This window comes from Podarcis liolepis (assembly GCF_965112155.1).
Source record: "Podarcis liolepis genome assembly, chromosome: 8".
Lineage (NCBI taxonomy): Eukaryota > Metazoa > Chordata > Lepidosauria > Squamata > Lacertidae > Podarcis > Podarcis liolepis.
In genome coordinates, this window is record NC_139560.1 from 41,922,317 (window position 1) to 42,426,263 (window position 503,947).

The window sequence follows — 503,947 nt, forward strand, 5'->3', positions numbered from 1 at the left end:
TAACCAAATATAAAACACCACAAAACAATATTTGCAACAACCAATATATGCAGTGCTGCACAGTGATACTAGAGAAAATGAAACTGGTGTCACGACCTCTATCTGGGCAGCAACTCAGAGTCATGAGATGAAGAGAGCACAGCCAGAACAGAAGGAATAGCCAAGGAGACCATGTAAAAGTGAGGCCCTGACACAAGCCATGAAACCTAGCCAAGAGTATGTACACCAAGAGACTCCTGAGCAGGAACCCCCAGAAACCACAATCCCTGAGCCTGAGGTCCCCACCTGGTAATGGGTAGGCAAGGAGCTAGGAGGGAATTCATGAGAGGCAATGAGTGCTAGGTCCCAGGCCAGGAGACTGCTCTAAGCTCTCCGGGAAAGAAACAAGGCCTGAGAGGGGGTAGTCTGGGAAGCGTAAATGGCCTCATTTAGGTCTTTCCCCAGGAAAACCTGAATTGCTGTTCGCTCCAATTCACGGAAAGCAGTAGGAGAAGAGGAAGTGTGTATAAGCCCTCAGTTGGAAATGTTGCTCTCCTGGAGTTCTCCAGGGTCCTGTAACTCCAGCTTTACCTGCTTGCTTCCTAGACTGCTTTGTTTTAAGGCACTCTGGTATCTGCCCCCTGGGTTATTGCTTTTGGTCAGGACAGAACAACTGACCATAAGTGCCCCACACTTTTTGTTTGGGATCTGCCATAGTAGAAGAAGCTGGCTTGACTGTTGACGTCACAGGTTCTACAGAAGTACCTGGTCAATATTTCAGCATTGAAATATTGGTTGATATGGCCAAATGTGAAGTATTATCTTTCTAGGAATCATAGGCAATTAAGCATACTCCAAAGGTTTCAGAGGAGTAGTGTTAGTCTGTTGTGGTATTCTGGCCATAGTGTTCTGGACAACTGCAGTTTCCAAACTGCCTTAAAAGGCACTCCTATGTAAAGGGCACCCAACCTAGAAGTGACCAAACCATAGATAACTGTGGCTAGATTATTTCTGTACAGGAGAGGTTGCAAAAACAGTGTGTCAGTCTCAACCAACAGAAGGTCCTTTATGCTGCTGAAGCTACTTGAGCCTAAGGTGATAAAGACTAATCTAACAGTATTCCCATATTGCACATTTGATTTTTTAGATGAGTACAATGCCAGCATCTTCAGGTAGGGCCAGGGAGAGAGCCTTGGTTGACATCCTGGAGAATTACTTCCTTTTAGCTGGACAGACCAATGGTCTGACTCAGTATAAGGAAGTCTCATATGTTTTTAGTTTGGCAATAAGCTTTAGAACATTCTTGCCTGTTACCATTACCTCAGCTCTGCAAACTCCATTCCTGAAAATGTCGAGGCATGAGTGTCTGCCCAGAGTATCTCTGTTTGGTTTCTTGACCTCTCTGGTTGTTCCATGACCAGCTGTTCTTCCTTCCCTGTTCCCATCATCTCTGCACCTTTATGGGCCTTGTTTTCACTCAGGAAGGCCCAGTCTTTGACTTGGCATCCTAATGTTTCTTCTCCAGCTGTTTTTATGTTAACCAACAAGTAAATTTTCTTCAGAAATATCATCAGCTCATTTGCCTGCCTTGGTGCAGCCTGATCAACAGCAAGAACGAAGAGTCCTTCATGAGGGAAATATAATTAAATCCCAACCTTATATATCACCAGGATATTGCTGGAACATGAAATTGATTTCTCCGAAAGTCAAACCAGAGTTAGCATGTTGTTCTGACAGAAGAGCAACTGGAACATGTTTACTTCATGACTCCCTCAGATGGTGTTGGAATACTAGCTCTTACCACACAAGGAAATCCCCATCTTCTTTACTGTTCAACCTACATCTTCCCCATCCCACCCCCCGCCACACACACTTTTCTAAGGTGATAAACTCAAGGGCAAGAGAGAACAAGCAATAAGGTGATCTTGTCATGCAGCTCAAGATTTTTAAAGCACATTAACTGTAATTTTTAGTTAGTCATAATTTAGTGAACCATTAAAAGTGACCCAGTTCACTGAACTGAACTGAACTGAACAGATGGAATTCCACCCTCAGTCTGCTTGACTGGTTTTTTGAACAATGCAAACTCTTCTTTCAAAATCCCCTCCTAAGAGCTTCATGCAACATTTGGTGGATGCTCTGGTCTCTCTCTCTCTCTCTCTCCTCTTTGGCTCTGCAGTATTATGTAACAAAGAAGACGGCAGATATTATTCACATCCTAAGATGCTGCTTGCTTTTTCATTTCCTTCTCTTTCTTTCTTTTTTATTTTCTTAAAAAAAAAACTAGCTCATTTTCTCATGCTATGACTTTACAGTTATAAATTAAATAATTAATTAAACAGAAAATGGGCTGCCAGGTTCCAGCACTTTACAAACTACAGCTCTTTTACTATGTTAATGAGACTTCCTTATGCCCATGCATATAAATGTACTCCAAGAAAGATTTGTCATCCTCCTCACCCTCACACAAGACCCGCCCCCCTCCCCTCAGAATGGGCAAAAGGACTGAATTTCTAACCTAGGGCTGTGAGGCTGTCTTCTGAGTTCCTGTCCATCATTATGTCAGTTCCTCTTTCCAACAAATGATGTCGCAACTTCCAGATATTTCATTAGAGTGTGAGTGTGTGCCAGTGCGATAAACAAAGGGATAAATATTAATCTCCTACAAAAAGATGCATGCTGCTATTTTCAAGTCATCTAAAGTATACCAGGGTCTTTTGATAATGCACACTGTGTAAGTAGCAAACAAAAATATTGACTTCACTGGTTTGGCTCTTTTTCATACATTTTTCATACAGTTGATACAAGTTACAGTACAAGCAAAGTACATGGCAGTGACTGACAGAACAAAAGTGTTTTGCAGTCAAATTTAAAAATAAAAATAAAAATCTTAGAATATGTGGAGATCATGGGACATGAGTCTGGAAAGACTAGTTGTGGGACTTTTAAGACATCTACTTTTGTAGTTTTCTACTCTTTTTCCTGTAAAAGTTAACATTCCTGTCAGGTATCCAAAACTGCTATTGCTGTCTATATACATGTTTTATGTACTAATGGCAATGTGAATTGTTAATAATAAAAGTAAATGGTGTTTTCATTTCAGGGTCAAAAGCATCTCTGGTAGACTCAGAGTGTTCTTGTTCACCAGAATGCCAATTATGGCTTTCCAGTGTGTCTTCAGGGGAAGATGTGAACATACGGTGGCATGAAAAAGTAAGGCATTATTTGTGCATGTGTGTAACTACACTCTATGTCACACATTTAATTAATTAATTACAAAATAGTTCAGCCATTTCAAGAACATTTCCCCTCCCCAAGTTATATTAAAAACATAAATTCAATTTAGTGGAAATCTTTTTGAAATATACCAAAAATGTATACGTTTGTGATAGTGTATTATGAAGTATATTCCTTACTGTTTGCATGACAGCAACTGAGAGGAGAAGAAGGTGTGTGAGGGCCACATCATCTATGGGTTCTATTTCATGGGAGTTCTTGAGAAAACTTACTGCTTTCCATAGGTCTCAATGAATCAACAATTACTGTATTGTATATGCTGTTCCACTAGTAGTTAGGATTAGGTAGCAACAGCCATACTATGTACCATTGAAGGAAATGAAATATGGGAGAGAGTCTCTTCTCTGAAAAAGCAGAGTAGCCACTATCCCTTCAGTTCCCATCACTCTCAGCTGCAGAAGACAGACAGACATTTTTAGGTGTGTCTACACAACCAGCAAGCATAGTTCCAAGACTGAGGCAGGAGAAACAGACAAAGTGGCACCAAAACCACTACACACATCAAGTAGATGATAGTATCAAGAAATCTCTGGTGTTTGCACTAATCTTCTATGCAGAGCCCATAATGTGGCTAAGCACTGGAATATACTGAAAGGGTAACTTATAGAAAACCCTGTGGGGGCTGGTGGCTGATGCAAATAAAGATTCTTCTGATCTGATTCCACTGAACTCAGTGGCACTTATTTATTTTATTATGCACATTTAGGATTGTGCTGTTAAGCTATATTTTTAACTGTGCTTGGATAAGTCAAGTCTCATGCTTTACAATTAACAAGTAACCCCTGTCAAGAACCATGCTTTAGTTGTACTTTAACATACAGCAATTGATACACTATCAAAAAGGTCCAAGGAGCTTGATATTAGGATTGGAAACACAATATTCTGTCAAAATATTTGTGATGATTTGCAAATTGCCAGTCAATTTGCACCCTCATTCTAGTAAAAAGGAAAAAGGTCCACAGAAGGGGTTCCAAGTTATTGGTTTGTGGACTCCTGGGGGTCCACACAACCCACCCAGGGAGTCCATGGCACCATTCACAAAATAAAAACTACCATAGAGATATCAAAAGTTTCAAAAGTAGGAGGTCCATGGCTTGGCTTTTTGAAGACTATGGGGTCTGCAGTACTTGGCTAATTGGGAACCACTGGTCTTCAGCAAAGTGGGTCTACTGTTGAGTAGCAGGCTGCCAGATTCCTTTCTGAACATAGCAGTTAAATCCCTCTCTTATTTAATAAAATATTGGCTCAGTGGACCCAGAGAATTCCCTAAGAACTTCCTACAAATTATAAAGCACCATCCTACTTTACATATAGCATGCGATTTCCCTAGCATCTCACGATTCAAAACAGTAAAGATGTAACAAAAGAAGAGACACTCTTTCATCCCAGAAGGAAGCAGCTGTATTCCAGTCAGAAAGCTGTTCCACATGTTACATAACAGCATACCCAATTTGCTACCAAGAGTACACTCAGTGGGGAGTCACAGCCAATCATGGCTGTTTGATTGGTGTACCTGCATGATACATGTGTTTACTGCATTCACACTTTCTATTTTGTAGGACCTAGGACATTGTATGTATACACCTAAAAATATAAAGTGTGGGTGCAACTAGCACAGCTTTCAGCTTCACATCGCTTCACATGTCACGTTTAAAATGTCCACCTGAGACATACCCGTATTTTTCACTCTATAACACGCACCCGACCATAACACGCACGTAGTTTTTAGAGGAGGAAAATCCGTAGGCATGCCACCCATAGGCATTCCCTCCATAACACGCACAGACATTTCCCCTTACTTTTTAGGAGGAAAAAAGTGAGTGTTATGGTCCAAAAAATACGGTAGGTGAACAATTAAAATGTAATGTGCTGTTTGTCCCTAAGCAGATTTGGTGCAGTTGGCCTCCCATTCAAGTGAATCTTAAAACTCCCCAAAATATTGTCTCTGGAGTGACCCCAACACACCATACTTAGGGACTAGCAAAATCCTTAGCCCACTGGATCAGTTCGACTATCAGATTGTGCCCTGAGGGACGCGGGTGGCGCTGTGGGTAAAACCTCAGCGCCTAGGACTTGCCGATCACATGGTCGGCAGTTTGAATCCCCGTGGCGGGGTGCGCTCCCGTTGCTCGGTCCCAGCACCTTGCAACCTAGCAGTTCGAAAGCACCCTCGGGTGCAAGTAGATAAATAGGGACCGCTTACTAGCGGGAAGGTAAACGGCATTTCTGTGTGCGGCTCTGGCTCGCCAGAGCAGCTTCGTCACGCTGGCCATGTGACCCGGAAGTGTCTGCGGACAGCGCTGGCTCCCGGCCTCTAGAGTGAGATGAGCGCACAACCCTAGCGTCTGTCAAGACTGGCCCATACGGGCAGGGGTACCTTGATGCACAGACAACCCATTCTTTGTCTTTCCAATTCAGTTTGATTAGGATAAATTTAACAGAATAAAAATAGGCAAAAACCAAACAATAATATTAGGATTTGGAGAAGTCACATAAAACCAACCCAGTAAGGCTTTTAATAAGCACAACAGTTATATAGCACTAATTAATACTGGAAGAGACTACACCCTATTAATATTATTATTATTATTTTATTTAATAGGTATGCTTTAAAAGAGATGAATATAAATCTTTGCAATATAAAATTACCTTGTTTTACTAAGAGGAGTTTTAATCAGATGAATGGACTTGTATGTACTAGTTAACTTTGCTGGAGTTTAGTCGTTGTATTTAAAGCAGATTTTATCCTAGAGTGATATTAATTTGATAGGATCCCTGATCTGTAAACCATTGGTTATCTTGGTCTCTCCTGATAAGAAAAAAAAGTGCTGAGGATTTCCAGTTGGTGAGCACATTTGGGCAGAATCTTTCACACGTCACAAATTGCAGATGGGAGGCAGTGATCTCGAACATGCAGTCACATTGCGTGACCATCTGACACCTTCCATTTAGAAAAATAATACTTTCCTCACAGCATACGCTCCCTGCTGCAACCAGCACCAAAAATTATGCCTGGGAGAGCTGTTCTTCCTCCACTAAGGTCTTAAATATTTCTTAGACTGCTTTTAAAAGATTCATAGTGCAGCAGCACCTAGATCACATCTTCCCACCCTACTGAAAACCCTGAAATTCTCTGCAAGACACCATTAAGCACAAAAGGAGTGAAAAGGGGTGCGGGAGAAACCTGAAACTGTACACTTACACTACAGGGACAAACAGAGCAAATTTTATTTATTAATCAGTATTTTAGTTCTTACATGCAAAACTCAGATGAACAACTGGATAGTACCTTGCATTTTTAGGAAGGTCCACTTAAAGAATGCTTCCACATGTGAATTTTCACATGTGGCTATAACCAGTGGATAGGGAATAACATATAATCTTTTCTTTTGCTGCCACATGTGATTAATACACATGTACCTATTTTGCCCTTTGAAAATATAGTAAGTGGCCTTGCATTTCTATGTTGTGCACAGAAAGCAAAAAGGGGACATGTGATAGGACATATGTGGAGTTCATACCATTTCTTATATGGAAGTTAGATCCATGTATGTGCGAAGTAACACATGTGCTAAGACCTGTGGTTTTTTGAACAGTCCTGCATTAACTCACATCATCAATACATGTATGGCAAGTACTATGCATTAAGGGATTTCTACACTTCACAAAAAATGATTGAAGGGTGGTTTTTAAAAAGCAGGTAATATAAATCATAATGCATAATAAACAGAAGCATTAAAACAAAACAGAAACAATAAAATAATTCACATAAGGCACATAATTAACAACAAAATGACATTTGTGTACAGAGCTACAAAGTACTGTACCCATTATCTTTTCTCTTTAGTAGCTTGAAGAAGCTTAGTTAATTTAGTTTAGTTTAAAGTGATTTACAAAAAAATAATAAAAAATGCAAAATTACATAGTAAAATACCCATAAAACAATACAAAAGTGTTCTTGCAAAATCACCTAAAACAAGAATGTCTGCCTCCAACCAACACAAAATTAGCAAATTATTGTCTTTTGTTCATAAGATTGTTTATTCTCAAATTCATGGTATATTCAGGATAAAGGGCAGGGGGTGCACTTTGCCAAGAGCTGTCTTCAAAGCTGGGGTAGATGTTTTTGCAGCTGTCTGCAGAGCCAGTGTGCCCAACAGTCAAGCCAGCCAACCACCTAATTTCAGCAGAGTGTCTTCCTTAAAGTGTCACAAAGACATTTTCAGAACAGGCTGTGGGCTCTTGTGGAAATAGCAGGTGCAATATTCTGAGCCTGAATGTTTATGTTCTGGGGAAAGCATAACAGACAGTTTTTGTGATACATATAAAGGTGGGTACAAAGTGCACTACTTAGTCTCACTCACTAAGCTGCCTAAGATAAACTGTTGCTTTGCCGGCAAACCTTTGGGCTAATTCAAATGGCCAAAGGCCGGCGACAGATTATTTCCCCCCAGATATTTAAGCAGGTAAAAGCTGCTTGTTGTGTGTATTTCTATCCCACTTTTGTTGCTGGTGAATAGATTTTGCTAGTTTGTGCTGTGCTGGAAAACATGGAAAGCCTGTTAGAACCAGAGGAAATGCCCCTGGCCAGTCTCTCGCAACTACTATGGCAGCCTCTCCCAATCTGATGCCCTTCAGATGTTTTGCACTACAACTTCCATCAGCCCCAGCCACAGTCCAACAATATCTGGACAGCCGTTTGTGGGAGATTGTTCTATGCAGTAGTATCTTTCACATCAGCCAGCCCTTTCTTTCTGGAAAGAAGAGCCTAGAACATGACTCTATCATCAACTCCTAAGGACTAGAAGACTCAGGGGTAGGGAGGCCCCATACCCTGAAGACACATGTGGCCCTCCTGGCATTTCTTGTAAGCCCTTGGCAATTTCCCCAGGCCATGTTTCCTCTCCCTAGACTACCCCTTCCACCAGCCCTGGCCTGGTGGAGAATAAAGGAGAGAGGTGGGGTGTGCAGAAACCTCTGGTTTTGTATAGCTGGAGTGAACCCTACTGTACAAAAGTGAGGGCTCAGTCACACTTAACTTTCCTTTGCTCTTTCCAGGCATGTTCTGCCTGCATGTCTGAACACCCTTTTTTTTATTTGCCCTGGAGCTTTCCCCATGAAAACCTGCTCTTTTGCACTCAATCGGAGCAAATGTCAATCTGTGGGGAACCCAGATTTTCCACTAAAAAACTAAGGAGCTGGTTTTTGCAGGGAAAGCTCTGGGGTAGGAGGGAAGCACGCTCAGACCTAAAGCTTTGAAGCACAAGCCTGTGCCTGGAAACAGCAGGGCAAAAGGTAAGTGTGGATAAGCCCTAAGAGCCTTCATATTTTTGCTTCTGGCCACACCTGTCATCACTTGCAGCCACTTTGCAGTCATTGAGGAAATGTGGGCAGCATTGCAAGCTGACTTGGTCCAATATTCTGTCTCTCCCATGCACTTAATATACAGAGCAATTCCTCTACTGCAAAGTCCACAAACATATTAGCAATGTACATGCTGCAGTCTTTGTTTTCTACTTGCCTTCCAGTTTTAAAAAAAGGAATCTAATCTTGAAACCTTTACTCGCCCTTTAGTTTCATGTGCCTATTATCCCCGCCTACTTGTATCTAATTTTCTGGTTTTTCCTGGAGCGTTGTGAAAGTCATTATGACATGTAATCAGTGATTGAGTTGCTCTTCTTCAGGAAACCAAGTGTTGCTGAGCATTACAATCTACATTATTATTTTGTTATTATAACTGGGATAGATGTATCTGAAGTCTATATTCCCAAGAATTATGCTGTTGGTCATTTTTCAGCTTGGCTAAAATGTTATTACTGCAACAAAAGACCAACATTGCACGTGCATTTAACCCACAAAACCATGTTGTGTTCTGTCTGATTGCTGGGGTGGGGTGGCTATCACTATAGGCTTGCCTTGAAGCAATCCTGATCACAGTTTGGTTTTCGACAAAGAAACTCTCTTCACTCAGGATGAGTTGTGGATGTTTCCTCAATGGGATTTACGGTTAGGCATTAGCCAGACTCTCTCAAGTGTTTGGAATGGGAGAGCCATTAGACCTTGAGAAAACTCATCTTTCCTGCAGTCAAAGAGGGATTGTAGTTTGGGGACAAGGCAGATTAAGGAGAAAGAACTGAGTTTTGAGTCGCTAAGTGGAGCCGACTTGGGGTGTAGGTTTTTCGCTCTCTGAAGATCTCGTGCAGGACTGCTGAACTACTGCTTTGGAGAAGTGCTTTTGCTGATTCCTTCATTTTTGTGCTACTTGTAAACAATTCAAATATTATAAAAACACCTAACATCTTCGGTGATCTCCCCTTCCAAAGGACATCAGACTCAAGTAGTGCTGTACTAGAACGTCTTACTCCTCAGGAAAGTGGGGGACATGTGACAGTACCTTGTCCTTATGTATGCATGATGCTCTGCTCCACACCTTGCATACATAAATTTACATTCATAGAATTTAGTGTGTTAAATGTGCACATCAAGTCTACTCGACCTGCACACAATTATTTATTCTGTGTCTTACCATCTGAATAACTTTCTAAGCTGAAGAACCTTTTTAAATCAGGGTATGTCTCCACTGCAGAATTCCCTACTCATATTGTTGATTTCAGCTTGTATTTGTGAGAACAGAAACTTTTCCTTGTGAGAAAACCCTGTTCCGATAATTTCACTATTGCACAGTATGGTTGCTTAACTTGTTGGCAACTGGATTGCATTTGCAAGAAAAAATCCTAACCAGTGGAAGTTAGGCTCACCCAGCAATGAGCATCTCCAAACACAGGCAGAGAGATGGGCAAGTCTTGCACAAGGACATTACTCATTCCATGCACATACAACATGGCAAAGTTCCAGAAGTAATGAATAACTTCTAGGATTAATATATTATTATATCTATAGGCAGAGGCTTTGCTGCTATTATACAGTAAAGGTAAAGGTAAAGGTAAAGGTAAAGGGACCCCTTGACCATTAGGTCCATTCGTGACCGACTCTGGGGTTGTGACGCTCATCTCACTTTATTGGCCGAGGGAGCCGGTGTACAGCTTCCGGGTCATGTGGCCAGCGTGACTAAGCCGCTTCTGGCAAACCAGAGCAGTGCATGGAAACATCGTTTACCTTCCCGCTGGAGCAGTACCTATTTATCTACTTGCACTTTGATGTGCTTTTGAACTGCTAGGTTGGCAGGAGCAGGGACCAAGCAACAGGAGCTCAACCTGTTGCGGGGATTCAAACCGCCAACCTTCTGATCAGCAAGCCCTAGGCTCTGTAGTTTAACCCACAGTGGTGGGGTGCAATTTCATCCTTCTGCAGTCCTGGACAGTTTTGAATGCAGTAACTCAGTGGCTACTGCAATTTCTAAATGTGTTTTCTTGAAATGCCATGTGTAAAATGGGCATTGAGTTCAAAGCTATAGTGATGTTAGGTTAGTGAAGTTCAGATAGTCCTCTAGAACAGATTCCCATTTTACATATGCTGACCCACACTCATGGGACGCTTTCCAATGAAACCAATCACGCATGTAATGAATGTGTGGAGGTAGAAGCAAGAACCAAGAAGGTACCCACTCCTCCATGCCCTCCTGTGCCTGCTGGCTACACCCCTGCGGTTCCGCATTCAGCATTGGTGAGAAAGGTACCTTACGCACTGACAGCTGTACACACCTAGGACTTTGCCCAGTTAGAACTTCATATTGGATAGTGGAGACTTCCACTGAGAGCAAATATGAAAGACAACCCATACAGAACTTGAAGGGATGATATGAGAAATAAATTGGGTGATGTTGAAATAGAAGGGCATTTCCATTTGGAAGAAAATATGACCGATAATTCAAGAAGGAAATACATTGCCCATGGAAAGCTTTTAAGGTGTGACATTTGTTGTGTTTTGGTATATTCTGTTGGAAGCAGCCAAGAGTGGCTGGGGCAACCCAGTCAGATGGGCGGACTATAAAAAACACATTGTTGTTGTTGTTAATTTGCTTTTTAATGAGTCTGAGGATGAAAATGAGATGTAACAGAAGAGCCAATGTTATCTATTTGTGTAATGTGTTACTGCGACATTGATAGAAAGTCTTAAGAAGGGAAATTGAGTCCCCACCCCACTCTGTGTACTTGTACACCTCTGATGGTTTGAATCCAGCCAGTAGTTACTAATAGCAACACGTACTACCTCTATATTTAAGCGACAAGGAAGCAATTTTATTTAATTTCCTGCCATAAAACCTTTGCAAGTGTTATAAAACCAATATAGTATTTAAAGATGACACAACAATGGGATAGGGGCAGTAATAATGCTGTTGATTCACTGCTTACTCTCTGCAAAACGTAGCCATGTGAAGAATCTCTGGGGGCGGGAAGAATTTGGACTTAGGATGTGGTGAGCTGCCTTCATTACCACACAACCAGAGGAAAACATGCAGATACATTTGAGCAGTCTGCTGGGAGAACAAAGCAATTGGCAACACATGGTCTGGCTTTCCGTCAGGTTGTCTTGGCCATGGTGATGGCTGAAGAACAGATCTTTTGGGTGGGCAAAGCCAGTAGGCAGGAACAGGCAATAAATTAGAGCACTAAGATGACATACATGACATTGTTGTCTTCAGTGAGTCAAAGGAGGCATGTGTTATTTGTAAGCAGCTGCATGCAACATTATTCATCATCATTGTCTATTTGTATGCTGCCTTTCCACCATTAAACCATGCCCAAGGCTGTTTACAACATGAAAAATTTTACATAATTACAAAAATAGAACAAAGGTACAGTAGTCATAAGCAATAAACAAAATACAATAAGTATCCAATAAAATTAAACAATCCCCACATAAGTCATAGTAAGTTCTATCAATAAAGATACAGTACAAGAGATACTAATAACAGTGAAAATTAAGCATCTCCAAAATTAAATATTTTCTCCAACAAAGAAGAACAAAACCTGAACAGTATTCTACCCCAAGAGTCTCTAGGCATCCTGAACAGAATACACAGCAAAGGTGGTCTCTGGCCTCTTCTTTTGTAGCTGGAGTCAGTCAGTCAGGACCCTTCACTGCCAGGCCAGGTGGAAAGAGACTAACAAGGTAGAGAGCAGGTCTTGCAAGACTCATAGCAAAAATCAAAAGGTATGAGGGCATTGCAGGGGGTTTGACTAGATGACCCTCGGGATCCTTTCCAACTCTACAATTCTATGATTCTAGTATTACAATGTGGTCTCAATGTCAGTGAAGGGAGAGGAACAGGAGAAATGCTCAAAAAGTTTGCAGAAGCCCTTGGTGCCAAGAAGAAAGGGTAGCACATTAGTGATAGATCTCTGTCCTTATTTTGAATGCCTCACGATGCCCCAGGCATGGTCTGCCACTGCTGAAATTGCACAGGCTTGCTATACCATGTGACACACCATCAAACGTACTCCACATATTTAACCAGTTAATGGTTCACTAAGTAGTGTGACTTTCAAGGGCAGAACCAGGAATCCATGATTTGTTAAGTATCTCTCCACTGACACCTCCCTACATAAAAAGTGACAGGTGACAACTGGCTTTCTTGCTGGTTAGTTTACAGGTGTATGTTCATTGGTGGGTAGGCAGTGTCCAGATGTTCTCTTACTGACAGATATTTTCCATGTTTAGGAATGCACTTCATGTTTTTAAATGCCCTTGATACTGGGTGAAAAGCAAGTCCTAATTCCTGAAGCCTTGGGATCTGTAAATTGTTCTGTTTTGGTCACCAATTGTTCTTGTCATTGCCCTTTCAGAGAAGACCTTTGTATGTCATCATGTTGCAATGTAAGGTAAGGCAAAGCAGTTGCCCTAGATTCTGGTCTCTTGAGTGCTGTGGCTTAACTTTCATCTGCTAATGTGCTTTCACTCTCACTGTTTCTGCCCTTTTAACTTTTCCCTTCTTCAGTAAATATAGAGGGATGTGCTTGCAGAAAGCCTCTTAGAATAGCATTTTCTGCAGCAAAATGTATTCTTTTCTTACTTTTTCTTTTTGTGCATCATTATCTTCCCAGTCTGCAGTCTGTTAAGCATGTAGACAACATTATTTTCAAAGGTAGAAAAATACAAGTAAAAACAAACAAACAAAGTTGGTAGGGGCATCTTAAAGAATTATCTACTCACTGCAATGCAAGCTTTGCAAGCAAGGGTCTGCTTTATCAGGTGGACAATGAAGGTGCTTGTATGTGTGCATATACTGTATAAGGTGAAAACCAGTGCTGTGTTCCACTCATGGCATGGCTCTTGATCCAGCAAAGAGGTCTGAAGGGGAGGTGATCTGTGCTGATTCCCCCTGCAGCACCCATTAGTGGCCAATATGGTGGGGTGCCACTGCTCACCTGATCTCCAGTCGGTCATATTGCTACTGCTTACTGAAAATGCACCCAAGAGCCAATCCAATGTTCCTGCCAGTGCATTTCCACTGCACCAATCTCCTTGCTATCTCTTCCCTGCCCCTCTACCTCCTGGTAAGCTGCAGAGCAATGTGAACGACCAGAGGTTAGGTGAGCAGTGGTATCTCATCACACCATCTCCTACTAGCAGCATCCACACAACATTCTACACTGTTTTGTAGGGTCCCCCTGCACCCTGGAAGAGGTTTTTCTACCACAAGCCAGAAGGAAGAATCAGCACAGGGCACTGCTGAAATTTGAAAGCCCCAAAGACACCACTCCCAGGAGCATGGTCCTTCAACCACCAATAAAAAGCTAACTGATGTTCACTTAAGTGTTTACATGCCTTTCCCTACTATCTTAATATCGTGGGGTGGATACAGGAAGAGGTTGAAGTAAGGACACATCTGCAATGGTTGCCTATACAAGACAAACAGAAGAAGCAAAAAAGAATGTGTGCTAGGCTTGGAGAATGCAAACAAAGGATTACCAAAGTCAAGAGGACTACCAGAATTAAAATATAGGGCAGCATATATCACATTTCAATCACAGCTTTTATGAAAAACCGAATGTGGCAAAACAGTTTAGTCCATTGTTCTGAGTGCTGCACCTTTCGTACAAAAAAAATCAAAATGATTCAAGAACACTGGTAGTCTAATTTAGGTGGTCACAGCACAGTGAAACATTAAAAGGAATACAGTTCACTGGACTGAATCGGACTGAAAGAGTGGAATTCAACCCTCCATATGCTTGAGCAGTCTGCATCATGCCAAACTTTCTATTACCATTCCTCTCAAATGCCTGTGTCTCAGAGTTGAAGGGAAACTACAGACCCATTACTGAGCTCCCAACAGCATGATCATACAATGCAAGAAGCACTTTAATGAGTGGAAAAAAGAGAGTGAAATGTCTTTTTTGCAAAGTTCTTGCTAATGCTGTTTGGGATCATCGAGGCTTGTGCAGTAAATATTAATCTTGCTAGAAACCGATACCATTTGTGACCCTAGCAAAGAAGAAACTGTTAAAGAGCAAGTGTATAGTCTGCATTAATGATTATGAGAATAAGGAACTTTTAGGGACAACATTTCATTTGGGCCTGTAACTGGTTCATACTTGTACCCACTTCATTCTCTTTCTTTGACTTTTTGTAAGAGCAACAGCTTTTTGTGGACCGCACAAGCTGTGAACTCATTTGCAAAATGTTATATGCATCTAACAGCTAGTTATATAAAGCTAGGTTTTTTTAAATCCAGTGCTATTTTTCTAGAAAAAGGTGCCGGAACTCACCATGAACGCCTCCCTTGCTCTCTTATAATGGCAGTGGCACCCACCTGAGAGATGCCGGAACTGTGTTCCAGCTCAAAAAAAGCCCTGTTTATATCCATTAGAGGCTCTGATGCCATATCAACTTTAGCTACAACAGCAAAAACAGGGCACCCTTTACTTTTTATAACACCAGTCTTTCAGACAGAGGCTTACTAGTGATAAGGAAAACCACAGCCATAGAAAACAAAGTTGGTGTCTCAGGATGAACATTCTGATGGTGTCATTAAAAACACTTTATTCTTATGAATTGTCATCATGACTAGAAATGGAGAAAAGTTGGGAGAAGTTAAACAAGCAAATTCTGTTGGGGGGCAGGGAGCTGTTTTTCCATTGTTCCTAATGAGAAAACTAATGCTCAGTTTTTGCAACATATCCCTTCATGTAGCTTCTGAGGTCAAACATAGAATCATAGAATCATCATTTTTTGCTAAATTCCCTTATCCCTCCTCTGCTATCATTTTTAAAGCATCCACTGGAGGAATCAGGATTGAGACAATGGTTGTTTTAACCCTTTCTGCCTGTGTGATGGCCCCAACAAAAATCCATCCAAGTATTTCCCATGGAGGAAAGCTGCTTTTTACTCTTTTCAGAAGGTGTAGTACATCTGATAGTAATAGTCAGGCAGGTGGAAGGTGACAGAGGTCTATAACATATGCATACACTTTTAAGAGAATAGGGTGGTGTTCAACTATGTTTCAGAGTAGACCCATTGAAAGGAATGAATATGGCTAAGTTAAGTCCATTAATTTCAACGGGTCAGCTTTGTGTAGAGTTGTAGAGCTGGTCATCTAGCCCAACCCCCTGCAATGCAGGAATCTTTTTGCCCAACATGGGGTTGAAACCCATGACCCTGGAAGTAAGAGTTTCATGCTCTACTGACTATGCTTTCCCAGCAGATCAGGAGTTATTGTATTGAAACTCTGTCAAGAAAGGTCAAAGATGGGGTAGTAGTTCTGTAGAAATCAGATCAAAAGAAAAGGGTCTCTCTTTTATGCCAGGGATCCCATGACTCAGAAACAGAATGGCTAAGCTTACCAGCAGCATGCTTGTTGAACTGAGACAAATGGGATGAGCAGGTCAGTCTGACGAGCTAATCAGTACTCTTCTGATTATGCTTCTAGGACATATGCCACATACTGAAAAAAGTTCATGGATGAGTGCCAACACAGAGAGACCAAGGATGTCCTGTCCTTTCCAGACTATTGAACAGAATCTTTAAAAGTACAAGTCACTGCTCCAGTCTTATTTCTGTTTTCCCCTACGCACAGAGTTTTGGAGACAATCACCCAATGCATCTCAGTTCTGAGAAGCATATGAGAAAGAGCAGCTACTCATTGTTGATTTACCACTGGGCTTCAACCTTGTTTCATCCCCTAGTGATATAATGCTGGCTGCAAATGGGTAGCATATTTTTTTTATTCTTTGCTCTTATACTTTGTTCCTACTTCAGCCAGGTGCTCTTGTGGGAAACTCCATTTCAATTGGGGTTTAGGCCTGGTTTGGGCACAAAAATTGCTTTAGTTGCCCTGTATGATGACCTCTGCTGGGAAAGAGACAAACGAATTGTATCCCAATTAATTCTCCTCAAACTCTCAGTGGGTTTCAATACCATCAACCTTGGTATCCTTCTGGAACAGTTGTCTGAGTTCGAGATTAGTGGCACCACTTTGCAATGCTTCCAATCCTACTTGGATGGTTGTTTCCAGAGGATGATGCTTGGGGAGTGATCTTTGCCCCATGGAGAGTGTTTCTAGTTGCCAAGCCATGGTCTAGGCATTACATTGCAGCTGAGCCAGTCAGAAGCTTTACTCAGCTACCCAGCAAGTCCACATCCAATCTGGTATGGTACTTGGTGTAGTAAAAGGCTGTAGATGGAGGAGATGTGGCAGAAATCACCAGTCCTCCAACATGAATGGAGGAGCAAGTTGGGATCCAAACCAATACAGTGGGACCTTGGTCTACAAACTTAATTTGTTTCGGAAGTCCATTCTTAAACCAAAGCATTCTTAAACCAAGGAGTTGCTTTTCCATAGCAGCGGAGGACTCAATGGACTTTACAAATGGAACACACTCAACAGGAAGAGAAACATGTTCTGCTTCAAAGACAAAGTTCACAAACCAAAACACCTATTTCCAGGTTTGCAGCGTTCTTAAACCAAGTTGTTCATAAACAAAGCTGTTCTTAAATCAAGGTACTACTGTACATGAAGTGGTATGTTTCAGTTTATCCATCATCACTGGCTGTGCTAGTCCTCTATAGGAATCAAATGAACGATCTTGGAGATAATGGAGTTTAGGCACCAAGGGAAGACTTCAGCTCTGATCACATGCCTAGCTGAAGAGAGAAAGACTTCTTTGGAAACCAAACAGAGAAATATAATATCTATCACCCCCTTCCAGCATAATATCAGGAATATAAAAATTAATATTACTTATATCACTGCATAGGTATGACTGATTTTCACACAATATGTTTAGGACTCACCTGTTTGTGGCAAGTAACAATGATGGTGATTCCTTTAGGGCTGCCATATGTCCGGACATTATAGGGATTTCAAATTCGGAATGGATGTCCGGGAGGAATTTCCAAAAGGTGACGCTCAACCAGAAAGCTCAACAATCTAAGATTTCTTAGATTAGCATGAAAGAGCCTCCCAAAGAACCTCAAGACAAGGAAGCTTTTGTAAGCTGCAGATGAGCTGATTCTTTTTGTTTCTTTCAAAGAATCAATGTGCTGCAAATGACCTCTGTTGATAGGTGTTGGCTGCTGGGCTAGTAAAAATATTGATGGGAGGTAGATGTGGGTGTATTTTGCAAGGCTGTTTTACAAGCCATTTTCCTGCAGTACGTGTCCTTTTTATGGATCTTTAATTGTGATGTCACTAGCCATGATAAGACACAGAATTCTGTTTTCTAACGGTTACATATGAATATCAGAAGCTTATTAACCCTGCTGAGATGCAAACTTAAGGTTAACCCTCCAGTCATGCACAGCATTGATAAGGTCCAATGTCTGCATTTCAGTTAATAATTTTTTTGTGCAAATTTTCAGTAACTTTGATGGGACTTCCTTTTTGTTAAAAAGTTAATGGTTACAACTCTCCCTCCTGCACAAAAGCATCAGCCACTTGCACAATACTTTCAATGAATGAGTATATAATAATAATAATAATAATAATAATAATAATAATAATAATAATGCCTTATTTATACCCCACCCATCCGGCTGGGTTTCCCCTGTACCTTCACTAAGAAGAGGAATGAGATAGGAAAACATGATGGTAATATTGCTTCCACCACCACAAAAAGAATAATTTTTAGGTGTGGTTCTTACCTCCCCAACTTCATTGTAAAAATAACCAAAAAAAAATGAAAGCCATATTTCACCTTCAATGTTTTTTGGGGGAAACCCAGTATTTATTCAGTTTTTACCAGATACTGTTGTTACATTTAATATACAGGTAGTGACCATTTTGGGTGCATTCAGTATGTGCATGACTGCACACACATGCATCACGGCAAACCTGAAAGTGACCTGAAAACCTCACCAAAAGGGGTGGAACATGGTGGGGGCAGAAGAGAGTATTTGCAGGCTTTCTCAACAGTGTTTCGAATATATGTGATTTCACTTAAACGCACAGTGCCTTGGAACGTAACCCCACATAATTTGGGAGTTGCCTATACACCAGATCTTCTCCCTGGTCCAACCACAAAGATCTCTGTGTGGAAAACATGCTTCCATGGGCTCAACCACTGTGGATATGTACATGCATGTCCGGTTGATAATTCTCCAGCATCAGGATGCTTATCGAGTCTCCATTTACCTGGTTATATGTGGCGGTATTACTTTTTGTAACATTTTATGCAGATGGCATATTCATCTCTGGCTCACTAGTTGCTCTCTGAGGCCAGCTGCTTGAGCTGGTTCAAAGTTTTGACATTAGTAGTTGTAACTAGAGGTAACTGCTACATTTCCTCAAAAAGGAGTGTACCGTTAAACCAAGAATGGGACACCTCTGGCCCTAGAGATGTTGGACTCCATCCCCCATCAACCGCAGCCAGCATGGCCAACAGTGAGGAGTGGTGGGAGCTCTACCATGACATCTGGAGGACAATTTGTATCCTATCCCGGCTTTAAGCAATGGTTAGTGTTCAATTATTAGAACAGGGGTGTGGAACAAGTGTCGATCCAGATGTTGCTGCATTACATCTCCCATAGTTCCTGACTTTTGGCCAAACTGGCTAGGGCTGGTGGAGCCCAACAACATCTGGGGATCCACACATTTCCCGCCCCTACATTGCAGCTAAGGAACATGCACAAAGAAGAGCTGTATCAGAGAGCACATGCAGTGACAGTTACATTGGTAAATGCATTGGAAACATGGATACATGTGGGCACAGTGGTTTTATGAGTTTTCTCATCCTTAGTGCATCAGCAGAAACCAGGTCTTCAAAAAGGCATTGGGGGATTTAGTTTTGGGTCAAAGCAAAAGTGTGAGCAAAAGGGATTCTCCCAGCCAGAACATAGGAGAAACGCTTATTTCTGCTTTCTGCCGTACTCTTCTGTTTGGAGCTTGCTTTCGAGAGACAGTTGTTTCATGAGAACCAGGAAGAAGCTTGGAATTGGTGTCATGCTGGCTGTCATGAGGCAAAGAATTGCATGCATGCTGTTTATTATTACCTCTGCTCTAGGACTTATGAATCTTGGAAAACAAAGCAGTTATGCTTATAAATTATCTTCAGGCTCTGCTTCATTTACTTCTCTTCCACTAGGAAATTGACCTATAAAACAGAGCCATGCATCCTGACCTGAGAAAGATGGGACCTGGTGAGCATATTCAAACTCAGCCTCCCAAGCATGCTGGAGGATGTCCAATAATCTCACAGGCCTTTCCTGCTGAATTGGCAACCTCTCTCCTGTTGGTTATCTTCAGAGGACATCTAAGAGAGGGAAAGGAGGAGTGCTTCTTGGAAGTGACTAACTCTCTGTAATGTGAGTGGACTCCCTCTTTTCAGAACATGCATTGTAAATGAATGGCTGCAGAAAATGTGCTTGGAGCATCAAAACGTTTGATAATCATAACTCAGCAGCTTGCCTAAAGTCTAGCTCCTGCACCTGGCTCCTCCCTTTCTGCCCTTGGACTGTGAGAAGACTTGGGGCAAAGAGCATACTGCTAGGCAAGCCCACCTCCCTAACAATTGCTAGCACTCAGAGATGTCAATAAATGTGAGCAGGGAGAACTCTATTTACCTAATCATAAATTGGGCTTTGGGAGGAATATGCTATCCCAGAGTAACGCCAGGTGTCAGACAGGGTAGAAGTCAGTGCTTTTTTTCTAGAAAAATAGGTGCTTGGAGTTGTTACAGTAAGTGTCACACTTTTTAACAACAACAAAAAAGAGAGATGCCGGTACTGTGTGCCCTTGAGTACCCCCTGAAAAGAAAAAAAAGCACTGGTAGAAGTATATGGGATGGAGGGATAGATAGATAGAGACTTGATATGGTAGCACAAACTATAATAAGTGTCAGTTACAGATAGGTAGCCGTGTTGGTCTGCCATAGTCAAAACAAAAAAAATTCCTTCCAGTAGCACCTTAAAGACCAACTAAGTTAGTTCTTGGTATGAGCTTTCGTGTGCAAGCACACTTCAAGAAGTGTGCTTGCACACGAAAGCTCATACCAAGAACTAACTTAGTTGGTCTTTAAGGTGCTACTGGAAGGAATTTTTTTGTTATAATAAGTGTGTATTTTGTGCTGTGAATCCCACATTTTGTGCCATGCCCAATTTTAGCAGTTGGCACAGCAAACCAAGGTTACAAGTTAACACCCCCAAAGCCAACATTGCCTGATCTCCTCCAAACTGATGCCAAGGTTTTGGGCTCATATGGTGCCATTCTGTTCCATGAACCCCACATTTTGTGTTGCCCCCCCAATAAGTAGTTGATACTCAAACCCTCCCAAACCTCCCAAACATTGTTTGATTCACTCCAAAACAGAGCCAAATTTTTGGAGTACTGTAGTTTTGTACCATTTTGTGCCATGAGCCCTGCATTTTGTTCCACCATCCAAACTGAGTAATTGATATAGCAAACTGGGGTTAGAAATTAACACCCCAAAAAAACCAATCCCACAGCACAAAAGAAAAGTTTGGCATCTGTTTGGAGGTGATTCAAAATTTCGGGTGTTACACATTAATGAAGTAAGGCACATCAAATTGCCAGGGGAAAGCCCTCTGCACCAAAGGAACTTCATTTTCACTCTCTACTCTCATCTGTCTGTCTGTCTGTCTGTCTGTCTGTCTCTCTCTCTCTCTCCTTTGCTCTTTCTCCATCTCTTTTGTTAATTTCTGTCTCTCTACAGTGGTACCTCGGGTTAAGTACTTAATTCATTCTGGAGGTCAGTTCTTAACCTGAAACTGTTCTTAACCTGAAGCACCACTTTAGCTAATGGGGCCTCCTGCTGCTGTCGCACGACATCCTAACATCATTTCTGTTCTCATCCTGAAGCAAAGTTCTTAACCCGAGGTACTATTTCTGGGTTAGCGGAGTCTGTAACCTGAAGCATATGTAACCTGAAGCGTATGTAACCTGAGGTACCACTGTATTCGCAAACTTCCCCACTCACCTCATACAACATTCTTGCAGGTGAACAGTCCATTTAGGGGATCATACACAGAGAAACATTGCTATTATTTTGTCAAATTCCAGACTCTGAACAGGCCTCACTCCAAGGTGAAATCATACTGATAGACCCATTTGCAGGAATCAGCAGTAAACAATGGTCCCTCTCATATGAGCATTCATTCTCATTTGTTTGCACAGTTTGTGGGGAGTTAAATGGCACTGGCTATGTACTGAGCATTCTTTTCTCTCTTTTTTGTGGGAAGGTTAGATAACATTGCATCAGATAAGTGCATTTTCTTGTAGTAAAAAGTTCTAATTTGGGGGCAGGGACAGATTTGGTGTGCAAAAGTGCCAAATCAACTTCAGCTGCACAGCCTAAATTTGCCAGTAAGTGACTGAATCTCAACCAAAAATAGAGACAATCTGGAAGTGCTCTAAGTCAAATTCCACTGAAAATGTACAGGATTAATTTGACCTAATGTGATTAGGACTGGAATAGTAATAACCATTTGATCAACATGGCATTTCACTTTTTTTTTCTTTGCAAAAAAGAAAGATCCACACTGCTGGAAATTCTGAGCTGCATCCTTTCCAGTCTCTTTCTCATTGTCATGCTTTGTGTAACTAGCTTAGCTGATTTGACACCCACTGCACAAAAGGTTGTCCCTTCTGTTCTATCTATCTTGGATGGTATCAAGAAGAGAGTGAAAAAGCAGCACAGCTGGTAAGACAGTGATCCCAAAAATATACAAAGGCGTACCAGAGGGAATAGTCATCAACATAAAGTGAACAAGCACCCAGACTATTGATTACATGCTGCTCACAGAACACTGGGCATTTCTGCCAACTTCTTTCCACTCGTACACTGCGCTACAGACAGCATGTTGTACTTTGCATCATCAGTTTTGATGAATAATGCACTGATAAACACTGCAGCCAATATTCTGTTTGAGCTGAGAAGCCAGATGTCATCTGGACCTCCAATAGTTTTAACCCTGGGCCAGAGACAGACAGTGAAATAAACACTAGACTGCTCTGCAGAATGGGTAATTCCTAAATGCAAGATTATGTACAATATTATTGTGGACTAGAAAGCATATGGGAAATTAAGATCCATTGTAACTTGTTTCCCTGTAAATGAGTAAAGAGAGGCAGATAGGCTGCTGGAACATAAATCTACCTAAATAGATGGCTAAGTCTGATCCTCATTACTATCCCTCTCCCGTCGCATCCAATTTTGACAGGGTAAGAATGCATTTTAAATCTTTTAATTTTATGAGAATTAATATGTGGGATAAGAAAGGAGGCCTCGCTTAGGCCTAAATGATGGGATTCAACTCTGAAGAATGGAAGTGTGACACCTCAGTGTAAACCAGCATCCCTATCCCTTCAGATGTTTTCGACTACATCTGTCATCAGCCTCAGCAAGCATGGCCAGTAGTCAGGGATGATGGGAATTGTATTCCGAAACATCTGGACAGCATCAGGTTGGGGAAAACAGAGATAAAATACTGATGGACCATCTCCACTAGTCTTCTGCAATTCCCTCTGTACTTGATGTACCTCTCCTACTTGAATTTCAAAGCATAGGGAAATATCTCTGAATTTAGGGAGGAGAAAGTATGGAACAGCAGTAGTTGAAGGAGAATGCCACTTGGCTGAGGGGAAATTAAAAGAGGCACAAAGGGATCACAATCCACATTCAGAACATATGGGTCCTAGGCTGGAAAGTGGTAAATAATGGGGTGGGGGCCATCTGTAGCAGGATAAAAGCAACAACATAATCTTGGTACTCCTTGATAGTGCTTATCAGGAAAGAAGACCCCTGCCAGATAGAAAGGAAGCTTAAATTGGTTCAAGAAATTGAATTAAAGCTAATAAATAAATTGTTTAAATCAAAAGCAAACAAAAAGACTGCAGTACTCTCAGTCAAGGGATTCCATGACAAATTAGAATTCCAAACATTGTTCAAGGAAGGTTTCTTAAATTTAAAAGGCCCAGTGACCCTACTGAAGTCTACTTGGGTCTAATAAATCAAAGAAATTGCTCAGAAATGGTTAACCTGCATGAAAATATGACCCCCTTAATGCTGCAAAGAGCAGTGAGCTCCCTTATGGTTTGCTCAGCCAGTATGGTATGTGAAATTTAAAAGAGAACATATTAGCTTAAAATTATGACATTTCAAAAGTGAAATGTGTAGAAAAGCTATCTTCCTCTTGAAGGACAATTCCACTTTGCATTGTAATGATGGACCAAGTTAACTGATGATTCCACTCAGTACTAAAGAGGCCCAAACTTCACACACTAGTCCCTGATTGTATGATTGCATTCACTTTAGGGAATGATTCTGTCCTGGACCTGGCCATATCATAGAAACACTATAGTTCCTCTGACCCAGGTTTGCCACCAATGGAAGTAAAAGAAGTAGTAAGGTCCTGGGAATCACACACAAACTGTTTTCCAGATATGTCCAGTTTGCATACCACTTTTATCCCTTTGTCTGTACAAAGGTGTACTCCCTACTGAAATCAATGAGACAGCCTTAGCAATTGGAACCTAGGCTGCACAGCAAATTGTAGGATCCGTGCTCTTGTTTGCTTGCCACAAAAAGGGGGAAGAAGAAAGGCAACAGTGCAAAGTCAAAGAGAGAGGAAACAGCAAACTTTCACCAAGAGTAATGAATTGTCCCAACACCTTTCAAGTCATATAACCTTTTCTGGGGTAACATGTTTTAACAGTGTCCAAGGAAGTCTTATAAACTGTGCCGTGGTTACTTGTTTATTTCTTTGGCAAAATTTTGGAAGGAAGCAAATGTGACATCCCTCTTTACAGATGGGAAAGCGAGGCACAATGCAATTAGGTATGCCCCACATCATGGCTGTTTCATCCGTACAATCAGAGGAACAAGTTTGCTCCTTGTTATTATCAGAGGAGGGATGGGCTTCTGCAGGAACTGATGAATTAAGACTTGTGGCCTTTAAGCCCTAATTGCTCTCCTAAATTCAGAGAGAAAGAGAACAGACAAGTGGAATGGGAGCTGAAGCAAAACATCCAAGGTCATTCAGGTAATCTGTCACGAAGCAAGGAAGCTTAGCATGCAAAAGTCAGAATCAGACTTCTCCTCTGCTGCATTTGAGGGGAGCTCCTCCTCATTAAACCCTCCTTTCCCAATGTCCTATTGGTCCTGGCTGCCATGCTTTGCTTAGCTGAGCAGTATCTTCAAATGTGCTTCCACTGTGAAACTAACAGTGGGGAAACAAGCAGCAAGTAACTCAAGGTTCATAACATTGCTCCTGCATTTGATTAACTGAAAAACCAATAAAAGCAGAGCACGGGAGCAGAGCACCCTTTAAAATGGCGTAAAACAATTAGGGAGAAAATGGCATAGGCCAGGGAATGCCGAAGACAAAATGGTAGGTGAAAAAAACCCACCAACTTATATAAATAAGGAATAAGCTGTGAAGAGATACAGGAGCAGTGACTATAGTGGAATTTCAATTACCCTGACACTGATGGGTATAGCAGCAATAGAGTCATTAGAAACTGGATGCATGTTCCTAAATGTAATACAGGGCTATTTCTTCTGTTTGAAGAGCAATCAACAGGACCAGGGGCTATTCTGGACTTAGTCCAAGGAAATGAAAGTAGGTGAAATGAATAGCATGACGCTAATAAACCCTTAGGGCTATGTTATCATAATATCACCAGATTGGAAACACTTCTGAGAATATTTGTGTGAGAGTGGTTATCAAAGTACAACACTGCAAGTGGAATGAGTTGGGGGAAAGTTGATTGGAATCAACTGTTTGTGGACCATAATGGGGGGAGGGAATGTTTGCATTAGTTAAAAAATGGAGAGCCTGACACTTCTATTTTCTTTTGCTTTAATCAAAGCTGAAATGATCAGAAAGAGAAACCAGTGCCGTCCCAGAAAGACGTGATAAAGGTATCAAAACATTTTCCTTATTCAAAAGGACAAATGCCCTCGAGACACACAAACAGAGAGAGATTTGGCAGGCTTAAAAATGAATAAGGGAACATTATGAGAATACCAGCAGCGAACAATATGCACTGAATATTCCAATCAAAACTGATGCCAAGTTCTAAGGTATATGTGTGCAGTGTAAAAGGCAGGGAGAGACAGAGAGGAAGCAAATTGTGAAAAAGACATAAACAGTACAAAGAAAATGATTCTCTTCACAAATTAATGGGGCAACTATCAAGCCTTTAATCATACCAATAGTCCCAATGAATTCACTGGGCTAGAGCAATGAATACTCATCTCACCAAAAGGTTGAGGTACTTTAAGAAACAGAAAAGGAAAAAAAGGAGGGGAGGGTCACAGATTGATGCACAATGCCATGGAGGGGGGAATGTTTCCATGCTGCTCCAATGATTTTGGTTTAATGATCAGACTTCTTAAACTTTAAGTTGTTCAGGAAAAGGGAAAGAGAAAAGTTGCTTCTCCACATCAGACAAAGGGATGGCTGCCAAGGCAGGACATCTTGTGGTGGACAGAAAGGCTGTGATGTAGACAGTGGGACTTTGCTGCTGCTTCAGGAGGGAGTCATATGCCTTGGCTGATATTTGCTGCCAACTGCAACACACTCACTAACCAAAAGGCTGGGGGAGGGGTGAAGGAAAGCTAAGCATGCTTGACTAACCAGTAGATCATACTCTCCCCCCCCCCTCAGCAATGTGCTATCTAGCTGGAAGGCTTGCAATGCTCTGCTGAGTATTAGGAAGAAAATTCTGTCCTGTTGTATGTTTGTGTTTCCTCAGCTTCTTCACTGAGCAGCTTATGGCTTCAGCAGTGAAATCTGGGTCCAGACTTTCCCAATAGTTCACAAAATGTTTGACATTCCGCTAAAAACTATTAGTTACATGTGCTGGCCTCATAATTCAGAATCAACTTCTAAATATCCCCAGGAGCTAAATCAATAATTTGCTTAAGAAAGAATGGCTGATTCTGGCTTAACATAGTATACTTTTCTCTCAGGGCCCGATTCTCCGAAAGTTACATGGGCATTGAATTCTGATATAATGTTTCCATGTATATGGACTTGACGTTTATCCTGTGAACAGAAACCAATGTGGTATCAGAAGAGGTAAGACTTCATTTTCACATTTTGATTCAGATACGAAAAGGAGCACCAGACCTTACTGTGGTTTTTTTGTTGTTTTACGTAGTTTTTAAACATTGTTTCCAAAAATGTGTATAGCAAAACAATTCCCATAGACTTCCACACAAACTTCAAGAAACATTCCATGCATCTACAGTGTAAATGATATGGATTCCACTGCATTGACTGAGGCTGATTCATAATGATTAGGGATAGAGACCCATGCATTTCCAATGTGGCCTTCTGCTTTCACTTTTTCACTTTTTAAACTGCAATCCCCTCAGCTGACATGACCTATGGCCAGGTATGGTCAGAGGTGTATCCAATATCTAGAGGGCTATGTGTTTGCTACCCTGGGTTACTTACTAAAGTGTCAAACCACATTGGTGCAGGAGATGTGAACATGGAGTTAGGACTAGAAATAAATTCTGCTTCTTAACCTCTGGGGCTGACTTGGCCATTTTAGTCTATCATGCTAACCTCTATCTTTCTATATGGCCATCAATGTCGGTGGGATAGCAGCAAAGGGAATACTATGCATGAGAAATGGGTGCAGGCATGGAAGAAAGCTGCATCAGAATTTCACAGCCTTCTGGCAAGGTTCATGCTGTTTTGCAGAAGCAATCAAGCAAAGCAAGCTAACAAAAACTAGTCAGTTGCTGGGGGAGATCTGTGTGGTGATAACCGCAGCTTCAGGGTGGATATGACATTGTATTGCCAACCGCAGTGAGTGAGCTGAACATTTAGACTAGAAACTTTTTGTTTATTTATTGCATTTATTCATTGCTTTTCTACAAAAAAAGTCCTTCAGTGACTTACAAATATATGAAATACCAAAGAGCTTGTGAATCTTTTAAAATCAAATACATAAAAAAAACAAATATTTTTAAAGGTGTTCATCCAACAAAAGGTATTCATCCAAATAAAAAGGACAAATCCTACCCCACCCTACTCAAAGATGAACAGAACAAACAAACCATAATTCATACTGCACTGTGATCTAAGTTAAAACCTGGGCAAACAGGAATGTTTTAGGGTATGTTCATGTTACCACATAGTCTGCATCTAATGCACTCCCACTGATCATTTTTGAAGCTATAGTCACCTGAGTGTGTTAACCACAGTCCACATTGAGAAATACCACTGTTTGATGCATATTTTCTCAAAGGAGATTCAGTCCAACTAGAAAACTTAAACTGCATTCACTTTGTACTTAAGAATAGTCTCAAAAAACATTTGAGACAGCCATCATGCATGTGCAGATGAGTGTGCCTGCACAGGTGCCAACTTCATGAGTAGGAGTTTGATTGTTTGATTGTTTGTTTTTATTAACTTTTCAATTTTACATCTCAAAATAGACATCTTACATAATACCATACATTCAATGGCTTCCCTCCTTCCCTTTCCATGGTTCACTTAATTCATCTACCATTACTGCATATTGTACTATAACCATTTTATTCAGTTCTTCTAACTTACATCACTCAAGTGTTTATTATCCTGTTGAATTTACCTTAATGCTGCCAGCATTTTCAACTGTGCACAATTATTTTCCATATACTCAGTAAAAGTTTTCCACTCTTCTTTAAATACATGTTCTTCTTGCTCTCTTATTCTATATGTTAGACCAGCTAGTTCCGAATATTCTATCATCCTAAATTGCCAATCCTCCTTACCTGGGACCTCCCTTACTTTCCATTTTTGAGCTACCAAAACTCAGGACATCGTTGCTGCATACATAAATAAGTTTTTCTGGCACCTGGGAACTTCTGCCTGAACTATTCCTAACAAAAATGCCTCTGGTCTTTTTGGGAAAGTTGTTTTTTTTAAAAAAATTATCTCATGAGAAATTATTTCCCAATATTCTTTAAGCTTTTTACATATGAAAAAGTTCAATTTGTTTATTTACATTTTCAACACAAATCTGATTCTACTTTACACATCGTAGCCAGTCTACTCGGGGTTAAATACCATCTATGAATTATTTTCATGTAGCGTGTGTGTAGTATGCAGTAAATTTCAAATCATTCTTCCAAAGTTTCTCCCAAAGGTAAATCTATGTTATGTTTTATGTTCTTTGCCCAGTGTGTCATTGAAGTTTTAGCCAGCTCATCCTTTGTTTCCCATTCCAATAATAATTTATACATTTTAGACAGTAATTTATCCTTATTCTGTAAGGTCTGAAACCCCATTTTTCTTATTTAGTTTAAACATATGTAACTGGTGATACTGTAACCAATTCCTAACTTCCATTGGTTTCAGTCTGGGTTCACTCCCTAAAAGGTCCAGTAAGTCTCTATAGGTCGCCCACTGTCTATCCATATTAATTCTCTTAATTGTGATTGCTTCAGTAGAGGATAGCCATAGGAGTGTTTTTCTTTCCAACAAATGTTTGTATTTCTTCCAGACTCTATACAAATTTCTCCTAATAATGTGGTTCATATAACTCATAAATTTTATCTTTCCCATACCAAAGACATGCATCCCAACCAAATTTTATGTTGTGGCATTTCCCAATACAACCCATTCCTTTAGCCAGCACAGACAAGCTGCCTCATAGTACAATTGCAGGTCTGGCAGGACAAAGCCTCCTCTTTCTTTTGTATCTATCCAGATTTTATGTTTAATTCCAGGCTTTTCCCCCTGCCAGACAAATTTAGAGATATATTTTTTCCATTCTTTGAGGCAACTTAAATTATTAACCATTGGGATTGATTGGAATAAAAGCAACATCTTAGGAAGCACATTCATTTTAATGGCTGAAATTCTACCTAGTAGAGAAAGCTTCATCCTTCCCCATATTGCCAGCTTTTTAAAAATATCTTTCCACAGTTGAATATAATTAGCTTGAAATAAATTGAGATTTCTCACCGTCAGCCAAATCACCAAGTATTTAACTTTCTTACCTATTTTTAAGCCACTCACCATTTCTAAAGCCTTTTTCAACTGCTCATGTTTTTAACCAACATTTTGGTATTTTCTGTGTTTATTTTAAAACCTGCCACTTCTCCAAAGTTTTAATTTTTTTCTAGTTCCTTGGGGAGACTTACAATAGGTTGTTCCAAAGTTAACACCACATCATTCGCAAATGCTTTCATTTGACTTATTGCCATCTGCAGTTTCTACATTGATATGGGTGCATTTAAAGTTCTCAAGTTCTCAAGCTTTCTTTGGATGCTTTAGGTATGTTGCAGTCTTTAAATAAGATTCCTTTTTCTCAGGATCTTCCTTTTCACACTGATATAATGCTGTATAAAATTTTACCAATGCTTTCCTTATCTCTTTTGGGCTTGTCAAATGTTTCTCCTCATCAATAATATTATTTATTATCTTATTTTTCCTTTCTTTTTTCATGAGTAGAAGTTTGGTGGGAAAGGGTTCTGCAATGGCAGTGAGACCAAAAACGTCATGTGTGTTGAGTGACGACACCCCCACCCCTTCTCTGATGTGAACAACACTGTGAGAATGCAACTTGAAATGCAATGGAGAATGACCTTGCTCCGTTTTAAGCCTCTAATGTGAACATTGCCTGGCACCGAAAAACTAACAACATTAGTGCCATGCTTGTTTCGCTGGGTTGAAAATTCCAAAAACTGGGAACCACCACTGAAAAAGCTTGTTCCCTCATTGCCTCCCTCCACACCTTCCTTGAAAGAGGCACACAGGGAAGGGCCCGTTTGATTATTGAAGGGTCTTATGAAAAGGTCCTGAGGCCCACAATAGGTCAAACCCAGCACCTTGAATTTAGCCTGGAAATGATTTGGTAGCCATTTGGACCAGAATCAGTGTTATGTGGTACCAGTCAGCAATCAGGCCACTGAATTCTATACTAGGTACAGTTTCCAAACCACCTTGAAAGGCAGCCCTACATGTGCTGCGCTGTAGTAATCTAACCTAGAAGTGACTTGAGCATGAACGATAGAAGCTAGGTTATCCCCATCCAAATAGGGTTGCAGCTGGACCACTCCATGCCACAGAGACCACTTGTGCTTCCAGTGTCTGTAGTGGAGCCAGACCAGAACCCCATCCAGAATAGGTCCATGAAGCCATGCCACCATTTCCTGAAGGCTGGTTACAGGTTTTCATTCCTTCCAACTGCTAAGGCAAGTTGCTAATCCTTAGAGATGCTGCATAGACAATTTATCTGGCCTCTTGGAGCTTAGACACTCCTTAGCTGGCCTTACTGCAAAAAGGACTCGAAGAGTTAGCTTTCACTGTGTCCACAGAATCATGAAACCCTGTGGAAATTGCAGCCTTGTGATAACGATCCAAATTTCCATGAAGCTGAACTCAAAAACAGCTTTGAAAATGTGTGTTCTTGGTTGGAGGAGTTGGAGGGAGGAGGGAAGAAGCAAGATCACGCATACCTGTACAGTATTATGCACTTACTATGCACTGTGTGGGAGAAGAGAATTTAAAGGCACGAGCTCAAATGTAGCAGCAGTGCCTTGGCCACATTTGGGTTTCAAAACTGCAGAGGCAGAACATCTGCTCTCAGCTACACCCTTTGCTTGAGCTTGTGTGTGTGTTACTGGAAATCTCTAGAAAACTAGATTGTGCATTAGTATAAAAAAACAAACAAACCCTGGGCACCTACAATCCTCTTGTCCTTCCTTCAACGTTCTGTTTTATGATATTGTAACAACAGCTATAAAAGTAACTCAAATAAGGTATTTTTTGTTTTGTTTTGCTTCAAACTAAGAGCTGCAGCACAACCTGTATCAGATTGAAGGATTTGCTGCTGGCTTTATGACTTCAGAGTAAACTACGTATTTGTTCTAAGTAGCAAGCTCCGAGGAGAGGTTTAAAAGACTTTGCATTGTTCATAGAATCTCTCAAGCATACTGAGGGTGGAATTCCATCTGTTCAATCCAGTTCAGTTCAGTGAACTGGTTCAGTTTCAGTGGTTCATTGGGCTGTGACACTTTGCAGAAATTAGGCTAAATTAGAAAAAAAGGCTTTACATTATCTTTTAAGAGGCTGCATGGCAAGATAACTCAAAAGTGCCATTGCCTCAGTTCCCCCACCCACCTGCCTGTATGGTAAAGACAATTTAACATGTGCCATTAAGGACATGTTAGACATGCCCATTTGTCCGCTGCCTTAAACCTCGATCCTTAAACATGTTTTGTGGAGCAACGTCCCATTGAAATGAATAGGATACACTTCAATGTAATATGTTTAAAAGTGAGGTGTTAAGTTTGAGATTTCTCTCGCACACAAGCACACAGTGCAAGCAGCTCTCAACCTGCACACCCCTGACTCGCTTCTCCACACAGGATGAGAGATTTAGCAGCAAAACAACCCTTTTGGCAACTTGAATAGGAAGTACGCTGTCTAGCTGATTGACTAGAATTCCACTTTGTTTGACTGAATGCCTTTTTTAATCAAGCAAGTCAGAGTAATCCAAATTATTTGCCTAACACAGCACTTAAAAAAAAAGAACCAAAAGCCAAATGTGAGAAGTACATATTTTCTAATTAAAAACATTATATTGTAACAATTCAGTCCTAGACATATTTGCATGAATGTAGGTCCTGTTAACAATGAGGATTGTTATATGCATGGGAATTAGTAAAATACAATAATTTTAGCCCTTTATTGTTTAAACCAGAGTCCCACAAGAGTTTTACAGTTGGTGGTGTACACCTGTATTGGGGAGATTTAATAGATTATGCACACCTTTACTGTGAGAGCTGCTCCATGGTTCTCATCATTTTCTGGCTCACATGAGCAGGATTTAAAATGCAGAAATGAGAACTGTAACAGTAAAGCATCAGCAGCTATCACTGGGTCGTGTTTTATTTATGAAATCAACTATTTTGTCAACCTATTTTGGCCCATGGGCATACTGGGATTTCTGAATGAGTGCTTGGGCACCACCACATCTGTTCACTTCTCCCCCTCCTTCATTGGATGATGCTTCCTACTCCTTGAGACAGAAAGAGAAAAAGCATACCCACAGAGACCACTTTTCCAATGGGGCTGGGTGAAAGCCGTTTACAGTACAATTAATCTGAGATTTGGAAAGGGCATAGAATTTAAAGAGGAAGTGGGAAAGAGTGCCACTCCTCCAACTTCCTCCTTCAGCAAGAGAAAAGGCAACCACGCTTATCACCTCAAGACCAAGGGCACAATGGGGTAGGCTCATAAGCTTTGTGGACACCAGGGAAAGCTGTCAACTGCAGCACTTTGCCTACAGGTGCTGTTTAGCAACCCCTGAATTAGACAGTACAGCTTCAAGCAGGAAATGAACATCTGATTCCAAGTGGCCATTGCATGGAAGGAAGGAGAGCAGCAGCGTACATTCCTGTTCTGCGGGTCCAGGTTTTTCTTGGTTGGGGGTGGCGGACAAGCGGTTGACACCCAGCACAGTCCTTATCATCCCCTTTGGCTGAATTGCTTTTCCACTCTGAACTTTCAATATAAAGTTTCACCAAAGAGATACCTAGGGTTAGAGCAGCACCCTGCATTCACAGAACCTTATGGCCAGTGGTTCTTTTCAGCTGGTAAACAAAGTTCAAGCTGTGTGTGACACTAGAATTAATATCTCTGTGGGCAGGACTGGGCAAACTATTGTTTTATAGAAAGCTCTTCACAGTTTGATTGGAGGCCAGAAATAATTACAGCTGTAAGAACAGAGGAAGTCCTATGAGTATTTGTATTTGAACCAAATCCTTTGTTCCTTTTTAAGGAGAAACAAAAATTATATCCCTGCATTTTAGCATCTCTTGGTGCATCCTTCTCCATTCATCCAGGGTGATTTTTATGTCTTTTTATTTTTCTCAGCCTGCACTTGCTGCTAAATCCTTTCAGATGATAGTTGTTCTTGTGTTTCAAGGCAAGTGGCCACAGGACTTGTCCTTTGTTTCAGCTGTTTCTGCTTTTCTTCCTGCTGCTTCTTTCTTCCCTATTTTTCAGTAATTTGTCATCTCAACTTTTCCTCAACTTTTTCATACCTACTTGAAATGTTATGTGTCCCCCATTATTTTCCACCGAAGCCTCTTAATGCCTAAGTGAAAGTTTCAAATTAATTCCCAGTCTAGAACATTATGATTACAAATTAAATTTATTAGCAGAGATCTCTGTCTCTCCTTGGATTTTGTTGTCTTCAAACGCAGTAGAATGCTAACCATAGTCCTACTCCACTCTTCTCAAACATGGTGCCCTACAAATGCTGTTGGACAAAAGACATGGGATAGAACAGAATAACCCTTTGTATTTTGCACATCTCCAAAAAAAATTGGTACAGTTATTGGCTAAAAAAAAAAATAGACACACGTTTTAGAAATGCATATTTCAGGATAAAATACATTTAGAAAATGCACACATTAAGAAGTAATGTTTTAAAAATATTATCAGTTGATAAAAGATGAGATAGCTCAGTTGGTAGAACATGAAACTCTTAACCTTCAGGTCATGGGTTCAAACATCATGTTGGGCAAAAGATTCCTGCATTGCAGAGGATTGGACTAGATACCTTTCATGATACCTTCCAGTGCTACAATTCTATGATTCTATGAAGTGTATACTTAAATATGAATGTTCCACAAATTAATGTGGCAATAATTGTATACATGTGTGTAGGTGAAGAAGCTATTGTGAACTGGAAGTTTGTTCTTCCCCTGCCCACTTCTTTTTGCCATCATATGCTATAAATTTATAGTTACTAAGATGTTATTTATAGCTCCTAGTTACTGTGCCTTAAGTTTACCGTTGTGGTAGCAGAGCAGGTTTTAGAATTTAGGGTGGGTTAGCTAAACAGAAAAGACAACAACCAACCATTACCCATCAATACAGGTAGCTTTTGGACAAATGGCCTTGGATATTATGCTGCCTGAGGCAAATGACAGCATAGGACCTCTCCCATTCCCTGTAGAAAAGGCAAGCTGACTAACAGTTGTGTCTTACTTCAACACTGTATATTGGTGGGTCATTGTGCTCAGCTTCATCTGAGGGCAGCAGGCTAGTCTGAGGCAAGCTATGTGGCACACAGTGCTCTGGCCTCCAACACCACCCCACTGGTCCCCACCCTTCAGCCTTTTTTGTGGACACCTTGCTCTGCTTTAGTGGTAGGACTGTCCCTGTCTTCAGTGTTTCTCCAATCAATGATAAATCAAGTTTAGTGCTGGGAAGCTCATCGGAGTTGTCTCTTGCCCTAAATTTCTGCATATTGCTGCCACACTGGGGATTCTCGAAGCTGAAGCTGAATGAATAAAACCTCTTGACAGGAAGGTGGGTTTTCACTTTCCACTGGCTGCAATAACTGCAGACTCTCCTATTTTTCCCACAACTTCAAATCTTTTAACAAGTATCGTTGTAAAAACACAAATTGTTGTCAAGAGCTGTGAATAAATATCGAGGCAGAGCAAGACATCATCTCATGTTTTGGGTTATTCCAGAGATGGTGAGTTTTGATCCAAGATTACACACCAGTTTTAGGAATTGTTCCAAAAGTATATCCCCCAAGCCCTGATTAGTTTGGGATGTTGGGATAATGTCCTGTGGGACCAGAATTGATTATAATTGTTTGTAACAGCTGCCAATAACTGCAATTCTACATGACGGTTACAAAAGTAATCTCTCTCATGGGAAGATGGTTTACAAAATGAAAATAATTTACAGAAAGAGAAAGGATTATTGCCATAATAAAACTGATCACTAAATTATGACAGAGTTGCTACAAACTCCTTACGCAAATAATAACAGTATATGGGAAGGTATGCAAAAATAAACATTCCCTCCAGTCAAGGATTATAGGAACTCCATAAATTATAAGTCAAACAATTTGCTATATTTTTTTCTCAGTACAGTACACTATCCAGTGAAAGACATTATACAAAGTTGGATCATTGGTCTATCTTGCTCTGTATGATCTGCACTGACTGGCAGCTGCCCTCCAGAATTTCATGAAAAACTCTGGCATGAAAAACTTGCACTGTACTACTAACTACAGCAACGTCCCTTGGAGCCAAAGAATTTGGATTTAAGTGAATTTAGTACTGCTGTGCCATCAAGCTTTCTTTGCAAAGACCATTAGCAAACTGTGTGTGTGGAGCACAGCATATCTCTCTCTTTATCTAAGATACTCCTGGCATGTTTTGAAGTACAGCCTCAACATAGCTATCCCAATTGATGCCACACACCACCATCATCAGACCACATGACTCCTCTCATCCACACCAGGAGGTTTCTAAATAGGCACATTGGCCAGGAGCCAAAGTTCCATGAAACTTACTCCATGAGCCGAAATGCTTTAGACTTACTTTTGTCAAGTAGCAGCAGCCCACCACTTTTGAAATGCAGAGGTGTTTCAAAAGCAGTTTGTGATCTAGAACAGGGACCAGCAGCTCAAAGGACAAAATAAATAAACAAATCCCAATCTACCACAAGCCCTTTGCATGAGCCTAAGCAACTAATAAGATCCTGGACACAGACAACTGAATTCCATTGCACTTTTGGACAGAGTGACAGTCAGTGGTTGTGCATTCCACACATTCTGTGGATCTCTGTGTGAGAGGGGAGTATTGTATCTGGCACAAAATTTGATATCGTAACAACAAAAAAAGTATCACAGGTTTTCATTTTTCATGCCAAGTAACAGAACTTTGGAGAGGGGGTTAAAGAAGCATGCGTATCTGCATAAGATACATAAACTTTTAGAGTGGTACTCAACTAAGTCTTACTCAGAGTAATGTGAGTGAGATGACTGTCAATGCAGGGGTAGCTTGAAAAATATTTTACCTGCCCATTGATGTTGGAGCAGGGGCTTCTTTTAAGAGATCTGGGGGTGGTGTAAAATTCTGCCATTGATAGGGGTGTAGCTGTGAATTGAAGGAGCATCACTGCATACATTGTCAATGGGTTCCACCCCTGCACCACCCACATTCTGCCCACTTCACTGTGTTTCAGCCATTCCACCAGTGTCTACTTTGTGGTGGCAGCACATCTTGTATTGCACCAGGATAGTAGGACTTCCACTAAATCCTAAGGCCCCTCAGCGAGCAGATCTGAATATAGGATTGCACCCTACAAGACTGCTAATGACTCTAGTCAAATAGAGGCAGTCTCAAAAATCTTCACAGTAAGAAAGCCATCATTCACTCATATTCCATACAAAACTATAAGGGGAAAAGAAAGGTTTGTATTTTAAGGTTTGCATTGCTCTTTTTAGCTAAATGGCAGTGCGCCTGGAAAAAAGGCATGCTAACCAGATATCTTTGAGTGTGGCAAGATAATTCATTAAATTTATTTAGCATAAAAATGAATAAGGATCTGATTACAGTAATAAGCCTAAGAGATGATTAATAGCTAAAGTGTGCTGCTGCCATTTTATTTCCTATCTCCTGCTCTGACTCCTCTTTAACACTCAGGTAAGTGTCAAAAACGGACCTAGCTATTATGGATGACAAGGGGTAAATGCCTTCATGTTGTCCTCCAAAGGTTAAAGTTTACCAGCCTCAGTTGGAAGCCACAATCTCCAATAACCATTAATCCACTAAACTCCAGTAGGAGTGAACATATTTATTGCTGCAGTCACTAAAGGGTGAAATAAAGATTAGTTTTTAGTTAGGAACGCAAAGCTTTTTAGATCAATACAGACCCACTGCTGGAATCAATCTAAACTTTGGAGATTTTTAGGTAAAGATTTACAGGGCTCTCTTTTGCACAGTTAATATTCCAAAACTCGGGGGTGGGGGGAGTTGTCTGTGCTACATTACATAGTAATCAAATTGAGTAAACACTAGTCACTTCATAAACTGACCTCGGCTGTGCACATAGCAAATGAGTGTACAGTGATAAAAACACCCATAATGTGGATTGTAAATTTGCCAATAAACAGGTAAAGCCAAAATGCATACATAGGCTAACATGATAAAATGTTAGAAGTTACATTTGTCTATTTGAAAACATAAATAATCAATAGACATTAATAATGAAATTGTTGTTGCATTTCTTTATTACTGTGCATATTAAGCGTCTCAATTATTTCTACTTAGTTTGATAGATAAATGTATACACTCATTTTATGCAAGCCTTTGAAGAGGATATAGAATTGCTTTTCAAAACAGAAGCTACTCTTCAGATGAAAGAGCAAGTGGACTGGAAATACACAGCTTGTTATACCCCTCTGCTGTTCATGTTTGATGCATGTATACAATTTATTATGCAATTTCGTCAGATTTGACAAAGTAATTGCCTGGCAAGCCACACAAAAGGTCTGAAGGTGGAGTAGAAAACGACTTAATAGATCAGTGTCTATAAATGATATTAATAGGCATTATATATGTGTGGTAGACACCTAAATTGTTTTCTGCATTGTCACATGATTATATTATGACATTCCATGTATTAAATTCATTTTCATCAACACGGCCAAGACAAAAGTATTCTGGTATAGTGAGCTGTAACTTCTCAAAATCACGAGTCATTCCTATAACCTAATATTTAATACCTCTCACAGGATCATGTGTGTTTTAATGCACTTGAGAGAGAAAGAACAACAAATTTTAACTGGATAGTAGGCAGTACCTTTCACTCTCTTTATCGTATCCTTACATTACAGATAGCAACCTACACTTTACAACTTATATAAAGTGGGATATGGTAACTATTTCTTCTAAATCAGCATTTCCCAACTAGTGGGCCATGACCTGCAGTGGGTTGTGAAATCTTTGCAGGTAAGTCTTGGGCTTTAAAAGCAAACTCAAAATAATTATTGTTTGTAATCCTTAACTGGTACAATGAACGCCTTGCACATTTTTGTTTTTTGTTTGTTTTTGGTAAGTTATAGTGCTCTGTTGACCCTTGTAACTGAATGTCAGAAAGGCTTGAGTCTTGCATTTTAGCACTTGGGAACTAATCCCTGTTGGCTGGTGGCAGATAAGACATAAGGTCCAAAATTCAGGTGACCATAAATTTATGGGTCACCATAAATTTGGACTTGTTGGTAATGATGATGATGATGATAGTAGTAGTGGTGGTGGTGGTGGTAATAATAATAATAATATCTATATCACAGACCCTCTTGTTATTGCTGGACCCCAGGTCCCATCAGTCTGATTCAGCATGGGCAATGGTCAGGGATGATGCAGAGTTCAGTAACATTTTGCTACAGGTATCCCATCCTTATGCTAAATGGCAATGATTAAACTTAACATACCTCTTATATCACATCAACACAACCAATGGAAAGAGAAGCACTCTTATCTTTCTATCTATGGTCCCAGAGTATGTTCTGAAGTCATATTTTAATGTATGTGTTATTTATTTGTGGCTGTAAATCACTCTGAGTTATATTTGTAAGTAAAAAAGACTAGTAAGTAGTAGTGGTGGTGGTATTAACAATAATAGAGTGCAATAGCAACATTGCTGAAGCTAACTAAGCCTATGTCTAGTCAGTTCCTGGAAATCCTGTGTATGTCTCCTTAAAGTTTCATGATGGAAGAACATAAGATATAAGATTTAAATAAATTAAAATGAAATAAATGCATATTTTCATTGTGCATTTATTATGTAACAGCAGAAATCCAACATTTTTTATTATTTCAGATATATTTTGCACATTCATATACCTAAATTACAGCCATTTTAAAAAGAAAGGAAGGAAGGAAGGAAGGAAGGAAGGAAGGAAGGAAGGAAGGAAGGAAGGAAGGAAGGAATTTCACAGCAGATGGATCTTGTTTTCTACACCCTGTCCTTTTGTTATATTATCAGCATAAGGTTCATCAATGGGTCAAATTTACTGGTGGTGAATTAATCCACCTCCCACAAAGATTGCTTCTATCCCTTATATTCCATTACAAAATGCATACAAACCACCCATTTCTGCTTACATCTGCCCTGCATGGTTAATATATGTGGACTTTGTCCCAGTGTCAGTCCTCAGTTCTTTAACATGCTTAATTTAATGTTGAATTTTAGCAACAAGATGGTATTAGAGGCTGAAAGATGTGATGTGCTTAAGAAAACTACCAAATTAATAATACTGTGCCTTAATGCTGACTTTTCTTAATCATAGCAGTTAGCAATCCTGAAGATTGACATTCTTCATTACTCTTTTAGAAGGACGTAATCAAGATGAAGATATTAACCATGATCCCCTCACCTCCATTATAAGCCATGTAAACATCATGGTGGAAACATTTTTATTATACTTATTTTAGACCAAGGAACTTATTGCCACAGGGTATCACCAAGCCATGAAAGTTTAAAACAGGTCTGCAGAAATTGAGACCCGGCAATCCAACCACAGTCTAACAACCATGGTCTTTTAGACACTTGACATACCCTGTTTTTGCAGTACCACAAAAGCAGCAAAAACAGGCTTTTGGAGCCCCTGGTAAGCTACGATAGCTGATCCTTGTTCTGTGTTTCAATTGATGAATTAAAATTTGTTTTAAATTAATATACCCTCTCCATAAATGGCAGTGATACTTGTTGCCTTGACGGTGGTTGTGCAATGTGGCCCTGCCTTCACCACCTCACTGTAACAGGCCTTACCCTCAAGTGGGAATTTGGTGTGGTGTTTTGCAACATTTCGGTCTGACATCTTGATTCAAAATTGCATCTGATGGTGTCCAAATGTGGGTGAAAACTGTCTCTACCTCGAGAACAATCATGTCAGATTGGGGAACAATATCTCTAGAAGCATTTGAAAGCAAAGAGAACGGACAGACAGACAGATAGACAGACAGACAGACAAACCATTTTCCAAAATATATAGTGGATAAGTAAGTGGTTCCTCAGTTTGGAATGGCAAGTGGACATCAACTATTAGTACAAATTACAGTAGTGGTTTGTTTTGAAGTTGTCTTTGTAATGTGAAGTACAGCTATTGAAGCCACCAATTCATCACATCCAAGCTCACAGCTGCCATAGGACGGTAATTATTTTCAGTCTCTTCTGACCTAAGTCCGATTTCAACTGATGATTGGAACATGAAAGGTTCCATAAACCATTATCAACTGCCTAAGGCGTTCAGTTCCCCCACAGTTTCTTTATGTAATTTAGCTTTTTAAAGAATCCCATGAAAGTTGAGTGCTTCAGCATAAAAAAAGAAGATAACTTCCTCTCTGCTTGTGTGATTTCCTGCAATGGTAAGAACTAGGGGGAAAACCCTCCATAAAGCAAACATTTTATTTTCCTCGGCAATTTGGGGTGGGGAAAAAACTCCAAGAGGGGTCAAATCAAGATAGTGCAAAGGAATAAGCCATACATAAGTGGAGATATGTTTTGAATTTTTAAAAACACCCTACCCCCATGTAGAGCTAGTGGAATCTTGTGATATGTGTCATTAAGATTGGATAAATGAAGAAGGGATCAATTTTGAACTCCCTGAACCTGGTTTTTTTTAAAAAAAATTAATGACACAATGCAAGACAATTCCATCATGAACCTGCTGCATCATGTATGGCTTGGCCCTGAGTAAGTAGTATCTAGCTCAGCATGCTGTTGCCGTCTTTTATTCGAAACAAAGAAATTAATAGATTTCAGGTGTTCATAAATGGCGGAACTTGTGGAAGGAATATGTGTGCACGATTTCAAGATATTTCCAAACATTGCCACTGAGGTGGAGGACATTGTGCAGATGGCCAGGCAAGTGGGTGGTGATGGCTTTGTTGATCTCATCCAGAAAGAAGTGGAAGAGTTAATTGAGGGCCAACAGGTATTGACTTTTGAAGAGCTGGAGGGACTAGTCAGATCAAGCTCCTAATGTGAGGATAAGGATAGTGAGAATGAGCCAGCAAGCAGGAACCTGCATAATTTTTTTCCCAACTCTTCCAAGTCATAGAGACCAGTGACATCAGGGATGGAGCACAACTCATCACTACTCCTTCTCTGTCAAGGCACCAGCTTTTACTGCTCTCAACTCCCCATAAATAGGTGAAGCATCACTTCCATATTTTGTGTCTTTCTAATTAGGAGTCCAAAGGCGCTCTCTTCCAGACACTGTGCAAATATGCCCTATATCTCTAAAAGAAAAACAGCCCAGAAACCTATGAAGGTGCCTCACACTGAGCCAGACAACTGGTCCATCCAGTATCATCTATACTGACTGTGAACACAGTTTTCCAAGGCTTCAAACAGGAGCCTTTCCCAGCAATACCTGGATAAACATAGATATGGCATATGTAATCTTCTGAATGTAAAGTATACACTCCACTCTACTCTTGGTCAACAGCTCTCATAAATATGATACTGCCTGTAGTAAAACAGAAGATAATAATTCCTTTACTTTCTACTGAACCCATTTGATATCTGGTCATTTGCACTGGTGGTCAGGAAAAAGTTGGGATCTAGAAGTTGAAAGAAAAAAAATTGTCTAACTGATACAAACTATTTGATGGACAGTTGCTGAGAACCCTTCACTCAGCATGTATTTGTATTTCGGTATTATGTTTATATATAAATTTGCTATCACAAAATACATTTACACATTCCCCATGCTGAATGCTACTTGTTATACTTTGTCTTCCACCCAAAATGTAAAAGCAGCAGAGATTAAAACTGCTGATAGTGCTCAGTTGAATAGACCAAACACAGGAACAGATTTCTGCACCCTGGACAAGTTGTGCTAAAATTAATCTACTGCTATCTTTCTATTTGAAGACAAATTTGGGGTGTTCCAATAGAGGTGTCCTCTAATGTACAAGAACTAGAGAAGATTGTGTTCCAAATCCACTTTGCCCCTGAAGCCCTCTGTTCCACTTTATTGCTGTTATGGTTGGTCTCTCTGAGCCAGGATTTTCCAGGACACATGGGCTACAGTGGGAACAAAGAATTGGAGAAAACCAACCATTCTCCTGTTAGGAAGCTTTAGGCAAAGTTTGGGGTTACAGAAACTTGTGAACCAATTTTTCTGATTGGTACTCATATGTAAAATATACATCTTTATGCAACATGTTTGGCATGATATTAGATTTATGATGTTTCACTAGAAACATGCTATTATTTATTAAATGTGTACCTCACCATATAGCCCTGCCATAACTCCCAGATTGTTAAACATGTAAGATAGAGAGCTCATGAACCTGTAACTCTGTTTTGCACCAAGTATGTCATGGTGTTTTGTTTTGTTTTTGTTTTTTTAAAAGTGGAAGGGTGAAATTCATTGTTGACGTTCTACTTACGAAATTGCTATCTTTGGGGGGGGACTACTCTACAGCTGAAAGCAAACAGACAAGTAGTAAGCGTGGAGAACCTATATATGTGAGTGAGGGGCTCTATTGGTTCTGAAACCCTTCTTGATAGTACATTTCCGAGCACAATTCAAAGTGTTGGTGCTGACATTTAAAGCCCTAAACAGCCTCGGCCAGTATACCTGAAGGAGTGTCTCCACCCGCATCATCCAACCCAGACACTGAGGTCCAGTGCTGAGGACCTTCTAGCGGTTCCCTCACTGCGAGAAGCGAAATTACAGGGAACCAGGCAGAAGGCCTTCTCGGTAGTGGCGCCTGCCCTGTGGAACGCCCTTCCATCAGATGTCAAAGAAATAAACAACTATATGACATTTAGAAGACATCTGAAGGCAGCCCTGTTTAGGGAAGTTTTTAATGACTGATGTTTTAATATATTTTTAACCTTCTGTTGGAAGCCGCCCAGAGTGGCTGGGGAAACCCAGCCAGATGGGCAGGGTAGAAAGAATAAATTATTATTATATTATTATTTATATCAGGTCCATAAATAAAACTCCATGGGATTTTAATGAACCCACAGTGGTTGCTTCATATAATATTGCCCCCAAAAGGAACGATGGTGATCAAAGTGTGGAGGGTAAACTTTGCACTTCGGGCCACATCATGTTTACTTTTGCAGTGACACTGAACACGCATCATTTGTTGGCATATGGACATAAAGCCTAACTTTGGGGATCAATCTGGATAGCAAACAAAACAACTATTTTCCATTAATGAATAGGGAACTCTCATTTCTCAGCACCAAGAATGCAATGAAAAATTGCTACGTCTGACAGAACTTCCAGAGGGACCTCTTCACAACTTAAGGCAGTATAGGATTGTGTGACACATAATTTGTTATTTAATTATTTAATGTAATATGATGCAAAATGGCCTTCAGGGGTTATTTACAGCTATAAAAGAAAGTAATACAGTAAAGTTCAACAGCAATGGAATGACAGAAAAACTGCTATTCCCAAGGGCCTTAGTAACATTCCACAGCTGTTGCTATTGATGTGTATGTGTGTGTAAACGAGCATTCTGTGCTCCTGTTTTGGCACATCTTTAGCACACACCAAACATTCAGTAACACAAAACTGATCATTTTGCATGGGGTTATCTCCATCTTTCTGCTAGCTGCACTCTTCTATGTCTCTGGTGTATCAGTGTGGGGTCACTAGGTGGTTTGTGAGGACAGGGTGCACTGAATACTCCCCTGTCCAATGCAGACTATGCCCTTAGCCTGTCAATGCAATATGCCAAGACACGTAATGCTACATTAAGAAAATGTACTCTTGTATAAATTACATTGCAAAAAGTGTAAATTAATCTGAATCATTTGGCACCTTCATTTTCTTTATTATATCAGTTGCTGCACTGCAAAGTGGGTCTCCCCATTTCCTGTAAAATTTGATTTCCAGCTGGTTTCCTTCCATCAGCAGATGTTTTTGCATTCTTTTGTAAACTAAGAAGGAAGAAAATAAGGGCTAGTGTTCCAGATAAACCCCCTGGCATGCATTTTAATTACTAGAGCCTTATTAGTTGGGAATCTTAAGATTTTATCCCAGCTCCAACTTTCTGTGAAGTGCTTCTCTTCAAGTCTCCTTTAATGGGATTTTTATTCAAGGTCATATATTCCTTTTTGGGCATTTGGAGATTTGACAACAGAAGAAGAGAGCTATAAAAGTGAGGATGTAATATATCACAGGTTCAAGTGTGGACAATTTGTCCACTACTCCAGTGCCTGTTGGTGGGAGGAATACACCAAAATTTCTTCAAAGTCCTATGACTCAATTTAATAAAGCATCCACAAAACCTGCACCGAACCACCACCACCTCCTACCTCGCCCTGGGAAATGAGTGGTGCAAGTTCATAAGTATCTCTAGATCAGGCAAAAAGTTGAAAGGCTCTGCTTGCTAAAGAGTAGGTGGTTGTTTTCCTGCGGTTTGGGTTAGGCTTCTGCACTGCAAAGTCTCTAAACTGGAAGGCGAATCTGGCAATATGCTAATCTGACAATAAAAAGTGACTTCTGAACCTTTTCTCTGCTGAGGAGCTGACAGTGAAGTACAGAGACAGTTGTCTAACCAGACAAAATGACAGAGAAAATATGCTTCCAAACAAGAGCATAAATTGTAGGTGGTGCAGATGAATAAAAGAAAAAGCAACAGCTATAGTACTAATATTATGCACTAGCCTCACTTTACCTCTGCTTCTTCATCTCTCTCCTTCACATATGCATGAATGGAGGGTGTACCCTGTCAAACTAATAACAGAGGGTTGGGGGGGTGACAATATCTCTTGTACTGAGACCAGACATTTCCATCACATGGGGCAGCTAGGGAGGGGAGGGGAGGCAGAAAACAAATATAGTGCAGTATGAATCCAACACCATTCTGTGCAGACACAAAAGTTTGCATATTGCACTGGGCGCTTGAAGATCATAAATCTATGCATGAGAAAGATGTAGTGGAAATTTTGGGGGGGGGATTAGAGTTTATTTTTGTCATCTCTGTGAGACAGCTACTCATTCATCCAGATCACAGCTAAGAAAAAAAGCTGGTCACAGAAATTAGCAGTTTCAGCTCAGCAGCAAAGTCGCCAGCCTGTGAAGGCAGAGAGAAATTGACTAATTAGCAATGCGCACTAAAACTTGACGGTTCTTTATAGAGAGAGAGAGACGAGAGAGAGGAGAGAGAGAGAGAGAGAGAGAGAGGCAGAGGAGGGGGTCGCTTTCTCCCCTTCTTTCTTCCAAAGATGTTTGAAATCGCAGTCATTTACGCTCGACAATTTTTACAATAGCCTTGAGCCATAATTTTGCGAGTCTCTCCAGCATCCATCCCCCTGTATGGTCTCTCTCCACCGGCCATGCACGACCGTTTCTCTCCCCAACCGTGGATTTCCTATTACTCTCGTTACGACTCACTGAGCCCCAGGCCCAAGGATAATGATGTGTTGTTTCTTGGTAGCATAATTTGTCACACGTACATTTTTTCTTCTTCTTCTCTTGCAGAAAGCTCTGCGCGCGCTCTCTCTCTCTCTTTCTCTCTCTCCCCTTCTCCCTCTCGTACATTTTCTTGCTGTTGCTAATTCATGGTGATCAAATGATGTACGACAAAATAAATTGTAAAGAGTGACTGCTTGGAGTTGGGCACCAGAAGGTTTTTTTGTTTTGTTTTTTTGTTTTTGTTTTTGGAAGGAGCGATCAAACCTTTAAAAAGGAAGGACAATTGATTTTTTTTTAGGGGGGGAGCTTAAGTGAACCTTTACTTTGGCAGCTGGTTGTGGAGCAGGTAAGTTTCTGGCCTTCGGTCTATCCGTCTTGAGTATTTTCTCTCTCTCTCTCGTGGCTTGTTTATTGTCGTGAAAACGGGGCGTGTGTGTGTGTGTGCGTGTGGTTTCCGTGGGCTTAGAAGTATGTGGCGATCGGGGGGGGGCACTTGTGTTACACGCACGTCTTTGGAGAATAAACTCCGATTGCAAGAAATGGTCAAAGGAGGAAGAAAGAAGGGGAGGGCGGATGAGAGGTGTGTGTGAGGGGGGGGAGGAATGACCGGGTCCACTTAAAGGGAGAGGCTCTTGGAGATTTCTGAAACCCCGACTGTTGGGAGGCAAGGGAAGTGACCGGGGAAGGGGACCTCCCTGCCACCTGGCCACAGGCGAAGACTGCAAGCGCTGCCCACCAGAAGGGGAAGCTACAATGGAAGTAGCAGCCCTCGCCGGGATCCCGCAGAGAAGCCGTGGCGGCGGCGGCGGCGGCGGCGGCGCTGGCTGTTGCCGCGGAGGGCTCGGCTCTGCCGGAGGCGGGCGACGGCCAGCGCGGGTCTCTTTCCCCTCAGCGCCAGCAGGTGCAACTCCCAGGTTAAGGCTCGGTGTATTGATTCCCCTCAGCCGCCGCCGCCGCCACCGCCGCCCTCAGAGTCCAGGCGACTTTGGCTTGGGGAGCTCCGGCTCCTGGCGGCGCAGGGGCACTTTTCCCCGCCCGCTCGCCTCTTCCTTCTTCCCTCATGCCCCCCAATCTCTCTCTCTCTCCCCCCCTTCACATCCACCCACCTCCCCACTCGAACTTCCCAGAGTTGCCGGAGTTAAAGCGGCGCCGCCTTCCGCCCACAGGAAAAGCAACCCGCGCAGAATGAACGCCAGACCGCGGGGGGACTCGGCTCGGCCTGCCTCTCTCCCCGCTTTGCCCAGTGCAGTGCAGCACGCGCAGCGAGAGGCGGCCGGAGTTGGGTGCACACCGCTGCCCCCTCTCCTCTCCTCCTCTCCCACAGACGAGGACATTCCTTCCTCTCCCCCCCCCCTCGCGGTGCTGCTTCAAGGCGAAGCGTCTGGCGGTTCTGCAGACGCCGTCCCTCGCGAAGGCGGGAAAGGCGCAGTTTGGGGAAGGGGAGGGGCATCCGACAGGGGCATCTTCAGGCAGGCTGTCTGAAATAGCGGCCTGGCCGCCCTTGACTTTGGCAAGGGCTGCGTGGTTTTTCCACCCGCCCTCTCTTTCGTCTCGATAGTTTCTCTGAGAGTTTCCGCCGCTTGCCGTACAAGCCCAAACTCTACCCCACCTTCCTTTCCCGCCTCCTGCGAAGGGAGCAGCAGCGGCAGCAGCAGTGTGGCGCGCAAGTGGCGCGCGCGCCTCCTCCGCTCCTCCCGGGTTGAAAGAAAGTAGTTGCCCACGAGCCGTGTCCCACCCCCACCCCCACCCCCCGCCATTTCGGGAGGGAAGCAGCAGCAGCAGCGCTTGCTGGAGATGAAAGCCCCAGCCCCATGGCGGGGGGAGGGCAGCACACCGAGAGTTTTAAGCAGCCCCAAGCCCGCCGTGGCGGCGGCGGCGGGGGCGGCTGAGCAGGACGCGTCTCGGTGCTTGCGATAAGGATGGACACGCCAGGCCTGTGAAAGCTCCGCGTTTGTTCTTGTGTGGCCCCCTCCAGCCCCAGCCTCTCAACCACTCGTTTCCTCCCCCCACCCCACCCCGCCTTGCCCCCTCTTTGCCCAGGTCGGAGGAGGCTTTCCAGTCAGGTGCGCTGAGGTTGCCCGCCATGTCCAGGTCCGGGGACCGAACGTCTACCTTCGACCCGAGCCATAGCGACAACCTGCTCCACGGCCTCAACCTGCTGTGGAGGAAGCAGCTCTTCTGCGACGTGACCCTGACGGCGCAAGGCCAGCAGTTCCATTGCCACAAGGCCGTGCTGGCCTCGTGCTCGCAGTACTTCCGATCGCTCTTCTCCAGCACCGCCGGAGGAGGAGGAGGCGGAGGAGGCGGCGGCGGCGGGGGGAGCGGGCACCACCACCACCACCCGCTGGGCGTCGGACCAGGTGCTCAGGACGGCCTACCCTCCAAAGAGCAGCAGCAGCAGCAGCAGCAGCAGGAAGAGTCCGGCACGCCCTCCTCGTCCCCGGAGGACAAGCTGCTGGCCAGCCCGCGGGCCATCAACAACCTGGTGCTGCAGGGCTGCTCGTCGATCGGACTGCGCCTGGTGCTCGAGTACCTGTACACGGCCAACGTGACCCTGTCCCTGGACACGGTGGAGGAGGTGCTGTCGGTCAGCAAGATCCTGCACATCCCGCAGGTCACCAAGCTGTGCGTGCAGTTCCTCAACGACCAGATCTCGGTGCAGAACTACAAGCAGGTGTGCAAGATCGCCGCCTTGCACGGCCTCGAGGAAACCAAGAAGCTGGCCAACAAGTACCTGGTGGAGGACGTGCTGCTGCTCAACTTCGAGGAGATGCGCGCCCTGCTGGACTCGCTGCCTCCCCCCGTGGAGTCGGAGCTGGCGCTCTTCCAGATGTCCGTGCTGTGGCTGGAGCACGACCGAGAGACCCGCATGCAGTACGCGCCGGACCTCATGAAGCGCCTGCGCTTCGCGCTCATCCCGGCCCCGGAGCTCGTCGAGCGGGTCCAGTCGGTGGATTTCATGCGGACCGACCCCGTCTGCCAGAAGCTGCTTCTGGACGCCATGAACTACCACCTGATGCCCTTCAGGCAGCACTGCAGGCAGAGCCTGGCCAGCAGGTAAGTAAGAGAAGGCGAAGCGGGCGGGCGGGGGTCCAACTCAGATAAAGCCTCATACTTTGCATTGGGTTAGCTGCGTGTGTACATGAAACTTGAGGTTCAAAAGTTGACTTCAGCACTACAGAGCTGTGAGCAAAACAGGGACAGCGCCTGGCTGAGGCGGTGGCTTGAACACACCCTCCCATAGGCACTGGATGAAAATAGAGAGGAAATATATATTGGGGGGGGGACACTATAGCAACAGCCACAGGGATATCATGGCTCAAAAAGGAGCCATGGCTTAGATATTTAGGGCCCTTTAAAGATGCTGCAGCTGTTTTGGATAGTCACTTCCTACTGCATCAATAACACGTGCAGAAAGTTTGCAGACAACTGAAGCTGAACCCTTATGTGGAAGGAAGTTACATGGGGCCTTATTACTCAGTAGACCTATATAGGATTGTGCTGTAGATTTCTGCTTGTGCTCTTGTGGGTGAGCTTGTGATAAAGGATACAGGTCAGTCCCACTTGGATGAAAGTTTGGGCTGTAGGGAAAGTTCAAGCAAATAGCTTGCCCTGTTGGAGACCTGTCAAAATGTATGAGGAATTGCACCCACACTTTTCTGGAAGATGCTTTGTTGATACAGCCCATGGTGAGGTGTTTTGAAGAATGCAAAGTACTTTTAAAATTTATTTAAATTTGTTTGATTTAGGGGAGGGGAGGACAAAAGGAGAACACAGTTTTGAAAAAGGAAAGGAAAACTTCAGTAACAGGTTGTGATGTTCTCCTTAAGTGTTAAGCCGCCCAGTCACTGAACTACAGTCCTTGTTAGAGGTGCAGTGCACAGCAAGCAAGACTGGTGTCAAGGGAAAGTGGAATGTGCTGGATAATTTAAGAGATGTCTCTTAAAATACAATATGGGGAGAAAATTGGATGGGCAAACAGCCATGGCTTAGTAGCATCAGTTTTAAATCCCATTATGATCTCCTTGGGCCCTTTCTACAGGGATGGTATCTTGCCAGCTCCTCATCTTTCTACTGTGGAAGTTACCACAATTCTTTCTGATATAATGCTCTGTTCCCATGATACTACAATGCAATGTACAAGTTATATTTAACAGCAAAAAGTACAACTTAAAATGTGTTAATCATTAACATGCTTCACATTATTCCCAGTTTAATGTTTCACCTGTTTTATAAAACAATCCAAATACAGTGCAGATGTCTGGGTTTACATCTAGCTCTTAAAGTACTTTCTATGCTTACTTATAATACTGTCGTTGATAAAATGCAGGTGCGGTATTGCCCAGGAATAGTCATGATGTCATACTGTTTGTGTTTGTGACATCATATATATTTTCCTGTTAAATGAGTGAATGAACCATAATGTTGAAAACAAAGGGCAAAATCCATAATAAAAATCTTTTAAATTGCTACTATGGGAAATGAAAGAGATGGGAAGTGTTTAATATTATATTTTTGTGTGTAGCTATGCCTCTTTTTGTTGTATGTATTATTATTAACACAGTATTAAACTGAAAGTCTGCACATGTCACAAAACTTTTATTTTGTCTTTTTAATATATGGTTAACAGTGAATTGTTATTAAAGTGGCATGATGGAAAAGAGCGTTGTGAGATCCATACTGTTTTGCATATTATGGTGTTTTATTTCCCTGTTCAGAACTTAACAAAAACTCCATGTTTAACTTAAACATTTAACTTTAGCAGATGATAGCTGCAGAGCTTCTGGCTTTCTTTGTCTCTAGAGAGGCTTTGTAAAATATCTAGCTACACTATAGTGTATCTTAGTATCAAGTATTAGGAAAAAATGTAACAGGAGCACTAAGAAATATAAAAGCACATTTGAGGCCTTAACAGTAACAAGTCTGGCAACTGTCTCTAGGATAATATTTTGGCTTTCGAAATACAGACTACATTACCTACTTCAGCCTCAATTCTGCACACCACCTGGGACATGATGGGGTTTGTGTTGTGGTGGATTGCCGAGATACCAGGCTGTTTGGTTCAGTGCAGATACCTTCCAGCTTCACTGGTCCATATCATTTGAAGGATATGTAGTGGTGTTCTGACCACTGAATGTTTACAGGTGTCAGGGATGCTGATACTTCTGCAGCTGGAAGCTATCTTTTTCCTTTAAGCAAAAAATGCACAGAACAGACATAGTCTGACCTTATTCTGTAGTCATTAAGGCTGCAATCCTACACCTGCTTACCTGGGAGTAAACCCCACTGAACTAAATGGGACTTCCTACAGAGTAGATATGTATGGGCTTGCAGTGTTATGGAACTATGGGTTGAATCCATCTATGCTATATTCAAAGTAGACCCATTAAAATTAATGGGCCTAAGTTAGTCAAGCCCATTAATTTCAATGGGTCAACACTGAATAGGACTAACATTGGATACAACCCAGTATTTCTCACTTTTGTACTCAAATGTGGATACTGATTTAACTTGTTTGTTGCACATATAACATTGTATGGACATATTGAGAGTATTAAAACAAATTAACCTCTGTAGTCATATTAAAACTTTACTCTAGATATTATCATTGATCTCCATTAATGATCTACTCTAGTATCTTGATAGTTTGACTTTCTTTAATATTCCATAATTATTCTATGATGCTGTCTAGCATATACACAAAAAGATAAATAAATCAATGATGTTCATAAGCAAAGCAAATTTTATATGCACCCGATTAAGGTTTTTTAACTGTTCCATATGACTTAATTAAAACTGAAGAAATTAAATATAAAATTTTAAACTAAACAAATGATGATCCTTGAAAGCTTAACATTAAATAAAAGAGATTCTTTAAAAGGCATGGGAACATTATTTGGAATTATTTGGGGGAAAGTATATTTAAAACTTATTGAATAAAGTAGTCTGATAGATAGAAATGAATATAGAGAATGATTTCCAGACATTATTATTGGTTTCCAGGGAGCAATAATGACATAGGTAAATTAGAACTACATGAAATGTTTTATGAGATGTTGATGTTGATAAGGGATACTTATGAATATGGTTCTTTTTAAAAGAGACTAGTTTCTTTCTGAGAGGTAAATAGTTAAGTGGCATAGACATCTGCTTAGTACTCTATAATGAAGTAACATAGAATTAACACACCTGCTCTTAAAGACTGATTAACATCCTGCTGCAGACTCCCATTTACTTTAATGGGGGCTGTATCAGGCCTTTAGCATAATTTGATAACTGTCTTCCTGATTTGCTTAAAATTACACTTTTGTTCCTAATGCACTACTTAAAACTATTGCATGCAGATGCTTTGGGATTTGCCCTATTTGCAAACTTTAAACTCCCACTAAAGAGAAAGGGTAAAAAGCCAAAAGCCTGAATTATGATTCTCAAGTTGCTCTCTGGAAGTAGTAATTTTATGTATCTTTTGCATTGCAGCCCTAAAATAAGATAATATTGTTATCACTGCTGCAAAACAAGTGCACATATTTGAAACTATAATACCTTTCATGATGGTCTGTCTCAAAATGAAATCCTTCAATGGATGCAAGACCATAGCCAACATTTATTACATTTCAAATGCATTATATAGATCATACCAATATGCTAGTTCTAGAGAAGCAGTAGTAAAGTAAGATATACTTTTCACCCATAAAATGTAAATGTTTGTTCTAAAAACTATGGAAAATGTATTTTTCCATAAGAAAGAAATCATAAACTTTCAGAGTTTAGAGGAATTTAATCCTAAGAATTGTATAAAGAAGTACAGCTTTATACCCTGTAAAGTGCTGAATATAACATGCATGATTTGCCCCCTCCCCTCTCTGCTTTACACACAAGGGGAGGAGATTTAAAGTTTCCATTTGCAGTTTGTAACAAGCAGCAGTTTCCTGTTTTGTCTGAATATGAGAAACTGTGGTTCATTCAAACCACAATTTGTTAACAAACCAAGATAGCACACTATGCTTTGTTTCAATATCCTGATTTGTTAGCTAATTATGATTTCTATAAACAAGAGTCTCTTGTGTTCAGATGAAATAGGAAACCACAGTTTGTTACAAACTGTGAATCAAAGCTAAATCTTGTTACACACAAAGGAGTAAGGGATAAAGTAGAGTTATGAGGATCATGCATGTATTGACAGACCATGATTTTGTTACTTCTGAATTGGGCTTCTGCGTTAACTCTCAGTTGCTGAATGAAGAGGCAAATGCTAAGATGCATATATGGAGATTCTAATGTTTATATGGCTTGCTCGAGGTAATAATAAAGCATCAACTTCAGCTTTCCCCCTTATTTGACTAGCAACCAGTCATCAGTGTCCTAGTGGCAGAAACTCTTCCTTGCATTACAGCTTTTGGTTTTCTTGGTGACTGGTTTTAAAGATGATAATTTCCTTTGCATTTTCAATTACATTTTAGAGCTGTGAATTGAAAGAATTGGAATAAAAGTTTACTTTGTTTCCACACTTTCCCCATAAACTGATAAAAATGAAATAGCTCTCTCCAGGCAAGTGGCATCACCTTTGCCTCTCAGCAAATGGGAGAAGTTGGATGTTTGAAAGGGCTCTTTCAGTTTTTCTACTAATCTTGGTTCACTAGGAAGTCTTAGCAAGAAAGGACCATGATACCCCTTCCTCCCACCTGTTTTTGCAGCTCACTACCATTTGCCTGGGTGCATGAGCTCTTTTTTAATGTCTCACATATTGATAGTTACAGTGACTGTGCAATGGAAATCAGGTTGGATACTTCAAGACAATGGTTTACACGTTTACCCAGAACTCTGTAATTCTTTGCCTCTTTCATCACTAAGTAGAACTTAGTTGTCTGAAAGGGTCCATCACACAATGGACTTCACTAGAGTGCTTTTTTATATTTTTTAAAAAGCTAGATATTGATACTTGTCAAGTTAGACTTACTGCAAAGTCCGTTGCATGAAGGCATATAATTGTCAATGACCAATAAAGCAATTTTAATCATTTTTATCATTCTAAAGTTCAATCAAGTTTTGCCACTCTGTTTTCCAAGGGGCAGGCTTTGTTTATCTGTGTGTAGTTATGAGATATAAGTATGGTTGAAATCCTAGCTGCAGTCTGTGTATGCTCACTGCGCTTTATAGGCACCATAATCAAATATTAACTAAGGAAGGGGAGCGCCTGGCACTTGCTTGAGATGAGGGGCTTTGGAGACCCATTCTCCTGTTTGGTTTGGGTACAAGTGTGAGGGGAGAGGGAATTGGGTTTGAAGATGCATGTTCTTGCAAGCCAGTTGTATTTTCCCCACAACACATACAGAAAGGGTCCTCCTCTCTGTTTAAAGATTCCTGTTGGAAGGAAATTGGTCTTGGAGGCAATAGCTGCTCCCATGCTGGCAGTAAGCGGGCAACATGCATGTCCAGACCAGGGGCTCCACTAGAGTTGGGTTCATGGGGCTTGAGCTCCAAATCTTTTTCTAAGTGCCCCAAGTGTTTCTGTGTGGGTAATGATTTTGGGGGAAATGGAATTGTAAAGGGTCAATTTGGGTAGGATATTAATTTGGAAGAATAAATGTGTTTAGAGAGATCATTTGTGGGTAAATTGAAAGGGAATTTAACTGATTTTGATAAAGATATGTTGGGAAATTAATTGGGAGTAAAAGAATTGAAGGAGGACTCATTTTAGGTGCTCTGGGTAGGGTGCAAATTAATGGAAGAATTTACACAGGGCGATTTGGATAGGAAATAGGCTGACTTGCCTTCTCTGACATTTAAATTCTAAATTTGCATCTATACACATTAGCATATGGTGCTCTTATGCAAATTTGTGTCAAGGGGTCCATGCCCTCCAAACCTTTAAGTACCTAAATATCCCCTGGTACAGACCTCAGCCCTATTGGGTTTGGAGACTCTTGAGCTTGCTTTAAAAAGAAAAAGAAAAGGCAAGTTTCTCATAGTTCAGTTGGTAGATCATTCAAGTAGAATATGACTTTCTTAATTTTAGGGTCATTGGTTCGAGCCCCATGTTGGGCAAAATATTCTTGCATTTCAGGGGACTGGACTAGATCTCTACAATTCTATGATTTCATGATTCCTATATATATTTAGAGGTTCCTTTAACCTCTAAGGACCCACTTGAATGCTCCCACTTCCCCATTCTGCTGCCCTGCTCATCCCTATGCAGCATACTTATGCTTGTTGCCTTCCATCTCACAAGGCAAAACTTTGAAATGGAGCTGAATGGAGGCCTGCTGTTCAGGTGAAGAGGGGGAGTAAAACAAACAAGCCAAAAAGAACTCACTAAGCACATTCAGATCTTTCAGCTTACCTTAGCTTGCTGTTTAGTTTGCTGCCAGTATCCCTTATTATTGAACTATAACACTCTGTATCAAATGGATGGCCTTCTGCCAAACATATTAATTTGAAGGCTGCTTTTCTGTGTAGAGAAAGAACCATGTGAGACAACATCTGCCTTCTGAGGTCAAGTATTATAAATATGCAGTGGCGTAGCGTGGGGGGTGCCAGGGGTGCCGGCCGCACCGGGCGCAACATCTGGGGGGGGCGCACTCGCTGCCTCCGGAGTCGCCGAAGAGCCTCGGGCGCAGGCTGTAGCGGAGCCGCATGTCTCGCGGAACCGCCGAGCTGTGCGCGCGTCCGGGCTGAAGGCGCCCGGCAGGCAGCGGCTCTCAGCGCTCGCCGCGGAGGACGCGCCAGGCAGCCCCTCTTCACGGCCCCGCCTCCGCCGGTGCTGCTGCAGCTGCTGGGCAGTTGCATTTTCCTCGCCTCTCTGCCCCCCTCCTCCTCCGGGCAAGCGGCGTCGTTTGGGCGGCAGCGCCAGCGGCAACTCGCGGGTTAGGGGGGGCGCAAATTACTTGCCTTGCCCCGGGTTAGGGGGCGCAAATTACTTGCGTTGCCCCGGGTGCTGAGAACTCACGCTACGCCGCTGTAAATATGTCATAATAAGTCAAGTAGTAAGGTGATTATTGTGGGACTGAAAGTGGGAGATGAGACCGGCAAGCTATCACAAGCATTTTGACACAGTTCTTGTATATATGAAATACCTCACTATGATCATCCACTGAACACCTGGATTATCTGCTGCTCCTATTTTGTACTCTTTGTGTGAGCTGTGCAGTGTTTAGAGATGTGTCTCTACCTAGTAGACCAAAAAACATAGAGATAAATTTTATCTATGAATCATATATGTATCTTGTATTTTTTCCTGAGGAGCTCAGGGCTACAACCCATTTCCCAGATTTTGTCTTTCCTCTGTTCCATTACTGCTAGTCCCAATTCCTGACATTGGGTTTAATATATTCCGCTTTCTTGTTTTTGAGCAGACTCTTGTATTCCAATCTAAGTTTAATCAAATTTTCCATGGATTCCTCTGATGGATTCTTATGTGAATCCCTAATTGCCTTAACCAGAACTTTCTTAGCCGCTTTGCACTGACCATCAAACCAGCCAAGATGTGCTGATTGTGTTGATTATTAATTGTATAAGTTATCAAACAGGGCCTGAGTTCTGTGAAAATTTACTGGAAGACATCAACAATATTTGGAAATTTGCACATAAAAAGTTGGCGCAAGCTGGTAAGATGATTACTATATGTTGGCATCTGTCTGTCTCAAGAGACAATGGAATGTGCCTCCAGTGATTAAGTCAAACTGCTGTGTTAGCAGCACTCCTCTGGGTGCAAGCCTGGGCAGTATGTATAGCGGTCCTGGGCTGCCCAGACAACAACCCCTCCCTCGGCCTCACTGATGTGGTCCAAAGGAAAGCAGACCTATACGTTTGGCACCAGCTTGCCTGCAAGAGCTGCTGGAAGGAGGTGTACAAGGTGCCATCCAACTGTTTTGGACTTAATAAATTAAATATTGTCCTCTGGCCACCATATATCCACATCGCCTAGAATAGATAAACTTCAGATTCAAAATAACAGCCCCAACCCTGAAGCTTTCCCCCAAACAACCAGTGCCCTTTGGCAATAGTCACTAGAGGTCATCAGGAGAAACAGCAGTCACAGTGGCATAATAAATCCCTAACTTCAAAATAGCACCACAGTTTATGGTTGGCACAATCCATGCAGAGCAATCAAATATCAAAAGTAATCAAATATGCAAAAACATAGCGGAAACACCCCATAGAAATGCTGTCAGCTGTTCAATAAATAATAATAATCTCTGTCACTGGTTCTTAAAACTAGGAGTCATTTTAAAGAACAAAAAAGTATTTCTTGGCATTGGATTTGCAGCTAAGTTATTTGTTACCCTGGAACATTTTCAGGAAGATGGCTCCAAATATTTCTAGTAGCATATATCTCTTGCTGTGTCATTGGAAGGGAGATAACTGATTTAGCTCAAATAAACCCTGCCAAGATTAACAGAAGCTGACTGATCAGGGGGAGGCTGGAGGGGGAGGCTGGAGAAAGTAATGGCTGAGACAGCAGACTTTTTTTTTAAAAAAGAAGCCTCGGAGGGAAATGGATAACCAGCCATAACAAAGGAACAAACATTACTTTTAGAATTCCTATGAGACTTGGATAAACTTAAGATGGGATTTGGGGTGCAATATAAGCAGTGTTTCAATAGAGCAAATTAAGGAGATAAATCAGGACTGCATAATTTCTGATCACGTACCAGCTTGCTCCCTTCACAGATAGAGAGGAGAGAAGCGTTCATGTTCTTTAAAGCACAGCTCTCCATGATGTCAGACCTCAGACACTACGACCAAAGGCAGTGTTTTCTCCAGGACACTGTGATGTGAATTTTCTGTACAAACCTGAAGTAATGGTGAGACAGTACAATCAGCAAGAATCTGACTAATAGGGAAAGTGAAAACTTGTATATCCAGTTCACAAGTGGGGTTTTTAAAACAAAACAAAAAACCTATTAAATTTCCTAAAAGGAAAATGTACAGCAGACAACTTGCCAAGAAATTTTTGAATTGTTCATCACTGTAAATAGTGTTAGTATAATACATCCTACCTGTCCAACTCATATGTACGTACAAGAGCATAGCCTCAGGGCACGTAGTTCGGTCACCTTGCTAAAGCTAAAGCAGTTCCAGGTCTGGGTCTGGTCAGTTCCTGGATGGGAGGCTGTCTGGAAACCCCCATTTATGCCACTTGGAATTCCATGTTGGAAGAAAGGCAGGATAAATAAATATAGAAATAAAATGAATAGTAAATAACACACTGAGGGGCCAGAAAACTTCTGTGGGTTGGCATTTGTTACCAGCATCACCTAACCTCTGATTCCACTCCCTCCTGGAATTCAGAGTTTATCACTAACTGCCAGGAACCAGAGGAGACTGCCCCTACCACACTAACATATCAGTAATAATATGGTAGCAAAAATCCATAGTAAAAATCCTTCCTGTGGATTTTAGTCATAGAGCACTTTAGGAACCAATCCTAGCTAAATAGCTATAACAAATAAAAATAGTGTATTGCAATACAATGAATAAATACAGCCTGTTATATGTCTGTGAAGCTGGGCACACTCTTCCAAGTCTAGGTAAGTATATAGAGTTGGGGAGTGGGCCCATCTCTGCCATCACATCTCTGTCAGCCCCTCACACTGCTGCTGTCCATTCCCTGGGAGGGCACATCTGTTGTGAGGAGCCAGCTCTGTGTGTCTAGGCTCTCTCCATGACATGGTTCCCTGATTGCACAGGGTTCCACATCATGACAAGCAGAGTTCGAAACTCCCGTTGTTCTCGGCACACTTTGCGACAGGAAAATTCATTAGCGTGAGCAATTTCTGAACTCGGGGCGTGGTACTGCGCCTAAGATTTCAGAATAAAACTGCAGGATGGAAGGAAAGGAGGACATTTTTCTGCCTCCCCACTTTCAGCTGCTTTCTGAAGACTGGAGAAGAGACCCCGTTAGGAGTATTAAGGGTGTGGGCAGAGGAAGGACTAGACCATGTGAAAAATGAACATAATATTTTAGCTGCAGTTCATTCATTTTCAGCTTTGAATTCTTGTTATAAAAAAGTGTGCCTAGACATTCTGTTCTTGCACCCATAACCTAGGTTTAAGGTGCCATTTAGCTCTTAGCTCTGATGAACAAGGGATGGATAACTCTTTGGAAAGCTGCCTCTCCTCTACAGTTATGCCCTCAGTGTGTGTGCCTGTGCTAGAGCAGCCACAGCCTCACTCTAGCTTCATGTAATTGTAATGACATGAGTTTGAATGTCCAACCAGTGCTGGAGTTTTGTACACTCTTCTGTGCCTAGAGCTGCAATTTCCAAATAGAGGATTGCCAAAGCTTTCTGAGTAGGTCACCATGCTGCCTGGGGTAAACCCTGAATGAAGTGTGATACACTGAGCCTGTGGAGGCCAAGAAAATGAAACTGGCTCCAGTATTTGTGTGAGAGATTCATTTGAAAGGGTTCAAGAAATTAAATTCACCTACCTACTTGTGCAGTCCCACAGGAAAGAAAGAAAGAAAGAAAGAAAGAAAGAAAGAAAGAAAGAAAGAAAGAAAGAAAGAAAGAAAGAAAGAAGCATCTATTAATGTTTGTCTAAACAAAATATTTAATGATAAATCAAGATTACATGCTACAAATTTTCTGTTGGCCTGAGGCAAAAGCTGGTGACTCAGAAAGACAGTGAAGAAAAGACATGGTTGATGGTTCTTTTCCCCAAAAACATTTTTTTAAAGGTAATGGCAACCTCCAGGTCTGCAAGAACAAGTTTCCAGATCATATTTCTAAAAGAACCTTGCTAAGGAAATCATTTCTATGGATGATTTGATGGTGGCTGTGGGTGGGGTAGGACCGGGGTGTGCACTGTCAATGGACAAAGGGCTAAGCAAGGTTTTATTGTTTCTGTGTTCAGAATTGCAGCCTCCTGAGGCAGCTTTTGCTTTAAAACAAACACAAATGTTGGTGCATTGTTTGTATCAGTAATCTGAAGCAGGGATACAGCAACATGAAAGGAAAATACTTTAAAATGTTGCAAAAGCACTTGGGATACAGTTAAGTGACTTAACAAGGATAGCATAATCAAACCAATAGGTGAAATCAGTTGTGCTGGCCTGGCTATTTCATGTTCATAAAAGAAAATAAAGGTGAATGAAAAATGTAGTGTGGCTACCAAGGAAGTGGCTGCACACAGTGAAAGAAGAAATAATTTTAAGACACACAGAAACAAGTGAGGAAAGGACACTGTAGTTACATATACAAAAGAAAAATCAAGAAGAATTGGGAACAAGATACACATTATTCCTATTTGTTTCCTTTTCCATTTTTGTAAGATTTCCACTTCAGCATTTACCGTAATACTGCCTTTAATTTGTCTGCTGTTAGAATCCTCACATAAACCTCCAACTGGGGAAAAAAACTTGCAGAAAAACCCAAATAATAGGACTTCTTTTCTAAGCAGTACTCCAGCTCTGTACTTTGTGACCTGCACATCGGCTGTCTTCTTTCTCTTGCAGATTGCCCCTTCTCTCTGTTTTGCTTCATTAATCCAATCCCTTCTTTACAAGTTCTTCACATAACAGGTGAACATAGAAGCCAACCCCCCCCCCAAAAAAAAACAGTTGGGCAGGCATTAAAATTGAGGGGAACAAATATTTATGTTATGCTGATGAATTTTTTTCCATCTCCAGAATTTGGAAATATTTAATTCAAGAGCCCCCATGTCTCTGGAGCATTTCACATATTACACAGAGGCAAACCCAGTTTTGCTTATGAATAGGGAGCTGTAGATAATGATGGATCCCAGACACTTACCTATATTATGTTCATATTTGTAAACATGTTAGTGACATTCATATTTTATAACTTTAGGGGTACACTTGAAAAGTCTTAGGTATAGATTGACCTAAAATATAATAGCTTGATTCATATTTCACTAACCCAAACAGTGGTTTAGTGTAAAAGTGTGGGCTAATGGAGAGGATCTGAAGCCACTTTTTTTGCTTCTGTGTGGAGTTATGAGAAGGTTTGGCTTAGCATGTCATCTGAATCCAGGCTCGTGGTTAAGCTAGAGTTGCCATATCTCAAAAAGTAAAATTTCTGATACTTGCCGCAATGTTGTTGAGCTTTTCTCTTTTTTTTTAACAAACCCAAATGGCTGAGTTTTTGGAACTGTTTCTGCTGCTTTTTCTTTCCATCACGTTGACATACACCTGGGTTTTCCTTGACATTTTGCTGATTTGGCAAAATCCCCCCGATGCCATTTTTACACTTAAAAACCAGGACATGTTGGTTATTTTCCTGACGTATGGCAAGCCTAGGTTGAGCACTGTCCAGACTAAACACAAGCTCCAACCAAAGGTTTGTTATTGGCTGCAGCTTGTGGTTAGTCTGAAGAGAGCTTAATTATAAGCATGGTTTAGACATTTCTAGGAGTCCACATGTTCACACAGTCTTGCTAAACAATGTTTTGGCTTAGCCTGACTTATTAATAAGATATGAAGTGGGCCTGAATTTTGAAATCATTAGAGGTTTCAGCATGGACAGCTATATCACTCCTATGCCGTTTAGAACTGCTGAGGTATATATGGCTAGTTTGCACATAATACTAATCCATGGTTAATAGCTTATCAGGGTTAAGCAGCATGGTAGTTCATACTATCTGATTGCTTTGACTTCACCCCTACCCTGGTGTGAGTGGGAGCAGCAAGCCATGAAGCCTTGTCTTGTAATTATGTCCAAACTGGAATGTAGTTTGTTTCACCTTACATGGATGCATGTTGGCTAGTGACCATAGTTTGTTAGGAAGAAGCTATTGGTACAAAGGGAAAAAACTAGGTATAAAAGAATTATTGGATGCCAAGATCCACTTTGGGGACAAGTACTGAGAAAATCCCAGCAGATGTTTAAAATCACAAAATATGCAGCAAAGTATAGCATGGAAATATAGGCTGTTAGACCTTTAAAATATGCCCTTCCAAGTTCCTTCCAAAGTTTCCCTTTCAAATGTTGGATTCATGTGCTTTTCCGTACAGAATTCAGAAAAAATGTTTGTTTTCTTTTGCAGCTTGGGCTGTTTTACTATGTAATCAGCTTAAGTCTACTGAATTCAGCGGGTCTACTCTGAATGTGACTTAGTTGGATACCATCCTCAAGTTATAATTTCTTGAGGATGGTATCCAGCTAAGTCACATTCAGAGTAGACCCGCTGAATTCAGCACTTTTGGTGTCCAACTGTCTTCTATTTCTTTTTTGTTGTAGGGGAGGTATCAGCAATTTCCTTCTCTGTTATGATGCCCCACAAACTGCAGAAAGCCTTCCATAAATAGTTGATAGGATTTAACTGTGGATTGCTTTTAATAATGCTGCATTTTTACTGATTTCTGTTAGTCATTTTTCATTTTTTTAAATCTCAGGATATTGTTTTTTTTTGGGGGGTGAAACATGTACATAAGTAGGCTTCTGCACGCATCTTTAAAGGGATTCTATGCTGGATGTGCAATTCCTCAGTCCAGCAGTATCTGTGCATGTGTAGAATCCTCAAATAAGCTGAAAATCACACCAAATCAGTTTTCTGGCAGTGGAAACTGAGGTCTGTCTCAACAACCCACCTTCTCTTTTCTCCACTGAACAGGTGACTGGCACAACTTGCAGTTTGCTTGGTTGGTTTGTTTGTTTGTTTGTTGTTTTTGAAAGGGCTACACATACACAGCTCTGGTTTCTACGTGTTCACATTGTACAATTTGGGCCCAAGTATACATTACCTGTTACCACTACTTGGTAATTCATATCAGAGTGTCGCCAGCCATCCTGCATCTCAGACAAGACAACTTTTACTATTTTTTGTTTCTTCATAGTGCTATGAGGCTTGAAGATGGTTTTTTAGATGAATGTGAAATGCAAAAACTAATAAAAAATTGAAATAAGCTTCTTTATTGGCCAAACTTGCAATGGTTTTCAGAATTTTAAAGTACAAGTGAAGTTGATTGTGATAGAAATAGAACATGCTACACAAGGCGGTTGGAATAAACAATTTACTCTCTCATTAAGGATGACCATGCTTAGGTGACTTATGGCTTAACGTTGCTCAGTCTCTTGTTATGTGTTCAGCCATCCTTAACTCAAATTAAAACATGGTTTATTCTACTCCCCCTTTGGAGAGATTGGGTAGAATGAAGCGTTATTGAAATTTTCATCTCATCTATCAGGCATGAATCAGAAGGTAGTCCATGCTGACAGTGACTGTGGAACTGATTCTGATCTCGTGGGTCAAAGGGATCTCGAATTTAAATTTACTAACTTTGTTACTGCCTGCTAGCTATTCTGTGCCTGATTTCTTTTAAAGCAGGTAATACAGTAACTATCTTTTACTATAAGAGGCAGTCTTGGCATGATGGCTAAATATAAATAGGCAAATAAACTAACACCAAGCCCTATTTCTAGATTCATGTGCACATGCACTTAAGCAGCAAGCTCCTTCATATTCAATGCTACTCCTTTTGTAAATGAAATGTTTCCCTTGCTTGAATAATGTACAATCCAGAGGCCTACCTGTGGCACAAATGTCACAAATAGTGATTGTTTGATGTATAATGGTTTTTGCTACATACTGTCATGTTATATTAATAAAATTTTGAAAATGAGGGAGGGGGACAAAAACAAGTAGTGATCATTCCAAGCATTATCTGAGCACAGTTTAGAACAGATACGTGATACTGTTCAATGTGAAGCAAGCATTACAACCCTAAAAGTTCTGTAACTTTGGTAAAATTCTGAGCCAGAAAGTAAGTTAAGCTTTTCTCCCACTCTTTCTTCCCACACCTCCAAGTCTCCTCCCATTCCCTTTCCTTTGTTGTTGCTTTGGTGAGGCACCAAGAGCATGGGAAGTGAGCCCTTTTCCCCCTGCTCTCCTCACTGATGTCTGGCATGCAGCTATGCCTGTGTACTAGAGGCAAGAAGTGCTGCAAAATGTCATTTCCCATGTCAGTAGTGCTGGAAAACCACAATCCTGTGTGTCTGGCACTGAGCATTAAGTAACATGCAAGGTATTAGAGAAGGGAAGAAAGAGCTCCCACCTTTCCCCTGCCATCGCTGCTGTCACTAGAGCAACATAAACGGCAAGTGTGAGGGATGAAGCTGGTGTGTAAATGCAGAGCCGTCTTTCCCATAGGGCTTAGTGGTGTGTCGCGCCAGGGTGCCAGCCTCTCAGGGGTGCCCCAGCAAGTGGAGGAGCTGTGCGGCTTTGCCAGCAGCCTCCCCTTTCTCTGCATACCCGCCAGCTGCTCCCCGCCAGCCATAAGGCTGGCGGGCATGCAGTTTCCCTCCCAAGCCTCCTCAGTAGGAGAGCGGTCCTCACAGAGGCTTGGGAGTGAAGTTGCGCCCCTCCCAAGCCTCCGCGGGAGGAGAGCGCAGCTTCACTCCCAAGCCTCCTCAGGAGGAGAGCGATCCCCGCAGAGGCTAAGGATGGAAGCTGCGCCCCACCAACCATATGGCTGGCAGGCGCACAGCTTCCTTCCCAAGCCTCTGTGGGGATTGCTCTCTCACAGTGGCATGGGGGAGAGTTGCCCCCCCAATGGCTGGCAGTGCGCAGCTACAGCCACCCCAACACTATCCGTGGTAATTTGGGGGTGCTGGGCAGATATTTGCACCCTGGCGCCACATCTGCTAAAGACAGCCCTGGGTAAATGGATCACATCCTGTCATGCTCCAGCATCGTCATCAGGGTGCAGCCAAGTCCAAAACAAACTCAGAACTGGGTTGGAGAGAACTAAGCTATTTTCTGAGTTTGGGAGAAACTTGGGGTGTTTTTTAAGAGCCCAGTTCTGACCAAGAGGAGTTTGCCCACCGCTAGTCACAAGTAGCACAGGCAGCCTGAACAAGAACTGGAGGTCCTGTAGACTTAGCTTTGGCATAACATCTGGCCTGTGACTTCCACATTGTGTGGCCATCTGCTTCTGATTTACTAGGTTAGAGAGAAAACCCAAGCACAGGAGGTGAGCTGTATATGTTCTGTAATGTGCACATTAGAATAGCACTGAATTGTGGTGTTATAATAAAGAGTTGTATATGAAGGAGGGTGCAAGTAAGTGCATTTAGGATTGCAGCCTTAGTTTGTTGTAATTGCAATTGTAATATTTGTGGTCCAATCCTATACACCAAGTGTGTAGTACCTTTGGCCTTCCAGAAATTGTTGAACTACAATTCCCATCAGCCCCAGCAAGCATGGCCAATTTCAGCAAGATTTGGAGCGCCACAGGTTCCCTACATCTGCTGCACGCACACATCTGAAGTCCCATTGAACTAAGTGGTGCTTACCTCTGAGTAGACTTGAATAGGATTGCACCTTCAATATCTTAATTAAGATAATAAGGCTATACAGACAAAATTCCAAACTCACCTGAGATCATTTTCCACGAATGTTTCCATTAGAGCACTTTGCTAATATAATTAGTTGGTCAAACATATACAGGCTTTAGTAGTAGTAGTAGTAGTAGTAGTAGTAGTAGTAGTAGTTGTAAGAATGCAGTGTGTGGACATTAGTGACAAAGCTCCCTTTACTGAAGTACTTTTATATTAACAGAGTATCTCAGCATCAGAAGTGTTGCCCTCTTTTTTAATGTACCTAAAATGGTTCAGTAATAATTCAAACCGGTTAATGGAAACAAGTCCTGTTTTGCTTTCCAGAACCATTGATTAATGCAATAAAGATTGCAGGGTAACCAAGTAGGTCAGCAACCCTGCAGTGAGACGTTGCATCAGGCATATAACATACGTCCATAGCATGTGCATATAGTTAACATTTCACATCACAGTAGGATGAATTGCCTTACCATGGTTCCCTATTTAGAATTTTATCACTTTTCCAGGCTTCTGTAACTGATAGATGTTCAATTATATGTAAAGTGACTATTAAAGCATCAGTACTCATCTAGGGGTCTAGGTCTCCTCTCCCCTTTTCTCTTGAAATTGTGTTAAAGCTATTAGTGTTACAAAGAAACGTGCATTCATCAGGTATAGCGATGGAGGCCAGGGTGCATATTACAGCTTTTACTGCATATGAGACGTTGCAGTCCTGTTCTTAAGAACTGCCAGGCAGATTGGGAATCACGGTCACGGTTAATAGCAGCGAATTGCCAGCTCTTGATGGGTGGGTAGTCACTCTTTTCAGTGGCTGCCCCCTGGGGGAGAAGGTAGAAAAACAGAGGGAGGGAATTAGAGTGACTTTGCACACTTGAGCAGGTTCATGCCGCTGGATCAGTGGCAAGCATTGGCAGGGCTCCACTCTGGGGAGGCTCACAACAACATCACAGTCTCATTTTACCAATTGGTGTTGCTATAGCCAGTGGTGCTCAGAGGGAGAGCAGAGAAAGGAGGGGCTGTGGAGGGGGAGGAGGCAATGTAGGGCTAAATTAAACAAAACAAAAAAAAGGGTTTTGTAAGTAAGTAGAGTTCAGCCTGTACCTGTTAGCACACTGCTACTAATTGTGCCAGAAGTGTTGGAATCTAAGTTTCAGTGTGTGATTAAAGAATTGGTTCAGAATCTCTCTGCATAGCCTTAATTTTTTCAAGGTTCTTTGGGTGCAGAATGGCTTTATAATAATGATTTTGACTAATACGATTTTTGACATGCAACTTTAATGTTTAACCTTAGTACAACTCCAGAGCATTTCATGTGTATTCAGCTGTAAAGAGTGATGATTTAAAGGGATAATATGAGAAAAAGGTCATTCTAGAATAAACCTTTAACAAATTGCATAAAGGAAACTTATTATTCCACAAGTAGAGGGCTATGCAGCTTTTCTTATTATTTTTTCTGCTTGATTCAAAAAGTTGTTGAGACATGATAGGGAAAGGAAACAAAAAAAATAAAGTAAAATAGAAAACTACAAGCAGTGAACATTCCTATGATGGTTATGATTTTGTTGCTACTAAAAATATTCTCCAATAATGTGGTTATTCATCTTCTCTCTCTTTTGGGTGAAGAATTCGCTCCAACAAGAAAATGCTTTTGTTGGTTGGTGGACTGCCCCCTGGACCTGACCGGCTACCCAGCAATTTGGTTCAGTATTATGATGATGAAAAGAAGACATGGAAAATACTGACAAGTAAGCAGTTTACTTTACGTTGAATTACCTTGATGAATTTTAAAACATGGTTAATCAAATTAGACACTTTATTGATTTGCTTCCCTACAGAGATTTGTTTATATATTACACAGGTTTCACAATGGAAGAGTAAATTGAGATTGTAGGAGATAGTACCTGTACAACAGAACAAGCCTAAATTAAATCTGTCTTAAAATCATTTTAGTATGCTTATAGTGAAAACTGGCAAAGCTTTCTTAAATAAACCTGCCTCCTCCTCTAGGTACCTTTGCCTTTTATTACAGTGTATATTATATGCTGTGGACACAATCCAGCCAGTTAAGACCAAGCGCCACTAATTTAAGTAGGAGAGTTCAAAACATGCCTAGATCACTCACACGGAAACTGATGCGACTTGGAAATTCCTAGCTTTCTAATTGGATTGTGTCCTATTTATATTATACTTTAGAGCTCATGGCATATTGCATTGTACTGCATACCCTTTTACACCACTCATGTCATAGAGAATTGCCCCCTCCCTCCCGTTGTGGTCTTCCACAGCTCTCACTGACACAGCCAGGTATCAGTGGTACAGGTCAGCTTCAGTAAACTGTACTGGCAGGTTTTCTATCCAGATCTGTCACCTTCTTTCTCAACAGCAACTATGTTTTACAGCAAGCATTTTGTCTTAAGCTTTGGAACTTATTGTTATAGTGGTTACGATTTCCAATCTAACGTGGTCATGGAATCAAATAATAGTGTTTTTTCCTGGTGCAGTAGGCTGTGTATTTACTGGTCCCCTTGTGGGCAGACTAGCTGCACTGGTCAATAAAACTACATTTTTAACTGTCAGAATTGCCTAAAGCTGTTCAGATAAAATTATAAACGAGCAATTCTGATCCATAAATCAAAGCCATACTTTAAAAGCCGGACAACTTGTGAAACTTAGATTTTCTAACAGAAATGCTGTTTCCCAGGCAGCCTGATCCTAAGAGGCCACTTTACCTGCAGTGGAGCAAACACAAGCTTGGTGCCGGGGGGGGGGGGGGGGAGATGTACCATGAAGGGAACAGCACCAGTACAATAGCTCCAACTACTGCCAGTGCTCAAAGGTACTAATTGTGCCCATGACACCTTAGTGACCCATCTCATGTTCCTTAGTATCTTAGAAAATTATATCACTTTTCTCAGGACTCAAGTGTAGTTTCAAACTGCAACACTGGACACAGTTGTGTATGTGTATATACATGTATTACTACTGGCTTCCATTTTTTTGCCTCCCTTTGGGATGACCAGAGTCACAGATTTTTCATAGTACTGAAGAGGGCATGTTTGGCAGATGCAGGTTCTCATAGAGTGAAAATGTGCATTTAGCAAAATATATTGTTCTATACCACTTTTATCCTCATTTGTATGTGTTTATACTTTCCTTCCTTCCCTAGTTGTTTAAAAGAAGAGATTTATACAACAACCAAATAAGGTGTCATAGCTTTCAGGTTTACAGGAATTGCTGTGTTTCACTTACACAAGATGTACCACCAATTGAATTTCATCTGTAAAAAGAAAGTATATCAGAGTATACATAGTATGTTTACATTGGAAGATCTTTCTTTTAAAAAAAGAAAAACTAATTATATACAGTAAAATATTAGTCTGAAAAAAAGACTCAGTTTGCTTCTGAGATTGCGCTTCTGAGATTGATTGTACAGTAGAGTTGTTCTCAGGCAGGAGCAAATGAAAGAGAACTCACTGTGGAATATGTACATCAGGAATCTCACTTGCAATGCAGCACCAAATGAAATATTTATCAAATGCATACTTACTGCTTTTAAAGACTTGACTGTCACTTTTAATTCACTGGTCTCATACAATGTAGGGAAAGTATTTGGTGCTTCCAGACTGGAGTCTCCCAAAACCACTCAACTGTTGTTTCCCCTCTATATATGCTGTATGAAGAATTATAACTGACTTGGCAGGTGTGTTGGTGGCTAGCACTGAGTATGCACAATCAAAAGGAAAATAAAGCGCCAAACCAGAATATTGATCTAATATCTTTAGCAAAACTTACTGCTTTGGTCACCTCTGACACTAGTAGCCTCTGGTGTTGCAGGTTGCAGGACTCTGAATGGCAAATAAGAAAGACTAAACATAGCCTGGAAGTTGCTGTTAACAGCATTTTGGAAGTGGGGAGATAAGGTTGCCACAGAATCAATCAATGTTCTGTAAGCTTTCTGCAGCTCGGATATTGGAGGGAAGATGAGACGGCTCCACTTAGACACGGCCAGAGAAAACTTTGATAATCAGTTTTTAAAACCCTTTCTCCCCACCCCCAGATATGCACTAAAGGACTTCTTAAATCACACTGTAGTAACCCAGCTCAATAACATTAGGTAGAAGAAAAATATAAAAAGCAGCTGAAGAAAAACATATAATAAAATATTTAAACTAATTCACTTTCAATTAATGTACTTACTCTAAAAGACGATGTTTTCTCGTGAGACCAAAGGGAAGAACACACTCAGGTGATGTGATTTTCACCACATGAATAGGTTGCAAACATGCTTTCTGAGGCCATTGTTTTAGAACCCATTATAAAGTTACTTTTGTAACTGTATCCTAGGAAACGGTGCTAATGGATACTGAACATGCCACTACAGAGGCTACAGTTTGTGGAGCACCTCTGAAATCATTCTGTCTGTAGGGATGATTTGAGGTCTCCAGGATCCAGGCCTCCTGGAAGTTATCTATAGTGTCTCTATCAGATCATTATCAGTGTCATTGTGGCAAGCAAGTGAACACATAAATTCTGGGGCATCAAGAAGCAGCTCGTTGGGTGGAGCAGAGCCACTACACTACGTAGCTTCCTGGCAGGCGGATCACAGTTGCTTACTGGGACAGAGAGGGCAAAGCGGCACAGTGGTCTGCATAGTGCAAATGCACCATTGAAGTCAGATACCATGCCAACCTCACCACCACTGACTCCTTCCTTCCTGGTAAGCAACAGTAGCCCATTTGCCAGGAAGCGACTGTAGCGCCTTTGCCCCACCCAGCAAATTGCTTCCAGAGGGATACCTTTGCATCTGGGATCCCTTCTGTGGCACTTATGGGCACTGTAGTCTCCTAAACACCCCCAGTGGTGCCCACCATGCCTGCCCCACCACTCCTGATTTTTATTTATATTTCCACAGAATGTATCCAGCCTCAAGTGAGCCCAAAGGCATTCTTCCTAGGAAGGGAAAGAAAGAGTCTGGGGCTACTGGAAGCCCTTTTGTCTTTGAGGGATGTAGGTGTTTGGCCTGTGTGAACATTACCAGCTTTTCTTCAGTGCTATGGGTATTGGTGCCTGTGAGAGTTTCCTAGATTTCCATATCTTCTTTATGCTGCGTCATCTTGGCATCTGTAGAACTAGACAGTAGTGAGAGAGAGGCCATAAGCATAATTGGATGAATGCTTTGATGTTCTCATAGGACTAAGGAAAATGTTATGTTGGAACTATGGATCTTGGAGACATGATCAAACATAGAATCAGATGTGAGATTTTGGATGAGTGGGGAGGTGCATCCTTCCTATATCTTTTTCCCCATTTCTAAGAGGAAAAGCAATATCTGGCTGCATCAGTTGATTTATTTCATAGAATAGTTAAACAAATCATAAATGCTGGACTCCATAAGAAATGGCCTAGCCAGACCTATGAAGACAGCTGCAGGCTTAGTGTGGATGTCGTGCATGGCAAGGAAATGTTCTTGCTTTGCCTGGTTTGATTTTTGGATATATGCTACACAACATCCCTCAAGTATTTCTATTAATAGAAATAATTGCACTTTTCTTAGAACAGCAGTACTCCGTGTGGTGGTGGTCCACAGACTGATGCTGGTCCATGAGCCATAGGATGCAGTCCCCTGCAGCTCCACCACAGCCCAGGTTGGGTGGGACACTTCAGGAACTAAATATGGTACCATGACTTGGCACATTGGGGGGGATGCAGTTCCACCATATCAGCTAGCTTGAGAAGCACTGTCTTAGAAGTACAGGGCACATACAGAAACATATGAAGCCAGATGATTAGTCAGTTTAGCTCTGTACTGTCTTCTGTGACACACAGTGGTTCTCCAGGGTTTCAGACAGCAAACTTACGCCTACCTGTAGAGGCCAGTGACTGAACTTAGGACCTTCTGCAATCAAACCTACTGAGATATGGCCCCTCCCAATCTTAGTCATGGAACCAGAGGAGGAAGCATGGGGCTGCTTCCAGTTTTAAATGACATATTGGAAGGGGGGAAAGATTCAAAGGAATTGAGATTTTAGTGTGAAATACAACATCACATGCACATGCATGGTACTTTTAAATGATTGTATTTTTCATAGGATATCTGGAAACAAAGGAAAAGGAGACTGAAGGGTGCAAGCAAATATATCTTATTTTGAACAAGTGTTTTTATCTCATTTGTGTTCTGCAAGTTAAGTGAAAATGCTAAATGCAGAAAAAAGCTTCTTTGCTGACTCACACGTTGTTCTCAAACACAGGGCCTGCACAAAACATGCATTTAAAATAAACGAGTATTATCTGCGACATATAGCAAAATTGGGTGGTTCAGAGTAGCAGCAAAAGCTTTGCATTGTTGACTGTGACTTTATCACTATAAATACTCTCATTATACTTTAAATTGAGTTTGGAATCTGCTTAACACTGGAGTTTTTACACATCAGTCAAATGAAAAGCAGAGGCTGCTGTTTATATTGTAGTCGGATTATGTAATATTTACGACAATGTTTTTGTTCAGTCCTTTTTAAAAAAATATTTGGCTGAATTTTAATGAACAGTATTGCTTCACTTGTTAGAAATAAACCTGCAAGAGATAAAGAATATATAGATTTCTTATATTTCTGGTTGTGGAGTTCTTCCAAAAATTTCCTTAACACCAAGGCAATGATGTATTACTTTTACTTACATTATATGTTTTTAATCAGAGCGAGACTTCACCCTAGACAAAGCGATGCTTTCTGCATGGTCTCACTTGTTTTTGCTAAAATCTTTTGACATGATTAATTTTACTTTAATGCTTTTGTCTTGTTGTACTGGTTAAGAAGATGAGGATGAACCAGGGCTAAAACACATGCTGTTCTATCCTGATATCGCTGAGGTGTTTTTTTTAAAAAAAAATCTTAGTGGGCTTAAAAAAAAAATGAATCCAATCGGAATTAGATTTCTTGCTAGTATGCAATTTTGAAAAGAAGATGTCATTACTGGTTGTTAGTTTTATTACTGGTGTTTCTTTAATAATATCACCAGTATAATATCATTAGTGGCTACAAAGGAGATTGAATTTTACACCAAGACTCTAGCCACATTTGCCAAGGAATGAACTAAGCCAACATTCTCATTCATCAAGCTCCCAGTCACCCAGGTTTTTCCTCATACTGCCATCATCCCACAGGCAAAAGGATATTGCCACATCCTTGCTGGTGCAATGTCATGCTTCCCTAATGCAAGACTGGGGAGCAATCTAATTCTGTGCAGTGGGGGGAAATGGACTCTTGCTAGTTTTATCCCAAGCAGGGTAGATTCTTTGGCAGTGCATGTTGAGATTGCATGGAGACACCTGAATAGGGTTTAGAAGGTGTTGTTTTTCAAGTCAGTTAATCTTTTGTTAATTTAATGGGAGGAAGATGGTTGCCAAATGCTTGAAGCAGGGTTTTGAGCTCTAAGGCCAACTCTTAAGGCAAGTTTCTGCTCTATAACCAACCCTTAGCACTTGTTTTTATCCTCTCTTCCATTTTACTTCTTAACTCCTTTTAGTGCTTCTTTTTGTTGTCTTAATTTATTGTTTTATCTCCTCTTTTTATTGTTCTAACTCCCCTAAACTGTGAAGCTGCATGAAGCTGGGCTGGGCTGAGCACTTTGCTAGGCAGTGCCAAACGCAAGGTCAAGCCAAAGTTTACAAGATACTAGTTATAAATTAAGGAAGAGAAACATCTTGATTAATGATTTACAGGCAATTCCCCATTTACACGTGTTTGAGACACGTGCATCGCCATCAGTCTGGAAGTGGCACTTAAAGGGGCAAAATTGCGCCCCCCCAAAAGAGCGAACATGGCATGAAAACAGCATCTAACAATCCCACAAGCTTTTGCAAGTGCTATCCCAGGAGTGCTGCTGATTTTTAAAAAGGGTTTCTCAAGAGTTCCCAGAGGTTTATAGGGTTCAGTGGTGGTCCCAATATACATGATTTCACATAAATGTGTGGTGCCTTGGAATGTAACCCCTGCATGCATGAGGAGTTGCCTGTACATTTCTTGCCTATCCCCCAGAGGGATAGTTTGCATTATAGCATGTATGGAAACAGCATGTAAAATTATACATTTAAAATTACACATTATAAAATAGGCAAGGATCAACTAGATTATATAATCCCAACACCCCTCCCTCATTTCCTTTCAGTCATCTAGATGAGACAAGGGTTTAAAATATGCATTTATTTTTAAAAAAATAAATGCATAAATGCATTATACAGTGGTACCTCAGGTTACATACGCTTCAGGTTACATACGCTTCAGGTCACAGACTCTGCTAACCCAGAAATAGTACCACAGGTAAAGAACTTTGCTTCAGGATGAGAACAGAAATCGTGCTCTTGCGGCACAGCGGCAGCAGGAGGCACCATTAGCTAAAGTGGTGCTTCAGGTTAAGAATGGTTTCAGGTTAAGAACGTACCTCTGGAACAAATTAAGTACTTAACCCGAGGTACCACTGTAATGCTACCTCTTTAAAGAGAGTATTTAAATTGGGGTTGCTGGTTTGCCGCTCCTTGCTGCTTTTCTGCCATAAGGGTGCATTTTTCAGCTCCTGAATACTTTGCCATTTCTGTTCCTGAACATGAGACAGAGCCAATGAATCCTTTAGGCATTTGCTCAAAATTAGTGTTAAAAAGGCACAGCAAATTGCTTTGATTAGTCATAGAATAATAGGGACAAAGGAGGAAATTGGGGTGAATAATCTCTTGATATGTCCCCATTATACTGTTTGAAGATTGACAGTTTTCATTTATCATAGTTGTGCACAAACTATACACATTTTGACACCCAAATTTAATTTGATGAACAATTCTCAGTGGCCCCAATAAATTCTCTGCATCTCACTTTATTCACTCAGCAGTTGCAAGCACCAGGGCTTCTGATTCAGTGCTGTGTTAAGGTTGGTCTCAGCCCTGCATTGTAAAGCTTGAGCAAGCACTGGCACATTACTAAAGCAGCAGCCTCAACACTGTGTGCTAGACAGCTTTAATGAAGGCTTTGGATATCTGAAGAACTAATGACTCCCCTAGAACATGCAATTGTTGTACTTAGAAATGCAGTATTTACATCAGTCTGTCTTCGTGTAACTGTTGTTTTTAAAAGCTTATCCACCATGTCTGCCTCAAAAAGTATCAAAAACAGCTCACATCATAATAAAAATGCACAGGCAATGGCAAAACAAATAGGAACTTAGACAGCTGCTTGTTACCAGGGCCATTGGTTTCATTTAATATTTGTATGCCACTTTTCCAGCAACAAAGTTTAGCTCAAAGCAGTTCATAACAATAACAAACCATTAACAAATGAAAGCAACAAAATAATATCAAAAAAGACACAAAAGCATATCATGGCCAGCAATAATAATAATAAACCTGTTAGCACATTTCCAAATAGTATGGTTTCAAATTGGATGGGAGACCATGTGTTGAGATTCTTGCATTGCAGGGGGTTGGACTAGATGACCCTCAGGGTTCCTTCCACCTGTGCAGTTGTATGATTCTATGGCTCATTGTGCAGAAACACACAATTCAGTAAAAAATGATGAGGTCCAATACAAGCCCTTTCTAATTGAAAAATAACCTATGAAAAATGCCTATTAAGCACCAGCCCAGAGCCAGTTTGCATAATCCCTCCTGTGAAGCTTCTTTTGAAGTTTCAGGCACTGACCTAAATGGGCATAATGTCCATCTAGCTCAGTATTGTCTACACTGGCTAACAGCAGCTCTCCAGGGTTTCAGACGGTGGATATTCCCAGCCTTACCTAGACATGTCAGGGATCAAACCTATGAGCTTTTGGGTAGGAAATATGTACCCTACCGCTGAGCTATGGCCTCTCCCTGGAATAAAATATCGATAAAATAAATAAAAGTACAAAAAAGAGACAGAAGCATAGAGCCTGATTAGCCCCCATTCTCCCTCACTATCCTTCATTGTGGACGCCAAGTCTGCCTTGCGTTCCTTTTAACCTGGTCCAGCAAACCAGAAAGCCAAAAGACAAATATAGCTAAAATTAGATGAAGGGATCAAATTATAATAAAAGTGCAAATGTAAGATTGATTAGAAAATCAAGCCAATTTTCAAAAACTCATGGACTTACATTTCACATAAAAATGGCAGGGGGTGTTTCTGAAAGAAAAGAGGGCAGCAAGAGCGTGTGTGTTATGGTAGAGTTTAGTTATACAATGCCTGTGGCAAGCATGATGTATGGCTGCATTCCTATTAATGATGCATGGCTGCATATCTAAGAATGAGAGAGAAAAGTTCTAAGGAAGAATGGAAATCCAGATTGTCACAACGTCAGTGGCATTTGTGATTGAAATTTTATGTTTCCCATTTGAAATATCTTTCAATAACAATCAGAGCTTTCCCTAAATGTGTTTTGTTAGATGATAATATTATTGGATGCTGCTTTTATACCCTTGTTATTTAGCTGAACATGTTTTAATATCTTGGATTGGGGTTTCCTCATGTTCTGATTTTCTTGCACAAACAAAAATTCCCAAGATATATGCGCTGTGTTAATTTTCTGTGACCATTTCCTCTCATTGCTTTTTTCAGGAAAGGAAAAGGTAAACTGTCTTTCCTTGTTTGGAAAACTCTGTTCATTTGCAGTACTCACAACAAAGCAATTACTAGAGTAATGGAATGGCCTATGCTGCTAGGTCAAATTGCAGACTAGTGTGCTTATTTATGAGCAAATTCATTGGCAGGGACTGAATGGGGAAGTGGAACCAGGTGTCCTTCTTGGAGAGCATTGCAAGATGGTAGCAGAGACTTGGGAGTCACATGGTTGCTAGATAGGTAAGACATGATGTCAGCAGCACTGTTCTACTCCCAGTTATTCCCTGGATATATCAAAGAGCAGATGAAGATACTCCAAACACAAACTAATGCAGTTTTTGTTATGGGCTGTTTCACTTGTTCAATATCTTCTGTGTACCCTGTTATAGTGCACCTATTTAGCACTTACGTCATAATGCTCAGCCTTTGGTCATCTTGTAGCTTCATTTCTTTCTGATTTTCCCAGCTTCCTGTGTTCCTTAAGAGAATCTCTGCATGCCTTCTAGCACATGCAAATAAAAGTCACCTTTACACCTCAAAAACTCTAAAGTTCAAGATATTCTTTAAAAATTGCTCTTCATGAAATCAGAAAACTGCCCATTTTCTGTGGATAGATTCAACATTTTAGTATTCCAGGTGTGGAATACCAAGGCGGAATAGGGTGGTACAGAACAGAGTGATACAGAGATTTAACATGTCTTGATAATTACAGTTGTTTCTTCCTTATCTGAAATCTCTGTAGGGACTCCTCTACATAAAGGGAATCCTGACTGGCTGATTTCTCTTTATATGGAGAAGTCCTATACATGTTGACCCTACATGCATAAGGGCTGTTCTCACTGAAGCTGAGCATACACCACCAGAATCATGGCTTACTGGCATGATCTCACTCAACTCTCATGAGTTCGGTGAACATGTGTTGGGAATAATGTAGAATAAGGCTTCATACAGACCATACAAATGAAACACTTATCTGCTGCTGTCTAGTTTTACCTTAAAAGATTGTGGCCAGGATCATTGTGGAGAAAAGACCAAGAGTGAGTCAAAGCCAGTGAACAAATCTAGTACAGTATAATGTAAGAAAATGAGTCAGTGATTCAGTGCTGGGAAGGCAAGTTAAACTGCTGAAAGGATTGATGCAAGCAAGACAGGGTCAAAACTAGGTGATATCCTAGCTGCAAATGGACTGATAAAGCTAAGCGAGAAAAATCGGCATATAGAGGAGTATATCAGGAGTAGTAGTTAGTGGTAGTACAACAACTATATTGTGCTGTTTCCTGTTGAGGAATTTTGAGCACAATGTAAATACCATAGCAGCCACCTGGGGTTGCTATCTTTTTCTGGCAGGGCTCTTGAGCCTTTAATAGCTGCATGACAGGGAAAAATTGTACCAGAGAAACATTTCTGAGCATGGAAGTGCAATGAAGCGGAAATTGTCACCTGTTGAATTTCTGCTTGTCATACTGCTGTTAAAGGTAGGAATTCCTGCCATAAATAAACTTGGGAACCATATTCTTTTGAGAAGCAAACTGCACAGGATGCAGGATTGGAAATACATTATGTATGGGGTAGCATTTTTGTAAGTCATCACTATCTCACTTTTAAAAAAAACACCAGAGGGATAGCATGCCAATCTCTTGCAGTAAAAACAATCAATGTGTCTTGTGGCACCTTAAATTTATGTCATAAATGCATTGTAACATACATTTTTGAGGACCCAAACCCACGTTGTTAGATGCGTGAAGTGAATTCTTAGTAGGCAGGTATATAAAGGAGAAAATTGGAAGGTGGGAGTTGAACGGTAATGAAATGCAATCATTACAATCAGTGAGAATCAGAGTTTAAATCTATGTTAAATGGGCACAAAATTGGTGATAATTGCTAAAATTATTATATAACACTTCTAGAGGGATAGGGAATTATTTGCAAGAAACCGTCACAGATAGCGTGCACAGGATTATTTTATATTTGTGTTCAATATTTATTGGTATTTTCACATAGCTATTTATTTATTTATAGTTACCAGTATATATAAACTTCTTTGAGGTTTTTGCGATAAAAGATATATGAATCTTGTTAAGTAAGTAAATAAATTTACTTAATAAAACAGATGACCTTTTTATAGCAAGATGTTTCAGTTTCTGCCTTCTTCTACTGCTCTGGTGTGAATCAAAATCATGCTATAGACAAGGTGGCAGTTACAGAATTCTGAAGATGGAATTCTCAGAAGCTCTGATGTCAGATATTATCCTCCAGGTGTTAAGGTGTCAAGTCTACAGGTACATAAGTTTTCTCTTGTTTCCAATATCAGATGCATTTGGAGCAACAAAGAAAATTACCAAAGGACTGATGAACTTAAAGTACATTGCTGTACCGAGGACATCCTCCACATGTAATTGATTGCTGCCACACATCCATGTAATCTGGGGAAACTCTAATCCATGAAAGTGAGGAGTCAGTCAACAAAGTAATACATATTCAGTTTTTGGTAGATTTCCATTCAGCATCTGGTAATCAGAGAGTGCTCACTGGAAGGACAGATCTTGAAGCTGAGGCTCCAATACTTTGGCCACCTAATGAGAAGAGAAGACTCCCTGGAAAAGACCCTGATGTTGGGAAAGATTGAGGGCACAAGGAGAAGGGATGACAGAGGACGAGATGGTTGGACAGTGTTCTTGAAGCTACGAACGTGAGTTTGACCAAGCTGTGGGAGGCAGTGGAAGACAGGAGTGCCTGGCGTGCTCTGGTCCATGGGGTCATGAAGAGTTGGACACGACTAAACAACAACAATCAAAGACAGATACCCAGTGTTAGCAAATTCTGAATGTTGAATCTACCCAGGCTATTAGAGCTATACTTAAGCTACCATTCAGCAATCCTGTATCACATCCTGTTGAATCCAAATACTGTATCACCTGCTTTTATCTCATGAACAGTTGCTTTCAAAAGCACTATGGTGGCAGAAGCTCCTACAGTGTGGAAAACCTATATTGTTGTGCGGTAAACTTACCATGTTTTAACAATTTAAACACTTATTGGGTTGTAAATGGCTAACTGTCAGGAAGTATTGTCTCTAACTGCTGGCTAGAAGCAGAGAAAATATACATAGTTATACAAGGTCTGTTAGTCAATTGACATTTAAACTGTCACAGCTGCTTCCTATTGCTGGCTGCATTTCACCTTTTATGCTAACAGCAGTGGCATTCAGAACTGATTGGTTTATGATTGGTCAGTTAGTGGATATTGCATTCAAATCTCATTGTCCTTATTTATAGGCAAATAGGCTTTGTAATTCCATCAGAAACAAATTGATTGGCTTGAGGATCGTGACCAAAGAAAGTATAAGACTAGGTTTAACTCTGTTTGGACATGTTTTGGTAGGCTGAAGAGGATTGGCAAGGGACTAAAAAGTGGTCCTGAAGACAGAAGGAAGCATAGAGAGAGCAAGAAGCAGAGTATGGCAACTGATGAAGAATATATACCTACCTGGAAGCACAAATCATTTGACATGAGAACTAAGAAGGTCTACAACAGGGAGTGGGAGGCTCCAGCATCTGCCTTGGGGAGAGATGAGGCCAGAATGACAATGGAGGGAAGATTGGCTCCTCAAAGAGATTTTAAATAACTGCATAGGCTTTTGGGCATAAAGAAGTATTCAAGAGATGCTTGAAAGTCAAAAAGTGAGGAAAGCTTGATGAATCTCTGCTGGAAGAGTGTCCCACAGTAACACTAAATGCCTGACTTCTGGTTGAGGCCAGTTGAGCCTCTGTAGCATGGAGCACAACTATGAGAAAACAGTTTTCAAACTTTACAGGGGGAAAATGTGGCAAACCCATGGTGGAACTACAGAGACACAGCCACAAAACAGCCATGAAACAATAAACAGAAGCAATTATTTTACCAGGACTGAAGTATGGAGTAGGAAACTATATTTTGGACTGCCAGTGGAATCATGGACTGCTTCTCATTCAATTTGGATTTGGGGAACTGAGACAAGAAAACACAAGGCACATTTTGTGCCAAATCTGTCACAATCAGTGAGAGTTGTAGGAACTCAGCACTTGTCAGGATTGGCACCAAATGCATTTGTTTTCTGTACACGACATTTGATTTCTTTCCTTTGAACTGGATACACAAACAGAAGTTAACTGCTGGAGAGAAAACTAGCTATGCTAGTCATGTTACATTTCACTTCTTTGTTTGTGGTTGGCTGCAAATTCTGATTAATATAATAATTCAAAGCATCTTGAGGTGGGGCACAGAAGGGCAGGCAGCTATGAACACCATCTAGTGACTCCATCTAGACTTGTAAAGGATGAGTGTGTGACTGGTTTTTAAAAACAGACAGATACTGCAGTCATCATTTCTAACTTGACAGACTGAAGTTGCAATCTTATACCCACATACCTGGTAGTAAGTCCCATTGAACAGAGGAAACCTTACTTACAAGTATTTATTCCTTTATATTAATTTGTCACTTTTTCACAAAACTGTCTCAAGGAGACTTACAAAGTAAAAAAAAAAATTAAAAAATTATAGTAGATAGGTATTGGATTGGTTGATACAGTTTTTAAAGAACCCTGTACAGTATGTCTGTCTCCATTAGAACTTAACACCTATGTGTAACATTACTGTTGAATTGCTCCAAGTGATTTCTGTCTCTGTGACTGTATCTCTGGCAAAGCAGACCTCACAAGCATTTTAAAAATCAAAGCAGATTTTCAGTTCATCCAGTAACACAAAAGTATTCATTGTACACTTATCTTCATTTGGTGCTCTTCCATCTGAAGCACCTCTCTCCAACCCAGATATTTGTGACCAGAAATCTACTGTGTTTTGGGTAGTTAGTAATTCATTACAAATAATGAATGTGTTTGCATTCAAAGTGAACATCTCCTAGACAGCTGTTATGCTGAAATTTATTGGCAAGTGCTAATTTTTGAATAATTATGAGCAAATTTGAGGAAGGGGTTATAGAATTATTTTTAAACAGTGGAAGGCTTTTTTAGTGCCGGCACAGCCTCTCCTGGTGATACATTGCTGACTTAGAGCTGCCTCAAACTTTATGTGTGGTTTAGGTTTGCTGCGGTAACCATATATGATGTGAAGGAAAGATGGGCACCCATAAACATTTGAGAAACTGATGTCCTGGCTTGTGCCCACTGTTTGTTTAGAAATATATACCTGCCATTCAGGCCTATGGAACCTGTTGTGTTTTCAAGGTGTTTTCTGGGACCTGTGTGTTTTCTGGTTGGTGGAAACACATTAGTTAAGATCAATGAAACAATCTTACAAGACACTGCATCTGACGAAGAAAAAGAATTCAAATATTGTGCAAGCATAGTAAAGTGTGGGGAAAGATGTGGTGAAGGGCAGAACTGGAAGTGGATGGGTGTGCACAGTGAGAGAGAAGATATCACTCATTCTCTGTCAGGAAAGGGGGAAGTCTCTCTTTGCTTTTGCCTTGCCTGATTTTGGCAAGATAAATCCTTTCCCAAACTGGTTGATGCACAACCAAATACTTGTACAAGTTCAATCCAAACAATCTACATACTAGAATGCAGAAACACAGATACTGAAGGAAACGAACTCCCCCCGCCCCGCCCCCACTGAGAATAGGGTTCTGCTCCACAGATTAAGTGGATCAGATTTCTTTTGAAATTTTAAAGAAGTGATCTGTACTACAACTCTGCTTTCTCATCATCTTGGGACCTAACATCTGGGGGAGAAGGTAGGCCAGAAGAGAAGCTGTTGGTTTGTGCATGTCCTCTCCGATATGTCTATATAGGTGCAGTTTATTTCTAGGACCTTGGGTCTTGCACATGTTTTTCAGATGTCAATTTTTTCCTCTTATTTATTGGTGTTTTCTCCTTTCATTTAACTCCACTAGTTTGTTTAATAAAGCTGAGAGTTCTTGCAGAGAGCTTTATAAACACATGTTATTAGATTTTTAAACCTCTTTTGAAAGTGCCTCTATCCTACTTCCTCCTAGTAAAGTGACCTTTTTAAATGGAGGGAAGTGGGTTTAGATGACAGTCATGATAAATGCGGTCATGTTCACTCAATAAAATAAGGCCCAGTGCATTTGAGGATAAATCAGTGAAATGTACAACCCCACCTGTCTGTCTCCATCATTCATTTCCACTGTCACTTTCACAGTGGCTGATGGATCACAGTTGCTGTAAAATTAGACAGCCTTTAATCTCATTTCATCCTGATTAGCTTCTCTTTACCCTTTCCCTCTAACTCACTGACTGACACGCTAAAAACTCACACTGGGCTGTGTTTGAGCGTGGCGTACAAACTTCTTTTCCAATACCTTTTTTGGAGGGGAAGAGGGGTACTCACCTGAGATGAAATGAAATGTAAAGATGAGGGAATCTGAGACTCATATTAAAATAAATCAGCAAAGCAGAGGACAGTGTGCAATTAATAAGAGCAGCTGTCTGCATCAGTGGACTACACATTGGCCCATGCTTTGCATTATTTACACCCATGAATTCTTAGTGAATGTAATAAGTTGGTCTAAAAGGCATCCTGGGGCAGGAGGGATGAGGGGCAATGTAAAAAGTGTAGTTGCTGCCTTCAGAATGCAGAAATGTGTCATATCATACAGAAAGTTATTGTAGGTGTGCCCAAGGGCTCACACATGCCTAGTGGAACCTTTAAATTTTGGGGAACAGCGGCAGCTTCTGTCTGAAAAATACATACTCCCAACAGAGCCAGTAATGTAGTTCTCTGAATTGTAACATGCTCTTTTATAAGTTACATTTTGGAACAAGAGCATTGTTGTTTTTTTAACCTGAGTGACATTTTAGAACATTTATTTCTGCTTATTCCATTGCAACTTTCACTTGTGTCATTGGAGTGAACTTAATACCGGTAATTTTACAAGTTGGATATTCCACCATTTTTACACATGGCATCAAACAAACGGAGTACTGCTGGCCATATATTGTTGCCACTTAGCTCTGAAAGCCGTGTTTAAAGAAGTTTTGCTGCCTTAGTACATTACATGCTAAGAAGCATGCCCAACGGCAAGGAAATCACTTCTGCATGATTCAGCTGCATTCTGCATGGGGTGCGCATGCAACCTGCCTTAATCCAACCAGGAAGTGCTTATTTGAAGAGCAGTATAAATAAAATAACATAAGAACATTGGTAGGGGTGGTCACATGAATATTTCACATGGAACTGGCAACCTGTGGGGAAACAGACAATTATTCACGTGACCACCCTGCCCAACTTCTACGATTTGGCATCGCCGTACTATGAAGTGGTTCCCCCATGCTTCTGGGTATGCAATTGAAAGGTACTGCAATGTAACAGGAAAGGAGCCTCAGATCCACTCTTAGTATCTGGAGTAAATATGAAGGGTCTCCAGATCCATTTTGTGTGAGTATTCTGTCATAAGTTAAAAAAAGAGGCAGAACTTGCTTTTCATGATTTCATGTGATCTGAAGAAGGATTCCACAACATGTGAGGCAGAAAACAAGCACAGATCACCACCTGTGTATTGTGGCCTTGTTTCTAGTGGGCTGCTCACAAGTTGCTCAGGCCTCCTCTTAAGGGAGAGGGTTTTAGTAATGCATGGAATGATGGCATTACATTTAACTTGCAGAAGAAAGCTTACTTGTGGGCTCAAATCTCCGACTTGCCCCTGAGTTATAAATTAACATGCTGGCTGTTGTGAACTAATACGAATATAAATCTACACATGACATTAAGCCATTCTACCTATCAATACATTTTCCAAAGCTATAGTTCTTAAGCTTCATCTTCCAAAATATCTCATTGACTTACGTGGAACAACTGTGTAAGTAATTTGAAAATTAACAGTGTCTATGTCTGGCTGCTTAATGGCTGTATAAGATCTACCAGCAATAAGTAACATTAATTAATGCATTTTCACTAGCCTAGCTGCCTAACAATTGCTTTTGCTTAGGCAGCTGTACAACCACAGACTATGAAAATGATGTTTGACCTTTACTGGAAGCTAAATTTGCACCTTGCTTATTCACCATTGCATAGGCAAAATAAATAAAATAAAATAAAAATCAGTAAGAAGCTTAAACGAGACTACTTGATCTTTAAGAAAATGTGTCTTCAACAAGAAAGCTGCACATATTTCTTATTGTTATTTGCATATGCTATACGGCTTCGAGTGCATTGAGAAAAATAAAAGATAATAAAACAAATGAAATGAGAGATATATCACCCAAAATAATCCAAGTGTGAGATAGGCTGCCTCTTTTTTTGGCACTGGCAAAAGAGCACAAAGTAAAAGCTGGCCCTGAGTCATATTGATTTCCCACTGCACTGGTTTCCTAAGTGCTCTGTTGATCCGTTTCAAGCAATAAGTTCCCTGCCTGTACATGCACATCACCTCCCCATTTGTCCTCACCTAGATTTAAGGTGCCCATATGATGAGCTGAACAAGGACATTATTTTTCCTACTGGTGACACCGGGCCAGAACTACTGCATGTAGTATGATAGCTAAACCTGTGTAAGTATGCATTTCAACATACAATTTTTGATAGTGTTGCATTCCACAGAGCAATACATATTATGGCATTAAAATTGCATATTTTTGTTTTACAGCTCTAGCCTTGGGAAGGGGAGGGGGATGAAACAGGAAAAAAAGATTTCCTGCTTGCCTCTCCCCTCCCATCCCCTCAAAATAATCCCATCCTCTTAAAAAAAAGAGAGAAAGGATGTTGCAACTATGGTAAAACAGTTTTGATCTTTCAACAAAGGCCTCCCTGATTAGATGGATGGAAAATGTCTGATTGTGCTGCTAATGACATTGTACAGGAAATTAAGCGTATACATTTGGAGAAGGCATTAAATCAGCAGGACCTTAATTTAAAAACTTAAAACTGTATGGAAATGCAGCTTGCTCATTGCTGTGTAAGAGAAAGCTGCTGAATACTTTGACTCTTCTTATGGAAATGTTGCCAACAGAACTAAGCTTGTGGAGGGTGTTTTCTTTGTTTTTTTGCAGTGCTGCTTTTATTTAACCTTCTTGCTATTTACATGGTACTTGCAGGACACAGTTGACAATTGCAGGTTTAGCCATGTCTCTTTCATTTTTAAAAAAGTTGCAAAGTATATTATTGGCCCCTTCAACTACAGCATACCTGGGGTCTTGAAGACTACTCAGCCCACAGGTTGTGCAATAGCTGACGACACAACTGTGACAGGCTTGTGAAGTCGCATTCGGCGGCCCCTCAGGAACTGCAAGCCTGGAGGAGCTGTTATGACAGCTTCTGTGTATCATAAATCACACTAGCAGCTGTTAAAACAGACCCTGGGCTGTGTAGTCTTAAGATCCCACATATGCCTGTGTTTGCTGGGATTCAGCTACAAGTGTTGATGCTGAAGAGATCAGCACATCATAGCCCAGTTTGGGATAGTGCGCCTGGAGCACCAAAACATGACAGCAAGCAGATACAAGGGAAGGAAATTGGTGGTGATTTAATCTGGTTATTTTTTCCAGTTTCTCCAAAAGGGATATCATAAAGATGGGATACCAGCAACTTTTAGTTTACTTGACATATGTACTAGAACTGAAGCACACTAATATTATGTCTGCATTTATGGTTTGGAGCTTTCGTGAAGTAAATGTCTCAAAGCAGCCATTGTATGAAATGGAGCTTGATAAAGAATACCTGTTTTGTTCACAGTTATGCCGTATAATAGTGCCCACCATTGTGTTGTGGAAGTAGAAAATTTCTTGTTCGTATTGGGAGGAGAAGACCAGTGGAATCCTAATGGTATGTACATAATAACTAATGGAACTATAAGAATTTGTGAATATTACTGAAGTACAAAATATCCATTTGCAGATGTACCACAAGTTATTTGTCTTCGGTCATATGACTGCAGCCATAGATCTTATATGCCCACAGGTGAGATGCTGTTTAAAGGAGTTTGTGAATTGCAGTTTCATGTCTCTTTTTATGTATGCAAACATAATAATATTCTGTATCTGCAAAAAAAATCTAGTATGCGAATCTGCCCATTAGGCTGTGACCCTAAATTCACTTGCAGCAATAGAACCCCTGGATGAAGTGAACTGCCAAACAGCTCACAATGGCACATTCGGACATTATGCTAAACCATAGTTGAACATTATGAGAGTGAGCCACAAACCTGGACTTAACATATTCACACCTCCTCTGGCGGGTCCCCACAGAGTTCAGACAGTGGTTAATGCTAACAGTGGTTTGTTTTCAATAAGCCAGTTTCATAATCCATGATTTGAAGTTGGCTTGTTTCAAACAAACTATTGTTAGCATTAACAACAGTTCATTGGGTTCAAACAGTATGATAAGCTGTGGTTAAGCAAAAACAACTCCTCCTAGTGGTCATGCCAAAGTGTGAGCATGCAAGGTTGAATCTTGCTGCAGCTTGTTCTTGTTATGTTAAACTATGGTTTTAGTGTGATATCTGAACAAGATCAATAAAACTGATTAAAGCAGTTTTGTTTTGTTCTTGCAAAGTTCCATTAAAACTCTAAGGCCGCAGTTCTAGAGAGCTATGTCATGCAGAAGAGATACACAGCATCATGTACACAGTCAGGTATTTTTAAGGTCTTGCTGAAGCCATTTGTATACTACACTTAAGGCCAATTTTATGTTTAGAGACCATTTCAAGCTGAAAAGTGAAAATTTTGAAACACAGAAATGAAGGCCCTATGCTTCAAAAGCTAACTATGTTCTTTCTCACCCACCCAGCCAGCCAGCTAACACAGTAAGTGGGCTTGGGAACTGAGTGCTACCTAAAAACCCAAAAAGCTTGAGGACGCTGTCAACAGCATTCCGTGACATACCAAGCCCTTCACCTGTAGCAGAGGAACTCCACATACGGTGGGAGAATATTCCACAGGAGCAATGAATGCTTTCATGTGAGGAATGCTTTCATGTGAGGAACTCTGTGTACATGTTCTAGTTCCTCTCCATGGGCAGCCAACTTCTGATTTGAGGCTTTGGTGCCTTTGTCATTCAAGCTACCACATCGTCTTTATATGTGTAGACAGTGTTTTCCAGACTAAGGCATTTCATGGCAGCTATTAGGAGTTTTAACCAGCATTTCATGCTTTTATATTATTTTATTTAGAATTTTTTCTACCCTGCTCTTGAGCTGGAAAAAAAATCTTGGTTTACTGATTAATACAAACAAATCAGACCCTGCCCTCAGCCTTGCAATCTAAAAGGCATGACACAAAAGGAAAATAGATTAGGAGGGAGGAAGAAAAAGCACAATGAGGTAGCGGTTCTTAGTTACAAGCTCTTCTGAGGACCAGCTGGTAGGGAGACAGTTCAAAGAGAATAAGAGCCAAATGTGCTGGTCTCAGCTGTGCTGATGAAATGGTCCTGCATCCCTTCTCTTCCATCCTGTACCACAGCATGATGGAAGGAGGACCCTGGCTTCTCAACACTCTGTGTATTTCTTACTGCAGTAAAGCAATGTTTACAGTCAGTGCTTTTCTTCCAGTTCCAAGCCAGTCCCTTCCAGGTAAAATGTTATGTATGCAGTATCAAAAGACTGTTTGATTGTTCCACTACACATTTATTTCTAATCTTGTGCAAGGGATTCACATAGAGATTATCTAGTAGTATGTGTTCCTTATTTGATTACTTCATAAATTTTCTGCAGAGAGAAATTAAACAATTTAACAGACTTCTGAACAAAGCAAAAGAGAACAGTATGCCTTGCAAAATTTAAAATATTGTCAAGACATTGTTGAAGAGCTTGCACATGAGGACAGAGTTGCAGTTGTAGCAGTCTGTGTAACAGAGATAATTATGACTGGCAAACTATAAAACAGCTTGCAGGTACACATTTTCACTTCAAAATGCCAGAAGATCCAGCTGAAATTACATATACTGCATATATTTTATTGTGAAAGACCCATTTCAGCATCTGCACTAAACCAAATTATATCGAAGCATTACATCTGTTCCTTTCCTTGAAAACTGAGATAAACTAGTCCATTCCATGAGCCTGTATCCGGTAGGTTTTTGGGTTTTTTTTTACAAAAATTATTTAAATCAATGTTTTGGAAGAATAGCTTTTCTACTTTATTCCTGAAATGCTACTGCACAAAAGGTTGCAAATAATTACTTCTAGAACTGTAACCTATAGAACTAGTTTGAAGACTTCTGTTGCAACTCCCCAAGCCTTCCCCCCAAGCCTTCCCCCCCCCCCCAAATTAGATGGCACTCTTAGCAGAAACAGTGGCATGGATGGGGTATCTCCCCAGCTTTAGAATTCACACTTGAGTTCCCTCTGATTTTTCATGATGGCTAGAGTAGAGCTATGTGGAGCACTGACCTGCAAAGTAAAGCATTGTACAGGAACACCTAACTGCTGGGCTACTTTGCCCCACTTCTTTTCCTTCCATCTCATTTTAATAGTGGCAAGGTAGTTTAATAGCGGCAAGGTAGTTTGCCTAACAGGGAAGCATATTAGCGGGGTGGGAGTCTGCTTAGCCCTGCCTCCCCAAACAGAGGGCATCTGAGTGAGATCACTGGTCCATCTAGCACAGTCAAGCTCCCTATTATTCAAAGGAGCCCTGCTTGATTTCCCTATTAAATGTGGCGCTGCTTATTTACCATGTATTTCAAACGGCTATGTAGATCACCATTCAGTGCTAAGTTGAAAGGGAAGGAAGAATGTGAGGAACAGTTTCCAGCAAAGGATTAAGAGGAGGAAGGAAGATTTAGAGATCAGAGCAGGTGTGACTAAGGAAAGATAAAAGTAAGTAGGTAAGTGTTGAAAGAAGGGGCTGGGGAAGGCATAGATGGAAGGTGAAGAAGGAAAGAGGGAGAAGCATAATTGTGGGCGGTTGGAAGGGGGTTTTTGTACATGAAGGGAATTGAGGGGCATTGTTCCAGAAAAACACTGAATATAGATTACTGATGAACAGAATCTCTGGGATAACTTCCACTGTTAGAATTGTTGTGTAATTAGACATTCATATATGAGAGCTGCTTAACATTACTAAAATATTATCTTAAGTACTCAAAGACCAGAATGCATAATTTGCTCTCCTTACAGACCTTATGGTTTCCTTAGCATAGAATGATAAGATTTGGGACACATTATATGTGCAGTCTGAAATTGTCTGGTAACTAAGTTCTCCACTTGTTTGGACTCGTCGGCTTTGCATGTTCAGTCCCGTAAATAGCATCTACCTATGCTGGATGGAGAATACACTGTTTTCACCCTCACAGGTGTGGAATTTTCATTTCACTATGAACCATTTTCTTAGATCAAACCTTGAAGGCCTGTTGGGTAAGAATCTCTGTTAGAAATTTAAAAAACACCAAAGAGACAAAATTGTATTTTATTGATTAATGCAAATTCAGTGTATAAAGGAAAGAGGTTGTAATCATTTGGGGTTCCTTTACACTAAAATTATTTACCTGGTGCACTACCCACTACACATTTATTTCCTTCTGAGATACATGATTGGGTTGTCATGTAGCTGTGATTCAATTTTTTTAGTCACACATACAAGAAACAAGAGGGCTTTTTGAGATACTTGTGTGCTGAAGGCTCAGGTGTTAAACAGAAATTGCCATGCACTCCCTTGCTCCAGTCTTCTTGCTTTGATGTCAATCTATATGTAAAATATACTGCAATCTTAATATCTTGAAGGCATGCAGTGCCAGAGGTTAGTAGTCAGGATAATGTAGACTTCCACAATTAGCCTTTGCTTTGTTTTGCTTTATTTGTGACTTAGGGACAGTAGAAATACATTATTTTTAGATGGCACATATAAATCCTTCTAAAAGGCAGTATGTATTTTCCTCTTTGTCCTATAAGGGAAAATCTCAAGATTATAACATCAAATCCCTAATGTAAGGATGCCTGAGCACTTAGTAAAGATGTGTTCACCTTCCTATAAGCAATCAACATCACCCTCTTCCCACTGCAAACTGGGGAGACAAGAAAGAATGTCTGTCAGATATACCCATGGTTCTACAGATTGCTACAAAATATTCATGAAATGCCACGAGAAGCCCATCTCCCTCAGAACAATAATTTCCTATTGTCATAAGATTTATGACACTTAAAAAAAAATGCTAGTGGGTTTCTGTCTTAAAGAGAGACTTGTAGGGAACCTTATGAGACAGAGCTAAAATACTTTGTTTTTTACTACTTCCATAGATACCTATTAAGAACTGTAGTTAGAGGCTGTTGATTTTGTGTGTTTACGTGCTTTGCTCTAGAGAGAAGACCTCCATAAAGATTGACAAGTGAAAGGAATTTACTATTGCAGTGATTTGTAATGACAGAAAACAGAGAGTTAAATGTGAAACTAATTTCTTTACAGGAAAGCACAGTACAAACTTTGTTAGCCGGTATGATCCTAGATTTAACAGCTGGATACAACTTCCACCCATGCAAGAGAGGTAAATGCTTGCTATATATTTGGGGTTGGGGAAAGGGTGGCTGTTTTACCTAAAAGAGGAAGATGGTTGGGGTTTAACTTAGCGGTGAAAAAAGCGAATGGTGAAAGTGTTGAAATTGATTTGCACTAGCAAATAAAATATAATAGTGCTAGATTATTTTTCTGCTGACAAGAAGGTACTTTCAAGTAAAAGCTGAACTGCTACATCCTTTTCATAGAATTGTAGAAACAGTGTTTCTTTCAAATCTCTGAACTATTTCACAATTACTATTTTCTATTATATTTTTGCTTTGCTTTCATTGAATTTCAGCATGCATTGGCAGATCAACCATTCCTTGCCTTTTTGGTCACTTAGGCTGGTAATGGCAGCACCCGCTAGGTCCTGTACCTGCCCACTCCATATAATCAGGTGGTAGAAGAAGCTGGCAGAAGTGCACTGGGGAAGATGAGAGGTACCAAAGGTGGTACCTTTCTCCCTTTGTCCTGAACCTTCTCCACCCACCATAAGCATTCTTTGCTCCCCAGCCATTTTACTTATTAAAGTAATGTATTAATCTATCGTCTTGTTTAATACAATGTCAGGGTGATTGTGAAAAGTTCAGACCTCAGGTAAGCATGGAGGTGTTCAGTAATCACACTAAAAAGAAGCCAAATATAAAATAAGGAACAGTGAAGGACCAGAAATCAAGCACCTAAATGTATAAAATGTCTTGCAAAACTGCAAAGGAGAATGAGGAAGAGCACCAGCAGACAGCAATGGAAAGTGTATTCTAAAATTTGGGCCTGGAAGAGTAAAAGTTCCACTTCTAAACTGGGCCTTAAACCAGATTAAAGTGGGTATGTATAATCCACTTCTACACCATGTTGTTCAACCTCTTCCATAGAGAGAGACTTGATTAGGGACTCCCTAGATTTTAGGTTGGGGAACGGTTATAAATATGTAGTTATTATGCAAGCCATTATCCAACTCCTAATACAACACAGATGCACAGTATATAAAGCTTTTGGGGATACACTTTAGCTAGGACATCCATAAAAATTGAAGATGTTCAGCTCGTTATCCAGTTGAACAAATCTACTTGTCACAGCCTCACTGCCTCTAACTTAAGGCAGATTTAGTGTCTGTAGAGCTTGTACCATGAGGGGTTTTTTTTAAAAAAAAATGGACAGCTTTAGATTTTTCTTATAAGCCTGTCTGATATTTAAAATATCATTTGAAGTATTTAGAAGTCCAAATTCTGTTTCAAAATGGTGTTCTAATTATCAAAACCCTTCTTTGCCGGGCTCTTAAAGTGAGATAATTAACCTTCACCCTCTTAGCTGAGCCTACATAATTCACAGTGATCAATTATTTCAGTGTTGTACGAGCCTCTGAGGATAAGACAGTATTGCTGAAAATGTGATTAGACATTTTAAAATATGTGAATTGTTTACTGACTAGTCCCTTGTGACTTCTTTGGAGACTTCCAATTTATTAAGTCAAGTGCCTTTCAAGACAGTTTTTAGTCATTCATATTCTTTAATAAAGAGCTTTTATGCTCTCCTTTTTATGACAAAATGTGTGCAATAAGGATGTTTTTTTTCCTCTTCCTGTGAAGCAATAGTTTGTTTGTTTATAGTGCTCTATAACAAAGTTCTCAGGATGAGTGACAACAACAAAACTATTAAGAATTTGTTTAACAATATATTTATTATTTTATTTAAAATATTTATATGCTGCCTTAAGAAGTCAAAACTCCCTCAAGATTGCTTCTATAAAAACAGTAATTGTAAAGATAATGCAGTATAATCGCAAATAAAAAATGAATAAACCAGTAATAATAAGACAGGCAGACATCAAGTTTGAAACTAAAACAAATATAACCAAGAGCCACTGCAGCAGAAAGCATAGCAAATAAAAACTCCTTCAAGAAAAATTCAGTAACACTAAAACATGATAGGGAATAAAATTCTGTGACCCTGTCTGGAGAGCCCATCCAAATGAATCATTCTCTGGAGGGAGAGAACATGGATTCACTTCTTCCCCAATAAGTATTCAGCCAACCATCTGTTGGGCATTGCAGAGTCTGTACCTCTACACAGCACTGCACTGGGTGCTGAATGCTAATCAAAAAGGGCCTCTGCAATGAAGATTCAGTATTAGTTAGTTAAGAAAACTGGGACATGATCCATTTATGTCCTACTGATTTCATCAGGAGGGTTAAGTATGCATTTAACTTCCTCCAATTGAAATTAATGCAAATTAAATACTTTATTTTTTGCTGGATTGTTTCCATTTTTTAAAAAAATGGTTATAGTACTGCACTTCAAGTGCAATTGCACCCTCTTTGTGACGTAAGTTGTCCTTTGCGCTGAAGTCCTAGCTATTGACATAGTTAGTACAATGCTGATGAGGCTGAAAATCTGTGACTTAGATGTACCCCACTTTAGCACATGAGCAAGTTTCCATACAAAGCCAGCCCAGCAGTAACAGGTGGTCAGCTCCGCTCACCTGGGGGGCCATTTTGCTGAGAAGTTGATGGAGGGTGGTGACCTGCCTCCCCACCGTGAACTTTCAGAAAGTCCAATGGCCACAGCTATACCACCTCCAAAGAAATGGTTCAGAAAATGAAAGCAGGAAAAGAAGCATGGCGGAAGCGAAGAAACATCAGAGAAAATGGCTGTCTAAAGCAGCACGGAACAGTTTGAAAGGCTATATTTTCTTTTATGAGTTCTCTGGAGTCCCACACACGGGGATGCGCCTACACAGATAGGATTTTCCATGCCCTGGAAGATTTGTTTCTCTTCTGTATTCCAAGAGACCTTCAAGGAAGCTAACAATGTAATAAATTTAGTTTTCAGTTGTTAAAAACAGCACAATATAACATCCAGAATTTCAAAACATCAAGAAGCACATAGAAACATAGAGTAGCATGAAAGAGGCACAATATGGCCCTGGCCAAACGGTGGCTTGTAAATTGGAATGAATGGAACAATTTTTCCTGCAAAGTATTTGGCAAACTCATCCTGAAAGGCTCCGTTGTAATAGCTCTTTGACCACCTAGAAAAGCTATGTTGGGTGATTATGAGCAGATGCAGTGGTGACACAAAAGCCATCTTCGCCATTATCACTGTCTCACAGATTAAGTTACAAAATGGGTCCTGGCCTCTGTTTTATTCAATCCATTGTAAGTCTTCTGCTATGACTCCTACTGTTTTATCACCACCAGTTCCATGGACTGCCATAGAGCTAGCTTACCTCTACATAAGAACAGGCTGCTGGATTGCATGTTACATGGGGGGTTTTTTGTGGGTGGGTGTAAACAGTGAGGTCAGAAGGAAATGTAATGCAGATAATTACATATTTAACACTGACCTATCACAAAACTGTTGGTTTGATAAAATGGTAAACAGAGTCAGCTTCTTGGTCTTTAATAGGAAGCTGGCCCCTGTGTCCATACCTCTTGTATGGCCCACTGTTGCTGCTGAGTATCTGTCCTATTTAGGGGGTTGTCTGAGAGCAACTGGAGGTCTGCCACTGAAGGCTTATGTGTGGGAAGTGTCTGTCCTAGATGAACTGTAGATCATTGATGATAGGCTTGAGTGGCTTTGGCTTGGCTGTTGTGACATCAAGTGGTAGTTTGTCATTTTCTGTTCTAGATCTGTTGTGTAGAAGATTGGTACCTAAGAACAGTTTGGCTTTGTTGATCTGATTTTTCACTTTGGGTGTCTGATGTGAATTATTTTTGTTGTGAGGCTCTGTCCAGTCCTATGAATCTGAATGGATGTTGTTGTATCATAGAGCTCAACTGTAAACAATGAACTCTTTAGTGTGCTCTGGGTGGAAGCTGGAAGCATGTAAGTACGAGTAACAGTCAGTAGGTTTCCTATATAAGGATGTGCTTATATGTCCATTAATAGTTGCACATTCATGTCCAGAAAGTGAACCTCTTGCACAGTGTGTTCTAGACTCAGGTTGATGTTGAGGTAATGTCCTAGTGGAACTGCGCAAGTGATCCCTTACCATAAGTCCAGATAATAAAGCATGTCATTGAAATCTCAAATGGACTCTCATATTCCCTGGCTGACTTTGACAGCTATACCTGCAAAAACTACAGTGGCAAAGTCCTAAAGATGATATTTGAGGCAAAAGCATCCTCATGGACTCCTCCAGCTGTGATTTTCTCCAGATGTTTCTCCAGGAGCAGCTTCCTTATCCCCCTATTTAATCTGGTGGATCAGTATAGTTCCATTAGATTGAATGTGGGGTTTAGACTTGTTTCCCTGTGACAGGTGTGTGTTCAGCAACACATCCTGGCTTCTGTCCCTACAGCAGGAGATTGTCTAGAAGGTCATGATATAGGTTTTGGTTGTGTTCTCTCTCACGGTCAGAGAAGTGAACTAAGTGGGAAGGTGCTGTCTCTGCCCTCTCATCATGTAAAACTTGCTACTGCACTTAACTGGCAGGATCCTGTGCTCCTAATCTTCCAGAGATGGGGCAGCCAATGTGGTGCCCTTCAGATATTGCGGACAACTCCTACCACCCCTGTCCATTGGCTATGTTGGCTGGATCTGATGGAAGTTGCAGTCCACAACATCTGGAGGGTAGCTCTCTTTGGCTGTCTTTTTTCCAGAGCTTTCTAGAAAGTCTCACCAATAGTCTATGCAGGTGCATTCTCCTATATTCCAGCATACCCACTTTTCATTGCTCACACTAAAGCAAAGAAAGACTAATTTGTCAAATTACATAACATATATTTTTTGATTAAAATCACTTCAGCTGATTTTAGGGTCTCTCTAAAAGGGTTCTTGGCATTGGTATGATCAGTAATAACTCTGGTAGCTTTTCAATCTAAGACTGATAATCAAACTTCAAGATTCAGGGCATAAATTCATTGCCTTTGGGGATCAGGAAAGAATTCCTTTTACTTTTCCCATGTAACTGCATTGTAAAATTTAGCTAAGTTCATTGCAGACTTTTCACAAGCCACTGCAGGACCTGTAGCTGGACTAATATCCTGATCCACAAGAGTAATTTGATGTAATTTCTTTTACTAGAGATGGCAATATATTTCTCAGGACTAGATGTATATGAGGGGATGATTTCTTTTCTAAACTGAATTTTTAGTGCAATATTTTATCATGGAGGACTTTTTATAGCAATTAAATTTTACATTAATTAACTAGAGCTCTATGGCTCAAGTGTAATTTATTTAGTGGAAAAGAAGGATAAGGGAAACTTAAAATCTTTACTATTGGGAGTTTGCCCATAAAATACACATTTAATCTGAAGAATGAAGCAGGCTGACTGTTACATTTCTGCTCCTAACAGTGACACTATGTGGATGAAGTCAAGAATGCACATAGAGGATACATTTATGAGGAAACTTGTTTCTAAAGATAGCTGAGATGGAAAACAACCATTTATTCTCTTAGTCACACAGACATAACCTCCATCAGATGAAGTTTTAAATAATCTGACTCAATTTGGATAGTTAAAACATATCTTTTTAATATAAAAAATAAGCATATGTCTCACATACATATTTCTCACAGGATAATAAAGTGTTTTATTCATAACCTTTTAAATTCACTTGGTATTAAGTAAAGCTTTCATACTGAAGGAGCAAATAAATGATTGACGCTGATGTGTGCAAAGTAATGCATACACACATAACAAGAAGAGAACTTTGCATTTCTGAGAGAGAGCCTGAGTCACTGCGAATCCAAGAGCATTTTAACAGTACTCTTTATCTTTCAAGGAAGTGGGTCCCTGCATGTTCACATGCAAATCTTAAAGCTGCTATGCAGAAGTAACCAGTGGAACCTGCAATAAAATGTTGAGGTGTATCTTCCTTCCTAATAGGAGTGCTTCTGTTCAGGGTTCTAGCTAACTAGTGTCTCCAGTCAGGACATTCCACTCCTCCCCTATTCTGATATGTTCAATCCTCAAATCCTCATTGAGCTGGAGAGTGCTTTTTTGTATGAGGATTGCTTGTCTTAAGTTGTCTTTTTTAAAGACTTCTTGTGCTTCTGCAAACTTTCAGGGCTTTCCCACAGCATGCTGAGATTTCTCTTGTGTTTCTCAGTGGCCTCACGTTGGCCGTGATCCTGATAGTGCTCATCGCCTCAACATCCTGTTAAAAAGGAAAGATATACTACATTTGCTAGAAAACATATTTGGACTAAAAATGGACTTTGTTGCAAGGCTCAAAGGTGCTTTCATGGTTGTGTGGGAAATGAAGTGTCTCCTATGTTTTTAGAAATAGATCGTTCAGGAGTACTGTACTAAAAATGACTTGAAAGCACAGCATGGTAAGACAGTCTCCATAAATACTGGTTCCTTGCCCTGGAACTAAGGAGATGTTCAAAACTTTGTTGAGAGTTAGCCAGATAAACCTTTGTTGGATGGCAAGAATGTAATACAAGGAAAGTTGTTCTATTTGCAGTAGTGCAGAAAAAAGGGAAAAAATGATAATTGAAGAAAAAAATCTGATGATGTGGTTCTCTTAGTAAATTGGGAACAATGACCCATGAAGGACTATAAAGAAAGTGAATGTCAAGATAATTTATTATTGTTACATTATCTATCTTTCCCCTCCCCCCCCCTTTTTTTTACTTTATCTTACTGAGTTGCTGTTATCCTTCCATGGAACCAAATATCCTAAACATTAATGAGTTCTTGCTTAAATCTTCACTGCCAATAAAATTGCTTTTAAGTTAAACTTCTGCTTCACCAAGTGATTGTGTGGTAATTGACAACACTACATAAATTGTTCTTCTGAAAGACTACACACAGAATGCTCAGAGGGAATCGTTTCACAGTCCAGTCACAAACCCCAGTTCACCAATAGGCCACTGGACACACTGAGGTCAACATGAGCAGGAGCGCCCGAGTTCTCTTCAGCATCTTGTGTATGGAGCATTTGCAGTAAAAAGAATGAACCAGACATTTCATGTGAATGTCTTTGTGTGTGCATGCCCTGGAACCCCCTGTATAGGTGTGAACTGACTTGAACCAATGCAACAAGTATTCCAAGCAGTTGCTTGAGGCAGAACAATTCTAGACCTAATCATTTAGTACATCTAGTAAGGGGAGCAATATAGTGGGTGAACATTGGAATGCACTCCAGAATCCTGCAGATCCTCTAATCAGGCATACTAGGAGAAGTGTGCCTCATGAACCCTTGTGATATCACAGAGGATGCTGGTTCACAATAGCCTTCAATCAAGCACCACCTAGACCTTTTTAAGTGTCCACTTTCCAAAGCTGAACTGCCAGGACTAACAAATGTTGTTGCCCAAGCAACTTATATGTAAGATAAACTCCCAAAATACCTGCAAAACACCCTACATCCTTTCTCTGTCTCCTTTCTGCACACACCATCCTTGCTTGCATTTTTTTTGAAATCAATAAGCCCCAATTCTTAACTTTCCTTTGTAGAAAAGTTGCTCCAGCTCCTTGGTCATTTTGGTTGCCTTTTTGGTACATTTTCCAACTCCACACTATCTTTTTTTGTATTCCATATGTAGCTGCTCCATAAAATCATTATGATGTTGGCATTTTGATTTTTCCTAATGATTCCTTTTTTGGAAATAAGAAATTGCAATGGATAATCCAGAAATCATTACAAGTGAATAGTTTTGGAAATTTTGGGTGATACTTTGGGGTGGGGAGGTGGGGAGTGGTCCGAGTTGGGAGTGCACTGCAACCTTTTTGGGGAAAGTCACCCATATTCTCAGGGATAAATAAGTGGGGGGATTCATGTTAGAATAGCAGGTGATAAGTTCTGTAAGACAGAATGATGGAATTAATTCTAGTCGCTAGAAACTAACTGCTCTGTTTGTTTTTTCTCTAGGAGAGCCAGTTTTTATGCCTGTCGGCTTGACAAAAACTTGTATGTGATAGGTGGGAGAAATGAGACTGGCTACTTGTCAAGTGTGGAATGCTATAATTTAGAGACAAATGAATGGCGTTATGTATCTTCCCTACCACAGCCCTTGGCGGCACATGCAGGAGCTGTACATAATGGCAAAATCTATATTTCTGGCAAGTTGTTTTCTAAACTCCCCTTCATCGCAAAACAAAACCCAGTTATTCTTTTAAGGTGGGGTGCTTCCTTTAACTAATGAAGGTATATTTGATTTGTAGGAGGTGTCCACAATGGTGAATACGTTCCCTGGCTGTACTGCTATGACCCTGTAATGGATGTCTGGGCTAGAAAACAAGATATGAACACAAAGAGAGCAATCCATGCATTGGCTGTAATGAATGATCGACTGTATGCAATCGGAGGAAATCATTTGAAAGGTCACATTTTTAATAGCAAAACAATGTAATATTCTGTCTTTTGATAAACACTATTTTTGCTAGGTTAGTTAACTAAGTTTAAAACCCTGCCACACAATTTAGCATGATCCTTGAGCCAGCATCTTTGTGTGTGTGTGTGTGTGTGTATCTCACTACATTAAATAAATGAGTAATGAATGCTTTAGATAATACAAAAATGGGAACTTCCATTACTCAGAAGCATGGATGATTTGTCATCACCGTAAATTCACTGTAACAAACAGATTATTTCTGACCCAAATTGCCAACAGTATTTCCCTCTGTAAATCGTTTCCCAAGCTGGAGAAGAAGCTGTGCTAAGGCTCTGCAAAGAAACAAGTCCTTAATTTTAGGGGTAATATTTAACAACATTTAAAATCCCACACTCATCTCAAAAATTGTCTACGAAATTTATTTCTAAAAATCATTATTTGCATTCATCTTACTAGGGGCTACACCCCTGCTTGCTCCACTTGCCAACACCCCTGACCTCCCCCCATTAACCCTCTACAGCTTCCCTTTCCTACTCTATGTAACTACTAAGCTCACTATTCATCTTCCCAACCCATTTCTGAAGCCTCTGTCCTGTTCTGCAACCCTGCCTTGCACCTTTTTTCACCTTCACCCCTATGTCTATTCCTCCTCCTCCTCGCCCTTTCATGTAACCTTGCACAAACGACCACCAGGGTAATCTCCTGCACCTTCCTCCTCCCACACCTTATAACTGCTAAGCACCTTTTTCACCTTCACCCCCCTTTCTTCTCCCCCCTCTTCTTCTCATTTCTCCCTTCCACACAGATAATCCCCATTTCCATGCCTTAAAAGGGACCCCTGACCATTTGGTCCAGTCATGGATGACTCTGGGGTTGCGGCGCTCATCTCGCTTTATTGGCCGAGGGAGCCGGCTTACAGCTTCCGGGTCATGTGGCTAGCATGACTAAGCCGCTGCTGGCGAACCAGAGCAGCACACGGAAACACCATTTCCCTTCCCAATGGAGCAGTACCTATTTATCTACTTGCACTTCATGCTTTTGAACTGCTAGGTTGGCAGGAGCAGGGGCTGAGCAATCCTCTCTTAAATTCTGCATCTCCCTTTGTACACCATTATCACCTTTCATCCCCATTCCTACCAGCTCATTTCTCCTTTTTCAACTCTCCCTTGTATACAGGCCACACACACACACACACACACACACACACACACACACACACACATTTCTATCCCTCCTGCTCTCTCCTTTTCAGCAGCCCTCTTTGTGCTAACATGCTATGATGGTGTATGTTACTGTATCTTTAAGATGACAGAATCTTAAGAACATGACTGTCAAGTGAGCTTGTTCAGTTAGAGAAGGTTAAGTTCAATTGATGGATGTTGTACATATATGGGTGTTTGGGGTTTTTTTGTTAATAAATTATCTCTTCTAAATTGCTACTTTGAATCTGGAACAAAGAGAGGCAATACATGATGCCATAAGTGAAATACATTGTGTGAAGGTTGTTATAGGATATTTGATGGCTACACATCCTTTATCTCTCACACATGGAAGGAGAAGCTTGTGTACAATGAGAAGAGAGAAAAGAGAAAATATGCATGTTTTAAACAATGGAAGAAGTTTGAGTAAAGCAAGGGTGGAGAGACCCTGAGAAGAAAAAATTCAGTTTTAAACAATAGCAGAGGCTTGAGTTAAGCAGGGATGGAGAACACTGAGAGTTTTTTGTTTTAGTTTTTACAAACAGCTTTAACAAGGAGAAATGGAGATAGGTATAACACAGAAGCTATAGAGCCTTTCCCACCTCCCTTCTCACTGTACTTAAATCTTCTTTTAAGCTGCTACTTTCCCCTCTCAGTATCACCCTCTGATCTTCTCAAATTTCTGCCATTGTTTAAAATGGCCACTTTCCCCCTCTCATTATTTCTCCATTCTTGCTTTACTCATATGTCTACTATTGTCTAAAATACACACCTTTCTTCCCTTTCATTGTTTCTCCCTTATCTCTGTACTCTAATTTCTCCTTCTTCCATTCTTCAGCTGCCTTGTGTGAGAGAGATAAAGGGCAGGGGGTGCTCAAATATTCCATAGTACCTTCACATTTCAGTCCTGGTATTTCACTCCTGGTATCATGAAGTAGAAAAAACATTCTAATCTCATATATCAGTAACTCCCCGTGAATGTTCTTTGGCAACTAATGGCAGCCAATATGTTGTTTATTATTAAGGAAAAAAGCAAATGTTAGCTCAATGCTGAAGGTTGTGATGAAGATGACAAAAGGAAAGTATTTCACTTTCTTACTTTAAGAGGTTTTCTCCTGTTCTTTACAATTTAGTCTTTAATGATGAACTTACTAAGGTGGGCGAAGCTTTTTATGTCATTGATGAAGTACCATGTGCTCATTCTCTTAAAATAAGTGGTTTCACATTATTTGATAATTGTGTTGTACAGGTTTTTCGCATCTTGATGTCATGCTCGTGGAATGCTATGACCCAAAAGGTGATCAATGGAATATTTTGCAAACTCCTATTTTAGAGGGTCGCAGTGGTCCTGGCTGTGCAGTTCTTGATGACAGCATTTACCTTGTAGGAGGCTACAGCTGGAGTATGGTATGTATCCCTTGTCCGTACATGGATCTCTCAGTTATCATTTGAGAGCATGCTGCAACCATTCTGCGGGAATGATACATATCTAAATAAATTGCTGTCAGAATCTTTGATGTATGGAAAATATCTGGCTGATTTATAACCTGCTTTGCAAAATCAGTAGTCATTATTTCTTTTTAAGCTATTAACATCAATCAATCAATCAATCTCCTTTACTGGCTTAAAAAAGTGCATCGTATACATGGATCAGAACACAACACAGTTAATAAAATACAGTAGGAGATACTTTAGGATAAAACTGTCCAGATATCATGAGGTACAAAGATAGCTCTTAGGACCCATGGTGACATAATTTCATAGTGTCACTCAAAATTCTTGCCACATTCTCCACAATGCCATTACTACAATTGTTCAGCAGATAAGGCATCATGGAAGTGTCAGTGCGATAAATCCCCTCCTTCAATACTTATCATTTATTTTTTTTTTTTGCATAAAATGGGCAGTAAAATAAAACATGTGCGATGGATTCGACATATTTTGTACCACAAGGGCAGTATATTTCAGAGTATGGGATTTTTGAGAATCTACTTTGCAAAACTGCAGGTGGTAAGATGTTAAATCTTGTGAGGGAATATGGAGTGTCTTGGCCAAATGAGGGTAGTATTCCCAACCCCAATGGGGAACAGGTTTTGTTGGCTGCACTGCAAAGGGTTTGAAATTCAGTCTCTATAACGGTAATTCTTCACTTGATTGTCTGGAATGCTTCCAGTTGTGGGAGCACAAGTAGTGACTCAAGTGATAGGCCATAGGTTCCCATTTTGCTCTCAATGCAAGCTAGCCTTTTGGAGTGGCGGGCTTATGCCAGCATGTGGAAAGTGAAAGAAGCTGGATCGGACATGAAATGTAGCCAGAGTCAGAATTTTATAGTGGTGAGCCACGCTTTGGTTTCCAGCAGCCTTTGTCCAGTTTCCAGACACATGGCTGCAAAGCTATTTACGTGAGAATGAAATTCTGAATTGAGGGGTGATATTCTAACCATGCCAAGTTGTATGTGCAGAATATGCAAACAATCTATGCCACAGTTATTTATTGCCTTGGTGAATTTGTCCTTTATTCCAGATGTGAACTTTATAATCAAGCAGTTTTATTGCTTTGAGAGGAAAGAGACTAAGTATATCCCCAAAAGCATGGGGAGAAGAGATGATGTGGGGGAATCTGGCTATTCTTGGGTGCTATTATCCAGGCTGGTGACAGAGATTGGTTTTTACCAAGCCCCTGGCACTCTGTCATGATGCATTGCAACTCCTGAGAAGGAGGAGCAGCAGAAGCAGCAGCTATTGCCTCCTGCATTCTCTCTCTGAGTCTCTCACAAAGAGAAAGCAGGGTTGCTGACTAGATTATCTGTTATCACTTCCAGCATCCTGCCGAACCCCCCAATTGACTGTCAGGAGCTCAAGCTCCCACTACCTTGCACTTGGCTCACCCAAAGCCCTACTTTCGAGATGACTCTACTATAGTTTTTTTGAAGTTATGACTAAATCAAGGCAGTGTGTGTGCATATTAGTTGTAAAGGTTGCAGAGCAACCAAGGACCAGTTGTTTTCTAGTTGAAGCTGTTCAAATTTTGCTTGGATGTCATTTATCTGCTACCTCAGCAACACTATGTTGTGTTACAGGGAGCCTACAAATCTTCTACCATTTGCTACAGTCCTGAGAACGGAACCTGGACAGAGCTGGAAGGAGATGTAGCTGAGCCCCTGGCAGGTCCTGCTTGCTCCACTGTCATACTACCTGCGTGTGTGCCGTACAATAAATAACATACAGGAAGTACTGAAATGAACACTGTTAAATGATGGGTGACTTAACTATTTTAAGGGACAGAATTCCTGGTACTACATACAACAAGACCCTATCCCCAATACCTGCATTTATGATTTTAAAAAAGGACTAAGTATAGTTCCCACCTCAGACAGAGCTTGAAAGCACATGTTAACAGATGACCATTTCAGACTGATCCTCACGTTTCTCTGCTATAAACCCTCATATCAATTCTAAATTTAAAGAGAAGAATTCTAAAGATCCAAACACTGCCTGAACGAACAAAATTACTATTGTGCGTTGTATTTTACCTGCATGGGATCTGTGTTGAAGTCATGGTGATGTTGCTCACAATTAATTCAAAACTGAGGTGCCCAAATGCATTGAACTGCAGAATTGCTTCCCCATTTTAACCCTAATCTGTGGCTGCTGACATGTTCTGCAAGTAACGCAACTTAAGAAGGCAGATCATAACAGAGAATGCTTCTGTTCTGAACAGTTTGGCCCCTCATATAGTCTGCTCTGAAATCCCCATGCCTAAGTGTAGAAAAAAAGTGGAAGTTTTTCAGATGTATCACAATTGAGGTTTTAGGACTGGTGCCAATCTTTGATTTTATTTGCACTAGTGTAAATCCAGAGTAATCCATAAAAGGTAAAGGTACCCCTGCCCGTAGGGCCAGTCTTGACAGACTCTAGGGTTGTGCACTCATCTCACTCTAGAGGCCGGGAGCCAGCGCTGTCCGCAGACACTTCCGGGTCACATGGCCAGCGTGACAAAGCTGCTCTGGCGAGCCAGCACCAGCGCAGCACACGGAAACGCCGTTTACCTTCCCGCTATAAAGCAGTACCTATTTATCTACTTGCACTTAAGGGTGCTTTCGAACTGCTAGGTGGGCAGGAGCTGGGACCAAACGACGGGAGCTCACCCCACCGCGAGGATTCGAACCGCCGACCATGTGATCGGCAAGTCCTAGGCGCTGAGGTTTTACCCACAGCGCCACCCATGTCCCTAGAGTAATCCATAGAACCTCATTTTATTATTCTGTATATTATTTTGTATTGTTCTGATTTAAACATTCTGGCCTATACAAGTAATTCTTGTTTTTTTAAGATTTAAGTTATTCCTCAAATTAATTCATAAATTTCAGATACAAATTAACAAATATTTGAGTCATTTTGACTAATAGATTTGTTATTTCCCCCCTATTTAACACCAAAGAACAAATTCTTTCTTAAAACGTGGATTATGTGGTATCACATATCATTGGCAAGTAGCTGTAATTCCTTAATCTGATCTACACTGAAATATTTATAAACTAGCTTTGTACCTGTGGTGAAAAGAAATATGGGCATAGAACTAACAGGTATAAAGTTTAGTTAAGCTCAACTCAATTCTAATAGGCAGTGCAACTGAGGCAATTTTGAGCCCAGAATGGGAGGGGTGTTGAGGATAAACATGCATTTGTGACCTTACAAGGAGAAATGTAGGTGGGAGAGGTTTGGAGCAGAGAAGCAGTGGGCGCAGGAACAGTTAGTATGCCTCCCAATCTATAAATTACACTCTCTAGAAGCTGCTGATTCTTTTAAATTAAAAAGGGCCATCAGGGTTTAATGACACTAATGTTTAACATCAAGTTAGACCCTATATGTTTTCTTCTACTTTAATGCATTGGTACCCCGGAACTCAAACGGCTCCGTTCTCGAACATTTCGGCTCCTGAATGCCAACAAACCAGAAGTAAGTGCTCCGGTTTTCGAACATTCCTCGGAACACGAATGTCCAAAAACCTAGCTGTTGGCCAATCGGAAGCCGTGCCTCAGAACTCAAACGTTTTGGAAGTTGAATGGTCTTCCAGAACAGATTCCGTTTGAGTTCCAAGGTACCACTGTATTTGTCATATTTGTGTAGTGTGCTAGAAACAGCTATTTCACATTAGTGCTGTGCAAGGCTTTTGTAGAATGGGACACTTTGTCCTTACCTATCTCCATCCAAGTCCCATTGGGCGTCTTGCACAGGAATAAAGAGTACGGGCATAGGAATATGATTTGATTCCTACTACCAATGGATGGAAATAAATTTTCTTTTTTTGCCCTTCTTAGGACTCTTATGCCAGATCCTACAAGCTGCACCACCCCTTCAGCAGCCAGTTCACACACTAACCTATAGACTGTATGAAAAATAAAATTGTCTGTTCAGAAATACAAGACAATATAGAATCAAATCTAGTTTTACAAAAATAAACCTTTATGTTCAAATCTCAGACGTGTGAGGGAACAACAGAGAGGCACAGGGTACAAGTAGGCAGAAGTCATACATCATAGTTGACCAAAAGGAAAGGTAGGAAACTCAAACTATAAGACTTAGGCTACTAAGAAAGTAATAAAACTGATAACAATAAATACTGGATTTCTTAATACTACTGCTACTGTTGTTTTGCTAATGCTAATTCCATTGTTGTCACTTGCAGAAAACTAGCAGAGATTCAGTCTCTTCAAATGTTGCAAATGAATTGTTTAGGGAACTGTATCTGAAGGAAAAAAAGGAAACATAGTGAAGTCCCTGTTACAGAGTTCCTGAAGCTGGAGTGTTTGTCCCGGAAACTCAACCCATTTTTCTTACGTAGTGCAATCTCCGTTAGTTTTGTATTTATTTGTGTTGTTCCGATCAAAAAAATTTACTTGTAAAATAATACGTTGTGCAATCATAACTTGGGGGCGGGGAGGGTTTTTAGAAATCTATATGTATATATAAATATATGGAAAGGAAACCTGTTACCACTCCAAATGAGAGAACATTTTATGGCGTTTAAAAATACCAGGACTTGCCACTATGTTGTCCCATGCCACTGCTAAAATGCCACTTTAATGGGAAAGATGGGGGATTTCTTGTCCGTTTAAAAGTTCTTTTTTTAAAAAAAGACAAAGATAATTAAAGCATTTATGAGGAATATATGTAAATCTTTCTAATTTTTGGGAAGGCATGACCAAGGAAACCATACAAGTAACCAATAATGTAAATTTTGTACAGTACTAGAATGTGTAAATGAAGCTTGCTTGTAGGGCGAGGGGACTTTAAATAAAAACTTATGTACTAATGCATCTGTCTGACAAATCTCTGCTGCTGACGAATTTAAATAATCTAACATTTAATGTTTTGAGATCCTTTCATCACGTAGGTGTGTGAACATTTGAGTTAGGCGAGTAAATGACTGTGTAGGCCTATTCATGAATACATGGAAGACCAAATCTTTTGAGGGATTGAATGTCATTTTTTTAACACCTTCTTCTAAAAGGCCAACTCCTAAGTCTGTCCTTGCAACTGAGACCTCGTCTCAGAAAGAAAGAAGCGGCAGAATGTGCAAGTAGCTGTATGTTTATATTTTTAAAATAATTATCGTAAACTTAAGAGAGGCGGGTGGTGTGTGCAAGTGTGTTGGAAGAAATAGAAAAGGACATTTCATTTTCTTCTTGCTTTGTTGTAAGTTTTTAAAATTTATGGCACCCAAAGAAGGCTTACTAGTACTGGAGGTCAGAATGGTTAGTGGGAGGGGAAGATGCACTAATGAATTCTAGAGTGCTTGTAATGCCATAAAAGATTCAGTTAATCTGCAGCATAGATGTTGATCAGTGGAACTGAACTTGGCTCCCTGGACCTTGTCAGATTTATTCCGTGCATGTCAGTGTTCCACACCAATTACAGATTTTAGAAGAGGCTCTCATGCAAAACTCTGTGCCCTAATATATAAGCCAACTCAAATGTAACTAAAATTAAAATCTGACTGTGGCAAATCTCTATGATCCTGATATATGAAAATCCAAATAAATTATTTGTTCACAGAAATGAAAAATAACTTCAGCAGGAAATTTCAAAAAATTACTTATGCAGGATTAATCCAGTTCAATGAATGCATCTTGCGTTGATTAATAAAGCAGCCATGAATTGCAAAGTAAAACTACAGAAGCTGTGCAAGGACATTATCTTTTGTATCCCTTACTGAAGCAAAAGAAGAGCATATACCTCAAAGAGAGACGTGTCCACTCAGTGTATTATTTTAATTGTAAGGTACTGAATATAAACACATTTTTATTGCATTATTATCACATTGGCTTAGCCTCTGACCAGCTGTGGTTATATATTTTTTGCTATTTTACAAGTCAACATGGTGGCTTAACCATGGCTCGGCTGCGTTTATTTTCCCTTCTCCTCCTTGTTCAGAAGCAGTGCTATTCCTCTCTTCCATCTCCCCTCACATTTATACACTTTCTGTGTAGTTTTTGGATAAATGGTTTTGTGCATCCCATGATTCCAGATTGTTTTGCTTCCTAGTTCACTGCCCAAATAAATGCTGTAAGTGTAATGAAATAATTTGAAATGTGAGCAGTGGGAATAGATATTTTCCCTCTCCCACTAGATAAGGTAGTGTCATTAGATAAGTGGGAGAGGTATATTTGCTGCTCTTTTTCCATTAAGAAGGGAGATGGGTTGAAGGGAGGGGGTGAGTGGGTTGATCCCTGCCCCGTTTCACTGACAAATAGTGCTTGGAAGTCACTGAGGAAGTCACCTTGCCCTATATGATTGCAGAGACTGTATACCTTTGAAGCACATTCTTTCCCTCAAAGAATTCTGGGCATTGCAGTCTATTCCTCACAGACTTCCAATTCCCAGCAACCCTCAAGAAAGTACAGTGTCCAGAATTCTTTGAGGGAAAGAACGTGCTTCAAATGTGCTTTGAAGGTACTGTGTGTGGCTGGAATGTAGCCTTCTGTGCAAAGATGAGAGTCGCATCTATTGCTCAGATCACTTTTGCATCTGAGCACATCCGCCACTGGCAAGGGGCCCCCAGGTTTCCCCAAAGGGACTGAAGCTGAAAAAGGTCCCCCACCCGGGCCATAGGTCTAGCTACACTGTGAAATCACAGCAGCAGCAGAACTGCTGGCATGAATTCTAAAATAGCTGCTCAAGACTTGCAAGTGCTCCCAATATTTGAAGTGAACATTGTAGGTACAAGATGGAGACAGATTGCAAAACCCATTTCTAGCTCTTGGCCAGATATAATACTAATACCAACAGGATTAGAGTTTTGCTCTTGTATTATGCAGGAGAAGTGTATGCTATAATTGACAGGGGGTGAAGGGCATTTCCAAACAGCATTTAAAAGCCACACAGACTATTTTAACTCTCAGACTAAATTAGCTGTGACACTTGTCAGATGGTTAGCCCTGTGAAAATGTTTGGAGCTGATTTTTTAAAAAGCAGCTGGTACTGGGGTGGGCTCAAATCTCTTACACCAACCCCCTGCCCTGGCTGAAGTCATGGTCAAAATTTGCCTGCCTCTATTTGCAACGAAAGAAAAGCTGTCATTGGCACCAGCTGCAAATAGCAGGTGTGGAAGGGGCAAGCCTTAGAAAATATTTGTGCACAGTCTGCAGCTACCCTTTGTATATATGCAACTTTTGATAACACTAACTTTGTCAAAGAGAAGCAGCATCCCAACAAGCTGATATAGGTGAGGATCACTGGATTGGGGCTACTGAGCTTCTTCTGATCCAAAACAGGATTTGATGTTGATACTTCACTAGCAAAAGAATAATATATTTGCTCTCCCACAAAAATGATGACTGCTCAAATCTTCAACTGGCATAAGTTTCCCTTAATGTAATTTACCCCCCTACATATGTAATAGGTTGTCTGAAGTATTACAATTATGAACTAGATTAATGATTAAATTCATGCCATTCCATATTAATGTGACACTTCTGAACTACACAGTACGTGTGTTACAGCATTTGGCTTTTAGAATTCACAAACGTAATATCATTCACTGCCGGGATCAGATCGTAGAATTCCATATGCTCATGTGTCACTGCTTCATTTGAATACCAGTTTTTGCCTTTTGTTATGTGAGTTTTGTGTATACATCATTTTCTAATTCCCTGTAGTAATATTTCTGTGTAATATTTAATTACCAGAACATGCAGTTCTATACCAGGTGAAAGTACTCATATTTTTATACATAGTTTGGACACAATCTTTTTCACATATAAAATAATTTGCAAGGTTCCTGTTCTTTTTTATTTGTACACAGAACCTAAAGGTACATGACCCATCTTTTTCACACAAACAGAATAAAGGAAGAAAAGATTTGCATACAAAGAAGATGATCTTAAAGGAATATGCATTATTCTCATCTCCCATTGGTTGTGTACACTCCTAGTGGGGCTGGTGGTGAGAAAACACGGGCATTTCCAGATTCAGAAAGGAGCAGCTGCCTGCCTGGAAAATTCTGACTCAAACCCAAATTCTTGATTCTGGTTTCTGAATTACCAAACAACAGCAGCAACAACCATCTCCTGAAATACTCTTGAGAAGCACAGGAAACTAGATACCATACTGATTCTGCACCTGAATTGTCTATGCCTAAATCTCTTCTTGGCTAAAAAGTTTAAGATGTAATCTTAGAATCCATCAACGAGACTTCCTGCATCATGGTAGACCTAATTGAATTGTGTCTGCATATATTAATTAGATCATCTCACACCTCCAGATCCTGGAAATTGTAATTGAGTGCTTATCTTCACTTATCCTAGTAATGAGGTGTTTGCCATGATCTATGCCCACTCTAAAAAAAAATTGTAGCATGTTTGTCCATAAACCACCCAGCCCTTTGAATAGTGTATGACCAATACCCTTACCATTGTTCTCATCCCATCCCCCTCTGGTTGGTTCTTACTGATAGTCCAGATTGCTACTGCATTGTTTGGTGAAGGATTTCATCCTTATTGCTGTGATTCTCTCTGCCAACAGACAGAGGGGGGTGGGGTTGTGAAAGGAAAGAGTATGATGACTTCAAGGAGACAGTGAGTGACTCAGTGCAAAAAGGGTAAATTTCGTCTGCATATTCCTAACAGCGGGGACATTCTGCACATCTCCAGAGTGCACTAAGTGATGCAGTAAACCAATAAATTAGAAGAATGTAAATTCTTTAGTAGGAATTGCACACAGGGGAAAATGCTTCCTCATCCTCATATTTGTTTTCATGGAAATAATGTACACTCTTTCTAAAAATCAAACTGGTACAAAGCTGAGTAAGACATCAAAACCAGTTATAGATATTACGCTGAACTGCAAAATTTGCAGTAGTATCCTTATCTGTTATGATAAAATGTAAGAGTGATCACACAACATAATCAAACCTCAAGTAGAGGAGTTTCCTCCCCTTCAGTTCCATTACTCTCTGTTTGTCTTATTTATTTCTCATTAGATAGATTTAATTATATACTAAAGGCCCAAGTGGCCTCCAATATTAATTTATGGTTTGCTTTTTATAAGTTTTCCAGGATTGCAACTTGTATAAATAGAGTTCATTTCACTTATCTAACAATGCAATCCTATTTTCTACTGGTGTCTGTTTGAAATTGTTCCAGTGGGGTATATTTACAGTGGTGTAGCAATGCTATTGTACTGGAGCTAGCAGGTATCTGTAGAATCCCACACCAGGGAAACAATACCAGTGCAAGGGGGGAACTGATGAGTGTGGTTTGAGAGAGTCAGAAGTGGCCAACTTAGACTTCTATCCTTCCTTGGAGGCCATTCTGACTGCCTATACCGGGCATAGGCAAACTCAGCCCTCCAGATGTTTTGGGACTACAAATCCCATCATCCCTAGCTAACAGGACCAGTGGTCAGGGATTATGGGAATTGTAGTCCCAAAACATATGGAGGGCCGAGTTTGCCTATGCCTTTCACCTATGTCCTTCCACCGTTTGGCTTCCATTCTTAGACCAAGGTAAATTTCGCAAACCGGGACACTACTTCCTGTTTTGCGGAGTTCGTAAACCGAATAGTTCGTAAACAGGGCTGTTCTTAAACCAAGTGTTATGTACAGAGTTGAATAGGATCCAAGATGCAGCCATCTGATTGGTCCTAGAACAATGGGATCCAAAATGCAGCAGTCTGATTGGTCCTAGAACAATGGGATTCAGAATGCAGCAGTCTGATTGGTCCTAGAACAATGCAGCAGTATGATTGGTCCGCAGGAGCCACCCAATCCAGCTCCAGGTGGAAGTGAATCCACAACCTGATTGGCCTACAGGAGAATCCCGGAATTAGCCAATCACGTGCAGCCCTGTGTGTAAATAATATATATAAAGCAGATATTGTGGGGGAACTTCCATTCCTCCTCACCACTATGAGCTGAATAAAGAGCATGAAATCCACTCTCGACTCCGAGTATATTTCACCAAGGTACCACTGTACTTCATTCCCCAGCAGAGTGGGAGAGCTTTGCACAGCTTCATAGGGCCCCCTTCAAACTACCGTACTGACAAGAGAGGGAGTCCAGGTTTGCATCCCGAACATGGGACTCAGAAGTCAGGGGGATTTTTTCAACTCAGCTCTAATTGCAATTAAAGAACACTCTCTGGCGGGTATAATGCTAACCCCAAGTTACACAGGCTGCACAGGGATAGGTTGAGCAGATCCCCTTGCACTGGCAGAACAAACATTTAAGTTGGCGTAGTGCAGAGCTTTCCAAACCATGTGTCATGACACATTAGTGTGCTGACCTTGTGAATTTGCTCTCACTGTCCATACATCCTTGTCCATGTGGGCCTGTCTCAGGTGACCAACACAGCAATTTTAGTAATATAATTCTGCTATGTTATGTCTCTACATTCATTTACATTTGCCAGAAATATACTTGTATCTCTTAGGATTTCGACCCTTACTCCTTTAAAGTGATTGCAGGATATGAAAAATGAGCCCCTTTCACCCCAAAAAAATTAATTTCACCCATTACATTAAGAAGCAGGTCTGCACACTTTCTATCTTTCAAGGATTCTATGCCTGACTGCATTTATGTTCTCATTTAGCATCTCAAAATGGGCACTTTCTTTCAAGAAGGATTACTGCATGAATCACCTGCTTAGTTAATCTGACTTATTAGCATACTGTCACCCATTAACTGCATTATAACAACTATAGTTCTTACTATTCTCCACCACTACTCCAAAGCAGATTTCTCCTGGTTTGCAAGGGCATTTGTTGCTTTCTGCCTTTTGCAAACCCTGGTATTTACTAATCCATCACAGTATCTGCTAATAATTTTGGAAGGGAAGGGATGAAATCATTATGAATATCCTGCAGAGCTCCCTCACATAGGCCATAATCTTTCCTGGTGATTTATTGGAAAATATTTTAAAATCAAGTCCTTAATATGGCAAGAAGCCACTTTGAAATCCAAGCAGTTCTCAGGCATCCCTTCAGACTCCAAAATAAAGACACGGAGGAGTAGAATTACAGATTTCTTTTTCTTATGTATGGTAATTCATAACAGGCAGATTGGAGCTAACATCCCTAGTAGGAAAATTAACCATTCAGAACATGATCTTATTGCTCACAAATATTTTAGGTGTATATTGCTATTCACAAGGGCACACACTTTAGAATTCATTTAAGATTTGTGGGTTCTTGGAAGCATGATTCCATTAGGTAAGCATGCATTACAAGCTAGGAATATTCTTCTTCATAGAGGTGATTCTGGAAACGGTAGGTGCATAAAAGATTAGGAGAGATGGGCAAAGCCAATGCCTGCAGTTCTGTCTGAAATTTTTATGGCGAGGACCAACTTCAAGAACATTTCAGTTGGATAGACTACAATCAGCCACTAAATCAATATATTGGCCCTTTAGATAAGTCATTTGATTTTCCAAAAGAATGAGAGATATTTCCATTGTCACATTTTTGTACAGTACTTGCATTTTTAAAAGAATGCAGAAGAACATTGGAAGCAGCCAAGTGGCTACTTTTACATCCCACTGTGCATGCACAAGCCACAAAATGGAATACGCTGGAAAAATTGGAGAGGTTAAAAATATATGATCCCCTTCACACATAGCTTATATGAAGGGGCTCCACATAGTTAAATGGGTGGTGGGTCTGCAATAGGCAAACTTACACACATAGAACTCTATACATGTAGGCTTCCACAACTGCTGGAAATCTAATCACACAGGCTTCCAGCTACCACAGAAGTCTGTGCGAGTGTGTCGGCTTCTTCACTGCAGGCATCCATATGCAAGGCAAGGATGTTGTCCGTAGAACTGGGCAAATTTGCAGTTTGACCACTGCATGGAGCCCCCTTCAAATTATTAATGTATGAAGGAGGCTATTGACCCTTCCTTCTGTCCAATATTTCCTATCTTACATATGTGAAGGTGGTGCCTTCCTATTCAGTTTCATAGAATCACAGAATTGTAGAATGCAACTGTCAAATAACTTGCTACTAATCCTCCATTCTGAAGACAGATTCCAAGAAAAGAGGGTCAAATCAAAATGTTCAGTTTCCTTTGAATGCCACCCCTGCACAAGTCAGCATGCTTTTGAGTTATATTCTGTCCATATCTAAAGCAGTGGAGACTTTTTTTCTTTTTATTAATTTCCCCCCTGTCCCTACCTCCACTTTTCTGTAAAGCATACATATGCTAGAAACAGTAATAGTTTTGTAGGAACTATTTCTTTTTTCGATCTCTTTATCTACACACACACACACACACACACACACACACACATCTATACAAGAATGCAATGCCTAAAAACCTTTGCTCGCTATTGCAGCATATTTAGTCAACAGGTAGTTGACATCACTGATCAGAACAATAAAAAACTGGAAATAGCTTAAAGAGGTTTTTTCAGGCAGAAATTTAAGAGAAAAGGAAAGTGACTGGAGATTCAGGAGGGAAGGGTACAAAATCAAGTAGAGTATTTTTGAGGGGTGGGAAAGAAAGAGACTCAGTGGCGTAGCATGGGTTGTCAGCACCCGGGGCAAGGCAAGTAATTTGCGCCCCCTAACCCGTGGATTTGCGCCCCCTAACCCGTGGATTTGCCCTAACCCCAGATGTTGCGCCTGGTGCGGCCGGCCCCCCCTGCACCCCCCACGCTACGCCACTGAAGAGACTCACACAGTGCATAATATTTCATAAATTAGGAGATGTACGTTTAGAATGCTGTATCCCCTATGCCACTACAAAGAATACAGGATTCCCAAACTGACAACAGAACTCAGTTTAGAACTCAGTGAAAGGAGGACAACTAAAGCCAATAACCTTTTTAGGAATGAGAGTGGAAATTAAGCTACTTTAGTTTTCAATACATTAATTTAAAAAAACCAAAAACCTGAAGCTGTAGCCATTCAGTTGCCTACCATTAATTGTCAAACCCCAAATAAGGACACATAACTTTTATCAAGTGAACATGTTGCGTTATGTTTTATTGCCAGTAAAACAACTCACAGAATTAGACATTAACTTCAAAACCATTAGGGTGATTCATTTCAACTTTTCCAAGTCCTAGCCATCATCCACCTTATGAAAGGAACAATGAACTGAAAAATTAAAAAATTCTCTAGGAGTACCTATGATTTAATCAATTTCCACACTAATCGTGGCTTCCAATTCCAGCATTTCCCCTGTTACGTTATCTTTTAGATATGATCTAATAAGACAGATAATAACCAGGGGAGCTTGGGGAGCTTAGTTGGTTAGTGTGTGGTGTTGATAACACCAAGGCTACAGGTTTGATCCCCGTATGGGACAGCAGCTGCTTATTCCTGCATTATAGGTTGGACTGCAGGGATCTGCAGGGTCCCTTCCAACTCTCATGATTCTATGATCTAGGAAAGCGGGACTTCAGTGTTTTTCCACTGAGCAGTGGTAACATATAAGGCCACTTCAGTATTGGACCACATGCCTGGGAGTCTGGGCTGTGGCGCAAGGACTTGTGGATGGACTAGTCTACAACCACCATCACCCCCAACTAGTCGAGAACGGGTTGTCACATCCGCCGTCATGTCAATTCTCCCTCTGTGCTTATAGCAGCTGCGTGGTAGGCAGCCCGGAGGGAGGGAGGGAGGGAGAGAGAGAGAGGGAGGGAGGACAGCTTGACCAGTTGAATTTCTGCCTGAGACACCACTGTTCAAAGGCACAGGGAGCCCTGCTCTGGGGGCATATAGTTAAGCAGCAAAACAGAAGTCGGCCCGCTGTTGTTGGGGGGAAATCCAGCTCCAATCTCTCGCGTAAGCCGAGGCTTGGCGACGCTTCGGAGAGGAAGGCGGCGGAGGAAGGGCGGGCCCGCCTTTGGCCGCGTGTCTGGAGGTGGAAGGAGCGACGCCCGACGGGCAACTTTCGGTTCAGTCCTGCGCCGGGAGCAGCTGCAGCCGCTCTGCTCTCTGCTTCGTGGGCCATGGCTCAGCCGGAGAAAGTACTGCAGGCCAAGATAGTAATGGCCGGGGACTCCTACGTGGGGAAAAGCTCGATCCTGAGGCGATACACCGAGCCCTGCCCAACCAAGCCGTCTCCGCCCCCTTCCTATATCACCACCGTCGGTGAGTAATCGCTCTTCCGCCTGCAGCTGCCATTCACTTGCCCGCCTCCTCCGCTTTCCTTTCTTATCTGCTCCACGTACCCGTTCTGGCTGCTCCCCACCCGGTGCCTGTGGGTTCGAAAAGCAGTTTATTCCCTTTTATAATAAGGCGCGCGCGCACACGCAGTCGGCGCGTTGTAGTTTCATCTATAATGTAGCGTGCAGTCTTCCAACTCACACAGAGTTCTGTCAGAAACTTCCAAGTCTGCCTGAAGATCTCTGTGAAGCTTGAAAACACTGCGTGGTAAAACTTCGCAGCTATTAATTCAATTCTCAAACCTTTTATTGGCATCACATACAGACATCCATAGCAAATCAATACAGAATTACCGCCTTCCCAGTGACACAAAACATTTGTCAGATGAAAGAGGCAAAGCAGTCTAACATTACATCTCTAGGTCTTCAGGGCGATCAGACATTTGCAATGTGTTTCGACGACAAAAAACCAAATACAGTGGTACCTCGGGTTACATACGCTTCAGGTTACAGACTCCACTAACCCAGAAATAGTACCTCGAGTTAAGAACTTTGCTTCAGGATGAGAACAGAAATCGTGCTCCGGCGGCGGGAGGCCCCATTACATTAAGTGGTGCTTCAGGTTAAGAACAGTTTCAGGTTAAGAACGGACCTCTGGAATGAATTAAGTACTTAACCCGAGGTACCACTGTAAAGATATTTAGCCACTAACTTGCTGAGCTCCTGATTATTCCCCAATAATAGAAATTGTATGACCTCTAACTCTGGTTTCCATTTGGGGATGTAGAGTTGATCTAGGAACTGCTGGCGGAGATCAACATATAGTTTACATTTAAGAACCATATGTTTAAGAGCTTCCACCTGATGGTCTTCACATGGGCAAATTCTTTCTCCTTCCACCATTCTCGAGAACCTTCCCCATTGGAGGTTTGAAGGATTTGAATTAAACCTGGCCAGTGAAAATGCCCTTCTTTCCTGAGGATTAAGCAAAAATTCAAGATAATGGAAGTTAATTTCATGTGCCCAAGAAAGCTGAAAGTTAAGAGGGGAACATGTTTTCTCTGCTGCGGCTGTCAGTTCCTGGCGTTCAGTGTCCCACAACCTGGTTTTTATTATAGCCTTGGCAGGTGGTGGGGACAACGATCGCAAAAATCTGACTGACAGTCCAAGTTGCTTTACCTTTATGTTAAACTGTTGTAGCCCTGGTGAAAGAAAGGGATCTAGCAAAACTTCACTAAGGAGAGGATCTTCATCTGTTGTGAGGCAGATGTTTAACCAGCATGTAAGAAATCTTGCCCAGGCTACGGTCTCTACCTTGTGTTGACCTCCCTCTAGACACAAGGCTGCATAGGGTACACAACGTGGGACAGCAAAAATCTTAAAAAGGAAAGCTGCCTGCACTTGTTCTACTAGCTGGGTAAACCCTGGCAGCCAGACTGGAATTCCGTAGAGCAATTGAGCTATAATTTTGGCGTTGAAGACCTTGAGGGCAGAGGGGATATGCGAATTTCCTATTGTTATAAAGAAACGCATTATGGCCTGCGTAGACATCTTACTGGCATTCACCGCTATTGCACAGTGCAAGGACCATAGAAGCCTTTGATGGAATGTGATTCCCAGGTAGTTGAATAAGAATACCTGCTGGATGGGTTTTCCACCAAATACCCAGCTATAACATTTGCGTGAATTCCTAAAAAGCATTATTTCGCTTTTATTAAAGTTCATGCACAATTTCATTCTGGACAGATAGTCAATACAGGAATTTAACAAACATTTTAGGCCAATTCTTGTCCGTGAAAGCAAAATCACATCATCTGCGTATAGAAGGATAGGAATGCTTGATGCATTGAGTTGGGGCTGTGGGCATCCACCTGTTTTAGTAAAGAAGCAAGGTTGTTAAGAAAAAGGTTAAAAAGAGAGGGAGCGAGTACACAGCCCTGCTTTACTCCTCTGTTTATAATGACAGGCTCTGTCATTACATTCCCTGGTGTTGTTCTTATGCGACAGGTGTTCTTTATGTGAAGCTTTTTGATCAAGTAAAGTAATCTAGGTTCTAGGCCCATCGTCTCCAATTTGGACCATACCAGCCCCCTGTCGACAGTGTCAAAAGCAGCCTTCATATCAAGGAAGGCCACATAAAGACATTCTTTATGAAGCCGTGTGTACTTGGTGGCTAAATGAGATAACACCAAACAGTTGCGTAAAGTACTGTAGATTTCCCTGGCCTGAACCCCTGCCTGCTCTGGACCTATGATGTTATTCCCATCAAGCCAAGTAGTTACCGGTAGTTTATTTAACAGATGTTTAGCATACAATTTCCAGATGTTTGACAGTAGACTTATTGGCCGATAATTGGATGGCAGCTTTATGCTACCCTTTTTAAAGATTGGGATAATTATAGATTGCTGCCATGAGTTAGGTATGGTACCAGATCTATTTATCATAGTGAATAGTTCTGCTAGTATCGGAGCCCACCACTCTGGCTTGGCTTTGATCAGTTCAGATGGAATAGCATCAGGGCTATTAGCATTTACAGTGGCTTCTCAAGTTTGGGTCTGGCACCCACAGACCCTCCTCAACACCCACCTTTTCAGTGAAGCCCTTGACACAACCATGAGTGTAGCCAGGGGGGGGCAGCTGCCCCTCCCCCATCAAGAAAAACACATCACTAACTGAGGTTCTGCCACCCCCCAACAAAAGCCTGCCCCCCTAACAAAGATCCTGGCTATTCCCATGAGCACAACCCCCATACACATAGCTACTGTAAGCATGTGTAACAGGCTTCATTCAACACACTGGCAGTTACTTCCAAGTAAATGCATGCAGAATCATACTGTGAAGCAATCAAGTATTTCCCCTATTTAACTTTGCTTTCCTGTGTTTCCTGTTTCAGTTTTAATAGTCAGGGCCATTTAGAGAAGTGTAACTACTTTGCAGATTGCACCTGGAAACTAGACTCAGTGGAAGTGTGCCTGTGTGTGTTTTAAACATTGTGGGAAGTTAGAATGTAAGTAGTTTAGCATTACATTCCACTACTTTTGTGCACTAATAATCCACATTATGTATTGTATAGCAACAGAGGACACACTTCATGGATTAAAAGTGTACAATATAAATACACGAGGTATACACTGTCACACTGGAATCTGCTATATACATGTATTCCACATGAACATGTGGTTGCAAGCTCCCTGAATATTCAAGTGTATAAGGTAAAGGGACCCCTGACCATAAGGTCCAGTCACGGACGACTCTGGGGTTGCGGCACTCATCTCGCTTTATTGGCTGAGGGAGCCGGCATAGAGCTTCCGGGTCATGTGGCCAGCATGACTAAGCCGCTTCTGGCGAACCAGAGCAGCACATGGAAACGCCGTTTACCTTCCCACTGGAGCGGTACCTGTTTATCTACTTGCACTTTGTGCTTTCGAACTGCTAGGTTGGCAGGAGCAGGGACCAAGCAACGGGAGCTCACCCCATCGTGGGGATTCGAACCGCCGACCTTCTTAGCGGCAAGCCCTAGGCTCTGTGGTTTAACCCACAGCGCCACCCACATTCCATTCAGGTGTATAGTACATGTGAAATTGCTTTTGGATGAAAATGCCAACAAGCAAGCACAAAAAGTCCTCATGCAGTGATGCCCTATGGTCATGTCAAATGTTATTTATGTAAAGTACACGCCATCACTAATTCAAGTGTTGTGAAATAGTGATGTTGTGTACTTTACATAAATAACATTTGGCTACTGCATGCACTACTGCATGAGGACTTTTTGTGCTTGCTTATTGGCATGTTAGTCCAAAAGCAGAGTTGTGGAAAGGTGTACTTGCAAATAACGGTGTGTCGTGGTGCAGGGATATTTGCACCTACATTGTTTCTTCTGTGTATAGTTTGGCCACCCTGTGGATAGCCCGAGGTTATTATCATTCTCTACATGAATAGGTGGAAGGAGCCACTGATCATGGGTGCTCTGTAACCTGTGGGGATCAAGGGCACTGAATGAATTATTTTAAAATCCACAAAGAAAACTAGCTAACCTCAGGTTTTATTTCTCTAAGATATACTGAGGTTGCAATGCTTAGCCTTAATGTTCATCCCATAAGGAGTGCAGCTGGTTGGTAGAACATCTTCATTTGAAGCAGAAGGTCTCTGGTTCAATTCCTGGCATATCTAGGTAGAGCTAGGAAAGACTCCTGTCTGAAATCCTGGAGACCCTCTGCCAGTTAGCATAGGTAGACCAAGGGTAGTCAACAGGGTGCCCTTCAAATGCTGCTGGGCTGCCGCTCCCATCAGTCTTGAGTGTTAGTCAAGCTGGCTGGGGCTGATGGAAGACCAACAACATCTGGAAGATGCCATACCTGTAGAAAAAATACTAAGCTAAATGAACCAATGGTCTGACTCTGCATAAGAGTCTATGTTTTTCCTGGCTTCTTGCATGATTAGTGAACATCTGCAGAGGGAACCTTTGTGTTTTCAGTGGAAGCTCCTTACACATTGACAGTGCTGATCTCTTGTGCAGCCCCAGCTGTACTGTATTGCTTCTTACAACTATAGTGCCCAAAGAGGACTTAATTCTATAGACATCTGAGCAATTAATCCTTTCAACTCTCATGTCTAGCTTTGATGTCTGTGGACATTTCGTTGCCCAGGAGAATCAAGATCAGATTAAACCAAGGACTGAAATGCTTCCATTGTGTGTCTGTGATTAATTTGGGAAATTATTGTTGTGACTGGCACATACAAAAAAAAGTGTGTGTGTGTGCTCAGCTACTTGAATTATTTTTTAAAGGACTGGTTACAGTGGAAGATTCCCAGGGCTTATCATCTTTCCTTAGGCCTTTCTGTGAGGATGACCTCAGACAGCCAATCCCGTTGGGTTGGTGAAGAAATCTCTCTGAAAGGAGGGAAGCAATATTACTCATTGCATGTTGCACCCTGTTGTTCTACTTCTAATGGTAGAAACATTTATTTATGTTCCTTTTAGAAATGTTGTGGGCAACAACATGTAATACACAGTGTGCTGGGAAAACACGTTCCTCATGCCAATGTCCATTGCTGCCCTTGCTATTCATGTTTTGTTTTCTCTCAGCAGTCTGGGGCCTTCAAATCACAAGGAGTGTTTCCCTTCCTTCTGGTGTGATCTTCTTAATATACTGTTTATACATCTTATTTATTAATAATAATTCACTGCCATCAGTGTAATGGCATTTTGCAGATTTCCATAAGCAGAGTCCCTTCCCCCAAGGACCTTACTGTCTAAATTTTGATAGCAACAACTGAGAAAGGGAAAACAAAGAGTAACAATGTATGTATGTGAACAAATGCTTTTAAGCATGGTTACAACTGAGCATGGCTAAGTATTTACTGTTACAGCCATAATGGATATTTTAATAGACTCAGATAAGTGTAGTATTGTAGAGTTGGAAGAGATCCACAAGGGTCATCTAGTCCAACCCCCTGCAGGTTTTAGCTAAGGGCTACTTAGAATCCAACAGGTTTGGTAATACTTAAGATTATTGATTTAACTAAATTAAGTTCAACTGATTCTGTCCTGGGTTGTGGGCATGACTTTTTTAAAAAGTAAATGTGTTTTTCATATTGGGAATCACTCTCATTCCCCTCTTTTTTTTAAGTGGCATATGAATATGTAAATGCAACAGGTACCGGGTACTTACATTAAAATTATACCGAAAAATCCTCTTGTATTCTGAGTAGTACTTTGGGCATCCTGGAGTCCCACTGATTTCCATTTGATTTCTCAAACTGAATAAAAATGTCAGAATCTTTATGAGAGGTAGATGAGTTAAGGCTAGATTCCGTCAATCTAGTGTAAATATGCTAACGAAGCTCTGCTCTTTATAGTCAACCCCATCTGGAAGTTTACAGTTTAAAGCAGCTGCCATCAGACCATTGATTCTGAGAAGGAAAGTGTCCTCTTCCTCTGGGAGCAAGGGAAGAACGAATAGGCCCATCCTCTGTGAAAAAGGGTAATCAGAAAGAATTGGCAGTCAGTTCTGTGATGGGAGAAAGAACAGGACATGTATTGAAACCAGACTGTGCCACTGTAATGCTATTAAACAACTCTGTGTAACCACAGTGAAGAAACGCAGAAGCAAATGGTGTTCTAATTCATAATGGAGAATGAAATGGGTTTTTTGCTGCGTGGACTGAGATAGTCTTCTCATGCATGAATACGTGTTGGGTTCAGAATGGGAGGAACTACAACTCGGCTGAGTCAGAGAAAATGACTGGTTGTTTCGCACAGGCAACTTTGTGTCTGTGTTTTTCAGCCGGGTGGTTTTTCACCACTATCCAGATGATTGGATCATAGAATTGTAGAGTTGGAAGGGACCGCAAGGGTCATTTAGTCCAACACCCGGCAATGCTGGAATATTTTGCCCAATGTGGGGCTCAAACACACGACCCTGAGATTAAGAGCCTCATCCTCTATCAGCCGAGCTGTCATCTGAAGCATTTGTCTCAAGTACAGATCACAAATTCTACATGCCACTGGTTGACCCGTATTAGGAAGGTTTGCAGCAGTAGACAAAATGGCGGTTTGTATGCAAACTTTGCTGTTTAAACAATCCTTTCGCTATGAGCACAGTGCAATCTGGCATGTAGAATCATGATGTAAATTGACCAGCTGGGTTGATTTGTATATCTTCTTATTTGAATTCACATTCCGTTTGTGCCATTTTCCTAGGGGACCAGATTAGATATTAGGGGTTCCTTATAGATACCAAGAAGCAGTATCTAGTTCTCCCTCCATGTGCAGAGATCCTGATTTACCACACCATATCAACATTCTGTTAATTTTAGGATTATTAATAGGAGAGTAACAGAAACATCAATGTTGCAATTGAAGATACTGCAATTGAAGGTGGCAGGTTTTTTTTTTTAATCTCCTGATTTATGGGCCTTCCTGATATCTTTGCCCAATCAATGTTCCTCAGAAACTGTTGGTTTTGAGAAAGACCGTTTTAATGTAATGGGAAAATAATAAATTGGGGGAAAGAGAGGGAATATATGTTGAGTACTGTGAGACTTCAGCAGAAGATGAACAATCAATTAGAGAACAATTCTAGAAAAGGTTGCCAGATTGCATTACATTTCTCAAATTTATCCTTCCTGTAATACATGATTCATTCTTTAATGTACAGGTCTAAAAGGTCTTCAACCCAATTTTCAGTTTGAAGTGCAGAACATGATTTCTAGAACTATAAAACCACACTCCTGCAGCAAAGTGATGCTATGGGTGTCCTAAAAGGTGATTAAATGAGAATTCCATCTTTAGGAACAAAACTAAATTATATCTGGTCATGAGATATTTTCAAGAAGACTTGATATGTCATGGGCTAGCTAGACACGGAGGAATGGTGGGAGAGACCAGCTGGGGAACCCCCAAGGGAAGAAGGCTCAGAGCCCAGGGGTTGGTCGTGGGGTGACACAGAGTGGTCAGAGGGAGAAGAGGGAGCAGACTGGGAGGAGGATATGTCGGAAGCTGAAGAGGTAACAGGGTTCAGTGAGCAGGGAGACTCTACGGCACAGAAAAGTACAGAATTGGAGTCAAAAGCTAAAGCAAGAGAGAAGGGAGGCCAAGAGGCAGAGATGAGTCAAGCTGAAGAATCCAGGGAGTTTCTCCCTCCTGCTGCGACACATTACTTTGCATTTCTTTATATGAGCAAAATATAGTTTGGGCCACAGCAACTCTAGTCATCTCATGGGGGAAATCTGAAGTTTCAGAGAGCATTAATGTTTCTGTGGCTGAAATCCATGGATTTTGGTTCACATGTTACACTAGTCACACAAGTAAACAATATAAAAAGGGAAAGCAGCAAATGAAGCAGGATGATGAAAAGTACCTTTTAAATCAGGAGTGGAGAACCTGTGGCCCTCTGGGTGTTGGACTACAACTCCCATCAGCCAGCATGGCCAATGATTATGGATGATGGGAGTTGTAGTCCAACAACATCCTGAAGGCCAGAGGTTTCTTATCTTTGTTTTAAATCTACAGCAAAAAAAGGCAGAAGGTACTACTGAAGGAATTCTTGTAAAACCAAATATCTGTCATGTTTATCTATAGCAAATTTCACATTACCAAGATGAGTACCAATAACATAGTTTTGCTCCACATTAATACTAGTGAAATGCCAATTTGGATGGGTAAGTGGAGGAGCATCTGTAAATCACAGGACCACTGCAAGGGCAGTGCCACCCCCAAAGGGAGGCAGTGCCAGTCCTAAAGGTCCGTGATAGCTGAGCACCTGTTGATTCTTCTTTCTTTCTCTGCTTAGGCTGCTTTTACTTGTGAAGCACCATAGATGCCCTGCTGCTCTTGACATGCTGTGTTGGAAGCTGCTCTGCTGGATTCTTACAGAGAAAGAAAAATATATCCACCCATGCAGTCCAACCAGGGAATGGAGGCTCAGTCCCACCTAGGTCATTCTGAGTGGTGGAAACTATCACCTTCTGTCAGCATGGCTACTAGAATAACAAGCCAGGGGAAGGATAGACCTGGAACTGAGCAAGAGGTGGAAGTAATCCTACAGGAGCCTTCCCCAACCTGGTGCCCTCTAGATATTTCGGAATACAGCTCCCATCAGCCCCAGCCAGCACAGTTGTGGCAGGGGAAGGCTATCCTAGACCAGTGTTTCCCAACCGGTGTTCCGCGGCACACTACTGTGCCGTGAGACATTGGCTGGTGTGCCGTGGGAGGGAGGCGGGCGAGTCGGGCGGTGAGAGGCGGCGGCGGCGAGGATCCGCGGCGAGCCGGGGGCGGCTCCGCGGTGGTGGTGCTGAGCGGTGGGGCAGCGCGTGCAAAAGGGAGGAGCGCGAGACAGCGGAGGAGGAGGAGGCCGGCATGTCCGGGCAGCAGCAGCAACAACAGCAGCAGCAACTCCCGGCGACGGCTCCTCAAGCCCCGCCGCCGCCCCCTCCTCCGCCCGCCACCACCACAACAGCCGCCGCCGCCTCAGTTGCCGCCGTCCCTCAGTCCCTCGCTCTGCTGCCTCCTCCCACCCCCAAAGCTTGGAGGTTCCCCGGCAAGGGGGAGGGAAAAAACTTTCACTTTTGTGCGTCCCTCCCGGCGTGATGCTGCGCGCTGACGTCACGGGGCGGGGCTTTAATGGTGGTGTGCCGCGAGATTTTTTTTCAGTAAACAGGTGTGCCGTTGCCCAAAAAAGTTTGGGAAACACTGTCCTAGACTACTGGGTCGATTCCACCCCTCTGCTTTGCATGGCTCCATTCTTCTCATTTGCCCAGTCCTACCCTTTTTCCTGGTTTTGCTGGAGCGTGGCCAAGAGATTGTTTCTAAGAAACTGTATAATAAATATAATAAAATGAGTTCATTTGGATTTGAAATGAAGGGGCACAAACAAGCAGCATTTTCATTAAACAGGACTGGAACGGTTATAACCAAGAAAGCATTTCAATGTTATAGTAGATAAAAATCAGAATATTTCGTACTCTAAAGTAATCATATTGGCAATATCATCCAGAGCTAATTCTTTAAGGTTTTAGATACAGCAGCTTTGTGCATGCCTTGGACTGAGCAAGGCTTTTCAGCTAGGCTTGATGTTTAAAAGCCCTATTATGTGACTAGCTTTAAAATCCTCTTTTGCAAATTGTTTTCCAGCTAAGGCACAGCTAAGACTGGGTGTGCGCGGGTGAAAATCTGCAGATTGCTTGTGCATTGCCGTGTAGCCAATGTAAAAGCAATCTGCATCACGTACATCTGTTGTATGTCAGTTACATAGCAATGCACAACCAAACTGCAGAATCTACACTATAGACTGGAACACTTGCTGATGTGATTGCTGTGCTCACATCAGCATGGTGTCAGGATCAGTGTTAGTGCAGGGTCGTCCCATGTGATGCTATCTGTGATTTTAAAAGTATAATGCACTTGCTGACTTTTCACCCCCCTTTCTACCAGGAAGGGGAGAGTGACAGCGTTTTTTGAAAATGGTTGGAACCCAAGCTGTGATTCCTTTATTGAGGAAGCATTGTTGAGTCTATGGCTAGTGCATTTAATTCCCTATCTCCATATGGATAGAAGTAATGGCCACAACTTCTTATAGCCTTAGCTGGCTATTACATTTTGCTTGCTGGGAAATACTGGGTATAGCTATAGTGGCTGCCAGTTGCCACTGCCAGTTGCCGAATGCGATTGCTACCTCCCCCAGATGAACAGGCGAGAGTCAAAATATATCTATACTAGGAGAATTTCAAGACTAAAGAGGAATTCTGTGCACCTGGTTGGTAAACTCTGATCTCCTCTAGGCATAAATCTTACAGTATCTTGCAGACAAATGGGGCATGTTGCAATTGTGCAACCTTTGTGAATACAACCAATATTCATAACAAGAGCTCAGCTCCAACTCAAAAGGTGTATCTTTGGAAGAAGGCAGATCAGTTCTCTAAAGAGGACATATTTCCAGTTCTTTCCACTCCCAGTTCCTATTCCCATGTCCCCCTCCCACCCACCGTGTGTAGTTGGGAAGTCGTTGATCTGGGTGAAATAAGAATCCCCTCTCTTTTGCCCTGGTGCAAAGGACTACAGAGTGATGAAGATACAGAAGATACATTATGGTAAAATGTCATTTCTCAGTACTTACAATGCTTTCCCCCCCTCATAGTTTGGACATTGCAGGTCCTGCTCACAACCCCAGAATTATAGTTGCAAGTTGGTAGTTTGCTGGCGATATTGGGAGGGTTGCAACTGTGGATAGTAGCATTTAGTTGTTCAAGATTTGCTTTTCTTAAAAAATAAAAAAAAATGCATTCACAGTAAATTTTCATTGAAAGCACTTTATTCAGCACTTAAACTCTCAGGGATGGTTGCCCTTCTTCCTCTTCAATTATGCAGTTTTTGTGAATTATAAGCAGCTATAGTTTTCTAATTAAACTTATACGGATCATAAGGCAGACTCATCACATTGAGAATAGCAGACTATAAAGAATAACTGTTTTTGTTTAAACAATGGCACCTCATTGAACACCAGGGGAAAAGTTTATGGGGGGGAAAAGATTTGCATGTCCAAGTGAACATGGAGATGCCTAACCAAATAAGTTTTGAAATAGTTCCACGACATATTTCCTTGCAGTGGATTTCATTGTAGTGCTTTCAGATTTTGTGTACAAGTTACTCACAGAGATCTCAGAGTGCTTCGGAAGCAAAACTTAACTTTTAAAGTGGTGGGAACAGATCCTAAAGAAAACTCCTTATGACTTGACTGTCAAAGTAAAAGTAAGACTCTTTTCTTTTTTTTACCTCTTGCTAAAATATAAAAATGTTCAAATAAATATCGTTCATTTCACTTCATCATAGGATTCAAAGTAGCTTTACTTTAACTTGTTTTCTGCTTCATATGTCTTAATTAAGGACTAAAGGGAATATTCTTTCCATTTGCATGGCTGCAAAATGTTTAACTGGTTTTGTTTTTCTACATTGTCAGATGATTTCATCTTTTCTCTTTCTTTTTTGTATCCAAATGAGTCCTTTCTTAAGACTGACATGGGTTTGCTAAACAATCGGTACCTATCAGGGTAGCCAATAGCTCACCACTGAGAAATTGCAAAACTACACATTGTACAGTGGTACCTTGGGTTACAGATGCTTCAGGTTACGGACGCTTCAGGTTACAGACTGCTAACCCAGAAATAGTACCTCGGGTTAAGAACTTTGCTTCAGGATGAGAACATAAATCACGCGGTGGAGGTGCGGTGAGAGTGGGAGGCTCCTTTAGCTAAAGTGGTACCTCAGGTTACGAATAGTTTCAGGATAAGAATGGACCTCCAGAACGAATTAAGTCCTTAACCCGAGGTACCACTGTATTGCTATGTGCATGTTGCTTACTGATTTTAGAGTTAAAATCCCAAGGTCTTCTTCAGTGTCCATTAGCCCTCAGCTGCCTAGTCTTTGTGTAAAACACAAAGAGAAGGATGTGTGTCTCTCCAATTAGGGCTCCCAGATTCCAGGACTTCATGCATCACCAGAACTCTGTTTCTACTGAAAGCCTGGTTGGTGGATCTCAGCACATTGAGAGTGCCATCTGGGCTTCAGTACCAGGTGACTGAGTGCTCAGCTGATTTCAAGGGCAAATCAGTGCCCACTCGGATCAAGGAAACCCTTGCCTCAAGGCTTGCTCCTCAGTACGTCTCACTGAGGACATTGCCTTGGTTTCTGCTCTCTTTCCACAATTGTTCCATTGGATTTGATCCCTGCCTCAACTATATTCACTTGCCTTTGGCCCTCTCAGCTCCTGCTTAGCACCTTGACTCCTGGCTGCTTTGGAACAGTCACCTGATTCTGGCTCAAGTAGATTGACAGCCAGCTTACCCATCCACCTCGTTCATGGAGCCTGACAACCTGCAGCCAAGCCCATTCAGTGGTCTGTCACCTAAGATTTGTAAGCTCTCTGCAGACAGAGATGTTCTGACACCCTCCAGCACTTCATTTCTTTTGTGCTACCAGAACATATCAACCAGTGGGATCAAGCAAGAGACTTCTGCATTCTCTTCTTCAGCTTTTGACCTCTGTCTGTCTTATTTGAGGAAGTTCCAGTGTTACTCAAGAAAGTTGTTTTTTCCTCCCTTTCTTCAATCTGTAATACAGATTTGTTGTAGGCGCACTTATACCGAACAGATAGCACAACCTGAAAATTCTGACTTCCACAGAAACCTTTAGTGTGCTCAGTACCCACTTTAGCTGAGAACCAATTGCATCAACAGTGTGTTCATGATACAATGAATGATTATAAAATCCTGAAAAGATTTATTAGAATTGGGTTTGGATTTTTGTGTCCCATGCTTGTGATACTTTGAAGAAGCTAGGATGAAAATGCAGGCAAAAACAATATGATCAGATAGCATTTGTCTGGCTAGTAATCAAGCCTACTTTTGTTATCATAGTCATATAATACTATGGCTTAATTTTATCAGCAATGCGGTGGGCTTTGGCCCTGCATTTCTCATCCCCCTCCCCACAGCCATGTCCATTTGTGAAATTTGTTTGGAATTTTATATAAAGCTATGAATAACTCATGCATGCAATAATTATTGACTTCTGTTTTTCACTAACATTCATTGACCTTTTAGGTCAATAAATGTAAAGTTGATTTAAGAAGTCAATATGCCTTATTTTAATTTAGATTAAATTTTCATCTGATTCAGCACTCTCTAGTTCTCTTTTTATAAATAAAATGCTCATGTCAATTTATTATTAAAATTTATGTCAAATATAAAATGTTTTCATGTAGGACTGGAAATCCCCAGCTGAGTTATTATTTTTAAGCATTTCCAGCTCAGTGTTTTGAAAGTGACCTTCCTGTGCTCAACTACATATCATGCCCCTTTCCAGTGCCTTTCCAGTTATTGTACAGAAGGTATACAGACATAAAATTGTATTGCAAGCTCTATGTGAAAAGAGAAATTTCCCTCTCTTAAATGTTGTTTATAGATGTGGGCATATAAGTGAATTTGGCTAAAGTAATGATGCTTCTAGATTTTCATTTTACGAAATAAATCCAATAAATTAGGTTTTTTACACTTCTTTTACACTGAAGCTTTAGTGAGATTTCATCAACCCTTAGGCTTGAACTAAATAATACTTTAAAAAAAGAAAGAATACAGAACAATCTTTTAAATTCTGCAGCAGTTTGCTTCAAATGGTTGCAAAGTCTCTTCCATATAGGGAAAGGGAAGAGTTCTTTCTAAACTAATAAGGAAGCACAGCTATGGGGATTTCCCTTTTACTGAGTACTTTGGTGAGGTCCGAACTGATATATAGATGATGGATTTTTTTTTACACCCTTTGACACTTCTATTATTCCTTTGATTTGTTCTCCTTTCATATTTATAGATACAATAATAGTTCCCCCCTTGTTTCTTTTAGGCATTGATTTCGAGGTAAAAACCATTTCAGTAAATGATACAGCAATGAAACTACAGATATGGTGAGTTTTTGCTTATTTAGAAAAATGTACAGATCATTCATTCAGAAAAAAATCTCTAAGTGGTGTACATAATAAATAACTGATAAATTCAAAACTTTAGAATAATTAGTATATCAAAATTAGTAATCTGCTCTTGGTATTCTAAGATGTGTATTCATATTTTTTTCAGTACAAGTAGTTGTCTTCTTTGGGTTCAGTAACAAAAACAGAGTTTATATTTTATTACTTTCAAACCCATTCAATGGGAACAAAACTTGGGGGCCTTTCCGTTGTTTTACTATAACTCCCATCTTCCCTGTTCATTGGCTATGCTGGCTGAGGATGATGGGATTTGAACATATGAGACACAACAAGTTTACCATCCCTGCTATAGGAAGAAATGTGTGTGAATGGATCATGGCCATACAGCTGCTTGGATTCATGTTGTAAAGGTTTGCTAACTACTCTGCTCATAGAATCCAATATAATAAAAGACCAAACTATGTTTTTGCTGTTGTCAATCTACTAACACTCTGTGTGTGAGAGAGGGAGGGAGGTGCAAGCTGTGAAATTGGGCAGCTTTTGAATGCACACCCTTTGTGAATTCTGAGAGATTCCTGACATCCCAATTTTACAAATCCACCTAGCAGCAACTGGCAGACAGAGTAGTTTGTGCTAATGTGGTTATAAGCAAAGCAAGTGGTGTAAAAGGTTTGTCTTGCAATACTGCCTGTTTGCAACATTGTGTATAACTAAGAAAACCAGTTACATCTTGTTTCCTGTATGATTTTGCCAATGTAACTGAGTCACACATAGCTGGGCAAACCTCAACCAATCTGATCCTAGTACAGTGGTACCTCTGGTTAAGTACTTAATTCGTTCCAGAGGTCTGTTCTTAACCTGAAACTGTTCTTAACCTGAAGCACCATTTTAGCTAATGGGACCTCCTGCTGCCGCCACGCCGCTGGAGCATGATTTCTGTTCTCATTCTGAAGCAAAATTCTTAACCTGAAGCACTATTTCTGGGTTAGCGGAGTCTGTAACCTGAAGCATATGTAACCTGAAGCGTATGTAACCTGAGGTACCACTGTACAGTCGTACCTTGGAATTTGAACAGAATCCGTTCTGGAAGTCCGTTCAACTTCCATAACCAAATCATGGCTTCTGATTGGCTGCAGGAAGCTCCTGCAGCCAATCAGAAGCTGTGGAAGCTCTGTCGAATGTTCAGCTTCCAAAAGAACGTTCGCAAACCAGAACAGTCACTTCCGGGTTTTGGGGAGCCAAAACGTCCAGGTTGCAGGGCATTCAGGATCCAAGGTACAACTGTATACTTTTTCCAGAAATGTGTTTGGTGCTATAGAACTCATAACTCCACAGCCTGTTTGAGACCACTGTAAAATGTAGAAAACAGGAATAATAGAATTGTAGAGTTGGGAGGGATCCTGAGGGTCATCTAGTCCAACCCTCTGCAATGCAGGAATCTCAACTAAAGCATCCATGAGAGATGGCCACCCAACCTCTGCTTAAAAACCTTCAAGGAAGGAGAGTCCCTCACCCCTGGAGGGAGGCCGTTCCACTGTCAAACAGCTCTTAACTGTTCTTCCTGATGTTTAGTGGGAATCTCCTTTCTTGTAACTTGAATCCATTGGATCGAGTCCTACCTTCTGGAGCAGGAGAAAACAAGCTTGCTCCATCTTCCATGTGAGAGCCCTTTAGATATTTGAAGATCACCCTTATAATTGGCTCCATGCAGCATCCTAAGCTGATGATGATGGTAAAACACAACACTATCATCAGGTAGTGCAGCCATTTTGTGCCTAATCATATGTATATTTTGGGTGCATTGTTCACTCAGTCCAGCTGTTCCATTCCTTCACAAGTACAACACTGAGATTTAAAGCCAGGGTTATTTGCATCCATAGTATTTTGAATAAAATCTGATCTGGAGTGAATCTTTACTGCAGAAGTACTCAACTGGTATGCCAACTGGGTTTTTATTTGTATGCACAGCTTCTGTTTTTTTCTGTTTACAGAAAGCTGCAATTAATGATTTGGGACTTTTTGCTCACAATCTTACAATGTAAGCAGTACCAGATGATTCCTTACAATGTATTACAGGGACACTGCTGGTCAGGAGCGATTCCATACATTTACTACTAGTTTCTTCCGTGGAGCACATGGATTCGTTCTTGTCTATGATATCACAAGTACAGAAAGCTTTCAAGGAATTTCACACTGGATGAAAGATATAAATGAGGTACGTTTATAACATTCTGCCTTTGCTCTCAATATACAATGATCTTTGACAGGTTCATAGAAGCTATGCACCCAGAACAGAGTGCCTTTTTTATGCTGCTGCTATTTAGATGGGGAATCCACTGTATATCCCATGATCTATCACTGTTTCTCTCTTCCTGTTTTCTTGTGTAAAGTGTTGCATCATGGTAAAGAGAGGTAAGTATCCGCATGATTTGTCTGGACCACAGTCTTGCTCTCTCTTCTCTTGGTTCACAACTCCTGCATTCCACCTGTGCATTTACTCACTTAGACATCTTGCTCATTTCATCTGCCAGTGTGTTAAAATCCTGGACACGTCATCATGTTGTTACCCAACTTTTTCCCAATGTTGCCCCAAATTTCAGTTTTTGCTTTTGAACATGGGGTGGTAGAGGTGGTGACAAAGGGCATGCATATGTCCCACAAACACGTTAACATTGATTGGGATGGGTTTGAGCACATGGGTGAAGTCATGGGTGAACTACAGATTTAGTATTTGTTAAAAAATTGTATACAATCCTGAATCTGTCGTTCTGGAAGGAGAAAGCCCATGTTCACAGGCAATATGCAAAGATTAATTCCTGGAGAGCAAGGAACAAAAATACAGTGGTACCTCGGGTTGAGTACTTAATTCGTTCCGGAGGTCCGTACTTAACCTGAAACTGTTCTTAACCTGAAACACCACTTTAGCTAATGGGGCCTCCTGCTGCCGCCACGCCACTGGAGCATGATTTCTGTTCTCATCCTGAAGCAAAGTTCTTAACGTGAAGCACTATTTCTGGGTTAGCGGAGTATAACCTGAAGTGCATGTAACCTGAAGCATATGTAACCCGAGGTACCACTGTAAATTAATTATAAGAATATTGGCTTTGGCATATAGTAAAAGACCAGCAAATCAACAAAAATATATAGTAAGTCTTAAACAGTTAGACTTCCATTTCTATTCTGCAATATTCAGTATTCTCATGCCTCTCTATATCAAATTGTAGGATTATTATAATTATTAATTATTATTATTACATTTATTGGCTACTTTTTGCCATGGTAACTCAAAGCAATTTACAATATGTAAACAAACAAACATTTACATTCTTACCGGCATAAAACGGAAAACAAATAAAAATCTAAAAGACAATCCTGTGCTTAAAAGGCAAGATTAAAACATCCTACCCACTCAAGGGAATTCTAAGTCTGAAAGTCTTGCTGGAGACTATTAATTCTCACTGTCATCCTATGCCTTACACAGGGTACAACTTAACAGTGTTTTACCTTTATGGGGTAAAGTTTTATTTTCTTAACAGTAAATGGGAATAGAGGATGGACTATTCTATACCCATATGCTCCAGTATCTTGCTTCCAACAAGCTGCCATCACGCATCCTGTGGCAGTGAATTCAGCTAATGAGCCCCACCAGCAAAAGCCCATGCAAGGATTTCTTCTAGCACAATGGGGCTCCCTTGGCGTCTCCTCCCTCTGTGCCACCCCAGTTTGGCTGTGGGACTGGGGTCAGGAGAACTCACTGAACAGTATGGCATGGAAGGAGAGGGCAGATTGCTCCATCAGGCAAGCAGAAATGGTTGCACCAATGGACTGATCTGCTTAGTGCCATGTTGAATTCTTCCCAAAATATTTATGTGTAGTCTTATCTCATGCATGTAACGGATAGGATTATGCTGTTAGTTGTGTGATTTCTACATGTCCTGTTGTGTGCTGTTCCTGTGTTGTATTGGTGCTGATGTGCTGTGTGGATAGGGGTTTTTTGAGATTTTTTGTAAGATCTTAAACCACGACTTCATCACATAGGATATTTGGAGGGGTTCATTGCTGAGTAAAACAAGAAGTGTCCGGCCAAATCCTAAGCAACTCCTTCAGTTGCCTGTGAGTCAGTAATTTTTGTCCCACCTTACATATGATTCCACAGAGCCCTTAAGGCAGCTTCTAACTTATGAATAAATTTCTTTAAAAATATAATAGAAAAGGAGAAAAACATGTTTAGAACACAGACAAGCAAACTATCTTAAAAGATGATCATACTTTAGGTTGTAAGCTATTTCGGGTGGGGACCTATTCTGATGTACTTGATAAAGCGCCATACACACTGATGCTGCTACACGCCTAGATAACGATAACAACTATGAATTGTTCATAGGAAGAGCCAATTCTCAGGTTAAAGTGTGATATTAAAAAATCAGCCACTGCTTTGCTTTTGTTTGCTAAAAAAAGAGTCTTCATATCTCTTTTAAAACTTAAGAGAGATAGCAGGACAAGCTTTGCTGGTTCAGGAGTTCTATCATGGGGGTGTCATTAGTTCTATTGTGGGGGTGTTATTAGTGAGAACGCCCTGCCAATCAGGCAAGGAGGCATTGGGAACCAGCCCCCTTTTAATAATTTTGATGTACAGTCGTACCTTGGATCTCGAACGCCTTGGCTCCCAAACAAATCGGCTCCCGAACGATCAAAACCTGGAAGTGAGTGTTCCGGTTTTCAAACATTCTTTTGGAAGGCAAATGTCTGACGGGGCTTCTGCAGCTTCCGATTGGCTGCAGGAAGCCACGCTTTGGTTTTTGAACATTTTGGAAGGCGAATGGACTTCCGGAACGAATTCCGTTTAACTTTGAAGGTACGACTGTACTTCACAGAAGGGAACTCCCAGGTAGCCTGGACCTAATCTGTTAAGGACTTTAAAGGTTGCAATTTTTGCATAATGCATCAGGGTCAAGCTAAACATTACACTTAATGCTTAGCATGCAACTATAGCATGTGGGGCGGTAAGAGTTATTTCTGCCCTCCCCAGCAGTGACCCCTCCTGAAAATCTCCACCACCTTGCACATGGCTGCAAGGCTTGGTTTAAAAAGTTCCTGTTGGGAACTTTCCCCCTAAGTATCATAAAGCTGACTGAATGGGATTTGACCTTGTTTTGAATATGTTGGCCTTGTTTTGAATAGGTGATCAGCTTGCACTGCAAGTACTAATAGTGTGCAGAGAATTTCTGCATCTTTTAGTTTAGCTAAATGGCGGCCCTTCAACCATTGTTGCATTCCAATTATCCCTGACCAATAGTCATGTTGACTGGGTCTGATGTGAGTTGGAGTCCAAGAACAAGATGTTAGCCACCCATGGTAAAATAATAATAATAATAATAATAATAATAATAATAATAATAATAATAATAATAATAATACCTCATCCATCTGACTGGGTTGCCCCAGCCACCCTGGGCAGTCTGGAACCATCCTAATGCTTTATATATTTTATTTTGAATATCATTAATCCAATAGTTGTCGATGCCTCTGTGTCACAACCAACATCTTTGTAGATCTGTCAGAGTTAACCAGCAAGTGCGATATTAAAGAATAATGTAAATGTTTGTATGCCAATTATGCTAATAATGTGCAAGGCTTGCAGATTCTGTTGTGGGGAAACATTACTTTTCAAGACAGGTCAAGATATACTGGGACTTTAATATTTAAATCATTCTTACCTTTCAAATGAAGGACAGCTTAATACTCTGAGCTTATAATGCTGATCGCAGCAAGTTTCAAGACAATCAGCATGTTTATTACAGGAAAATTGCTTCAAAATACAAGTTTGCTTTACAAATTTCTCATATGAGGGTGCAAGATTGATATAGCCCTTTCTCTCTCACAGGTGCTCATATTTTTTAATTGAGCACCTGTGAGAGAGAAAGGACTATATCAATCTTGCACCCTCATATGAGAAATTTGTAAAGCAAACTTGTATTTTGCAAACTTGTAATCAGTTTTAGAACATCGTTCAGCATGCTCATGGTATAAAGTGGCTTTGAAGTCAAATATTAATTTATAAAGATGAAGGAGGCGGCCATTTTATGACACACAAAGGTATTCTCAGAAGTTTGTGGGGCAGAAACTGGGGAGAGGAGAAGGCCTTCCCCCCCAACCAGCCCTCCTTGTTCCCGAGGAGTCCTACCCGCACCCCTGCCTGGCAGCTGCAGCTTTCAGGGCAGAGGCAAGTCCTCTGTGTAAAGACTGTCTGGGTGAATTTGCTCACGCTTTTCAGTACCCCACAAATCTGAATACTGAGCTAAGTATTTAACATGCAGCCTTACGGCAAAGGCCACCCTAGTAGTGATGCTTTAAAGTGCTTTTTGTATTTAACATACATATTTTTAAAAATGCAAGTACCATCAGATGGGGGAGGGCTTATAATTAGCAGGAGTATAACAGACAGGGAGAATGAATTTAACTCAGGGGGGGGGGGAATTCCTCTTGATGCTGTTTGCATTGGCAACCTTTTGGGATTTCCTCTCAATGCAAATAGCACTTTCAGAAGCAGGATTTCTTGCACCCTTCCTGCTGTGCCTGATTCACCCTATGTCCAGCTAATGCTCTTTGCATTATTTTTATTTTATTTTTGCAACCTGCATGTTAACATCACAGCTTGTTGGGCCCTTAATACCAGCTTTTGGGCTGATCAGGTACAATATGTCATTTGCACTGAACCTCTATGCATAATCTATTACTTTTGTGTACTGGTGTTCATGTTATTAAACTGCTCCTCCTTGTGGCCAAAGATCATATAGAATCCAGATGATGAGCCGACTGTTGTTAATCTTCAGAGCTGTAAAATCAGTCTTGATTTTTCCCTTATTGAAGGATCTTCTTGTCCTTGGCTTAAGGGATGACCATAGGAAGCTAATGTAAGTAACTGGTCCTAGATTTCTTAAACTAACTGAAATATGCTCGGAGTCCTGCAGTGATTTCATGCTCTTTATTGCAGCTTGTAAAACAGTGATTGCATTTTCCCGCAAACCTCAGGCCTTTATATACATTATTTACACAATGAGTACCGTTTGATTGGCTGATTCTGCTTCCCTCCTGGAGCCTGATTGGTCTTCTCCTGCAAACCAATCAGTTGTTGCATTCTAGGATCCTACCTGCCTATTGTTCTTGGGTCCAAGCTTAGTACATAACACTAATGTTAATAATTTGAATTTTGCAAATCTCTATAAGAGAAGCTACTCACTATTTTAAGATTTCGGTTGAAGCAACATGTATAATTGCATTTTTCTGGGGGTGGGGAATGATTTGTTTATCGTTGCCCTTCTTTGCCTTTTTGTGATTTTAAAAAAATGAATTTGGAAGAACAACTCAGGCAATAAGATACAGTGGTACCTCGCAAGACGAATGCCTCGCAAGACGAAAAACGCGCAAGACGAAAGAGTTTTCCGTTTTTTGAGTCGTTCCGCAAGACGAATTTCCCTATGGGCTTGCTTTGCAAGACGAAACGTCTTGCGAGTTCTTGCGAGTTTGTTTCCTTTTTCTTAAAGCTGCTAAGCCGTTAATAGCCGCTTAGCCGCTAAGCCGCTAATAGCCGTGCTTCGCAAGATGAAAAAACCGCAAGACGAAGAGACTCGCAGAACAGATTAATTTCGTCTTGCGAGGCACCACTGTACATAACTTTCACAATGCAGGAAAAAGGAGGCACACTTTCATTTTGTTGAAGTACTACTTTTTTTCTATCTCTTCAAATGTGGAACGCTTAAATCAAATGTTATTAGGAAGCATGCTACTTCTCTCATTAAATAATAAAAAGGTAAACTACTCTATTTATTATATGCAGTTTTAGGAACTTAGAATATAATTTTATATAGAAGAATCAATGATCTTAATGAGTAAAGCTCTAGTATCTATTGAAACAACCATCATTTTCTTCTATTAATCCAGGTCAGATTGATTCATTATTTTCAGCTTGTGCTTTGCACCCTTGCAATGAGCTTACTTCATTTGAAAGACTACATTATCCTGAACATCAGCTGCAGTTATGAAATGAGATTAGTTGAGTGGATTAAGAAGATGAAACAGTAACCTTAATAATTTTGCCTGCTGCTGTACTGCTGAAATGAAGCAACATAGTTGTGAGTCAGCATAACTCTACTGACGTTTCATGAATAAAAACCATGTTCCTTCATGCCTTTTCAGATGTTTACATCAACACAGTGGGGTGGGACTTTGTTCTCCCCTTATAATTCATAAACACAAGGCTGATGTTTTGTGCAAAGTGACTTTTGTAGCTTCACTGAAGCCAAACAAGTCACTTCAACTTGACACACTCAATTCAGTGAAGTCTCCTATTTCCCTGTCAAGAATTAGAACAAGTTTTGATGTCCGTGTTAAGTATCTGGATATTTGTCCTCTTGCAACTGAAGAAGACCACTGGTTCCAATAAGCTATTTAATTGGTTGGCTCCAGAGGCAATTTGCACAGGCAGAAACATTGGCTTGCACAAGAGGTGTGTGTATGTCGTTTCCTCACTCTGTCAGCAGCCCACTGTGCCACATCTCACACTGTCAGGACTTACTTTTCGGAAGGCTCTGGCAACTGCAGTTCAGAGGACGGAGTGGGAAAGCCTTGTTCCTTGAACATAACATCATTCACGGTTCTCTGTATCCAGCCCATTAAGTATCACTAACTTTACAATACACATACATTTGTAAATGCCAGGATCTGTTTCAGAACATGTTTCTTCTAATTTAGATATTCATAGATGCCATCAATTGCCTTGAAGTAAGAGAGCTATCCATTATATGCCCACATTGTATGCTTCAGTCACAGGGATTATTTTACCCTCTGTTCTTGAGGAAATTATTGCTGCGGTTCATGTATGTCTTGACATAGGATCTGTGAGCTGTCAGAAAGCAGTAGAAGTAAATCTAACTCAAGGAGACACCTAATTGAAAGTCAAAAATAACAATAACATTGTGAATACTTTGCTAGAGATAGGATAGTTTTCACCAGTAGGAGCTAGGGACTTTCTTGAAGCAGAAGCGTAAAGATTTGTGTCCAGTCCTGTGCATGGGACTTACTTCACAGCATATGTACATAGGATTGTGGCCTTGCTTATTGCTGGATAGGAGTAGTGGCTTCTCTTCTAACATTGATTTCTATGTGCATTGCTTTGCCAAGGCCTTTAGGGGTACACCCTGGGCAAAAGCAAGTAAGCATGTGCTATGAGATACCACCCTCTTTCAAGGAAAATATTCTAAATTGGGCGGGCAGGTGATTCATAGTAGATCTTGTGATTTTGGAAGCACTATGGGAGCTTGTATGAGTCCTTGTTGAACCAAGAACCCAGCATGTAGTAAACTTGGTTGTGGAGGATCTATCTATCTACCTGTCAATCATCTATATCTATCTATCTATCTATCTATCTATCGATCTATCGATCTATCGATCTATCTCTATCTATCATCTATCTATCTTCCAGCTTGTGCCTCTCATATCATTGTATTGGCATTCACTAAGAAGTAAGTAGTTTCCTTAGCTTAAAGAAATATAGAAGGGGGCAGGAAGGCCTGAATAATATAGAACAGTGCCTTATGGCAGTCAGATTATTTGTTCATCTAGTCCAAAATATCTGCTCTGACTGGTGGTGTCTCTGGTACATGATCCTTCTAGCTGGAGGTGGCAGGGATTGAACCTAGGAACTTCTGAAAACAAAGCAAGTACTATACTATCACTGAGCTATAAGTTCTCTATAGGAATAAGTCAAATAAGGTAGCTGGGTTTGAGAATGCACCTCAACCCCCGGGAGAAGAATGAGTTGTATACATCAGCTATCCTTCTCAGAGTAGACTTATTAAAATTAATATATGTGACTAACTTAGGTTCATTACTTTCAGTGGGTCTACTCTGAGTTAACCTTAGTGGCATACAACCCCGTTTGTTTGGAGAGGCGTATCCTGCTGTTGAGTGTATGTGGTATATAAGAAGCTCTGCTAATGGGTTGCTTTTTTAGGGTGCTGATCTTGTCTGTCTTATGTATTGAACAGGGGTGTTTGTGTTGTTGCTGTTGTTGTTGTTGTTTAGTCGTTTAGTCGTTTCCGACTCTTCGTGACTGTTAAGTCGTGGGTTGACATAGCAGCCGGCACAGCGATTTCTTCAAGTAGCTCTTTATTATGGTAAGCTGGAATAGAACTGACTGCGAACAGCTCAGCCGGCCTGTATTTATAGGCAGCCGGCTGTCAACATTGTAACCACAACAGCCCAGAGTTCCCGCCTAAAATAACTGGCGCGGACCTGAGTGAAAACTATCTACAGACCTGAGTGAAAACTATATACAGTATCCCCCTGTTGGCCCAGGGTGAAACTACACTACATAACAGTGACCCCATGGACCAGAGCATGCCAGACACTCCTGTCTTCCACTGACTCCCGCAGCTTTGAGAACACTGTCCAACCATCTCGTCCTCTGTTATCCCCTTCTCCTTGTGCCCTCAATCTTTCCCAACATCAGGGTCTTTTCCAGGGAGTCTTCTCTTCTCATGAGGTGGTCAAAGTATTGGAGCCTCAGCTTCAGGATCTGTCCTTCCAGTGAGCACTCAGGGCTGATTTCCTTCAGAATGGATAAGTTTGATCTTCTTGCAGTCCATGGGACTCTCAAGAGTCTCCTCCAGCACCATAATTCAAAAGCATCAATTCTTCGGTGATCAGCCTTCTTTATGGTCCAGCTCTCACTTCCATACATCACTACTGGGAAAACCATAGCTTTAACTATACGGACCTTTGTTGGCAAGGTGATGTCTCTGCTTTTTAAGATGCTGTCTAGGTTGTTTTTATTCTGCTTAATTACTGTGGCTTTTGTTTTACCCACCTGTACTGAACAATGCATGTTGAAAATATTTTGATTTCCCAGAGTAGTATCTTTCGGTTCCATCAGTTCCATTTAGCTGGTAACTACATATTTGCAGCCTCCCCCCCCCCCCTGGTTTTTAAGCCTCATGCACACCTCATCCATTTTTAATTATTGTGGCTATGGATTGTAACTGATGAACAGAAGTTCATCAGTTGCCTTGGCACCTTTCTCTCTGGCTCCCCAAGAATATGAAAGATTGGTGTAAAGGTTGTGTCACTGGTGCAATGCCGTAATTCATGGGATTGATCTAGGCCTAGGACTTTAACCTTGCATAGTGATTAAGCTGCATCAGGATGAGGCTCCAGATACAGCATGTTCCATCCCTTCTTAGTTCATTAAAGCTGTAGATAATGATGCAACTTGCCTCAGACTCCGTTTTTTATATTTATTGAGGAAATGATTATTGGGGGGGGAGCTGGACAGCATGTTTTGGAGTCCACTTTATTGATACTCATTTCACTTCATTTGTTTATAGAAAACAGATGAAAACGTGGAGGTAATACTGCTGGGTAATAAGTGTGATAAGGAGACCGAACGTGTTATTCCAAAAAACAGAGGGAAAAAGGTAAGGCATTTATCACATTGTTTCACCTCTTCTTTTTTAAACAAAATATATAATATAAACCAGGGGTTGTCAACCTGGTCCTTACCACCAACTAGTGGGCGTTTCAGGATTCTAGGTGGGCGGTAGGGGATTCTGTGGCACAAGCTGAATCCTCCTTCCGTCACGCACTGGTGGGCAGTAAGGAAATTTTACCATCGAGAAAGATGCATTAGTGGGCGGTAGGTATAAAAAGGTTGACTACCCCTGATATAAACATATAAAATACAATATCTGTATGAAGGGCAGATTTTTCAAGTTGTATCTCAATATAAGAGTTCCCTTCTAAGAAGAATGCATTATTTGCATATTTTGCATCAGTCTCTTGCATCTGGAATATGCAAATACTACAATTTTTAATTGATCTATACAAGTAAATACTGGCCTCCTACAGAAGATGAGCAAACTGCATGCTTTTTTGGAACCATTTGTGGTTAGTCAACTAAAAGCTATCGTGATGAATATTCAACCAGGGGGCAGTGTTGGCGTATCGCATTTTCTGGCGTCTAAATAGTTCAATGCCTTTTTCAATTGTATGGTTAACAGAGTAACTTTGTGTTAATGGAACAATCCATTACCATTTCTCATTCCTTTCTAGATTTTGTTTGAATTGCTCTTCCGTTCCTTTGTCACAATATAGGAAATAATTCTGATTTTTTTCCATTTGGTGCAATTTTCCTAGGGAGCAGAACAGCCAATATTGCCTGCTTTCATCAAGTAGTATCATGTAGTATTTGCTTTGCTAATAAATTAGTAGCATTTTGTCATATATAACTGTAAACATTGAGAAAGCTCACTATTATCCTTAGAGCAGGGGTTTTCAACCAGTGTGCCATGGCAACACTGGCGTCTGTCCCTCTTTCCTTCCCTCCCTCCTCTGATGCTCTCTTGTGTCTCTGCCTCCCAAAGGCTTGCACAGCTCTTTGTTGCAGCAGCCCTGGCTACAAGCTCCCCAGACAAATGGCACCTCTGGGGCTGGCCAGGGGGTGCTGGTTGCCAGGAGCTGAGGCAGCCTTGGAGTAAGCAAGCAAGCGGGCGAGGGAGCCCAGCTAGCCAGTCCACCAGCCCTTGCTGTTGGAAATGGACAGACAAGTGGGGTGGCTGAACAGGCAGGCAGGTGCTGCGCTGGCCTTGCTGTGCCTGCTGTGTGCAAGGCCTGCCTGGGAGTTGAGTGTCTGGTGCTGAGGAGGAGCCATTCTGCCATGCAAGCCTGGCAGTGCCCGCTGCTGCCATTGCTGCCTCCCAAGGTGAGTAAGGTGCTGGCCTCATGTTCACCTTTGGCCAGTCTCCATCGGGCCACTAAGGCTGAGGGCATCCTCTTCCCAGGCCCCTGTGGGGCAGTGTGAGGAGGCACTTCTCTTTGGGGCAGCTTAGCCCTACAGCATCAGGTGTCTCCAGACCATTCAGAAGGCCTGACTGTAATCCTATGCACCATTTTAACCAAGATGTAAGGCAGTGGTTTTCAACCAATGTGCTGTGGCACCCTGGGATGCCTTGAATGATGGTCAGGGGTGCCGTGGGCAGCACTGGCCTCTGTCCCTCTTTCCTTCCCTCCCTCCTTTGATGCCCTCTTGTGTCTCTGCCTTCCAAAGGCTTGCACAGCTGTTTATTGCAGCAGCCCTAGCTACAAGCTCCCCAGGCAAATGGTGCCTCTGAGAGGCATCTCTCTTTGGGGTGGGGAAGCTCAGAGACCAGTGATGGCAGCAGCAGGTGCCTGGAAGACTCCCAAGGAGAGGGGAGAGGAGAGGAGGCTGAGGGAACACTCCACAAGGAAGGGTGTTTGAAAAAGAGTGAGAGGCTGCCAGCCCTGCAGGCAAGGGGTGACATAACTGGGCTCCTGAGCCCCACAGGGGTGCTGCAGAAAGAATGTAGTTGGTCAAGGGAGCCGTGAACTCAAAAAGGTTGAAAACCTCTTCCTTAGAGGACTCTAAAGATAGAATGTATGAAAAATCCTTCATTGGCCTTTGGGAGTGCACAAATGAACTTTAGTCTTGTCCTGAGCAGTGTGATTTAAGTCATTATTGAAATCACTAAGCAAATAGATAAATTTTAATTATTTGATTTGAATCAAATTTCCCATACTAATCGGTTGATCTAATTACAAAAAATATATAATTTCTCAGATCCTAAGATAACTTATCCTAAGATAAGTTAAGGAAGCTCACAGAGGGGGAAATCTTTCTATCTCCACCCACCTGTAGCTCCCTCCCTTTCCACCGTGCCTGCCCACATGGCACCTGCAAAAAGTATTGGTAAATATTCCCACTGTGTTCAGTGGAATGTGGACATGTTCAAAGTAGGAGAGGCTGAGCCAGTGCAAACAGGATCTGAGCAGGAATGCAAAGTCTCTCGTGTATTGTGGTTTTTGGAGGGAATATTTACTAAGACTAGGGCACCCAGTTGGAGATCCCTGCCTTTTGTGTATGACTTCCCTTTTTGAAACAGTGTTGAATGTGAACTAAACCAAGATTGAGACACATTTCTTTTGAAAAATCATCATATAAGCTCTAAGTACAGGTTCTAAGAGAGCCTTACACATTCCCTTAATTAAAATTATGAGATGTTCTGACATATGTTGTGTGGGTGGTAGAAATATTAAAGGCTAGACAAATGTGCTGTTTTTCAGTCAGAAACGCCTAGGCAACATTTTCCAGCTTTAAAACTCATGCCTTTATGTGGTTATCCATTTCAATTTATGCCCTGCCTGTTTTCTGTTTGTATTGTTGTTTGTTTGAATATAATAGTTACATCTTTATTAACCTTTATGTGGCACTTTATATGGGGAAGCTTTGAAATCCTGTTTGCCTTTACAGAAACCTTACCATTTTTATTACTATTTGTAACATTCCACCACCACCCTTTTTTCATATAGCTATTTTATTTATTTGGACCATTTTGTCCCTGCTCTTCAGCTCCAAATGCTTCTGACAGTAGCTGACAGTAAAAATAAAAAATAAAAATAAACTAGATACCGTATAGAACAACATTAAAAGGAGCAGAAAATTAAAATAGGAGTTTCATGCTTTCTTAGCTCTGGTTTTATTCTGTATTTTAAAAGGTATTAAGCCAAACATCAAAATAAATACAATTTATTTCCTTGGCACTGGAAGGGGATGGCACCAAGAGGGGAGCCTCTCTGGGGGAGAGTGTTCTAATGATGGAGTGCTACACCAAAAAGTGTTGGATATCCTCATCCTTCTCTCTTCTTCAAATACAGATGACCCTCAGAGAATAGCCTCAGAAAAGGATCTGGGCTTGTATTCAGTGAAGTCGACCCATTTATGCAAGGACTTCTACTTGCACAATGGAATCTCTCCTTCTGCTCTCCTCTTCCTGAGCTTGCCCCACCCCCCATCACCACCACAAAAGTCTGCTCTGGATGGATAAGGGAACCCCCAGAACAGGTTGGTGGAGCACGGCAGTATAAGTTGCATTGCACAAGTGGAAGTCCTTGCAGAAATGGGACCACTTTGTTGGGTACAACCCCGTGTGCTTTCAGGTGTTTACTGAGATAAACAAATAATGGTCTTCATATTAGTGCTTTGCTGTGTTATCAATTAGATTATTCAGTTTTAAAAAGTTTAATTGACTTAAAGGGTGCCCATGCTTATTCAGGCAGCAATTATTTGTTTAAAAGTTTCTTTCAACTACTACTGCTGCTACTGCTACTTATTACTATTATTAATTCATGTTATAGCCTGTCTTTCTTCCCAAAGGACCCCAGGGGGGCTTTCTTACCATATGACCACTGTTTCTAGGTTGGGAGCACCATTTTAACAGGCACTTCATGCCCGCTTTCCTTGGTTTAGGAAGGAATACCTCTAACTGAGCAATGGGGGACCTTCTTTCCACAAAGAACTGTGTTTCCTCAAGGGTAATGTTTGTTGTTGGGTGGGTCCAAAATCACATCCTGCAACCTTCATTCTCTGAAGATCACCACACACACATGCTCACTCACACACACACACATACACACCTCCCCCCCCAACAAACATGCTCCTTGACCACAGCCCATCAAGAGCCGCCAACTCAAGGCATCCTAGGTTCTAGCACAAAGAGGGGGATGGGCAAGGAAGCTGGTTTATTTGGAGCTACCACAAAGTGCCTTGAGCAGCTTAAAGCAGCACCTCCCCATCTTTTCCTCTCACCTTTCCCAGCAGAAGGGCAGGGGAGTAGCTGCTTCATTGCCTTTGGAGAACCAGCTCCACACAAAACAAGCTTCCCTCACTCTTCAGCTTCCATTTATTTGCCAGTTAACTGACAAAAAAACCACCCACTTGCATTTCTTATTATTTTTAATTAACCAGGTTGAAGACCTATGTGAGATTTTTCAGGGACACATCTTTATAAGCCTCTTTTTTACCCCAAGAACACACATTTTTCACCTCAGATTTTCATGCTAAACGTCCCAACATTTTGGTCGTTAGGATTCAAGCCTCTGTTTTGTATGGGATTCTAAAAATCTTCCTAATGTGATTCATTAAATTATTTATTTCCCCATGGCTTACTTCTATTGGCACGAATAATTCAATCCTTTTCATTTGTTCCTGTAATCAACTACAGAAACCAGTAATTACAGGTGCTCAAAATAGCTATAAATTGTATGCCTCCCTCCCTCCCCCACTAGCCTAGAAGAAAGACATTTTCTAGGGAGCTACACTCATTTCAGGAGAAATTATTAGATTTGCTATTCAAAAAGGCATGTATGCTCTTTTCTTTCTCAATTTATTTGACCTTTCTTTTCTCCTTTGTAAGATCTCCATGGGGATCAGAAGGCCAAACATGTTTGAAAAGCATGTCTGAGAAATGTCACTGCAAAAATGTTTTTAAAGCTTTGTAGAGTCCATACATTTGTAGTATTTTACGTTTGAAACAAGTATAACCTAAGATTAGAATGAAATTATTGTTGTATAGTAGAAATATGTTGTTGTTGTTGTCATGGTCATCGTCGTTGATTTATTAATTGCCTTCTAATTTACTGTCTCAAGGCAATTCACACATTAAAACAGTTGAAAACCTCAAAACAACAAATACATTTAAAACAAGACTGAGAGCATGTAGACACTCGTGGTTAAGATCCATTTATGTTGTGTTGGGGGAAATAAATAAATGGGGAGTGGGGGAACCCACTATTTCCCACACTCCATTTATTTATTTATTTTCTCCACCTGTACACCCAACAGATTTTCCGTACTAAGCTTTGTGAAGGCAGCATGGGGACTCTGACAGCATCCCAGAGCCCAGACTGTCTGCTGTCTGTGCAGTCTTTGAAAATGACAATGTGTGGGCCATATTGGTTTGAACCCAGCTAATTAAGGAGACTTACTGTTGGTTAAATCTTGCTGTTAAGGAGACTTACTGTAGGTTATTATTATCCAATAATAATGGGGGGACAGAGGGGCGAGAGAATAGATTATATCTATGGATATAAAAGCAAATCCCCATTTAGGTGGGCTTATGTTCCAAGGTACCATGCATATATTTGAGATACAACTGAAAACCCCCACCCCACCCCTTTTTGTGACGTTTTTTATTCACCTCTGGGTTTGGCGCAATGCGCATGTGCATAGTTCTGCACATATTGAACACGGTTAATGGGGGGGGTTCCTGTATATTCATTACCAACCCTAAATAGACTGTGAAATGAGGTCTGTTGATTTCATTCTGTGACAGAGTTTGTAACTGGGATTGTGCAAACCACTTTTCAAATTGAGTTTGCTATAAATTGCACTTTCTAGGCATTAGTAGTGTTTGAATTCAGACTCATGTTCCTTTTTGTTTGTTTGTTTTATTTTCCAGCTTGCTTGGGAATATGGAATACCCTTTTTTGAGACCAGTGCTAAGGACAATATTAACATTGAAGATGCTTTTTTAGTGCTAGCTAAAGAAATATTGAACAAGGTAAGCTCACTGCAACAACTTCTTTTTCTTAGACCAAATCTTGTAAATTAGATGGCCCAGAAATACAAATTCATTCCTGCTCTGTGAATATATTTAGCCTACATATTGTTGTCTTTACCTTAACAAACAATGATGTTTTGAAGAAAGAAAATACATGTGATAGAAAGGGAAAGTTTAAACATAAGGATCTACTGACTATGTACCTCCATCTACCTACTGACCTATAAGTTTGGGATCAGAAATCTCCAGACGTTGTTGGCTGGGCTCTGGCTCCTGTAGAGACAGACTGGGGCCTTCTTAAAGGGATAGACACAGAGGCCATTCTGCCTGAGGATCCTCACTTTAAGGTTTCTGATCATGTTGACTTAGTCTACAGTCTCATCCAGTCCCAAAACAATGACCACTTCAGACCCATCCAATCTCTCCAATAGTTTGCCTAAAATCTACTTTCCACCCTACCCACCATGATACACTAGTTCCTCTGTCCCTACAAATCTATGGTGTGACCACATTTGGAATACGATGTACAGTTCTGGTCTCCTCACCTCAAAGAGGGTAAAGGTAAAGGGACCCCTGACCATTAGGTCTAGTCGTGACCGACTGGGGTTGCAGCGCTCATCTCGCTTTACTGGCCAAGGGAGCCGGCGTACAGATTCCGGGTCATGTGGCCAGCATGACTAAGCCGCTTCTGGCGAACCAGAGCAGCGCACGGAAACGCCGTTTACCTTTCCGCCAGAGCGGTACCTATTTATCTACTTGCACTTTGACGTGCTTTCAAACTGCTAGGTTGGCAGGAGCAGGGACGGAGCAACAGGAGCTCACCCCGTCATGGGGATTCGAACCGCGACCTTCTGATCGGCAAGTCCTAGGCTCTGTGGTTTAACCCACAGCACCACCCGCGTACTCCACATTAAAAAATAAATTATCATATAAAACAGCAGCATATCTGCTACCCCCTGGGACTGATGAAGAGCTATTGGAGCTTTTGAGCTTAAATAGTCCAGAGGCAACTGTTGGGGAGGAAGACTGGCTTGCTGGAGAAAGAGCAGAGGTCTAGGGGATAACCATGTCTTTGCTCTTCTATAGCCTCTTCCCCTACTAACAGTGAAGGATAGGGGGCTTTGCCAAGAGGTTTCCCCTGCTATTCCAGTCATCTAGTGAGAAGATGTATAACAAGTGCACTGGAGGTAACCCTAAAGGGTTGTAAGAAGGGGCCGGCAAGAGGCCCACTGGATCTGTTGCTCCCCAAGCCCTATATCCTGGAAAAAGGGGCTACTAGAGTGTCACGAGGCTCAGAAACTTACATTAAGTGTAAAGGGACCTTGGCAAATGGACACCACCAAAGAGCAAGACTAGCCAGAAGTCATTCAGATGGACTTCCGAAACCTACTCTCCAAGCTGAAAACACAACTGAATTCCACTGTGGTCAGCATTCATCCCACATTTGTCATATAGCAGGAATGCAGAGCCTGTGGTCTTCATATGTAGTTGGACTGCAGCTCCCATCATCCCTGATCATTGGCCACGCAAGCTAGGGCTGATGGGAGCTGAAGTTTAAGGAAACAAGCCAGGATCAGAAACCATACTTTGAAGTTGACTTGTTTCCCCAAACTACAGTTTGTCTGAGCTCAGATGTAGCAATAAACCCATTAGTTAAAATTGGAAGTGAAAACTACTATTTTTTTTTGTCAGGAGGGGATGGAGAGCTGATGAGCCCAAGGTTTGTTCATGTAACACAAAACTATAAGTTAGCATTATGCCCAAAGGTGGCCATAGTGTCCACAAAAGCTGGCCGTTCTTTGTATCTCATGGAAAACACTGTTAATTTGAAAGTGTGGCTTCTGTTGTTAGGAAGAGCTGAACTACCTTGAATGGGTATGTTTTTATATGGGAAATTGAAAATAAATGAAAAACGGAGTAGCTGAACTATGCATTTCTATGACTTTCAGGAATACTGTCCACCCCCCTCCTAAGTATACATTTAAGAAATTTGTGTCATGCACATTCTCTTACTTAATATGTGTTTTGACAGCATCTAGAATCCTGAATTGGCTTCAGCATCTGGGAGATACTGAGCTGTCTGACTCATCTCACATGCTTTCGCATTGTCAGGAGACTGAGTCTTGTTGTTCTGACAGTGAAGTGCTATTCGTGAATTAAATTCCTTAACCTTAGCGTAATGCATTTTGCTATTGTTTCTATTTTTAAAAAAGAAAGACTACGGTGAGAGAAATCTAGGAATTCCAGATTGCAGTCAATTCCGAACAGACAGCACTACTTCATACAGTATATAATTTGTGTATGAATTCACTGACGCACAATGCAGTGATGGTCACTAGCTTAGAAGTCTTCAAAGGGGGATTAAGCAAAATCATGGATGATAAGTCTATCAGTGGCTGCTAGCCATAATTGCTATATGAAATCTTCATGTTCAGAGACAGCATGCCACTCAGCATTAGTTGCTGGGAAACAAATAGCAGGAGAACAAGATTGTCTTCAAGTTCTGCCCAAAGGCATCTGCCTAGTCATATAGGGAACAGCATGCTGATCCAACAGGCTTTTAGTCCTGAGGGTAGCACTGGACTGCAGCATGTGGACAACAGTCATCAGGCTATCCTGATCCACAGCCTTTCAGGGTTGCTGTGAAGATGTAATGATGTGCTTATCCACTGCTAGAGAAGTTAGCTGAGCTCTGGTCAACCACACGTATACCAGGAAGTCAGAATAGTCCAAGGCCCACTGGCCATGAACACGGATGGACTTGCACAGGCCTGCCTGAACTGGCAGACACCTGGGTTTTTTTTACAACCAGTAGAGCATGAGACTTTTAATCCCAGGGCTGTAAGTTCGAGCCCCACATTGGGCAAAAGATTCCTGCATTGCACTAGATGACCCTTGTGATCCCATCCAACTCTACGATTCTGTGATTCTATGAATGGTCACTCTACTATGGAATGCTGTTTTTAAAGTCATATTTATTAATGATTATTAATGTTATTCATAACTGTTTCAATTAATATACTCCTTAATATCACGAAAGCATTTGTAATGCTAACTTCATTCACACTGGATTAAATTCTATTATTCTTTTCCCTCAGAATTCCTGTGCATCCCTTGACTTAGATGTAGTGGACCTATATGAAAAAACACGAAAGAGAAGTTGCTGCAAGCTGTGATGAGCAGTTTTGTATTCTTTCTGATCACGTTATCTATTTTGTACATACCAACACTTGAACTTGAATATTTTGTTCTCCCTTCAATGATATACAAAATACCCAGTTGTTACTGGTATTAACAAAGTAACAGCACTGCCTGTCCACTAACATTTTATTTAACTGCCTGTTACAAATGTTCAAAATAAACAAAACTATGATTTGCACAGGAGGACTGTAAAGTATTATGCAAATACAAGCATAAGAAGTATATTTGTGAAAGTGTTGGTTGTTTATACAGGAAATTTATGAAGTAGAAAGGTGGACTCAGTGGGGTGAAACTCAGATGAAAAGATCTAGTTACAGGTAGGTAGCCATGTTGGTCTGCTGTAGTCGAAACAAAATTTTAAAAATCCTTCCAGTAGCACCTTAGAGACCAACTAAGTTAGTTATTGGTATGAGCTTTCATGTGCATGCACACTTCTCCAGATACACTGAAACAGAAGTCACCAGACCCTTATATATAGTGAGAGGGTGGGGAGAGGTATTACTCAGAAGGGTGGTGGGAATGGGTGATTGGCCAATAGGTGTGGTAAACCTGTTGACAACTGTTAACAACTGCAATTGGTCTTACAGGAAAAAGCAATGGGTGAGATGGCTAAAAATAGCTTTATCATGTATAATGAGACAAGAATCCAGTTGCCTCTATTCAGACCAGGTCTCTCCATGGTTTTAAGTTTGGTAATAAGTTGGAATTCAGCAACTTCTGATTCCAGTCTATTTCTGAAATTCTTTTGTAATAAAAAAGCTACTTTGAGATCTTGTATAGAATGTCCTGGGAGACTGAAGTGTTCTCCTACTGGTTTCTCTGTCTTGTGATTCCTGATATAGATTTATGTCCATTTATCCTTTGGCGTAGAGTTTGGCCACCTGATCGGCATTCTGTACTGTAAACAGACGCTCTCAGAGGAACTCTCTGTACTGGACAACTCTATTAGGAATCACCCAGCTTGGCAAGAGTTCCACAAGGAAAAACAAACCATTTACCACTCTCAACTGGAGTTACTGAAAAAACAGAAAAACAAAAAACTCTCTAACCTTTCCAACCTACAGGCTACTAATCAAAACAACAAGATCAACAATATTGTCAATCTCTCACAGCAAACACTCAGCCCAGCTGAGGAATCAGTCCTTTCACGTGGACTGTCATTCTGCCCTGCCAAATTCCCACACATGATCTAGTTCTGTGGGGACTTGGAAGCATTTTTCTGCCGTTTACGCCTGAAGGAGTACTTTCAACACACACAAGAACAAGAACAAGTGGAACAAACAACATATTCACAACACAACATCTCTCAACCTACTGGGGAACAACTACCACCCTCCCAACACATTAATGAACAGAACATTGACCACCAACTACCACCGAAAAAAATGTTACACGAAAAGGGATTCCACATGGACCCCTCCTGATGGACGCAATACCACACTAGATCTCTACATCAATTGCTTCCACCACAGAATCCAAATGGATGTGACCAGAAAACACCATTGCTTACAACAAAATCTAAACCATGCTGAAAGGAGAGCTATAGATAATCTAAGGAACAACCCAGACATTATAATTAAAGAGGCGGACAAGGGTGGAGCTGTCATCATCATGAACAAAACTGATTACATCTAGGAGGCTCACAGACAACTTTCCAATACTGCCTTTAACATAAAATTAGACTCAGACCCCACACAAGAATACAAAAAAGAACTGAACAAGATTGTTAAGGAGCTACCCCCACACATCCAAGAACAGATCCTCACAAACACACCAGCAGAACCTCGACCAGGAACTTTCTACCTTCTACCTAAAATACACAAACCAGGAAATCCAGGATGCCCATCATCTCAGGTATTGGCACTATTACTGTGGGTGTTTCCAGTTATATGGACTCTGTTCTGAAACCATATGCCCTCAGTGCTCCCAACTATGTATGTGACACCACAGATTTTCTGAGGAAAATACAATCTTTGAATAATCTTCCTAACAATACTATACTAGCCACTATGGATGTGGAATCTCTGTATACCAACATCCCACACATATAAGGAACACCATTTCAGATAAAATCACAGTGGACTTTGCTACCAAACTCTGCCATTTTGTCCTTACCCACAACAACTTCAAATTTGGTGATGACCTGTTCCTCCAGATCAGTGGCACAGCAATGGGCACTCGCATGGCCCCACAGTATGCCAACATCTTCATGGCAGATTTAGAACAATGTTTCCTAAACGCCTACCCACTCAAACCTCTCTTGTACCTGCGATACATTGATGATATTTTTATTATCTGGACACATGGTCAACAGACCCTGGACACCTTCCACCAGACATTCAATGACTTTCACCCCACCATCAACCTAACAATGAACCAATCTATGCAAGAAATACATTTTTGGACACTACTATAAAAATACAGGATGGGCGTATAGACACCACCTTATACCGTAAAGCAACTGACCGACAAACATATTTACTTGCTTCTAGCTACCATCCCAAACATACCAAACAATCCATTGTATATAGCCAGGCCCTACGTTACAGCCACATCTGTTCCAACTTTACAGACAGAGACTCTCACCTAAGATATCTACAGCAAACCTTTTTAGAACTAAAATATCTGCCTGATGAAGTTAAACAACAGATCAACAGAGACAGACTGATACCCAAAGAGAACATGCTGCAAGACAGATCCAAAAAAGAAAATAACAGAATACTACTAGTAATCACATACAGCTCTCAAGTTAAAACAGTCAAGAGATCTACAACCTCTCCTAGACAATGACAGTTCTCTTTCTCAAGATCTGGGAGGAATACCTTTCATTGGCTACAAACTGCCACCCAATCTTAAACAACTCTTCACCCACAATAATACAACAACCAGACTTAACATGGACACTGGTACCAGAGCTTGCAATAAACCCAGATGCCAACTTTGCTGCCACAGACACCTGGACAACACCATTACTGGCCCCAAAAAACATCAAATATACAATCTCAGGACTATTTAATTGCTCATCTTCTAACACTGTGTATGCCATCAAATGCCAACAGTGCCCTTCAGGCCAAACCCTATGCCAAAAGATAAATGGACATAAATCTGATATCAGGAATCACAAGACAGAGAAACCAGTAAGAGAACACTTCAATCTGACAGAAAATTCTATACAAGATCTCAAAGTAGCTGTCTTATTACAAAAGAATTTCAGAAATAGACTGGAATCAGAAGTTGCTGAATTCCAACTTATTACCAAACTTAAAACCATGGAGAGACCTGGTCTGAATAGAGACAACTGGATTCTTATTTCATTATACATCATAAAGCTATTTTTGGCCATCTCACCCTGTAAGACCAACTGCAGTCATTAACAGTCGTCAACAGGTTTACCACACCTAGGAGCCAATCACCCATTCCCACCACCCTTCTGAGTAATACCCCTCTCCAGCCTCTCACTATATATAAGGGTCTGGTGACTTCTGTTTCAGTGTATCTGAAGAAGTGTGCATGCACACAAAAGCTCATACCAATAACTAACTTAGTTGGTCTCTAAGGTGCTACTGGAAGGAATTTTTTTATTCAGCTGAAAAGAGTTCATGTAATAGGAGTCACTTGACAGTGCTACAAGAAGCAAATGCGTCTGCTGAGATGGTGTGTAGTCTAAAAACAATCCAAATGGAAAAGAGTACATGGACTATCTAACACATCATTCTGCTGGTTGTGTAGTTTAGCTCAATTTCATTTTAGTTATTTTTATGTTTTTTCTTAGATCAAACAATTTCTTCCCCAAATTTCCCAACTTCTGAATTACCCCTCTCTACCCTTCTCTAACCCCTGCCAACCTAGCAGTTCAAAAGCACATCAAAATGCAAGTAGATAAATAGGTACCGCTCCGGCGGGAAAGTAAACGGCGTTTCCGTGCGCTGCTCTGGTTCGCCAGAAGCGGCTTAGTCATGCAGGCCACATGACCCGGAAGCTGTATGCTGGCTCCCTTGCCCAATAAAGTGAGATGAGTGCCGCAACCCCAGAGTCGGCCACGACTGGACCTAATGGTCAGGGGTCCCTTTACCTTTACCTTTACCCTTCTCTAAGCTGCTCAGGAATCTCTGGGTCTTTTAAAGAGGCTATACTGAAACAAGAAAGAATAACTGGCTAATATTAAACACCCTCCCCTGTTCCTCAGCCAATGTGGTGTAGTGATTATTGAACTAGGGCAGGGGTAGGCAACCTGAGGCCCGGGGGTCAGATGCGACCCAATAGCCTTCTCAATCCGGCCCGCAGACAGTCCGGGAATCAGTGTGTTTTTACATGAGTAGAATGTGTCCTTTTATTTAAAATGCATCTCTGGGTTATTTGTGGGGCCTGCCTAGTGTTTTTATATGAGTAGAATGTGTGTTTTTATTTAAAATGCATCTCTGGGTTATTTCTGGGGCATAGGAATCCATTCATTTCCCCCTCCAAAAAAAAAATATACTCCAGCCCCCCACAAGGTCTGAGGGACGGTGGACTGGCCCATGGCTGGAAAAGGTTGCTGACCCCGGGACTAGGGCCTAGAAGACCGGGGTTCAAATCCCCACCCAGCCATGGAGCTCACTGGGTGACCTTGCACCAGTCACTGCCTCTTAGCCTAACTTTCTTCACAGGGTTGTTGAGGGGATTAAATGAGGAGGGGGATAACCATGTACACCACCTTGAACTCCTGGGAGGAAATGGTGGGACATAAATGCAATAAATAAATACTTTATCAAGGTAGTAAGAAGCTCCAGGCTCTGGTGTGAGTCATTGCTAAGCTCAAGCGATCCAGTAGCGCTTATGACGCAAATTGCTTTTTTTCAACTCCCATCTTGCTTGGGGCTAATCATACAACCACCCTGGATAAGGAAAGAAATTGTTATCATTGCCACACAAAAATGTTATTTTGCAACCAATAAGATACCTCTACTGATATGCAAATCAGAGATTGTAAAACCGTTACAGAAATTGAGGGACAAAGTCTCAGTTTACAGCTTGAGCTGCATCCAAGATTCCTAGCTGCCAATCGTATGCTTTCAAGAGACAAGACATCAGTTTTTAGTACTGGGGTCCAATTCCAGTGTAACCTTTTCCTTACAGAGGAAAAGCATTACTGATTTGATGCAAAACTGATACAAATTTTGCAGGAAACATCTGTGAGCCTGAGCAGGTAGAAATCTAAACTCCTACTAATGTCGCCTCCCCCACAAAAAAGTATAATATTTGCTTTCTGTGTATGGTTCCTATGAACATAGTACACTTTCCCAGCAGTGTGCCTAGTATAGTTGTCCAACGCTCATTATATTTCAGGATTATTCCAGGACATCATTATCCCATCAATGCCATCAGTTTCCTTTCTTTTGGAGCAATGCCAATAGAACTGGCTGAAGTTGTTTTGTCACTATAATTGAGGCGTATTTCTCTTTCTGTCATACACATATATCTTACAATAGGCAGTATAGCATCTGTTTCCATCTGAGAAAGACCGGTCCTAATGACAATCAGCCAATCCATGGGAGGGAGTACAAGAGATGAGACATAGAACAGAGAAAGAACAAAACATACAAAGGGAACAGAAAAAAGACACACACTATCCCTATGCGCAGGAAGTCTAAGGCTGGTACACCGCTGCTTCCTGCCAGCAACACAGCTCAGATAGATGGATGGAGCAGCTGAACTGCCCCAAATCAAAACTGCTAGGAAGGGGAAGGCATATTCCACCACTGAGAGCTCTGCTGCTACACCAATTACAGGCAGAATCAATGAGCAAGCAAACCTGTCTGTTGTCATCACTGCTGTGCTACACTCATCCTCTTCTCAATGCCATATAACATTGCAGGTGGGCAATTAAAGGAGAGGCAGTATGATGGATGGTGCTAACAGAAGGATTGGGGTGGAAGATGGCTGGTAGCCCTAGCTGAGATGCATGTGTGTGTTTCTGCACACGAACAATAGAGCACAACCGTGGCACAGGAGACCCTTTGCTTTTTTTGGTGCCCCCAGCAGCTACTTGTGCTGCCCTATGGTAAAGCCAAGCCTTTAGTGATAAAGAACTCCACTGAAGGTTACGAATAGCCCTATAGTTGTGCAGCATGATCCTACTTATATTTCCAAAGAGAGATTTTAAGGGTTACCACTGGGTAACACATCCAACCACTTCCATTTAGCTTCAACTGATTAAGTCAAAGGAGGCACAGAAAGAAGGAAGTACTGCGGTTGTAGTAATGGGTGACTTAAGTTGCCCTTCCATCGACAGGGTAAATGTGTATTCTGGTCATGACAAGAGGTTTCTTGATACCTTAAATGACTGTGCCCAAGAACAGCTGGTCATGGAACCAATGTCAGGGAAGGTGAGCAAGTGATCATGGTGCTATTTGGTTCATCTTATGTGTAAGTGGACAATTGTCAGCAGAGTCACATTGGACTTCTGAAGAACAACATTCTAAAAAAACGAGGAGAATGTGAAAAATAAAGTCAAGAGAGTCAAATCTCTCCAGAGGTCTGGGGGTTGTTCAAAACCACAAAAACAAAGGCTGAGGTAGCCTATACAGTGGTACCTCGGGTTACATATGCTTCAGGTTACAGACTCTGCTAACCCAGAAATAGTACCTCTGGTTAAGAACTTTGCTTCAGGATGGGAACAGAAATCGTGCTCCAGCGGGGTGGCAGCAGCAGGAGGCCCCATTAGCTAAAGTGGTGTTTTAGGTTAAGAACAGTTTCAGGTTAAGAACGGACCTCCGGAACGAATTAAGTACTTAACCAGAGGTACCACTGTACTAGGATCAGACTGGTTGAGGTTTCCCCAGCTATGTGTGACTCAGTTACATTGGCAAAATCATACAGGAAACAAGATGTAACTGGTTTTCTTAGTTATACACAATGTTGCAAACAGGCAGTATTGCAAGACAAACCTTTTACACCACTTGCTTTGCTTATAACCACATTAGCACAAACTACTCTGTCTGCCAGTTGCTGCTAGGTGGATTTGTAAAATTGGGATGTCAGGAATCTCTCAGAATTTACAAAGGGTGTGCATTCAAAAGCTGCCCAATTTCACAGCCTACACCTCCCTCCCTCTCTCACACACAGAGTGTTAGTAGATTGACAACAGGAAAAACCCGAGGTACCACTGTATAGTGTAGGATTTAGGTTTTCAAAAACAGGGACCTAAAGCATCTAGCAGGGTTTAATCAAATCCATAATCCAGTCTTCATTTTGGAACCAAGTCTAAATTTGGACAAGAATCTGGGGATTTAGCCCCCCCCCCCAAGCCATGAATCTCACTGTGTGATCTTTGGCCAGGCACTGTCTCTCAGCCTAACCTACCTCACAGGGTTCTTGTGCAGATAAAATGGGGGGATATTGGAGAACCACGTACACCACCTTGAAGGAAGAGGTGGTATATAAATGTAATAAATAAAACAAAATAAGATGCAGCCTCATTTTTTATAGTTTCTCTTTTTATAGTTTTTCCTTGTTGCCCTTGTCCTTGCTCCCCCCGTTTCGTGTAACATTTCGTCTAATGGAGAGTTTTGGAGAACTCAGAACGTTGCTTGCTGTCTTGTGACATTTTGGTTGATCCTAATAATAGTATTAATCAGTGGCGGCGGCAGCAGACAAAAAATGGGGGGGCACAAAAGGGGGGCACACTATTTCTAGATAGTGATTTGTGGGTGCCATATGTCAAGATCGCTAAAAGAAAAATAACAGTATATATACGTCAATCCAGCAAGGGAGTTGGGGGCGGGGGCGAGAGCTCCTTGCTGCCACCGCCCATGGTATTAATCCATTAATACCACGGACATATCGATCTGGCGGCAGCCCGCGACACCTTCGCCATGTTTACTCTGAATCCCATTCTTTCCAACGGGGTTTACTTCCTCCGAGTAAGCTGCTTGGAGCTTCTGTTTTTCCACGCGTTTCCTTGGTGCTTCCGCCGATCTCCTAACTCGGGCCGCCGCCGCAGCTTGCAGGGCGCCTAAGCGGCCGGACGGGGGAGCGAGAGCGACAGCGTTTGCGCCCGGCGCTGCTCTCTCTTCTCTCCACGCCCCCAGGAGGGAGCGCCTGGGCTGCCCTTTTCCCGGGGAGTGGAGAAGAGGAGGGGCGCCCACTGCGCAGGCGTCGCTCGCACCTTGTTGATTAGTCAGTCCGTGCTGGGATGGCGTTTACTGGGTCAGCTGGAGCTGCAAGCAGAGGAGCCAGCGGGAAGAGCCGCCGCCGTCTGTGCAACCCACGCCGCCGCCGCCGCTGCTGCTGGGGGGCCGGCGGAGGAGCAGCAGCAGCTGTCGAAGACGACTCGCCTCGCTTTTAAGCCAAGCCCATCATGGCCTGGGGAGGCGGCGGCGGCGGCGGCGAGAGTCGAGGCTGAGGAGGGCGAAGCCGCCACCAGACGACCCCCGCCGCCGCCCGGACCCCCAGAAGGGCGGGAACATGGATGCGGGCCCCTCGCCGGGCTCCAGTCTGAAGGATGTGAAGTGGAGCGCCGTGTCTGTCCCGCTGGACCTGCTGGTGAGCACCTACCGCCTGCCTCAGGTCGTCAGGCTGGAAGGCGGTGAGTAGAAAGAGCGCAAAGGGCCGCGCAGAAAAGCGGCTCGCTTGGTAACTTGGCCGGACTCCGGCGGCTTGGGAGCGGGAGAAGCGGCGCCGGTGGTGGCGGTGCTTGTGCAGCCGGGCACTGGCTCTCCTCCTTCCCCAGCCACTTCGGAAAGAGTCGCCAGACTCTGCCTCTTCTCCACTTGAACGCCGGCCAAACTCCAGGCGCGAGTCCTTCTGGGGAGAAGAGCCCATTGGGGAGAGGGGGCACGTGACTAAAATATGAATGGGGCACGAAGGAGGCGAATGCCAGGGCTTTGATCTTAAGGAGCTCAAAGCGGCGCGGGGGCGATGTCGGGGCCCCGGGAGCTGGTGCGGTCGGCGCGCCGAATGGGGAGGAGAGGAGGGGGGCAAGTGAGCTGCGCCGGAATGGCCCCTGGCTCGCCTCTTGCCCGCTGTTGCTCCCTGCGCGAATTGGGGCCCTTTTAATTTACCATATCTGAAAGTCGAGAGGCTTTCCCTTAGTCGCCCTGGCTGCGATCCCAAGAAATTCAGCTGGAAGTTAGGTCCCGTTGCAAATCACCTGGGTTGACTTGCGGCTGGGATATTAGAGCCCCTGAACACAATGCAAATTCAAGAGCTGCGTGCTTAAGAAACCCACTCAAGCAGATGGGCTCAGGTGTGTTATTATGTTGGCTTGTGGTCCAAAACGCAAAGTATAGGACTCTGCGTAATCTCAGAGCAAGAATTGTGCTCGCCCATAGATTTATTGAGATGGCTATTGGCTCTCAGCTTCTCCTCTTACTGAGGGCAACATTAACAGGAGTGGTACAGGGAAAGAAGAAATGGTTATAAATCCCCTCCCAAAGGGGCATAAACTAAGAATTGCTTCTATAGCTTGGTGCAGAAATCCAATTCCCTTCAAAGTATGGTTGATAGGCTCTTCTGTTGAAGGGCTATTCTGGCAAGCTGTGTTTAACTTTGAAAGGGTTAGTATGATGTGCTTATTTCCCCCCAGCTCCTTTATTATGGAGATGTGTTTGTCAAACAAACACATTATAGTAATTATAACCATTGCAATTACTTCTTCAGTCATCTGTGCTCTCTCAGCTAGCCAAAAGCTTTTTTTTGGTAGCTTCAGATTGAAACTTATGTTTGATTTTGTTTTCCCCATCCAGAATACCCATTTTCTTGTGTACCCATATCCTGTGCCAACCGTTGAATTAGATTTCTTTACAATTTAATCCTTTGAAAGATCTTTTTTAAAAGCCTTTTGCACAAATTGAACTTTCAAGTTATGGAAAAAAACATTTCATATTAGAATGGCAAGGTATGGAATTGCTAATCATTCTCTGTCTTGGAGAAGTGTGTTTGTATCTGCCTTGTTTACATATGCAGTGCAGGAGAGCAACAGCTATGATGCAATATTTATGCCTCTTTAAATATTGAATAGATAATGGTTCCAACCCTGCATCACCTATTTGCCCAGATCTATCAAGGTATTCCCAATTGATTAAGCTAGACATTCATTAAACCAAAGACAGCACATTTCATATGGGCACCCTGCCTGAATTTTTCTTCAGTATTCTCTAGTTGACTCTTCTGTTCGAGTGGTTGCATATTATCAGATGACGTCTGTGAATTAAAACGAATAGCCAAGTTATATAACGTGTTAATAAAGGAGGGCATAGAAGGGTTGTTGACTGGTGCATTTCTATTATTAGGGGCCTGTCTACTGGGTTTTCATCCGCTTTTCCTCTCTCAAATGTAGCAGTGCAAAAATAGTTGCTGGTGTTCCTCTCTTCCCCTTGCATTGGATGTAACTACTGTGTGATCGGCAAGCAGTTCGGAAGTGGATAACTGAGCTGGGAAGGTTTTCCACTGCAGCTTTTGAACTGTTATGCTGCTCTCCATAATTTTCTGCAATCTCCTTCTAATCATAATTCCTGGAATTCAACCCTTGATGTCATTATAACTTTAGGATTAAGGCCTTTTTTCCTCACTGTATTACAGCTCTTGTGCAAGTCTCTCTTCTGAATGCCCTTTGCAATCCACCTAGTCTCCTGGTATTCACACATCTCCGTTTTCTATGATCACTGTCCGTTTGTGTCCAAGACTTTCTTCGTGGCTCCAGGAACTGGAAGAGCAGTACATGGCAGAGTACATTGCTATTCTTTCTCTGCAAGTTGGAGGGTGACTCGTGTTGACTTCCCATGTAGTAAAGAACCCTGATTTTCTGGGAGTTTACATTGTTTGCGAGCCTCCATGATGAGGACATGAGGTTCCTTGGTTTGGGCAGTTGTCTTCTAACCCATGGACAGGGCTAAAGTAGCACACTCACCCCCACATGTTGCTTTTCCAAGTTCCTGATTGTCTGAAGAGGGGTTAAGTTTCCAATTGATTCCTAATTTTTAAAAATGTGCAAAACACTCTTTCATATTGTCCTTCTCACAATAGACTGCTGAAAACATCATTAAATAGTATTGGCCCATTTGGCTAATGGGAAAAGTGAGATACTAAGGGGTTGACTTGATAAAATTCAAGATCTGCTCATTAGCAGCTGTTGTTTCCAAGAATTTAGAATTTCTTCCCCTCTTTCACCCTGATAGAAATACATGGCCCGTATTTTCATTCTGAACGGTATCTATGTGAATCTTGATATATCAAGTGATGGCAACACTAGACACACTTCAGTGATCTTGAATATCTTTAAAAGTAGTTAAATAGTTACTTCTGATGGTAGACATAGAAAAAAATACTGCATTTGCATATTCAATAAAGCACAAGTGCTTCCGATGGCAAATAATCCAGCTCCTTTGTGTGAGTGTCCTAAGGGCTATCTGCCCATATACACTTAAGTAGAATACTTTTGGTTTAGCATGGAGTTTTGGAGAACTTGAAAGCTTCTTCACTACCTTGTGACATTTTTGTTGGATACAAATACTATCCAATTGCGGGTTTTAGACTTTGTGTGTATGTGTATATCAACCTGACCCTGATTGTTATACTTTGTCACTGAATAAATTAGGAAAGCCAACATCATCACCATCAAACTTTGCATTTACAATAATTTTCCTAAGTGTTCAGTGTTATTAGCATTACTTTGATGCATTACAGTTTGATGCATTACTTTAAGAATCCTTACATGCAAAGATATATTACAAAAACAAAATAAACAGTTTATTTTAAAAAATAGAATCCCATCAATATTCTTGTGCTAGTCATTACCCCACTTTTGTACAAAAGGAGTACCTGGTGGTCATCCCATGAGTTCATAGTTTTGGGAAGATTTGAACTGGGATTCTCTGAGCCCACAGTTCATTTTTCTAGCTACTGTGCTCTGCCAACAACAGTATATTCTAATCTGCCTTCCGTGCTGGCTGGGATTGATAGGCGATGTGGTCCAGAACCAGGTTGGCAAAGGCTGCTCTAGATCACTTGGACTGTTCTGTGGACTGTTACACATGTAGAATGTCCTTGGTTGGTCTGGTGCATATTGTTAACTTTGCATTGCTTCCAGAGCAGTATCTTTGTGAGGGGTTTTGCAGAAGACATTTCCTTTAGCATAAGCTTATTTTCACAACAAGGTTTTGCTTAAGGTTGTAGGAACGGCTTATGAGGAACGGCTAAGGGAACTGGGCATGTTTAGCCTGGAGAAGAGGAGGTTAAGGGGTGATATGATAGCCATGTTCAAATATATAAAAGGATGTCATATAGAGGAGGGAGAAAGGTTGTTTTCTGCTGCTCCAGAGAAGCGGACATGGAGCAATGGATCCAAATGGATCCAAACTACAAGAAAGAAGATTCCACCTAAACATTAGGAAGAACTTCCTGACAGTAAGAGCTGTTCGACAGTGGAATGTGCTGCCAAGGAGTGTGGTGGAGTCTCCTCCTTTGGAGGTCTTTAAGCAGAGGCTTGACAACCATATGTCAGGAGTGCTCTGATGGTGTTTCCTGCTTTGCAGGGGGTTGGACTCGATGGCCCTTGTGGTCTCTTCCAACTCTATGATTCTATGATTCTATGACAAGGCTTTACTGTCAGTATCTTTTTGTGCAGAGCTATTAATAAGACTGAATGAATACGAAAATAGCTCTTAATAGATGTGTGTGTGTGCTTTCCCTCTCTATGTTAATAATTAGCCTTGAATGTCTAAGGATATGGAGAGGGGGAGCAGACATGTGCCCAAATACATCCGGAGTTGGAAAGCCATGGCAAAGAAAACTACAGTATGCAGAACTTAAGTTGCATTTTACATTCTTGAGATAGAATTCATTTTACTTGTGCAGCATATGATTTCCACTGCAGTATCTTGGCTTTTTATTAACCATTGGTATTATTCTTTTTATGTGTGGACACTTCTGCTAGGAGCTCTCTGTATGTATTTTTGCCTGGGTGACTTTGGAACTTCAGAAAGTACGCAATTAAAATGCATGAGGGTATTGGGAAGCCGTGTAAGAGTCATTCCTGCAAGGGAATGTTGTGGAAACAATAATGAATGGTAAACAAGCAAATTGCAGCAAGTTCCTTTGAAAGAATAGCAAGCAGACAAAATAGGGGCTGAGGAAGGAAAACATATCTGTGGATCTATTAAAAAATGATGTAGAAAGCTGTGTCAAGCGAACACACACTTTTCATTGTGTAATGTACACTTCGCAGCAGTGACTACAGTAGAGAAAGAATTTTTCTCAGTTTTTGTAGATTCATGCATTTTTTCACTCTAAAAGCAGTTTTCATGCTTTTTTCCTATATGTACACAAAAGTGCTGTAAAGGAATCTTGCATTGTTTAGCATGGCCCTGAATTTCTTTGTAGAAAGGAGCTCTTTTATTACAGTACACTGTTCCTTAGTTTCCTTGATGACACTGTTTTGCCAGAAGAAAGTGATTCATTGGGAAAATAGATACACATGACATGCTGGTGTCTTGCATAAGAACTAGGGAGACATGCTGATGTTATTGGCTCCTTGAAAAGATATGATGGATGTGTAGAAAGCAGTGTAGTATTATACGAGTCCATTATTTTTCTGGCAAGGATGGTGCCAGATAGATTTTGAAAAGGAATATGTCCCACCATACTTAGCAGTTTGGATATAAGAACTTTGGTTTTTTGGTTGACCAACACAGTCTGGGGCCTGTGAGCATGTTCTTGCCACAGGGTAATTCCTATGGCACTTAAATGTGGAGTGAGGTTTCATTCTCACATTAAGGTATTTTGCACAGACACACTCATTTGAGGCAACCTACAAATGAAATATTGTGGCACTCGTTATGTGAAAACAAAATGTTGTAAAAAGCCTAACGCCCTTGCTTCTAAGAGCCGTGAGGCTGAATGTGGCCCGTTGTGCTCAAGTGAGTTCTTTCTCCTCTTTCCACTCATCATGGTTATAACTGCCTGACAAACTACTTCCTCCTGCTTCAATGCAATCCTTTGGAGATTTAATTGCTACTGTAGGTCATCTTCCAATGCAGTAAAGCTCATGTTAGATCTTTGCCTAGTGATGTGATGTCTAAAGCTGCTTTTATTTTAAACAGCTAATTCATTTTTATTGATTAATATGGAATGGTTTCCCCCTTTCCTCTATCATAGCCTTCTACTAAGCCTTGTACTTTCTCTGGTACTTGAGGCAGTTCTTCTACCTCCTTTTCAATGTCTTTGAACCCTGAGATAACCACCAATTTTGGTATGCTTGAAACTGCTGTAGTAAACTTCTTGAAGTCCTTTTCTTGTGCCAGTAAGATACTGCTTTTTTGTTAACCACCTTAGGATTGACGTATTTTAAAATGAAGAGCAGTATAGAAATGACTTAAAATAAGTGCTGTTCCTTCACAGCTACTGGCCTTGGTAGCTCCCACAGGTTCCAAGTACCATGTTTTTAAACAAATGGCTTTGGCTATGCATATATACATGCTATTGTTAAAATGAGAACCAGGGCGGGGGGGGGGCTGGTGTATCACGGCGGGAGGAGTGGAAGGTGGCGATTAGGCAAATCATTGGAGAGATTTGATAGGTCTGAACTGGGCAGGAGGCTGTGTAATGAGGCCATAATACTGACATGGAAGAAGGCACGTTTTTCTGTTTCGTTTTTTGAGGAGGTGGATTGAGGTCATTCCAAGCAACTTGTAATTGCCAAGTTGATGAAGAATAACTGTAGGCTGTGAAGTCCTATACTAGTTTCATTAAGAGAAAGCTAACTTCACTAAGAGAAAGCTAACTTCATGTGCCATGGGCAATATCTAGTACACCATTCACAATTATGTGTACAGAGTCCTGGATGTTGGGTACATGTTATGTGTGCTGTCCACTAACGGGTTGTAAGAAGAAACATACAGCTCAGTCTGTTGACAGTTTGGAATACGGTACTGTTGCTGCTGTTTCCCAAGATATCCATTTCTGAAAGCATTTTGACCTGGTATGGTCTGCTGTCTTTCCCTGGCATATGTTATTTCCTTGGGGGGGGGGATCTCATTTCTGTATACGCAAGTGAGCTGAGCCCCTGTTGCCTATACCCAGCTTGCAACAGTTGCTTTCAGCTTTGCAAAAGTATAAAACTTCATTGGGGTGTAAATATGAATTGTTGGTTTGGTTAGGTGATGGTGCTTGTTTTAGTGAATGAATTTTTCATTAGTTTTTAGCCTTATAACAAGCTGCCACGAGAACCCCTGTTATAGCACTGGCCAAAAATAAAAGAAATACGTTTAAGTACATATAAACATAACTGACAATAGCACCATTCTGGTATGAGTCACGCATATATATTTTAGTTCGGTTCTGACAGTTCCCTTTGAGCTCTTGTGAAGTTCATTTTCAGGAATGAAAAGAGCCTTGGAGGAAAGTGCTTTTCCCTTATTGGCAGTATAAGTGTGCATTGTTCAAGGCTGCTCTGAGAGAGAGAGAACTATGTTGCACTTGAGAAGTAGAAAGGCTATTACAAGAGGATGTTGTAAGGCAGGCAGCTATGACTTGTGACCTCTGGTTAAACTGATCTTTTTAATAACTGCAATGGGAGATGGCTGCTGTTTAGAGGAGAGACCAGTTATTATTGTGTTGTAAAGTCTTATTCGTCCACATACAAAAAGTTCAGGCCACATTCCAAAGGTGTTATTTAGCATGTTATAAGGGGACAATATGCCCAGGGCCAAACTACATGTGGCGTCAAAACCATGATTTGATGTCATGCATCTCTCTGAAACAGAACACTACTATAAATAGCCATTGATAAAGACCGTGGGGAGAACCTTTCAACCCTTTCCTCACAGGCCACGGTCCCATCACCCCCTTCCCAAAGCTCCCATTAGCTTGAGTGGCTTTTGAAGATTTCTCTCTGCAGTAGTTCCCACTGTTTCAGAGGCCTTCCTCTCTGATTTGTTCCTTAATTATTTTCTTGCTTTTTTTCTTGTCTTACAGTCTGTAAGCCCACAGTCAGGGCCCGTCTTTAGATGATGGTGATGATGATTCTACAGGATCTGGTTGAGTTGCTTGATTTATACGCTGAGCAATATTTTATACAGCTTAATATTGCTTAATTAATATTTTCTGTAAGTTGCCTTGAGTTACTTTTGTGAAAAGAGTGATTAATAAAAATAACAAATAATAATAAACATAGCTTTTGTAAATGGTTTTCTTTGTATTGTACAATTGAATAGAGAAGAGGAGGAGCCTCCACTTGTTCAATACCTTATGGCTCTCAGTGCCAGACTGTTCTCTGCAGTTTAGTCTGAGGTCTTATGCTACAATCCTATGCAAACATATCTGAGAGTGAGTCCCACTGAACCCAGTACTTGCAAAGTAGATGTGTATAGACGGTTAGGCTGAGAATAAATTTGCCTCAATGTGTTTTGACAGACAATGAGATATGGGTAAAGGATGTGACTATAGCTTTCAGTGTGACGGCATTGCTTTATGTTCGATCGTGTGCAATCCAATATGCTGTATTGTGTTAACTTCCTGCTTCGGTAATAGATAAATTCGTGGGAAGCAATACAATATGGCATCCTGCCATACGTAATACGAAGGTGGTATGATTGTGAATTCAGTCCTTCTCCCAAGTTAAAGCCTCTCTATTTTCTTTACTCTTCTTGAGGCATACTAAACATTTTCAAAATATATTAAGCAACTTCCCACAATGAATTGTTAATGGCCTAGTTTGCATGCAATGTCAAACCATAGTTAATGTTTAACTGTGGTCTAGCACCAGGGTGCAATGTGTTAGTGCAGGCTGCTGCAAGTCTCCCCTTTGCTTCTCCCCTACTCTTTGCTGGAAGCAACAAATTGAAAGGGCAGGTCAACACCAGAAATTTAAAGCACATCCAACATACATTTAAAGCATATGACACACACCCCTTGAGAACACCAGGAATCGAGTGTGTTTTAAACATTAAGTGTGCATCTGTGCATCTCCCCTAAACGTTTGTGTATCAGGGCAAGTGGTGGGCATGTGAGAACTGAGAACACACCCTAAAAACCAATTTATTTATTTAAATTGATCTTATATCCTGCTCTTCCTCCCCAAAGGATTCCCGCTCCCCCACTGAAACTGTTTAGAACTTCCATAAAAAATCTCATGCTAATATTTTACATCAATTTAATGCAGCGAGAAATCTGTGTTAATATTATCCTGCCTCTGCAACAGTCATATAGCAGCCTTTCTGTAATATGCCAAAGCAACACGTCAGGTTAATAGCATCCCCTAATGGAAATAATTGTCAATGAGCTCTAAACCATTTCCCAGCACATATACTCTAGTCAGGAAAGCCTAAATGAGTAAGTGGCGGAGCTGGACTGTAGTTGGCCAGTAGGGAAATCCTTATAGAGTAGGCAGGTCGAAAGGCTCAATTAAAATTCTCAGGAGGATGTGTCTGCAGATAGTACTAGAACTTTGGTCTGAATCCTTTGTTAGCCTGGGTGGGGTCTCAGTTTGATAAGGGGAACCAGGATATACCTGGCAATAATTGGATTTCTCCAACATTTCACCTTAATCTTAACCAGTAGGATTCAGGCTGATCATAAAAAGAGCCCTGTGGAATCAGACGAAAGGCCTCAGCTAGTCCAGAATTTTGCCTCCCATGGTGACTAAGCAGATGTCAAGAGAATTTCACAAGCAGGAAGACAAAAGGAACATAGGAATCTGCTTTGTACCAAGTCACGCCATTGGTCATCTAGCTTGGCTTTGTCTACGATACATGAACTGGCGTCAGTTGTCCAGGGGTTCAGACAAGAGACATTCCCAGCCCTGCCTGGAAGTGCCAGGGATTGAACCCAGGATTTTCTGTGCACATAGGAAATGCTCTGCCACTGACCAAAGCTCTTCCACCAAAGAGCTCTCTCCCACTGTTGTTTTCACTAGGTATAGCATCCTAGAGGTAATACGACAACCATCACGAGCAGTCACATTTAATAGCCTTTTCCTCCAGAATTTGTATAGTCCCCTTCTAATGCCTTCTAAGTTTGGTGCTGGGATGCGGGTGGTGCTGTGGGTAAAACCTCAGCGCCTAGGACCTGCCGATCGCATGGTCGGCGGTTCGAATCCCTGCGGCAGGGTGCGCTCCCGTTGTTCGGTCCCTGCGCCTCCCAACCTAGCAGCTCGAAAGCACGCCCGGGTGCAAGTAGATAAATAGGGACCACTTTATAGCGGGAAGGTAAACGGCGTTCCATGTGCTGCTCTGGTGCCGGTTCGCCGGAGCAGCTTCGTCACGCTGGCCACGTGACCCGGAAGTGTCTGCGGACAGCGCTGGCTCCCAGCCTCTAGAGTGAGATGAGCGCACAACCCTAGAGTCTGTCAAGACTGGCCCGTACGGGCAGGGGTACCTTTACCTTTACCTTTAAGTTGGGTGCTGAAAAGTAGTAGAAGAGCAGTTAAAAACTGACCTTGAGCGAAACCCAGCAGACTTTAGGTTAAGCAAATTTTTTATTGTGGTGTGCGTGGTCGAACCGCATATTTCATTTCTTACATTTCTATCTCACCTGTTCCCCCGGGAGTTCAAAACAGAGTACATGGTCCCTTCTCATGTTATCCTCACAACATCATGGTGAAGTAGAGCTGGTGACTGGACCAAGATCCCTTTTGAGCTTCATGACCAAGTTGGATTTGAACCAGAGTCTCCCCAGTTCTAATCCAACATTCCTATCCTTGCATCTTGCATCATGCCATCCTACACAGTATATCCTCTGTGTGGGAGCCATTGCTACCACCTGTTGAATAAAAGGGTGCTTGTGAACTCAGTTAACCCCCCCCCCCATTTGCAGAGGGCTGGTGGGCAGTTTGCTCATTGTCGGGTATAGGATCATATTGATGCTAAAGACTGTCCTAAAGTTGGTTTATCCCTGAGTACCTCCCATCTTGAATGAGGTATCCTAGAAGTGGTAAAGCTGCAGCCAAAATGAGTCAGGGACTGGAATGCCTTCAGTACAAAGAGAGACTAAAGCATTTGGAGCCAAGGGCATAGCCAGGATTTTTGTTGGGGGGGGGCACAGAACCTTAGTTAGCTATGTATTTTTATTTACTTTTGTTGATTTAAGGGGACAGCTCCCCCCCCCCCGGCTATACCCATCCTTGGAGCTTTTTACTTTTTAGCAGGTAAGAAAAAGCCAGGTAAGAGGGGTGGGGTAGATATTTCTAAAATCGTGCATGGTGTGGGAAGAAAAAAAAATCTCCATCTCCCATATTACTAGAATTCTACGTTACCTAATTAAACTGGTATAGCTTCACACAAGAAAAATTGCTTCTACATGCAGCAGATAACTTGTGGATTTTTAGCCACAAGGGGTAGTGACAGCTGCAGAGCTGGATGGCTTTCAAAGGAGGATTGGACAAATTCATAGAAGACATGCCTGTTAGATAATGTAGCTTACTGCAGGGGTCACCAACCTTTTTAGACCCATGGGCACATTTGGATTTTTGAGTGAGTGCCATGAGAGCCATCCACTCTAATCACTTCTCTTCCAGATCAGCATGTGTGTGTGTGCTGCGCACACACACACACCTTGCTTTTCCAAGGGATCTGGGTGAAAGTTGGATCCAGTAGAATTAATCTGACCCCTGGAAAGCACATAGAGCTAAAAGAGGAAGGGGGAAGAGTGCCACTATTATAGCTTCCTTCTTCAGTTTTATGTACTTTGCATTGCGAGGGGTTGAATTAGATGGCCCTTGGAGTCCGTTCCAACTCTACAAGGCTATGATCCTATGATATTTTGCAGTGGGGGCAAGAGTTTACCATCACTTTATGGCCAAGGGAGCCATGAATAGAGAGATTTCAGAGGCTCTGTGAGTGCCAGATGGAGTCCTCAAGGAGACCACTATGCTCACACGTGCCACATTGCCAACCTTTGGCTTAATAGAACCACATATTTAAAAGGTATGTGGTGTTGTTTTTTGCTGGACATAGTATAATTAAATAAGTTACTACAGATAAAAAAAATCTTTTTTCTTGTCAAAGCACTGTCTTCTAATTAAATGTGTTAAAATCTGTTGCTTTGCTCAGTGTGTGAAATTTCAGGAACAGGTATACTATGTGAAATAACTGTCAACCAAATGGTATTTAACCCGCCCCCCTTGATTTAACACATGTTCAGTTAGCAGCAATTGGCGTAAAGCTGATCAGTAGCAAAGAGGAAGTAAATCTAATCTGTCATTTAAAAAGATAGCAGCTTTTTCATACCCCTTAGTTGAAATATGGCATTACTAAATTGTGGAACAACTCAAAGAACTTGAACAGTACCTGAAAATTCGATGTAACTTTTATGCTGGTTTACATCTGTCTTTGAACCTTCTCTGAACTTCTGTTCAAGAGGTCAGTTCTTCCTAAAATGCAAAATAAGAACAGAAAATGCTGTCCAACTCCTGCCTCCCTCCTCCCTTCTGTTTTCCTGGCCTCTAGCCAAATCGAATTATCCCTCTGTCAGGCTCTCCAAATTAGTTCAGCATTCACATGGAGGGGAATTTTTCAAAACATTTGGTAATTAATTGTATTGGACCATTTACCCATTGCACAAACAGACTGCAAAAACTTGAAAAATAGGATATGTGTTGTGATTTAAAAAGCCAAACCAAGCCAAGTTCTGTATGACTTGCAGTTAGAGAACTTTGGCTGAAAAGACAGCAAATATATTCAGTGTTTCCTTCTAATGTAGGTCCACCTAAATGGGGAGTTTGGGTCTGCTGCTAGCCAACCTGCCTCTTCATAACTGGGAGGGGGGAAGCATTTCAGAAGGTAAAACAGCTGCATTAGAGAGAGAGAAATTACTTTCTACTGGGGAACATCATCCTCTGCTTCCAGAATCGAATTGTGAGAACTGTGTGTTCATCTTCAGGGCTGGTTCAAGGTTTCCATACTGCTGAGTGTCTCCCTCTCCACATCCTCTGCAGTGGGCACCAGGAAGCCTGAGCTCTAATATGTCATCCTTTCACCCTTTTGCTCTCAGAGCAAACTGATGAGTTGATGGGACTTCTCCACACAAAGTAGAGGGAAAGAGGATGTGGGAGCAACGAGAGAAGTTGTAGCATCGTAGGGAAAGACAAAGCAGAGTGGCAGCGGTCCAACCCATGCTACCTAGTGCTGCCAAGCTTCTGTGTGGGCACTCATTTGCAGAAGCCATGGGGAATTCACTGATTCCTATGAATTACTGTCACATGAAAACATCCAATTAATTGGAGAGAAAAGCATAAAGTCATTTGGTATTCAGTGCATTTTCACTGGAAGAAAGCTGACCAATGTTTCAGTATTAGGGCTCCTGCGCCTTGAGTGCAGGAGCTGTGAACCTTTAGCCCTCCAGATGTTTGACTACAACTCCCATCATCCCTGACCACTGGCCATGCTGGCTAGAGCTGATGGGAGATGGGGTTGGCATCTGAAGAGCTACAGGTTACTTTCTTCTCCAACCCATGGCAACCCATGGGTTGATTTCTCTTTTTTGTGACAGCCTGCACACTTTATCTAAAAAACCCTAGCTCTTCTTAGACAAAACGTTTTCCTTCCTCTGTTCCACCTTTCCTATTGTGTGCCATGACTTTATTTTACAAAAAAAGAATGCTCCATACATTGCAAAATGTATGGTTTGCCTTGGCACTTATTTAGATCTGAATCACTGCAAGTCTTGTTATTACCAGGGCCTTGTAGCATGACAGAGTTATTGTTATGCTTACCAGTAAGAAGAGCCTCTTAAAGGGCTAGCTGGCTTATGAGTCAGTATTCATGGTCCTAGTTCCCCTCTGAAAGAATCAGTTGGTTGGAAAAGCCTTATACAAGCTAATAGTCCTGCAAGGGGAGAATAGAACTTAAAAACATCCAGCAGCTCTTTAGCTAGCAATACTAAAGTCTTGTGAATATATTCATAAAGGCCACCCACCCACATTCATTTCTAGGTTCTCCAGCCTTTGGAACTGCATACTTTATTCTTAGCTGTAATTCCTGCATTACAGGGGATTGGACTAGATGACCAAACCAAAGTACAAAAAAACTTAGGAGATGTTTCTTTCATCTTTCTACTGACTAGGGGGAGAAAAGCTTTGAAGGAAGTTCCTTACTATTGAAGGAGGTATAACAATAGTAGCCATGCATTGTAAATAAAACAAAACATTTGTGAAGTTCTATTGATCAGAAAATTAACATTGTTTGGTTCTTGGATTAAAAAAAGAAGGCTGTTTTAATTTGCACATGTGCTTCAGCTGTTAGCAAAAGGCTTCAGTACCTTTTTGTGTCTAAAGCACAGTAGGTGTCAGGATTGTAAGCAAAAAATGAATGTTTATATTAAAAAGGCTCTTGTGACATCTAACAAACAGAGTATAAATGGTGATATACTACTGTGCTGCTACAATACAGGAATTATTTCAGCACTGTAGTAAATTTTGCCAGTGGAGTGTAAAGACATCTAGCTGGCTGGCTGCCATCTCAAATAAAAGTGGGGGGGGGGAATGGGTCACTTTTGTCTTGTTCAAGTCAGCAGAGTTATTTGCAGTATGCAACACAGACCCCCTTTAAATGTCATCTTAGTTGCCTTTGTAGAATTCAGTTACATTGCTCAATAGTACTAAAAAAGAACAAAGAATATACATTTGCTTTGGCCGAATGTATTGTGCTCCTCTGCTTCTCTCTGAATGTCAAATTGTGAAACAGGATCACCGCTAATATACTGTAAGAATGTAAAACTGTGTCTGTTCATAGTCCCCCTCAAATACTGTTGAGTGGCCCTCATACCAAGAAAGCTCATCTTGATACAGAACTTTCTCCTCAGGGTGGCTGAAAGGGACAAAGCGTTTGGCATTGACAGCTGCTTTTCCCCACAGTTAAATTTTATTCATTCCTCTTGCTGCTCTATTGAGGTTAAAGTCAATTCACCTAATGGACAGCCTTCAAAATTATTATAGAATGCCAGTGATCTCCTCATTTCTTAATTGACATGAAGTTCGCAGTCCCTGAGCTTGGAGGGACAATTCACAGTATGCATAACTTGCTGTGACACTGTGATATGTTTTTGGAACTTAGTACATAAGTACACAGTCTGTTAATTTTGAGGCTTCAGATATTGTTGACCAAAGATGGTCAAAGTGCACAATAACTGGCTCCTGCTTCTCTAGTGTTATCCTGTTGTCCCAAGTGTCCAGGACGAATAACAGTATCAAAGAATCGTAGGCAATCCCAGCAAAAGAAGTCCGGTTGAATGTTATAGTGACATAATCACACTCCTGAAACCACAAATATCGTTTCTAGGGTTTGAAAAAAGTTTTAAGCAAAAGGTGCTTACAAATTCAACCATGCACCAAAAAGCATGGAACTTTTAGGTTCAGACATCCATCTTCACTTCCATACCATGTAAACAATAAACTTATTGTGCTGCCTTAAAGCTAGACTCCAAGCTCTTACTGTGCGGCCTCATTTACGTGTGTTGAAGAGATGCATGAGTACATGACAAACATATGTACATTGAGGAGAAACACACAGTTATGCACATTTCATAGGGCAAATTATATTTGCATTACACTTATGATGGGGGAAATAGTAATCAGACAGCAGATCAAAGTTTATAAACAATTGCAAATAGCAAAAAATGGATTAATGTGCAGGCTGTTACAGAAATAAAAAGTTGATTATACAGGCAGTATTTAAGCTAGCTTGGCAACTCTTTGGTAATGGCTAAGGGGTAGTAAAATTATAATTCCAAATATGGAGAGGAAAAGGCAACAAAAATCAGACAGACATGCATAGAACTGAATTCGTTTAAGAGGAAAGAGGGGATACAAATGTTTGTTGCTGAAAGGCAGCTTAGGTAGCTGTGAGAGCTAGAGAAAATGGAGCATGGATGTTGTCTGTTCAAAGGCAGGAGGAATGGAAAGAAGTTCTTTATTATAGGCACTTATCACAGTCACCATTTTTGTGGGCATTTTTAAAATAAAAAAAATCAGCTTTTGCTAGGCTTATATCACATACAGCATCCTATTTCTGTGAGTGAATGAGTCACTTGTTTTCTTACTTTTGTAAGTAAAACAACTTTTTATGGGGGGGGGAATGCGCTTAATGTCACTCTATATTTGGCACCTTTCAAATAAATTAGCCTGGCTCACTGTAATTAGAAAACACTTTGCAGCCATGATCCGGAAATTTTAGGTGCTGAAAGTTTTTCCTTATATGTGCCAAGCTCACCTTCTCCCACACTGTGGGAGCTTGGTTTAGGTTTCACTGTGTTGGAGGCTAAGCTGGAAGTTCTTCTAGGCGTTGGGAATGGTTGGTTGGTGGTTGGAAATGCAGTGTGTTTTATCGGCATAGTGCAGTTTCCCTTGGAGGCTGGTGCATGGCCCGTTAGGGTCAAGGTAACACTTCCAAGGTCCATCTTGACCAACCAGCCCCCCTCACACCCACCTCTTATATCAGAGGTTTTCAACCTTGGAGTCCATGGCTCCCTTAATCAACGACATTCTTTCTGCGGCACACCTGTGGGGCTTAGGAGCCCAGTTATGTCACCCCTTGCCTGCAGAGCTGGCAGCCCCTCACCCTTTTCAAACATCCTCCCTTGTGGAGTGTTCCCTCAGCCTCCTCTCCCTTCTCCTTGGGAGTTCTCCAGGCAGCAGCTGCTGCTGTCCCTGGTCTCTGAGCTGTCCCACCCACCTGCCCCAAAGAGTGGTGTCTCCCAGAGGTTGGGGGGCCCCAGCCAGGTTAGCTTTCTGAAGCCCAGGGCAAGTGTACTCAGCTGCCCCCTCCCCTTTGCAGGGCCTGATGTGCTCATGCAGAGAGAGAGAGAGAGAGAGAGAGAGAGAGAGTCATAGAGCTGGAAGGGACTCTAAGGATCATCCATTCCAACCCCCTGAATGCAGGAATACAGAGAGAGAGAGAGATTGCCAGAGTGCTCTCATTAGCCTAATATTTATTCCTTTGAAGGAACCAGATTGCATTCTTCCTTGCTATAGCTTCCCTCAAAGATCATATGCCAAACTATGTGGGAGTACAATTAAATGAGCCGGAGTGGGATGTATTTCACATCTGCTGGTTTCATTCCTACGTAGGCATAGAAAATTTCATCATTATGAATGGAGAAATAGGTCTGTTATCACTTGCTTCCATTCTAGAGCAATGAGGCAGTGCCTTTGAGCTTTGTTTCTAGAAGTGTAAAGGCAACATCTTTCTCTATCAGTATTCCCGTATTCGTTGGCTTGGGAATTACAGTGCTTGTCTTTAGCTTGGTTGTTTATTTTAAAGATTCCCTGAAGTTCCTCCATAGTGAGTGTTCAAATACTGAATTGGCATTGTGTTCTTGGGTTGTCTTGCAGCTTATAATAGGATCATATCTACAGCTCCATTTTTATCCCATTGATTTGGGGGAAGAACATATTTTTGTCCTCCCCCCTTCTCAGATTGATGGAGTGTTTATGGATTTGTAGGGCAGAAACATAGACTGAGACTATTGGTTATAGGGTTCTTAAAAAATAGGTTTCTGCTCTGGTTGCCACCCTCTAATTAACAAATGCAGTGTGCATTTTGTACGTAGAGAGAATGGTTGCTGGCAAATGGTACAGCTAGATGCCATCTTAATGAATGTATTACTAATGAGCTTTTGTAATATTAGCTCATCAACACCCTCACTGTTCCTGTCCAGTTTTAATTATGTGTGGCAATCAAACTTTGAGAAATCATTATACAAGCACTACAAAGGCCACATCGTTTTTTGGCACAGGGCATTCTGGGATGGTTCTCCCCCCCCACACACACACTTTTTACATAGCATGCAATCCATATTTGTGTTATTGCTTAGCAATTCCTGAGCTTGTCTACGTTCTAAAAAGATTTCCAAAATTCCAAATAATGAACTTTCAGGAGAACACAGAGAAATATAGTAGTGTTTGCACTTTCACGTTTGAGTGCTAGCAAAATGCCAGTAGCTAGTTGAATCATTGCACAACAGCCTGTAGGCAAGAAGTGCTATTTCTCACTGACTATAAAAACATGTATTGAAGTGCATGAGCAATATGTCTGAGTTAAAAAAAGTAATTAAATGTCACATTGAATATATTTGTATGAAAGATTTGAGGATGTCTGAGATACCAGAGAGATGTAAATTGTTTTGGTAATGTATTCATACTTGATAATAGCAGATGAATGTAGAAATAGCCATTTTGAAAAAGGGAGTGCTTATCAGTGTGCTGCTCCACATTAAACAATTGATTATGCTCAGACTAGTGTGCTAAGAATTAAGATTCCTGAGGTTTATAGAAAGATTAAAACAGAAATGGGCATTACTAAAGTTTCTTTTACAAATAACAAGCTGTATTTTGCCTGCCTGTATTGTAAGATGTGAGGAGTATATGACTCGCATGTTATATTATTGATGCATTATTTATATTTATAAGCCATGTCCTGGCCCATAGGATTCCAGGGTGTACATAAGAAAATGATTAAAAAAACAATAATTTAAACAACACTTAAAATCATACTGTGTCAATGAAAACAGTTCACCAACAGCATCAAAAATAGCCAAACTCACTCACAGACATTGTCTAAAATGCCTTTCTGAACAGATGCATTTTGTGGTCTGAATAACTTCCTTTTTCTTTTAAAAGTTTTGAGGTTGCACAGGTTGTTAGGTGGTCTCCTGTCATGTTTTAACTAGGCCCAGTTCTGGTTTAGCTCCACATACAATAATGCGGAACACATTCAAACCATTTCCAGGGTTGGAGGTAAAATAAAGCAAATAAAGATGCATGGCAGAGAGGAACAAAACAAGTCAGTTAATGGTGATGCATATTGATTGTCCTGCTGTCTTAGCAAGTTTCATCAGGTTTGAACAATAGGGAAGACTACTGTCTTGGGGAAACTGCATTCATAGGAGCCATGGCAGCATACTTCTTCTACGGGCAGAAAAACACTTCACCAATCTGGTTGCAGAAAGAATATTGGGTATTAAGGAAAACCTCACTGGATGTGCTTCCCTAGCATCCAAAGAGAAGAAAGTGTGACTCTCCTTGGTATTCATATCCTGGATTTTTCCACTGCCTGTAGCAGAGAAAGTGTGCTTACGTGTAGGCAGATGGGTGTCTGCCCTGGACTGCACTTTACAAGTGTGCCACCCAAGAAGGGAGAGTAGGAAGGAGGTACAAGTCACGCAGAATCACCACAAGCGCAATATTCAGTGACCTGGTTCCCAGACAGGAGGGATTACAAAGCACCTAAATTACATTGTGCTATAGCACCAGTAGGTGTTTCACAACAAAAGGATTGGCTTGAATCAGAAAGCAGGAATTCGGGATGGGTTGGGAGAGGATGGGAAATGCAGTAAATTTCCTCCTGAAATCATAAAACATGTCTACAGAAAACCAGTGCCAAATTGAAGCATTAATAAATTTCTTTTGGTCTCAGTTCTACTAACACATCTTGATCCATTCTGCCCCATTCCAACAGAGAGGCATTAAAAGAATTAGAAAACATTGTGACAGGATAGCTTGTTTCTAATTATATGGGTTTGGCTCCAGCCTAAGTTACAATTTCAACTAACTTAGGCCTGTGCCAGCCTGCTTGGTTTCTTCCAAACTAAAGTTTAGGAATTTGCATGACTTTGCCATGATTTATCAAGATGATTCTGTTTTCTGTGTTAACATAGGTAATTTCAGCATATAATGTGCATTCAGGTGGATCCAGAATAATAGTAGCCTTGAAGTAAAAGACTAGTAGACAATTTCTGAAGAGACATGGCTCAGATGGATGGCATAGTAGCTCATAGGATCAGGTGTTTTAATGGCATCTCCTTACTAGTGGAGGGGCACAATTACTGCACCCCCAACTCCAGTGATGGGAACAGGAGCAGCCTTTGACATGGTCCTTTGTTGATGGCATTAATTTTTATGAAATGGTTGCTTTTTTTAGAAATGGAAAAGATCCCTGCACCGAAAAATATAACTGTGGGGGGAAATGTCATTATGGAACATGTTCCACCCTACATCACTGTTTACCTATCAAAAGCTGGCTTCAGAACACAGCATAGCAATCCAAGGATCATTATAATATTCCTGAAACCTATAAAAGAGGCACAGCTTGCACTTTTTTTTTGCTTTGGAGAGAGTAGGGAAAGATGAGGAATTTCAATGGAAATTGAAGATGGATGGATTTGCCCTGCTTGCCAGACACTGAAATGGCAATAACAATAGGCCAGAACTAAAAAGTAACAGTATCATTGTAATATATATGTTTGCATTAAGTTCAATAAATCTTGCTGTAACCCTGTGAGAATTTGGCACTGTAGACCCACAATGCAGATGCAGTCCAAAAGCTGAGGCAGCTATTTGCCTAAAACCACATACTAAATTCATTGCAGAGATTAGATTTGCACCTGGGATTTCACAGATCCACCAGTTGGCCACTATACTAATATACTATAATATATTAGGTCAAGCATTGTATGTGGTATCTGAAAGTATTCTACATGTTGATTATGGTATTGATTGTTTGCTCTCTTTTCTTTTTTTCTTTTTGCAGGAGAAGCTATAGAAGGTCTTAGGGAGAGTGATTACCTTTTGATTCATTCATGCCGACAGTGGACCACAATTACAGCTCACAGTCTGGAGGAGGGACATTACGTCATAGGGCCGAAGATAGAAATTCCTGTGCATTATGCTGGTAAGTGTGGCTTTGGCTCTGAACTGCAAAATAAAGGGTGACTGAGTTGCCCACCAATTACGCCAGCTTTTTGGCTGCTTGGCAAAGGAAAGCAAAATTGACAGCAAAGGTGACTATTACTTTAACAAAATAAGTGCGGAAAAGGAGCTGTATCTCATTCCTACAAGCTGATGATACGCACCAGTATAAACTGCTAAATCGTGATTTTAACTAGGAAAGCTTCATTAGCTGCTGGAGAAAAGTGGTACAAGTCTCATGCAAAACAGTCCTCCAAAGTTGTTTTGAAAAAAGATCAGGTGCCCAACTACATCATGCCTGAAAATGTACTGAGCCACATGATAGCCTACTTATGCCTGTTCCTGGCAGCAGTGCTACGTGCTTCTGAATAAGCATGTGGACTTGGAACGGATGCCAATCAGGATCATTTTTTAAAAAACTTACTTTCTCTTGTAAACAACTATTGTTTAGTCTAACCTATGACATCGCTGCAAGTTCATGCATGCCTTCCCTTTCTGCTGAGTTCTAAGAGTTCCCTGTTGTCTGGAATAAATAGTTGTGGCCAGTCTGTTGCTTTTCCTGGGGACTTTTTTCATTTCTCTTTCTCCTTCTGTTCAAGGCTCACCAGGCCCCTTTTTAGTGCAGGGTTTTTTAAAAAAATAAAGTGACAGCTATAATTTGAAATTTCCTTAGCTGCATTTAAGCTTCCTTTCTCTTATATCTTTTTAAAACTGGGTCAAGACTGCAATTCTAATCAAAACAGTGTCCTTTTGCTTCACTGTTCCAAAAGGTCCCTTGGCCTGCAACAATGAGTGTACTGGGGCAATCAAGTCTCTGCTTAAGAAGACAAGATAGGAATGAGCCTCAGAATCACCTAGGCAGCCCTTTTGATCCTCCCATTGTGCAAGCAAGTGAACAGAGCAGGAAGTCTTCCATTAATTATAGTTAACGATAGTTCAGACAAAATGGGAAACTATAATTAATTGAAGAGTTGCATTTAGGGAGGGGCTATAAGCACATTCATAGCACAACTTACCACACTGAGTTATGATCATATGAACTCTCCCACTCATTCTTAAATAGTAGCCTCCTGTTTTCAGCAATATGTGAACTATATCTTATTTTCCTCTCCTTATAAAGGAAAAATAATTATAGGGTAGGGGTTGAAGGGACGGGGACCTGGGGTAGCGTTCCCCAACCTACTGTCCTCCAGATGTTGTTGGACTATAACTCCAATCAGCGCCAGCCAACATGGTCAGTAGTCAAGAGTGATGGGAGTTGCAGTCTCCCATCTTTAAATAAAAAGTGTTACTTAGGAACACAACTGGCAACAATAAATCCTATTAGCATTTTACAGTACTGAAATTTGCCAAAGTTACTGGTACATCTATTGTGGGGCAATCAGAGGCCAGTTTCCTACTACGTACACTCAGTGGCTCTATGGATCAGTTGGCAGGCTTTTTCTTGAGAGACTATTAGACTTTAACTGCAATTTAAAGAGTACCTCTGAGGGCCTTTATAATTTGATCACCATCTGATAATGTTACTTGTGTTTGTCATAATGTGCTCTCTCTCTCACCCAAACAACTCATTTATGAATTTAGTGATTCTGCAAGGAAACTAAAAAACAATACAGAGGTGCAATTCAGATGAGTAATATAAAAAGCAACTTCATCTTCCACATCATAGGCACTTTCTCTTCCTATCTTCAGTTTCTGAATCTTAATCCCCTGCATTATATGATAAAATTACTACAGGGAACTCATTCAAAGCAGTTACTGGTGTGCTATATTTGTTATGTGGTTCCTGAATACATTCCACTTGTAACATTTCTTTCCTTTTGCTTCCCAAACCACATCTACACCATCAGCAGAAAATAGTTGTAAAACATTGATTGCCATGGCCTTTCCTGAAGTCCCCTGGTTATGATTGCTGTGTTTTCTTCTGCTACAGTTACCAAGATTCTTTGGAGAAGTTATTAGTGTAAATAGCTTTGCTTTGTGGTGCAGATACAAATCCATGAATGGAATCTAGAAATTGAGGCTCTACCCAGTTCAGTTTAGAATGATTAAAAACAGAAGACCAGCACTACATATAATAACTTCTATACCCATGTGGAAATAAGATCAAAAGTATTGTGTATAACGTGAAGTATATATGGGATATATGCAAAAGAGTAAATATTGCAGAAGTTCAAAGGCAAGAGTTTGCTCTTGTTTGACAGCACACAGTGTCTTTTCCCAGGGTTAGTGATGCCAAGTCTGTCATCATTAAAGAGTGAAATTCTGTGTCAGGGAGTTAACCATGTTACAAAATGATTAAAGGAGCACTTGCTACTCAATATGCTTTCTGAAAGAACTGAACTTTGTTTCCTGATCCAGCTCAAGGTTGAAAATGGAGTGGATTGACTTAAGCATTTTCCGGCTTGTGTGTGCCCATGTTAGGGATTTAAGAGTGTGGTTGACCTCTTGAAAGAGCAGTCATGCATTTTTTCTGCTTGCCTCAGAAAAGCAGAAATTATACCCATGTAGAGCTTCAACATGGATCTATGCAGTGCCTGTGGTTGATGGATCCTGCTCTAGGAAGAGGAGAGAGAATATGTGTCTTGTATGCAGGCATCTTGTGACAAACTTTAAAGGGATACAAGTTCTAAATCCAGAAGAGGGAACAAGGAGTTGATAATATTGTTGCCCAGTTTGTTTGTTTTTATTAAAGTAATGTATATACACAGACCACTTCCTGTGTAAAGATCTTGAAGTATAAAATTCCAGTGAAGATAAATGTTAACATATAAAACCAAATTTATTAAAATATACATAAAATCCAAATGAAATGGATGAGTCCACTAGTTGGGATAAGCCTGAGCAAACTTACTTTAACTGTCTTTGGTATAACATTTTATTTATTTTGTACAGTTTATATACTGCTTGACTGTAAAACAACAACCCTCAAAGTGGGTTATTGCTGCATTATTCAAAGTGAGGGCAAAGTGGCTACATGTGAAGTCCAGGTTCTTCCATTGTGGCATTCAAGTGCCTTAAAATCTGACTGCCGTGGTGGTGGGGACTACAGCAAGCTCCAGGTGATCTGCTTCTTTATCTTAAGAGCTGCTAGAGGGGAAGAGAAGGAAGTTCTTCCCCAGAACCATCTCCTAGATCTCTCTGTATGTTGGGTCTTAGAATGCATACGCTAAAAAAACCCAGCCCCTTAAATCTTTTAAAACCCTTAATGTTCAGACCTTACTATAACCCTCAAACATAATTTGAGAACAAGCTTGAAGACATCCCATGGTATCTGGGCTTTCTGCCAGATGGGGGCATGCTCTGTCACAAGGCATCTAGCTCTCTTCCTACTTCTTTGCAATGAAGAGTGCCACCACGGCATCACACTTCAGTGAGATCATTTGTTTAAAGTATTAGTTTTAGGTGAGGGGAACTATTCTGCCTTATTTACAAAGAAACACACTACGGTGTGTTGCAATTCCTTGTTTACAAAGAAACACACTACAGTGTGTTGCAATTCCTTCAGCCTACAGAGTAGCTGGAACTACTGTTAGGGCATTAACCTTGCCTACAGCTCTTCTTGAAACTCTTTAGGTTTTTTTTTCCAAATTGGTGGGGGAAACCTAGCTATTCTTTAATTTAAAAACAAAACAAAACACAACCCTAAAGAATAAAGCTTACTTCTTTGTGTTGTATGGAGAGTGATAGATGCACAGTGCCTCTGAGTGCAGTGGAAATAACATGATCAGCACATGTCTTAACATGCTGCTTTTCTGAATATTTTCAAAGTTTCCCCCTGTGCAGCTATACTTGGCTAAACTTGAATGCTACTTTGTACACAGATTTGATGAGTGAAGCAGTTGAGCTGCAATGAATCATTGTCAGCTGAGCTAGTTTCTAAAAGGATTGGACTACTACTTTGGGCACACTGTGCTATGGTGTCTAGATCAAGGGAAGTAATAGTACCACTCTATTCTGCCTTGGTCAGACCATACCTGGAGTACTCTCTAGTTCTAGGCACCACAATTTAAGGAGGATATTGAGAAGCTGGAACATGTGCAGAAGAAGGCAACCAAGATGATCAAGGGTCTGGAAACCAAGCCTTAGAGGAACTTTGGAGGGAGTTGGGTATGTTTAGCATGGATAAGAAGAGACAGAGATGAGATATGATAGCCATCTTTCTATTTATCTGTACACCGGTAATCATATCATTCATTCTGATTATTCGTATTTGCCCATGCAACAGAAGCCTGTTACACCAAAATGCAAGCAAGTTAATAAGCTGCCTTGGGTGCCCTATGGGATGACCTTTGCTGAGAGGGGATGGGGGGCAGTACAACCCTGCTGATTCTCTTGGATGTCTTGTGGCTTTTGACGTTATCAGCTGAATGAGCTGTCCAGGCTGGGTGTAGGAGGCACCACTTGGCAATGGCATCAATCCTAATTAGATATGCTTTGTCCGTTCTGAGGAAACTTGTGGAAAACATAATTAAAAATAAAAGTACCAAGCAATTAAGAACAAATCTTGCTGAAGAAGAACTGGCATAGCTTCTGCAAAAATGATAAGCATAGGGGTGATCTAGTGGGCATTGTGTAATCTGGACTTTCAAAAAGCTTTTGATAAAGTCACTTGCCAAAGACTGCTGAGTAAGCTTAGCAGTCATGGAATAAAGACAGATGTTCGTCCACACATGCATTGGTGGGGACTGTTTTATGGACAACATTTTAATGGGGGGGGGGGTTAGGCAGGTGTTTGGCATTCCTAAGCAATAGATTTCCAGGCAGGCTAGAACCTTGAAGCTTTTTCTGCTTAGAAAATGCTATAGGGCAGAATGTTAAGTAGGGGACAAGTCTTTCCACCTGGGGGGAAAATGCTGGCTATGGACACAGGAATTTGGTGGTTTATTTCAGCATCGCCATGCTTCCACTGCAGATTCGTATGCATGTATATTGCTTTGGGTCTGAAGCTTCCTAGTGAGAAAAGGAGGGTAATCACTGTGCCAAATGAATAATATTTGGGTCAGGGCAAAAACTTGGCAGGGAGCTAATTGTGTGAGCCAAGGTTGCTTCCTGCAAGGATCACTTAACAGCCAAGCATAAAAGAACAAGAAGGGAGTATCTGGGCATGTGTGGGAGGAAGAGGGAGGAAGAGTGAGACCCAACAGCTGGGCTCCAGCTGGCTAGGATTGTCTTAATCCTGGAAAAAGAAAACCAGCCAATCTTGCTTCTACATTTGTCTGTTTGCTTGCCATAGTGTTTTCAAGCCTTTAACACTGCTATTAAATATAATCCCCTATTATGTAATCTGTAGGTGTCTACCTCTCCATTATCTCTTCCTCCATAGTCATTTCCAACTTTGGGCATAAAATTATAGAACTAGAAATTACCCCCTTGAGGCTACTCTTCCCCTCCCCCCACCCTCCCTTGCCGTTTTCTGGGGGTGAACTAGGAATATGTGTGCTCTTACATAGTCCCTGCTTTCTTCTAAGTGTTTCCAGGGTGGTCACATTGGAAAATGGAGCAAATGCACCCACTTTTCTGCTCTTCTGTTTCTGGAAAAGTGCTGGAGACCTTCCTTCTATTTGTCCACTCTACTTCAGAGCCTAGTACATCTGTGTACCCCAGATGTGTCAGAATGCTCTGAACCAAAGACTGCTCCAATTCCTTTCCTTTCCTTTCCTTTTAATAAGTCTGCTCAGTTCCCTTGCCTGCTCCTCACATTTCTACCCTTGCGTGTTCTTTCATTCATAAACCCTGAAGTCTCTTCCTGGAATCATTTGTCTTTTCTACTCCTTGTTATCAGACACTCCTTCATAACATTTCCTCCTTTCTTGAACTATGATTCTGACAGCAACCTGAAGGAACAGCATAGTTTGGGCGAACTCCTGGATCTAGTTCTGTCATTAGAGGCACCCGTTTCCTTGGTGGCTAAGATCAGTATAGTTTGGCTCACACACACACAGGGAACTTCTAGGTTGGATATCTGCAATGTGGGGCTACCCTTAAGCTTGATCTGGAGGCTGCAGCTGGTGCAGAGTGCAGTGGCTACATTGCTAGCTCCTTAACTTGCTAGTCTCCTTCTGGGCCAAGTTCAAGATTCTGCTACTCAAACATAAAGTCATGTCATTCATAGATAGATAGATAGATAGATAGATAGATAGATAGATAGATAGATAGATATAGATATAGACCTGGTTACTCAAGAGGCTGCCTTATCCTTTACCTCTGTTCACTCTCTGAAGCATGGCCTCCCCTCCTCTCCTCTCCTCTCCCCTTACAACTTTGTCTTCACTGGGGTTGTTTCCCCTGTTTGTAAATTGTTGTAGCAACGCAACTCTCCTCCAGCCACCTTTCAAAATCATTGGTAAAGGAGACCAGATACAGCCCTTGGATCCCAGAAATATTAATTCCACTGGGGAAGGAACTGTTTGAATTGAATGGCTGTTTCAATCTGTAATGGATTTGGGACTCCTGATGCTTTTAAAAGGCAGGCATTGAAAACACCTATGGTGTCAGGTTACGTCATACTGTTCAATGTTTGCTCAGATGTGTATGTGTGCACGCCTTGGTCTAGAGAATGCTGGTAGGAAGTGTGGTTGGAATACCTCAGTCAGCAATCTTCCCCATGGAAACGAGAAGCGCTTCATGTCTGGGAGTCAGTGCCAGGCACGTCAGCCTGGCCTATTAAAGCAACTGACATCATAGATTTCTCGGACTGTGACTGAATTGTGGTACTAGGCAGCGGCTGTTGCTGAACTGAGGCTCACTGCTTAGCAGTTCATTGCGAACAAATACCTATTGTGTGCATTACACATAATGTACAATCACTGAAAAGTCATCTATAATGCTAAAGCATTTTCTCTATGCATTGTGGGGAGAGGGGGGGGGCTCCTTCACTGCAAGAAACCAGAAAAATCGAAGTAGTCTGAAAGCAGACCGGAACAGATGCACTGTTCGTTCTCAATTAACCTGGATTTATTTAAAGTGTCTGAGTACTAATAATCTTCTTGCTAGTATAGCAAAACACTACCTGCATCGCTCTCTATGTAGTGTGAGAGAGCCAGGGGAAAGTGCATGATCCATTGTCTCTAACAGTTGCAAATAACAGATGGCAGCATAATGTGATTCCGTATGAATCCTAAGCACTTTGGCCTTTTATAAATTAGGATTTATCAAAGAGCCTGCTCTTTCCAGACAAGTGTTGGTGACCCACTGACTATAAAAGTGCACCTTGCAACTTAATAGCTTTTCTTTCACACAATTGGCTTCCTGGCCAGACTGAAACCTTAGCAGGAAAAGGATTCTTTTAACATGAAAGCAATTTTGTGAATTTATTAGCAAAATTATTCATCTCTACTGAACTTCTCCTCCTCCTTCTTCTTTTCATTTGATTGATTGATTTTTAAATGCTAACTTGTATTACTTTCCTTCAGGGCAAGGACATCAGCCCCGTGACCTTCCAAAAGTTGTTGGACTACAACTTCCATCATCCCAAGCAATTGGTCATACTGACTGGGGCTGATAGGAGTTGTAGTCCTGCAAGACCTGAAGGATCACAGGTCCCCCATCCTTGCTATATAGAACAATATCTCTGGCTATGGAATTAAGGGCTAACATAATTAGTAGGGGGTTGGTTCATATTTGATGACCTTGATGTGTTGCTCACCTTTGATTTCTCAGCAGGGCTGCACTCATGCAGAGGTGCTGATGTACATGGGGACAAAACATGATGCCTACACTCACATTATCACCAGCAACTCTTTACCTCTGTGCTATCCAGGGCTTAGATCCAGAACCTGTCCTGGGAGACCAGGGTTCAAATCCCCCACCCTGTGAAGAAGATCATACGGGGACTTTGGGCCAGTCACTCTCCCTCAGCATAACCTACCTCACAGGGTTGTTGCAAAGATAAAATGGATCTAACCTTTGAGATGGATCATGCAGCTAATGGAGGAATGTGCACAATTCATTTCCTTTACTCCTCTTATTGGCAACTTGCCCCTACACCCCCAGCTTTGGGGCCTAAGTTTCAGCAAGTGTAGCTTACTCCTTCTAAAAAAAGTTAAACCACTAGTTCTACAACTGATCCATTGCTGTCTATCAAGTTTCTTTAAACTAGACATTGGATACATTTTTTGTTTGCCGTCTTTGTCTCCATCTGCTTGGAAAAGCCACATGTATTTTACATAAATGAACTACAGTGGTACCTCTGGTTACGTACTTAATTCGTTCCGGAGGTTCATTCTTAACCTGAAACTGTTCTTAACCTGAAGCACCACTTTAGCTAATGGGGCCTCCCACTGCTGCTGCGCCGCCGGAGCACGATTTCTGTTCTCATCCTGAAGCAAAGTTCTTAACCTGAGGTACTATTTCTGGGTTAATGGAGTCTGTAACCTGAAGCGCCTGTAACCCGAGGTACCACTGTATTGGAGATTTTTCTTTTAAGGTTCTCCTTTTGTAGTGTAATTTGGTTTTGTTGCTCTGATTCCCTTCAGTTTTACGCAAGTGCTATGACAAGTCAAAAGGGACAGCACAGTTTGTATCCTAAAGCGACACACAGAAAATTGCTTACTGGAGAATGTAGATTATTCCAAGTAAGAGTGAGCTAATATTGGGAAGGGATGATGATGATTTTAAATGCATCACTGACACCATGATAAATGTTTTCAGCTCGTACGGGTTAAGCAGCATTTGCTTAAAATAAACTCCTGAGCAGCTAGAGGAACTCTAGCATTCTTTTGCTTCTGAGCCTACCCTTGTGACTTGTAAAATAGAATGGCATGTTTCTCCACCAAACTGCTGCGACCGTCTAATTCTGTATAAGCTTCAGGGATATTGCATTCCTTCTTGCTCTTGGTTTCAGTATCAAAGAAACACCAAACAGAATAACTTGAATTATAAGAGTTCTATTTCTATTTGCAGTAAAAAATGAAATAAAATATGGATGCAAGGGGCAAAAGATAGTGTATGAAGGTCAGGGAAATCGGAGAGGTACCAGTGACTTGATGAGCAACACAAACAGAAATAGGAGTTTCGAAAATAGAAAAAAATTTTGTAGTTCTCATTTCATATTATATTTCATGGACCTGAAGTCAGGTGACTATATGACTGCTGGCAACCCCTGTCTTTCTGGCAATTGCCCCCCCCCTTTCAAAATATGAGCGCACATAATGTTGTTGTTCTTATTGGACACTGCTGGGGAAGTTCCAGCACCTGATAGCCACACCTGGTTAGGCCCTAAGGGTCTATTTCCCCTGTATTTCTACTATGGTACCCACCGTGTCATTTCTGTAATGTTTAACTGCGTTTGAAAAAGCCCATCAAATGCATGTAAAGGAGCAACCATTGTGATGTTCAGGTGTGCTTCTTAGGTGCCATTGGATTCCTTAATGTTTTTCAGACATTACCAAAAAGACACAATCGGACTCCAATGAAAATATTGAGGTATTGTCATGGACTGGTTGGATACAGAGGAATGGTAGAAGGAACCAGCCTGGGAAGAAGGCTCAGAGCCTGGGGATTGGTGGTGGGACAACAATGAGCGGTCAGAGGGAGAAGACTGAGGGGGAGGAGGTGTTGGAAGCTGAAGAGTTAACGTGAGGAGGGAGAGTCTGTGGCAGGGAGTAGTCTTGAATCAGCAATAGAAGTGAAACCAAGAAAGTGGGATGTGGGAGGCCAAGAGACAGAGATCATTAAAGTGGGTGAAGAAGCACAGGTGTCCCCCACTCCTGCTGCAACAAGATCTCCCTTCCCCCTGGTCTCCCCAGGACCAAAAGAGGCATGAAGTGGGAGGAGCAGAGACAGACCCACAGATGCAGTCTCAGATTGCTTGAGAAAAACCCACTTAGGTCTTCAGTCTCCACAGCTGCCTTGGAGGGACAAGGCCTACTGAAGAAGAATTTCTGTACTCATTCGGCCTGGCACTCCTGTGTGGATCCTGTTTCTTCTAATAAATAGTTAACTTCACTTACTCAGTGTGATTTGCTGCTGTCTCACTCCTGAAAGGAATCTACCCTTTTCAGCCGTGCAGTCCTCAAATGTAACCTTAAGGTTTAGAAAAGAGCAGAGGAAATTTTATATAAGTGTTCCAAATTGGATCAGTGACAAACTCTTGCAGAGGAATGTGCTCAGTGGTCTGTAATGAAAAAGAATTATAATTAAAATAATTGCCTTATTTCTCATGTATTAATTTTTTCTATGTTAAGCTGCATCCTCAGACTTTTTTGGTGCTGCTCCTGGTAATTAGCAAGGGGCATTCATGGAGGTAACACCCATATTCTAGTAATTGTTCTATTCCTATATATAGCAAAGTATCTCTTAGACTGCTGATCCTATGTTTAATTTTTTTAAAATGATATTTATTAAGGTTTCAAAGAAAAATATTACATAAATAAAAAGAAAAGAAAAAAAGACAGAAATAAGAATAAAAGAAAAATACAAAATACAAAAAAAGATAAAAAACACTTAAAGAAATACATCAATATTTCCACCTTACATTCATTTCCTTGTTTCCCTGACCTCCTCACACCTCCCTTTTTTGTATTCCAATTCAGTTAATTAATTCAGCAATTTCTTTCCCTCTTTGTTTTTATCTTAATCCTTTAACTTAATATATTATAACTTTGGATTCTCACCTGTTAATAATCCATTTTTACATACACCTTTATAACATTGCTGCTTAAACCACTTAACTTCATTCTGACATCATTCTAACATTCATTAATTTTGCAATATTTCTGTAAATAATCTTTAAATTTCTTCCAATCTTCTTCCACCGACTCTTCTCCCTGGTCTCGGATTCTGCCAGTCATTTCCGCCAATTCCATGTAGTCCATCACCTTCATCTGCCACTCTTCCAGAGTGGGTAGATCTTGTGTCTTCCAATACTTTGCAATAAGTATTCTTGCTGCTGTTGTGGCACACATAAAGAAAGTTCTGTCCTTCTTTGGCACCATTTGGCCGACCATGCCCAGGAGAAAGGCCTCTGGTTTCTTCAGAAAGGTATATTTAAATACCCTTTTCATTTCATTATAAATCATCTCCCAGAAAGCCTTAATCCTTGGGCACGTCCACCAAAGGTGAAAGAATGTACCTTCAGTCTCTTTACATTTCCAACATTTATTATCGGGCAAATGATAGATTTTTGCAAGCTTGACTGGTGTCATGTACCACCTGTATATCATTTTCATAATATTCTCTCTTAAGGCATTACATGCCGTAAACTTCATACCTGTGGTCCATAACTGTTCCCAGTCAGCCATCATTATGTTATGTCCAACATCTTGTGCCCATTTAATCATAGCAGATTTCACCGTTTCATCCTGTGTATTCCATTTCAACAGCAAGTTATACAACTTTGACAAAATCTGCTGATCCCATATTTAAATGGTTCGGATATTTATTTCTCTTTGACTGTGTGACCCCAGTGGAATACCATGTGCCTGTTGCAGAGAGCTTCATACAAATGTGCCTTCTCAGAGTGAAGGATACTTCCGAGAACTTGCAATAGTAGACAATACCTTAGGCTGCCCGAGTTATCTCTCTGATGCTTTATCTTGTCATATTTGTCTGAGTAACGGTGAATCCTTAATGGATCGTCTTAAGTGGCTAATGTCAGGAAGGTTAGTCTTCTAACTTTTAACAAGAGAAGCATAATGCAATTTCAAAATGAAAGCTTTACTCATACAACATATCAGTGCTCTTTGTTCAGTTAGTAATTTTAAACTATATACAATATGATATCCTTTCCTTTCAAAGCAAATTTGGGTTTAATCTTTATATTCATTTATCTTGCACTTCTCATCTTTTAAAAATTAAAATGCAAGTTCTCCCCCCCCCCCATCAGCTGACTATCAAAAGCAGTGAAGTGCTTGCTCATAAAAATTTGAATGGGAAAGTTTCCCAGAAAATGTTCTGTTGCTGTGAATTGGTGGATATAGGATTGGGCTTGCTTGCTTTTTAGTTTGGTTTACATAGTGAAGTATGAGGTGTGAATTTTATGTGCCATATGAATAAATGAATCATTACATGGTGGAACTAATTATTTGTTCTAAAGTTAAATTATTTGTCCTATGGTTAAGTTGGGATACTTTTTAAAAGGGTTCAGAATGCTCTTTTGTTTCTATACATTGCACAATCTGTGTTTAGTATGACTTATAAACATCCAGTGCCATGAAACCTTTTGTTCATGCTTTAGATTTGAGGGGGGGGGTAGTTTTGTGTTTGTTGTTTTGTTATTAACCAACCCAGAAATAGAGGCATTAAGGCACCATGAAAAGTTCTCCAGGGGTCTGGTTTTGGGGGATGAATGGAAAGGGGAAGCGATAGCTTGGAGCACTGCTGAGCCCAAATTTAAACTTGTTAAGAAGCCTAATTTTAAACATGTGATTAGCAGAGGCTGAAGAGATTTAGAAGTTGGCAAGCAATCAAAGTAGAAAAAGTACTAGAAGTTTCATTTTTTTAATTTTGATGTACAGATGAGGTAATACAGCCCCACAATTAAGTGTGGGGAGGGGAGAGCACCAGCTGTGGAATGCTAATGTAGGAAATGTAACTTGGAAAATGATCAAAAATACTGAAAACAAGTGACTATAGTATTGTGATGGTCAAAATGTATTCACTTAACATTTAGTATTAAGCATTCATAATATAGTGCCTAATCCTACATCTGTTTTTTCTCTGAAGTGAGGACTGGATGATCTTTGTGGTCCCTTCCAGCTCTACAGTTCTATGTGTCCAATAAAGCTTCCTCCCAAGTAACTGTACATAGGAATGTGCCATTCCCTTAAATAAGGGCAGAGCAGTAGATTTTCCTGGCTCAGAAAAGTGACTGTTTTGTGCATCAAAATCCAGCCCGAGTTAGTTGTACACAAGGTTGAATTCTGGGATGCTGTTTCATGGTGTTTTACCTTGACATCAAAAGATTGCTTTAGGGATTCATCTTATTTCTCTAAAATATTTGTGCTCAAAATGGCTCTCAAAAGCAAAAAATAAAAATTAAGGCAGCAACATTTAATCAATTTTCATTTCCCACTACAGTCAAACCTCGTTCTGCGTCCTCCTCTGGGAAGATCCGTGGCAAACCCGGAAGTACCGGAATGGGTTACTTCCGGGTTCGCCACTCGAGCATGCACAGAAGTGCTAAATCGTGCATGCGCAGACACAGCACTTCGATGAGCATCATTTTCAGGTTGCGGCGGGACCTCCAGAACGGATCCCCTCATAACCCGAGGTTCCACTGTAGTTGGAGAGCAGCAACAGGAAAAGGCTATGTTGCTCTCATGTCTTGCTTGTGGGGCTTCCCGCAAGCTGGACTAAATAAGGCCCTGAGTCTGATCCAGCAGAGATCCTCTTAAATTCTATGATGAAGAGACTAATATAATGCATTTATATATATATATAAATTTATATTGACAAACGGATGCCTTGATTGATCAGGAAGTTTGTGTTATAGATATAGACATATATAGATATATCATTGTTTTTCCCAGCATGCACACTTGTTTGATCAACCCAGGGCTCAAGACAATTGACCAAGGTTTTTTTTAAAAAAATGAGATGATAGCACTAATCTAAATATATGTATAAAGAGATTTCCTTTAAAAAACAAGACCTAGAACAGTAGCAAATCATGATCAAGAAGACACCCCTCCTCTTAGCTATACAAGGCCTTTCCAACCATGTGGTGCTTAGCAGTTTTGTCTAAAGTGTGTCTAAAAATCAGCAAGCGGAGGTGGGGCCATCACTGAGAGGGTCCTGCTCTGTACTGTTGATCTCTCCTATAGAAGGTTCCCAGATCAGCATTATTGAAGATGACCTCCCATGTGGACCTACACAGGAAGAGGTACACTTGCCAAATGCAGCTTAGTGGCTTTGTCATGGCAGGTAGAAGGCGACCAAAACAGGGAATATGTGGTGTTTAAGAGAGACTTAGGTTTACTCCCCTGTATCCCTTCCCTTCATTCCTTGACATGCTGCTGTCACAAGATTTCCTCTCCAATTACCTCAAGGGTAACTTGGTGAAAATTGGTTGCAGTAAGCTCCTTTTCTTGTAATATAGTTTCAAGTCTTTGTTCCCCAGAATTCTTCACCAGGCAATATTTTATCCACAGCAAGAAGTAGTAGGATGAATAAAAATGAGGCTAGATGTTGAAGCCATGAAGTCACCCTATAGGTTCCACTTAAGGATACCATGCTCACTGGAAAGACAGATCGTGAAGCTGAGGCTCCAATACTTTGGCCACCTCATGAGAAGAGAAGACTCCCTGGAAAAGACCCTGATGTTGGGAAAGATGGAGGGCACAAGGAGAAGGGGACGACAGAGGACGAGATGGTTGGATAGTGTTCTCGAAGCTACCAGCATGAGTCTGACTAAACTGCGGGAGGCAGTGGAAGACAGAAGTGCCTGGCGTGCTCTGGTCCATGGGGTCACGAAGAGTCGGACACGACTAAACGACTAAATAACAACAAGGATACCATTGCTCTGAAATTTTTTGCTGCAACAATTATGGAATTGAATGACATAACCCCACATTGTATTGAAATATTATTCAGATAAGATAGTGTTCTGCCTTTTCAGAATAAAAACTTTTCGCCTCTTACCTCATTCAGGTCTGGTTCTCATCCTTCCCCTCTTCTTTGAAATCCTTTAGTCATTGCTGGAAGCAGCTCAGCCAGTTCTCAGTACATTTTGCAAAATAGGGCTGAGTTCAGCCATAAATCACCAACATTTCTTTATTTCATTTAAAAAAAAAGTGTGTGCCCTGTTTGCTCTTCAATGTTTCTATTGCCAGGGTACCTTGCAGACTCCTTGGGGAGAAAGGGCAGGACATAAATCCAATAAATAAAATAATAAAAGAAGGGTGATGTTAAAAACTGCAGATAACCTTTACCGTTTCAGTTTATGAAAGCACACAAAGTCAAGTTAAAAACCAATGCAGATAAATTAAAAAGTTTGGGAGAGTAAGCAGGTTTTGACCTGGTGCCAAAAATATAGTAAATTAGGCGCCTGGTAAGAGGAATCATTTGTTACTACTGTTAACAAGGCCCCCTCTCCTCTTCCCACCTACCTAACCTCAGAAGGTGTTAGCAGACAGGGAAGAACCTCCAGAGATTTTTTTCAATATACAGACAGGCTCAGGTAGAAGAAAATGGAAGAATTTAATGCCAAGGAGGCTGATAGCCAACCACCATGGTACTTTTTGGGGGGCAGGGGGTTACATTTAGCTCTACAAGGTACTTTAGGAACTGAAGTTAAGGTTTGCTGTCTGAAAAGCTACATAGTTGAAACAGGTATGTTTGGTAGGTATGACAACCTTACAGTACAGTTATTCCAAGGTATTCCGTACAGGTGTAAGTGGGCTCATGTGCTTTCAAACTCTTAATGCAATCCAATAGTTACATCCTGCTTTTTAGTATGCCCAAAACTTCAGCCAAGCATCTACACCTGCCAAGTATCGCAGGCTTATTTCCCTATGCACAACTTATGTTCCACCACACAGAGGGTGGGCAAGTATTTGTGCTCCCCCTTCCCCCACTCCTTTGGAATGGCTTTAATTAAACATTTCCAGATTGATGATGATCCATATTCCCACCTCCTCCAGAGTTTTCTCGAAGCCATCACTTTAATCAGTTTTAATTATAAGGATGTTCCTCCTCATCTTCTCACCCTTAATTGTCTGCTGTTCTCTTGCTTTTTATTTTTAATTTGTGCAGTTTCACTTCAGCAAAATGGTGCAAACAGTAGTAAGTTGTAAGTATCCAAAGAATAGGACTTACTTAGGATAGCAGCCTTCTGCTGCTGCCTATTTGTGGTTGTAGAACAGGTGTGGAGAACCTGTGACCCATGGACCAAATTTGGTTCTCCAGGCTGTTTCAGCCATGCCACACTTGCCTGCCCTACACCTGATGTCATATTTTATTAAGTATGGAACCAACAAATCTGAAGTTCAGCTGAAAGGGGCTTTACAGACAATGTATGTTGGCAGTGGCTGAAAAGCCTCTTCTGCAGCACTTCCCATTGACAGATGTCAATTATCTGGCATCATTATCACATCAGATGATTCACTTGTCACAGTTGGCCCCATGGAAATGTGGAGTGTGGGGAGATTAAAAAATCTGTCTTGGAGGTGGGAAACAATTTCAGCTCATCATTACTCTCCACCTGCTGTGGGGAAGCTTTTTGGTCCAGCAAGCCAGATTCTTATCTCGCCCCACCCACCCTGGCCACTAACTGAAATGTACTGCTGTGCTCAGGAGCAGCATCAGAGGGAGGCCTCGAGTAATTGTATGTATTTGGGGCAGGCGTGGTCTCATGGCAGTCACTAGGCGAGGGAGCAGTGTTGGTCGTCAGGCCCACTGTGGGGCCAAGTTAGGAGGTGGAGTCACTGTAGCAGAGAGATGCTGCAGGGCAGAATCCTGCTAGCAACAGCCAACCCTCCTAGTGCTTACCTCTCCAGCTTTAGAAGAAAGGTCCTTACTACTTCCTAACCATAGGCTCCCTCAGTTTAGTTAATTGGGCAAAAGCCATCAGGAGGAGCAACAGGAAGCAAGTAATTAGACCAAAGGCACCAGGAGCAGGCTTGAATTAAAGAGATTATTTCCCTGAAATTGCACTTTGCCGGGCTGCACTGGTCATAAAAGACACAGTTCATCTGAGGACACTTTAGGGCAATCGCTTTTAAAATGTAATGATAAAAACAGTTGCGCTAAACATATTCCAAAGAAATTAATCAATATGGACTTCTCCCTTCTCCATAGAAAGAAATGTCTGACATGTGATTGCCAGGCTTCCTTCAGTGTTAAGCCAATAAAATAATATGCCATTAATTAGAGACAGTTTCAGTATGTTATTTAGCTTAATTTTTACTGTCTCTTCTGCTCTCTTTCCTGTAGTGATTTAGATCGATTGGTTGTGTTAGTGAGAATCGGTCTTTAAAATCCATTAAGTTCTGGTCTCTGTGAAAAAGATTCTTATCTGGCACCTTTCAAAGGAAATGTACTCAACAAAAAGTTTCCTTGTTCATGACTTCTGAAATAGATCTTTTTGGAGGAACAGTAAGTCCTGTGATTCCAGCTTAAGCCAAAACTTTGCAGGTTAAGGGTGAATCTACTATTTTTTATGTTTTGTGGGAAAAGCACCCCATTTGCAAAGCATCCGGGGGGGGGGGGCCTTACAGCACAGTCCAAACCCAAGATCTGCCAGGATGAGTAAGTTTGGAATAGGTGGATTTTGGGCTTTCCCACTTGAGCCAGGGCTTCATTGGTGTAATACTTCCTTCATCCCTGCTCAGCTTGGAAGAACCCTGGGCTATGCTAACTCTGCGGGTGAAATTGACATAAGTTTTTAAAAGGGGGTGTTCCAGAGATGTGGCAGGGGGAGGATGGGGAAAGGAGAGGCTTACAGCTATTCAGGTTGCTTTTAGCTCAGTCACGTGACCTGGCAAACTGGTGGAACTTGTGCAGACAAAAGGACTGGTGCAAGGCAAACTCTGTTTTAAAAGCTTGGCTTCCCTCAGGCATGCTCAGCCAGCAGAAGCCCCACTCCTAAAAGGAGTTTGGAATATGAGTAACTTATGCTGGCTTAATTTAAGATGATGTAAATTCTGATGGCTTCCTATCTGTAGGACTGCTCTGCCCCACATTGAAATTGGGTCATTCAGGTTTTTGTCATTTTTTTAATTACCAGACTTCCCCCAGAAGTGGGTTAGATCTGAATTAAGGGGAGGAAAAGAACTGAACTGGCCTTTTTGATGCCACCAATGCTGCATGAATATTGTGAAACAGTTCGTGATGAGAACCCATCCCACAATAAGCAGCTGTCTAGAAGCAAACTGTCTGTGTTTGCTTTCTGTATTAAGAAAGGCCTGCTTGGGCTGCAGGAAATATATACTACTTCACAACTGGAATTCCTTTTTAAACAAACTAACAAAGTCATCACCTGGTTTTCCAAGTTTCCAAAAGCTAGATTTTTAAAAATATATTGGTGGAATTAGTTTTCAAAATTATTGAAATAATATCTAGCCACCTGACTGTAATAAACTCAGTGTCTACAGTGGTACCTCGGGTTACATACGATTCAGGTTACATATGCTTCAGGTTACAGAGTCCGCTAACCCAGAAATAGTACCTCGGGTTAAGAACTTTGCTTCAGGATGAGAACAGAAATCGTGCTCTGGCGGCACGGTGGCAGCAGGAGGCCCCATTAGCTAAAGTGGTGCTTCAGGTTAAGAACAGTTTCAGCTTAAGAACCGACCTCCGGAACAAATTAAGTACTTAACCTGAGGTACCACTGTACTTGCTTCAGTTAATGAGAACCTGAGACAAAGGCAATATTGGAGCACTCACACACCACTGGTCAAACACCTAATATAGTAGAGCATGTTGCCGAGGAATGTTTGGCCTTTATGCGGGGGCAGAGGGAGGCAAATTTCAGAGATTAATGAAAGGTGAGATATGGCAAGCCTATTATTTACTATTCCCAGTCCATGCCTGAAATTCTGTGGTCTGATTAAACAATGAATTGCTACTGTTCAAGGAATTGAAGTCTTTCCTTTTGAGAAGTTAGCATTGCATGAGTTTTATTCTGAGAATTGTGCCACGTCTTCTGCCAGAGAGCACTGGAAAGGTAACATCTCCTGCCTGTGTATTCCTCCAGCTAGCATCTATCCACTGACACCATCCCTAGCTGACTGCGGCAGCAGTTGTGCTGCTGTCTAGCACCTGCCCATTCAAGAAAGAGATCAAAGTGCTGCAGATGCAATGCACTTGCATTCTGAGCATGCATAGGTTGTAGCCACGTCTGGGGAAATAGATCAGTGGGTAATGGGTGGAGCCAATCCATCTGCTGGCAGACAAATAGAGGAGACTGGCCACAGGGGGCCCCCTTTGTTTTCCAAATCTAATACTATGCTTCACCCAACATAGTACAGTATAGTACTACAAGGCACCAATGGGAAATGTGGGTGCTGGGTGTTACACTTTTCACTCTGCATCTTCAGCAATAATACTTGCTTAGCGGAAGAAGAGTTCACAATTTGAAAAGGGAAGTTTAGGGTGGGATGAATGAGCATAAGCTGTTTCATTGTTTTCATGAAGATTGTTTTGAGCGCTAGCTGTATACTTTTTATGGAAAAGTATTCGTGCTTTTCATCAAGTACTGCTGATGACGCTTTTGACGGGGCAGGGGGAAATTCACAACCCTAAGCTGCAACCCTAAGCTTGTGTAAAAGGCCAACTAAATCATGTGTTTTATTTATGAATATAAATACAGTATGCTTAGTTTATGTGTTTAGGATTGGAATGCAGTTCTGTCATACTGATCCCCATGAATATAACTGCCCAGTGATTGTACCAAAAACATCCCCATGGACACCACAGAGTGGAAGGCAAGTGAAAACTTTACAATTAGTTAGAGGTTTTCCCCCTGTGCATTTTAGAATAGCAGGATCAAGAAGGTACTTATCTCAATGCATCCCAGAAACCTTTTGTGCTCCCCCTACTATTTTCTAAAATCTATTTGTGTAGAGATCATAATACAAGCTGCAGTGAGCAAAATATAGGCTTTCCACAGAGTGCTATATTAGCCCCGAGTTCATATCTCATAACCTAAGACGGCTACTCTGTCTTGGTTAACTGTGTGTTCATTCAAGAAGAAACGCTTCGGGAATTGGCAGTGTACACGACCGTACTAAAAGCCTACAGCTTAAAGCTCACAGGTGACAAATCTCTGGGAAATGAAATTCTGGTTCTCTTGATAAGTTCACAGCACATGATTTCTAGCATGCTTGAATAATTCCTGACCGTGACACAGCTGCTTCGCGGCCCACCTGAATATGTCATTCTGAACTCCTTTGTCAAGTAATTTCCACTCTGTCTGGCACTGGATGAACAAATATCTCACGCTGCCACAATTCTATTTGGGTTGAGAAGAGTTGAAATTTATATAATATTCTTTTCTCCCTGATCTAGAGCACAGCAAGTGTCACCAAAGCTACTGCTCTGTGTGTACTTGGGAGCAAGTCTAGTTGAAATAGGTGACTGAATTTGAATCACGTGTGTATATAATCAGGACAGATTTCTTTGGAATCAGTGGGACTTGCTTCCACTTAAAATATTTCGGATTGGAGTATTTGCATCTTACGGGTCTTATTTTTAATTTGATGGGATAAATTTAAGGCAAAAATAATCAGACATACATTTTAAAATGCATTATTTAGAAGGCACCTAACATTTCTTAGTGCCGTGCAAAAGGTTTGTAACCTAAGGATAAAGACAAGGCACATTGGTGAGGAAGGGAGAAAGAAAGTAAAAGGGGAGAAGGGTATTAGCCAGGTGAACTGATGTGTTCTAAGGGGGCACCTAAAAAGGGCAGCCTAGTAATAAGGGACTGCAAGGGGAAAGGGGTGTAGGTAAGGAATAGAAAGGTTGTGTTTTATATAAGCATTTATTCATTTTTATTAGTTCCATATCTTGCCCTTCCTTCCAAGGGGATCCCCAAACAGCTAACAACAGAAAATAATACAAATGATAACGCATCAGTCAAAACATACTATAAATGACAACAGTTAATATCTTCCATCAATGCAATTGACACCTTCTTCAGTTATGCTCCCACGGGCCTGGTAAATATACTGTATTTTTCGCCCTATAGGACACACTTTTCCCCCTCCAAAAATGAAGGGGAAATCTGTGTGCGTCCTATGGGACGAATACAGGCTTTCGCTGAAGCTTGGAGAGCGAGAGGGGTCAGTGCGCACCAACCCCTCTCGCTCCCCAGGCTTCAGGAAGCTATCAGCAAGCCTGGGGAGCCCACGGGAGTTCCCGCAGGGCTCCCTAGGCTGCGGATAGCAGCCTGCCGCCCGGCGCATGGGGTGCCCTGAAGCAGAGCGCCCCGCGCGCCGGGCAGACATCCGCAGTGTGAGGAGCCCTACGGGAGTTCCCGCAGGGCTCCCCACGCTGCAGATAGCAGCCTGCCGCCGGGCGCACGGGGCGCCCTGAAGCAGAGCGCCCCGCGCGTTGGGCAGACATCCTCAGCGTGGGGAGCCCTGCGGGAGTCCCCGCAGGGCTCCCCACGCTGCGGATAGCAGCCTGCCACCCGGTGCGAGGGGCGCCCTGAAGCAGAGCGCCCATCGCGCCAGGCAGACATCGGCCAGCCCCACAAGCTCGGTGGACAGCAGGGAGGCGCAGCGCCGCCATCCCGCTGTTCCCCGACCTGGTTTTGGGGGGAAATAAAGGGGGGAAATTTTTCCTTTATTTCCCCCCAAAAAAACTAGGTGCGTCCTATGGGGCGGAGCGTCCTATGGGACGAAAAATACGGTAGGTACATTTTAACATGCTGCCTTAATATAGCCTAGGTGGGGGAATGCCTGATTTTCACCTTGGTGGGAGTTGTATAATCAGGGCACCACCACCAGGAATGCCCTGCCCCTTCCTGATCCTGCTGATGGAACCACCCAGGGCCTCTCTCTCTCAATTGTAAAGTCTGGGTCAAAAGTACAGGGGCAGGTGCTCCTTCAAATACTTTTTTTACTGCCTTTTATTCTCTGCTGAATTAGTTGTGTTGTGGTGCCATTTGAGTCCTTGGATTCTGACCAGGAGTGGGAAGCACCAGAGTATAAGGAGGAGAGGGGAGGGGGATGAGACTATGCAGCAGCATCCAGCAATCTCTCCCAGGGACAGGTGGGGAGGCACATTTCTGTTTTCTGCCTCTCCTTAAAAGTTTGATGGGAGAACTTGTTGGAACAACGTTACAGTTCCCATGCAGTCTTGGACCTCTTGCTGTAATCTTGGACTCTTGAGCCTTGGCCTTTGCCCTTAGATTGGATTGTTGTTGCTGTTCCTCTGCACTGTGAGAGCACCTGGACTCAATTCTACCCTTTCCTAGTTGCTGGGTTTGTACTGTTGGACTGATATACTTCCTTACTTAGAAGAAAACTCCTCAGTTGCCTGGTTTTGGATAGGAACCAGAGCAGGTTCTAGTTTACACTTCTCTTAATATGCCTTTTCTGTATTTCATTCCTGTCAGTTTCTTGACTTTTATACAGGATCTTGGAATCTTAAAGTTTTCATTTGAGTAAAAGAACCCAACATACATAATAACCTAGTTTCTTGTCTGCGTTTCTGGAATGAGAGCTTAAGCTGTGACCCTCTGTCTCTGAAATGAGGGCAATGAGCTCGGAATCAGGAATGTTGTGGAGCATGGTAATCTTGTAAGATGGAAAATGCTTGAGGAAAAATCTGTTTAATCAGAGTGCCAATGCATGAAACAAACTGAAGTTTTGCATGGTCTATAGATTATGTGGTACTAATTTCACATGTGGCTAAAAGCCAGAAAGGATGAATCAACCAAAGTAATTCTTGACATCTTAGCATTAATGGATTTTCACTTCATTAAAATGCATATGTGTGGAGAGAGAAAATAAGGCAGTAAATTTGAGAATGAGTACAAGTGCATTTTGTATTGACTACAGTTAAAAAGACACCACCCAGCATTTGAACCCTTGTGTTTCAGCTCTCCTTGAAATAAGTAATTGATTCTGTAGAGGAATGCCAGTTGCAGTTTAATTTCCCTAATCAGTACTACAGCACTGCCAAGTAGCTGCAATGCAGTTAGCAGAGAAGTAGGTTAACTACACCTCTGGTCTAGTATGGTAGGCAATTTGGTTCAAGAGTAGCTTAGCACATCATCTGTGTTTTTCCTCTCCACACAGGCACTCATGAGAGTACTTCTAGAGGAAAAGTCGCATCCGAACACATATGAGAAGCAGATCTTAGGTTTAACTGTTTTGAATATTTTGAATATTATAAATGCTTTGTGGAGCAACTGCAGGTATTTCTTGATGAGACTGATTATCTAGATCCACTACAACCTGGGTTCAGACCCAAATCCATAAAACTGACCTGGGCCAGTTAGTGGGAAATTCAAAATCAGATAATCTGTCTTTTGAAGTGTTGAATCCTTGTTTTGTGTTTTCGCCCCGTTGAGAGGATGATCAAAAAGAATGGTCAAGTAATCACTTCTAAATCAGCCACAAGATAACAACCCTGAATATTATCAACAAACAACCATGCTTTGGTAACCATAGCAAGCTTAATTATCCTTATTTGAACTTCAGGAATTTCAACTAATCTATAATCTAGCTTGAAATTCTAGTCACATTCTCTTTTGTTCATGGTAAACAATAGTCTCTCCTTTTTGCTTGTTAACTTGTAACATTGCTATAACAGAGTCATGTATCTCCTCATTGCTTTTGTAATAGATCATTTCAAGTTTTGGACTATTGTAATTTGACTATGTAGAATGAGTTAAGCATTGGAAGCTGTCTGCTGGGTTTGATTTATGCCTCTGGAAATATTGGAAACAGCTGACATTCAAGAAAAAAGCACATCTAGAATTTAAAGAAAGGTACTCAGTACTTCCTCATGGGATATTCATTTCCTCCCCTCTCAACGTTTAGAGGTCCTATGATATTCTCACTCTTATAAAATCAAGAGTTGTGGAATTTCTACCCTCAACACACCAGTGCTTAGTGTGAAATTATTTTAAACCATCGTAAGCCTTCTTCTCATTTGTGTAATCTTGCCTCAGAATCTTGAAGAATCAGATCCTTGTGGATTCACAAAATGAGCAGGTGGGTGGTCAAGCATACACAGACCTTTCTGTCCCAGGGGAGGGACAATGTATCCTTGTGCAGGCTGGTATGCCAGTGATCATGTGTCATGGCTGTAGGCAGGCGGGAGAAAATATAAGAATCTCTCTCTCTCCTCTACAGGCAGGATAGAAGTAGGTTCCTCTCCTTTCCCCACACGTAGTTGGTTAAGTGGTTTGTGGTCATTTATTCAGTTATTATCTCTAGCAGCCAAGTTGTTGAATGAATCTCTGATTATTTTCACCTGTTCATTTTTTATAACATTCCCAGCTTCATTAACAAAAGCTGCAGGGACACATGTTTTGATGGTTTAAAGACCAACTGGAGCGCAAAACCTCAAGACATTTATACAATAAAACAGGGTATTTTTTTGTTATTTGTTTTGTATTCTTCTGCTCTTGTATGAGCCATTCGGTATGTGACCTAATCCCTGCTTTGTTAATGAGATATACTTCAGAAAATGCGGGTTTCTCCTTTGCATTGAGTCTGTTGCCTTTGCAATGCAAACAAATCTACTTGTTTCAGATTCCAGTATTAATTTAGTCTTCAGTTTTGCTCTCTTTTTTCCCATCTATGCTCCAGATAGGCACCCTGCCTCTCCCCCTACATGTAAGTCCAAATAGTGCCTTATTTTTTAAAAAGGGAATTCTGTGTTTCATTTAAGGGTCATTCCAAAGCAATTGATCCAGCTTTTTTTGTAACTTAAATTTAAAATTTAAAGTAAGTTCAGCATGTGACATATAATACTAAAGCTCATGAAGTTCTGAAGAGACTGGTGTTTTTAGTTTTGACATCTATCAATTATGGGCTGAGTTTTTAAGGTTTCTGTGTAGTCCGACAAGGCCAAAATCGTCAGTTTTTTGAAATTTCAACCTCTTATAACTGAAAAATGGGATGAGATTTTTAAAAAACCCCTAAAAATGTTGTTGGATCACAACACCTATTATCCTTAAACAATGGCCATGCTGGGCCAGGGTTGATGTAATTGAACATCTGAAAGGCTCCATGATGGTACCCCCACCTTAGAAAGAAATTACCATATCTCAGCCATCAACCAATGTTACTAAAATGACAAGAGGTCCACTGTTCTTATAACTAAAAATATGACTTAGCTTTTTAAAAAACAATTCCCTTTTAAAAACCTGACCTAAATGGGCTTAAGAAGCATTTCATAGATGGAGCTTCCACTCACGGAAGGACTTCTTTCATGAGTGCAGCTCTCCTTCTGTAAGCAGAAGTGGGAAACCAGCAGTAGATGTTTGATTACTTAGACTTAGATTAAAACTATCATGTGTTACTGCAAGATCCTTGCAGTAGCAGAGAAACATGATAGGATTAGATAGCTTCATAATTATTTTCCCTTTCAAATTCTCATGAGAGTTTTCCAGGGCTTCTTGTCTAAAAAGGAATATATATATATATATATATATATGGAAGTTGTTAACTTCTTCTGCAGACAAATAAATGTCTTGTAAGCAGAATTTCAAGGAAGGCAAATTACCTGATGAGAGATACAGATGGAACTTTCTGACTTACCAGATAAAGCAGAAACTTCTGTCCATTCTGGGTGTATTTCCTAGAATCTTGACTAGTTCCAGAAGCTGAAACGAATATATCGGTAGCTTGTTTTGTGGATTTTAACTCCATGGTTCTTGGACAACTTTTGAGGCCAGTGGACAAAATGGTGTTTTTTCAGAATAGGAGCCAGCACTGCTGCACTGAGCATGCCAAATCACACAAAGGTTGAAATATTATGCTGCAGGATTTCTCTTCTTCCTTCATCTGCTTCAGGGATGGGGAATGTGTGAACCACAAGATGTTGTTGGACTACAATTCCTATCAGCTCCAACCAGCATAGCCAGTGGTCAGGGATGATGTGGGTTGTTGTCTAATAATGTCTTTGGGGCCACAGCTTCCACTCCCTGGACATATCTGAATCATCATTGGAGCGGTGGAGGGATGGGTAGTCAAGAACATCCAACTTTTACATGCAGAATGCCAGCGGAATTCATTAATTACCCCAATAATTTTCTTTATAGCTCCTCTTTCTCCATTTCTTCTACTGTTGCCATTTGCAATATATAAAAAGCATGTCTGATGTGCTGTTAAAGTAGTTCAAACATGCCTATTTGCACCATCCTATAAATGTTGTCATTACATTTTTTTTATTTATTTTTTGGTGGAAATACTTAATAGATCCAAAGAAGAAGCAGCTTGGTACTTTTTGTGAGCTGGCTGGTTTATATTCTGGAATAATACACTTTAACTCTGCACAGCGAGGTGAACAAGGTTTTGTCTGGCTTTGAGATTCTGTCTGAGGTGTTCGACCAATGGAACACAACAGTACTGGCTTCCAAAATCATGTTGTGGTTCTTTCTGAGTTAAAATTTCCATGATACATGAGCATCTAATCTAAGGAGTGAAGAAGTCAGGGCAAACAGAGATTCCCCCCTCCCCCAATACATGTTAAACTTCTTCAAGGTTTACAGGAAGCTCATGTTGTAAGTACAACATAAGTCTTAAACCAACAGCTATGCTTATCTTCTTTGAAAGTCCTTGTTCTGTGCCTGCAAGTCTGGTGGTGGTAGGTTGTTTTTCCCCCTGACAAGGAACAAATGAAATAGCTACATAGTGGGTCCCAGCTCCTTTGCATTCTACTTGTCTTGAGGGATATCACTTGTCACTCTTACCATATTATTTGTAAAAGAAAAATGGGAAGTCTCGAATTCTCTTTTGTTTCTCAGGTGGGAGGATATCTTGCTGAGCTCAGTTTTATTTTGCAGGTTGATGATACTAAGTTACCGGTCTGCATGCATTTGACAGCGGCTTCTGTCATAGCTCTTGGCTCTCCTGCGTCTTTCTCACCCTTTTCTTAAACATAATAAGTTTTTAAACTTACTGTGAGTCTGGGCACACTGCAGAGTGCATTGCTGGTAAAACCTGATCCACTCAACATCTTAATTTTGTAGGATAGCTACATATATAAAATAACATATGTGAAATTGTGCCATGGGACTTTGTCCTGAGTTGTTTAAGCGCCTAGTGATGCCCCTGCCTGTTGGTTTGTGGCAATTTTTTATCTCATCACTCCCGAAGCCCAGCAAGGTTCAGGAGCTGTAGAGTGTGCTAACCTATGTTTGAGTGTCACCCACCTAATAAGGGTGTCCTACCCATCCAAACTAACCAGCTGAATGCTTCTGGGATAGGGAGGAACTTACAGGTAGACCCTGACTGAGATTACTCCACCTCTGGTCTTGAAATATGGGGCAGTTTTGTGTGACCCTGGGTAGCATGAGAATTTAATTCTGTGTTCTATTTTAGGCCATTCTTCCTACACAGGAAATGACCTCTGGATTTGTCTGCTGATAGTGTCCTTCCCACACCAAATTCATGGAAGCTTAAGCAATAAAATTGTGGCCTTGGGGTGTAGGAGTTTGTGTGCATGTGTTCCCTGTGCCTTCTCTCCCTGCTTCAACTGCAAGTCAGTTTTAATTTTGTTGTGGCTTACTGTATTTAGTATTAAAATTCCTCTGAACTTTTTTGTCTCTTCTCCCCCCCCCCCACCGCCTCAACACATATCCATGTTTTTGCTGAAATGCCTGCCTGTGTACATTTTTGGTTCCTTCCTGCTCAGGTCTTTCCTCCCCCCCCCCCCCCCGCAAAAACCTAGAACTGGTTAATTTCCTTGTCTATACTGGAAAGTGTTTTTAATTGTACGTGGAAACACAACTTTCACAGAGAGAAAGCATTTCTGAATTAACCATTGGAAATGTGTTATCAACAACTTTCCCCAAAGTTCCACAGAGCCAGTTGTTGAACTATAATTTGCCTTTTTCAAGCTGTATACATCTTAGCATCTGAAATGAAATATGGGGACAAGTTGCCAAAGGTTAGCAATGTCGTATCTTTGAAAATGCTTCCTCCCTTCCTCCATCCATAGCTCCACAAATTTTGACTGGCCATCAAGATCCTGCTCCAAGGGCACATATAATCTTGTATCTGATGTCATACTGATCTCCCAAAGGCAAGAGCCTCTAAAATTCACAGCTGCCTTTAAGTTCTTGTTTGTGTTTTAATTGTTTTTGCATTTTCTGTTTTAAATTTTATATACACATATATGCAAACACACACACACACACACACACACACACACACACACACAATAATTAAATGATAGCACTCATATAGGTACTTTTCAAACTAGTCACAATTATAGAGGCTGCCCTGGGGTGAATTTTAACACTCAGAGCCGTACACCAAAGTCTAGCTCAGAGAAACGGTTATCATCCCATCCCTTCCCTTCCCATACGAAGAGATGAGGTTTCTGGGGTTCCAAATCTCTTAGGAGTACAATTTACATACAGCTATGCAGTGCTTTCTTCTTTAACTCGTTGGCCTTCAGCCTGCTCTTTATGTCTCTCTTCTATGATATACGGAAAGCATCATGTTTTGGAATAGTTGGATAAAGCGTTATACATGGAAAGAAGTAGGGTCAAATAAACTGTTAAAACAAAAACAAGATTAAAGGGAGAGTGAAATGCAGTTTCAGATGTCAAGTGCTATTTTGTGTTTCTGTACCTTGTTGGCTTTAGATGTTAATGCTCATTGTCAGGATGCCTGTTTTGCAAATCTCATTGGCAGGAGTCCAGTATAATGCATCATATTATTAAAAAGCGAATGCTCGTCTGTTTCTCAATTAGTTTGCAATCGTGGCCAAACCAGTCCCTCAAGCCAAAGGCTGTCCAGAATTCTTCATGCTTATTAGAGGAAGACTCTAGGTGCTTTCAGCCAAAAAAACTGGTTGGATAGCTCATATCTACAGTGAAATTTATCTGCTGGTTGACCTGCGTGGCCACTCTGCACTCTCCATGTTGCTCCTGGGCTTCCTCCAATCCTTGGACCTTCCTTAGAATATTTGGACTCCTTCCTAGTTCTCCAGCTTCCCTCACAAAGCTGCCTCTGTCCCAAAGGCCTGTGTGAAGTATAACTCCACCCAAACAGAAAAATACCTCATTCCCTCACAGAAGGTAGACAGCTTTATTATCCCCTAAGCCATGGATGGGAAACCCTTGGCCTTCCAGATGTGATTGGACTCCATCCTCCCATCAGCCCCAGCAACATCTGTAGGGCTCTCCAACCCTGCCCTAAGCAGATTGGATGTTCATGGACATTTTGTGACAGCCCATCAACTCAGCCAGTCTCTGTTAGAGTCTTTGCTACCACAAGCACAATAAATTGGAAGCCCTTAGAAGCCGCAAGTTCAGCTTCCTGTTGTTAATGAGTCTGTCCCTGCTTACGTTTGTTTCAAACTCAGAATAATACCTTATGATGGTTCAGATTTCATAGGGAGGAGTGAGATATGAGGTTTAATAGGTTGAGACTTGTTACTCAGAAAGTAACTAGATATTCTATGCCTGCTTGCTATGGCACTGAATATACATATATCTGTGAAGTGGTGGTGGTGGTGGTGGGGAGAATGACTTCTTGCAAAGTATATCAGAGATTCTATTATTTGTATTATAAGCAGCAAGTGGGGGGCCCCCGGTTTTCAAGTAAAGGCTATGAAGCAATTCATTCTGTCCTTGTGCTGTGTTCATGAGATGAATCCACTCCAATACTTAAATTTAGCCCTAAGTTGGCAGCAAAGCTCAGAACTCTGAATTAAAGGTTTTTCCATTCTTCCCAATCGGTGCCCGAGGCGTGCAAAGTTTTGTGTGACAGTGGAGTAGCTGAACCAATGGCAACCAGAGAACCAGATAGCTGATGTTTCAGATCAGGGAATACCCAACTGCAGGCTATGTATTGCAGACCTCCCGTCTAGATTCCTTATGTATGCCACATCCCCGTGACCTCGCAACTAATCAGTCAGAAGTGTAGGTTAGGAAAGTGGTGATATTGCATTAGGCCCAGGCTTTCATTTTTACTGGGGTGACAGCAATTAAAGGCTACTTAAGAAGTCCTTCTAAGTAACATTTCTGCAACCAAGGTGATAAATGAGAGCCTAGCACCAGGCAGGAAAACTGCCTTTACTGTTGGTGCCTCATTGTCTTTTTTCTATGTTCCTCTACTATCCTTTTATAACCTCAGCCAATGTCCTGCGGGATTGGTTAAAGTCATGTAAAAAGATGGTTCCATGTTCTTCCAGCTATTTTATTGTAAACTGTTATCTGAAACAGTTTTAAAGTGTTTTAAAATAGCTTCTAAAAAGATCCTGTTCAAATGTCAGTGCTAGTGCATATGTAGCCAAAAAGGCACCTCCCACACACAGGAAAATGCCATGATTTGCAGAAGTACAAAATCTGGTGAAGGAGGGACCTAGTTAGAGTGGGGAACAGAAGAAGCCAATAGGAACCAAATGTGTTCAATGACCAGGAAAGTTGACGGTTGGGGGTGAAGCGAGGGAGGTGGATGGGGAATGGAACGGCATATGGAGGAAGGCAAGGCTGGCTGGCTGGCTGGCTTGAACACTAAACAGAAATTGTGACATGCTGCAACATCACGTTGCAGGTCCCAAATGTAGAGAAATGTGCACATTCACAATTCTTTCATCTATATTCTTATAATGTTTATCCAGTGCATTCAATGAGTGTTAATAATTGTCTCATCTCTTGAGTTTTAGGAGTAAGGAATAGATTCATTGCAACTTGTTTTGCTGATAGAATCATAGAATTGTAGAGTTGGAAGGACCCTGATGGGGAAATGTTTCCCAGATTCATTCTACTGTGGGTGTTCTATGAGGGAGAAATGTATACAGTATGCATGCTACAAAGAGAATATAAATCAAACACTGCCTGTGTTCAAGAATACACAGGAGAACCTTTTTTAAAATAAAAAATATCTGTTTTAATGTATGTACACACTTTAGTATGGCTACTGGGTTTTAGAATGCTGAATGCTGGTTAAACTAGAATTAATTTCTTCCCACATTATAATGTACTATGAATACATATTGCCAAAAACTATATAGCCATTTTTTAGAATTAAATCCTCCCATTCAGTAAATTTAAAAGCTTCCTCCTTGTGAAACAAAAGCAGTCTTTTACATGGGGTTTCTCTATGTACATATTCAAACATCCTGCTTTTCGAAAGCAGTTCTTCTTTCAAGGCTTGCTTGTTCTATCCAGAGTTCCAGGCAGAAGCAGAAATGTTTACATAACTGTCCCTGTCAAATGGAATTTTTTACTATACAGCATCCTACACTTCCACCGCAGCCTGTTTAACATGGACCAGGGTCAAAACCTGAAAGGCACAGAAGAATGTGCAATAAGCAAGATGTCAATGAATGAACTAAGCCATCATATTTTAAAAAGGAGGCTCTGATGTAGGAGTAGCAAACTCAGCAAGACTTTTCAGCAAATGAATAAAAATCAGAGGAAGTGGGAGTTTGCTGTCAACCCCCAACTCTGTCCTCTGTAGCATGGCATGAGTACACTGAACAGTTGCAACAATTTCAATATATATTTGTATGTAGTGTGTGTGTGTGTGTGCGCGCGCGCGTGCACGCGTGCCAAATATGGTGCAGTTAAGAGTGGGTGAAAGCAAATGGTTTGCCACATCAACTTGGTTCACATGATACAGTAAACTATAGCTTGCTGGAATTGCGCAGGCTCCCAGAGAGCAGAATTAAAAGTTGGTTGGGGCTTGTGGTTAATGAGTGAGTTTTAACCATAGGCCTGGATTCAGATGACTCACTATGCCAAATCTGGCATCTCTCAGTGCAGCATGGGAGCAAAAAGGACCAGAGAGGAGCAAACAGCTGTGAGCTCGTCTCTGGGAGCCAGCATGTTTGCACAGTCTTGGTAAACCACACTTTGGCTTGCCATCTTGTGAGAACCCGTCCATAGTCCCTGCTGTACAATGCCATATGTGGTTACTTTTCCATACCTGTGCTTCCAGAGATACAGCTCACCCAGAGACTTGAAGTCCCATGTACTTAGCATAGCCATGCAGGATTTCTTAAATAGGAATATTTGCTAAGTGGGTAGTCTGTTTTCACTCAAAATAACAGGACAGTGCACTTCTGCTGTTTCCCACAGGATTTTCAATCAACAACAGTGCCTTTCAAATACTTTATACGCAATCTGTATTGTATATCTCTATTTTTTTCCTTTATATTATTATCTGCCAACTAAAGGTTCATGGCACATAAATGAGATTCCACACTGAATAGAAGGGGGATTTGGTGCTGGATTGCTCTGAACATGGAAGCACATTTGAAATAGCGTGCTTGGGGAGAGGGCTCCTGTGTTCGAATCCTGCTTGCAGGTTTCCCACAGTCATCTGGTTTGGTCACTATGAGAAATGAGAAGAGGATATGCTGGACTAGGTGAGCCATTGGTCTGATCCAGCAGGCTCTTCTTATGTTCTGTATGTCAGGGGAAAACAGCAAAAAGCTGTTGTTGTTTAGTCGTTTAGTTGTGTCCGACTCTTCGTGACCCCATGGACCAGAGCACGCCAGGCCCTCCTGTCTTCCACTGACTCCCGCAGTTTAGTCAAACTCATGTTTGTATCTTCGAGAACACTGTCCAACCATCTCGTCCTCTGTTGTCCCCTTCTCCTTGTGCCCTCCATCTTTCCCAACATCAGGGTCTTTTCCAGGGAGTCTTCTCTTCTCATGAGGTGGCCAAAGTACTGGAGCCTCAGCTTCAGCATCTGTCCTTCCAGTGAGCACTCAGAGCTGATTTCCTTCAGAATGGAGAGGTTTGATCTTCTTGCAGTCCATGGGACTCTCAAGAGTCTCCAAACACAGTTCCAAAAATGAACATATAAATTAGTCCTGGGATAGCCAACTGTTTTCAGCATCTTGGGGAGCGTGGTAATTTCAAGTATTGTTTTTGCAAAAAAAAAATTTAATCTGTTAAATTAGTGTAGAATAATAACATTCCAAATAATATTTCAGATAACTGCTTGCACTTAGGAAGTAGTATTGAATTAAGGTATGTGGTAAGTTGGGGTGGGGGGTGGGGGTGTATTTACCTATATGAAAAAAAATGTTTAAATTATTGGTGAGTTCATGACTGCTACATTCTACCGCACACTATTGATATTTTAAGTGCATGTTGCTGATAATTAGTTTCTATAAATTACAGTCACGGATGTCAAATCCACAGTATTGCATTGGTGGTACTTATTACAAATTAATCTTATCATTTGATAAGCTTATCTTCATTGATTGATATTGTGTCCACATTATAGCAAAGCTAGTACCATGGTTGAATTGTAGGAATTGATTCATGCAATGCTGTATATCAGTTTCATGTGCTGGCTGTTACCACTGATAAAATGTTCATGTGAATAGGCCCCAAACAATTGTGCTTTTACCATCCAGATCTTATTCCAAGCAAAAGTAAATCTTTACCATACATTCCCAGTTTGTATAAAAACTGTATTGTGCTAGTTCTATTTGGTTACAGCAAGACATATTGCAAATTAGGTTTTATTTAAATGAACTTCCCGTATGTGACCCCAAATTTATATACAGAGTATTGGTATGTGGAGCAGATAACCCTTTGTGAGTATTTTGTGATGTCAACAACAGGCTTTGTTTCCAGACTAGCTTGTACTGCCCATATACACTAAGTATCAAGCATGGGAAATAAAGACTTCGGTTTCCCAAAAGCCATCTTGCTGGGATCCTGTTCTCCATATGTTTTGGACTACAATGCCCATCACCCTGATCATTGGCCATGCTGCCTGGGGCTAATTGGCATCGTACTATAAAACAACCAGAAAGCATATCAGTGCATTGTGATAAACAGTAATAACACTGCCTGTTTTCACAGAACTCTAGTGACTTGACAGTTTAACCTATTATGTGACCATGGGAGCGGCTTCAAAAATGGAATGTTTTGTGAAGCAGCAGAACAGAAATTCTGAAAACTGGTGAATATCCCTAAGCTTTGAGCCCCTCAAAAGGGGCTCTTGGGAACACTGTGAATTGGCCAGTGAAATTTCTTCAGTTCTTACACATCTGTGCTTTTCTTTTTCTGGTGTATTTTCCTGTAAAAATTGAGTTTGTGGTTTTTACACATAAAGTACTGTAACGTATTGGGGAAAGTTCTAAATGTGCAGAAATCTGTGTGTAATTCTACCATGAGAATGCATTTGTGCTTTCAGTCCACTTCCAGAGAGCTCGCCTGTAAATTCTATTAAATTTCACGTCGGCCCACACACATTCTTCTAATTCCGGTTTAGCAAAGCTTGGTAACTCTTTCCTTTTCAGGTTCGCAAAGAGTTGTGCAATCTGTTCTTCCATTGCCTAACTGTTAATAATTGGAGGAAACTGACCAAGTTAAATAGCGTAGGGAATGCGTTAGCAGTTGCCACAGAAACAGCCGTCCAATATAAATATCTTATTGCTCTTCTATTTTATCATCTGTTTTCAGGGCAGTTTAAGCTGCTGGAACAAGACCGTGATATTAAGGAGCCAGTGCAGTATTTTAACAGTGTGGAGGAGGTGGCTAAAGCATTTCCTGAACGAGTTTACGTCATGGAGGAAATAACATTCAACGTTAAGGTAGCCCCTAAACTAATATTTATCCCTAGTGAAATGATTTATGGTTAAACCCTTTTTATATATATACATGGCAGTTGAGCAACTGTGCTCTGTGGGAGAAATAATTTTGGGTTACTGAGTTGTCTTAGTCTGATGGTATTTAAACTGCAACTTACTGTGTACATTTCCCCCAAACCCATCCTGAAATCTCTGTGAATCAGTGCGAGATATATACGAAGACTTTTTTAAAGAGGGAACCACCTTCAATAAGCAATGTTCTTTTCCGATCTGTTTAATTGCCTCCAAATTTTAGACAGAGATTCTTTTGTCATTCACTCCCCTTCCCTCTCCCTCCCCTCCGACCCCTTAGATTTTAATTGGTGAAGGAGCAGCTGCTTCATTCACTCCACAGAATGTCTTAGGCTACATAGGGGCTGTATGGACTATTATTGAAACCCCTCAACACTGGTGAAGATTATCAGCATTTACATGGAAACAGAAAGGACTAATGATTCCTTGATTTAAAATCTATGCAACAGCCACGAGAAATAACATGATTCAAATGAAATGTTGTTGTTTTCTTTAAGCCCTGCAAATAGGGAGGCCGTATCACTGTCAAACAGAGTAATGTCAGGAACTACTACCCACATAAATTCTGACTGCAGTGTCTGTAGACTGTTCCTCTCTCTCTCTCTTTCTCTTCCCAATCTTGTATGTTAGAATGACTTCTAGCAGTTTCCATGTTTGTTCTGGATTTACCTTAACGGTTAAATACCACAAGCTATTTCCTGTTGCCACAATCAGTTTAGAAAAATAAGTAATTATTTTCTAGGGAGCTGCACATACTGCATGGGCCTATCCAAGATGGCGGTCTATCACTGTGTAAGGGCAGTAGCTCAATGGTAGAGCACTGGTTTACATGCAGGAAGTTCCAGGTTCAATCCCTGGCACCTCCAAGTAGGACTGGAAAATGTTCCCAGTCTGAAACCGTGGAGGGCTGCTGCTGCCAATCTAGAGTAAACAGTAGTGAGCTACATGGATTGGCGGGTTGTTTAAGTAGAAGGCATAGTTCTATGTTCCTATGTACTTTGGATGTGGCTATGTATGCTTGACCTCTCATTTGAGCAAGTTCATCTATAGTCAAGATAACATTATTAATATTCAGGAAAATTTGAGAAGAGGGTGTAACATCTAAGTCAGAAAGTTAAGCATGTTAGAATTGGATTTGGCCCTGTTGATCTTCAGGTTTATTCCTACACACACACACACACACACACACACACACACGTTTAGAGAAAAAGCCAAGTGTGTCTCATGGGAGTTCTAAATGGTGCCAACTGGGAGATCTCCTGCTAGGATCTCTTGGGTTATGTCTGTAAAACACACAACACACAAATCTGTGTACATTGATTCTATATTAGATGCAGAACAGAACAGCATACTCTGCACTTTGGGAGATTATAATGACCACTAATATGTCTGTGTTGGTATTCACACACTGAACTTACGTTATCATATTAGTGCAGTTAACTTCCCAAAGCTGCAAGAGCACTGTCTGTTTCCCCCTATTTTAGAAGTTGAAGTATTCATGGTGATTTGGTATAAAGTGCAGGTGGACATTATATTTTTAGCAAAAAATAATAATTGGCAAAGCCATTTGGGCATTTTCTAGGTAGAAAATTTGTCTTTTCCAGCCTCAGTTTTACAGCTCCTCATATATAAGGCATGAGAGGTGCACAGTGAACACCTTTACAAATATTATAAATATATTGTTTTGTCCTCGTGAAAGTCCTGTAAGATAATATAGGCAAAAGTATATTCTATCACCTGCTACCTGAGCCTTTTAACTGGCAGTACAGGCATTGGACCTGGGAATGAGCTACAGTCCCTCAGCAAATCACAATTTGAGGGTCTAGAATGTAACACCTGAACATGGCAACTATTGTTGAAGATAGAAATGGAGAGCCCCTGCCAAGATGATATTAGGCTAGTGAGACAAATAGTTTGACCTGATATAAGACAGCTTCCTCTTTGCTCATCAAACTATGGTTTGCAATCCTGGTTTGGAGGGATTAATTAAACCACAGTTTGCCAGTTAGGATGTCACAGAAAACTGGTTTGAGGAAACCAGGTCTTCTTTTCAAGGTGCAAGTGAGAAGGAAGAATCAATTTTTCTCATCACCTATTCTTGAACCATATTCTAACCAAATAATTTGAAGAGCCAGTAACGTGATATCTGAAAACAGCTAAATTGCCAATGATCAAACTTATGATAAAATCTTCCTGTTTGGTATGCCCTTTATAGTCACCAGAGTTGTTAGGAGCTAATTTTCCCACTGGAAGGCTGTATTTGGATCCCAGCTCAACTGTGAAGTTTATTTGGTGACTTCGGACCTGCCATTATCTCTCAGCTTATACTATCTCACAGGTTTTGTCATGTGGCTAAAATGTGACGACCTCATGAATAGCAGCCCTGAACCCCTTGGAAGAACAGAGGGTTACAAATGCAACCAATACATCAGGTTAATAGGGTTGAGTTAGGTGTTAAATCTGAGGCCAAGACTCAAATCTGCCAGTTAGTCAAGCCCATATGTGCATCCTATATGTGCAGAAGTGTCTAGCCTTTGGCCTTCCAGATGTTAATTCAACTCCCTGATCACTGGCAATGCTAGCTGGGGCAGATGTGAATTGGACTCCAGCAGTACCTATTCCCCCATCCCTGCTCTAGTGCAATGCCTGAATCGCAAAACTGGCCAGATGGGAATCAGTGACATGAATCATACCCAAGTCTAATTTAAGTTACTGAGTGTTCACCCATTCCACATCTCTTTCTTGAAAGCAGAGTTTGGGGCTGCAAGTTTTAAACACACACACTCCTTCCAGCATAGTGGCAGAAGAAAATGAACTGGAGCCTCCTGATCCTGGAGGTGGTAATTCAATAGATTTATTCTCTGAAGTAAAAGGGAAAAGTTGTTGAGGATTCTTACCCAATAAGCTAACTGCAAGATATTTCAGGTTCTCTGGGTAAAGCTTCAAGTCCATGAATGCAAATATTTTCAGTACACTGAAGCATTATTTTGTTGATGCAAAATTGAATCCAATTTTTCTGTGATGTAGTCTCATACAGTTTGCCTCGAGACCAGCAAGGGGCCCTAATCCCAAATTCAGCTCTAAAAATATGTTTTCAAATGTACGGGGAAAGAGGAGGCTGGAAACTGTACAGTAAGGCAACAAAAGGAGTTATTCTGCAGCCGAGACTCCAGCGTGGGAGGGAGGAAGCAGAGGAGTCAGACCAAGCACACTGGGACCTTGATCTCAAGTTGTGACCACACTGCAAACACTTTCAGAACGCTGGAAGGTATTAATAGAGGTCTTTGACCATTGCAATATAATGCGGAGGTGGTGGCAATGAATGCACATCATCACTTCTTCTGAAGTCTCTTATGTGTACCACCACAAAAGGAGGAGATCCGGATATGAGGGTGGCTGCACTAAGTGATGTGCTCATTAATGCCATTGGCATGCCAGAGGGTGGAAATCCTAGACAAAGCAATTAGCGTTGCAGTTCTGAGCTATAGTTCCCCATGGCATTTCTAAGCACAACTTCACTGGGTTTGTCTTTGGATAGCAGTTGTAGCTTAAGCTGGAGAGGAGTTAGATGCCATGAAGCATAGTTTAGAAGAAACTTTGCAAATGTCATTTTTCTCTACCCAGTTAATGTACTTATTGTTAGATGTTTTAAATACTGTTTAGGAAATTAGGTTTCCCTGATACCTAGCATTTTATTTCAGTTCATTATACACACTGCTGTGTAGCCATAAGATAAATTGCTGCAGTCACTTAATAGCTGGCTGAGCCTGATATCTGTGGTAGTGCAGAACTGTATTTGAACTATGTCAGAAATTACTAATTTATAATGCTTTACATATCTCTTTTGTCTCTGCCATTAATAAATGAAAGTTCAAATGAACACCTTTTTATGTGCACCTTTGCTTCAGAATAACAAAACTGACATGCAATTACTGCTCTAAGCAAGAGACTTTGTCTTCAGGTGTTAAACTAGAACAGCAACAGTCTTGCCCATCCTGTCAAATTTGCAGTACAAGGACTTCCATATCTTTGCACTCAGATGTGTGTTGAGTTCATATATATCACCATAGAGCAAGTGTGCAAGCTGCCTATTCACACATGACATAGACCATGCAAAAAGAGGAATCAGGGGCCACTGATTTCTCTGTTGCTTCTTGTTTCTCATGTGAGATGTCACCATGTGTGTAATGCAAAAATGTGAGGAGAGGGGAGTGTTCTGCAAAGTTCAGAGTGTTCTTATCTCCAGTTGATATTACTTAAATTGAAACTAAATCCCATCTTGGAAGTCTACATCACACAGGATATCTGTCTTCAATGAATATTGTATTTCTGTAGGAAAATGTGTACAAAACATGTGAGGGCTTTTTGAAGGGGGGGGACACTCCACGTGCCTGTTCTACCATGTCTATGTTTAATTTAAAAGACTAATGTGTCCAAAATGCCCCTTCTCCTTGCAGCACTGATGTTCATTCATGGAGCAAAAAAGTCTTGTGTGAAGCAGCTCTAGAAGGGTGTGAGTGTGAGTGAGTGAGTGAGTGAGAGTGTGTGTGTGTGTGTGTGAGAGAGAGAGAGAGAGAGAGAGAGAGAGAGAGAGAGAGAATAGTTAATCACGGTGTGAAATCTACCATTGTTTAATATTAATGTTTCATAATACTGCCATGGCATTGACCTGAATTGTGAATGAGTATCACGTACAGGGAAATCCTGATTGTTTCCTGGATTAGCTCTATTAAGGATGTGTAGATTTGAATACAGCGTTTGAATTACTTCCTCTTGGGAAACTCTGAAAGTGCAATACTAGCCAGGCATGCTGTTCATACCAAAGTATTCAGCTTTAAGCACATGCATAAGATGCATCTCCTCCAGTTTTGTCAAGTTGTTATTCACACTTAGCAGGGGCTTTGCATGTTTTTGAGGGTAGACATACACTACAGAACAACACTTGCACCAGTGGAAAGCTCTGCTGGCATCGATGTTCTACCACCATTGGTGCTCCATCAGCAATGTTTGACCAGGAGAGAGGAGGAAAGCGGATAGTGCCGTGGGTAGGTGTAGGCATGATACAAAGCCCCTTTGTTTCCCTAGCATGGTTGCAGTAAAGGTTCATTTAACTATGGGTCTGGCACAGTTCATGCCCTTCTATTTTAGTCAGTGGAGGTAAGATTCCCATAGGGAATTGGATGTGGCAGTCTCTGTGCAAACAGATCTCCAGGATATTTCACCTTATCCCCAAACAAACGCGAGTTAGGATTGCTATGCTCATTAGTTATGTGGTAGCATGCAGTTAACAACTAGAAATACTAAGAAGCAGAAACTGAATGCCACTCTGAATATGAGCAGGCTTTTGGAAGAAAAGGAATATATTATGCTGTGTTATTATCTGTGTTGGAAAAGCGTGCAACCCAGCTCTCTGATCCATTGCACTGGAGGGAGCTGGGTGGGCCAAGGCCTCCCTCTGCCTAGACCAGAATCAATAGGGTGGCAGCTCATTTGTTTCCCATGCACTCTCTAGCACAGGCATGTCCAAAGTCCATTTCAGGGGCCTAATCCAGCCCCTGGGGTAAAATCCTAAAAAAAGCTTAACAACTTTGGTCGGCCCTCCCTCACGGCCCTTCACTTCATCAAATCTGGCCCTCTGGACACCACTGCTCTAGCATAAACTTCCAGGTCTCCTAAAGCTACCAGGCGTGTTAATTACAGGGGTGGGGTAGAATCACACATACATACATTCAAAAACATTGGAGGGAGTACTGAAACGGGTTGGGGAAAAGGCCATCATTTTTGTCCTATCTCATGAATTCAAGGTGAGTTTATAATATATTCTTACTTTTCTTTTTCACATTCCTGTGTAATATGTTAAGCTTGACAGTAACTTGCCTAAAGCTACGCAGATGAATGTTATGGCTCAGCAGAGATTTGAACCTGGATCTCCCATGACCAAATCTGGCAACCTTTTGTGGCGGGGGGGGGGATGTATTTTCCTATTGGGAAAAGTATAAGTTATTTGTGATTTCTTAACTCTGGCAATGTGTTTGTGGGAGGTATTGCAAACTCACTATTTTTGCTCACTAAGGAACAATGGCCTCATTAAATAGGAAAGGGTTGACAAAGGACTGGAGAATGTATCAAGAGCTAAAAGTCTGTAGCCCATTTGTTTAGTTTGTGTGGATACAATTAATATTATTATTTTGAATTACATGAATATAGTGGATGCCCGAACACGTCTGATGGGTTTGTTCTATTCCTTCTGCATTCCATTTGTGCAATTTCCAGTGTGACTGGAAGGAGTGGTTCTTAGGCTGATCATCAGATTGGGATCTCAGTCTATACTTAACTCAGTAACAAAAATGTATATGGTGTAAAAGAGCCGACGATTTTAGGCGGTACTCTGTTTATGTGTGGAAATGTGATGCTTTCTCACATGCCATGCTCTTGGAGCCCTAGCCATTACTAGCTCCATTCCATTTCTTATTTGTTAGCTTATATTTATTTCTTATTTTTAAATTTATGAATCTCCTTCCATATACGTCTCAGGGTGATTTCCAATCATACAACAAGAACAGGTTTAAAAAGCAATTGAGAAAAACAAATTAAATTTAAAACATTTTTTGAAAAAAAATCCCGATTTATTATTATATTTATAACCCATCCTTCCTCCAAGGAGTCAAGGTGGCATACAAAAATATGGTTCTTCCACTCCCCATTCTGTCTTCACAACAACTCTGTGGAGTAGGATAGACTGAGAGACAGTGACTGGCTCAAGGTTGCCCTGTGATCTTCATGGCTGCATGAGGATTTGAACCCTGGCCTCCCAGGTGACAGTCCAGTGCTTTAGCCACTACACCACACAGTACAAATATACACCCAAGGCTGAGCCTTCCCCGCATCCAGCTGAAGAAGCTTGCCTCTTACACTCTTAAAGAGTGTAGACCAGAAAAGTGGCAATCTTTCTATGAAATTGCAAAGTTCCTCAGGGGGAGGCAGGCTCTGCAACCTAACTTGTGCATTCAGTATTGCTCACTCCTGATTCTCTGTGACTCTTGGTTCAGCCGTGTAGCTTACCACTTGGCTACTTGCCTTGGGATAAGCTGCAATTCCTCCAGGCCATGATCAGTCCAAGTAGTAAGCTCTACCTGTCACCTTTCCTACAACAATAGAATGTGATTGTTTCCTGGGCTTAGGAAACACTAGCATTTGTAGCCCAACTCTCTGTCATCTTCACTGATAGCACTTGTTTTAACCTCCTGCACACACACTTCATGTTTTAACCTCCTACACACACACACACACACACACACACACACACGAGTATTCAACCATTGTAGTACTCCATTATGTCCTTGAAGCACAGATCCACGGCAGAACTATAGAGGCTGCCTTAAGCCAGAAAAGAGAGAATGCAGCTGGCAGCTGCCACACTGCCATTCCCTAGTTATGGGAGTGGGGTGAAAAATTCAGCAAAGTCAGTGTGACTCAGTCCTAATTTGCAAGGCTTTGCGGGGGGGTGGTCTTGCTCAGTTCAAATGTTTGGTTTCCCTACATTAATTGCATTGTTTTTATTCTTTGGCTGGGGCATAATTTTTTCCAGGATATGTCAGAATTGCCTGTGTACATATGGATTCATAGAATTTCATATTCAGTAAAGAAATCAGGTTGGTTGTAGAGGAAATTTAAATAAGACATTTTAAATAAATGTTGATCCGTTATCTGCAGTTTCAATAATTTTTAATTTGTTGTTTCTGCACCTGTTGCTTTTATGCTTCATGTTCGAAATGACTTATTTGGGCATCTCTTAAATTTTCTGTGCTACAGGTGGCTTCGGGCGAATGCAACGAAGACACCGAGCTTTACAACATCACCCTCTGCACGGGAGACGAGCTGACGTTAATGGGGCAAGCGGAAATCCTCTATGCAAAATCTTCCAAGGAGAAGTCACGGCTCAACACCATCTTCAAGAAAATCGGGAAGCTCAATTCCATCAGCAAGCTGGGCAGAGGCAAGATGCCGTGCCTGATCTGCATGAACCACAGGACCAACGAGAGCATCAGCCTTCCTTTCCAGTGCAAGGGCCGCTTCAGCACGCGCAGCCCCCTGGAGCTGCAGATGCAGGAGGGCGAACACACCATTCGCAACATCGTGGAGAAGACGCGGCTGCCCGTGAATGTGACTGTGCCCAGCTCTCCGCCGCGAAACCCTTACGACCTGCATTTTGTCCGCGAGGGGCACCGCTACAAGTTTGTCAACATTCAGACCAAGACTGTGGTGGTTTGCTGTGCGCTGCACAGCAACAAAATCATTCCCATGCACTTCCCTTTGCATTTGGCTCTTCCAAAGTTCACGCTCCCCGAAAGCCTTGTGAAAGGGGAGGTGGGTCACGAAGCCTTTGTCAAGCACTGGTTCAGTCTCTGCCAAGAGCAGTTTGACATAGACGAGTATTCCCGTGGCGTGAGAGATGTGAAAGCCGACTGGAATGAAGAGTGCAAAAGTCCGCAGAAAGCCCGGCCCCACAGCCACAACCACATGCCAAACTCTCTTAGCTACGCTCGGGACGAGTTGACGCAATCCTTCCACCGCCTCTCGGTTTGTGTTTATGGAAACAACCTCCATGGAAATAGTGAGGTGAACCTTCATGGCTGCAGGGACTTGTGCAATGAGTGGGCTTTATTCTCCCATGATTCCCTGCAGTGCCAGGACTCTGGCGATGGCAGCAGCGACTACCTGTTCCCTGAAGTTTGTGAAGAATCGTTGTGTTTACCTACCAAACCGGAACTTCCTTATGAGGAACTGTGGCTGGACCAGGGGGGTGGGAAAATGAATGATCAGCCTTTCACTCGCTCACAAAGTGAGAAGAACAAATGTGACAGCTATAGGAGTTCTTTCCGGTCCAAGTGTGGCAATTCTTCTCTTCCAGCACCTGGGCCTATAACAGTAACATCAAAATCTCCAGAAGTTTCCCTACCTCCACCACCTGTGCCTCCTAAATCAGAAGCAGTAAGTCATGGTCTTTCTTTTTTCTAATAAAGATGGGTGATGGTAGGTCCAGATCATAAACTTGAAAGTGTTGATCTGGATAATGGGGTGAACTTGATTTCCTGACCCAGGATTGCAAGTCCTACTGTCATAATTGTGAATTCAGATGCTTTGGCATCCCCCAGATCTTCTGCAGAAAGAATTATTTCCTCAATTAGCCCATACCCATTTCATAGTTCATGAAGGCTTAAGTACAATCCTGTATATATCTACTTAAAAGTATACCTCGCTGAGCTCAGTGGGTCTTACTCACAATAAGATGGGTATAGGATAGCAGCCTTGGTGTTCATTCCCCCCCCCCCCCAGAGTTTGCACTTTTCTAGATTGGTTTGGAAGTAAACCACATTTGAGAACAGGATTTTACTGCATCCAATAAAAATGTTTCCCTGTAGAGCATGCATTTTTCTGTGCATTGTGCAACTTCACATGTAAAATTGAATGGAGAAATGTTTTCTTGCTATGCAAAGATTTTTTGCCATTTTTAATGGTAAGATGAAACTCCATGCTGAATGAATATGTCCTCCCAAGAACAAAAGGTTACCAACTTGGAACCTGCTTAATGCTCCTGGGGAAGAAGAAAAATGGAGAAACACTTGAGTGATGGAAATTGACTTAGCAAATTGAACAGGCAGGGGTTTTTGGGGTTTTTTTAAAAAAGGGGTCTCTATGTTGCAAACCGTAAGTATTCCATGTAATACTTTGCATCAAGGAACAGTATGATTAAAATTGCATTAGAGATGAGCATATGTCTGGTGTATGGGTCAAAAAATAATAGGCCCTGGATGGAAAAATCAGCAGTAGAAATCAATAAAATGGTGGAATTAAATAAAATATGGCGTAGAGATAGACAATGGTTTTAAGGAGTTAAGGGTCTCTGGAGACTCTTTTTTGGCAGCATACGTGCATGTGGGTTTTTTTTGTCCCAACATTGACTCTCATCAGACAGATTTTCGAAAGTGTGCATAATGCTACAAAACTGAGGTGAAAGTAAGAACAGAAAACTAGTCCAAAACTAGGTCTGGATCAGACCCTAAGCCCATCTAGGCCTACATCCTGCTTCCCACACTGAATAACGAATGCCTGTAGGAAGGCAGCAGGCAGGTCATGAGAACAATGGCTTTCTCCCACTGTTGTTCCCCAGTATGCTCCCTCTGATGCTGGAGCTAATATATAACCATCACGACTTGCAGCCATTGATATCCTATCCTGAATCTCCCACCATTTGGTGTCATTGGTTGGCTCCAGTTTTTAATATGAGGAGAGAAACCTTTCTCTCTATCCACATCCCCCACACTATTCTTTCTCCCTCTCTCATGTCCCTTCCAACTTGCCTTTTTTCAAAACTTAAAAGCCACAAATGTTATAGCCTTTCCTCATAGGGCAGTTATTCCAGCCCTGCACTCATTCGAGTTGCCTTTTCTTCATATTTTTCCAGCTCTACAATATCCTTTTTGAGAAGTGGCAACCAGAACTGTACACAGTATTCCAAGTGTGGCCACACAATAAATTTGCCATTACAGTGGTACCTCAGGTTACATACACTTCAGGTTACATACGCTTCAGGTTACAGACTCCGCTAACCCAGAAATAGTGCTTCAGGTTAAGAAATTTGCTTCAGGATGAGAACAGAAATCGTGATCGGGCGGCGCAGCAGCAGTGGGAGGCCCCATTAGCTAAAGTTGTGCTTCAGGTTAAGAACAGTTTCAGGTTAAAAACAGACCTCCAGAACGAATTAAGTACTTAACCCGAGGTACCACTGTATACCTGACATGGAATTTGCCTTTTGTACGGGACACTGAGTAGACATTTTCATTTATCTATCCTCCACACTCTCAAAATCCATTAGGCATGTAGAAACTCTTAGACACATCAAAAATATTTCCCTGAATTATATAGCCATGGTGTTGTAGCATATTGTTAGCCTAACTTTAGAAGTTATTTAAATATGCCTTGGTTTAATGAATACCGGTTGGTAGTTGCACGCTAAAAAAATACATGTTTCTGAAGTTAAAGGCATTTCTCTATATATTTGGTTTAATGCAGTGAGTAAGTAAGACTCTTGTTTATTCCTGGCACAATATTTACAGAGCATGTTTGCTTCATTTGTTACTGCTGAGCATACATTTTTTACTCTTAAAGCTTCAAAACAGTGCCCTATGGAGCCTTTCTTGGTACAGGACGGTCTTCTGGGTTGAAGTTCTCTCTAGGACTAAGCTACATCTTCACAATGAATATGTAGACAACATTTTATTGCACTTTATGAAAGCATTATTATTGCTCTGCAGACTATACTGATGTTCGAGTCGGAATTTAATCAATTTATTGCAATCTAGGGGGCAACACTGAAAGCTCGTTGGTGCTATGGCTGAATTCAGTAACAGCCACAAAAGAAAAATCATTTAGATTTTTTTGCTTGAGAATTGAAGGCCTCTTTAAAGATTAGCTCCTCACATGGAGGTCATCAAAGTGCTATCCTCTGGCCCCTCACTTCTACTCAGTTGACACAGTATTGCCTTGACCACTGTACAGCTAGTACCTCTGTACCCACACCTGTCACCCCTATTATTCTGATGCCCTGCCACAGCTGGGATAAATTGGTCTTTGCCAGGAGTGTCCACTTTGTATTGTTTTAGTTTTTCTATCTCTGCTTTTTGTGTTTTAAGCTCTGTTTTGGTGTTTTAATTGTACATCACCTTGATGTGTAGAAGGTGATTAATAAATTGATGACGTTGATGCATAGCTTCTTGCACAATGGCAGGTATAGTGCTGCATTCTGGATATATAAAACATTGTAATATCTTGAAATAAGCATTAAAAACCAAAGCCTTGTATTCACTGCTAGTATTCACAGAGGGAGAAATTCTCCCATTGTTGTAGTATGCTATCTTGCACCTTTAAAAAAACAAAAACAAACAACTTACAGTTACAAAACCTGCAATCACAACATTGAAGGGTGGTTACAACCGAAATGTGCAGACCAGTTTTAAAACGCTTGCAGTTTTCTGTGATAGCAACTCTAAATGATTTCCCATTTCCTACTGGGCAGTTGCATATTTTAATATTTTAGCATGGCTTCTAGTTATGGAAGAAGAGGTTCTCCTTCACTCTAGTCTCCTCTTCACACGTTTCTTGCTCACATAGGTAGACTGTTTGTATATGGGCAGATGACCAGAGTAAGCTGGGTCCAGTAACATCTGTACCAGCTCATGCAATCCTTCAGTGGCTACCCTTCAGTGGCTACCATATGCCCTCTGCTGGCAACAGATAAGTAGACAGGCTATGCTTTCTATATGAATACATATCTGCTACTAAGAAGGCAATAACACTGTATTCCATTACTTATTACTCAGGGTTTGCTTGTTTTTAACCACCTTTGTGGGCATTGCAGGATGAATACCACTCCTATTCCTCTTGTTTTGTGATCCTTAAAAAACTGGGACCTGAGCTGATGCATCTACCTCTGATTCCGATGAGGTTACCCACCTGGACTCTCAAGCCTTGTCTTAAATTCTTGCACACCAGGGGTGAAGAAAAAGAGCTGGGAAGTCACCCAGGAAATCCAGATCTAGCTTGATCAGTGCACTCACTAGGTGGGCTTAAGCAAGTCATTCTCTCTCAGCTTCTGTTCTGCATCTGTAGTAAGTACTGACCTGCTTTACAGGCAGTGCTTTTTTCTGGGGGTACTCAAGGGTACACAGTACCTTTTTTATAGAAGAAAAGCACTGTTTACAGGGTTTCTGTATGGATTGCTGGTTACTTATGCGGTGTGCTTTGAACATACAAATTTCTGCCGAATGATAAAGTTTTATTTCCCTCCTAGGTCAGAGAAGAATGTAGACTCCTGAATGCCCCTCCTGTTCCTCCACGAAATTCAAAGCCAACATCCACCAGTCCATCTGTTCCTCCACGGGCAAACAAACCAGCACGGCAGCAGACTCGTTCTCCTAGTCCAACACTCTCATACTATTCATCAGGGCTGCACAACATGTAAGTACGGAACACTTCCTTCCGGCTCTCAGCCTTCTCTTGTTCATGGATGCTTACAGTTACTCCAGAGAACATCCTTCCAAGTTATCCCTTCAAACAGTTTTGTGCAAAGTTTCCCTGTAAGAACTATACACTTAATAGGTAAGGTAATTCAGCCTCTTGTCTTAGTAGATGCCTTTGGGTTTTCCTTACAGTCTAATCTGTAAGGGAACAGTCACTGAAGTGGATTACTCCAGCCATTAAAAAAAACAAACCCAACTTATTAGGGAAGTCCAAATTACTGTAACAAGAAATCCCTGCAGTTTTGCACTGTACTTTGAAAATTGGTCCACCTGTAGATGGGCACACTATGGATTGTGACGCACTGGATATTAATGTCAAAGGAAGCACTATAGCGCACTGTCGTAGAGCACATGTTTTGCAAGTTCAGTCCCTTTGAATGAACATGAGAATTATCTCTCATATCTGTCTAAATCCTTCTACCTACTAGGTTTAAGGTACAGGGGCCAGACATCTGTTCTTTATTAAATTAGCAGAGTCCAGATTTCATTATTTCAGTTCAGAATACACAGTGTACCACCCTATTTCCCCTTATACATTTAGTCTAACATGCAATGTTAGATAACTTCTCAAGCTTTACTGGCATGATGAAAAGTGATTTTAAAAAACTTCCCATTGGTGTATAGCAGCAAGCTTAATCAATGTGGTGCCCTCCACTTAAGTGAACAAATTTGCTTAGAAATTACAAAATAATTGTCAGTACAGTTAACTGCTTTTCAGGGAATGTGGGTGTTGTTTGGCTTTGCATGTCGCCCCCCAAGTCTAATTCCTGTGTTTGAATTTGTGATGTGCAAACAGTTCTGCAGAAGGGAAATTGTATAAAGACACTGACCACCATCTTGACATAATGTAAGGCAAAGTAATAGCTTTCTCACATGACCACCAAGTACCAAAGTAATTATCTTTTTGCTTATCTTTAAAAAAAAAAAAAGCAATGCTGCAGAAGGAGAAGCTGAGTCCGCCTCCGAGAGTGCTCCTGTGGCTTGCTATCCGTGCAGCACAGTGAAGGCTGACCTACAAGATTTTGGCAACCTACTGCCTTTTGGAAGCCCCTCTGCTGATGCTCTGTCCTCCAGGCTGTCATGGCCAAATCATTGTTCCGGAGCTGCTGAAGGCCTTAACAGGGGTGAATTTCTATTGGACCCAAGCAGGAGTTACAGTTATCCAAGACAGAAGACTCCTGGCACACCAAAGAGAAACTGCCCAGCAACTTTTACATTTGACTTGGATAGAAGTGAATTTCCTGTAGGGGACACCCCACCAGCTGCAGCAGAATCTGGTTGTGCAGTGCCCACTTGCCCAAAGTCGGCGAGTTACTCTCTTGAGTGCACCGATGAGAAGAGCCTGGCAGTCAGTAGCACACCGCAGTCTCTCTCGTGTCCTGCCTTACCCCCTCGTGCTCCAAAAGCAGCAGATGAGAAGCCCGGCCTTGACTTGTGTCCCCTGCCTTTCAGAATAGATGGTGCCGAGGAAGAACCGCAGGCGGGCTCGCCAGACCTTTCTGAAGATCAGTACCTTAGCAAAAAGGGCATGCAAGACATCTTTGCCATCCCTTATCCTTTCTCATCTCCCCTCCACCTTCAGCTAGCACCAAGGTCCTGCGGCGACGGCTCTCCTTGGCAGCCCCCTGTGGATCTGTCTGGACTTTCAATAGAGGAAGTTTCTAAATCTCTGAGGTTTATAGGTTTATCTGAGGATGTCATATCCTTTTTCGTTACAGAGAAGATTGACGGCAACTTGCTTGTTCAGCTCAATGAAGAGATTCTTTTGGAGGACTTCAAGCTAAGCAAGTTGCAGGTTAAGAAAATACTGCAGTTCATTAACGGCTGGCGACCTAAAATGTAGTGCTACGAAGCCGGTGCAATAAAACTCAGAGAGAGGTGTGCCAGAAGCACCGGGGCTAACACACAGTCTCTCGTTTTTGTTTTTGTTTTTGCACTAAAATCCTCTGTTGCTCTTATGTAAATATAGTAGCAGGAAAAAAACATTCTTACTATGCAGATATTCTGAGTGGTGAGCAGACTCTTTTGTACATAGTAGAAACAGGGAGGTGTGCCTTGTGCATCCCTGAACATTCAGAAGCTGCTAAACAGTGGGCTTTAAAGGGAATTTAATTTGTACTCAGTCTATTAAGACATTATATTTATTATTATTGATTAGGCAAAGCTGAACAGCACACAAATCACCTTGATTTTGTGTGTTTACCAATAAATGTATTTCCTCTTGGGGGTTTTTTTGTTTTTGTTTTTTGTATTCTGATGGCTGCATACCTTGCCTTCAGTTCTGATTTATCCAGTGGTTAGTGTCCTTCTCCCACTCGTTCTAATTGTTGGGATAGCATTCCTTTTATATGTGGGTTGTGATTAGAATCCTTTTATGAATGAATCCATCTTCCAGAAGGAAATTCAAAAAAACCGACGAAGAATTTAGTAGCTTCGCGTCACCTCCAGATGAGTGCAAATTTCTCAGTGAAAAGGCAATACAAGTTCACCACTTATTTCTCTGCCTAGTTGAAAACAGGGTTGGTTTTTATAGAGTTGTTGGCCTTTAGGAGAGCAATACTTACCGGTAATCCTCTGCTCTTAAATCTCTTGTGAGCTGTCACTGCCCTGCTCACACATGCATTGTTTTCCTTTCTGCCTTGTTATCCACCTGTGGCCTCTCTTTCTGCTCAGCTATAATTTACAGGGCGAGGAGGGGAAAAGAGAGGTAGCAAAAAACACATTCAGCTTCTACACACATGTATTTATAAAGGGGCAATGATCTATGAACGCAGCATAATTTTCAACCTAATAGCACTTGAGGGAGAAGGAAGGCCTTGGTCTTTCATATAGCTCTGTGGGAAGGGCAGGATTTGGGGTAGTTCAGCCCAAACCGTTTAGAAGTCATAGCCCTACCAATCTACTTCTCAGAATGGCCCCAGTTTGATTTACCATCGTACTGTTTCCCTTAGAAACTGTCGCAATCAAGGCAGGTATTCTTTTTTACCCAGTCGAGTTCTCTTGCATAGCAGATAACAGATACAGAAAGGGAGAGAATAAGCATAGGTTCCTTTCAGTGTTGGGGAGCAAAGGGGTTCTGAAATGCAGAAATGTGCTGTTCTGAAATGTGCTCTTTGTTTTACAGAATTTATTTTGGAAAAGGTTTTGTATTAGAGAAATAAAGAGATTTGGATTTCAAATGTGATTGAAACTACTTTGCATTCAATCTGAGCAAATTTTGATGGCTTGCATTAGTATAAATAACTGTTAGAGAACAATGCACCCATTGGCTTGGGTGTAAAATGCACACAAGGTGAGAATGATCTGCCTTGGAGTGCAAATTTTCAGGAAATAAGACACAGATGCAGCAGTTCAGTGGTTCATCCTAGATGCTTTGTATTGCTGCTGCTTCTCTAAGGTTTCTTAAAAAAAACATAATTAGGAAAGAGTGAAACTTAAACACTAACCTAAATTAAACGTGTTCACATTTCCCAAAACTAAATCTAGTCTAATCAAAATTAAGCTGATTAAATGATGATTAAAAAATGTTTAGAGGAAGTAGAATAGTTGAGGTTACCCTCCTATTCTTGAAATAATATATGAATGTTTTAGGATCCTAATCTATGAAATGCATTTGACTGTTTAAAAAGTGGGGTGAGGAGAATGCAAACTTGGCCCACATGGTGTGTGATGTATTTACCTAGCCAGCCTGTTTTCATTATGCTAGACAACAAATACATCGAAGTCTTAGGAAGGGAATCCAGGTCTTAACACAACACTACTAATCCCATTGCTTATTCATAAGAGTTAAACAGCTACGATAAAGGATTTCATGTTTGTATTTAAAGCTTCCCCCCCCCATCCAATCCTTAATGCAGTGTTTCTTAATGTGATATTTTCATTAATTTTTCTTCAGTTATCTTTGTTCATTGGGAAAAAAAACGACTTAGGAAGCTAACAGAAGACTGCATGCTGTAATTGTGAGAGAAAGCTGAAGAAAGTTCTTGCCATTAGGGGGGAGATTGTAAACTGCTTGATTTTTTTAAAAAAACACACACACTTTGGGAACTTGATTAAAAGTACTTTCTCCATACATGAGTAGACTAGTGTAGTTAGGTGGATTCTCATGTGAGGAGATGTCAGTGATGGTCCCAGGAATTCTCATGATGTAATGTCCCCCCCCCCCCCCGTATCTCATAGGATTGCAAGCACTTCAGTGGCCAAGTACAGCACTGGACTGCATTTGTATAGGAAGAAATTCTATGGGGAATAGCCTGTACTTTAACTTCAGTGGCCCAGTTCACATGGAATGCTAAACCATGGGATAACCCTATGTGCAGAATCTGGAATGAGCAAAAGTCTCTAGAGAACATCACCAGTACTTACTTTTATTTTCCCTTAATGTTGACTTGTGTTATCCATAGTTCCTTTTTACTTACCGGTGCTTTTTTCTGGGGGTAATCAAGGTACACAGTACCAACACCTCTTTTTCTAGAAGCTTTTCTAGAAGAAAAGCACTGATAAGCACCATGGTTTAGTGTTATGTGTGAACATGGCCCATGGTTTCCGTTGTAAGGTCAGTTAACGTAAGTAAATTAATGGAAGGAGAGTTTCCTGACTCTTCCTCCCCTTGCAGCCTCCTGTGCCCCACGAAAAGACTCTAGAGCAGGCATGGCCAAACTTGGGCCTCCAGCTGTTTTGGGGCTACAATTCCCATCATCCCCGACCCTTGGTCCTGTTAGCTAGGGATGATGGGAGTTGTAGTCCCAAAACAGCTGGAGGGCCAAGTTTCGCCATGCCTGCTCTAGAGGATCATTGACCCTTCTGAGCAATAGGGGGGCTGCTAAGGAAAGAGAAAAGCCTAAAATTGTCTTAGGATCCAACTTCTCTTAGATTCAACTTCTCTTAGCATCCAAGCCAAGCCAACGTTCTTTCGGTTCATTCAGACAATAATGTCAAACCATTGTTGAGAAATTTTAACTGTGGTTTGGCATCATATAGCAAACCTTGGCAGTTGAGTGCTTATCAGTTTGGAAGTTAAATTGCAGTTGCCTGACATCTTTGTTTCTGTTTTCAAAAACCTATTTGTACTTCAAGCAAGGGTTCCTGTGATAGCTCCTCACAGTGTATAATCCCTTGTGATTTGACAAGCGCTCACCACATGGTTAAAATCTTTTAATAGTGAAGGGTTTGCAGGATGATGGGGGGGAAGGCAATGTTTCCAATTTCTAGCAAGTTTTCTCTTAATGGAAAACAATTCTGTGCTTTGGGCAACCTCAATCCTACCATAATCTTATGCATGTTTCCTAGGAGTAAGCCTCATTGAACACAATAGGATTTACTTCAATAACAAGTGTTTAGGATTGTGGTTCTGGTCTTGGTGTGGCATCAAAGCAGTTAATAATCCCATACCTTAATTTAATTTACAAATAAATCCATTCAGTTCATAAGTGCTATATGGCACACTGAATTTACCGTACTCTGTTTCATGTCTGGTTGTAACTTTATTGCCTTCTGGGTCATCATATTTAAGAAGTTAGTGAGCGCAGGTGTGGGAAACTGGTGACCTTTCAAATGTTGCTGAACAACTTCCAGCAGCCCTAGCAAGCATGGTCAATGGAGTTGTAGTTCAGCATCATCTGGGGGGCCAAACATTCCCCACACCTGACTTAGAGTGGTGAGATTAGTAGCACACACACACTGCATGTCCTTTTATCCCAGACTTCGTAGTGACTCTCATTTCTGCATTGGAATGTTGTTGGGTTTCCCCCCCATATTCTGTTCTCTGCCTTTGCTTCCACAGATCATTGTTGTTGCCTTGTAGCGTTTTGAGGATTCGTTTGTCCCACCAGCATCCCCCAGTAAAATATTTTTAACAATGTTAGTCCATTGGCGGATTAATGGCTGAGGGAGCATTCCTAAGCATTTGTGCACCACCCAAGGAGCAATACTAATCCTTTCAACCCTGACCACTTACACAAGGACTCCAGTGTCTCCTCACTCCCAAAGTATGTTCACAGATCTTATTTCTTGCAGGATCAGAGATAGAATTTTTCCATGATGCCATGCGGATAGCATTCAGAGCAAGGGGAAGCACCCAGGCTGGCAGGCAGCATTCTTCCCGGGACAGTGCCTGCTCCTTGGCAGATTGCAACATAGGACTGGGAGGTGTAACAAGGACCTCTCATATGATGGAGTCCTCAAAGTTAACCATGCAGCCTCCCATATATATTCTGATTAAAAGGAGTATCCCATCTTATAGCCCCTGGTGGTGGTGATGAATGAAACTTTATTTGCGTCAGCCATCGGCCATAGCAACAAAAAAACATTGTGATTTACACAGAACAAAATAAAAAGTCAGTTATATAAAACACAGTTTAGGGTCCTGAATCAGCCGTCAAATAGTGGACCTTATTCTGAGTGCCCCAGCTAGAAACCTTGCAACCTTTGTAGTCATCTGCTCCTCTTGATCTGCCAGGAGAAACGACACTGTGGCAGTGGTTGGGTGACCCAGAATGGTCAATAAAAGAGGCATGATAATATTGTTCCTCAGGTCTTTGTAAAGAGTGAACGCTAGGAGGGCATGTGCCACTGATTCGCCACTGATTATGGCCCCTGTTCTATTCATGTTTGATAAATAACTAAAGTGCTGGCTGAAAGCAGAATTGATGCTGCTTTTTGTTTCGGAGCAGTGCGATGGACATAGTTTTGCATTTAATCATCTTGCTGCAAAATCCCTTTATGTGCAGCACAATAACACCTTATATAATAGTCCTTTATATATGGGTGTTCTTGTTTTCACAACAGGATTTCAATAGGTTTTCCTTTAAATAGGAGGCAGCCTGGGAGTATTGAGGCCATCCAGAAGATACCTGTAACTGTTGCTTTGGTGTGGCTAATCGTATAGTGTAGTGTAATGTGTTCAGTTTCTTTAAGATGCTTACAGTGCAGCCCTAAGTCTGTTTACTTGGAAATAAGGCCCATCAAGTTCAGGAAGACTCCTGTGTGCATACTTGGGATGGCGCAGCCATGCTTAAGTCTGTGGAACATTCTTCCAAGTAAGAATGGATTGTACATAGGGGTGGCATCATAGTGCTAATGGCAAAAACTAAAGCTTTAGGGCAGATGTGGAGAACTTTGGCCCTCCAGATGTTGCTGAACTACAGTGCCCACAGCCCCAGCAAACATGGGCAAATGCCAGAGATGATGGGAGTTGTCGTCCAGCAACTTCTAGAATGCCAAAGGGTTCCCACACTTGCCTTAGTGAATGTTTGCTTAATTGCATAAGGAAAATGCACTTTTGAAAGCCAAGTGGGCAACTAAATTGGGTGTGTGTGTGTTAAAGCTAAATTTATAACAAAGTCCCATAATATGTCTATGACTATGGTATATATAATGCTGTATAATAAGATTTCATAATGGCAACAGTTTCATTAGTAGACACTAATGATCGATTCAGTGGTTTGGGTTATAAGGTAAGTTAACTTCAGGACGTTCAGGAAAGGAAAGTTTTCCATCCCTTCTTCCTCCCTGTAGGTTATTAATGCAACCAGTTTGTTTTCAGATGCAGTAGGAGGTGGAGAGATGTGTTGGCCAAACAGACTTAGGCACTTTACTGCATTGCTGAATGGATGAGGCTCCATCTCTCACTTGATCTGCATTACCAGCATACACAAGTGTAAGTGGGCTCTTAACAGTTGCATCGAGAAACACAGTAGTAAGTCATACCTGATGCAGTCTGGGCCATGAAAGCTTCTTAACGTCAGCCCAAAATCCCGTAAGAGGTTTGGAGAAACAATCCTGCATCTGATTAATTACTTGTACTGCCTCAGGGAAACTAGAGGTGGCAAGAAACCCTTTTTAGTATGAGGAACAAGCTGCCTCTTAAGTGGCAGGGTGTGAGAGTGGGATGGATGCAGCTCAAAAAATTATAATAATGATACTCCCTTTCCTACCGCCACTACTAGTATTGTACTGGGGCATTTGCAATATGAGCATTAACTTCCACAAATTTAAGGTGTGTCAGTTATGAAACTGAAATGTAAAGTCAGTATTTCAGCATGCAGTTGCCTTATAGTTGAAACACTACAAGATGAGACTATAAACAATAACAGCAAAGTAGTAAAAGACCCTTTTCATGCATACATCGTGCATAAGTGAAACACATAAGGCTCAATAATATCTAGAACAAATGAGCTTTTTAAAAAAATGGAATTCCTTTAATACTTAAATAAAGAAGCTGATCAGACATAAAAGGATAATGGCAAATTATTAGCTTCTGGGCTCAGCTATTCAATTTCCAAATGGGTTCCATGTATGCCAAAAATAAACAAATTTCAAAACAAAACCTAATTTATTGGCTTAGTAAATATATTCTATTGTTAAAACTAAGTATGTGTTTGTGAAAGTATGTGCCGGTTTGATAATCTCTTTACAGGTTTTGGGGTGAGGAACATTTATTTAAACCAGAAGCAAATAAATAACCCTACTATATATATGAACAAATGTCAATGGTGTATTGTAAGTATATATATAACTGTATATTAAAGATATTATTTTCATGATATTTTAAATGCGTAGAGTTTATTATTTCATCCAGAAGTTAAATGGACAGATTAGAAACACAGTATTGGCATGCTAAGGTCTTAATTGCTAGATTCTTTGGGTAAAATAATTGAAGTGAAACACAGGAGTTCTTAAAATGAATTTCTTTCATTAAGTTGGAATACTGCCAAAGTGCAAAGCTGATCAATTTGTCTGCATACTTATGAGATCTGGGTTTTTTTAAAAAAAAAGGTCTGCTGGTTTTATTGCACATCTTGATCTCATCTATTTTCAGGACTGTTTCTTGGAATCTTTTTTTAAAATACTCTTGTGCAATCTTAATATATGCATCTGTGTCTCAGAATCTGTACAGATGTATGGTCTGGTTTCTGTCCTAATTCAGAAGTAATGGGAAACTGGTATAATCACAACTTGTTATCACTAATGATAGTTTAAACAAACTACAGTTCCATGAATTTGGACATCCTCGGAAGCTGTGATTACTTTAAAAAGGAAGCAGGCTCTTTGCATTTCCTGTGGCATGTAAAAGAGGGAAAATGTATGAGCCTGAGGCTCACCACAACTTGTTGGGGCCTATGATTTCCTGTGAAACTAGCCCTGTCTATTCCTAAGATCAGACTACTTCTGCTATTTCACTATTACTTGTCCGCCAATCACAAATATAGAGGCACAGGTGGGTCTGCAACAAAATGTAACAGTGTATTGGGTGTTATGCCATGTGCTCCTTCAGTAGTTCATTCCATCACTTCCCCAAGTTTTCCATTTTTCTTTTCCGATTGACAGTTAAAAGTCCATGGCTACTAAGTATGCTCAGGCCTAATTTGGGTTTTGGAGAAAGGGTTTGCCCTCTTGGGCTTTTTGTATTTTGTATTTTTACTTTCTGCAAACCTTAAGAGTTTTTCTGAGAATACTGACACATCCCTTTTGTTACAATCCTGCTGGCATTAACCATCCTAGTTTGCTATCAAAAGAGTTGCATTTAGGGTTGGTTTAGTGTTAGAAGATTCATGATTAGGAGATTGAGCATTTTCTCAGTCAGATGGATTTCTCCAACATAGCATTAACTGTGATGCAGCATTTCATCTGAACTCACACTAGCAGCCTGAGAAGCTGTGAAGTTCTCCCATACTCCTGCTGCATTTCCAAGTGGCTTTCTCCCATCACTGTGCACACCAGCGCAAAAGTGTGTGTGCCTTCACTTGATTTCTTTCCCTGCGCCACGTGAAGCCCTCATCTGCGCACCTGCAAAAGCAGCCCAAACTGTTCACAGCACAGCGTCTGTTCCATTTTCAAACTGGATGGGAGCTGGTTTCAAGAAAAACACATCAAAGAGAAGTTTTCCCAAAAAGCTGCAGGACACCAGGTGGATTGAGGCTGATGTTGTGTGAACCCAGCTTTATAAAAAGCAGTGGTGGGAGCATGTTGAGAGTCACAGTAAGTACCGGTAGTAACATGAACATACCCTGATATTAACCAAGATTTGCAAACCAATTTCTAACCTATAGTAGGTTAGTGCATTAACAACTTTAAGATTCAATTTTTCAAAGGTTGAATCACAACTGCCATAATATAGGGTTGCAAATTTCAGTCATGCCCACCATATGCAGCTTGACATTTTTAATCTGGGTTGTGTACAGAGAACAGAAGGAAAATAACCGCTAGCTGTTAGCACCCAATAAATTGTGCAAGTGTTTATGTCATTTTAAAGAAAGCCGGTTTAGAAACTACCTGACTTTTTCCTGTGCATTCTGAACATCTTTAGATTTAGTTTCACTTTTTAATGTATGCTGTAGCATAATATGTAGAACAAGCTCTAGTCTAGAAGGATACCTTTTATTTTTCTCAAACCCTTCTTCCAAGGAGCAAAAAGCAACCTAGATGGTAACCCCTTTTTATAATTACAGCAACCCTTTTGGGTAGGATAGATGGGGGGCTGGGGAATCAAAGAAAAGCAGTAAACCTTGAAGCAGAGTGAAGATTTGAACTCTGTACTCTCTAACCACAGTACTCCACTGGCATTCTCATTTCTTTGTGTCTTCCACCCTCAGAGAGGCTAGCTATTGTACTCCAATGGGAACTCAGGTGCAAATATTTGAAAAACACTGCCAGCAGCTATTTTCGTCCTGATTATGGTGATTTGGATCCAGCCAAGGTTCATCTGCTGCCTGCCCACCTGGCAAAAGAGGAAGATGGGGAGATGGTGGTGGCAGTATCATCTGATGTACAGGCAGCATACTTTCTGAAGATATGTAAATGGTATGCAATTAATCTGTCCTCCAGTTCAGTGTGCTTCTCAGATGGTCAATAATATTTTACAGCTTAACCACCTCTCCCATAAATAACTTTATGGATGTAAATAGTCTGAAGTTTTACCTAATGTTCGTGTGTCTGATTCCTATTTAATCGCTAGCATTATCATAATGGTATTACTGCATTAGCTTAGATCTGTTACAGAAATATTTAAGTATTGTTTATACAGCTGGGTTCCTGTTATACATTTGCTCAAGTGCTCAAGTTAATGGTTTTTAGCTAATGCACCCTTGGAGAAGGAAAAATGGGGATTTTGGAGCCCGTTACAGACTGACTGCACAGTTAGATTTTAGATTTGGGAAACCCATTCCTACAGTATTATTCCAACAGCATAATGATGTGGGCAATTTTATTTTTCAGTCCCTAATTATCCCTATTTTTTCAGTTCCTGCTTACTGAGCTGATATCCTTATCAAGATATCCACCCTGCCCGCAAGGTTTCATTTCTGGTCTATCACCACCAGCTCAGATCCTATTAATGCATATGTGAAATTAGAATTTTCTGCCTCAAATGTGCATCATTTACAGTGAGTTGCATTGTGCCATTTTACTGCCCATTCACCTCAATTTGGAGAGATTCTTTTAGAGCTCCTTGTAATCTTTCTTTTTGTTTTGTTTTAAACACCCTGAATGATCTGGTAGCATCAGCATAGTCCGCACCTCACTGTTTACCCCAAACTCCAGATCATTTATAAGTTAAAAGGAATAGATTCCCAGAAGACTCCACTTCCTACACCCTTTCATTGGGAGAACTGTCCATTCTTTGCTTCTCATTCCCAGCTTTCTCTCATCAGCTGAGAAAGATATCAAAGACAATAATTTTAAATAAATGATACGGCAGCTGAGTTGGCAAAATTAACTGGGAAAATTTGGAACCAGCAAGACCAGACTTTCCTAAAAGATTGGAAGAAATTTATGATATATTATATTTGAAAGACAATTGTAATCGCTTGTAGGGTTGCAAGAAGTTTTGTAAAGAAAACTATATGAATTATTGCGAAAAAGGACTAAGAAGGAGTTTGTTTAGGATTTGGATTTTATAGCAATAACTATTAAAATAAAATGCAAAATCAGAAAGAGAGTTAGAAAACCATTAGTCGAGGTTGACAGAAGTCTTAGGCTGTGATAGCCAAACGTTTGTTATGTTGTATAAGATGGGGTGTTATGTTTGGAAAACATGTGAGATATATATGAAGAAATGATATGGCAAAGATACGGTTTTCAGAGAATTCACATTAAAGCAACTGATTAAATTTCATATTTTAGCTAATAAGACTTACAGCCTATAGTTAAGATGATACATACATGTTTTTCTTCACTGGCACCTTTTAATACAATACATTCATGGCTGCAAGTATATTAAAGCTATTTTGGGTTTGATCTTTGAAGGTAATGAGAGTTCTTTACAATGGGGACATTCAGTAGAGAAGATCCATCTCCTATTAATACATAGGAGCATACAAAGTTAATAGGGCATTGATGTTTTTATTATCCTTTGCTCATCATACTTGTACAACTCTGTTATGCAGTGTTAGCAAGATAATAAAGGCTAACCTCAGTAATACAACTCTTCTCCCCATTTTGTCTGATGGCGCCTACAATAAGCTACTTTTATCCTTGGGCACATTTTAACAACCTAATAAATAAAATTGGGAAGCTCCATCATTCAGTATATTGGAAGAAAGCAGGCAGGTTCTGTTATCCCCAAAGAGGTTTTGCTAATATTTTGCACAACTGATATAGCCATCGCCAGTGGAAATGCCCTAAACACATCTTAGAATTTTGGTTACCTCCCTAGAAGGGAGGTTAACAGCTTTTTATACCTTTGAGTTCACAAAGCAGCCAGGCAGTTGATGAGTTTTTCAGAAAAGGGCTGCCACTGAAGCATATGTGATTTTCCACCCACTTTCCCCCTTGAAATGCTATCGTGCCAAATCCCCAAACAATTTTTTGAACTCAGATGTTTAAAAGGCCATTTAAAGATTCTGGAGGGGAACCACCTGCAAATCACACCCCTCTGGAAAAAAAGTAGGACACGTCTTCACTCTGGGTCCATATTGTTTATAAAGAAGGGAAACCTCCCAGTTTTGTTTCATAAATTATGTGGTGGAAATAAAGAAATCTGACCACTTTGCTTATCCAGGAAATGTTCCATGCTAGAGAAATCCTTAAACTTGCATCATCTCAAAATTTAAAATATCACTTTTAGCCGCTTTTTTGCATTGATTTAAACTCACACACAAATAATTTCCTTTCCCTTTTTTCCTGTAAGTAAAATGTCGGTTGGCAAAGGAGAAACTGTGCTGGACATGAAGTTATGAATAAGGTGTTCAAGTGAGGCCATCCATTTTGGTTTCCAAGCTTTCACTATCTTCAGAGAGGTGTTTTCTGTCAAGAGAGCAAAAGGCATCTTCTAAATAACTTGGATAGAGTACAATTATAGTAATTGCAAAATAAATATGGCCATCCTGCATAGAGCATAGTACATTGAACACATAGCATGAATCAAGCTCAGGTTAATATTTGCCAGCCTAAGTTTATCTTGCTTTTCCATACTCTTAGAAGAGAAATGGGGGTCTCAAATTGGAGTTCCTGTGCAGAATTTTAAATTTCAATGGAAGAGTAATTTATTTCAATTAAATCCTAGAAGTGGCATATAGCTTTTGTCTTGTTTTTAATGCAAAAGAATGGCTGTTTCCCCTAAAATCGTTTCATCCAAGAGGAGTTGCAAACCCAGAATGAGAAATACAGAAGATGATGCTTTTCAGCAGGCTAACATAACTGCTGGCAAACTATCCAAAGTTGTATACTTTTGTTTCAAAACGGGTATAGAAACAGACATTTCTATGGCAAGATAGCTGATTGCCGCAGATGAGAAGTAAGGAGATGCAACCGCCATTTTGAATCTCTTTTTGGGGAGGCGAGGGGTGCAGTAAAACATATTATGGACTGCTACTTCTAAAATTATTTGATGCTGCTTTGATAAAATATATTCAAGGACTGGTAAGATAGTTTGAGAGAGCCTCAGTCTTTGAAACTTGTTTAAACTGTATAAGAACTAATCACATTTTCAAGGTGCAGTCCTTGGGAGGGTAGCCCAGGGCACACAAGATTCTGTGACTCTGTCTTCACATGCCAGCCAGGAGGTCTGCCTACAGAGGCCTCTTCAATGCAGTTGCAGAAATTTCCAATGGCAGAAAGAGGGCAGGAAGTGTTTAGGTGCACACTGAGGCAAGTTTGGATCCCAAACCCTTCGCATTCCCGTGACATGCCACTGGAGGGGGGCGGGGGGAGTAGAGAAAGCCAATACTCCCGTTGGGGAACAAAATTTCATTTCTATTGCATCAATGGAGAGAAAAGCCCTTTTACCAAAAAAGGGGCGTGTGTCAATGAAGTTCAGTGGAACTTACTCACACATAGGTTTGTATAGGAATGAAGTCCAAAGAAAGGAGAAGATGGGGAGTAAATCTACATTTCCCTCCCACCTTCTACCCTGTGCAATGACCCTGGGAATCTGGTTGTTCTTCTGCCTCAGTTTCACCCTTCCTCACTTGGATTGCTGTGTCAAAAATGTTGCTGCCCAAATAAATGCCACACAATGCAGCATAAGCTAACAGAAGTTACTGGGGCTCGGTAGATAATGCATCCAGAGTTGTGTTAGCCTCTGTGTGTGTTGGCAAAGGCCACACAACCTTTCATCACAAGTTCCCCTTATTTGTCACTAATTAGAATACGTTTGAGCAGACTAAGTATTGCACCTCACAATCTTACCTAGCAAGAAAACAGTTCAGTATTGCAAAGCCACCTAAAAGTTTGCACCACCGGAAGTGCAATACTTACATTTTGTAAACCCAGGCTTTCCATTTTTTCCCTATATTTCTTTTTAATACAGCTGGTCGTTACAATGGTGATGATCAACATAACGGCAAATATAGACAGAGACGAGGCAACTGCTATCACAACTGTGTCCTGTGTGGATCCCTTCTGCTCGCATTTTTCTCCCACATACCACCAATCTGCACCTACAGGGCATCTGCAAAGCATGGCAGTGGTTAAAACAAATTACAAACACAATTCAACATACCCCACCCCCAGCCCCAAATGAAGCTCACAGGTCCGAAACCCCCCATTCTAAGCTAAATGGACCACAATATTTTTCACCCAGAAGTGAAGAACCTGTGGGTCCCCATAGCTGAAGTTGCAAAACTGCACACAGTATCATGGAACTACAGAAAGGCATTTTTATACAGTGGTACCTCTGGTTGCGAATGGGATCCGTTCTGGAGGCCCGTTCGCAACATGAAAAGCCCGCAACCTGAAGCGCCGTATCTGCACAGGTGCGCAGCGCAATTTGGTGTTTGTGCACATGTGCGAAGTGCGATTTAGCGCTCCTGTGCATGCACGAGCGGCAAAACCCAGAAGTAACCCTTTCCAGTACTTCCGGGTCGCTGTGGGACACAACCTAAAAAAACGTAACATGAAGCAAACGTAACATGAGGTATGACTGTACTGCCTGCTGGAATGTTCAGTCCAGCTTTAAATAATACGGACCACAGAATGTGCTCTCCACCATGAGCCCAGCACATCTTTCCTGGTGAATTAGGTAAAGGTAAAGGTACCCCTGCCCATACGGGCCAGTCTTGCCAGACTCTAGGGTTGTGCGCTCATCTCATTCTATAGGCCGGGAGCCAGCGCTGTCCGCAGACACTTCCAGGTCACGTGGCCAGCGTGACAAGCTGCATCTGGCGAGCCAGCGCAGCACACGGAATGCCGTTTACCTTCCCGCTGGTAAGCGGTCCCTATTTATCTACTTGCACCCGGGGGTGTTTTCGAACTGCTAGGTTGGCAGGCGCTGGGACTGAACGACGGGAGCGCACCCCGCCGCGGGGATTCGAACCGCCGACCTTCTGATCGGCAAGTCCTAGGCGCTGAGGTTTTACCCACAGCGCCACCCACGTCCTCCTGGTGAATTAGCACTCATATATTAGTGTATGTATGTGAGGTTAGGATCCATAGGTGTCAACTTTCAGATTTGAAAATAAGGGATCAGCAACCTCACCTGTCCCGGGGACAGTCTACGGAATATCTAACAATCCGGGATAGCAGCGGGAAATGGCGCTGGAATAAGGGAATTTCCCGCAAAAAAAGGGAAGGTAGATAGCTATGTTGGGATCTCCTATCCTACCTGGCATCTCCTTATGTTGGCATGCACTGCCTGTAGGTGTATAACCCAGTTAAGCATGCTTAAAGCCTGTCTAATTTCTGGGAACTGTAGGGGAAAAATACATAGGCATTCCTTCCAAGCCCATACTGGATGGAGGGAGAAGCTGGCAAAAACAGATGAGCATGGAGGCCTAAAAAAGTTAACCTCCATGCAACAAACCCACAGACAGAAACCTGAACTGAATACCGTTAGTAAAGGTAAAGGGACCCCTGACCATTAGGTCCAGTCGTGACCAACTCTGGGGCTGCGGCGCTCATCTCGCTTTATTGGCCGAGGGAGCCGGCATTTGTCTGCAGACAGCTTCTGGGTCATGTGGCCAGCATGACTAAGCCGCTTCTGGCGAACCAGAGCAGCACACGGAAATGCCGTTTACCTTCCCGCCGGAGCGGTACCTATTTATCTACTTGCACTTTGACATGCTTTCGAACTGCTAGGTTGGCAGGAGCATCGACTGAACAACGGGAGCTCACCCCGTCGCGGGGATTCGAACCGCCAACCTTCTGATCGGTAAGTCCTTGGCTCTGTGGTTTAACCCACAGCGCCACCCGCTGTGTACCCTTGAATACCGTCACTTGTTGTTAAAAACAGCTAAAGGAACATAGCAGATTATTAGTGACAAATGTGGAATGTGCACAACTGAAGTTCAGTTCTAAATATCCTCTGTGGGAGTACCACAAGATGAAGATCTCGGGTTCTCTCACCCCCACTTCACACTGGATTTTAAAAATAAAAGATTGCTAAACATGATGCCTCCCTAGAAGGAATTACACAATGATGAACACTTAAGAAGACATTGCTTACCTGCAAACAGGCTTCCCCTCTTCCAGAATGCAGATTCCACCATTTTGACAACCATAGGCCTCACACACACTAGTGGCTGTAGTTGGAGTGATGGCTGTAGAATTTGGCTGAGTTGATATTAAATGTGATATATCTGAGGTGAATAAATGAGGCAAAACATAAATTCTTGCAGCTTAACCAATACATCTTAAAGTATTTGGTGCTATTAATTTTATTAAATTAGGTTTGGGGCTCAGAGGTTTAGAGATCTTTTGTTTATAAGCTTAATGGCAAAGGAACAATCCTTTTCCTGTTATAAAACAATTTGAAATTAACTAACTATGAGTGATGTATAACTGCTTTTTGGAATAAATGTTAACCTGTGATTTTTGCTTAGATACATAAAGGTGTAATACAGAATAATACTTCAGCATTATGAAAATGGGTTGCAGCAAATGTCACATGCTCCATCCTTCTTCTCTGGAGCAGCCATGAGGAAGAGTTGGAAAGCTTCCAGTTTTAAACTAGTCACATTATGCCTGAATCCAGATAAACTGTCATGTGTCTCAACTATGGCTAGTCAGAAAAAGCCACCTCTAAACCTTTGTTTATGCAGTTGGTTTCTTAAAATAAAAGATAGTAAATATTAACTACAGTTTGGGGTTTGGAAGTAACACTGTGTTTAATTGAAAAGTGAAAGCTTCTAAACTTCTCACAGCTGCTCAGGGGAAGGAGAGGGGAGACACTGAATGTTTAAGTCCCAGCCTTGACCAGGTTCATTGACAAAAGGCCTCTGAGCAGCTATATCAGTTAAACTAGAGAAATATTACAAAAGTTGCAAGTTCCAATATGTGGCAGCTGCCATAAAGGTTGATCCATTTGCCTTTCGTAAAAATTAACGCCTCCAGATGTTGGAACTCTGCATATTCAAATGACTGCCTGTCTAAGCAGCTCAGCATACATTTTGCAAAACATTTTAACCAGTAGCCATCAGCAGATTCATAAGCAATCAGGGCCCACCTTCTAGTCTCAACTCTTAAGTGTGAGAGAAGAAAATATGCAGAACTATTTGTTTTAGGGAGACTCCCATTGACTATCATGGGATTACTTCTGCTGAATCTTTGATACTAACAATATCACTCATAGCAAAACCCACATACCTTCCACTGTTGTAAGAATGAAAATACTATCCTCTTTAACAAACTCACGACTTTCAAGCCTTTGTTGTGTTATAAAGGAACTGAATTCAGTTGCAGGACCTCTCATGAATTCAGTGCCATTAGGAAAAGTAGCGACTATTCCTACTTTGTCTGGTCTATCATACACTGTGAAAGAAGAAAAAAATAGTAAAGCTAATGTTTTTGGTAGAAAAGGGGTTCAGCAAAATATGAAATGATACTAACTATATACCTTTTTTCCAGCAAAATAAGAAAAAAAAAAGAATGACTCAAGATTCTTGTGTAAGCAGGAAGACAATGTGACTCAATTCACTCTTGTAGGCTGTGAACATCAAGACACAATGACTATCTAAGCAGGGCTGTCACTTCCAACTGGGGCAGGAAAACTATGTAGCCTGGGCAATACTAAAAAGTCCAAAGATAACCTTCTGGATGGGCACTGGCTGTGAGGATTTCCACCGAATCCACAGCTGCACAAAAAAGTTACCAACCTCTAAAAACATTTCAGTTCCAACCCACTAGGTCTACTGCTTGAAGACCACAAAACATTTGGAGAGGGAAGGTTTGGCATTTCCATTATTCATCTTCCTATTCCAGAGGTTCCCTCTACTGTCATCATTACCCAATTGGCTTTGTCTTGAGTTTCAGAGGAGCAATTCAAACAATAGACTGTAAGCGTCCTTATTGCCCACTGTTTTATCTCATCCTAAGGAGCAACCTAGCAGTTCAAGAGCACATCAAAGTGCAAGTAGATAAATAAGTACCGCTCTGGAGGGGAAGGTAAACAGTGTTTCCGTGCGCTGTTCTGGTTTCGCCAGAAGCGACTTAGTCATGCTGGCCAATGACCTGTAAAAACTGTCTGCGGACAAACATTGGCTCCCTCGGCCAGTAAAGCGAGATGAGAGCCGCAACCCCAGAGGAGTTCACAAGTGGACTTAACTGTCAGGGGTCCTTTACCTTTAAGGAGCAAGTGGAGGCTCTCCAGATACGGAGGCCCAAAGGAACCATTGGCCAGCTTTGAACAAAATGGGGAAAAACCTGGATATCTCACGTTTTGTGTTTTAAAAACAAAATGTTTTGCTATCAACGTCCAGAGACTCTTCAGTCCTACAATAACTGCACCCTGCTGCAGATAAGTATATGTGAAAGGAAATGTAGTGCAGAGCAGGGAAATGCTGGCTTTATGTAATCCTGCCTTACCTTGTCCCCACCCATCACCATTAAGGTCTAGACCAGTGAGGTTATTATTACTGGCATCTGACAAATATACTTGATTTATGCCAGAGGTGGCCTCCACATGTAGACTACAACTCCCATGAGTGCACTTATACTGAGGAGTCAACACACATGCCTTTGCTACCTCAGGGGAAATAAAGGATTTTTACTACTTTTCAAGGAATGGAGCTGAAAGAGGAATGTGAATTCCATGAGGGAAGAAAAATGAACTGGAGAGCAAAAAGTTTACCAGAGGATTATGGAACACATATATATATATAAAATAAAGAGTGGAGAATGATGACAGCCACTATATACCATATTTTCCCATGTATAACATGCCCCCTATTTTGGGGGACTCAAAATTAAGAAAATGGGAGGGGAAGAGATTGCTCCCGTGTATAAGACTACCCCCCCCTTTTTAACATTATTTTTTAGTAAAAAAAAAACAAATACCTAGTCTTATACACGAAAAAGTACGGTATTTCACAGTATCTACACAAGGAGGTAATCAGCTCAACTTTTTTTAAATATAGATTATTTTGTTTTGCGTTATCTGGTCTGGGGGCAGTTTCTCATGCACCTTAGGAATTTTAATACACTACTGTTGGTGAAAGAAAGAGAAATTTTAAGGCATTATTGAAGCATATATATAACCATAACCATTAGGGTAAACTGATCCAAGTATTAACCTACCTAGATGGCTTGGGTCTGTAGTTATACTCCTTTGATTTGACATACGTTGGCGGATGTCTGGATGTTGATCAAGCAGAAGCACTGTAGCTTGTTGCCATGCACAAGGCCACTGCAACTGGCCATCATTTGCACCAGAGATCAAGTGCAAATGTATGTGTAAATTAAATGAACTGGTGGGGAGCAAACCAATCTGAAATGCATACCCTTTGGGAGAGTAAAAGGGTGGACTATATTGTATTGTAGCACTTGAAACCACCTGAGTGAAATTTCTTATATGCCAAACATGGTGAGGGCACTGAGTTTCTGACAGGTTGATATCATCAATGGAAATGCCTCCATTAGATGCATCGGATCCTTTTATGCCTTCAAAGACTACTCGGAATTTACTTGCAACATTTAAAGACACATGGTGTAACTCCCAGTAGCCTGCAGGTGAACCTGGAAAAGAATAATGAGGTGCATTATATTGACAACATATTTCAATGTTAAACAAACAGATTTTCACATTCCCCATGAAATTTAAAAGGGGTTAAGTGTTGAACAGTTCATTTAGTCATTCATATTTGTGTACTTGAGTTTTATGCAGGACCTATCCTTAAAGACTTTTCAGTGCTTCCCCTGACGCAGACTCTCCTGATTGTGATGGATCACAGGAAACATCACTTCACAGATGGATAGACTCCCTACTGTCTACTGGCCAGATCTCAATCTACTGGTTTTTAAATGTAATATATTTAACAGTTTAGGCTCAAAATACAATTTAAAAGTCCATCACTACAGTGTCACATTATAATTTCAGATCAAGACTTCCATGGATCAATACGGGCCTCCTTTTTGTGGGGCAGGGGCAAGAGAAATCCATTAAAAACACTACGGAGAACCCAGACCAAAGAATAAAATACTTGTGGTCTCAGAACTTTTCTTGTCAAACGTGAAATATTAAACTCTAGCCTAGTCCTCACCAGCATAGTAAACTGGTGTCTGGTCTTTACAGCTTCAAACTCTACATTTTTTAATTGACCTCCATTAAAAAAAAACACCTCCACATCAAAAACTTGATGTTATGGAATGAGGAATGTGGCTTAATCTTCTCTCTGTCACGCTAGCCTTCTATACAGAGCAACTTTTTGTTATTTTTTAACGGAGGAGCATGCAATAATTTGAGCCCCCACCTGCAGTCTAAAGTGATACAGAGCAGGCACAGATTTACTGCCCCAGTGTTAACTAGACCAAGAGCATATACATACTAAAAATAATGCTTTCATACCTTGTATCGTTTTCACAAGCCTTTGGGTACCATTGGGGCTTGCATCAGTGTATTCCTTGACTAAAACATTCAGCTGATCACTTTCACTTCCGCTGTTGTAATAATAGAATTGTAGGCACTGGAAACCTCTCTTGGGATATAGAAATCTGCTCTCTAAAACCGCTCGATCTGACACACTTCCAGCACTGGTGTTAAAGTGCATAAAGTAGCCAGTCTCTGTCAAGGAGAAAGAGAGAGAGGAAGGAAACTTTTAGAACTTCTTCACCCTCCATACACTGGCATGGAACCCCCTGGAACTGTTGATGCTTAATGTCCCTCAGTCAAAGCAACATTTTACCATCTAGTGATTGGCTACAGTGAACCCTAAAATTCTGAGTGCGCTTTAGAGAAAGCACGGGTGCACATCACCCCAATCTCTGAGCAGTGCGAGATTCCAGGGTTCCTGGCGCTTACTCAGCGTTCATGTTTCCTTCAGAATGTGGCACAATGGAAACTCTGGTGTCTTTATGATATATGGCTTATTTACACATATATGCAACCTCAGCCTACAATGGAGGGGTTCACAGGATTAACACCACAAGAGGGCCTTGCTTCCCCCATAGCTGCAGCCTTGGATTCAAACAGGAATCAAACATTGCTGTCTCTCTCTGTCTTCTCAGCTTGCTGGTTTGCTTCTAGCTCACATCACTCTATCTCAACTCTGGTTTTGTCTTTCTAACCAGCTGTGATTTGGGGGATAGGCCCCACCCATTTGCCATCTCGCACAGATCCACTTCCTTTGTTACATTAGAAACCCAGAACTTAGTGAGTCTCCTGAGCCCTGTACAGGTGTGTTTGTTTTGCTGGCAGACAAACTGGCTAAGTTTTAGAGTTTCTACTTGGGTGTCTGTTCTTGCACCTTTGAACTATAGCTGATTCTTGTTTGGTAAGTGCAGAAGAACAAATTCCTGCTCTGTGTGCTCTTTTTCTGCACTCCCAGTTCCATCAGACTCTGCCTAGCAAAGCCTTGCTGGAAAGAGGCAAGTCTTTTTCAGACTTCTTTCTGGATTTATGCTAAGCATTCCCCACTTCTCCTTCCTGCTGTTAGGACAGGAAGGAAAGGAATAACCCCCCTCTTCACCTTGCTGCCTTCTTCTTATCCATTTTCCAACTTCTACTTTTCCATTCTCCTCCCATGCAAAATGAAACATCACTGTGCAACTTCCTTGGCCTGCCATAGTTTCAGGCACACCTCTCCTCCAGAACAACTTTCAGAATTAAATTACCATTTTCAAATACTTTTAAAAATAAATCCCCAATTCTTGAAAAACTCTAGTCTTGCCTCTGTTGCTCCCCTGTGTATCTTATGAGGGCACTTCACTATCCAGGCTCCAACCCACATTTATGCATGTTGTTCTCCAGCATATTTTGGTAAACATTCTAGTTTATGGAACAGCTCTATGGAAGGGGCAACAGCCTGTCTTCCCACAAGAACCAAGGTCACAGTGGGAAATGGCTCCCCCAGCACATTTGAACCAAATTATGTCATTCAAGTTCTGAAAACAGCTTAATTCCCTTAACATGGAAAAGTAGGTTGCAGACATGTATAGAGATACGACGTGAAATAATACGGTAAACATTCTAATTATCTAACAGGCATGGTTAACAACGCAATAGCAATTTATCAGCAAGTTAGTGAGGTTATGAAGATCAGATACATCCACAGAAAATACTTATCTAAGAGATAAGAATAATTGCTGTACATTACCTTGGCAGATTCCAACATAGGTGTGATCCGTTTGTGGTCCACTAGGAACCTGGGTTATGCGCTGCCAGTCAGCATTATCTTCTGTACTTTGAATCATGCCACACACGTTTTCAAATTCAAAACTGCACGTCTCCATAAAGCTTAAAGACGAAGCTACCAGCATTAAAAAAACAGAGCAGATACAGTGTTTGTTTACTTTAGTGGGACTATTCAGTCAAGTGAAATAGTTTGGACCCAACTAGATATGCCATCAGGAGATCTGTGACTCATTTGTACTTCTAAAATACAAAAGCTGCTGTAAACAGTGGCCAAGTAAACAGAGTCAAGGAGCCTGCAGGTGAGATGGCTAAACCTTTTTCCATCTCACTTTTTTCCTAATCTATATCCCCACCAGCTGCTAGCTGCCTTGTGGGAGGAAACCTGTCTGTCTGGTATTGTTTTACCTCTAGTAGACAAAACAGTTTTGGCATGAATGGCATGAGAGAAAGGTTAATCTCCCCTAGGACCATTGTTCCATATAATTCTCAACCTTCACCCGGCAACTGCTGTTAAACTTTTTTTTTTAACGTGGGAAATCCAATTACAGATCTTCTCATATCTCAGTTAGTTAGAAAAACCACAATGTCAAAAGAACCAAATTCTGTTCTAACTCAAGGTGGGTTCACATCACAGAGAAGTTTCTGTTTTTCTGTGCATTTTAGTGCCCCCCCAGCTGTTCACAATAGCATGGCTTCTTTAGTATCTGATTCACATCTGTTGGGGGGGGGTTTGACAGGCAGGGATGTCTTTATAGTATGCAAAGGTTTTCACACCTTGGCTAGAGATAAATTAGGAATGGCCTGAGGACTCTGATTGCTGGTTTGGGAAATAACACATCAAACAGTAGTATTTTATAACAAAGAACAGGATATATACGCATTTTGCATGTTGTCATGTGAACACGGATTTAAAACCCAGTACTACACATGCCATGAAAGCATGGTAACTGAAAGTGTGAACACAGCCTCAGTCACTCTATGATCAATCAGTGCTATTAGCTGAATCCATAAACCACTTCAAGTAGAAGTAAATGAGTTTCATTTTAAAAGAAAATAAATAAGCTGGCTTGTTTTATAGAATGAGCAGTATCCTTCTTTCACTACTAGGAAAATCAAAAGGACCTTTAAAGGGCAGATTTTGCACGCTCAGCAATTTAGTGTGTGGGTGTGTGTATATATGAAAGAGTCGGGTGGCACCTTAAAGACATACACCTGTATTATGGCATTATGGCATGTGTTTTAGTGGACCACATTCCTAACTGAATTGGATGTAAGTAAAATCAACTGACCATATAATGACCACCAGGCCACTTATACTGCTTTTCAGCCTTATTTTTTTCTTCTTCCTTTGTTTAGCATCCTACCTGAGGAAGCAGCCGCTTCATGCAGAATCAGACCATTGGTCCATCTGGGTCAGGTGTAGTCAGTGCAGCACCTTTCAGTTATTGTTGCACTAGAATTCCTATCAGCTACGGTTGCCATATTTCAAACAGTGAAAAGTTGTTGAACTTTTTTTTTTTAGTTTTGCCCAAAGTTGTTGAGGGGTTTTGGACAAAATCACTTTAATAAATGCAAAAAATGGCACTGCCAACATGAGCACCACCCGGACACGGCTGCTGCTGACAGTGTCCAGGGAAATCCAGAAGCATGAGAACCTTATATCAGCCTCAGTCACATCAGGCAACCCCAAACAAACAATCCTGTGATCCTTTGCAGCGCTGGTTTCAGTTCAAACCACCAAAGCACAGGGAAACTTATGCTTACAGCACATCCCACTCTGGGGTCTGCTGTAAGTGCAGATCCCAGCCAGCTTGCTGTAAGCACCAATCAGCCGAGTGGCATATACAGGCAGTCTGCTAGGGGTAGGCATTGCTTGCGCTAGAGAGTTCCTGGCTAAGAGTACAGTCAATCCCAGCCACCTTGCCATAAACGCCAATCTACAGCCCTTACAGGAAGCCAGCTGGAATCAGTTTGTGCTTCTGAGCTGGTAAGTGCTAACAGGAAGTTAGCTAAGGCACCCATTTGTTTTCTGGCAGCTAATTCTCCACCTCCTCAAACCTGACATCACAAATTATGTCAGGTATGGGACAGGTGGGTGTGCTTTGGGGAGAAATGGCACTGGAAACCCAATGGGGACATGTGCTGGGCCTAATTGGGTCCTTGGGCTGGAGGTTCCTGACCCCTGTCTCAGATGCTAGTGAGGAATTTATTTGCAACTATAAAGCTACTGTATTCCCAGGCAAAAGACCAGATTTAACTAACAGGCACTGCTAGTGGAAGCCTGTGCAAGCACTTCTGCTAGCACCAGAGGACTCTTCCCCTCTCCTCCCCTTGTGTGCCCCCAAAATTGGCTCAGGGGGAGGGTTGGGAGGAGAGGAGAGATTGCTCCACCAGCGCAAGCATCTCTGGCTGCCAGATGGAACAATCAGAAGAGGGCAACACTGAATTCGTCCCAAAGTAAAGTTCAGAAATGAAACCTAAGCAAACAAATCATAGAATTGTAGAGTTGGAAGGTACCCTGAGGGTCATCTAGTCCAACCCGCTGCAATGCAGGAATCTCAGCTAAAGCATCCATGACAGATGGCTAAAGGAGGCTGAAAAGATATGACAGGGTTTCAAACACTTACTGCAGTTGTAGAGTCGACTCAGCTTCCGGATATCATATTCACTGAAATCCATGCGCTGTCCAATCACATCAATGAAGGCTGGTATATTTGTTACTATTGTTGGTTCTGTTCCATTCCTGAAGGCATTTTTACTGTAGTGCATTACAGAGTTATAGTCATATGGGACATTAAGGAAGTCAGATCTTTTATCATCATATTTGTTGAAGTTTCCTTCCTTACCTGAAAGAAGCAGAAGAACTTACCACGGTGACTTATACAGATCACAATCCAGCCAAAGCTAAGCCCTTTTCAGTCCCACTGGTTTAGGTTACAGATAAGCACACTCTTTAATATCTCTTCCATTGCAATGTAACAAATTTATAATTTATGTGCTTAGCCTGCTGTCCCATCGCTTCTTCTTTGAATTCCAAGTATATCATACAGAACCACAGAGTATTTATTTATTATAGTAGTACCCAATTTACAATGCTTTGCAAGCAGAAAGAAATGAGAGAGACTCGATGCAGCAGGCATACACAGAATTCCAAATAAGTCAAGCTTCTTGGTAAAAGGAGAGGGGTCAGATGTAAGGTACATGTACAAAGAAACAGAAGTTTCCTGTTTTAAAGAGAAAGGGGAGTTTCTAGCTGGAGCATGGTGAAATTGGAGGTGCAGCCTGGAAGTAGATCAAGATACAATTGGGGGAAGATCACTGTAGAAGAGCCCTGTTTGCCTTCACTCATGCTCTGCTCACATATTGAGAAGTAAAGCAAATATTCTAAAGGTGCCACAAGTGTGTGTGCCATCACCCAAAGGGAAACCTAAAGCTGGCAGTACTGCCCCTTGAACTTTTCCCTGCTTGGAGGAGCAGGGAGTATATAACAATGCATCACATTTTAGACATTGCCATCCAAGTCAGAAAGCTTTAATGAGATTCAAGTTGAATGAGTAGCTGTACAGATGAAATCTATCAATGGTTTTAAATTAAAAGGAAGGTAAATTAGCTTACCCTCCTGAATTCTGTCTCGCATTATTGTGACATAATCATCTCGATCAGATCGTGACTGTTCATGCCAGAATCCCAGTGCATGAAGGAATTCATGCTCAATCGTCCCAATCTTGTCACAGTTGGCTCCTATGGAGAGTTCTTGCCTCCCTTTCCGGCGGTTTCCCACAGAGGACCAGCAACTGACAAAAAATGCAAGAGTGTTCAAAATCTGTGCTGTATACAATCTTGCCCTAGTCTAATTATCCATCAAAGGGTTCACTCAGAGGAAACCCTTTTCACTTGGTCACACTAATTCTGCAAGGCAGAACTTGCAGAGACATTGCTTCTGTCCAGATTCCCATGCTGGATTGGGTACTGTGCATACAAACCAAAGGAGATGCACACCTGTACTTAGAGAGTTTAGAGAGAGATCTGAAACACCTTCCATTTGCTCTACAAGGCGTGAATGGTGATGGCATAAATTCCCATTTGCATTGTAAGGCCTTAAGCTGTGTACATGTCTTTGTTTATGACTATGTATCTAGTAAAGCTTTGGTGTGAAAAGCCTCTTATGAATTTTATATGGTTATAGAATTGGGGGTTTGGTCTAGATGTCATATTTAGGACCCCTCAAGGCCTGTGGTTTTACATCTGTAAGATGTGATTCTATAGCAGAAGAACTGACTGAAATGGTCAAACCAGTTCCTTTATTAAGTAAATGGGGCTAGCCAAGTCTGTTAAGTTAACTCTTAGCACAACTGAAGAGTTGGTCAAGTATAAGTGTCTTGCTGTAGAAATGACTGGCTAGTGATGTTCCTAGAGGGGAACAGCCCCCCACCCCCAAAGCCTGGAGATGCAGTGATGATTGCACTATGGTGTCTCATAGTGAGGTAGACTTGGGAAGAGGCTTGACTTGCTCTCTGTGCTGAAAGCATCTAGAAATGGATGGAAAAGCAAAATATGCTGAGGTGCTAATGTTGTGAGCCCTTTCATTTTATGCTTAGCTAGTGTATGTGTGTGAATAACACCACCACAAAGATATTCCAGTAACCTTCATTCAAAGGAAACCAAACCTGAAGTGTGTGCTGGCACCCCTTACATCTTTCATAACTTGGAAATTGGAGTGTGTTTAACAATATTGTATGCCTTGAAACTTTATTCATTCAGTGATTTGCCAGCTCCAGGTTTTGGGAAGGCCTTAAACAAGACGTCTTCAGTGCCTCCTCCTGAAACGAGCCCTCCTCTCTTTGCCACAGTCACTGCTGCCCATTCACTTTCCTTCTTCCTCTGGGCTTAATCTGCATGGCCATCTCTAGAGGGAGAAGGCAAAGTGGGGTCCTCTTGCTCCTATCTCTGGGCAGAAGAACAGGCTATGGCAGCAAAGAGAAGCAGACTTTAGGAGTTGAGAGTGGGGAAGCAACTAAAGATATGGCCCAAGCAGGTACCAGGGAATACTGACTTCTGACATATAAGCCAGATTCACTGGGTTGTGCCCAACCCATTAATTTCAGTGGGTCTAGTCTGCATAAGAGTAGCATTAAAATCAACTCAGCATCTGCAGAATGCCTACAATACAGCCAGAATGCCCTTTGAATTATGTGCCGAAAGGCTCTGGGATGGAACAGGATGTTGAAAGTAAACACATGGTCACTTTTAGGAGTGTTCCATATGACCAAGCAGTCATACAGTAAGCGCACATGGCAACCAACTATGCATGTCTGTTGTACAGCATCTTCAGTTTTACTATGCAATTCAGAAATGTGAGTGGATCCAAAACCCAGAATACACACAAATGAATTGCCATGAGGATCAACCACCATATAGATCAGTAAGCAAATAGGAATGCTGTTCTCCAGCCTTTGTTTCTCTCACAGAGAGCCAAGGCAGATGGTTTAAATAGATCAGTATGGATCCAGCAATGTTCTCCAGCAAAAACCATGGTTTTTAGAGACACAGGGAGCATTACTCAATCCACCAGGCAAGCTGCTTCTCATAACTTGCTGGCTGTGTGGGCCATCCATTGTAGGAGGAATTTTAAGTAGCCTCCACCCAGCCACTAATTCTGTTTAGCCCTGACTATGCAAAACAACACAGACATGGATGAAAGGAGAACAATGACAGCCTTTTGGGGTTAAGGGACTGAATAAACCTATTGACATTCTCTCAGCGACTTACAAATTTTAAAATAGAAAAATACAATTAAAATAACAAAACAATAGAAACAAAAAAGATATTTGAAGTATTCATCCACCACTGATATAAACAAGGAAAACTTACCCACCCACCCCCACATATACATCCTTCCTCACTCAACTAAAAGATGAACACTGAGATGAGCTAAACATCACATCACATCAATTAATATTAACTCCTTGCTTATGAATTTTGTAAAATTAGCTCCTGACTTTATTTGAACTTCAAAACAATAGCCAAAAGACCAGCCTCCATATCCTGCAATAACCTTTCAGAAAAACTTACAGGGAGTTCGTGATCTTTTATCTCAGCTGATTCAGTTCTCAGAATCTGACAAACTCTGTTCTTTGAACTCAAGGCCCAAACTGAAATATATGTTTTATTGCTTTTCACAGTTGAAAAAAAGAATAATGTTTGAAGTTCAGCCAAATCTTAAACAGTTTATCACCTTTGATTGGTCAAACAGTCCTTTAACAAATGAGCATTGAAAACTGTGATTTTGCAAGGCAATGAGAGTAGAATCGGTTTTTTTAAAAAAGTATTTCATGCAGCCATTCCTGCAGACTATAAATTCATATTGGTTGGGTAAATAACTTTTATCACCAGTTTATCACTGTTGCTAACAAGCCACCATAAAAAGCAAGAACATACAGCACTTCGTAGAAAACAGAATTATGGATAAATGTTATTTATAAATCTATAAACAGTCTACTCTTGTTCAGCATTCTGAGCAATGACAAGGAACTTCTGGTTGAAAGGAAGACAAATTCCAAGAGCAGACAAGATGAATAAGCAGCCTCTCAAATGTTAAAGTAAATATGATCCCAGCAGAAGAAAGAAACATACTGAGACTTAAGAGCTGCCCTGACTCAACACAGATTTCTTGCGTAAGCACTCAGAAAACCACCAGCTGCCATTGTAGACAACGCTGAGCTAGACAAACCAAGCCCAGGCTAGTTGGTATACGGCAGCTTCCTGGGTTCATCACATTTGTGACGTGTGCTTTAATCACAAATCTTCCATACGATGGCGAAGAGGAATGTGTGTCAAAGATAGAAAAATTGCTTGGTTTGTGTTAGCCATTAGGTGGTTGACTTAACTGAAGTATCCATATTAGATGCATCCTTATATCAGAGGGTTCTGAATTGAATACATGCTCATCCCACTTTGGAGGGCATGCATACCCCGTACCTTTCCCCTTCGGCCTGGGAGGGCTGAGCACCAGCTTCCTCACTTAAGCTCAAGCATGTCTTTACCAGTAATGGCTGGTGTCCACTGGGACTAGGTCGGGCAGAAGGAAGGGAGACCAACAGTAGGTGGAACCAGAGCCATTGAGAGGCAAAACCAACTAATGTTAGTTTTGCCCCCATCCTCCTCCTATCTGTTGAATTCTACAAGGGCAACACTGTAACTGAGGAAGCTGACAAGCCGTTCCATCCCCTGGCCTGATCTCTGTAAGAAGGTGGGTGAGGGCCGACTGAGAGGAGATGGGAGTTGGTGGGGCAGTGCCCCATTTGCCCTAATGAGCCAGCCTCCACTGACAGGCACAGATCTCGTATGTGAGACTCTACAGAGACTATGAAAAAGAAAGAAACATTACTTAAAAGGATGATTTCTCTTACCCACTCCCTTTGAAGACAGATATGTAATTTGCTTCGCCTTCCCAGGGTTTGAAATCAATACAGGATTTTAGGCGATACTGTTCAAATGCATTGAGGATCAGCCCCTTTGCATTCATATCTGGAAGAAAAAACAAAGAATTGGTTATCGCTCACCTAAAGGGATGCCCTTTCAGCTAACCCTCCACATAGCAACTGGAAACTCTGCTATTAGTACTAATGAGTATAAATTTGGTAGACTAATATAATTTAAATTGTTGGGAGAATTATTAAAGCCTTTTCAAGTATGCCTTTAGCATAGGAAAGTGGACGATGAATACCTATTTTAGTAGTAACCCAATTTGCTCTAAAAATTTCTCTTTTGCTTCCTTGGACTGTTGATTTGCTACAAGCCTTCAAGTTAAGCAACTAGTTCTATTTTCCAAGCCATTATACTCTGAAATGTACTGGGATCCAGTAGAGCTGTTTAAACACTGAGTTTCTGTTCTTCCTGTAACTGGCTCCGGTCACCAATCTGGCTGCAGCATCTTAGAAAGTGATAAGCAACCAGATCTTCACTGTTAATCCCAAATTGGCACTTTTGAGTCTGAGAGAAGGTGCAAAATAATGACATAATTACTTTATTACTACAGACAGCGTAAGTGGAGTTTGTTGTAAATTTGGAAGTTGGGCAATCTTTCGCCTCTATTTCTTTGTATTGCTACACTCACCCCAAATCTCTGAGCAGCTAAGACACTGCAATTTTCATCAAGGCTTGGTTCCTTTTAGAAGGAGGTCACTAGAAGCTTACTGGTGAGTCATAATATTGGAGTGTAATATTTATACTCCTGTTTGCATACTGGCTGAGCTTAATGAGGCATAGCTTAAACATCCAAGCAGTCAACCCAAACCCACTGCTTGCGCATCAGACCTCTAGGGTCCTGGCCAGAACCCTAAGATGCTTACAGAGCCCAATTTCAACTCTTTGTGTTTCTATGCCTTTGCAAGTCTCTGTTTCAAAGTACAGAGGTACCTCAGGTTAAGAACTTAATTCGTTCTGGAGGTCCATTCTTAACCTGAAGCTGTTCTTAACCTGAAGTACCACTTTAGCTAATGGGGCCTCCTGCTGCCGCCATGCGATTTCTGTTCTCATCCTGAAGCAAAGTTCTTAACCTGAGGTACTATTTCTGGGTTAGCGGAGTCTGTAACCTGAAGCGTCTGTAACCCAAGGTACCACTGTATGCATTGTCCTGTTGTTCTTGGTCCTCCTCCAGGCTATAAGAAAAGAGAATCTGGAGGAGTCATCTCTTCTGACAGCTCATAAAAATCTGATAGAAAACTCATAACTGCTTTGCTGACTCACGGCACATTCCTTATAATGAAAGATAGTGGTACTTTGGATTACAAACACTTCGGGTTACAGCTAACCCATAAGTAGTACCTCGGGTTAAGAACTTTACCTCAGGATGAAAACAGAAATTGAGCAGCAACGGCAGCGGGAGGGCCCATTAGCTAAAGTGGTACCTCAGGTTAAGAACAGTTTCAGGTTAAGAACGGACCTCCGGAATGAATTAAGTTCATAACCAGAGGTACAACTGTATAGCATATCTGTCCAAGTCAAAATAAAAAATTCCTTCCAGTAGCACCTTAAAGACCAACTAAGTTAGTTCTTGGTATGAGCTTTCGTGTGCATGCACACTTCTTCAGATCACTTCTGAAGTGATGTGTATCTGAAGAAGTGTGCATGCACACGAAAGCTCATACCAAGAACTAACTTAGTTGGTCTTTAAGGTGCTACTGGAAGGAATTTTTTATTTTGACTATGGCAGACCAACACGGCTACCTATCTATATCTGTCCAAGGTTTGACTAAACCAGATGTATCCTTTACAACTTTTTGGAATTCCTGGCTAGCACTGTTACCTTCCACATACAGGCCTAGCTGGTTTTATTCACAAGTTGAGCTTGCATTTTTATCAAATGCTGAAGTTTATTTTTTTTCATATTTCTGTATTGAGAGGTGGGGTTTGTAATATACTTTTTTAAATTGTTGGCAAAAATAAAAGCTTAAGAAATTATATCCTATTTGTTCTTATGAAGTACGCCTTTTACCCCAAATCTTAGCAAATATACCACCAAAATTAATACTGAAGAAAAGAACAAATGTTCATACTGAAGGTTGCTTCTGCAACAAGTGATCTTAAGAAATTACGTAACTGCCGTACCTAGGCTGTCCTCAAGGACATATGGAATGGTGTGAGGCCATCGATATTCATTGCCAATAATGGAGTTACGTTCTGGTCTCTGAAAAGGAAGGCAAATACAAGAAATCCAGAGAAAGAAAGCACAAGAGTTGGCACTGTGACTCCTCTGAGTTCAGACTTTTGCTCTTTAGGCACCTGCAGTGTGGTGCATCCAGTTCCTCATTGTTCTTGCACACTGGGATTGGATAATTGGGGCTGGTCTGTTGGAAGTGCCTCAGTGTCGTGGAGTTGCAGCTATATGCAAGACTGAATATTCTGTGCACCCCTGGGATTTCTTTACAAATGTAGACTCAAGACTCAAGCACTGGATGCAACATTTCAGAAAGTTGCGCACTCATGTGAAAACACACACACTACCTTCATGCTCCTTATAGCTATTACGAAAAGGTATTCAAATGTGTGCCGCATGGTGCAATTTCTGTTGTAGTAAAAAACACCTGATCTTACTTAAGTAGTCAAGTCACATGGTTTCCCACTGGCAATCCTTGAAATAGTGTATTAGTCATAAGCATAAAATCAGTTTCTTTAGATGCCTGATTGTGACATCCCAGAGGTCTTTTCGAAGGCCCTTAACCTCACATCCCACACGTCATCGCTTGATATGCCAAATTAAAGGGGGTTTCATTGCTCTAGTTTTTCTCTGGGACTAGATTCACCCTACAAAGAGTCAACAGCTGCTGCCACATGCTAAGTTGTCAGAGCAGTAGGGCTATTAAGTATTACAAAGGAGGTGTAAGATTTAACTGGGGCACCAAGTCACGGCCATCTTCTAGTATCCCTGCATCAAATTCCCCTGGAGGGTCGTCAGTACTTGCTGTTTACTTGGAAGAGTACCAAAGTAATCACAGGGAGTAAAAAACATTCTAAATTTTATTGGACCAGATCATACCAGTTAGCTAATAAAAAACTTAGATTTATTAGCACAAAGAACACAGAATTCCAAACAATGAAAGAAAAAGATAGTATGTTTAAATCATAGCTCTTGCCCAAGTTGGTGGAATAGGCAGGCAGGTCTTATCTCGCATGCTGCACAGGATTCATTTTTAGAAGTAATAGCTGGAATTGGGGGAGAGGCTTTATCCACTTGTAGTTGCAACATAGACTCCAGGAAGCATTGCTAGCTAACTCCAGCCAGAGACAGAAGACCATTAAGAAAAGGCATGGGTGTTTGTTTATACAGCCTTCCCTGAAACACTGAGGCAGTGGTATGTCTGCCTGGGCAAAAATCAACAATGGAACCACAATTTAATCTGCTGCATCCTAACTTTCCATGACACTTAAGTACAGGGTTATAACTTTCTTTGGAATCTTCTGACCATACAAGCCTGTTAAATCCAGTGGTCTAATCATTGAATTGAACTATCAGCATAAGATTGGATGAGATGTACAGGCTGTAAATCACACACACACACACACACACACACACACACACACACAATAAGATATACTGTAAATCTCTCCCATCCACTGTGGTCTGCATAGGGTTAGCATTTTTGCTTTCAGTGTTGTACTGGCATCTATCTCAATGCGGGGGAAATTAAAATGCTAATAATGGTAACCTAATGGCTGAATTGATTATATTCTGTGTCATGCTTCCACATTTTTACAGTACTCTTTCCTCTTTTATTATCTCAGACATTCTATATTAATTCCTCTCCAGACACTTCCAGTTATAGCTTCATAAAGAAAACATTTATAGCTAATAAACAGGGTTAATAGCTCCTCACTCTGATGGAGCTCCTGTAGCCTTAGGCATCACATGGAGGAGGAACCTCCTGGCTCAACCTCAAGGTCCAACTTTCCCAGCCACTGGACTGATGTGACCTTTATGCCCATCTCATCCTTCCTTTCAACTGCCTGGTGTAGTGCAATGCTAAAGGTGTAGCAGTCTCCATTGGCAAGGCACCAAAAATAATAAAGTGTGAGGAGTAGAAGGATGGGAAGCTTCAAAGGGGCTGCAGTGAAAGGCGGGCATTACAAAAACAGCCAGGAGCTTCTTCATCAGGAAGCTATGAAGCAAGGGAAGATCTCAGACTAGGGCAAAATCTTATCACCTTTTTACAATAGGGAAGCATGGGCTCATCATCCCCAAGTTAGCAGTCATTTATACTGCTGCTTGTCATTTCAACTCACCTCATCAAGTTTGATATCACCCTCGAACAAGTTCAGTCCCAATGCTAAAAAAGAAACCCACAGCAGGTTAGTGCATTTTAATCCATGATCACACACACACACACACTATTATAAAAGACAATAATAATTAAAACATTAGGCTGGGAAAAACCTTCATTGATATCAAAGATATCTTGATCTATTCCACTGTCTTCATTTCTTTCTGAAAAACAAAAAGAAAACAGAGATAGTTGTAATTATAGCCATTGTATTTTATCCATTACAACAAGCAGGCTGCAGTCCCTGGCAGGGCATCCCAGCAGGGGCATACCGGGGTGCAGAGGTCAACGGAGCCCACCACGCCATCTCAGTCCTTGCCGCCACCACCAGAATTCCCCACCGGAGCCAAGCGAGCTGCGCTGCACCACCTGCCTGCCTACGCAGAAGGGAGCCCAGCTGGCCAACACAGCCCTTGGGTCATCCCAGCCTCATAAAGCGGCTCAAGGCTGGCAGGGTGGCGTGAGGAGGATGCAGCAGCCATGTGCCCTTTGATCCCAGCCTCGCAAAGCAAGGGCAGGACTGGGATTGAAGGCCCCATGGCTGTTGCTTCCTGCTCGTGCTGCCCAGCCAGCCTTACGAGGCTGGGATGTGATCTGCATGATTTGCCCTGTGAATCATTCAGATCTGATCCTAGCCTCACAAAAAGCAGCACAGGACTGACAGGGCAGTGTGAGGAGCCAAATGTGCAACACCTCCTAAAACAATGTGCCTGGGGCTATTGCCCTGGTAGCCTCCCCCCCACCACCACTATGCCCCTGCATCCTAGAGGCCATACTTTTATGTGACTGTCCCTCTCCACAGGTGGAGAGAGAGGTCCTTCCACAGAGGGAGATCAGACCTTATAAGCCTCTAGTATGAGGTTGCAGAAAGATGCATAGCCAGTGTTTTTTTTCCAATAGAGCCCCAATGTCAAAAGGTCAAAAAGGAAGCATGCGGAAGTCATGCTAGGATTTGCCAGATCCTAATTCTTTCTGTTCCCCCAGCACAACTCTGGAACCAGGGACAAACCACACCAGTCCTGGAACTGATGTAGCCCCTCCACGGTGATAAATGGAAGGGCAAAAGTTGTTCAGAAGGAAAGCTCCTGGAACTGGGGTGCAGGGAGGGCAGAGGAAGAAAAACAGACCCCACCTTCCATCTGGTCAGTGCACACCTTTGGTTCTCCCCACCTCTGTATTGTTCTAGAAGCATACCTATTCAGAGGCAAGTTCCACTCAACTCAATGGTGCTTAATTTCCAAGTAAATACGCTTAGGATTAGAATGTCAATCTGCTAACCATAATTCTAAATCAGCTTTTGAGTCTGCTGTGCTCATGAGCAGCTGCTTATGTTGCCCCTATTTTGTCACAATTAGTAAGATACAAAATAGAACTCACCCTGTAGTTCTTGAACAGGCTAGAATAAAAGAAAGGAGGAAACAGTCAGATGTGCAATCTGTTCTTTGCAGATTACAGGTGATACCTAATGGCAAGTGCAGCCATTCTATCAGCCAAATTCATCTGGCAAGTTTTGCATCAAAAGTTTAAAGTCAGATTCACCTATGATTTTCTGTGCATATATGAAAACATGTTCTACCTGAGACATGGGACTAAACCCCGTTTCTTGCTATATTTTAAAAATCTTGGTTAACCGTTGCTTTCTCTTGTTAATATATTTATATACTGTGGTGATAATATTCCTGCTGGTGTGCTTAGCAATTGCACGGAGCTGGGATTAAATTCCCTAAAATTCTATCACAGAACAGTTAAAGAGAATTTCTTTTTCCATAATCCTACAATTTCACAACTGGAAAGGAAGAGGAACTAGTGTTGTACCAAACAAGAGAATGGTGTGCATATGGAGGTTCAAAAAAAGACACAGCATCATTTCCCAGGCCTCAGCTCAAGAAAATCACTAGAGCTTGGATTAGGTGTTTAAACAAAATTAATTATTGGTCAGTAGGATACTGGGATATTACACATAACCTAGCATATATGAAAATACTGGATCATTAAAATATATTCATTACCCACACTTCATAATAAGGATAATAAAATAGCTGGTGTGCCGTTTGTCTATCATGTTGTTCTATAGATACAACACTGTGGTTTATACTAGCCTCTTGTACCATACAGTTTAGCTAGTTTGTTATATTAGAACACATACCATTATAATAAGTGAGAGGATACAAGTAGAAATAACACTATGGTACAAATGTTATTTCAGACATTTATTCATTAACAACTTATAACAATGTAAGCTTGTTGTTCTTTTTTTGTATTTGTATAATTACACTTTGAAAACTTTTAAAATTGTTTTAGCTTTTGATATATAAAACAACTACTCTAAAATAGGGGACAGAACACACAGAGACAGAGGCTGCATTTACTGTGGCGGGAACCAACATAACCTGCCCCTAGGCTCATGCACGTCCCCCTTCTTTTCTGGCATAGATAAAATTAACCACAGTTTAGGTTAAGCCACAATGCTAAACTGTTGTGTAAATTGGAAGCAAAAGCTTCTGATCTCATCCTTGTGGCTGCACCAGAAGTGACGGGAGGGAGAAGCATGGAATCTTGGGCAGAAGTTAACTCCAAAAGAGTGATTTTTGTCAGAACCACAGCCAAGGAGGAAATGATTAAACTCTCTCTCCCCACTGCAACCCCAATAATTATGACCCCTGGCCCTGTTTTACAGAAACTATTGGCATTTTAAAAAAATATGCACATTAAATACAAATGTGCTAATTCACTTAATCCTTAAGAATTAAAGTATGCTTTTTATTGTCTTACCAGACAGCAAACTATCTGCAAAATAACTCCGCTCAGAAGCACATAAAATAGCCACAAATCCATGATGTACAACTTCAGTAAGAGCTGTAATCTTTTAATTTTTGTGCATTTATATCTAGAGTGCCATCATAAATGAAAACTTTGACCTTTGTATTGCAGGTGTTTGATATATACCTTTTGACAGAATGAAGCAAGAGGGCATTTCAGCTTTTTCATCGAACATCAGTGCCAGAATAAAACGACTGTTGATTGGTCTTCTTCTACCTTTATATACTTCTCATTGGATAAAGATGGTGGAAGTAACCAAATGCGATGCCTCAAACGAGGTATCTTCATGATGAACCTAGACAAAGACTCAGTTATTTGCACAGCCACATTCAGCTTAAGTTTGGGGGGGAAACCCAGAACATTTAGGGGAAGGAGAGCAGGGATCATTCCATTATGGAAGCTGAAATGCTTACGCTGACAGAATTTTGGGACACAGTACATTTAATTTCTCCCCTCCTCAAAATCTCTCTGGTTACCTTGATCAGCCTAGTTCCAGGATCCTATATATCAGATCCATGACCTCTATAGGTCCAAACCAATGGCATTGATCATCACTGCTAATCTTTGTAGAAGTGAAGATCTTTATTTAGAAGCCAATCTTAAAATCCTTCATCAGATTTTGTCTGTGTTGCCTACATTTCCCTTCAATTACTGTTATGGGAACGCCTTGGTCAGGATCACACTGCAATCGACTCCACCCCTATCAGTACTATTACGTGATGGCTTATCCAGATAGTGTTATGGGTTAACTATTCATCAAGCTTGATGATTTTTCAGTGGTGACCCTCTTTTTCATTAACTCCACTGAAATAAATCTGTTTCCTGCCAATGACTAGAAGAGGAGCTCACATTAGCCCTAGCCTGGAGATCTCCCAGGAAGGGAAGAGAACCCTTGCCGTTATGGCTATCGTAACACTTGCAAAATGAAAACTGCCAATCCTACCTTGTCTCTTGAGTAAACAAAGTGGGCACAGCATCCAAAGCTGTACTCACGCTTAGGTATGAGAAACACAGATTATGTCTAGCATAAGAGGGCCCATCTCATTACAAAGGCATACATCTTCAATGCCAGCTTTTGGACCTTTCAAAGTGTGACTTTCAAAGGATGTTTGTGTTTTGGTTGTCATATTGTTTCAGAAAGCATGAATTAGGGTAGGTTGGCTTTGAAATGGAAACTGAATGAAATTGCTCCCCCATCCCTACTCTCAGGTAAGTGTATATATAGGATTGCAACCTTAATGTGTGTGATGAAGTAGCAGGCTGCTATGTTAGAGAGAAAAGTAAATGCTAAAAAAATATATCTATAGATTAAATAGCCCACAAAGAACAGAATAAATTCCAGTTGCCAAGCAGATAACATGAATGAAATTATTGCTTATACTGTAATAATTTACTACCTATGTTGTACTTCTCCCTTACTCAAAAGCCAATTGTTCATTCTTTACCTCTCTCTCCCAGCAGCTATGAAGTGAGTTCAGCATGGTTATTTTGAAAGAAAAACACTCAGCTCTCAACTTGTACTTTTTCTGTATTGTTTTTTTTAAACAGTAGAAGCCACATAATTCGGTAGAAAAACTTACAAGGGCAATCAATAACCTTCTCCAATCAACTTCTCCCACATTAACAAGAGAAAGCCACCAGATTCAGAGAACTAGTAAATGGGATCATAAAACTGAAAATGGAATTATAGGCACATGTAATCCATGCAATCAGTCTAATGCACATAGCTAGACTTCTGCTCATAAAACCAGTCGAATGAAATGGAATTAAATACAAAAACTGCAAACTGCATCAGTGCATTTTTTTAATATTAGTCATTGCCATATATTGCAGATTGCCTGCTTTCTTGGATATAAGCTGCTTTGTAGTATGCACAAAAGGTTAAAGTGAAGTTTTAGCATTACTTTCTTTTCCCGCAGGCAATTTTGCACTGCTCCTTGGAACGTGGGGGGGCCTGGACTAAACGAAGCACACCTTCCCAGACCTTCAGAAAGCTGTGCTGTGGCAGAGCTGTCAGGGGCAGACTTTGGTCTTTCAAATTTCAGCAATGCCCTGTGCGAGGACAAAATTCAGCCCAACACACACACACACACCACCTCTCACCTTCCATTCTGCTCAATTCCCGACATCATAGTTGCGATCCCTTGCAGCATCCCAAAGGCTTGGCACCCAGTGTGGCAGAACCAGCCATGCTGCCCTAAATTCACCTCTGGAGCAGTTTCTAGGAGTATCACAGTGCTTAGCATTAGACTGGTGAGGGAAAAGGTTTGTACTCACTATAACAGGCTGATTCTTGCCCTCATCATCTGGTAGACCTTTGTTACAACAGTTTTGACGGGAGGATTCCCCAAACGACTCAGGTTACTGGCCATTTCATTCCCATAAAAAGTTCCAAGTCAATGTTGAAAAACTGGAAAGGCTGGGGGAGGGGGAATAGCCAGGGGGCAATCTAGTTATGTATCCATAGTGGTGTGCCCGCATATGTGCAAGAGAGAAAGAAAATTAAGTCTAAACACAATACATAGCTTTACACTATTGATATTGTTGTGTTGACACAGATATAGCAGCGTGCCTTACCAAGATGAACAAGACAGGAGTCTTGCTAGATTGCCTGTAAGTTGCAATGTGCCAACATAGAGTGATTGTTGGTTGTATTTCTAGAACATTGGGTTGGGAGAGCTTGCCTATGGGCATGCCTTGAATCTTCCCGGTTCTGTCACATACAATTATTTTGTTTCTGGTTATGGTGGCTGTTTCCTGCGGAACATTTGTGCAGCTTCTATGATCATGCCAAAGGTTATTAAGAAAACCTAAAAACACTAAAAGGGAAATTCCATTTATCAGAGATGCGTTAAAATCCAGTTTACTGCAGTCTTATCCTGCATAGAAAAAACTAGCAATGTTTGTTGCCTCAACGTCTACCACTAGGACTGGGAGTGTTCCCTGTTTGAAAATCCTGCAGTTGCTCCCAGTCACTGTACACAATATTGAGCTAGATGGATCAATGGCATTGTGTATGGGGCTTCAAACGTTCCTTCTTTTCTATATACTGTGAGCACTCTTGGAAAATACATTTCATTTGCAGTACTGTCATGCAGATATATTCACAAGCTGTACAAGACACACATTTGACTGAAAAATGTGCGAATTAAAAAACACCACAAAACCAGAACAAACACTTGTGGAATGAATGTAGAGGACAAAAACATTTTCAGAATGATTTTTTTTAAATTGAATCTTAGAGCAATGTCTTTCAAAAGTGCTTGGTGCCCCCTAGTGATTGAATCATATTATTTTTAGGGAAGTTAGAAAAGGAAAAGTCAATACTGTACCATTCAACTGCTGAGAATCAAACTTTTACATGTGATGTTCAGAAGAAAACCAAGGATGGTACTCAACAAGTTTGACTCAGAATAGACCCATTGAAATTAATGACTAAGTTAGGGCCATTAATTTCAATGGACCTACTCTGAGTAAAACTTGGTGGAGTACCACGTGTCAAATTACCAAACCTCTCAATCCCTTGGCAGCATTGCCTTTATAAAGTAACCAAAGATGTTTTAAGTAGTGATCATTTTCAGAAAAAATATACAGCCAAAAAGCCAGGGAGAAAGCCACCTTTGTGGAGAAAAGTTTTTGACCTCTACTTCTGTTCCACAAGTGTCTGTTCTGGTGAGTGAAACCACACATTGCCTTCCACAACCTACCCAAAGGAAGCAAAAGCCTGAGCTAACCCAGGTTCAGTCAACAATGGGTGGCACCTGGCTCAGGAAAGGCCCGCGGAGAGGCCTAAATTTTAAAGCCACAACAGTGCTAAAACACAAAAAGGTAGATTCATTTTTGCTAATGGCAAAACTAAACTGACAATTGGCTCCATATATGCCCGAAACACAAAACAACTACAGTTCATCCAGGAAACACTAAACAAATTCCTTCTCCAAAGGGTAAACAATCCTAGGAGGTAACCTCAACCTCAACAGGGGAGGCATCCCTAAAAGACATCCATCCTACAACCCCCTGGGCAACCTTCCTCAGAGGGAAACCCCAAACAATTAGAGACACTGACCAACTACTGAAAATGCTAAAAACTGAGGCCTTTGTGACATCTTGAGAGAAAAGAACCTGGGAGACACCAGCCACATTCCAGTCTGGATGTCCCAGCACCATGTCCTGACTGGACAGCATTCTGCTCACACAGAAACAACAAACATTGGTAACATTAAAACCACAGATCATGCCCCAGTAGAAGCTACCCTCAAGAGAGGAAGCACAAACTACCCCAGCATGGTCCTTTAGTCCCATCCTAACCACAAACCAACTAGCTAGAGAGAGTCTCTTGAAAACTACCTTTAAGGACAATGAAAGTGGTCACCAGAGGAGCCTGCATAAAGGAGAGGGCATCTCTTAAAAAAGCAAACCTCCTCAAAAATTGGTAAATTACAACAAGACATTACAACCCTCTCATCACACTACAAACAAGCAGGAGCAAAAAACCAAAACAAAAAACTCAACTCCTTAAACTCATAGAACAAAAAAGAACAAAAATTGACTCTCTAGAAATCAATAAAACAATGATTAATATCTTATGCTCTAAACAATGCTTTTACGAATATGGAGAAAAGAACTCCAGACTATTAGCAAATAGATGCAAGGGGGAAATCACTCAAAACAATAATACACTGTCACTAAAAAAGACGGTAACGTAACATCCTCCACTAAAGAAATAATATTGCCCCCCCAATACCTCTCACTAGCAAGAAAATGTAATAAACAAATAAAAAAAGAACCTACCCAGTTGACACTGACACAAAACCTCACACGTACACTATATAAAAGAATATAAGCCTCACCACCCCACCCTCTCCCACTTTCTTTCCCAACCTTATATACAGTATCAACACTAATGTATCACAACAAATGTAAGTGATTTGCAAGAAAGACTGTATAACCTGAAAAAAGAGACAAGGAATGTACTAAACCAAGAAAATCTTTAATAAAAACAAAAACAAACAAACAAACAAACAAAAGGTTGCCTCTAGAAGAGTGCTACACATAAAAGATGATTTTGGCATTTTTCAGTACAAAGAAAAAGACAAATGTGGATTATTTAATAAACTTTATTCAGAATTACACAGCTCACCATCAACGTCTGTGTTTGCTATCAATGACTATTTAGATAAACTTCATTAACACAGTTAGAAATGGATCATATGCAGTCTTTGAATAAATCTATTAAAGGAAGTGCAAATGGCTATTAAAAAACTATGAGGATACAAAGCACCGGAGGCTGGCAGTTTTACAGAAACGTTCTATAAACATTTTAGAAATGAACTGTCTCCCCATCTAGCCAAGTTCTTTAATGAAGTTCTTTTGGCGGAACTTTCACCGTATTACTGGCATCAATCTAAAATAACAGTACTACCAAAAGCTAGAAGAAACCTTGACCTAGAGGAATTGTAACATCCAATTAGCCCTGTTATACCAAGAAGCTAAGATGTATACAGCCATTTTAGCAAACAGATTAAATGTGTTCATTACAAATTTTATCTCCCCAAACCAGGTAGGCTTTCTGTATCGCTGGCATAGTGGATCCAGTAAGACACCTATTGAATGTCATTTATTATAGTAAAAAGAAAGGTAAGTCACGTACAATAATCTCATGGGATTTTTACAAGGTCTTTGACAGGCTGAGTTGGTCATTTTTAAATCACTGATGTATAGACTTAACATGAGAGTGGTTTATTAACTCGACTTTTGAAGTATACAAACATTCCTTTGCTACAGTCTTATGTAATGGTCTCAACTCAGAAACCTCTAAAAAGAGTAAAACAAGATTGTCCTTTGTCTCTGCTTTTATTTGCCTTGTCTATTGAACCACTGGCAACAGTCATTAGAAACAATGTGAATATAGAAAGTGAAAAAAATTAAAGTAAAATGCATACTAACCTTTTTGCAGATGGCATAGCTTTCATATTATCAAAACCGGAATTGGCAATACCTGAAGTTATTAAAGAACTGAATAATTCTGAAACCAAATCTGAAATTATGTTTAGTGTGGTCTTACCAGTCTCAAACTTTCATACAAAGCATTGAGGGTTTTACAATCTGTCCTCAAAAGCTGAAATACCTGGGAATATTTATATCAAAATTATTGCACTCTTTAAGGAAAGCAAATTTTGAGTCTTTGTTATCTCAAGTTAGACAGGAAGTGAAATCCTGGAAAAGTCTAAACCTTTCTTGCTTGAGCCACATTGTGGCTATGAATATGTTGATCCTTCTGAAGTTTCTCTGCCTATTTCAGGTCCTGCCAATAACTATAATGCCTAACAATTTAAAATTTGGCAAAGATAAATTTAAAATCTGGTCTGGGAGTGCGCCACTTGCTTATATACTATAAGGCATTCCAAGTCTTGATGTCTTTGATTCAAGATCCAGGAGGAAAACAGTGGCTATAGAATTGGAAGATCCTAAGTTTGGGGCATGTTTATCAATTTTGGGTTTTGGTATTTAAAAAATTGATTTTAATATACAAAATGGACCTACAACCTTCCCCTCAACTTGCTTTACTTGGAATAAAGACCATGTCTACTCCACCAGTCGCTCATAAATAACTCTTAATGTTCTTCCTCTCAGCGGAAATAGGTGCTCCGAGCATGGACAATAGCCCTGGATGAAAAGCTGATGTGCCAGATTCATGCAACCAAAGGGAATTCTAGCCCCTTTCTTTCCTGTGTGTGACACCATTTCTGGAGTATATGCATCAAGATTATATTTATACCCACACATACACACTGAGATTGCATGGTAATATGTGGAAAGATTTTTTTGGAGTGTACTGTAAGAATCTGAGTTGATATTTTTAAGCAATATGGTTTGTGTGTTGTGAATATGTTGTTTTATGTGTGATGTGAAAAATGAAAATTAATTTAAAGGGGGGGGGGACTAACGTGATCGCACTCTGCTAGACACTCAGAACTGACCTCAGTTCTCCAGAGGCAGCCTGACCAGCACAGAATAGAGTAGAACTATTACCACAAATGACTTGCATACTAAGCTTTTGTTAAAGCGACCTAATATTGCATTAGGCTACAGAGACAAGAGGCAACAATGACATGGTACTGAGGGAATCTGCTCATTCCTAATTATACCAATAGTGCAACTACTACCTAGTGTCTAATACCCTTTATGGGCAAGGTGCTTCAGGACTGTGGCAATGTAGCTGTAGACACTCTAGGAAGAAAGCTATTAACTGCCCCCACTCCAATAAGGGTTCAGGATGTTTTTTAACACAAAATCAGCCCTGGTTGTTCTTATGAATATTTCCCAGAGGAGAGATGGGGAGTGCAACTTTGTTGCTCTTGCTTATCTCTCTGCCGCTTTGATACCACTGACCATGGTACCTTCTGTGAGTTGGATGTTGAAGGAACTTCTCTATGGTGGTTCCACTCCTATTTGTAGGGCCAGTCTCAGATAATAGTACTGAGGGACTATGTATCAGTACCCTTGTGATTTAGTTTTGGGGTACTGCACAACACCATTTTATCCCCAATGTTATTAAACATCTATATGAAGCCAACAGAAGCAGTCATCAGGAGACTTGGGGCAGTGTCATCAATGTGCTGATGACACCCAGCTCTTTGTTAATTCTCAGTCAAGAGGGCATGCACAAGATGAAGCAGTGCCTGGAATCAGGGTGGGTAGGATATGGACCAAAAAAGTGAAGCTGAATTTTGTTAAGACAAGGGTGCTCTGGATGACCAATTCCCATGCCTAAGAATTTGGGACTTGCCTGTTCTGGATTGGATTGCACTCTAAAGGAACATGCAGAGAGTTTAGGAGTATTTATGGAACAATCTTTGTCCAATGAGGCCCGTGTGGCCTCCATGGCAGAGAGCCTACTATCAGCTTTGGGTGGAATGTCAACTGCACCCTTTCCTAGACAAGGATTGTTTGGGCACTGAGACTCATGAAGTGGTAACCCCATGTTTACAGTGTTCAAATGTAAAATGGCTTTTGAAGATGCACAGGTATTCCCATGGTTTCCAGGACTAGGCTTTGAAACAAGTGTTCAGTAGATAATTTAACAGAAAGCTCATATCTAAAATCAGATTAAGCTGGTATTGGCCCAAGACCAATTTCCCCCTAAAACAGCACTTCCAATAAAAGACCTCTTTATTTCTTACCATAAAACTTCCTTAGTCAGTTAGTATTTTCAACATACTTGCAGCTCATTATTCGGACTTTTTTATCCCAAATTTTGTTAAAGAACTGGAAGAAGTTTTTATAAACTTTCTCAAGTGAATGATACAATCCAAAAAGCAGTAAGTAACCAATCTCTGAATAAAATAAATTAAACCTATCAATTTAAGATAGGCTACTTTACAAGTAAGTGGCTGGTGTCTAGAAAATGGCCAAGTAGTTAGTATGCCATAGCTAGGAAGCCTCCAGATTGTGGCTACTTAAGAGATTCTTGACAGCATTGAGAAAACCCCTGTGTGCATGTTCTTTTATGTAAACACTAGCTGGGGCTAAAATAGTATTGGGCTAGAAATTATTGGGGGTTTTTTAGCTTTTAACATAGATTTAGTAAGCATAGAAAAAAAGTTATTTAACTCATCCAAAAAAGAATAAAAAACACCACCCTGTCCTTACTATCTGTATGTCAATACTTTGTCCCAGTGCAATTTTTTTCTCTATAGTGTAACACTTATTTAAAAATAATAAAACAAATGATGCAAAATGGCTCTTAATAGCTTTATCTCAAAGACAGTAATGTTTTTGCCAGATATCTGAAATATTTCTAATATTATGTGGAGGAAAAAACACCCCATATTAAAGTATTATAATATAACATGCTTTTTTGTTAGTTTAAATAAAAAGCATTTTAAAATAAATTCAAGGGAAAGTAATACTGCTATACAGTTAAACTGGATACAAGGGCTCCCTTTTATTAACACTGAGACCACTGATGCAGCTTCTCCCCTCGCAGAAAGCAATGGTGTGAACAAATTAGAGATTTCAAAGGTTCTCTTGACAAGATTCCTCAACAGCATTTTGGAACAGAGTTTCCTCATCCAGCTGAGGATTCTAAATACAAACAACAACAAAAATGGTTTAGAATTTCCCCCCAGACCAAGTTATTACACTCTACAGTTCAGCATGTACTCTGCATTAATTACTACAACAAAGAGCACACAATAGGAAAATGTATATGAATAGTCTGCTAAATGATATAAGTGATCCTTTAGAAAAGAAGGCTGTCATTCCGGCAATTAACATGCTAGTAACAGCAAAATAAATTACTAAAAACTGGAACCTCCCCCAAAACATTTCCAGAAATGAATGGTTGCAAAATGTTGATTATGAGTGATGTTATGGCAATTATTCACATCTAACCAGGACATTTAAAGGAAAAGCAAGCAATGTTGTTTTGGAACAGTATTTTTACTTGAGATAATCTTAAGGAGCAATTATTAGTTATGTTATTTGGTATTAATTCAGCGGAAATTTAGGGGGTATAAAACAGAATTGGTTTCGATATGTTTTACTCAGAAATAACTCCGGTGAAATAAATGAATCCTCCTACTTACTGAGAAAAAAATGGATTCCCCCCCCCCCCGCCTTTCCTATTTTCCAGGACATTTCACCCATTTCCACCCAGACACTGCTTGCAGCTGCAATAGTCTGGTTATGTCCAGGAAATTCTGGACATATGGCAACCCTAGATTATGGAACATTGCAGTTAAAGCAAGATGGGAACGGCTTTTCTGGATTTGAGCATGTTTCTTTTTGTTTACATGATCTGTGATATATATATCTTGCTCTTCCAGTGAGGAGCTCAAGGTTGTGTATATTATCCTCCCTTTCATCTTTGTAATGGCCCTGTAAGATATAGGTTAAGATAATATATGCACTTAAGCCTAAATTCTTCCAACAGACTGCTGGTGGGATTGCAGAGGACCCAATCTAAGTAAAGTGTAACAGGTCCAGGAAATCCTGTTGGCATCCCAGCACCACAGACTGTTCCCCAGCCAGACTGTTCCCCAGCCAGGCAGCAGAAGTAAACAGTTGACATTTGACAAGGGGAGAAACTAGACGTGCTGAGACACCATCTGCCTTTCACTATCACCACAGCCATGCTGTCAGGCTACAGAGGAGAGGAGAGAAGCAGGGCTATCTATTCTCATCAGGTTTGTTGAGACTGGCTGGTTCTCTCTCAACAGCAGTCATTCCATGAAGCTGCCTGAATAACTTCCAATTTAGCTGGTTGTTATATGAACTGTAACTTTTGAGAAGAGTGACCAAGACTGCTTTTCCTGTCCTTTCCCATCTTTTTCCTTGTGTGTCCTATCTTTTAAATTGTAGGCTTCAGGGTAGAGACTAGTATATGCATGGTTTATTGAGGTATATGCCTAAAGCAGGGTAGAAGTGTTTTAAATGCACAAAATCCCCTAAGTGCTTTTCTAGCTTTTTCTCCAAATTTACCTAGGAAAGAGATTTCACAATTTACCAGGGCAGCTGTAGAACTTGGTAAAGCCAGGCTTCTAGGTAATTTAAATCTGGCAATCTAATATAGAAGGTGCTTTTACCCAAATTAATCCAAGATGAGTAAGGCTCTAATTTAGTCCTCCAGCATAGAGATTAAAAAATGTCAACATTTTAAATAGGGAGCAAGAACAAAAGAAAAGGTCTTACCATAAAATCTCCATACTCAAACTGATGCCTTAGATTTAAATGGCCAACAAAATCTCTAGTAACCCGGTTAGGATCTCCCCATGGAAAAGAGACACAAATAGGACAGATCTTTAAAAGAGAGAGAGAGAATCAAGAGGCAGACAATTGCTCACATAAATTACATAACTAGATAGTAGATCAACATTAGTTTCTATGAAAATCATACTACGTCATACTACGTAGAAATGCCTTAAAATAGACACATTCTTAAAACAAAAGGATACTCCTGGAAGGAATGTGAATAGAAGAGATTAAACTTAAAAAGTTAACTACACATACTTTAAATTCTTTAAAGGAAATGACACTGAACATTTATGTTTCTAATGAAGATACTCCTTGTCTATTTCTGCCCTTAATCTTAAGCAATCTTTTTACAAAACGAATCTTGGAAAATGGGACTTAAGACAAAAAGTTTTTAAAAGAGTGTATGTCTCTAATATCTCCCATTTAAACAATACTGGGCACTACTTGTAAAACAGGGCACCATCCTGCCCCAGCTGAGCACTCCTTAAGTGCTTAGCACTTCCACTGAACTCAAACGGACTTAAATGTGTCTAATAGCAATGCATTATGCGACAGAGTGAGAAAAAATAGAATGAAGGGCAGTCCTTTAAGAAAACATAAAGGTTAAGGTAAAGGGACCCCTGACCATTAGGTCCAGTCGTGACCAACTCTGGGGTTGCAGTGCTCATCTTGCTTTATTGGCTGAGGGAGCCGGCGTACAGCTTCCGGGTCATGTGGCCAGCATGACTAAGCCGCTTCTGGCGAACCAGAGCAGCGCACGGAAACGCCGTTTACCTTCCCGCCGGAGCGGTACCTATTTATCTACTTGCACTCTGATATGCTTTTGAACTGCTAGGTTGACAGGAGCAGGGACCGAGCAACGGGAGCTCACCCCATTAAGGGGATTCGAACCATCAACCTTCTGATCGGTAAGTCCTAGGCTCTGTGGTTTAACCCACAGTGCTACCCGCGTCACTTAAGAAAACTAATTGAATACTAAATAAAACAATGATAATCCCAAACTGAAAATGGAAAACATGTCTTGTAATTACAGATCTAAGTACTTAAAAAAAAAAGATCAGAAATGGGAAAATGTCATTCAGTATAAAACTGAGGAAAATGGTATAACTGCTAGATCCATCACTGAAGGGAGAAGAGGGTGGCTCATTCTTTCTGAAAATATTGCTATTGTCATAGAATTAAGATAATTTTTTTTTAAGCGCTTAATTCACACATACTAGGATAAAATCTTCACAAACTTTCTTTTTTATATACACATACTCACTACTGGAACTAGTTGATAAAGGTGCCTATCATTACAGTGATCCAATAAGTTCTGCCTTGTAAAGTTACTTTCTTGACACAGAGGGCATTTGAATGTAGGCTGTCCACTGAAAACAAATATGAGAAAGAGGCACACATGGATGAAAATCCCTGCAACAGCATGTTACATGTTCAAGGAACTCTGTCACCCACAATCATTTCCCCATTAATTTCAGCAAAAGGAGGAAATGCATAAAATGAGACCAAAATACACTGAGGCTTGCTGTAGTGAATTCATGTAGCACTAAGTCAAAATTTAACATATTTGAATGCAGTTTGCTGATTTATTTAAGGTATTTACAGTGGTACCTTGGGTTAAATACACTTCGGGTTACAGACTCCGCTAACCCAGAAATAGTACCTCAGGTTTAGAACTTTGCTTCAGGATGAGAACGGAAATCGTGCTCCAGCGGCGCGGCGACAGTTGGAGGCCCCATTAACTAAAGTGGTGCTTCAGGTTAAGAACAGTTTCAGCTTAAGAACGGACCTCCGGAATGAATTAAGTACTTAACCCGAGGTACTACTGTATATAGTCTGTTCCTAATATTCCAGGGCAGTTTACAGTGCGATTTAAAACAAAAGAATAACAGAATATCTATTAAGCCAATGGAAGAGAGGTCATGCTATGTATTTTTCAGTTTAAGGCTTTTTGGGGGTGTTTTCTTAAGTTTACCTAGTCTTTCAACAGGATCTCTTTCATCTATCACCAGCAGCTTTTGCAGTAAATCACAGGATTACTTTGCACTGCTTCAAATATAAAAAGTTGTTTTCTTTGGAATATCTTTTTCTAAGAAACAAATCAAATTCCATTTTCCTGATTTTACCTGACCTAAATATATTATAAGGTACCACATACCTATTTATACTTCACCTTGACACAAATCTGTTTTAATACCTTAAACCCAAAATTCAAATTTTGATAAAATCCAAAATTCTGCCTTGTTTTGAAGTTTAACTGTAGCGTGATGTGCTTTGTGCTACCTTCACATTAGTGGTTTCCAATGGCTGAAAACCACTTTTATACAAAATATTCAGGATACTGATACAGGAGTATAATTCTCCATGCCTGACACATACGTGAAAAGGCCTGAAGGTAGATAAGAAGAAGAAGAAGAGTTTGGATTTGATATCCCGCCTTTCACTCCCTTTAAGGAGTCTCAAAGCGGCTAACATTCTCCTTTCCCTTCCTCCCCCACAACAAACACTCTGTGAGGTGAGTGGGGCTAAGAGACTTCAAAGAAGTGTGACTGGCCCAAGGTCACCCAGCATGTGCATGTGGAGGAGCGGAGACGCGAACCCAGTTCCCCAGATTAGGAGTCTACCGCTCTTAACCACTACACCACACTGGCTCCAGATAAAGAAAGCCAAATGGGCCCCAGCCCAAACCCCAGGAGGCAGTCAATGCATGCATAAAGTTCTAATGAGAAATAGCTTTTTTATTTACTTTGTAACCTGGTAATCTAATACCTGACACTGAAATCAGTAAGGAAGCATCTCTTATTCAAAGCTTGGGATCCACACATTAACGTCCCTGCATGAGCATACTTCAGAGCCACTGGACTATGATATTTGTTTTGAAATTTGTCTTCTACTGAAGATTCCCTTCATTTGTTGGCACTCCTTCCCACCAATACCTAAAACCACATAGTTATTGATTTCAATGGTAGTCCTACCTTGTAGCTTCTTCAGGAACATGTAGATTAGAATTTTCTCCAACTTCCGAAGTAGAAGAGTCACTTCTAAAACTTCATACAAAGCGTGAGAATTTATTTTCAAATTAAATACAGAAGAGTTTGCAATTCAAAGCAGTATGATGAATAAATTAATCCCATTGATACTAGTGGGACTTGCTTTCAAAAAATGCATGTTTAGAATTGGACTATAGATGTTCTTATCTAAATAAACATTATTATTTTTTAAGTTACTTCAGAAACATTGCATAAGGTGTTGGGTGGCCAGCATGGATGAAGCTGAGCTTAACTCCCATTCAAAAGTGCTGCTGCATGTCCATGGAAGTGCATCTGAGTGGAGGACAGTGAGTGGCACTGGGACCACCAAAGCAGCAGAGAAGGATGTAGCTGCCACCTAAAGCTGGACTGAGCCCTGCCTTTGTTTGAGGAGGGGCACTATCACCATTATGCCAAGGGCCGCTGAAGCCTGGTGCCCATACTGCAAACAAAACAAAGGTTTGCAATATACAAAGTAATTTTTGTTGATTTAAATAGTGATTTTTGGCATTTCATAATCAGAACTAAGTTCCAAAGCCTAAAAGATCATTATAACATTGTGTCGGAAGTTCTCATTTGGATATAACATAATAAAGTGTACTTTACTGCCACACTTCAACCACCCTGTGAATAAATTCTAAGCTACATTGTTTAACAACTTCCCCCATGCCAAATCTAAAGAACGCAATATACAATAGTTTGGGACATTTTCTTTTAAAAGCAAGCATTAAAATGTATAAAGCTGCTTGCAAATAGGTATTTACCTGTTTCCTGTTGAATCCTGAGATATGTCTAAGCTTGGAATTACAGAAGAAACACCATACTCATCTTGATACTTTTTACACGATTTATAGTGCTGTCTCATACGCGAGAATCTTATCTGTAAATAAAGTTGTGTCTCATTTAGAGTTGAATCTCATTTATGGGCAATCCTATAGTTGCCTAAAAAAATTACTCCTGTGACTAGTTGAGGAAAATCATGTCAACTAGTTTACAAAACTTTCTTCTAAATTCCCTTGATTTGCAATACTGAAAGCTCATTCAACTAAGCATTAACACATATTTTCTTACGTGCCTTATAAATATTTTTGTTTTACTGAGCTCAACACAGGAGTTAAACAACCAGATCAGGTGACAGATCATAAAACTCTACAGTATTCTATGGTTTGAGCCTCCCAAGACCTTAAGATAGATAAAAAGTTAATGCACATATGGTTAGCTGCTTCTTTTGGGGATTGCTTTAGCTTCAATCAGGTAATTCAAAGTGTATACTGGTTAAGATAGTCTTACAGTCACTGCTCAAGCCATTCTTGTACCTCCACATCTTCTTCAGTACAATGGTGCCTCGCAAGACGAAAATAATCCGTTCCGCGAGTCTCTTCGTCTAGCGGTCTTTTCGTCTTGCGAAGCAACCCTATTAACGGCTTAGCGGATTAGCACTATTAGCGGTTTAGCGGCTATTAAAGGCTTAGCGGCTAAAAGGCTATTAGCGACTTAGAAAAAGGGGGGGGAGCGAAAAAAATCGCAAGACTCGCAAGACGTTTTCGTCTTGCGAAGCAAGCAAGCCCATAGGGAAATTCGTATTGCGAAGCGCATCGAAAAACGGAAAACCCTTTCGTCTAGCGGGTTTTTCGTCTTGCAAGGCATTCGTCTTGCGGGGCACCACTGTATTAACAGTTTTAATTTACTAGAGTGCTCCCAAATGACAACAAAAAAAAGTGAAGGAATACATTCTATCAGTGCCTAGTTGCAACACTTGTTTGTTATTCAAAGTCAGTCTGCTTTTTCTCAGAATCTTCATAATGTAAAATGTGGTAACAGATGATGGTGCACTACCCACCTGTCTGCAATAAATATTATTTCAATGTAATCCTATGCATGTTTTCAAAAGGGCTTACTTCTAGATAAGCATACAGAGTTTCAGCCTCTACCCACTTTTAACACTATTTTACATCTACTATACCTGTTTGTCGCAGCATCTACAGCTCCCCACCAATTTCTTCATGTTGTTTTCAACATCTAAGGCTCTGTTAGGACGTGCTTTTTCTTTTCGGGTGACAATGCCTCTGCATAGTGGGCAATGTGTTCCACCTTCTTTCATAGCCATTAAGAAACATTTCCTGCAAAACCTGAACCCAAATATAAAGTTGAGTACAAAAATAATGTTCTGCTTTACCAATTAATAGTTATTCTAATCCCATTATTATTACTACAGCATACCACTTTCACCAGTCTGTCATAACTCATATACTCATGATTTAAAGTTGGGGAGAGCAGTGAAGCAGTGAAATTTGCAGATTACGGTATATATTGGGGATGGTCAAAATCCAAGCAGACTTCCCAAACATATAAAAACTGTGCGAATGGGAGGTGGGGGTGACAAAGGAGATTCAAAGTGATGCACACTGAGACAAAAAACCTAACTTCAGGGGATCAAAACTGCCAGTTACTCACATAGAAAGATATTGAGGGGTTATGACAGAGTACAAAATGAAAAATGAACCCAGTGCACACTAGCTGTGAAAAGGGCAAACTGTACACCAAGGATAATTACAAAATACATTCAAAATTAAACCGCCTTTCAAAAAAAAAACCTTTATATAGATCTGCACTTGAGCCAGATCTGAAATAGTAAGATACAGATAACTACCAGAGTGATTAGAGCACTTTTCTGATGAGAAGTCATCACATTTGGGGCTTTTAATAGTGAAGAAAAAGGCAAATGAGGGAGGATGGGTAGGAATCATTGTGTAGGTTTTATAAAATTATGCTTATGTTGAAAAAGTGAAAGGAAGTTTTCTCCATCTCTCATAATATTAGAACTCAAGGTCTTCCCATGAAACTGAATGACAGAAGATTCAATACATTCTTTAAAAAAAACACTTTATCACATAGCATGTAATGAATTTATGGAATTTGCTTTTATGAGATATTGTGCAGTAAGCCTATTCTTATCTACATGCAAAAACTGTAATTATTTCCATTCTGAGTAGCTTTAAGATTATCTGGGTTACAACACTGAAGATGCTTAGTAAAGCTTAGCAAATGTTCGAATTTGTGCTGTGCATAGGAACAAACGGAACTCAAAAGGATGCAGTAGATGTATTTTAACAAGCAAGCACAAACTTCATGGAGGGCTTCTGTGGTGATTTTTCAAGAAAAAGTATATTATGCAGCATATACAAGAGTAGAAGCACTTACAAAAATTTATGAATTGGCACTTGTTTAGCATACGTAAAAGTAGTTTCATCCTCCTCAAAAGTGGGGTTAACAAGAGAACATCCTTCTTAAAAAATACAAATGTTTACTGAGATCAGTTAGATAGGAAGAGTATGAGGGAAGGGAGAAAATATATAATTAACAAGGGAGGGGCAAATAAAAATGGGCCAGAGACATAGATACATACACATGCTGACAAGCAGAAATCCTCACAGGTGTTTTAAACACATCTTGGCAAACAGGACAGTAATAATCATCTTCATTGAAACAAATAGTGGCAGGTTCCTCATTCATGGCAGCAAACTGTTGTACTTCTGAAAGAGCAATGGAACAATATATAGAGAACAATTATCACCCTAAGTACTGGGAACAAGAGCACAATACAGTGTTCATCCTGTCTTTTGTCTTAATTTAATTATTCACTTCCTTGAGTACAGTATTTGAGGCGGCCATGAAAGCTTGCCCCTTAAGAGTACAAAAGAATGAGTGCTGTGACCCCTTGACATATATGACTTGGCAAGTGTGACTAAAACTTTGGGGAGACACACGTCTCAGCTTGGTTTCACTATGTGCAAAACTATAGCTGTCTACACTATGGATGAGGATGATTCAAAGGCCTGAAGTGAAGAATGAATGGACTTCTGGTGGTGGAAAAGGTACATTTAATTTTTGCAGTACCGCATGGGAGCTACCTACCAGTACCTAGTGTTGTTTTGCCCCTACTGCTATTGGTGCAGTAAAATGCCCTAAAAATGGGGTGGAGAACATGTGGCCCTCCTGGTTTTGTTGGCCTCAAACTCGCACCCGTTCCAGCCATAATGGCAGGTGGTCAAGGTTTGTCTGAGGTTTGATTATAGGAGCATTTCCTTCTGTATCCTCCATTCTGTTCAGGTTATTTTCCATCAAAGGCCTTTTTTCACATGGCCCCATAGCTCTGCTACACCCTCCTGCAAGATGGCCCCTCTTGCTATGAATAATAAAAAAAAATACATATCTATTGTTGGCCTAATTCACCTGCCCTTTGGCATTTTAGGTTGCGACCCAACACAAGTCTTACTTGCCCCATGTAACGCAGGAGGGCTTACTTTGGAGTAAAAAGGAATTTATTCACGGCGAGCCTCACGCAAAATATAAACTGTAGGCCATTATTTTGTGGTTTTCTTAATGCACTGAAAGCAACGTACCGGTGCTGGCTTTTGTTACCACTTCGGAAACTTTAACGAAGTCGGCATGCAAATAATAACGTGTTTTCATATTTATATTACGTACAATTAAAGGAAATCCCACCGTCGCGATACTGACGGCGCGAGAGGGAGGCGAGGCCTTAAGGGCCCCGAGGAGGAAGAGGAGCAGAGCGAGGCGACTCTTCAAGCCTCAGCCCCGCGCCGGCTTCTCGGCGTTTATGTCCCCGACAATCCGAATCCGGGCCCCCACCTCGCAAAAATAAAACCACTCCCGCCCTTCGCCCCGAGGTGCGGCCTAGAGCCCCGCCACTACCTTTCGGGAGAACGGGAAGGTCGGTCGCAAGCTTCGGGGCCGGGCCGGGATCTTCAGGGCTCCCGGAGGCCAAGCCGGTCAAACCGCCGCCGCTCTCCATGTAGGTCTTAGGCCGCCGCCGCGGCGGCCTCTTCCCAACAGGCAGGCCGGGGTTGCCATGGCAATAGTCCCCCCCTCCCCTCCGGCGTGAATTGTTATTGAACAAGAGTCGTCGCCGCCACCGCCTCCTCCTCTTCCCTCCGCCTGCCTGGCTGCCTGGAGGCGACGCGGAAGCCGCTTTTTAGACCGCCAGTTTCTTTTACGCGCTGGCAGGCCTCCTCGAGAAAGGCTTAAAGTGGCACGTTTGTGAGGGGCTCGCCAAGACCTAGTATTTCACCATTGCCCTCCTGTCGCGTGAAGGTGCAAGAACTGGGCTCTCAAAAGAGCTCCCGCCAAAGCAAGAGTTTTAAGACGGCTTGTGGGGAATGGATATATGCACAGCACAACCCCCTTCAGTTCCGAAGCTCCCTTGTGGAATGGCATATACGCACCCTGCTCGCTTAACTGACCACAATAAACCCCACTGAACACAGATTTGCTGCCTTGTTTAAAAACACACACAGAGAGAGAACGAACTGCACTATGAAGTCACTAGTCCTCTGGGTTTGGGGAGAAGAAAAATATCAGGGGGAAACAGGATTTCGTACTGTGTTCTGAACGCAGACGGAAACGTTTAATTCATTAAATGCCTGCACACCTTTTACCCTTCTTTCTGCAAACACTTCTTTTAGGTTTGGCTTGCGGATAGCGATTGAATTTGCTTTCTGTGTAGGGTAGGCAAGGAGCTGGGCCATTGTGTCTCAAGCATAATTGTGTTTGTATGCTTTTTTCCCCTTCGGTGTAAATCGCATTGAGCCGTTTTAACAGACACGTGGACAAAGGAGTTTCAAAGGACACCCGATATCGGGTTATTATCAGCCCTGAGACCACAGTAGGCCCGCCTTGTAACATAGGTGCCATGATGAGGCCTTGTCCGGAAGGGCGGAAAAAAAACCTTGAGAGGCCCCATTTAGGTGGACTATGCTCCTTCTCTCCTTTCTAACATGTTGCTTTCTCCCATTGTTACCTCATAAATTTGTGCTTCGGCGGCCAGTCTCTGCATGGGTGTCAAAATAGGGTTCTTGCTTAGGAGAGCCGAAGAGACACGGTCTTCTGAGAAGTTAGCCGCACGGTTCCCCAGCAGCTGCAGCAGCTCTCACCGCCCTTCTGCTTCCTGATTTGCGACTGCCCTCTAATGGCTGCTTGCATGATACATGTCAGCTTGCTAACAGCGTTAGCCGGCATTGTGGGGGAGATGGACCCATCAGGGAATGGAGAGATTGCTGATCAAAGCATGTCAGCTGAAACAAGTCTTAGGGTGTTATCCCGTCAGTGCACAGGAAAGAAAGGCATGCCCAAGACAATAAGTCCTGGGGCCAGGATTACACATTGCTCCCTTCACTCACGTACAGCCAGTCTCAGATCGGGTGTGAAAGGATCTTGAAGCGCCAGCCAGGAACGGAAGACTGTAAATCGGGCAAAGTGTGTGACAAAATGGAAGAATGTTAAAGACCTGTTAAATTCGAAAAAGGCAGGATTAAGGCTTCATTCTTATACACACACACATAGTGGATGTCCCACAGTTGGATATATGCCCCTCATTTTAAAACAGACATATAAAAAGTATATCGTGACTAGTTTAAGAGTACATGTTGGATTCTCATAGCTGATATTGATAATATGGGGCTACTGAATTTTTAAAAGTTAATCTTTTGCAATAAGTGCTGTGTTGAAACACAGGCAGCAAATTTTTATGAAGAAAAATTATTTGAAGTAAAACATTCTAAATCACTCATTTAGTGACAATAAAGGATCCCACCATTTTAATATATTTTAATATAATTTTCATCAAAATCTTCACACATAATTTACACATACTGCTTATTCTGAAATTATCCATTATCTCTACGATAAATATTTATTTGTATATCTCTGCCTTTCAAGTTACCTTCCGCTGCTGAAACTTCTTTAATTCAATGCAGGAAGAAATAGAAACACGTTTTATACTCGACCTGGACATACTTGTCCTGAACAAATTCCCACTGATTTAAATAGAATATACTTCTATACTTCCATAGGCCCTCAGCTTAATGCCTTGATCTTGAGCTACAGAATTGGCGAGTGGCCCACATGATTGAGCAGTTGGGTTCTGCTTCCCTGGGACCCAGTATAATGGTCATTGGTGTTGCTGGGTCAGCAACACTTTCTCCCAAAGCTCATACATTGCACTACCGGGAGCCAGTGTGGTGTAGTGGTTAAGAGCGGTAGTCTCCTAATCTGGGGAACCGGGTTCGCGTCTCCGCTCCTCCACTTGCAGCTGCTGGGTGACCTTGGGCCAGTCACACTTCTTTGAAGTCTCTCAGCCCCACTCACCTCACAGAGTGTTTGTTGTGGGGGAGGAAGGGAAAGGAGAATGTTAGCCGCTTTGAGACTCCTTAAAGGGAGTGAAAGGCGGGATATCAAATCCAAACTCTTCTTCTTCTTCTACTACTGTTCATATAGTACGACTTTTACTTCAGTATTACATTCAGTATTAAATTTGCAGTAGTTTTACTCAATGCAGCCCATGAATCAGAGTGATTTGACCCTATAAATTGTAAGTTACATAGTGAATACCATTGGTTGACAAGGCTTCCAAATAATTCTCATTTATTGTGAGGGATGATAACTGTTAAGTTATTTATGTGGGCCACCCCTGCATCACCAAACTACTGCTTTTTCACAATAATCTTTTGACACAGTAGCCAGGATCTGAATAATGGTCATCAGCCCTTAAAAATGGCTGTCTATGTATCTACACTAACAAATGAAGCTAAAAGACCTACATTCATGGCTGCTACTTTCTTTCCCTTTTCCACAAATCCAAACCTGATGAGACTCTGCATTTCATCTGATGTTTGGATTGACTTGCTTTGGGCCGCAATGTTGGTTAAAATAAGGTAACTTTCATATATGATTGAAGGCTAGGAAAATGTCTAGCTTTTCATAACATTCTACGACGTGTGTAATACATTTTGGTATTCTGAATGACCTGAAAGTACCTTGACCACCTGGAGTGTTGTCATCTTGTCCCCAATTAAGACTTTTCTGTTAATCAGAGTGTGATGGACTGCAGTTTATGTCAAATATTTGTCTTCTATGGACCCTAGAAGTGTCTCCACTATTTGCTTTGAATCTGCAACTCTGTTCAGTTAAGAGTCTCTTTAAAAAAATGTTACCCTAGCTGCGAGGGAACTGCTTTTCTGTGAGCACATGCAGTGCACTTGGGAAAATGTTTATTAACTCAATTGTATGGGTCTTTCCCATAGAATCAGCATCCCCCCCAGAATATGGAGTCTGAGGTTAGCACCCATGCAATTCCAGCCCATGGTTAGGTAACATTTAAGGAGCACCTCAGACAATAGTGTGTCGTAATTTGGTGGGGTGGAGGTTAGGCTGTATGCCAGAGTCCCTTCTAATTCCTAGATCCAGCAAGAATTCAATTGTTGGAATAGCCAGGCCAGCTTCTTGGTGAGTTAAGCCCCCCCCCCCCCAGAGAGCCAGTGTGGTGTAGTGGTTAAGAGCGGTAGTCTCGTAATCTGGGGAACCGGGTTCGTGTCTCCGCTCCTCCACTTGCAGCTGCTGGGTGACCTTGGGCCAGTCACACTTCTTTGAAGTCTCTCAGCCCCACTCACCTCACAGAGTGTTTGTTGTGGGGGAGGAAGGGAATGGAGAATGTTAGCCGCTTTGAGACTCCTTAAAGGGAGTGAAAGGCGGGATATCAAATCCAAACTCTTCTTCTTCTTCTTAGGGTAAAAAAAGTTAAGCGGCTTTGTGCCAGAAGGCAAATGAGTGGGCCCCTCTCCAGCTGTTGGTGAGAAGGGCAGAGGCAGAGTTGTGTGTGAGAGAGCTAGTAGCTGGAGGCAGGTTTCTGGCCTGAGAAGGAAAAGCATGCTTGATTTCTGCTTGAGTTCAAGGCTGTGGCTATGGGAGAAGCAAGACCTTCTGGGGTGCTGTAGGCTCAGGGCTGTATATGGGTGTAAGCAATCCATAATCATTCCAAGGAATCCAAACCCTGGGCAACCACCTGCCGCCCCTGGAATCTTGCGGTGCTTGAAGATTAGGGTGGTGTGCAACATTATATACCAAATGTCCAGTCTTCCTAGTTCTGTGCAAGATCCTAACCATTTTTATGCCTTCATGAGTGAGTGAATCCATCAGAGCATTTAATATATCTATATATAAGAACAGATTTCTCATAAAGTATTTACACCATTTCAGGTATTTATGTACAAATGTGCACTTTAATTCTTACAAAATATATTTACAGTTAACTGCATCAATGAAAAACACTTAGGCATTATTTAACCAATATATATGTATGTCATATTAGTCTGCTACAACAATTGAATACAGCATGGAACAAAATAGGAAGGCACAACCAATCTCTTATCAGGAGCTGCTGATTTTGGCTTTACTACTTTCCCTCACTAAAAAATTGCACCTTATCTTCAAGCCGCTCTATCAATGTAAAATATGCTGTTATTAATAATTCTACTGAAGTCCTCAGAACTGTAAAATGATATAGTACTATTTGTCAAACATTAACTGTAGCTTCTCTTTTTGAACTCTGATCTGTATTATGACACTTTAGAAAGTAAACAGTTGTTTGCTCTCCCTCATTGGCATTGCAACATCTAAATGATCATGAAAACTCTGGCCTGCCCTTTGAAAGCATAGTCACAAGATGCTCTGAGCTTTGGTCATATATTTTTTTTACCAAAAAAAACAAACAAACTTCAGACAAGAGGCTTCTTAGTAAGTTTTGCTGCAAAAGAAACAGGCAGTAAAAAATAATTTTTAATATTCAAAAGAGTGACAGTGTTATTTTTCTCAATGTAATGTAGCTCTTTAAACAACATAATTAGGCAAGGCAAAATCCATTTCTAATTTTGATGACAAATTTGAAGGTACATTGAAAATAAATCTTTTTGATGGCTAATTTGGAAGATAAATTTTCTCAGCCTTTAATGTTTTGAAAATTTGGTAGTGGATTAGGTTATATAAATCAAGTGGAGGTTATCTGTAAAATGCTACGTTGTATCATAACTCACTAATAGCAAAAAATTATGTTTGACTACTCAAACAAGTCCTGCTGAGTCCAATGGGACTTACTCCCAGGTAAGTATTGTTACATTGCAGCCTAAAACACCAGTGGATGTTGTAGAAACAGACCCTGAGGTGTGTTTTATGCTGCATTAATTATTTTGCTCATCTTTATACTGCATTGATACCACACCAAATTCATGTGCTAATTGATCCTCATTTAGGCCCTATTCACTTTTCAGCCTTTATTAGATGCCACCTAAGACAAGTTTGGGGAACCGTTGGCCCTCCAGATATTACTGAACTACAACTCCTACCGGTCCCAGCAAACATGGCCAATGGCTAGGAATGATGGGAGTGTTCAGCAACATCTGGAGGGTCAAAGGTTTCCTATCCCTGCTCAAGTTTTTAGCATAAATGTTTCCCAGAAACTAAATAAGTGAATGCAGGTAGAAATCAGGTGCAGCTCTCACATGGCTGTGCACTCCTGAGAATCCTTGATGTAGTGACATCCCGAGAAGAGGAAAAATTCTAATCAGTGCACATTGCAGGAAGAATCCTTGGGTGTGCTCAGCTCAGTAGGTCACAGCTCAACAAGATTACCTTCTCAGAAGGTCCTAACCATTCAAGATTGTCATGCCTATACAATATAACAAAATAATGAATTTTGACAATGCTAAAAATAATTTGTTATTAGGGAGGCTGAATCCTAAAGAAGTTGACAACAATACTTTACAAGCAACATTTTAATTCACAGTGTAATGAATCCATTTGGTATGTCTTCCAAACTCTGATAGGATTACGCCGTATTTGGATTGGGCACATGCATATACTCGATTAATGACCGATCTAGAACTCTTTCAACAAGAGCTTCTTCCACTATACTTATATCCTGAAATAAGAAGGGAAGATAGTCAGACATGCAAGTAAAGCAAAAACAAAACAAAATCCTGCTTAGCAATAAAAGTAGTCCTATTAGGCTGCAACCGTAGTTGAACCAGTACAAGAAAATCAGGGTTGAGCTAAGTGAATTATTATCCCATGCAATTATACTCTATTAATACAACTATAATATTCTTATTACACAAGATGATTTCCTTTCTTGCAGAAATAGGCAAACAAGAAAAACAGAATGATTTGTCTAAGTTAGCATGGTTGCTTAATTTTTGTACTATGCTCCATTTTATGTTTCATTGTATTTAATGTCATTTATTTCTATATTGTATTCCCCCTCTCATATACTACTTACTGGAGCTTATGTGGAAGTGAGAGACTACAGCTCTAGACCTCTGGCTCTAATGTTTGCCCTAAACTATTAAGAACAATGCCTCTCACTTGCTCCCCCACACCCAAACTTGGTCCCCTAATTTTCTGGGAAACCTGTTGCAGTTATTTCAAAAGAATACTCAAACTGGGGTGGGTGGGGAAGGATTAGATCAGAAAGAGAGATTGGAACAACTCCTTCACTACTTCTTGGACTGGTATTCAGGAAGTTAGGCTTCTCTGCATGAGTGTAGCACCTTTGAGCTATTTGATTATTTCTCCACTGAAGTTTCTTAAGACTTTGTAACCTTTCTAATTCCCCAACCATGACATTCTTGCAATCTACATATGTCCTCATATGACTTATCAAGGAGATATGGGGGAGGTGGAAGTTGTAAATAAATGACTCTTAGCAGGGGGTTAGGAAAAACAACCAGACAATTTACTCACGATATAGTCTTCATAATAGAACGTATGTCTGAGCTGAAGGTGCCTTAAGAAATTCCTGCTGCAGTAACTTGAACCACCACCAGGCGATAAGCGACAAATTGGACAGTACTGTAAATAGTTCAAGGGGGGAAAATAAATGCACTAAAAAAGAGTGTTTTCACAGTAGCAAAAGAAATGATTATTGCTAAAGAAAGCAAAATCTCCATATCTGTTTGTTAGCAGTAAATTCAGATAATTCCTTGTTCTGTTTTGTATACAACTATTAAAATGCCTTGTAAACCAGTCTCTCATGCTTAGATGTTGGTTTGCTTTTGGGGTTTGTTTTTGTTTTTGTTTTTTTTTTTTTTTTTTTGCATAAATGAGGTACACATTCCTAGCTATGGAGTGCTTTTTTTCTTGTATGCTCTTTTTTCTGACAGAGCTGGCCCAGGAGGAGATCGTGGAACTCACTGATGCTAAAAGGTTGAGTAACAGCAGCAGGGTCACACTCTCCCTCTCCCTCTCCCAGTTAATCCATCAGGGCAACTAAGGCTGATTTATTCTTGAAACCAATCCTGAGGCCGGACTGAAATGGGTCAAGAAAACTGATATCTTCCAATAATGCCTATAGTTGCACTGACACTACTCTCTTGATCACCTTACCCAAGAGAGTATTAGCAACTGGTCAATAATTATCCAAAGTTGTCTTCTTTAGAAGAGATTGTATCAGAGCTTCTTTTAAAGCCAGAGGCACCACTCCTCCTTGTAATGAGACATTCACTACTGTCTGAACCAACATAGTCACGTGGTCAAACCTCTCTGGCTAGCTTTAATCAATGAAGATGGCGTCAACTGAAACTGATTCCATTAAACTTGGTGACATGGAATACTGGAAACATCATCTGGATGTAATAGCAGCAAAGTAATATATTTTCATTTATCATTATATTTATTTGTCACTACATAGAATGCCTTGAAGCAACTATCTATCCATCTATCTATCTATCACCTATTAGCTGACCATAAATATGCATTTTCTAGTTTATGCCACTACCTAATATTTCAAACAGTCAATTGATTTAAACAACAATGTGGTTTGAACCTAAAAAATAAGGTGTTTACCACAGCTCTCCTGTCAGATCTGTGGAAAGTGAGAAAATGGTCCAGAAAATCTTCTTCATCCAATGAATACTGGCAGAAAGGGCACGGATATCTGAAATCACATAAGGTACCATTTATATATTAGCTACATTTTTACATTTTACAGATGGTGTAGTAGTTACATATTAAAAGCCAATATATTCTAGAGCTGGCAACTGAACTGGATGGTGAGCCACTTTGCTCCTGCTAAATGGGATTCTGCATCAAGTCTCTCTCTACTGGAGATGGGATGGGGACATGATGCGAGTAAAGACTGTAGGCATAAAGATATGGTTAAATATTGTGAACAGAGAACACTATGCTTTGCACAGTGCCGTCCCCGTCTAACACATACAACAGAAATGGTTTAATTGTTTCTCCAAAATTTACCCCCCCCCCTCAGCACAATCAAGGATGCCAACAGTTTCATCAAAGGTTGCTGAACATTGGAATTGGTCACCAGAATTACATTACAACAGTAGTCCTGCCCATGCACTGAATCGCTATAAGTATATGAAGCAGAATTCAAGGTACTTGTTTGACCTTAAAAGTGTGAATACATGTATAGCATTACCTATTTTCTGCAGCTGCAGAATTCCCTTGCCTTTGCCTAAGTTCAAAGTATGAGAATCTTACAGAAGTTCCACAAAGCCTTTTTGTTGACCTGACATCAGTAGTTAAGATTTAGATTAGTATCTGCTAAATGATCTATGTTTGGTTAACCGTATTTTTCGTCCCATAGAATGCTCCATCCCATAGGACGCACCTAGTTTTTTGGGGGGAAATAAAGGGGGAAAAAATTCCCTTTATTTCCCCCCCCAAACCAGGTCGGGGAAACCGAACCAGATCAAGGAACAGCCGGATGGCGGCGCTGCGCCTCCCTGCTGTCCCCTGAGCTTGTGGGGCTGGCCGATGTCTGCCCGGCGCGAGGGGCGCTCTGCTTCAAGGTGCTGGGCGGCAGGCTGCTATCCGCAGCGTGGGGAGCCCTGTGGGGAATTCCTGCAGGGCTCCCCACGCTGCGGATGTCTGCCCAGCGTGAGGGGCGCTCTGCTTCAGGGCGCCCCTCGCGCCGGGCGGCAGGCTGCTATCCGCAGCGTGGGGAGCCCTGCGGGGAACTCCTGCAGGGCTCCCCACGCTGCGGATGTCTGCCCGGCGCGCGGGGCGCTCTGCTTCAGGGCGCCTCACGCGCCGGGCGGCAGGCTGCTATCCGCAGCATGGGGAGCCCTGCAGGGAACTCCTGCAGGGCTCCCCACGCTGCGGATATTTGCCCAGCGCGAGGGGCGCTCTGCTTCAGGGCGCTCCTCACACCCGGCGGCAGGCTGCTATCCGCAGCCTAGACATCCCTGCGGGACCTCCCGCTGGGCTGCCTAGGCTGCGGATGTCTTCCTGAAGCCTGGAGAGCGAGAGGGGTCGGTGCACACCGACCCCTCTCGCTCTCCAAGCTTCAGCAAAAGCCTGCATTCGCCCCATAGGACGCACCCAGATTTCCCCTTCATTTTTGGAGGGGGAAAAGTGCGTCCTATAGGGCGAAAAATATGGTATTTAAAATGGTGAGTTATAATTTGATTTTAAACTGTATCATCATTCACCCTAAGTCACTAGGATAAGGGAAGGCTAAGATTGTGAATGAATAAATATATAAACCAAGCTGAGAGTAGATTTCTCCCACCATTATTTTATTAAGATACACTTTACCTTGTGTCTGGGTATGCAACTTCCTGTAGGGGCCCATATTTCTCTATATATTGGTCACAAGTTCTCAGATGAGCTCGCATTTCACTGAGGAGCACCTAGATTCATTTTAAGAAACATTGTGTCAGTATTTTGCTGTACAGAATGCTATTCACTAGCAGACTAGCCCTAAAGCTTGTTTAGTAGACAGAAGTAGGTCACATTTAATTCCAAACAAAGTATGCTTAGGATTGTAGTTGGGCTGCCCAACCTTTGCAAATGGAAGTGCCTTGTATTTCTTCATTCTAAACTACATGAAGTGATTCAATATGTTAAAATTCAACATTTACAGGTTAAATTGTTAAAAGGGAAAGTGATGGTTACCATAGTTTTCCTAAAGGTAAAGGATGCAAATGTAAGATCAGGATTTGTTAAACTGGAGATAATGTACACTGAGAATTCTGTAGGCGTTGCTCCCAAGTAAATGTGCTTAGGGTTGCTAACTTCAAATCCCCATGCATTTCAGAATGCCTAAAGCCATGAGGCAGAAAATTATGGAATGCCAATACTTATTTACCTGTGTTCCACATTCTGTACAATTTTGGTGTCTATTTTTCATCATCTTGGTAATATCAGTTGCTGGAATCCCTTCAGAAGGAAGAAACGCCCGACAGTAGGGACATGTCCATGTGTTATTCCTTATACTTGCAGCAATACAGGAGTGGCAAAATCTAATGGAGAGATAAAAATAAATACTGCTTCCAAACAAAACACCACTTTAAAGAAAGCAATTTGAAAAGTCACACAGTTATGATCACTAGTGAACATGAACTTACAGGAAGATTGGTTTCTACCACAGTTCTTGTGTTAATCATTTTGTTTACTTGAGAATCCCAATCTACAGGACCACTGATAAAGTGAGGCTACAGAAGATAGTGTGTTCTGTTATGGGGATATCTGTGCATTAGCTAAAGTTACTCATTAACATGCAAGCGCCTACTTACTAGCGCCTGCAAACTCTGCCAAGTATTAGTAAAGCACTATGGGAGAGATCAAGCACTTCAAGCAAAAAAAAAAAAAAAAAGAGGTACCATCTAGCCAAAGGTTAAGCACTTTAATGTCCTGCTGAATTTAATGGAGAAGAGTAAATAAAAGGCATTTTTACTCATTTACTGAAATCAATGGAACTCACAAGTGCTTAACATCAGCTGAACTGTGCCTGTAGCTGTTTCACTGCAAATATTTGTGCAAGATTCTGTTGTGCTAACCTGATTCACATATATACAAATAAAAAAGACACAGGAATAAATTGAGCATGTGCAGAGTATCATTATCCTTGGTTTGAAAGAGTAGTCGTCAGATACATCTTCAGTGATTATTCCCAGCTTCAGTCAGACATAAAGAGTACATGAAAATAAAAGTAGAGGACAGAAAGTTGAAGCCAATTACTTATTCATGAAATTATTGCACAAATGACGGGATGAAATCCAGTCTTGTGGATATAATCACATTGCGATGGCTATAACACCATGCACACAAGAGCTGGCAGGGATATGTTTGACCAGTGGCAGACTGCCAGGAGTGTCCACATGGCTCTGGAGATAATGCCGGGAAAATGACTAAAGCTTTTACTGATGTTGTGTCTAAGCCTACTGTAACAAGCCTGAGCCCTTAAAAAAAACAACAAAAAAACCTTTGGGGCTTCCCTCACCCCCACAGCCTTTCCCACCTCTGTGCAAGCTTAAAATGCAACAAAATGTGTGGAAATACAGTGGAAACTCGGGTTGTGACGTGATCCATGTGGGAGGCACGTTCACAACCTGCAGCGCTGCGTCTGTGCACACGCGGGTCACAATTTGGCGCTTCTGCGCATGCTCAAAGCGTGATTTAGCACTTTTGCGCGTCCGCCATAATCTGTTCCACTGCTTCCGGGTTCAGCGTGGTGCACAACCCAAAAACGCATAACCTGAAGCGTCTGTATCCCAAGGTACCACTGTAGCCTTGAATATTAAACAAAGTGTGTGACTAAGGAACTACACCAAATCTGTTAGGTTGAGCTGGGAAGTGCTGACATCAATGAACAAAGGGGCTCTTAGCAGTGCTCAATCAATACAAAGTTCTGGGAAATGCTCTTTTTTAAAGAAGTTGGTTGCGTCAGTACCACATAAGCTTCCCTGAAATATACCTAATAAATAAAATGTTCGTGCATATTTGGCAGGTGTAGAAGATAAAAGGTGGGCTAGCTGTGGAGCAGCATTAGTTCCCTTACTCCCAGCAGCAATAGCAGAATATGCTAATTAAACAGGAGCCTGAACAGTACTTGGTGTGCCTTTTTTTTAACTGAAAACCAATCCAGGCTGGTAGCATTGCCTGTCAGCTTCGTCCTCTGCCTCAGTGCTGCTCTTGTAGAATTCAGAAGGAGGATGGGAACAAAACTAGAATTAGTTCTGCCCATTACAGTGGTACCTCGGGTTGCAAACACCTCAGTTACAAACACTTTGGGTTACAAACACTTCAGGTTACAGACTCCGCTAACCCAGAAGTAGTACCTCGGGTTAAGAACTTTACCTCAGGATGAGAACAGAAATTGTGTGCTGGCGGTGCAGTGGCAGGCCCCATTAGCTAAAGTGGTGCCTCAGGTTAAGAAAGGTTTCAGGTTAAGAACGGACCTCCGGAACAAATTAAGTTCTTAACCAGAGGTACCACTGTATTGGCTCTGACTCCACCTGCTGTTGGCCTCCCTTGTCTTCCAAGCACATTGGGCACCAGGGCATCACTGCTCTGACCCATCCATCTATTTTGGCACATCACCTGTCCCTTTCTGTGCCCTATCTCTGTCTCTCTCTCCTGCCACTGTACCGTTTGCTCCTCCATGACATATGCCTTGTTTCTGGCGACCCAGCTGCATCAAAACGCAACACAATTATTACTGCAGCCAGCAAAACCAATATGTGCAAAACAGTTCTTCTGCATTTTCGCCAATATTGGCGCCAATGAGACCTATTCTTAACCAGTTGCCTTGAGGGGAAAGGCTGTTTCTCCTAGAAGACCACGTGATATGCATGCCAGGTTCAATCTCTGGTGTCTTCAGGCAAAGTTGGGAAAGATTTCTGCCAGAAACTGAGAGCTGCTACCACTCCGTATCAGCAATACAGGACTGGAAGGCCCCATGGTTTGACTCAGCATAAGACTGTTTTCCTACGATCAGAAGTTGGTTCAATTTACTTCCATTCAAAGTTTGCAACAATGTGACTTAATTCATCCTTCATGTACAACAAAGATAGGAAGAACAGGTAAAATGGCTGCATTATTTTAGCCATTTAGCCATGTGCACAGCCAAGAAAAGGCAGGGAGGGGCAGCTACCCCCCATCAAGCAAATCAATACAAAATACTTAACTAACTGAGGTTGCCCCCCCCCCAACATAAAGTCTGCTCCCCAACATAAATCCTGGCTACACCCATGCTTTTAACTGTTTTTTCACCCTACTGCCTACATTATAGAAAAGTTGTGTTGTTAAGTTATACAGCAGAATAACATGTTGGATCTGTGATGAAAGTTTCAAAGGTTGGTTTCAGTGCAACCCTGACCAGGCCTATTCAGAAGTAAGTCCTAATTATTCAGTGGAGTTGCTCCCAAGTAAGTGAAGTTGGACTGTAGCTTAAAACTTTTTTTTTTTCGTCTTTAATCTGAATGTAAAACATGTATTTCATTTTAAAACAGCTTCATTCTGTTCCACTTTCTAATCCATAAAACAGTTGGCGAGTAATGTCTTCCAAACTGAAAAGGTGTTTTTAGCATCACTCTTGAAAAACCTTAGAAACTGAATCCTATGTACTGTATTGGCCCAAATATAAGCCACACCCGAATATAAAGCCACACCTTTAAAATTCAAGGGGGGAAAAGACAATAACCGAATAAATACCTGAATAAATGTGTCCCTAAGTAGATCCTGTGAAATGTAGTTTCTTCCAAGGGGCGTTTCAGTAGTTTCCCTGTGGGCTTCTTGGGTGTGGCACCAGAGGGAGGTGCAAAGAGACCTCTTTCTCTTCCCTGCTCCTGCTTCCCCTCAAATTAAGAGTGTCAGCAGCAGCAGGGCATGTGGGGCAGGCAAAAGGGGTTTGGAGGGTAGGTGAGTGGGTGGGAAGGAAGGAAGGAGGTATTTGGAGGAGCAGGGGGCAAGCAAGGAGGCTTATGGGGAGATAAGGGAGGGAGACTTGGGGATTAGGGCTGCTGCTGGTGGCCTCCAGTCCAAATTCAGACTGGCTCAGAAACAAGCCAAGTTATTTTTTCACTTTTGCAGACGGGATGAGGAATAGAATGGCTTATTTCTGATCCAACCCTGTTTGAGGAGTTGGGAGTCACCCATCACTGCTTTGCAACCTATGGTCAGGCCATAACCTTAGGGCTACATTCACATTGAACAAACACAGATATCTGTGCCTTTGAAACACGAAAAAATGTTGTGCTCAAAATACTTGTGTTGGCTTCAGGGCAAGTCCCATGGTCTGCAACTGACCTGTGCTTGGGGGGAGGCTTGGGAGCGGCGGGCGGGCTGCATGCTGTTGCCCCGCACTCCCGGGCTGCTTCCTGGGAAGGAGCCGTGCCGCTTTGCTGGTGGCCTCCCCCCTTCCCCCGACAGCTAGAGGGGTGCTGGGAGTGGCAGGAGGACTGTGTGCCATGGCCCACATTCCCAGGCTGCTTGGGGGTGGGGAGCCATGCCGCTTTGCTGGTGGCGTAAGGTTGTGAATTTAAGCCGCACTTTAACTTTTCATTGTCAGAATTTGGGTGGAAAGTTAGGTTTATATTCAGGCAAATACGGTATATTTATTTAGAAGTGGGTACTACAGAGTTCCATGGGGCTAACTCCTTAACTACCAACCATATTTGTGCATTTAAATACTAAGCTTTAGTGTTCCACCATTCTGTTGCCTATAGGTAATTTTCTTCATTTCTACAAACGGGCTTAAAATTGCTCATCTGAGACTTTAGACAAATAACAAGTTCCTGCTAATGTTTTGTTTTTACCTGCAACATTTCTACATGTACTGTAAAGGAAATGCTGCCATGGGCTTTTTGTTGTACTAAGTAAGGATTAGTCGAGCAAACTCAAATCCTTCTCCTCAGCCATAGCTGAAAAGAAGTTTTATCTTAGATTAATCCAAAAGGAAAGTTTCATTGTGGTTTCCAAACACGTGCAAGGTTTTAAACAATGAACCCTAGTTAATAAGTTAAGCAAAGTTAGGGAGAGTTATACAATTTTAAAAACCTACTTCTTGGGTTACATCCATCATTCTTAACATGCAAATGCTATTTACAAAGATCAAGTGCAAGTGCCAGCTGTTTATATGTATCTGAATTTGCACATAACACAGAAGCGACACAGAGGCATACCATTCAACTGTAGCTGGTAGACTATCCACCTTCTTGGCTTAGGGCATCAGACCTTTCAACTTTTTTAGTATACAGGACTGACTCAAGATTTTTGCTGGTTTTAGCAGCATAAAATGAAGTGTCTCTGTAGGAAGTAACAATGTACCGCAGAATTCCTTGCAGCATTGCATTGTGAATTAGCGTTGTTATTGTAAACTTTGTTGTCTGGTCTTTGACCTCAATAAAGATGGATTGATTGAATTAGCTGTTCCAGAAGAAACACAAAATCTCACATTTGTTCATTGTTTCTGGTATGGCAGCAGGTCCCCTTGAATAATTCTGTTCCAAGCAGCTGCCTTGTTTCACTATGTATTGGTGCCAGGATTGCTACCACATGCATTGAAAAATGCAGATTTATATATTTTAAACATGTATATAGGTGGGTGCTACAAAAATGTGCAACAATACAGGTCTTAGTCAAGTTACAAGCTCGCTTCTGAAAATGGCTTCAGAGTGAAGATTTCTAAAACTTTTTTATTGGGGTCTGCCAGACACCAAATTCCATCACCCCATGGGTTGTTCATACTGTCACTCCATCCATTACTCCACCAGGGAAAATAGGCTCCAGAAGGAGAAATGGTGGCATGCAAGAACAGTAAATAAATAAATACAAGTGTGCCTAGTTTGTATGACTCATACCAGGCAGGTTGAGACAAGATGGCCTGAACAATTTGGCTGGCAAAGGATCTGTACTTGATTGAATCAATCTGTACTTGATTGAATCAATCTGTACTTGATTGAATCAATGAGAGGGGGAGGAATTGTAGCTTGTGAGCATGAAAGGCATTCACAACAGTCAAACCATGGGATGGCTCTTACATTTGAACCAGGCCCCCAGATGGAATGTAAAGAAGACACAAGCCAAGTGCTAACTTTTCCTTACAAATTTGTTCTTTTCGATATCCAGTCTTCACTAGGGAGTAAAAATGGTGGTTTTGGTATATAAAAAAGCTATTCAGAACATGTTTTGTTTCTTGCCTGAATATCTCCCACTGAATGCTTAACAGCATGTGCATGATTCAAACATTTTAGTACAGTTAAAAAAGTTAAACAATGCAATTGTGGCTGCTAATGATTCAACAGTTAGGCCTTTCCTTTAATATAGAAAGGGGCATCTATACATTAATAACAATGTCTCAACCTTGTATGTGCTTGGACCTAAATTTGTTAAGGGAAATAAATTTTAGTCCATCCACAGGCAGGCATGGGGGGCAACTCTGATTTTTCTTTTTCTTTGCCTACATTGGGAGAACTCCAATATTTTGGAATATTGACAGTGAACAGATTTGCACCAATATGTGCACCATAGAATCATCATCATCACTGAATAAAAATATGGTGGAAGACATTCCAAAACTGGGAGTGCTCCTCCCTTGTTTTAGAATATCATGGTTTTTTTAAAGAATTTTTTTCAACCAAAGTTTCTCAGGGGAAATAGTGGTTGAATTTTGCCATTAGAAATTTACAAAAAGGATACTTCTAAGAACTCGGGATGCTTCCTTCTCAAAATATACAAACGAAAGAAACAAACATACTGGTATTTTATACCCACATGCATATTAATTTATATTTAAGACATATCAGCACACTGAGGACAATGCAATTAAATGGATCCTTTGTTCCTTGATAAAATAGAATGCAAGCAATTCCATTTGGGGAAAGTTAAAACAGGCCCAGAAACTCAAAATAAAACTCCAAAAAGTATGTGGCACTTTTATGGTGCTTTCAAGTGTCGAAGCACATCACATCCATTCTCTTGTAATTTTTTCAACAACTAAGGTATTCACATCTTTATAGAAGTGTAGTGTTGATCAGTGTAGTGTAGATCAGAAATGTTTGTACTGGCTCAACCACTACACTACACCAAGTCACATATATAAATAAATTTGGATCACACATCCCTTCTTCCCCGACCCAAATATCTTACTTAAAGCTTGTTTTCCCCAAAATATTAAAGGGAATGAAGAGAAAGAACAACGCATCTTAACGAAGGTACATCTTTTTAATGCCAATCGCCTAGATCTCGGATTCTGTTTCTGAACTGAATCCGCCGCATGCAAATGTCAAGTTAAATTACTTGTTCGTGCGCTAACTTGGATCAAAGCACACATTCTTTCTGTGCTCGCATCTTGAGCATTACCACCCAAAAAAAAATGTCGTTTTATGATCGCATCCCAAACGGAAGCCAAATACCCTTTCTTAAAAAAATAATGTATCAGTGTATCTGAAGAAGTGTGCATGCACACGAAAGCTCATACCAAGAACTAACTTAGTTGGTCTTTAAGGTGCTACTGGAAGGAATTTTTTTATTTAAAAAAAAAAAAGAGAGAGAATTAAACGGAAGTTGGTTGGTCCCAGCATAAGTATGGAAAGAACTGCAGCTAACAAAGTCGCAGCATATTCTCGCATTGCAAAGAATGGGGATTTACTCTCTTCCCACACCCGACTGAGCCAGTTCCGGGAGCGGAGTTTCACTTACACGTGGCCGCACTGCGTCCTTACGGGCTGGTGGAGCACCTCCAAGCAGATGGAGCAGTCAAAAGATGGGACTTGCGGCTGCTTCTCCTCTTCTGCTACCTGGAGAGGGTTGGCCACCTCCCGACTGTCGCTGCTTAACGCGGATCCCATCGCCTAAACTTTGGCACTCCTGGGAAATCAAGGCTCTTTGCGCCGGCTGCTCCTGCTGTGGCCGAGCGCACAACGCGCCACGAAGCTTTGCAGCTGGAATTATTGTATTGTATTGTATTGCGATTGCAGGATTTCGCCTTGCAGCAAAAGGAAAGCCGCGCGAGCTGCAGATCTCCCGTTCCGTGCAGCGAACTCTCCGAGACCACGTTGGGGGCCGTTTGTGGCGGTTACACTGGCGACACCCTGCAAAAGCATTATTGGCGGATGCAGGACCAGTCCAAGCCGGCGCGAGGAAACCTGACACCCTGAGCCGGACAAAGGGGGCCAGCTAGCCAATCGGTGGCCTCGTTCGCTGGCTGATGCGCTGTTTTCTTTCTTTGACCCTGATCCACAGGGCAAGTCCCATGCATGTTTACTCTGAAGTAATCCCCACGGTGGCCGGCGGAACTTTACTCCTGTGTAGGATAGCACTTTGCAGTAGCCGTGCGTCACAGGTATCCCTAAAATAGGGATAGAAAACGAAATACGCAGTTCACTGTCGAGCACGTCTCTTAGGCATTCAGAAACACTCTTGCAGACTCATTGTAAGATACTAAAGCAAGAATACACATCTGTATAATTAATCTGTATTACTACTACTACTGTACTACTTTGGTAAAATGAAAACACATTGCATCGGGATGCGTTCCATTGAAATCTTTTTTTCTAAATTTTAAAATTAATTTTCAGTATAACAAATATCACATCAAATAAACATTAAAAAATAAAAAGAAATGAAAAACCTTACAATACTGTTTACACATTCAATAAAACATTCAAATGTGGGATTTCTCAAATCCCTTGACTTCCCTCTGCTCCTGTGGTTCCATTGTTTCATCATTAATTCATGCATGTCTGTGTAATATTATTCATCTTACTGTATCCAATTCTATCTTTTATCATCATATTGCAAATGTTTCTTAAAATCCTGCCAATGTGTTAACTTGTATACATTGCTTTGATATATATATGCAATAAAAACTTCCCATTCATTTTTAAATTTCTTATTGTCTTGATTTCAAAGTTTCTCCGTTAATAAAGCCATTTCCGCATACTGTATTCCATTAATTTGTTTTGCCAATCTTCTTTGGCTTTCCATTGAAATCTAAGAGAGCAGATGCTAAAGCAGCACCTGCACATTTATTGAGATTTAGGGGGCAACCAAGGAGACTACAACAAAATTTAGAGTGCTCATGTCCAGGTTTTAGTTAGCCATGTCCTCTCCATAATATCCCATTCTATTTTCCTTCTCCCACATAGATGCTGGTCAGTCTGGCTTCTGAGCATCTGTTGCAGGGGTGCCTAAATTTTTTTTCAAAAAGGGCCAGATTTGATGAAGTGAACATGTATGAGGGCCAACCAGAGTTGTTGAGCTTTTTTGGGGGGGATTTTCCACCAAGTTTTTTTTAAAGGATTGAGGTTGTTGAGTAGGATTTGACCCCAAGAAATAGACAGGGGCCGGATTAGGCCCCCAAAACAGACTTTGGACATGCCTGATCTGTTGCATCTTCATTGGATAGTTTCTGAGTACCTTGTCCATATGCTCAGTTCACACTGGACTGTTCTAGACTATATGCCCCCATACCTGCTTAATGATTGTTTCTACTTCTGCTAGCTTTGGGGTTCCCTCTAGCATGCTGATACTGTACTTCCCTCTTGTTTTTCAGCAGCCTCTTATTGCCATCATCTTACTGCCATCACAACCCATCATTCGAGTTCGCTATTAGTATACACCTGTGGGACTTACAACAAAATGTTGCAGTCAGGAGTACTTCTGTTCGGGATTTGTTACAACCAACTCTGCCATTTCCAGGATATTCCATTCTATTTTACCTCTCTCTTTTCAATGGTCCATGACCACTGAACAGTACTCATTCAGCTGTTTTTGGAGTTCCTTCTCATTAATATTCTTTTTCTAAATCTTTTTTGTAGTTCTGGAAACCTTGGCTTTCCAAACCAGACTACCATCTTGTGTGTGGATTAAGCTGTTTTGGCTGCTGCTGCTGCTTCTTCTTCTTCTTCTTCTTCTTCTTCTTCTTCTTCTTCTTCTTGTGTGTGGATTAAGCTGTTTTGGCTGCTGCTGCTGCTGCTGCTTCTTCTTCTTCTTCTTCTCCTTCTCCTTCTCCTTCTCCTTCTCCTTCTTCTTCTTCTTCTTCTTCTTCTTCTTCTTCTTCTTCTTCTTCTTCCAATTAATGTATTAATCACTGTGCCTAAGCCACAGTCTCAAGGTACATAAGAATAATTAGACTGCTTTATGGGATGATGACAGCACCACTTTCAGCAGTAACAACACCACCAGTAAAGTGCTAATCAGAATACAGACTCTTACAGTCTGAGTATATATGATCACTTTGTGGATTACATTCATTCTTCTGAAAACTGAGTAGGAAATCTTAGGATGAATCTTGTAACACAAGAATCAATTGACTTCAATCCTTGGCATCTCAAAGTTGGGCTAGGAGATCGTATCTGAAACCCTGGAGAGCTGCTGCCAGCCAGTGTAGACAACAGTGAGAGAGTAAGATGGACTAATGGTTCTACTCAGCAGTATAAGGCAACTTCCTATGTGTGTATGTTCTGTTTCATTCATTAGCTAGTAATTCTGAGTATTTTAACATTTCCAAACTGTGTTCAGTATTGCTTGGAGCCTAGCAAATACAGATACTGTTATAGGATTGGCAGGGGTTGTTTTGGTTGCCACCTTTCGACCCTCTACAAGCCTATGGTTTTATTTCATGGGATTCTGTAATGGAAGGAACTACTGAACTGGACAAACCAGTCTCTTTGTTATGTTAATGGGCCTAGATAAGTCTTTTTTATATCTTTTTACATGACTAAAGAGTTGGTGCTCCCTGTTTGTGTGTGTATGTTTTGGGAAGGCCTTCCTTGCTTACCTAGCTGGAGGCTACATCATTGTATCATTAGAAGAACAATAGGCCATGGGGGGGGGGGCTAGTTTGGGCTAGTCTTGTCTGGAGCTGGGTAGACACAGAGGCTTGACTTGCTCTCTGTGCAGAAACCCAAGCTATGACACTGAGAAGCCCCCTGGAAGCCTAAGGGAACAGCAGCCTCTGTTGGGAGTGTTACTGCTTTAAGTCTGTGGTTCTCAAAGGTGCGCCACACTGGGTGTGGCAGGAGAGGATCGCAAGTGTGGCGGGGAGAGTCAAGGGCATTAAAATACAGTTGGACCTCGTGTTGAGTAACCTCCAGGTTACAGAATCTTTGGGTTATGGCTGCGGCAAACCCGGAAGTGGGTTTGCTGCTCGCATGTGCACAGAAGCACTTTGTGTGCTTCGTACATGTGCAGAAGGGCTCTGCGGCGTACGCTCTTGTTCTCATTTTGAAAATATATCCATATTCTGCAAATCATAATTATTTTTTACTATACTATACTATACTAAGCTGAAATGTTTAAATGTTTACAGAGGTACGTCCAGTTACAAACGGGATCCGTTCCAGAGGCCTGGCCATATCCTGAAAGATATGCAGAAGCGGTCCTCCGGTTACAAAATTTTCAGGATATGGTCAGGCCTCTGGAACGGATCCTGTTTGTAACTGGACGTACCTCTGTAAACATTTAAACATTTCAGCTTAGTATAGTATAGTAAAAAATAATTATGATTTGCAGAATATGGATATATTTTCAAAATGAGAACAAGAGCGTCAAGTGATACTGAGGACATCCTAGTTGTGTTTTCTGATGTATTTCTTATCAATAAAAAAATTGGTGCGGTGTGAACAAATTTGTATTCTGAAAGTGTGGCCCAGAGAAAAAAGTTTGAGAACCACTGCTTCAAGCCCTTCAACCTTATGCTGTATATCTGTGTAACTAAAACCTTATTACAAAGACACCAGTGTCTCCAGTGACCTTCCTTCGAAGGAAACCGAACCTGATGTATGTGCTACCACTCCTGAAGTTTCTTACCACTTCAAGGTTGGCGTGCTCATAGCAATAGATTTCAAGATGTTAAATTAATATTTTTCAAATATAAATGTACTTTAGAAATCAAATATTTGTGTGGGTTTAAAAAACAAACAAACTTTTTTCACTCATAGTCCAAACTTAGGCAGGTTTACTCAGAAGTCCCACTAGCCTACACAGCAATCCTAAGCATGCCTACTCAAAAGTAAGTGTCAATGAGTTTAGTTGGACTTAGTTCTGAGTGAGTGTGCATTGGACTGCAGCTTTGCCTTTGGTTGTTTGACATGTTATGGCAGGGATGGGTAACCTGCAGCCTATCAGATGTTGCTTAACTACAATTCCCACCATCCCTAGTCATTGACCATGCTAGTTGGGGCTGATGGGAGTTGTAGACCAGCAAATATCTGGAGAGCCACAGGTTCCCTGTGCCTAGATTATATGGGATGATCACACTGCAATCTATCGATTCTATATCTTTATATTGACCTCTGTAGCGTATAAAATTCTTACCCTAAAGTTACAAGATATTTCCCCCCTCCACACCTAATGTTTATACACATAAATATGAAGACTATTAAAACCAGTGTGAATTCTGAAATTATATTTAAAAAGTGCCAACCTAGAAGTTCGAAAGCAAGTCAAAGTGCAAGTAGATAAATAGGTACCGCTCCAGCGGGAAGGTAAACGGCGTTTCTGTGTGCTGCTCTGGTTCGCCAGAAGCGGCTTAGTCATGCTGACCACATGAGCGCCACAACCCCAGAGTCAGTCATGACTGGACCTAATGGTCAGGGGTCCTTTTACATTTACCTTTACTATTTAATTCTTGCTCCATGACTCAAAACCTTTTCCTGTTTCCCCAAAGGATCCAGCTGTAAGAACAAAGGCTTGCAAGGCCATCAGTTGTGCAAGTGCAGTTGAGCAAATGGCATCTTGGGCCTGCGTAAAGACTTCTGATGTCACAGGGATACACAGTTGACTCATATACAAGGCAGAATTCACTTAAAGTGTTTTAGAGCCTCTCTCTCCTGCAGTTTATCATCTGATGGCCATGCTGAAATATGGGCCGCCACTGCATTTCAGCCATCCTGCTTTTGGTGTTGCAGTGAACAAATATGTCCCATCTGAAACGCATTTAGTCCTCTACCCACAATTCCTCCCTCTGACAGAGTTGTGCACATTTGGAAATTACTCCTTCTGCCTCTTTTTTCACCTTTCCTCCCTTTGCACATCATGATTTAGTGCCTAACATGTAGTAGGAGATGCAGTGGAAACAATGTGAGAAAAGGTCATAGCACCCAAGATGTTGGGCATGCAGATGGGAGTGCAGGAGTTTCTGAGGAGAGCTTTGGTAAATATTAATTGCTGCCATACAGATGGGCTTTATATTGTGACTAACATGCTCATAAATGATAAATAAAAAGATGACAGCAAAATGAACGACATAGCAGAATGTAAAACCAGAATTTATTTTACTGAATCTTTTGTGGGATTTTATTGAAATCAAATAATGCAGTGCCGGTGAATCTGTGGCCCTTCAGATGTAGTTGGACTCCAACTCTCAGCCTCAGACAAGGACTGTGGAAATTCTAAGCCAGTGGCACCTGGAAGCCCACAGGTTCCCACCCCTGAAATAACAAGTGTTATAAGAAAAAACTGCTCCTTTCCCCTTATGGGGTACCCAAGAGCCCATATGGAGTCCTTTTGTAGGTTCTCTATCAGTAGGAGAAATAACAGAGGTCAACCAGAGAATATTGAGAAGCAAAGCAGCTATTAAGCCTGAACTTTATTAAACAGTTGGAACAGGGTCCTCACTCACCACAAGCAGGAAAGAGGAGGAACCCAGAACAAAGGTGTGCCTGCCCTCATATAGACTTTTGAAATTGCCCACCCTCAAACTCCAGACCATCCCTAAAAACTTCATACATACATCACAGAAGGGGTGCAGCCCAGGACCACCTCCCCAATGCATCATACATACAGAGTATATTATCTTCTGTGTGGCAGGTTACTTGATTGCATTACAGTATCTGGGTTTGGGCCACTCTTTTGTTATTATAACTACTTCATTCCACAATCCAGGTCACAGACTCACCCTGTTCACACCTTAAATGTGCCCTTAAGGTATGATTTGTGAGCACAGAGACAATGGGGAGGTTTTTTTCCCATTTCCTTCGACCTTGCAGAGAAATATTTGAGGTCATTTTGGGAAAGACAAAATGGTTTCAGGACTTTTCTGTGGGTTTCAGACATGTGCTTTACATATTTGTATGTGTTTGCTTGGTACATTTATGAGCATCTATTATATACACAGTATATGTAAGACCTTAAAATTCTTATAACATGAGTATGTGGAAATTCAGATCTATAAACCATTCTGATAGAATGACTGGATCTTATTGATACGGACCGGGAAAGGGGGGGGGGTACCTCCTTTCCCCTTCTCCTCTGAACAACCGAGGCGATGACCTCGAGGGTGCCCACAATGCACCCACCCTCAGCCCCCTCACCGTTACACAAGCACCACACGTCTCCCATCACCCCTCTTCCTTCTTTCTTTCTTGAGCGAAATAAGCTCAAATATATGAACATACCCCCCTATCTCTCTCTATGGCTACTTGCGCTCCATTCTTAGAACGGGTAGACCTGGCGTTCCAGCTTCTCCGCTAATTCCTATGGCTGCGCCTTAGCCAATCACAGCCATGCATTTATCCTGCACGAGCTAGCTCACGGAGCCCTTGCACGCCTCGTTGAGCCTACTGACAAGCTGCTGACGGCCCCCCACGGAGAGAACAATGGATCCGAAACCAAGGGCCTCGTAAAGCTGTCAAAATGTATCCATTCTTGCTACAATGTATCCATTTTGTTTCCACTTTCAATCACCGATACGGAATAGGTCAGACAGCATAGGAAACCTTTAAAAATTGATATAAAATCAACCGTAACTCCTATTTCTTTCCTCTTGGTGTCATTCAACTCGGCTCCCTATGGACTCCATGATGCTGCCCCCACCTCCATGATCCCCTGAGCGACAGGTCACGTACTCAGGAAGACCTTAATCCTGTCGGATCGTTCTGCCATACCCTTCCTCCGGGCGATGCCAGGTGGCAGACGATGCATATCTCCGCCATTGTCTCCCATCACCTGTACTCAGGAAACGCTTATCTGTGTTTATCTGTGCATATCTCTTGCTCTGCATATTTCCCCCCTCCCTTCCTGAAATGCTAATCCATGTAATCCCACCTTCCTGTAATGTATTCATGATGTAACCTGGAAAACCCAGCCTTCTTTTAATGTATTCATGACGTTTTGTTGCACTGTATTCTGGGACTTGGAGGGAACTTTTAAAAGTTTATGTCGCCCCATGCTCGGGGTTTCAATCCCATCTTGAACCTGTTGCGCAATAAACTTTGGGTCTCCGCATTTTGCTCCTGTGTCCGGCTGAACTTATTTTCTCCGCTAGGACCCGCGGACTTAGTCCGACGAGCCGGGTGGCAGTGCAACCACGCACCCGGGATTTTTCCCTGACATTTGGCGCCCAACGTGGGGCGGGCGGTTCTCCCGTGTTGCTGACCGGGGGCCCCGAAATCTTCTGCCGGCTCCGGGCCCTTTTGCCTGGGAAGATCCTTTGGACCCCCGGCCATCTTCCGGGCGGTAATCAAACGTCCCAAGAGTTCAGCTGGGGAGCAAAGGGACATCCGGCCGGCTTCTTCGATCCCGGGATCAACGTTGAAGACGCGTGAGTATAAGGGAAAGAAAATCCAGTGCACTGGTGGGAAGGGGGTGGAAGTCTCCTGGCAACCGAATTCTCTGCCCTCCTCTCTATCGCTCCTTCTCTTCTGTACCTTGGTCCAAGTGGTGAGAGAGACCGCGGACTGCCGCTCGACCCGAAAGGGGGGTTCTGAGCTCTATATCTTTTTCTCAAACTCTCCAGCCAGCCGCACCGATTGAGAGTCCGAAAGTAAGACGGAGAGACCCGGCTTGGAAAGACAGCCGACTCTCTGCAACGGGCATCTCAGTCGAAAGCAAGGGGTTGGAGTTCCTTTTCCGAACTTCCCGAGCGCCCTTACGGAGGGGGCAGGAAGGGGTCTTGCTTTCCTATCGATCAATCCCAGCCGCACCGGTCGGGCCACGTAACACGTGTATCGTGCGTGAGTCCGCTTCCGAAAGCAAGGGGGATTTTCCGTTTGAAACCTGTCCAGGGATCACCCGATCTGGCATCGCACTGCGCGAGCGTCCAGTAGGGCCCCTTTTCCTGAGAATGCGACGATAGGTAGGAGGTTGCCAGGAGGGATAGCCCACGAGGAATTGGGTGGGACTGGCAGAGTGGAAAAGAAACCCCAGGTTATAGGAATCAGGAATAAGGAAAGGGGTGAAAAGGGAACAATAGGAATCAGGTAGATAGAGCTCTCAAAACCCTCGTTAAGAAAACTGCTGAGCAGCTAGAGAAACCCCTCTTTACTATCCCCTCCCTTTTGCATTCGGCATAATATTCCCCTAGGTGCACCATACCAATCCTTACCCATCACTCTCTTCCCTCTTTCTGTCTAGACACGCGTGAAACAAATGGGTACCCAGGCCTCTAAGCATGAACGGGCTCGCTCCGGGAGGAAGGCTTCAAAGAAGCCATCCGAGTCCCAGAGGGACCCCGACTCCCCTCTCGAATTCGTTATCTCCTATTGGAAATCTATTCCCGGGCATAAATTGTTGTCAAGGCAGAAGTTAGAAGATCTCTGTAGAGATACTTGGCCCGCCGGAACTGCCTCTGCGAAACCAGAGTTACGCTGGCCAAGAGGGGGCTCTTTCAATGAAGACCGTCTACAACATCTTAGAAAATATTTGTTAGAAGAGAAGCCCCGTCAATTGGAATATCTGGCCACCTTCGAGACGGTCAAAGGGCTGCTCCAAGGCACCAAAGGAGCAACGACCTATCAGCTGCCAGTCTTAAGCCATGGAAGGTCGTCCTTGCCCCCCCCATATGAGGGATACCCTGGAGAGGACCCCATAGAACAAGCACTCGTTCCCTTCTACTATCGACAAACTACTCCACCCGCCCCAGGGGGTCACTCAGATAGCGATGAAGACACCCAGGAGCCAGGGGCACGAGGGGGGGGCACGAGTCCACGAATAACCAGGCAGCGAGCTAAGGGGATTCAGAACGCTACCTCAGAAAACCCTAACCCCGTAGCTCTGAGACAGCGGGCTAGAGAAATACTAGACGCCACTCTAGATGCCACCTTGAGAGACCCCAGCCTTCTAGAGACACTTAAAGAGACCCCGGGGACGTCCAAACAAACAGAGCCCGCAGCCGTCCAGATGCCCTTAAGGGCCCTACCAATTCCACCCCTGCGACCGGACGGACCTCCTCGGATGGTATACACTCACCAACCATTCTATACAGCAGACCTGGTGACTTGGTCGAATCAAATGCCATCTTTAAGAGATGACCCGGATAAGTGTCACCGCCAGGTCAGCGCTATTTTCTCGACCCACAAGCCGACTTGGCCAGACGTCCATGTCCTCCTGAATGCCCTTTTCAATGAAGCCGAAAAGGCAGATATCTTAGCCAAGGCCGGAGAAGCAATTGAACTCCCGAATTACCAGGCAGGACGCCCACAAGGTGTTGAGGCACTCACGGCCCAATGCCTACGCACCGAACCAACCTGGGACTATAATACCACAGACGGAACATGGTGCTTAGACTTGTTTAAGAAGGCGATCCTGGACGGCATTAAGGCTGCTGGCCAGCGTACAGTCAACTGGACGAAAGTCCAAACTGTGTTACAAGGGGCAAATGAGCACCCATCCGACTACTACACCAGGCTAGTGTCAGCCATCAAGACCTGGGGAGGGATCGACCCGGATAATCCTCAACACGAGGTCATTGTGAAAGGATTTTTCAAGGATCAGGCTTGCCCTGACATCAGAAAAGCCCTGAACCTACAAATAGGGTATGATGGAAAGAGCATTAGCGAAATTCTCTCCATCGCCAAATCCGTCTATAACTCCCGAGACGAGAGGAAGAAAAGGGACCCCAAGCCTGAAACGGAACAAATCCTGGCCCTCAGCATGGAACCAAATTACGGCAGGGGCAGGGGTTTCGGTCGAGGAAGGGGAACCCGGGGAGGGGGACCTCCGAATCCTCATAGACCTTGGGGACCAACTGCAGGAGGGTGTTTTTATTGTCAAGAGGAAGGACACATAAAAAGATTCTGTCCCTACCTCAATAATATGAATCACGGAATACACCCCAACACGACCTATGGGTACCGAAACCAACCTCCTATGACCTACGATTCTCAAGTACCCCCGGCACCTTACAATCCACCGCCTCCAAATGCCCCTACTAAAACTCCAGCGCCTCCGTCGGGACCGAGGACCCAAATGCCGACAATAACTCCATCTGCCCACCCTTGGGTAAACGCCTCTGCTCCGCCTCTACACCCGCCTAACCAACCCCCCCCGGACGACCAACAAACTTATTGACAATCAAAAGGGGATCCCGACCAAACCCAAACCATCTGTCCAGTCCTAACGTTATCCTCCGAAGACCCCTTTTGCACTATAGAGATAGATGGCCATCCCTATCAATGCCTATTGGACACCGGGGCCACCTACTCCACTTTAACCGATAGTCACCTGGAGCCAGGTTCGGAAACAAAAAAGGTTATGGGTCTGGACGGGATACCCCGCACTTGTCCTCTATCACGTCCAACTAAGGTTACCCTGGGACCCTTACTCGCCGAACATACCTTTCTCTTAACCAGTAGTCCAGTAAACCTCCTCGGAAGGGATTTACTCTGTAAATTGAACGCGACAATTAAATGTTCCCAGGAAGGTATCTATCTATACATGCCGGAAAGTTCCATCCCCGCATTCCAAGGAATGATGGAGGAAGTAAAGACAGATAGACAGTTCCCCGAACTCCCTCCCGAACTAGAGAACGATCTACCCCCTTCTCTATGGGGCACCGAGTCAACCTCAGTGGGTCTCCTCTTATCGGCTACCCCAGTAAAAATCACCTACAGGACTGACCTACCCTTTCCGTGTACTAAGCAATACCCCTTACCCAAGGAGGCTATCGAGGGACTAACCCCGATGATAGAAGACTTTCTCAAAAAGGGAATCTTGGTTCCTTGTGCATCCCCGTGCAATACACCAGTACTACCAGTAAAGAAACCGTCCGCCGAGGGAGCCCCAGTCCGCTACCGCTTCGTTCAGGACTTGAGATTAGTAAATCAATTTGTGATACCCCGTCACCCAGTAGTGGGCAACCCGAACTCCCTCCTAAACGCCATACCTGCAGGAACCCAATGGTATACCGCTGCAGACCTCTGCTCCGCTTTCTTTAGTATACCATTGGACCCAGCTAGCCAATTCCTCTTCGCCTTCACATGGGGACCCAGTCAATTAACCTGGACAAGGTTGCCCCAGGGGTACGTGGAGTCACCTGCAATTTTTTCGGCAATCCTACACCAGGATTTGCAAGATATACATCTCCCAGCTGGTTCTGCTCTCCTTCTTTACGTAGATGACCTGCTCCTTTGTTCTACCAGCGAGGAGGCATGTAAAACAGACACCAAACATCTCCTTGCCGAACTAGCCAGAAAGGGGCACAAAGTGTCACCAAAAAAGCTACAATACTGCAAGCAAGAAGTAAAGTACCTCGGGCACATCCTTGGAGTGGGCACCCGAAGCTTAGCTACAGACAGGATAGAAGCCGTCACAAAAATTCCCCTTCCCAAAACCAAACGACAACTACGGGGATTTCTAGGAATGGCAGGCTTCTGCAGAGCCTGGATCGCGGGCTACAGCGAAATAACAAAACCGCTGTCCGCCATGACCCGTCAAGATCACCCCGACACCCTAATTTGGGAAGAAGAAGCATACAAATCTTTTGAACGGTTGAAGCGGGAACTGAGGTCGGCCCCTGCACTAGGCTTACCTGACTACCGAATCCCCTTCAACTTGTTTATCCATGAACAAATGGGGGTAGCCTCAGGGGTACTGACCCAACCTTTCCGAGATAAAGAGAGACCCGTGGCATATTATAGCCTACAATTGGACAATACTGCAAAGGGGGCAGTAGGCTGCCTACGGGCTATAGCCGCTGCAGCGACCCTCCTCGAGAAGGCTCAGGAAACAGTCTTGGGGCATGAAATCATTGTTCACGTTCCCCACTCTGTCTCCACCCTCCTAACTCTACGAGGCATTCATCATTTTTCCAACTCCCGATTAAACAAGTATGAGGCCCTTCTCCTAACCCCATCAAATGTCACCATAAAAAGAGTCAACTCCCTTAACCCGGCCACCCTCCTACCTCTCCCCGACGACGGGACTCCACACCACGACTGCGCCAAAATAGTCCGTCAAGCCGAGAAACCCAGGGAAGACCTAGATCACATACCCCTGGAAAACCCAGACCTTATACTGTACACAGACGGAAGCTCCAGAGTTATAGAAGGGGAGAGAAAAACAGGGTATGCCGTGGCCACCGACTTTGAAGTCTTAGAATCCAACCCGATCAACCCACAATATAGCGCCCAAGCGGCAGAACTAATAGCACTCATACGCGCCTGTGAACTCAGTGAAGGCAAACGGGCTACCATCTACACGGATAGTAAATACTGTTTCGGGCTAGTGCACACCACTGGTCAGATTTGGCTACAAAGGGGTTTCCTAACAGCTGCAGGCTCCAAAATCTCGCACGCCGCCCTAGTGGAGAGACTACTGACCGCTATCCACATGCCCACTGCGATCGCGGTTGTTCACTGTAAAGCACATACCCGGGGTAGAGACCCCGTCTCGAGGGGCAACAGACGGGCCGATAACGCGGCTCAGGCTGCCGCCCTCCGCCCCCCCAACCAAGAATCTGAATTTCAAGCCCTGCAAGTCCCACTTAACATAGATCCTACACAGATTTACAAAGAAGCCCCCGAAGAAGAAAAGACCCTCTGGCGTTCTGTGGGTGCAATTGAGCAAAATGACGTTTGGGTCCTCCCTGATGGCAGACCCATCCTTCCAAGGGCATGGGTTTCAAAATTGGTGAGGGTCCTCCATCAACAAACACATTGGGGAAAGGGGAGACTGATAGAACATGTTAAGAGATCTTGGTATGCACCAGGCTTGCCACTCGCGGCAACAACAGCATCAAAGAACTGTATTACTTGCAGCTCTTATAACCCCAAACGACAACCCAGAGCACCTCCAGGGGCCAGACTATGGGCATTCGTCCCCTTCGAAAGCCTACAGCTAGATTTTATCGACCTCCCACCCTGCCAAGGCTTCAAGCATGCCCTCATCATAATAGACAAACTCTCTTCCTGGGTAGAAGGATTTCCCTGTAGGAAGCCGACTGCCTCTGTAGTAGCCAGAGCCCTCCTGCAGGACATCATTCCCCGGTTTGGGGTTCCCCGCCGCCTAGACAGTGACAGAGGAACCCATTTCACGGCTCAAATAGTTCAATTAGTCGCAAAGGCTCTACAAATAAAGTGGGATCTTCATACACCCTATCACCCACAATCTTCAGGCCAAGTAGAGCGCATGAACCAAGAAATTAAAATGCAACTTGGAAAACTCTGCAGACTTACTGGACTAAAGTGGGTGAATGCACTCCCATTGGTTCTCCACAATATACGAAGTGCCCCCACAGGACCCTTGAAATTGTCTCCGTACGAACTCCTATTCGGGAGGCCCCCTCCCGTCTATAATACTCTATTTCCCCTCTCGGAACTCGAACTGGGGGAAGCAGAACTTACTAACTATGTCGTTCAGCTCCAGACGCAGCTACAGCGCCTCCACCACTACGCGGCCATCGAGGGACAGAACCTGCCCATCGACGTCCACGCTCACTCCTTCCACCCTGGTGACTGGATCCTCGTCAAAGTCTACCAGAAGGAACCACTCCAACCCGCGTGGGAAGGTCCCTACCAAGTACTCTTGACATCGCCAACCGCCGTGAAAATAGGTGAGAAGAATTCTTGGTTACATCACACTAGGTGCAAGTCCTCACCCCCTCCACCGGAGACTGAAGAAAGCAACGGCGAGGACTTCACCTTTTCGACTCCTCCTGCTCCACCGGCCTCATATATTGACGACGACGACCAACAGACCGGACCAGCAGATCGGGGCCAAGTTCGGGCCCAACAGACCGGACCAGCAGATCGGGGCCAAGTTCGGGCTCAACAGACCGGACCAGCAGATCGGGGCCAAGTTCGGGCTCAACAGACCGGACCAGCAGATCGGGGCCAAGGTCGGGCTCAACAGACCGGACCAGACACCGCAACACCCAATTGGACGTCTGAAATCATCCCAGATACCGACACCATCAAGCTACGTTTCAGACGCGCTGACAGCCACGTTTGACAGCTCCATTGACAGCTTGCTTCGTTCATCTGACAGCCACGTTTGACAGCTCCATTTGACAGCTCCATTGACAGCTTGCTTCGTTCATCTGACAGCCACGTTTGACAGCTCCATTTGACAGCTCCATTGACAGCTTGCTTCGTTGACAGCTTCGCCTTTTGACAGCTCATCTGACAGCTCCATTCGACAGCTCCATTCAACAACTTCCTTTGATAACTCGCCCTACCTAACACCTTCGTTCGTTAGACCATCTGCGCCCTCCCTACACGCATCCGAACCATGGGTCTGCCTGGCACCGCCCTTCTCCTCGCCGCCCTATCCTCGGTCGCGTCCACCTCATCAGACCACTGCACGGGCTTGCAAACGAACTACCACTTCTTGGACTATCATGAGGTCGAGACGGGAAGGTCAAACCCTGATCGAATGGGGGACTTTGATTTCTGCCTTCCTGAGTCCCGAACCCTGCTGCGCCATTCCCTAGTTCCCCAACTCGCCGAAAACGAATATTGGGAACTTTTCATCCGGAACAAGGATTTACACCGCATCGGCTCTGCGGCTCTCACTCTTGACCACTCCTCTTACCGACTGACCTGCAGAAATGGGACTTATCTTCTTTACGAGAGTGGAGAGGTCTCACAAACCCCAAATTGGACCGAAGTCGAGACAGGAGGGGCTACTCACGCTTATACGCAATCAAGCCACCCCTCTGGAAACTTGATTTTCGGGTTCCAATGCCTCCGCTCTACCCCAGAAACCCGAAAGCCCCAACTCCAAGGACTCTGCCTGCGACGGTTCTGCTGTTTATGGGACTTAGGGGTCACTCATGAGTGGAAAGGGGCTGAATATCTTGAAGGGTGGCACCACCCTATACACCCCTCACGCTCCCCCTCATGGGACCACGTCGGACCCCTGCGATGCGGCGGTATCGCCAGGGATAGGAGACTACTGAACACCACCGACCCCCTCCATCCGGTTGGTACGGCACCCCGACAATTCGGCACTGACTCGGCACTCCCGGGAGAAGATCTCCTATCATCTTGGGAGCAGAACTCCTACATTAAGCTTCTCAGCCAGGTGGCGAAGGAGTCACCCTACCCGGACTGCTGGATTTGCGCTCACGCACCCAGCCATCTCCAACAGAGCCTCCCACTGGTCCCTGTACCAGTGACCCTAGAACAGTTCCGTTCCGGAAATGTCACCTCCTGGAACTTGACCGCACTCAACTTAACACACCAATACCTCTACCTCACCGGCCCCACAAAGGGACCCCTTTGCCGCAGCTTCTCAGGGGAAGGAACCTTCATCGGATCCAGCACATGCATCAACACTCTAGAAATCCTACCAACTGGACTGGTCACCGTCTCCAACACTAGGGACTCCCAGACTTTTCCTAACCTTACTGTTGCCTGGGCCGCTGCGGTCGGACACCCCTTGGACTGGAAGCCACAACCCACAGACACCATGCTGCTGCAAACTTTTGCCTCAGGCCGAATGGAATCTTACCTCAGCGGCCTATTCTGGGTGTGTGGGCACCGCGCTTACACATGGGTGAGCCCACACATGTCCGGATCCTGTTTCATTGGCTACATCGTTCCCGGAATTAGAATATTACCACACCTACCCCCTGGAAGACAACGGAACAAAAGGGAGCAAAAGGAGCTGTCAGATCTGTCAGATGTCGCTGCAAATGGAGAGACCGTAGGCCGGTCGCTTTTCCCCGCCTACGGTGCCGGTTCAAATCATGTGGATATACTCCGACTCACCGACATCCTCCTTAAGTTCATGCAGGAGGCGACTCAGATCACAGACTCTCTCATGTCGGAACTATCCGAGGTAAGACAATTGAGCCTACAGACGAGAATCGCGACAGACTTCCTCTTGTCCAGTCAAGGAGGCACCTGCGCATTAATAGGCACAGAGTGCTGCACATATGTGACTGACCAGACCTTGAATATAACTGGACATTTAAATAACATTCATGAACTAGCAGGGAAGCTCCACGACATCCAGCATGAGGGACTATCCGATGTGGACTTATGGGGATGGTTGCCCAAGCTGGGTTGGCTCAGGCAGCTATTGAAAGTCGTGGTGTTCATCATTTTAACTGTTTTCCTTTGTGTCTCCATCCTCTGCTGTACTATGCATTGTATTACCCCTTGCTGCTCTTTCCTCCGTCATTCTGCCTCTCCTAGCTCCTTCCCTCTTCGAGCCTATTCCCACTCCCGACATGCTCCCACTTTCCCGGACTACGTACAGATGAGGCATCTGGGGGAAGGGGAATACGAGATCACTGAAATCTAGCGCTTCTGTGGTGCGGAGAAAGGATTTGCAAGTTCCTTCAGAACTTTAATGCAAATCTATCTCCGAATGGGGGACTGATACGGACCGGGAAAGGGGGGGGGTACCTCCTTTCCCCTTCTCCTCTGAACAACCGAGGCGATGACCTCGAGGGTGCCCACAATGCACCCACCCTCAGCCCCCTCACCGTTACACAAGCACCACACGTCTCCCATCACCCCTCTTCCTTCTTTCTTTCTTGAGCGAAATAAGCTCAAATATATGAACATACCCCCCTATCTCTCTCTATGGCTACTTGCGCTCCATTCTTAGAACGGGTAGACCTGGCGTTCCAGCTTCTCCGCTAATTCCTATGGCTGCGCCTTAGCCAATCACAGCCATGCATTTATCCTGCACGAGCTAGCTCACGGAGCCCTTGCACGCCTCGTTGAGCCTACTGACAAGCTGCTGACGGCCCCCCACGGAGAGAACAATGGATCCGAAACCAAGGGCCTCGTAAAGCTGTCAAAATGTATCCATTCTTGCTACAATGTATCCATTTTGTTTCCACTTTCAATCACCGATACGGAATAGGTCAGACAGCATAGGAAACCTTTAAAAATTGATATAAAATCAACCGTAACTCCTATTTCTTTCCTCTTGGTGTCATTCAACTCGGCTCCCTATGGACTCCATGATGCTGCCCCCACCTCCATGATCCCCTGAGCGACAGGTCACGTACTCAGGAAGACCTTAATCCTGTCGGATCGTTCTGCCATACCCTTCCTCCGGGCGATGCCAGGTGGCAGACGATGCATATCTCCGCCATTGTCTCCCATCACCTGTACTCAGGAAACGCTTATCTGTGTTTATCTGTGCATATCTCTTGCTCTGCATATTTCCCCCCTCCCTTCCTGAAATGCTAATCCATGTAATCCCACCTTCCTGTAATGTATTCATGATGTAACCTGGAAAACCCAGCCTTCTTTTAATGTATTCATGACGTTTTGTTGCACTGTATTCTGGGACTTGGAGGGAACTTTTAAAAGTTTATGTCGCCCCATGCTCGGGGTTTCAATCCCATCTTGAACCTGTTGCGCAATAAACTTTGGGTCTCCGCATTTTGCTCCTGTGTCCGGCTGAACTTATTTTCTCCGCTAGGACCCGCGGACTTAGTCCGACGAGCCGGGTGGCAGTGCAACCACGCACCCGGGATTTTTCCCTGACATTATGGAATGACTTTTTGAAGTGATCCTGTAAGTGGGTTGCTGTAAATAAGCTACCAAAATAAATTGATTTGTGGTGGCTTTTCCACACCATTATTCTTATTTCAAACAGAACTTCAGTATTTTAAAACTTCCTATTTCTTCTCCCATGTCTACTAAAACTTCCAACTAGCGTTTCAGTCAGATAATTTTTAGAAGTAACATAGTAATCTGTGTATCAACAAAGATTCAAATAACAATTGGTGATAAGACTGACACGGGACATTCTGAGGTGCCACTCTGTCTTGTTCCCAGCTCTCCATGACAACACTAAAGGCTAATAATACACCAGGGGATTTCCTAGGACCATTTTCTTGCAGTTGCAAAACAAACAGGCAAATTCTCCCACCCTCAAATAAAAACAAGGTGTTGGTGTTTCTGCAATTAGTTTTGTTTTTAATTTGAAACTCAGTTTTAGTAAGTTTCCTTACCTGATTCTTTGCCTTCTTAAAAACAAATATATAATCCTGCAGAAAAATATAGGACAAGGTCCTACTCAGGAAGCAAAGTGTACAAAGGATGTTGTAGCAATTTGCTTCTTTAAGCCTAGAACCTGAAGTCAACATATGTCGCCACAGAGCAAGTTCCTGCCAAATTTCCTGGAATGCAGGTGTAATCTTTAACTTTTACCTTGTTGACTGTAAAGAAAGAGTGTCCTGTGACTTCAGTCCTTATGGTATCTATATTTCAATGCACAGGGTAGCTAAAGTAAAATTACTTTGGGAACACATGTGACAAAAATACTATTTGCAAAGGAAGGAAATCCAGACCATACCAATCTTTATAAACCTGGATTACAAAATTGCATCCTAAGAGTCACATCTGATTGTTTAAAGTCCCAGTCACCAGGGATTTGCAATGCTTCAGGGCTTTGTCCCCATCCTTAATTAAATTCGCTTTAAAAGAGAATATATTTGAAAAGTGTCAAATCTAAATGAACTAAGATATGCAAATAAACTCTGTGAATAGCTTGACCACATCCCATTTCCATTTCAGAATAAAAGGCCAAATTCACTTCTAGCACCTAGTCTTTTAATGTTATGAACACTATGCATACAATATGTTGAAGCAAGAGCTTACATTTTTCTGGACATGAAACACCCTTCCCTAGGCCCCAGCTAAAGACCTATGAGATTTCACATATGGAATATACATCAATATCACAGGTATCATGGAGGAGCTATGGGGTGTGTTTTTTTATATTACCCCTTTCCTGATTCTACACCTGGGATGGGGAAATTTTTTTTCAGCATTAAAACTGCATTCCTTCCTGCAGGACCTGCATGCCAGTTGTGGGTGGGGCAGGAGGCAAAGGTAGATGGATTAATGGTAAATGATTGTACTTTTGTATAGTAGGCTACATTCCAGCCATACAAAACTCAAGATCTGTTATCTCAATTCAACGATGCATTCTAGCCAGCCAAAAGTATTCAAGGGGTGCGTGGAGCAGGCAGGTGAGCAAAAAAATAGATTAGTTAGTAAATAAGCCAGACTCACACAGCACACCAAGGTGCCTCCCCTCAAACATAATCCAATACAACAGTAGAGCAAAGGCTGCTCAGGACACGCTGGCCTGGCAGACTTTCAGAACTTGCTGTTGATAAACTCAGAGAGGACAACACTACACAGGCTCAGAACCAGAGCAGAACAGAACACGTGATTCTGACTTGCTGATAGGATGGCCATAGTTCAGCCCTGTTCCCTTCGTTCATGGTGGGTGATCTGATATGCTAATTCCCTTGTCCTGAATGTCGAGTACTACCAATCTTAAGAGTCAACTCCTTGGGCCTGAGATCCCCCCCCCCAATTTTTTTTGAGGGTGCTGAACACCCCCCCCCAGTTGATGGGCATTGCCACTCAAATGTTGTGAATGTACCAACTCTTGTGATCGATTATGCAGAGCAGGGCTTACCTGCCCCCCTCAATGTTTTATTCAAGTTGGCATCCCTACTGCCAACCAAGAGAGCTAGATTAGGATCATAAAAGCCTGATGGATTAGGCGACTGGTCCACCTAGTCCAGCATCCCGTCCAACCAGTTGCCTATGGGAAATCCAGAAGCAGGACCTGAACGCAACAGGACTCTCCACCCTTGTGAATCCCAGGAACTGGCATTCAGGGAATTGCATGGATCTGGTGCCCAGGCAAAATGCCAGTTTTTAAAAAAGTGCTCAGGTTCTCCGCCTGAGACATTTTTGGGAGGGACCTGCTCAGGGCAATGTTTTATGATTGGTTACACTCTGCAGAGAGCCAACTGGCCACAAAAGCAGAAACATATCCCGGAATCCCTGTAAATGGAAACTGAACTCATATAGCATGAGCACAAGCGGAAGGAAAGCCCCTGGGCTGTGTCTTATCCTTGCAGGCGCAGCCCTGGTAGAAAAATCAGCCTGCAAGTGCAGCTCTAAAGTAGCGCCGGCAGACCCAGATCCTTTCCCCGGACTGCTTTTCTGCTCATTGATTCTGCACAACCCTCCTGCCTTTCCCAAAAGCTCAGCGAAATGCACACTGCGCATGCGTACTTGTCTCCCTGCCCCGCCACCCCCGGCCTCCTCCTAGATTCCGACTCCTGGTGCCTCGCCTCTTCCCTCTCCCTCCGCTGTCACGTGACTAGCCGCAAAGGCTGCCGGGAGCAGGCTGACCCGGTTGTCTGGGCTCTCCGAATTCAATATGGCGGGCCTGGGCGGTCACTGAGGGGCTTGGCGGGGCGGCGGGTGTCAGCGCGGGCAGCCCAACTCTGCGCTCGTCTGCGGCGAGGATTCGGCCTCAGCGCTCGAGGCGGGAAGCGTTTCCAGGAGGAAAGGAGCGGGCTAAGCCGGCCGCAGGGGGCCGGCCCTTCGCTTGGGCTCGGCGCGGCGGGCCGCCCTGTCAGTCGGCCGGAGCGATGGCCCAGCGAGTGCAGTCGGCGCAGGAGTTCCTCCAGGACTCGTTCGTGCCGTTGGTGGCCGCGCTATGCAGCGAGGAGGCGGAGAAGATCACCCGCAAGAACAACCTGGGCTTCTGCGAGCTCATAAAGCCTTTCTGTCGCCTCACTTCGGAAGGTCGGTGTCACCTGGCGGGAGCGGAACTGGGTTGTTTACATGGTGGGAGGGGAAGGGAGAGCCGCCTTCGGAGCACCCCTGCCGCCGCCGCCCCGTCCCTTCTGGGTGTGGGTGCTGCGAGGCAGCTGGGCGGGGGCAGTATGTACATCTCCAGAGCCCTCCGAGGCAGGAGCCCCTTTCACTGTGTGGACTTCCCCCTTTGCTGAAGTTCCGACTTCAGGCAGCTGCTTCCCATACAGATCGCTTGCCAAATTCTCCCTTCTGCGAAAGCCAGGAGGGTACTTGTTCACGTGGGTGATGGCATCTTGTTTACTCTGAAGGGGGGAGCATTGGATCCGGCTTATGCTTTCACTCCAGCGGGGCAAATGTCTCTGAAGTGTGATGTCCAGGGGCCTTTGCAGCGACAGGGACAGCAAATCATTAGGACCCTCGTGGGCAGAATTACACTCTGCTGATCAATATTTTGGTTGTATTTTGTGAAAGTGATGACCTTTACCGATTTTCCACACTTCAGAGGTAAAAGATGACACAGAATGCCCTACAAGTGCTGGCTCAAATTAAACCCTGTTGATGTGAGCCATGCTAGTGGTTATTAACAATGGATGTGTCAGTTGTAGCCTCAGTTATATGTACTGGAGACTGCTCCCTGTGAGACTTAGGCTGATTTGCCAAAATGATTATATAATTTTGTACCAATAGGAATATCTCATATGTTTCTCAAACAAACACATAGGTGATGTTTGAAAAAGGAATAAATTGCTTTAACTTGGCTGTTACAATCTAGGAAAGCACATTTAACAAAATGCTCACCTTTGCTAAATGAAAATCAGTTAGAAACATCAAGTAATTATTAATTTGTTTTGGTTTGTTTTATACATTATTGCTTTGTATTTATTATGCTATCTGAACATTAAAAGCATTAAATACAGTTTTTGTTGGTCAAGCAGTGTTTTTATTAAATATGCACGTTTTCTGCTGCTGTAAAATGACATCTATAGATAGTAATGAAATGGCTCTTGGTGAAAAATAACAATTTTCAGAAGAACTGCTTTTGTATTATTCTTCTTCTTTGCTAATGTATTACTCCAAGTAAGCAGGACATTGCTTAAAGGTACATGAAGCAGCAACTTTGTTGACGTTAAGCAGGCTTGGATCTGGTCAGTGCTTAGATGGGGGACCATCACTGAGTTCAGTGTATTCTGTTATCATGAAAGAAATATAGGATGTGAATGTAACAAATAAATGCCGATACATTTAGGATTAAGCTGTTGGAATTCTAATTGTGCACATGCTAGGCGCGTTTGAAATATACACATATGTGGACAACTTTGCTGCCCCAAAGAAATCATAAATTCTTTAACCACTCTTCTAGGATAAGTGATGGCCACTTCCTGCCAGCATTTCTGAGTACAGTGGTGCCCCGCAAGACGAATGCCTCACAAGACGAAAAACCCGCTAGACGAAAGGGTTTTCCATTTTTCGATGCGCTTCGCAACACGAATTTCCCTATGGGCTTGCTTCGCAAAACGAAAAAGTCTTGCGAGTCTTGCGATTTCCCCCCATCCCCCCTTTTCTAAGCCGCTAAGCCGCTAAGCCTTTAATAGCCGCTAAACCGCTAATAGCCGCTAAACCGCTAATAGCGCTAATCCGCTAAGCCGCTAATAGGGTTGCTTCACAAGACGAAAAAACCGCTAGACGAAGAGACTCGCGGAACGGATTAATTTCGTCTTGCGAGGCACCACTGTACAGTGGTACCTCGAGTTACATATGCTTCAAGTTACATACGCTTCAGGTTACAGACTCTGCTAACCCAGAAATAGTGCTTCAGGTTAAGAACTTTGCTTCAGGATGAGAACAGAAATCGTGCTCCGGCGGCGTGGCAGCAGCAGGAGGCCCCATTAGCTAAAGTGGTGCTTCAGGTTAAGAACAGTTTCAGGTTAAGTACGGAACTCCGGAATGAATTAAGTACTTAACCTGAGGTACCACTGTACTGTATTTTATACCAGCTTTTGTGAATAAGTACAGTGGAGATATCCCAGCTCCCTCCACAAACAGAAGGAGCCCTTTAGTTGCAGGTGGGGATGACATCCACACCATTATATTTCTCATTTTATAATCACTGTATCGATGCAGTCTTTAATTATGTTTCTTACCTGTGCTGAACCTTCATGGATGGAAACAATAAGTAATTACAATTTGTAGGTAAGGAGTATGTTAAGCAGGGGTGTTGGCATACTGCCTACCAAACTGTATTTTAAGTTGCTCCTTTCATTTGCACCTTGTTTTAATGTGCCCAGAATTAGGAAATGTGAATTAGAGGCAGGCAGTTTTTCAGCTGGAGATCTACCAAGAATTTCTGCAATTCACAGATGTGCTTGTTTGGAAACATAATGAACAGGAATACAAAGTTGAGGGCAATTTCTGTGAATTTGGAAAAGTGTCAGATAGGAAACTAGAAATGGAAGGATGTCAAAGTGACAAGTTTAGTTACAAACTAAGAATATGAATACCAGTTTTTCTTATGATTTATAACTCATCCAAAGGTGTTCAGGACAGGTAAAAACTGCTTAAATATAGTGATTGTAAAATGAGAAATATAATGGCGTAGATCTCACACACACCAAACCGCAACCAAAGGGTTCCTTTTGCTTGTTGAGGGAGCTGGGTTACTTCCACTGTTGGAGGCAGTATGTGCCTGCGTGCTTGTTGCTGGGAATCACAAGTGGGAAGAGTGCTGTTGTACTCAGTTCCCTTCTTTCAGATTTCCCATAGACACATGGTTGGCCACTGTGAGAACAGGATGCTGGAGTAGATGGGCATTCGCCTGATCCAGCAGGTTCTTATGTTCTTACTCATTGGAGGCTTCCAGTGGAGTGCAGAGGTTAGTGGCCTTCCCCCCCCCCCCCGAACCCCATTTCCCTTGCAGTCCCTGCATTACTTCTCTGAAGGCTCCTCCAACTCTTTGGAAAAGATTTTCAAGGGGATTCAGGTGGGAGTGAAGAACAGCAAAAATGATTTTCCTTTTCCACTGACAGAGCATCCTATTAGTGGAACTCTGATCATGAGATGTTGCTGCCATTGCAGCCTTCATATGGATCCAAGCCATTATTATAACATATACAATATGTACTGCAAAATAATATACTCATAATAGTTTCCTGCATTAAATTTATCAAAACAGAAGGGCATGTTGTAGATAGGGCTAGGGATATAAGATTTTTTTTAATAGGAGAAGGATGTTTATTAAAGATATTTTGCCTGTTTGGTTATCCCTATAAAGCATAGGTTTATTGTAATGGGAATGCCTAAAATAGTATTTGCAATTGGCATCAACTCATTGTTACTAATGAGCTTTTCAAACAGAAAATTTTCCACAAAAAAGAAACACGAGAAAATTTTCCAGTGCTTGACATCACTGACAGAAATTTCTACTATTGAAAACATAAATCACTTTTAAAAATGACTTGAACACTTCAGAAGGGAATGCTGTGCTGACAGCAACAACTGAAATTATGTTTCTTTGTGAAGTCCCCCCCCCCATCTGAATACCCTGTCCTTGGTTCCATGTTGAATGCTTCTAGCACTTTCAATAATGTAAAATAGTATAATCCCATGCATGTTTAATCAAAAGTGCACCCTACTAACTCCAGTGGGAGTTACTTCTTAAGAGAGATTGCAGTCTAAAGGAATGTTCTCATTTTGAATATTTTGTGAGGAGATCTTGCTTGCCTTTTCAAAAATTTTGAAGATACTATATGTTTTGATTTTTTTTTTTACAGAAATGTTGTGTATTGAGCATTGCTTCAAAGCAGACTAGTCTTAACACAGCTATTTTCTTAATTTAGTGCACATGAGAGATCCCAACAACCAACTTCACATAATCAAAAACTTGAAAATTGCTGTCAACAACATTATTACACAGCCGCCTCAACAAGGAGCCATTCGGAAGCTTCTGAATGATGTTGTGACTGTTAGTCAGCCTGCTGAAGGATTAGTAGCTAATGTGATTACTGCGGGAGATTATGATCTCAACATTAGTGGTATGTAACAAGACATTGAAATGTGTTAAAGATTTTATATTTTGTTTTGTTTTGTTTTATATTTTCCCAGTGAGAGACATACAGCTTGCAGCTTCGAAAACTTGATATTGCACAATGATTAGTTACTACAGAAAAATACAATATAGTATAACAGGTACTGTTCTGCACACATAGGTAGTTTGGGAATTGTTCAGGATAAAAATACAATACAATACTGCATGTACAGGAAATGTGGGAATTCTTCAGTTTCGTTGCCTATTGCCATGTTGATAAAATTCCATATATACTGTTGGAGTTGGGGTTTTTTAAAAGCAGCAGAAAGTGTTAGAAATGCTCCTACTTTGATTCCCACTCTCCATTGCTACTTATTTTCAATTTTGGAATTGTTAATCCCAGCCAAATTTCTTCGAAGGGCAGAGGTACATGTTGTAAGATAAATGGTTGTTGCCCAAAATGTTGAGCTTTATTCTTCCCACCCTGTAACATTTAACCATATACCGTATTTTTCGCCCTATAGGACGCACTTTTTCCCCTCCAAAAATGAAGGGGAAATGTGTGTGCGTCCTATGGGGCGAATGCAGGCTTTCCCGGGCTTCCTGCAGCTCTGCGCCACCCTCCGGATCCCGGCGCGAAGCCGCGCGGGGCTCCGGAGGGTGGCGCGGAGCTGCCTGCGCTCCAGGGCTTCCTGCAGCTCTGCGCCACCCTCTCGATCCCGGCGCGAAGCCGCGCGGGGCTCCAGAGGGTGGCGCGGAGCTGCCTGCGCTCCAGGGCTTCTTGCAGCTCCGTGCCACCCTCCGGATCCCGGCGCGAAGCTTCGCGCACCTCTCCACAAGCCTGGGGAGACCGGCGTGGCTCCCTAGGCTTGCAGATAGCAGGCTGTTCTAGGGGCTGGGGTCGGGGGAAGCTCAGGCTTCCCCCGCACCTGCCCCGTGCCTGGGGAGGGAAATTTTTTTTTCTTTATTCCCCCCCCCCCAAAAAAAAATTAGGTGAGTCCTATGGGGCGGTGCGTCCTATGGGGCGAAAAATACGGTACTTAGTGCTGTCATCAAAGTTAGCATTGTCCCACTATTGCTTCTCACCATTACTGCCCTCTCATCAATATTCATCTGGCTCATAGAATGCAGATGGACAAATAAGCAGCTGCAGGCCCCAGCCCCCATCATTTCTCCAAGTGAAGTGGCTGTCAGTAGTGAGGAAGGGTTCAGGTTCTGTGAGAAGCTTCCACCCCATAGATATGAAAGGAGCAACTTGCCTGATTTCTGCCCCTCCCTCCAAAAGGCAGCATAAGCTTTCTGCATGCCTATGTGGTATTATGTAATGAGATTCCTCAGTCCACATCACTGACAGTGTCCAGGAAGTGCAGAATGCATTTATGTCAGGCCACAATTTTTTACTGTATGTTAAGAAAGGGGTGAGAACTCTAGGGTAACATACAGTTCTGCCCTTAGATACAATTACTTATGGAAAAAATGTTGAATCCTGTACTACTTTTCTGTAGAAAAGTTGTGCAAGTGGACGTCTACTCTTGTAATGGGATTTCCCCTTCTCCTTGCAGCTCCCTGTGTTTCCCTTTCCCCCAAAATAGACTGGAGCACATTTTTTGGAGGGGATTCTGGAACGGGTGTGGGGAAGGAGAGGAAGGGAAAGTCGTCTTGTTTGAGTGGAAGTTTGTTTGGCTGGTGGGTGGTTACCATTGGATGTTGCCCATTAGATCTTACTCCCTTTAGCTAAAAGTTCTCTGCTTTTTGCTTAATGGGAGTAAAAATTGTTTTCTAAAAAACATTATTATATAGTGTCTGGATTAAGGGAGGCGAGGTAAGTGAAGTTTCATAAAACTAAAATATAAACATATTTCTAGAAATGCAACCTTCCTATTCATACTATTTGTAACATGTACGGTAAGTGAAAGCAGATCATAGTTGTTCTTTGTGTGGAGTGAAATCTGTACAAATTAAAATACATCCTATCATTTTTATTACACTTGTATTGCTGTAGCTCTCTGTCTGTGGCTGTTCATATACAACACATCCTCATTCTTTATTTGTACTATGTTGAAATCCAGTTAATGTGTGTAAGTTGCTTTAGATGACTCAAGTTTAGTTCTGTGTATTCACTTGACTGCTGATTAAGTAAAGTTTTTGTTTTTTGCATGGTCAGTATTTTGGTAGTGGAAGACAAAAACCCTGCAAAGGCTGTCTTTAAGACTGTATTTCTAGAAACACCTAACTAGAAGTTAAGCTCCGTGGAAATAATTTTATTACTTGAACCTTTCTGCTTGAAAATCTGCTGTACATGCATCACTTTTCTAGATTACCCCATGTCTTTATGTAATCATACTGTATGTATAAGCAGCAAATGAAACAGAGAAAATTGTTGTTATTTCTTTGTTTATTTATATTGTGTAAGCAGAGTGCATGACCTTTCAGAGTATATGAGGACAAGTCTACCCAAGAAACTTTGAATGGAATTCAGTGCTACTGTAATACAATTGTTCTGTCAGCGTAAACATTTCTACTTGCATATGGAACTATATTTCCTCCCCTCTCATGTGCTATTCTGGGGGTTTTCACGATCCTTCAGAGCAGTTCTTTTTGAGGGTTGGAAACCCCATTGTGTTAGTGGAAGTCCTTGCACTGGCTTGTGCTAGTGCATCAGGTTAGCTACACTTGAAAATGTGAAAGTGTAAGCAAGTGTTTTATCACTTTATCTACCAACACTTTATGCCAAAGTCTTCATGGAAAAAGTGTAATTTGAAGGAAAGGAGATGTAACATCATACAGATGTTCTTGGAGGCTGTTGAAGCACATGGAGCAGCATGAGAGAGAAAGGGCAACATGTTCTGAGGCTGCAGGAGACCTTCAGGTGGTAGAAAATGGTGGAGCTTTAGAAGGAAAGATCATGGGTAGGGCTGTTGGGATATAAAAAAGAATATGTAATGGGGTGTGAGGGTGAACAAGGCCATGAAAAAAGGACAAGGAACTTGTACTGGATCTAGGAGTGGAGATGTAACCGACATAGGATTTAAGAAGTGTTTTATCTATTTATCTGTTTATTTATTAAATTTATATACCATCTTTTGTCATGATCAGAGCAAATGACATAGGCAGCAGAGTACTAGATAGATATGATGAGACTGAGAGACAATTAAAGTCTAGAGAGGAAAAGATTGCAGCAAACTAGGTCAGGACTAGTCTACTTCGTTTTTGCAGAAGGAAAGGATTATAGTTTTTCAGTGTTGCAAGGGGAAAAGCTATGGTTTGAATATGAGGAACAAAGATGATCTAGGCATCAAAATGTGACTGGATGGTAATAATGCCAGTGAGAAAAGAAAGGTTAGAAAAAGTAGGGCTTTGGGGAAAATATGAAGTTTGGTCTTTGAACATAAAAAGTTTGAGGCTATAACAAAGCATTCAATGAGAAATATCAAAGAGGCAGTTGCAGATTGGATTGGAGTGGGGAGGGACAGCTTGCGGGTGGGAGAGAGAGTTGGGTGTTGTCTGCATATAAATAGGACTGATATACATAGAAATTGATGAAATTACCAAAGGGCTATGTAGAGCCAGCATTGGGAACTTGGGCCCAATGTATTTCTCCAGGCTCCTTTCTGGCCGTCAGGACTTTGCCTATGCTGGATACCCTCACCCCAGCCCTGCTGCTCATTATCTTTGAGTGTTTTTGCCCGGCTGGAATGTGTTCTACAACTGTGATCATGTCTCTTGCTTGCCAAATGGAGAGATGCATGTGTGTTTGTGTGTGTGTGAAACCTCTGATTTTGTTTGGAATATAGCCTACTGTAACAGTTTGTTGTTCTTTGGCTTTGGACCCACCACTGGCATGCAGCTTCTGGAAGGCCTGTCGTGATGGAATTTGGCCTTGAGCTTGATTGAGAATGAATAGCAGGGGGCTAAGAACAGATCACGGAGAGACCCCAACAGAGGGAGAGAAAGGATCTTTTATTGAAAGTAGGACTCCAGTAAAACCCAGAACTGGAGCACTAATATGTCACTCTCCACTTAGAGGATATGGTGTGAACTACAACTCGTGTTCCTGAGATATTTCTCAGGGGGGAAAAGCTGGTGTGAACAGACTTTTTGAATAGTATATTTTAAAATACACCCAGTATTTTAAACACTTAAAAACCCCAAAAACATTTTATATGCCCCTTGACATGTCTGAAGTATCCTACTCAAAGTATTAAATATATTTGAAAATGCATGGGCAATGGAAATGCTTTGGACATGTCAAAAGGCATGACTACTGACCATGTGAGAAGTTTCATTATTTGTTCCTGAAAAACTCTTGTCTCTTGTTATAGTTAGTTGGGTAATCAGTTGTCTGTCTTAGGTGTATGTCTCGGTTTTGCAAGTACATTATTTTCTGTATTCCAGTTAATTTTTTAAAAAAATATTATTTCATTTTATAATGTATAAAAAACAGAACAATTTTAGCAGCAGACAAAAATTAAAAGATGCAAAACAAAACTATAAAATTGCACATGAGTTAAAATAACAAAGTCCAAGGAAAGACTATCAACTTTATCATATCATTAAGTATAGTTTTAGAGTTGCCAGGCTTGTGATGAGTGTATGTGTGTGTTCCCATGACTGATGATACCTGTTGAATGGAGAAAAATATAGTTAATATAGATTGTTAATATTGTTTAGGTAGTTTTTTTAGTGATTGTGCTGGGATTGCCTTAAAAGTGTGTTCGAAGTGATGTTCTCTGTCTGGCTGATTTTCCCTGCTCCCCCCACCCCATGAAATGCCATTTTCTCTTTTGAACAATATCTGCATTTAAAGAAGAAGATGAAGACTTAGGGGTGTGTGAATATTTCAGTGAGCATAAGTCTTTTTTGTAATAAGCCCCAAAATGAAAATGCTACTTAGGTATTTTTTCAGTAAGCAACTGTTGTAGATTGATATTGTAAATATCCCATATGTTTAAACCTAGTTATGTTCTTAGTAAGACACAGTTACCCTATAACAAATGCTTAAAATATTCAATGTTACTGAATAAATTCTGTCAAATATACCTGCTTTCTCAGGAGCTTTAAAATATTCAAATTCTGAAGAGAATGAGAATGTTGCAGTTCACTCCAGACAAATTGCTCTTGGTTTTATATTTTTCATGTTTGGTTCTGAAAGTGTCCTATGTCCAGAGACGTCAGTGGAAGCTTAAGGGTTTTCATGTATCCAGTAGATTTTCACGTGCATATGAAGGAAGCTTCCTAAACCTGAACGAAGATGAAATGTATACAAACTACCTGCTTAGTTTAATACTTCCATGTTTTCTCTGTCAGATCTCTCAGTTAAAGCTAGTGTTCCTTGGTACAGTAGTTGGAAAGACACACTGATGGGACTGAACACATCCACGTTTTATTCAGGTATTTTGTGTGACTGGTGTGGGTTTCCTAAATAGTCCTTTCTATTCCTTTGTTATGCAACCCATCCATCTATTCTTACCACCCTACTACACTTTTCTTAGAATAGATTTCATTCCTAGAAATAAATATTGGTGATGGTTGCTGAGATCTTACCTTTTCTTTTAAATCCAATTGTGATTATTCCATAGATCAAAATGAAGAGAAAATCATTCTCTATTGACTTGATTGAGCATGCTGAATTTTAAATTGCTTGACTTTCCAGAAATGCTTGCCTCCTTTTCCTTTTTTAAACAAAAACTTTTTTGTGATAATTGGAAATAATAGTAGTGTTCAGATGAGTTGTAAGCTGCTGTTCACTACCCACCATATTTTTCTGAGCTGGGTTGTTGTTAATCATATTTTGTTTTAGGGTCTTGTAGTTTATAGCTTAACAAATGTATAGTTGCTCATTTGTTGCATGGAATTTGGTTGTCTTTCACTACAACAGCATTCCTGTGATATATTGCATTTGCCCAGCACATTATTCCTGGGAAAAGTTAGTTCTTTTCATTGTTAACAAGGCTGTTATGATTAATCTTGAATGTGATTGTGTGATAAACAGAAACTTAATTGACAGTGCTCGAGACATCAGTGGTTACTATTTTCTCCCTTGGCAAGCCACTTGGGCTGCAAAAAGGGACTTGCATGGAAGGAAGCATTGGTATTGAAACTAAGGGAGAAGTCTGCTGGTTTCCTCTTCCCTAAATTGATTATGTGTTTGGCAATTCCACTCTTTTCTAAGTATGTCTCAGATAGAGGAAGCAGGCACTAGGAATTTGAGTTCATTTAGACTTTGGTTAGATCCAGAATGTGCAGAGGATTTTTCTCTTTTTTATATTTCTTGCTATTAGGTCTTCAGTTCTCTCTCTCTCCCCTTTGTTGAAATCTCTTTGGGAGACATATATTGGAAATGTATTGGATAATGCACAGTGGGGAAACTATAGCTTACTCTTCCTTTAGCAGAGGTCATATGAGGTATTTTTCTCTATGCTGGGCCAGGTAAAGATGCAACTGCAAAGGAACAATTGGGAGCTTTAAACTCTGCTTCCAGTTGTTCCTTGACAAGCGGGGCTTGTATTTATGTAAAGGTAAAGGACCCCTGACAGTTAAGTTCAGTCACGAACGACTCTGGGGATGCGACGCTCATCTCGTTTTACTGGCCGAGGGAGCCGACGTTTGTCCACAGGCAGTTTTTCTGGGTCATGTGGCCAACATGACTAAGCCGCTTCTGGTGAAACCAGAGCAGTGCACGGAAACACTGTTTACCTTCCTGCCAGAGTGGTACCTATTTATCTACTTGCACTTTTTGGCATGCTTTCAAACTGCTAGGTTGGCAGTAGCTGGGACCGAGCAACGGGAACTCACCCCATCGCGGGGATTCAAACTGCTGACCTTCCGATCGGCAAGCCCTGGGCTCAGTGGTTTAGACCACAGCACCACCTGCATCCCTTGGGTTTGTATTTAGCACCTTTTAGATTTGGCACCAAATGCATGTCCACTTGAATTGATTCCACTTGGACACTCCCAATCAGAGCTCCCAGCTAGAACCACTAGCTACCAAATACGAGACTTGAAGGTTAACTTGCTTTTAACTTACTTTTTACCTAGAGGTGCATAACGAAAAACAGGCCACCCTGATCTTCCTTGATGTAGAAAAAGTGTTGGATAGTATCTCCTGGGTATTTATGAAATAAGTACTTAAAAAAAAAATGGAACCAGGTGATGCTTTCTTAAGAGGTATCAATGCTTTATATAAGGAACAAAGGGCAAATATTATAGTAAATAATATTATCTCAGAAAAATCTAATATCATGAAAGGAACTAGACAGGGATGTCTGCTCTCCTCGCTATTATTTATTCTTACCCTAGAAATTTTATTGCAAAATATAAGAAACAATGATAAAATTAGTGGAATAAGAGTGGGCAGACAAAACTATAAAACAGAGCAAAACTTTCGCAGACAGTATAGTCTTAACTTTGGAACTTTGGATGATCACCCTAAAAGGAAATTAGAGGAAATTACTGGCTGGAAAATAGAGGAAAAAGTGAAGTATTTAGGAGTGTGGTTAATGGCAAATAATCATAATATTTACAAGGCCAATTATATGAAGATTTCGAAAGAAATGAAAAAAGACCTAGATATATGGGGCAGAATGCATTCATCTTTAATGGTGAGAATCTCAGTGATAAAAATGAATATCTTCCCAAAAATGTTATTTCTGTTCCAAACGATCTCAATACTTAATGATGTATTCTAAAAGAATGGCAAAAATACCTGTCTAAATTTATATGGAGGAGGAAGAAACCCAGGATAAAATATAATACTCTTATTGATCTAAAAGATAGAGGGGGTTTCACACTCTCAGACTTAGAATTGTATTTTGAAGCGGCCTGCCTATGTTGGATAAAAGATTGGGTTTTGCTGGAAAACACACAGTTGTTTAAAGGGACCTGACGTCAAACATGGTTGGCATTCATGTATTGGTATGGCAAAGCTGAAATACACAAAAATTTCTCTAACCATGTTATTAGGAAAAATTAATTAGCGTATGGGGGGGGGATAAAACCGCATTGGAAAACTAAACACCAAGGTGATTATTCCCGATAGAAGCGGAGACAAGAAAAAAAAATTAACATGGGGGTTAAGTGGGGTACCTACAATGAGTTGTTAGATTTCTCAGAAGGAGAACTAAAAATGAAAAAAAAATTAGAAGATTAAAGAATTTATGTGTTGAATTGGCTAAATTATTATCAAATTAACTCCAAATTTAAGGCAGACAAAAAGTGGGGTTCACAGAACAACCATCACAATTTGAAAAAGAAAAAGAAAATAAATTTAAAATTTACTGCATGTTACGTGTTAAAAGAGATCTGTTTAAAAACGATCCACAGGTGGTATATGACGCCAAGCAGACTAGCCAAAATATTTAGATCTAAAAGTGACAAATGTTGGAAATGCCAAGAAACAGTTGGTACACTCTATCATTTATGGTGATTGTGGAGGAGAACTAAATAATTTTGGGACATAGTGTATAATGAACTTAAGAAAATATTTAAAAGAATGTTTCCCAACAATCCAGAAGCTTTTCTTCTGGGAATAGTAACAACAGAAATCCCCCCCCCCAAAAAAAAATTACCCTATGGATGTGTGTGACTACAGCTGCTTGAATTCTATTTGCACAAAAATGGAAAACAGATACACTACCATCAAGAGAAAAATTACATCTCAAAATGTTAGAATACTTAAATAGCCAGTATGACAGATAATTAAGAAATAAAAATGCTAAGAGACTGAAAGAGGATTGGATATTATATAGGGATTATATGGAAAAGTATAACAAGAAAATAATCATAACGAATTGAAAAAAATACTCAGCAGTAGATGTTATAATGTGAGATTATGGGGGATGACGGGACGACGAAGAGTGAGGCCGAGGAGGGGCTGGCGCCGCCGTATTAAGGCTGCTGTACACGCCCCCTCGGAGGCACCTGGTTGGGTGCCCGCCGATGGGCGTGGGCGCCAGCCAGGTGAGTGGGAGGCAGGGGGCTAACGCCCCCTGCTAGAGGCGGGGCTCGGGCTCCCGCCCACAACCACTCCCCTCCCTTCAGGAGGAGAGCCTTTATGTAAGGCAGTGGTGTCCAAACTTTTCAAGGAGGGCCAGATTTAATGAAATGAAGGGCCAACTTTTTTTTTAGGATTGAAGTTGTTGAGGTTTTTTAGGATTTTACCCCAGGAAATAAACTGCCACAGGGGCCAGATTAAACCGACCAGTGGGCCAGATTAGGCCCCTGAAACGGATTTTGGGCATGCCTGATGTAAGGTAATGAAAATAATTTCGTAGAGTAAGAAAAGACAGTTAAAAGGATAGTAGATAGGAAACCATGGAAAGAGTGGAAGGGAAGTTTAACTCAAGATATATATGATTTAAATAATCTTGGAAAAATATAGCTATGTTATTATTACTATCATATGTTTATGACTGATACCCATGCTATTTATTTTTATGTATGACTGTAACATAGTATGTGTTGTCAACGAGATATAACAGAAAAGCAAATAAAAAACCACAATTCTTTATTCTACATAAACTGCTTATAAGTTATGGATGATTAAGTGGTATATAAATACATAAGTAAAATATATAAAAAGTGATGATGGTTATGCTGAATGGTACAAAAGTGGTGTTTACGTTCCAGAATTAAAATATTAAAATACTGGGTTATGCTTTAACAAATGAATTGGGCCTTTACTTGAATGTGAGGTGCCTGTGAGCTTCTAATGGTATTTGTAAGAAAGCAATGCATTTACAGTCTTAAAAAAAGAAAAAAAGATGAAATCTATACAGTGGGTTTACTAGAAGGGAATAGTAGTCTTGGTTACTATACTTGTGGTGGTAACAAAACCTGAAAGGTGCTCATCTAACCACAACTATGACAACAAAACAAATTCCTGTTCTATGTTTTTCAAATTTAGAATTATACTATACCTATAACCAGTTTCATTATGATAAACGTGTGATTTTCGTAACATTGAATGTACATGACCAGTTGTGACCCTTCCAGACCTATACCTAGCATCTGGGAAAAACAGCCTTGTGGGCCTAATGAGTTCTGCAGCCTGGAGGTTCCCTTTGCCAGTGTTAGATCAATGTATGTTAGCTGTATTGCTTTTTGTTTAATATATTTTGATTGTTCTCTGAATAACCTCAGCATTAGATCAGGTTTCTTAAGTGGAGCTTACTTGTAATTTTGAATTGCAAAAAATGATATAACTGATTTTAGAATTTTAACAAAATGTAGGCTGCAATCATATATACACTTGCATTGTAATGCAGTTCACCAATCCATTTTACATTTTGTTATTCTGTACTTTAAAATAATAATCAGTGAATCTTGTATTGGGGCCCTTCTGTCACCTCTCCTCCCTAATTCTCTCCTCCCCTTTTTTCTCCCCAGCCATTTCCTCAACTCCTTTGTATGTTACAATGTCTTGCTTAGTCTTAGTTGTTTCTGTTTATTTGAAAACTGAATAAAAATTATGTATACACACGCTTAAGACTACAGACATCAGACTACATCTCATTGAACTCACTGGAGCTGACTTCTGAGTAACTTACAGATAGGGTTGCCATATTTCAAAAAGTAAAAACCAGGACACTCCAAAATTGTGTTTGTTTTTTTAGCGTGAATTCTGTTTTCGTTCAAATAAATGAAAAATTCCCAAAACTATACTACTGATAAGCTGTAGTTGTACAGGCATGGCAGTATGAATCAAATTGTATGGGAGTAGCAGAGGGGCGAAATCTTTCTGATGTTGCAGTACGCCGTGGAATATATTGTGAACCATATGAATGAAATCTTCATTAGCTTCCCTTTCTTTATGAATTGCAATCGTGAAAATAGTTTCTTCTAATCTTTGTCCAAATCATACTGCAGAAGTGCTCAATAACTAATTACTGCTGCTGTTAAGCTTAATAACTTTTTCCAAGACCTCTCCTGCTGGCAGTTAAGTTGTCTACTTTTTTTTTTAATAGCATAGTAGCTTGTCTCTTCATTTTAAATGTTTCTGTGATATCTTTTTAATTTATTTCAGCTACCACTCCATGGTTTGAGGCTTATCGAGAGAGCTTTCTTCAGTCTATGCCATCATCAGACCATGAATTCCTAAACCACTATGTAGCCTGTATCCTTTGGAACAGAAAGATAAATGTATGTTGTATATAAGATGCTTCTGTCCTACATCTGCTAGTAAAGAAGCTTGTTAAAAGGTGGGAACTGCAACAAAGCAATTCTGTTTCCAAAATCTTTATCGGAATTAATTGGGAGTATATGGTGCTTAAGGTCATTTTGTTTGTGTTTGAATTGTTTGATATTGAATTGCTAATAATTGCAGCAAAAACCTGCATTATTCAGAACCTTAAATTACTCTGTTTTTATGTGTTCTTGCTTGTACAGAACCCCTTTGCACCTCCCTTTGAACGAGCCACAATTACACCAGGAAGCCCTTAATTAACTATGGTTTCACATTTCATCTGAAATGGTAAACTGTGGTTTTCATCTTTGGAACAAGCCAGGATATTAATTCTTGGTTTGAACTTTTGTAATATCCTGGCTTGTTCTGATGCTGATAAACATAATTGGAGGCTTCCTGGTTTAATCACTGCTTGCAATATGAGGATTGTAGCTGGGTGAGGATTCTTGGGTACAGACCAGCTTTTAGTACTTTATCAAAGAATAATCTTGCAGTCATTTAGCTAATGGTAGCATAGCAAACAGACTGCAATGAGCCCATCATTTATACAACATTATTTTTAGACAGTATTTTATCTTCAGTTAGCTGCCACCTGTCTTGCTAAAGATGGATTATTATTATTATTATTATTATTATTATTATTATTATTATTATTATATTTATCACAAGTGACTTACTTGTAGCTTTTCTTTAGATGTAATTTAGGCATAGGTTTAAAAGAAGCACTGAAGTTGTTACTGGAACAATACCCAAGCCATTAACTAGTTCTTGGTTAACTTGTGAACTTGTGGTTCATCCTTAATGTCAACTAAGGTATGCTCGTGGTGTCATCTAGTGAACCTGAACCTGTGGAACAGTTTTTAAAGCTTTCACAAGAGCAGCATCAGATTCAACATAGTAATGAATACTCTTATCCAAAATGGTTCATTCCAAACACCCTCAAATACTATGTGTTGTTGCATGATGTGAGTTTAGGAGAGGAACAAAGGTGAGTAGGGTTGTCTAAGTGGCTTCTCTGACACTTTATAAGATTTCTGAAATGCCGATTTTAAACTTGCTAATGTCTACATGGTTTAAGATAATTCCATTATCCTCAGTTCTTGAACATACAGGTGTAATTCTTTCTGGTGTACAAAAACTATGTGTCTAATATAACTTGCTGTAACAAGCATAAATCATGTAGGACTATGCCGCTATAAATAACCCAAAAGAGAGAGCTGTATTCTTTTAAAGTAAATAGGTTAAATCAGATATTTTGGTCATGGAGGATTCCTAGATAAAGTGTGATTCCTCTGGCTCATGTTAAGGAAATTCTTTTAGGGTTTTGTGTTCTAAGTCATACATGTTTTTTCCTTTAGAATAAAAAATGGTGCTTTTTCAGAAAAATTCATGAGCTCTTCCATGAAGCAGTCAGGAAATGCAAGTGCTTGATATTGCAAAACACTCTAAAAGTTTGTTATTTAGTACCTTCTGCTACCATTGTGTACAACTGGGATGTGTGCATTTTTTAAATAGGAAATTGGACTTTTCAAATGGTTGTCTGCAGTTAGTCACTAGGACCAGAATTAGCCCGTAACAATATAAAACATAAACTGGTGAAAGAGTTTTTTTGCAAATGTGTTGCTGCTCTTAACCTGACTTTACAATAGTAACCTTAGGAAAGAACTCTGTTCTGTCTTAAAAAAAATAAGTGCTCAGGGTGGGGCGATTTACAAAATGGCATGTGCCAACACAATTTTATGCCGTTTATTGCTGTCCTGGCACTGCAGGCATATTACATGGATCCTACAGGGAAGCTGACTCCTACAGATATTTCACATTAGAATTGGCTTGAACATAATGGGTTAGATCAGGGGTCAGCAAACTTTTTCAGCAGGGGGCCGGTCCAGTGTCCCTCAGACCTTGTGGGGGGCCAGACTATATTTTGAAAAAAACAATAATGCAAGCGCACAATGAGCCCCAGTGGCTGCTTACCTGTGTCTTGCAAGCAGCAGGGGCTGGCGGCGGTGGAGGGATGATGAATGGCATGCGAAAGGGCTCTGGAGAGGGGCTGCTTAAAACGGCTGCTGCTTGAGCGCTACTACTGCTGGCACCAACAATGCCCAGCCCCCTTCCTCTAGGCAGGGTGGGGAGAAGCCAGGAGGAGGGAGGAAGGTGTCGCTGCTGCCGCCATGTGAAGGAGAGGGAAAGAATGTGCATGCTGGCGATCCACGCAGTGATTCCCGGACTGTCTGCAGGCCGGATCCAGAAGGCCATTGGGCCTGATCCAGCTCGCAGACCTTAGTTTGCCTACCCATGGGTTAGATCTAAGGTAAACATGCACAGTGGAGCTAGCAGAAACAACCCTTGTTCTTTATGCACTACATTCCCAAAATCTTCTATCAGTACCATGTTTGCCTCTTCTTAAATGTTCATCTGTCCTCTTCTTTTGTTTTCAAAATCTTCATCTTTTGATGTTTTTATTCATGCTGGAAGCTGCCCAGGTGGGCAGGGTAATGGCTACGTGAACATGCCAGGAATAAAGGTGAAGTTGCATTACCCGTCAAGAAGGATGATGTTTGAAAATATTCTGTAATACTTTACAATTTTTAGGGCTGATTCAATTTATGAAGAAATGAAACAGAGGTATGGGACTCAGGGGTGCTATTTACTTAAGATAAATTCTCGTGGGTCTAATCGAGGAGCAGACGAACAGATTCCTGATCCCTGGAGCCAGTATCTTCAGAAAAACACTATCCAAACCCAGGTATATTTTTTTACTGAAAACTTTTTCTGTACTATACTGAAGGGTCTCTTCACTCCTTTTGCTGTATGTGAGTCTGTTTATTTCTTTTAATAAATTACCGTATTTTTGCACCATAACACTCACTTTTTTCCTCATAGAAAGTAAGGGGAAATGTCTGTGCGTGTTATGGAGCGGGTGCCTACGGATGGCGGGGGGATCTGCTGCAGTCGTGAGCAGAGGATCCATGGTTCCCCTTCCTTCCCTCCTCCGTGGCTCGCTTTGAAACAGCAAAGTGGGAGAAGAGCCGCTGAGTGGGGAGGAGAGAGGAAATAAATTAGTGATTTATAGAAGTGTAAAATATGTTACATTTTCAGAAAGTTGAAACTGTTTTTTGTATGTTTTATCCTGACAGGAACCTTATGAAGATGGCCCATATACAGTAATTTCAAATAAGAATTCTGATCACTTTATACCACTGGATGGGTTAGGTAATGATTCCAAAGGTATATTTCTTTTTATAACAACTTAGTTTAAAAAATAAAAATAAACCAGTGGTTTATCAGAATACTGCAACTGCAGGTCCCATTATAATCATGCCAGAATGTGCCCTTATTTCATCATGGTATAATAAGGTAACTGCCATCAAAATTGTGTAATATGAGCAGTGTTTTTTTCTTGGGCGATGCAGGGGTATGCATGCCCCTAAACATTTTCTGAATCTAAGTTTGGCCTCATTGAGGGGTAGTATTTCAATATTAGTAGGAAAATGAGCATATCCCTAAACATTTTTTAAGAAAAAAAGCACTGGATAAGAGCTGCAAATCCCCACCTCAAATCTCAGTTCTCCTATGAGCTCTTTTGATGGCCACCTACAAACTACTAACTCATTGTCTCAGTCCCCTTTTGAAACAATACTAGCAAAATTTGCATAATTATTCTTTGACTGGGCTTAACCATCCAGGGGTCATTTACCCTTACCTACCTTTTACCTTTAATGTATCCATGTAGACTGGGAAAATCTAACATACACTTATATTTTATTTTGCATATTGGTATAATGATTTGATTAAAATACAACTAATCTAATTTGGAATGGAGTAATAGTAGCTGTAAAATATGTTGTATACAGAGGATTGACCACTCTGAATTATAGTAACTTTCAGTACATTTTAGAAAGGTGGGATATCAGTTAACTCATAATCACTTGCTAAAATTCCAATCCCTAGTATCAGAGCTTATTTAAATGGGTAATTGTTTACATATTTTGTTTTTCAGTAGATGGTTTATCAAATAATTTTAAGAGTCATCCACTTCAATTGGATCACACTAGTGAGAGTGGTTGTTTTGATGGCACTGATTATGTGAAACCAAATTCATCCATGCATGAATCGAAGAAGTCAAATACATGGACACCTCATGGCACCTGTTTGACACTCACAGATCATGATCGAATTCGACAGTTCATACAGGAATTTACCTTTAGAGGGCTTTTGCCACATATAGAGAAAACGATCAGGCAACTTAATGACCAGGTAAGTCATTCACCCTCTAAGCCTTTTTGCCTAGCTGATAAATAAACTCAGGAAGATATGCACTTTAATCTGTTTTATCTATAGTAGATGTAACAGGCATCTAGTCAACGTCTATGTTTGCTTACAACAAAGTGGTCTGCCTGTTTTCTGGAGTTAATGCCCTCCTGATACTCCTTCCCTCCTTGCTTCAGTTCCAGTCAGGCTGTCTGGAAAAAAGACTGAGCGTTTTCTTCAGAAAAGCCTTGTGTTACTCCTATTGGTCTCGTGGCTCTGGGTGGCGCTTCTGATCTTACCATCATTTGTCATTTTTGCTTCTGGCCTCCAGATGGGATCATCTGTTGCCCGGAGTTATTTTTTGTAGGAACCCAAACCCATCTGACAGAATGTGAATCATTAGCTTTTCCTTCTCCCGTCTCAGGGGACCTGTGTCAGGCTTAGAACTACTTTTGGATAATTTTTTTTCACATGCATCAAGGAATCAGGAAGACTGAAGTGGTCAGATATTCTAAAATCACCATCTTGAGACGCAGAGGTTGAGCCTTGAAGCTAAATACTTCAAGGACCACCTCTCCCCATATGAACTGACCCAGACTCTGCAATAATAATAGTGACACCCTTCTTGGTGTGCCCCCTCCCCAAGAGGTCCAGGGTGTGTGTGACAACACGAGAAACAGCATTTTCTGCGGTGGCTTGCCGTTTGTGGAAGGCTTTCTCCATGGTACCATTTGGGGTTACTTTAAAAAAAAGGAATTAGTGCTGCTGCTGCTACTGCAGCAGCAGAAATCTATCCTGTTTAGACAGATCCCAAAACTTTATTGCTAAATTAGTAATGAGGGTTGGGGTTTAGAAATGACACTGCTCCTTGGGACACGTCTACTTCAGCCTGTTTCCTAATCTGGTTGTTGCTAGTTTCTTCCATTAAGACAGTTTGAGGTAGTTGGTAGTGATCCCGCTGGTAGGTTTTTTAATTTGTGAATTCGTCTTAATTTTTTTCTGTAGTAATAGGGTTTTTTTAGCATTACTGCACAGTATGCCTTGTCTGATGAAAAATTCCTGTGTTTTGCTACAGCATAGGCGGGGAACCTTTTTTGTCTGGACAGGCTGGATCTTTATCTTCCCGTAACCCAGGATCCAACTTTGACAGATGGGTGATCTCACCCACTTGTAATCCTCTGATTTTGTAATGATGCTTGGCAGGGGGTTGGACTCGATGGCCCTTGTGGTCTATTCCAACTCTATGATTCTATGATTGATGGGTGGGAGGGTGGGTGGTCCTGCTTACCTGTCAAGGTTGGCCTGTCTGGGTGTGGTTAGCTAGAGCCTAGGTATTGGTTGATGAGTGGGAAGTTCAGGCCTGCTTTCTACAAGGTTTGGGTGTGCCCATCTGAACCATACACAGTCATACCTTAGTTCTCGAACGCCTTGGTGCTTGTATGTTTTGGCTCCTGAGAGCCGAAAACCCCGAAGTAAGTGTTCCGGTTTTCGAACGTTCTTTGGAAATTGAACATCCGACTTGGCTTCTGCGGTTTCCGATTGATTGCAGGAAGCTCCTGCAGCCAATCAGAAGCTGCACCTTGGTTTTTGAATGGTTCCGGGAGTCGAATGGAGTCCCAGAACGGATTAAGTAGGACAACCAAGGTACCACTGTAATACTTTTCTGTGTCTTTACCTTGCACATGGCATCACATATGATATGAGTTGTGGGACGGTAGGCATTGTTTTTGGAAACTGGACTTACAGGGCAAATGTAAAGGCTTTGCAGGCCAAATTTTGCCAGGGCTGGAGGTTTTCCATCACTGTGCTACAGACATTGATAACTTCTGATCATCTTAGCTTGTCTCTAGGAAGAAAGCTATATTTAGATGAAGGCCTGCTTCAGTATTAAAAAGTGCAACACTTCATTTTTTAGGGTGATCTATACAGCTCTGAACATAGCTTGCAGCTTTTCATAACATTTAAAAACTTCATAATATAGGGTCTGACTCTACAAAACCTGCTTTCTCTTTACAATTTCCCATGAATGGCTTCTAGCACTAGGACCATGAAACAGTCGCAGTGCATAGTGCCTTAAAAATGGCAAACACAGCCTTATTAGACCTATCCTTTTCAATATTTTATATTCAAAGGAAATTTTTCATAAATCTTACCACATTCAAAGGAAAAATCACCATCTTGTTTCTTTGGAGGACAGGTAAGACCCACATAAATAAAAAATGTTTGTGTGTTTATTTCCTACTAGGGAAAATGTGTGTTGACTTCTAAAAAACAACAACCTTTGATTCAGCTCAGATCTCTGTTTAAAAAATAACACTTGGTTGTTTCACTAAAGCTTTATTGCAGTGCATGTGCAAAATGGGTTCAGAGTTGTGTTCACATTTGCAGACTTACCCTTAACCATAGAGTAGAGCATGACATTCAAAGCTTAATTCTAAAGAGTTTCGTTTCCTTAGCAGTAGCTATGAAATGTAACATTTCCTGGTCTCTTGACCCTGATCAGAAGAGCCTCATGTAGATTTACGGCTCCCTTCACCCAGTCCCTCCCATTTCCAGTGCCAGTTCTCTCCACCATTCCCCTGAATGACTGAAGCATGTTGAAGGGTTACATCAGCACTAGCTTCAAGCATGGTGAGTGCTAATCCAGCCCCTCACTCCATAATTTCTGGTCATACGTACATTGGTAAACCTGATTCTATTATTTAGTCATCACTTTTATACCCCACCTTTCCTCCAAGGAGCTCAGTGTGGCCTATATGATTCTCTTTCTCTCCATTTTATCCTCACAACAACCCTCTGAGGTAGGTTAGGATAAGAGACTAACTGACACAAAGTCATCCAGTGAACTTCATTGCTGAGATCTAACCACTACATCACACTGGCTTTGTTAACCATGGTGAAAGGTGGTGCAGATGTAATATTTAAGGCTGTCTGAGGAATAGTGGGATGAATTTGCATGTGAAAGGGAAAGGACTTTGTGATAGTTACCATTCTCCTGATCTTTTAATTGAACTTAGAGATTGCGCCCATACCAACACACAAACATTAAAAGCTGTTTTCTGAAGACTACATCAGAAGTATACTTGAACATTTCAATTCTTGATTTTGCAAGGGAAGCAGTCTTTAAATTGGTTTAAAAATCTTTGTAACATTATTTGCTCATAAAATAATAAACTATGTTGCAATTCTGTGATACTATAAGATTATCATTTTATTTTTCAGTTGATATCCAGGAAAGGCCTGAGTCGCTCACTATTTTCTGCAACCAAAAAATGGTTTAGTGGCAGTAAAGTTCCAGAGAAAAGTGTAAATGAGCTAAAAAGCACTTCTGGCTTGTTGTGAGTAGATCTACTCGCCATAAAAATGTCAAGTACTTGATTTCTATTAGGTTTTGCCTTACTGATTTCCATATGTTCCTTGTGATTTCTCTTGTCATTGATTCACACATTGGCTGTATTCACACAATAATATCTCTTCTTAGTAAGCTCAAATGTGTATAGACCTTCTGTTAGCACACAGAACCATGTCCCTCTGAGATTAAACCAGAGAATAAGCTTTACACTGAGATTAAACTAGGAAGTCTTCAGTTAACCATAGTTTCTCATTATATCTGAACCAACAAACTATGATTACTGGCTTGGAATAAATCAGGGTATTAGACTTGCTTCAAACTGTAGTTTAAGATCCTGGCTTCTTTAGAAGCTGGTGACAACAATTTCCAAGTTTGGATGTAACTATGCTTAATCAAAAATTCCATATTTAGATGCAGCACATCAAAAAAGGAAGAAGAAAGGGGCTACATTCATTGACAGAAGGCCTGTGCACATCTTGGCTTATTAAACTGAGATATGATCCTTCGCATCAGGCAATTAAGTTTGTTATCCTAATTTGTTCAAAGATTAAAAACTTGCATCCACTTTAGGCTTATAATTTTTGTTTTTAGTGGTGATGGTTGTGTGAAGATTTTCTTTAAAGGTATTGATTAACACTAGTAACATCAGTTAAATACGTGTTCTTAACTACCTCCATTGCATGCCTTCTAGATATAAAGCATAACACTTCTGCATTTTAATAAGTAGGTATGGTTCATCTACATGCCCTGGGACTGCTGATTTATCAACTATTCCTTTTTTAACTTGTACAACTATTGTAACTAAAAAAACACACAAAAGTTGACAAGAATCCTGCTATTTTAATCCACATTGGAAATCTGTATTATATTCTTGAGCATGCCTGTAAAAACTCTGTCCTTCAGATTACCGCTGAAATTAGAGGTGATGTTTAACACTACAAAAATTATGCTATTTGCCTTTGGTCACTGAGTTTGGTCCACAAAGTTTTTGCTCTGTGATTGGAAGGAGCTTCCTGTCACTGGAGGACTTCTTCCATGGAGTCTCTCATTTTGTTCATGGGATGAATTCATCCTCATCCATGGAATCCATCCATTCCATGTGTTTGGAAACAGCTGCTAGATACTAACCAGAGATGGTGGTTACTTTAGTGCCCTTCTTTTGAGCATTCAGAGGTTGGTAATTCAGGAAAGCACAACGTTGAAGTATCTGTACCTTGGTTTAAGTCTTGTGTTATTAAGAATGCGGTATGTTCTGTTTCCCTCAAATTTTATTTTTCATAATGTCTTACATTTTTAGGTATCCTCCAGAAGCGCCAGAGCTTCAGATCAGGAAAATGGCAGATCTGTGTTTCTTGGTGCAACATTATGAACTGGCATACAATTGCTACCATACAGCAAAGAAAGACTTTTTGAATGATCAAGCAATGCTTTATGCAGCAGGAGCACTGGTTAGTTCATTAATATTGATTGTTTTGGAATGGTAAACAATTCCTATTATCTATATGATAACCTCTTTTTAGCTAAAACGAAGTTTAATGGGCCTCCTAGTAAAATGAAATTGTTGTAACACACATCTCATGTAACACACATCTGTATATGTTGAGCTTCTGGAATTAAGCTAAATATTATCCAGAAACCTTGAAAGTTGTCACAAGCATAAAGGGATTAGGCAGATTCCCAGAAGGGAGGTCTATCAGTCACTAATAGCCATGAGTGATATACTGAACCTAATAGGAAGAGCAGGAGGCTCTTAATCTCAGCGTTGTGGGTTCAGATTCCTGCATTGGAGGGGTGCGGATTAGATAACACTCGTGGCCCCTTCCTACTCTACAGTTTAATGATTCAAGCAGTATGCCTTTGAACACCAATTGTTACAGGCAAATGGTGGCAGGGGAATGTTTTCGCCTTCCATGTCCTGTTTCTGGGCGTGGAATCTTGTTGGCCACTGGTATAACTAAATGGACCTATTCGGTCTTGTCTAGCAGGGATCTCTACACTCGTATGAAATGAATGCTCATATTTGCAGAAAGTCAAACATTTCAAAACTATTGTCAGCCAGTTATAAGACCTAAATTTAATAGATCCATGACTTTTAATTTGTTAGTAATAGCTGATGTCAGAGTAAGGTAGTGCCTTGATTCAGTTATCTTGAAGACCAGAGACAGGTAGTGCTTTATTCAATCCCAAGCCATTTTTTAAAATCTGGTGTGAACAGTGTTTATCACTTTTTTCAGAGGTGGGGGAAAGGGGAGTGAGGTTTGGAAAGAATTGGCAAATTAGAATTAGAGAGAATAGGGAGTTTTATCTGACATACTGCCTTCCCACACAGAAACAAGATGATACTTCATATCCTATGTTTCTAATTCAAACAGGTTGGGTGGCTAGGTGGGTGATTTGTAGAGTTGGCATTTACCCACCTTTGGTCATGTTGCATATCATCTATGTCATAGAATCATAGAACTGTAGAGTTGGAAGAGACCAGTAGGTTCATATAGTCCAAACCCCTGCACATGAAGCAATCTTTTGCCCAATGTGGGGCGAAGAAGAAGAAGAGGAAGAAGAAGAAGAAGAATTTATTTGTACCCCACCTATCTGGCTGGGTTTCCCCCAGCCACTCTGGGCAGCTTCCAACAAAATAAATACAATAGTCTATTAAACATTAAAAGCTTCCCTAAACAGGACTGCCTTCAGATGTCTTCTAAAAGTCTGGTAGTTGTTTTTCTCTTTGACATCTGGTGGGAGGGCATTCCACAGGGCAGGTGCCACTACTGAGAAGGCCCTCTGCCTGGTTCCCTGTAACTTGGCTTCTCGCAGCGAGGGAACTGCCAGAAGGCCCTCAGCACTGGACCTCAGTGTCCGGGCAGAACTATGGGGGTGGAGACGGTCCTTCAGGTATACTGGGCCGAGGCCATTTAAGGCTTTAAAGGTCAGCAATAACACTTTGAATTGTGCTCGGAAATGTACTGGGAGCCAATGTACCGTATTTTTCGTCCCATAGGACGCTCCGTCCCATAGGACGCACCTAGGGTTTTTTTTTTGGGGGGGGAAATAAAGGAATTTTTCCCCCTTTCTTTCCCCCCCAAAACCAGGTCGGGGAACAGCGGGATGGCGGCGCTGCGCCTCCCCGCTGTCCCCCGAGCTTGTGGGACTGGCCGATGTCTGCCCGAAGCGCGGGGTGCTCTGCTTCAGGGCGCTCCGTGCAGCAGGCTGCTATCCGCAGCCTAGGGAGCCCTGCGGGAATTCCCGCAGGGCTCCCCAGGCTGCGGATGTCTGCCCGGCGCGCGGGGCGCTCTGCGCACCGACCCCTCTCGCTCTCCAAGCTTCAGCGAAAGCCTGTATTCGCCCCATAGGACGCACACAGATTTCCCCTTCATTTTTGGAGGGGAAAAAGTGCGTCCTATAGGGCGATAAATACGGTAGGTCTTTCAAGACTGGTATTATGTGGTCTCGGCAGCTGCTCCCATAACCCTGAGATTAAGAGTCTCATGTTCTACCAACTGAGCTATCTAGTCCTTCTATAGTTTAGAGTATTTGATCTACTATTGTGAAAGAGAAGCATATAACTAGCATTTGACCAGAGTTGGAGGAGGAGGTTGTTGGCATTTTAGATGGTGCAATTAAAAGAACATTCAGAGAAGGGAATCAGAATTTAGGAAGCAGGATGCAGATTTCACATGGCCCCTTCCAAATTCCCCACGTTCCCTTCTGTCTTGGTTTGATCTTACATGTGACTGTTAGTAGCCCATGTTAAATAAATCAAAACAAAACAGACTCAATTTTAATCAGGTTTTTCAAAGTGACTTTAAAGGTAACCTGAGCATCCTTGCTGAATATTCATCATTATTTCCTTGTAGAATCATCTTCTTGTAAGTTCTGAGGGTTTGAAGATTTGTGGGGGTTTTTGTGTGTGAACCATTTAAACTTTATAGAAGCATACATGAAAACACAAATCACCCTGCTGCAAAATGCAGTTGAATCATAATAGAGTGTGTATGTGAAATTTACTTGAATACGGATTGTTTGTAATAAAAGCTTTGTAGCAAAAATAGTAGATAATGACCAATTGTTGTTTTATAGGAAATGGCAGCAGTATCTGCTTTTCTGCAGCCAGGAGCACCTAGACCATATCCTGCCCATTACATGGATACTGCAATTCAAACATATAGGGATATTTGCAAGTAAGTGTGGCTATTTATTTTCAGTTCTTCCTGGTAGAAGATAGATTGTAGTCTTACTGAATATTGTTTTCATTCCTCAATGGGTAATTCATGATTACTCTGGGTAATACCAGTAATATGGGGTGCTGGCGGTGGTGGTGTTGTAGTTCAACTTTTGAATAAAATGGCTCTGGTTGACTAGGCAGAGTCCAGCCGCAACAAAGTTACTTTTCGCCTACCAGAGGGAAAATCCAAATACTCTAAAATTAAGCATGTATTTAGTTCTACAAGAGCTCACAAGTTTTATAATTAACTTATCAAAGAAGAAACCTGGTTAAATCCTGTGCAGATGCTCCATGTAACTTATATATTGCAGTGCTAGTTAGTCCTTCTAGCCCTGAACACAATGAGACCACCTTTGATAAAGGCAGGGCCGTGGTAATTCTGTTTAATTAAAATGTGCCATTCATATACTAATCTGACATTCATATACTAATCTGTCAAGCACCACTGATAAAACATGCATTATAAGATATATGTAACTGGGCTTGATTTTATGTCTTTTAGGAACATGATGCTGGCAGAGAGATGTGTGCTGCTTAGTGCTGAAGTATTAAAAAGCCAAAGTAAATATTCAGAGGCAGCTGCTCTCCTGATACGTTTAACCAGTGAGGTAAAGAAGATTTCTATTAGCTGGTCTTGTGCTTTGAAATGAGACAGGCTTTCTTTGAACTTTTTCTAATAAATAACTAAATTATAAAATAGAGCTTTCTAGATAGAAAGTTGTAATGGCCCTTGGGGAAAAAAGATTATCATGTCAGATGTTGATTCTAACTATTTGCATTCCATTGCATAAAACTATTCTGCTGCTTCATCTCTGCATCTGTTAATTTATGGGAAACCCACAGAACTCTTGTTATGACCACAAAATAAGGAAGCCTTTGCCAGCCTGATGCCTTCAATATGTTTTGGACTTCTACTCTGAAACATCTGGGCAGCACCAGGTTGATGAAGGCTGGAATAAACTCTCATTTTGAACATTCTGCTAGCCTTTCTTGAAGGAAAGTTGACAGGCGGTTAAATGTATAGTTTGCAGTATGCTGCAATCTGTGGTTATGAAGCACACATGCTTTCAAGTAGGATAGTATAACTATTGAAGAAACTTTAAGCTACAGTTTTGCTCTTCACATTTTCTTGTGTCTCTTAGAATCACACTTTTAGATAGCAGCAGAGTAGTCTTAAAATGAAGTATAAAACGCCCAAGATGCAATATAAGGTTCCCCCCCCCCCCCGTGTAGTAAACATGAGATTAGAAAGACCAATAGTGAATACAATTATTTCGTGTTGGGGATCTGTTAAGATTGTGTGAGGCTACTTTGTATAGGTAACTGAATAAGAGGAATTATTCCTGTGTCATTTTAGAATTGTCCAGAAATTATTTTGAAACCATTTCGAAATTATGTGAGATGTTTCAGTTATAAATTAAAAAGGTAACATAGCTCCTGTTTAGTCTTTCAGAATTACAACTCAAAGTTAGCTTGTAATATTCCATACTTGTTCCATGTCTTTTTTGCTTTTTGTTTAATTGAAATATGTTAAAGCTTATATTCTTATTCTTTAATTTTTCTGTTGAAAAATGGCAGCAGAGCGCTTGGATGGGAATGGTGAGTGTTAGAAATGTCAGCCTGAGTAGCTGGAGGTTTAGGTAGTGCGTTAAATCTGTTTTTACTCATCTGTATGCCACTGTGTTTTGATATCTGGATATTGATTAAAATACCAGTTTAAGAGAATTTTTTCATGTTGATGATTGTGTGTGGTTCTGGATACTAACATGAACATCACAGCACTGTTTTGCTCATTGGAGAACACTCCTCATTTGCTGAACTATTGGTAAATGAGACTTAGAAGGAACGCTACATTTTTGCAACAAGCTCTGTGGAAGGAAGCTTCTTAAAATGTTTAAGCTTTGACTCATTTTTATATTGTTTCTACAAGCATTTTCCATAGGGTTTATTCAGTTCCTTTGTTTGAGGCATCACAAGTACTGAACCAAGGACAAAGGCCATAAAACTTCCTTTTTATACCAGCTCACTTTGATCTTTAAAAAGTCAAGCAGAACCAGTGAAATAGAAAATAGTTCACTTTTTGACATGCAGTACAGAAAACATGGTTTGCTATTACTTGAGAAATAAATCATCAAGGGTACTGTTGTAGCTCTGTGCAGTGAAATTTGGATGCAGCGTATTCAGTGTTGGCTAGTGAAGATTTATAAAATTGGCATATATTCACTGCATCAGTAATACTATAGAGCCTTGCATTGTTTCAGACTTCAGAGCCTTCTCTGGTAATTGGGAATTTATATTTAAGAATATGGACACCACTGTGCTTTCTGGGTAATTGTAACTTGTCTCTTATCACTCACTGTTTTTAATAGGATTCAGATCTGCGGAGTGCACTGTTGCTCGAGCAAGCTGCACATTGTTTTATAAATATGAAAAGTCCTATGGTTAGAAAATTTGCCTTTCATATGATACTGGCTGGCCATAGGTATAGTAAAGCAGGGCAGGTAAGTTTTCTGTGTTAGGAAATAAGTACATATTCTGTAATTTTCCAATTCTCTTGATAGTGTTTTAGCACCTTTGAAATACTTGATCATTGTTAAATACTGCTTGAGTTGAGTGGAAAGTTTTATTCTACATCTTTGGGAGGGGAAACTCAGAAATGAAATGTTTCCCATTCCATCTACTGAAGAGAACATAGGTAGTTGTATCTCAAGTGCTGGCTACCTTGACGCAGGTGGGATTAGCACTCTGTATTGAATTACCAAGACCATTCTTATGCTAGATATTGGGGGACCCTTCAGAGCAGATTAGGAGGGGTAGAGGGGAAAGGTAAATTATCGGAAATTGCTTTCCTAGCCATTCTGCTGATGCAACCCTTACTATCAGTTTAGGGACACAGTTGGCTTTTGTTGACCTGCCCTTATTTTCCCCAGTATTCAGTAATCTCAGAAAGCTGTTTAAGGCAATGGCTTCTTATATTGACATAAAATATCCTTTTGAACTTTTTGGGTTTTTACTCTTTAGCTCCAAATACATCGGCAAGTGGAATTGTATTTACCGTGCTTCACTTTTTATCTTTCAGAAGAAGCATGCTTTACGATGTTACTGTCAAGCCATGCAAGTTTATAAAGGGAAAGGATGGTCACTTGCAGAAGATCATATAAATTTCACTATTGGTCGGCAGTCTTTTACACTTCGGCAGCTTGACAATGCCGTATCTGCATTCAGGCATATTTTGATCAATGACAGCAAGCAAAGTGCTGCTCAGCAAGGGGCCTTCCTCCGAGAATATCTTTATGTTTATAGGGTAAGATGTCAGTTTTTATCCTCAGTGTTCTGCAATTGTCTTTTAACTTTTCCCTGCTTGATACTAAAATGTAAGTTAACCTTACCTGATGACGTACGCAGAAATGCTATATTGAATGCTTACAGCTCATGTTACTTTATGTAGGGCCATGTCTGGCTAGCATCTCACTGATGCCTGTCAGCTGGCTTCTGTATCAAGCAGTTTGTTCCAAAAAAGATGGTCATTTATTATGGACACAATATGATGTTCTAAATTCTATCCCACTACTCAAAACTTGCATGTAGTAATAAGTATTTGTAAATTGCTATAAACGCTAGTCCTTGTTCAAAGCACTGCATGACTAATTTCATGTATCGAAGTGGACTTTGGTGTGTCAAAGAGTTTCTTTTTCCATTTAGTAAATCTTTAGTTTTGTATATTCCAATTCTCAATATCTACCGTAGTTTTACTTGCCAAAAGTTGACCAAGTTCTGCTTTTCTTTCTTGCAGAATGTAAGTCAGCTATCACCTGATGGGCCATTACCACAACTTCCTTTACCTTATATTAATAGTTCTGCAACACGAGTGTTCTTTGGACATGACAGACGGCCATCAGAAGGTTAGCACAAAAAAGGGGATTTGTTCTTAAGCCATTTGAGTTCATTAGGATAGCATACCTTAACATAAGGTTGGATTTGTACATGCTACAGAATGAGAAGGTAGACTAGACTGTACCACTTCATACTACAGGTGGATATTATATTGCTTTTGTATATACCTCTGCATCAGAAACTTCCTGCAAACAGTGAACTAGCACATCAGGGAGCAAAGTTGATGCCCAGCCCTTTTCCTGTTGTGCTGGGTTTTTTCCCCCTGTTTTCAGGAATTTTTATTTTTAAGTTTAGATGGGCATTAAAATACATTCTGAAATGCTGCAACCTACTCTACCAAGTCAGCATCCTTCTTCCTCATTTTGTAAACTGCTTTGAGGTTTTTCCTACAATCAGATGGTATATAAGTTTTATGAAATAAATAAATAATTTCTGTTGCATTTTAAGGCCTAATTCTGTGCTATTCAGATATATAGAAAGTGAATGATTTCAGCATTTCCCTTCCTCACCTTAATTCACTTTAATAAATATAAGATTAATGGGAGTTCTTGCTAATGGACAGATTCAGAAAAACCGAGCCGCCTTTGGTTGCTGTGGTTTGGATGCTTTCACATGTAAGCTGCTCTAACAGTTGTAGCACCAGACAATAAATAGTACCTGGGCATTTTTTCCTCTTGCTGCTAGTTTTTCTGCCACAGTTCCTATGCTAATCATGCTCATTCTCCTAAAGTGTTTGAACTATAAACAGTCAGTCCAAGAGTTAGAACAGTTCTTGCACTAAACACTACAGTCAGGAGTTGCAGTTGTCTTAAAGCTTGGCTCCATCTGTGTGTCCACACAGCCATAACCCACCCCAACCCCGTCCTGGTAAGCTTAGCAACACTGATGTCAGGAGAGCAGTTTCCATCTCTGCTGCTTCACACCAGCCGCTACTGGATTTTAAACCTATTGTGAGCCTTCTATGTATGACTGTAGTTTAGAATTAGTTCATAAGTTAGAAAAAATATATTAGTGATTCTGCAGTCAAAAGTTTGGGCCGGCTAGTTCAATATGTGAACCTTGGTCCCCTCCCACTGGTTTGTTGATGTCCCTACCCACTTATTGTTCTGGATTTCAGTCTCACTGTCTGTCCTTTGAAGTTCTGCTCCCAGCAACACATACCATCTCTTGAAAATGCATGTATGAAACAGGCATTTTAAGAAAATTGTATGGTCTCCCAATTGAAAGTTGATTCACCATTTGTAATAAAAACAGAAAAAGTTTTTTGTTTGGTACTCTCTGGTGTACTGAAGTGATTGTGATTTTTTATTATTATTCACAACTAGGTGAAAAACAGGCAGCAACACACATAAGCCTTGATCAAGAATATGACTCTGAATTCTCCTATCAATGGAAGGAACTTGAAGAGCAAGCTGTGGCTGCAGCTAACAAAGGCACAGCACTTTCTAATTTCCAGCCAACACAGTATTGTCTGAATAAGTTTTCAGATAACTCTAGGTTTCCACTTGGTGTAGTAGAAGGTAAAAAATTTGTACACATTTTTAAAAATGGCACATAAAACTAATATTATTTCAGCAAAGTTGCTTATGGAATAGAATTGCAGTGATAAGCTTTTAAATTATGAATGCCTTGGTTTATTCTCACATCTTATAAGAATAACCTCCCTAAATACATACATTGACTTTTCTTTTTAATAGAGCCAATAACTGTGGAAGTAGCTTTTAGAAATCCATTGAAAGTTCCACTTCTGTTAACCGACTTATCACTGCTTTGGAAATTTCAACCAAAGGATTACAATTCAAAGAATAACGGAGAAACAAAGGAAGTAGTAAGTGATTTAATCAAGTCCTCTAAAAAGACTTCATACACTACTAGCAATATTTGTATCTTTCAAAATCTTTTTATTGAAAAGTAAACCAGTGCACACTTTCATATGTTGATTTTCATTCTACTTAGTTTTTAATCCCCCAGAGATTATTCACAGCCTCCTCTTAGAGGACAAGGTTTAGAATCGTGCATGGCCTCTGCTCTTGGAAGTAGGAGTCCCACCTCATCAAAGGGAAATTTACCTTCTCATTATTATAGAGACAATGACTATAGTTGAAATTACTGAGACTGAGACTCCCCACCGTCACCTTGCAGTGGAGAATGGAGGCTTCTGCTTTATATTAGCTGTAGTTTATTGTGTCATCCAAATCCTATACCTTAGTGAAAACAAGCCAACATTATAAATTATGGTTTGAAGTTGGCTTGTTTCCACTAACCATACTTAATATTAGTCATATGTTTGGCAACACAGGAAGCTGTAGTTAATCTAAAAAGAAAGCAAAAGTTTTCAAACATACGGCTATACCAGAGGAGGAAGCGGGGAGCACATAAGTACCCCAGAGAGCACTAGGCTCTTTCCCATAATGCAAAATTTGGTTTAACATTGTGTCCAAACATACTCGTTACGTAGGATACCTGCCCCCCCAGCTATACCTAGGTTTTTGTTTTCGTAAACTATCAAGCTTGAAATACATTAAAATATAATGTTCTTAGAACCACTATTGGGAACAGTTTGCTACTGAGAAATAATGGTGTGCTTAATTGAACATTTTTTTTCATAATTTATTTTAGGAAACATCTGGAAAAGATATGATTGGAGCTGAAGTAATATCAGAGTTTTTGATGAACAGTGAAGAAACTAAAATGGTGGGTACCTAATTCTCTCTCTCCCCCCCTTTAAAAGCAAAATCTTTTCCAGAACCTCACAAAAGGAGTTAGGCATAAAATACTTTTAAACATTCCTTTTGTGAGGCACTTTGTGGGGGAGGGATTACAGTGGTGCCTCGCAAGACGAAATTAATTCATTCCGCGAGTTTTTTCGTCCAGTGAATTTTTCGTCTTGCGAAGCACGGTTTCGGAAAAGTTTTGGAAAAGCTTCAAAAATCGCCAAAAACCTCAAAAAAGGCTACCACACCACGTTCTATGAGTTGCTCCTCGAAGTCAAGTCGCAACTGTATTAACGGTGTTAAGAAAAAGGAAACAAACTTGCAAAAAACGCAAGACGTTTTCGTCTTGCGAAGCAAGCCCATAGGGAAATTCGTCTTGCGAAGCAGCTCAAAAACCGCAAACCCTTTCGTCTAGCGAGTTTTTCGTCTTGCGAGGCATTCGTCTTGCAGGGCACCACTGTATTTTTCAGTTTTAAATTACTCACTAGAATTTAATACCTACTTTAATAGTGCTTACATTATTTAAGATGGTACTTGGCAGTAGAGAAGCATTGCAGTGGGGACGTTCTTTTCCATGTAAGGGACATCTGGGCAGCCCTTTAACAATATCTGAACAAGTATGCTGTAGAATTGTAAAGACACAAGAAAAGCAATGGCAAATAGTTTGCCTATGCTACAACGTTGCATTTATTTTCTGAAACACTCCTGTAGAAATATGTAAATTGTATTAATCTTGCAGATAGCTTCTTAGAATGGTAAATGTAGATACTTGTTTTTGTTTAACTAAAATGGCGTTTAAATGTAAAATAACTACACTAGCAACAACAAAAATTTAACATATCTCCACAGGCAAGACTAAAGCTCTTTCCCCATCAAACAGGGGAGCTACACATTCTGGGAGTCGTTTACAATCTTGGCACCATTCAGAGTACTTCAGTGCTAGATGGAGTAGACCCTTCTGTTGTGCTGCAAACAGGTATGTCTGTTGTATTTTTATGTCTAACACAGGGTCTAGTAACACATGGAATGTGGTCCATAGGGCTGGTTCATTCAGTTTTGCCCACTACTAATGGGATATAGGTGTTTCAGTTCATGATTTGTTATCGTGACTAGACCATAGTCTTAACACCAAATTTGATACTTCCCTAGGCCATATGAGGGTGATAAGCTAGAGTTCTGGTTCCCTTGTAATATCTAGACCATAGTGTGGGTTCATGCACTCCTGTGCACAAGATGTAGCTCAGAAGCATCCACTTCCATTTTCAACTAACTGCGCTTTATGGCCCATCCTGGAACTGGTTTTAGGTTTAACGATGGTTTATGGAATTATTAATCGCAGTTTCAAATTGACTTGTTTTCAGTCTAGGTTTAGAAATAACAAATCACATTTATTTGGAAACTCAGCAAGTGCTTCTGATCTCCTTTTCACTGATGAAACTGGTGCAGGGAAGGGGATGGTGGAATATACAATACCAAGGATTGTGTGCATAGTGCTAAACTGGGATTTATGTGTTATTACCAACATGACAATAAAATACTACCTGTAAATATATGTGTCGACATCATGAGATGGCTACATCACATGAAAGAGATTTTCTTACTGCTGCAGTGTTGCCTGTTGAACTCCCATATTAGTGAAAGAAAGGGTTTTTTAAATTCCAACTTCACCTTTACCAGAAATAACATGAAAAGGATGCCACCAAGAAAGTCACCAGAAAGCAATGGCTCATTGGATCTGGACTTGTACAAGCAGCAGGGTGCTGTGCAGTGAGATTATCCTGCTCCCTCTTCCAGCTCCCATTAAAAGCTGCTTCTGAGGACTGGCACAGGATGTTGTGTGGTGGTCTGTAATAAGGGGAAGGAGGTGTAAAAGCCTTGTTGTGTGAGCCACCACCTGCTTATATAAGATGGGATCCAAGCCAATCTGTTGATCATGTTGTAAAGTTAGGTTTAACATTAAAACCTCATCATTTTAACAGCCAGGCACACATACCTTTTATGTCAACAAAATAATTTCATTATCTATATTTAGTTTCATCATTAAACAATCCTGTTTGGGGAGGGATGATGATGAAGATGGTTTCTTTCAGTGTCGAATTCACTTTTAACAATTGTAGGCTCAACTCAATGTGATCTTAAAAACCAGCTCAAGTTTTCATTATCTGCTTACTTCTTGTTCTTCAATATCCTGTTGGTTTTCTTTTCAGGAAAATTTATCTCTAATGGAATGTCAGTACGGGGGCGACAAGATTTAGAAATACAGGGCCCTCGTTTGAATAGCACAAAAGAAGAGAAAACATCTATTAAATATGGACCTGATCGACGTTTAGATCCTATCATTACAGAGGAAATGCCTTTGCTAGAGGTACAGCTATCATTGACAACATTGTCAAATATGTAACAGCTGCTTTTGAAATACATAGGTGTTTCTTCCAGTTTTTCTTTTATTACTCGGTATCAGATTAAACTTGTTAAGTTATAGTGCATAGAGTTAAAATTTGAAGCCCAGTTAAATTTAATTCAAGTGTGTTGTTGTTTAGTCGTTTAGTCGTGTCCGACTCTTTGTGACCCCATGGACCAGAGCACGCCAGGCACTCCTGTCTTCCACTGCCTCCCGCAGTTTGGTCAGACTCATGTTTGTGGCTTCGAGAACACTGTCCAGCCATCTCGTCCTCTGTCATCCCCTTCTCCTTGTGCCCTCAATCTTTCCCAACATTAGGGTCTTTTCCAGGGAGTCTTCTCTTCTCATGAGGTGGCCAAAGTATTGGAGCCTCAGCTTCATGATCTGTCCTTCCAGTGACCACTCAGGGCTGATTTCCTTAAGAATGGATGCGTTTGATCAATTCAAGTGTAAAAGAGTGTTAAAGTGTAAAAGACTGTAAACTGTAAAAGAGCATGATGCATCTTCTTCCCCAGACTTATTGCACTGTATTTTTTCTAACGTTGGCTGATAACAGCTTTCTGAGAAAAAGAAAAACTATTTTGAATTCTTGTCACTTTCCACGTGGTACTCTTTTCATGTTAATTTTAGTAAAGGTGAAAATGGAATTTGGAAAACCACCTTGACGTGGGCTTGATTCTGCAAAAATTATTTCTATTGATAATTATGGACAAATAAGATAGTCCTGCCTTAATGAACTTTGTCAGTTTGTCAAAATGTGTTCCTATGTTTCTCTTCCAATGCAGGTCTTCTTTATAAATTTTCCTACAGGGCTGCTTTGTGGAGAAATCCGAAAGACATATGTAGAGTTTATGAATGTAGGCAAGTGTCCTCTGACTGGAGTGAAAGTTGTCTCTAAACGGCCAGAATTCTTTACCTTTGGTGGCAGTAGCACTATTTTAACACCACTAAGCCCTTCAGCATCTGAACATTGTAGCGCTTACAAGACTGTTGTTAAGCATTCTACCTCCCTATATTCTCTGACGTCCTCCGCTGATTCTTCAGACTTTGGGGTTGGAACAGGATGTCAGCCAGAAGTGATAGATGTCCCCCTTCCTGATTCTGTACTGCTCCCCGGAGCTTCAGTACAGCTTCCCATGTGGTTACGTGGTCCAGATGAAGAAGGTGTCCATGAAATAAACTTCTTGTTTTACTATGAAAGTATTAGAAAACACTCAAAAATGTGGTAAGCTTAACTATCTTCTTTACTTCTGAGTTAAGTGGAGTTTTGTTGGGGTGGATCCAGACATGTCCTTCCACAAACAGCAGGATGTCAGCCTGGAAGATCTTTCTGCAGAGTGTCCTATTAGCTTATAACAACAGTTTTATTATTGGCTGTAATGTTGAATCCCATTCAATTGGTTATATGCAGACACTTTTGCATGGGCAGAAACCTATATCCTTTTCATTCATTTAATGTGTAAAGCCAGTACTTCCTTTAAATTACATGTCTGGGTAGGTTACAAATTTTTGGGGTAGAACAGATTCAATACTTAATTAAATTTGTACCATTTTTAATCAAATGACTGCTTATAGTCTTCAGATTCTGGATGAGCCTAAGTATTATCATTGGGTTTAATTCTAAGCACGCAGATGAATGTACTACGTGGAAAACTGGATTTATTTATTATTTAAATTTTAATGCTGCTTTTCCATATACATATGCTTAAAGTGGCTCACAACAGAACAAAAATGAAAATCAATACAATGTTACAGTCACAAATGACAAATCATTTCAAAACATAACATGGCAAACCAACAAATAACTGTTTGATTATATTAAGTTAGCATTTTAAAGTTGTCATAAAGCAAACTCACAATGAAAACATAAAAATCTATATCTTTTGAAATAAAAGAATTCTGTGCATTTATACATTTGGACACCTCTTAAAACACCTCAGCTACATTTGGCATGAGGCCATGGAGTAGGTTTTTGTCTATTTTTGGATACCAGTGGATACTATTTTGTAACAAAATGGCAGACTACACAGCAGTGTACCACATAGAAAAACAATATACCATAAAATAATATAAAATTCAGAATAAGTGTAAATCACAATGATCAACAGCACACACCGCTGGGATCACAGTTCAGGGAAGGCCTCTGTGATTTTTTTAAAAAGTATTAAGCAAGCACCTGAAGCTAAACTGTTATTTCTTGCCTAATATTAGTAGGAAGGGAGTCTAGTAAGGCAGGTGGCATCAGATATGTGGAACTTTTTGGAGTGAAATGAAACTTGATGCAAAGCTCCTTTCAGTGGGCATGTAGATGGATCAGAGTGAATTTCCCCTCATTTTTAATGTAAACCATCTTGATTGTTAGTGAACAACTTCCTGGTGCTGAAGTGCATGTGAGGGAAATACAAAGCTGGTGAAATGTTACATATTTTCTCTTTCCAGTCACAGAGTATTGAGACATACTGCCGTTATTTGTACCAGTCGATCACTGACTGTACGAGCTACCGTATATCGAAGCAATGCTCTTGAGGATGAAAAAGGTGATGGCGACAACATGCTAGTGTTTGTGGATGTGGAAAATATCAATACCGTAAGTCTGCTTAGAACTTGGTCCAACAGTGTTTGTATTTTTAAATTGAAGCTTGCTGTCCTCAAAATGTTGGGGAGTGTGTAAGATATCCTTAGGTGGGATAAGAATGCACACACCCCTGCTTGAAGGCAGGATCATAGAACCTTTAAAGGAAGTTGTTGTTCCTTCCCCTGGAGCTTCAGTTTGCTCAGAGCACATTGCTTATCTTTGTCTTCTCTAACTTTGACTTTTAAATATATATTTATAGATCTGTGCATAGTCTCTTAAAACTAATTTTCAAAAACTAATTTTACTGGATTGAAAGTTCAGAACAGGCATAGGCAAACTCAGCCTGCATAATTAAAATAATTGGCCTGTTCTGAACCTCTTCAGACGTCATTTTCTCTCTAGGGGTCTAGCTTGGGAGAGATTGGAGTGTGCTTCTGCCAAATGGGCCTCCACATCTGTACCTCACTTGGTTTGCTATGGGGGGAAGTGAATAACCAGATCTAAGAGATTCTGTGCCTTTGTTCCTCTGAGATTAAAATCTCTATACAGAGGGTTTAAACTTGCAGTGTTAAGAGAGATCTCCACATTCAAATGAATGCAGGATCTTCTGATTCAGTTACTTTCTTTCATCCACAACGAAGGGAGTAGAGGAACAAGCTGACAACCTTAAGGCCCACTTCTAAACTCTCTCCAGGCATGAACCTGGCAAGGTGGAGATAATGTGATTCAGTAGGGCTTCGTTTATTTTGTTTTTTCAGTGGACAGATTAAAATTGGTGTGGAAAATGTGAATAATGAAGATCTTCAGGTGCCACGACTCACACTCTCTCTTTTTATATGAAAACTTTACTTGAGTTACTAACTCTTGCAATGTATTAAATTCTATTGAGCAAATGCAGCCAGAGTTGAATTAGGGACAATTAGGTATCCTTAAAGTATACACCGGCTTAAAGTGCTTCCTGACAGGGCCTTTTATGGCAAGCAGGCCATTGAGATTTGATTTTTCTGTGTGCATGTTTGGCATGTTAGATTGTGTACATACATGTTCCTTACCCCACAATCATAGATTGCTGTCCAATACTAGTGGGTGAAATTTGATGGAATGTTTCTGGAGTTTTTTTTTGTCCCTACACTGTCCTTTTTCTGTTCTGGAAACACCATTTTGTGAATTGTCCTGATCTAACCTTTTCAGAAAGATGCATGAATAAAAATACTAAATATTTTGAGTAATATCAAGCTATTGAACATTTTCTAATATATGACTTAAATAAAATTTCATCTCTTATCTCTCTTTTTGGTGCTTGCTTATTAGAGTGAAGCTGGTGTAAAAGAATTTCACATAGTACAAGTATCTAGTAACAGCAGGAACTGGAAATTACAGGAATCCATAAATCTGCCTGAAGACAAAGGTTTGTGAATTGCAGAAGTAGATATGGTAGTTCAAATTGTGTTTTGTATAAATGTTTAGGCTTGGATCCTAAGAACGGCAAGTTCAGCTCATCAAATGGAACTTTCCTGCTTCCTTTTGACTGCAGCTCCCTGCACCCCCAAAACTGTTCCTGAGGGTCTGTAGGACATTATTTAATGTAGGGGTGGGAGGGAGGGAACAGTAGTTGTGCTTGGGAAGTGGTGGGAAAGTCCTGGGCCAGAAAAGTTCTGGACCAGAAATTATAACATGTCACAAGTAAAAGATTTAGAAGCACAAGAAGTACTTGAAGAATAATAATAGTATTACCCTAAAACACACACACGTTTGTGATTATGCTGCTGTGTGTAAAATATGTGAGCTTAGCAGTTATGATGTTAAAGTGTAAACTTATATGACATGAGAAGCAATCCATATTTGGTCATTCCTTCTAGCAGATATTAAGCTGGCTAACAGAGAGAAAGGAAAATTGTGCTTGAAAGCAGTAAGATGCAAGCATTCAGTAGGTAAGTATTCAGTTTTTTGGAGTATAATATTTCTATAATTAAATCTTCATTCATTTTTATGGGCTAACATTTTTCTCCCTTTTCATTTGTAGAAAATTATACATTTGCAGATATCGTTTTTGGAAGTGAACAGGTATACATGTAATTTTTTTTAATGCACTTATACAGTGGTGTAATACAACCACATGAGCAAAGCATTTATTCCAATAAATGATCTTGGGTGATGGGAAAAAAACCTTGCTAAATCTAAAACACATAAAAGTCAATGGTTCAAGTACCCATGTACTGAATAATAAAATAAAAATAAAGTATTGATATGTTTGATGTAGTTACTCACAAAGCTCAGGAGCGCTAATGTGCCTAAAGGCATTTTAAAAACATGTGATAATTACTCAAGTACAATCACATTCTCTCTTCCACATTGTATACGCAGTTTTAGACATAAGCAGAATATGACCACAATCAATGTGCACGTCTGAATATTTCTTGGCCTTTGTTCAGAACAACTCTGCTGAACTGAACTGCTTTTTAAAAGTGCAGTGTGCGAGTGCGCAATTACAAGCATACAGTGGTACCATTTGCCTTTTTAAATAAAATTCTTGCGGTAAATCCCCAGACCGTTTTGGAACTGGAGGAACATGATGAACCATTTGGGGTTTCTGTAGAATTATAATTTGAGAGGCAACCTCTGAATGCACATCACTCTTGGATTACAGTTTATAGTTTGTTTTTCAAACAAATATTTTACTGGCTATTTCTGAAGAACAACACCTCTGTTCCTTTTCTTTCATAGATAATCAGTTCAACCAGTCCATGTGCAGATTTCTTTTTCCGAAGCTTATATTCTGACTTAAAAAGAACTCGATCACAGCAAAGTGTGCACACATCACAAGGAGCTGCAAAACCGTCTCCTGACAATGCTGTCAGACTAATACAGAAGTGCAGTGAAGTGGATTTGAACATCATTGTACTTTGGAAAGTATGTATAAAATATAATATATTTCCACAGATAAGCAAAACAGTACAACCTAAGCATACAAAGCAGTAGAGATGCTGTTTAATGTTATTGACTGACACAGACCTAGGAGACGGGGGCCATTTTAAAACACTTCCTAAAGGATAGCATTATCAGCCCCTGGTGAATGTGTCTGGAGATGAAGTTCAACAATTGGGACTGTATCAGAGAACACTCTGTTTCCAGTAACCGCCCACTTAACTACATGTTTTTAAATATGTCATTTTAAGGGTTCTTTATAAATGTGTTTAATAACCAAATAAAAGTATCGGGATGGCTATACTCTGTTAACACTACTCAACAATATATTTTACAATAGATCTATAACAGGTTATTATTTTCACCATATTTGTGTCCATTCTTAGCTGTCACTATTTGGAAAATTCCTGTTACAACTTACACCTTACAATTTTGTTTATGTTGTGATCTTTTTCAACCTTTTCCTCAAACAGGCATATGTGGTGGAGGATAACAAGCAACTCATTTTGGAAGGACAGCATCATGTTGTGCTTCATACAGTAGGAAAGGAGGCATTTTCTTTCCCTCAAAAACAGGTATCATGGAATAATTACTTTTTTTGTTTTTAAGAAAAGCAAGGGTTTGTTTTTTACACACAAGCTTTATTGCAGTCCATAGACCCCAAAATACATAGTACAACAATAGTATATATCAACAGTTATTAAGGTGTAAAATCTGCCTTGCTAGCATTTTAATAGATGAACTTTGAGAAATATTTGGGGGGAGGAAATCTCCTTGACCAGATGGATTTCAGGCAGAATTCTATAACATAGTATATATTAGAAGTTCCATTATTAAGAACACAATGAATGTAGGAGTACTGAGATACTGCCAAACGCTTGGAATGAAGGTTGGACTAGAGTGCTGCATGGGGGGGATGTGAAGATGGGCTATTGTATCAACCTGTTTTCTTGAAGCATGTCTAAATAAAAGTTATTTTGAGTCAAGTGCAAACATAATGATGACTTACTTCCAACTATAGATCCTGACTCAACCTCAGAAAATGTTTCCTCCCTGGTGCACATATTAATCACGATTAAGGCCAGCCAGGATTTCCCTTAGCAAAATATCTTTAACTAACTTTAATTAGCATATTTGTGCATGGTGGAATATATTATCTTGCTCTGATACCTTTGTTTTTTTAGGGTTTTAAAAAAATACTCGGGAATTCTGACTGGGAAGACTTGGAACAGGTATGAGAATCCAGGGGAAAGATATATTTCTATAGTGCTGTATGGTCACCATTTCTGTTATCTGTTTTAATAACCTGCTGTTACCTCATCCTCCCTCCTCACCAAACAAGCTGGGTGTCACCACAAATAGCTTGATCTCTGCTTTTGACTTCCTTGCCTTTGAATAAATTCTTGGGAGGCTTGACACTCACACTGCTCTTAAAATTCTATTCTCCATGTAGGAAATTTATATATGCTCTTTTCCCATCCCCTCCTCAATTTGTGCATAAAGTGATGTAGAGAATGACCCTACACCAGATTAATAAGTTCTTTCATGAGTAAAAGTATTTGGGGTTAGGTTGTTCTTTTGCTTAACTATAGTGTCATTTCCCCCCACAAAGCTTAACTATCGGTAGCCTGTGCAATTCTTTAAGAGGCAGTGTAACACAGGCGATACCCAGTGAGCAGTAGAGGTGCCATATTCCCTATCTGCAACTTCCAGGTTAACCTCAAAGGCACATAAAGTGCCTATCAGTAATTTTCTCTGGAGGTTACTAGCACATGAACAACAGTAGTCAGGCTGTCCCGGTCCAAAAATGGGTCATAGGTGTCTTACCATCCCAAGGTAGTAAAAAGCACTTGTAGCCACTGAAACCACTTGGGCCTTCATTCACAAGGTGACACTGAAAAGACAAAGTTATTAGGTGTTTTGAGTCCAGAAAGTATGAAGAGAGCCCATAATGGACACGGTTGCAGTCCTCTGGAAGGAACAAATTTGGAGCTTGTGGGGTAGTCCTGGATCCAGTGCCGTCACTTGAGGCCCAGGTGGTCTCAGTGGTGAGGAGTGCCCATTTCCAGCCCTGCCTGTTTTGCCTGCTGTGGCTCATTTTGGACAGAGATAGTTTGGCCATGGTACTCTATGCTCTGGTAACTTCCAGATTGGATGATTATTGCAATGTATCCTATGCAGGGAAGCGCTTGTAGATAACTTGGAAACTTCAACTGGTCCAAAATGCAGTGGGTAGGGTTGCCTTTAGAACTCATCTTGGACTACTGCAATGCGCTCTACGTGGGGCTACCTTTGAAGGTGACCCGGAAACAGCAATTAATCCAGAATGTGGCAGCTAGACTGGTGACTGGGAGTGGCCGCTGGTACCACATAACACTGGTCCTGAGAGATCTGCATTGGCTCCCAGTACGTTTCTGAGCCCAATTCAAAGTGTTGGTGCTGATGTTTAAAGCTCTAAACAGCCTTGGCCCAGTATACCTGAAGGAGCAGCTCCACCTTCATCGTTCAGCCCGGACACTGAGATCCAGCGCTGAGGGCCTTCTGGCAGTTCCCTCATTGCGAGAAGTGAGGTTACAGGGAACCAGACAGAAGGCCTTCTCGGTAGTGGCGCCCACCCTGTGGAACGCCCTCCCTTCAGATGTGAAGGAAATAAGCAGCTACCCTATCTTTAAAAGACATCTGAAGGCAGCCCTGTTTAGGGAGGTTTTTAATATTTAACGCTGTATTGTTTTTAACACTCGATTGGGAGCTGCCCAGAGTGGCTAGGGAAACTCAGCCAGATGGGCAGGGTATAACTAAATAATAATAATAATAATAATAATAATAATAATAATAATAATTATTATTATTATTATTATTATTATTATTACTATTATTATTATTATTATCATCATCTAACCACTTTTCATAAGCATACACATTGCCACTTTGTTTCTGGGTCCAATTCAAGTTGCTCATGCTAGTGTTTAAAGCCCTGAATGACTTCGGCTCCAAATAACTGAAAGATTGCCTCCTTCCCTATGGATTCTCTTGGGTGTTAAGATCAGCAGAGGGGGCCCTCTTGGTTGTTCCATCTCCTACAGAAGTTTGATCGTATTGGACATTTCTTCTGCATTTGTTTTAAAGAAAGAATCAATGAACAGTTTTTTTCCTCTTACATGATTTGAATAAAATCTCTTATGTATTTCTCACATGCGGGATTGAGTTCTTCTTGATTTTATACGACTTTGCTTATTTCACGCTTGTATTCCAGGAGTCATCAGAGATAGGGCTCTTCAATTTTTTTCGGCCAGAAAACACATCGGTACCTGCTAGGCCATCTCTGGATCAGTTTTCCAGCCTTATTAAAACTAGTCTTCATTATCCAGAAACCTATAACCACCCATTTCATCAAAAAAGGTTTGAATGCTTCTTTGTTCTAATTTAAGGAATTTAGATATTGTTGAATGTGATGCAAGTAGTCTTCAGTGGAAGAACTATGCAGTGCAACACTGAACTACAAAGAACAAAAAGAAATGACCATTGTAATAGTTAGCCTTTAATTTTAATAGTTATTTAAAATTTAAAGGCTATTTTTCATCACTGTTAAATAATATCACAAAGGCCTCTTTTGAAGCGGAGTATTTGGGAGGGATCTTGAGTATGGGAAGCTGGTGTAACTCTTTTTTGCTGACATAAATTCTGCTGGGTTGCTCGGTCACATGATCAAGCTGAATGGTGTAAGGATCCACAATAAGTCGACCCTGCCTGGTCCTGCCCCCACCGCTCCCCCAGGATGCCCATTTTCAGGACTTATACTGGTGTAAATTCTGTTGGTCCTTCTGGCTAAGCTGAAGATCCACCACATCCTAACTAACTCATTGAATTAGGTCTGGGGTTAGGCTTCCTTCCTTTGCATTCTCAAATTTTGAATAAATTCAAGAGCTGAAAGAACCATGGGAGTTTCTCATGCTAAAGATCATTTTTTTTAAAATCAAAACTTCAGCCAACATAAACTAAGAACAACCTCATTCAAAATGTTGCCTTCTCTTATTGTGTTTTAACACCCCATGTAAGGTGGGGGTGGAGATATGGTCATGTGTCTAGTTCAGCAAAGAAGGGTACAGCAGCCTCTGCTTCAGAGTGCTGCATTCTCTTTGGTTAAACACTTGTTTCTAGCCTCATGTTGTCACTTTGCATTTGAACCCAGAAGGGAGAATGGAGACTGTTGCAGAGCAGCTTTATTATAATTTCCCATCTAGCTGAAGAATAATGATTCCTTTCTTTATTAAGAACTGTGGATAAGTCAAAAGTAGCCCCACATGTTGATAGGTTGCCTGAGCATTTTGGCACAAGAACGTAATGTGCTATAGATAATTCTGCCATCAGTGGACAATCCCTGCTCCAGAGACCTTGTAATTGAAAGATGTTTGTGAACAAACACAGCTAACATAGCTAAGATGGTGATTTATTTTGGAATTATAACTGAAGGGTTTGGCCTCTGGCTGATTTTTCATTCTTGTTAATAAAGGTGCATATTGTGTTGTGTAGTTGTGTTTTCCAAAATCAGAAGTATCAGGACAAAGCTTCTAATGAGACTTTTCTTTTGTAGCCTTTGTATAGTACCAGTCACTCTTCTACTTTCAAATTGCTCTCAGGCCGATGTTGATGTGATCATTGACTTGCGACATAAAACAACAAGGTAATATTCTAAAGCTAAATTTTATATTAATGAAGCAAATCAAATTTAGATATTCACCTCTAGACAACATATCGTAATTAAAAGGGAAACCTCCTCTCTGTGTATGAACCACTTACTTCAATCTAAAGGTTTATTGAAGGCAGTGGAAAAGTTACAAATGATGGAGAAATGTTATCTAAAATTTCAGCTCAACAGTTTCAAATCTCTACTCACTTGCAAAGCTTCCTGTGTGATATTGTTGCAAGCAGTATCTTTCAGCCAGTATCTCTCATCACAGACTTAGGATAAAAAGAGTTGGGAATCATGTTTGCAGCCCAGACCTTGGAGGGGGGGGGGCGGATAACAGTGTAATGAATTAGTAAGTAACTAAGTACTTCACATGTTTTTCCAGTTTATAATTTTGTGTTATGTAGGAGTGATTCAGAGGATTCCTTGTTAGATCCTACTCTGAAATATTATTGTGAGGAAAGTCAATCCAGTTTGTTGACTCTGACATTCATAATCTGTTGGGGGAGATGTGTCTGGTTTTACTCCTCATATTATTTCCTTTCTAACATGCAGACATATGCACACACACAGTGACATCAGTACAGTTCCAGAATATGTTTCCACATATTGGACACTGTTGATGTTTCACTTAGCAATTATAAATGTTGCAAAATTCAACCACAAAACTGGGAAAGCAACACTGGCAGGAAAAGGGGAGGAGGGAACTCGCAAGTGTTTAAAATGAGATTTATTCCAAGCCCAACACATATTAGAATAAATCTTTGCTTGGAGGGTCTCTTGCATTTAAGAATTGCTGCTAAAACATGTCTCTGAGTAAAAATTTGTTCTGAAACATGTTGGGCTTAAATATTATTTCATGCACCTAAACTTCCCTCCCTACTTTTTTCCCTTACCAAATTCATAACATAAAAAAAGGTTGTGGGTTGTTTGTAGTATAGATGGCAACCGATTATGCTATTGTGCTTGTGTGCACAGCGCTGAACCTGAAAGTGGCAGAAAACGCTACTAAAAAGGGGGGCAGGGCACACTTATATGTGCTCTGCTGATGCATGCAGGGGCCAGGAACGGAAACCCCCCCCCCCATTAAATGGTTGTCGACTGTAATGCTCCTTGAATTGAGTAAGGAAATACATTTTCTCCTTGAGTTCTTGGTGGCCTTAGATATCATTGACCACAGTATCCTTTTGGGAAGGTGGGGTTTGGAGCAGTGTACTTCAGTGCTTCTTCTCCTACCTCCCAGACCATTTCCACAAAGTAGTTGGAGTGGGGGGCACGGCTCAACACCATTGGAGTTTCCCTGTGGTGTCCTGCAGGGTTCAGCCTTGTCCCCCATGATATTTCACAACTCTCTGTAGCCACTGGGGACTGTCATAAGGAGATATTAAGTGAAGTGTCACCAGTATGCAGATGATACCCAACTCTATAGTTCTGTTCCAACTGAATTAGGAGAGGGGGCTGAAGTCCAAGACTGTTGCTTGGAGGCAGTGATGCGCTGGATGTTGGCCAACAAATGAAAACTACTGATGTGTTCAAGTTCTCTAGTTTAGGAGGTGGAACTAGATGGGGCTGTATTTCCCTTGAAATAGCAGATTTGTAGGTTGGGGGTATCCAGCGTCATCACTGGAAACTTAGGTACCGTATTTTTCGCCCCATAGGACACACTTTCCCCCCTCCAAATATGAAGGGGAAATGTGTGTGCGTCCTATGGGGTGAATGCAGGCTTTCGCTGAAGCCTGGAGAGCGAGAGGCGTCGGTGCGCACTGACCCCTCTTGCTCGCCAGACTTCGTGCAGATCTCCTCAAGCCGTGGGAACCTGCGCCGGGCTCCCGCTGCTTGCGGAGAGTTGCCTGCATGCCGAAGGCTGGGCGCGCTGAGGCCAGCGCTCCCAGACTTCGTGCACCTCTCCGCAAGGCACGGGAGCCCAGCGCTGGGCTCCCGCTGCTTGCGGAGAGTTGCCTGCATGCCGAAGGCTGGGCGCGCTGAGGCCAGTGCTCCCAGACTTCGCACACCTCTCCGCAAGGCGTGGGAGCCCTGCGCTGGGCTCCCGCTGCTTGCGGAGAGTTGCCTGTTCTGGGGGCTGGGGTCGGGGGAAGCTCAGGCTTCTCCCACCCCAGCCCTGCGCCTGGGGGGGGAAATAATTCCCCCCCTTTATTTCCCTCCCAAAAAACTAGGTGCGCCTTATGGGACAGTGCGTCCTATAGGGCGACAAATACGGTAGCTAGGAATGTCTATTGCCATCTTCAGCGGGTTCATGAAATACAACACCTTTTGGACAGAAATGACTTGGCCATGCTACTCCACGCTCTGGTAACTTCCAGACTAGATTTTTGCCATTAACTCTGTGTGGGACAACTCTTGAAAACTACTCTGAAATTTCAGTGTTGCTTTTTAAACTTCTGTAACCTGCCCTGGAACCTTGTGGTGAAAGGTGGGTTAAGAATTGAAATAGTAATAATAGGCTGCAAACTTTGGAATGCATTAAACTGAAATTCCTTGTGGTGTGGATCAATAAGCAAAAAGCTAGTATAAATATAATTGGTTTTATTATATCCCAGTATGCTTTGATTAAATTATTGAATCACTGTCACTTTGGCTAAGTTACTCATAGGTTTATACTAACACTTTGGGGCATGAGCCGAAGAATATGACATGTTTTCTCTTTTCCAGTCCAGAAACACTTGAAATCCATGGTTCATTTACTTGGCTTGGGCAAACACAATACAAGCTTCAGCTGAAAAGCCAGGAAGTATCCAGCCTGCAGCTAAAGGCCTGTTTCGTCCACACAGGAGTTTATAATCTTGGAACCCCACGAGTTTTTGCCAAGCTTTCGGACCAGGTTACTTTGTTTGAAACAAGTCAGCAGAACTCGATGCCAGCACTGATCATCATTGGCAATGTTTGACTTGCTGCAGGTTTATTTAAAACCAAAAAGAAAAGAAGTGTTTTGAGTACTGTTACTTACTTCATTACTTTTAACCTGCAACCTTGGCATATGAACTGTTAAAATAGTGTAGATAAAATTCCAAACTATTACAAGTACTTGTCTCCTTCTGTTTCATAATGCCTGGTACATTAGACTTGACAGAACATTTATTTTTTAAAAAGTATTCCATAAATTAAGTGGAAATACACAACATTACTGGTGATATCCAATGTTAGTCATGCTCAGAACAAACCCAATGAAATCAATTGACTTAATTTCTGTGGGTCTACTCCATGTAACTTAATTGGGTATCATCCTCTTCGTAACAGAATTGGAAACTCCTGTATACCTTAGACCCTGTCAAATGCAGCCATACTGCTGTTAAAACCTGTGTTAATATTTGTGGCTGCATTAGGAAGCAATTTAGGGCACAGACCCATGCTGGCATTTTTATTTGTTTGTTTGTTCATGAACCATCTTTTCATAACATTTCTGTGAAGTTCAATAAGATACAAAAATAAATCCTACCCAGTTTTTCATTTTCCACTTTTAAAAAAGTGAAATTGGGATTTCTTTCATATTCTGATAGCCAGTCCTCTTTGCAAACTGCATATAACTCCTCTTAATATCCTTTAAAAACAGAAAACCCCAGTTTAGATATGTTCTCATTCATCTCAGTACAAAATGCACTATTTCACAACCATTAAAGTTTGTCATGTAAACACATCCACTTTATTATGTAACTATAACAATTCAGATGATCTGTTTAAATTACCAGTTAATTAAGCTTTTCGAGAAATGTATTATATTTATAACAAATGTGCTGTAAATAGAATAAAATGTGCACCATATTCACTGTATTGATTTATTTCATAATGTTTCTGAAATGATGACAGAAATTAAGTAGATGCCTGTTAATGGTTTGTTCTGGATCGTTGTCTTGCCTCAGTAATGAAGCAGATGAGAGCCAAGAAATTGAAGCTCAGTCCAGATCAAGATTGAGACACAAGACACTGTTAGTAGGCGGTACCCTAGACCGGATGGATGGGAGGTGGCTTGCTGTTGATGGGGTAATACTCCCTCTGGAGGAACGGGTATGTAGTTTGGGGATCCTTCTGGATCCACTGCTGTCGCTTGAGGTGCAGGTGGCCTCGGTGGTGTGGAGTGCCTTCCATCAGCTTTGTGTGGTGGCCCAGCTGCACCAGTATCTGGACAGAAATAGCCTAACTTCTATATTCTTTGTTCTGGTAACCTCTAGGTTACATTACTGCTTCACATAATATGTGGGGCTGCCTCTGAAGAATGTTTGGCAGCCTCAAGTGGTGCAGAGTTTGGCAGCCAGGTTGCTCACCAGGACAAGACGGTTTGAGCATATAACACTGATCCTAGTCCAGCTGCACTGACTGCAGGTTTCTGGGTGCAATTAAAAAAGCTGGTTTTTGACCTATAAAGCCTTAAATGGCTCAGGACTGCAGTACCTCAAGGACCACCTCTCCCCATATGAACTGACCTGGACCCTGTGATCATCATAGAGGCCCTCCACGAGAGTTCTAGAGGGTAGCAACATGAGAAAATCCCTTTTCTGTGGTAGCTTCCTGATCTCCCCAGGGAGGCTTACCTTGCGCCTTCACTGCATATCTTTAAGTGCTAGGTGAAAATGTTTCTCTGTAACCAGGCCTTTGGCTGATTACACATTCTATAGCCTTTTAAATGTGTTTGTGGGATGAGGTGTTATTGGTTTCTTTGGATCTTTTTATGTATTTTGTGTTTTCATTTTTTATATGTTGTGAATCACCCTGTGATCTTGGGATGAAGGGCAGCACACAAGTTTAATAAATAATAATAAGTTAAGTGAAACAGAGTTGTAGGTTTGGGGTTTGAAGTGGAGAGCCCCAGTTCTGTGTATCCTCAGATTGACAGTTCACCCATGTAGGACCACCCCCAGCTAAAAATTAGGATTCTGCAAAGGGGTTCACAAGTTGGCTGGAGACAAATTAGGATAGTCTAAAGCACTCCAATGTGAAGCTGGTTTGACAAACAACACATCAAACATGAACAGGATGCATATGCGTTTTGGATAATGTATGATCATGGATTAAAATCTCAGCACAGGAAATGCAGCAGGTGCACAATAAACGGGAATGTGAACAACACCTGGGCAACAATTCCTTCTCCACCAGGGAAGCAAAGCAAAGAACAAAACAAAACACCCCTTTCAAAATGAGCCAGAAGTACTGTCAAACAAATCAGGCATTCCCTTCTCTGTTTGAGTCTAGAGGAAAATCAGAGTAACACACGCATCAAAACACTGCTTCAAATTGAAGCAGAAACTACCTTCGACATTGTCTCAAGAAGGTACTTTCAGGATTAGTTTGAAGCCAGTTTTGAGTCTTCAGTAATGCAGGTGTAACTATGTTTCTGTAAGGCACTTGAGAATCAGAGTTCTGACTTGGTGAGCTGCAGTGCACTGCTGATCCAGGATGTCATGAACACATCTGCCCCAAGTATAGAAACACAGCATGAGTTTGGAAGCAGTCGGACAGCTGTGAGCAGTGCCCCTCCCCCTCCGCCTGACACAGAATGGAATGTAGATAAGGTGTCAGGAGAGAGTGGGAGGGAGAGAAATCAGCCTGCTCAAGCAAGCAATCCCCTGAGCCCAAGGAGTAGACGTATGAGAAAGGTAATAGGTTCAGCATATTCTGCAGAACCAGGAAGCACTCCTTAGAAGGGCTGGCACAGACGCTTGGTTAGACGTCCGAGGCTAATTGTTTGTATTGCAATAAATCTTCAAGCTAATCACGACTTGTGTGTTATCAAGACAGCAGCCACCCACCCACCCACCCACCCACCCACCCACACACACACAGAGAGAGAGCACTCCCTTATCTCCAATATAAATATTCTATCTAAATCTAATCCAATATTTTTCTCCCCAATTTTTCAAATTACTGAGAAGTTTGTACTTTTTAAAAATAGTGGGGCAAGAAGAGAGTATCATGGGCTGCTTGCTTAGTATTTCAGCCTTCAAGGCAGCATACCATGTAGCATCAGAGTGCATTAGAGAGCTTTCCCCCCAAATCCAAAGCCCATGTGACAACTGTTTCCACCCACACTGAAAAACAACCACAACCACCACACACATACACAAACCTAACACCGATTACTGCCCATGAAGCACTATTCTGCTCATATTTGGATAGTGCAGAAAGAAAAAGGAAATGTGAAAAAGTTTTATTGAGTCTGTGCCCTCCCCCCCCCCGTTCCCCCTCCTTGCATGGATGCTTAAGACACTGTGGAAACAACAGTGCATTACTCTCTCCCACTGTGGATTTGGAGCTGTGCATTTGCTCAGTGCAGGTACTCATACTGCTAAAGTCAGAGAACCATCCACAAAGCACTTTCTTTTGACAACTTGTATTTATTAAAACTCATACATTTTTAAAGCATCCCTTATCCATAAATACTGGTTTGCAAACCAAATGGTATTTCCTTTCAGTGCTGTTGAGAATTAACCTACCCCTCCTCAGAGCATGACATTACAGGACTAAAATATTACGCCCAAACTGTTTTCATTCTTGCATTTTCCTTCATTAATTTAGGAAAGTAGTATACCATCGCAATAGAGCCAAATATGAGAACCAGAAAACTAATAAGTGTTTTACCAAAATTGATCTGAGACTTTGGGAGGGCGCCATGTACATACACACTGAAAACCGTTGTTAGGTCACAGTAGCTATAGTGTGTATCTACAACAATGGCTTTGAAGACATACATGCCATTGTACTGTGGAAATAATATTCTGTTCTTCTCATTCCTGTTTAGAACATGATACGGCCTGGAAGCTGATGGCAAAGGCCCATTTTCTTGGGGAATCTTACAATTTTCATAAAGCAATCTGTTCCACACATCACTTGGCTCTCTTCCAGGATCCTCTGCCATTATAGTGATCCAGTTCTGCGCTGCTATCCTACACTCGGCTTCTACTTCATTCAGGAGATAATCATAATTATGCATGCCATGTATTTCATACAGTACAAAATCAGCAGAAACATATTCTATGAATTCATCATTGTCCCACAGCTCAAGAACGGGGAGCCATGGGCTGTCATAGTACAACAGAATAGGACATCTCCAAAGATCATAACGATAGGTAATGTTAAGGTTTGGCTGTGACAATTTTTTTCTGCCAAGGAACTGCGGGTCATATACCTTTCGATCAATTGAATAAACAAAATTATTCTGCAGCACAATATCCTGAAAGAGACCTCTGTTGCATGCTGTTGTACTCTCAGCAATTTTGATATGTTTCTTAGGTGAACAGCCCACTACAATAAGGGCTGTCATTGGATGCATGTCAATACAGAATATGGCTTTGTTGTAGATATCCACCGTGACGGTGGATATCCTGCTTGAGTAAATAGTATCCTGAAACTCGAGGTGAGACATGCCCGAGAAAGCCTGTTGAAGCAGCCTAATATGTAGCCTGTATTTAGTGTTTCCATCAAAGGTAAAGCCATCCTGATCAATATGTGCTTGAAATGCCAGCGCGTGAGGATTGCTCACAGTTACATATGGATGGGTCCCAGTGCCCGGCTTGGGCACAAATGTGACATTAAAATGAAGTTCCTGCTTCATATCAATATAATATATTTTGTTATGGAAATCACCACTGAGGATCTCTACAGGACAGGGCTGCAGCGGTGGCCGTATAGTCATGAGTGTGTCCTGTATGTTAATAATGCATTTCTGAAAATGATACAATGCAGAATCCGTGCTCGGAACAAGACTGACAAAAAAAAGCACCCCAATATTCTCAAACATCATCGCCTCACAAGGGTCAGTGGGTTTGCCCTTGGTTTTATCACCAATGTATACCATCTGTGTTGATTCCATGTCCAGGGTTCCATAGAAAAGTTTCTGGTTCTTGGTGAGGGCTGCAATCTCATTTCTGTTGGCAGCTACATTACAAAGGCCATGCACAGGTAATGTCACATTAACATATTTATCAGTGGGATGCACTGTTATCAGAGCGGCATTCAGGCCGTGGTTGAAAGAGAACACGAAAGTGTCTTTTGTCCAAAGGAGAATAAAACCTCTCAGGCCAGGGGGAATTATGCCAATAACAGATTCATCTGCATAGAGTTTCATGTCGAATTTTGCACCTTGTTCTTGATGGGCTAAGTTCATATCTGTATATGTAAAATAAGCTTCCCCATCACCATCTGTTTTATTGAGGATAACTCCAAGTTGTGCCAAGGAAACAAAGTTGTAGATACCAATCAGTGCATTTTCGTAACTGGCAGGGCTTGTTTTTACAAATCTGTATCCCCCATCTTTGGAGGTGAAGACATCAGTGGATTCAGCAGGCTTTCCAGTTGTATAAGCCACAATGAAATTGCTGGTATCGTAACAATTAATGTCCTTCAAAGAATAACAGCAGTCCATGTTTGTGACATCTGTGACGGGGCTATCGATGCCAGTTGACACTTTCCAGGTTTTCCATGTGCTATAGAAATACAAATAGACCTTTCCATTTATTACGAAAAGCGCTCGATTGTTTTGCACAAAAAGAGCACTAGTGACTTCAGCTGGTGAGCTTTCTATTATAGCTGGAATGGTCATTGGCAAAAGACTGCTCTGAAAATTATCTTGGCTGAGGAAAACCTTTTCCCCAAGATATATGGCTGGAGGAGTCTGTCCTCCAAAGTAGAATGCCTCACATGGGTGTGGTATTAGACGAGGGTCCTTATATTTGTATGAGAGAACAGTGCCGTGTGATACCATACTTGAATTGAAGGAGACGCTTGATATAATCAGTAGATCATGAGTGCATGGCCAAGAATCACCCCTATCCAGACACAGCAAAAAAATCACTAATATGATTACAGAACTGCTTGGCTTCCGCATTGCTGATTTCTGAATTATTCTCTCAAGCCAACCCCACAATGCATGAACAGATGTGTTCAGTGTGAATGCTGTTAGCTGTAGTGTTTCTAAACGTCTGTTTTGTTCCAGATTCTAATTCAGTTATTCTGAATTCCAAGTGGCAGTTGGCTGTTAGATGGGATGGGGTACCTGAGGAGATTTCACATGATGCTCATTATAGCTTCTGTGCTGTCTTGTTCCTGAATAAAAGATGATAAAACGGATTCTTTTAACCAGGAAACAGTGAAACCCCACTCTCGTTCTCTACTCCCACAAGCATGTGCATGCAAAATATCACATCCACTCCCTGAACCGTCCTCTATTGCTTGTTTTTGTACCTGGCTGAATCAGAGGGATGGGGAGGGTTGCAGGGTCCACCACATAGGATTGGCTGAGAGACCAGCTCCATCTGTCTCCCTCTCTTCCTAAGCTCTTATTCAGGTGGCCATTCCACAGTGGGAACGTAGGTTTCGGGGTGGGTTGATCATGGTGAGGGTTTGCCAAACGTGCCTTCCTCTTAGCTTGTTTCTCCATTTCGTCCTGAGTTTGAGTGTCTTCAAAGTCCATGACACCTTTGGTAAAAGCTGTTCACCAATTGGAATTAGGCCAGTGTTTCCCAATTGTCAGTGTTTGTTTTACTTTTTTTAAAAGATTTTCCTTGAGAGAATCATTAAACCTTTTTTGTTGACCACCAGCATTATGCTTTCCATGTTTAAGCTCAGAATAGAGTAGTTGCTTTGGAAAACGATAATCAGGCATCCACAAAACATGACTAGTCAAACAAAGTTGATGTTGAAGAATCACACTGGTGATCTTTGCTTCTTCCAGTACACTGGCATTAGTTTGCCTGTCTTCTCAAGTGATATGTAAAATTGTTCGGAGACACCGTTGATGGACACTTGGTTGGTAATAACAAGGTTGTGTGCTGCAAATATAGTAAAAAGTAAGATTCTGTTCTGGTTGCTGTTGCCAATTCCTTCTTTCCCAATAGATCGAAATCTCACCCAACTCTTGCATTAAATTCACCCAGGAGGATAATTTTATCCTCCTTAGGCTTATCTGACAGGATGGCATCCAGCCGATAATTTTTTTCCCTTTTATGTTTTCATTGGCATCCAGTGCATAAGCACTTAAAATAGTAGCCTGTTGGTTTTTGGTGAGTTTTATTTGAAGGGTTGAAAGTTGCTCATTAATGCCGGTAGGGACTTCTGACAAGAGCTTTACAAAATAGTTTTTGATAGCAAAGCCTACCCCATGTATTTGACATTCTTGTTCAGGTAGACCTTTACAGAAGAATGTGTAGAGTTGTTTTTTTTTATTCTTTCAGTTGTCCCTCTCCTGTTCTTTGAGTTTCTTGAAGTGCTGCAATATCAATGTTAAAATGTCACAACTCTCTTTCAGTGATGGCAGTCCTGCATTTGGGAGGCTTATTATCTGTGTTATCCTGCAAAGTCCATATATTCCATGTTCCAAAGTTCAATTGTCTTTTACAACCGCTAGGTTGTGACCCCACTGGGTGTGGTAATCCAGTCAGGGGGAAAAGCGAGGCAGACTATGTTTAGGGCACCTTTTCTAGCCCCTCCGCCTTTTTGGGGTGGGTAGAGTAGGTCCTAAACAGGGCTGCTCAGGTGTGGATACAGCTGCTGAGCTGCTCAACTGTCTCGTTGAGTCAGAATGACTGAATCTGTATCCACCACCCATGAGCTGGTTCATGATTAGGGGCTTCCAGATTTCATGGTCCTGCCTCCGTTACCATTTGCTGATCGTCATGGGACTTTTTTGGGTTTGGGATGGGTTTTTGGAAGATGCCTGTGTGTGAATTTGTTTTATGTGGGTAGATCAGTGCACGCTGACCAACGCACAGTCTTCACAGTAAGGCTCTGTTCTGATAGCATGAGTATCACAATGACTGGTAGATTCTTATCTGCTGCAGCCTTCATCCACCTTCACAGCTGTTGTAACATACCGTTTGTTATCTTCTGCCTGGTCTGCCGTTGAGAACTTCTTGGATCATTCTTTGTCTAGCTCCTCCCCTTTGACCTTACCACCTTAGGTGAACCTGCTGGGAGTATGAGACTCAGGATGGCTTCGCTCACAAGGGTCATGATCCAGTGAGTGAGTGATGATCCTGCCCCAGCCTTATCCTATTCAACTTGGGTGCTTTGAACTCCCATCTTCTCCTTGGTTAAAACATATAATTTTGTAAACAAACAAAAATAAAGATTCTTGTAAACTGACACCTGCTTTGTCGTAAGCGTGACAGGAGGGGGCTGCAGAGATGCATAATCAGAGATGAAGAGGAGGAACAGGCTAAAGGAATGCATGTGGAGGAGGCTCAGCATACACAATCTGCTTAGGAACAAGTTACAGCCATCCTCATGTTTGGCTCCTTGACTGGCTTCAGAACTGGGAGAAAGCAAGGTCCCTCGGACCTTGCAGGTGAAGGGCAGCGTGGAGAGCTCATGCTGTTTTGTCTGCCTGCCCCAATGCTGTGTAGAGGAATCAACAGAAAGTAGGGCACAAAAGAGGAGGAGGAGGAGGAGGAGGAGGAGGAGGAGGAGGAGGAGGAGGAGGAGGAGGATGGCTTTCAGCTTTAGCCCTGGCTAATTGCCAGCAAGATGCAGCCACATCTGAAACACAAATACTGCCTCCATTCAGTAAAAGAAAAAAGAAACTTGCACTGAGTTTGTTGGATGGAGAGAAAAACAGAGAGGGGGAGAGAGTGAACTTCTCTTCCCCTCCCATATAGGCATGTCCTTCCCTGCAGATCTATATGGGAAGAGGACAACTCAGTTGTCCTCAAATAAGCCCCACAGAAGTTTCAGACAGTTAGTTGTAATTAATGTGAGCATGGTGAAGGATGCTACGCTCAGTTTTATTTTAAAAGCAAGCAGAGGCGAAAAAGTTATTTAGAAAGTGACAAGTGGATTAATGCGTGTGGGTGTCAAATTGCACATGACTGCTAGAAAATGGTAAAGATGCGTTCTTAGTAGGCAAAGCTTCTGAAAGTCAACACTTAACTGTGATTTTATGGGGATAGTATTCCACAGCCATTGTGGTTCCTTTGCATAGTATCCTTTATGAAATATGAACCGCCGAGTTTCTCAAAGCCATCCAAGTTACTCTTTCCAACGATGCAGCGACGCAGCTGGTTGTGGTGGTGGGAAACGGGAAGCCCTAGGAACCGGCACTCTCTCCTGGTCCACAGTTAGGTTAGCGCCGTGCTCCTTAGTCGCAGTGCCATATATCAGCCCCTAGAGGGCGACGATGTCATAGGAAGTCTGCAATTACCACCCATGTTTTATTGTTGCATTAGCATATTACAAGTATGTGCCGTTCCAAAACCAGGCACTTCTCCGACTCCAATGCAGAAAGCATCCTGGTGAATCTGACCACCTTCTCTGTTTCCTCTCTCTGCTCGGTTTGCTGCGCCGGGTACGTAAACCTTGCGGTGGTGACCGGCTTGCCCGGGCTGCATCGGAGACTAGGCGGCGAATCGCAGAAGCCACGCTTGAGCTGTCAGCGTCGATGTGAACAGTGGGAAAACGGAGCATGTGCAGAGCACCTTTCGCGCGCCCATCTTGCCCCTGCAGAACAGCCATTCTCTGCATGCAACTGCTGTTTCCCACTAGGACACAGATGGTCCTATTTTAGGCTCTCACCATGAGCAGACGAATATCCACAGGATCAGTGCTGAGTGGATGGAGGTGTGTGGCTATTCTGCCGTGTTGCAGTGTCTAGCATACCCATCCAGAGGGCCGTGAGCTGCGAAGTAGCGAGGAGGCCTGGATCCCAGACCTGTCTCGGCTCACTAGGTTGCCTTGGGCAAATCAGATCTCCACCGCACAGTTCCAATCAGGATTGTTATGAGAACAAACTAGGATCCATTCCTTGGGAGAACAGCGGGATACAAATGTGGACGGAAATAAAAGAAAAAGAAATTTATTTACTTGAAGCAATGGTGAAGCATGGGAAGGCGCTCTGTGTGTGTATGAGAGAGATGTTCATTATGTGCTTCACAGCTGAAGTAACAGACGCGGCCGTCTAAAGGCGCCTGTCCCTAAATCTGAATCAACCCAGAATTTAAATTCGCCCAGCAGCCCCACGATTCCAACGAAGTAAGAACAATTCTACTTGGTTTCAGTTTAGATTGTGGGCTCCGGGTTTTCTACCCTACTTAGCGCCAGAGCTTCGCCCTGGCGCAATCGCAAGGCGCACGCCAGGATCTTTATTATTATTATTAAATATTTTATTAGTTGGATATAGGAACAATATATAATCAAACACAAGCAATCAAATACAATTTCCCCCTAACCCCCCCATTAGCGCCAGGATCTTGAGAGCCCTTGTGCCGTCGGAGAGACGCCGCCGATATTTCTTTGGCCAATGGGAAGATGCGGAGCAGATCTGCTTTCATCTCACTGGAGGCGCCGCTTCAGGGTCTTTCCGCCCGCATCCAATCCAGTTTCTCAAAAGGCGGGAAGGCTGCTGGGAAGCCGCCTCATGCTGCCTCCAGTCGCTATCAGGGGGTGGAGGAAAGGGAAACTCCCTCGAGTTCCCCGCCCGTGGCTATAAGATGAGGGAGCCCCCGAGAGAGCGGCTCCCTTTAGCCGTTGCCATGGCCCTTCCTCCGGCCTCTCAGCAAGCGGGAGAAGCGGGCGGAGGTGAGGAAGAAGCGGAAAGTTCTGCTCCCTGAGCTCCCCAACTTGGCGCCGTCGCCTCAGGGCAAGGGGCTCCTTGTGCTTCGCGCCTGCAGGAGTTGTGGGCTAGTAGTAGTAGCGTCATGCTGGAGCAACGAGTGGCGTCGGCGGCAGAGGCGCTTCCCTCGCCTCAGCCCCGGCTCAAGCCCGCCCCAATCCGCGCCTTCGCCTTCTAGACCCGCGGGCATTGCCTCTGCCGCCTCGTGAGTCACTGGAGGTTCCTTGGCGAAAGCACTTCGTTTCTTTCTGGCGCTTCGCTGAGCGGCAGCGTCGGCGGCGGAGAATGCGAGCGCGCGCCGCCGCGCCGACTTCCCCGCGCGCCAGCCCGGAGCCAAGGTAAATTTGCGCGCCCTCTCACCTGGCCCACCTGCAGCTTCTAGCGAGCGCCTTGTGGGAAGGGAAACTGGCAGCCTCTAAACCTTGGACTGTTTGTTGCCTACTCGACTCTAAAGTTCCTGATGACTTGATTTTTTATTTATTTCCAGTCCCCCCCCCTCCTTTAATCTGTCTCCAGTTTTCTGCCAGGACGCCCCTGTTTATAGCCGCTGCGTGCCCGACTGAAATCTAAGAGCTTCATGCCAGGCTAGATTTTGAGCAGGTGGGCCAGTGCCACAATGAAGATGTCCTGATGGGGAGAGCAACACCTGCTGAATCTCTGCCCGGCATCCAGTTATAATTGGACAGAAAGGTTCTGCCAGTAAAAACAATGAAATTCAGATGGCAATCCTGTTGGGTTTTCAGGTTCAGTACTAAAGTAGTGGGTTCAGAGAGGTAAGGTCATGTACTGGTGGAAAATGAAGGTTTAGCTATGCTGTGCCTAATGAGAAGTAAGTGCAAATAACAGTGGTACAAGAATGTGGTGTCTTACAGCACTGTTTAAGAAAGTTGTGGCCAATAACTATATGTTGTTATCAGTTTACTCTGTGCTGTTACTCCTTTTGTTGGCTGTTAAGGTGTCCAGCTTCTGAGAGGGTCAAGTAGGAATCCAAATGGGCAGGGTGCCTGCAACCTCCTTTTATGATCCCTGTGAGGTAGATCTTACTATATAGTTTGTGCCATGCAAGATTGCAGAAGGGTCAACTTGCCTTAAATCCCACAAGCTACTTTATCCAGCATCTGCTGTGACAAAGAACTGCCAACAGCAGTTGCTAATTCTGAACATCTTTGACACTACAGCTGCTGTTGTGGATTCATCTGTCCTCTTAAGAATGCAAAAGAAGATTAAAAGAACGTTCAGGGCAGGACATCTTGAAGGGGCAATGCCTGCTCTGTTAATTTTTGAGGGAGTTGGTGTTACTTTTAGCCTGCTGGGAACTTGGAACTGTTGAGCTGTGTGATAAGGGGCAACTCTGCAACAAAGAGCATCTGAGGTAATGCCATAGCAGAGGTGCTCAACACAGCTCAGACTTCCTGTGCGTATTGAGACAGGCAACACGACTGGGGTCTTTTTAAAAAATGTATTCATTCATTAGAATCTGTCAAGCTGTGAAGCTATGGTTCTTCAGCCCCTCTGTTGCAAGTACTCATGTAGTGTGAAAGGGAGCCGATTGCTCTCTGTAGTGTAGCTCTTTCATTTTAACAGCATCTCTCACCAAATTAGCTAACAGCTCTTTTTCCCCTGCTTCTGCTCTAGAAGAAGGCAGTGCTACGTGCTCCTGCTAAATCCAGAGTACACAGAATGTGGGCAAGGTGTTCTGGAGGATCCTTTCCTTTCCATAGATCTTAACTATTTGAACTTTCATTTACTATGAGCAAGAAAAGGATGTTCCTCAATCACATCACCCTTGTCTATTTCTTTATACTGCTATTGGTGTGCTTTAATTTCAAAAATAAGTTCAGGGAGTTGTCTTTAAAAATCTTTGTACAACAGTTATTAATTGTAGATGCTTTATTTAAAAACGATGATGGAGTGGATAGTAGCAAGTTGCCTGTTTCCAACCATGTGTTTGGAGTGTGACAATTTTTTTGTGTCTGTTCTATAATCCAATGTACTTGTCTTTCTCTGTAGACATAACAAGTCAAAGACACTTAGGTATGCTTAAACACCAAGGTGGTTGTTTTCCCAATGATATGTTCTGCATAGTTTCTTCCAGCTTCCCAGGTGTCCATCATATACTACTTTTTGGCAGATGGCACAATGGAAATATATTTCCACCTTCAGTGAGGTCTCTAAAGGTCAAGAACTCTAAACATCTAGAGCTGGAACGGCTAATGTGCAGCCCTTTTGTGTTGGACTCCCATCAGCTCAAGCCAGCATGACCAGTAGTCTAGGATGATGGGCATTTATTTCATTTATTTATTTATTCATTCATTTATACATATTTATACTTGTTTATTTATACTTTGCCAGGTGGGTGGGTATGTCCATAGCTGTCAAGTGTCCCTTATTTGAAGGGACAGTCCCTTATTCCAGCGCCATGTCCCGCTGCTGTCCCTTATTGATGGATGTCCCTTAAATGTCCCTTAAATGATGTCCCTTAAATTTCAAAGGAAGCAGCTTCTCTCCCTCCCTCCCTGCTGGCCAGGGAGGAGGGAGGCTCCAACTGTGTTGCTTGGCTGTGTTGCCCAATAAGAAGTCTAAGAATGACTGGGGGGTGGAGCTTGCATGCCTTGTGTGTGGCTAGTTAATGCAAGCGGAGGGGTTTTTTGAATGCTGGACGCCATTTTGTTGCACGTGCTGCTGCAAACTTTGCAGTGCAAAGCCAGGCCGGGGAGCCATCTTAAGTTGAGGCTGCATAGGCCTTGTGGTGCGTGTGATTCAGATTCTATTCAGTTGAACCTCTGGTTACAAAGTTGGTTGGACAGTGTTCTCGAACTATGAGCAGCATGAGTTTGACCAGACTGCAGGAGGACAGTAAGACTGGAGTGCCTGGAACAGGTGAGGCTGCAGGTCCCTTATTTTGGCTGCTGGTCCCTTATTTTCAAGGCTGCTAGTCCCTTATTTTCAAATCTATAAGTTGACAGCTATGGGTATGTCCCCTATCAGTCACCTGATGTCATCATGGCATCACATGACTGACAGGTCAGTGGCCCCACCCACATGTCAAAGTTGGCCCTTAAAGTGGGGATAGGGGATAGGGAAATAAAGATCTGACTCATTGGGTCAAAAATAAATAATTGGAATGAATTCTAATAAATATTCTTATGTGTGACAGGAATTCATACAGACAGTCTGGGTGTGCAGGTAGCAGTGTCACAATGTGTGAGTACGTTTAGGTTTCATTACTGGTCATTCAAATGTAACTCTTTTTACATATGTGAGAGTTGCAGTCAAATTGTGGGCAGATGGTGCATTTGACATTGTAGTCCATCATTTGCAGCCTTTACATCAACAGAATTCCTATAATGAAGAGAGGAAAGAGTTTGAGTAGTATATTACAAGTGGTGGGGTTTTTTTTGTGCAGAAACAACAGTTTCATTGAAGCTTGTGCCAGACACATTTCTGGTGGACTGTGATTGTGGAATTTTTAACAAACTCTCCCCTTGACTCATGGTTTCTCAAAAGAAGCAAAAGGTTGGGGCTTTATCAGTCTGCTTGTTTTATCCAGGCTGAGCAGTTTCAGATATTGCAGGGTAATAATAACATGTAAGCAAGATACAAGTCTATCAGTAACTTGCTTTCTCAAGCCAAAACTGACTGTGGTTCTTCTATTAAATTCCAGTTATGAGAAATATTGGCCACCACCACTCTTAGAATTATTAGGTAAATTGTATTACATAATAAAATTTGGGAAAATATTTTTTGTTCCACACAAACTTTCATTAAAAACTTATGCTTTGGGGCATGTTCTCTGATTCCTCATGTTGCTAATTGCTCTGAAAGCCTTTTGATGTCCTGTTTCCCAGCAGAGGAAAAAGGAAAGTAGAAGCAAGCTGCATTGCAGAAAGAAAAATAAGATCTATGGAGTCATATTCTGCATGCATTCTATCACGTACTTCCAAGTACCTTGTGCTTAGACATGCAAATCAGGATCTTTTATCAGATGAAGTGATTCATTCGAGTACCTTGTAAGTGACTGTGAAGCGTGTGGCCTGAGAAGGATTGAACATTAAATATAAACATTTGCCAGGCATAACAGTAATGCTGGAAGGATTTTGATACTCTGAAATGTGGATGGCAATTTTATTTTTTTTTGGCTTGGGGCCAGATTGAGGGTTCATCATCCCTCTGAAGCCCATGTGCATGCACGTGTACATGTGCGGACTTGCATACTCAAAAAGCACACACACAGCTTATACATACGTGTGTGTGTGGTGGTGGAGGACAAGCAGTGCACATATACATATACTTCGGCAGAATGGGGGAACAAGCATCCTGCACACATCTACACCTGGAGGAGAAAGGGGGACAGACTCAAAAACACACACACGCACAGAGTCATATACTCTTTTCTTCCCCAATGCTTCCCTGGGAGCAAAAGCACAGGTCTGAGAGCAATCCTAGTAATATTTATTCAGAAATCAATCTCATTCTATTCTTTCAAGTGGACTTGAGTGTTGCCTCTGCAGTGTAGCATTTTAGTTAAACAAAAGCCTGCCAGCTAGCAGCTATTCTAGCATAATGCATAGGCACATGTGTGAACAGGAGCTGGTTAAAACAGTGACTGCCAACCTTTTTAGACCAGTGGCACATTTCAAATTTTGAGATAGTGTTGTGGGCACCAGTCACAAAATGGCTGCTGTGTGGGGCATAGCATAACACAAGTACAGAAATTACATCTTCTCTCCCTCCTGAGTCCCTTGGTTAGGGGTTCCAATGAAGGCATTTGTGGGTGCCACGGCACCCATTGGCACCAAGTTGGTGACGCCTGGGTTAGAGAGTAAGGTGAGAGCAATTACTCTCTAGTACAGAAAGTTAGAAGGAAGGAAAGAGAGGAAATTGATGATGGATGAAGTGGTCAGCCAAGTGTGATGGAAGGAAGAGAGAGAACAGGAAGGATGGAGATGAGGTCTGAGTAATCACTGTTATTTTCTTCACTGGGTTTGTTCTATGACAGATCAACACAATAAGGAAGGTTAAAAAAAAAAGAGTGTCAGCAGTCCTTCAAGGTAGTGACAAACAGGTATGATGCACTCTAGCAAAGTTATGAACATAAAGTTACAGAGAGAAGTAGAGGTGATATCTTATGAATACTTTGGCTGGCACCCATTGTCCTAATCAATTGAAGACATCAACTTTTGGCATCTGCTTGTTGGGTCTTGCTATAAATATCTCTTGATTGCAAGCCAAAAATGATGTAGCTAGTGCAAGCCAGATATAAAACAATAAGGGATTAATAAAACTGTTCAGTATCGTGTCATATGAGGTCTCTCCAATAAAAACACTGCAGTGTTTCCAATTCTTTTGGCTCAGTTTGACCTGTTTCCATTAAAATAATTGCGAACTGATTGTCCAGTCTCCCCAGGTCCTAGGTCAACATTTTTTTAAGTTCAGTTAAGTTCATGTATCTATATATTTAACTTAAGTATATATCTGTCAATTAAAAAAACCTTTCATTTAAAATTATATAAATTTAATATACTAGTAATTCAGTTCCATTAGGGGAAAAGGCAGGGCATAAATAAATATATAATAATAATAATCACCTAGTAAACACTCACAATACAGTGGTGCCTCGCAAGACGAAAATAATTCGTTCCGTGAGTCTTTTCGTCTTGCGATGTTTTTCGTCTTGCGAAGCACGGTCCGTCGCAACTGCGCCTCTTCAAGCGGCTTTAAGAAAAAAGCGCAAGACGTTTTCGTCTTGCGAAGCAAGCCCATAGGGAAATTCATCTAGCGAAGCAACGCAAAACCGAAAAACCCTTTTGTCTAGCGAGTTTTTCGTCTTGCGAGGCATTCGTCTTGCGGGGCACCACCGTAGCTAGTGACTTACAGCATGTGTTCTGGGAAAAGAGAAAGTTAAAATTACCTATTAAATTAGTAAAAGTCTACCATCATGGCAGGTGATGTGTGTGTGTGTGTGTGTGTGTGTGTGTGTATGTGTATGTGTGTGTGTGTGTGTATGTGAAAATAAGAAAATAAGCTCTGTTTTCACATACAGACACATACAGAGCCTTCATCAAGTGATCCTTTTTTGTGGAAGGGTCAGTGAGTCTAGTGACGGATCGGCACATGGCTCTGAAGGCGCCCCCCCCCCGAAGGATCCCTTGCTGAAGGCTGCTCACCCACACAATGGTCTGGTCCACACATAATTTAAAACCATAGTTAAACTAAAACTTAAATGTGAATGTACAGCATGCTTTGCTGAAACCACAGGTGGCTCACACTTCCTTTGTTCCTGCTTCACTGTTGGGAAACAATACCTGATCTGAATTAGCATTACTGTATGTCTGAACCTGGGTGCATAGTCCCCCCCCCCCCCCCGCGCAATTGTCCCATGAACAAACCGCAGATGTAAGCCAAACTTTAGTCACCTCTCATGGGCCAACTGTAATCATGAAAATTTTGGATTTTTTAATTTTTCTGGACTTTTTTTGTGGGGGGGGGGGGAGCTGCATCTGAATTTTTGCCCTAGTCAAAAGTAGTTTAACTAAATATTTGAATAGGTTGGGTGGTAAGTAAATGAAGCACCGTTAAGTGTTGTTGGCATCCATCTGTCTTGAGAGACAATGGAGTGAGCTTCCAGGGGTGAAGTCAAACAGCTGGAGATTCGCAGTACTTGCTGGGGCTGCAGAAATTGGTAACTCATAACTTCTGCCTCCTGCATTGTTTTTACTACGTTACCAGCATCAATGTGACCTCTTTGACATGCAAGCCTGGACCATGTGTATGGAGGTCCTGGGCTGCCAAGACAACAAGACCACCTTGTGTTGAGTAGCTTGGTGAAACGTGTTTGAAGTCTGTGTGTCCCTGTGAAGGCTCTCAATCCGCTGTTCACAATCACTGATGTAAAATTTGTGATGGAGATTTCTGTTTTTGCTAATCTTTCCTTGGTAGTGCAAGGTTGCTTACTCATGTTATAAATATCTTGTTAAAGTATCCTTTGGATAACTTAGTGATTGTTTTATTTGGGCAATTTTTCCATAGTGACTTCATACAGAAGTTGCATTGAGCCCTGTGAAATTAGAATTATGAACATAATAAAAGGTTGTTGATAAGGACTGTGTTTTGAAGAATATATTCTGTGCTATTTATACTTTTACTGTGACTTGAAAAATATTTTTTCAGCACGTAGTATGCAGTATTAAATTGATGAATTGTGAGAAGGGCATTTTTAATAAAGTTTGAATGAATAATGTCAACACTTGTGATTTTTATAGTTTATTTTTAAACATTTACCGTTATGTTTGCGGTGCCACGAAGGAACACATAAATCCAATGTCATTCTATGGCATCTTTTAGATTGGTGTGGATAAAGCTTTGGCACATTTGCAAATTGGAAAAACTATTGTAGGCATCACACATACGCTGTAGCCTCATCTTATTCTATTTCCTATTGACTGCAATAAAATGTTTCCTTCAAGCCTAATTTCAGTGGATGAGGGGAGGCTGCGGTCACAAGGGGAAGCCCCTGTTGTTGTATGTGCACCTGTGAGTGACATGTTTTTGACCCCTGCTCCAAGTAGCCTCTGCATAGTGGGCAAGTAGACTTGTGCTTGCCCAACCAGGTAGTGAGGGAGAGCCCAGATTCTCAGAGGGTTTGAATCTGGTCATGTTTCCTTAAAGTCTCAAAACGTCAGTTTTTTAATTACCGCAAGGCTTAAGAAAATGCCTCCACATTTATGTATCAATGCTTGAAAACACTGTACCTGAAAACTGAGGGTCCTGAGATGCACTTACCTTGAATTCTCTCTTCTTCCATCCTATTTCCCCCCAGATGGGTTCTTACTTTGTGAACGCAACATTTCATTCCAAAATAACTGAAGCAGCTGATATTATTGTTGGAATCTTCTATATTATATTTGGTAAGAGTGATTGTTTGATATTTTCTACATATGATTGTGATATTCTCTACATATGATGATGATTGTATTTCACATTCTAGAAAACAAAAGATGATTTTATAACTCTGTCACTGGCATGTGTGTGATACTGTTTAACTCCTTGGTCCTGATTACCTACATGACCCAGGAAGTTGTTTGTGGACAAACATCGGCTCCCTCATCCTGAAGCGAGATGAGTGCCGCACCCCATAGTTGCCTTAGACTGTACTTAATCGTTGAGGTGTCCTTTACCTTACCTTTTACCCACGTATCTGTTTTCTCATTCCCGGCCCAATCTGAGCTTTGTATTGCCTATGTGTGCTTTGGTAGTAGCTGCAAAGGCTGTAGGTGACAGGGAGTTCGAAATTTAATTGGAAGAGAGGTGATGAGATATAAACTGTTTTGTCTTTTCCTCTATTTGGCCTCAAAAGCTGTTCTGTGCCTCAAAAGCTGTTCTTACCCTATTTTACAGAAACACAAAGATATAGCATAATGCCTTTCCATATGGTGCATCTGTGCACAAAAGAAGATGGTAGCCATTATGGTTCAGAGGACTGATCTAGATGTGATATATTTGCCTTTAGCTTTCAGCTCAATTAGTGCCTTGAAAAAATTCGCTACTGCTCATTTTAACAGTGCAGTCAGCTAGGTTAGCTGCAGTCATCATGAAAACCTGATTGGCAATATATAAAAAGCTTGAGTGGCTTTTTAGCATTTTGTGGAGTGGGCTGCAGTCTGGGTCAGCTTAACCTGAACTAAATTTGGTTCATGGTAAGGTGCCATTAGTTCCCTGCTGCCTTGTTTTATGTCTAAATTTTTCTATACAGATAGTATACTTTTTATTATATGGTTCATATTCATTAATTTTTACAAAGTGCTCAACCACTTTGGAGGCAAGGATGATAAAAATAAACTGGCACTGAAGGAAAGAGAACAATTTGGAAATCATGCTGCAAAATTATTATTTTTTTGTAAAAACACCTATATAAAAATCATGATTAGTCATCCCTTTGCCCTGTATGTTTTTCCCTTTAAAGCCACTGGAGAAAGGGACAACATGCTACTTTCATGCAAAGTCAAAATGCGAATGAGAGTGAAAACAGTTAACCCTTTTTTGTTTTGTCCTCCAGGCATATGCTCCTTTTGTGGAAACAGTATCCTCCTCTATGTTTCCTACAAGAAAAAGAACATATTGAAACCAGCAGAGTACTTCATGATCAATTTGGCCATCAGTGACCTTGGTATGACTCTGACCTTGTACCCTCTAGCGGTTACATCCAGCCTTTCACACAGGTGTGTTCAATGTGCATCCACTGAAGTTCTCTGTTAGTAGGAAACAGTAACTAAACTTTTCTTCTTCCAAATTTTTTAATTACTATAGTGATGAATAATTTCAAGGGCTGAGAAAAGCAGTCTTTCAAGCTCCTGGCAGTAATTAGTATTCTGAGCTGCACAACACTGTTGTCACTAGGGTACCTTTTGGGGGAAAGTTGCATTCATTCAGTACAATTACTCCACCTGGTTTCCTAATTTTCAGTGGAAGGAATAACAAAAGATCCAGCTTCCCTTTCTACAGTAATACATGTCATTGTTACTTAGTTACAAATTATTTTTATTTTTTTTACAGAGTGAAATTCAGTTACAATTGAAATGAAAGGAATACATTAGTGGAATTGCTTATGTTTCTTTTTCAAGGTTATGCGTTCTGACGCTCATGACCTCATCATGAAAACTGCTGTAGCCACTCCCCAGGGATAATCCCTAGCCATGTCTCCAAGGAGAATCCAAAATTACAGGCAGTTGTGCAGATCCATTACACACACACAAGTGCAATTATACATTGTTACCTGGGAGTAAGCTCCAATGACTGTATACATTTAAGTTGTACAGTGGTACCTCAGGTTACAGATGCTTCGGATTACAGACGCTTCGGGTTACAAACTTCGCTAATCAGGAAGTGGTTGCTCCAGTTTAAGAACTTTGCCCCAGGATAAGAACGGAAATCGTGAGCCAGTGGCAGCAGAAGGCCACATTAGTGAAAGTGTGCCTCAGGTTAAGAACCGTTTAAGGTTAAAAACGGACCTCGGAAAGAATTAAGTTCTTAACCCAAGGTACCACTGTAAAACACATTGACCTTTAACTAAAATATTTATCCAGCAGAAATAAAACTTTTAGCTTTTAATTTGAAATGCATAAAAAGCTAAAGGACCCCTGACAGTTAAGTCCAGTCATGAATGACTCTGGGGTTGCAGTGCTCATCTCACTTTACTGGCTGAGGGAGCTGACGTTTGTCTGCAGACAGTTTTTCCGGGTCATGTGGCTAGCATGACTAAGCCACTTCTGGCAAAACCAGAGCAGCGCACGGAAACGCCGTTTACCTGCCTGCAAGAGCAGTACCTATTTATCTACTTGCACTTTGATGTGCTTTTGAACTGCTAGGTTGGCAGGAGCTGGGACTGAGCAATGGGAGCTCACCCCGTCGCGGGGAACCCCGACCTTCCAATCGGCAAGCCCCAGGCTCAGTGGTTCAGACCACAGCGCCACCCGCGTCCCAGTTGAAATGCATACAATTTGCAAATAAGTGTTACTGTTTAAACTACTGGTAGAAAAGTAGGAATTCCATCAAAGAAAAAGAAAGAAGCATCCAGCATCTGCTCTGTTATTTTCCTCATTATCTGGCTTCTTCTATGCTATGCTTGTCACAAAGAAATGTAAAAGCCTCATTACTGTCTCATTCACTTGCCAGAGCAAGGCTTCTCTTAATTACCTGGCACTCTTGCAGATGGTGACATCAGTCCTGCTTTGAAAAAAAGTCAGAGTTGTGCTCCCCAGTATTCCCTGCCATTAGTTGTAATTGTAAATCTTTTGCACAGCCTATGAGTGGTTGAAAAATCCCCCCCTTGTACTCAGAAGATTTGAGCAGTTGCTCATGCCACTTTTGACCAGCCCTAGGTACTCTTGGGTGAGATCAATTTCAGTCAGGCTTTTGGCACTGAGACTGTATTGGATGGTCTATGTCAGGAGATAGACACAGATTTAAGAGTTCATCTTTGGGACTCAAGTTGATGGGGGCAGTTAATCCAAGGTAGATATTATTATTAATATGGCTTATTATAAAAGTAATTTTCTTTAATTTAAATATATCGTTCTTCTACACACTGCTGTCAAAATGGGAAGGGGCCCAGTAAAGTATCTGATGATGGTGTCAGGAAGCCATGTGGATCTTCAGCACTAAAGTCTTACAATGTCATTGAGTCAGAGAGCTGGGATCAAAACACAATGGCTCTCCTACCCCAATTCAATTTTTGAGGTTGTCGCTCGTCGTCTAGGGCACAATAATACATGCCCTATGTGGTAAGTGATTTGGGAAAATACTTCCCATCTCAGTGTGTCATGCAATCCAAAACTATTTTAGATTGATAAGTAAAGGCCAGTATTCTTACTAGCTGATGCAGATAAGAATGGTTAAATGTTACAAGCTAGAAAAAACTAGTTGAACCTTATTGGGCTCATTAAGTCTGTCGTAGCTATCTATTGAATCTTATTCATTCAAACCTTTCTAAGGAAAGAGTTTAGATACTAAGTGATGCTGGTAAGTATGTTGCATTGTTCTTTTTTAAAAATTCAATCTTTATTGGTTTATAAACAATACATACAGAAAACATAACTCATAAATGAGAAAAAAATTACTGTATGTTTATTATTCCTTGGAACAAATGTGTCAAATTTAGTATATGTATGGGATATATAAAATAAATAGACAAATAAGCAAACAATTGCAGTACTCCCGTAACTTGTGTGAGAGAGCATTACCTTGGAGTTTCCTTTTCTTTAGACTTCAGTTCTATCTCAATATGTAAGAAAATTAAATCTGCACATCCACAATTTTCAAATGTGCCTTTTCTCCACCCAACTTCAAATAGCCATTTTTCAAGTTAAATTGTATCAAGCAGACACTACTTGCCAGAGATACAGGCAAGAAACTGAACGCTTTTGTGTTATTTCTTTAATGAGTTTATATATTGTTCAGAACCCTTCCAGATGCATGCTGTGTTTTCAATTACGCTATTTAAATTTGAAGCAACATAATTTCTTTCATGGGATGGTTATAAGCATTTACGTTCATTAATTTTTTATAGACAAATAAAGATACATTAAGGTCCCTCTTGGCTCAGAATGAGCATGGACTATAATCAGTATTGCTATCTCAGTACAGTAGTGACCCTTGAAAGTTACTTTTGAATATATGACTGAACAGTAGCGAAAAGAGTATTTTTTGATATTAATAACTGTTTCATTTTTCTTCCTAGGTGGTTATTTGGCCAACAGGTTTGCTTGTTCTATGCATTTTGTGGAGTATTCTTTGGAATCTGCAGTCTGTCTACGCTAACATTACTGAGTACTGTGTGCTGCCTAAAAATTTGTTTCCCATCTTATGGTAAATAATTTTTTTCTTTCCTTCTGCACAAATTTAGAAGAACCAAGAGTTATGCAACACAAATTTTGGTACTAAATGCTTTAGCGAGGTTATCATTGTGGCGGTTCTAGTATGGCCATTGAGTCTCAGGAAATGGAGTGTTAGGGAGTGTGATATCTCTCTCTCTCTCTCTCTCTCTCTCTCTTTCTCTCTTTCTCTCTTTCTCTCTCTGTAGAAGGGTTCCCCCCTTTTTGTGAATAATACTGTTATAACTTGCATTGGAGGACTGTTGAATAGCAATGTGCACGTCATGACAGAACATAATTACTTGCTTACTTTATATAGGTCAGGGGTGTCCAACTTTGACCTGAACCCCCCCCCAAAAAAGGGGTAGATCACTGCCAGATTTTAATCATGTGAGTAGATTGCAGTCTCTAGGAAGTTGGATGTGCCTGGTATAGGCGAACCTGGGCTGCTTTGCTCCTTTGGTTTGGAGATAACACTATGTTTTGCTCCCCACACTGGTCATGGTTGTTTTGAGTAACTATCGGGTTGGGCATACTAGTTGGGTTGGGCATACTAGTTGTAGCTAATGAGAGTTCGAATCCCATAAGTTCTGGAAGGCCATAGGCTAGTCACCACTTCTCTGCAGGCAATAAATAGAGATACCTGTATTTTGATTTGTAGACTTAAAACCAGCTGCAGTATTATTACAAGCAACATCTCACCCATGTATCTTAAATGTGAATATTTTGTATTTCAGGGAATAGATTTAGGAGAGAACATGGTTGGATCTTGATAGGATGCAGTTGGGCCTATGCAGCCATTTTTGCCCTTTCCCCACTGGCTCACTGGGGAGAATATGGAGCCGAACCTTATGGTACAGCATGTTGCATTGACTGGTATTCATCAAATATAAACACAACAGCAATGTCTTACACAATTGTCCTTTTTGTCTTCTGTTTCATTATCCCCTGTGGAGTAATTGTTACCTCCTATACTCTTATTCTGATTACGGTGAAAGACTCCAGAAAAGCAGTGGAGCAACATGTCCTGGGACCCACCAGGATGAGCAACGTGCAGGCTGTTACAGCCAAGGTATTTAAAAAGCCATGTTCTTTTTTCTTCACCTATTGATTTGCACTCTGTTTTTAAAAAAGTATTTTATTGCTTTTTCACATGTAATAAACATAATTCAAAGCCCCATAAACAACTGCAATAGCAACTAGTCTGCCATTTCTCGGGAAAAGGCATAGCAGCAGCTCAAAATCAGAAACAGTTTATAATGCATATTAAATACTCTAATTTAATAGGTCTTGCCAGATGTTTCCATGGATCTGTTGAGGTTGTTTCAATTGATCATAATAGGGAACTGTGGTTTAAAGAGATCAGGACCAAAGTGCTGAAGCCAGGGATCAGGGGAGGGCACAGCAATTGAGCCTGGTACTTGTTCCCTGCTTAATAAAATGGGGTTCTTTTAAGCCAGGAATGATAGGTCTGACTCTCTACTCTAGATATGAAACTTTGCTGAGACTCTGCCTAGCTCTACAGGGGAAAGAAACAAAGCATGCTTTGCCAAAAGAATTTAAACTTAGTCCTCAGTCTAATGGGTCCAACAGGCTCTTGCGCTCACCCCAAAATTACTAATTGCCTGAGCTATACATAGTCAAAAGCAAAATCCCATTGAGTTCAACGAGGTTTACCCTCCAGTAAGCATGCAGAGAACCCTAACATGAAAGTCCAGAATAGCAGTGATGACTAAACCACTAACTTCTGCACCCGTTCCCACTTTCTCTTTCCCCTGTCATGAAGGGAGACAAGTTGCCCTTGCCCCTCTCACAGTCTCTGCAGTTCATGAAGAACTTGGATGGGGGAGAGAGCTTATCAGAGGGGAAGACACTCTTGCCATTGGCATTCTAGCAAGGGGAACAGATGAGACCTTTTTCTACTACTCTGCAATTTGGGTCATGGGAATAACATACAGGACTAGTCCCATGACTAAAAATCAAAATGTGGGGGAATCAATGCAGGCTATTTACATATTTTATCAAAATGGAGACATCCACAATACAACAAAACAGTTTTAATGTAGTTTGTTGTGGTATTATACTTTCCTTTATGCATATTTGTTGACTCTAAATCTGATTCAAATTAAAAGTTTACATGGCAGCATTTTGGAAAATTAGATTAGGGAAATAATCCTTCAGATATCTTTGTGTCTCTACCTCTTTACTGAGGTGGTACTAAAATGTAAGATAGCTAAGTTAGAAAATGTGTATCTTTTGGAGACAAATGGACGGAGATTGCCCTGATGGGACAAATCTGACGTTTTTGCAAGGACATTCTAGGGAGGAAGTTGTTTAGCTTTTGGGCTGCTGGCTCAGTCAACATTTCAGGAAGGCCGAGATTATTCAGGATCAGGCCAATGGTAGCTAGAATCTTAAGAGTTGCTTATGGGTAATTTACAAACCATTTGCTCAGATGTAATTCCACTGAGATCAATGAAGCCACACGATTCTATATAGCCTGTAAATTATGGTGTGTTTTAGGCAATGAAGCTCTTTGCCGTATATCACAGCACCATAACTTGTTTGCCAGAAGTGTTAAGTGCAATATATCATCAAAGTACATTTTAGATGCAAGGTTCATTGTCCTGTTGATTAATGCCTGCAGAGTTTCTGTTTAATGATTGAACAATCAGAGACTACATTGATTCTGGCCTGCAATCTGTCAATGTGTTCACTGTTAATTCATGCAGTCTATGGAACCTCCATCTTTCTGTTATTATGCTGCTAGCATAGTACTATTGTACTATCTAATGTCATGGAGGAGGTAAGCCTTGCTGCAAGAGGGGGAAACTTAGTTCACTTTGCATTCTTCTGAATCTAGTCCAACATATATCATGTTTATCAATGGAGTGGTAAAACTGATGACCAGATTGCTAAACAGCTTTTGATTTAAATTCAGTCCTAAAGCAATCTTTAGCAGTTAGTCTCTCCCATTTTAAAGGCAACATGAGTATACTTTAGAAAACAAATATAAAAATAGATGCAATTTGTGTAAACTCTGCAAGGGTGAAGGCAGGAGGAAAGGGTTTGTCTTGCTGTAGGCCCTGTCAAGTAGGAGCCCATGATAATCTCACCAAATATACACATCTGTTGCAGCAATACTAGTTTAACTTAGGGAAATGTCCTATCATTAACTGTCTCCTGGACTCAACAAGTCACTTCCCTTTAGAAGTGATAAGTTGTACTGGAATATAGGCTTGAGCATAACAATGGCAGGGTGCCCACTCACTCCAAGCACCCTGTCGCTATCCCCAGGCTGCATAAGCAAAGCATCATAATTGCCATCTAGTCTTCCTGATGTGGTCACTGGTGCTGAACAAGTTGGTTTCCATGGCTGCTGTGCACTTATGTTGACAGCCTTTTGCCTTTAATGGAATCTGTGGATAGAAGAAGCAAGTGAAGAGGGCTATGATACTCTGAAATTATACTGAAGCATGAACAGGAATTGTGTTTGGCACTGAGTTTCCTGTCTAAGAATAAAGAATCCAGTTCTTCTGACTTCTGTTCCTAATACTTTTCATGGTGCCAAAGACTGTTTGTTGGTCCACATTTTACACTTGTGGAAATTTTGGCTTGTGAACAGGACTGTCTTACCAGCTTTTAGACTAATGCTAGATTTAGGGTTGGTGCTATAACCAGACCCTTGATTTTCTAGTACCTGGGCTTGTAGGAATCTTAAAAATGTTAATGTTTCATTAAAGTTCATGGGGAAGGGAATTAGTGCTCACACCTGGATCTCCAAGCTGAAGTTTGCCTTGTGCCACCCACTAGGATGGAGGAAGCCGCCTTGTTTCTATGGCCAGTGTAGTAGCATATATGTCACTCTAATTCATAATGTGGCCTCCATGCTCCAGCAGTTTTGGCCCAATTGGAAGTAAGCATGGGCAGGCCAGAAGTGATGTTTATGGCCTGCTCACTCAGGACGATCTTTTCTCTCATGCCAGGCCATAAAGGGGAAGAGTGACAATAGAGTGATAGAGACACACCAGGGGTGTGGCGTTCATTGTACCTTTCCCCCAGTGCATTCTTCAATGGAGGAGTGATTGGAATCAGGTGTGCATCATGCTTTATTAAAAGCGAATGTAGGCAGATGAAATGTGTCCTGGACTCACTTGTTCGGGGGGGGGGGGGATGACTTGCCAAGCCTCCTTTGAAGAAAGATTGGGACTGAGTGCATTCTTAGGACCTCCCCTTCACCCCTAGGAGGATTGTGACAGCAGATAATGGTGGGGAGGTAGCCTGTGATTAACTGCAGCTGATCAATCTTTTAATCTTTGAGAGCTTTTAGCTCCACTAAAAAGAACAGATGCTGGCACTATGAAATATGTATAGGTAATTGGTTGTCAAAGCAAATGATTATATATCCTTGCTTTATTTATAGTTACAACCAATATTCTTAAGTGCTAATATAAAAAAGAACCTTCCTATTTCAGAACTATTATATACCCCATTTGATAAATGCTTCCGAAAAATGGAGGAGAGCAGCAGGAGATAAACAGAGCAGATATGCTGGCTTTGATGTTGACATTCTCTTGATATTTTAAAGCACATTTATAGTGGAGGTGAAATGGTCTTTATTGGCTTTTATCTTTATTGAGCCTCACAAAGTTGTTTGAAGCTTTGCATATGCATCCAGAAGTGGAAGCAGGTATGGTAAAAGTGGACCTAGCTTGTATGGCCAATGTTCAGGGATGATGGGAGTTGGCGTCCACAGCATCTGGAGGACCCAACATTGGCTACCCCTGCCATAAAGACTAAAATATGAAGCACCTTTTAAGGATCACCTCAATTTTTGAGGCTTTGTGACTGGTGCTTCTTTCCTCTTCCATTTTTGGACTGAATGTAAGATTGCATGAAATGGCATAATTCTTGAGTGCTTTGTAACGGTCAAAGTGTTGGGCAGGATGCAGCAACAAGGCAATTTAAGTAAAGACTTAAGTTGCCTCAAATAAAGAGTTTGCATACTCTCTGAACTCTCTCTCTCTCTCTGTGTGGGTGTGGGTATGAGTATGTGAATGTATGATCAAATGTAAGAACACCACTTTTGTGAGCATGGAAATGCTGTTTGCAGGCTGACTGCTTCCAGGTTTTAACCTTGGAAAATGGAAGAACCACTGCTATGCTTTGGTAGCAAAGCCATAGTGTTTGTTTTGTATGATGGGATTACTATTGCACTAGCAGAGGGGAAGATATGGGACTTGAGCTATGCAGCCAACTGCAGAAATTGTCTCAGTTCTCCCGCTGTGGATCCATCATTGAAGTGTGAAATCATTTTTAAGCATGCTTTTATTGTTAGTGCTTTTATTGTTAAATCGCTTCAGGGTATAGGAAGCAACCAATAAACTCACAAATAAAATAAATAAGAATAGAAATAATATCTATTTTGTCTGCCATTTAGCTTGCAAGATGCACCTGGATCTCCTTGACTATGATTGGATGCTATGCTCTTTGAATATATTCATAGCCATTTGTAGCCTATTTGCAATCTTGGCTGCCCAGTGTAGGTTATAAACTCTTGGGAGGGACCATATCACAAAGTCTAGGGGACTGAAGGAGCTAAATGCATGTTTAGTAGCTATGGCCACTTGGTTATTGTGGTGGCAAGTATGCATGTGGAAAAGGGCCAAGTATTAGACAAATCTCCACCAAATGAATTCATCTGGTTAACATTATTAAAAACAAAGCACATCTTATTTAAAACAATAAAGCCAATGAGAGTATAAATGATGACACCGTAATTGTTAGAACTGCAAACTGTAATTAAATAGACTAAAAGCCAAACCAGATCTGTTAATGGCCCTGAAATTGACTGACAGTCATGTCATCACTCTTAGGCAGTTGTTGCTTGGAGGTGGGACAGTGAATTAGGCAATCTATTGGTCTAACCCACCTACTGTTTTGTTTTGAATAGCACAAACTTTCTTTTCTTCTTTTAACTTTGCAGCTGAGCATTGCTGTATGCATTGGATTTTTTGCTGCCTGGAGCCCATATGCCGTCATTGCCATGTGGGCAGCCTTTGGGTCAATAGAGAGGATTCCTCCACTAGCCTTTGCTGTACCTGCTGTTTTTGCCAAGTCTTCAACACTCTATAACCCAGTTATGTATCTTATGCTAAAGCCTAATTTCCGAAGCACTATTGCCAAAGATTTTGCTGTTCTCCAACAATTATGCATCAAAGCTTGTTTTTGTTTCAAGCATGTACAGAGCTGTTCTTACAGATCAGTTCTGGAAGTCCACTCGAAATCATTTAAGGGAAGACATGAATCCAGCAGTAACTCCATGCAGATAGTAGAAGGATGTTCTTATTTTCCCTGTGAAAAGTGCAACGATACCTTTGAATGCTTCAAGAACTACCCAAAGTGCTGCCAGGACAGGCTAAGCACCATGGAACACACACTTCAAGAAAACATACCCTTGGAAAATCAAATTCAATCGAACGCAAAGCATGCTTCTGAAAAATATGTAAAGGTTGTTGTCCGAGGAGAAAAAAACAGTGAGATTGATAGTTTAGAAGTAACATTAGAAAACATACCTATGCATACTAGGTTTGTCAACATCTAGAGTATGTTTAATCAAATGCTCCAGGTAATAATTTAATTGCACCAGACTTAACGAATGTAAAACTTTTCTAAGCACTACCCTATTTTTATTTCATTATTACCCATGGGAGGACGAAGTAATATCAGCATAAATATGTTTAAAAGTGTATTTGACTTTCATCATGTCCACAACCATACCTATGTGCATTCAGAACAAATTGTGTACTACAGTACTGCATTTCATTCGCTTCTGATTTTTTGAGTTTCAGAACTTATGTCCTTTGCTTCACAGAAGCAAACCACTTCATACTTGTGAGGCTTTTCTGCAAAACATTAATTCTTCAGATGCTTGGTAAATATATTTTATATGCTGCATATTCATCAAAAAGCTTGGTCTAGGTTTTCTGAGAGCCCTTTCAGAGAGGTAATGTCCATTGAACTGTTAATAGTTCCACAAGGCATATGGTACCCCCCCCCCCGGAGGCTATGAACAGTTTTTTTCCATTTTCAGCTTAGGCTACTGTTCACATCTCCTTTCTCATGCAGTTTTCTTTCTAGGAGAGGGAGTGGGAAATTTTCCTTTCTCTGGTACATTCCCATGTTGCTCTTGGAGCACTTACAGTCAGTTCCACTCATGCATGAGTGCCCCAGCCTGGCCTTTCAAGAACAAACTTGTGAGGGGCCAGATGTTTCCTGTATTTCTGAACTTACAGCATGAGAAGCATTATAAGGCTATCATTACTTCTTTCAACGAGGCACCTACTTCTCCCACAACAAAACTCAGAAGCTGAGCCACTTGGGACAAGGTGCAGAAGATATTAGCTGCCCCTGGGCTGTAGCCAGGGAAGGAGCTTATCCACACACAAGAGGATCACTTTATGCTCTGTCCACCCTGGAACTGGCACCCTGCTCTTAAAAACATTTTCTGCTACCATACTTACCTGAAGCAGGTAATTAGTGTCACTGAGTTGTCAGTGCCTGACCTGAAGACAGATAGTGCCTGCCCCTCTAATCGCAAGAAATTATTTGGGAAAGGTTGCTCTTGCCAAAGGCCTGCTACTCTTAACCTTCTGTCCCTCTCCCCCATAGCCGTTTTGCTTTGCAAAAGCTGGAGAAGGGGGTGGGATTAGAGAGATTTAAATACAATAGTGACATATTCAGACTCTTCATCTAGGCAAAAAGCAATATAATCAAATGTAGACGTATAGGATGGGGGATACCTGACTTGACATGTGAAAAGGACCCCAGGATTGGATCTCAAGATTATAAACTATTAGCTGCTGAAAATGAGTTGATAAGGTGATGCAGCTTCAAACAAGGCTAATATTCTGCACTAATCATACCTCATCTGGAGTACTTTGTTCAGTTTTGAGTGCTGTGACACAGGAAGGTTGTGGATGAATCAGAAATGGTTCAGAGAAGAAGAATGGGTGGTTAGAGATGTAGAAAACAAGTTCTCTCAGAGAAGGTTGAAAAAATTGGGTATCTTTAGCATGAACAAGAGAAGACTGAGAGGAACATCAAAGATTCAAAGGACTGATACATAATACTTGTTCTCTGGTGCCCTGGAGGGCAGGACTTAAGGACAGTTTTCAGCTGAACATTAAAATAAACTTAACAGTAGGAGCAGTTTGACTGTGGAATCAGTTACTTGCAGGGGTGATGGGTTCTTCCTTGTCAGAAGCCTTGAAGGAAAAGCTGAAGGTGCTCTTGGTTTGGATTTTCTCCATCAAGCAGGGGTTGGTTAGATGCTTCACAAGGCCTCTTTGGTTCTAAGATTCTATTTGGTAGCCATTCAGAATCACCGAGGCAAATAGATAAAGAAGTGAATTTGATTTATGGGAATTGTAGCTCTGGGAGGTAATGGGACATCTCCCAACAACTCTCAGCACCTTTAACAAACTACAACTCCCAGAATTCTTTGGGGGAAAGCCATGACAGTTTAAATTGGCATCACAGTGCTTCAAATGCATAGTGTGAATGTGACCTAGAACTGTGCTGCACCAGATGAATATGGAAAAATAATATCAATAAATACCTATATACTGATCCATATAGTAATATGACTATGTGCTTTGAGGCTCCTTCTCTCTCCAGTACTGCACTAAAATGAAGACTATGGCTTGGATCCCAATTTTTGTTCCCATGAACAGAACAGAATTATTAATGGGGGTGGGGTGGCTTGGCTTGGCTTCCCTGCCTGCTGAAGACCCCTGTGTGCCCTCTCCAAATCTCCTGAGAGTTGAAGGGCTCTATGCAATAGAGTGACACAGGGCATGATTGGAAGAGGCATGATTGGAAGAGGCATGGGAAATCAGCAACCTCCATGCATTAGCAAAAGTGTTTTCCATTTGGGCAACACTACCCAGTGGTGCCAACTTGAATAAAATAATGGGGGTGGGGGACAGGTAAACCCTGCCCCACATAATCAGTCACATGACACAGCACCCACCCACCATTTGAATGGCAATGCCCACTAACTTTGGGAGGGCCTGGCTCCCTCAAATATTTTATGGGGAGGCGCAAAGGGAACTTAGCCCCTAGGAGCTGGCTCCTATGGCACCACCTTTTGGATCTTGAGCACCCATAGATTTTACAATATCACACAACAAAGCACTGGTCAGAAAGAAAATGTACTCTAACTAAAGGGGTCACAAGTATGTCTTGCGGCCCACAACTAGTGATCAAGCAGCCATTGTGCTCCTGTTGTTTTTCCATGTTTATAATCTAATAGAAAAACTATGGGCCAATATTTTCTTTTGTCCATTTAAGCAACCACAGGACAGCAACTCGGTTGTGTAGCTGAGTGGAAGGAAGTTTAAAGTATTATTAGCCATGTGCCACAGCACTTGCTGTGGACCTAACAGAACCAGAGAGAACACTTTAGATGGGGGAAATCTATTATGAGGAGAAGGGTTAAACCTTCCTCCGGTGTTACTGCTCTAATGATACTTGGGAAAGACGAAAACATCAGGAGACCCACTCATGGAGCTCCTGCATTTTGTGTAATTTAACCTTAATACTGTTAGGTATTCCCACAGGCTTTATCATTCCTGATGTAACATATATACAGCCAATTGTGGCATTATGCTTTACTTCAGATGGAAGGAGAAGAGGAATTTTAAAACAGGAAGATATTTGAGCCCTCAGAAATGTGATATTAGGAAGGCAGGGAGCTTTTAACCAAAGTGTTTAAATTAATTTGCAGATCAAATGGGATTTGAGCAGAAGACTTCCAAGTCACAACCATGAAAATGCTTTTTTGTACTGAGCTCTGTGACTTAGTTATGTGTCTTTGTTCTTAAAACAATCACTACCATATGTGCAGTAGCAACTGCAAAACTCTGGAACAAGTTATTCACTAATCTGCTTGCATTTGCATACTAGATGGTTTTTAAGGGACACGGGTGGCGCTGTGGTCTAAACCACTGAGCCTCTTGGGCTTCCTGATCAGAAGGTCGGCAGTTCAAATCCATGCGATGGGGTGAGCTCCCGTTGCTTTGTCCCAGCTTCTGCCAACCTAGCAGTTTGAAAGCACACCAGTGCAAGTACATAAATAGGTACTGCTGCAGCAGGAAGGCAAATAGCATTTCCATTGTGCCAGAAGTGCTGGCCACATGACCCAGAAAGCTACCTGTGGACAAATGCCAGCTCCCTCGGCCTGAAGTGAGATGAGTGCAGCACCCCATAGTCACCTTTGACTGGACTTAAGCATCCAGGGGTCATTTACCTTACTAGACGGTTTGGTACATTATAAAATTTTAAAATCAAACTCTTGTTTTCTAATCATTGGTAAATCAGCTTGATTTAATACAAAACTCGTTTTGTAATGCTGCAGATTTATCCCTGTTTTCAAATAACTCTGCAGATTCCATCTGCTTGTGTTTTTTTAATTAGCTGCTGCAATTGCCTGTTTTGTCAAGGTTGATATAAATTTTATATTATAAAGCAAAAAAAGAAAAGAAAAATAAATCCAAGTTTATCAAGCAGACTCTGGAAATGTGTTGTTACTGGCCACCTCAATCTCTGTTGAGCAGCAGTGAGATTCCAGGGGTCTTGGCAGTGAACCAAGGTTTGTGTTCCTTTGGAATGAGGCACAGTGGAAGCTGGTGTCTTTATGAAATATGGTTTATTATACACATATTTGCAGCTTGATGGAGAGACTGAAGAACATTATACTCCAAGAGTGTCTCTCATTGCTTCTCTTAGCACTGGCAAGCTTGGGTCCAAAACAGTAGCCAGCCCTGCTCCCAGGTCTCTGTGTGTAGCCTCACCCAGCCAGTGCATGGAGTTCAGGCCCCTCTTTTCTCCTTCCTGAAAACCATTGTTCAGAAACCTTAGTTTCAAAGGACACCTTTTTTCCTATGGTGACATAATGCCCCCTGTTAACCTCCAGGGTAGAAATTGGGATTGCCTATAGCAGTATCTTTACACAAATCGTGATGAGTACCACTATATCCAACATTGTTGCTAAGAGAACATTAGAATTTCTTTTTAGCTTTCAGTTAATGCATGGCAAATATTCCATGGCTGTTGTATTTTGCAGTATTTACTCTGCAGGACAATTAATATACTATGAAGTCAGTTCAGCCATAATTACACGAGCAATTCTATGCTCACAGCAGTTCCAGAGATATGCCACAGCTGTCCAGTTAGGACAACCACCATATCCAATAGACTTTCAACCTAGAAAAGTGGGAGGGGAAAACCCACAACTCAGAGAATACAAAATACAGTGGGAATATGGGAAAATGACAAAATGAAAACGCCATTGCTCACCACCATGTACCATGCCAGTGATGTTGTCCAAACACCACATGGATATGTAATGAGCTAGCACACACAATATGAACCGGAAACACGTATGTTGTGTTGCCACCAATGGTGTCCTGTGGTACTGTGATTAAACAGAAACACTCAGGAGATCACTCATTCAAATCTCTTAATGGGTAAAACATCCCCACAACTGAAGAAAGACATAAAATCAGGTGGCAGCAACAAGCAAGGTTATGCAGCACAGTCTGCAAAGTGGGCACAGCCATGGTTAGGAAGTTGTTGCTTTAAGATGTCCATGTGGGAACTTTACCCCCTTTAATCGTATCCATCTGTTATTGAAAAGGGGATAGTCCATTATGGGGGCACGTGAGCATAAAAGCATTTGTTCCCATATTCCCAGTGAAAACATATCTCACCTCTTGCAATACTGGCTGGGAGATCTTGCATGTGGGATTGTACCATATATCTGATGTCCTATGTACACTTTCCTGCCTTGAACACAGTGGGGTTTACTTCTTAGTAAATATGCACAGGACTGAGCTACAAATCCCACTGATTTCAATAGAAGATTTAAACATGGGCTTAAATGGCACTGATTATGGGATGCAACCCCATAAGCAGCCAATTTTAGATGAACTGGTTATGCAGAAATCTGATTCTGTACAAAATTGACTTCTAAAACAACAGGTTTACCATTGGTGTGCTACCTTTTTGCAGGTTACATTTTTCCAAGTACACAACTCTGCAGGAGACTTGCACATCTGAATGCTGTAGAGATGTGTGAATCTGCCTTCTCACTTTCACAAATTCAAATGAGAAGTACTGGCTAAAACTTCCCAAAACATTGTTTGATGTGAAAATAGAACTTATTCCATGCTGCCCTGTCACACACAGTTCAAATAATGAACTCCAGATGACATATAATTGTTTCTCCAGTCCTGAGAGAGAACAGAACTTTGATTCTCACACAATATCAGGCAGCAAAATTACAGTTGTGAAGCCCGGCATCCGATGGATCCTCAGACATTCCTGGTGCAGCCCAGCAACAATTTAAAAGCAGTTTAATAAGGGACACTGCATTTACTGCTGCTGTGTACCACAATAATAATAAATACCGTAATAAAATTTTTATTTACGGTATATCCTGCCCTTCCCAGCCGAAGCCGGGCTCAGAGCAGATAACAACAGTAAAATAATACAACATTCTAAAATCATTTCATTATAAAATCAGTTCAGATCAAATAAATGGCAACCATTGGGCTAGAGTTCTGTGAGGATTGCCAAAGGTTGTATGCCATTGACAAAGATCTGAGCAGCTGCTTGACAAGCACAAATATATTGAAATTATGTAATTTAAAGTTCTGTTCTTCCTTATAGGCGTAACATAAAACCATTACAAAACCAGACTAGAACTTTGGAGCAGAAGTCTACGGGCCCCACTCAGCAGAATGACCAAGAGATTGCCCAAATGCAAGCAATACACATCACCATATAAAGAGAATCCCTGCCCCATTGTAATACCAATTCAGTCTAGAGTCTGACGTTACCTAACTGTACCACTGGTCATGGCTTAAGGATGACTAGCTTTCCTTTGGATTGCGGCTCTAGATAGCTGGTTACCTACAACAGGTCTTGTCCTTGTTTACCCAGAAGTAATCCTGCTTGTTCAGTGGGGCTTATTCCTAAGCAAGTGTGTGTACAGGATTGCATTCCTAGTACAGAAGTAGGGCTTCCCCATTGCTGAGTATGGAAAAGGATGTAACTTTACATTTGCAGATCTCTCATCACTCTCTTTTGTACACACAGCTTTTTTTAAAGACTCATACAAATATATTTAGTGTTCATTTTTATTTTTACTTTTATTTTATTGGCTCTTGTGGCAGCTTATAACAATAAAAAAGTTAAAGAGAGGAATGCAAATAATAAAGACCGGTGTAAAAACAAAATAGTGGAAAATAAAATAAGCCAAACAGTCCTCAACAATCAGAAGCAATTTTTAGCCAGCAGAGCACAAAAATTCTCATCAAACAGAATAACCTCTGGAGGAGTGCTGGGGGAGTAGCTGCTACTGCAGGTTCTTGACCTGTTTAAATAGTTTCACTTATTTCACTTGAGAACTCTGCAAGCTTGTAGTATTAGCCGTTAAGGATGATATTACTGTGTGGGTAAGTTTGGCTTGGGAGAGAGACAAATGGATGAACTGGATGTTCCAGCCCTGGAGAAAAGCGATAGTGACACAGTGATTTGGCTTCCTGGAAACTTTGAACCAGTGATCAACTCCATACTACAAACAAATGCAGAAGTGACAACGTGAGACTTGCAGGAAAAGCGATGCAGTTAAAAATCATTACAATTGTGCACAACGTATCAACATTATAACAAGACCCACAAAACTATTTTGTGAACCTATGGAACATATCAGCCTTGTGCATTCAGGCTTTCAGCCTCATGTACTATATATTTTGGAAATTTATTTGTCTTTTTGTCTGTCCTATATATACTTAAGGCACTATAAGCAAAGTGCATTATGGTTTCTGATATCGAGAAAGTTTTTTGTCTGTTTGGTTACAATTGGACACAATTTTGAATCAAGATGGCAGACTGAACATTTTAAAATTACATGGAAATGTTACACTGATTTCAAAAACACTGATTCCCCCCCCCCCTTTTCTTAAAATTCCTGAGCAACTACAGGTAGTTTTAGCTAGTAAAACCATACATGATCTGTGTATGTCATCACTACATTGATAAATTGTTGTTATGCCAACATTTCCTTTAGGCAACTGACAAGATGGCCTTCCATGAAAACATGAATTTAGAGAAAAGTATCATTTTGCCTAATGTTAACAGATTTTACAAACTTTTAAAAAATCAGAATCTGTGTTGTTCAGAATTGTCTTGTTTGCTTTGTAACATCATGAATACTTGGAGCATGAGAAAGAAGTCTTTTCTTGTCTGGGCCATAGCAGCAGATTTATAGTTGTTCCTCATCCCTTACGAAGAAGTCATTATTAAATTACGCAGGCCCATAGGAGCCTCGCAGTACACGCCTATATATGTCTACTCAGAAGTAATTTATAACTCAATTTCAAGGGGGCTTATTCTCTACTAAGTGGATCTAGGATTGCAGCCTTAGGCATTTTGGCAAAGTGAAATAAATTTCCCCCTTGCATCAGATCCTGGAGCTCTTTTGTTGGGCCACCCTTCCCCATCCATTGCTATCTGTCAAAAGCTTGTCAAGTCCCTTCACTATCTTTATGCTCAGAGTCTCCCAGAAAGGTTACCCTGATGAGGTTCCAGCTGGCCCTCAACTGCAGCTCTGCAACATAGAGAATGTAAGTTTGTTTATTTTTTAATGAAGGCTGGGATTCTCTGGATTCTAACAAGAGCCTACGGGATATACAGGAGGGACTCAAGTGCTGCAAGTTGCTTTTCCTAATTAATGCAATTTGGAGAGTGGTGCATGACTATGTAGTCACAGATGCTTTCTTAACAATTGCATTTATCTATTGCTTTTGAAGGAGCAGCACAGCAGGTATATTATTATTATGTTCTCCTAATTTCAAAACTGAAGCTAAGAGAGATCAATGCAATCCTATGAAATGGTCTCAGAAGTACTCCCCATTTAGGATACGAGCCTAAGACTACTTAGTTCATGGCTGAGGGAAGGTTTGAAGTGGAGACTTTTGGGCTTGCAGCTCACACTCTGACCCAGATCTAGACCTTTGACCAAATCTAGAATTGACTTCTGTATTTATTTTGGGAAGGATTTCAAAATAGCTTTGGATGGCACTGGGAGCTCTAATTCTGAAGGGCAACATGGCATACAGCACCATCAGCTTGCATGTGCCAATATTAGAAACTCGGAGACAGCTCTCTGAAACAGATGGACTTTTTAAATGGATGTCTGCATGCTGAGATAAGGTCAGAAATAATGAGCTGGTTCTGAACGGAGGCTATGAATTAGCAGCTTAAAATGCAGCAAGGCCATTTTCCCCGATGTATCTCAGGTTTGCACACTGTTGTACACACCAGAGAGGGGGCAGGGGTGTCTCCACCCAATGCACGTTATCTGTGTGGTTTTCCCACCCTTGTAACCCCCTAATTCCTTTTCACTTCTATTTCAGTGGTTCCCAAATTCCCACTCCCCCACAGATCACTTGAAAATTGCTGAGGGTCTTGATGAACCATGGAAATGATCCCCGCCCGACTGTTACAGCAGCTGTAATTCCATTGAATTCAAATTGTAATACAATAAAATATAAGATATAAACAATACAAATACAATTAAACATAATACATATTTGCTGTGATGGATTTTCCAGCTTTCATTTTCAATCACAAATCCACAGACATGTCAAGTACAACCCAAATAAAGCTCACGGACTAACATACATAGTTATGGAACACCTGACCTATTCCATTTCAGCAAGCCAATAATATATGGGATATTATTTATTTATTTGTGATCACATCATTCTCCCTTTAAATCTATGTTTGGCAGAACAACCGAAAAAAGTGTGCCAATTTTTGTTCTTGTTGTTAAAGCTGAGAATTATGAGACAATTGGAACCCTGAATAATAACGACATACATCATTAGTCATGCCTAATAAAATGTAGCATGGGTTGCAAAAGGGAATATCTTTCCTTTTTTAGGAAATTGGAGGAACAATATGGTTTCAATTATCTTTGTAAAGGACTTGAACAAAAATAGAGAATACTTGTAATTAGGAGATGCGCGGAGCAATTATTTTTTAAAAAACGATTAAACATTCCACACTCATAGCAATATTTAATAAGATTTCTGTTGGTCTGAGATGAGAGGGCAGGATCAGGTAGTCAGTCACAAAGCATTGAGCCCTGCAAGCAATTTTGTATATACAGCATTGCATTAACCAGCAGGAGGTTGCAAACTGTTGTGATGTGAGCAGCATATGTAATGTTAATAGCATGCACTCTAAGATGCACCACAGGGTGGTCCAGTGTGTGGTCAAAGGGGCACATGCGGCCCTTGGTGCTTTTTTTGGTGGCCCTCAGCAAAATTTGGTGTCCCCCAGTCCTTGTGCTGCCTTCCCAAAGCTGGGAAAGCGCTAAGTAGGCTTTTGGATGGAGGCAAGAGGACTAGGACCTTGTCAGAGCCCTCAAGCATGCTTCCCAAAGCCCAGAGCCTCACTTACGCAGTTCTTGGAAGGCGGCATGAGGGCAGGGGAAGCATAAAATGTTGTCGAGGGCCACAAAAAAGGTATCAAGGTCTGCATGTGTGTTGGACTATGAGCAATGGCTTTTGGCCTAAGCACCATGATCAGCATCCAAAAAGAATGGCTTGGGATGCAAGAGACACAATTAAGTGAAGGTACTCTCTTTGCGAACAAGTGGGACTTACACCCCTCTTCAGCTAGCTGGTAGATAAAGAACAATAGCTGGTGTTGTGGGAGAGCTGAACTAGAACCAGGCAGAAACTAGAGAGACAGAACCATGCTTGATTTATGCTGGGATCCAAAGCCGTGACTAATGGGGAAGCAATACCATTTGGGGTGTTAATGCTGTGAGCCCTTTCACCTTAGGTTTAGGTTGTCTCTAAGTCTAAATAAACCATATAGTCTAAAGACACCACAGTCTCCACTTTCCCTCATTCCAAGGAAACCAAACCCTGGCTAAGCACTTGAAACCTCTGGAATCTCTCACCACTTAGAGACTGGGGCAGCATGTAACATTAACAATAAAAAGCTTACCAGAAATAACTCTTCTCCAACTTCTAGCTGTGCTGTAACTTCAGAAGTCAGGGGAAGGACACTCTGGCTTGTTTGTTCTTCACAAATGACATGTGGAAACAGCTGTGGATGAAAAAGTCTGGCTAATTAAAAAATAGTATTATAGCTAGAGGGGTTGGGGGATCCACATGTTGCTTGACTCAAACTACCTTCAGCCCCAGTCAGCATGGCCAATGGCCAGGGGTGATGAGAAGACCCACAATATGTGGAGGGCCACAGGATCTCCAGTCTATGTAGTGCACTTCTGAGAAATATATTCTGGAACAAATTCTTAATAGTAATTATTATTCTCAAAAAATTTCCCTACTCTGTTATATTTTCCAACTCACTTGAAGCTCACTAAATTTTCACTAAGAAAGCTACAAAATATACATTCTCCAAATCTGATAAATGGCAATGAGAAATGCCCCGTTTATTTTTGTATACTTTTGATCAGGTCCCAACAAGTACCGTACTCCGGAAAGCCTTTCAGCTAAGAGAAGTCTGATAGATCATCATGCTTAAAACTGCCTTGTGTTCTCAAGGCAATGGACAGGGGAGATCACGCAAAATGAATTCAGTTGGAGCATGACTGTACTCATTTCCAACAAGAAGATGTTTATTATGCTTGTCTTCCTTTTTCTGGAGAGATGCACTGTGTGTGAAAGTGAGGCCTCATGTGACTTGATTTTGAACTTGTTACTAATCTTAGCCAGATGGTCAACTGAGAGAAGTTTGCAAATAGGTTGATATATATAATTTTTATTTATTTATTTAAGAAGCAGGAGATGCCGACCATGAAAGCCAGAAAAAATATGGCATGAATGTTTAGTTGTTCAAAACTTGAGAATTAACTGTGACAGTTAGAGGCCATAAGTGCTAGAAATTGTGCTAAGGGCATGGAAACTAGCCCTTTCCCAAATTCCAGTAGTCATGATTCTTGTGATTGATCTAATTTGATCTGCCATGTACTGATTTTGCAGTCTTGCTAAATTAAAGAGAGGTTCTTCAGTGGAATTGTGTTGATTTATATCACAATTGTATGTTGTATTTTCCACATTTTTTTGGCCCAATGAAAGGGAAAAACTCAAAAGGAATGTTGCAAAGAGACACATCCTGGTACAGATGTATGCATCTATGGAAAAGGGATACATACACACATAGCCCTGTTTGGTATTCATACCAATAAACAATCTGGTGTGGAGTAGAGCAGTGTTTCCCAAACTTTTTTGGGCAACGGCACACCTGTTTACTGAAAAAAAATCTCGCGGCACACCACCATTAAAGCCCCGCCCCGTGACGTCAGCGCGCAGCGTCACGCCGGGAGGGACGCACGAAAGTGAAAGTTTTTCCCCTCCCCCTTGCCGGGGAACCTCCAAGCTTTGGGGGTGGGAGGAGGCAGCAGAGCGAGGGACTGAGGGACGGCGGCAACTGAGGCGGCGGCGGCTGTTGTGGTGGTGGCGGCGATAGCGGGCGGAGGAGGGGGCGGCGGCGGGGCTTGAGGAGCCGTCGCCGGGAGTTGCTGCTGCTGTTGTTGCTGCTGCTGCCCGGACATGCCGGCCTCCTCCTCCTCCGCTGTCTCGCGCTCCTCCCTTTTGCACGCGCTGCCCCGCCGCTCGGCACCACCACCGCGGAGCCGCCCCCGGCTTGACGCGGATCCTCGCCGCCGCCGCCTCTCACCGCCCGCCTCGCCCGCCTCCCTCCCACGGCACACCAGCCAATGTCTCACGGCACAGTAGTGTGCCGCGGAACACCGGTTGGGAAACACTGGAGTAGAGGAGACTAAATCTAGCTCTTCCGCCTGAATTAGCTCAGTGCTAGCACATATTCTCTAACAGAGCTTCATGTGGACAACCATAACAACAGAATAATTGGAGGAACTATAAACACAGCAACTGTCTCCATTGGCTGGTTATTCTTCCACCAAGGAATATGCCCACAGAAGTGTCTTTTGTGAGCATATACTTCCTAACTTGATCAGGCACCAGTGTCCAGATGGGCAAAGAGAAAACTTTATGCAGAAATAAGCAAACAACAACAACAACACACACAACCCCCCCCAACCCAAACCTTTCTGATCTACAGATGGCCCTTCATCAGGTACTTTGTGTGTATCTTGAATCTAAGTTCTGGGATCCTCATAGGCTATGTACACACTATACCTTTAAACTACATTCAAGACACTTCCCCACCCCCTTTAAGAATTCTGGGCACTCTAGTTCACCTGTCACATAGTTACAATTCCCAGCAACAAACTACATTGTCCAAAATTCTTTGAGGCATGGGAGCCAACTCCCAGGAGCCAAGGGAGCTCCACTCTCCCAATAAAATATTTGAGGGGGTTGGGCCCCCCCCCCAAAGTTGATGGACATTGTCATTGAAATGGTGTGCATGCACTGCATCATGTGATCAATTATGTATGGTGAGGGTTACCTGGGCTCCCCAATGTTTTGTTCAAGTTGGCACCCCTGCTTTGAGGTAAAGAATGTGCTTCAAATGTGCTTTGTGTTGCGTACATAGCAATAAATAGCAGATCAGGCGGCAATGCTGTTTCTCGTGGGGGAACATGTGAACCTTCACAGTCTGAAGGGGCATTGCTGAGGCACGGGTTACCAGCTCAGTAGCTGGATTCGATCTGATCTATAGATTATTTATTTATTTATTTAGGACAGCTCATGGTTATACACATATTCCTAATTTACAATACTTACAAGCAACAGCCACTCAGTCACACAGCAGACTAACAAACGCAGGGACTAAACCTAGCAACAAGCCTACATGCTAACTCTGTCCTCATATGTACCCAGACAACTCTGCTACAGGATCTAGTAATATCTGCTACAACACTGTTTATTCACTTTCAGATGGGATACATGTTATCACCTGCCAGCCTGCATTAAACAATAAAAAGATACAAGTCAAAAGAGTAAGACACAAATCTCACAATGTAAATGGTAATATCAAGAAAGCATGGTGAGATGATTTCAGCATCCCAGTACACACCAAAACTGACCTGAAAGCTGCCATATTTTTTAACAAAGGATTTTTAGAGGGAGATTCTAGCATGGAATGGCTGGTTTAAAACGTATTAAGTACTTTGGCAAAATATTAACAATATTTATTTAAGATTATTATTATTATTATTATTTTATACATATATACATATATACATATACGGCCTTTCGTCCAAGGAGCTCAAAGTGGTGTACAGTACATGCTTCTCCCCATTTTCTTCTTACAACAGCCCTGTGAAATAGTCAAAATAAAAAAATTCCTTCCAGTAGCACCTTAAAGACCAACTTAGTTGGTCTTTAAGGTGCTACTGGAAGGAATTTTTTTATTTTGACTATGGCAGACCAACACGGCTACCTATCTGTACCTGTGAAATAGGTTATTCTTGCCTAATGCCATCATGTGGTGGTAGTGGGATTTATTTGGCAAACAATGGACCCTGGGCTGGCTCAGCCCCACCCACTCCCCAACTCCAGAAACCCCTGACTTCATATCAACTTAGCTTTGTAGCCAATTGAAACAAACAAACAGCCCATAATTGATATAAATTCCACTATTCATGCAACAAGGTAGGGTGAGAAATCACGGCATAATTCAGTGCCACGTAGAGATGGAAAGAGGATCCTTAAATCTTACAAGATTATTTTATTGTTTCTTCAGTGTTCTACTGTGCCACTTCACATAAGATTAATTTCCTGCAGTGAAGACACTTCTGTGTAGGAAACTGCAGGAATCATAGGTGAAGACTGAAGCCAGGTGACAAATCCATGTGCATCTATTTCACTATGCACGCTGTGCTATGTGTGTGGTAAAATATCTGTCAGATATTTAATGCAGGGTGAAGCAGAGCCCAGCCTTCTAGTGCTCCGAAGAGCACAAAATGCTATTAATAGAAACTCTGCTTCTGAATAGATGTGGATAAAAGCTGAATGAATTTGCTACCGGGAAAGGCCTTGCTTCTTTCATGTTAAGGAAGGTTGTATTTTCTCTCCTCCCACTCACAAATTTAAAGGTTGCCTTCCGGTTCTTGCATTACTTTTATCCACAACATGTCCTCTGCTGGAGGAACATTTCAGGCAGGCACGTGGAGCCACCTGTCACTCGTGTTGGACTGTGGCTGCTGAATGAACGTCACAGCCTATGAAGTCAAGGCACATGCTCAACCTACATTTCTCCTCATGGATAATTAATAAGTGTTCTTGGTAGAAAAAAAGTTATTTATACCCTGCCTCTCTCTTGCATGTCAGTGAAATCTCACGTGTTGGCAATTATGGGATACTGTCATGAGCACCCAGAGATGTCTGCTCTCAGTGGAAAATAAAAGCCTTCAGGAATTTGCTTTCTTTTTTTAGCACTCCACTAGGGACTAGCTGATGATATCCAATTGCAAAGCTCACATGGAGTTGGGAAGTACGAAGGATGTTGCAGATGTGAAACTTTAGTTTAGAGCCGTGCTTAGAATAAATGAGTGCATCTTGTCTGACGGTTCTCTTTCCAGGTTTTCAAGGAATAGGTTGTGCACAGGGCTGATGTGGCCTCAGTGGCTAGAAATGTCCTTTACGAGCTGTGCCTGGTGTGACAGCTGCTACTGTTCCTGGACTGAGAGAGCTTGACCGCAGTAGTTCAGGTACTGCTGACTTCAGTGCCATTGCCATTATCAGAGAACAAGGGAGGTGTTCATGGTGAGTCTTGCACCTCTTTAAAAAGAAAAAAGGGGGAAATGCACTGCGCATTACCATCCCTTTTGAATGAACTTACAGGGCCTTACAAAAAGTGAGTGCTGCCGTACTCACATCCCAATAGATAAAACCTCTGTTTTCTTCAATGAAAAACACAGATTCCCTCAGCTCAAAATTCCAGAATGTCTATTATCTCTTCTTAGTGCAGAGTAACCAGAGGACTTTGGGTTACAGAACTGTCTGTGTCAGTCTCTATCTCCCTCCTGTCCTGTAACATCATTTCTTAGAGTTGCATTTCTTATAAGCAGCACGTGAAAAAGGAGGGCTGCATATTTCAAAAATGATTATCAAACTATATAGATCTAATTTTCATTTGTATGTGCTGACAATAGTACTGCTTTCATAACTACAGAAAAGATTACTGCAAGTTTTCAAAGGTAAAACAAAACATATTGTTATTTATAAAACTTTGGAGTATGTTAAAACGGTGACATCTAGTGGTAGTATCAAATATTAGCAATGCTTCCAATCCTAGCTGCCCAGTTTCTGTGATGTTTCCGTCTGTTCTTCCCTCTCCTTCTAATTAGAAAAGGTAGATCGATCAGATTGACATCTTAAGCACTGCTTCAAGTGTTCCAAATGGGGTTAATTAAACACATGATAGATAGGCAGTGGGAATGAGTGAGTTAATTCTTGTCTAGTGTTAGGAGCCTGTCTTCAGTGGGGAAACTTTTCTATCTGTGGGGGCTCCACAAACATTTTTTTTGTTGGTTATAGTCATGCTTAGGCATTCGCCTGCACACATAGGGTGTTAAAATAGAAATGAGAGCAAAGGCACTCATGCAAGTCCTATTCCCAACATCCTTGGGCACACAAAGCGCTTGTCAGATCTTTGTGTATTTACCACTAAGATCTGAAAAGGGTTTTAAAGTGTGTTCTGTTGAATCTCTCTGAAATCGAAACCCTGATAGCACATGAGAAGAGTAAAAAAAAAGTATGACAAGTGGGGTGCCGTAGGGTTCTGTCCTGCACCCATTGTTGTTCAGCTGCTTTATTAAAGAAATAATTGAAGGGATGTTCATCAAATTTCCAGATGACAGCAAACTGGAAGGGGTAGCTAATGCCTCAGAAGACAGAAAGAGGATTCAAGGTGACATTAACAGACTGGAGAACTGAGTCAAAAGTAACCAAATGACAAAATATAATATATGGAGATACAGTTTTTCTTTTTTCTTTCTTTTTCTGGGTGTGCTTATTGGTGTTTGCTATGACTTTTTTTTCCTTTTTTGTCTTTTTACTGAATATGTTTTGATCTGCATTTTCTTTCTTTCTCTTTATTGCTGTATGTATTTTATGTTTAAAACTTGTTTAAAATTTGTTGATTAAACCTTAATAAATATTATTAGGAAAAAAAAACAAAAGTAACCAAATGAATTTCAATATGGACAAAAACAAGGTTCTGCATTTAGGCTGGAAGAACCAGCAGCAAAAATATAAGATGGGGGAGATACCTGGCTTGCCAGTAGTAGTATATGTGAAAACCTTCTGGTTTTCCATTGCATCCTCCCCAGTCAGTGAGCTTTGCATACTCATGCATACTGAGTATGCTTAGTCCCCACTGTGACGTTTGGTTCCCCACCCCTTCTAAGGTTTTCTTTTCCCTAGTCTTTTTTTTAAAGTAGTTTTTAGTGCCTCTGCAAAATCTTGTGCCGGGTCCTGCTTCCAGGTTCCCCACAGGCATCTGGTTCGCCAATGTGAGAACGGGATGCTGGACTAAGAAGGGCTCTCCCTTCGTCCTCGGTTCCGCATTGGCCCGGGGAGCGGGACGGCGCGCGCTTCCTCCCTCGCGCCTGCCCGCCTTTCCAACCCACGCGAGCGTGAGCGGCGCGCGCTGCCCCCCCTCCCATCACCCCCCGCCGCCACCTGCGCGACACGGAGTTCTGCAGTTCCCCTTCGTCACGCCGTGGAGCCCGCGCGCGCGCCCGCCCGCCCAGGCACCCCGCACTTTCCCTCCACCGCCGCAGTCCGAGAGAAACCCGCTGGTGGAAGGAGGCGGGCCTCGGGAAAAGAGGAAGAGCAGCAAGCCGAGCGGAGAGAAAGCGGCTAGGGATGCCCGGACGGCAACCGCTCCCAGCCTGCGGCAGGATGGCGAGGCGGGCAGCGTCGGCCAAGGAACCAGCAGCGGGGGCTTCCGGTGGGCTGAGAGGACCCGGAGCCAAACGGCAGCAGCTTCCCCTCAGGAGGCGTTGCTGAAACACCTCTCCTTCCCGCCTCACAGGGGGAGCACCAAGTTCGGACTGCAGGGAGGTGGGGGCGGCCTAGAGGGACCACAACGACACCCCCTCCCACACTTCCCTCAGCGTCTTTCACCTGCGTCATGAAGCATCGCCCTCCTCCCTTCAGGGCTGCGGGCGCTCGCCCTTTTCCTTGACGCCTCCCTTTGGGGTGGCGCGCGCTGCCCCCCTTCCCGCCCTCCGCTTCGTTCTGTGCCCCCCCCCCCGCGCCGGACCTTCTCTCCGTCCCCAGGTTGGCCCATCCTGTGTGGGATAACCTCGCCCCGCTGACCATGCCTGGGAGTCCGTCCCCGCCGGTGGGGCTTCCTGCTCTCCCGAGGCCTCGCTCTTGGCTTCGTGGTCTGTCTTAGCAGCTGGTTCGGCTTGGCATCCAGTCCGTGGGCAGCCTGCTTTTTATTTATTTTTATTTTGGTGGGGGTGGGGTTTGCACCTTCAAGCCTGGGAAGCGCAGCCGCCACTTGCAGCCGGGGGGAGGGAGGGGGGTGGCCTGCCTCTCTGCCCCGGAATAGGAGGATGTCTCTCTTCACGAAGGCGCTGCGAGTCTCCAACCGCTCGATTTTCGTCTTTCTCTTCTTCTTTTCCTTCTCCTCCTCTTGCCTGTATTTCATTTATGTGGCACCCGGAATAGGTAAGAAGGGATCCCCGGCTTGCGTTTTTTCAAGGTCGGTGGGTGGGATTAAAGGGCATGTCGTTCCAAAACGGCTCCAAGGATTCACCAGGGACTTGGTTCATTCATACATGTGCACATGCGTGTGTGTTTTTTCCTCCTCACATGCGATGATTTGGAGCTGTTCTCCATTGAAAAACATTGTGTTTGAGATTGTACTAGGAGCCGATGATCAAAAAGTCTATGTTTGATATTGTGGTGGCTGATCTCACACTTGCAAGTCATTATTGCCTGATGCTGCAGGTGTTGAGTGAGAAATGCACAAGTGTGAACTCATAAACTGAAATGTTACACTGATGCAGTTTCATTGTGTTGGGTGAATGGCAAATCATACGGTGGTCAAACATTCCTGTGTGTACACTGTCAATAAATTTTGGAAGTGCATGTTTTCAAAGGGATGGATTGTTCTTGTCCTTGTGTTGTGAGAGATGCACACTTGTCTGTAATGATAACATGCTATTACAGGAGTTGGGCTTCTAACAAAAGAAAATACCAGTTTTACCTGCATTCTGTTTGGTAATTCTTGTTGGTGATGAAATCAGATCCACTCTTCTGCTCATTATGACACTTGAATATATAAGACTTGTGAGATATGGGAGCGTGTTGGACAGTGCTTGTGACATAGCTTCTAAAGAGAACAGCCCATGCAAATATGCTGAGAGAGCTTTGGATAATTTTACATTTTATTTCTATAAAGCCTGAGTGCTTCTCAGCCTTTTCACACAAATACACTATAGCAGTCATTTAAAAACAATTCCTCCTGCGAAAAATATTGTGGCCACATCTACTACATTAATCCACTTGTAGATGATTTGAAAACTTCACTTGGTCCAAATTGCAACAGCAAGATTACTGGGTGGGGTTCCATTTAGACCTCTCATAACTCCTGTTTTTAAACAGCTGCACTGGTTGCCATTTCACTTCTGGACTCAATTCAAGGTACAGTCGTATGCCTTGGAACTCGTACGTTTCGGCTCTTGAACGATTGAAAACCAGAAGTGAGTGTTCCGGTTTTGGGAAGCTGAACATTTGGTGTGGCTTCTGCGGCTTCCGATTGGCTGCAGGACGCTCCTGCAGCCAATCGGAAGCCGCGCCTTGGTTTTCGAACGGTTCCGGGAGTCAAACAGACTCATGGAACGCATTCTGCTTGAGAACCAAGGTACGACTGTACTCTCATTAATTCCTAAATTCCTAACTCAGGGATGGTGCATCCCATTTCACTACTTGAGGTGAAATGGGAAGTTCCACTTTGCCTTGCTGCTGCTGCTGCTGCTGCTCCTGGCGCCACCTACTTGGCTCCTGCTGCCCTATCTGCTCTGCTGCCACCACACGCCCTGTCTCATCTGACATGGGCGGAGAAATGGCACAATTTTGGGAAAGATCTTGCCCAAAATGGCTTCAATTTTGCCCCAATTCAGCACCAATGGTGGAAGTGGCAGGGCAGGGAGTGCTGCCTGGGAGACTTCTGCTGCCTGAAGCAGTTGCTTCACCTGCCCTGTCTGGGCCAGCTCTGCCCTAAATGACTTGGGCACCAAATACCTGAAAGACCACCTCCTTCCCTACAGGCCCCCTTCAGGTGTTAAGATAAACAGAGGGGCCATATTGGTTCTGGATGTAGTCCCCCAAGAGAGGACATTCTCTGTAGCAGTGCCTAAGTTGTGGAACTGTCCACAGAGGTGCATCCAGCATCTTCATTGTACAGCTTTTGGTGAGTGCTGAAGGCATACCTGTTTAACCTGGCTTTTGACATATTAGATGAGGGTCTTTTTAAAGAGGTGGTGCGCCACTCTCTCCTTAAAGGCAATTGCTATCTCTCCCTTCTCCAATGAAGTATTTGTCACTCCCTGGATCCTCCTCCAGCTGTTTTGGGATCATTCCCATCATTCCTGACCACTGGTCCTGTTAACTAGGGATGATGGGAGTTGTTGTTCAGAAACAGCTGGAGACCCAAGTTGGCCAACACTGCCCTAAGGCTAGCTCTAAGAAGCTAAGATGGGCCACCTTCTCACAGTACAGTAATCTAAACTGATCCAGTATAGATGGAACTGACAGTGCTCTAGATGCCTCCATTGGACTGGCTCCAATTCTGACATTCAGGTTTTAACTCTAGTCACCAATCCTCCTGTGTACTTGAAATACCAAGGTGATCTACATGCCCCACAGTAATGGCAAGGGAATTCAGGAGTGATTGTTTTGGTGGTTCTACTTCTCATCGTTCTACAGTAAGACAAGAGCCTTGAAAGGGGCACTAGCCATGTCAGCCAGAAAATCCCCCAGGGCACTCAGGAATCCATCTGGTTCCATTGGTCTCTGAGGGTGAACTAACCCTTGTTAGTTACTACATTTAGCTCAACCAGAGAATGATCCACCCATGACAACAGACTAACAGCAAGCCCCCAACCTGCTCTGTGGCAAGACTAGGTTGAGAGTATGCCCACCCACATTTGTTGGACCACTGATGCAGTGAGACAGCCCCATGGTTGTCACAGAGGCCATGTGGTCCTTAGTTGGCTCATTTGTGGCAGCCTTAGCCTGAATATTAAGTTTCCCAACACCACCATAAAAGGGTTCTCCAGCACCACGTGTCAGACAAGCTCTGTGAGTTTAGTTAGGAAGGTTGAAGAGCAGTGGGGTGGATGGCACACACAAAAAAATCCCCTCTCTCTGGCCCAACACCACAAATTAGACTACACACCTGCAGTAAAGGATAACAAACATCAGGAGAACATCCACTAGTTGACACTTAAAAAAAATGGGGGAAATGGACATAAACTACCTTCAAACAGAAGTGATTACTTCATATGCTTCTTGGTACAGTTAAGTAGGAAATCTGGAAATCGATTTGGATATGAACTTGTCTCAAAAAGGGAGAATATAAAATTGAGAAGATCCTATATGATTTAGGATGTATCAGTATTCATGATAGTGCATAGTGTTCAGTAGGAAAATGAATCTTTTCTGGCATAAGTCCTAATATTTACTTGCACTGAACTTTCATATTGTGGAATGGCTACCTATTTTTAAAATCAAATTCACATTTCTTTATACAGCACCCTTTAATTACTAATTGAACAAAATTGATTTCACGTTGGTTTCAAAGGGAATATGTTTCCTTAGAGGATGTCTGCCTGTGGATTAAACTACAGTGCAGTGGTGCAATAACAAGTTTAATTGATTTAAGTAACAATAATCTAGTTGTGAAAGCCTCATGACTTTATGATACCTCCTTACCTTTTCTTTGGTTGTGAGGTGTGATTTGGTTACCATATTGAAGTGTTTTACTGTGGTAACTAAGGAAGAAATTCATTGTAGTGCTATGGCAAAAGTTCTATCAGCACAAGCGTTTCAGTTTGCCAGATGGAATGAGCTTCTGTCTCCTCCCACTGTGTGCTGTTCTGGGAGTTCTCCTGACCCCCTCAAACTAATTTGATGTGTGTGTGCAGGGGGCTCACAGGGGAAGGTGGGGGGGAAAGCCCTGTCACACTAATGGAAGTCGTTGTGCAGGCTTCATTCACGTGACTCGCGAGTTGAATCCAGACCTAAATTTGTTTCCATGTTTACATTCGGGATAATAATTCTGGATTACAGGATATCTAAAATGACATGGACCAAACTTACACATGCCCAACTAGTTTATGTGATATTTTGCATTCTTGATACTAGCACTGACATTTCAGCTAGCTGAAAACACAGTTCGAGTTTTTCTTACAATTTATGTTACAACAAAGGCTGCTTTGGGTAAATAATATTTTTTATGTAGAGTTGGGCCTGATTCATATCCAGCTTTTGCATGGTTGTCCTGTGGCATGCCAGTAGCCACATCAATCAAGCAACAATGTGGTTTTTTCTCTTGGGAAGAGAAAATGGCATAAGAAGAAATCATGACAGCGGGTGTTGGCAAACTTATTGTGCAGGTTTCCCATAAGCATCTGGTTGACCACTGTGAGAGCAGGATGCCAGACTAGAGGGACCCATTGGCCTGATCCAGCAGGCTCTTTTCATATTCTCATGCTTCCTCATTATAATGTCACTGTTGTATCATGATACAGGGGCATGCAGAAGCACAGCTGATGGTATGGCTCTCTTCTCTGCTTGCATATACTGTATTTTTTGCTCTATAAGACGCACCAGACCATAAGACACACCTAGTTTTTGGAGGAGGAAAACAAGGGGAAAAAATATTCTGAATCCCAGAAGCCAGAACAGCAGGAGGGATCGTTGCACAGTGCTCCCTCTCGCTGTTCTGGCTTCTGGGATAGCTGCGCAGCTTGCATTTGCTCCATAAGATGCACACACATTTCCCCTTACTTTTTAGGAGGGAAAAAGTGCGACTTATAGAGCAAAAAATACGGTATATTATTTGACAGAACGTGCCAGCATTGTCAATGCTGACTGCATCCATCACTTGTTAAAATAGATAGATGCCAGATGTCAGGCTTATAAGTAATTCCTCCTTCTTCCTTCTTTCCTTTGCATAAAGTAAGTTCAAAAAATATATTACCATGTTCTCATATTTAATTGATTTTTTTTCAGAGTTAGTGAAGAAAAAGACAGGTACTCTAAACTGAATATTGAATTTTTTTTTAATAAAATATTTATTAAGATTTTCAAAATGTTACAAAGAGAGAAAACAGAGAAAATAGCAACGAAAGAAAATACAAAGAATCCCCTTCCCACCATGTAAAAAAAAGAAAGAAGAAAATTCCAAATAAAAAAACAAAAAGGTGACAAAATTGCAAAAATCCCGAGCTTTAAAAAAAAAAAAACATTTAAAAGCAAGTTCATTATTTTCAGACCCTTAACTGTCATTACCTTCTTTCTTAGACCTCCTCCTCCCTTCCTTTGTATCCTAGTTGTTAATTATCCCAGCAAATCCTTTCCTTTCCATGTTTCATAAAATTCTATCATTACATTACCCTAGACTATTTTAATCCTATCTTTCTATAATAAAATAAACCTTAAAAATTTAAAGCTTAAGTCTTAACCTTGCCCGCTTCTTATAATCATAATATTCTTTCATAATTCTTTGAGCATCTTTGCTAAAGCCAGGTGATTTCTTCCAACATTTTTCTATCATCCATCAACTTTAAAAAACATTCTGATAATGATAAAGAAAAAAAAGAAAGGTATAAACAAATCCAATCTTTATCCAACGCCCCTTCCTCCTGGTTCCGGGATTTGTCAGTCCTTATTCCCATCAGTCTAGCCCGGTAACCTTATGTCCGAGGCCCTCAAGTCACTTCCATGGCCCTTCCGCGGCTCTTCTTCATATTTGTAGTTGTAATTTCCCTTATCTCCTGCTCGTGGTAACTCCAGCTTAACAATATATTTTGCTCGTGGTAGCTCCAACTTAGCAATGTTTTTAACTCTTCTCGACAGATCAGACCCTTTTCCATGTTCATCGCTGCATTCCATGTGGTAATTAAAAGCATATTTCAAGGGCCCTCCAAAGTTGAGAGCCCCAACAGTCCCAAGCATTTCGCAGCCCATTACCATATTTGAAGAGTCCAGACATCCCAACATAGGGGGGTCAATCCAGCCCCCCATTTCCAAACCACACCAAACTTTTCCTTTCCAAATCTGGCTTTTTCCAAATTCATTTGTCGAATCCAAAAGATCATACTCCTGTTGGGTCTGTTCTGTCAAAACACACTCCTGATTAAATGCCACAAACTCCTGTTCTATCAAAATACACTCCTGGTTTGAATCCTGAGTATGCTCCACATATTTTCCCGCTGTCTGGTCAAAACATTCCACTGCCTGTTTAAGATTTCTAGTCGAAATGACTGTCCAGTTCACCTTTTCGTGTAATTCTTCCAGTAGAGCATTTGTTTTGTAAAAAGCACACACCAAGGCTTCTAGATACATTGTCCTACAAGGTCAAATACTTTCCCACGATTATTCTGTAACAGCTGTCAGTTTCCTGGAGTTAGTTACAGTTTCACAAGCTCCCCCTAGGGGGAAGACTTCTGTTTATTCTTGCCACGGAGTTTCCTTTTTTTTTTATAGATGCTTTAGATACTTTGTCCATATATATTCCTTTAAAATGCGAAAGGGAACAGTGGAATCGCAAAGTTTCTCTTCTTTTAGCAATTGTCTTAGTGAACTTCCACGTCAGTCCTGACACCCCGCTCCAGGATCAGGACGGAGGAAAGTTACTTCCCTTTAAAGTCACTTCAAACAGTCCAAAAAAAAAGTTCACAATTTAAAATGTTGAAATCCAATCTTTTAAAGACGATTTTCTGAGCTCTAGTATAAATTGCCTTTGCTTTATTCTGTTTACAAAAGAACGGAAGGGTGATTTCCTGTTTAGCCCTTCCCGCTCCGTACCTAATTTGATAGATTTTTTTTTTTATATTCCGATTCTGTCCTTCTCATAAAATCTTTGTTTAATATCCAATTGTTCAAATTCTATTTTTTTTAATAATAATTTTTATTAATTTTCCAAACATATATAAAACAAATAATAAAACAAAACAATACAAAACATACAAACAGATAAACACATATAATTTCTTAAACTTATTTTCATACACCTTATTTCCCGGACTTCCCCATACCTCCCTTTTTCTGCATCCTTATGTTAGCCCTTTCTCAGCAACCCTTAGTTCAATTAATTCACTCATTTTCATTTTACATTCTTTAAAGTTATGATTTACAGCTGCAATTCTCTATTTCTTATAACCATAACATCTCAGCCATCATCAATCTTACAACAGTCTTTAAGATATTTTTTGAATTTCTTCCAGTCTTCTTCCACCGTCTCACTCCCCTGGTCACGGATTCTGCCGGTCATCTCTGCCATTCCCATGTACTCGATCACCTTCGCTTGCCATTCTTCCAGAGTGGGTAGCTGCTCCGTCTTCCAGTACTTTGCCAGAAGAATTCTTGCCGCTGTAGTAGCATACATAAAAAATGTTCTATCCTTCCTTGGCACCAATTGGCCCACCATGCCCAGGAGAAAGGCCTCTGGTTTTTTCAAAAATGTCCATTTAAGGACTTTTTAAATTTCATTATAGATCATTTCCCAGTAGGCCTTTACCTTCGGGCAGGTCCACCAAAGGTGATAGAAAGTACCTTCAGTCTCATTACATTTCCAACATTTGTTGCTGGGCAAATGATAAATTTTTGCAAGTTTGACTGGGGTCATGTACCACCTATAGATCATTTTCATTATATTCTCTCTCAATGCATTACAAGCTGTAAACTTAATACCTGTATTCCACAACTGTTCCCAATCATCAAACATTATGTCATGACCTATGTCTTGTGCCCATTTGATCATAGCTGATTTTACTGTTTCATCTTGTGTATTCCACTTCAGCAGCAAATTGTACATTCTCGACAAGTTCTTAGTACTGGGTTCTAACAATTCTGTCTCTATTTTCGACCTCTCCATCTGGAAACCTATTTTCCTGTCCTGTTTAAATACCTCGTTTATCTGACGGTAGTGGAACCAATCTCGTACCTTAGACTTTAATTTGTCAAAACTCTGCAATTTAACTCTTTCACCATCTTGTTCTAAAATTTCACCATACTTTGGCCATTTGGACTCCATATTTAGTTTCTTTAACTCATTAGCCTCCATTGGTGATAACCACCTGGGAGTTTTACTTTCCAGTAGATCCTTATATCTTATCCAGACATTATACAGTGCTTTCCTAACAATATGGTTTTTAAAGCCTTTATGCAATTTTACCTTGTCATACCATATGTATGCATGCCAACCAAATCTATTATCATACCCTTCCAGATCCAAAATGTCTGTATTCTCAAGAAGTAGCCATTGATTCAGCCAGCAAAAAGCTGCCGATTCATAATAAAGTCTCAAGTCCGGCAGGGCAAAACCCCCTCTGTCTTTTGCATCAGTTAAGATCTTAAAGTTTATTCTGGGCTTTTTGCCCTGCCAGACAAATTTTGATATGTCTTTTTGCCACCTCTTGAAACAGTCCATCTTATCCAAGATCTGGAGTGTCTGGAATAAAAACAACATTCTAGGCAATACATTCATCTTGATAACAGCAATTCGGCCTAACAAGGAAAGTCTCAACCTTGACCATATTTCTAGATCTTTCTTCACCTCTGTCCAACACTTATCGTAATTGTCTTTAAATAAGTTTACATTTTTAGAAGTCAAGTTCACACCCAGATATTTCACCTTTTTTGTTATTGTTAAACCAGTTTCACTCTGAAACTTCTCTTTTTCTGCCATTGTTAGATTTTTCTCTAACACTTTGGTTTTTTGCATATTCAGTTTGAATCCTGCTACTTGACCAAATTTCTCAATTAGTTCTAAGACTCTTTTAGTACTAGTCTCTGGCTGTTGCAAAGTCAATACCAAATCATCTGCAAATGCCCTTAATTTGTAGTCTTTAGCTCCGAGCTGAACACCTTTAACCAATTGGTCCCCTCTAATCATGTTCAGCAAGACCTCCAGGACTGTTATGAAAAGTAAGGGTGATATTGGGCATCCCTGTCGTGTACCTTTTTCTATAGGAATCTCTTCCGTTACCACATTGTTAACAATCAACTTTGCTTTTTGCTTAGAGTATATAGCACCTATACCGTTTTCAAATCCTTGGCCTACCCCCATCCCTTGAAGATTCTTCTTCATAAAGGTCCAACAAATGTTATCAAAGGCTTTCTCCGCATCCACAAAAATTATCACTGCTTTTCTATTAATCTTTACTTCCAACAACTCTAAAATGTCTAGGAACATTATAGACAATTGTTCAAATTCTAAGTACTCACGGGTGCTTATTTTTAGAGTGCAAATTGTCCCAGGAAAAAAGGCAGCACTCTCCGGCACTCTCCGGCAACAGCTGTGCGGCTTCGCTCCACGGAAATAGCGATTGACTCACAGCACCGCGCCACTTCCCCCTCCTCACTTCGGAGCCCGTTGGTGGGTTCCTTAGCGGATTGGGGGGGCGCTAAAGGTGCCTGCCGAGTCCCACGGTCACAGGCTTCATCCGCCTGTGATTTTAAAGGGGTCCCCGCTTCGCCGTAGCGGAGAAGACCCTGTTTACCGTGGAGCCAGTCCCTCCAGTTCAGAGGGAGTCCGCCATTGCCGGTGGCGCCACCCCGTACATTTCACTTCCAACTGTTATTGAGGTCCCACAGCTTCCCCCCTTTTTTTCAGTGCCTTAATTTATATTTGGCAATGACTATATATATTATTATATTATATTTGTCAATCATATAATTGTGCAATAATGAGTAACATTTATAGTTTCAGTTTCAAATTGAAGCCAATTTTGAATGATTTTTCATCTCTCAACAGCAAATACGTATCTATTTATGGTTCAAGCACGAGGTATAATGCTGAAAGAAAATGTGAAAACAATAGGGCATATGATCAGGCTGTACACTAATAAAAATGCTACTTTAAATGGCACAGGTAAGAACGTTATGCTTTTCATTTTTTATCTTAGAACATTTTCATAACCATCTGTTGAGTGAACCATAGATTACAATGCATTTGTTTATTGTAAAAATTTCTAAAATGGCCATGAAATAGATCCTAGGATAGCGTACAATAAAATTGGAATAAGAATAGAATAAGAGCAGCAAAAATAGAACCCAATAAATGCAAAACATAGAAGAATACAAACTAAACAACAGCAGCTGAAAACAAATAAAGACAAATTAAAGACAAATGTAACCCTTTTAAAATGTCCAGACAATCAGAAAAACCTTAATCTGGCACCAAAAACATTGTAATGTCAGAAATAGGTGATTAATAGAAAGGAAATTGTTGATGGGAGCTAGACATTTTGATTCCAGCACACTAATTTGACTGCAGGTTTGTTTCTGGGCTGAATTCGAGGAACTGGTGTTAACCTGAAAGTTGTTTGGGGTCTGGGAAATCTAAGGACTGCCTTGTTCTGTGTGTTTCTCCCAGCATTCACCAATCATCATCTGAGGCTATGCTCCAGATCTCTGAAGTTGTGAAGCACAGCTGATGGCAAACTGGGCTAGAGTATTCCACTTTGTGGAATCCACTTTGTGTATCAGGCCATATCACCATATGGTTTCAGGCAGTTGAAACATGATTGTTCAAAAAGGATGTGGCTGATTATTTTTTTGTTCTGCCTGGCTGTTCTGAAATTATTATTGTGTTGTGGGCTTTTGGGGGTGGGGATTGTTTTATATCTTAGAATCTTATAGCCATAGAATTGTAGCATTGGGAGGAACCTCACAATGCAGGAATCATAGCTAAAGAATACCTGACAAATAGCTTCTCAACCTCTGTTTAAAAAACCCCCATGAAGGAGAATCCACCACCTTCAGAGGTAACTTTTCCCACTGTTGAACAGCTCTTACCATTGGAATATTCTTCCTAACATTTAGTTGGGATCTCCTTTCTTGTAATTTGAATCCATTGGTTTGGAACACCAGAAAATATGCTTGTTCCCTCTTCCATGGGACAGCCCTTCAGATATTTGAAGATGGCTATCATATCATCTCTCAGTCTTCTATTTTCTAGGCTAACCGTACTCAACTCTCTCAACCATTTTTCATAAGGCTTATTTTCCAGACACTTAACGATTTTGGTTGCTATCCTTTGTACACATTCCAGCTTGTTGATATTCTTTTTAAACTGTGGTGCCCAGAACTGGACAAAGTATTCCAGCTGGGGTCTGACCAAGGCAGAACAGCGTGGTACTATTATTTCTCCTGTTCTGGACACAATACTTCTGTTGATGCAGACTGGAATTGCATTAGTTTTTTATATTTTTGATGTCTCATGTTAAGCTTGTGGTCTACTAAGATCCCCAGATCCTTTCCACTTGTACAGTAGTCAAGCCAGATGTCCCTGATCCTACATTTGTGCATTTTATTATTCCTGTCTGAGTGTGGAACTTTACATTTGTCCCTATTGAAATTCATTTTGTTGGTTTGGGCCTAGTTCTCCAATCTTCTATAGTCAGTAATAATATTTTATTAATTCTAGTTCTGTGTTCTGCAGTATTAGCTACCGCTCCCAGTTTGGTGTCATTGATGTCAAAATGCCTTCACCCAAGTTATTTATAAAGATATTGAACAACATCACGCTCAGGACATAACCCTTTATCACTCCATTGGCATTTTTGAAATACTGTTTTTCTATTGTATCTTTCTGAGTTCCTCAGAAAGTATATGAGAGAGATGTTTTAAAATTAATAATATGCAGATGGCAATGTTACCTTATAAACATAGAAACAATTGTGTTTTTTCTTTCTCTTTTAAATTGAAATTGTATTTCTTTCTATGAAGATTACCCTGAAGGCAACAATTCAAGTGATAACCTTGCACAAACTGTGATGTACCTTCCAGAAAATTTCACTTATTCTCCTAGCCAACCTTGTCCGGAAAAGTTGCCATATATGAGTAAGTTCACCTTGACATATGATCTGTTTTACTACAGATTGCTTTGAAATAGTCTCTTTCAATAAAGTGTATTAAAAAATTTTCCTAGATGAGTATGGATATAATTTATATTAAAACCATTTCTTAGATGAATATGGATATAATTTATATAACTAGAATCCTCAAAGTAGAAGAAAAGCAGGTTAGATTTATTTATTTTTAATAATGAAAACTGTTTAGTAGAAAAATAAGTTTTGGAAGTACATACCACAGTTCAGAGCTGGCTATGAGAATGCATGTTTTGAAAGCAGTGCATTCAGGTGCAGTGTTCTTTTCAGTTAGAGGATTCTGTCATCTTGCAGGAGAGAACTTTTACCCATTGCTGCAATTAACGACAATTTATTTTATTTATTAATAAGTATCTTTATAAACCACTATTCATGAAAAATATCAGAGTGGTTTACAAAAGTTATACGCTCAGAAGGCCATACAGTGAAAACCATATGAATTTATTTATTTTTAAAATCAGAAATCAGCTAATTATTATGGAAATTGCCTGATGGAATAGAAAGGTTTTCAGCCCACCTTTAAAAATTGAAACATTCTGAAATAGAATGATCCTGTTGAATCTCTATTGGAAGAGTGTTCTACAAGACTCGGCCGATGGCACTAATAGCTTGAACTCAAATGGGGACTGCAAAGGAAGGTCCCTGCTGTAAGGGGGTTGCAGTTGGTGGCAGTAACCTTTTGGAGTGAGTTTTACGGCATGTAATGCCCTGAAAGAAAATATTATGAAAATGATATACAGGTGGTACATGACCCCAGTCAAGCTGGCAAAAATATATCACGTGCCCGATAATAAATGTTGGAAATGTAAGGAAGCTGAAGGAATGTTCTTTCACCTCTGGTGGACGTGCCCAAGGATTAAGGCTTTCTGGGAAATGATTTATAATGAACTAAAAAAGGTATTTAAGTATACCTTCCCTAAGAAACCAGAGGCCTTTCTCCTGGGCATTGTCGGCCAAGGGGTGTCGAAGAAGGATAGAACTTTTTTAATGTACGCAACAACGGCAGCAAGAATACTTATTGCAAAGCATTGGAAGACACAAGATTTGCCCACTCTGGAAGAATGGCAGACGCAACTGATAGACTACATGGAACTGGCTGAAATGACTGGCAGAATTCGAGACCTGGGAGAAGAGACGGTGGAAGAGGACTGGAAAAAATTTAAAGACTATCTACAGAAACGCTATAAATTGTATGAATGTTAGGAGTATGCACAAATGAGAGTAACATGGCAGCAGTAAACCTAATGTAAGACATATGAGAATAGGTGATGTGCAGAGAAATTGTGAAATCTGAAGAAACACTATGTTCAAATTTAGCAGGTTAATTTATGATAAAAATATTTATAATTTGGAATTGGATATCTGAGAATTACAAAATAAGATTGGAAGTAAGGTAACAAATTGCTGTATTTAACTATATGACGGAGAACGCAGGGGAGGGCGATGAGAGGAAGTCCAAAGATCATGAAAGTATGACCTATGAACATTTGTAATCTTTTTTCTTATTTTTTATTCTTACTTTCCTTATTCTTATTTTTTAATTTTTTATTTATATTCTTACTATGAACCTTTTTGCTTTTTCTGTAACTCTGTTGTTACTTTTGTTGTTTAAAATCGCAATAAATATTTTACACAAAAAAAAGTAACCTTTTGGAAGCTCTGGGGTGGATCCAATTCTAGCAAGGCTTGCATTTGGTGCCAAACATTAGAAATGTCAAACAAAAATAAGGAGTGCTCTTAAAGGCTCCCAATTGTTCCTTTTGTAGCTGCATTTTTACCTGCCCCACACTTACCATAATTTGGCCCATATTTCAGAGGTTCCCCATGCCTGACCTATGGAGTTTATATATTTTAGTTTTATCATAGTAGTGTTCTATTTTAAGTCATAATTATGAATAACTTCAGGTTGGTTTTTTAAATTCACATTAATACTTCATTCTTTTCACAACTTAGGAGGCTTTATTGATGTCAATATGAGTGAAATTGGTTTGGATGAAATTCAGAAGATATTTTCAAAAGATTTAGACATTGAACCAGGTGGTCATTGGAGGCCCAAGGACTGTAAACCACGGTGGAAGGTGAGGTGAAAGTGAAGATGATATTTTCTTAACGTCTAAAAATACTTCTTAAATGTTTCAGTCTATGTGCAGCATGATCTAATAAAGCTAGGTGATTTTCTCAGTCTTGACATGGTTTTTCTTTTGCAATACTGGAATACATCTTCAGAATGATATAGAACATATGTATATGTATAATTTGTGTTTTTCAGACCAGAAGCTGACATTGAACTGTAGTTTAAAAGTAATACTGTATTATACTTATACAAACTTACTCATTGTATTTGAAGGTTGCAATACTCATTCCTTTTCGGAATCGCCATGAACATCTTCCAATATTTTTCCGACACCTGATACCAGTGTTACAAAACCAAAGACTGGAATTTGCTTTTTATGTTGTTGAACAGGTGAGCGGCTTTATATTTGTTTTAGAATGAATTCAAATATATTATTGTAAATAATGCATTGTATCTATGTTAATCATGGTTTCCAAGGTGTAATCTACACACATATAAAAATGCTATGAAAATGCTTTTTTAAAATAAATGTTTTAAAAAATACATTGAATTTTGCATAGCTCACTGTCACCATCTAGTGTCAGATTTGTATATTGCACTTTACAACACATTTAAAACGTTTTATTTGCAGCTGTGTAGTTGAGATGGCGCTCTGGTCTAAACCACTGAGCCTAGGGTTTGCTGATTGGAAGGTCGGTGGTTCGAATCCCCGCGACGGGGTGAGCTCCCATTGCTCGGTCCCAGCTCCTGCCAACCTAGCAGTTCAAAAGCACGTCAAAGTGCAAGTAGATAAATAGGTACCACTCCAGTGGGAAGGTAAACGGTTTTTCAGTGCGCTGCTCTGGTTTCGCCAGAAGTGGCTTAGTCATGCTGGCCACATGACCCAGAAAAACTGTCTGTGAACAAAGGGCAGCTCCCTCGGCCAATAAAGCAAGATGAGCGCCGCAACCCCACAGTCGTTCGCGACTTGACTTAACTGTCAGGGGTCCTTTACCTTTACCTTTTAGCTGAGTCCCAAGAAATATTACTCTTGCAAGGTTTGGGTAAAATTCCTTAAAATGTTTCCTTTAATCAGGTGAATTAAAAACTAATTCTTTTGCTTAAAAAGATTGTCTCTTAGTTTATATAATTTTAACTGTGGCATTGCATATCCAAGTTTGTGGGTTGTTCCAAATGAGCTGTGATCACTCAGTCAGTAGAGCATGAGGCAAAAGATTCCTGCATTGCAGTGGGGTTGGACTAGATGACCCTCATGGTCCCTTTCAACTCTACAATTTTATGATTATATCATACTATGACTTTAACGTTTCTGCTGTTAGAAGGAATGTAGCTGGGGTGCCAACTTGATTAAAACATTGGGGCAGGGGGACCACACCTGCCCACCCACCCACCCACCCACCATTCAAATGGCAATGCCCATCAACTTTGGGGGCCTGGCCTTCTCAAATATTTTATGGGAGGGGGAACATTTGCTATGAAGTAGCAAACATTATATATTAAGAAAACTTTTTATGTTAAAGTTTTGTATATATCTAGCTTATGTCAATAGTCAGTCCTTTTATGTCAGTTCTTATTTAACACATTTACAGCACTATCCTACACTATCCTAACCATATTGCCTAGAAGTGCCATAGAATTCAAAAGGGCTTATGCCTGGGTGAGGATTACAGTCTTAACGTCTTGTTTTTCCCCTCTTATTAAGACTGGAACACAGCCATTTAACCGAGCAATGCTCTTCAACATTGGTTTTAAAGAAGCCATGAAGGATGGTGACTGGGACTGTGTAATTTTTCATGATGTGGATCACTTACCTGAAAACGATCGAAATTATTATGGATGTGGTGAGATGCCACGACATTTCGCCGCAAAGCTGGACAAATATATGTACATGTAAGTAATGAATTCAATTAATTTGTGATTGTAGAAAATTCATTCTGAATCTCTATAGTTATAACCAATGTTTACAATTAGACAAAGCTTTGCCATTAGGAAATGGCACAACATTGGAAAATAAATATTTAAGTCAGTCATTCCTCCTGCTGTCCCACAAGTATGGGTTAAATTTAGTACTACTAGACATTCCTTGAAGCAGTATAAAACAGAAAAGTTAGTATTTGTGTATAACAAAAGTTAAGCAGTTCATGCAGATGATCTATGGATTAAAAGGCTCGTGCATTCCATATAACTTCCATATATGACTATGGGTTTTTAAGCTTTGTCATAGAACTTGGTAATTATAAATATGGATATGGCAGTGAAAAAGTTTTGGACTGTAACTACTTTGAGGTACATCTCATATCTCAAAAGTTCAACATTAACTTGCAGATGTGAAGGTTTTAAAACACTTTTAATTGACAAAATATGTACAGTTTTATTACCTAGCCCTTCTACTGAGGCAGTTTCCTTTCCATGAACTTGGGCTTTCTAAGAAGTTTCCTTGTTAACCTTATTGACATGTATTGCATTGGCATAGCTATGTACCGTAGCTACATTGCTGTGCAAATAGGCTGAAAGTCATTCCCATCATTCTTTGACAAACAACCATCCCATAATAAAACTTGCTTACTAGATGAAATCACAAAAAACTATCTCTTCTCAGTGATGTATGCACTTCTGACTACATTTCTCCCTTACCTAAAACCTGTTCCCATAGCTTAATTTTGCAGTGGCCACAACAGATTTAGTTTCTATCTTCTAAAGCTCCAGGTCTTTGTGATTCAGCTGCCCATTTACTCAATGGCTGTCTTTTATTCCTATGGCTCTCAGCCTACATTTTCCCTCACACCTTGCATATGTTTATTGCTCAGCTGCTTTATATCATACCTCCTTTGCTCTTCTTTTCTTGCATTTGCAGATAGTCACTGCTTTTGTCTAGAAAAAAAATACAGCATCAAAAGATTATGGTTGGGTTCTATAGGTGCACACCCAATATGATTTTTGCTTCCTCCCCTATGCTTTGTAAAGTAGATTCTCATGCCATATCACAACCTGCTTTTGAAAGTCTCTTTATTTTTGCTTTAAATACATGTGAATAGGGGCTGCTCCTAAAACATCATTGGTTTCATGGAGCTAGTTGTGCCATTCTATGAATCCCAGCCCATATTTCTAAAGCTTTATTTTACACTTGTATGCCTAAATCCAACCTCCTGACTACGTGGTTAGTGTTTTCCTTGTGTGTTTGTAGGAACAGCTGTAATATGACGTTATAGAAATAAACTTGGCTTATTGAATTGATTTAACAAAATTGTGAAAGCTTTGATTTTAAAAGGTGTATTCATTTCTTCAAAAAGGTTAATTGTTTGTCAAATGTGGAAAGTTGTAGGAAGAAATAATTATTTTTACCTAAATGCACTAAAGAAAATGAAATTTGCCTGCTGTCATTTTCAGTCTTCCATACAATGAGTTCTTTGGTGGTGTAAGTGGACTAACAATAGAACAATTCAAAAAAATCAATGGATTTCCAAATGCTTTCTGGGGATGGGGTGGAGAAGATGATGATCTCTGGAATAGGTGAGTGTTTATAGAATGTATAGGTTGATGGAAGTGACTTTCAAGTTATCTTCTGGCATTGAGATAGAAGATTTATTCAGATGTGCAGGTGCCTATTAGACACTTGTAAATTAGTATCTAACCGTCATTTAACATCATGCTAATTCCTATCACTTTAATGGCACAGCAAAGCATTTTCTATTAAGTTATTTGTTATTAAAATTTATATGCTGCCCTTCATTATAAAGCAATCTGAGGATGGGGCACAACACACAACATTCTACATACAAGGCATCCTATTAGGCAGTCCTGATGGTAGTCTCTTTTAAAGAACTTCAAAGAAACATAACTAGGATAAGGATAAGTTTTAAAAGTGAATTAAACTCAGAATATGTTAGGGAGAATTTTCTTTAGTTAATAAGTAGTCTATAAACAAAATAAATGTCTCCCCTGCTCGTGTTTTGAAAAGTGTGATTGGATCTGCCTGATGGAACTGATGCCAGCATGTTGGAAAACTCTTCCATTCTTCTAAGTGTTCCTGCTGTCTCACTATTGTTTTTCCAGTCTGCAGTTGCAGTCAATTGGAAGATGTGCGTTTTTAAAGACTCTTGCCAATGTTTCTCTCATGACATTTCCTCTTTAGTCGGTTGTCTAAAAACATTTATGTGAATTTTAGTATAATCCGAGAGCAAACAAGTAAATCAAAGTTTATTACCCTTCCCTAACAGCTTAAAAATAAATAAAAATAAAGACATACATGTTCTGTATAGGTCAGAGACAGACAGACATGTTGCAGGATGAAACTTGCACATTCCGATGTTTTGCATAGCTGACCAGATAAGCTATGTTCAGTTTAAAAATGTCTGACTGTGGTGAATACCTTGCATCCACAAGATTTACTCCCATTTGTGCAAATTGTTCGTAGGATTGCAACCACAGTCAAAATGGCTTTACAAATCTTAAGTTTTTCTTACACATGTTAACTATTTCAATTGTAGGGTTCACTATGTAGGATACAACGTATCAAGACCAGAAGGAGAGCTAGGGAAGTATAAGTCTATTCCTCATCATCACCGAGGAGAAGTTCAATTCTTAGGACGGTAAGAAAAATGGCTTAGTGTCAAAAGGCTCACAGGAGATTTTGTTTTCAGCATATTATGCTGTTAGCTGCAAAACATAACAGTTGCAACTATTCATGTATATAGTTTCTTCACATGCAAAACATGTCTCAAGTTTATCATTGTGGAATATATACCATTGTTATTCCCAGTATGATAAACATATGATTTAGAACCCTGAATGATCACAGTTCTAATTCCTGTGGTGATCTTTCATGAGAAGAGGAGGCCCTCCTCCTCTTCACATGAGTGGAACTCAAACTCACGGAGAGCTGTCAGCACAATAAAGATGGCATGACAGGACCTCCCCTGCTCTTGGGTGTGTGGACAAATGTCCAAGTGGCGTTTACATCTTGAGTAACACCATGTTTGGTCTAGGATTTGAATTGGTTGGTTCTGATGTCAAAATAAGCACTAGATAGCATTAGCTTATTTTGTGTTCGCATATTCCCAGCCATAGGCCACTAGGCTATATCTGGAAGTAAGCCCCATTGAATTCAAGAGGACTTACTTCCCAATAGAGATGTATATGGTTGCACTGTTGAAGTTGTTGCACTGTGTAAGTATGTTCATATATCGTCAAAGTTTTTTTTTTATTTTGAATATGTTTACATTTGATAAACAATTATCTGCTTGTTTAAAGGCTGAAAACCACTTTCAGATTGTAGCCAGTTAAACATGACTTTCCATAGCTTTTAGCAATGCTCCTTACTTTTGCTCTCCACAGGTATAAACTATTAAGATATTCCCGAGAGCGTCAGTACATTGATGGGTTGAATAATCTGCTATATACACCTACTGTTTTAGTCAGCAAATTGTATACAAATGTAACAGTAAACCTTATGCCAGAACTAGCTCCTGTCCAAGATTATTAATGGAACAGCAGAATAAATGGATCAAACATTTGAAAGTATTGATTTAAAACCGCAAGTTAAAGACATCACATCAGATATTTCTGAAGACTTAACAAAAGAAGTCAAATGATTGTATGTATGACTATGTGCCAGTTTGTGAAAAGAAACCCTAGTGGCTGCTACTTAAAATGTTTACGTCATGAAACCAACACTATTCAAGCCTTGTTTGGGCACGTTTTTCACAACAGAAACCACTCGTCTCAACTGTAATTAACAGTCGTGTAATTAGAAGCCAAGAAAAATCATTTTCACCCAGGAAATATGCTTTCAAGAAATCACAGTTAAAATGAAGTTTTTAATATTTTTCATGTTATGTAAATATCTTTTAAATTAACATGCTTTTGAACATGGCAGCATTCAAGAGTTCTGTATGTGCTTGAGAATACTTGTGTTCAGTCTCTTGGATTTTGTTTATTGGCATGAGATAACATGTAAGCAGTTAATTCTGGACAAAGACTTTGACTGGTTTACAATGAAGGACCAATTTGCTGCTTATGGTTGTAAACTATTTTGAGCTCCTATATACCTACATATGTGATTTTACCACTAATTTTTCTGTGAATAATCTTTAATTTTTTATTCTATTTATTACTTAGGCAATGCCATGATTCCCTGATTATGCTTGAAATAATATTGTTTATGCATATTGCATGTACATTTTGGGAATCCATCAATGATGTTATTGTGTGCCAATAGTGTTGGTATCAGATTTATGCCTAGTCAGTCTATTTATTAAGATATTGCTGCTTGTAGATTTCTTTTTAAAACAACTCCTTCCCTCCTCAATGGATAGTGCAGATATATGTGCTCATTAGAAGAGATTAATGAGTGATAATAGAAGGGGAATGATGGCAGAAAGACTTAATATGAACAGAATGAAATTTTCAGAACATTTGCCATTGGTTCAAATTTATTTACATTAAAGTCGCTGGAGCTGGAGTTACCCCAAGGGGGAATGTTTTGAAGGTTTCTCACATAATAATTGGCATTAGTGTCAAAAGCTTCTCTTTTTAAAGTTCTGTGCATTTTCTGCAACAACCTAAGACTCTTTCCTTCATGACCTCTAGAAAGAATGAGCATTCTCTGTGTTCTCTAATTTCACCAGTTTTTGTGGAATGGGTGAAGATCACCGTATTATAAGTGCTATTATTTAGTATATTCTTATATTAGTGCAGTTAATACCACGTGAAATTACTTCTTTAGTGCCTCAGCATATTTTTTTTTATTATATGCTGTGCATAGGTAAACTGTGGTTCTTGATCTCCCAGGAGGCAATGATGTCCACCAACTTAAAGGTAAAGGTAAAGGGACCCCTGACCATTAGGTCCAGTCATGACCGACTCTGGGGTTGCGGCACTCATCTCCCTTTACTGGCCGAGGGAGCTGGCGTACAGCTTCCGGGTCATGTGGCCAGCATGACCAAGCCGCTTCTGGCAAACCAGAGCAACACACGGAAACGCCGTTTACCCTTCCCACCGGAGCAGTACCTATTTATCTACTTGCACTTTGATGTGCTTTTGAACTGCTAGGTTGGCAGGAGCAGGGACCGAGCAACGGGAGCTCACCCCGTCGCGGGGATTCAAACCACCGACCTTCTGATCGGCAAGTCCTAGTCTCTATGGTTTAACCCACAATGCCACCCGAGTCCACCAACTTAGATGGCTTTAAAAGAGGATTAAACAAATGTATGGAGGAGAGGGATGTCAATGGCTACTAGTCATGACGGCTATGCTCAACATCCACAGTTGGTGGCAGCAGTGCTTCTGATTGCCAGCTGCTGGAAACTACAGGAGGGGAGAGTGCTTTTGTGCTTGAATCCCACTTGCTGGTTTCTGAAAAACATCTGGTTGGCCTCTCTGAGAGCAGGAAACTGAACTAGATGGGCCATTGGCCTGATCCAGCAGGTTTTTCTTATGTTATGTCCTTATGTTATGTTATGATGTTGCAAGAGACACCTATCATTCTAAATAGTATGCAAAATTCAACTAGGCATTTTACACAGTTAAATATGAAGAGTTCTTGCTGAAAAAGCAAGGATGTCAGGAAGACATGATGTAAACCAGGCATTTAAAAGAGTATTTAAACTTTATCTAGATCTCTACATTGGGTGTTCTTCTTCCACTCACCCCCAATTTATTAGTGGACTTTTACGAACTTAAACATGCCACACGTTTACCAGATTTAATATGGCCACATTATTTGAATGCAAATGCTTAACTTTAAAATGTTGTCAGCTTGTTGCATAACTTTTATATAGGTATATATTTATATATATATATTATGCCTTCATTTTTAATCTATAAAAAAATCCAAGATACATTGTACATTATTTCCTGGTTGAACACACCATTCTAGAGCAAATCTTAATATGCCATGTGCCTTTAAAGTAGCATAAGACTGGAGCTGGGAGCCATTCATATTCTTTATCCATGGCCTCTTGTAAAACCCCAAAAAAGTTGAATTTGGTCTCTGGTTTCCAGTAGTTGACAATTAAAAATGCCTATAATTGGAAATATAATTTTTAAGATTAAAAAGAGAAATTATAATTAAACAAAGTAATGATAATCATTTCACTTTGAAGTCTGCTGAGAATACTAACTTTACCCCACCCCACTTGGTCCTTTAATATTTTGGGCTAAAATTAGAGGTAATTGATATATGGATAATAAAACATGCTTTTCCCCTTGGATCTCTAGGTCTGTTTCAGAATCTTGTTAAAGAGTTGAGCTTGTATTTTTTCATGTAAACTATGTGAATTGTTTAAAAAAATGTACTTGCAGCATATCAGAGGGAAGTGTACTTAACATTATTTTACTGTTCCGGCTGTGAGATGCTCATTTAATGCACTGAAAACTAATGTTGGAAATTGTAAAGTATCATGCTATGACATTTTATTTTGCACATTAAAATGTTTGTACTTTTAAAATACATTGTCTCTTGAAATGTAGTGTGCTAAAAACTGAGGTACTGTTACTTTTAGTAATATAGCTTTTATTTTGTTTGAAATAGTTTTGATATAGCTTACACAGTGTATTCCTTCAATTTCTTTTCTTTTAAAGCACAGGTTTTAGCAGAGCTCTGCATCATTATATTCTACAAAGTTTAAATGAAAAGAGGTTTTAATCTTTTGTTATTATTATTTTTCCTTAGAGTGGATTCCTACTAAGTCATATTCAGAGTAGATCCACTGAAACATGTGTTCTCATGTGAGTCATTTTTACCTTAAGTCTCTTGATTTCTAACTTAGTCAGTGCAAGCAACAACACTTTGTGCCTGGTTTTAGAAGCATGCCCTTAATTACCCAATATACAATTCAGCTCATTGCTCATGCAATTCCTCTTTGCATTCAATGCCTAGCTATCTTCAAGTTCCTGAAGGTGCTTTTCAGGTTAGCTTTTCCTAAACTACTAGTAGTTTGAGCACTGATTTTACATGGGAACACAGTGGTACCTTGGTTTTAGAACAGCGTAGTTTATGAACAACTTGGATATAGAATGCTGCAAACTCAGAAGTAGGTGTTTCGGTTTGTGAACTTTGCCTTGGAAGCTGAACATGTTCTGCTTCCTGTTGAGTGTGTTCCATTTGTAAATTGAGTCCCCTGCTGCTAATCAGAGGCTTCCTGTTGAGTCTGTCGGCTGTTGAGTCCCGAGCACTGACACAACATAGAGGTGATATTTGGAACTTATGTTTTTGCTATTTTTTGTTTTTTTGTTCGTGTGGGTTTTTTTTTGACTATGACTTGTTCTTCATGCACATCAGTGCACATAAGGAAAAAAATAATTTTAATTTTGTCATCTACAATACCGTCTTATTTATTTTATAGTACAGTACATTGATTATTGCTTTCATTTTATGGATCAATGGTCTCGTTAGATGGTAAAATTCATGTTAAATTGCTGTTTTAGGGGTTGTTTTTAAAAGTCTGGAAGGGATGAATCCATTTTGCATTCCTTTCTATGGGAAAGCGTGCCTTGGTTTTGGAACAGACTTAAGGAACAGATTAAATTTGGGAACCAAGGTACCACTGTAATGGCTTGGAGTCTACATTTTTGCTCCTTTCACAGAAGGCAAGTTGCACTCATAGTGGAAACTATTTTAAGAACACATTCCATTCTCGTGTGTTCATGTGTGCACACGCATCACTAAGAGCACTGAGTGAGATCTTCAGTACAATGTCTCCTTCCCAGCCATTTCCCTCTGCCTTAAGTGTGACTTATGTGCCAATGGCACTGCATTTCTCCAGGCTTCCTGGAGACTTGCAACATGTGAGTGAGCATAGGTGTGCCAGCAGCTTGATGTGCAATGGGTATAGACCCTATAAAAATTGAGAAAGGACTGTGGGTGCCTCATGAGCTTTTGTTAAACAAACCTGGATCTTGTTTTGTAACACAGAAAATGACACTGTAACTATTTAGAGAAGAAATATTTATTGATGCATTAAAAAAAAAAAGTTTTAGCCAAGATGTTAATACTAGATGCTACTTTAGCAAACAAGCCATGGGTTATACAAATTAACTGCTGCCTCTAATATAATCCTACAAAAGTGGAATAGTAGAGAGAATGTTGTGAGAATAAAGTATGATGTCATTCCTTTGGGTCGCTGACAACAGCTGTGGTTGAATAAGAATAGGGACTAAGAAGAGCAGCAATGGTGTAATGACGATGACCAGAATCGTTAGCAGTAAAAACCACCTGCAAGAGGAAAATACTTAAGTTAGTCATACAATGCTTTTTTCTGTAAAAACCTGTATTAAAAATATTAATTCATCATAAGTTGCCTACAAACTGTCCAAGTGCTCTGATTTGTCTGCTTTCCTTGGACAGGCCAATTCATTTCAATAGAAGGAATACATCTGTATACAAAAAAAGACTATAAAGATTGACTTCATCTGTTAGAATGAATGGCAATGACTTTGCAATTTGGGAATCATTATGTGCACATACTTGTGAAATAATCATTGGGTAGGGACAGCTTTGTTTAGATTTCAGTTAAGAAGTTAATGAAAATGCTGGAAGACATTCAGAGTGATACGGTAACTCCATAAGCATGCTAAATTTGGTTGCAAAATTTACATTGACTTTTTAGTGCTGAGAATCATCTTGTCATTGATCGGTGAAGATATGCTTTTTATGTGGTTAGTTAATTAAAAAACCACTGAATGCATTGCACAAAAAACAAGTTGTTTTAATAGAAGTTTTAAGGAGTGCCCCACTTTAACCAATATACATATTGTTTGTTTCTAAAAATGCATGTGAAATTAGAGAGGCACTAAAAATATTTATGCTGTTTTACAAGAAGCACCATAGAATCTTAGAGCTGGAAGGGATCCAAGGGTCATCTAGTCCAACCCCCTGCAATGCAAAGGATGTTATGACTTGGGGGCTTTCCTACTGTTTTGCACTTTGAGAACCAGCAGAAAAATTGATTTGGCAGAATCCACTTGTTAAGTCATGATGGCCTATTTTGTCTACATTTTTCAGGCACTGAGCCCTTCCTTATGCATGTGTGAGAAAGTTAAGGTAAGCCTGTAAGCTTACAATGTCTAACCAACAGAAGTTGGATTGTAACATTGTTTTAATTTTTTAAAAAAGTTTGTTCACTGTTTAAGGAAAGTATACTTGTAGTTCAGCTGGAGGTTCATGTATACAAATGCAAGATTTATTGTTTTTGTACAGGGTGACGTTCTGATAGATTTAAGGGCAGATTTGGATGTGGCTTTTTTAGGGGATCGGACCCTTAAAATGCAGCCACTGCTGTAGTCTACACATACTGAAACCTTCAGCTTTCATCCGCTTATCTCCCCACTCCTACTGCATAGTCGATAGCAGTAATTACCCAATCAATTGGTCCCATGATAATATTCGACTCCGAAAACTTACTATATTGTGGGATTTAAAAAACTGCCAGTGGTTTACATTATGGGGGGGGGCGACGACGATGATGACGACCCAAATACTCACATCAGCATATTCATGAAATGGAGCAACGCCAGCTGCCTTCCAGTATGTATTGGTGTCAAACTGGACCTTGTACAAGCCTTCTGTAAATTGTTCATCTGTTGTAAGCTCATGGATTTCCCCAAATTCATTTGTTTCCCTGTAATACAGGTGCATAAAAGTAATAAGGATGGTATCTTTTTATATACATTTTTTTTAATACAAGAAGTAGGTTGGGGCTGTTATGGAGCACCAAATTTTCTCAACAAGACTTCTGTGTAGTCATGTATAAGACTTCTGTGTAGTCATGTATAAGACTGTTTTAAGTTGCAATTCAAAGTTCTCTTGGAAATTCATTCAGTTTCATTTCAGAACTAGCCATATGTCAGGGATATGTGCAGTACCGGCACCTTTTTTTACTAGAAGAAAAGCACTGCATCTCCCTCTTACCAGGTGACAAGGCTCTAGGTGTTCTAGAGTGGGTGAGCAGTTTGCAGCCTTGTCTCCATATGTAGCTTCCTGAGAGGATATTGAAAAGGTTAGTTTTGATTCTTTTTAAGAGAGCAAACATCTAGTCTTCATAGCTGCAGAGACATATGGCTTTCAAATGCAGACTATAGTACTAGTCATGTTCCTAGGAAGGCGTTCTGTGGTAGGTCATGTAACAAATAAGTCCACTTTACAAATACAGGATGGGTGTGATGGTGCTCCCACAGTGATAAGACAGAAAGTTGTTCCTGTTGCTGTGAATAAACATATATTATCTGTATAAACCCTTGGAAATAACAGTGAGGCTTGGAACAGAAACTTGGTTGGTGGTAGTGTTGTGGATTCACACAATTTGGAGGTGCCGTCTCAGCAAGGCTGACTTGCTCTTCAAGGCACTTTGCATGCAGGGCAACTTACCCAGTAGCAAACTCCTTCCAGGTGCCATCTTCAGCTCTTTTGGACACTTTTACCAGTAGGCTGGTAGCTGGTCTTCCTTTAACTGCATCCAGGACTTTCACCATAAGAGGACACTTTGAGTCAATGGAGCCATGGGAAACCTTGACCTGGCAGAAGAAAATATCTATCAGTGTGTCTGTGGTCCATAGCCTATTTCATGGGCATAAGGAACACAATACAAATTCTTCAACAGCCTGTACACACCCAAGAGCTGTCAAACAAACAAACAAATAAGCTTGGGCTAGGAGTTACTGCAAACATATATATACACATAGACATGGGATGCAGCTTTGAGAAATGGTCTGTTAAGAGTATTTAAAAGCAAGCACAAAATAAAATGTTATGCCAGTTCAAGCTTTGCTTTTAACAAATAGATATTCCTCTTTTTCCTTCCTCCACTCTGATTTAAAGGTTCAGTGGGTCTATCATTATTAATGAATATTCAGCTAGCACAGCAATATTCTTGAAGTTGACATACATTTGAGCATTGCACTATTAATTGGATACAGTTAATAATTAAAAATTGAGAATCAAACTTTACAACTCACTGTAAATAAAAGTAAAAATGATTTTCATTTTACAGAGTAAGAAGATGAGCTGCAAATAATTGTCAGATTTGCCACTGTCACAAATTGCCTTCAGGCATTTGCTGCATATGGTAACATATTGCACGTTTTTAAATAATGACAAAAAATAATGAATAGTGTAGTAAAATAGAACAGACCTCTTACAAACACTTACCTGTGCATAAATCCCCTTGAACTCAATGGGACTTACTTCTGAGTAGACATGTATGAACAGAATTGCACCAACAGTTGCTTAAAAAGCAGTGGCCTTGTAAGATTTTATGGTAACATACATTTAGAATATGCATATATGAAGAACAAATAGAGAGCTATTATTAGTTTTTTAATGACAAACTTAACTAACAGATCTAGTTTTCTAACTATAAATGGCAGGTGCTAAAATTTTCCTGCATTGTATAGTTAGAAACCTTGGGATTTATGGGTACCTTTCCTGCGAACAACTGATATATTGAAAGGTGAAATTGTCTGCAATTCCTAAGAGACAGCCACGTATCACACTGTGGTAGGCATGTGACAATATCTTGGACTATTCTCTTAATTTCTTCAGCATGATTAAATTACCAGTTGTCAGCATTTTGGTACATATTATTTCACAAATAGAATGTGTCTCCAGCAACCTGAAAGCCATTCTAAAGTACCTTGGTAAACGATGCAGCCATCAAAAGATATGGACAGTTCACTATGGATCAGCATATGTGGTACAAATTTGGTAATAAGCTTGCAAGAAGATTGTACTCCCCTCCACCGAGAAACTGCTGTACCACTAATGCAATACTTACCAGTGGCGTAGCTTCAGTGATGTACACCATTGCAGCCAAGCAAACGAGAAGCAGAGAGGAGGAGGCCATGGTGTTATATGTGTGTGTGCAATCAGCAAAACCCTGCCAATGGCTATAGGCCAGTGAGGTTTGAGTTTTTATACCCCATCCTTCTGCAAAACAGCCTACTTATCAAGTGCCCGTATGACTTTAAACCTGCTGATTCTGATTATTTACTTAGTAAGCAGTCCAGCTGGGCAGTACTTCCATCCATTGGCCTTTTGCAGAAATCCATGGGATTATAGTATATGGAAGGAAAGACTCCACAGGCACTGTGAGTAAGCCAATGAGTAACCCACACAAACATGAACCTTGCCTATTGGGATTAGGATGTTTGGACATAAGAGTGTGTGTGTGTGTGTTGGTGTTGTGGGGGGGCAGGGAACTGTTAAGCAACTGTTGTTTGCTTACATTTTAGGGGCCACAGAATGTCCATTGCTTGTGGTAATATCCAACTTGGGAGTCAGTCTTCCTTGCATTCTTACCTGTAATGGGCCATTTGGGCACGATAGATCTTGCTTTTCTGCAGTGCGCCAAGTACTGTCACGATTCCTATCTGCCATTCTATAAAATGCTGGGGTTCTCCTTGGGGCTTGTCACTGCAAGATGTTTAACTGTTTTAGTACCTGATCATTCACATTAGGAAGCAGTCTGCATTGCAGAAGCTGACAGTTACCCCCACCAAAGCAATGATGAACTGATTGTGGCCATGTGTCTCCATTAGTGCCAATCTGTATCTGAAGTCTAATATGTAGAAGATATGTGTTGCCTGTGATGCAGAATGCTGCTGAGACTTACTCAGAGAGATTCTCCTGCCATGGACAATGGAACTCTTTCTCCATGTCCTATAATTAGCAACTACTCTCTTGATCCACTGCAGTTTAACAGCATCTGCTGCTGCTGCTAGCAGGTGGTAATGGTTATTTACATGCTGTGAAAAGCTCTAGCTGATGATTTTGTAGATCAAGTTGTTATTAAAGGCTCAGCATCAAGCTAGGCCTTTGTCATATTTTGAAATATATATATATCCCTCAAGTAATTAAGGAACAAAAGAAGAAAAGGCACACTAACCTGGGAACTTCCTCTCTGCCCAGAACGTTGGAGGCTATACACCACACCCCCTCAACAGTATTTATAGGAACTCAAACACTGAGATCCTGCTCTGTTCCAGTAACAAGAAGCCGAAAGCACCAGCCTGAAGATGACGAGTGAGACCTCGTCGAAACGTCGCCTAGACACCCCAACTCTTACACGGGAAGACACCCGAAGACACCAAAACCTGCATATATATATATATATATATATAAATTTCTCGCTAAGCAACTTCAGCCCTATGCAGGCCTAAATTTCTCGCTAAGCAACTTCAGCCCTATGCAGAATCCATCTCTTCACACGTTACAAACTCCTTCCAGTTCATAGAAACAATAAAGAAGCAAAACCTACATCCCGATGACCTACTTGTGAGCTTCGATGTTGTATCTCTCTTCACACAAGTGCCCATTAATGAAGCCTTGACAGCCATTCAAAACAAATACAATCCCCCCGAATACATCCTGGACCTGACCAACCACTGCCTAACCAACACGTACTTCATCCACAATGGACAAAGATACAAACAGATAGAAGGAGCACCTATGGGATCACCCCTCTCACCGGTCATCGCAAATCTGTACATGGAACACTTTGAAACCAATGCTTTAGACAAGTCAGAACACAAACCCAAACTTTGGCTCAGATATGTTGACGACACCTTTGTAATTTGGCCACACGGGAAAGAAAAACTAGATAGCTTCCTCACACATCTCAACAGCCTACACCCCAAAATACAATTCACTATGGAAATAGAAGCCAACAACCAGCTTCCCTTCCTTGACGTCCTAATCTACAAAAAACCTGATGGCTCCCTAGGACACACTATCTACCGGAAAAAAACACACACCAACCGCTACTTACATGCTCAATCACACCACCACCCTGCACAAATAAACTCCGTAGCCAAGACCCTCATCTCCAGAACCAAACGCCTGACTGACAAAGACCACTTGACAACTGAGTTACAGAATCTCTCAAATGTGTTAATCGCCAATGGATACCAGCAAAACAGGGTTACGAAGCTTATCCAAAAAGAAACACCCCCCAAAAACCAAGACACAGAAGAAAACAATGGCATGGCCCTCCTTCCTTATATCAAGGGCACTACAGATAAAATTAGCAAAATCCTCCATAAACACAATATCAAAACAGCCTTTTGCACCAACCAAAAAATAGCCAATATCCTCAGAAACCCCAAAGATAAAATCCAGTTGGAAAACCAAGGGGTCTATGAAATACCCTGCAAAGTCTGCCCAGCCACGTACATTGGACAAACAAACAGACGAATAAATGCACGTATCGCAGAACACAAGAATGCCGTCAAAAAAGAAGAAAAATCTTCCTCTCTTTTCCAACACATGAAAGAAACAGGACACGAAATTAATTTTGCAGATTCCAAATTGCTCTTTAACATGGAACATCACCACAAGAGAATAATCATGGAAGCCATCGAGATAGAGAAACACCCTCACAACATGAACAAGCGTGACGACACGTCCCGCCTGCCAGACATCTGGAAATTAGCCCTCCCCACAAAAACCGACACCAGATCCAGAGGCACACAGAACGCCACCACCAATCAACCACACCAGACCCAAACCCAGACCCTCTCCACAGATAAATTACAGACACCATCCAGTAACCAAACCATAGTGGCACCTCCGGATGCTGCACCCCCCTGCAATCCCTACACAGATCTGGCTGGCACAGGGCACAAAACCACAGCTCGCCCCTATACACGAAGCCAAGCCAAAGCACAACTAAGTGCAGTACAGCCATCTTCCCAGAAAAACTCTTCACAAATTCAAGAGGTCAAGACACGAAGGCTTTAGCAACTAATCCACACCCAATGACCCACCTAAGTGGTACTCAGAATATCACTCAAGTAATCACTCAAGATATCCCTCAAGTAATTAAGGAACAAAAGAAGAAAAGAACACTAGCCTGGGAACTTCCCCTCTGCCCAGAACTTTTGAGGCAATACACCACACCCCTCTACAGTATTTATAGGAACTCAAACACTGAGATCCCGCTCTGTTCCAGTAACAAGAAGCCGAAAGCACCAGCCTGAAGATGACGAGTGAGACCTCGTCGAAACGTCGCCTAGACACCCCAACTTTTACACGGGAAGACACCCGAGGACACCAAAACCTGCATTCCTGTACCCGTGAAAATCTACGAAAACATATATATATATATATATATATATATATATATATATATATATATATATATAAAAGTTGTTATTGTACAATAAAGAAATAATTTCTATAAGGTTACAGTAAATAAAATCCATCATATGGTTGTACATAGCCATGGTGTTTATCATTCTCAAACATAGAGAACATAGCCCATTTCTCAAATTGCTTAGGTCCTGACAGAAGAAGCATAGTTATGTCACAGGCCTTCCTTCTATAATCTCCCATGTAGAGACAGATGATTCAGTGATAATCTGTATGTATTTGTGGTTATAACATTATTTATTTGAAGTATTTTAACTCCAATCTTTAACCAAAAAGGGCCCTAAAGCAGCCTCTGAGCTTCAATAATAAGACAATCCTTACTCTCTAAAAGACATGGCACAAAAAGAAAACAGATTTGGAGGAATGAGAAAGAAAGCAAACTTGAGTACTAGATCTTAGTTACAAAGTGCTTATAATGGCCAGCTGGAACTGAAAAGGTTTAAGTAAAGGTGGAGCTAACAGGTGTTGATATTTCAGCAGAGTTGATAGATCAATGCTGCTTCTCTCCCTCCCTCCCTCCCTCTCTCTTCTGTAGCTTGATGGCAGCCTGCTGCCAGGTGACATTGATGAAGGGAGGACCCTGATGGAGCTGGCTTCCCTTACACCTCTCTCTCCTGTAGTCTGATGCAATGATAGCTGAGGGATGGGAGGCCCAATAGAACTGAACTTTCAGCACAGCTGTTTGTGGCCCAGCTTCTCTTCGTCTGCTGTAGATCAGTTGCAGCTAACAAACAGCAATCCTTTCTTGCAGAAATCCTGCAGGATTCTACACAACACCCCTGTTTTCATTGGAGAAGTGTGGAAGGCCGTGGAGTTATGTGACCCCCCGAGCCAAGGAGATAAGTAACTCTATAAGCTTTAGAAGATATCTATAGGGAAGGTTTTTTTAATGTTTAATATTTTACTATGTTTTTATATGTGTTGGAAGCTGCCCAGAGTGGCTGGGGCTACCTTGTCAGATGCGTGGGGTGTAAACAAAAATATTATTGTTGTTGCTAAAGAATAGAACATCCCTATTTTTCATCAGAGAAATGTTGGAGGGTATGGAAGACTCTCTCTTTTCCACCTCACGTCCCTTTTCTTTTTTCCCTTCCGTGTTGCTTAGCACATCATGTAATGTAGGGGTGGAGGACCTTTAGCTCCCACCAAGGGGTCAAATTTGGCTCACAATGCATTTTTCAGGAAACCGTGACCGCCTGCGACATCACTCTAATGGAGGGCGACAGTGGCAGATTGGCATGGTAGCGGGGATTGATTCAGCATTAGCTACTCATACCAGTTGCCCTGCTGGAAAATAGTGCACACAGCCAGGGCAGCAGGATTTAGTGCCTGCTCCCTTTGGCTGTGCATGCCTGTTCCCCTGCTTGAAGCAGGCGTGTACAGCCAAAACTCAGTGCAGCGCTGTTTGAAAGCCCTTTTGCTGCTCTTTGAACCTCTGAAAATCAGAGCACTGGACAACACTTGCATGCTTGTGTACATATATTGCTGGACTTGGTGGGCCTTTGAGCTGACTCAGCAGGGCTCTTAAATTTTATGATATGCTATCACTGAGTATTTGCCACCAGCTTTAATGTTCGTATATGTAAGTCTTCAGTTCGACACTTAAGTCCTTTTCACATAAAATATTCCCTTAAAAATATCAGACCCATTTTTGTTTCCTAACACTGAGTCTGTTATAAATACACATTTGGTTGGACTATATACTGACCAGATAGAGAGAAAGCTGGCTGAGCTTACATCCTGTTGAAATCTGTGGAGTAAGTTTTGCTTCTGACTAGCATAAACGCCATTGATTCAATGTGGGTGAGCATATTCTGAACTGGGGCTTTTACTGGGGCTTGTTTTGGGTGTGCTGATGCAAGTAGAACCAGAAACAGGATCCAAGTTGATCTTGACAGGCTGGAGAACCGGACAAAACTAGCTAAATTTTGGAGTCAACAAAATTAGGATAAGAGACATTCAAGGAGTGAAGGCTATGAACAGCTAGTAGCCCTGATGGCTCTGCTCTGCCTCCACAGATGGAGGGAGTATGTTTCTGAACACCAGTTGTTAGAAATCACAGGAGGGGTAGTGTTCTTATGCTCAGGTGGGCTTCACATAGGCATCTGGTTGGCCACTGTGAGTCTAGATGAGTCATTGGCCTGATCCAGCAGGTTCTTTTTATGTTCTTAAACAGGGATACATGTAACTGTCCACACTTATGTCTGATCAGATGCACAAATATAGGATGGGCGGTACACGTAAAAGGTCTTGGAGGGTTTAGCAGAGCTTAATCTAAACATGTGTCAACAGTGTGATGTGGCAGCAAAAAAGGACAGTGTAATTCTAGGTTATATGAATAGGTGTATAGTTCCTATATCATGAGAAGCAATGGTGCTGCTCTATTCTGCTTTGGTCAGACCTCGTCCAGAATCTTGTATCCAGTTCTGGGCACCACAGTTTAATAAAGCTATTGCCAAAGCAGAATGTGTACAGGGCGACAAAGGAGTCCTGGAAACACAAGCAAAGTCCCACAAGCAAAGGCTGAACAAGTTGGGTGTGTGGTTCACATGCAGAAGGGGTGATGGGAGTTGTAGTTCAGCAGCCAAAGTTTCCCCTCACCTGCTGTAAGTAGTGGATTTCCAGATTAGGTGACCTCTGAGGGTTCCTTTCAAATATATCACTCTGTAACCCAGGTTGTACATGTGATTTCAAATCTGGAAGAGGTCAGTTGTGTTTAAGTCTCATGGAACATAGTGTGGCAATTTAGCAAATTGTGTGGGGCAAATCATATTTTCAAAGCAAACCTCCATTTGGGCTCCAATACACATATGAAGCTCCCATTTGTGTTGGCTTGGTGCATGCAGAGGAGAGCATACATGGAGTTAGTTACTTGTGCTGCTGAAGTGAACAGGGAAGCCTTTGTGGTTCAAGTGTGGAGCTTCCATTCACATAAAAGGAACCGTAACAATACGAGGTGCTAACTTTGATTCCAGTACTCATAAGTACCTAGATTGTCAAAGAAAGTGTCAGTTCATGGTCTACTTGTTGCAAAAGGTGGCTTGAATCAGTGCACCTGGAAATGTGACAAAAACAGTGGCCTGTTGGGAATCGGACGAAAGCAAAGGATTAGTTTGTATGTCGGGAGTCAAGCTTACTCATCGGGGGAAGGAGGGAGTATTTATGGAAATATTCATTATGGAAATAATCCACAAATATTCAAACATGTAGTGGATTATCTAGATTCCAAAGCATTTGAAGTCCACCCGCTGCTAGTTAAAGTAAAAAATTCTAATAACAGGACCTCCCTAGAAGTAAGTTTTGTTCTTGAAATGAATTCTTTTCCTTTTCCTTTGGCTAATTCTCTTGTTTGCATCAAAGCTGTTTTGCTGTTGCTATGTACTTAAATCTCCCATCTCTCCCCCACCCCACAAGTAAGCCTATTGGCCATTTTCTCATTGCAGTTGATTTCCAAAGGTATTATTTTGTATGAATAGTTTCTAAGATGACGATAGTAAGACTCCTGTAGCAGACTGGAGAAATAGCATAAGCTACACTTGCTAAAATTCCCTCTTCTACACATCTATGAAAGATCTTGGAGACAGGTTCTTTTTTGTACCTGACAACCCCAAAGTAAGGTTTCCATCATGTTTTGTTGCAACATAGTTATGCTTCTTATATATACTTTGTATTTTTATTTTGAGGATTTAAGTTGCTCTCAAAGTAAATAAGGTATCAGACCCTCGAAGGCTGTAGTACTGTACCCACTTAGCCAAGTATGGTAGGATTGTGCTGTCAATCAACATCAGGATGCATCAGCTTCAAAGAGACTCTGGGCTTATCCACTCTTTCCAGGCATGGCCCTTTGAAACATGGGATAAAAATGAATGTGGCACAAGTCACATGTATAGGTTTATTTATCAATGATTTTCTGCCCTGAGATTCAAATGTCAAATTTAGATTATGATGAAAGAAGCGAACAGGGTTTCTGCCCCATTGTTAGTTGTGTACAAGAGGGAATTTCAGCTGGTGTGTGACGAGCTACATGAGAGGCAGTGGAAAAATGAAATGAAATGAATAAACAATTAAAGGTGCGGCAGCTCTGTTCTCCCTTTCACCTGGTTCCCCTGTGTGCAGCCTCATCTTATGCATATTTGTTTATGTGTAAACCTAAGTTAGGAGTAAGTCCTTAATTCAAAGGGGTCTACTCACAAGGAAGCATGCACAGGATTGTAGCCTTAGTACTACTTAGTGATTGTATCATTAACAGCTGGTGCTGGTTCTTTAACAGAAGTCTGCTGTGCTGGACTGCAGTTATCTTAATGCACTGCTTAAATGGATAGTGAATTTGGGCTTTGGTGTGTTGAGACTTGTACTTTGCTTGTTTGTGCTTCTTGCTAAGATCATAAACTGCTTAGTCAATGGATCTGTCTCAGGCCCTGTTCTGGTGCTTAAAACCACTACAAATAGCAACGTGGAAATGGCTGCCTTATTTGCTAGCACTTCAGAGTTCTGCAGTTTATCTTGATGCGTCTTTAGACCTTGTGTAAATAATGCTGTTCAGCTGAAAAATACCGAGCCACATTAAAAGCCATCGACACAATTTGCTGTGTGTGCAAGAGAATGTTCTGATAGATTACACTCGGCTGTATGATAATGTCTTGGTCTCAGTGTTCATTCTCATAAAGCATAGCTGAGAACAAGCTATATCATGTTGTATGCATAACCTGTACAAGTGGTCAAAATAATGTGTATGTGTGTGTACTCATACCCAAACTGTAAGGTAAAGGTAAAGGGACCCCCGACCATTAGTTCCAGTCGTAGTAGACTCTGGGGTTGTGGCGCTCATCTCGCTTTATTGGCCGAGGGAGCCGGTGTACAGCTTCCGGGTCATGTGGCCAGCATGACTAAGCCACTTTTGGCAAACCAGAGCAGCACACGGAAATGCCATTTACCTTCCCGCCGGAGCGGTACCTATTTATCTACTTGCACTTTGATGTGCTTTCAAACTGCTAGGTTGGCAGGAGCAGGGACCGAGCAATGGGAGCTCACCCCGTCGCGGGGATTCAAACTGCCGACCTTCTGATCGGCAAGTCCTAGGCTCTGTGGTTTAACCCACAGCGCCACCTGCGTCCCGAACCCAAACTGTCATGTGGCCAGCATGACTAAGCCACTTTTGGCAAACCAGAGCAGCACACGGAAATGCCATTTACCTTCCCGCCGGAGCGGTACCTATTTATCTACTTGCACTTTGATGTGCTTTCAAACTGCTAGGTTGGCAGGAGCAGGGACCGAGCAATGGGAGCTCACCCCGTCGCGGGGATTCAAACCGCCGACCTTCTGATCGGCAAGTCCTAGGCTCTGTGGTTTAACCCACAGCGCCACCTGCGTCCCGAACCCAAACTGTAAGCAAACCCAAATCAATTCAGACTGGTGACTATGTGTTAACACACATACTGTACACACATCTGTCTGGTGAATGGTTGAACTCATCATAACTGCCCATCCATAGCCCAAATTGCCCTTCATACTATAGAGATAGTAGCAATTTGTTCAACCTATATTATGGAACATTCATGCTTTTTTTTAGCAATTCCTGCATGCCTTTTTGCTGCCCTCTGTCACTTGTTAGTGGTTGGGATATTTGCAACAGCATGCCGAAATGGAGTGGCTTGGATGTACAAACAAATAAAGCGAATGCATGCACATTTAACCAGTGAGAATGTATATACAAGTAAACAGACGTGTATACAGAAGGATTCTTCACATGCTGTGTTCACATATTATGCAGGGGGCATGGCAGGACAGAGTGAAATCATAGCAGGAAGGCCCACTTCTGCCCCTACTTGCATTCACATAATGTGAAAGATACAAGATGCATATAAACTGTAGACATGTAGGCTTTTGGATGTGCAAAAGGGGATTCTATCTATTAAAGGCTCCCTGATCCCTTGTGTACATTGCCTACTTGCATATACTTTTATTGTACGTAAGCTGTTTCACAGGATATGCCACACATGTGCAGGGGCAGGAACAACAAGAAGGACCCCTCTCCCCATTTGTAATGTAATATGTGAAAAAGTCTGAAGAGTACACATGTTCCGTGTAATATCTGAACAGTGTACCTTCAGTAGTTACACCCGTGATAGCTATTTGGATTCATCTTAATGTGGTCTTCTGGTAAGTCAGAAGTCTTTTTCTAAAATTAATTTAAGAATGCCAGTCACTCACTAATCACCCTGTTGATCTCCTTAAACCCTTCTCCTTAAACCCTTCTCTCAAATATTTTTCTGCCCTACATTGCTCTAAAGCTATTGGTCTTTATTGCATACCACTGGCAATTTGAGCAAGATATAGTGGCAGTTTCTGGACTCAGTGGCCCAAATGAGGATAGAATTCCTGGGGGAAACTTCACCTGTTGAATTTCTGCATATTATGGTGTTGAAGTCTCATGAGCTCCGCCCCAAAAGCTTTTCCAGGGAAAGTGGCAGGGCAAACAGAAAACCACTCAGACATGTGCTTTCTAGTCATGGGACAAGCAAAGTGTGGCTGGGCCCTGGGAGGGTGGCTGGGGGGAGAGAAAGACAGATACTAACTTTTCTGAGGTGTGACACTTAAGTCCCTTAACTGAAGGACTGTCACTCATAATTTGATTAGTAGTATGTCAAGCTGTTCCTTTCAGGTATTCCTCATTAAGACAGATGTGTACATTTGGCAACACGCATGTTGCTGTTGTGGAGCTGAGATTTATGAGTAGCAAAGCTAATGAGGAAAAGTATTCACGAACATGAATATAGAGGCAGGAAACATCTGAGAAATGTGTTTCCCCTCAAATACCAATTAAAGATCTTGACTTTTCACAAGCTTTTCTAAAAAGCTTGGTCGTAGCTTTTTGAATTGGTCCTAAAGCTCATAAAGCCTTTTCCCTTTACCCAAAAGTAAACTTCCAAACTGAGCCAGAAAGCTAAGAAATGATCAAATCCATTCTAGATCACCAAGTAGCCCAGAGATAGCCATTGGCTGGACAACAACTCCCATCATCCCCAGCCATTGACTATAATACCAGGGGCTGATGGGAGCTGTAGTCCAACAACGCCTGAAGAACACCATTTTGTTTACTCATGTGTAGCCATTAAAAAGAGGGAAGGAGCAGCAAATATGAGACTGTAGAGAATGTCTCCAACACATTCCACATTGTGAAGATTCAGCTCTCCTTATTCCTACTTGTGGTTATTCCTCTTCCTTCTGTGTGAAAAGGTGCAATCTACATTGTCTAAACCAGGCATAGGCAAACTCGGCAGTCCAGATGTTTTGGGACTACAACTCCCATTATCCCTAGCTAACAGGACCAGTGTTCAGGAATGATGGGAGTTGTAGCTGGCTCCAGCCTACCCTCTCTTGGACCATACTTTGTTCATTGCTGAGGCTACACCTTTCTTCTCTTTCCTTCTCTACTCCTTACTTGCTCTTGTGCTGCCCCCTCCACCATACTGAATGCCAATTCTTACTGACTTTTCTGTGCCCGATCTACATGCACTTTATTGTGCCCCCCAAACCTTGGTTTGAAAACATTAAACCTCTGAGAAGCGATCAAACTAGCTTAGCTACAGAAGGCAACACACTTGCGCTCCCCCCCCCTTTATAAAAGGATTACAGTCATTGGAGGTGAGAGGTTGGCGTTTTTATTTTCATTTTGATTTGCAAAACCAAGAAGGGAGTACTGGGTAATTTTTATTTTATAATACCGAATTTATTCTATGTTTGCCAAATTGCCTTTGAATTTATTGTTACGTTCTGTAAACTTCTTTCTCCTGCAGCCTCCATAGAACTCATGTTTTAAATGTAATGATAAGTGGTTTTTTGTGGTAAGCTGCTTCGGGCAGAAGTCACTGTGGAAAGGCTGCATAGAAATAAACTCAGTGAATCATCTAAAAACATCTTTAAGGATCTCCTTGAAGACAGCAACCAGGGGGGTAGACATGTGCAAGGTATTTCAGAGGTTGGACCAATCACAGAAAAGGCTTTGTCTCTGGAACTCGCCAACCTAACAGCTCTCACTAGTAGACCAGTTGCAGGGTCTCAAATGCTGATCTTAAGGCTTGGGCAGGCTTATCTGCACATGGTGAGCATTATCCCTCCTACCCTTTCTTTTTGCGGTGGACAAAATCTTATACGGAGTATGTATGGATGCTTTGATCGTATGTGATAGTTACTGCTCAGTGGAGCGCATGTATGAGCGAGCTTGAACCTTGCTCCCATGTTGCATCACATGTACAGAGTGTGAGTCCTGGGACGGAGATGTGTAACTGATGCTCGGTCAGGTAAAATGCTTGTGAAATTGGCTTATTTGCAGGGATTGAGTATGTATAAATAAATAAATAAAATCCGCCTTGCCGGCTTCAATCCGTAAGCCTGTTCCTAAGTGCCAGCCAAATAAGATTAACAGATCATAAATTGAATTAGATTGGCAGTCAGTACCTTTGAGTAATTATAAATTGCATTTGCTGTTTGCAGTCTCTCCCCCCCCCCCCCACCTCTAATAAACATTTCTCACTTCCCTACTGGGATAGATTAATTTTTCTGGCAGTCAGCATGACTTCTCTATTCATTGCCCTAAGGACTGTTACATAAAATGCCCCCCTCTTTTTTAATATAAAAAGGGATGGTTAAGCTATTTGGTCTTATAACCTCTATGCATGTTGTTATACAGTACTTGCTGCCTGCCTGGAGCTTGTGGGGTTGCACATGGTCTATTAGCATGTTTAAATCTGAAATGTGCATAATGTTAACAGCAGAGCCATTCTTTCAGTAAGACCAGGGTTCCAGAATGCTCTGGGCCAAGAATAGATTAGTCCACCCCATGACTTACAGTAGGGAAATGGTGAGTGGGAGAGAGGAAGAAAGGGAATTTTGGAAGGAAGAGCACCAGAAGAACTGAAAAGAGCCTGGGAGTGGCTAGCCATTCTCCCTCTTGCAGAAATAGGGAGAACTGAACTTAAGATTGGAAAAAAAAGTACCGGTAACTGAAAGAAACCAAAATTGACAGATTTGCCCACCTTTAGTTACAAGAACTGTACAGTAACTTAAATAACATGTGTTTGAGCTTGCTCCCCCCCCTCCAATTCCTCTTTACTTGTTTTCCATGTCTTCTTTAATTGTAGTTACAGATAGGTAGCCGTGTTGGTCTGCCATAGTCAAAATAAAAAAATTCCTTCCAGTAGCACCTTAAAGACCAACTAAGTTAGTTCTTGGTATGAGCTTTCGTGTGCATGCACACTTCTTCAGATACACTGAAACAGAAGTTGCCAGATCCTTCTATATAGTGAGAAGGTGGGGAGGGGTATTACTCAGAAGGGTGGTGGGAATGGGTGATTGGCAGATAGCTGAATGAGCCTGTTGACAACTCTTAACGACTGCAATAGGTCTTACAGGAAAAGGCAAGGGGTGAGAAGGTGAAAAATGTCTTAGTCATGTATAATGAGATAAGAATCCAATGTCTCTGTTCAGACCAGGTTTCTCCATGGTTTTAAGTTTGGTAATGAGTTGCAATTCAGCAGCTTCTCTTTCCAGTCTATTTCTGAAATTCCTTTGTAGTAAAACAGCTACTTTGAGATCTTGTATAGAATGTCCTGGGAGATTGAAGTGTTCTCCTACTGGTTTCTCTGTTTTGTGATTCTTGATGTCTGATTTATGTCCGTTTATTCTTTGGCGTAAGGTTTGGCCTGTTTGTCCAATATAGAGAGCTGAAGGACACTGTTGGCATTTGATGGCATACACAATGTTAGATGATGAGCAATTAAATAGTCCCGAGATGGTATGTGTGATGTTGTTGGGGCCAGTAATGGTGTTGTCCGGGTGTATGTGGCAGCAAAGTTGGCATCTGGGTTTATTGCAGGCTCTGGTGCCAGTGTCCGTGTTAAGTCTGGTTGTAGTATTATTGTGGGTTAGGAGTTGTTTAAGATTGGGTGGCTGTCTGTAGGCAATGAAAGGTCTTCCTCCCAGAGCTTGAGAAAGAGAACTGTCATTGTCCAGGAGAGGTTGTAGGTCTCTGATGATGCGTTGTACTGTTTTAACTTGGGAGCTGTATGTGATGACTAGAGGTGTTCTGTTATTTTCTTTTTTGGGTCTGTCTTGCAGCAAGTTCTCTCTGGGTATCAGTCTGGCTCTGTTGATCTGTTGTCCAACTTCATCTGCTGGATATTTTAGTTCTAAAAAGGTTTGCTGTAGATCTCTTAGGTGAGAGTCTCTGTCTGTAGAATTGGAACAGATGCGGCTGTAACGTAGTGCCTGGCTATATACAATGGACTGTTTGGTATGTTTGGGATGGTAGCTAGAGGCATGTAGATATGTTTGTCGGTCAGTTGGTTTACGGTATAAGGTGGTGTCTATGCGCCCATCCTGTATTTTTATAGTAGTGTCCAAAAAATGTATTTCTTGCATAGATTGATTCATTGTTAGGTTGATTGTGGGGTGAAAATCATTAAATTTCTGGTGAAAGGTGTCCAGGGTCTGTTGACCATGTGTCCAGATGATAAAAATATCGTCAATGTATCGCAGGTACAAGAGAGGTTTGAGTGGGTAGGAGTTTAGGAAACGTTGTTCTAAATCTGCCATGAAGATGTTGGCATACTGTGGGGCCATGCGGGTGCCCATTGCTGTGCCGCTGATCTGAAGGAACAGGTCATCACCGAATTTGAAGTTGTTGTGGGTAAGGACAAATTGAGTTTGGTGGCAAGGTCCGCTGTGGTTTTATCTGAAATGGTGTTCCTTATAGCTTGTAAACCATCGTTGTGTGGGATGTTAGTATACAGAGATTCCACATCCATAGTAGCTAGTATAGTATTGTTGGGAAGATTATTTAAAGATTGTATTTTCCTCAGAAAATCTGTGGTGTCACGTACATAGCTGGGAGCACTGATGGCATATGGTTTCAGAACAGAGTCCATATAACCGGAGACACCCACTGTAATAGTGCCAATACCTGAAATGATGGGGCGTCCTGGATTTCCTGGTTTGTGTATTTTAGGTAGAAGATAGAAAGTTCCTGGTCGAGGTTCTGTTGGTGTGTTGGTGAGGATCTGTTCTTGGATGTGGGGGGGTAGCTCCTTAACAATCTTGTTCAGTTCTTTCTTGTATTCTTGTGTGGGGTCTGAGTCCAATTTTGTGTAAAAGGCGGTATTGGAAAGTTGTCTGTGAGCCTCCTGAATGTAGTCACACAATTCTTTAATTGTGTGTCTGAGGCAAGTGCCATATTGGAAAAGTTTTTATAAGTTGCTCTGGGAACTTTTTTGGATAAAGGACAGGATTATAAATGCCTTATATAAATAAAACTTCAATGCCTCCGTATTTCCAATCTGTCGTCTTAAAAGTCTGGTACCTGAAACAGGGCACAGGACTCCATATAAGGTCTGCCTAGTGTGGAATAAAGTAGAACAATAACTTCTCGTGACTTGGAAACTATGATTCTGTTAATGCTGCCTTAAATTACATTAGCCTTGTTTGCAGTCCCAACATGCTGTTAGCTCATGTACAGCGAATATGTCACTGGGTCAATTCTCAGCCTTCAGAAAGATGAATGTATCAGCATGTCGGCATCATGCCACTACCTTGGTCTCTTGAACCTCTTGTCCCACTCTCCACTCTAAGTACAAAAGATGTTTCCAGGGCAGGCTCATGTTAGAATCCTAGAATTGTAGAGTTGGAAGGTACACCAAGCATCATATAGTCTGACATCCTGCAATGCAGGAATCTCAACTACTAGATCATATATGACAGATGGCTATCCAACCTCTGCTTAAAAACCTCCAAGGAAGGAGAGTCCACCACCTTCCAAGGGAGTTCATTCCTCTGTTCATTCCACCTTTTACTGTCAAAAGGCCTTCCTGAATATTTAGTCAGACTCTCCTTTCTTGTAACTTGAAGCCACTGATTCAGGTCCTACCCTCCGGAGCAGGAGAAAACAAGCTTGAAGGTGGCTATCATACCTCCTCTCAGTCTCCTGTTTTCCAGGCCAAACATACCTTCCTCACTCAACCGTTCCTCATAAGGCTTGGTTTCCAGACCCTTGGTCATCTTGGTTGCCCTCCTCTGCACAAGTTCCAGCCTGTCAATATTCTTCTTAAATTGTGGTGCCCAGAACTGGACACAGTATTCCAGGTGTGCTCTGATCAAGGCAGAATAAAGCGAGACTATTAATTTCCTCGACATGGACACTATACTTCTGTTGGTGCAGCTTAGAATAGCATTAGGTTTTTTTGCTGCTGCATCACACTGTTGACTCATATTAAACTTGTGGTCTCCTAAGACCCCTAGATCTTTTTTACGTGTACTACTGGCAAACCAGATGTCCCCCATCTTATTTTGGCACAGCTGGTTATTCCTGCCTAAATGCAGAAAGTTACATTTGTCCCTATTGAAATTCATTTTGCTAGTTTTGGCCCATTTCTCCAATTTAAGGTCATATTGAATCATCATTCTGTCTTCTGTGGTATTAGCTTGGTATCATCTGCAAATTTGATGGAGCACCTCTTCAATTCTTTCTTCTAAGTCATTTTTAAGATGTTGAACAATGGGCCCAGGACAGAACCCTATGGCATCCCATTTGTCACTTTTTTCCAAGATGATGAGGAACCATTAGTGAGCACTATTTGGGGTCAGTCAGTCAATCAACTACAAATCTACCTAACAGTTATTTTGTCCAGTCCACATTTTGCCAGCTTTTCCGCAAGAATATAATGAAAGATATTGACAAAGGTCTTACTGAAATTGAGATACACTACCACCCATAGCATTACCTTGATCCACCAAGCTTGTAACTCTTAACAGAAAGAGAATTGAGATTCGTTTGGCATGACATGTTTTTGAGAAACCCATGATGGGACATAGTAATCACAGACAGTTTAATTACCGTATTTTTCGCCCTATAACACGCACCCAACCATAACATGCACATAGTTTTTAGAGGAGGAAAATCTGTAGGCATGCCACCCGTAGGCATTTCCTCCATAACACGCACAGACATTTCCCCTTACTTTCTAGGAGGAAAAAAGTGAGTGTTATGGTGCAAAAAATACGGTACCTGTCAATGTCAAGCTCACTGGTAATTTACCTGTGTCTCATCCCCCTGCCCTTTTGAAAATGAGGACATTTGCCCCCCCTCCAGCCTGCAAGGACTTCACCTGCTCTTCAATAATTCTCAAAGATTATAGACGGAGGCTCTGAGATTATATTTGCAAGCTCCTTTAGTACCCTTGGGTGCAGCTCATCAGGCCCTGGAGATCTGAATTCATTTAAAGTAACTAGTTGTTTCCTTACCACCTCTTTTCCTATCTGGGGCTGCAGCTCCCTCCTTGCACCATTTCTTCTGTTATCACCAGGTTGGACGCTGCTTTCCTAATGAGTGAAGTCTGAGCCAAAGTAGGTGTCAAGCAGTTCTGCCTTTTCTATGTCATCCAATAGCATTTTGCTGTCTTCTTCATGCAGAAAACCTACTACTTGTTTGTTCTTGCCTTAAGCTCTCTTGCAAGCCTGAGCTCATTCTCCCTGCAACTGTTGGCTACTCGTGTATATGCCTCCTCTGTGAGTTCCCCTTTCTTCCATTTCTATACATGCCCTTCTTAAATCTCAGCTCATCTGTAAGCTCCTTATGCAGCTACACCAGTTTCCTTAGATGCCTCCCACTTTGCTTTAATTGGAATTGTCTGCCTTTGTGCCTTCAATATTTCACACTCCCATCCATCTTGGACCCCTTTCTCTTTGACTATTTCTGACCTTGAGATCTCACCCAGTAGTGTCCTCAGCTTTTTAAACTGGCCTTCTTAAAGTCCAGAGTGCATATCTGACTATATTAAGCTTTCCCTTGCCAATGTATCATGCAACCCAGGGGGACATGATCACTTCCTCCCAAGCTTCCCAGTATTTCCACTTTGTCAATCAGTTCCTCCCTGTTCATGAGGATCACTTCTTCTACCTTCTGGCAAATGAAATTATGCATTATTTGCTTCAACTTTTTGCTTTTGTTATCTTTTACAGTGGAGCAGCTCCTGTTTCTTATTCTGCCTCCCTGATAAAGGTTGCTGTAGCAAACCTAGGCTGAACATACTGACAGTGTTAGTTTTAGTCACTTTCAAAAACAGGGCATTCCTTACATGTAGCTGTGTGCTGCAGATTGCTTAGGCTTTTAGGCACAAGTCTGCCTCTAGTATCCTCCATAGTAACTCCAGCAAACATGGTAATTGTGCCATCTAGTGGTGCAAACTAGGGAGGATGGTGATGTGACAGAGATTTGTATTGAGACCAAGGAACTTTGGTGAATGAGGCTTACTACTTGACTTTGGCCTAATTTATTTTATCTCCAGCTAGAAAAACAAGCAACCAAACCCTGAGAGCTGAAAGCTGTTGCTCTACTACTGCTTGACTAAGAGGCATCCTAGGAAACGTATCTGAGGGCTGTATGCAACTCTGGGTGGCTCTACCTGACATCCTTGCCCCCTAGGGATGCTTTCAGATAGAAGGCTCTTGAATGCTAGATGTGTTTAATATGCCTGAGACTCATAATCCATGTGGAGTTTATGCTGATCTGATCATTGTTAGTCCTGCCTAGTTCTCAGTGATGTGACAAAATATGATGTGGAAAGTGTCTGCCTGTGACAAGAAATGTATTAACTGTGCAATCCTATGCATGTTAATTCAGAAATAAGCTCCTGTAAGTTCAACTGGGCTTGCTCTCAGGTATTATTATAAATATTTATTAAACTTTTATACCAGCCTTCATCCAATGATTACAGGGTGGGTCACAACATAAAAATACAAAATGAAAACACAAAATACATAATAAAGCAAAAGCAAAACAAACCAGTAATTCCCCTGCCATAAACACAATTAAAAGACAATCAGCTGAAAGCCTAGTTAAAAATACATGTTTTTGCCTGGCGCCAAAAGATATGTAATAAAGGCGCCAGGCAAGACTTCTTAGGGAGACCATTCTACGAATGTGGAGCCACTGCAGAAAAGGCCTGTTCTTGTGTTGCCACCCTTCAGACCTCTCATGGGGAGGAGAGAGTCCTTCAGGCATTGCAGTCCTGCGCCATTTAAGGCTTTATAGGTAAAAAGCAGCACTTCAAATTGAGCCCAGAAACTAATTGGCAGCTAATGCAATTGGTTCAGGATCAGCTGAATATGCTCAAACTATCTCGTCCCAGTGAGCAACTTGGCTGCCGAATTCTGCGCCAGCTGCAGTTCCTGAACTGTTTTCAGAGGCAGATATACATATAATGCATTGTAGTAATCTAACCTAGTAAACCCCACTGAGGAAAGCAGGACTCCCGTTGAACCAAAAATGTATTGAATTACACTGATGATGTGAAATTTGTGCACACTTTCTCAGTCACAAGGCTTATCATACCAGCTGAGAACTAGACCCACGTCTCAACACTTTAATCAATAATTGGCTAAACGTTCAATTTAGTTTCTCAACAGAAAATTTATTTCTCCCTTGTGTATCGTTAATTTGCAAATCTATCAGACAGCAACAAATTCTTCCTAAGGCAGCAATCCTGGGAGCAAGTCTGATGGAACTCAGTGGCACTAATTTCTGACATGCATAGAATCTGGTTGCATGTTATTACATTACTTTCAACAATGGGCTCAGCAGTGACTACTAACCTTTGGTGAACTGTCCTCAGTAATTGTTACGGCTGTCTGAGTGGTTAGATAGAGTGCATTTTTAACCAGTTAAAATAACTGAGCAGTGCAATTATAATTTTTCCCTTTTATTTGAAATTCCACAAAAACCCATAATGTAATCCATTGACACCTCGAACTAAAGATCAGTGCAAAACCATAGCTTGTTATCTAAAATAAAAAGATACTGCAAAGCTCGAGATCTGCAAATTCCACGATTAACCCTTGAAAATGAACAGGCTATACTCCCATTCCAAATGGAAAGGTACATGGGAATTAACTGTAAACTCTGCGACAGCTACCAGTGCAGTCTTAAATCTGAGTTCATTAGCTACAACTCTCCACATGTGAAACTGTGGATTAAAACCAAAGGAAAGCTTAAAATAAGCAGTATTTCTGTCATATAAAATGTTCCTTAAATGTAAGTTTATCTTGTCCAAAAAGATTAAAATACATTTACCAATATATACATTTTCATCCCATTCATTTTTGCTTTTCTTTGAATTATAAAATAGATATGTACAGAATAAAAGATGAAGGAAAAAGGGACTAGGGCAACATACATTTATAGCACACTCCCCTGCCAAGAATCCTAGGAACTATTTGTTGTTAATGCTGGGAATTGTAACTTTGTGAGAGACAAACTACAGTTACTAGGATTCTTTGAGGGTGTGTGTTGTGCTTTAAATGTCTGGTGTGCATGCAACCTAGTTCAGTGGCAGTACACCCAATCCTATTTATTGCTTTTAGCCAAAGGGCCTGAGAAAATGTAAGATACATATATATAAAATATAAGGCACTAAGTGGGTTTTATGGGTGAGTGGGGAAGGGGTGTGAACCCAGTCCTCCTTGGTCCAAGCCCAATACTCTCTCTGCTACACCACATTGACTGTACTATACAGATATACACAAAATTACTTACTGCACGATTGTGGCATTTGAAAAAGCACCCATCCTGCATGGGTGGGTTCCATTCATTTCAATGAATATGTGAAAGATCAGCTGCCTCCACTGAAATGAATGGGACAGCCCTTGTGGCTAGTAGAGTTGAATGAATACATCAGAACTCTTAAGGATCCTGATTCAGAGATGTCAGATGAGCACATGTGCTTCTGGTTTTAAGTTACATTTTTGTACTGTCCAGCAGCTGCAACCTGGGCTAAACCTATGCTTAGCCTACATGTTGCAAAAGGAGCACAATGTCTGCTAAGTGTAGGAAGGAAAATTAGACTGCATTCTTGTTTTCACTCCACCTCTTTTTACACTCATCTTTGCTTTTTTTTCATGTAGAAGGACATTATTTTGAAAAGCACCTTAAAAATGAAGTGAAATACCTACTCTTCTAGAGAACATACGTATTTCCTGTTGATATTAAATAGCCCGAGCAACAAGCCATCCCAGCTGTATTGTACATTTAAAGCTGCAATTCTAACCACATCCACCAGTGAGTAACCCCCCCTGTGTTCAACCTGACTTACTTTTGAGTAAATACGTTTAGGATTGCACTGTTTGACAACTTAACTTTGAAGTCAATATGACTAATCAAGTTAATACTTTGCTAATTGGGCATTGTTAAATGCACAAGGGAACAAATCCAAGAGCGACTTAATCTTGAAGCAAGGCGTTTAGGATCACACAGCTAGTTAAAGTTTGCCGATAACCAACTAAACCAGTTGGACTGCCATCCAGGTCCTAGCAATGTATGCTAGAATACAGAGGCTCAGGATGTTAGCAACATTCTTTCTGGCTATGCAGCTGGAGTAGTTCCTTGTTGCTCCAAGCCTATGTTACTACAATCCAAGTTCTTTTGCACTGCAATGCTATGAATCTTATACTCAGAGGGCCTACTGTATTCAGTGGGGCATACTTCCTAGAAAAGTGTGTTTAGGACTGCATCCTTAATCTCGGTATCTCTTCTCTGGGCTTTGTGTGAGTTTTCTTGTACAGAAACTACTGCAAGGAAAGGAAAGCAATTCATTTAGCCCCTGAGAAAACAAACCACTAATCCCTATCACTGTTAAATGTAAATAAAAACTTATAGATGAAAGCATACCATCTATGAGCGTGTGTACTGCACAGTGCTGTATTTAACCCTTGAGGACTTGCTCAGGGTAGAACCAGGGGGAGGTGCTTCCTGTGTGCTGCCTTGGTTAAAGAAAGCATCTGCGATCAAGATTTGTCCCTGTCTATCACTCTCAGGGTAGGTGGCTTGCTCTGATGTGCCCCACATGCCAGGGGTGGGTGTAACCACCCTCTCGGTCACTACCACATTCTGTCCTCCTGCTAAATTGGGGATGCTCAAGGAACCCTTTAGCTCGGAACTAGGTACAAGGACCCTCTCCCTTTCCCTTACAACAACGTAGTTTGAATCTGTAAGGTCTGGAAAGACTCCAGAAGGCATTTCTAACACATCCTGCAAGTTAGAACCTGGAGCAAGCACTCTCTCTGTCACTACCACATTCTCTTTAAACTGGGGGTCAAAGATTACTGGAGGGGGTATTGCCCCATAAGATGTTTCTGTCACGACAACATTGCTGCTGCTGCTGCTAACCAGAGGGTTGGGTATACGTCTAACTTGCTGCAAGCCAGGTGTAGATTCAAAGGTAGTCTCAGTTACGGTCTCCTCGGCCACCATTTCTGAACCAAAGCCTTTTGTGGCGTCAGGTATTTGGTTGCCAGAGCCTGAAGTATAGGTGTGCTCTGCATTCTGCTGATGCAAGTATTGCACATCAGATTCACTTGCTGTAAGAGCAGGAGTTGGGTCTTTCAGGCCTTGAAAGGTGTGTAGTCCAGCTTCCATGCCAATGCGTTTGCCCATGCAGATCTCAGCCAGAGTCTTAAATTTATCTCCCAGGTCATCCAGGCAATGCTCATCGAAGTCGCCCTCAATGAAACTGCAGCAGCCGACAGAACCATGGGGAGAATCTCTTTCTTCCTCCTGAGAGTAAACGAGTAGGCAGTCTTTTGCGAGGTGCCCTTCATCCTCGTCAGCAAAAGCATCAGCTTTCTAAAAATGTGGAAAAACAAGAACGGTGAGTGCTTGTGTTTCGGAAGATATAATTTTCTTTAATGAAAACAGCAGTCAGCTTGGTTGGGTGCGACACAAACTCCTTCAGGCAGAAGGCAGTGGTTTGGGGCCTTTTAGCTTAGTGAAAAGGCAACATGACAGAAGTGTATACGATTATGCAGGGCATGGAGAAAGGGAATAGTGAAAAGTTTAGCCCCTTTTCTCATTCCAAAAACTCATGGACCCCTGTTGCATCTGGACATCAAAAGAGTCAAGACAGACAAAGGAAGAACTGTTCCTCACAGTGCACGGCCAAACTTTGGAATCTGTTCCCGCAAGAGGCAGAGATGGCTACCAATTTGGGTGGCTTTAAAAGGGGATTAGATAAATTTGTGGAAGATAAAACTATCAAATGCCCTGCTGGTAAGCTTCCCATAGGTATCTGGTTGGCCACTGTAAGAACAGGATCCTAGATTAGATGGGGTCTGATCCAGCAGGCTCTTCCTATGTTCTTAACAAAGAGAAAGCCACCCATTTTGCACGTGAGAGAGCCAGGCATAAATTCTTCCTATTTTCAGGGATGGGCATTTACGGGAGAAACGTGACAGCTGAACGGCTGCATCTTCTCTTCCCCACCTCCACTCTCCTTTTTAAAATTGTAGTTTGCCCACATAGTGGTAGCTCTCATTACTTTTGGAAAGGAAAGGGTAATGGGAGAAAGACAGCTATGACACTGCTTGCAAGCTCCATGCCCCAGGGAAAAATATGCAATTTCCCCCTCCTTAGAAATTGATGACAATGCCATCCCACTTCTGGGTAATAGAAGTGGTGGCACTTTTGGCTTAACTCTGTCAGAGACAGCAGGATGTAGGGCAGAATTTCTTTCCCCCGGTGCTTTATTTTTCTATAGAAATTTCCCCCTTTTCATATGTTCCTTAGTAACAATGAATGAATGCCCATGGCAAATTAAAGGTAAGCATGGCAGTCTTCAAAGTATTTAGATTTGTTTAATGAACACAAGTAAAATAAATGTGCTATATTAGATCGCTTTTGAGGACATTGGGAAAAATCCTGATGCAAACTGAGAATGTTAGGGAAATGGTGATAATTTGCATAGGGAAATATTCACATTTTCCAGGAAACCCACAACACTGCATGTGAGAGATGCCCAAACCAATCCTAATAAACTAAGGAGTGGAAAATACAAAGGTCCCAGAATTAAACAAAACAGGGGAAGGGGGAGTCAACCAAGAGAGGAAGCATCTCACAAAAGTGGAAATCTTACTTCAGTGAAGTAGCTCCTTAAGAATTCTTCATTCACGGCTCCAGCATGTTCCATGTATCTGCTATCCATTGTCAGGATTTTCTGTGCTGCCATGTCTCCCCCTCCTACTCCTCTTGCTCCTGCTATGGTTGAGCCCCCTCCAAAATCCATGCCGTCATGATGTGCATGAGATGTACGGGCCTCCTCCCAGCGCCTTTCGATGGTTGTGGTGTTACGCTGTCCAAATGCAGAAGAGCCAGAAACCACAGCACCTCCTGCCACGCCTAAGCTTGACGATGCATTTCCATTCCCCATCCCTGAGGCCGAGTTGTTCACAGAAGTCATGTGGCTTAGGCTGACGGCAGCCTAACGTCAAAGAGAAAAATAAAACTGTAAAACTACCGTATTTTTCGCCCCATAGGACGCTCCGTCCCATAGGGCGCACCTAGTTTTTTTGGGGGGAAATAAAGGAAAAAAATTTTCCCTTTATTTCCCCCCCAAAAGCAGGTCGGGGAAACAGAACCAGGTCGAGGAACAGCGGGATGGCGGCGCTGCGCCTCCCTGCTGTCCCCCGAGCTTGTGGGGCTGGCCGATGTCTGCCCCGCGCAAGGGGCGCTCTGCATCAGGGCGCCCCCCCCCGCGGGGTGGCAGGCTGCTATCCGCAGCGTGGGGAGCCTTGCCGGGAACTCCTGCAAGGCTCCCCAGGCTGCGGATGTCTGCCTGGCGAGGGGGGCGCTCTGCTTCAGGGCGTCCCACCCGCCGGGCGGCAGGCTTCTATCCGCAGCCTAGACATCCCTGCCGGACCTCCCGTTGGGCTGCCTAGGCTGTGGATGTGTTCCTGAAGCCTGGAGAGCGCACCGACCCCTCTCGCTCTCCAAGCTTCAGCAAAAGCCTGCGCCCCATAGGATGCACCCAGATTTCCCCTTCATTTTTGGAGGGGAAAAAGTGTGTCCTATAGGGCGAAAAATACGGTACGTTCATTTGAGGAGGCAGGCTGAAGTCACAATCAAACAACATGCAGCAGGCTGGGCTGGGCGAGGCCAGCTAGGAAGCAAATGTGATTCAGGAAGTTTATTTGCTTCCTGCTTGGAGAAAAGGAAGATGCAGATTCGTAATATGCCAGAGGAACAGATCCCGAAAGGTTTGGCTATTTGCATAGGTGTCTGCAGGAATGTTACCAGGGTGGGGGAAGTAACAATGGGGTGGCCCAGTGCATACTGCCTCAGATTTCAGGTTCTACAGATGCTAGAGATCTATGATTTAAAAATGAAATCTGAGAATCTGGGGATTATGGTTCATCCAGCAGGGGACAATGTCCCCCTTGCTAGAGCACCACCCCATATACAGTTACTTGTGTCCCCTCCAAAAAAAAAAACTCCTTTCACTGTGTATCTGAAGAAGTGTGCATGCACACGAAAGCTCATACCAAGAACTAACTTAGTTGGTCTTTAAGGTGCTACTGGAAGGAATTTCTTTATTTTGACTATGGCAGACCAACACGGCTACCTATCTGTAACAGAGTTTGTAGTTAGGCAGCTTTCCAGGTCAATGGGAATATCTGCTGGATAGCAGAACTTCTTAGCAAACTTCCTTCCCAAATGCTTCTGTACAGCTGCGTCAGAAAAAGTAGCCTGAGAACAGCTGTCTCAGCCTGATCCTGCCTATTTACAAGCCCAGAAACTTCACACCAACCTCACCTATGTTTGTACAACTGTTCTTACACACACACTTTTTAATTATGTAAATGAATTACCCCATACCTATTTAAACTGATAAGAGAGTAAGAGCCATATTGTTCTAAGTAACTCAGCCCATTGTTGTCTAAAGCAGACTCTTAGGCTGCAGCCCTACATGCCCGTCCTTGGAAGGACATCCTATTTAACTCAGCAGGGTTTACTTCTTAGCAGACATGCATTAAGCAGGATATCAACATTCCTTGATGCCAAATACAAAATCAGGGCAAAACACAAGATACCTTGTCTTCAGGGGCTGCCCCTTCATTGTTCCATATTCGCAACATTTCTTCACTGTTATCGGGTATTGCCACAAAGCCTTTTGAGGCACCTGATCCACCAAAGCCACACGCCAGCAGTAAGAGAGGCACCACTGCAAAGGAACACGGCAGATCAATGAACCACCAAAGGTTGAACTTGCAGAAGCAAATCCTAAATATCCGTTCATAGCCCATTAAATATAACAAAATACTCCAAAATCAATTCAAAATATTACAGCGTTCTCTAAAATAGAGCCATGTAATGCAAACCTTGCACCACAAACAACAGGCTGTGTACCAATCCTGTACTAATCTACACTTTCTGATGGCTTAGCACATTTTAAAATTCCAGTGAGGTGAGAGCACTGCAGAACCAAACATGAACAGCAGCAAGCAGCTTCCATTTGCTTCAGCTTGCAGGCCTCACCCATTCAGAGTTGTGCATGTTCCACAACATTACCATGAAAACACAGGATTTAGGTACAAATTTTGGCAACTTCAGGTTTTTTCCCCTAGCTCTCAGACAGTGAAGAGAGGCTTGCAGCTATGTGGGAAAGCAAGCCTGCAAGACTCCAGCAGAGGGGCTGAGCACCCTTTCCAGTGATTGGCGGGGTAGGTGTTATAGTCCCTTGCATTTTTAGCAAAAACACAATTTTGCTAGGTAGGCAAACATGGGTAAATCAATCTCCCAGCTGCAGTGGTTGCCAGTTTATTTCCAGGCCAGATTCATGGTGCCCACCCCTGGGGTTTAAAACCCTGAATGACTTGTGCTCCAAATATCTGAAAAAACCACCTCCATCCCTACAGACCGTCTTGGGTGTTAAGTTCAGTTGAGGGGGTTCTCTTAGTAGTTCCGCCATCCGTATGGCAAATGTTGACTCTGGAAAGGACTTCCTCTGTGGCAGCCCTTAAATGGCGGATCTCCCTTCACACAGAGGTATTCCTACCATCTTCATTGTGTAACTTTTGGAGTATGCTGAAGATACACCTCTCTCCCCAGGCCTTTGACAATTAAAATATTTCTGTGGGACCCACCTCTTCAACCTTTACTGTACTGCTCTGTGGAATGGTAACAGCTGCTTTAATAATTGTACAAAATGTTTTACTTGTTTTTAATAGTACAGTTATAATGTTGTAACCTGAGCAGGGGCCTTGTGAGGGGTGGGTAATAAATCTAATAAATACTTTGCAGAATTCATTGCTTCTTGGAACATTATTTTGATTATTATTTTAAATGAACAGTGGTCTTAGTCCAGACTTTAACTAGCTGCTCCTAGTTTGGGAGGCCTCGTGGCTTGTTGCCTGTTTTATGGTCAAGCTGCCAAACAACATTTCACCTCATATGAAAGTTGAATTTTTGATAAAAGATAGGAAGAACAAGGATCAAAAGCTTTAAAAGGAGTGGGAAAGGTGTATCAGAGACAAATAAAATTTTAACAAAGTTCCTTAAATGCATTGCTCTACTCTTTACCGCACCATATGTAAAAGGTCAGAACATTAAGCTCTCTCTTAAGTCCTATCGAGTCTAATGGGAGAAAACCAGAAGGGGCTTAACTTTGGTTGGTTCATGCCCATAAAGCTTGCATGAATATTGCAAGTCCCCGCAAGGAGGAGTCATTGTGTCAGAGTGCAGGTGGTGCAGAGCATTCTGCCAATTCTTCTGGAATAACGCTAATTACTTACACAGCAGCAGCAACAACGCCAGAATTATCAGAGCAATTGCTGCAGGTCCTAGAAAAACCGATGAGCCGACGATTGCTGCTCGGCAACCACCACCTTCTGCACATTCACAAACATCCAGTCTTAGAGTTTGATACTCGGGACAGCTAAGACCCTGGTTATCTTTCACCAGGAGTGGAACTTCGTATGATCCAGGCTTCAGATTCTCTGGTATAAGCTGTACTCTAGATCCTTCACAGGGAAAAAGACAGTAACAATCAATAAGAAGCAATGTAATGTAAGTAGCTGAACATATGACAGAACTGTGAGCAGAGACAACTTTAGGGTTAGCAACTTGATGTTCTGAAGTAAATAGTTATATTATGGAGATAAACACATCAGATTCTAGATTACCTAATTGTTGTAAACCACCTTTGGCAACTGTATTTTTGGCACCAGGGATGGAACCTGCGGCCCTTGAGATGGTGGTCTACAACTTCCACCAATGGGAGCTATAGGTCCTCTTATAGGACCACAGGTAGACCCCCCAGGTCTACACAGAGACATCAGCACAATGTTTAAAGAGCTAAAATTATCAATGGATGCTAAATAGTCTTTAAATGAGCATCCCTGGTGTTACAGCAATTCCACAAGTACCCAGTCTGCCAACCAGACAGAATATGAAGAACAGTTTTCCTAGATGTGTGTTAATTCCTTGCAGGTATGGCTTTGGAGCACCTTCCCAGCCTGTCTCAAGGAGAAGAAGCAGAAAGACCACAGAGAATTTCTCTTTCTCTACAACCAGTGCCCAAATGAGGAAAGGGGTGGTATCTTACATCTTTTTCAGGTATAGCTGAAACTTTTCCGCTCAACTTTCAGATAGCAGTAAGTGCAGAGCATTTCTGGCTTATTTCAGTGGGAGAGAAATCTTGGGAGAGATGCTCTCCTAGCATAAGAACTGACCACAAGGATCTAAGGATCTTCAGACAAATAATCTCGACCACTCAGCTTCAGATTTTTCATTCTCTGCCTCTGGTGAAGCTAAGCCCCTACTTCTGAAGCTACACTTCAAAGCAATGCTACTTTCGCCAGCGCATGTTATCCAAGAGAGGATTAGCCGAGTCACAACTAAAATAACAGGCTTGTACCCAATGGTTGTGAGTTTTAAGCTTGGTTTTAATATTGGTTTTAATGCTGCAACCTGTCTTGGGATCTAAGGGGCAAGTAATAAATAATCATCATCAACAACATGGATCTCCGCTTGCACAATGGGACTGCCCCCTCCTCCTAAATCTGTTTGGGAAATGCACGGGGGCACACAGGAGGCAAAGATGGGTAGGGTAACAAATGCAAATCTTGCCTTGTACAGTCGACTAGTTCCTACACACCCTCACCCCTGCCGTAAACCATGTCATAGTGACTCATACTTACCATCCACTCTGATTATCCTCCACTTGTCTGACACTCTTTCAGGCTCATCAACAATAGTGAAAGTGAAAGGGCCACGATTTAGATAACCTCCTCGATTAGTAACAGAGACGTTAACAAACTTTGCATGGGTACAGACAGTTTGACGTGGAGTCACAATGGTCGGGCAGTAGAGAGTGGTATTCTGTACCTGAATAACAATGGTACCTGTAGCCGTTTTTGGAGGCTGGTCTGCAAAATATGTAAAGTAAAGCATTTGTATTTCACTGCTTAAGAATGCAAAAACATAGTTTTATCAATGCAGAATTTCATTTGCTTCTTTGAGTGTATAAAAGGTTTTAATGTGAATTCAGTGTTCGGTTTGTAATCCATTTCAACAACACAATGATTGAATATAGGAAGCAATTCAAACCCATGGAAATGTTTGCTTGGCAATTATTTGAGTTGCTGGAGATGACTACCATACTGTTACTCCAATTCTTTGGGCTCTGTGGACCGTCAGACACTTTATTCAAGACTAACAGCCTTGGATCCAGTATTTCTAGGAAATTCTACAAAAGCAAAAATATCAGTGCAATGTTGAAAGGTCCATTCTGCCATCTTAATTCCAAATGGCATCCAACTCTATCCAAACATAGACAGAAACCTGCTCCTTTATCTTGGGGACCATCCTGCAAAATTGCTTACGATATCTTAAAGAGTTGTCCATGTCCTAGCAAATAAACAACTTTCTAAAATACGCATTAGATTACAGGGACTCTAAGGTGAAAAGCAGATACATGTGTGTGAAGTTTGCCTCCTGGCCTTGGATTAGCAGCACATAGTGATGGAGCATTGACATTTTTGTGGAATCATGTTCACATCATCATGCTAAAGCATGTAATCCATCAGGCTTTATAAATGCCTCTACTACTACAACATTTGCCTAAATGCCAATGATGCTCCAGGTACTTACTGAAAGAAAAACAGGCTCGGTCCCTACCATCTACTCAACAGAGGTAAATGACCCTGGCTCTCTGCCCAGTCGTGAAAAGCAACACCAGTCTCTCCTGAGCATAGAGAGAGAATCCTGATTTTTGCCTTCTCCATATCCCACCTCAAATGAGGGAAGAGCCTGTATGTCTCCCAAGCCACTGTGAATGCCAGAGGATTTGAGGGAGGCAAGACCATTGATGGCAACCATGATTCATGTCTGGCTAGTAAGTGTAGCCAAGATTTTTGGAGCTGCTGGTCCCTGTGCAGAAACTTGGGAAGTTGCTTTACACAGAGACAGACCAGTGGTCCATCTAGCTCAGCCTTGTCTATGCTGACTGGCAGTGGCTCTCCATGGTTTCAGGTAAGGTTCTCTCTTAGCCCTACCTGGAGACACCATGGAATGAAGCTGGGGCCTTCTGCACGCAAAGCAGATGCTGCACCACTGAGTTACCACCCTTCGCTTACTGGTCAGATGGTTGCTGCCACTTTCCAAATCTAGCTTTGGGCTTTAACAAATTAAGATGTGGAGTATGAATGAAAAGGCTGATGAATTATTCTTAAGGAAGAAATGGAAGAAGCATCACTTACCCTTACTTATAGCCAAAATTGTTGCAGTGTAAGTACCGTTGACAAGAAAAGATGAGTCATAGTCAATCACTCGGTTAAGTTTGATTTCAGCAGTCCTAGAGTCTACTGTAAACCAGTTCGCAACATCCTGGCCTTTAACATACCTGTGCAGATTTTTAATGTAGGTTAGAATGGTCACAACAATCGGTGTATAAAGAAAACACTTCGCTCAAAGACACACATGGAACCAGGCAGAGGGCCGTCTTGGTGGTGGCGCCCACCCTGTGGAATGCCCTCCCATCAGATGTCAAGGAAATAAACAACTATCTGATGTTTAGAAGACATATGAAGGCAGCCCTGTTTAGGGAAGATTTTTAAGGATTGATGTTTTATTGTATTTTTAATATTTTGTTGGAAGCCACCCAGAATGGCTGGGAAAACCCAGCCAGATGGGCGGGGTATAAATAATAAATAATAATAATAATAATAATAATAATAATTATTATTATTATTATTATTACTACACAGGCTTGGTTGATGGTGAAACATCTTCATTTAGTTTCATTCAACAACTCAGGGTCATTTTTCACATTCAAAAAATCATAGAAACATACGTTTTATGATGTATGTCAGTGTAGTACAATAAGATAACACAGACATACATTTCTGAAGGAAGTCATGCATTTATAGGAGATGCCTGGAAACTTCATGTCATCCTAAGTCTGCACAGGAAGAATGTGAATTCGTGTCATTTCTTTTGCTTGCCCCATCAGGTTCCCATCATGCCAGAAGACAGAAATGGGGAAGAAGGGCCACATCCTCTCCCAGGCAACCTTCTGGCAGCCACTTTTGCCTCTGGCCCCCTGCCCATTACAGGGATGTAACCAGGGGCAAACGTAGGCAACGCAACGAATGTAGAATTCACCTTGATACAGCAGGCTAGTTTCTGTACACATTCACACCCCTGTCTCCATCCAGGTAGACAACAGGCATAATCAGAGTTCAAGGTCACCTTCCATCCAAGTGAAAACACTTCCAGAAAGGTATGGATTGGGGTTGGTGAGGGATGTGGCCTGGGGAGAGTACAAAGGACCAGGCAGAGAGCCTGGAGGACTACATTTGGCTCCTGGACTGGAGATTTTCTACCCCTGTCGTAAGACGACAGGGGCGGGTGCAACAGAAATAGAGCCATGCTATGCATAAAATCATTGCATCTTGCGGGTGCTGCTATTTATTTCTTAAGTGTGTGACCGCGGCCTACAGATATTGCAAGCAAAAGGCAGTGGCACAAATGAGGCACAGACTGAGGCCCGTCTTCACTCAAACTGAATGCTGCAGCAGCAGCTTGATTTAAGCAACTCTTCAGTGATTTGCCTTGGTAAAAAAGAAGAAAGGCATCTCTTACCTGATGTTTTGTGCTATCTTTCCAGTATCTTCATCATAAGCTTCAAAGCGCCCAATAACCTGGTTCACTTTCATTGTTCTATTTGCTTGAATTGTAACTCTGTTGGGCTTAAATACAGGGCCTTCTATCACATTTTCCACCTTAATTTTAACTGGAATTGGTTTTGCTTGGAAGCCCTTAGAAATAATTGATTTGTGATACGCTGCTTTGTTAGAAACAACAATATTCAAGTCAATGTTCTGCAGCTCTTCATAATTAATTTCCTGTAGGGAGAATGGGAAAAAACCCCCAGCAACAAGTCAGAAAAGGTGCACTCTGAATTCCAAGCTGGAGAATAAGCATTAAGACTTCACTTTCATTATCACCAGGGGAGGCCCTGCTAGAGTGTCACCACCTCCTGAAGTCCAAGGGGCAGCAGGATATGGGAGGGCTTTTCCTGGCTAAGAACTCCCTTCCCTTGGACTTGCATCTGGCACTCTCCTCTTTTCATCAGTTAATCAAGATGCACCTCTTTGCCCAGGCAGATGAATGATTTAGAACAGGCTATGATTTCTACTGTTGTCTTAATTATGGTTTTAAGTGACATTTCAAGGAATGCACATATCCTGCTCTGGGACCCTAAAGAACATATAACAAATGCAAATAATCAATCAATCAATCAATCAATCAATCAATCAATCAATCAATGCTCCATGTGTGTTTATACCTGCTCTGGTTTTGGGCCAGTTCCTGGACAAGTGAATGATATATATGCCAAAATCCCTAGATATTTAGAACGTTATAAAATATATTTGCATTTTTCTTTGGTATTCACAGTGGCATATGGAAGTCCCACATACACCCTCCTTTCTTCACAAAACATTAAGGTCTGTGCATTAAAGAGTGATTAGAGGAGTCTACATTTTCCATTTGTAAGATTTTGTCCTCTTGGTAGAATGCAAACAAAGACAATATATCTATGGTTGCCACAGCAGGCTTTATCACAGGGTTGTGAAACATTAGCTCCCTTGACTAGAAGGCAGTATTAAGCCTCTGGATTGGCCCCACTGAGTATATGTAGCCATATGGTATTACAGCCAGTTTGGAAGTATACCCTGACTACTTTAGGTGCAGAAAGCTTATCCACATCAGCTAGCACCCTCCCTTTCAACATTTTTTCATGCAGTTAATTTTGCATGTCTGCATTGGGACCAATGATTCAAAACACAGTCTCCGCAACCTAAACACTAACCTTAACCAGAATCAAAACTCCTTCATTGGTATGCGAATCTGTTTCTATACGGAAATAACCTCCTTCATTGCCAGACACAATGGTGAAGTTTGCCAGCCAGTTATCAGTGTACTGCTCATCGTCGTCAAAGGCCCTCAGTCGCATAATCTCCACATTAGCTGTATTTTCCCGGACGCTTCCATCGTACTGTAAGCATACAAGATTTTAAATGTCTCTTCCATGTTATCAAGGCAGGAAAGGCTGTTTAGCACAAATGCATGTAAGCCTTCCAGTCAGATCACTTCACTTACCATGCTTTTTTCAAGATAAGGGATATTGTCATTGACATCCAAAACCTTGATCTGTACCGTTGTCCGTTCACCAAGCCCTATTGCATCTCCATCTCGGTCTCTTGCTTCTACAATTAAGGAGTAGCTACTTTGCACCTGCATGATATTCAAGCAGCTATGTGTAAGTGAATGCAACAGCATACCAAAATAAATCAGTATCTACCATCAGTGGCCAAATACCACTGTTTGGAGCCAAAAGAGATCACTGCCCAAGACCTGGGAGCCTCCAAGAGCCAGGTCGTGGGGGTTTATGTATAAAAATATTTATATACCACCATTTATATATGACAATATCAACAATAATTATTACTGCTCTTTTAGATACATTTTGCTGAATTTATTTTTTAAAAACTATTTATTATTAGTAGACATGCCTGATGAACAGCGTTTCTGTGTGCTCTGGCACTCATCACGGTGTCCCATTGCGCCAGAAACGGTTTAGTCATGCTGGCCACATGACCCAGAAAGCTGTCTGCCTCGGCCTGAAGCGAGATGAGCGCAGCACCCCATAGTTGCCTTTGACTGGACTTAACTGTCCACGGGTCATTTACCTTTATCTTTCCTACATGCCTGATACCCTTCCCCCCCCATTGTTTTTGTATGCTGCCTTGAGCATTTTCAGAGTAGAAGGGCACTTTATACTATTTCCTAATATCAGAATCAAGCAAGCAAATCAGTTGAACAGGATTATGGTCTTAAAGATTATGTTCTACTGAGGTAATTTATAAAGCGACATCAATAGCATTTTTACCACATAAATGAGAAACTGGATAACACAGGAGAGGAATCCAGGAGAGGAAAAAGCATTTACCTCCCTGTCGAGTTGAAAATGTGAAGTCCGGACCTCGCCTGTCGATCTGATAATTTCAAATGCAGGAGGATTGCTAGGCTCTTGAGAAATAATCTTGAAGGCAATTTTAGAGTTGAGGTTGCCTGGCTCATCTGCATCGGTTGCTTCTATCTTTATCACAAGAACACCTAACAATTCAAATTAAACTTAATTATAAAGTCCTATTGGACAAATTATATTGAACTGAAGGTTTCCAAATGCCCCAAATACTGTACTGAATTTTATATGGTGCACTCAAAGATTTAGCTCAGGTACAGATGCTTGGTCAAATAACATACACTGGACCAGGGATAGCTCTCCAGGTGTTGTTGGACTCCAATTCCCAACAGCCCCAGCCAGCATGGCTAATGGTCAGGGGTGATGGGAAGTACAGTCTAGTAGAATCGGGAGGACTACAAATTTTCTGTTCCCGCACTAGACCAAGACATCCAAGTCCTAAGGATTTGTATAACTTAAGATTTTTAGACGAAATTCCCTTGGAATAAATGATAAAGAATGCACTAAAATTGTATTTAAAAATAAACACTATGTTAATACCAAGACTGAATAAAATAACATTTATCCCATGGTTTGACTAGTGCTCATGGTAGTGCCAATTTGCCTCCCCACCCCCGCAACATAGTTCTCAGCTCCTTGTCCCATAGCATCCTTCTGATAATGATGTTAGAAATAGATGCAAATCAATATCCTGTCCCAAAGAGCTGAGCTAATACTACTGTGGCTTTTCTTACTACAGTGGTGCCCCGCAAGACGAATGCCTCGCAAGATGAAAAACTCACTAGACGAAAGAGTTTTCCGTTTTTTGAGTCGTTCCGTAAGACGAATTTCCCTATGGGCTTGCTTCGCAAGACGAAACGTCTTACGAGTTCTTGCGAGTTTGTTTCCTTTTTCTTAAAGCCGCTAAGCCGCTAATAGCCGTGCTTCGCAAGAAAAAACTGCAAGAGGAAGAGACTCGCGGAACGGATTAATTTCGTCTTGCGAGGCACCACTGTATTTGCCTCTGGATCTGGTAGAAAGGACTGCATCTCATCAAACTTCAAAATGCTTTCATGTTTTCTCAGCTAGGGCTGGAATGCACAATACCATTCCCCAGCTGGAATCCCTAGCCATGGTAGTGGGTAACAGCTTGTCTTTCCTTCCTGCCCATTTGGCGTAGCTATCCTGCCTCTGACACCATTGTCCTACTTGGCCATTCTCCCTCAAGCAACAGCATGGCCATGCTTGTTGGCCCCACCACCACTGTCCTGTCCCTGTTGTGCTTTCCATGCATTGGGAGGGAAAAGGTCTAAAGCAGAGAACTTGCCCTAAGCACACAGACTTCTTGTACTATTTAGAGCCTCAAGTTCTAAAGCACCATTAATGACTGGCTTGCATGTAGGGTGCAGTGAGTAGACCTTGAAAAAATGTCCTAGCCCACCCCTATCCCCACTATGCAGTGAGCTCTTTTGTCCAAGGGGCCATTACAAAAAGAGACCTGCTAGCTGTAGTCGGAAGTGGCACAATTCAACATGCTCATTCTCCAGGGGTAGATAATAAAGCCTGCACAGTCAGAGTGTAAGGCAAATGCACTCACCCTTCCCAAACTACCATAATTTTCGAGGCAGCATCACATAACGAAAGCAAGCTTTGGTTTATTTTATCATTCGTCCTGTGTGACCAGGGCAAGGTAGGATGCAAAAGGGCTCTTGAATCTTTAATAGTTTGCAGAAGAAAGGATTTCAGGTGCACCTTGCACTATTAATCTCTGCTACATTTTCCAGCATCTTCCCCTCTGAAGACCAATCTCAGATCAAATGCGTGTGATGTTCCTAACCTATTGCAATACCATGACCCTGCACATCTGTGTGTAATCAATGAAAGAGACACATCTGCTACTAAGTGCAGGATTTCAACCATAAACAAGGGACCAAGAGATAGGGTAGTTAGGAAAAAGTACAAGGATATGCACAGAAAACAGAATTGCTATCAAGTTAGAATGAAAGTATTAAATAAAGCTCCAGGACTTACCTACTTCAGACAATTCTTCAACAGAGCCCATAAAAACTGACTTTGAAAACTTTGGGTAGTTGTCATTTATGTCTTTAACTTTAATTCTCAAGTCTAATGGTTTTTCCATGTGATTACCGTACTGATCCATTGCATAACCTTTCAGCTGGAAGAATATTGGCAGAAAAGTAAATAATCCATATGTGTGAATTCAAATCAATACAGTAAAAGTTGAATGATGGCAATTGACATCAATCTGAGTGCTTGATAAGAAAAGGAATTGCTTCACTTACATGGAACATTGGTGTTTGCTCCCGATCAACTATTCTTGTTATGTTCAAGTCTCCAGTTTTCCCATTAATCACAAACAAATTATATGGTGGTTCGGTGACTCCTGTGCCTGAAATAGTGTAAGTAATAACTATCCCGGGTTCACCTTCATGATCAGATCGTATCTGTAAGGAACATGATTAAAATAATGTTCAGAGTTTTGGGAAATTAAATGCCCCTGTACAAATAAACAAGATAATTTTTTATAAGTAGAATACCTTGTGCACCTCGTGCATTAGAAGCCTCTTGAGGACCTACCCAAACAACGTGGGAAAGGTAAGGGGGATGACATACACAATCCTGTTGCGGGTTGGGACAGCACATGCTCCTGCTTTCAACCATCACACTATCAGGCAAACACCTGAACGTGGCTAAAGAGGTGCGACTACATGGGAATTGTCAGAGAAAACTTTAGGCAGATGGGAGAAATGTGGAGCTCAGAGAGACAGTAGGAGGAATGGTGGCCATAGGCAGGGATATTTATTGGGAAGTAAGGGTAGGAACAGGCTTTAAAGCGAGGACAAAGTTAGTGGAGGATGTGATACCTCATGTCACCATTGAAATGCTATCAGTACAGAACAGTTTGATGTAAAATCCAGTATTTAATCAGCAATCAATTGACTTGCGTTCCCTATTCCTTTGCTTACCTATGCTGCTTTCTAGAGCAAAGCCCACACAAGGTGACTTACATAAAGCAATCATAGGGTTACAGCCAACCAAGTTTTACCCAGAGTAGATCCATTGAAATGAATCAACCTGTTAGTTACGTTAATTTCAGTGGGTCTTCTACTAGCATTAGTTACAACCCACAGAAATTAACTTTTTGTTTTTGCTAAGACGACCAGGAAGGAGGTGCTATATGATGATGTCAAAGAGATACCCATTTCCATAGCAAGCCTGCCCCACATTTCTCAGGATTCTGTTCATTTAGCTCTGACTTACTTTAGCAATTGGGTTCTTATTTTCACTCTCTTCATTGAGGAGGGCAGGTGGGACAATCCATTCTCGCTTCTGTCTAATGTGACCATCCGAATGAAGGAGCTGCTTGTTTCTACCTCCAGGAATCTGTCAGGAAAGCATATATTTTGATAAATTTTACGTCCATTAGTTTTTCCAAGTTTGTTTCTGTCAGTATTTTTAGTGAATATTTTATATTATTCTATATGAACCGCTTTGAGGTTTTTGTTGACTAAGCATCTTGTTAAATATAAAAAAGATGGAACACTGTGTGCATGTCAACATCCTGAATGAACATCTGAACAAGGCTATTTTAAAAGTGCATTTTTGTATTTTTCCATTTAACAATAATGTGGGGCTCGTTAGAAAAAACAGATGAAACTAGCATACTGCACAGACTAACGGCACAATCCTATGCACATTTTTTCAGAAGAAAGCCTCTCCTGGATTTTAATACCATGAAATGGTTTTCAGAGGGAACCAGCCATGTACTCTCCACCCTCTAGTATTCAGTGGTAAGGTCTGAAGGGGCCTTGTAATCATTTTTGTTTGAACACACTTACAATGGAAACTTGCTGCTAAATGCAGCGAAGTCAGGAGTAGAGGGGATGGGGTCATTGTGCACAGGTTCCCCCCCAACTGAACGCAATTTTAATTTAATGATGGACCTCACTGACATGTTATTGCATTTTCAGTGAAGCCCTACAGATGGTAATTTAAGGGAGGAATTCAGTGTTGCACTCTACTGATGGTTCCATTTCTGCTTTCCAGATGGAATGATACCTCCTCTCCTCCCATGTTCTATTTTGGAGGTCCTCATAACCCTCCAGAGAGGATTTGGGGGAGACATGGTGGGGGCAGGAAAGCCCTATTGTACTAGTTATGATTCCTCTAACATGCCGGGTTGGTTGAATCTGGTGCTAAATAATTTATTTTCAAAAGTATATATTTTATTTTTTGTATACAATACCTGGAATATCTTATTTTGTAAATAAATGCAAGAATACTTTCCCTTAAAGCTTGAAAAGCTTCCTGTGTGTTATTTCACTGTGTTTATTTATTTTGTGGAAGTGGTTGGGCATTTAACATTCTTGTTTCCCCACCAAAACACCACCATCCACTCAAGACAACATCTTATGCACTACATATATTCCCTTCTAGCTCAATTCATTCCCTCCCTCTTTGCAGCTTCATTTTGGAAGTATTTTTGGTCAATTCATTACATTTTCACACAATCTCCTACCTCTATGTGAAGTCCACTCCCAAAGATGGCACAGCTCTGAAAAATAATAATAGAGAAATGTATTTTTTAAAAGCTACAAAACAAGCATGAGAGTTAAAATAACTGTGCACAGTGTCAGAGAAATTCAGCAAATGCATTCCTCCTTGTTTGTCCACCCAGTAATGTTAAAAATGAATACAATAGAACAGTAAAGCTTAAAGATTATCTTATTAAAATCCATCCAGGTACCAGCTGGTCCTGCTTAGCTTTCCAGGGTCTTGGTAAGTGTAGTATGGCCAAATTCAAAACAGGCTTAATTTTCTTTCATTCCACATTTAAAAGAGTCACGAGACAAAACACTGCCATTTGGCTTATCAATTCTATGAATAAACCACCTTCGGAGACTTTACCCTTGCCTCAACTCAAGCTTGATACGCATATTACAATAAATGAACAGCTGCTGCAAAAGTTTACAAAATGGCAACCTTATACCAAGTTCCTTCCTATAACAAAAATTATAGAGATGCTATTATTATAGAGATGTAATTATGGATGGCTCTCCCCTTCACACGACTGAATGATTATAGCTTAACAAGCTGAGCCAGGATGCACCCCTGTTAGGCTGCAGTTCTCCTTGGGCCATTTCTCTTCCTGGGCAACTTCTCATTCTCCATCCAGGAATGCTTAATGATTTTCCTGCCACTTGCAGCATTTGTAATACACTGCGCAAGATGCTGTGTGATATGTGGCTGTATTTTTATTGCTTCTTTTCTTATATTTTACGGTATTACAATTTGAATTTAACACAGGAAGACAGAACACAAGAATCAAAAGAAGCAATAAAAATACATTTATAGATCAATACGAATATTTCATACAGACGTACTGTAAACTACCTGAAAGCTCACAGACCACTAACGGTCTATCAACCACAATTTGGGAACCCCGGTTTGATTTATCAATATTTTAAAATGTAAATCGCTAACAGGTGATTAATAAATGTAATTTATCATCATCATCATGCTGCTCTTTAATGACCTTCTGCCAGATGATGGTTAAAACCTTTCTGCTCAGTAGGGCTTTGGGGACATGAATGATATTAAGCCCCTGCACTAGACTGGGTTTTAACTGGCTGCACTGAATTGTTTTCATTGCTGAACAATGTCTAAAATAGCTGCCTCATTCATATATTTCTATACTAGGCTGCTTTTAGAAATGCAGATTAGAAAGAAATATTTAAAACAAATAGATGGTGTTTTGTTTTGGAGAGCTCAGAGTGCTTTATACCCAGAGCAATAAGATAAAGTTGGGTATTTTACTACCCCCTTTTTAGGTGGAGACTAGGGAGATCATCATGACAGAGATGAGATCTGAACTAGGGACTTTGAACTATGCAGTAGTATTATGGCTGTATACTTCCTACAACAAGCCCACACCGAGACAGAGAGAGAGAGAGAGCACTGAACAAAGAAAGACTATTATTTACAAGAATAATTTCCTGTCAAGTCCCACGTTTCCATAACCATCTCTTGGCAAACTTTACATTCAACAAACCTGCATTTGCCTCTCCATGCCCTGAAGTAAGAAACAGGGCATGGGTGATATGTGTTAACTGATCCAATCAAACTGAATTTCAACAGGCAGGTGAAGACTTCTTCAAAATCTTCTAGTAACCACCCTAGAAGCCTGTGCTGCAGCCCTGAGCTGTGGCTCCTCACATAAGAACCAGGAAGGAAAGACTCCTTCATTGCCAAGTAAACCCTGGGTATTGTCCCCACATGCATACCTGGCCTCAGCTGTCCGGCGTTCACCCAGATGTGCACCTAGTCAGGCCTCAAGGAGCACCCTCCAGGATAATGCACTGAATTGGTGCTCCCAATCCAATTCTGCTTCAGTAAACCTAGGCTTTTTTCTGCTTCCTCACCTGCCCGAAACCAATGCAAATCTGGCAAGCAAGCCACACCTCTTCCTGAATGCAAATTAAATTTGCCCTACAGTATGGAGCAGGCAAAAAAGGTGACCCTATGATAGGGTGCTCCCCAAATCCTACTCGGCCTACAGCTCACACTGCATAAACGGAGGGTAGGCACCTCAAATGCAAAAAGGATGAGGTCAGTGGAGGTGCAGCCTTAAAAAACCTCATCCTATTGGCTCACAGGGGGCCATGTGACCACCCCCTCACCTTTCTCCAGGGAGGGGTGGGGTCAAACACTCTCCAGCTAAATTGCAGAAGTGGCATTCTCCTATTCTGTATATCAAATCCATTTATTCATTTCTGCCAACTCCTGATACATGGATAGCCTTGAACTGGAAATTTTCAGTGTGGTTTGAGAGTCTACTAGCCGGCAAGCCATGCAATACTTGCTTAAATAGTGTTTCATCCAATATAAGCTCAATGTGTGGCACTTGAACCTGCAGCAACCTTGTGGTTTGTGTACTGGCCACCTGTGTCAGCAGCAAGTCAGCAAAGTAAGATTAGATTTCACAAAGAGAATGGAAGACAATCCATGCACAAGTCACATTTACCACATGGCAGTATGGTCAACAACATGCATCTTTATAAAAAAACAATTTGAGTTAATGAGCTTTCATTCATTCAGATCATGAGTTCTGCTGACTTTTCTTTCAGAACAGGATCATAAACATGCCAGGGCGAAAACAGAACTTCCAAATAAAAAGGAAGAGCTTATTCCCATATTAATGTTTTCTGATGTTGGGAAATATGCTTTACATTCAGACTTTTAACATCAGAAGACACACACCCTTTGTAAGCAACTGTAAACCGTGTTGCAGGAACTGGCAGCCTATACAATAAGTATTCATTTGGGCAGTTCCCTAACTTCAATGCAGACATTTGTGTGTGTCCATATTAAATCGTTGTTTTGCAAGTCCCAGCACGCTCCCAAGTTGTGTTTCTAACCTAGGGGAGGTTCTGTTCCAGGGTGGATTTCTTTGTTTTGGGTGAGAAATGCATTTTCTTTGTCTTCTGTGAAAGCTACCCTGCCCTTCCATTACTAAACGTTCTGTCATAACACAGTTGAAACTGATTCATGCATTTTCTCGGGATTGTACAGGTATGAACCAGCAGAAGGTTCTGTAAAGCCTTCTGAGATTTAGCTCAAAATGGAAGTGCTTTAAGTACACAGACGACAAAAACCTTTTCTGCACACATAGAGAACTTTGCACACCTTCCCTTACAGACATTTCTTATGAGATAAAATAAAGCAGACTTAAATTGGGATTTTAATCCCACGAGCAGGAGCGTTCTATCATGTTGAACCAACTTGGGAGTCAACATTGCAAATAATATTTGTACAGTTGCTAAACATCAATGCCAAATGGGCTGGTCAGACTAAGCTGTCACAGAGAATTGCTTTCTGAAGTATTTCCACTATCTAAAACAAACCAGAAAGCAGCCTTGCAGTGAAACAGTAAAAGCTCCACCACACACTACAGTTCTCTTTCAATGCACTGTCCTGGAATCTGACACGTTTCCTTTGTTTTTTTACATGCAAGTGGCTCTTGAAGGGCCAATCTAGAGAGGCAGTTAAATGTGTCTGTAACATGCATGTTTTAAAAACAACAGAAATAGCATGAGGCTGGTGTGGACTGATGAATTATGAAGATCACAGCAGACACACAGAGAGAATTTAACACTTTACTCTGTACTGCATTCCTGCAGAAAAGTCCTCTTTTGAAGCCAGTTTTCTGTTCACCCTGGGAAGGAAAGGCATCATTGGGGGATTTCCAATGCAAACACCAATTGCAGAGGAGAGATTAAATGCAAGGAAACTTCTAATGCCCCATGTAGATAACCATCTCTTCTCCCTCTCTTTTCCTTCCTTTTTCCTTTCCTCCCTAAGATGCCTGAAGGCTTACTGTCTAAAGATAAGGGCAAGACAAGTCTTTATTTCTTAATTTTTGAATAGAACCTAGCAATTTTAGGTGCTTTCTAAAAACAGCAAGGGTTGTATGCATACAAATGCAGGATGTGAATGATACAAATGAATGTATCAAAGAGACGCATGAAGAGAACCAGTATGGCTACAATTTTGTCTTGAGCACATATATACTTTGTGGCAAGCAGGGGGTCATGCTGCCATTTGTTATGCCAAGGGTGGGGCACCTCTGCTCCATGAGTCAAATTTGGCACGATTCCCAATTTTGGCCCATGAGGCTGTTTTGCCCAAACCACACCCACCTGGCTCACACCTGATAGGTGTGGGGCAGACAGAGATGCAGGTGCAAAAGAACAATTGTGAATCAGCCCCAATGGGTTTGGCTGTGCTATGGATTTCCTGATCAGGAATGCAGCCATTCTTGCCCAAGGTACTAACAGCAAGTTACCCCAGTGGGATCAGCTGTGCTACCGAGCTCTCAAGGAAGGAGACCTCCCTTCCCTGCCCAGCTGAACTTCTGACTCTTACCTGCCTTTACTCACCATTCATGGAGTTGCCAGTGCTGGCATTGGGTCCAACTGAAAGGATACAGCTCAGCCAAGGGCTCCATTTGACCCTCTCCCTCGACACAACCCTCTCTCGAAACAAGTTCACACTAAGCATGTGTTTGGAACACCCTTACAAATTCCCATTAACCTCAACCACAAAAATGCCTTTTAAATAAAAACTACAACCAGGTACTACAGTGGTACCTCGGGTTAAGTACTTAATTCGTTCTGGAGGTCCATTCTTAACCTGAAACTGTTCTTAACCTGAAGCACCACTTTAGCTAATGGGGCCTCCTGTTGCTGCCGCGCCGCTGGAGCACGATTTCTGTTCTTATCCTGAAGCAAAGTTCTTAACCTGAAGCACTATTTCTGGGTTAGCGGAGTCTGTAACCTGAAGCGTATGTAACCTGAAGCATATGTAACCCGAGGTACCACTGTATTGGACAAAAGCACATACTAGATTATCTCCTTGACTTTGCACAACTACCGTATTTTTCGCTCTATAAGACGCACCAGACCACGAGACGCACCTAGTTTTTGGAGGAGGAAAACAAGAAAGAAAGAAAAATTCTGAATCTCAGAAGCCAGAACAGCAAGAGGGATCGCTGCGCAGTGAAAGCAGCAATCCCTCTTGCTGTTCTGGCTTCTGGGATAGCTGTGCAGCCTGCATTCGCTCCATAAGACGCACACACATTTCCCCTTACTTTTTAGGAGGGGAAAAAGTGAGTCTTATAGAGCAAAAAAATACAGTACTTGTTTCCCAAATCACACAGTACAAATGGAGGAAACTTTCTGGAAAAATTAACCCAGCAAATTCTATGGAAGTAAAACACACACCATCTGTCAACTTGTCTCAAATGTTTAACTGGTTCAAAATAAGCCAATTCTTATCCTTTCCACCCCAAATTTGGCACGGACCATCCTCAAACCCACCGCTCATACACTTGCAAGTTTCAGATCAGTCTACTAAACCATTTTCCTAACTATACGCCATAGAACATGCCCCCCATATCTCTAATCATAATGGTGGCACACAAACCAGCCGATTCACTTTATTAACATAGTGCCACAACTGTAGCCCTAGAATTACCATTCAATAAGTACAAACATTAAAGGTAAAGGTAAAGGGACCCTGACCATTAGGTCCAGTTGTGACCGACTCTGGGGTTGCAGCGCTCATCTCGCTTTACTGGCCTAGGGAGCCGGCGTACAGCTTCCGGGTCATGTGGCCAGCATGACTAAGCCACTTCTGGTGAACCAGAGCAGCACACGGAAACGCCGTTTACCTTCCCGCTGGAGCGGTACCTATTTATCTACTTGCACTTTGACGTGCTTTCGAACTGCTAGGTTGGCAGAAGCTGGGACCGAACAACGGGAGCTCACTCCGTCATGGAGATTTGAACCGCCAACCTTTTGATCAGCAAGGCCTAGGCTCTGTGGTTTAACCCACAGCGCCACCACTATGCAACAAATACAAATACAAAAAAAGGTGTGTTTGACTTTCCCTCCCTAGTGGGAAGAATAAGGTCATGGGAGCACAGAGCATGTGCTCTCTCCTCATCCTCATTTAGTTTGAAGCCTTCATTTATCTGCACTGTCATTGCCTTGCTACAGATTTATGATTGTTCAATAAAGTGTTCCTTTTATTCCATTTTATGCATCATGCCTGCATTTGGGGGTGGGGATATCAGCATGCCCCTTTTCCTCACATGATACAGGTAAAATCTTGTCTGAGGCAGGAAATTAAGGTCTGCCTATATGCAGGTGATGTAGTATTAACAAATACTGAAACTGAAATATGCCTAACAGAAAGTTTAAATATTGTTGATGGATTTAAGCAGACAACAGAATACAAATGGCAAAACTTTTAGCCTTTCATCTTACAGATGATGAATTGAGAGACTTAGAAGATAAAACAAAAATTCAAGTTAATAATAGATCAGTGAAACATTTAGGGATTGCCTTTTCTAAAGCAAACAAGCAATTATTGAGTAAACTATAGAGGGCAAGATCAAGGAGAAATTAGAGAGGAGAAGAATTACAACTTAGTTGGTCTTTAAGGTGCTACTGGAAGGAATTTTTTTATTTTGACTATGGCAGACCAACACGGCTACCTATCTGTAGCAATAAAGTAGAATATTCATCCACCTCCACACACACACACCCACTCCACTTATTACTTTAGCAATAAAATAAAATTGGATTAATGGCAATAGCTGATAAAAAAACAAGAACAAAACTAATGGGTATAAACAGGAGAAAGGGGACCCTTTATTTACTGGATATACTTTCAAGCTAATTGTCTAGTATGGATCTGTGAAGTCTTTCTTCTGTAAGGTTCTTAAGATATCCTACATCAAAACCACAGGAGAAGGAAACACATATATTTCCAAGAAAAGAAAAGAAAAGAAAAGAAAAGAAAAGAAAAGACTGTTTGTTGTAGAAACAGATCAAATGTTAGTGTCGACTGAAAACTACCATACCTTTTATATATAAATAAATATAATTGCCATTTTACATTAGCAGTTTCATCTTTGACCTTAAGAGTGACCTTTCCATGTTGGCATGCAAGATTTGAGTTTCTGTTTTATTAAGCATCTACATCAATGGCATGGCAGGATTAAATGAAGGTTATTTGCCACATATCTTCATGTAAGGATTTACGGGATAACTAACTGATGGGTAATTAGACCCAGAGAACTAAAACCAGACGGAGAAGTAAATAACCCTGTGCTGTGGAAAAGGAAGTGAAACAGTTCCGTATTTACTAAGGAAGGACTTGCATCTATGCATATTTACTCATGAGAATCACTACTGTAAGTTCAAGAGTAAGCTGTAGTGAGTTCAAGTTGAAGCCTCTGAAAGCTGCCCCTGCTATAACAAGAATGTCAAAGAAACCTGCAGGAGATGAATATCAGAAGGGAGCAAAGAGATGTGTGTATGTGCATATGTATACAAATGTGGGTGTGTGGGTCAACTGAGTTTTTTACCAGGGTGAAAGAAAGCATAATTTAACCCCTACAACATGGTAACCAACAGTAGGCCTAGATGCTCTTGCTGTGTATAAACATATCAAACCTCAGTAGCTGCCATGGAATAAATCATCAGCAACATCTCTTGAGCAGCAAGAAGTTCTAACCTTACAAGAAGTATCTATGAACATGATTAACGTATAGCAAATGGAAATCACAAATTTCTCTAGAGCAGCCTTTCTCAACCTGTGGGTCCCCAGATGTTGTTGAACTACTGCTCTCATCAAGCCCTAGCTAGCAAGGCCAGAGCTCAGGGATGATGGGAGTTGTAGTCCAACAACATCTGGGAACCCACAGGTTGAGAATCGCTGCTCTAGAGCATGGTTTTCCAAACTTGGGTTTCTAGTTGTTTTGGACTACAATTACTATCATCCCTGGCCACTGGTCCCGCTAGCCAGTCCAACAACAGCTGGAGACCCAAGTTTGGAAAACCCTGTTCTAGAGATAACACACAGACTAGTGTGCCAACTCTCCACTCTTAAGTCAAGGGGGAATTCCAATACTGGGGAAATTACATAAAGGCTCAGTTTGCATCTAATGCTAAGCACAATTGTGAATGTGAGAGCATGTAGGCTCTTGGGGAGGAAGCTGCAGGCACTTTGCTCCTCTCCTCCAGTCCTGCCACTGCTGTGAGCTAAATCATGCTTTGGCTTAGTGCACTCTCCTCCAGACAAACCATGAGCTGTAAATCAGCTCATGGTTTGTCAGGAGTGAGATAAAGAGTGAGCCTGGGTTTGGATGACACACGAAGCTAAATTATGGCTTAGCTTGCAGAAGTGGTGGTGGGTGAGAAAAAGGCCATACTGTTTCTCTCAGACCGATACTCAATCCATTCATAGAATCATAGAGTTGGAAGAGACCACAAGGGCCATCAAGTCCAACCCCCTGCCAAGCAGGAAACACCATCAGAGCACTCCTGACATATGGTTGTCAAGCCTCTGCTTAAAGACCTCCAAAGAAGGAGACTCTACCACACTCCTTGGCAGCATATTCCTAGAACAATATGCAACATGTAGTTTGCCCTTAAGTAAGTCAATGGCATCTCAGCATTATCAGTTCCAATACTGAACATACGATGTATGAAGAGGCCTACTGGACCAGATGTAGGCTCCATCTAATTCAGGCCATAGGTTTTCCATCCCTACAATAGCTTATCCGCAGTTGCTCTCCAGCAACTGCTGTTCAGTGTCATGATACCTCTGCAACTGTGGGCTCTATTTAGTTATAGCTACTGTACTAGTCCTCCATGAATTTATCTAACTGGCTTGTAAAGTTGCTAAAGATAGGACCAAAAACACACCTGTTGCAGAGAATGTGATAATAATTATAATTAAAATTATCATGTCTTGTGTGAAGAAGTCCATCCTTTTGTCTGTCCTGAATCTACTTCCAATGAATTTCAAGGGGCTACTACAAATTATATTATAGTGTAAGGGGAGGGGGAGGCAGTCTATGCCCACTTTATCCATATCGTGTATACATATTTTTATTGAAATATTTACAAGTTACACTTCCTTAAAAATACAGGGCGGTGCACACCATACAGAGGTTACAATAAAAACATTCATAAAATGTTAAAACAATATATAATAATAATAATAATAATAATAATAATAATAATAATAATACATTACTCATACCCTGCCCATCTGGCTGAGTTTCCCCAGCCACTCTGGGCGGTTCCCAACCAAGTATTAAAAATGCTTTGGAGGCCTGTCTAAATAACACTGTTTTTATGTGACATCTAAAAGAAAGCAGGGATGAAACCTGCTGAATCTCTACTGGAAGGAAGTTACAAAAATGCAGTCACAAAAAATAAGGCGGGTCCTGAAAATACACATTTCAGGTGTCAAAGGGCTGTGGAGAATCATCATTCCCATCAGCAAGTTGCAAGAGTGACTTGTCTACAGGTAGGGATTCTCTGTATATGTTGGGAAGTATATTCTGTTCTTTATCATTACGTCATTTTTTCTAGGGCTGAACCATGACATCAGTAAGATGTTCCAGGGCAAGTTGGATGAAACCAGTCAGACAAATTCCCCCAGGGCACAATTTAAGGAATGGTAGTTGCATGGTGTCTCTAGCTTCACAAGATGTATAGGAACCAACACCGTTTTCTGGAATCTTTGTCATTTCCTCAAAGTTTTATATGAGTCAGGACAAGCCTGGGTTCAGTTTCCCTATGCAAAGTACACCACAGGGTGATGTAATTGTGAAGAACATCAAGAGATATTTCCAGACATGTAGATACCGAAGTGTTTTAATCTGCTGTATTTTCCTGATAATTTTAATTATTTTAAAATGTTTTAAATTGCTTTGAACTGTTTTTAATTGGCAATTCTAATATTTCTTGTAAACCACTTGTTACAATCAAGAGGTATATAAATTTTGTAAAATAAATAAATATTTGCAAAGCTGATAGAAACAATGATTTATTATTATTACTTTGAGGAAGGAGTTGTTTCAGTTCCAAACTTGTCTATTTCAAGATGATCTTTAATAAGATAAAAGATGTGAAAAGAGAGATATCTTGAACTATCTTGGGCAGCATAAGCCAGAGAAAACACTAATTGCTTTTACAATGATCTAGCAAATGCCCATAAAAGTAGAAACAGAGCTGGAAGGGACTCCAAAGGCCATCTAGTCCAACCCCTTGCAATGCAGGAAATTCAACTAAAGTATCCATGATAGATGGCCATCTAAACTCTGCTTTAAAACTTCCAAGGAAGAAGAGTCCACTACCTTCTGGTGGAGTCTGTTCCACTGTCAAAAAGTTATTCCTGTTGTTTAGTCAGAATCTGCTTTCTTGTAACTTGAAACCATTGATTCAGGTCCTACCCTGAGCAGGAGAAAACAAGCTTGCTCCATCTTCCATGTGACAACCCTTAAGATAATTTAAGGTGGCTATCATATCTCCCTCTCAGCCTCCTGTTTTCCAGGCTCAACATACCTGACTCACTCAACCCTTCCTCATAAGGCTTGGTTTCCAGACCCTTGATCATTTTGGCTGCCCTTCTTTGCACACGTTCCAGCTTGACAATATCCTTCTTAAATTGTGGCACCCAGAACTGGACACAGTACTCCAGGTGTGGTCAGACCAAGGCAGAATAGAGTGGTACTACGTATTACTTCCCTTGATCTGAACACTATACTTCTGTTGATGCAGCCTATAATAGCATTAGTGGTATTTTTGTTGTTTTTTGCTGCTGCATCACACTAGTGACTCATCTTAAGCTTGTGGTTCACTAAGACCCCTTTTCATATGTACTACTAGTAAACCAGGTATTAGTTTAAATGATTAGCTTAAAATGTTTTACTGGTTGCTAGCCCACATATAGATTCTTAACCATAAGGACCTAAGAGAAGTCCAAAGTGAACCAGATCAAGTGTTCATCATCTAGTCTGGCATCCTGGGTTGTATTCAACTAAGCCCTACTCAGAGCAGACCCACTGAAATTAATAATCCTGAGTCATGTTTATGTAGTTCAATGGGTCTACTCTGTGTAAGACTAGCATTAAACACCACTCACCGTTTCCTGCAGTGACCAACCTGATGATTCCACCAATAAGCTCACAGAGAAGGCATGAAGGTAACAGATTTCTACCCAACAGTGCCTTCCCCGTGCATACTGCTTCTGAATATGGCCATTCCATCACTTAAAAAATAAAATATTTACTTTTACATCCAGCCTGTCCTCCAGGGAGCCTGCATGAGACTTCCCCTCCATTTTCTTTTTCACAACAACCCTGTGCAATAGGATAGGCTGAGAGGTCATTCAGTGAGCTTGCTGGCCAAGCTCAAACCTGGGTCATCTCCACCCTAAGAAACTACCTTTTACTGAACCAGACCATACTGTAGTTTATCTCTGTACTGTCTGGCGGTGGCTTTCCAAGGATTCAGGCAGGAGGAGCCTCTCCCAGCCCTACCTGAAGGGGCCAAGGATTAAACTTGGGCCCTTTCACATGCAAGGCAGATGGCTTCTTGGCCTAACACAACCTAACCACTACACCGCACTGTCTAATGCCTGGCAACAGATCTCCATGTCATGCAGGGAACACCACAGCTAGAACAAAGTAAAACAACATCAACAACCCCCCCTACAGTTACTTTCCTATTTACAAAGACTTTCCTTCATAGCTACCTGGCGGTGACCAGACAATAGATTATTATTGTCGCTCCACCCCCACCCAAAAAGGCTCTTGGCAGAACTGGGAGAGACGGCCAAAACTAGCAGCAACTTGCCTGGAGGGCTTCAGCTCCCGCCACCTAGACGGGAACCGCCCCACCCCCCCTGCGACGGCCGAACCTCAAAACCACCCATTTCCCAACGTTTCCCGCGAAGGCGAAGTTTGTGACCCCCGCAGGCCGGTTGTGACCCGGAGAGCCCCTCGGTGAGGGGCGTTTCCGGGCGGGCGCGCAGCCATTCCTGCCCCCGCGCAACCTCCTAGCCGGTTCCCGGGCGTGGCGCGCGCTCCTGCGCTCCAGGAGCAGAAACCCTTCCGCCAAGCAGCCGCCAAGCCTGTTATTCGCCTGCGGGGCGACCTTTTCCCTCCCTGTGCTTCGAGGTGCACAATAAAACTGGGGAAGTTAAGCTCTCTCCACACGCACACCCACCCACCCATATACAGTATATTTCTCGGGCAAATCTGATCGTGGGGAAACCCCGGGTGGGCTTCAGAACTCACCACGAGCAGCAAAATCCCAGGTCCGAGATGGCAAGCCATGGCGAGAGCCCTTTGCTGCTCCCCTCCAGCTCCGAATCCCAAAGCAGCAGAAGCAGCGGCCCGCCCGGAGAGGAAGAAGTCTCGGTGCCTTCTTCGCTGCGGGCGTCCAGCTATCCCTGCTCCTTCCCCCGGTGCTGGTGATAAGAAAATGGGGCCGGCCGCTGCTCCGGCAGGAAAGGCGAGCCGTCGAGGGGCGGAGTGTAGCGCTTTGGGAGGGTTCACCTGGAGGGTGCGCGGAGCTACCCCGCCCTCTGGCCCTGTGTGATACGGCCCTACCCGGTGCAGAGGCGTTTGGCTCCGGAAGGCAGCCTTTCTCCAGAATCGTTCCCGCCTTTGATGTTTTCCGAGGGAGAGAGAAAGTGAGGAAATGGGTGTTTTGTCCGCCCTTGGGTTCGCAGCCTAAGACCTTTCTGCATCCAGCAGAGCCTCACTCTGAGAAAACCCACGCAGCTCTTTCTTATTACTCTCCCAAATTCCAGATCACCAACAAAAAGCTTAAGGCACTTTGATCTTTCCCAGAAACATCCTGACATCTCCTCCCCACTCCTCGCCTTTAACCTTCCAGCCGGAGGAAGAGTTTTGAGGAACCCCGAAGCTTGTTTACTTCTTTGTGACTGTATGTAGTCCCAGGAAACATGCAGGATGTGAAGGAAAGAAGACAGCAGAGAAATTGCTGCGAAATGGGTAACACTGGAGTGACTCTGGACCAGCCACACTCTCTCACCCAACCCTATCTGGCAGGGCTGCTGCGAGGATAAAATGAGATAAACCCTTTGCATGCTGCTAGTGCTCATCTGTGGAAGTATGGGACGCAATTTAAATTAATAGGAAATAAAAGAAAGAGGAAGAAAAGTGAATAGACTGGAGGAGGAGGAGGAGCTGGGAAAGAAGGGTGTTCAAAAAATACAGATAAAGGACAAAGGTGAGGAATATTGATAGATGGGAGGATGCTACTGGGCTTGATATTAGGCATGTCACATTTTTGTAACACATCAAGGATACACTGATAAATGTATAACACTGGTTAAATGTTCATCAAGTACTGTATAACATGATCCTAACTGAGTGGTTAGAAGGTGGCTGCAGTGCCACCTTCTGCCCATCTGCTGGGCCACAGGACTTCTGCCACAGAGAACAAACCAGCCGTTCGTGCCTCTTGCAGGCTATCACAGTGGAACAGCAAGTAAGGCTGCCAAATTTCCCACCAGAGACCCCTGATGCCTTATGTAGGCAGGTTTTGCCAGTAGCTTATAGTCAAGAACTGCAGGAGGCAAAGTTGAGATCAGTTAAATTATAAACTCTGCAGCTGTTGGAATAAAAGATTATCATTTTGTTACCATGTAGTATGTATAACAAAGAACCCTGTGTGATCACTGAGTGTGTTTAGTCTCACAGCCATTGTCTGTGATAAAGTTCTTTAACTTCATGGCTGATTCACCTTTATTCTGGCAGTTGAGCTTGCCTGGGACAGGTGCATGTCTGTAAACACAATGAAGTGCCAGGGGCTGAGTTCAGTGGTGTCTGTTCCTTGGTGTGTGTTCACTGTTATGTTCCTGAGTGCTTGGAAATGAATGCCATTCCTTCATGTGTGCACTTAACCACCACAGCAAACTCTCCTTATAAGTGACTGATGAATAATGTATGGGTTGGCCTCAGTCTCAGAGATTTGCAGGTGCGTAAATGACAAATGGGACAGGGTAGTGACCTCCCTCCCCTGGACACCCGCTAGCCACCATTTAGTTGACAAAATCTTGTGTTTCAGACACATGATTCTTCTTCACAAGTGTTCAACTGGATCACTTCAGTAACATTCAAAGCTCTAGTTCATGGGTAGGCAAACTAAGTCCTGAGGGCCGGATCTGGCTCAATTGCCTTCTAAATCCGGCCCACGGACGGTCCAGGAATCAGCGTGTTTTTACATGAGTAGAATATGTCCTTTTATTTAAAACACATCTCTTGTTTATTTGTGGGGCCTGCCTGGTGTTTTTACATGAGTAGAATGTGTACCGGTACTTTTATTTTAAATGCATCTCTGGGTTATTTGTAGGGCATAGGAAATCATTCATCCCTCCCCCCAAAAAATATAGTCCGGCCCCCCACAAGGTCTGAGGGACAGTGGACTGGCCCCCTGCTGAAAAAGTTTGCTGACCCCTGTTCTAGTTGGTTAGTGACTCTCTTCTCCCTGTTTTTATTCCTGCTTGTTCTATTGTACCTTGTTGTTATAATTATTGCATTTTTACCCATTTTTACCCAACTTTAACAGGTTATTAAACTTAAAAGAGCATTTGTAAATACTATTTGTAAATAGCAAACTAAGGTAACTTTAGACAATTGCCTTACCAGGGCCCTACTCTTAAGATGGCTATGTGCATCACTTTGCTTATTTGAAAATGTAGAAAGCCATGGATATGCCTGGTAAGTTTAAAGTGAAAAACTGCAAATGTGCATACTGTTTCTTTTTCTTTTTTAAAGTCAGGGTTGACAAACCATTTAGTAATGTTAGGAATGTAGGAACAGTGGCAACACATGGGATGGTGTGGCGGCGGGGGGGGGGGGGAAGGGAGAGAAAAGAAAAATGTGTGTTACTTATGAAGGCTTTGTATACACTATATAGTATAGTGTATACTATATACTATAGTATATACACTATATAGTATACTCTATACAGTATATCATTCTTTCCATCATTCTGGGCACTGTAGCTTGTTAAGGGTTGCTGGGAATTATAACTCTGAGGGGAAAACTACACTACCCAGAATTGGGGGCTCCCTGTAAGGCCATTAAATCTAGGTTCTGCTTGTCCCACTGCCCAAAGTCTCACCCTGAGAGCACCACTGATAGACTGGCCTTAAAACTCAAGTTCAGATGGATTCATGAAATGGGCCCTGATTATTTCCCTCCAACTTAGCATTAACAAACTAGCACTAAAATCAAACCCACATATTTTCACTCGCTTTCCCAAAAGATCCATTTGTATTGGCTTACTTTGCCAGTCCCAGCAAGCCCAGGTTAAAATTTAATATGGAGAAGCCTTTTTTGCATGGAGAACAATTCCTGCTTTCCACCTCAACTGCAAACATAATGGTGAAGTCATTTTCTTTTATGAATGCAGATTGCTGTGTTGTGACTGAATCCTTACAACAATCCTTATATTCTCAGTGAAACTTTTGCAGATCGTCATTCACAGATGCCACACCCGTCTCTAGCTGAGTAAGCCAAAGAAATGGCATTTGCCATCACGTAGATATGATTAACTCCTTCTCAGGGAGCTTGGGAAAAAGACCAGGGCATATCTTAGACTGACTCACCTAGTATCTGATTCTGATGACTCTGAAAGGGGAAAAAAATCGAGTTTAAAGTTCTAATCTAGGGCTACATAGGCACCATCCCTTTAAAGTATATTCAGAGCACATCATTTCCCTCAAAGAATTATGGGCCCTGTAGTTTGTTAAGGGTTGCTGGAATTGTAACTCTGTGAGGAATGAACTGCAGGACCCAGATCTGAGGGAAAAGAATGTGCCTTGAATTGTGTATTCCCAATTTGAGCTTCTAGCTCTCTCGTTTATTATTCTATGATTATTTTATCCTGTTTCTAGCTTCCTTGGGTTTATTATATTCACTGCTATTTTTCTAGAAAAAAGTGCCACAACTCACCATGAACGCCTCCCTTGTTCTCTTATAATGGCAATGGCACCCACCTGAGAGATGCTGGAACTGAGTTACGGCTGACGTGCTGTGGGTTAAACCACAGAGCCTAGGACTTGCTGATCAGAAGGTCGGCGGTTCGAATCCCTGCGATGGGGTGAGCTCCCATTGCTCGGTCCCTGCTCCTGGCAACCTAGCAGTTTGAAAGAATGTCAAAGTGCAAGTAGATAAATAGGTACTGCTCTGGCGGGAAGGTAAACGGCGTTTCCTTGCGCTGCTCTGGTTCACCAGAAGCGGCTTAGCCATGCTGGCCACATGACCTGGAAGCTGTACGCTGGCTCCCTGGCCAATAAAGCGAGATGAGCGCTGCAACCCCAGAGTCGGCCACGACTGGACCTAATGGTCAGGGGTCCCTTTACCTTTACCTTTATATTGCTTTACTATTTATGGTGGGTAGGGGTTAAAGGTTGAAAAGCAGCACATAAATGCCTATGTAAACAAAGTCTACAAAAACCTGAAATTTGTTCCTCCATAATTGTCTGGATGTGGTATGTTAAAGTGGAGATCCAAAGTTTGATGAATATTGCTATTAAGATGTAAATATTGACTACAGCCAGTCAGGTTTTTTTTTAACATCTAAAGACCCAGAGAATAGATTTTGTACTTCAAAGAAAAGATATGATAAAACACCTTCTCCACCCCTGGTATTTCTCAAACATGGAAAAATATATATAAAATAAGGTAGGCTGCAGAACAGTGTCTGTAACAACTTCCCCTTCAAAAAAGTTTTGTGTGGACCATATATATATATATATATATATATATATATATATATATATATATATATGCAGGTTTTGGTGTCTTCGGGTGTCTTCCCGTGTAAGAGTTGGGGTGTCTAGGCGACGTTTCGACGAGGTCTCACTCGTCATCTTCAGGCTGGTGCTTTCGGCTTCTTGTTATATATATATATATGCTTTCGTAGATTTTCACGGGTACAGGAATGCAGGTTTTGGTGTCTTCGGGTGTCTTCCCGTGTAAGAGTTGGGGTGTCTAGGCGACGTTTCGACGAGGTCTCACTCGTCATCTTCAGGCTGGTGCTTTCGGCTTCTTGTTACTGGAACAGAGCAGGATCTCAGTGTTTGAGTTCCTATAAATACTGTTGAGGGGGTGTGGTGTATAGCCTCCAACGTTCTGGGCAGAGAGGAAGTTCCCAGGTTAGTGTGCCTTTTCTTCTTTTGTTCCTTAATTACTTGAGGGATATCTTGAGTGATTTCTTGAGTGATATTCTGAGTACCACTTAGGTGGGTCATTAGGTGTAGATTAGTTGCTAAAGCTTTCGTGTCTTGACCTCTTGAGCTTGTGAAGAGTTTTTCTGAGAAGATGGCTGTACTGCACTTAGTTGTGCTCTGGCTTGGCTTCGTGTATAGGGGCGAGCTGTGGTTTTGTGCCCTGTGCCAGCCAGATCTGTGTAGGGATTGCGGATGCTGCACCCCCCTGCAATCCCTACACAGATCTGGCTGGCACAGGGCACAAAACCACAGCTCGCCCCTATACACGAAGCCAAGCCAGAGCACAACTAAGTGCAGTACAGCCATCTTCTCAGAAAAACTCTTCACAAGCTCAAGAGGTCAAGACACGAAAGCTTTAGCAACTAATCTACACCTAATGACCCACCTAAGTGGTACTCAGAATATCACTCAAGAAATCACTCAAGATCAAGTAATTAAGGAACAAAAGAAGAAAAGGCACACTAACCTGGGAACTTCCTCTCTGCCCAGAACGTTGGAGGCTATACACCACACCCCCTCAACAGTATTTATAGGAACTCAAACACTGAGATCCTGCTCTGTTCCAGTAACAAGAAGCCGAAAGCACCAGCCTGAAGATGACGAGTGAGACCTCGTCGAAACGTCGCCTAGACACCCCAACTCTTACACGGGAAGACACCCGAAGACACCAAAACCTGCATATATATATATATATATATGTATGTTTTCCTTTTTTACATTTCAAATTAAACATTTTGCACACTTTAAAATATCCAATGACTTCCCTTCTTCTCCTTCCATGGTTCATATTACATATCATACTTTCCTACATATTTTACTCTAACCATTCATATCAATTTTCCACTTTTATATCAATCAAATATTATTTACTCTGTTGAATTTATCTTAATGCTGCGAGAGTTTTCAGCTGTGTACAATTATTTTCCATATATTCAATAAATATTTTCCACTCTTCTTTAAATATACATTCTTCTTGCTCTCTTATTCTGTGTGTTAAACCTGCAAGAACTGCATATTCTAACATCTTAAGTTGCTAATCCTCTTTCCAAGGAACCTCGCTCACTTTCCATTTTGGGGCTAACAAAACACAGGCCGCTGTTGTTGCATACATAAATAAACTTTTCTGGCACCTGGAAATTTCTGTCTGGGTTATTCCCAACAAAAAGGACTCTAGTTTTTTAGGGAAGGTAAATTTAAACATTTTTTCAACTCATTATAAACAATTTTCCAATATTCTTTCATCTTTCTACATGTCCACCATGTGTGGACCTTTTCCAGTTTCGTTGACTGCTAAAACTTATTTTGCTTTCACTCAATTTCCACAGGAATTGGTACATGCTGCTTAAGCTGCCTGTTTACCAATCAAACATTATCTACTACAGTGGTACCTCGGGTTACATACGCTTCAGGTTACATATGCTTCAAGTTACAGACTCCACTAACCCATAAATAGTACCTTGGGTTAAGAACTTTGCTTCAGGATGAGAACAGAAATCGTGCTGCGGCCGCGCAGCGGTCGCAGCAGGCCCCATTAGCTAAAGTGGTGCTTCAGGTGTAGAACAGTTTCAGGTTAAGAACGAACCTTCAGAACGAATTAAGTACTCATCCCAAGGTACCACTGTATTGCTGACATGCTGCATTAGGAACATGTTGTGTGTTGCGCTTTTGGGTGTATGGATGGATGCATATCCCCATCCACCCTGTGACGTGATCTATACATGTGTCCTATTGTTCTACTACCACTGACATCACTGACTTGCAAAAGAGATCATACTCATTAGGATTAGCATATATTGCTCCATCGAGATCCTCAGGCCAATTGAAATTCATATGCAACTCCACTGCATCATGTTAGCCCTGCTCCCACCTTTCTTAATCCCTTTTAATTCTTCATTGAACTCATTGCCTTTCCTTCCTGGAAGTTACCCTGGAAGTTGCCCAAGCAAAATTGCCCTCAGTCCATACCTCAGTTTAGCCCTGCACAGATATGCTCTGTGTGTGCTACCTTTCAACACAGTGTGCTTGTGTGTGTGTGTGTGGATATGTGTCCGCATCAGTGTTTGCCTGCTGGTCCCAAGCCCCCACAATGCCTCACCTGCACATGGTCCTCGTAGGGATATATGTACATACACCCTGATGCTCCATTTAAAGGGGTCTTGGGGTCCAGAAACCAAGCTTGCTGCAGATAGACCATAGAGCTTCCAGTGGCAGCCTTAGGTCAGCCAGTTCAGTAGATCAGTGTCTTGGGAGGCCACATTCCTTGGCACATCCCTGAAAATGTTTCAGCCCTCCAGCAAGTAACTGAAACGGATACATAACCAATGCCTGAACCAAAAATTCTACCTACACCTGTAATCAATAAAGTTGTGGCCATTTTTAATCCAAATCGTTGTCTGTAAAATGTTATTCTATCACACCTCACTTGGGTCATTTGCTGGGAGGAGTGGCACTGCTACTGGGACTACGACTCTCCCTCCCCCTCCCTTTTTTGACACCCCTCCCTTGCACTCAAGGCTGGGCTTAGCATGTTGTCTGTAAGGTGTGTGTGCAGTACAGTGGTACCTCGGTTTTCGAACAGCTTAGTTCTCGAACTACTTGGAACCCGAATACTTCAAACCCAGAAATAAGTGTTCCGGTTTTCGAACATTTTTCGGAAACCGAACGTGATCCGATTTGAGTGCACACTTCTGTTTTGAGCGAGCGGCTTGGCCCTAGCAGTGACTGCCACAGCTTCCTTCCCTTTCCTCTGCTGGCAAGTGCCTCTTTCCTAGTACAAAGTAGCAGTGGCGTAGCGTGGGGGGTGCAGGGGGGGCCGGCCACACCGGGCGCAACATCTGGGGGTTAGGGTTAGGGTGCGCAAATCCACGGGTTAGGGTGCGCAAATCCACAGGTTAGGAGGCGCAAATTACTTGCCTTGCCCCGGGTGCTGACAACCCACGCTACGCCACTGCAAAGTAGCTCCTCGGAATGTAAGTGATTCCAGAGTAGAGAGACTTGGAAGTTAGCGACTTTCTCCCAGGGCGCAGAGGCGGTGGGGTTTTTCTTGGGGGGGGGGAAGCGTGTGGTGGGGGAACTATGCTGGGCAAGTTACCTTCCCGCCCCCTCGCCTTCCCTCCTTCCCCCCTGTCCCAAGCCCGACCCCAAGCGAGGTCCAGGCAAGGCAGTGTGGGCGCCGCATTCCCGAGCAGGGGATAGGGCGCTCGCCCTTCGAGCAGGCTCCAGCCCACCCGGCTCAGCGTCTGGCGGCTAGGAGCGCAGCCGCCTCCTCCTCTCCATGTTCCGGTGCTGCTGTTGCGTCCTGGTGCCGCCGTGCCCGGGCCTGGGCAGATTATGATGCCGGAAAACATGCAGGGGGGAGGAGGGGGGTTGGTTTGGGCGCGGGGAGAGAACTTTTGCCTCTCCCCCCGCCCCACTTAAACTCCCCCCTCCCGCCCGGATCCTGTTAGCCACCTCCTTCCCCACACGCTCCTCGTTCCTCCAGTTTGAGTGTTTCCAACCCTCCACTTAAATGCCCTCCTCCCATCTCGTCCCTCCAATGGCAACGGGTAGATCACTGCCAGTTTCTGATACTGGGTAGTACAGGTAGATTGCATGGTTTATTGCTTTCATTTTATGGAACAATGGTCTCATTAGATAGTAAAATTCATGTTGAATTGCTGTTTTGGGGGTTGCTTTTAATTGTCTGGAATGGATTAATTCATTTTGCCTTACTTTCTATGGGAAAGCGCACCTTGGTTTTGGAATGCTTTGGTTTTGGAACAGACTTCTGGAATGGATTAAGTATGAGAACCAAGGTACCACTTTATGTCTCATCTCACTT

General features: G+C 41.5%; 11 protein-coding genes and 2 long non-coding RNA genes across 42 annotated transcripts; 7 read left to right on the forward strand and 6 right to left on the reverse strand.

Moving 5' to 3' along the window:
- The first annotated feature begins 45,376 nt into the window (after positions 1–45,376).
- On the forward strand, positions 45,377–105,976 carry KLHL14 (kelch like family member 14). Of its 2 annotated transcripts, XR_014529283.1 has the most exons (10): positions 45,377–46,199; positions 47,894–48,910; positions 66,778–66,899; positions 85,419–85,508; positions 90,080–90,158; positions 97,996–98,186; positions 98,289–98,447; positions 100,907–101,064; positions 102,737–103,516; positions 103,892–105,976. XR_014529283.1 is itself a non-coding variant. In XM_083517767.1 (8 exons), exons 1-8 carry the CDS (start codon positions 47,937–47,939, stop codon positions 102,875–102,877), a joined length of 1,914 nt encoding a protein of 637 aa, XP_083373893.1. In that variant the 5' UTR covers positions 47,777–47,936; the 3' UTR covers positions 102,878–103,049. The 2 variants fall into 2 exon arrangements, 1 of the variants encoding a protein (XP_083373893.1); XM_083517767.1 differs by lacking the exons at positions 45,377–46,199; positions 103,892–105,976 and having other exon boundaries at positions 47,777–48,910; positions 102,737–103,049.
- Positions 105,977–114,137: 8,161 nt separating this feature from the next.
- LOC310713516 (ras-related protein Rab-10-like) lies at positions 114,138–150,037 on the forward strand. The gene is made up of 6 exons (XM_083517814.1): positions 114,138–115,257; positions 129,166–129,226; positions 131,324–131,462; positions 140,632–140,721; positions 146,557–146,658; positions 149,757–150,037. The coding sequence occupies exons 1-6, from the start codon at positions 115,116–115,118 to the stop codon at positions 149,832–149,834; spliced, it is 612 nt and encodes a 203-aa protein (XP_083373940.1). The 5' UTR covers positions 114,138–115,115; the 3' UTR covers positions 149,835–150,037.
- Positions 150,038–157,974: 7,937 nt separating this feature from the next.
- GAREM1 (GRB2 associated regulator of MAPK1 subtype 1) lies at positions 157,975–229,826 on the forward strand. 5 transcript variants are annotated; one of them, XM_083517704.1, is made up of 7 exons: positions 158,002–158,425; positions 165,811–165,941; positions 178,356–178,496; positions 212,529–212,659; positions 220,541–221,719; positions 225,579–225,745; positions 226,738–229,826. In XM_083517704.1, the coding sequence occupies exons 4-7, from the start codon at positions 212,633–212,635 to the stop codon at positions 227,648–227,650; spliced, it is 2,286 nt and encodes a 761-aa protein (XP_083373830.1). In that variant the 5' UTR covers positions 158,002–158,425; positions 165,811–165,941; positions 178,356–178,496; positions 212,529–212,632; the 3' UTR covers positions 227,651–229,826. The 5 variants fall into 5 exon arrangements, with proteins under 5 accessions (XP_083373832.1, XP_083373829.1, XP_083373830.1 ...); XM_083517705.1 differs by having other exon boundaries at positions 158,288–158,425; positions 165,811–165,872; XM_083517703.1 differs by lacking the exon at positions 165,811–165,941 and having other exon boundaries at positions 157,984–158,425.
- A 1,729-nt stretch (positions 229,827–231,555) lies between these two features.
- MEP1B (meprin A subunit beta) lies at positions 231,556–282,515 on the reverse strand. Its single transcript, XM_083517830.1, is given in 21 exon segments — positions 231,556–239,049; positions 240,502–240,694; positions 242,687–242,819; positions 243,826–243,990; positions 245,755–246,192; positions 247,022–247,237; positions 248,769–248,921; positions 251,434–251,652; positions 252,422–252,600; positions 256,216–256,333; positions 258,416–258,494; positions 260,588–260,631; positions 260,739–260,785; positions 274,124–274,248; positions 275,468–275,573; positions 277,179–277,250; positions 277,997–278,112; positions 279,196–279,361; positions 280,639–280,765; positions 281,949–282,054; positions 282,057–282,515. Coding segments are annotated over 21 exon segments (2,868 nt in total). The 5' UTR covers positions 282,108–282,515; the 3' UTR covers positions 231,556–239,034.
- Positions 263,613–272,533, forward strand: LOC310713528. The gene is made up of 2 exons (XR_014529308.1): positions 263,613–269,923; positions 270,136–272,533. It is a non-coding gene; the product is annotated as an uncharacterized lncRNA (long non-coding RNA).
- A 3,774-nt stretch (positions 282,516–286,289) lies between the features above and the next one.
- On the reverse strand, positions 286,290–300,326 carry RNF125 (ring finger protein 125). The gene is made up of 6 exons (XM_083517813.1): positions 299,526–300,326; positions 292,192–292,345; positions 291,639–291,733; positions 289,926–290,016; positions 288,825–288,932; positions 286,290–288,003 (listed from the first exon to the last, which is right to left on the reverse strand). The coding sequence occupies exons 1-6, from the start codon at positions 299,672–299,674 to the stop codon at positions 287,911–287,913; spliced, it is 690 nt and encodes a 229-aa protein (XP_083373939.1). The 5' UTR covers positions 299,675–300,326; the 3' UTR covers positions 286,290–287,910.
- Positions 300,327–306,012: 5,686 nt separating this feature from the next.
- LOC310713542 lies at positions 306,013–324,754 on the reverse strand. Its single transcript, XR_014529326.1, has 3 exons — positions 322,562–324,754; positions 317,502–321,981; positions 306,013–306,027 (listed from the first exon to the last, which is right to left on the reverse strand). It is a non-coding gene; the product is annotated as an uncharacterized lncRNA (long non-coding RNA).
- On the forward strand, positions 320,422–370,591 carry TRAPPC8 (trafficking protein particle complex subunit 8; the record flags this gene model as incomplete). Of its 14 annotated transcripts, none has more annotated exons than XM_083517636.1 (32): positions 320,422–320,578; positions 324,424–324,618; positions 329,919–330,002; positions 335,635–335,724; positions 336,607–336,781; positions 338,386–338,539; positions 338,931–339,021; positions 339,794–340,050; positions 343,267–343,382; positions 344,694–344,844; positions 347,474–347,574; positions 348,121–348,226; positions 349,197–349,217; positions 349,988–350,119; positions 350,698–350,922; positions 351,412–351,520; positions 352,838–353,032; positions 353,210–353,340; positions 354,132–354,206; positions 355,076–355,202; positions 356,434–356,591; positions 357,413–357,852; positions 359,067–359,214; positions 360,514–360,610; positions 361,062–361,133; positions 361,226–361,266; positions 361,927–362,112; positions 362,601–362,702; positions 363,312–363,359; positions 365,381–365,526; positions 366,719–366,808; positions 369,485–370,591. In XM_083517636.1, the coding sequence occupies 32 exons, from the start codon at positions 320,422–320,424 to the stop codon at positions 369,717–369,719; spliced, it is 4,455 nt and encodes a 1,484-aa protein (XP_083373762.1). In that variant the 3' UTR covers positions 369,720–370,591. The 14 variants fall into 14 exon arrangements, with proteins under 14 accessions (XP_083373762.1, XP_083373768.1, XP_083373769.1 ...); XM_083517642.1 differs by having other exon boundaries at positions 361,065–361,133; XM_083517643.1 differs by having other exon boundaries at positions 339,797–340,050.
- A 2,547-nt stretch (positions 370,592–373,138) lies between these two features.
- CATSPERD (cation channel sperm associated auxiliary subunit delta) lies at positions 373,139–375,751 on the reverse strand. Its single transcript, XM_083517750.1, has one exon. It carries the CDS (start codon positions 375,645–375,647, stop codon positions 373,293–373,295), a length of 2,355 nt encoding a protein of 784 aa, XP_083373876.1. The 5' UTR covers positions 375,648–375,751; the 3' UTR covers positions 373,139–373,292.
- Positions 375,752–376,573: 822 nt separating this feature from the next.
- Positions 376,574–400,950, forward strand: LOC310713506 (opsin-5-like). 10 transcript variants are annotated; one of them, XM_083517779.1, is made up of 8 exons: positions 378,238–380,701; positions 382,459–382,627; positions 385,406–385,428; positions 388,183–388,270; positions 389,419–389,581; positions 392,599–392,726; positions 393,469–393,803; positions 398,718–400,950. In XM_083517779.1, the coding sequence occupies exons 2-8, from the start codon at positions 382,621–382,623 to the stop codon at positions 399,333–399,335; spliced, it is 1,362 nt and encodes a 453-aa protein (XP_083373905.1). In that variant the 5' UTR covers positions 378,238–380,701; positions 382,459–382,620; the 3' UTR covers positions 399,336–400,950. The 10 variants fall into 10 exon arrangements, with proteins under 10 accessions (XP_083373909.1, XP_083373912.1, XP_083373905.1 ...); XM_083517778.1 differs by lacking the exon at positions 378,238–380,701 and having other exon boundaries at positions 380,708–382,627; positions 393,469–393,585; positions 393,730–393,803; XM_083517783.1 differs by lacking the exons at positions 378,238–380,701; positions 382,459–382,627 and adding an exon at positions 376,574–377,776 and having other exon boundaries at positions 385,363–385,428.
- A 15,468-nt stretch (positions 400,951–416,418) lies between these two features.
- On the forward strand, positions 416,419–439,432 carry B4GALT6 (beta-1,4-galactosyltransferase 6). 3 transcript variants are annotated; one of them, XR_014529284.1, is made up of 10 exons: positions 416,420–417,453; positions 426,773–426,889; positions 428,749–428,862; positions 430,863–430,987; positions 431,257–431,373; positions 432,686–432,873; positions 434,371–434,493; positions 435,471–435,572; positions 436,318–437,799; positions 438,163–439,432. XR_014529284.1 is itself a non-coding variant. In XM_083517795.1 (9 exons), the coding sequence occupies exons 1-9, from the start codon at positions 417,339–417,341 to the stop codon at positions 436,463–436,465; spliced, it is 1,149 nt and encodes a 382-aa protein (XP_083373921.1). In that variant the 5' UTR covers positions 416,515–417,338; the 3' UTR covers positions 436,466–439,432. The 3 variants fall into 3 exon arrangements, 2 of the variants coding, with proteins under 2 accessions (XP_083373922.1, XP_083373921.1); XM_083517795.1 differs by having other exon boundaries at positions 416,515–417,453; positions 436,318–439,432; XM_083517796.1 differs by lacking the exon at positions 434,371–434,493 and having other exon boundaries at positions 416,419–417,453; positions 436,318–439,432.
- A 1,482-nt stretch (positions 439,433–440,914) lies between these two features.
- Positions 440,915–444,904, reverse strand: TTR (transthyretin). The gene is made up of 4 exons (XM_083517816.1): positions 444,753–444,904; positions 443,348–443,493; positions 442,466–442,601; positions 440,915–441,196 (listed from the first exon to the last, which is right to left on the reverse strand). Exons 1-4 carry the CDS (start codon positions 444,819–444,821, stop codon positions 441,089–441,091), a joined length of 459 nt encoding a protein of 152 aa, XP_083373942.1. The 5' UTR covers positions 444,822–444,904; the 3' UTR covers positions 440,915–441,088.
- Positions 444,905–463,859: 18,955 nt separating this feature from the next.
- On the reverse strand, positions 463,860–495,471 carry LOC310713487 (desmoglein-2-like). The gene is made up of 15 exons (XM_083517681.1): positions 495,155–495,471; positions 483,011–483,046; positions 481,753–481,875; positions 480,774–480,935; positions 480,502–480,646; positions 478,456–478,622; positions 477,606–477,740; positions 477,316–477,501; positions 476,085–476,347; positions 474,701–474,843; positions 473,141–473,368; positions 471,734–471,961; positions 470,033–470,163; positions 468,079–468,423; positions 463,860–466,793 (listed from the first exon to the last, which is right to left on the reverse strand). The coding sequence occupies exons 1-15, from the start codon at positions 495,191–495,193 to the stop codon at positions 465,843–465,845; spliced, it is 3,282 nt and encodes a 1,093-aa protein (XP_083373807.1). The 5' UTR covers positions 495,194–495,471; the 3' UTR covers positions 463,860–465,842.
- Positions 495,472–503,947: the final 8,476 nt, after the last annotated feature.

Coding starts and splice junctions, on each gene's coding strand:
- KLHL14 (XM_083517767.1), top strand. CDS start 47,937: ATGTCCAGGTCCGGGGACCGAACGTCTACCTTCGACCCGAGCCATAGC. Junction 48,911..66,777: donor AGGCAGAGCCTGGCCAGCAG/GTAAGTAAGAGA, acceptor TTTTGGGTGAAG/AATTCGCTCCAACAAGAAAA. Junction 101,065..102,736: donor GAGGCTACAGCTGGAGTATG/GTATGTATCCCT, acceptor GTTGTGTTACAG/GGAGCCTACAAATCTTCTAC.
- LOC310713516 (XM_083517814.1), top strand. CDS start 115,116: ATGGCTCAGCCGGAGAAAGTACTGCAGGCCAAGATAGTAATGGCCGGG. Junction 140,722..146,556: donor CAAAAAACAGAGGGAAAAAG/GTAAGGCATTTA, acceptor TTTATTTTCCAG/CTTGCTTGGGAATATGGAAT. Junction 146,659..149,756: donor CTAAAGAAATATTGAACAAG/GTAAGCTCACTG, acceptor CTTTTCCCTCAG/AATTCCTGTGCATCCCTTGA.
- GAREM1 (XM_083517703.1), top strand. CDS start 158,305: ATGGATGCGGGCCCCTCGCCGGGCTCCAGTCTGAAGGATGTGAAGTGG. Junction 178,497..212,528: donor AATTCCTGTGCATTATGCTG/GTAAGTGTGGCT, acceptor ATCTGTTTTCAG/GGCAGTTTAAGCTGCTGGAA. Junction 221,720..225,578: donor TGCCTCCTAAATCAGAAGCA/GTAAGTCATGGT, acceptor TTTCCCTCCTAG/GTCAGAGAAGAATGTAGACT.
- RNF125 (XM_083517813.1), bottom strand. CDS start 299,674: ATGGGATCCGCGTTAAGCAGCGACAGTCGGGAGGTGGCCAACCCTCTC. Junction 292,346..299,525: donor AGGACGCAGTGCGGCCACGT/GTAAGTGAAACT, acceptor TCTCTCCATTAG/ATTTTGCCACTCCTGTATTG. Junction 288,933..289,925: donor GATCTGACAGGAGAGCTGTG/GTAAACACCTTA, acceptor AACTATTTACAG/TACTGTCCAATTTGTCGCTT.
- CATSPERD (XM_083517750.1), bottom strand. CDS start 375,647: ATGCGGAAGCCAAGCAGTTCTGTAATCATATTAGTGATTTTTTTGCTG.
- LOC310713506 (XM_083517779.1), top strand. Junction 389,582..392,598: donor ACATCCAGCCTTTCACACAG/GTGTGTTCAATG, acceptor TTTTCTTCCTAG/GTGGTTATTTGGCCAACAGG. Junction 392,727..393,468: donor AATTTGTTTCCCATCTTATG/GTAAATAATTTT, acceptor TTTGTATTTCAG/GGAATAGATTTAGGAGAGAA.
- B4GALT6 (XM_083517795.1), top strand. CDS start 417,339: ATGTCTCTCTTCACGAAGGCGCTGCGAGTCTCCAACCGCTCGATTTTC. Junction 428,863..430,862: donor GGAAAAGTTGCCATATATGA/GTAAGTTCACCT, acceptor TTCACAACTTAG/GAGGCTTTATTGATGTCAAT. Junction 430,988..431,256: donor ACTGTAAACCACGGTGGAAG/GTGAGGTGAAAG, acceptor TTGTATTTGAAG/GTTGCAATACTCATTCCTTT.
- TTR (XM_083517816.1), bottom strand. CDS start 444,821: ATGGCCTCCTCCTCTCTGCTTCTCGTTTGCTTGGCTGCAATGGTGTAC. Junction 443,494..444,752: donor TCACTGAAGCTACGCCACTG/GTAAGTATTGCA, acceptor TTCTTCTGCCAG/GTCAAGGTTTCCCATGGCTC. Junction 441,197..442,465: donor CATTTCATGAATATGCTGAT/GTGAGTATTTGG, acceptor TTCCTCTTGCAG/GTGGTTTTTACTGCTAACGA.
- LOC310713487 (XM_083517681.1), bottom strand. CDS start 495,193: ATGGCTTGCCATCTCGGACCTGGGATTTTGCTGCTCGTG. Junction 476,348..477,315: donor GAGTTTTGATTCTGGTTAAG/GTTAGTGTTTAG, acceptor TTCTCCCTACAG/GAAATTAATTATGAAGAGCT. Junction 468,424..470,032: donor GGGCAGCCCCTGAAGACAAG/GTATCTTGTGTT, acceptor CTTTGACGTTAG/GCTGCCGTCAGCCTAAGCCA.